The sequence below is a fragment of the Pleurodeles waltl genome, chromosome 6 (genome assembly GCF_031143425.1).
Source record: "Pleurodeles waltl isolate 20211129_DDA chromosome 6, aPleWal1.hap1.20221129, whole genome shotgun sequence".
In the NCBI taxonomy this organism is placed as follows: Eukaryota; Metazoa; Chordata; class Amphibia; order Caudata; family Salamandridae; genus Pleurodeles; species Pleurodeles waltl.
In genome coordinates, this window is record NC_090445.1 from 618356320 (window position 1) to 618868238 (window position 511919).

Below are 511919 nucleotides of genomic sequence, written 5' to 3' on the forward strand. Positions count from 1 at the left end.
TACCCCGATTTGGATGGGCGCGTGAGGACATCACAGCAGACACAAGGGGGTGAGTATCAGCACATTCTGCTATCTTTGCGCGCAGTGGAGGGGTCTGGGTGGGGGAGGAGGGCTGTGGGTAACTCAAGGCCAGGGCGCTTTCTGTAGGCTAGTCCCCTCCGTTAGCCATGGCCCTGTGCCCCCGCCCCCCACCTCTGTAGGTTGCCAAGTACAGCTATCCATGGTCCTGCATCAACCATGTGTGCATTTGTCATCCATAGACCTGTAGGCCTAGTCACAAGAACTGAGTAGTGTACCCCGATTGCGCAGCATAGTTCAGGGGGCTTCTGTGTCTGTCCTCTCCGCCAACGGTGTTGCCAATGCATGCACTCAACCTGTCTTAATTTTTCCCCCCCACCCATTTTCTTTTTCTTCCTGTGCATGTGTGCATTAGCATCATCAGGTGGAGGAGAAGTGGCATCGGCGCACGAGGGAGCTGCATCTCACATGGCCCCGGAGGGCCATGCAACGGACTCCGAGTTCAGCAGTGAGACGGAGGGCGAGGGGAGCTCCACAACGGGGACCCGTGGAGACGTCAGCGACACCGACACATCCTCGGAAGGGAGCTCCCTTGCGGTGGCGGCAACATCCGTGCCCCCGCAACTACAGGTACAGCCGCCACCCAGCGCACCAGCTCCGCCCTCCAAGCAGCCCCTCAGCATTCGCCCCGTGCCCGCTCGCACACCAAGGCGGGCATCTCCTTCGCCCCAGGCACCTCAGGCCCTGCCCCAGTTACCCCTGCTGCCCTCAGTGAGGAGGTCATTGACCTCCTCCGGATGCTCATTGTTGGGCAGTCTACCCTTTAGAATGCCATCCAGGGGGTGGAAAGGGAGGTGCATCTGAGCAATGCATACCTGGAGGGCATTCATTCGGGTCAGGCTGCCCATCAGCGATCGTTCAACGCTCTGGCCTCAGCACTGACGGCAGCCATTGTCCCTGTCTCCAGCCTCCCTCTTCTAACTCCACCCAGTCCCAGTCTCCTGTTCCTCAGCCTATCCCATCCACACCATCAGACCAGCCTGCACACACCTCAACACCCAAGGGCAGCTCATCCAGACATAAGCACCACAGATCCCACAAGCATTCACACAAACAACATCCAGATGCAGACATGCCAACAGTCACTACCACCTCTGTGTCCCCCTCCTCCTCGTCTCCCTCCTCCCTCCCTGTGACGTCTCCACTCACACCTGCATGCACACCACCATCAGCCAGTACTTCCGTCCCCAGCACACCCTCCATTACAGTCAGCACACGTGCAGTCACCACCCCCACTGCCATTTACACGTCCCCTGTGTCCTCTCCCAGTGTGTCTGTCACCCCCTCTTCCAAAGCACACAAACGCAGGCAGCCACCCACCCAACAGCCATCCACCTCACAACAGCCTCCAGCACAAGCACCTGCACCCAAAGACAGCACACTTGACTCTCCTACAACCACATCCTCTTCCTCCACTCCCATACCCACTGCACCTACCGTTCCCATTGCTCCTAAAAAACTTTTCCTCTCCAAAATAACCTCTTTGCATCACCTGACCCACCCCCTCCATCTGGTAAGAGTCCAAAGAGCACCTCAGCCACCAACAGCCCTGCATCTAGTATCACCATAGTGCAGGGCTATTGGAGTCCACCAGCTGCTAGGGAAGGAACATCGGCCAGCAGCAAGGGGACAGCCAGCCCACCCCCTGGGAAGAGGACAAGGAAACTTAAGGGCCGGCGCGAAAAGCCTGAGACGGCTGCCACCATGGAGAGTGGCCTTGCCACGTCACCTGCCACATCATCTAAGGGAGGCAAGGGCCCGAGAGCTGCAGCGAAGGAGGGCAAGGGCAGCAGGGCGGAGAAGACATGCAGCAGCCGAGCACACCAGGAGGGCCCCACCAGCCCCATACCGGGTGTGACGGACGACACCCACGGGCACAAGGCTCCATCACAGGAGGGCCCCGCTACCGCAAGGTCGGAGGGCGACTAAGCGGGGAGTCTTGGCCAGGTCTGGCTCCCTTGAAAGACAGGACAAGCACCGCTGAAGAGGGCCCCGCCAAGACAGGCACCGCTGAACAGGGCCCCGCCGTGAGGAGCACCGCTGAAGAGAGCCCCGCCAAGACAGGCACCGCTGAACAGGGCCCCGCCGTGAGGAGCACCGCTGAAGAGGGCCCCGCCAAGACAGGCACCGCTGAGCAGGGCCCCGCCGTGAAGAGCACAGCTGAACAGGGCCCCGCCGTGAGGAGCACCGCTGAAGAGGGCCCCGCCAAGACAGGCACCGCTGAACAGGGCCCCACCATGAGGAGCACCGCTGAAGAGGGCCCCGTCAAGACAGGCGCCGCTGAACAGGGCCCCGCCATAAAGAGCACCGCTGAACAGGGCCCCGCCGTGAGGAGCACCGCTGAACAGGGCCCCGCCGTCTCAAGCACCGCTCCGCTGGGCCCTTCATCTCAAGCACCGCTCCGCTGGGCCCTTCCTGTCAAGCACCGCTCCGCTGGGCCCTTCATCTCAAACACCGCTCCGCTGGGCCCTTCCTGTCAAGCACCGCTCCGCTGGGCCCTTCATCTCCAGCACCGCTCCGCTGGGCCCTTCATCTCAAGCACCGCTCCGCTGGGCCCTTCCTCTCAAGCACCGCTCCGCTGGGCCCTTCATCTCAAGCACCGCTCCGCTGGGCCCTTCCTGTCAAGCACCGCTCCGCTGGGCCCTTCATCTCAAGCACCGCTCCGCTGGGCCCTTCCTGTCAAGCACCGCTCCGCTGGGCCCTTCCTGTCAAGCACCGCTCCGCTGGGCCCTTCATTTCAAGCACCGCTCCGCTGGGCCCTTCCTGTCAAGCACCGCTCCGCTGGGCCCTTCATCTCAAGCACCGCTCCGCTGGACCCTTCATCTCAAGCACCGCTCCGCTGGGCCCTTCCTGTCAAGCACCGCTCCGCTGGGCCCTTCATCTCAAGCACCGCTCCGCTGGGCCCTTCCTGTCAAGCACCGCTCCGCTGGGCCCTTCATCTCAAGCACCGCTCCGCTGGGCCCTTCCTGTAAAGCACCGCTCCGCTGGGCCCTTCATCTCAAGCACCGCTCCGCTGGGCCCTTCATCTCAAGCACCGCTCCGCTGGGCCCTTCATCTCAAGCACTGCTCCGCTGGGCACCGCCGTCTCAAGCACCGCTGGTCCATTGACAGTGCCGGTTCTGTGTCGAGCAGGTGTTCACGAAGCACTCTGGGCACCATGCCTCCTCCAATACCAGTGGAGTCGGTTATCCATCTAATGGACTGTGGCTTTGCACTCTCCAGGATGGTACAGTGGGCATGGAGGCCCCTCGTGGATCTGGCGTCGTGGACTCATGTGGCTGAGGTGCCCCCCTTTCCCTTCCCCCTGAGGTGCCTGTTGTTTTCTCATCTGATGCCCCAGCAGTGTTCTCTCCAATGGTTTCCGGTCTCCTGTGTGGGCTTTGCCCATGTGTTTGTACACATTGGCCCACGGACTATGGATATTGAACGGACTGTGCAGGACTTATTGACTATGTTTATACTTTGCACTATGTTCATTATTTCTTTTGTATATTTCATATGGCATATTTACCATGACTTAAATGAACCTATTTTATACATAAATTTTAAACTTGGTTTGAATTATGTCTTTGAATTATTCCGGGGGATTTGGGGGGTCTCACTCTGACTTGTTGCTCCGCATTGGTGTGTAGGTATTGGTGGGGTGGGTTGGGGGGGTGGGTGTATCGCGTATGTGTGTGTGCCCGTAAGCTTTCCTCCTCCCCCCTCCCCTGTGTCATAGGTGCAGTACTCACCGTTGTCGTCTGCGCCGGCGTTCGTACTCCTGGTAGATGAGCAGGTAGACAATAGCCGGTAGGATGTGTAATTCGGGCTCCATGCTGTCCTCCTTCCTCGTGGAGTGTGTATAGGTGAGCGTTTTCCCGTTCGTAGTCTGTTTCCGCCGTGTTTTTATCGGCGGGGCTCCCGCCCCGGAAAAGGTGGCGGATTGGTGAGTTGTGATAGGGTGGGCGGTACATTGTCTGCCGCCGCGCTGTTTGTCGGTCCCGCCGTGGCGGTCGGAGTGTTAATGTGGCCGGCTGTGTTGGCGGTTCCCGCCAGGGTCAGAATTCCATTTTTTGGACCGCCTGCCTGTTGGCGGGTTGACCGCCGCTTTATCACCGACCGCCAGGGTTAGAATGACCCCCATAGTCACTTTTCATTTAAAACCTATTCATCTGTGAACAAGGCTCATTGTAGAGCCAAAACGCATGAGGAAAGAGAGCAACTTTTGATTATGGAATAAAACGCTTGGTGTTGTCTGGAACTGGGCTTTAGCGCTTTAGTGTTTTTCTTTCTTTTTTTCTTTCATATATATATAGCTCGGCGAGGATAGCACTGTGCTAATCCCATGCTTAAAGACTTTGCTAGATAAGCAGACATTTGAGGTGAGCAAATCTAGAGTGTCGCTGGTGTTGCAGGGTGCTCCTTACTAGAGCAGCTCTCCACCTAAAATTGGGAACTTCCGAGAGTTCTCCTTTGTTTTTTTGCATAATTTATGCGTCACTCTATCCCTGAAAGGGTTTTGGTTTGATATATATATATACATATATATATATATACACTGAAAAAAACCATAGGTTAAAGTGAAGTTACAGATAGATGAGCACTGAAATTCATCAGTTACAATTACTCTAAGTAACTATAACTCATGCCCTAAAGTAACTATAACTTACGCCTTTGCCATGCACTGCTAATTACTTTCCATATTAGGTCACTCATGACATTCGATGGCATCATTGTTAATATCTTTGCCAAATTTTAAATGACCTAATTGGTGGCAAGACTGCATGACGAGGGCACAAGTTATAGTTACCTTAGGGCTAGATTTTTAGTTACTTGAGATACCTATAGATCCCCAGAAAGTTGTCGGCAAAGGGGGAAGGAGCCTGCTTGTGTTTGGACAACCAGGACCCTCTTGCTTTCCACCCACGAGCATGAATAAATATGGCAGAGCTGCACCCATACCTCAGATCCCTACCAGGAACAATACAAAGAAGACGAAGGACTGCAGTGCTGGACCCCTGACCTGCACCTGGGCACTGCACTGTGAAGGACTGCACTAGCTGCACACTTGGGCTTCACCACTAAAAGGACTTTGCTTGTCTCCTACTGCTTCAAGAAGGGACTCCCTGTAAGCTACAGGTACAAATGAGCTTCCCAGAATCAGCTGAATCTGGCCTTCCAAGAACAGCCTAGCTGACCAGCATCCAGTGGCCATTCGAGGATTCTGACCAGGTGGATTCTGGGAATTGTAGTCCCAATTCCCAGAGAGCAACTCAGAGCTTCTGTAACCTTGGATCAAGTTGTGGACACTTCAAGGACCCAAAAAGGACCTCTGGAAGAAGATCCTGCGGTTTGGAGACATTTGGAGCAACTCCATGAGTTGAAGAGGTGCATTGTGGGAGTTGTAGTCCCAGACCTCAAGAGGCAAACCAGAGCCTCTGAGCCCTTGGGTGGTGCTGTGGACCACTTTCCTGAATCAAGAAACACTTTTGAAAGTAAGTGTGACAGTTTTACCTCGTGAGTGGACTGAACTCTGGACTTTGTCCCTTTTCAGTGTGACCTTTTTTAACCCTTTAAACGCTAGTTGCTTCTTTGTGCTAGAAAACATTAAATCTTTAAAAAATCATATCTTCAGTTCCCCTTATCCCATTTTAATCATTTTAGTGAATTTTTTAAGATAAATATATAATCTATTATTATAAATTGGTGTTGGATTTTTATTGTGTTTTGTGTTTTTCTTATTTACTGTTTTGTGATTTTTAAATGTTTTACACACTTGTCTCCTAACTTAAGCCTTGCTGCTCGTTGCCAAGCTACCAACATTTGAACTTGGTTTAATTTATTGAGACCTAACTGGACCTAAGCGGGGGTTAGTGGCCTATTGCTAGGTGTAAGTACTTACATGCCCTTACCAATAATCCACTTTCCAACAATGTGCAACAAGCATACTGACATACTTACTTTATTGTGTAGTGGTAAATTCCCTCCCATGTTCCCTGTATCAGAACCCCAAGGAAATGCTGCTAATATTGAGTTTGAGAGAATCTTAAACAGCACGACCCACTAGGGGTGGATACATATTGCTGCAAGTAAAAGAGTCACTTGAATGTCTTGACAGTGGTACATAGGCACTGTCAGTGGGGTGGTGGTTTTAGGAGATATGTTAGGAAGCCTACCCAATCTGTCCACACTTCAACTCTTCGTGATCACCCTAGCACTTGAGACAAAATTGGGCATCCCTTCTTCCCATATACATGAGGGATACCATCTTTCACAGAACAATCAAACTGAAAAACATAATTTTAAAAGGCTCAGGCCAAGGGTACAGAATGAAGGAAGCTGTCCAATAAGAAAAGAGATATTTCAGGAACAAGGAATTAGGAATAGACTGAGGTAACTGATGGGACAACCCTGAATAAGAGTGAGAGGTCGAGCCAGTGGAGAGGAATGTTGGACCAGAACAGAAAACTAACTCAGTAATTATTTCCTTACCAGTGCGTTGTCTTTGTGATTGTTGAAAGCAAAGGAGAAATTACAGTTATCTTTATGGTGAAGCGTGTGCAGTGCATTGCTGTTTTAGTGGAAGGAAATAAGTTATTTTGTACTTATAGTTCTTGGACTATTTCATTTCCTCTGATATATAAAGAGCAAGCATTGGCAGAATATGTTTTGCCTTTGTGATATCTACTTGATTTATCAATGTTTTTTAGACATATTGCACAGCCGTGCTGGCTGCTGCCCAACGTGGCTTCAAGTAAAGAAAAAAAGTGCTGTGACATGGCTCTGCTTTTTAGCCATGCTGCACAGCAATGACAGTGATCTGCCAACCTTAAAACTGGTGAACCAGGTTGAAATCTCTGCACCGGATAAACATGCTGTGATTCTTAGGAAATCATCTAATATCATCTAATATCCCGAGCCTATAAACAAAAAAAATAAATGTCCCTTTGTGTAATGTATTTGATGCTCATGTTAAGTATATTTAGTGCTTCAATGCCTTCGGGTCGAGCATGTGGTAATGACGGGGAAACTGGCTGAAACAGGACTGGGTGAAACAACATAGTGTGTGAGGAGGAAGAGGTGGGGGTTGCTAAAAAACAACAGCAGTGGGTGCTGGGTAGTGGGTTAAAACAAGGGGAGTGTGAGTTAAAAACAGCTAATGCATGTTGGATTTCTTTTTTGTTTTAAATAGATTACCTTCTGGAGTCTGTGGCCAGTGGAAAGATATTGGCCACAGTAGGAAGTACTTGGTCCAAGCTCCATAGCAGGACAAAGCCTTCAAACTTAGTAGGAAAAAAAGAGGCATTGATCAATAGGAAACAAGGAAACAAGAGTCACATGGGAGCCAACCAATGCTAAGTAAAGGTAAGTAATGTGTGGGCTCTGAGCCCCTTTTAAGATTTTATTTTATTTTCAAGAGATTTTGCAAGCACGGTGCAAGAGCTGTGCAGGCAAAACCTGAAAATGGCACATGCCGCTGTTTGGGGTTTGTATATGTCTATGATTTGCAGGGTTTCCTTGTTGATGCATGAATATGAACTTTTAAGACTGCCTCTGGCGATGTTTGAGGAAATGTGTGGCATAGTATTGAAGGGAAGGTAGGAGCTTTGTTTCAGTATACATGCTGTTAGGTGCCCAATTTATCTGGTGCCCACAGACAACTTCAATTTCCAAACATTCCTCTTATGAACAATACACAAACTTACAGTGAACTCAGGGCCAACACATTTTTTAACACTGGTTGGCTTTCTTGCCAATTCCATTGGATTGCTTCACACCCAATGGCTTTCATTCCTGTTTTCGAATTCTTCCCTTCACTAAAGTACAGCTTCTTTGCAATCCTTTTGATTGAATTACATTAATTATTCTACTGCTCACTTTCAGGGTGCTACTGTTTCTCTTTCTGTCTGCCCTCTGTGTGTGTGTGTTTTCTTGCTTTTTCCATTGTGTGCAGTTTCCCACTTAAGTTACCCCCACGCTCTCTGTGTTACTTTTCCCTGGCCCCCACTCTGTTGCTGCAGTCGTTTTTCAATATATAATAGCCCTCTCTTGTTCCCCATTCCCAACTCATCTCACCATCTCTTTTTACAAAAAATCTTCCTTGGAGTGACTGGCAGTCGCAGTTTCCTGCCAGGAAGATCCTTTATGCAAACAATTTACTTCAAAATACTTTTTATATTTTTTTTACTATTTACTTTTCGAATATGTGAATTTGCAATCTTGGAACAGTGAATAAAAACAAAAAATGTGGAGTAGGTTCGTCTTGAGGTCCTTTGTTGGTGACATCTCTGAAAACATTACTGATCAGTGAAGCCATGCTCTATCATCCACTGTTTAAATTCTTCTGTTGAGGTACTTCCCACTTCGTCCTGACGAGGGTGATATAATTTTGCTTCAGATGTGTTTGCATTTCCAAGAAGAGAATATACTTTCACAAGATGTCATAGTCGCTGGGAAGATTGTGTGCCATGCTTGTTCTCTGTTAAGGTGAGTTTGCAGCATTTGTCATTTGAATGGCGTTGTCAGGCATATACAAAGTGTGCGCTCTCTTTGGACTTTTTTGGGATGATTGCAGTGTTGCAGGAGTAGTCATTTTGCTAACATGAAATATGTCTATCTCAAGTTTATATACATGGCCTGTTCTTTGCAATTGCTATGTTTGTCCTTCATTTTTCCTTCAATAAATGTTTTTCCTTACAACAAATGTATAGAATTTCTGTCATCCATAAAAGGTGTTCTTTTTCTTTGTGGTGAGGGAGTAAATGTGTTCAATTCATACTGAAACAGGGCTGACTCAAGATCCTCCCTACTGGATTTCTTGTTCACAGCCAGTCCCCTTTCCATGCAGAATGCTTTAAGCTGCCACTTTTTATACATAAATAGGTGCCAGAAATTGACTTCCATTCTGCAAAGGCTTCACAACCAAAAACCAAATTCCAAAAATATTAGCAATACTTCCAGGAGGACATCAGAGAACAAAAAGCAGAATCACAAGACAAGTAGTATGTGGTCACGTAGTGGTCTGAACTCAAAACAGTAGTGTACACTTAATTACTGTATGTCAAGTACAAATACAAGTCCAAATCACCAACCGCTGATCAACAATGTTAGAAATGGGGTCTTTGGTTGACAGTCAGGTTACTCCCTGTTCAAGCAAGGACCCTCACTCTAGTCAGGGTAAAAGAGAATCACCCTCAGCTAACCCCTGCTTACCCCCTTGGTAGCTTAGCAGAGCAGTAGGCTTAACCTCAGAGCGCTAGGTGTAAAGTATTTGTACCAACACACACAGTAACTTCATGAAAACACTACAAAATGACAGAACACCGGTTTAGAAACATAGGAAATATTTATCTAAACAAAACAAGACCAAAACGACAACAATCCAACATACACAAGTGAAGTTATGAATTTTTAAAGATTAAACTCAAAAATAGTGCTTAGAAACAAAAATGCTTCAATGAGATGTTAACACGGTGTCGTGACGGAGTCGTTCCCAACAGGCCGACACCAGCGGCGCCGGACACGGAGTCGTGTAGACCCCCAAGTACAGTACCTTTGGTGAAGAGTGAAAACAAGCCGATGCGCGAAGTTGGGAATCGCGGCGTCTGTGTGAAACGTTGAATCCGTGCACTTTGAGCGGCGTCGGTCACGACGTGGTGTGGCGACTTCCACGGAGTCGCGGACTTCAGCGGGGCTGCTGCGGCGTCGGGCCTGCGAAGAGCATCGGGTTCCAGCGAAGGTCACGGTGTAAGGTGCAGGCGGCGTTACCGGATTCAGCAGTGGCGTCGGTCCAGAGTCGTCCGAATTCGATTTCCTTGGATTTCCACCAGCTTTCCTTTCAAGGACCCAGGGACTGGATAGGGCACCACTTGTCAGAGCAGGAGTCTCTCCAGAGACTCCAGGTGCCAGTAGAGAGAAGTCTTTGCTGTCCCTGAGACTTCAAAAAACAGGAGGCAAGCTCTAACTCAAGCCCTTGGAGATTTCTTCACAAGATGGAAGGCACACAAAGTCCAGTCTTTGCCCTCTTACTCTGGCAGAAGCAGCACTGCAGGAAAGCTCCACAAAGCACAGTCACAGGCAGGGCAGCACTTCTTCCTCAGCTATCAGCTCTTCTCCAGGCAGAGGTTCCTCTTGGTTCCAGAAGTGTTTCGAAAGTCTGTAGATTTGGGTGCCCTTCTTATACCCATTTTGGTCTTTGAAGTCACCTTTCTTCAAAGGGGACTCACGCCTACTTGTGAAATCCTGCCTTGCCCAGGCAAGACCTCAGACACACACCAGGGGGTTGGAGCCAGCATTGTCAGAGGCAGGCACAGTCCTTTCAGATGAGAGTGACCACTCCACCCCTCCCTCCTAGCAGAGATGGCTAATCAGGAAATGCATGTTACACCCCAGCCGCCTTTGTGTCACTGTCTAGTGCGAGGTGAAAAACAACCCAACTGTCAAACTGACCCAGACAGGGAATCCACAAACAAGGCAGAGTCACAGAATGGTTTAAGCAAGAAAATGCTCACTTTCTAAAAGTGGCATTTTCAAACGCACAATCTTAAAATCAACTTTACTAAAAGATGTATTTTTAAATTGTGAGTTCAGGGACCCCAAACTCCACATGTCCATCTACTCTCTAGGGGAATCTACACTTTAATCATATTTAAAGGTAGCCCCCATGTTATCCTATGAGAGAGACAGGCCTTGCAACAGTGAAAAACGAAGTTGGCAGTATTTCACTGTCAGGACATATAAACCACATGACTATGGGGGTCATTCTGACCCCGGCCAGGGTCGGCGGGAGCACCGCCGACAGGCTGGCGGTGCCCCGCAGGGCATTCTGACCGCGGCGGTTCGGCCGCGGTCAGATGCGGAAAACCGGCGGTCTCCCGCCGGTTTTCCACTGCCCTTGTGAATCCTCCATGGCGGCGGAGCGCGCTCCGCCGCCATGGGGATTCTGACACCCCCTACCGCCATCCTGTTCCTGGCGGGTCTCCCGCCAGGAACAGGATGGCGGTAGGGGGTGCCGCGGGGCCCCTGGGGGCCCCTGCAGTGCCCATGCCAAGAGGGCCCCACTTTGTATTTCAGTGTCTGCTATGCAGACACTGAAATACGCGACGGGTGCCACTGCACCCGTCGCACCTTCCCACTCCGCCGGCTCAATTCTGAGCCGGCGTCCTAGTGGGAAGGCCGTTTTGCACTGGGCTGGCGGGCGACCTTTTGGCGGTCGCCCGCCAGCCCAGTGCAAAACGCAAAATACCCTCAGCGGTCTTGCGACCGCGGAGCGGTATTTTGGAGGGGGGAACTCTGGCGGGCGGCCTCCGCCGCCCGCCAGGGTGAGAATCACCCCCTATATGTCCTACCTTATCCATACACTGCACCCTGCCCTTGGGGCTACCTAGGGCCTACCTTAGGAGTGCCTTACATGTAGGAAAAGGGAAGGTTTAGGCCTGGCAAGTGGGTACACTTGCCAAGTCGAATTTACAGTGTAAAAATATACACACAGACACTGCAGTGGCAGGTCTGGGACATGATTACAGAGCTACTTATGTGGGTGGCACAACCAGTGCTGCAGGCCCACTAGTAGCATTTGATTTACAGGCCCTGGCACCTCTAGTGCACCTTACTAGGGACTTACTAGTAAATCAAATATGCCAATCATGGATAAACCAATTACATACAATTTACACGGAGAGCATATGCACTTTAGCACTGGTTAGCAGTGGTAAAGTGCTCAGAGTTGAAAAGCCAACAGCAACAGGTCAGACAAAAATAGGAGGCAGGAGGCAAAAAGACTGGGGATGACCCTGCATAAGCAAAAGTCCAACAGGCATGATTTTAGTTTTGACGTTTAAGTGCTGTAAATGCGCTTATGTGACTTAGGTATTTGGACAGTCGCCTACATTAGCTCAACTGCAGTAGATGTTTAAAGATATGGGTTGGCCAGGAAAATGTGGTAGTAACAGCAGGACCATTTTTAAAAATGTTTGTGAGTAGCCACTTCCTGCTGACATGTTTGATTGCTGGTAAACTAGCTGAAAAAAAACCACTGGGGCAATTCACAAACTGCATTTTGAAGTAAGTTAAGTAGTGCTACAATAGTTTTATTAATATGCTACAAAATGCTATTCATAAACCTAATCTGTAACTGTATAGTTACTACCGCCAAAAAGGAACCAAAACAGTTGTAACTGGACTCCAGCTCAGAGCCGGAGTAAGTCCACCACCACACTTGGCCAAAAACTGGTACTGCAATGCCCGTCCATAGAAAATCATGGAGCTAGGGACTTAAACTAAAAGCCCATATGAACTAATGTTAAATTAAATTAACTTATTTTTACTTTTAAACATTTTAAATAAGCTTAGAAAATTACATGTAGATAAAACATAATTAGTTAATTATAAAATATGTTAAACTTTGGTTTATATAAAAAATAATGTACCTTTAATTTTTAATAAAATTATTGAATTAATAATTACATTAATTCTGTAGACATATTTTAATATTTTATTACATAATAATCATATATAAAATGTATACTTTGGATAGGAATGTTTGTATTTTAACCTTAAAAAAAGACTTTAAATTTAAATTAATATATTCATAATAATTAAATATTTAATTCAAACAAGTTAATAATGCAGTAGTGTTTTTTTTATTTTGTTGTACTTTTAAGTATTTTAAATTGATTTACATCAACATGTATCTTAAAATATTTTCCTTTAAAAAATAAAACCTTTAATAAACGTTTAAACTTTTTAATATGTTGTACCATAGGGAGATCTATGCCCTAGTTGCAAATAACGCACCTATGTGTCAAAAGTTACAAGTAGTAATTTTACTGTTGTAAAATAAGCTCCTCTCCCTGAATTCAGGGGGCTGGGCATGTAAGCCTACACTTTGCAGTAAATGTATATTTGTTAATGGAGAATAGCCTGAAGCAATTAACTTACTGCACACTGTAGGAGTAAACGTTTAAGTGTAGATTTACTCAATTGTAAGTATACATTTGTGAATAGCCACCATCATTTTTATATTTTTTTCAATGATCAGTGCATCAGGATTTCTTAGTCCCTCTATCTCAATCACGCCTTTCCTCAATTAAGATCTAGCAGATAATTGATCACATAGTTTTTTCAAGTGACTAAATCAATATTAGGATTCAGATATCTTTTTCCAGAGAATATGTAACTTTACCATTGAACAACGTTCCCCCTTTGGATGCCTACAACCCGTATCCTAAACAGTGCTCCAGGCATCATCTATTAGAAAATGCTGCTTTTGTCACTTAATACGTTTATTGCACTCTCGCTAGAAGCAGAAGTCTGCTAGAAGCAGATGCCGTATTAATCAGACTGGAGCTCACAAAGTAAAGAGGAAGGCAACTTAGCACTGAAAAGAAACAATGGCAAAGGCCAATATGTGTCACTTTAATACTGTTGGTGCCAAGCTATTGTTTTTATGCCAACACTTGTCTGTAAAGCATAGTTTAGAAAAAGTAAACAACACAATTTCGAAATAATGGGGAAAAAGCAACCACAAATTTGAATACCTCTCACAACTGGCATGGTTTATATTTCAAATACTTTTCACTGAGGAAACTCAGAACAGATTTTTAAAGAATAAGTAAATGTCAAAATTGAAATGAAAATAAGTCCTTATTTACTTTTCACAGGAATCATAACTGGAACATGCTCCAGTCATTTGGTTTTCTGCAGCATCCCTTGGTGCAGATTTATGGGCCTTTAGGAGAACAGGCATCTTTTCAGTCATGCAAATTACACCTTATGCCTCAAACATCAACAGACAGCAACATTCAGTTCCTACACCAACACTACAAATGAATTTGTGTGGAAGTCGTGTGCTTTGTGCAATGTGTGGAATACAGCCAATAAAACAAAAAGAATCCTTGAAGTATGTTCTTTAGTCATACCCGGCAAATATGTGCCTGTTGTGTATTTTTACAGGTAAGGTGAGGGGGAGGAACATCACTGCGAGCCAGGGGGCGGGTATTTGAGGGGGAACCATCACATGATGAAGAAAGAAAGGAAACACGTGCACTCTCTAGTGCTAAATGAAAAATAAGATAGTTACTCCATGTGTCATGTTGTGGTCCTGTTGCCTGCTATCTTTGCCACATACCACGCTAGTTGACTTTACGGTCAAAGCTTGCTTGGATTTGAGAATCCCTCAGAGAGAGACTTCAACTAGCAACCGTCCTTACTTTCACCACTTGAATCTAGTTGTGGCACCGTTTTCAGACATCTTCGCATGCAGTCCTCCTATCCTGGAACCTTCACCTGAAAGACAAAGAGAAAACTCAAATGGAAAGAGGAAGAGATACAGTAAGGCTCTCTGCTGCATACTCAACAAAGACAATAAGGTTAGTGCACTAATCAATGGACCCATTTTCTTTGTTTGGCTTTCATATCATAATAGCAGAAGCCCCATTAGAACTAGGAGAACAGAGTAGTGTTATCAGAGGCCATTTGGTGGTCTAATGTGCTGAACTTTTATTGTTTAAGTAACAAGATAAGCATAGTGTTCATTACAAAGAAAAATGAGAAAGGTCAAACAGGTACCAGGATTCCAAGAAAAGAGGAGATTCGAGTACAAGGATCATAAGTGAAAAAACATAAGAGTGATACAACCTTCCTCCATAGTAGAGCCCAGATACCATTCAGGAAGCACAGAAAACCCATTTTGAGAGCAACAGTCAAGTTTCTAGCAGAAACTACTTATCACGTCCCAGAAGAGCACTGAAGGTCAGACCGATAGATGTTTTTTTTATTATCCCTCTCCCCCACAGACTATTCCTAGCACACAGTGCAAGTTAAGTTGTGTGCTGGGTAATCTGTCTTTGGGTGGCGTTGGTGGACTAATCTTTGACTTCAGGTGAGTGGTTTTGGTCTGACACCCTTAATGTAAGCATTGGGAGAAAACAAGTGATCCAGTTAAAAGGGTGTCAAAGAAGCTATGTTCCTTGGGAGGGACAAATAAGTGAAACGGATAAACAGCCATCAAATAAGAAGGAAACAAATGAGTTACAAGAAGGCCAACCAATGATAAGTAATGGGCTGGAACAAAGCCCACTGTATGTTCTTGGTGTGGCCCAAAAGAGACGTTTTAACAACAGACAATAGATGACACCTAAGAACAGCACACATCAGATGAAAGTGCACAGTACCAACTGCACCAGGGAGAGATAAAGAGCGAAGGGCAAAAAGTAGTGCTTCATAAATTGGCTTCTTGTTTCATGCCTGGATGCACAATGCCTCTAATTGTTTGCAGGTTTTACTTCTTAGAGCAAAATTTCACTTGTTTACAGCATGTCCCAAACATGGACGCAGAGTCTTTCTCATTGTGTGTCAGTCTCACATCTTGATGCAGTCTCTTGGACTGGGTGCGATTTTCATTTGTTTTATTCATTTGTGGAACTAGCTGCTTGTACACCTGCGACACATCTCAGAAGAACCCAGATTCAAAAAAGAGCTGCAAACTTATCTATTCAGATGTAAGGGGGGGACGGAGGGCTGGCAATTTACTGCCATAGTGTTGTGATGTGATCTAGAATTCGTGTGTGTCATGTGGAATCCCCTGACGGAGCTTATGATGTCGGGACATTCCACATGACGCCCACGGAGTGAGAGTCGCGTTTCTCCTTGCTCTGTGCCCCTTGTACTCTGTTTACTTAAACCGGTTTATTGAAGATAATAAGCCATATACCTACCGCAACCCTCTTCGTTGGAGTCTTCACTTCACATAGTCTCTGGTAATACCAAAAATCGACGGGACACTCTTGTGAGTAGCCGTGGACTATAATGAGTAGCTGTGCACTATAAAAGTGCCCATCATCCATTCATTCATTCATTTTCAAACAGATTCATTCTTTTTTTTCATGCCTCACTTTTTCGAGAACAGACTGCGTAATGGAATTGTTTAGACCCCTGTGGACTGCCTGCAGATTGGATGCCATGTTTGCTGCTCCTGCTGAGCAAACTTTTTAGTTTTTCAGGAATAAACTTCGAAAATGGGAGATTGTTCTTGAAAAACAAAAAAATCAGTGGCCCTGATATCCAGAGAGTTTTTACCCCATGCGTAGGAAACACCGATAGATTTCCCTGCCTGAGACCGCCATGCTTTGCATTATGGTTCCTGCACAGGGAAATAAAACGATGATGGCCCCTTCCAAAACCGGCTGGGGTGACGTCAGTATGACTTTGTGGCCCAATACTTGATAGTTGTCAGGCAAAGGGATTCCACTGGTGGAGCCAGCTGGTGTTCCACTGAAGGAAACCCCAACCTCTAAAGACTCTAAATAAGGTCCCAACGTTTTGTCTATCTTCCATCTTAAAAAATAGCTCAATTATTTGACTTCATTGTCACACCTTGGAGCACAGTGCCATTCATTAGAAGACTCTCACTCGCCATTATAGGTGAATTAGATTAATTAGAGCACAGTTTCATTGTGAAAATCTCACTCATTGGGCTTAACACTCATGCATTGGTTTCACTCGGGTCTGAATCACAGACCTTGGTCCACACTATTGGTGTGAATCCCACACTAGTGAATACAGTTTCACTCACTGGGTGCAAGTCTCACTTTTTGGAGCACAGTTTCAATCGATAGTTCAAAATTGTTCTGTTGATGTCAACAAAATCGTGCACCTGTGATTTTGTCCCACAATCTCTCAAATCTCACTGCTCTGAACTCCAGCCCTTGAGCTATCAGGGGACAATGAGCAGGAGACAAATGAGAAAAAACACACTTGGGGGGAACAGGTGTTTGAGGCAGGCCCCAGTAGCCACTGTGGAGCAGGGGAGGGCAACCCTGCAGGGAGCCCCCAGCCCTTCATGGGGTTCCATTCAGCCCAGGGTCAATGAATATGTGTGACATGTGGGAAACTTAGGGTGCTCTTATCACATTCTGCAGGGGGAGCATCATTTTGAGCTACGTTAATGGGAAGGGGGACAAAATAAAACCATTATGAGACCGCCGAGACAACACAGTGTCTATGGTGTGCAGGATGTAACAGGAACAGTCTATGCACAGGATGAGACTGGTGGGGGACAGATGATGAGGTGTGAAGAAATAAAGGGCACAAGCCAACTGCAACCACTGTCATAGCATGGAAGCATAGTGCAAGAATGGGAAATGACAACCAATTGACAGACAGTTGCAGAGAAAAATCACCTGCAACAACCAACACAATATGGAGACCAACAATATGACTTGCTTGAAAAGGCGAGCTAACTATGGCAGGTGAAAAGTAGTCTGCACTCAAGCTCTGAAGGAAAGATCAGGTCAAAAGTAGCACTGTGGCAGTAGCGTCTCCATCAAGCAAATTACCAGGCTGTTGTTGGGCAGTGGAAGTGGGCCCAAGATGGAAAATAAGACGTCGAGAATCTGCGTTGTGGTAACAGTGACCACATCAGAAGATTACATTAGTGGCCAACCTATGCAAGATTACCAGCAGCAATCAAGTTATTTCATCATACCGAGTTGGCAGCAGTAATGAGAAAAGTGTTTTTATTAATTTGGATGCCTCTTTATGATTAATATATAACAATCACAGAGCTATGCCCTAGGAACCAATGTAATATTATGAGCAATAAGTCTCCCAAAGATGCACAATTGAACAATCGAGTTGCACCTCTTCAATTTTGAGATACCTACAATAATCCAACCAAGCAAAAGCTTCTAATTTTTTAGTCTGGGATGCACACTGGAGAGCTACCTGGAGAGCTACCTGTTACGAGCTACTCGTTGGAGAAGCCTGATGTAGTGCTGTGTCCGAGGAGCCTGGCCCGGTAGTCAGAAGAAAATGCCTCGGCCAAGAGGCGGCACAGAGATGTGACGCATTATTCCATAATTTTGCTTCAGATGTGTTCAAGTGAATGCAGGGCAAAAGGCCTACCAACGTCCTGGTACTGGAGCTAAATAGATGAAAAGTCCTGTATGGGATTGGGCCTCCCTGACCTGTGGTCGGATCCAGCTAACGCCTCACTAAGGATCCCACGAAGAGCTTTGGTCAGTGCTTACCACGAGCGGAAATTAGCTATGGCCCTAGACTGCAAGAATGAGGGGTCATTAACATCTGTATTCGCGCAAAGCAAGGACTCATACCGTTTGGAGAGGGTTCTGGATGCTATGTCTCCTGTGCTGGCCAGGAAGCTTTTTCTCCAATGGAGATATGGCACATTGCCTCTGCGATCTTACACCTGCTCCTGGTCAACACTGCCATCTACCAAGCTATGTCCGACATGTGTGGGAGCAGAGGAAAGCGATCTGCATGTGGTCTTGTTTTGTCCAACTTACAAGGCCGCCAGGAAATATTGGCTCCTACCACTTATTAGAAACCTTGGTTTTAGGGAGTACCTCCCGGTGTACAGAATTTTAAAAACTGATGTTTCAGGTCCAATTGTGTTTGCACTAGCCAAATTCCTTACCAATGTCTGGCATATTCGTACCCGTATTTTAAAGTTGCAGGCTCCTATCTAATTTTAAGTTTTCATTTTAATTGTATGGTCTTTTATCTGATGTGTTTCCTGTTTACTTTCCCTTGATGGTTTTACATGTTCATATGTGTGTTTTTTGTGTACATCTTTTATGGCCTAATTGGCCGAAATAAAGATTAATTAATTAATTAATAAATAGATGAAGTTATGATTGCTTGATTGCCAGCCACTAGGTGATCTGTACTGCAACCACCGGCCAGGTATTCTTCTGTCCAGAGCAAAGATGTTCAGTATTTTAGTGTTGATGGAAATAACTCTAAAGGCGTTTTTTAAGCAGGGAGCCTCCCTGTCATGCCACTAGAGACGTTTTCAAGCAGGGAGTCTACATTCAAGTAGCAATTCGAGCTGTCAAACAGAATTAACTTGTCAACACTAGCGCAACTAGATCGAACTGCAACTTGAACGTAGACTCCCTGCTTGAAAACGTCACTAGTGGCATGGCAGGGAGACTCCCTGCTTGAAAAACGCCCTTAGGGGTATTTCCAACAACACTAAATATATTGAACATCTTTGCTTTGGACAGAAGAAAATATGGTCGGTGGTTGCTAAAGCTGCCTCTGAGATCTCTTGCGTTTTGACCGCACCTCACGAGTTTGAAAAGCAGCAAGAGATCTCAGAGGCACCTTTAGCTGATTGAGTGGCTCCGGAATTTAGCATAAATGGTTGAAATGTTAGAAGGAACATGCATTCATATCCATGTTGCTGTTTGTATGTTTCCACTATGGGATTATCGCCCAGGAGTATTGCAAGATCAGCAGCCTAGTGCTTTTACCATATGTGCCCCGCGATCAGAATTAGGCTGTTAATCTAGCCGGGCTCACTGGTCTAGTCTGATTTCCAGTCCCGACGCCACTATCCTCAAAATAACGAGGCACGACGAGCAGGGTCGAAAACTCCTGCCTTTGAACGCGGCTGTTTACCAACTTTGAAGGCAAACACCTGCTCTTCAGCAGGACTAGGCAGGGATTATAGGCAGGTGAGGGACGGCTCGAGACTACGAGGGAGGAGGAGCCCCGCAGACAGGTGGAGGTGCTAAAAGCACATAGCAGTGACTAGCGCATCCGCCTAGCCACTTCTGTGTGTGTTAGTGAACCTTTTTTGTTTTCTAGAGGCAGGCGGAGCCGGAGTCTAGTAGTATGTGGGCCGGTATGTGTGTGGGCGTCCGAAGGGAGGGGGAAGGGGCGAGAGAGCCACAGAGAGGAAGCAGCACAGCCAGCAAAGTCCACTTGATAAGCACAGCTTCGGAGCACACACCTCTGGGTCTACAGTGCCTTCGGGCTGATGGGAAGAAGGGCGCAGGTTTTCTGATTTTTACTGTGACTGATAGAAGCGGACAAGCACCTGTCAGGCGCTTCAGGTGAGTGGGATGCAGCGGGGGCTTTCAGGTGGGTTCCAGGGTGCACGAGACGTCTGCAGTTTATATCCTTTCAATAATTCTGTTCATGTCCAGTGAATGACTGGCCAAGAGAGAAACATGAAATGAAGCCGGTGCCTCTGAAAGGCTGTCAGGGCTGGGCAGAGACAGTCAAAAGCTGGCTCGCTCCCAGGCCTTTAAAAGGCTCCTGACACTATCGAAAGTCTCCCGCTTTCTACATAACCCCGATGTTTTTGTCCAAGAGACCGTAGTGGGCTCATTTAACAACGTATGGTAATTCGATTTTAAGAGAAAAAAATTACAATTTTGTGGGAAATGGAAGCAAAGGGAAACCCTTCTCAGTTTTTGACTGGAGTAACTACGGCTATAAAGTGAGTGTTCTTCAGTAAAAATGTGCGTTCACATTCACTTTACTTGTTCTGGTTCGGTGGTGAAATCACTCGATGCAGGTCAATAATGAGTTCTGTTCTGCACAGATTAACACGAATAATGTATTTTATCTATTGTAAATGGCAGGGGGGAACAGGGAGCGAGGACTGCACCTTTGCTTTGGAGCCTGAACATGCATCTTTATGTGTAATGAGTCTTAAGAATCATAGTTAGGGACCTCCGTGGTCTAGTCTAGTGCAAAATTACAAACATTGGAGAAAAAATGTCTCGAGGTGAAATAATGGTTAGTCAACTTAACCAAGGAGTGTTCCTGGGCAAACCACTTTCTCACCAGTTGCGATGTTTACTTACCCACTTTTGGGAAAGCGCTTAAGGGTGGCATTGAAAGCTGTCTGAAATTTGAATATGCACTCATTTTACTTTACGTTTCCATAACTTTATGTTCTTATTTTAATCACAAGCTAAATGTTGGTGGCAAATGTAATTGCAAAACGTAAGCGAATTTGTTTAAAGCTCCTCTTGCCAGTAGTGCAGCACCGGGTGTGACTGCTGTTTGTTCTCGTGTTTGCACTAATACCAGGTTATAAATGGCACTGTTTTCTCAGGGGTTAGAAAAAAAGAATCCGTGGGAGGGAATCTTCATGACTTTTGGTCTCTCCCACACAACAGCAAACACAAAACAATAGACGCTGCTTAGAAAAAGAAAGTAAAATGTGCAGTTTTGCTTACCAAAGACATTATGATCTGCATGAGCGCAAGGGTTCTGCATTCAGCAGAAGAAAGGCTTTTAACCCCCCTTGTAGGTGGCCTTGACACCAGCATTACAACGCAAATTCATTCTTTCTTGGCGAAACTTGGGCCGCTTCACGAAAGTGTGTGCAAGAATGCGTCAGTGAAATTTGCGTGAGCACACCCTGCGCAACCCACACCTGTCTCAGTACCACGCACTCAAACGGATTTAGGAACACATGTAAAGTATTCCCAAGCATGTATCTCGTAGAACGTTTGGATCCATTACTTTATCCATTTATATAATTCGAGACTCCAACAGAACATAATTAAAACAATAACTCTTCAAATCTTCAATAAATGATTACAAGGAAAAGCGAAACGCCATAATGTCTGCTAATGCACAAAGCCTGTTACTTCATTTGCATGATGATTCTGCAACCCTTGCTGAATATCCGAGTCTCACTGGAGACTGACACACTGTCCTTGTGAGGTCTCCCATGCAGGAGCCGGTTAATATAACACGGAGGGTCGTCGGGGGCTGTTAGTGTGCGTGATGGCGTGGAATCACATTCCATATCTTTCAAAACTTTATTTGTTGGAAATCTGTGACACTCCACTCTCATTGTGGAAGGCATACACAAAACTGTGGACTGGAGAAAGACAGGCCTCAGAGGTGAAGTCTGAACTGAGCTCTCTGTGCTTTACGTATTCAACTGAGAGAATCCGAGTAATGTACCAGTGCACGTTGGCGCCATTTTTTTCGTGAAGAGAGCTTGGACGTCAATTCGCCGAAATGCCAGGGGTAATTGAAATGACATCACACGCCCTTTGACCTCCACGTTCACTCATGCACATACACACAAATTCACACTTACATAAACTCTCACATAAACAGGCACACGACCAGGGGCGTAGGAGACACTAAATTTCTGGGGGGGACAGGGACAACCTTGAGGTGGGCCCCCTGCACAAAGTTTGCACCCAGAAGGGTTGCCGTGGTGGGGGGAGATGGGGAAGACAGTCGCTTCCAGTCGAGTCCTGTGTGGCCTGCAATTCCCTGTCTGCTGGGCTCTTTGCTGCCTGTTAGGCAGCGACAGGCTCTGTGATGCTGTTCGCCTGTGTGAAGTCCTAGGAGGCCTGTACTGCCTGCTGGGCGCAGTGCTTCCTGTCGATTCATGTGCTGCCTGCCAGGCACTGTGCTGCCTGTTGGGAGCTTTCTTTCTAGTCAGGCTGTGTCAGTCTCTGGGCCCGCCTGCCTGTGAAGGCCAGTAAGGCCTATGATTGCTGCTAGGTCCTTGTCTGACTGTCAAGTGGCAGTCTCTGTGCTGCGGCCTTCCTGTGAACTGCTGTGCTGTCTGATAGGGCCGTCCTTAGTGCTGGTGGTGCCCTGTGCGACATTGTTTGTTGGTGCCCCCCAGTGACCACCTCTGCCACGGATTCCCTCACTACCATCCATCACCACTCTCTCTCAGATGCATTTCATTCGTTTTATAGCACCACTCATACCGGGAAATATCCCTTACCACGCAATCAATGCAATGCATTGACCACGCTGCCATTACCACACATATGGGTCTAGCACGCATGCCTTTACCACACATGTCTTTACCACGCATATGCGTGGTTACAGCATAGATAGCAGTCTAGCTGTCGGGGTGGAACAGGAAGAAGCAGAGGAGAGAGAGGTAAGTAGGGCTGTGGCCGGGTTTAGAGTGGGAGGTTGGGGTCATTTTTAGGGCAGGGTAGGGTCGGGGTAGTTTTTAGGACAGGGTGGGGTAGGTTTTAGGGGTCAGGATGAGTGCATGGAGTTAAAGTAGTTTTAGGACAGTGTGGGGTAGGTTTTAGGGTACAGGGTGGGGGTCATGTAGTATTTAGGACAGAGCGGGGTAGGTTTTAGGGTTCAGGGTGGGGGCAGGGGCATCAAGGTAGTTTTTAGAGCAGTTCAGGGAAGGTTTTAGGGTTCAGAGTGGGGGTCGGGGTAGTTTTTAGGACAGGGCAGGGTTACTTTTAGGGCTCAGGGCAGGGGGGTTTAGGGCTCAGGGCAGGGGCAGTTTTAAGTGCTTGGATGGGTGGAGTATGGTATCAGGTGTAAGGGGGCAGGGTAGGGAGAATTTACCACGCATGTTCCTTTACCAAACATGCTTTTACAATGAAATTCGTTGTAAAGGCATGCGTAGTAAAGACACGGTCATTGTTGAGACTGCGATGTTAAGGCATGCACGATATACGCATGTGTTGTTCTATCATTCATCCCTCATACCAGTCTAGGGTGTCAAAGCACTTTACATCACACAGACATTACGCAGAGACAATCATCATATATGTGTAAATCAGTGTATATGAATGTTACATAAGACAGAGGACTACAAGGTGTAGGTGTCACAGGTCATCCATACTGGTAGCAGGTATAGTTTCAGAGTGCTTCATCTGGAGAAGCGCAAACTCAGAATTTAAAACATAACACCATGGTTGGGGGCTCTCTTTAATAATAAGAACTGCACTCAAATCAACTTGTTTTGCAACATTAAGTTAATCAAAAAGTGGGGGGAAATCATGACGCTCTAATCTATACCTTGATGTTTGCATGCAGCTCTTTGATGAGTTCATTGCTCACTGTTCTATATTCAGTTTTCATTTATAAATTGCAGGGGACAAAAAAGGAGCTCTCTGATGTAGGAAGCTGGCCTTGTGTGTGGTGAGTACCTATGGTATTATCACCTTATACCAGGTCCTGGTATCACCTTATTAGTGAAGTGTAGGCAGTGTCTAGAAGCCAGGCTCTCTAGAGTTAGCTGTGGATGAGCAGCCAAGACTTATCTAGGACACATGCAAAGATCATGCAATACCACTGTAGTCACACAGCACTTACACACATGAAAGAAACACGTGTTACGAAAATAAAGGTTCCTTATTACAGTAACACAAACACTAAAACACTAGATAGGCAATACTCCAATAGGATGTAAGTAACACACTATTATATGTACAGCAGCAATCACAAATTGGCATAAAAAGCAATAGAAAACAGTGAAAAGCAATAGGCAATACTGAAGGCCTAGAGGGGACCAGACCATATACTAAGAAAGTGAAATGCGAAAGCCGGGTCCCCACCCAAGGAAGTTGAATTGGTAGAGGGGAGCTGGAGGAACTAGGAAACCCCAAAGGTAAGTACCAGAGTGCCCCCCAGCGACCAGGAGAAAAGAGGTAAGTTACAGTTTTTTCCCTGACCCACCAAAAGGACTTCAGAGAAGGATATTGCAAAACGCAGACAAGACTGCAAGAAACTAGAGGTGGATCCTGGAAGAGTAAGACCTGGAAAAGAAGGGCACCAAGTCCAGTTTACGTAGGATGGTCCGGTCGTGGCAGGAGCCACTACCCACCCATCTGTGGATGCAGGAGTTGGTCGACGGGGAGACGAAGATGGTCAGCAATGCAGCACTGGAGCAGATGAAGAGTTCCTAGGTGATGCAGTTGACGTCCCACGCCAGATGAAGAATTGCAGTCAGTCTGTGGTGTGGAAAACCCACCAACAAGCCTTGGCAAAAGCAAATGTCGCAGTAGGAGAAAAGTGGAGCTACCGGGGACCAGCAAGGTCCAGGGGGACTCAACCCATGGAGGGGAGTCTCAGGTGACCATCAGCAAGGCAGAGAGTCTGGAGGAAGAGAGGCAGCCCCCACAGAAGACCTACAGGCAAGGAGCCCAGGAGCTGTGGAGAGGCCCACAGCACACCTGAAGAGAGGTCCCACTTCACAGGCGAAGCACATTGAGGGCTGTGCTTCACAGAGAAGAGTGCCGGGGGTAGCTGCAAGAGATGCGGTGCATGGGGGTACTGTCCTGCATGGGAAGGCAAGGACCTACTTACTCCAAAGTTGGGCAGCTGGTAGAGAGGACCAAGAAGACCACTCCAGACTACCACCCCTGATGCAGGATCCACGCAGCTCAGGAGGAGAGGAGAGGAGATCCACACAGCCGGTTGTTGTTGCAGTTGGTGCCTGCGGATGCAGATAAGTGACTCCTTCACTTCAAGGAATTTTCCTTCTTTCTTCTCATGCAGACTGAAGACTTGCTGCCCTCAGAGGAAGCACAGCTGGGCAAATGTTGCAGTTGCTGGAAGGAGTCGGAGAAACAATGTTGCGTGGCAAAGTCGTCGCTGGAGCTGCAGATTGTATGTTCCTGTGAAGTCCAGTTGCGGTTCCAGTGGCCAGAAGTCAAAGTAAACATTGCAGAGGAGTCCTGCTGGAATCTTGCACGTCAAATCTGAGGACCCACCCAAGAGGGAAACCCAAAATAGCCCAGAAAGGGGGATTGGTCACCTCGCCGGGTGACCACCTAGGAGGGGGGCTGTGATGTCACCTCCCTGACCTGGCCACTCAGATTCTCACAGAGGCCTCTGCCAACCTTAGATTCAAGATGGAAGAATCAAGTGGCCACCTGGAGGAGCTCTGGGCACCACCCCTGGGGTGGTGATGGACAGGGGAGTGGTTACGCCATTTCCATTGTCCAGTTTCACGCCAGAGTAGGGGCTGAGGTCCCTGAACTGGTACAGACTGGTTTATGCAAGGAGGGCACCAAATGTGCCCTTCAGAGCATACTAGTAGCTTGGCGAGGCTACCCCTCCCAAGCCTTGTAACGGAGAGGGTGTTGCCTCCCTCTTCCAAAGGAAATCCTTTGTTCTGCCTTCCTGGGCATGAGCTGCTCAAGCAGCAGAAGGAGGGCAGAAATCTGTCTGAGGGGTGGCAGCAGCGTGAGCTGTTCGGAAGACCCCATAAAGCTGGTAGGAGCAATGCTGGGGATCCTCTAAGGAGCCCCCAAAGTGCATGGAATCATACAATCAATACTGACAATAGTATTGGGGTATGATTCTGACATGTTTGTTACCAAACATGCCCAGGTTCGGAGTTACCATTATGTAGCTGGACATAGGTAGTGACCTATGTCCAGTACAAGCGTAAAATGGCGTCCCCGCACTCACGAAGTCCAGGAAAATGGAGCTGGAGTTCGTGGGGGCACCTCTGCTCCTGCAGAGGTGCCCTCACACACAGGTACTTGCACCCTACCCTCTGGGCTAGGAGGGCCTACCATAGGGGTGACTTACAGTGACCTGGTGCAGTGGCCTGAAGTGAAAGGGTGCAAGCACCTTTTCACGCAGGCTGCAATGGCAGGCCTGCAGACACAGTATACATGGGCTCCTATGGGTGGCATAATACATAATAAATGCTGCAGCCCATGGGAACCCCTGATCCCTCAATGCCCTGGGTACCTGGGTACCATATACTAGGGACTTATAAGGGGTACCAGTATGCCAAGTGGGGGGTGTGTGTGGTCCAAGTAACCAAATTTAATGGGAGAGAGCACTGGGGTCCTGGTTAGCAGGATCCCAGTGAACACAGTCAAAACATACTGACAACAGGCAAAAAGTGGGGTAACCATGCCAAAAAGAGGGTACTTTTCTGCATCTGACAAAAGCAGAAACCCACTGACCTATTCACATTATATACACTTTGTGATCTGCATGTAGACGGCCTTTGTAGCAGGCATAGTAACCCTGTACGTTATGATGAGTCAAAACTTCCACTAGACAAAACTTCAGTCTCTCTCCAGAATGACCATTAATCACCGGAATTATCTTAAGATTTTTATTGTTGCCTGAAAACTGTTGGTGGCAAGGAACATCCAGCAGGTGCTTTTAAAGTCACAATATACTTGCAAACATAGCACCCCCATCCTAAGTCAGCACCCAGTGCGGCAGCACCAGTTGCATCGCCCTAGCTGCCTTACCTTGCCCTGTCCATCTCTTAGGCCATCTGGTTCTTCCTGGGACCCATGCTGTGTGCTGGTCTCTCCGCTGTCTATCCAGCAGTGTCAGGCTCTGTTCCACCATAGCATGTGAAGTCCTGTAAAGCCTGTGAGCTGCCACAGTGCTGGCTTCGCATCCACAGGCCATTGGCATGAAATTAGATTTACAGACAGCCCTTGCCCTTCAGAGCGGGCTTTCACAAATACCAGGAAGGCTGAGGGAGAGACAGGGGACAGAAATGTTGGGGGGGGGGCAGGATGTCAACTTAGGGGACAATAATTAGCACTGGGGCAGGCAAGCTGGAGACAGAGGAGAGAAGAGAGTGAGAGAGAGGCGACAGAAAGGGGGGCCCTAACAAACACTGGCGCACAGGGTGCCACTAGCGCGCTAAAGCCTGCCCTGCTCATATCTAACAGTAACTCAACAATACTGTTTTTAGAAAGGGAGATACTCTGCAACACAGCACTGTATTTAAAAAGAAAGGGAGTTACTTAGCAATAGTTTATTTAATTACCCAAACCTCCTTACCTTCTCAAATCTTGCTGCTGTCTTCAGGGTTGGATCTTCAAGGGACAGGAAGGGTCGGGCTCAGGAGGGACTGGATGCACACAGCAATCAACAAAGGGCCTCTCCTCTCCCTTTGTTCTCACAAGTGCAGACTGCAGGCAGCTGTGGCGGCAAGGTGAGAAAGAATCCCTTGTGTGCTGCAGCACAACAAAAGGGCAGAGGGCGAGTGTCCTGGAGCCAGGTCACAGGTCAAGTGCAGGGCCATATAGGTAGCGCTTTCATGCGCTAATGGCCCTGCGAATTACAGGAGAAGGGAAAATTCTTCTGTCCCCTCGTCCCCCCCACCCTTGTCCCCCTTGTCCCCCCCACTCCAAAATCTGGGGGGGACATATCCCCTGCGTCCCCCACACTTCCTACGCCCATGCACACGACATACATTTAAAAGCGTTATTAACTTTCCTCAGCTGCAATGATATTCCAGCGAAAATGTACACCATTTTTATCACACTAATAGTGAATAGCATTATTATTCACTGTTAGGGTAATAAAACATTGACAGAAAACATAGAGTGAAACCTTAACTGACATCTAGAAGGACAGTGCTCCTGGCACTGGATTTTCCACCTCTGAGGCCAGGGGTCGCAAAGGTCGTGCCAGGGTCGAAGCTGCGACCCCTGGAGACCCTTACATGATGTCAATGGAGAGAGATGAAACATGCAGAGGTGCACAGACATGTATACTTGCTTAGGCCTCTCATGGTTCTCAAGTCGTGAGTTTTGGTGAATTTTACGTGACACAGGGCTGTGTCCGTTCGCTGTGTGTGCAGCAAGAAATTGTTTTTTGTGAATCGCCCTGTTTAATCACTAGAGAGATGCACCGGAAAATGATTGCTACTGTTTCGTTATTTACGGGAGTAGACGCTGGTGTTGTGCACTATCTGAAAAAGTTTTATTTCTACAGATCTATGTGCAGCTGAACAGTTTAATTCTAGGAAACTGTCTTTACAGCAGCCACATTCCAGAGCGTCTATCTCGCTAAACACCTGGACAGTGGCCCTCGAGGTGGGCATTTTCAAACATGTGTCTCTGTGCATCAGACATGCTCAAACAAATTCAGAAAATGCATGTCCTTCACCTAAGAGCTTCGTTCGTGAAAGAGTGGTGCAGAGATCTTTCATTTCTCCATGTGTATGCACAACAGGCAAGGGATTTTTACTTGGAGCAGAAGGGATACAAATTGCAAAAAAAGGTAATGTCACTTTTTGTTTAGGTTGCCCATGTATTGCCTTTTGGTGAGTCAAATTAATGGCAATCAATAACACAATGACATGCAGACTGAACTGTTCACAATCACTGCAATTTATGTCAATGACTCTCTCTCTCTCCCTCCCTCCCCTCTGTTCACCCCCCCACTCCTTATGATTGATAGACATATAGGTATAGGGCATGATTTGTGTTAGACCTGTTAGCTCTTGATGTGGTGTCCCCTGTCTTTTTGGCTTTTGACCTCCCGTTTTTGATCCTGTGCTAAACTTCGTTTTTGCTGGTTTTAGACTCTGGGCACTTTACCACTGCTGACCAGTGCTAAAGTGCAAGTGCTCTCTGTCTAAATGGTATTGGTGAGTGGTTTATCTATGATTGGCATATTTGATTTGGTAGTAAGTACCCAGAATAGAGCACCATGTGTGCACATGACCTGTAAATCAAATGTTACTAGTGAGCCTGCAACACTAATTATGCCACCCTCAAGAGCAGCCCTGTAAACATGTCTCAGACCTGCCATTGCAGTGGCTGTGTGTGCAGTTTTTAAACTGCCAGTTTGACCTGGCAAGTGCACCCACTCGCCAGGTCCAAACCTTCCTGTTTACTACATGTAAGTCACCACTAAGGTAGGCCCAAGGCAGCCCCACGGGTAGGGTGCAGTGTATTGAAAAGGTAGAACATGTACTGGTATGTTTTACATGTTCTGATAGTGAAAAACTGCTAAATGTGTTTTTTACTATTGCAAGGCTTAGCCCTCCATTAGGGTAACGCAGGGATTGCCTTGAAATGTCTTTCAAGAGTAATTTCCCATTGGGAGCAGATAGCGATTTGGAGTTTGGGGTTTCTGAACTAACAATGTAAAAATACATCTTTTGGTGAAGTTGGTTTATAAACTGTAAGTTTGAAAATGCCACTTTTAGAAAGTGGGTGTTTTATTGCTTAACCATTCTGTGCCGCTGCCTGTCTGTGGAATACACGACTGGGTTAAGATGACAGTTGGGCTGTTTGTGAATTCACTCTATACAGTCACACAAAGGGAGCTCAGGTCTGCCCTGCATATCCTGGTTGGTCTTCCTGGGCTAGAGTGGTGGGAGAAGCTGACACTTACACATGAATAGGGCTGTGCCTGTCCTTACTGTAGAAAAGTAGCCTCTTTCTTGGCATGGTTACCCCCATTTTCAGCCTGATGCCAGTGTGCTTTACTGTGTTCAGTGGGATCCTGCTAATCAGGACCCCAGTGATTATGCTCTCTCTCCCAAAAGTCTACATTTCACTCCCAACTGGCATACTGGTGCCCCCTAAGTCCCTAGTGTATGGTACCTAGGTACCCAGGGCATTGGGGTTCAAGGGATCCTTATGGGCTGCAGCACATATTTTGCCACCCATAGGGAGCCCATGCAAAGTCTTCTGCATGACTGCCATTGCAGACTGTGTGAAAAGGTGCAAGCACCCTTCCACTGCTATTACACTGCAACAGGTCACTTATAAGTCACTCCTATAGCAGGCCCTCCAGCCCTGAGGCCGGGGTGCTAAGTATCTGTGTGTGAGGGCACCCCTGCACTACCAGAGGTGCCCCCACGACCTCCAGGGACATTTTACCAGACTTTATGAGTGCAGGGACACCATTTTACGTGTGTACTGGACATAGGTCACTACCTATGTGCAGCTACATAATTGTAACTCCGAACATAGGCATATTTGGCATCAAACATGTAGGAATCATACCCCAAGGCTTTTGCAAGCATTGGTTGTATGGTTCCATGCACTCTGGGGGCTCCTTAGAGGACCCCAGTATTGCCATTTCAGCCTTCTGAGGTTTTCCAGGCAGCCCCAATGGCTGCCACCTCACAGACAGGTTTTGGCCCACCTGTTGCTTAAAAAGGTCGAGCCCAGGAAGGCAGAACAAAGGATTTCCTTTGAGAGATGGATGTTGCATCCTCTCCCTTCGGAAATAGGGGTTACAGGCTTGGGAGGAGTAGCCCCCCCCAAGCCACTGGAAATGCTTTGAAGGGCACATTTGGTGGCCTCCTTGCATAATCCAGTCTACACCGGTTCGGGGACCCACAGTCCCTGCTCTGGCGCGAAACTGGACTAAGGAAAGTGGAGTGACCACTCCCCTGTCCATCACCACTCCAGGGGTGGTGCTCAGAGCTCCCCCAGAGGATTCCTGGGTTTTGCCATCTTGGATTCAAGGTTGGCAGGGAACTCTGGGAGTATCTGAGAGGCTAGTGCCAGCAGGTGACGTCAGAACTCTCCCCTGATAGGTGCTTACCTGGTTAGGTGACCAATCTCCCTTTCAGGGCTATTTAGGGTGTCTCCTTTGGGTGGTTCCTCAGATTTGAATAGCAAAACTCCAGCAGGGATCCTCTGCATCCTCTACTTCGACTTCTCACTGAAGAAACTTCATTTGGACCCTCCAGGAACTCTACAAGCTGCAATAAAGAAGCAAGACACCTTCTGCAACATTGTATCTCTGGCTCCTGCCAGCAACTGCATCTGTTTCCTGGTCGTGCATCCTCTGCAGATAGCCTGTCTTCAGCCTGCACCAGAAGACTGAAGGAATCTTCTTTGGGGTGAAGTAGTCACTCCCCTGCTTCTGTATGCACCAACTGCAACAACGACCAGCAGTGTGGATCCCCTCTCCTGCTGAGTTGCATGGGTCCTGCATCATGGGTGGTAGACTGAAGTGGTCCCGACGGTCTTCACATCCAACTATCCAACTTTGGTGGAGGTAAGAGCTTGCTTTTCCACGCAAGACAGTACCCCCGTGCACCATGTGTTTTGCAGCTGCCAAGGCTTGTTGGCATCCTTCCTCCAAGGTCTTCATACAACTTGTAGCTCCAGCCCCCGGCACTCTATCCAGCGACGCACAGCTTGCTGAGTCATTCTCCGGCAAAGTGGGAGCCTTTGTCGTAGTGCTGCAAGGGCCTCTTATTCGCCTTCCTTGTCTCCGTGCTGTGGGACTCCTGTGTGTGCTGCCTGGTCTTCTGTGGGCTCTCTGAGTTGCTGAGAGCCCCCTCTGCCTCCCCCTCCTGGGTAGAGTCCACCTTGTACTTCCTGGTCCCGAGCAGCGCCATTTTCGGCTAACCGCGAGCTTTGCATGTGCCAAGGCTTGTTGGTGGCCTATAGCGATGCATCCAGACTGCAATCCTTCAACCTGCGTGGGACATCGCTTGCACCAACCAGGAATCCGACTTCGTCTTCTTGGGTGCAGTACTAATGGTTCATCTTTCACCGGTGATTCTCCTTTTGCACCTTCATCCGGGTTAGCAGGGGCTCCTGCTCTTCCTGAACTCTTCTGTGCATCTTGGACTTGGTCCCCTTCTTCCACAGGTCTTCTTGCCCAGAAATCCACTGCTGTTGGTGTTTTGCAGTCTCTTCTGGGTTTTGCATAATTCTTCTTCTCGTTTCTGTGTGTGTTCTGGAAAGTTACTGTGTTTTACTCCTGCTTTCCTGTTCACTGGGGTGACTTCTAGTACTTACCTATGGGGTTTTCTAGTACTCCCAGCTCCCGTCTACACACTACAATTGCCTAGGTGGGAGACCGACTTTCACATTCCAGTTCCTTAGTTAATGGTTTGTACTCCCCCTAGGCCCATTTCTAACTATTGTGGCTTTCACTAATTGCACTGTTTTCTAACTGTTTATATGCCTATTTCTGCATACTAGTGTATATAATTTGTGTGTTACTTACCTCCTAAGGGAGTACAGTCTCTATGGTATTTTTGGTATTGGTGGCACCAAAATAAAGTACCTTCATTTTTGTAACACTGAGTATCTTCTTTCATGTATATGAGTACTGTGTGACTACAGTGGTATTGAATGAGCTTTGTATGTCTCCTAGATAAGCCTTGGCTGCTCATCCACAGCTACCTCTACAGAGCCTGGCTTCTAGACACTGCCTACATTTCACTAATAAGGGATAACTGGAGCTGGTATAAGGTGTAAGTACTATAGGTACCCACCACACACCAGGCCAGCCTCCTACACTTACACAAAGCAGTCTCCACCCTCTGGAGTGTGCCTGGGGCCAAGGTACGAAAAGCAGCGTCTTGTGCACTACAAAGACGTTCCTTTGAAGTTTGCCTACTTTAAAGGCAGAAATTAGAATTGGACCTCTGGGACCACAACTTTAGAATTCTTTTGGACTAAATACATTCTACCAAGAAAAAGAGCTAGATCCTGTAGGAGGAACTGCCACTTTGCCTGTTGCTTTGCTGTGCTGACCTGCTGCTTGCTGCTTCTGTCCTGGGAGTGAAAGAACTGGACTTTACTTTCTGCATACTGCTTCCAAAGGTTCTCCAAGGGCTAGGACTGAGCTTGCCTCCAGTTAGAAGTCTCAGGAACATCAAATACTTTATCTGCCAGTACCTGGGCTCTCTTGCTGAGAATCTTGACTTGCAAGTGATGCCAAATCCAGTCCATGGGCCATTGAGAGTGAGTTTTGGTGCAACCAAGAAGAAACCAAGTACATCAATTCCAGATCAACTTAGAAACCAGCGCCACTGTCCGACTCCGTGCCTCTGCCTGCATCGGAGCTGTGGTCCCCTCTGAGTGCGACCACCTTGACTGACAGCGCAGACCTGACGCTACTGCATTGCCTTTGAAGTCACACACAGTGTTGGTCCTGAGTGCCATGTCATTGACATCTGTGACACCCTACTCTGACTCCACAGCAGCACCTGTGGCCCAGTGGTGTTTTCATGACCACCGCTAAGTCAATGCCTCGCATCTTGACCTGCTGGATTCATGTACCCTGCTGGTTCAAAAGCCACAATGCCTCACCACCAACACTGCATCACCTCCCCTGCAACCGTAAGGAACCGATGCCTCACCTCCCCTGATTTGCAGCAAGGAACCAACACCTCACCTTCACGGTAGCAGTAACGAACTGACTCTGCACCAGCTCTAGCAACGCCTCACCTCCCCGACTCCGTGTAACATCTTTATTTTCTCATTTTCCAAAGGTACTACTTCTGGGGTCCATGCGACTCCATGACCTGTCCTCACTCACTCAGGAGTAACATCAGGCTATTGGAAATGACTCATTCAAGATGTCATACTAGCCCCAATTAGAGCTATTGTGTTTCTAAGCACTTTACTGAGATTTAATCTTTAAAAAAGTGATATCTTTACTTCTGTATATTAGAATTGTGTCATTTAGATCTTGTTTTACTCAGATAAATATTGGCTATTTTTCTAAACTGGTGTGGAGTACTAATGTGGTGTTTTCACTGGGCTACTGTGTGCCTATACAATTACTTTACACCGGCTGTGAGATAATCCTGACTGCTCGTGTCTAGCTACCAGGGGGGCGAGCAGGGATTATTTTAGGTGTGTGACTCCCTTATCCTGACTATAGTGAGGGTCCCTACTTGGATAGGGTGCAAACCACTGACAACTAGAGACCCCATTTTTAACATTGGTGATCAGCGGTGAGGATAAGACTTGTATTTGTGCTTGGCATTCATTGATTGGTGCACACTATTTCTATATCACAGACCATTAGGCAACCACATACTTGTTTTTTTTCTTTTTTGGCCTTCTCTTTTTGCCTTCTTGAAACTTTGCAACTTTCGAATTATCCACAATCATGTCCCAGTCTGGAGGCCATCAGTGGTTGTTGCAGAATTGGTATTTGAGCAGGAGAGGTTGGAGACCACCTCAGTGTCTCAGCTCAAAAAGTTCTGCAAGGAGCTCAAATGTCCTGTTAGAGGCGTCACTAGAAAGGAGGAGCTGCCAAAGGAGCTGAGGGCCCGGTTGGTAGCAAAGGAGGCTGGTGAGCCCACAGAGGAGGAGAATGCTATTGTGGAAAAAGAGGAGCAGAACCTGCATGTTGATTTTGTGGATACTCAGGATCTTCCTGGGGAAAGGGTACACTTGAGGGCAGCCAGAAGTTTCTTCAAAGGGTCTGACCCCAGAGTAGCTGGAGGACATGTGGGAAGCTAGGAAGCACACCTTGGAGCTTGAAAGGCTCTGGCTGGAGATGGAGGCAAAGAAACTGGCCAAAAAGGAAAGAAAAATGATCTTGGCTCACAAGCTAAGCTTAAAGGTGATGGACTTGAAAGGCAAGGCCAGCACAAATGGTGGCAGCATTTCATCAGTGCAGTCTGAGACAAGGGTGCGCTTTCCCAAGAATCTATGGAAAGAGCACATTAAGGAAGATAACATACACTGATGGTTTCAAGGCTATGAGGCAGCTCTCACCATGCACAGGATCTCTGAGAAAGATTGGGGGGGGGGGCTGTGGAACTACCTCACAGTAGAAGGAAGGAAGATCTTGTTGGGCCTAGGGGAAGCTAAAAGCTCACTTACACTACCATGAAAGGTGCCCTTATCACTAAGTATGGCATGACACCATAGATATATAGATGGAAGTTCAGGGAGAGTAGGAAACTTGATGCCCAGACCTGACTTGAGTGTGTGGATTCCTTCTGCAAGGCATTGGATGGTTGGCTGAAGGGCAGTAAGATAACAGATTATCAAGGCCTATCCAATTTTTATGGGAACACTTGTCTATGTTTTCTAGAGCTGCTCCAGCACTTGATTGACAGCAGGCTTACTGACCCCATAAAGCTTGCTAAGAACACGGACCGCTGGGTGAGTACCAGGGTCCAGAAGAAATTGAATACGTTGGGGGGGAACAAGGATAAAAGTAAGGAGTTCTCTAAAGAGTCTCAATGCAGTTACCTGGTAAAAGATTCCCAACCCCCTGTTGAAAAGAAAAGTTGGTTCCCTTCAGGAAAGCCTGCAGGGAAGGGACCCCTAAAGTGTTTCGCCTGTGGCCAGGAAGGGCATTTCAGTGAGAGTCCCAAGTGTCCCAAGCAGACACAGCTACCTATCGGTGGGCAGACAAAAGGACCAAAAGTGTAGAGCTTGGGGGGAGTTTTCCCCCTTTAGTGGTGGGTAGCCAAGTGAGTTAACCCTAATCATCCTGGGTGATGTGATCCAGAGAACCTTCATGCCTGGCAACAATAAAAAGTGCAGGCAGTGGGTGACCATCAATAAGAGGCAAATGGAGGCTCTGAGAGAGACAGGAGCCAGTATAACAACTGTCTGCTAACATCTGGTGTCTGAGGAGCAGGTAATCCCTAATGTGGTCCACCAGGTTGTAGCAGTAGACAATAGTGAATGCCAATGTTTGGTAGCTCTGGTTCCCCTTGAATGGGAGAGTATCTGAGGTTCCTTAAGATTAGCTGTGCATCCATCCATACCTGTAGACTGTTTGCTAGGGAATGACCTGGACCATACCGCCTGGAAGGAGGTGGAGCTAAGGTCGCACTTGGAGATGATAGGATTACCAGAGTGGGCATACATGACCATATGGTCCATGGCTGCCAGAAAGGGTGATCAGAAGGACCTGGAGCCTGAAGCAGTGGCCCAGGTACCTGCCAGGAGGAGTAGGGGTGCGGGAAACCTTCCCCTAAGATTCCCACTGTCTGGTAGGAGGCTGAACCTGAGGGGGATGCCCCAGAACCTACAGGGGAATAAGTGGCCAAACTGGGGCATCTACCTGAGCTGACCCATTGGCAGTGGGAAGGAAGCCCCACCAGGAGGAGTTCTGCACAGTGCACAGCGCAGAAGGTGTTCCCCACTCCTGAGGGCCTTTGGAACAGGCAGATGCCCAGGCATTTGGTGACACCTCTGGATCTCACCTGATCCACTGGGAGAATAATCTACTGCATAGTGAGCCTAAGGTTACTGAGCCTGGGGCAGCCTGTGTGCTGGTGGTACCCGAGTGTTTCAGAGTCTGGCTCATGATGTGCCACTGGCAGGTCATTTGGGGAAGGACAAGACCTATGTCAGGCTTGTCACACACGTTTTTTGGCCCCAAAAACGAGGAAGGACTGAAATGTATTCTACAGGACCTATCAAACCTGCTAGGTGAGGTGCAAGTCTCCTCTTTAACTCTTCCCTATCAAATCTTCTAGGTGAGGTGCAAGGCTCCTCTTTAACTGTTCCCTGTTGTGAGCACCCCTTTTGAGCGGGTGGGCATTGACATTGTGGGGGGTTTGGACTTCAAAACAACCATGGACAACAGATTTATCCTGGCCTTGGTGGCCTGTGCTGAGGACAGTGACTGCGCCCACTGTGGCCAGGTCACTTAGCTGGATCTTCACCCATGTGAGTTTCCCAAGGAGGTGGTACCTGCACGGGGTACCAATTTCATGTTGTTGTACATGAAAGCCACATGGAAGACATATGGGGTTACTTACAAGTTCACCACACCTTACCACCCCTAAACAGTGGGTTGGTTGAATGGTTCAACTGTACTCTGAAGGGCATGGTTATGGGTCTCTCAGAACCCATGCGGCATAAGTGGAAGGTTCTGTTACCATGCCTGTTGTTCGCCTACCGGGAGGTACCACAGAAGATGGTTGGCTTCAGCCCTTTTGAACTTCTGTATGGGCACCCTGTGGTGGGACCTCTCAGTTTGGTGAAGGAGGGCTGGGAGCAAGCTCTTAAGAAGCCACCCCAGGATGTATTCAGTTACATGCTGGCCTTCAGGAACCAGACAGCCCACTTCGGGAAGCTCACTCTGGAGAATCTGATAGCTAGCCAAGAGGACATGAAATTCTGGTATGACCAGAATACCACTTTGGTTGAGTTTCAGCTTGGAGAGAAAGTGTGAGTGATAGGCCCAGTATAACCCCATGCTCTCCAAGACCATTAATCTGGGCCATTTTATGTGAAGGAGTGCAAGAGCAATGTCACCTACCTGGTCGACATGCATACTCCTGGTAACCCTTTGAGGGTCCTGCACTTGAACCACCTCAAGCTGCACTTTGAGAAGTCTGAGTTGACCATGCTCTTGGTCATAGAAGATGCGGTGGAAGAGGAGAGTGAACCTCACTATGACCTCCTGTCTTCCAAAGAGCAGGATGGTTCAGTGGAGGGTGTGAACCTCTCCCCTACACTGACCCTAGAGCAGCAGATGGGCTGTTGTCATTTACTGGGACAGTTTGCCTCTATGTTGTCGCTTACCCTGGGAGTCATCCAATGGTATACTCACGACATTGACACTGGGTACAGCCTACTTGTTAAGCACAAGTCTTAAATGGTGGGTGACTGAATAAGGAACTAAGTCTCTAAGATTTTGGAGTTAGGGGGGCTTGAGCACTCCAATAATCCTTGGTCCAGCCCATTGGTTCTGGTCCCCAAGACTGCCCCACCCAGTGTCACACCCAAACTGTGGCTCTGTGTTGACTACCGGGGGCTCAATGCCATCACTAAGAATGATGGGCACCCTGTCCCCCAAACTAATGAGCTAATCGACCAGTTGGGAGCTGCCAAGTTCCTCAGCATGTTTTATCTAATTTCTGGTTACTGGCAGATTGCCTTAATCGACGGGGCCAAGGAGAGGTCCGCGTTCTCCATGCCAGGGGGAATTACCAGTTCTGTGTTATGCCCTTTGGGTTGAAGAACGCCCCTGCCACATTCCAGAGGCTGGTTAACCAGGTTCTGGCTTAGCCCGGATAACTTCAGTGCTGCCTAGCTGGACGACATTGCTATCTTCAGCTCTAGCTGGGAGAACCACTTGTTCCACCTCCAAGAATGGTTGAGGGCTCTGCAGAGTGCTGGCCTCACTATCAAGGCCAGTAAGTTCCAGATAGGGCAGGGGTCTGTGATGTACTTGGGACACTAGATAGGGAGCGGCCAGGCAGTGCCCCTACAAGTCAATATTGACACATTCTGGCTTGGGCAAAGCTCCAAACCCCAGACAGAAATAAGAGCCTTTTTAGGTCTCATCATGTACTACAGGAGATTAGCCACATGTGTGGCACCATTATGGCTCCTTTGACAGAGTTAACTTCCAAGAAGCAGCCCCATCAGTTGATCTAAATAGAGGTGTGCCAGACCACTTTTGACACCCTGAAAGAGGCCATGTGCACATCACCCTTGCTAAATGCTACTGACTTATCCAAAGAATTTGTGGTGCACAAAGTTGCATCAGAGCTTGGTGTGGGAATTGTGCTCTCACAGCTAAATGAAGAGGGTCTGGATCAACATGCAGCCTTCAATAGTAGGTTATTTTCCCAGGAACAGAGGTGAAGAGCAATAAAAAGGAAAGCCTTGCTGTGGTCTGGGCACTGAAGAAACTAGGACCCTGCTTGTTTGGGGCTTACTTCCGTGTTCATACGGACCACAGGCCCCTTAGATGGCTAATGCAGATGAGAAATGAGAATCCTAAACTGTTGAGGTGGTCCATCTCCCTACAGGGAATGGACTTCATGATGGACAGCACCCTGGAACAGTACACAGCAATGCTGATGGTCTATCCAGATTCTTCTGCTTCAGTGATGAGAACTCCCAAGAGGCTGGGTAGTTCTCCCCACTTTCAGCTGGGGCAGACACGTGTTAGACCTGTCAGCTCTTGACATGATTTCCCTTGTCTGTGCATTACATTATGATATGTGTTGAGGATGGTTGATGCTAAGCTGACCTGAGCCCATAATAATCCTAAGGGACCTATATCAAGAGTTCTGAATTTATAACCGTAAGTATTACACATGAGGTGTTTGTCTTTCTCACATTCCCCCACTTTGCCAGCAAAAGTAACTATAAACTCAACTTTAATAATTGGCAAACACACTTTTTTTCGTTTTCCATTAACAATATATCACTGTCCACCTCATCATGGATGGAAAACAGTAACCTTCAGCAGGTTACTATATGACACTTCAGTGACATGGTTTGAGGCCTCCCATTTATTGAAAAATAAACCTTAGAGAAACCTACATTTAGTTTCTCTGGCCACTTCTTTAAACTACAGTTATTTGGTATGTGTAAAAATAGCACAGTAACTAACAGCCTTCTAATAGGCTCTAAAATGCACTGCTGTCTGAATGTACAATGTTGACATTCAGTAGATGTTGTAAGAATATCTCACTCAAGATTTCATATATATCACTTTGGAACTTCAGTAACCCAGGTACTTTAATTGAGAGTAATTTCTTTATTGTATGAGCAACTCAAAGGTGATCTACGCATTCAAAGATTTGCTGCAATGCAGCTATCTTTAAGTGCAGCGTTAAATGGCTTATAGACCTGATATTCTCACAGGCATCACCAAATAACTCCAGAGCAGATGCCTTCAAACTCTGGGGTGCCCTGTCCTGGGGGTCGGTGTACAGTTTCCCAGGGCTGTGCGGGGTGGGGTGGGAGAGTGCACATTATTCTGCAAGTACTTGTAAATAAAGATGACCTGGAAGCGCACCCTGTTTATTTGGCTCGTTTGTGGGCAGCCTTCATTTACACCCAGCCCTTGAAGTTCACTAAAAAGTACGGGAACTGTTAAGAGGACAATGAGTATAGTGGCAGCACCAGAGAGGTGGCTAAAAGGAACAAACTAGTCTAAGTATTTAGTTTTTTCACAAACAGCGTAGCTGAAAATAAATGCAAACTAACTGTTGGTTGATGTACTTTTTTAGGTTACGAAACCTCAGTTGGCAAATACCATCAATGCAGATGTCTGTGAGAAAGCACTGTGAATAAGTAAGTCACTATTTTAAAATAGTATGACAAACAGATTAAGCTAGGCTGCTGAAAAATGAAGTGTGTGAGATAATACGAGTGCTTACCAAATATCGTTTATGGCAGTAAGTAATCAGACTGCACCTATTGCAGACATTTGTATGTGCCTCCATTATCCCAGAACTCCGCTGCTAACACCCCATTTTACCGCTCCAAAATAATACATCTTTGCCACCATGAAGCTATAACCAGGGCCAATTAAATTATCCAGCAGCAGAGAATCAAATTACGTGGCAAGAAAAGGTAAATTATGGGATGTAATGCAGCATATTTTGTGGCTAGTTTTACTTCATTATTTTGGAATTTTTCCTCATCCTAACACTATCGGGGGGAAATATTTTACCTCATTAGTACCAGTTTACCACCTATATATATCCACTGCTCTGGAACATGCTGCAATGTTTTTAGTAACTTTTGATCCATTTGAGATGGAATCATTTTTTTCTTCTTAAAATCTGTAGCTTATGCAGCAGACAATCGATTATGTAGTATATGTCGCAAATTCAGAATTATGTGGAAAATGCTGCTTTTACAGAATCTCATCATTCCAGTGGCAATGACTTTAAGTGACTCAATCAATTAAATTCTGGTGAGATAGTTTGTTTTCTTCTTTTACTCTCTGCACCACTACCCCACCCTTCACTTTCAGGCAGAGGCACCTCAAAGTCAGCATTAACCATTGAGGAGCAGTTGGTTTTGTAAAAGGCGAGTCAAGGTGGTGGCAGGGTTGAGGCCAGCAGATGTAGAGCCCAGATCCTCATAACCCCTTGGGCCTCAGAATAATGGTTCAGGAGGAAGAGGAAAGGACCAAGATTCATGGGTGTTATCAAAGAGATGGCCCAGAAGAGGAAGCGTGTTTGGGAGTTTGAGGGCTTATTTCTAATTTACAAATGGCCAGAGAAAACTTCCTTAGAGCAATACACCAAGGAAGAGGATAATGTAGGGGGGGGCTTTAAAAAAAAAAGAAAAAGCCGCAAGTACTGCTGGCAGGTATATAACTGGCCAATGCTGCTCAATTATGGCTGCCCAACCATGCAAAAGCAGCGTGGGGTGCCCATTTTGTGTGCTAGCATTAGAGCCCAGGTTAGCCTTGCTGCTTTTTAGCACAAAGGGCCAAGAAGTATAAATAGTGCTGCAGGTACAGTGGCACGAAGGCCCAGCATTAAGAGCAGCCAACTAAACCCCAATTATGGCTGTCTTACTATCCTTCCTTGCTTGCATTAGGGTCTGCTGCACACTTCTGTGCCATGTTGCTTTGGGCCTCGTAACAATGGTCCACTTGAGGGAAAAATTCAAGAAGAGGAAACACCATCATTTGGCTTCAGAGAGAGGGTAGCGAGGTGAATGGGGCAAGATGGAAGTCAATGTTTTTAACAAAGGAAAGAGGAGACTTACCTCTTTGCAAGACAGCATCTATCATTTTTTAGCTGCAGCTCTGGTGTCGGGAGGGGTTGAAGGGCCCTTAGCTTCACATTTATGACTGTCTTACTTTAAAAAGGGTCATAGGAGCTTATTTTCCTTTCAAGCATTAGGACTGAGGGCACTCTTGCAGAAAAAGGGGGGCAACATATGGAATCTCTTCTATTTTCCTGAAAGGGGCAGAGAGTTTGTTAAGTCTGTTTCAAGATTGTAGTGATGGTCAGGTGTCATTTGGAATGGGTAGTATAGGTAGAGCAGATAAACCTGCTACTCAGGGCTACAGTTATCTTTAGTGCAGCAGGTGTAGTTTCTATGGGGCCCAGGAGTGTGAGGGGCTCACAACACCTCAATTACGGAAAGCAGTATTTTTGGGTCAATACCTGTTTTTGTTTGATCCATTTGCTGTTTTATAAGTCTCATATTTAGTGTGGTTTGTGAGCTATTGAAAAAGTATCACTGAGATGATCTCATAGACCTGGCCCTATGCTCTGCCCTGTCCCTACCACTACCCAGGCCTTGCAGTGAAGTTTTGGAGGGAGGGCTGGCTTCAAAACATTTTGCTTAGAGGGGCTCAAAGCAAAAATGTTTGAAGACTCCAGAGGAATTATTTGCGAATCAGGTTTAGAAATCTGGGTCACTGGTTGACAGACACATTGCTTCTCTGACTTTCTGAAGGAGGCGGTTTACCAAATCTTACAACTTTGATCAACCCTTGTGGGTGTCCAGATAGAAACCAGGACTAGCAGCTCTCCTCTTTCACTTTCTTTCCATTTTGTGGCTTTTATTTATAAACTACATTTTGGAGCAACGAGAATGAAAAGATAAGATAGGATTAACTGAGCTACTCACATCTGACATTAGATAATGTGAACTCTCTACATGTCCTCAAAAATATTTATACAATAAAGATAGGAGAAGAGAACAGCTTTGGTGATAGAATCTAGAGAAATGTAAGGTCATCAAAGGAAAGGTTCCTCAAAGAATATAAGCAAAACAAGAAAGGAAGAACAAATCACTGATGTGGGTGGGCGAAACTAATGGACTTTTACACTCCCAAGATCATGAGTTTACCCTCACTCACTAACTCCTTAAAAAGCTATTCAACATACTTCATGTAGTTCTGCTCTGCAGACCTGGAGCAGCTGGGTTCTATCCTCGACCCATTCTCCAGAGTGCCACACTTACCCTATCAGAGCCCCCACATACTTTTCTGCCTCACCAACCCCAACACTCTATACTTGCCCATCACTGCCCCCACTTCTAAGGAGCTACTCATCCCTCCATCGCACTATGCCACCCTCCTCACCAGAGCCCTGCACTCACCTGTTTTCCCTTCCCTACACACTTCTCTTTCGGCTCTGGCTTCCTCACACCATCCTCTTCCTGCTCCCACAGACCTGGCAGTGCTGCTCAGGTCAAGGGCCTATTCACTCCCCCTCAATGGCCTTTCTTCCAAACCACTGAAGCCTCGATCTCCCGAGCAGCTGCTGATGTTATTCTTTGGGCTAAGGTTCCTGCAAGGGTCACAAACCCCAGGCCATGTTACGCACCAGCCTACTTTTCTGCTTATTGGCGGTGAAGATGGAGTGATACATTCTCACTCTAGTCTTGAAGCCCAGTGTGAAGCCACCTCCTCTGAGTCCCATGTCTCCTTTGTTTTTGCACTTTCTGATTCACTGAGGGCAAAACGGCACCATCAGTGTTGCTGTTGTATAGCTATTTTAGTCATGCTTTAGACACATTATTTTAGCAAGCAAGGCCTGCCGTTGTGCATTTTAGCCCAGTTACATTTTATTCAGTATTGCTTTGTTTTCCTAGCATTAGCCACATTTGCGGTATTGCTTTATTTTCTTTATCTATCTGTTCCTTCGCCTAGGAAAACATCACATTCTTAGCATTGCATTTTGTGCTTTCCTCAGGGCTGCAGTCAATTGGGTTGCTAGCAAAAGTGGTATGCTGTGTCCAACATTCACAGAAACATACACATCTTTACGTGGGGACATTTTCTCAGAACATCAGTTGTTTCATTATAAAACCCCTCTCTGTCCCAAGCATGCTAGAGGGAGATTCCTGCCAGATGACCACAACTGCATGCTGATTGCTGAACATCTTCGCTACAGCTGCTCTCTTAGACTGCTGAATCCCTAGCCTACATGGGGACGGTGTCTTTTTAGACAACAGGCTTCCTTGCTCAGGTATGGGGGATAATGTCTTCCCGGGGGGACGGGACACTGAAGGGTGGATTAAGGCTTATTACGCTGTGCCCTAACATTGCTTAGGTAGGAAAGATAATATCACTCCTAGTGACAGTATGGTGGGGCTGTTTTTGTGTTTCACTCTCCTTGTCACAATTTTGCTTCTATTGTGTTTTTATCATCCCAGTTATTGCAATACATGCCATTTTATCTAAGATGCAGATACCTCAATAAACCTTTATTGAACTATAATCTGCCTCTGTTTGTCCTTGCCTGTGTGATACTAATGTAACTGCAAGAAAGGGGTGAGATCTGATCAACCACAATTCCCCTGAGTACTTTTTCTTGTCATGAGCCCAGTTGCCACAGTCATCCCTGCTCTTGGGCAGAGATGAGGCACTGCTGTCATCACTGCTCTTGGGCAGAGATGAGGCACTGCTAGTTAGACGGAAAACCCATATTAGCCTGACAGGTGTCACATGGTGTGGGATCGTACTCTGTATCCTACAATTCAGTTGATTCTGCCGCCCAAATCCAGTAGCCTCATTAGGATAATGAGAACCTATGCAACATTCTCACATGTAAAGCAAAGAATCTAAAATAAACCTGAATCCACCATACAGCTCATAAAGTACCTGATTTTTTGCCATGAGTCCAAATCCCTAGTAAACACATATGAGTGAATGGTAAGACCTATAATTTAAAAACACAAATTAATCCATCTGTGTTTTAACTAGGGCTACAAAACATGATAGACCACCGGCCAGTCACTACACCCAGTCCCCTTGCTGTGCATGGCTGAGGTTGATGCTCACTCAGGCGGTTGTACACCAGTGCTGGTTGCAGGCCTGGTCCTTCACCCCACCTCCACTCTTTGTACAGCTAAGGTTTGTGGTCACTTGAAGGAGTAATTATCTGAGCTTTTTCTGGAGTAGAATTGATACTGTGTAGCTCAGTGTCACTGCAGCCTTGGAAAGAGGGAAGTAAGAATGCAGCACAACTCATGGGTCTCGGAGGCTAGGCTGAACTAGGAAAAACAGTTTGACTGAGCCCAGGGAAACCCAGGACTGATGTCACCTCATTTCACAACAGTTACTGTGCATGTACAACAGTAAACAGTTGAGGCTGTACATTGTAATTGTTGAAGCTTCACAGCATGGCTGTGGATAAAAGGTTCAGAGTTTTGAAGGTTTTTATACTTTCTCGGTCTCCTGGGAGGCCTTTGTTTTCAGTTTTGACATACATTCCACCCTCATGGGGTAAAATGTTCTAATACCCTTATAACCCACCTTAGCAAGCTCTACCTACCAAGAAAGGACTGGTCCCTTATTATAGATCCTCTCTTTTAGCTGAGACCTGTAATGCTGGAGCTAGCCTTTGATGGCCAGTATAGCTTTCTACCAGGTTTATAAAAACTATATTAAAACTAAGATATAACAAGTAGCATGTACAGCTTCCAAGTTTCTCCACACCAGTACCCTAACAGGAGTGGTGCATTTTATAACAGAGAAAACTGTAACAAATCAACACCAAACAGTAACCAGCAGTAACTGAAAGACCAACACTCAGGCATACTGTGTACGTAGAAAAGACATTTAGGACCAAAAAAGACGCATTTCGACTTCACAGTCTTGTTCTCAGAAAGCAAAACCAGCCATACTTCGTGATAGTGTTATATCTGTGATGAACAACAAATAAGGGCTAAAATTAAAAAAGTGAAAGGGAAGAGAGGGAGCATCAGCGCCATACTGAAGTGTAGTGTATCATATTCAATGAGAAAAAAATCACCAGTAAATACTACCAAATTCCTCAAGACATAAATGTTTCATAACAAAACAACGTTTCTTCTACACAAAAGGGAGCCTGATAATAATGCAGCTTGAGAAAAAGACAAAAAAGCTAAAAGAATGCAATACACTCAAATTAGCACCAACAACCTATCTAAATAAGCATGATGGCACAAGTCCATACAATAACCCACAAACATGCAAAAATCATGCTAATATCTAATATCTCTTGAAATATAAAGAGGAACAATGTACAGGCTCAACCAAATAATCATAGGCATTAGGTAAATACAATCAGAGAATACCAAATAAATTGAAGAAACTGCAGTCACAGAAACAAGGAAATATCATTCCCCAAACATCAATGGTGTCTCCGTCCATTCCCTGCTTGTGAAAGAGTTAAAAAGTTATACAACAACATGTTATATTCATCAACAACTCATATAAAAAAGAGACAAAGAGACACAAACAAGGCATGTCGGAAGTATTGTAGTTTATATACTAGTTTCTCAGGTGTACCCTCAGTTCCTTTTCCATATTCAAACTTGCTAGATACTTAGTTTCCAAATCCAGAATATAACTGGATTCACTTCTCCGAAGTTTGAGTTCCCTATTTTTTCCTCTCAGTTCCTATTTTATCTGATCAATAGCAAAAAACTGTAACAGATCTCTAGTAATGTAGTTGAACTCTGCAAAATGGCATGCCACAGGGTAATGTCTATGCTTGTTATCAATCGTTCCATGCTACAATTCCTACGAGCATGGAGGGGTTACCCAAAGGGAATACTCCACTTCAAGGGTTCAGGGTGATCGCTGCGGGCATGTAAGATATTATCACCTGCTATTGACTTGTGAAAAAGCTTGGTTTGTAATTCTTTCCCACTAACTTTCACCTAAACATCCAGAAAAGTGACCTCCTCTTTGTTAATTGCTGCAGATTTTTTTTTAGTTATATTTAATATTATTGAGGCATGACACAAATGCTTTGGCTTCCTCTCCAGTACCATCCCTGTTACCAAAAAGGTCATCAACATAATGCAGCCACAACACCACATGTTTGAATCCTTCCTGAGTCTCGTCCGAGATGGACACCTGTTCCCCCCCACCAGCCCATCAGTAAGCCAGCGTAGCTGGACGTGAAACAAGTGCCCATTGCAATTCCTTGTTTTTGTCTGTATTATGCATTGTAAAACATAAAGACATTGTGTTCCAAACAAAACTGCACCATCAATAAAAGCATGTTGGTATAAATGACATACAGTGTTTTCACTATTTTCCAACAAACTTTATTTTACTATTTGTTTAATATTTATTATTATTTGTTCTTTTTTGATTTTGGGGAAGAATCTGCTGGTAACAATGAAGGCACTGTAACTCGGAGTGATGAATAAAATATGTTTTACAAGTAGTCTTGCTTGCTACTATTAGGTTGATCCGAGCTGTTGAACTTTGCTAACCAATGCAAATCTTTTGGTCACAGATTAGACGATGTAGCTCAATGGTAGCATAATGAGGGTCAGAATCTTGGTTCTGTGCTTGAAGGACAGCTGCTAGTAGTGTGTTGATACAGGAGCGTTCTCATGTGGTATGGGTGCAGATAACACAGAGTTATCCTCCTGTTCTTGCTGGTGTTTTTTTGCACAGTTAAACTCCAAAGAGTATCCTGATGTTCTGACATTGTGTTTCTTGCCAGTGCCCTGGCTGAAGGTCTTCTTGCAGAGTGTACATGTCACTCCTTTTACAGAGAGCTTCTTTTCTCCTTCTCCCATAATGAAGAACTTACACATTATAGAGTCTAGTGACCCTCTTGCTCCCTTCTGGGATTCTTGATGTTCGTAAAGCTACTTTTCTAGACTTTTCCGTCCAAAAAGCAAAAAAAATACAATAAATGCTAGAGCGCTGCCGAATAGCTTATAAGCCACAGAGAAGAAACACAGAAATGATGGAAAAGAGTCAGGAACAAATCAGAAGAACTTGTACAGTGAGGCACTGGTTCTGTAATACCTTTAAATGTAACGAGGTACAAGAGAGTTGACACAATGAAGGGGAAAATTAGAAAAATTAAATAAAGAAAAGCAAAACTATTCATATTTTGAGGCTGGCAGAAACCTTCTAGATGCCAGCCTGGAATAAAAAGGCCCCTTATTAGTGATCTTGCTTTAAAAAAAATAATCTGTGCCTTGTGGTACCCTTTTTCATCCATGGGAACCAAAACAGGGTATAAAACACAAGAACGATTCCTGCAACAGAGTACCAATGTCTCTACAAGTCCTGCTGAAGTACCTCAGGACCTATGGGATGGTAAAATAAAACAAAATGAAAGAACAAGCTGATTGGCTCTAATATGAACACTTGTAAAAACATCACCACAGGCAATCAAAACAATCAGAAACACATTTCCTGAATAAGAAGATCAGCAAGTACCCCATCTGGTACACCAAGTGATACTCTAGACTCCAAGGATCACAGCTTAATTGAAGTGGCAATAACTTCCACCATGCCACCTATCACTAGGCCTAAAAAGTGTCATAAATAAATGTGGCAGTTTTCAGTTTATCAGTGTGACAACAAAATAGAATTAACACCCATAGTGCCACCTGTAACATCTGACAGCAATAACTCCAAGAGGTAGTCTGGACAGTACTCAGTGAGAAAGTTACAGATGTGAAAATAGCTGTGATCCATGTCCCTGCCCAACCATAGAACTATATGGATCATGCAATGGCAGAACAAAAAATTGAAGCTGTTTTTATGGAAGTAATCAACAGCAACATTACTAGGAAGTGAAAAACATGCATTCCCCCATAACATACTGCAGAGAAAGCACTAATTGGTGTGTTTGGGTGAAATCAACAAACATACTTTTTGGAAAGCGCTGGAGACACATTTAAAGGAGTATAAAAAAATACCATTAAAAAATGAAAGAATAAATAAACAAGTTACAATATAAAAGGTACTTTATTCCCTAAATTAAAACGTATACATGTGGGATTGGTCAAAGGTGGACAAACTGCAGTGCATATAGCAAAAGGGATTTCCAGGTAAGAAGTTGGCCGCACGAGTACACCTTTACACATGGCACATTGAAAATATGCTAAAAAGATTAAAAACACAAAGATTAAATCATTTTCTACATAGGTGACACAAGAGCTAATGTTTAAAAACTGAAAAAAAACTGAAATCCACTAATTGTAGTTCAGTGAGCTGGCTACACCTTGCACTCCCTCACGCACTGCTTATGACCTCACATGTTGCATCTTTCATAGCATGTTCAATAACATCTTCAATTCCATCATTGGCATCACTGATGAACATGAAAAAAATCTAAGAAACTCACTGAATAGCCACTGGTAGAAAGTGAGATATGGCTCTGGCTGAAACTAATCAAACCACTGAAATTTTCCATTTATGGTTAGCATCATACACTACTCATGACATACCTTGTGCCACCTACCATGTTTTAAATCACCAGCTTGGCTACGCTGTGGAGGCAAACAAGAGAGTAAAAGTCTGACCAGAGAACAAAAGGGTGTTTGGTGGGTGGTACGAGTAATGACATGAGTTATGTGGCTTGTTAACAATAGCAGACAAATTTCAATAGAACTCACTTTTTAACCATTGATATATACATATATTTTACCATGGAAACCAGAAGACCAAAATGTTGCGGTTAGATCTTGAAATAAGGTAAAAACTAACTTAACCTATTTCATCAATTAAGTCTTTAACATGCTATAAGCAATGCATGGTGGGGTGCAAGTTGTAGTTTGCACAGTAAACTATAACTGATGAGTTTGAGAAATTGTTTTGGCTTTTAAGTGTGAGCAGTGCTTTAAATGGGCCGGTACTCACCGGTACTGAGTACCAGCACTTTTTTATTTTGAGAGGGAGAGTACCGGCATATCTCAAGATAAACGTAATACTTTTAATTAGAGAGTACCGGCACTTCTCGGAAACAAGCAGGTACTCTATCACAGAGTACCTGCACTTCTATTTTTCCATTTAAAGCACTGAGTGTGAGGCCCAGATTCTCAAAGGTTTAGCGTTGGTTTAGCATTGATTTTTTAAAGCTAAGCCTGTGCTAAACTTATTTTGGCATTCACAAACCAACACAAATAGGTATGTGCCTTGGTTTGTGTGGCAAAGTAATGCAAAGCAGCTCAAAACGCTGCTTTGTGTTACTTTGCATCAAGGGGCATTACATGGGTGGTACATGGACATACCAATGCTACCACCCATGCTTTTTGATGACAAACCCTATCATTAAAGATCAGAAGAAAAGGTTTAGTGCCAAAAATCAATGCCTTTTACAAGCAGGCGCAAAAAAGAGAAATGTTTTCATGTCTCCCTGCTTTTCTGATTTTGCATGTGTGCTGCACTGTACAGCACACATACAAAGTGGGAAAATAATTTACACTTGTCAAGGCATTGTTTTTTTAACAGGAAGGATACCCTTCCGATAAAAAAAAAAAACTATGCTTGGCTCATGCACAAACCCTAGCACTATGGTGTTAAGGTGTGTTTGTGGTGCACAGCAGCTGAAATCAGCGCTGGCGCTTGGGAGAGGAGAGGAAAGTGCAATTTCTATGTGGATATGTCACTCTCCTGCTCTATGCTTGTCACGAAGTGCAGCTTTTTTGGATGCTGCACTGCGCTGCGTGACACTTACCAGAATCTAGGCCATAGTCTTTACCTTACTTAACTATAACATCACTTCAACCTTTTTTTCGTTCAGTCACAAAATTTATATGTGTGTATATATGTACATATATATATATATGTACATATATACACACACATGCACACAGACACCCAGAATGTAATTTCCTTACACGTATTGTTCCAGTCACTAACACTTATGTTATCACTCACTCAATACTTTGATAATGACACAATATTATATAATACTAAAAGTGACAATATATGTATGAAACACGGACAGATGTCTAGAAACAGCTAACACATCTGTTGTAACTCCTGTCACTTTTTCCAGGCATGAGGTCCATTGATATAGCTATGATAGTTCATACAATTGTAAACCAGCTCAGTCTCTTGATAAACTATTGGATGTCATGCTTTGTTCTGGAAGTGCAGCAATTGGCAAAATACTTTAGCTCAAAAATCCACTCCAAAATTTAGATTTATTGATATGCTGTGTTCCCCACATTGCTTTAAAACATATGTTACCAGAAACTTGCCAACAATGTTGGGTGTCAGGTCATCATCTCCTATAGCTGTCCCTTACAATTTTCTTACATTACTCATATGGTAAGATTGTAAAAAAAAAAATTGTAATATTTCTTCAGAAACACTTAGCATCATGCATATCCATGTTTCTGACGAAATTTTACAATTTCTCACTTGTGTCAGTAATATATTCTGACAAGCAGACTGACACATGTACTTTCAACACACAGCTTTGATTCCATCAAGATAGCTTTCAGGTGTGGCATTCTTCTGTCATAATACAGAATGTTAGCCATCAAGGTGCTCATTTCAACTTTGTGGTAAAGCTGTAGTTGGTCAAAAGTGTATGGTTCAGCCTACATCTTAGAATGTTTTACTGAAATGACTGAGGAACCTATTTAAGAACTTAGCTACAAATTAGGTAGCCATCTTATACTGTGCATACAAACCCAATTCTTCAATTGTTATTGTAAACACCAATAATGGAGAACCAACACCAATAAAAAAAACTGTTGTGTGTATTTCTGGCCAAATAAAGGATAAATAGACCAAGAGCAGGCAAAAAAATTTGTGAACGAAGGGGTCATTAAATTGTGGTCTAAATATCAGCACCCACAAAAAACTATTTATAAACTGCATTTTGTAGTACTTTTAGTAGTGCTACAGTAGTACTACTAACATAGTATAAAATGCTATTCAGTAATCTACATTTGCTGGTCTACACCTCTGCTAGTGGTGGCCAGTAATATTAAGATGGAGGGGGCAGCATGGGTTGGTTACACACGCACACATAAACCTCACCCCCACCCATTCATTCACACAGGCACTCGCACACCCATTCACAACACTCACTAACAAATACACATTCATTCATACATGCATGCACGCATCAAACATTAAAAAAATAAAAACTTACCTCAGCAGCTCCAACAGGGAAGCCTCGGAGGTCCCAGGAGGGTTGGGATTGCTGCATTCACTCATCGGCTGACCTCAGGTCAGCCAATGAGGGAAGACAACAGTCCCAACTCATCACAGAGTGGGATGGGTTCATTAAGACTGCTGATCTCACCCCACTCGGTGACGAGGTGTGTTGATTGACACTCGGCGCCGGGCACTTCAGGGCTTAAATTGTAGCACCCAGGTACGAAGCAATCGGTGATGTTCCTCCTTCTCATGAGAAGGAGGGCATCAAGGCACCTTTGCCAGGCTGAAGAGGCTGTGACTATTTCAGTCCAGCAAAATTCAGCTCAGGCAGCCAAGAGTCTGTGCACTTAGCACATGTCCAACTCCTGTCTGTTTGATATGAATCAAAAGAGTATTTGTCAGGCTGACTTTTGTTCAGCCTAACAGATACTCTTCACGTCAGGAAGAAGGTAAGGGGGCGTGGCCCATCAGCCTCTTTGGACGGGCCGCTACGGACCTCTACCTCTTCTGTTTGTTATGTGCAGAGATCTCCAACCAACTGTGGAGATCTCCATATGCATAACAATACATTTTAGCAGTAAATGTGAGAGTTATGTAGGGGAGTGGCTGGAAAATGGGCAATACCTACTACTAAGTGGGAGGTTTTAAGGGAGGAATAGGGATGATTTATGCAGGGTAGTGGAGGGGATTAAGGAGGGATGTGTACTCACCAACAAAATAGTAAGCCCATTGCTATTCTCAAACTGAACTTCTGTAGCTACTATAACCAAAAGGACCCCAAACAGTCGTAAATATGCTCCTGCCCAGACCTAGAGTTACTTCAGCACTACACATGCCAACCACTGGTACAACAATGCCCTGCCATGGAAAATAATGGTGACAGGGACAGAAAATTAATTCTTATGGAAACTAATGATAAGTAAATGTAATTTTTGTAACTTTTTAGCACTATAAATATTTTTAATGTAATGCTAAAATAATACATATAAATAAAATAGTTTTTTCTTTTTTTTTTAAATAAAATATATTAAACTTTTATGTATAGAAATTAAGGTACCTTTATTTTTTAAAATATTTAAATTAGCTTAAATTAATTTAAATCAATTCTATATATTTATTATTAATGGATAATAAATACATATTAATTTGATACTTTAGATGGAACGTTTTAAAATTTAGAGCTTAAGAAAAAATAATGTAATTTAATATTTTCAGAACAATCGAATATAGAATTCACAATGAGGTTGATCATGCTGTATCAAATTTACATTTGTTCTACATTTAAAAGAATTTCTTAAAATGCATTTACATTAATATTCATCTTACAAATGTTGTTACTATTTTTTAAACCTTAAATAAACTTTTAAGCCTTTTCCTGTACTTTAGCCCGGTGGCGAAGAGGGTGAAATGTTACAGACAGTAACCTTTCTAACATAAATAAGGCTCCACCCCCCAGTTTCAGGGGATGGAGACAAGTAAGCCTACATTTTGTAGCAAATTTACATTCAAAAACAGTGAATAACCTAAATTACTTATTTTAAAGTAAGTGTAATAAGAAACTTACACATGTATATTTACTCACATTTTAGTTAGAATCTGTGAACAGTCTCTATTGAATCCATTATACCGAATACCACTATATTATCAAGATAAGTAAATGTGCAGTTAATATTAGTTCATCTATGCTGTTTTGTATATTTGTATTTGAAGATCACTAGATTTGATATTTTGATAGCTTGATATCTGCAACCTCAGTATTGTAACAAATGAATCCGAATGGCCCCAGCCCTTAATCTGTAGTGGGAAGATAAACTGACAGTAAAGCATGGTGGCGACACTCATTGCCAGCATGTACATTTAATACAAGGTACGCTATGACATGTCAATAAACATTAAAGATATTAATTTTATTGTAGGTTGAAGCGGGTCATTCTCTGCCCATTTTTACTACTTTTGAATGTGTGTCCTTCTCAGGCACTAGATATTTCCTTCACTGCCATTGTACACGTCTTGTGCCTTTGTTCAAGTCTTGTGACAGCCCAGCTTGCCATTATCCCACGTCAGCCCTCTGGCGGCAAACTTTATTCTATATTCCCTGTCTGCGGATTCTAATAATAAATGTTAAACAAAAATATGTAAGACATTCAATGTATAATTAGGATTATGCATACATTTACCATTGTACTATTTCACAAACATTTTCATCATATTCAAGTAAAACCCAGTTGCACATAAACCAGTCACATTAGAACTGCTTATCCCATTTTGGGTGCAAGATGATACTTCTTTCTGGGAGAAATGGCATATTTGACAGGGCATTTTTGATGGCCAGTGCATGTTACTTACAAATTAGGCCTAACTGTGTAATGGACATGAGCAAACTAACTCATTAAAGTTGGTATGTGTAAGCCTAGAAAACTAGGGCCAGATGTAGGTAGGAAAAATTTAGCGAGTCGGAAATTGCGAGTCATTCTGACTCGCAATTTCCGACTCGCTAAATGTTATTCAAGAAGAAAACGCGACTTAAATTTGCGACTCGCAAATGAAGTCGCACTGCAGATTGCGAGACCGCTGTTTGCGAAGTTGCTTTTTGCGACCGCGCTAAAAACGGACTCGCAATTTGCGAGTGGGTGTCGCAAATTGCGACTGTGCCGCAAATTGAATGCAGGTGCTGCAGAATACTCCAGAAAACACTTCCTGGCCCATGATGATGACATCACAGCCAGGAAGTTTACAAATACACTGAGGAGGGAGGACCACACCCATTTCAACAGCAGAACTGCAAACTGAGAGAACAGGAGCTACCATGGCTGAGACACCAAGGAAGCGCAAACTGAAATTTGCAGAGAAAGAGCTGGAGGTGCTGACAGAGGAGTGCTGCCAGCACCATGACCAACTTTTTGGGAGGGCAGCCCTCAACGTCCCAGAGGTGGAGAAGAGAAAAATCTGGATGGACATCCAAGACAAGGTCAACTCCCTGGGTGTCAGCCACCGTAGCATTGATGAGTTAAAAAAACGGTGGTATGACCTGCGCTACCGGACCTAGGAGAGGGTGGCAGAACGACTCTGGGAGATGAGGGGCACTGGAGGGGGACCATCCACTGTACCACCACCCACACCCCTGGAAGAAAGAGTGGAGGAGACCCTTGAGCCAGAGGCAGTGTGCAGGATGGGAGAGCTGGATACATCAGAGCCAGGACCATCAACCGGTGAGTACCATGAGACATGCATGTACACTCAATTATGCCATACCCCCATCCACCTTGTACACAGTAGCTTGCACAACCAAAATAGCTCCATTTCAGAGTAGCAACCACCTGCATGGTGCATTATGGGCAATGTAGTCAAGTAGGCAGTTGATAGGCAACAGTTTATTAGGAAGTTGATAACAGATGGTAGATACCTACAGTGTGTTCCCTATGTCCCACAGGTCTCCCACACAACACCACCGCCAACCAAAGTATCCAGGGGCCACAGGTCAGCCACCAGCCAACAGATGAGTCAGGACCAGCCACCACTGAGACCTGCACCACCAACACTCAGTCCCCTCATGATACACCAGTTGCCATACTGGTGTGTGATCCAGCACCTGGTCCCAGCCACAGTGCCACTGCTGAAGACATGGAGCCTCCACTGCGTCGCAGGCGACGTGTAATTGTACCAACAGAGCCGCAGGCAGAGTCAGGGGACGCCTCCATGTTGTGTAATGAGGCCGCACTCCTACAGGGTCAGCGCCTGCAAACACAGGAGATTAGGAGAATTTCAGGGGCAATGCGGCGCATGGAGCGAAATCAAAGCAGTGGCATGCAGCTCATACACATTGAGTTGCAACAACTGAACACACATGTGGGCGACCTTGCACTCTCCATGAGACAACTTGTGGCTGAACTCATAATGGAGAGAGAGGGTGCAAGGCGTTGTGACAGGCAGCTACTTAACCAGCTGGACAGCATGTCTGCCTCCATAGTCAGACTGGCTGTGAACACTACTGGCCTTTCTAGGCGCACGGTCAGCCTCCAAGTTGACATGGGCCAATTTGCCAGTGATGTGGCACGTGGACTGGGACGTCTCAGCCACGCTGTTGATATAATGGAGGCACGGCAGGTGGCCAGGGGCGCGGCTGACACGCCGCAAGACAGCAAGGAGGGCTCCACCATCAGCAGTGTCTCTGCCAGTGACATCAGGGTGTTGCGCAGTGGAAGCGCAAGGCAGGGCACTGCTGACACCCCTGGTACCAGCCATGCTGGCCGAGGCCGGCGTAGGGTTGGAGCTCCCCACTGTCCTGGGGTTGGGGCACATGAGGTCAATGTGTCCCATGCCAGGTGGACTTTTACAGCCCCTGAACTGTTGTCATTGTATATAGTTAATTTTTTGTTCCACAAATTAAATCACTTGTTAGTTCCACTTCACACCTGGACTCTTTGTGTGTGACATCAGTGAGTGTGGTGACAGTTAGCACGTACCTTCCAAAGTATTGGTTTGCAATGTGTTCCCGTCTCAGTCTGCCTTGATTTGCAATGCTTCTATCCCCATGATGGCGATATGGTAGCTCTTGCTCTTCATCCTCCAAATCAGGGTCTTCAGAGGTGAGAGGTAGCCCATGTCTGGTGGCAATGTTGTGCAGTATAGCGCATGCGACAATAATCTTGAAAGCTGTTATTGGGGTATACTGGAGGGCACCTCCACTTCTGTGGAGGCATCTGAATCTCACCTTCAGCAGTCCAAAGGTCCTTTCTATGATATTTCTGGTCCTCCTATGTGCACTGTTGTATCGCCTTTCTGTCTCATTGCTGGGTGTTAAGTACGGGGTAAGTATCCATGGTCGTAATGCATATGCACTGTCACCTGTTTGGCACAAAATGTACAATTATAGCTGGGCATAGATGGTTTCCACATTGACCTGTGTGTTTGTCTGCAAGGTGTGTTCAGCTATACCTAGGAGGTATCCATCTCCAAACTCCCCACGTTCTAGGCGTTGGTGTATCCCACTGTGCCTGAATATGTAGGAGTCATGTGTACTCCCTGGAAATTTGCAACCATGTCAGTGATAACATAATGTGCGTCACATGCCACCTGGATGTTCAGTGAGTGTGTACACTTCCTATTGCGGAACAGATATTCCAGGTTTGCAGGAGGGCATATTTGTATATGAGTCCCGTCTACACACCCTATGACATGAGGGAAGTTGGCAATCCTGTAGAATTCCAACTTAGTGCTGCTGATTTCTGCCTCATTCCTGGGTAGGTATATGTATCTGGACATGTGTGTGAGTAAGGTATCTAGGAATGGCCTGAAGAACCGTGAGAGTGAACTTTGGGATACCCCACCTGCCACAGCAACGACCCCCTGATAGCTACCCGAGGCGGTGCAGTGAGCATAGCACATGCACATGCGTAGGGATGGCGCAGCTGCGCACAGTCTGGCGTTGTAGCTGTGGATTGAGTAAATCTATTAAATCTAGTATTGCTGCACTGCTGAGTCTATATTTGTCATATATCTCCTCCTCAGTTTGTTGGAAAAGTGTCTGCCTGGTTCTGTATATCTTCTCCTGTCTCTGGCTCCTTCTCCTCTTCTGCTGTGCGGCGTGGACTCTCCTCCTCATTGCTATCACATATATCTCCGCCATCTTGAGTAACCCAGATGCCTTCTGGGTCTCCTTTTATACTTTGGTTCTGGTTACCACCTGCTCTGAGTTAGTGGTAAATTGGAAGTGCAAAATGGCCTTTTTGCGACTAGTCGCAATTTGCGAGTGGCCATTGCATTTGGTTTGCGACTCGCAAATTGCGACTTCCTATTTGCGGGTCGCAAAATGGGGTCGCTATTTTTGCGAGTCAGTAATGGTGCGCGTTGCATTTTGAGAGTCGGAAATGGGATTTTTGCATCCCATTTCCGATTTTGCGGGGTCGCAAATTGCGATTTGGGCCGTTTGCGACTCGCAAAAGTTTGCTACATCTGCCCCCTAGTGCATTGAATGGTGATACCAGAATTTGAAAAGATCTCCATATTAATTAACAAGAAAGTTGATGTTAGTTGTGGTTACAAAGGTAACAGAAATGTAGGGAAGAGGAAGCTTCCAGTTTGATGCCGAGAGATCTATGTGTAGTGAGTAACATTACAAGGTTGTCCGGCCAGATGCAGAGCTAGTGTGAAAGGAATTATGTTTTGATACAATTGATTGCTTTTCAGAAACGTTTCTAACTGAGACATCTTTCACACAAAGATGCAGATACAAGAAAATGTACAGCAACTCCCCCTACCCTCTCCATAGACAATCCTTAGGGAGAAAGGTATGAAGAAACCTAAACATTTGGGAGGGACAGAACACTGCCTGGTATCTTTGGGTAAATGCCAGAGAGCTTGTATCTGACTACAGACCTGAAAGGGTTCTAAAGGTATGCCAGCATAATACCTGACTTTGCATAAGGTAGTGGTAAGCATTCAGCCAATTTATACATATGAGGCTGCTAATAATAAAGTGTTTCATAAAATTTAGACTGATTATGACAAATGATAGGGATATACAATATAAAATGCTTGTTTGTTTCTAACTTTATCTTAAATTATATTCTGGCTGTTGTGAGAAATTGAGTTGTTGGGTGACTGGCATGAACCCTGTTTAAGCAACAGCCACATTCTTTTGCAGGGTGTACCACAAAAAGTCACTAATTAAACCTATGCTTAACGCTGGGTAGCTTAGCACAGAAAGCAGACAAGCTAAACTTAAGAGACAATGTTTTAAAGTATTTATGCAGCACAAAAACAGCAATAACTGGAAAACACAATATGAATTAAAACCAATTTAGAAAATTAGAGTGCATCTTAATAAATTATTTGACACAAAAACCATCAGAATAAATCCAATTAGTAAAACTAAAGTTATGAATTTTTAAAGTTTAAGATTCAAGATAGCAAGTCCTCCGTTTTGGAAAACCTATTAGAGGTTCAAGGCTCACCAGAGTGAGTTCAGGTGTGGGTTCAAGATGGTTGGAGCCTGTTATGTCTACCTGGCTCTGAACAGGAGGCTAGCTTAACTAGCCCTTAGAGTCACTTCTGAAGTCCTGGGTGCAGGTGAAGATGCAGGGAGTCGTAGCAAGGCTGGTCTTTGAAGGTTCAAGGCAGGCTCTGGGCAGCAAAGCAGTCCTTCCAGGTCTGATAGAGTGCACAGCAGGTCACAGCTGCCAAAGGTCCTCTGAGAGTCTTTCGCAGGTCCAGTAGTGAACTGAAGCGTGGGTCTGAGAGCCATATTTATATACCTTGGTGTCCTTCTCCTTGAAGCTGGGAGAAGTTTCCAGAATGGTTCTCTGAAGTTCCAGGATTTTCCTGCCTCTCTGCCCTGGCTCCTAGCTCACTGCACTGACAATACAGACTTGTTAAGCCTTTTATGTGGAAGCAGAGCTCTGCCTACACAGGTGCAAGTGGGGCTGTGCTTAGCCCTGCCACCCCCCCCCCCCATCAAGTCAGTTAATGGCCCATTCAGGCTCTGCTAATCCTACTATTGTGTGACTGTCTGGGTGAATTCACAAAGCCTCAACTGACAGTTACACCCAGTCATGTGACCTAAGGTGGGCTACAGGCACAGATGACTAAGGGCAGGAAATGCCAACTTTCTAAAAGTTGCATTTTCAGACTTGCATTGATACTTCGAACTTTACCATTAAAGAGGGTTATCACTACAAGTTAATAGATACCAAACGTGACATATTTACTGTTAGACTTTTCATTTGCACCTTGAAAGGCATGATCATAGGCCTGTCAGAGCCCATGAGGCAGAAGTGGGACGTCCTCTTGGCATGTCTTCTGTTCGCCTACAGGGAGGTGCCTCAAAGGGGACTTGTGTTTAGTCCCTTTGAGCTGATTTATGGTTACCCTGTGAGGGGACCTTTGAGTCTGGTGAAGGAAGCTTTGGAGAAAACTCCTAGTAAAGCCCCCCGGGATGTACTTAGCTACATGCTGGCTTTGAGAAATCAGACTGCCCGCTTCAGGAGTCTTGCCCAGTTTCAACCTGGTCAGAAAGTGTGGGTGATGGCGCCAGTGGAGCCTAGGGTGCGCCAAGGTAAGTGGAATGGGCCATTTGAGGTGGTGGAGCACAAGAGCAATGTTACCTTCCTGGTGGATTTGCAGTCTCCAAGGAACCCTTTAAGGTTCCTGCATGTCAACAGCCTCAAACCTCACTTTGAGCGGACTGAACTGTCCAGGCTCCTCGCGACAGATGATGGGGTGGAGGAGGAGAGTGAGCCTCATCCTGACCTCCTGTCTGCAGGAGAAAAAGATGGGTCAGTGGAGGGAGTGATCCTCTCCCCCTCCCTGACTGAGGAGTAGCAAGGTGACTGTCGCCACATGCTGGGACAGTTTTCCCTGACCCCAGGAGTCACACATTTGTGCACACATGATGTGGACACTGGGGACAGTACACCTATTAAACAAAAAGTTTACAGGGTGACTGACAGGGTCGGGCATGCATTAAGGATGAATTATCCAAAATGCTTACCTAGGGGTTATTGAGGACTCAGGCAGTCCTTGGGCAAGCCAAGTGGTATTGGTCCCAAAGGCTGCTGCAGCTGGTGCCACTTCAGAACTCAGGTTCTATGCGGACTACCGGGGACCCAATGCAGCAAGACTGACGCACACCTGATCCCCAGAGATGATGAGCTCATTGACAGGTTTGGAGCTGCCAAGTACATCAGTACGTTTGACTTAACATCTGGATACTGGCAGATTGCCTTAACTGAGGGGGGCAAGGAGAGGTCAGCATTTTCTACCCCAGAAGGACACTTTCAATTTAAAGTCATGCCATTTGGGATGAAGAATGCCCCTGCCACCTTTCAGCTGGGCTAGATGAGTTCAGTGCCGCCTAACTGTTTTCAGTTCCACATGGGAGGAACACTTGCAACACCTCTGGAGAGTGTTAGAGGCCTGCAGAAGGCAGGCCTCACTATTAAGGCGAGCAAGTGCCAAATTGGGCAGGGTTATGTGGTGTACTTAGGACACCAGGTGGGGAGTGGCCAGGTGGCAGCCCTACAGGCTAAGATTGACACAATTCTGGCTTCAGAACCTACCAAAACCAAGACTGAAGTGAGAGCCTTCTTAGGTCTCACAGGATACTACAGGAGGTTTGTTAAGGGATATGGTACAATTATTACCCTCTTAACTGAGTTGACTTCGAAGAAGCAACCCAGGAAAGTGATCTGGACAGAGGCTTGCCAGAACACTTTTGATGCCCTGAAGTCTGCCATGTGCACAGCACCTGTTCTGAAGGCACCTTACTACTCCAAGGAGTTTGTTGTGCAAACAGACACCTCAGAGCATGGTATTGAATCAGTACTCTCACAGATTAATTAAGAGGGCCTAGATCAACCCGTAGCCTTTATTAGCAGGAGGTTACTATACAGGGAACGTAGGTGGAGTGCGATAGAACATGAAGCATTTGCTGTGGTCTGGGTCCTGAAGAAGCTAAGACCCTACCTGTTTGGGACTCACTTCCGAGTTCAAACTGACCACAGGCCCCTCAGATGGTTAATGCAGATGAGAGGTGAGGATCCAAAACTGCTGAGGTGGTCCATTTCCCTACAGGGGATGGACTTTACAGTGGAACACCATCCTGGTACAGAGCACGCCAATGATGATGGTCTGTCCAGGCTCTTTCTCCTGAGTGATGAGAACTCCCATGAGGTTTGGTAGTTGCTCCCCATTTTCATCCTTTTTGGGGGGGACACGTGTTAGACTTTTCATCCTTTGGGTGGTCTCCCTTAACTTTTTACCTCTGTTTCCCAGGTTGTTGATGTGTGCTGGACTCTGATTTTGCTGTTTTTGTTACTCTGGGCATCTTACCACTGCTAACCAGTGCTAAAGTGCAAGTGCTCCTTTACAAAATGTGTATGTAATTGGTTTATCCATGATTGGCATATTTGATTTATTAGTAAGTCCCTAGTACAGTGCACTAGAGGTGCCCAGGGCCTGTACATCAAATGCTACTAGTGGGCTTGCGGCACTGGTTGTGCCACCCACATAAGTAGCTATGTAATCATGTCTTAGACCTGCCATTGCAGTGTTTGTGTGTGCGGTTTTAGCTGTAAATTCGACTTGCAAGTATACCCACTTGCCAGGCCTAAACCTTCCCTTTTCTTACATGTAAGGCACCCCTAAGGTAGGCCCTAGGTAGCCCCAAGGGCAGGGTGCAGTGTATGGTTTATGTAGGACATATAGTAATGTGTTTTATATGTCCTAACAGCGAAATATTGCTAAATTTGTTTTTCACTGTTGCAAGGCTTGCCCCTCTCATAGGTTTACATGGGGGCTACTCTTAAATATGATTAAAGTGTAGATTCCGTTTGGGAGCGGATGGACATGTGGAGTTTGGGGCCTCTGAGCTCACAATTTAAAAATACATCTTTTAGTAAAATTGATTTTAAGATTGTGTGTTTGAAAATGCCACTTTTAGAAAGTGAGCATTTTCTTGCTTATACGATTTCTGTGACTCTGCCTGTTTGTGGATTCCCTGCATTGGTCAGTTTGACAGTTGGGCTGGTTGCTCCTCACACTAGACAGTGACACAAAGGGAGCTGGGGTGTAGTCTGCATTTCCTGATGAGCCATCTGTGCCAGGAGGGAGGGGAGAAGTGGTCACTCAGACATGAAAGGGCTGTGCCTGCCCTCACACAATGCAGTCTCCAAACCCTTGGTGAGTGTCCGGGGCCTGGCCTGAGCAAGGCAGGATTTCACATTCAAGAGAGACTTTGCTTGAAGTAGGCCTACTTCAAAGGAAAAATTGGGTATAAGAAGGGCACCTAAAACCATAGACTTTAGAACACTTCTGGAAACCAAGAGGAACCTCTGCCTGGAGAAGAGCTGAAGAGCTGAGGAAGAACAGCTGCCCTGCCTGTGCTTTGTGGAGCTATCCTGCAGTTGCTGCTTCTGCCAGAGTAAGAATGAAAAGATTGGACTTAGTGTGCCTTCCATCTTGTGAAGATCTCCAAGGGCTTGATTAAGAGCTTGCCTCCTGTTGTTTCAGGGGCAGCAAATACTTCTTTCTGTCAGCACCTGGAGTCTCTGGAGAGACTCCTACTCTGCCAAGTGGTGCCCATCCAGTTCCTGGGACCCTGAAAGGAGAAGCTGGCAGCCTAAGGGGAAGAAATCCACGCACAGAATGCCGTGCGGGGAAAAGATCAATGCAACTCCGATCTGTGGCTGAATAATTGACACGCTGCCGGCTTCGCAGCTGAAAATTGATGCTCGCCTGCAACGCGACCGAAAATCGATGCACAGAGCTGGAGAAACGAAGCGCAGCATCGCTGACGGAGGCTGGTGACATCGCAACCCGTGCTGTGTTGTTTTCGGACACAAACACCGCTGGGCATGTAAAAACAACACAAGGCCTGCCCAGACTCGGATCGAAGCATCGCTCTCCTATGGTGAGAAGAAATGACGCACCCTGGCCTGATGAAAGGAGAAATGACGCAAGGTCTCGCTCGTGAGTGAAATCAACGCATCGCAAGCCATTTTTGATTCACACTCACCAGTGCTGGGTTATTTTGATGCATCCAAGGTACATTTTCACTCTAACAGTATTAGTGTGTGTTTGAAACTACATGAAGACTCTTTTTGCTTTTTAATTGATAACTTGACTTGTATATTGTGGATTCTTGTCGTTTTGGTCTTGTTTTGTTTAGATAAATATTTCCTATTTTTCTAAACTGGTGTTGTGTCATTTTGTAGTGATTTTTCAATACTAGGACATTTAAAACTTAAAGGTGCATGTCCTACCTTTTAATTACACAGAACCCTATCATACGGACTACCTAGGGCTTGCCTGATGCGTGACTTATATAATAAAAGGGGAGTTTAAGGCTTGGCAAGGGGTTTTGAATGCCAAGTCGACATAGCAGTGGGGCTCAGCCTTCAGCCTGCAATGACAGCCTGGAGCATGTTAGTTTTTAAGGTATTACCATTGTCATTGGCTCAATAAGTACTGCAGGCTCTCTGGAAGCATTTAATTTACAGGCCCTGAGTATATGGTATACCACTCTTCAAGGGACGTGCATGTAAATTAAATTTACCAATCAGGCATATGCCAATCAAACCATGATTTGAGGAGAGAGCAGAAGCACTTTCGCACTGGTTAGCAGTGATAAAGTGCACAGAGTCCAAAGGCCAACAAACCAAAAAATCCAGCAAAATTAGTAGGAGGAAGGCAAAAAGGTTTACAGATATGTGGTTTACATGTGCTAAGGACACTTCCAACAGTTTTCCTTACTCGGTCGATCCTTAATTGTTTGATGTCACCTACTATCAATTCTTTTAGAGTTTCATCTAAAAACAAACATTTTATGACAGGTGCTACCGCTTCCTACATATATAATATAAACATTAGAATAAATGATGCACTTCAGAAATGTTCTGACTCATCTTACGCTAGATGTAGCCAGGCATAGGTTAGATGCTTCAAAGAATACACCTTTAGCATTTTTTAATGAGGGTGAATCTCCCAACAATACAATTTGTTGAGTGTGACCTTACTGTGCATTTCTTGATCTAGATCACTCGAGTGCACTTCCCCTTTCACATCACTTAAACCTGCATAGACAACTCCCTCTTCAAATTCATGGACATTTTATGACTGCATACATTGTGCACTCATATCGTACATTATGCAGATGTGACATTTGCTTATATGCACGTAGTAAATGACCCTGATAGGATATTTTACTATGTCTGGCTTTGGGAGTTACTTGAGGTTTTCTTCTGCTAACCGACAGTGTTTCACTGCAAATGTAAACTTGTTCTGATATTTTTATCGTACTCGCTGCAGGTAAACATGGTTGAGTGCTGCTAGTGCTGGCATCGAATCTTTTTGTTCATTGGGAGTTTGCACCAGCTTATCTTTTATGGCCGTGACTTAGGACGCTGAACCATATTTGTCCTTTGTGGGCCTTCCAACTAGTTGCAATTGTGGTTGTAGTACATCTTTGGCTTACGTGTAGACAATGCCAGTGTTATTTTGGAATCAGGGTGGTCGATTCTAGGCTAATCTAATTTCTACGGCTGTGTAAACTGTGGGTTAGCCCACTTTTAAAGCTCAGGACATCTGATATTGACTTTAAACGTATTCAGCAAAACAAAGTTGTTTATCCGGCGGTTATCATATTGTCTAGGTTCATGCATGCTAGCTGTAATCTGAGCCTATGATCAGGACTGTGGGTGCGGATGCTAATCCTAGTTCTGGGGTTTCCGTCAAGTAATATTATTTGAGATTCTTAGGACCACATGGAGTAATTTGTTTCAGTATCTCAAGTTTGTGGATTCTGTTCTGTCACTAATATTACTTCAATTGAAGTACGTGGATTCTGTGCCAATCCTATCGCTTTGTATCAAATCTGTGGGTGATAACTTGTAGAATGTCAGGAGGGTGGGTGCTGTCCCTCATATTTTCAGTGGTTCAGAGATAGGAGTTCTTCACTAGTTGTATTTCTTTGCGCTCAGTTTGTATGTGCTGCACTGATTATGTTTCACCTACAGACTGCTGCAAAATGACCAACTGTATCCAGTATAGACGTAGGATCACTGGAGTAACGAACCTTGAGGGAGCCCCCTTGCAAAGTACATGGGGGAGTCCTCTGGACTCACTCAGGAGCTCTCATGCCAGGTTGCTGTGCTGAGGGGTCCTCTCCGCACTGTGGGGGCTACAGGTGGCCTTTGTTACACCCCCTACTTAGAATAGGCTTTGCGTGCATTGCTTGCTCATGATTCCATTGCCATTGTGTGTGTATCGGATTCCTGTGCCTGAATCAATGACTTTCCTAGCTATTGTTGTGTTTGTCCCACCCAAGATTTATTTCAGTCCACTGTGTTCTGACTGGATGAATTGAATTCTGATCCCTTTCCCCTCCTACCTCACGCCTTTGGGTTCCTCCTCTCTTTCTAATTTGTGAGATGATTCCAGTGCCTTCTTTCCACACCAAAAGCCATTGCTCGCTGCCACCCACCAGGCAGCCATCTTTAAATGGACTTTAGAAAAGTCCACGATATCTGACAGTGTGTACCATATGTGTGCACAAAGAATTTATATGAAATGTTTTTCTTTTATGTTAATAAAAATCATTCAAAGATGACCACCCTCCATGCACATGCATACACGTTCAACCACCTTTCAATAGTTTTCTTAAAACAAAAGAAAAAACATTCCAAAATGGTCACTGTGTGCATTCGTTTAAACCTAAGCTCTATTTGCGTGCTTATCTGTTGTTCTAAGAAAACTCATTCAAGGCTAACTGCCATTTATGCAAGTACATGGGTGGTGGCTTTCTTGGAATGGTTGCTCCTGTTGACTTACGAAAAATACTTTAAGACGACTGCTGCCCCCAGGCACACATATGCAAAGGTAATCTTTGAATGACTTTTCTAAAACAAAAAGGAAACTAATTGCAATATGGGCAAAACAGTTGTGTGCAGATGTGCAATGGCCATCAGGGGCGAATAAACAAGCATTGAAAAGGTCAATATCTGTCATTGGCAATATTATTAGGATCTGCCAGAAGTTGTTTAATTATGGCTTATGACTGTACGTGTTGCACATGTGTTATATATGATTCAAAGCTTAGGTTGCAGCATAAATCTTATTTCAATGGATCAGCTTTGTGGTTGCTTAATTTACTTTATTTCATTGGTTGTTTTTTGTGGCTACTGCACTCAACTTAATTCAGTGGTTAGTCAACCGTATAAAATTGAGGCCACTAAAAAACTGAAGCTGAGAATCCCACAGCCCTTTAGTTCAGACACTGAACACCACTACCGGAGCCCAAATTATGCATCAGGTGTACTGTCTCGGTTTCTGATCTGCCTGGCACCATCTTTGTTAGTGAGCCAGATTACGCTAATAAATGCTTTGTCCTCAATGGAGGCACGAATTCTGACATTCCATGCCTTTACTGAGGACAGTACATTAGTGAAAGACAGGGCCAGAAGTTGAAATCACAGAGCTTTCACTGGCACCACAATGGCCTCTGAAGGGGGAGGGGGAAGATACTCCTACAGGTGGCACAGTGCATTATTGCATCTGCCTGCAGGGGATTGGTTGGTGGTCCCTTTGAGCAATATGGCTCCATCCATAGGTTTGCCCTTAAGGGGGAAGGGAGTGGAACAATGACTATGCATCACTTCTACATGGTAAACAGTCAGTTCACCTCCTGTCAGCAGCATTGTCTCTATGCCAATGTCTAATATGGCATGTGTGCAAAGGCTAAGTTTACCCTTATGAGCTTGGGGCTACACTCCCATGCAAATGAGGGAATGCCCCAACGTTATCACACTAGTGAACATTTTGCACCAGCATGATTCACATTATAGTAGGTCTGCACGAACATCTGCAACTCCTTCTTTAATGCCAAAGTGCCTCTGAAGTGCAAAAAAGGGACTGTGAACACCTGTTGTGCCTCAGGGGCACTTTTTCTAATATTGCCCCTATTCTGAAGTATGTACAGGAAATGGATATTGAAAATAGAATACCATACTGACAACCATTGATGTTGTTTCACCAAAAGGCCAGGAGTAGCTGAAGTCAAAAAACACATCCTTTGTCACCCTGTAACATAACAACATTGTCCTCTTGTCCCGCCTTCCAATCCAGAATGAAGGCAAGTAAGGGAACATGCCATATCAAAAACTGATGATAAAGAAGTGGGGATAATTGATGAAACACTTACATCACCAACATCACCAATTAAACCCCTAAAAGTTGGCTTATCCTTAATGCAACAGGCAAACTGAAAAACGCAGTGCATCATGAGAGAAAAGGAAAATGAGTAAGTGTATTCTTGTAGCGTGTGAACAGTTGTGACAATGCATCGTGTTGTAGCTGGGGTTCTAGCAGGCACAAGGAAAACAAGCATTTGCAATGTAATGGGTCTCACGTTTGCTTGAGTTAGAGCTATTAGCTTTGTTAATTCCGAACTGGACTTTTCTTGCCACATTAATTGAAAATGAAAAGTAAGGCAGTTGACATAAGCGAGCCAACTCAAAGCGCCACAGCCGCCATGAGCATGAGCCCGAAGGAGAGACACAAAAGGAAAAAGAAGTTCGCTGGCAGTCAAATGTACCGGCAAAGGTGCAATTATCAGGGTCAGTGTAGTAACATGGTCGATAGCCAAGGAGGTAACACAACTGCCCCAAAGAGGGACAAACGTAAAGCATTTACCAATGATAACAAAACTGTTTTGAAAGGCAAGCCCATGAATGAGTGATAGCGATGGCCGTGCGGAGGGCGTGGTTAGAAGATCACATATAGATTACAACAGGCCAGAGCACTTGCGCGCTGACCTAAAAGGGGCATCTGACATAGGCACAACTGAGTGCAAAGGAAACTTGTGAGAATACATTGTTTGGTTTTTGCAGATCTCTACGGTTAAATTAAGCTACATTTCGTTGGTAAATGTACGTATTCTTAAGTGGATTGATCTATTCCTATCCTTTTGCATTGGCATTCCAATGACCAGATTTGTAGCTTCGTGTAAGAGGGGAGCGTTCCCTGTCTCCATTAGCATATTCATTGATGTGTGTGTCAAATTTGACAAGCCTCTGTATTTTCTGAAAACAAGCACATGAATCCTGACAGGAACTAATAAAAAAATATGTACTCAACTTTTCTTTTTCTGCACTTCTCCAAAAATCTTAGCCCGTATTTGCCAACTGAGGAGTAGATTGAGGGACCAAAGTGAAGGGAGAGCTCACTACGCTAACTACAAAACAATAACAAATGTAATCTAAAATTGCACGTATTGTTAGATTCCACTTATCTTTATGGTTTTTGGAATGTGCAGAAAACAGTTGGGGATGTTGACTAGTTTTACCCACATTATAAAGTTGTAGGGGCAGATAGCTGGGCTGAAGGTGAGACTGTGTGAATCCTCTGCTGACAGGTACACTGGGAGCTTCATCCAAGATGGATGTTGGGTAGCCAAGCTCATTTGGGTTCTAACTCAAGCGAGGTGAAGGGAAACTTTAGCCAAATACAGCATAGCACAATCGTCACGCGTACAATGATCATTAATGTCCATTTATGGCTGGTACTGAAGAAGAGCTAACACTTTTATACACACACTAATGTATAGTAGAGCAAGAAAGGAACAAGAATAGTGGTAGTTTCAAGGAGCTGTCAATAACCAATACAGAGATATGGAAGAAGTGGCTTTACTGTTCCAGCCTGCTAGTATTAGGATACTCGCTAAACCCTAGGGGTGTGTAGTAGTATAGACTGCGTGGAAATGCTTCAAATTCAACTGAAGCAAATGTGAACAAAACCAGCATTAGCCAAAGCAATAAAAAGAACTGAGTTGTTCATGTCAGCGAGCTCAGCATGTGGGGATGAAGGGTGTGGCTGTAGGCTGGAGCTCTGTGCAGTCCAGCTGTACAAAATAGATCGCTTTGGTGACTTGTGGACTTCTTCCAGCCCAAGTCCGTGAGAATACCAAGCGTATACCAAGGTGGAAGGAATGGTGCATATGGGGTGGGATCCCTGCTCAACTGTGATAGTCAATCATCATATTGTGGGAGAGACTGCTCATCAGACATACTCACCACTCCTTGGGTCAGCTAACTTCACTTGTAGGGACACTCCTTTTCTGGTGAGTAGTTTCAGGCTGAAGATTCCATTACCTTTAGCTAGGCTGATGAATACTCAGTTTATCTATAATGCTGCCAGCTTTTCCTGGTAGTTTTCAAGGTTTTTCTCTATTTGAAAAAGGAATGCCGATGGCTACCATTTCCTAGCACACAGCCTTGTCCTAGAGGGTAAGCTGACACAAAACCTAAATCATCTCACACATTGAGGATGGGGATATATACTTACATGAGGCCACTGGACTTTACATGTGGGATCCGTTGACTTTTCCCCTGAGTGCAGCAACACTGTCTCCACAAGAAAAATTTATGAATTATGCATCAAAAGCCATTAGCCTTCTATTAAGTGGTTTGTGGCATTATGGGCCCTCGAGAAATATTTATCATTTCTTACAGGAGGGTATAAAAGAGACCCCACTTTTCCAAGAAGCAGTTGGTGGCTCTGTTGTGAATTGTGTTTGTCTGGAGGTAAAGGGGAATACTTTGATTAGGGCCTCTCTCAACACCCAAAAATGTAAGAACTTTCAGGAAAAAAAATTAAATACTTCAATGGACAACACAAGTGTTAACACCTTTAGACTTTCATCTCAACAGTTGTGCTTCAAAAGTAACCTTGGCTGCTAAAATCCTTCACTGACCCCCAAAAATCATAATTTTTGAGGAGGAAATGTATCATTAGAATCACTGAAGTTGAGATTCCAGAAAACATAGGAGCAGGTGGACTGCCACATATAATTAAGATAAGTAATACAGATTTCCCTTAATATCCTTGCACTGCGAAGAGCTTATTTAGCAGAGGTGAGCCCGAATAGGATGAACCTACCTGGAAATGATTTTGTATTCTGCTTGTTCCTTACAAACACTGAACCCAAGTGAATGCCTCTCCCTGTTGCCTGACAAATAAATATTCAGCAGGTAGAATTTGAATCCCGATATGAGAAAGAGAGTTCTGACCATGAAATTTGCTATGTATAACAAAGCTGGATTATAAAAATCAATCAATATTTGTATCTTATTATCTATGTACATATTATGTCTAAAGACACTGATTGCAGCCTGAAAAAAAACCCACAAAATTCAGTGTCATGTTTGGGCCATATATACATATTCAGAACCACATTTCACCACACCTCAGAGGTAGGCATTGCTGGTACTGAACAAGAATTAGGGGCGCAACAGAGGCCCCTGCATCACCCGCGGTGCTAGGGGACTCTCCGACTTCCCCATACTGGAGAGGAAAATGTGTCTGCACAACCCTGTGTTGATTGTGCAGACCCCAGGAAGAGTGAAGGGTGAGCTGGCAAAGCCAAAAAATCCCCCACTCTATGGGTAGTCACATTTATGGTTGTTAATGAAAGTTTCTGTTGCACCACTGACAAGAGAAGCAATGTCTTTATTATTATGCCTGGGCAGAGTTTGTGGAATTCCACTAAGGTGAACTCTGCGAAGTGCCAAAAAAACTCTGCTGCGCTACACGGAGTTCCACGAGTGGCTGAGTTTGGGTAAGTCGTGCTGATTTTCAGTGCCAGGAGTTTCTCCCATAATGTAAAATCAGTGCGGATGGCATCACAAGAACCACCAGAGGGCTCTAACTTCTTTCTACCACTCGAGTAGATTTTCTATTCGAGTGGCAGCTTCCTCAATGCGAGCAGCAGCTATCTTAATATCAGCGTTAGAGACCTGCTGCGACCTTCTGCCTTCAGAAATCTCAGTCGCCAACTTAGCAATTTCTCTTGCTCGCCAACTTACCATTGGAGTGACACGTGAGAGAAAAAACTCTGCTTCGCACTGCTCTGTGGAGTTTTATGGAACTCTGCACTCAATGCCGAGTGGGGAAAATGCTGCGAGCTCTGCCGGCGGAGAGGAATTTTTCACCTACCCCTATTTATTATGTGGATCAAAACTGTTCCTATAAAAACTGATTAATAGCAAATCTTTGGTTTTACCCTTAAACAAAAAGAGATGATATTTAGAATCAAAGTAAGACCAAGAAACCCTACTTTTAAGAGCAGCTGATGCCAGAGTAAGTAAGATCCCTCCCGGCTCTTCCCGACGTTGATGGCTCACACCTCCTGCACGCAAATCAGGTTGAACCCTTTAATAAAGGTTATCCATTCAAGATTGATGGAGTTAGCACTCAGGCTCCTGATGGTCCAGGATGCAAGCTTAAATGATGTAGGCAGTATCTCCAGTGGACAACCTGTTTTTCTTCCCAACCTCTACTGGTAAAATTAAAACATCATTACCACAACATAGAAGGTCAGAAGAAAAGTCCATAAATTGTGAATGATAAGCGTTTAAGGGCAGGATGCATTTACATGCATTTCGTTTTTTGCACAGTAATTGTAAATGATGCTGCGACTCTGATGGAGGCTACTGTCAAATTAATAAGCAGCTGGTGTATTTTCCTACTGTTGCTTTTGCGGGTAATATGTCTAGCACGACTCTTCCCTGCTTGTTCTTCCTAATGTTTGATTATATTTAATCTCAGGAATGCAATACCTTCAGAAGAAGTATTAGCTCACATTAACTGAGCGCATGTGCTGACTGTAAAACGTACTTCAGCAATGCATATATTGCTCTGAAAATATCATTATTGTCCTCTCTGCGTAGAATAATTGAGGTGGGTGAACAGTGCTAATTTGCAGCAGCACTGATTACCAACTAGCAGAATAGTTGGTGCTATCAAGTTTAAGTCACTCTCCAGTGGGAGGCAGAGTTCAGGGATTCTCTCTTTCTTACTCTGTTGCTATACTGTGAATATACATAAAGAGTCAGTAGAGCTCTGTCCCGGACATACCCATTCTGGGCGATTCCCTTCCACACGAGTTGGGAGCTACCATAAGCAACACTCGTTTTAAACACATGCTTAAAATGTATTTGCTTTTGAATACCACTGCAAACTGGTTCACTGATGCTCAGCAAAGACATCGGAAACAGATATTTCGAGATGACCAGCTTGTGTCTTTTGAATGTTGTAGGATTATGTTATACAGTAATATTGTAAATTGTCTTCTACATGGATAGCAACAGTGATCTGAAATGCATTTTACCAGTAGTGTTTTTTATTTATGTACTAAATCTTACATCTCATATGTATCACGGTCCTCTGGGGTAATCGTCTAACAGTTGATATTGAATGATTCTGCAGCTCTGTCTACTAAATTCGAACTCAGAGGAGCCCATGTATTTGCGGCTCTTGAAGTGCAAGTAATCAGGGATGCAAATATTTCAGACTGTTCATCAAATAAGGTTAGGTCCTTTATTCGACTGAAGATTCGGCGGCTGGGTCCCCTACACTATCGTGGAGCCGCATTCCTTTCTGTTAGAAATAGGGACAGAGCTGTGAGTTTACTATTTGTTTAGGTTTTGGTGTGTCCTTCACATACCCCAGTAGTACTTCTAGGGGTGTTAATGTTACCTGAAAGCATAACAATGTTGTTAATGCTCATACTATCTTGTTCCAATATCACATAATGCTTGGCTATTCTTATGCTAAATAGATAGATAGAATGTGCTTTTGCGGCTTTTCATCTCTTGCCTTCTTCTGAAATCTCCAACCCCATTTTTTCTCAGCCTTAAGCAGTGAATGCACACATCTGTGTAGAAATGTATGCTGTACTAGCCTGTGTCTTCTGTTAAGAAAACTTGTTTGGTTTGACGGCAGCAATATGCCCATTGGGCATTTATATTGGTCAGGGCCACTGGAATTATATGATTGTGCAGCCACTGCATTTTTCTCACAATTGTAGATGTGCTGCATTTGCCACATAATCCATCATCTGCTGCATAGCCTGCAAAAAAAATGTTTGTAGCTCAAGAGGTTAAAAAGTTACAAAAAAAGCAGCAACGCCTGTTGCCGCTTAGTGGAAGGCCCTTTGCGGAGCTTGACTGGTCACCTTCCTTTTGCGTATTGCTATATTTGGGTGTCAAACTGGTACGAATGATGTACAACCAGTGCCCAGACAATGTTACTAACTGTAAAAATGGCACATTCAGCCCATGGCCAATGAATATCCGTGAGATATGGGAGACTCAGGTGCCGCTCTTTACTTTCTGCGTGGGTGGTGGTGAGGGAGGGGGTGTGGAGGTTAAATGTTGCCTACTCCACTGGCTGATGCACAATGTCCTTGTACAACGTGTTCCTAGAGTTCAAGGATTTATACATTAGCTGGTTAATCACTTTACCCTGATTGAGTGGTTTATGGTTACGGGAACAGGGAGCCAAGGATAATGTCTTATGGAACATGCCAAAGCTGAAGTGTGCCCTGTGAGCTTGGACACATTCCTTGACATGTAAGTACAACAATGGGACGTGGCTCGACTTCTTGTCTGTTCTGCCCAAAAATCTCCTTTAACGATATATATTTTGTGAATTTAATAACCGAGCATGGAAGCGCTCTCTTGTCATCGTCATTGTTATGGCGTGCGTCTGCTCAGTATTCTAAAACACTTTATGTTCATGTACACGTCCACATGAACACTTCTGAGCGTTAACTTAATCGCTATAAGAAGAGGTGAAAAACAATACAAGCAACTTTTGAAAATAAATCACCAATTATTTAATCACAAATAGAAGATTGTTGCAACTAAATGCTGCATAAACCCTCTAAACTATCATTCTTGGCTGTGAACAAACCGAGAAAGTTATTTTTTTATCAACTTTACGTAAAAAAGAAAGCATTGTGGTCTATGTCTGCGATCAGCATTATCTCAATTATAAAAGTCTTTACTTAGCCATAGGGGCTGTTCCAATAACTGTATTCATGTTGTTTTTAAAAGCTCTATATTAAATAAAAACGGTAAGATCGTATCATTATTTTTTTATGTTTAGAAGTGCAAGGATTTAGCTAGAAATATATTTTTCTGTGCCTGTGCGGTACTAGCAGTTTTCTTTCAACGCCACGAAGTAGCGTTAACTTCCTGCTTCCGGAAATGTAAACATTTTTTAAAGTAACAGCACTGACGGAGAGTGTGTAAGATTTTTAATCTGAACCACCTTTGCAAAGAAACAACTGGAATGTCTTACTTTTAGAATGTACGTTTGTGATCTCTGTCACAGCAGACATCATGAAGTGTGCTTTGGCTACAACAGATGGAGACTTCACTACTAGAAGAGCAGCAAATGTGCCAAAGGGGATTGTGTGTCCGTGACGCGGCTTGTTCGGAACTGCTCCCTTGTCCTGCAGCAGAATAGTGGAATCCAGTAACATTCTTTAAGTTTTGCTTGTTCAGCCATGCGGCAGGATACCAAAAGTATAGGAGCAGTTCTACAGCGGTTTAATACACTGTGACGTTTCTGCAAATCATATTACCAAAACAGCCCTCAATCGTTTGTGTGTCTTAGCTGGTAATAATGGTTGAAATGTCTCGTGAACATTCTCAAAGAGAAGGCGGATTTAAACATATGCGGAATGCTTTAAGTTTCACTTCGGTTACAGAACAAAATCTACTGGGAACTTCGCCATTTCCATTTGCAGGCAAACAATTTCTCATTCATATTAGCAAAATAAATGGTTTCCCTACTTAAATTCGGTTAATGGATGTAAGAAATTTGAGTATTAGTTGGTGGGGTAAGAATCAACCTCAAACATAATTACAATCCTTGTCAGAGTGAAACACGAAAATCACTAAATAAACCTGTGCTTATCTTGTGCGTACACCTCTGGTAGCTTGGCACACAAACAGTGAAGCTTAACTTAGAGGCAATGTGTAAAGTACTTATGCAGTACTCAAACAGTAAAAAAGCAAAAACACAATACAAGAACAATCCTTAACCATTTTTTTAACAGAGTACATTTTAATAAATAAAATGACACTAAAATGGCAAAAATCCAATAAGTTGAATTGAAGATGAGTTTTAAGTGTTTTAGATAAAAATAGTGCCAAAAGACGCAAAACTCCAACTATGGGTATCTGGTCACATGTGGATGGAACAAAAGTCAAAAGTTCAGATCGACTGCAATGGAGCACAAGCCAGATGCAGGATCAGGGTTGTCCTGCAGAAAGTTTTACCTTCTGACTTCGGTGCAGGGAATGTGCTGGTTGCTCTCCAGAGCGCTCTGTCACTCTGTGCTGGGCACAGTGAAGCTTTCTGGAGGGAGTTGTGCGGCACAGCTCTGCAGAGTTCTGCATCACTTGGTGTCAGATGGGTGAGCTTTCCTTTGGGAGCTGTACAGCTCTGCAGGACGATGTATCACCCTGCTTTGGAAATAGTAAAACCTTCAGTCAGGCAGAGAGAAGTGCAATCTGACTCCAGTCAAGGGTCCAGGACCTTGAGGACAGCTCTTTAGGGCTCAGGACTCACTCCCACAGAGGCCAGCAAAGGGGACCAGGTCAGATGCAGTTTGGTCTGGTCAGCTGGGCAGTTGCAGGGAAGAGCCTCTGGAAGCTCCTTGTTTCCTAGTATCTCAAACAGGAGGTCACCCAACTGACCTTTGAAGTCCCTTCTGGGCTCCTGAGTTCAAGGCAAGCAGGCCCACTAGTTCTTCAGGTTCCAGACAGCAATGCTGTCATTTTTCTGATCTTCACAGATCCAGGTGTGTTCTCAGGAGGGTACGAGCGATGCCACACTAATGTCCAGTGCTGGCTTGTGTGTGTGGGAAACTCCTAACAAATCCATAACCAATGGGGCAACGGTTCCCAGAGGTGACCCTAACCACTGTTGCAATACTTCCTGTATATTTTACTGTAAGCTTTTCCACAGCGCAGCATTCTAAGTAAATCCAACATGGCAGAACATTTCTTCACCTGGTCAGAGCTCCTTGTGCCCACTTGAATGTGTGTCTATGATAATGGGCAAACCCTCCCTTGTGGTCACCCAAAACTGGTTCTGAGGACAGACCCTCACTGACTGTGATTGGTGCCTGGCTGGTTAGCAGGACAAGAGGCATGCCTATGTGTGAGTTACTTCTGCTTTTGGCTTAGCAGGCTCCTTTTGAAGTGTAATTAAGTTCTTGTAAACAGCCCAGTTGGCCATCGTATCACAGTGAAAAGCATCTCATCATACCCAAGATCTTTGTCCACTATCTGTGAACAATACACATCTCTCCAAAAGAAAGCCATTAACAGGTGACACTGAACACTGGCAGTGTGGCATATTTGGCATTAAAATGCCAATGTTTTAAAAGTGTAATTTTCAAAATTATAATTCTAAAACTGATTTGACCATTACATTTTATATGACTCTCAATTTGAGTCCTTGATTTATTGTTCTAGCTATTCCCAAACCGATGTTAAAATATAACCCAGCATTTCTCAATGGGAGAGCAAGACTTGCTACAGTAAAACATGATTTTGGAGGCTTTTCACTGCCAGGACATGTAAAACTTTAGAAAATATGACCTACTTTTTAAATACCATGCACCCTGCCCTGTGGGCATTTAGGGCCTACCTTAAGGGTGGCTTATAAGTATTAAAAAGGAAAATGCAGGTCTGCCAAAAGGGTAATTTTGCCAGGTCAAAATGGCAGTTTAAATTCACCCACCCAAACAGATCTGTAACCATGTCTTATGGTGCTACTTTAGCAGGTGGCACAATTAGGGCTGCAGTCTAGTAGTAGCATTGTACTGGCCCTGGGTACATGATGTACCATTGTTGTGGATGAGTGGCTTGTGCAGATCAACCATGTGTCAGGGACTTAAAGGTAAATTAAATGTGTTAGTAGATGTATGCAAATTTCAACTTATTTTAAAGGGGTAGAACAAGAATTTTATCACTTGTTAGCAGGAGTTAAGTGCGCTGAGTCCTATGGCCACTAAACATAGGTTCAGCTACAGAGGGCAAAAATCTTGGGGAATACCACACTCCATGTCAGAATTCCAAAGGTGAAATGTAAATTGAGTAACCACGTTTCTCAATGAAAGGCATCACAACTCCAGGGTTAGCCTTCCAACAATGATGATGGGCGGCACCCATCCTGGACAAATGTATAGGAATCCCAGAGTACTCTAACTCACCCACATGGTTGCTTAACCTATTATGGTGGCCTGGGCGTGCTGCCCTCCCACTGCTTTCATCTTGGGAGGAGACTATCTGCCAGTTGCTCAGGGAAACTTGCTGATCCCAAGACCAAAGAGTCACCAGCTTAGAGTGCCATATAAATTATGCAAATCCAAATTAGGAATTCTGTGTAGTGCCCATGTTTTGATGGAGATCTCCTCCTGTATATGGGGCACAGCTACAACACTAGCAGCACTCTAAATCTACCCATCTCAAATGTCTGTTTTTGTGTCAGAATTCTCAATCATAAGATTGGCATAGTGCTAGCCAGGATGAGATAGAAAAGCAATGAAGCCTTCTGCCATCTTAATAGAAAAATCTTTAAGCACGGTATTAACTATAGCTATCCACACCAAGCTGAAAAATGCATTTGGCTGTGAGCAGCCTGGCTCATGGCCCCTCTTTTATTATTTAATTTTTTTTTTTTTTAGGGTTTGTGGTCCTAGCCAAGGATTTTCAAACCCTTAATAGACCTTGCATGGGAAGCAGGATTCATGGATCTGTTTCCGTGTCTGCCACCTCATGGGGCACCAATTAGTGGCCCAGGACCTATTACTGCGGGTTTGAGATTCCCATGGCTCAGTTTCATGGAATACAGAAGCTGTGCCTGGACCGCTAATCCTGATGCAGGGTCCTTGAAACCAATGATAAAATGTACTTTTTACAAAATAATTCTTGGGGGGGGGGGGGTGTTTGGGTCTCCATCAGAGCTGTGGATCAAGGGATGCTTCTCCTGCCCCCTTTAGGCTGTTTTCAATTAATTATTTCAGAACATGCTGCGTCCCTTAGTCCTGTAATTGCAGCTGCAGTAATTTTTCTGTGTTGTGGTCAGCGAATTGGAGTCTCAAGCTCAAAAGTCTGGCTTTTGATTTGTGGACCCAAAATGCTGTTGACAGAAAAAGCTCTCTTGTCCAATCAAATGTGAACATTATTTTTTGGGTCACAGGAGATCCATGAACCTGGGACCGCAGACTTTTCCAAAGTTGGGGTCCAGGTATAATTTAACCTCCTTAACGCAGTAACAATATTTAAATGCTAGTTTATTTTCTTTAAAAAAAACACCAAACAAATTGACACCAAACCTTGCAAAGCACTTTCTTGAGTAAAGTTCTGATTTCAAGCCAAGATTGCTTTAAGTCCATTTAGCTGTATTTCCTGTATTGAGGGGGCAAAGAATTAGATGGGACTTAAAATGGGAATATCACTTTTTGTACCTCAACTTCTTTGCCCCACCCACCCCCTGGTTGTTCTGCATGATCTTTTGTTGATGAATCCAAAGTGAATGAACTTCTTCATTGGAAGGTTTCCTGCAGCAAGGTTGGACTGGCCTATAGGGCAATCTAGCCATGGCAAAAGGACTGGTATAACAAGGCAGAGTGTGGGCAGGTTTTTTTGAATTTTTTTGGAATGTTTTATGACCACCTTTGCTGTTGATTTCTCTGATATTACCACAAACATTGCCTGTAGCAAGTACAAATCGAAGCAAAACCTATACAGCTTACCTTTACAAGTTGAAGAGTAGGTATTTTTTAATGTAGCTGATTGCTAATTGAGACCACATTTCTTTTGGTGACTGGGCTATTTTATTTCCCATTCTAACCCATTCATGCAGATTTCTCAAAGTTCTTAAAACAAAACAAAAATCATTTTCAATGGATTGCTAATTGAGACCACATTTATTTTGGTGCCTGGGCTATTTTCTTTCTCATTCTGACCCATTCATGCAGATTTCTCAAAGTTATTAAAACAAGAAAAAATCATTTTCAATTGAAACTTTGATCTAACCATAACTACACAGGATTAGTTGCTGCTAGTGTAATAGGTATATTTTTATTTGCTTATACATTTAGTGCCATTTTCTGAATTTACATGAAAGTTGGTGGACATCTAGCATGTTCAGCTCACTCCTTGGCCCCCATTACAAGTCAAGTACAATTATCTCATTAAATTCTGATCTGCCTGATTCCAAGTGTCACAATGTGTCTTGGTAAAATCACATAAAGCATTGGCTGCAGCAGCAGCCAAACCTTATTCCCCATTTATGTCTGACAGAGGTGAGCATACAATGCTCTCCCCTGCCAGAAATAAACTTTCTTCCCTTGCTGTCCCATGATTGTGCTTCATCTTCCACCTCACCCAGCAGTCCTCACATACATTTACCACCTGCTCCGAGCAGGTGGCAAATGTATGCATTAACCCCACAGAATTAGGAATTCCATGTGATATTGCTGATGGTGCCACGTGGTAATTTGCCCTTCCATGTCATTTAACTTGTAATTGCATAGTATTAGGTCAGATTTAGAGCACAGCAACAGTGCAGTGCAGTGCAATAAATAAGCCCTTGTACCATCTAAAGCATAATTAGGGACTTGTTGTTTTCAACTTTGTGAACTGATTTGCGCACAGTTCAAAGTGGAGAGGAAAAACGGTATCCCTTTATTTATAAATGTCATACTGTTTCATGTATCTGCATGAAATTTTGCAAATCTTTATTATGTTAAGTTTTATACTGATGAATTAAGGAGGGCAAATTTAAAAGGTCTTAAAAATCTCTGATTTGCTAATAACAAAGGTGGTGCCTTATCACAGACCTGCACAAAATAAGGCAGATCCTTATTATTCAAATTCATCAAGGATGTCACAGTTAATGGGGCACACTGCTGTTGGTGTTCAATCTTTCAGTTTTAGGGTAGTCTTCCCCCAGACGTTTTGCCTTACTCATCCATTTTTTGCTGATCTAATTTTTGTTAGCCTTAGGACTCAGTGCACTTCACCACTGCTAACCAGTGTTAAAGTGTGTGTGTGTTCTCTAAGTGTGTGTGTGTGTTCTCTCCCTTAAACATGGTAAAATTAGCCTACACCTAATTGGCACATTACATTTACTTGTAAGGTTCTAGTAATGTGGTACTATATGTACCTAGGGCCTATAGTGGGCTGGCAGCACTAATTGTCCCACCCACTTAAATAGCTTGTGCAGCATGTCTCAGACCTGACATTGCAGCCTGTGTGTGCAGTTTGTAAAGTTCCACTTCAACCTGGCAAAATAAAATGTTTACCATGCCTAAACCGTCCTTTTTAATATATATTTCCCCCAGGGTAGGCCCTACGTAGCAGATACGGCCAAATGCAGTGTGTTTAAAAAGTTGCACATTTACATTTAACTTTTACATGTCCTGGTAGTGAAAGACTCTTAAATTATTTTTTTTAATACTGCAAGGCCTACCTCTTTCATAGGATAACATTAGGTTATCTTATTACATTTAATAAATGAAAACTTTCAAGTGGGACAAGGTAGGAATGTTGAGTTCGGTGTCTAACAAATTATAATTTAAAACTCTCTTTGATGGTAAAATCAGATTTTAAGTCACAGTTGTGAAAATGCCACTTATAGAAAGCTGGTATTTTTTGTCCCAACTATTTGGTGCCTGCAGCCTGTATTCTGGGACACATGATTTGTGTAGCTGACAGTTGGTCTTTGTGTACTGCTCCCAAACACTGAGACAATGGGTAAATGATGGGCCATCTCTGACTTAATGGGGAGGGTGGACTTGTTAACTACCACACTTGTACATCACAAAGACTCTGCCTGAGCACATGCACAAAGGGTTTGTCACTAGTCTTTTGTGTACACAAACATGCTGGGGCCAGGGCTGAGGGTCTGGAATACCTAAACACCACTAGGGGTGGAAACCTCCAGAACCTTCTCCTACTGCAACAATGGCACCATTTATAAATATTGACACTTAGACCCAACCCTTCAGTACAACTCTGGACCTGTGGGTATTACAGAAGATGGCCGCTGCTCTTCTGCAAAGGAACTGTTACCTGGCTGTCCTGCTTTTCTACTGCCTTGTTGCCTGCTCCCTACTTGCTGAGAAGGAAGACTGGACCTGTATCCTTCATCCCAGGCTGAAGTGACTCCAAGGGTCAGCTGACTGACCTCCTGTCCTGAGCTACATGGACATAACAAGCTCCAGAGTTCTCCCTGCATCAGTCCAGCTGGCCTGCTGACTGGACCTGCAACTGAACTGCACCTGGACCTGCCTTAGCCCTGCTGGCCTCTGCTGGAGTAAGTTCCTGATCCCCAAGAGATGCACCTCAGGTCCTGGATCCTTGAGCTCCCCCTTCAAAGAAAGGAGAACTCCTGAAGCTTTGGGCCGTTCATGACTATGAGAAGGCCTATTGGTGCCAAGATCCTGCCCCCTTCCAAAGTGAAGCTCTTGGGACCTGACTTCTTGTGCTACAGCGACCACCAGCAAAAACTGAAAGCACAAGACCTGCACTTCATGCTGCAGCATCGTCAGTCCGCAGAGACCAGCAGCCTGAATCTTCAGCAATGACATGAAGCCTAAAATAATCTTTGCACTACAGAGATGACTTGTCCATGATGCCTGGCCTGTTCTTCATGCTACATTGATGATCTTCCACAGTGCTCTCCCTGCTCCTCTAGCCTCCCCCACCAGGAATGGAACTCTTTGACCTGGACTTTATAGACTTTATAAATCTTTCATTGGGGCTAGGCTAGTCCTTGTATCTGGCCTGCACTCCATCATGGTCAGCCTGAAATTGTGACTTTCACCCAGTCTTGCAAGATGAGATAACTGCAAGTGGCGCTTTGTGATACTAAGCACTATACTGACCTGAAATCTTTGAAATTACATATCTTCTGTTCTACTGATTGGATTTTTGTCATTTTGCTCAAATCATTTATTAGATCTGACTCTATTTCTTCTAAATTGGTGTGGGGATTTTCCTGTGTTGTGTTTTCACTTTATTTCTGTTTGAAGTGCTACATAAATGCTTTATCCATTGCCTCTAAGTTAAGTCTGACTGCTTTTGTGTTATGCTACTAGAGGGTTAAGTAGGGGTTAATTTGCTGTTTGCTTATGTTTCACCCTGGCAAGAATTGTGGTTGCTGCTTGAGTAGGTCTATTTCCTACAGTTGGTTATAGAATTTGCATGAGTTTTGACAGGTTGTTAACAAATTAGGCCAAGTTTGATCTGACAAGAAAGGGAAAGGCAAAGGGGGACTCAAAAAATCTTTGATTTGCGAATATCTTTGGTGCCATGTCATGGACCTGTACGAAATTTGACAGAGCCCTAGCATGGTTAATTCATTCCTCAAGTTTAAGAGTAAGTTTATTTTGGAGAGAATATTACATATTAAAAATACAGAGTAAATAGTGCTTGAAGATAACAGAAAGCAGTTGGGTAAAATGGGGAAGGATGGGAGGGAGAAAAGAAAGGGAGTTGAGTCCATACGCCATATACATAGATGTCTGATTTTTAATATAGATTAATCAGTGAGTAAAATTTCAAAAACAATATTCATTAACCTAAATGCAAAATACATTAGGAAGTCAGGGGAGTTAAAGACCTCCATTGTGTCAGATGAAGGAGCAAATTATATTTTTTTAGAATTATCCAGGGACTGAGTAATAGTTGTCCAAAGTTATTTTTGTGTAAAACCAAGTGAGATAGGGTGCATATAAGCATTCTAATTGATGATGATGGCAAACTGCATACCATCATGCTTTAAAAGATAGCTGTGTAAAGTCTTTCCATCGTCTAGTTATTTGCTGAAAGCAATTGCTAATAACAAATCTAGTATTTTCATATCAAAAGTAACATTTATCCATGCATCAGAAGCACTACCTAGAAACACATTAATAATGCTATAAGGTACACTGGACTGAAATATAGAGTTTATTTGGCCCCAAACCTGTGTACAAATCAGAGGGGCATTTGAATAGTAAGTGTTTCAAGTCATCTTGTGTGGAGATACAAGTCCAACAAATGTCTGGGTGTTCTGCATTCATCTTATGCAAGAAAGCAGGTGTCAGAATAAGTCTATTATATAGGGAAACAAGAGTTTGCATGGTGTTTGCAGCTCAAAAGGATTTTCAGATTTTAATCCAGATACTTTTGCAGGATGAAGTAGGAAACGTTGTGGATACGTCAGATTCTCAAGCTATTTCAGTATTGGATTTAGGGTGGTCATTAGATATGTGCTACAATTGTGAGTAAATAATGGAGGCTTTTGGATTTGTACATAAAATGCTAGCAAGGATGTGTGGGCAGTTTTGGATTGGGGATAGATATGGAGTGAAATGTAAATATGCTTGAAAAATGATACTCTGCAAAGTTGCAAACTTGATATGGAAAGCAGGAGAGGTGAAAAAGTGCTTGAACTTGTAAATAAGTGATAAGAGAGTCTCAATTAAATAGTTGATGAACCCAAATTAATCCTTCTGTTCTCCAGGTTTGCCATTAACTAGACCTGTCCTTCACTCACAATTGTCAAAGAACAGACATGTATTGTCTGACAGATATCATCCTCTAACAAAGATTAATTGTTCTTTTCCGAAGAGTTTAGGGAGAAAGGGTTCCAATCTCCAAGTTAATGCTATGGAAAAAAATGTATAGTCTAGGTTGACAATGGATAGAGGCATGTAAGGTTTGCAATAATGTAGGTTTTTATCCTTTTTCGGGATACGACAGATGAGTGCTTTAAAGAAGGAACCAGAGGAGTGAGAAGAGTTAATAAATGAATGAATAAGGGTAAATAATATTGGAAGAAGTAATTTGAAAAAATAGGGATAAATCTGGCTGTGAAACCATTAGTCCAGGAGCCTTATCTTTTTTAAGGGAAAGAAGTGGAAGTTGAAGATCTAATTGTGTAATGTCAGCTTCTAAAGAAGAGAAATCTATTTTGCAACAATCAGGTTTTTGGACATAGGACAGATATTGTAAAATAGATGATCCTGTTCTGGTGACTATATGTTTGTATAAATTCTTATATTGATTTAAGATGTCAGAATCTTTGTGATACAATATAGCAGATTCGTCAATAATAGATTCTATATAGTTTGTTGTGTTTTATTTTAAGATACTTAGCTAATAGTTTTCTAAATTTATTTTGTCCCCCATATAATTTTGCACTAGATTTAAGGAGATAGGAGAATGCATTATCCATATATATATTTTGTTAAAAAGAGGTATGGCCTTTGCCAGTTGTTCTAATGGTTGTTGGGTGTGAGATGTGTAATAGATATGCTTAAGGCATTTTATTTCCTCAATAAGTTGTTTGGATTGTATGTGAGAAGTTTCTTAGATACATAATAATACAATCTCTGTCTGAAACCTTAGAGGCATCCCAAATTGTATGAAAAGGAATGTCATCTTTTGGATTATGTGAAAAATATTTGTGGAAGAAGGCAGTGAAAGAGGATATAAAAGTGCTATCTAACAATAAAGAATTATTAAAACACAATTTTCTGGAACAAGTCTTTATTGGTAGAAGGTTCAGTTGTATAGAGACTGGAGTGTGGTCCAATATTAAAATAGTTCCAATATTGCCTGTGTGTAATGATGGGGTTAGAGAATGAGAAATGAAAATGTAGTCTATTCGAGACTGGGTGTGATGAACCTAGTCTCAGTGGAGTAATATGTACCTTATCCTAGTGTGAAATTACATAAGTGCCAAGCATCGGTTGGATCACGTTGTTGAATTGCTTGTATGAATGTGTTTTTGTGATTTGTTTGGGATATAGTGAGAGGAGGAATGTCTATCAATAAAAGGATCAACAAATTGATTACAATTGCCTGCCATAACCAAATTGTTATTGGGATATTGTAGAAGTTTCTGGTGAACAGTGGGCCAAAATTGATAGTTAGGAGCACTGCCACTATGTACGTTGAAAAATACAATTGGGATCTTATAAATATACAATTTAAGTATTAACCATCTTCATTTTTTATCTGTTTCTTGAGATACTTGTTAAATATGTAAAGGCTTATGACATAATATGATGACACCATGTTTTTTGCCATTTCCTGGAGAAAAGAACACTTCTCCCTCCCATCCTTTGAGTAATTTCACAGATTCACTGTCAGTGAGATGCATTTCCTGAACTGAAGAAATAGGAGCATTAAGCTGTGCTAGGTGAGTTAGAACTCATTGTCTTTTGATCAGAGAATTGAAACCACTGATATTCCATGAAACCATTGTCAAAACCATTGGAAGGTAACAGTATGACAAATACAATCAGACAAAATATAAGAAAAAGGAATGAAACAGGCAACAGGAGAAATTATGTCAAGAGGGGAGGATAATATAGTAGATGTACAAACATAAACATAAATAAGGGTAAAGGAGGAAAAAGATTTAGAAAAATAGAGGAATGGAAGAAAAAAGCACGTGGAAGAAAGAGGTAAAGAGATGGACTAATAAGAGTAATGGAAAAAGGGAGCATACCTAAGAATACCTTGATGAGAATGGGGTGGAGAGACCACTTGAAAAGACAGCACATCTGGTCTCCAAAGGGATCACAAGGCGCATAACAGATGGTGTTACATGAAATGGTAAATACGGGTAGACACAAGGAAATACTATGCCTGCAATGGAAAAAAGGAAAAGAAGACAAATTACCATAAGATAAGAACTTCCAAGAAAAAACTGTTCCCTAAACGAGTAATATAGAAAGTTTTTCAACAATTTTACATTAAACTGTAAAGAGAAAAAACAGTGAATTTATCATATATACATAATCCATCTAAGAGACATGGAATAAGGGAAAATGAGGAATAAAAAGGTTAAGTAGAGGATGAGCTGATGTGGTAATGTCCATAGTCTCTGTTTTGCAAGTGTCAAGGAAGTCTTGTAAGTGAGAAGGGTCTTCAAAAGACAGTGTGTTATTCTTATATGTAGCTTCGAAAATACATGGGTGAAAGAGATGAAAATGTGCTCCAAGAGAGTGAAGAGTAGGTCTTGTATTCAAGAAAGTTCATTATTGGTCTGCGGTGTTCTTAGCATAGTCTTGAGAGAAGAAGATGGTCAGTCCTGACCAGGAAGTGTACTTAAGTCATTTAGCAGCAGAGATGACCTGTAGTTAATCAGTATATTCCAGAAAGTACAGAAGACCTCTTGGTCTTTTACAGGTGGTACTTGAGGATGATGAATGACCTAATCTGTGAGCTTGTTGTACATTAGGCAATGCGTCTGTCGGGAGACTCAAATCCTGAAATTAAAATATTTTTGAAAAAAGCAATAGGGTTTGCTTCCTTCTGAACCTTCAGAGAGACTTTATATGCAAAGCTTATTTCTTCTGTTGTGATTTTCAAGATCTTCAACCTGTTTTTGAAGAGAGTCTATCTAGGTTTGCATAGGGTTCACCTTAAGAGAAATTTAATTAAGGTTGATTATTTGTTGTTCCACTGTAGATATTCTCTCTTCCATAAGAGACCACCTGATGCCTAGATTTTGTAATTTAGAGTCAGTCTCTCCCATAAAGAAACGTAGTGCTATAATTTCTTCCAATAGGAGCTCTAGTGAGGCAGAAAGAAAAGATTTTGTTGATAAGGTGGGTCAATTTTAAACCTTTTAGTAGTCACCTTGCTAGGAGCAGGAAGCGAGGTATTAGCAAGGGCAGCTGAGTATGGACTTTTATGTTGAGAAGGATCTTCCATAGTGCAGTGTAATGGTAATGCCAGACTACCTTGAAGCAGTTTGCCAGTAGATAACTTAGAATGATGTTTTATTGACTTCAGTCTGCCCACATATAAAAAATGAGGAATAAACAGATATTATTGTGACTCGCATCTTAAGCTCAAGGAAGGCAATGTTTGAGGAGTAGAGTGAGAATTATGTTAAATATGTTTCTCATTGTTTTTTGCCTACCAGACATTTTAGTCTGTGTGAGGTGTTTTAATATGTGCGTCGCATGTGTCCTGATATAAATGGAGGAGCACAACTGGTAATATTGCAACAAACAACTAAGGCAAAGAAGAAGAGAATGTCTCAGGAGAAAAATTGAAAGTTATATATTTAAAATCAGCTTTTAAGCATTTAAGGTAAATTCCTCATTATTATATTTCTCCATTTTGTTCTTCATATTGTTTTCTTAAACAAGATATGCTGAGTGGTATGAGGTGCTTTAACCCGCTTGTCGCGTGTTTTGCAATACAAAATGGCAGCCGCTATCCAAGCCACCAAGCGGTGAATGAGAAAAGATGAAAAATGTCCTGAAAAATGGATCTACGAGATCTAGCAAAGTTTAGGAGTAATTATGTGAAGAAATCATATAAATTTGGTGTGGGAAGCTGCCAATGCCTCAAGCGTTTGTGCGCTGCTCTTCAGAACTTCAGAACAATGCTGCCATCTCATCTGGGCATCAAACTACGCCCCATTAACTAATTCCTATTATACTGAGTTTCATGCAAATCCATCAAGACTTAGTCAATTATGGGGTTGGGGGGATGGAGGGGTGGACAAAAAGTGTTTATTGCTAATAACTTTGGTGCTGGTCCATGAATCTACATGGCATTTATCATGCTTTAGGCAAGTGATGTCCAGTCCGGTTATCTCAGGTTTCAACAAGCTCTGAACAAGCAATGAAGGTAAAGGTGTAGGCAAAGATAAAGGCACTTGCAGTGGGGCCTGGCCAGACTGGTTGGGGAATTTGTGGGGCTTGCAGCATGTCTTGACTAGTGACTGTATGACACCTGCGAGCCTGAACGTCATGAGATAACTTTCCAAATCAGCACCAATAAAGGAGCCAAAATTATTAGCACATGAGAATATTTTGGCCTCCTCTTTGAACTTTGCCCCTGCACCCAATGAACCTTCACTAAACTTGGCATACCCGCACAATATGCAACATGCTAATTTCATGAAATTTCAGGGGAATTTCCATTCACCATTTTTTTTCTGCAGTGGAGAGAATACATTTCTAAACAAGTTAAAGAGGGGAAAATGCAATTTTTTGACAGTCCTTTATTGTCACCTCCCCATCCCGACTAATCTACACTAAACTTGGCACGCTGAATTCAAATCGGCTTCCTTCACTAAGCAGTGTTGAAGTTATAATCAAAACAAAATAGTCGCCTCAATGCAAACTCTAGCCTAACCACAAATACACTAAAAGCAAATCAATAGTTTTTGACTTCCCCATATAACTTGCCCTCCATTCTCAGACTTAGCATCAAACCTAAGATTCCTCTACTCACCTTTGTATGCTAATAACCTGACAAATTTCATGCAAAGTTATTAGCGCATGAAATCACTATTGCCCACCCATTTACAACTTTGGGCCCACTTAATGGATCTGTACTAACTTTACCACACTCACAGATCAGTAAACATGCTGAATATCTGCCAAGTTTCAAGTGGATTCATCACATGATGCCACAGTTATTAACAAAAGAAGATTTTGTTTGCCTCCTCATTTTGAAAGTGTCCCTCTTTTGCAAATTTTCAAAATGTAAGAATGTACACAGCAAGCTAAGTATGCTAAGCATCTCCTACATTTTAAGCAAATGTGTCAAACAGCACTAAAAATATGGGCAACTCAAAAATCCAGCTTTCCAACTGTAACATTATCTCAAATTTAACATCTTCATGCCCAACCTGAGCACCAATAAAAGTGCTAATTTCTTAAAAACTACTAACTGGCTTACACCCAATCAACAAAAAGCACAATCTATGAGTAAGACTCTAGATTTGAGGCAAGTTTGGTGTAATCCCTTTTAGCTATTTTTCCTGTATCAAACAGCAACAAACACTATAGGAATTACAATGGGAAATCACCTTTTTCTGGACCCCCATTTTATCTTAGCCCCTTCTTTTATGGCTGTGCACTTCTGTTAGCACAAAGAACCCAAAGTAGATACATTTCTTTTGGAAAGTTGCATGTAGAGCCTTCAAATGGCTCCAATGTTATGAAGAAAACCATCAATACTTTTCCAGTGGAAACTCTGACTCATCCACAACAATATTACACATATAATACATGTATTATACTGGTGGTGATACAGGGTAGTTCTTGTTATGGTTGAGTAAGAAGTTCTAGAGGAAAGGAGATTATTGTTTACCTTATACCTTTTGATCTGTTTGAAGTATGTGCATGAAAGTTTCCAAAAAAAGTTCATCCTTTTTAGGTCCTTGTTTAAATGCTGTACCCATTTCTCCAACGTTAAGCCTGCCTGTTCTGTGCTACAGCTAACTAGTAATTATTTTTCTAACAAAATATGCAAATATTACACAATGATGGCAGTCATTGTATAGTTACATGTTAGTCAGAGTTTCCATAGAAAAGCGTTTTTTCTTTTTCTAATAATTTTACAATGTTTGACAAATCTTCACCTACTTAGGTCACTTACATATAACTGGTGAATTTTAGTGTTTTGGGATTTAAAATAGTGTTTTTTCATTATTTTATTGTTCAAAGACCTGTGTATAACTGCACTTTAACCTCTGTTTTTATATATGTATCCTTATCATATCTATCCTCTCTTCATAGATATATATGTACTGTGTATATGTATGTTTATCTACTTTGTGAAAGTATGCTTTATTCCAAAAGTAACAAATCATGCCACCAACGCTTTGCTTACCCATAATAGATACTACATTATACTGCACTTTTTGCATTTTTGCTCCGACAATGGAGAGCTCCAGTGGATTTATGAGATTCTGTGGAGACAACATTTATTACATAATCATGGATTTACCATGTTTGCCACACAATTTGTAAAATTGATAGACTTCAAAAAAATTGTTTATAGTAGAAATGGATGAAAACAACTCTGTCAGAGAATGTGGGTGCCCTTTTTGCTCATTCAATCAATCAATAAATCATGGATCTGTAAAGTGTGGTTAATCACCCAGAGGGTCTAAAGGTGATAAATGTAGGCATGCTGCTCAGTTGAAGAGCCAGGTCCGGAGGTCCTACCCGAACTACTTCAGTGATGTGGCCTGCCTGAGCTTGAAGGGAAGTGTTTTCCATGTCCAGGCTGCTAGGTAGAAGAAGGATCTTCCTCCTGATGTACTTTTCTGGAACTTGGGGACGGCTGCAAAGGTGAGCTGGGAGGAGCAGAGACATCTGTTGGGTACGTAGAAGGGGAGGCGGTGGTTGAGGTATGCCGGTCCTATCTTGTGCAGTGCCTTAAAGTCGTGGATCAGGAGTTTGTAAGTGGTGCGCTTCTTGACTGGGAGCCAGTGTAGGACTCAGAGGTGGGAGGAAATTCTGCTGTTATGGATGGATGTCCAGGATGGGTCTTGTTGCTGCATTCTGGACTCTTTGTAATTTTAATTCACAACCATAACTTCACTTTATCTGATGATTTTTTGGCACATTTCCAAGGTATTTGTAAACATATTTCAGTGTTTTATTACCAGAATAACCACGAATTAACTTTAACCTTTGGTTTATTCAGTGAATGTTTGAGGATTTTGGATCATATACATTGTGCAACAGTTTCTTCTGCCAAGTCAATCATGGGCAGACATCTCACGCTGTGCTGCCAAACACTACATGTGGCTGTTGGTCAAGTGTAGCCATAGTGCACTGAATACTTTTTTTATTTCTTTTTTAGGTTCCAAAATCCTTTGCTTGATTTATGAAATCTGAGGTCGCAGGACGGTCTGCAGAATCCAAGGCATGGCCAGCATTCATGAATCTGGGATCAGAATAATAAATCCCAGATTAAAAAGCTTTTTTTTTAATATTTATATTTTTGTCAGGGGAGTTCCTTTGAGGTCATTCCAAATAGGCCTACGGTTCATTGTCCCTATTTTCCTTTTTTCTTTTTCCTGGGTGCTCATTGTTTGCTGATGGTGGATGCCACAGAAATCTTTCTGTGGTGACCAGCCGTTTACAGTGTGGAGGAATTGTGAATGCACAGATTTGTGAATTTTTAAGGGATGATGGCTCCCTAATTCATTATTCTGTCAAGCATCAGGAAATGTGGCAGCCTCTTGGAATAGAGCGCTTCAGAAGGGACAGAGCAGCCATGCCGCAGTAGGGCAGTCTTTGATAACCACCCCATAACTAACTCAGGCCTAGAGTTTTGAGTGTAAGCTTTTCCATGAGGCAACTGACAGATACACAGTCATAAATTAGAAAGGTATACACAATTACAATTGGCTAAGCAAAATATTATCTATGATAAGAGGGCCTAACAAGGATTCTTACAGAGCAAACCTTCTATATCTGCGTTTTGTCACACATGAACCAACACCATTGCCTACTAAAGTAATCTGTGAGATTCCATTTCACACCATATCTGTTTGTAAACTATAATGCAGAGTAATAACAATCCACACTTTGAGGCCTATTTGCTTTAACATATGCCTTTCGTAATAGGTATGTCAGACTTAGAGCCTTTCTCATAACATTTCATAATATATGACATAAGCATGTAACATAGCCATGATTATTGGCTTACTTCCATAACTCAGTCCTGCTGTATTGAGTCTGAGCTTTGCCACCAGCCAAAAATGCAATATGTGCTCCTAACCCCCCTTCTGTTTATAAGGCTCCCTTGGGCCTGCAAACTGAGGAGCTTAGGGGGTGCACTTGTGTGCCTGTGAGTGGTACTGTGACCTGAAAGAGATTTGGCACCATTTCCAGCAACCCCAGATAAACCTTCTTTGCTCTCTACTACTTCTGCTCTCTAGTGATGGACTAGACCCATAAACACGTGGTTAGAGATATACAGTAATGTCTTCATGAACTTTGGTGAAAAACTACAGCTAATTTTGAAGTAAGAACTTTTTTGTGAACTGCATTTACCACAATGCAAAGGGGTGAAGTGTGCTGGGATGTGAGGCAGTGTGCTCTCAAACCCCTTCTACTGGAAGATGCAATATAAGCAGTCTTTTTAATAGAAGCACGGAAACAAAATCCTGTACTGATTGGAACCAACATGTGGGTGGAGCTTAAGCACCTCTCTCAGTAGTCCTCTGAAAGTTTCTTTGTGGATCACATGAGGTCAAATGACAGTTGTGCTGTCAAGTCAGACCTAACAATCCATGTATAATCTGTAGCACTGAGCATCCCATACTACTATCATACACAGAATTGCTTCACGGTCTCAAGGAGCCCCACTGCACAGGGTCTAATACCACCCAGCCAGTACACTATTCCCGGTTACAAGCTTCGCGTCTGTGCACAGCTTGGCATGATGTAAGGTGGTACTAAATAATAATGAAGGTTGGACACCTGCGGAGGGATGTGCTCCGAGCCTGACAAGATGCTGGGCACTGCAGTCCACCCCACCCCACCCCACTGTTCATGGCTGAAGGCTTTATAATGGCGGTTGAAGAGCTGATGATGGTGGGACACATATCCTGGCCAGTGTTCAGGCCCTGTACTGGTAACAAGCAGTGTACAACTGTGAGGCAACTAATCTTACCCGCAGTGCAGACAATCAAAGGCAATCCTTTGTGGATGTTAGACACCCACGACGGATTGGTTGGAGGGACTGGCCAAAGGTCGCACCCTGCACCTCAACATTTGCCTTTGAAGATGAGGCTTAGGAATTGGCCTGTGATGCCCAGTGAGGCCTGTGAGGCCCAGTGTTTAATTGGAGTTGCTGATTGCAGGTGGGGCCCACCAACACTTATTTTTGCACTCCAGCACTTATTTTTCCTCAACAGACTTTGACCCAAAACAAATGAGAGGAAAACACAAAAGAGGGAAAGAAGGAAGAAGAGAAAGGCTGAAAAAGAGTGAGAAGGTGAAAAAGCAGGGATGAAAAAGGATGTGCAGTAGTGAATTTCAGGGGCAGGGAGGTCTGGTCATGGATTAGTGATGGGACATAGGGCAGATTAAGACTACACAACTTTCAGATTCAGCAGTGCCGACTCCGGCTTCTGAACAAAGGTTTGGGTTTGGGCACATACTGATTTATTAATTAAGGACAGATGGGGCCCTGTGGTCTGCCACTACTCTTTGCAGTCAAACGAATGCATAGTGCAATTGATCTGTTTGTGTAGATTTGTGAACTATTTCTTTCACAAAATCCCCAGTAATAAGAATGGAAGGCCTTATCATAACAACATGATATCCAATCAGCCCGCTCAATAAGCCATATACTGTAATTATAAAGTAGGCTATACAAGTTTTGTACATAGGCTCTGGCTATTCAATATAAATCACAGCCAAAATGTCGACATATAGCAATGGTTAGCATTTATCTTAGGTTGAGGTGCAAAAACACATTTCTTCATTGTATATGATTTAAAAAACACAGACATTCAGAACAATTCAAAGACTAAAATGAAATTATGGTTAAGGTTGCCCGTAACACCGTAATGTATGCTAAAAAAAAACCTATGAAATTAACTGAAAAAACGAAAGTGCAGGTATGTCATCTGTTGAGTGATGTTAAGTGTCAGGTCATAAGCAGTGGATGATCGGACTGCAAGTTATGGATAGTTGGCTGATTCATTTTATTGGTCTCTGGGTTTTGTGTTATAACCATAGTTGCACTTCAACTGTGGCTTGTTCAGTGAATGATTAATATATTTAATTGTCCCTATGTGTGACCCATTAAAATGCATTGTAGTGACTGCCCGGTTTTGAGGATCAGAAACAAGGAGAACATAGAAAAGGTAATAATAAATTTTAGTTTAAATTTTTGCTCTCAATGGGGGCAGAAAAATCTTCCCATGTTAGGAAATGCCCTTCGCAGGACCTGTGTATGTGCCTGTTACAGAAATCTCAGGTAACTAGGAAAGCAGCTGTCCGACATTTTATTTAAACAAAACCCGTGCAATGTCGAAATAGAGGAAAGATGTATATGAGTAACAGCTACACAATCGTATTAAAACGTCAGAGTCAACATTTTCCTCTTTCTTACAAGCATCTCAAACGGCTCTTTAGCTTCTTGTGATAGGTAGACCTCTAACTTTAGAGCAAATCATGGCTCCAGACCACTATTCCTTAATTCATAACTGTTAAGGCTCTGCCCTGGAAGTTCTATGGCCTGTGCTTCTCGTGGCCTCCTGGCTGTACCGACAACAGGGAGGCAAATAATGGAAGATTGTCCTTTGTCCAATTTAATAGCTGTTTATACTGAAGCCTACACTGTCAAACTGGCTATAATTTAACTGATCATTTTCTCTGCTCCCCCCAAGGGTTTAAAAACATGCTCTTTTCTCAAAACTGTGTTTACTTGGTTTCTAGTGTTCTTCATCTGCTATTTCTGCATTAAAAACATCATGCAACCGATAGGGGCACAACTTGTGTTCTACAATCTGCATTAAATAGACATGATTTTCATATCAGCCTTGAAGGGAGGATGCAACACAGCATGTAGCCCTTTCTCCTTGACTAGGGACCCTGGGAAAGTAAACCACTTACCTGTCTTCTGCTCCCAGACAACCGTAGATCCAGGCTGTGTAATGGATCTGTTTCCATTTCAGCGGTTCTCGCTTTAAAATCTGACACCTACTAACAGCCAAGAGACAACTCTGAGAAAAGACATTAGTGACTGTCCTTCATGTTCAACAATTAGTGGGTTGGGGGCACTCCTCTCTATTCTTTCCTGCTCTCACTTGGGTTGCACATTGCAGAGTCCTTAAATCATTGTGGCAGCCCCAGGGACAGATTAAAAACCGATCTGACAGTTAAAATCCGGTCGAACATAACCAGCAATGCTAGTATGGGTATCCGAGACAGTCTAGGCAGAGGACAACTCTATACTGACTTCATGGCGGACAAGTCTATACTGGCTTCATGGGCAGAGGGCAACTCTGTAATGACTTCATCGCTGTTTAGCTCGATTTAGAGGTGTCCAGCATAGAACTGTGCACTCCAGCATTATGTTGAACTACAATAAATATCCTTTGATCATTATTCTTAGCTTGGGGACGCTGAAGCTCGTTTAATCAAATAGCCGGTCATTTAGCCATTCAGATTAATTTATGTAAAACAAATTATGATGAAATGCAGAATTTTGCACATTTTTGCATTTGCAAAGGACTGGAGATTTCAAAAGAACATATTTCGCATTTTTGTTAGATTCACAAAATGACTTTAAACTAGAGTTCCTCCTATTCATGTAAAGGATGAACATGACAATTTGAAAAAAGGTTCTGACGAGCCTGCGTGGACATTTTGTGCCTCGTTTAGAAAACATAGGTGAAGTCGCAAAAAATAGGCTATTGGCTGCATAGTACAAAGCTCCTTTCACGAGCTGGAAAAATAGTCCCAAGCCGCATAAGATGTTTTGCGACCCGTTACAATTTTCAATAGGAGGGAATGTGAAAGGAGCATCACCTTCATATTTGTGAGTGCAATGAAACTGGCCAATGCTTTGCGGCCAAAATGGCAGTCACAACCAATTGATCAGTTCACAACACCCCCCTTGGGTGTTATTTTATTCATGTGGAAATGCCTCTTTACGAATCATGTCAGGTGACATTGGGGTGGGGAAGAGACGGGGGTCTAGAGGATCACTACATATTTTCTGGATGTCTTCACAGCACATCTCTTTTTTTAAAGTTGCACCTTTCCCTTTAAGGCGACCTGTTTTGTTTTAAGAAAAACAATGTTCACCTGCTGAGAAAATGAATGCAGGGATGTGGGTCTGCTGTTTATCACAGGCACGTGTCACTACATTCACAGACATTTATAAAGGACTGCAAAATGAGACTTGCCTGATTAATATTCATGAATGGGGATCTTTACTGACGCTTACAAATATACTTTTTTATGATGTGTCGGTTTATTAGAGGTAGGCAAGCCAACAAATCAACAGGGAGAGCCAAGCTTGAATCGTGCCAGGGGTCCGGTCCGGCTTGGCTCTAAGATGCCATGCACGAGCTGAGTGTTGAAAATAGTTTGCATGTGAATTATGCAAGAAACATTATGTAAAAATATAGACAAATATCTTGAAAATTCAACAAAGTTTATCTGTTTAAAATGTAAAAGTGTGATCATTTTTAAAAACGTACTTATAAACCTTCCTGCCCCTGCCCTAATGGAAATGACATTTGTGAATTAAGATGCACCAGTTGTCATCTGCACAGTATATGCGGCCTAGATTCTTATTATACATGGGGCTACATTCTATTTCACTAAATCAAACACACTGCACATTTGCACACTGCACATCATCAACTCACGTATTTGAAGGTGCTTGCATGTATGATAACGAAGAAAAAAGCGGCTCAGTGGAAAAACATATTCGCTTGGGATCACATAATTTTATCAAGCAGGGAAGCCAGGGTTAATTTCAGGTGTTCCCTTTTCACATTATACAATTCAGCCTCCAGATGGCTATTTTTTTCCCTCTGATTTTCAAAGTCAAAGGTTTATGCTTAGTTTTTCATTCTAAGAGCATGAGGTTAGTGTGTGTATGCAGGCAGAAGCCACATTACATCTGCTCGTTTTGGGCTCGAGAGTCACAGAGGACATTGATCTGAGCAAGAAGAGTCAGGCCTCTGCCTTAAGCCTGGCTCGAGCCTTCAGTCTTTCGCCCACCTAATCTCACAATTTGCACCCACTCTTTGCATCCTGTTCAATGGCACAATATGCCCTTAACGCTCTAATCAAGTAACAGATAAGCTTCCTCCCCGCCCCAGATCAAGCTTCACAACAGCTCCTAAAAGAGACTGGTTCTGATTGTTGTCTGCTTGTGCAGTACTTTGATCCTGAAACATAACTGAACATAACTGTGGCAACCTTGGTGTAAACTCTGGTTGCTTACACAGCCCTCTCCTCACCCCTGATTGTGAATCCTGGATGTTGCAAGGCACCCTAAATAATGCCTGTAATTCCAGACCCTGGCTGCTTGTACATCTCACCACCTACGCTTTGGTTCCGCTTCTCTGCACTTTCTGCCTCTGAACCTGCATCCTCTGCCAGTAAGCCATTACTACATTAGTTCCACTCTCACTCTAACCTTTCATGGAATACTTTGTATTAACAGTAACATAATGGGATGAGCCATCAAACTCAGCCAATACGTCCATCCATACAACAGGTGAAAGTTCTTCTTCTGAGATATTTTACAATAAGTGGGATCAAGAGAGAAAGCACCAGCAGAAAGGGGTTGCACAGAACAGGTGAAAACAAGGGCAGAGCAGACCTTTTACCACTACCCAGCTGTTTTTTAAAAGCCTTCCATGTGGGCCCTAGGCGTAAATGTATTTGCCTTTCTGAGGTTTGTGTGCTGAGTCTAACTCATGCCTTGGCAGCCCCTATGGTGTGAGGAGAGCAACCCTTCAGGCCTCCCAAGCCAAACATTCAGGGGTCCCCTATTCAGCCCAGGGTCAGTGAATATCTGTGAGATATGAGAGACTCAGTAGTCCCTCAAGACATCCTGGAGTGGGATGTCGTTTTGTTTTAGCCCACTGGTTCCACAGCAGAGGTAGTGGTGCTATATTGTTTTCAGAAAAAGATCACCATCCTAAATTGTGTGAGAGAAATTAGCATCTATTTTCTTTAAATGCTGTGTCAAATGATGAAAAGTTTTTCATGGTTCCTATTCCAAAATCAATTCAGCAGTAATTACAACTGTGAGAATTGCTGCCTTCCCAACCAGTGCTGTTTATATCCTAGTGCTATTGATGTGTCATCAGTGAGGTCTGCATATACTAGGGCTCTTGTGGTGCCTCCCTGTATAAGGGAGACCTTCATGTGCCAGTGAGCTTCTCAGGACTGCTTGTGTGCCAAGAGGGTTCCTCTGTGTGCCAGGACATCATTCTAAGACATTGAGGGCCTCATTCCGACCCTGGCGCCAGGGCGGAGGGCAGCGGAAGCACCGCCAACAGGCTGGCGGTGCTTCCTGGGCTATTCTGACCGCGGCGGTAAAGCCGCGGTCAGAAAAGGGGAACCAGCGGTTTCCCGCCGGTTTTCCCCTGGCCCAGTGAATCCTCCATGGCGGCGCTGCTTGCAGCGCCGCCATGGGGATTCCGACCCCCTTCCCGCCAGCCTGTTTCTGGCGGTTTTCACCGCCAGAACCAGGATGGCGGGAACGGGTGTCGTGGGGCCCCTGGGGGCCCCTGCACTGCCCATGCCACTGGCATGGGCAGTGCAGGGGCCCCCTAACAGGGCCCCATACAGATTTTCACTGTCTGCTTTGCAGACCGTGAAAATCGCGACGGGTGCCAGTGCACCCGTCGCACCCCTGCAACTCCGCCGGCTCCATTTGGAGCCGGCTTCCTCATTGCAGGGGCTTTCCCGCTGGGCTGGCGGGCGGCCTTTTGGCGGTCAGAAAAGGGGAACCAGCGGTTTCCCGCCGGTTTTCCCTGGCCCAGTGAATCCTCCATGGCGGCGCTCCCGCCAGCCTGTTTCTGGTGGTTTTCACCGCCAGAACCAGGATGGCGGGAACGGGTGTCGTGGGGCCCCTGGGGGCCCCTGCACTGCCCATGCCACTGGCATGGGCAGTGCAGGGGCCCCCTAACAGGGCCCTATACAGATTTTCACTGTCTGCTTTGCAGACAGTGAAAATCGCGACGGGTGCCACTGCACCCGTCGCACCCCTGCAACTCCGCCGGCTCCATTCGGAGCCGGCTTCTTCGTTGCAGGGGCTTTCCCGCTGGGCCGGCGGGCGGCCTTTTGGCGGTCTGAGGGGAACCAGCGGTTTCCCGCCGGTTTTCCCCTGGCCCAGTGAATCCTCCATGGCGGCGCTGCTTGCAGCGCTGCCATGGGGATTCCGACCCCCATCCCGCCAGCCTGTTTCTGCCTGTTTTCACCGCCAGAACCAGGATGGCGGGAACGGGTGTCGTGGGGCCCCTGGGGGCCCCTGCACTGCCCATGCCACTGGCATGGGCAGTGCAGGGGCCCCCTAACAGGGCCCCATACAGATTTTCACTGTCTGCTTTGCAGACAGTGAAAATCGCGACGGGTGGCACTGCACCCGTCGCACCCCTGCAACTCCGCCGGCTCCATTCGGAGCCGGCTTCCTCGTTGCAGGGGCTTTCCCGCTGGGCCAGCGGGCGGCCTTTTGGCGGTCGCCCGCCGGCCCAGCGGGAAAGTTGGAATGGCCGCCGCGGTCTTGTGACCGCGGGGCGGTCATTCGGCGGTAACCGCATGGCGGCCGGCAACCGCCGCCCGCCGCGGTCAGAATGACCGCCTGAGTTTCTTATGTGTCAATGGTGCTTCACATATGTCAGTGATGTGGCTCAAAGGCTATCGATAATGCTGAACTGCTTGTTCTTCTCTTGTGCAAACTATCCTTCTAACGCGTGCCCATGTTCCAAGAGATCTCATGTGTGCGAGTCTAATGTGTCAAGGACTTACTCCAGCACTGATCGAGTATCACTGTGTTGCTTATATGGTCACGATTCTCAATTTTTAGTAATGATCTCGGGTCAGGACTGTTTATTAAAGATGGAGTCTTATGTGTTAGTCCTAGTTATGTGCCTGGGGTACTCATGTGCAGGGTACCAGTCAGTTGCCTTGGCTAAAGATGTTCCAGGGTTCATCATGTGATCGTCTTGGTCATGTAGAAGAGAGCCACTAATGGGTGGAGCTGCTCATGTGCCAGCTACAGCAGCTGTTGCCGCAGCCCACCAGATGCTATCAGTAACTCACCTGCACAGCCACCATCAGAAGTAACATTGCATTTCTGGAAAAGGTAATGTTAGACTTGATATCATTGGCATGCTCTCCCCTAACTTTTTGCCTCTACTTCCAGGTTGTTTCTGTGTGCAGGACTCTGTTTTTGGTGTTTTGTTTACTCTGGACACTACCACTGCTGACCTGTGCTAAAGTGTAAGTGTTCCCTGTATAAATTATATGTGTGCATTGGCATATCCATGATTGGCACATTTGATTTATTAGTAAGCCCCTAGCAAAGTACACTAGAGGTGCCCAGGGCCTGTCAATCAAATGCTACTAGTGGGCCTGCATCACTGGTTGTGCCACCCACGTTAGTAACACTGTAAACATGGCTCAGACCTGCCACTGCAGTGTTTGTGAGTGCAGTTTAAAACTGCCAATTCGAATTGGCAAGGGTAGCCTAAACCTTCCCTTTTTATACATATAAGGCACCCCTAATGTAGGCCCTAGGTAGCCCCATGGGCAGGGTGCAGTGTATGTTAAAGGTGGAACATGTACTTGTGTGTTCTACGTGTTTTGATAGTGAAATACTGCCAAATTCGGTTTTCACTGTTGCAAGGCCTTTCTCTATCACAGGTTAACATAGGAACTGCCTTTAAATACGATTTAAGTGATGATTCCCTTTGGAAGCAGATAGACATGTGGAGTTTGGGGTCTCTGAACTCACCATTTAAAAATACATATTTTAGTGAAGTTGTTTTTTAGATTGTGGGTTTGAAAAAGCCACTTTTACAAAGTAGGCATTTTCTTGCTTAAAACATTCTGTGACTCTGCTTGTTTGTGGATTCCCTGTCTGGGTCAGTTTGACAGTTGGGCTGTTTGCAGCTCTCCTCTAGACAGTGACACAAAGGGAGCTGGGGTGTAGCCTGCATATCCTGATGGAACATCTGGGCTAAGGGCAGGGAAGGAGTGGTCACTTACACCTGAAAGGGCTGTGCCTGACTTCACACGGTACAGTCTCCTAGCCCCTGCTGTGTGTCTGGGCCTGGCCTGGGCAAGGCAGGACCTTGAAAACAACAAAGACTTCTCTTTAAGTAGGCTGATTTCAAAAGCAGAAAGGGGTATAAGAAGAGCACCCGAAACCCCTGAAAATCAGATTACTTCTGGAACTTTTGTGTGACTTCCTACTGATGAAGAATCTCCAAGGGCTTGAACTGAGCTTGCCTCCTGTTGTTGAAGTCTCAGGGACATCAAAGACTTATCTCTGCCAGCACCTGGGCTTTCTGCTGAGAGTCCTGCCTGCCAAGTGGTGCCCAAACCTGTCTGTGGGCCCTTGAAAGGTGTAGATGGTAAAAAAGGACAGAAATCCGCAGTGCGGAGAAACCTTCGATGCACCACCCGCCTCGCGGCTGAAAAACAACGCACTACCGGTCTTGCGGCTAATATTGACACTCCACTTGCATCGCAGCTGGAAGATTGACGCAAGGCGGCTGGAGAAAACAACGCGCAACACCCACAGGGGCTGCTATTATCGATGCAAGCCCCCACGCAGCGCAGTTTCTTGACATTGTGCGACCGGATTTCAATGCAACATCGTTAGGCTTGGAAAATCAACGCAAAGCCTGCCCGGACCTGAGGTGCCCGTCCGGATCGACACATCATTATTTTGCAGGAAGGAACAAATGACCCACGCCGACCCGACCAAAAGAGGAACGATGTACGGTCTCGCTTGCGAGTGAGAAATTGACGCATTGCTGGTCTTTTGCAACGCACACTCGCCCGTGCAGTTTTATTGTGACGCTACCCAGGTGCTTTTGTGCGTTAACAGCAGACTCTTTTTTTTTTTTTTTTTTTTTTATTTTTTTTATTCATAACTTGGCTTGTGTATGTTGGATTTTTGTCATTTTGGTCTTGTTTTGTTTAGATAAGTATCATCTATTTTTTAAAACCTGTATCGTGTCATTTTGTAGTGTTTTCACTGAGTTACTCTGTGTGTTGGTACAAATACTTTACACCTTGCTTCTGAAGTTAAGCCTGCCTGCTTGTGCCAAGCTACCAATGGGTAAGCGGGAATTAACTGAGGGTGATTCTCGTTTACCCTGACTAGAATGAGGGTCCTTGCTTGGACAGGGGGTACCCTCACTGCCAACAAAGACCCCATTCCTAACCGGTATCAATTTAAAATTCATTGAGACAACATCAGCCCCCTTACACACAAACTGTAAGAAATATCCTGGTGGTATTTTAGGCCATTCCAGCAGTGAAGCCTGCCACTGAAGCTCATCACCTCGCTTGTAAACCACTCTGTTTAAGCTTCAGAAGCAGAAGGCCACCTCTCGGCCTGTACCCTGTTTCCACCTCTCATTCTACAAGACTGCTGGTCAATTCTCCTACACAACTCGACTGCCGCTGATACCAACCATAACTAATTGATTCTATATCACTCAGTTAATTGTATATCACTCTGGTAATCTATCTCATTCTCGACCGTGACTGCTTGTATGCCACTTAGATAATGCATCTCTTTTTAGACCCTATTCCAGGCCCTGACTGAACGTATTTCACCGCTTACTTCATCTCAATCCAGACCATGGCTGCTTGCAGCGCTCGGTTAATGTATCTCTTTCTAAATCCCAGGATACTTGTATATCACGCAGTTAATGCACCTCATTCTAAACCCTGCTGCTTCTATACCTCTCATTTTATGTTTGTAATACTAGAGCGTGGTTGCTTGGAAATCCCCTGATTCTGTCCCTAAGTGTAAACGTTGGAATCTTTAATAACATATAATTCTTACCTTTGATTCTAATCCCCGTTTGTTCTCTCGTTTCAAACCCTAATTTCTGGTACTGAATAATCACTTCTGATGTGAAACTACGCCCTCAATTCATGAACAGTTGTGGAACTCTAGGGAAAGGAAAGTGCGTTGAGAACATTTTCATGTTCGCAACCAAATTGCAAATCCCCGGTACACAGAGAGAGATTGGGACTCGGGGCAGGTCACGTGAACACTGTCGGCCTCACAAGGAGCATGGATGCACCGCCCTTCTCCTGCAGGTGCACTGCCTCCGCTACCGTCGGATGTCGCGTGCCTGCTGATGCCTCTGGCACGACAGATGATGTCAGAAAAATAATTCTGCTCAAGACTTAGGCATTAGCCCATCGGGCTTTTAATAGACCTGGCCCACAGTACCTCCCTGCGAGACTGCGGCAATACCACCCAAGAGCATTACGCTCCGCTGATGCCTGGGTGATGGTGGCGGCGCGACTTAAACGGGTAAGGAGAGGTGACTTCTCCTTTACGGTCTTGTGCGCAAGTTTGGAATGATTTACCATTTAAGCTCAGGACACGCAGAATGAACGGAACTTCCGATAAATGTTACAAACACATCTGTTTAGACTACACTGAATTTGTAACTGGGATGTCAGCGTGCTGTGTAGCGCCGGGACATACTATGAGTTAATGCATGCTCTATAAGTCAATTCATTCATTCATTCATCATTACTGCATTAATAGTGCAGACAGTACAGTAGGTTAATAGTAAAGGACAAAGGTTAAGGTAATTTCTCGCCATCCCTTTCGCTACCTGTTAATTTGTGGTTTGCCGAGTGAGTAGCGTTAATGATACAGCTTTTGAGTTTATATAAATAAAGATTATGGCTAGACAATAAGCACTGAATGAGATAGTGAATAGAAGAAATCTGTTAGGAATGTTTAATTGCAATATTGTTTCACCCGAACAATGACCTTCAGTGTATGTAAAAAGTGTATGTGCAATAAAGACCTTTTGTTTAAGTTTAAAATAATGACAGACAGGAAGGTAAATGACTTGGAGGGTACCTATTTGGAGGTTACCTAAGTGATAAAGAGGGCACATTTTTTTTCCGAAAGAGACAGTGATTTTTTCGTCCATTATGGTTCCCCCGTTACCACACCACAAGACCTTTGCAGACCAGCAGAAAAGCAGATCTAGAGCTTGACGCAGTGTATTTAGATGCCCCCCCCCCCCCCAACCCTTCTGTTCAACTTGATTCACGTAACTGGTCAGCAAGTTAATCTCTTTCAGAATTTAAATTAGAATCCTAGTTGTTGGGTGTCAGAGTCATTTTTATCAATGCCGCCATTCATGCATGTATTATATACCCTGTAGGCGCGGCTCAGCCGAGAGGGTGGATGAATACTGCTATTTGTTGAGTTTCTTATGCGGAAAACCACTTCAGTGTTCAAGAAACGGTGCCAACTCACTCCGCACCATAATATGGAGGAGGTCTAATGTAGTAAACAGCTTCAAAGGATGTGTGCGTGTAAAAAACCCACTCACATGGCGAGGAAGCATCCAAGTCAACTGTGTGGGTGAAGTTGTTTGATAAAAATGCGCATGACCCAAGCTGCGTAGATGTAATGTTGGCACCTTCACAAACACTGAGCCAGTGGGCAGAAAAGCTGGTGTACCTGACAGCAAATGCGTACAGAGGGCGGAATGCGGTCACCCTCAACAACAGAGGAGGAAACACATTGTATGTGTGCTGTCGGATGAGCAGATGTGTCAGACCTTTCGAGGGAAAGGACCTGGGCCGCACAAGCCCTCCTAGGCTTGCGCCGCTCTCAGGCATTGCTTCTTCGCTGGTATCTCCTACCCCAGGCAAGGCTCTCTACAGCCAATCGTGTCTGACTCACTCGGTTGCTCAACAGGTTGGTTAAGTCAGTTTCCTCCCAACGGCTGAAGAAACTCTCATTTGTGAGAGTGAGGGAGGGGTTATCATTATAGCAGTGGGGGAATGTTAGGCTGAAGCACTGAAATAGTTCACGTCTTGTTTCTACCTGCCCTGTCCTTCCTCCTCAGGATCCCTAAGCCTGCCATGGAAAGCGCTGATAGATGATCATTTGAAGGTGTTCCCTGCATGCTGCCCGCTGCACGGTGTCTTTAAACTTCAAAGGTGACACCCTAAGGCGTCCAGCAAGCTTCTGGTAAGTCACGTTGCAATGTTGCATCTGAATGCTGTAAAGATTATTCATTTGTATCAGTGTTGTTGCAAGCCCTGCTATCTGTAAACCTAGTCTCTGAAGATGGGCTTTTACGAGCTAAAGAGATTCTGCTCTATTTATTGTTTCTTTATGTGTAAACTTTCGTTTTTTGCACTAGATAATTTACATACTTCACATTAGTCCCCAAGTGTAACCCTGCATTCTAAGTCACGACTGATCAGAGGTGTGCACTCACTGGCTGCATTACTTCTAGGGGTGAAAGAGATCAATGCAAAGGTTGTGCAATTTCTCTAATTCAATCTGCACCAGTATTTTGATGGCAGGTTCATAGTCTTTGCAGACTGCTAATTTGAAAAGAAATATGCCAAATAGCTTATTCAAAACATCTGAGAATATGGATCTAGAATTTCCAGTGATCCATTGTTTGCACACTGTGTACATCAGTCATGTAAAGAAGCCATGCCCTAAAATGCTGCTAGACAACCAACCGTTGTTTGATATATTTGGGGAAGAAGAAGCGAAAGGGAGAGAGTAACAAGAAGAATAAACTGAGAATTTGAGAAGACGGATAGATTTGGCTTTTGGCGGTAGCGCCTCTACCTTTACTGCACTTATGCCCTGCCATTCCGAATAATGAGTCACCTAAATCTTAAATGCCACCACACGCCTTAGAATGGCTAAGTGTAATTGGCTCTTCTTTAGCCCTGCCCATCCTGCAAGGACATTGAATGGTCCCTGCCTATATAAGTCAGACACCTAGAATGGCACAGAATCAGGCTTATCCCCAGCCCTCAGAGACACTGTAATCTTCCATTGCCTGAGTGGGTAAGCCCAATTCTGTTCTTTACTTGCCATTACGCTCACATCAGATTAACATTTTGTGCAGAAACCACACTGTGAAGCCTGCTGTATTGTTTTGTAGACCTCCAGTCTTGCCAAATATTGCCAAAGAGCAAGGATGTGTGAAGGTGGATCGCCATCCTTACCTATTGTTTAAAAATATTCAGAAAGTAACTACTAGAAAAGTGAGTGCTAGGTGAACTGAAAACATGTAGGTTCCTTTAGGGCTCTAGCATCTCACATTTGTGACTTAATGTGCTTGCCACAGCGTCGGCATGGTACCACCGGAGGAACAGACACTCCTGTCATCAGTATGCAGAGCATTATTTCTTTAGCATCCGTTTCAAGGCATTACTGTCCTCTCTGTATGAGATGGCACAGTGAGTAGAATGATGGCACTTAAAGCGCATCTCATGACAAGCGAAACGGGTGCTAAAGGAACTGAAGACCAACTGAAAAAGTAGACTGCGTGGGCCAGAGACCCTCTGATGAAAGGGTTCAATTGAATCCTAACACTCATAGTTCATAATCTGGACTTTTGGATGAACATCGTGCATGAGATCTGCACTTCTGTGCTGAATGGGTTTAACTGTGATAAGAGGAAGGGTGGTCAACCGCTGATGGATTAATAAAAGAGGACACAAATCAAGTCAAGCCATAGACTTCAGTTAGAGGTTGCCAAATGAAGACTTCTATCCATGTAGCCCTTTGCTACTACTGACTCTGACCCTGCTACTCCTGACTCTGAACATGCTACTCCTGATTCAGCAGCAGGACCAAAAACTAAACAAGGTTTTGGGAGCTCTCTTAACTTTCTTTAGCTCCCTCCCCTAGGGTCTATCAAGCAATTAGGAAGCGCTGCAATGGCAGAAGCTCTGTCAGGGATAGGAAATTAAGCTTGTGAAGAACTTAAGGTCATTAGTGGGTGATGTTGGTGATGTCACACCTGCTATCCTTAGCCTTTGTTTAATAAACATCCTAAGGCCAAGGGCCAATAATGAGATGACACCTTTGCGTCAGGTACCAGATACCTATCTATTGCCCCATGATGAAAAAGAAAAAAGGCTGGAAATAGCCTGTACTCTAATGTGTCTGCCGAGCTGCTCTCAGTTCCTATCAGTACATTTTACTAGGTTAGGTCCCAATCCAGTCTCTTGCCCTAACTTTAAATGACCTCTCATGGAGAACCTTTACCTGTGATAGCTACTTGAGCCCTTCCCATCTGGGAGGCTTCTCACAGTTGGCACTGTTCTACCCTAACCTGAAGTCTAAGGTTGGTCGGGCCATAAAGCTATGTGAATGAAACAGCACAGGTAGAACGTGTCTTGTATACTAGAGTGTAACAGAAGCACCCCCACCAGGGGGTTACTTTTTGACAATATTGTTCTGTCACCCTTTCACATGTTCACTGATCACAAATCTCCCACAGATCCATTATTTTCAGAAAATCTGCAGTAAATGAGCTGTCTGAACACAAAACCATCAAGTGAATTATGGGTACCTGTGTACAGTGGGTCAGAAGGACATGCATAAATAAAAGGGTTGCAAAAACATACCAAACCTTGAGCTACAAAATACACTGAGATGGCCTCAGGGTCATGTGGTACTGATGCACAGGACACAGAAGCCTCATCACTGGGCTTCTTGGGAGCCAGATACACTCCTTCATGGTGATAGACTGGTTTCTGCTGATGAGCTGACTCAAACTCCAAACAGCCTCTACCAGTGTCATATTAAGAATTTTGGAGGCCCTGGGCAATAAATATTTTGGGGTCTCTGTTCAGAACAACTGAACATTTTATCACTCAATTTCTACCATCTCAAGCCCCATGCTGACAAAAGGTAATGCCTTAAACATTAACGATTGAAAGACTGAAATAGATATGAATGAGCTACAAAAAAGCTCATTTTCACAGATGCATCTTCGAAACTGGAGAACCTGAGCAATCAACCACGTTGTCCATGCCTTAAAATGTCGCTGCCCGCAAATTAAGCAGTGTATGATTAAAGAGGTGGCCAATGATTGTCTGCTTGCTTTAAGGTGTTGAATTATGGTTAGGTGCGGTTTAGGAGTTGCAAAGTTTTTGTCTAACCAACTTCCCTAGTTCGCAAAACTACTACGATTGCTACCAGTAGTAAAATGCTTTATTTTCATTTAGGATTTCATATTAAATTATGGTTTTCATACCCATTTTTATTTCTTCTGATAAAGTTTGTCAACTTCTTTCCAGTTGAGTCAGAGAAAAACGGTCTAAAAGTTAACTTGTTGCAAAACAGCAGACCATGTTCTGGGGAAGAAGCAGGAATGTCCACAAACTAATAGTACTTCAATAACAGGGGGCTACGAGAACTATGTTTGCGTAATAGAAACGTCAAACATCACTTATTCTGGGCAGCCTTATTTAGACATTTTTGACACAGTATGCAATAAAGGAGTCCTGATTATGTGCTCCAAACCATATGGGTTTGCCCGTTGTCCAAGTTGTTGCTGTAAAACAACTGAAAGAGGCATTCAGACTTTACTTTTCATATGAATGTCCAAGATCAGCAGGGTCTCCTAGGCGCTTGAGTTAATAACAAATGCAAAAACATCATGGTGGAATTAATGCCGGATGTCAGCTCTATTTGTTTGTCCCGATTATGGCTTAAAAGGTATGGGGGGGAACCAGTGCTCTCATCTTTAATAGGCCGCTGCTGCAATTAAATGTGGGAACACGGAATACTGTGGCGGCGTAATCCTGAAGCCATCTCGGGCCTCTTCAATGGATATAAAGCTACTCCCTGCCCCTTCAGCTCACTCTTGCAGCTTTCTACTTTATCCCTTTGCGACGCTTTTTCGTTTTTCTCTTCCTCCGTCTTTCCCATATGTGTCTTTTGCTCGCAGCAAATACTTGAGACAGCAGAATAAGCGACGGCCCTCAAAAATAAGCGCCAGTGCTTAGCACTGGAAACAAGCACAAATTAAGCACTGGAGGGAACTAATAACACCCAACAGTTTTGCGTCTCTTTTGCCCTTCTCCAGGTGGCAATTTTGCCAGCTGCAACACGGAACTAGCTGCTTGCACTAAAATCAGGGTCACTGGAATTATGAAATTTTCTGCAAATTTATCGATTTGCTGGATTTGTCACAAAACCAAATATCTGCTGCACAATTTGTAGGCTCTAACAAAATAAAATGTGTTTCTAGCTCAAACGGTTCAAAAACTGCTAACATCAAAGGAACCTGTGTTGCCATGCAGTGAATGTCTTATGGGAAGCTTGACTGGCCATCTTTCAGTTGCATATTACTGTTATTGGATGTTAAACTGGTACTAATGATGTGAAACGAAACCATTGCCCAGACAGTTTTCTTATGTTCGAAAATGAAAAAAATATGAAGTAATAACTTTCTCAATATCACAAAATGTGCTGCATTAGGTCACATGATTTACCGTTTCTTGGCACATAATTTAGTCAACAATGCAACATTATTTGGTCCTCTCCTGCTGCATAATTCCAGTGGACCTGAATAAAATCTAGCAGAGCAGGTCCTGTTGCTGTTGACCATAAGCAGCCAATGAACGTGGTAAAATGGGAAAATGCAATAAAACACAGTCAGAGTGCAATTTACAATCGGCGATTATATGTCACAAATCCGAACATAGGTGATTACCTCCTTGTCTATCCTGCTGGCCAGTCCTTAAACATGAGTAATCTTTCAGCTCCGCAGACATTGTTTACTTGAGCCTGATTTATGGCTGCCAAATCCCAGAAGCACTAAAAGGAGGAACTTCCTGTCTGTACTTGATGGTTTTTAATTCCTGCATCTACATAATATTTACCTTCCCGATTTTGAGATGATGTTATTTGCTGTATGTGTATTAATCTCTATTTTATTGCTTGCATTGCCCTTCAGAGATTAGCTATATCAGTCTATATAATTACAGGGTATGGTCTTTAACTGTCTTGCTATACAGATAGACCTTTCTGCCATGTGTGTATTACTGGCATATGAAGCAGTGGCGGCTGGTGACCTTTGAAAGTGGTGGGGCATAATCCTTGGCTCAAATTCCAAAGAGCTTTTATTTATGTTTCTCTCACAATATCTTGCACTAAGTTTACTGTCTCGCTCTAAATCACTCAGTCTCACTTGGTCTCACTAATTCATGCAGTCTCACTCATTCTACTCTGGCCCACTATGTCTCACTCAGTCCCACTCATTCTTACTCATTCTGAAATACTCAGTCTTATTGTTACTCAATCTCACACACAATTACACTCAGTTACACTCACTGTCATTCTCCCTCAGTCGCTCACATTTATTCTCACACATACCAGCCCTTACTGTCACTCATTCTCACTCACTCTGACTCATTTCTTCACTGACTCTCTCTCACTTTAACTCACACATATAGTCACACAGACAAGCTCACAGTGCTGGGATTTTACCAGCTCTGAACAGTATCTCTGATGGCGGGCGCAGGCACATTACACACCTTTGTCAGCAGTCAAACAATAGCACTAGCTGCCTCTGTTTGTTGCAGGTCCCAATGTGGGTCTGCTCTTTATTTTTATTATATCAAGAGGGAATAACCATTCACTCTTGACACAATAAAAATGGACCAAAAACAAGGAGGATGTAGTGTAGCTGTGGAGCCCTTAAAGGAGAGCCACCACTTTCCAGGGACACCTATCCATCAAACAAATCCATCCATTCAATCATCCATCCTTTCACTTAGCCATCCCCTCTTTCATTCATCCATCCATTCAATCAGCTATTCATCCTTTCATTCAGCCATCCACCCTTACACACATCCATCTACCCTTTGTCCCATCCAACCATCCATTCATACATCTCTCCATTTACCCTTTCACTCAGAAATACATCCTTTACTCACTTATCCATGTATCCATCTATTCATCCATGCATCAATTCACCCTTTCACACATCAATCCATTGTTTCACTCATCCAAATTTACATACCTTCTTTCACTCATCCATCCTTTCGCTCATCCATCCTTTCACTCCATCCATCCATCCACTCATCCATCTATTTACCCTTCCACTGATCTGTCCATCCTTTCATTCATCTATCCATCCATCCATCATCCACTCATACATCCCTTCATTTACCCTTTCACTAAGCCATCCATCCATCCTTTCACTCGCTCATCCATCTATCCATCTATTCGTCCATCCATCAATTCACCCTTTCACAAATCCACCCATCCTTTCATCCACACATCCATCTGCCCTGCATTTCACTCACCCAATCATTGTTTTACACATCCATCTTTACATAAATCATTTCACTCATCCAACCTTTTGCTCATCCATCCATACTTTCACTCCATCCATCCACCAACCACCCATCCACTTACCCTTCCACTCACTCATTCATCCACCCTTTCACTCATTCTACCATCCATCCATCCTTTCTCTAATCACCCACCAACCCATTCTTTCAATTATCCATTCATCCATCTTTTCATTCATACATCCGCCCTGCCTTTCACTCTGCCATTCTTACATCCAACCTTTCATCCATGCATCTATCTATCTACAATTTCACCCATCCATCTACCCATCCTTCCTTTCATTCACTCGCCCAAGTTAATTATGAGCTTTTGTATGCTACTTTGCAGAAAGAAGAGTCCCATCAAGAACCCCACCCTACTGTAGCTGCTAAAGAGGGGGAGATTGATGATGCCCTTGATGCAGGCAGAAGCCAACTACACACTTACCTCTTAGTCCTCTAGTACAATTGTTGACCACAGCTGATTCCTTCCTTCTCTTGGGCCTCTACGGTGGAGATAAGGAGTACTTTGTGCTCAGTTCCATAACGTTTTTTCCAAAGTGAAAGCAACTACAGTACTAAACATTGTGTTACTGCCAAGAGAGAAGCACCCTGCACCCCTCCTACAGCTTACCCCTCAGTGCAATCAACAAATTGCTGCCACTCACTTCCTCCTTGCACTTACTGGCCTTCCTCACCCCCAGCCATTGAAGTGAATGGATCTTTGTAACTCCTCCCAGGACCACTGTTCATGTAACCCAAAAGCAACCGGGCCCAGGGCTTCCTAAATCATCAATCCCTCTCCTGTGATGTTACTGCTGTAGCGTTTGCCTCTAGAAAACTTTGCCCAACTGGCAGTTGTACAGTAGGACACTTGCAAAGTTTACTGCAGTTCACCCAAGAGATTCAGTACACTGTCTCACAGCAGGGATTTATTTCCAGCTACTCTGTGTTTATTTCCCTGTTCTTGCCTGTCCTCGAAGGGTGGCAAGGCAACGCCCCTTTTGCCCATGAACACCAGTCACCACTGGTGTGAAGTGGTAAACGTGGGCACTGTTTATCTATCTATCTATCTATCTATCTATCTATCTATCTATCTATCTATCTATCTATCTATCTCTATATATGTTCTCTGATGCACATATAATACGGCTAATCCTATTAATTGTATTTGAGAAAAAATGGTTTCACTTGGATTTAAGAGCCTTTTTCTTTCACTCTACCTAGTTTCAAGATGGGGGTTCTCACAAAATCTTGCAAGCCGCTATATCTCAGTGCTACAACAACCAGATCAAAGCAGGAAGTTGCTGCCAGTTGCTATCACTAGTGAGATGAATGGCACATGGCTAGATGTGAGTGACTTCCTGAATGTTTCCAATACTGCTGGCCCCTCTACTGAAGTGTCTAAACTAAGAACTTTATTAGCAGCTTAATAAAGCAGCTATTGATGCTGCTTTTCATGCCCAGGAAGCATTGCTTCCTTCCAAGATCCCTGGAAATGCATATTAAGCTTGTTGGAGACCCTAATCATGAGGAAGTGAGTGGCTGCATTGTGCAGGGCTCTAAATTTCAGTGATTATGCAGCACTTGAGGGATAATTTGGAAATTTGCTCTACCTGCTTCTCATAGAGGGAATGAAGATTTCTTCTCCTAATATCAGTGCCTGGAGCCAGAAAATGTACCCCTCCACAGTGCTGATTGCTGGTTCTTGACACAATGGTGGAAAGAAGTTGATTAACAGACTTTTCCAAGATTTGTTATGAAGCGCTACTCTTTGGAGAATTTCATAGTAGAATTCACCATGTCTGTTAAAGATAACAAGATAATGGCAGGACTATCTTTGCAGGACACAGTGATTTCAAAGGATGCCCAGCCAACTTATCCAGTTGACTAAAAGATTGATGGGGCTTTTAAGGTGAGACTGTTAAGAGACCCTCTACAACAACTAATTTTCCTATTCAGGCTGATGCTTACACAGCCTCAATGGTTAATTCTCTTCTAAAATAATTTCATACTCTTGTGAATCAGATGCAGGAGAGCATAGACTATTCTTAAACTCTTGGCGTGATAGAACAACAGGTGTGCTTCTGATCTGTTTCTTTCGACAACTTTTGTGCTTCAGCAGCCTCATCAGGGGCAGCTGTTGCCACATATAAACATATCTGAATGTGCTCCTGGAAAGCAGATGTGGCTCACAAATCAATTTAAGGAAGCTGCCTTTGTTGGTTTAAATATATTTGGTCACCAGTGTAGGAAAGTACCATCTTGCCTGGCATGTTACCCCCATTTTTCACTGTATATATGTTGTTTTAGTTGTATGTGTCACTGGGACCCTGGTAACCCAGGGCCCCAGTGCTCATAAGTGTGCCTGAATGTGTTACCTGTGTAGTGACTAACTGTCTCACTGAGGCTCTGCTAATCAGAACCTCAGTGGTTATGCTCTCTCATTTCTTTCCAAATTGTCGCTGACAGGCTAGTGACCATTTTTACCAATTTACATTGGCTTACTGGAACACCCTTATAATTCCCTAGTATATGGTACTGAGGTACCCAGGGTATTGGGGTTCCAGGAGATCCCTATGGGCTGCAGCATTTATTTTGCCACCCACAGGGAGCTCTGACAATTCTTACACAGGCCTGCCACTGCAGCCTGAGTGAAATAACGTCCATGTTATTTCACAGCCATTTTACACTGCACTTAAGTAACTTATAAGTCACCTATATGTCTAACCTTTACCTGGTAAAGGTTAGGTGCAAAGTTACTTAGTGTGAGGGCACCCTGGCACTAGCCAAGGTGCCCCCACATTGTTCAGAGCCAATTCCCTGAACTTTGTGAGTGCGGGGACACCATTACACGCGTGCACTACATATAGGTCACTACCTATATGTAGCTTCACAATGGTAACTCCGAATATGGCCATGTAACATGTCTATGATCATGGAATTGCCCCCTCTATGCCATCCTGGCATGGTTGGCACAATCCCATGATCCCAGTGGTCTGTAGCACAGACCCTGATACTGCCAAACTGCCCTTCCTGGGGTTTCACTGCAGCTGCTGCTGCTGCCAACCCCTCAGACAGGCATCTGCCCTCCTGGGGTCCAGCCAGGCCTGGCCCAGGATGGCAGAACAAAGAACTTCCTCTGAGAGAGGGTGTGACACCCTCTCCCTTTGGAAAATGGTGTGAAGGCAGGGGAGGAGTAGCCTCCCCCAGCCTCTGGAAATGCTTTGTTGGGCACAGATGTGCCCAATTCTGCATAAGCCAGTCTACACCGGTTCAGGGGACCCCTTAGCCCTGCTCTGGCGCGAAACTGGACAAAGGAAAGGGGAGTGACCACTCCCCTGACCTGCACCTCCCCTGGGAGGTGTCCAGAGCTCCTCCAGTGTGCTCCAGACCTCTGCCATCTTGGAAACAGAGGTGCTGCTGGCACACTGGACTGCTCTGAGTGGCCAGTGCCACCAGGTGACGTCAGAGACTCCTTCTGATAGGCTCCTTCAGGTGTTAGTAGCCTATCCTCTCTCCTAGGTAGCCAAACCCTCTTTTCTGGCTATTTAGGGTCTCTGTCTCTGGGGAAACTTTAGATAACGAATGCAAGAGCTCATCCGAGTTCCTCTGCATCTCTCTCTTCACCTTCTGATAAGGAATCGACTGCTGACCGCGCTGGAAGCCTGCAAACCTGCAACATAGTAGCAAAGACGACTACTGCAACTCTGTAACGCTGATCCTGCCGCCTTCTCGACTGTTTTCCTGCTTGTGCATGCTGTGGGGGTAGCCTGCCTCCTCTCTGCACCAGAAGCTCCAAAGAAATCTCCCGTGGGTCGACGGAATCTTCCCCCTGCAACCGCAGGCACCAAAAAGCTGCATTACCAGTCCCTTGGGTCTCCTCTCAGCACAACGAGCGAGGTCCCTCGAATCCAGCGACTCTGTCCAAGTGACCCCCACAGTCCAGTGACTCTTCAGTCCAAGTTTGGTGGAGGTAAGTCCTTGCCTCACCTCGCTGGGCTGCATTGCTGGGAACCGCGACTTCGCAGCTGCTCTGGCCCCTGTGCACTTTCGGCGGAAATCCTTTGTGCACAGCCAAGCCTGGGTCCACGGCACTCTAACCTGCATTGCACGACTTTCTAAGTTGGTCTCCGGCGACGTGGGACTCCTTTGTGCAACTTTGGCGAGCACCGTTTCACGCATCCTTGTAGTGCCTGTTTCTGGCACTCCTCCGGGTGCTACCGGCTTCAGAGAGGGCTCCTTGTCTTGCACGACGTCCCTTCTCTCTGCTGGTCCAATTTGCGACCTCCTGGTCTCTCCTGAGCCTCAGCTGCGTCCAAAAACGCTAACCGCACGATTTGCAGCTAGCAAGGCTTGTTGGCGTTCTTTCGGCGGAAAAACACTTCTGCACGACTCTCCACGGCGAGAGAAATCCGTCCTCCAAAGGGGAAGTCTCTAGCCCTTTTCGTTCCTGCAGAAACCTCAGCTTCTTCTGTCCAGTAGAAGCTTCTTTGCACCCGCAGCTGGCATTTCCTGGGCATCTGCCCATCTCCGACTTGCTTGTGACTTTTGGACTTGGTCCCCTTGTTCCACAGGTACCCTAGATTGGAAATCCACAGTTGTTGCATTGCTGGTTTGTGTCTTTCCTGCATTATTCCTCTAACACGACTTCTTTGTCCTTAGGGGAACTTTAGTGCACTTTGCACTCACTTTTCAGGGTCTTGGGGAGGGTTATTTTTCTAACTCTCACTATTTTCTAATAGTCCCAGCGACCCTCTACAAGGTCACATAGGTTTGGGGTCCATTCGTGGTTCGCATTCCACTTTTGGAGTATATGGTTTGTGTTGCCCCTATCCCTATGTTTCCCCATTGCATCCTATTGTAACTATACATTGTTTGCACTGTTTTCTAAGACTATACTGCATATTTTTGCTATTGTGTATATATATCTTGTGTATATTTCCTATCCTCTCACTGAGGGTACACTCTAAGATACTTTGGCATATTGTCAAAAAAATAAAGTACCTTTATTTTTAGTATAACTGTGCATTGTGTTTTCTTATGATATTGTGCATATGACACTAAGTGGTACTGTAGTAGCTTCACACGTCTCCTAGTTCAGCCTAAGCTGCTCTGCTAAGCTACCATTATCTATCAGCCTAAGCTGCTAGACACCCTATACACTAATAAGGGATAACTGGGCCTGGTGCAAGGTGCAAGTACCCCTTGGTACTCACTACAAGCCAGTCCAGCCTCCTACATTTGTTGTGCAGCGGTGGGATAAGTGCTTTGAGACTACTTACCACTCTTGTCATTGTACTTTTCATAAGAGAAAAATATACAAAACAAGGTCAGTGTATATACACATAGCCAAAAAGTTTTGCATTTCCTCTTTTCACTCTTTTCTAAGTGCTGAAAAGTACTTCTAACTTTCTAAAAAGTTCTAAAAAGTTTAAAAAGTTTTTTTTCTCTGTCTTTCTAAAAGCTCTGACAAACTTTTTATCTTTTACTATCACTTTAACTCTCTCTAAAAATGTCTGGCACAGGCCAAAATGTTGATCTGTCCAAACTTGCATATGATCACCTTAGCTGGAAAGGAGCAAGGAATCTCTGCATAGAGAGAGGTTTGAGTGTAGGGAATAATCCTTACTTAGAACTGTTAATTAACATGCTTAGAGTACAGGATAAGGCCATAAGTGCCCAATCTGTAGAAAAAGTAGCTAATGGTTCTCAATCAGATCCAGGGACTCCCCCAGGAAAAGATTCAGGAAAGAAACTTCCTAGCCTGCCCATTACTAGACAGTCTAGCATAGTTGGTAATGATGATGAGCCACACCATATAAATAGTGTTGTCTCACATCATAGCAAAAGCATTTATTCTCACCATACTGGTAGTGATGTTTCTGTTAGCCAAGCTGTTAGGGTGGCTTCTGTAAGGGACAGGTCTCCTTCTGTCCATTCTCACCATACTTCTGTTTCAAGGCATGTCCCTCCCACCCACCCTGATGACAGATTGTTAGAAAGGGAGCTCAATAGATTGAGAGTGGAACAAACCAGACTGAAGCTCAAGAAGCAACAGCTGGATTTGGATAGACAGACTTTAGAAGTAGAGAAGGAGAGACAGAAACTGGGTTTAGAAACCCATGGTGGCAGCAGCAGTATTCCCCATAGTCATCCTGCAAAAGAGCATGATTCCAGGAATCTGCATAAGATAGTTCCCCCTTATAAGGAGGGGGATGACATTAACAAGTGGTTTGCTGCACTTGAGAGGGCCTGTGTTGTACAGGATGTCCCTCAAAGGCAGTGGGCTGCTATCCTATGGCTATCATTTAGTGGAAAAGGTAGGGATAGGCTCCTTACTGTGAAAGAAAATGATGCTAATAATTTCCAAGTTCTTAAGAATGCACTCCTGGATGGTTATGGCTTAACCACTGAACAATACAGGATAAAGTTCAGAGAGACCAAAAAGGAGTCTTCACAAGACTGGGTTGATTTCATTGACCATTCAGTGAAGGCCTTGGAGGGGTGGTTACATGGCAGTAAAGTTACTGATTATGACAGCCTGTATAACTTGATCCTGAGAGAGCATATTCTTAATAATTGTGTGTCTGATTTGTTGCACCAGTACTTGGTGGACTCTGATCTGACCTCTCCCCAAGAATTGGGAAAGAAGGCAGACAAATGGGTCAGAACAAGGGTGAACAGAAACGTTCATACAGGGGGTGACAAAGATGGCAACAAAAAGAAGGATGGTAAGTCTTCTGACAAGGGTGGGGACAAATCTAAAAATGAGTCTTCATCAGGCCCACAAAAACACTCTGGTGGGGGTGGTGGGCCCAAATCCTCTTTTAATCAGAACAAGGAAAAGAAACCATGGTGCTATTTATGTAAAATAAAAGGCCATTGGACAACAGATCCCAGTTGTCCAAAGAAAGGCACCAAGCCTCCCACCACTACAACCCCTACTGCTACACCTAGTGTCCCTACTAATAGCAGTGGTGGTGGGAACAAACCTACTAATAGCCAATACAAGGGAGTAGCTGGGCTCACTATTGGTAACTTAGTTGGGGTTGGCCTTGTTAGGGAGGCCACAGAGGCTGTGTTAGTCTCTGAGGGGGCTATTGATTTAGCCACCTTTGTTGCTTGTCCCCTTAATATGGATAAGTACAAGCAGCTACCCCTAATAAATGGTGTTGAGGTTCAGGCCTACAGGGACACTGGTGCCAGTGTGACTATGGTCATAGAGAAACTGGTCCACCCTGAACAACACCTACTTGGTCACCAGTACCAAGTAACCGATGCTCACAACAACACACTTAGCCACCCCATGGCTGTTGTTAATCTCAACTGGGGGGGGGGGGGGGGGTTACTGGTCCAAAGAAAATTGTGGTAGCCACAGATTTACCTGTAGACTGTCTACTAGGAAATGATTTGGAGACATCAGCTTGGTCAGATGTGGAGTTGGAGGCCCATGCAGCAATGCTGGGCATCCCAGGGCATTTTTTTGCTTTGACAAGGGCTCAGGCCAAAAAGCAAAAAGGACAGGGAAGCTTGGATCCTGGAACAATGGACCAAGTGCTCCCTAAAGCTAGGGCTAGTAGAAGCAAACCACTTCCTACTATCCCTCCCTCTACAGTGGATTCAACTTCTGAGGAAGAAGAATTCCCTCCCTGTGCAGAACCTACACCAGAGGAGCTGGAAGCAGACACTGCTGAGCTTTTGGGTGAAGGGGGGCCTGCCAGAGAGGAGCTGAGTGTGGCACAGCAAACCTGTCCCACATTAGAGGGTCTCAGACAGCAAGCTGTCAAACAGGCTAATGGGGATGTCAGTGACTCTCACAGAGTTTACTGGGAGGACAACCTCTTGTACACTGAGCATAGGGATCCTAAACCTGGAGCTGCCAGGAGATTAGTGATTCCTCAGGAGTACAGAAAGTTCCTCCTAACCCTGGCACATGACATTCCCCTAGCTGGGCACCTGGGTCAAATGAAAAATTGGGACAGACTGGTTCCATTGTTTCATTGGCCTAGGATGTCTGAGGACACAAAGGAATTTTGTAAGTCCTGTGAAACCTGTCAAGCCAGTGGCAAGACAGGTGGCACCCCAAAGGCACCCCTTATCCCACTGCCTGTGGTTGGGGTTCCCTTTGAAAGGGTAGGGGTTGACATAGTTGGCCCCCTTGACCCTCCTACTGCTTCAGGCAATAGGTTTATCTTGGTGGTAGTGGACCATGCCACAAGATATCCTGAAGCTATTCCTTTAAGGACCACTACAGCACCTGCAGTGGCAAAGGCCATCCTGGGAATATTTTCCAGGGTGGGCTTCCCAAAGGAAGTGGTATCAGACAGGGGAAGCAATTTCATGTCTGCATACTTAAAGGCCATGTGGAAGGAGTGTGGTGTAACGTACAAGTTCACAACACCCTATCATCCACAAACAAATGGACTGGTGGAGAGATTTAATAAAACTCTCAAAGGCATGATTATGGGTCTCCCTGAAAAACTCTGCAGGAGATGGGATATCCTTCTACCATGCCTCCTTTTTGCCTACAGGGAGGTACCCCAGAAAGGAGTGGGCTTCAGCTCCTTTGAACTTCTTTTTGGACACCATGTTAGGGGTCCACTCATACTTGTAAAGGAGGGTTGGGAACAACCTTTAAAAGCTCCTAAGCAGGATATTGTGGATTATGTACTTGGCCCCAGATCAAGGATGGCTGAGTACATGAAAAAGGCCAGTAAAAACCTTCAGGCCAGCCAAGAGCTCCAGAAGCAATGGCATGATCAGAAGGCTGTTTTGGTTCAGTACCAACCAGGGCAGAAAGTGTGGGTCTTGGAGCCTGTGGCCCCAAGAGCACTCCAAGATAAATGGAGTGGACCCCACACAATTGTTGAAAAGAAGGGAGAAGTCACCTATTTAGTTGACTTAGGCACTGCCAGGAGTCCCCTTAGGGTGCTCCATGTCAACCGCCTGAAACCCTACTATGACAGGGCTGATCTCACCCTGCTCATGGCAACTGATGAGGGACAGGAAGAAGACAGTGATCCTCTACCTGATCTCTTCTCTTCCACAGAACAAGATGCTCTTGTGGAAGGTGTAGTTTTGGCTGATTGTCTTACTGCTGAGCAGAAAGATAATTGCATAAATCTCCTAGATCAATTCTCTGAACTCTTCTCGACTGTGCCAGGTACCACTTCTTGGTGTGAGCACACTATAGATACTGGAGACAGTTTACCTGTCAAAAGTAAGATCTTTAGGCAGCCTGACCATGTCAGGACTGCATAAAGCAAGAGGTCCAGAAAATGTTAGAACTAGGAGTGGTTGAGCACTCTGACAGTCCATGGGCTTCTCCTGTGGTACTGGTACCAAAACCCCATTCCAAAGATGGAAAGAAGGAAATGCGGTTTTGTGTAGACTATAGAGGTCTCAACTTGGTAACCAAAACTGATGCTCACCCTATACCCAGGGCAGATGAGCTCATAGATACACTGGCATCTGCCAAGTATCTAAGCACTTTTGACTTGACTGCAGGGTATTGGCAGATCAAATTGTCAGAAGATGCTAAACCTAAGACTGCATTTTCAACCATTGGAGGACATTACCAGTTTACTGTAATGCCTTTTGGTTTGAAAAATGCACCTGCCACTTTTCAGAGGTTGGTGAACACAGTCCTGCAAGGGCTGGAAGCTTTCAGTGCAGCATATTTGGACGATATAGCTGTCTTTAGCTCCAGCTGGGATGATCACCTGGTCCACCTATGGAAAGTTTTGGAGGCCCTGCAAAAGGCAGGCCTCACTATCAAGGCTTCAAAGTGCCAGATAGGGCAGGGTAAGGTGGTTTATCTGGGACACCTTGTTGGTGGGGAACAGATTGCACCACTACAGGGGAAAATCCAAACAATTATTGATTGGGTTCCCCCTACCACTCAGACTCAGGTGAGAGCCTTCCTAGGCCTCACTGGGTATTACAGGAGGTTCATTAAGAACTATGGCTCCATTGCAGCCCCTCTTAATGACCTCACATCCAAGAAAATGCCTAAAAAGGTATTATGGACAGCAAACTGTCAGAAAGCTTTTGAGGAGCTGAAGCAGGCCATGTGCTCTGCACCTGTCCTGAAAAGCCCTTGTTACTCTAAAAAATTCTATGTCCAAACTGATGCATCTGAATTAGGAGTAGGGGCAGTCCTATCACAACTTAATTCTGAGGGCCAGGATCAACCTGTTGCTTTTATTAGTAGGAGGTTGACCCCTAGAGAAAAGCGTTGGTCTGCCATTGAGAGGGAGGCCTTTGCTGTGGTCTGGGCTCTGAAGAAGTTGAGGCCATACCTGTTTGGCACTCACTTCATTGTTCAGACAGACCACAAACCTCTACTTTGGCTAAAACAAATGAAAGGTGAAAATCCTAAATTGTTGAGGTGGTCCATATCCCTACAGGGAATGGACTATACAGTTGAACATAGACCTGGGAGTAGCCACTCCAATGCAGATGGACTCTCCAGATATTTCCACTTAGACAATGAAGACTCATCAGGTCATGGCTAGTCTTATTGTCCTTCGTTTGGGGGGGGGGGTTGTGTAGGAAAGTACCATCTTGCCTGGCATGTTACCCCCATTTTTCACTGTATATATGTTGTTTTAGTTGTATGGGTCACTGGGACCCTGGTAACCCAGGGCCCCAGTGCTCATAAGTGTGCCTGAATGTGTTACCTGTGTAGTGACTAACTGTCTCACTGAGGCTCTGCTAATCAGAACCTCAGTGGTTATGCTCTCTCATTTCTTTCCAAATTGTCGCTGACAGGCTAGTGACCATTTTTACCAATTTACATTGGCTTACTGGAACACCCTTATAATTCCCTAGTATATGGTACTGAGGTACCCAGGGTATTGGGGTTCCAGGAGATCCCTATGGGCTGCAGCATTTATTTTGCCACCCACAGGGAGCTCTGACAATTCTTACACAGGCCTGCCACTGCAGCCTGAGTGAAATAACGTCCATGTTATTTCACAGCCATTTTACACTGCACTTAAGTAACTTATAAGTCACCTATATGTCTAACCTTTACCTGGTAAAGGTTAGGTGCAAAGTTACTTAGTGTGAGGGCACCCTGGCACTAGCCAAGGTGCCCCCACATTGTTCAGAGCCAATTCCCTGAACTTTGTGAGTGCGGGGACACCATTACACGCGTGCACTACATATAGGTCACTACCTATATGTAGCTTCACAATGGTAACTCCGAATATGGCCATGTAACATGTCTATGATCATGGAATTGCCCCCTCTATGCCATCCTGGCATGGTTGGCACAATCCCATGATCCCAGTGGTCTGTAGCACAGACCCTGATACTGCCAAACTGCCCTTCCTGGGGTTTCACTGCAGCTGCTGCCAACCCCTCAGACAGGCATCTGCCCTCCAGGGGTCCAGCCAGGCCTGGCCCAGGATGGCAGAACAAAGAACTTCCTCTGAGAGAGGGTGTGACACCCTCTCCCTTTGGAAAATGGTGTGAAGGCAGGGGAGGAGTAGCCTCCCCCAGCCTCTGGAAATGCTTTGTTGGGCACAGATGTGCCCAATTCTGCATAAGCCAGTCTACACCGGTTCAGGGGACCCCTTAGCCCTGCTCTGGCGCGAAACTGGACAAAGGAAAGGGGAGTGACCACTCCCCTGACCTGCACCTCCCATGGGAGGTGTCCAGAGCTCCTCCAGTGTGCTCCAGACCTCTGCCATCTTGGAAACAGAGGTGCTGCTGGCACACTGGACTGCTCTGAGTGGCCAGTGCCACCAGGTGACGTCAGAGACTCCTTCTGATAGGCTCCTTCAGGTGTTAGTAGCCTATCCTCTCTCCTAGGTAGCCAAACCCTCTTTTCTGGCTATTTAGGGTCTCTGTCTCTGGGGAAACTTTAGATAACGAATGCAAGAGCTCATCCGAGTTCCTCTGCATCTCTCTCTTCACCTTCTGATAAGGAATCGACTGCTGACCGCGCTGGAAGCCTGCAAACCTGCAACATAGTAGCAAAGACGACTACTGCAACTCTGTAACGCTGATCCTGCCGCCTTCTCGACTGTTTTCCTGCTTGTGCATGCTGTGGGGGTAGCCTGCCTCCTCTCTGCACCAGAAGCTCCGAAGAAATCTCCCGTGGGTCGACGGAATCTTCCCCCTGCAACCGCAGGCACCAAAAAGCTGCATTACCAGTCCCTTGGGTCTCCTCTCAGCACAACGAGCGAGGTCCCTCGAATCCAGCGACTCTGTCCAAGTGACCCCCACAGTCCAGTGACTCTTCAGTCCAAGTTTGGTGGAGGTAAGTCCTTGCCTCACCTCGCTGGGCTGCATTGCTGGGAACCGCGACTTCGCAGCTGCTCTGGCCCCTGTGCACTTTCGGCGGAAATCCTTTGTGCACAGCCAAGCCTGGGTCCACGGCACTCTAACCTGCATTGCACGACTTTCTAAGTTGGTCTCCGGCGACGTGGGACTCCTTTGTGCAACTTTGGCGAGCACCGTTTCACGCATCCTTGTAGTGCCTGTTTCTGGCACTCCTCCGGGTGCTACGGGCTTCAGAGAGGGCTCCTTGTCTTGCTCGACGTCCCTTCTCTCTGCTGGTCCAATTTGCGACCTCCTGGTCTCTCCTGAGCCTCAGCTGCGTCCAAAAACGCTAACCGCACGATTTGCAGCTAGCAAGGCTTGTTGGCGTTCTTTCGGCGGGAAAAGACTTCTGCACGACTCTCCACGGCGAGAGAAATCCGTCCACCAAAGGGGAAGTCTCTAGCCCTTTTCGTTCCTGCAGAAACCTCAGCTTCTTCTGTCCAGTAGAAGCTTCTTTGCACCCGCAGCTGGCATTTCCTGGGCATCTGCCCATCTCCGACTTGCTTGTGACTTTTGGACTTGGTCCCCTTGTTCCACAGGTACCCTAGATTGGAAATCCACAGTTGTTGCATTGCTGGTTTGTGTCTTTCCTGCATTATTCCTCTAACACGACTTCTTTGTCCTTAGGGGAACTTTAGTGCACTTTGCACTCACTTTTCAGGGTCTTGGGGAGGGTTATTTTTCTAACTCTCACTATTTTCTAATAGTCCCAGCGACCCTCTACAAGGTCACATAGGTTTGGGGTCCATTCGTGGTTCGCATTCCACTTTTGGAGTATATGGTTTGTGTTGCCCCTATCCCTATGTTTCCCCATTGCATCCTATTGTAACTATACATTGTTTGCACTGTTTTCTAAGACTATACTGCATATTTTTGCTATTGTGTATATATATCTTGTGTATATTTCCTATCCTCTCACTGAGGGTACACTCTAAGATACTTTGGCATATTGTCAAAAAAATAAAGTACCTTTATTTTTAGTATAACTGTGTATTGTGTTTTCTTATGATATTGTGCATATGACACTAAGTGGTACTGTAGTAGCTTCACACGTCTCCTAGTTCAGCCTAAGCTGCTCTGCTAAGCTACCATTATCTATCAGCCTAAGCTGCTAGACACCCTATACACTAATAAGGGATAACTGGGCCTGGTGCAAGGTGCAAGTACCCCTTGGTACTCACTACAAGCCAGTCCAGCCTCCTACATTTGTTGTGCAGCGGTGGGATAAGTGCTTTGAGACTACTTACCACTCTTGTCATTGTACTTTTCATAAGAGAAAAATATACAAAACAAGGTCAGTGTATATACACATAGCCAAAAAGTTTTGCATTTCCTCTTTTCACTCTTTTCTAAGTGCTGAAAAGTACTTCTAACTTTCTAAAAAGTTCTAAAAAGTTTAAAAAGTTTTTTTTCTCTGTCTTTCTAAAAGCTCTGACAAACTTTTTATCTTTTACTATCACTTTAACTCTCTCTAAAAATGTCTGGCACAGGCCAAAATGTTGATCTGTCCAAACTTGCATATGATCACCGTAGCTGGAAAGGAGCAAGGAATCTCTGCATAGAGAGAGGTTTGAGTGTAGGGAATAATCCTTCCTTAGAACTGTTAATTAACATGCTTAGAGTACAGGATAAGGCCATAAGTGCCCAATCTGTAGAAAAAGTAGCTAATGGTTTTCAATCAGATCCAGGGACTCCCCCAGGAAAAGATTCAGGAAAGAAACTTCCTAGCCTGCCCATTACTAGACAGTCTAGCATAGTTGGTAATGATGATGAGCCACACCATATAAATAGTGTTGTCTCACATCATAGCAAAAGCATTTATTCTCACCATACTGGTAGTGATGTTTCTGTTAGCCAAGCTGTTAGGGTGGCTTCTGTAAGGGACAGGTCTCCTTCTGTCCATTCTCACCATACTTCTGTTTCAAGGCATGTCCCTCCCACCCACCCTGATGACAGATTGTTAGAAAGGGAGCTCAATAGATTGAGAGTGGAACAAACCAGACTGAAGCTCAAGAAGCAACAGCTGGATTTGGATAGACAGACTTTAGAAGTAGAGAAGGAGAGACAGAAACTGGGTTTAGAAACCCATGGTGGCAGCAGCAGTATTCCCCATAGTCATCCTGCAAAAGAGCATGATTCCAGGAATCTGCATAAGATAGTTCCCCCTTATAAGGAGGGGGATGACATTAACAAGTGGTTTGCTGCACTTGAGAGGGCCTGTGTTGTACAGGATGTCCCTCAAAGGCAGTGGGCTGCTATCCTATGGCTATCATTTAGTGGAAAAGGTAGGGATAGGCTCCTTACTGTGAAAGAAAATGATGCTAATAATTTCCAAGTTCTTAAGAATGCACTCCTGGATGGTTATGGCTTAACCACTGAACAATACAGGATAAAGTTCAGAGAGACCAAAAAGGAGTCTTCACAAGACTGGGTTGATTTCATTGACCATTCAGTGAAGGCCTTGGAGGGGTGGTTACATGGCAGTAAAGTTACTGATTATGACAGCCTGTATAACTTGATCCTGAGAGAGCATATTCTTAATAATTGTGTGTCTGATTTGTTGCACCAGTACTTGGTGGACTCTGATCTGACCTCTCCCCAAGAATTGGGAAAGAAGGCAGACAAATGGGTCAGAACAAGGGTGAACAGAAACGTTCATACAGGGGGTGACAAAGATGGCAACAAAAAGAAGGATGGTAAGTCTTCTGACAAGGGTGGGGACAAATCTAAAAATGAGTCTTCATCAGGCCCACAAAAACACTCTGGTGGGGGTGGTGGGCCCAAATCCTCTTTTAATCAGAACAAGGAAAAGAAACCATGGTGCTATTTATGTAAAATAAAAGGCCATTGGACAACAGATCCCAGTTGTCCAAAGAAAGGCACCAAGCCTCCCACCACTACAACCCCTACTGCTACACCTAGTGTCCCTACTAATAGCAGTGGTGGTGGGAACAAACCTACTAATAGCCAATACAAGGGAGTAGCTGGGCTCACTATTGGTAACTTAGTTGGGGTTGGCCTTGTTAGGGAGGCCACAGAGGCTGTGTTAGTCTCTGAGGGGGCTATTGATTTAGCCACCTTTGTTGCTTGTCCCCTTAATATGGATAAGTACAAGCAGCTACCCCTAATAAATGGTGTTGAGGTTCAGGCCTACAGGGACACTGGTGCCAGTGTGACTATGGTCATAGAGAAACTGGTCCACCCTGAACAACACCTACTTGGTCACCAGTACCAAGTAACCGATGCTCACAACAACACACTTAGCCACCCCATGGCTGTTGTTAATCTCAACTGGGGGGGGGGGGGGGGGTTACTGGTCCAAAGAAAATTGTGGTAGCCACAGATTTACCTGTAGACTGTCTACTAGGAAATGATTTGGAGACATCAGCTTGGTCAGATGTGGAGTTGGAGGCCCATGCAGCAATGCTGGGCATCCCAGGGCATTTTTTTGCTTTGACAAGGGCTCAGGCCAAAAAGCAAAAAGGACAGGGAAGCTTGGATCCTGGAACAATGGACCAAGTGCTCCCTAAAGCTAGGGCTAGTAGAAGCAAACCACTTCCTACTATCCCTCCCTCTACAGTGGATTCAACTTCTGAGGAAGAAGAATTCCCTCCCTGTGCAGAACCTACACCAGAGGAGCTGGAAGCAGACACTGCTGAGCTTTTGGGTGAAGGGGGGCCTGCCAGAGAGGAGCTGAGTGTGGCACAGCAAACCTGTCCCACATTAGAGGGTCTCAGACAGCAAGCTGTCAAACAGGCTAATGGGGATGTCAGTGACTCTCACAGAGTTTACTGGGAGGACAACCTCTTGTACACTGAGCATAGGGATCCTAAACCTGGAGCTGCCAGGAGATTAGTGATTCCTCAGGAGTACAGAAAGTTCCTCCTAACCCTGGCACATGACATTCCCCTAGCTGGGCACCTGGGTCAAATGAAAAATTGGGACAGACTGGTTCCATTGTTTCATTGGCCTAGGATGTCTGAGGACACAAAGCAATTTTGTAAGTCCTGTGAAACCTGTCAAGCCAGTGGCAAGACAGGTGGCACCCCAAAGGCACCCCTTATCCCACTGCCTGTGGTTGGGGTTCCCTTTGAAAGGGTAGGGGTTGACATAGTTGGCCCCCTTGACCCTCCTACTGCTTCAGGCAATAGGTTTATCTTGGTGGTAGTGGACCATGCCACAAGATATCCTGAAGCTATTCCTTTAAGGACCACTACAGCACCTGCAGTGGCAAAGGCCATCCTGGGAATATTTTCCAGGGTGGGCTTCCCAAAGGAAGTGGTATCAGACAGGGGAAGCAATTTCATGTCTGCATACTTAAAGGCCATGTGGAAGGAGTGTGGTGTAACGTACAAGTTCACAACACCCTATCATCCACAAACAAATGGACTGGTGGAGAGATTTAATAAAACTCTCAAAGGCATGATTATGGGTCTCCCTGAAAAACTCTGCAGGAGATGGGATATCCTTCTACCATGCCTCCTTTTTGCCTACAGGGAGGTACCCCAGAAAGGAGTGGGCTTCAGCTCCTTTGAACTTCTTTTTGGACACCATGTTAGGGGTCCACTCATACTTGTAAAGGAGGGTTGGGAACAACCTTTAAAAGCTCCTAAGCAGGATATTGTGGATTATGTACTTGGCCCCAGATCAAGGATGGCTGAGTACATGAAAAAGGCCAGTAAAAACCTTCAGGCCAGCCAAGAGCTCCAGAAGCAATGGCATGATCAGAAGGCTGTTTTGGTTCAGTACCAACCAGGGCAGAAAGTGTGGGTCTTGGAGCCTGTGGCCCCAAGAGCACTCCAAGATAAATGGAGTGGACCCCACACAATTGTTGAAAAGAAGGGAGAAGTCACCTATTTAGTTGACTTAGGCACTGCCAGGAGTCCCCTTAGGGTGCTCCATGTCAACCGCCTGAAACCCTACTATGACAGGGCTGATCTCACCCTGCTCATGGCAACTGATGAGGGACAGGAAGAAGACAGTGATCCTCTACCTGATCTCTTCTCTTCCACAGAACAAGATGCTCTTGTGGAAGGTGTAGTTTTGGCTGATTGTCTTACTGCTGAGCAGAAAGATAATTGCATAAATCTCCTAGATCAATTCTCTGAACTCTTCTCGACTGTGCCAGGTACCACTTCTTGGTGTGAGCACACTATAGATACTGGAGACAGTTTACCTGTCAAAAGTAAGATCTTTAGGCAGCCTGACCATGTCAGGACTGCATAAAGCAAGAGGTCCAGAAAATGTTAGAACTAGGAGTGGTTGAGCACTCTGACAGTCCATGGGCTTCTCCTGTGGTACTGGTACCAAAACCCCATTCCAAAGATGGAAAGAAGGAAATGCGGTTTTGTGTAGACTATAGAGGTCTCAACTTGGTAACCAAAACTGATGCTCACCCTATACCCAGGGCAGATGAGCTCATAGATACACTGGCATCTGCCAAGTATCTAAGCACTTTTGACTTGACTGCAGGGTATTGGCAGATCAAATTGTCAGAAGATGCTAAACCTAAGACTGCATTTTCAACCATTGGAGGACATTACCAGTTTACTGTAATGCCTTTTGGTTTGAAAAATGCACCTGCCACTTTTCAGAGGTTGGTGAACACAGTCCTGCAAGGGCTGGAAGCTTTCAGTGCAGCATATTTGGACGATATAGCTGTCTTTAGCTCCAGCTGGGATGATCACCTGGTCCACCTATGGAAAGTTTTGGAGGCCCTGCAAAAGGCAGGCCTCACTATCAAGGCTTCAAAGTGCCAGATAGGGCAGGGTAAGGTGGTTTATCTGGGACACCTTGTTGGTGGGGAACAGATTGCACCACTACAGGGGAAAATCCAAACAATTATTGATTGGGTTCCCCCTACCACTCAGACTCAGGTGAGAGCCTTCCTAGGCCTCACTGGGTATTACAGGAGGTTCATTAAGAACTATGGCTCCATTGCAGCCCCTCTTAATGACCTCACATCCAAGAAAATGCCTAAAAAGGTATTATGGACAGCAAACTGTCAGAAAGCTTTTGAGGAGCTGAAGCAGGCCATGTGCTCTGCACCTGTCCTGAAAAGCCCTTGTTACTCTAAAAAATTCTATGTCCAAACTGATGCATCTGAATTAGGAGTAGGGGCAATCCTATCACAACTTAATTCTGAGGGCCAGGATCAACCTGTTGCTTTTATTAGTAGGAGGTTGACCCCTAGAGAAAAGCGTTGGTCTGCCATTGAGAGGGAGGCCTTTGCTGTGGTCTGGGCTCTGAAGAAGTTGAGGCCATACCTGTTTGGCACTCACTTCATTGTTCAGACAGACCACAAACCTCTACTTTGGCTAAAACAAATGAAAGGTGAAAATCCTAAATTGTTGAGGTGGTCCATATCCCTACAGGGAATGGACTATACAGTTGAACATAGACCTGGGAGTAGCCACTCCAATGCAGATGGACTCTCCAGATATTTCCACTTAGACAATGAAGACTCATCAGGTCATGGCTAGTCTTATTGTCCTTCGTTTGGGGGGGGGGGTTGTGTAGGAAAGTACCATCTTGCCTGGCATGTTACCCCCATTTTTCACTGTATATATGTTGTTTTAGTTGTATGGGTCACTGGGACCCTGGTAACCCAGGGCCCCAGTGCTCATAAGTGTGCCTGAATGTGTTACCTGTGTAGTGACTAACTGTCTCACTGAGGCTCTGCTAATCAGAACCTCAGTGGTTATGCTCTCTCATTTCTTTCCAAATTGTCGCTGACAGGCTAGTGACCATTTTTACCAATTTACATTGGCTTACTGGAACACCCTTATAATTCCCTAGTATATGGTACTGAGGTACCCAGGGTATTGGGGTTCCAGGAGATCCCTATGGGCTGCAGCATTTATTTTGCCACCCACAGGGAGCTCTGACAATTCTTACACAGGCCTGCCACTGCAGCCTGAGTGAAATAACGTCCATGTTATTTCACAGCCATTTTACACTGCACTTAAGTAACTTATAAGTCACCTATATGTCTAACCTTTACCTGGTAAAGGTTAGGTGCAAAGTTACTTAGTGTGAGGGCACCCTGGCACTAGCCAAGGTGCCCCCACATTGTTCAGAGCCAATTCCCTGAACTTTGTGAGTGCGGGGACACCATTACACGCGTGCACTACATATAGGTCACTACCTATATGTAGCTTCACAATGGTAACTCCGAATATGGCCATGTAACATGTCTATGATCATGGAATTGCCCCCTCTATGCCATCCTGGCATGGTTGGCACAATCCCATGATCCCAGTGGTCTGAAGCACAGACCCTGATACTGCCAAACTGCCCTTCCTGGGGTTTCACTGCAGCTGCTGCCAACCCCTCAGACAGGCATCTGCCCTCCAGGGGTCCAGCCAGGCCTGGCCCAGGATGGCAGAACAAAGAACTTCCTCTGAGAAAGGGTGTGACACCCTCTCCCTTTGGAAAATGGTGTGAAGGCAGGGGAGGAGTAGCCTCCCCCAGCCTCTGGAAATGCTTTGTTGGGCACAGATGTGCCCAATTCTGCATAAGCCAGTCTACACCGGTTCAGGGGACCCCTTAGCCCTGCTCTGGCGCGAAACTGGACAAAGGAAAGGGGAGTGACCACTCCCCTGACCTGCACCTCCCCTGGGAGGTGTCCAGAGCTCCTCCAGTGTGCTCCAGACCTCTGCCATCTTGGAAACAGAGGTGCTGCTGGCACACTGGACTGCTCTGAGTGGCCAGTGCCACCAGGTGACGTCAGAGACTCCTTCTGATAGGCTCCTTCAGGTGTTAGTAGCCTATCCTCTCTCCTAGGTAGCCAAACCCTCTTTTCTGGCTATTTAGGGTCTCTGTCTCTGGGGAAACTTTAGATAACGAATGCAAGAGCTCATCCGAGTTCCTCTGCATCTCTCTCTTCACCTTCTGATAAGGAATCGACTGCTGACCGCGCTGGAAGCCTGCAAACCTGCAACATAGTAGCAAAGACGACTACTGCAACTCTGTAACGCTGATCCTGCCGCCTTCTCGACTGTTTTCCTGCTTGTGCATGCTGTGGGGGTAGCCTGCCTCCTCTCTGCACCAGAAGCTCCGAAGAAATCTCCCGTGGGTCGACGGAATCTTCCCCCTGCAACCGCAGGCACCAAAAAGCTGCATTACCAGTCCCTTGGGTCTCCTCTCAGCACAACGAGCGAGGTCCCTCGAATCCAGCGACTCTGTCCAAGTGACCCCCACAGTCCAGTGACTCTTCAGTCCAAGTTTGGTGGAGGTAAGTCCTTGCCTCACCTCGCTGGGCTGCATTGCTGGGAACCGCGACTTTGCAGCTACTCCGGCCCCTGTGCACTTCCGGCGGAAATCCTTTGTGCACAGACAAGCCTGGGTCCACGGCACTCTAACCTGCATTGCACGACTTTCTAAGTTGGTCTCCGGCGACGTGGGACTCCTTTGTGCAACTTCGGCAAGCACCGTTTCACACATCCTTGTAGTGCCTGTTTCTGGCACTCCTCCGGGTGCTACTGGCTTCAGAGAGGGCTCCTTGTTTTGCTCGACGTCCCCTCTCTCTGCTGGTCCAAATTGCGACCTCCTGGTCCCTCCTGGGCCTCAGCAGCATCCAAAAACGCTAACCGCATGATTTGCAGCTAGCAAGGCTTGTTGGCGTTCTTTCGGCGGGAAAACACTTCTGCACAACTCTCCACGGCGAGAGAGATCCGTCCACCAAAGGGGAAGTCTCTAGCCCTTTTCGTTCCTGCAGAAACCTCAGCTTCTTCTGTCCAGTAGAAGCTTCTTTGCACCCGCAGCTGGCATTTCCTGGGCATCTGCCCATCTCCGACTTGCTTGTGACTTTTGGACTTGGTCCCCTTGTTCCACAGGTACCCTAGATTGGAAATCCACAGTTGTTGCATTGCTGGTTTGTGTCTTTCCTGCATTATTCCTCTAACACGACTTCTTTGTCCTTAGGGGAACTTTAGTGCACTTTGCACTCACTTTTCAGGGTCTTGGGGAGGGTTATTTTTCTAACTCTCACTATTTTCTAATAGTCCCAGCGACCCTCTACAAGGTCACATAGGTTTGGGGTCCATTCGTGGTTCGCATTCCACTTTTGGAGTGTATGGTTTGTGTTGCCCCTATCCCTATGTTTCCCCATTGCTTCCTATTGTAACTATACATTGTTTGCACTGTTTTCTAAGACTATACTGCATATTTTTGCTATTGTGTATATATATCTTGTGTATATTTCCTATCCTCTCACTGAGGGTACACTCTAAGATACTTTGGCATATTGTCAAAAAAATAAAGTACCTTTATTTTTAGTATAACTGTGTATTGTGTTTTCTTATGATATTGTGCATATGACACTAAGTGGTACTGTAGTAGCTTCACACGTCTCCTAGTTCAGCCTAAGCTGCTCTGCTAAGCTACCATTATCTATCAGCCTAAGCTGCTAGACACCCTATACACTAATAAGGGATAACTGGGCCTGGTGCAAGGTGCAAGTACCCCTTGGTACTCACTACAAGCCAGTCCAGCCTCCTACAACCAGCTTGAAGACATGGTAAAAAAGTCAGACATTTACTCGTGGGGGGGAGGGAGGAGGGCTTCTGGACCAGCGTTTTCTAAACCCAATAACCAGTGCTTCAAGGCAGGGGTTGTGGCTGAGGGGGAGGGGTGCACTCATGCTGACAACACCCAGTTCCAGCCTGCTTCTTCTGCCTCCAAGGCATGACTTCCAGAAAGGGGACTCCTACTGCATTTTCAAGAAATGTAGCAAAGAACAAACTCAGACACGTGGGCTCTGGAAGTAATCACCCAAGGCTACAAGGAAAATTTCAGTGAACTTCCTTTTCATCACATCTGCCAAACTCTTCCTCTGCAGAAATCATTTTGTCTTCCAGATAGACTTTAGCAGTTACTGAACATGGCTCCGATAATTCCTGTGCCTGAGAGAGTTCAAAAATTGTACTCCATGCTGCTCTTGGCACACAAGACATCTAGAGTTAGATATATGTTAGATTTCAAGACTGACAATCAGGTATTCAGATCCTACATCAACCACCAGATATGGATGCACAGTTTTGTGTTTCTAAATTTCCAGATGATATGCCTTTGGGTAAAGGAGAATCTCCCTTCTCTCTCTTCAGTATATCTTCTGGGAAAAGAGAATGGGCCAGCACAGCTACTCAGTTGGATGTTTCCCTCCTCAGTATCCTATTGTCTGTGTACTCTCCTCTTTTAAGATATTATGAAGAGGTTTAGTCTGTCTTGGCTGGATCACCACAGATACAAACTCTCTCCTACAGTTTTGCAGTTTCATTAACTGCAAGTAAGCATGCCAGTAGGCACCTTATCAATCCACCACCCAGCCATGGCTTCTATAAGGTTTTCCTCCATTCCAGGTAGCTCTAACAGCATTGAAGAAGATTTGGGAAGATCATGCATTAGTTCTGTTGATAGTTCCAGGGTGGTCCAAGAGACCGTGATATCCGTTGCTAATTCAGATGTTGGTTCTGCCCCATTGGCAACTCCTGATCCATCCTTTCCTACTAAGACTTCCTCTACTCTCCTCAAAAGGTGTTATCTATGGGTTAGGTTCTTGAAAGAATGAGCCTTGTATCTCAAAGATGTTCAGTTGAGATTGCTGAACGCATTCAGCAGTCTAGGAGACCTTCAACGTTTAAGGCTTAGAGCTCCCATTGGCGTAATCTTGAGTTTGGTGTAAACAGAAGGGATTTTCCTCGGCCTCCTGTGATTCCCATAAGATTATTTTTTTTGTTTAAGGATTATTTTCTTCTCGGCCTAGCAGTATCAAGTATTAGATGCCACTGGGCAGCCATTCAAGCCTTTAGAGTTGAGGAGGTTATGTCCATCTCTTCTCTGGCAGTGCATCAATTAAGATGATAATTTCTTCAAAGGCCTGTAATTTGTTCCTCTGTCCATTCCTGAGATCTTCCAATTGTCCTTAAGGTTTTGCAGTCCTCTCTTAGGACAGTTGATGAAGGCAGAGCTCAAACTTCTCCCATTCAAACTGATTTTCTTGGTGGCTATTTATTCTGGGAGAAAGGTGGGGGAGATCAGGTCTCTGCCTTCACCCATTTTAAAGGTTTTTCACATAAAGTAGTCCCAAGGCTGGCTACTCTTTTTCTGCCTAGGATTCCCGCTGTATTCCATTGTACAGAGGATATTGTCTTGCCAGTCTTCTTTCCTAATCCTGTTTCAGATGAGGAAACAAGATTATACACCCTGGAAGTTTGCAGGGCGTTATCCTTTTATGTGAATAGGAATATAGCTATCTGTACGGTTGATTGCCTATTTGTAATCTTTGGTCTTTCAGGTAGGGGTCTGTGTCCCTCTTTCTCCTTGCTTTCTAAATGTATCAAACTAGTGATTTATAAGTCCTATGAGCTTGCAGATCAGGAACGTCCAAGTCAGATACATGGAAGGTGTACTAGGTGGACGGCTGCATCCTGGGCTGCTTTTAAAGGTTCCTCTTGAAAGATATTTGTTATGCAGCAACATGGTCATCTTCTCACATGTTTAAGTTACATTACCTGCAGGTGAGTGGAGGCATCTCTGCATGGTTCACATTATTCTTAGATTGGTTTGAAAGGAATGAGCTTTAATACATTCATGGTTGTTACATTACCATTGCACAGTTTTTCCTTTTTTCTTTTATGTTTCATGTGAAAAATATTGAAATCAAATCAATCAAGTTCCTGCTTGTGTGGTTCTTCATGTAATTGATTTTGTATTTTTAGGCTTCATCACTGTAGGAAGTGCTGGCAAGAAGTTCCTTCTTGTAGTGCTTGTGGGTATTGGTGGAAGTTTTCTTTTATGATGACTAGATAATGTCTGTGGAATTCATGATATGCTGACCTCGTTCTGTTTGATTCTTTATGTCTCTTGACCATAAGTTATTTTCATCACCAATAACTTACTTTTTCCTGTTATTTGCTCCTAAGTTGTTGTTCTTGATTTACTGGCATTGTTTGTTGCATAATAACACCCGTTAATTAATGTTCTTTGTTCCGTTAGCTGCTAGTTAAATTTACACTTTAACACAAAAATAACACAGTTAGAAATTGTAAGAAATTGGGTTATTATTTGAGAATGTTGAGAGCCCCACTCAAGTAATAAACAGAGTCCATGTGAGGGTGAACCACAAAAAGCCAATTAATAAATTTGTGCTTAAACCCTTGGTAGCTTGGCACAGTGCAATCAGACTTATGTAAAGGACAGTTCTGATGTGAGGTTCTGAAGGCACCACATATATCCCCAGTGCCAGCGTGTGAGTGGGGCATGTACCCTTTGTCCAACCTTCCACCTTTCCTGGGTTTGCCTCAAAACTGTCTAGAATAGACAGGAGGGCCTAGGTGTCAACTGCATTTGTCAATGGCAAGGCAGGTAACCCTAAGAAGTCAGGAAGGGCTGAGCACGCAATGAAGTTATCCTTTGAAGCTCAGGAATAGCTGCGTAACACGCCCTTTCCCCAGGATATCCTGTTCAGGAGACCAACACCCTGTCTCACACACCTCTTTTTATCTCCATGTATGGAAGGAATCCACAAAACACCACAGAAGTGCCATTTACAGTCATGTGACCCTGTGCACGGGCAGGATGCTACATTTGGTTTAGGCAGAAAAATGCTAACTTAGTAAAAGTGGCATTTTTAGAAGGGTAATTTACAATCCAACTTAACCTTTAAAGAGGATTTTAAATTACAGTTCGTTTGTGTGGAAGAAGCATTTATGTATCTGTTCACAAACTGAAGTTATCACTTATTAAGTGTAATAAGGTAACCTAGTGAGAGACATTGCCTTCCAACAGTGAAAAACAACTTTAGGAGTTTTTCCCTGTCAGGATATGTACAATTTAAGTACACCTGTCAAATTGCATATAAGTATTAAAAATGAAGATTTGGGCCTGGTGAAACGGCAAAATGGCAGTTCAAAACTACACTTGATGGTGCAATTTATGGCGTGGGACATGCTTTAGAGGCCATTTTAGTGCGCGGCATAGTGAATGCTGCATCCCATTAATAGCATTTAATGTACAGGCCCTGAGTACATATAGGTGGTCATTACGACCCTGGCGGTCAGAGACCGCCAGGGGTAATGTGGCGTCCGTACCGCCAACAGGCTGGCGGTACGGAGGCCCTTATTACGACCGCGGTGGTAGAGCCGCGGTCGCACCGGTGATAATCCGACAGGGCAGCGCTGCAGCATTCACCCCCCCTACCGCCAGCCTGTTTCTGGCGGTTTGCACCACCAGGAAGAGACTGGCAGTAAGGGGTGTCCTGGGGCCCCTGGGGCACCCTGCACTGCCCATGCCACTGGCATAGGCAGTGCAGGGGCCCCCTTACAGGGCCCCAGCCAGCTTTTCACTGTCTGCATAGCAGGCTCCTATGTTGCGGCCTCATTCCCGCTGGGCCGGCGTGCGCAAACTTGGTTTGCGCCCGCCGGCCCAGCGGGAATGTCATAATGGGGGCCGCGTGAGTGCGGCCGCATTGGCGGCCGCACGGCGGTTACCGCCCCGCCAAGGTCGTAATGACCCCCAAAGTACCATATACTTGGGATGTTCAAGAGAATTACATGTATCAATCGGGTATAGACCAATTTTACTATGTTTTCAAGGGACAACATTCACACTTTACCACAGGTTAGGAGGGAAAAAGTGCACAGATTCCTAAAAGAAATCAAACAAAGATTCAGTAAGGCAGACAAAAGTATGGGTTGACCCTGCAGAGAGGGCAAGGTCAACAGAAATGAACAAACATTCAACAAACATGCTGAGGCATATTGCAAAAGCATAAATAAAATTATCAACCTGACCATGTTTTAACAGATTATTAGCTTTGATAGTTTTGTGCATTGCTATTGTTTCAGAAAAAAAACAACACCATGTTTCAAGGAAGACAACTAACCTGCAAGACATGAAGCAATATAATTTAGTTGTATGTTTAATTTTAATAGAAATTAGCCATGGCCAAGCTGATGGTTGTAACCTTTGTACAGTTAAAAAGTGTTTATAAGCAGAGGAGACACAGATATGGAAACAATATGTGAGCTGCAAAATGTTTACTAAATGCATGATAGCCACAACAAAGCTGTCGTCCTAATTTCCTTAAACACACATAACTGGGACCTCATCGCAGCAGTAAAGAAGGTTCTTTCACACATTATTTCTCTCAAATAGATAGAATAGGTACAAAACACCCATCATTTAGCCACACACTGAACAAATGCAACATGTCTGTTATCTGTGCATGCTTCCAATTCACACATAGAGCAAATAAAGGACGGCCAGTAGCAGCGAAAGATTCATTTACAGAGACCAGGTATAGTGTATACAGCAGCAGTGCAAATTCCCTTGAACTAAACAGGAACACCCTGGTTGCAGCAGTGTAAGCTCACGCCCCCCACACATAAAAACAATTACAGCACTTGAAGCAGTACTGCAACGTTCTTTATACATAAAAGAAGTACATTTCTGTAAGCACACGTGTAAATCTCTGAACAGGTAAAGAGCATGTAGCAGTAGGACAATCTCTCTCAAACACACAGAACATGTCTAGCATGGTTATTAAGAAATGCATCCTTCAAATTGTGAACAAACAGGTACCCTTTGACAAAGTACGGCACCAGCAGTGATTCGTTTGAGGTGGTGGTTGTTAGTGGGGCTCACCAGCACTTCTTTTGGGGGATCAGCACTAATTTTTCATCCGGAGCAAGGGAAAGAAAAACAAAACAGGAGAAAATAGGAGAAGAAAGATGGAAAACAGTGGCAAAGGGGTAAAAAAGGAATTAAAAAATAATCTGCAAGAGTGAAATAAAGGAGTGTGTCCAGTGGAGGATAACAGTAGTATGAGGTAAAATCATAACTACGCAGCTTGGTATTTGGCACCCGCCATAGTCCTAGCTTCAGTCTTGGGCTTCTGAGCTAAACTTTTGGCCCTGGTACTTATTATTCTACAATATCAAGCACTGGGCACTAGAGGTGAAAGCTTCCCTCACCTACACAGAACAGTCTCAGTGGAAGCTTTCATTTCACAGAATCGGTAGAGCACTTGCCACAGCAAAGCAAACATTGTCACAAAGAGAATAGGTACCGCACTGGACACTGAGGTTCAGTATGACACAAAGGGTAGCAGCACAAGCTTCCCTCACAAACAGAACACGTGTTAGGTGCAAGCAGCAGCAGAAGTGCAAACTTAATTCATACCACGTTTGGACACGGACATCAACCATTGCATGGATTCCCGGTAAGGGATGTATGGTTGCCTTCCCATCTTCTACTGATTTAATTGATTTAGGGCCAACACGGTGTCAGGTGTATAAAACCATTTTGCGATTCCAAACCCTCATAGTGTTTGTAACAACAAAATTGTGTTCGGGCAGCCATTTTCGTCTACAGCGGGGGATGGCAGTAGCCTCCTGGAAACCCGACTTCCTTTGACTAGTTTGCTCCTAGTAGATGTGGAACTCACCTCAGGTAACACATCTCCCCTGGACTTAAATAGTTACTTTGGCTAGCATTTACATCAGGAATTTCTCTGAAGTCACTTACTATGTTTCAGTTACTTACTCTAGCCTATAAAACGTATTGTTTTGTGAAAGAAAGAAACAAACACCTCCATCCTACCACTCACCTTCTTTCAGACCATAACTTGCTTCATATGGTGAAGAATGAAGAATTAATTCCTGTTTCTGACACAAGTGAAGATTTTTGTGTTCCAGCTTAACCTGATAGCAACTAGGCCTGGGTGGAGTGCGTGGAGTTCCCATAGCGGAACTCTGCGATGTGACCAAAAAGCTTGGCAGTGCTACGTGGAGTTCAACAAGCGGCAAGGTGCATTGGGTTGTGCTGTTTGCGATAATTTTTAGCGCTTGGTGTATGTCCCGGCCTTTAAAATCAGTGCAAATGGCACCATGTGCAGCATAAGATGGAGCTGCTTCTTTTCTGCCTCTTGAGTATATGTTCTAATCAAGCAGCAGTTTCCTCAGTGCGAACGGAAGGTTTCTCAACGCAAGCAGAAGCGACCATCCGCGACTGCCCACTTTGAGAAATCTCACCGGGAGATGGTCCGGAGTAACATTTTCCTTGCTTGCGGTCGCCAACTTAACATTGGCGAATGAGAACGAGGAAAAAAACTCCACTCTGTTTAATTTTTCGCAACACAGTGCTCTAAGCGGAGCACGGATTGGGAAAAGCTTTGCAAACTCTGCGAGTGGAGCGGAGTTCACCATCCACCCCTAGTAGCAACCGCTTTCTCTGTTCAGTTACAAATAGTGCCAGAAAGTAATATGTCATGAGTGGTGCCCTTTACAATATGACACAGAGCAGGGGTAGGGAAACAATGCCCTGCAGGTAGGGCTGGTTGTAAGAAGCAGAACGATTTTCCATGTACAAGGATGACAAAAGATGTCTCGAACCAAGGGGCGGTGGGGCTGCAAGGGTGTACCTCCCTTAAAAGAGTGCCAGTAGTGTCTAAGAGCGGAATGTGTGGGGCGAGAAAACTCATTTCTGTCCAGAAATGGGGAAACAATGGCTGGCTGTTGGATTAGGGTCGCAGATAGTATCACAGGTGTTGGCACTTGAGCTTGCAGGGCATACTTCAAGAAAGGAGGTCAAACAATGACTGCATGCATAGCACTTAAGGAAATATTTAGTTTCAAACTATTGATTGCCACTTTTACTTCAAGGCAGCACTCATGTTGGTATCCAATGACCCGAATGTTTTCTCCTCTCTGTTTGTTTTAACCCGAATATTATTTTTTTGACAAAAGCGAATTTGATTTTCCTAAATAATATTTATTTTGGCTGAAATGCCAGGATTTAAATATATAAGCTTTTAATGATGCGCCTGCACTTTTAGTGAACTGATATACATGAACCAGTTTTTTGTAAACATAGGTAAAATTGTCCGTCTTGATACAAACTAGCATACAATTCAGGATTACATGAGAAACTAAAAAAACATATTGCAATAAATTACTAGTTGACTATATTAAATCTAATTAGGAATGACGCAGTTTCATACAAATGTATTATAAAAGCAGAGTGTAAAAGATTCAAAAGTATGTAAATCACATGTAATTATATCAATAATATTGTCAATTTGGTACTAGAAGTTTTCATATGGCCTTCGAAAGTTAATATCTCTCTTTTTATACATCACATCAGTTTTACGCTACAATAGCTTATGCGGTTGTTTTACTGTTTATGTAACACATTGCATGTGATGAATTGTTTTAATAAAGCGTTTTAAACTCAGCAAAACAATCCATCTTCTGAATACCCCACAACAAGTAGTCCATGGAGCTGAATATAAATGTTCTATACACACATCGACAGAATCATGTGAACGATTCTAATTATAATACAATTTGCAAATAGCTTTGTTTTTGCTTAACTTAACAAAACTCTCTAAAATAATATATAACTGAGAGCAGAGAAAGGGATGAGAAAACAAGAATCGCATTGTATTACAAAGCAGTATACCACCACAAGACTATAAACAAAAGTACCTTTAACATCATTATTGAGTGCCATTCATGACACATTGTAAGGCACGGTCCTGTTCTCTACAATGAGCAATTATACAACTATAGGTGGGTAACTATCAAATAGGCAAGGCAAGACACGATCCAGATTTGGAAAACTCCCGATTATTGATAGTTTCACATCTACTATTAATTTTTTACTGTATTTGGCGCTCAAGAGGCCGTGTGAGCTCATCCTGGGTGCAGCTGTGCTGGGGGTGAGGAGTCATAGACATCTACACAAAAAATATTGTCCTTCACCTCTTACCTCCCTTAGGCTCTCTCTCACTAATATCTTTACCACCTCACTCGGCAATGACCCTCCTCAAATATAATGCAAACACTATATCTGGCATGCTACCACCCTTCCCCACCTCCCACAATAGCACCCTTCCCTCCTCTAGTCAAATGCTTAAAAACACCTTGCATTTGCCACTGTCGGCTATTGCTCTTGGTAACACCCCCCTTATCCTAGCGAGATATAAAAAAAAAAACATTTAACCCTCCCATCATGCCTTACAGACCTCGTCTTTACCCACCTGAAGGCACTGTACTCCATTCTCGATGTGACAGTGGAGTGACAGTACCATGCTGACAGTGGCTCTGACTCAGCCATGTCTGTGTGTAATGTGGCAGATCAGTGGGGTGAGCCACACGTGCATGCACATACTAACACATACCCATCGACATGCACACTCACTCATGCCTATCCATTCATAAGAGCATTCACATACACCCACCATTTATAGGCACATACACATTCACACACCCAGTCACAGCATGCACTCATAAATGCCCATACATTCATACATGCGTGCCTCCACCAAAATATTTTTAAAAAGGTATCTACCAGGCCTGGCAGTGATGGCAGGTCCAGCGGTAGCGAAGCAAAAGGCACGGAAAGGCACTGAATGCTTCAGGCAAGAAAAACAAGAAGATCCCACTGCCTCCTTTCATTGACTGGGCTTGTCATGGATCACCAATGAGATGACCCTTCACCACTTGTCACAGGGTAGGATGAGGTTAGTGAGAGTTGCTAATCCCACCCCAATGTGGCGACGAGGCGTCACTGACTGACAGTCTGCCCGTGAGCAGTTCAGGGTTTAAAGCTGAAGGGCTCAAGTCCGAGTCTATTGATGATGCGCTCCCTTGACATTTAGGGAGTGTTCTCATAGGACTTTGCTGGGCTTAGGAGATCACATTCTCAGGGCTGTGAAATTTTCAGTGTGGCAAAGTTTGGCTCAGGCTGCCAGATGCCTGCGCACTTAGCATATGTACAGCGCCTGGGTCGCAGACCTGAACTTGATGAGTCAATCAATCAATCAATCACGTAATTTATGAAGCGCGCTACTCACCTGTCAGGGTCTCAAGACGCTGGGGGGGGAGGGGGTGGGAGCTACTGGTCGAATAGCCATGTCTTGAGGCATTTCCATAAAGTCAGGAGGTCCTGGGTCTGGCGTAGGTGGAGCGGTAGGGAGTTCCAGGTCTTGGCGGCGAGGTGAGAGAAGGATCATCCTCCGTCTGTGGTGCGGCGAATGTGGGGGACGTAGGCGAGGGCGAGGCTGGCGGAGCGGAGCTGGCGGATGGGGGTGTGGAAGGTGAGTCTGTCGTTGAGGTAGGCCGGACCTGTGTTGTGGAGGGCTTTGTGTCTGTGGGTGAGTAGTTTGAAGGTAATCCTCTTTGATACGGGTAGCCAGTGTAGGTCTCTGAGGTGGGCAGAGATGTGGTTGCGGCGTGGGACGTTGAGAATGAGTCCGGCAGAGGCGTTTTGGATACGTTGCATTTTCTTCTGTAGTTTGGCCGTGGTTCCTGCATAGAGTGTGTTGCCGAATTCCAGTCGGCTGCTGACTAGGGCGTGGGTGACTGTCTTTCTGTTTTCGATGGGAATCCACCTGAAGATATTGCGGAGCATGCAGAGGGTGTTGTAACAGGAAGAGGAGACTGCGTTGACCTGCTGAGTCATGCTGAGTGCTGAGTCAAGGATGATTCCCAGGTTCCGTTCTTGGGTGGTGGGGGTGGGCGCGGCTCCAAGGGAGGCAGGCCACCAGGAGTCGTTCCAGGCAGAGGGGTTGCTGCCGAGGATGAGGATCTCTGTTTTGTCTGTGTTTAGCTTGAGGCGGCTTGATTCCATCCAGTTGGCGATGGCGTGAAGTCCATTGTGGAGGTTGTTTCTTGCTGTTGTGGGGTCTTTCATGAGGGAGATGATCAGCTGGGTGTCGTCTGCGTAGGATACTATGTGGATGTGGTGGGATTGTGCGATGTTGGCGAGAGGAGCCATGTAAACGTTGAAAAGTGTTGGGCTGAGGGAGGATCCCTGGGGGACGCCACAGATGGTTTTGGAGGATTCGGACAGGTAGGGTGGAATGCAGACTCTCTGGGTTCTGCCGGAGAGGAAAGAAGAGATCCAGTCGAGGGCCTTGCCATGGATCCCGGCGTTGTGGAGGCGTGTTCGAAGGGTGTGGTGACAAACAGTGTCGAAGGCTGCTGAGAGGTCCAGGAGGATGAGCGCTGCGGTTTCGCCTTCGTCGAGCATGGTCCTGATGCCAACTGAGGCAGCAATGAGTGCGGTCTTCGTGCTGTGGTTATTGCGAAATCCAGATTGGGAGGTATCGAGCGCTTTGCTGTCTTCCAAGAAGCGGGATAGTTGGCTGTTCATGATTTTTTCAATGACCTTCGCTGGAAAGGGGAGGAGGTAGATGGGCCGGTAGTTTTTGGGGTCATCTGGGTCCGCTTTGGGTTTCTTCAACAGGGCGTTGATGTTGGCATGTTTCCATCTCTCTGGGAAGGTGGCTGTCTGGAAGGATCTGTTGATGATGGCGCAGAGGTGGGGGGGATGATGTCGCTGGCTTTGTTGAAGATCTGGTGCGGGCAGGGGCCCGAGGGGGATCCGGAGTGGATGGAGGCCATGGTGTTGATGGTGTCTTCATTGTTGACGTGGGTCCAGGAGCATAGAGGGTTGGTGTTGCTTGATGCATTGGGTTCGTGGTTGTCTGTGGTTGGCTGGTGGGTCTGGGGTTTGAAGCTGTTGTGGATGTCTTTGATCTTTTGAAGGAAGTGAGTGGCGAGGGAGTTGCAGAGCTCCTGTGATGCGAGGGTTCGTGGGAACAGGGCCTGGGGTTGGAGAGTTCTTTGATGATGCCGAAGAGCTCTTTGTTGTTGTGGACGTTGGTGTCTATGCAGCTTTTGTAGTAGGTTCTTTTGGTAGTGCAGATCAGCTGGTGATGTTTGCGGATGGCAGTCTTGAGGGTGATGTGGTTGGATTCGGTGGGTGCAAGGCACCAAGTCTTCTCCATTCTTCGACATTCCCGTTTGGAGGCCTGTAGGTCGGGGTGAACCAGCTGGCTTTGGGTCTGTGGTGGATGTCTGAGGGTTGTTTGAGTGGTGCAAGGGTGTTGGCGCAGTCTTCTATCCATTGATGCAGGTAGGTGGCGGCTGTGTTGGGGTCCCGGGTCCTGGGAGGAGGTGCCTGGGCGAGAGTGGAGATCAGCTGTTCTGTCGAGCGTCTGTTAGGTTGACCTTTGCTCAGCCTGACAGACACCCTTCATGCTTTGCCAAAATATGGAGATTCCCTGCCTGATGTCTGCACAGATTAAAACCTCTGTCAGACCCCAGCTACCAGCATTTGAGTGAGAAAAAGCCATGGGAAGATGGGGAACACAGAAGAGTCACAACAGCTTTGCCTTGCCTCCCACCCGGGGATGCAGCGGATCTGAGTACACACCAGCACCAGCTTCATTACCCAGTTTCCCAGGGCTCTGAAATTAAAGCACTAAAGAATGACACTTGTTTTTCACTTTGCATATTTTCAGAGCACTGAATTACTGTGTTTCAAATATATTATTGTTCATTGAGGTTTCCAATGCAAGCCAAACTTAACATGCATCACTGTGACGGGCCTTGCATGTGTAGGTCTAAAAGACTAGGGCATATGGGCATCAAATCTAGAAACACATAAGCATGTGGAGTGAAGCATACATCAGAGCTTTAACTTCATGGACTTTACTTTGGCTGGTATCTCAAACCCTTTAGGCAGGATCTAGAAGGCTAGAAGCCTTTTAAATCTAGACTGAATTCAAGACCATACTGAAGTCCACCGGTGTTTTCTGATTTTAATTTACTCTCCAAACAAAGGCTGTGGCCGACCAGGAATTTCTTTTTAATGTATTACTTTTTTAAAATTATTTTTTCTCTTGAGGCAGTTTCTAAAACAATACAGAAAAGTAGTACATACAATTATCAACAAACCAATGCATGCTGAGAGCAGATGAGTCATTCAAGCCGTCAGTAGTCACACTGTACATTTAAGAGATTATTAATTTTACTTTATATTATATACAGTAATATTGTCATTATAGATCATACATTAAATATGGACTTGCTTTTTTTGTTAATTTCCCTTCATTAATACGCATCACAGCTTCAATTATTAGAAATTGCAGCTATGCATCCGGCCAGATTATGGAAAAAAGTTGGTTAAGTGAAATAAGAGCTTAAATTCATTAACCAATTAGAGAGTGGAGTCCATATGTTACTGCATTTTATCCTGGCTTTTTTTTTTAACATTTGAACAATTGTTCTTCCATGTAGTAGCATGATAGACAATGTGCCAGCCACTGGAGGAACATTTGAGGATCGATATTCATTCAATTTGTATTTATACGCAGTCTAGTAGTGAAAATTCCCAGAAAAAATGGATAGCTATTAGCGAGTCCGAAATAGTCTGATTCTCCATTCCAAGTAAGATCGGGTAGGGTGTTAGTGTATTGGTGATTGTGCACAGGAAGTCCCCAATCCCCACTCAAACCTCAGACAATAAATTGCAAGCAGCAAACATGTGCACTATACTAGTTTTAATAATGCCATTCCTGGGACATTTTGAGTTTGCCCACCTCCCTCATTTACGCAATTTCATTGGGGTTGAAATAGAATATAGGTTGTATACTGTTTTAAGATATTGGTGGTTTAATCTAACATAAATAAGGCATTATGCCCGATATTTAAGGATTCATGAGAATGTACCATACTTTCATTGATTTGTAATCTTTCAACCCACTTTACTGATTGTGTATTAATATCATCAGAGTCTATATCAGAGAAGTGACAAAACAGAGCTGTAATTGTAGCCCTCACCCCAAGTAACAATGGCCATATTACTAGTATTTATACTCAGAGAATCTGGCTCCAATCAATATTCTGAAAAAATGGCAAATCAGAAGATATTTAAAAAAGCTCTGTTTCCCACGATTATATTTGTCATGCGATAACTGAAAAGCACATAGTTGCCCATATATTGAAATATTACACAATTTGCATACCCCTGCTTGTTCCGATACTTGACAATAACTGTAAGTGTGAATGGCTGCTTCTGTTCATTTTCTTTTGCATTTATTGTTATTTTTTATCACCGGTTCAAGTTGGACTCGAGGATTCATTTTGTGTTACGAAAATAGAGCTAAATGCTGGGTTATGCTCCTTGCGTAGTTCCAAATAATCTTGCGTAGTTTGAATAATTATGCTATTGCAAATTACACCCAGCCTTAGTCAGTATTCTCCAGGTATCCGCGTGTAGTTCAGGCATGCATATATTATCCCATACAATCAAACACGCACTTTTAGTAAATGCAACATGTGGTTATTGAAGACAAATCAAATACAGCTTAAATGGTCTGAGTACTTCACCCACAACTGAACTCTTCCCAATATTGTATGCATATTTGCTTAAGAAAGTAATGAAAATAAATGGTTTTCTCCCCTCTTCATTGTCAAGCACATTTCTTAATAGCCTTATGGACATTCCCCCCCATATATAGGCAGCTTGATGCAAGATATCTGTAACCATACAGCCACAAACTGCCATGATTGTCTCAGATTCCCTCCTCTGAGTTTTACCCCTCTGAACGCCATGCTCTTTCCCCATCCATCCCTCACCCACGTCCACCCTATCTCCAATCCTTTTATCCCATTCTGTCCACACCACAAAATCCCACAACCCTCACCTGTTCCTCTCAACCCAGTGTGGGAACAATCCTACCTACAAGCCTTTAGCTGTTCTCAAGGATGAAATCGCTCCTTACCTGCACCCAGTGAGCCTCCAGTAAATGATAAATATACCACAATGCCTTTTACCCTCCACCCTACATCTCACCTCAAAATAAAAATCAATAAGTATGCCAAAAAAAAAAAAAAAAAGGAGGAAAATAAAATTGATTAACAGCAGAAAGAAGTAGCAGGGCAAACCAAGGCTTAGTCAATAATCAATCTAATCTTTCCAGATATTCTTTGCCTCCATTTCAGAGCTAATACATGGGTAATTTCATCACTTATGATTTTTAGTCTAGCTGAGTTCTACAAGAAGGCCTGCCATCCTTGATTCTTGAAGAGGTTTTCCATTTGTTATAGTCACCAACTTTCCTGTAGTGTTGCATGACAATGGTCAGGTCTTGCAAAGAAGATATCACGAAAAGCTTCTTTACTTTATTTCCGACAGGTCTTCTCAAAGATTATGTGCCTTACATGAAAGTTCTCAAAAAGTACAAGAATGGCTCTTGGTCTGTGTGCTCTTTGTATTTCTGACTCCCAGATCTAGTCATCAAGCTCTGGAAATGCAGATTGAAAAAAACTGAATGACGAAGCCTCTGACCTCCCTCAGAGCCTTCATTGATACCCAGTATTCTCAAGCTATTGTGCCATTGGAGATTTTCAAATTTTCCTATTTCCATTGGATTTCTATTTTCTGGGGTGGAATGGCCTAAACAACCCGGGCTAATCCACGCATACGTTCGTCACGAAAGGGGAACAATGCTTGCCTTAACCACGACTGGCTGTATGTGTGGTTACGTCTGAGATCGGTCTAGTGGTGCGAATGGGCAGAGCAGGAAGGATTGGGAGAGGGAAAGGTGAGGTAAGTGGCATTGCATCAGGGTTTGGGGATGTAGGTTTTAGGGGTTGGGTGGATGTAGGGCTCAGGGTGGATTTAGGACTTTTGGGTAATTTTTTTTTACAGGGGCAGGGTTTTAGGGCTCAGGGCGGGGAGGGTCTGGGGCCAGGTTTTGGTGCAGAAGTTTTTAGGGGTGGGGAAGGTTTTAGGGCTAGGGCAGTGGTTCCCAAACATTTTCGACCCACGGCTCCCTTGATCTATTGGCCACTGGCTGCGGCTCCCCATTATGTTACTTTTTGTTGGCGGGTGGGGGATGTAAGCCTGGCCTAGGGAGTACATCCATTTTTCTCCCTGAAAAGAATTGGGATGACGCCAATGAAGGTATTGTAATTCTATATATAACTGTAAAAAATAAAAATGTAACAGTTGTTTAATTACAGCATGCATAGGGTTTTTTAGTAAGGGGAAAATATTGGTTGACGTAACCCTAGTAAAATGGGCAGGTCTCATTTTTATGTAGTTATAACATAACTGTTTAAATATTGTGAAATGTAGAATCCCTTTAGTTGTGTTTAACCACTAGAGGGCGCTCAAGGACACAATTAAAAAAGAGCTGCTACAACTGAGTAGTTTTATTTTGTACGAACTGGCCCAAGGGCTATAAATAGCTCAGTGGTTCCCAAACTGTGTGCGGCGCCCCTGGCTAGTTTTGATGGCGCACCAGCGAGCCGCGGCGCACAGATTGGGAACCACTGGGCTAGGGGCAGGTGGGGGACGTTGGGGTAATTTAGTTTTTAGGGGTTGGAGAAGGCTATAGGGTCAGGGCGGGTGGACGGTCGGGGTAGTTTTTGTTATTACAAGGGCCAGGGTTTTAGGGGGTGGTCAAAGTAGTTTTTATTTTACAGCTGCAGGGTTTTAGGGCTTGGGCGGGGAGAGGCTCGGGTCGGGTATTGAGGGGTTTTAGGGGTAGATGGTAGTTTTAGGGCTCAGGGTGGGTGGGAGGGGTTAGGTTAGTTTTTTTTGTTAAGATGGAGGTTGCATATCACAACCACACATGCCATTACCACATATTCCTTCACTGAGCATGCTTTTTAATGAAATTAGTTGTAAAGGCATGCGTGGTAAAGACATGGTCATGCTTCTGACTACGTTGTTAAGGCATGGGTGGTTCTGGCATGCATAGTTGTGTCATACAACCATTTTCGAAGAGTGATGACAATGTGTTTGTTTCTTCCTGACAGCGTCATCTAATTCAATATTAGTAGTGCTCTCTTTTACTTGTGAGATATGTTCCATGATATCTGAACATACTGTTGAGAATTTTCAGATTGCCCCTTGTAGCTTTCTTGTTGCAGCACAGGCTTTCCTATTGTCTCTTTTTGTCTCCTCCATGTCACTCATAATCCCCCGATATATCACCTTCAGAGATAGTGTGTTGCCTCTCTAATCTTCTCCTTGCGAGATTTGAGACAGTAGGTAAATCATTAAGACCTGTGTAGACGAATAGTCCCAGTCCAAACTGCTAACTAACCCAGCTGTGTTTCTGGTACTTCCAAATTACTTTTGAACAGTCTGCAGTCCTTTCTTACCATTGTCTCATGACACATAGAGCCTGATTAGGAGAGCTGGCCCTCTAAGGACCTCCAGCCTCACTGCCCTAGTTGTACCGCTGCAACTGTAGTGGTCCGACCACCACATTACAACCCTGGCGGGTGGACTCACCAGGACACCGCATTCCCACCATGAACATTGTTCCCTACAGGATGACTGCGGTCGGAGTTGTAACCAGCCTGGGTGGCGCTGAACTCAGTACTGCCTGGCACCCCACTTTCTGCCAGCCTTTTCATGGCAGGGACCCAACGATGAAAACACTGGTGGAAAGCCAGTGCCGGTGGCTACCGGGGTGCCCCTGCATGCCCATGGGACCCTGGGCAGTGCAGGGTCCCCCCTGTCCAGCACTTTTGGAATGTGCACTGTCTGAACTGCAGACAGTGCACATTCTGAGGGTGCTGGAGTGCTTTGATATTGTCCTTGGCTCCCTTATAGAGCTGAGGCCAGTATCATAGCACTGTGCCTGCCAGTCAGCCCGGCGTGAATGAGTATTACAATGTTCCTGCTGCTCAACCCGGCAGGAACATTGTAATATGGTCGTTGGGGACGCCATTGCCATGACAGTGGCGCCTCCCCAGGGGTTTCGAGGTCTGCTTTTAGGGCCACCAAAGTCATAATGAGGCACATAACCTTTATCAAAGTCCATGGAATTACAACTGTCTGAGTCCTTGCTACCATCTGACAAATCTGTTGTAATCTCAGAATGTGAAAAGAATTGCTTACCAGCAACCTACAAATGAAACTTTATAGACCATTGAGCTCTGTTTCAGGGGTTTATTAGATTCAGCATTAGGTTTAGTAGATTACCCTTCTGTGACACTAATTGCACTGCTGCTGCCTTCCTGGTGCCCTGCCTTGAAGCTGTTTTCATTTTTCGCTAGTCGAGGTCTTTATTGTTCTCTTCTGTAGCTCAGTCAGTCTGAAGCTTGACACCATTGTTGTGACTGAGTCTGACTCCTTCAGTGCAAGACCCTTGATTATTTGTATTTGTGATTCTAGAAGGCAGACTAGTGATATCAACCATAACATCCTTAAAGACTAAGGGCCTAATTTAGAACTTGGCATACGGGTACTCCATCACAACGGTGACGGATATCCTGCGTGCCGAAATCTAAATCACATAGGATAGAATGGGATTTAGATTTCAGACAAAAACTCAAGCTGCTATCTCCCTATCTAAACCACTAAACTGTGCTTTTGCCAGGGTATAGGTTAAAGCCCTAGTTTGTAGTGTCTGTTCAGTTTGAGAATGTTGCAGTTGTGCCCCCATATTGTGTAAGATCATTGAAGCTGCCAGGGGTTTTGTCTGAGTTGGGGATCAGAGAATTCTGACTGCAGACATTTAGGTTTACAGCAATAGAATTTTCAGCCTTTACTGATGTCATTAGGCTTCATACGCGTTGCTCCAGCTGAACCCCTCTTCGTTCTTATATCTAGGGATCCAGGAAAGAAACTGGTTATTAAGGTATTTACATCGTGGGGAGCAATTGCCAACTTCATTCGGATTACTACACTTTGAGGTGCCATGTTTGCCATTGATGACGGGGTCAGGCTGCAACCTTCCTGCTCTCAGTGGTGCCACACTGCTTGCCATAGGAATTTTAGGCAGATAGGTTGGTTTGGGCTGTTTGGGAGCCATATCGATGCAGCGGACCTGCATCCCAGTGACTGTCCACTGGAGAGAACAAAGGCCAAGACCAAGCGATCACTGGATCTTCATCCCTCAAGCGTTAGCTGCGCAGAGTTCAGGTACACAGATCCAGAAAGCCATTTTAGTGAGAAAATTGGGCATTACTATCTGCAGACTATAACAAGGCTACTTTGAGAAGAGAGAGAAGCGCTACTTGCGGGAAACTGGCACTTTGTTGCTGTACCCCCCACATTTGTTTTCACAGGGTGCACCACAACATATGTGAAAGCCTAGCTGCATGAGCAATATGCCCCCACTGTGACCTTGCCAAACCTGGGACATAGTGAGTGAACAGAGCAACCATTTTAATGCATGTGCTGGACACTGGTCAGTATGAGTTTCCCAGATACGTGATGGTCACTCTGAGCCCTGGGTTGTTTTGTATCAAACAACTCAGAATGATGAATTCAAACTCATACCAGTATTGGATTTATCCCTACATGTACCCAGGGGTCAACTTAGAGGTGCATCCTGCAAAAGCTAACTAAGCTGGCATAGTTGCTGAGTGGTTCTATCCAGCATGCCACCTCTAGACATCCAATCTACAAGCCTTGGGGGAGAGATCTGTCTCCCTGGTTTGTAGAACAAAGCCCTGCCTGGGTAGAGGTGCCAACACCCCCTCCCTCAGGAATGTGCGCTGCCCAGGCGGAGCGCTTCAAAAGGCTAACCGCCTTTGAAACTCAACACCCAGGCCTGCTGCTAGCAGCAGATGATCACCCCCCTTGCAAACTCCCACTTTTGGCGGGAGCAAAGGTGGAAAACCAACCAAAAGTAAGAAGTTGCTGTGACTTGGAACCTCCATTTCATTTTCCTCCATCTTGGATGGAATGAAAATAGCCAATCAGGTATAGGGATGGGGTTTATATACAGTATGGAGGGGTAGATGGTCACTTCCAGGTTCCCCCTCAAATGCCCACTAAATATAGTATTTAGTGGGCATCCCTAGAGCAAGAAATCAGATTTGATGGACAAAAAGAAGACCAGCACCAAGAAGATGCAAGGCACAAGAACTGTGGACCTGCTGCACAAAGAAAAGGTGCCAAACCCCACCTGCCACACCCAGGACCCAACAATCGTCGTTGAGGAGCTGCTGGACAACTGGAAAAACTCTAAAGAAACCCAGAAATCGCCCAAGAACTCCCTCTAGAGTGGAGGTACCCCTCTGCAACAAGAAGAATCCAGCAGATCAATGAAGGTCACTTCACTGACCAGCCACTAACTCCTGAACCGGAAGTCACAGCTAGACCCAGCAACACACCAATGACCACAAAGACAAACCCTGCAAGTGTACCAAGCATGGTGGCACTGTTCCCTCCAGTGGTCGAATCATGCCAATACCCTGGGTATTGGTCAGCTGACATCAGACAACTTGAAAACCAGCCCACCTGGGCTGAAAAAGAACCAGGAGGAAGCCCCAGTTGAGGGACTTCAGGAACACCCTGGACCTCCCACCAGAGTGCCCACTTTGTCCTGCAAACTACCCTTGAAGCAACTTACCTCCAATTCCAAAAGGCATCTTTGCGCACAGCTCCTGGCTCACCGATTCACTCTGCAACCTACCACCCTGTGCCCTGCAATGAAGAACCTGCTGTGCCCAAACAGTCCCTCGCCAGTTGGGACCTCACCACTCCAAGGGAACCCCAAGGAACCACCTCTAAAGTTACCTGTGCAGTGCTTTTCCAAGTGGTTCCTCGCACTTGGCCTGCACCAGTTCCAGAGACCTTTCACCGCTGCTCCCACCAGAACCGGGAACTGCCCGACCTTCTCCAGCTTGCACAGTATGCCCACCGATGACCTCGACCAACCTGCAAAAGAAGAACTTGGTAAACCAACTGTACAATTTTATATGCATTTTTAAAGGTAACTTGCCCTTGATTCCTATGGTGTAGAATTACGTACAATTTTATTAAACTTCAAAAATACATATCTCAAAACGTTCTTAACCAATTGTGGTAATCTTGGTCTTAAAATTTACATACAAATTTGAAGTATTTTTATAAATTGGTCTGAAGTTATTCCTTTGAGTGTGTGAGTTGCAAGATTGATGCTGTGAGAACAACAAATGCTTTGCACTTCTCCTAGATTAGCCTAACTGCTCGACCAAGTTACCTTAAAAATTAGAACATTAGGTGATCTAGTTTTACCCCTGTAAACCAATGTGTGGTTGTCTGGACCTCCTGCACAGTGTGCCTAGCTTTACACACTACATAGAGCGCCAGCCTCCTACACTACGATCATTCACGCGGTCACCATCTTGTTCCCACTCACCAGAGTTGTCAAAGGAAATAATTAGCAAATGAAAAGAGAGAAGGAACCCAGCTATCCCCATAAGCATTTGTCACTTTTATCTTGGGTAATTAATTATCCAGCTGGCTGTAGTGGGAGACCTCAGTAGACTGATGTGCAACTGTATGTAACCAGACCCTTCCTATGATACACTTTCTCAATCCTCAAGATGAGTAAGAGACAAACATAACCGGGAAAGTGATGTTCTTTCTCAAGCTCTTCCAAAAGCCGAAAGTGCCTATTTGCAAACTATATTTTGTAGCACATTTAGTAGAACTAGAATAATACTACAAAAGTTTTCTAAAATGCTATTAACAAACCTACTAGTGTAAATATCTTATCTTTTCTATATAGTGGTCCTCACACATGTTAGTTTACTACTTATTAGTAAATGTGGGTGGGGCTAGGGACTGGTGAGAAAAAGGGGAACGATTAAAGGGGAGGAAGGAGGTGTTTAAGCAGGATTAGGGAGGGGTGTAAGGAGGGACATCACCCACCCACAAAAGTCGAAGTCTACTGCTATTAACAAACTGCACTTCTAAAGATACTGCAGTCAAAAAGGGACCCAAAACAATAGTAAATTATTCCAGCTCTGAGCTGGAGTAAATCCAGCACTCATGGCCAGCCACCAGTAGTGCAACACTTTCACATAGGAAATAAGGAAGGTAGTGCCTTAAAAGGAATTCCTTTTGGACATATTTTTAAATTAAATTATATTAAATGTTTAAAAATAGTTCACAATATAAAAAATATAATTTCGTTTTAAAAGAAATCTGTAAATGAAGCGTATTAATAATTTAAATATAAAATATTTTAACACGCTTTTTTTAAATTAAATTAATGTAACATTTTGAAAAATATATAATTCAATTACTTTTAATTATATACATCAATTATTGAGGCATACTAATGTTTTTTACTTTATGTAGTAATGTTTTTTAATATAAAATTCTGAAAATTAATTTAATTTAAATTATTACATGTAAAAGAAATCTAAATTAAGTCAATAGTTCTGTAGCATTTTTAAATGTGTTCTTTATTTAAAATAAAATATTAAATTAATTTATATTCATATTTATCATAAAATAGGCTTACTATTTTTATTCGAGTTAAATAAACCTTTTTAATTTTCCCTATACTTTACCATAAGGAGACTCCACAATCGGAGCGGAGAGCTCCCTATCGTAAAACATAGGAAAAATTAAGGTTTATTAAACTTTCTAATAAGAAAGTACAAATGCTTTTTATATTTAATATTGTTGTAAATTAATTTTATATAATTTAATTTAACATTATTTTGTGTAGTGTTTTATTTTAAGGCCCTGTCTAAATTATTTGCGATGAGAAAGTGTAGCAGTATCAGTGGTTGGTCATGTGTGGTGCTAGATTTGCTATTTTTTCTTTTTGGCAGTAGTAACTTACATGCATTAATTTGGCTCCTCCCTCTTTTTCAGAGGGTGGGGGCATGTAAGTATACAATTCGAAGTAATTGTTACTCAGATTTTGTGAACTGCCAAAATAATTAATGTTACTCAAAGTACAAGAGTAAATTACAAGTGTAACTTGCTCAGAGATGTAAGTTATCTTTGTGAATAGTCCTGAAACGGTTCATGTCGTAACTTGCAGGTGCACTGCAATGGACTCATTACCCATGTGAGCTATTTTACCAGTTTTGACAGCTGAGACCTGTTTTATACACACGGATCTCATCAGCAAGATCCTTAGCCACCCGAACTACATTACTAGCTGATAGTGCTGGCCAGCAGATAAAGTTAATTATATTGCGTGATGGGATAACTCCTTTACTGTGGAAATCTGTGGGTATCTTGATGGTCACTGTTTCAGATCTTCCTGAGGCAAAATCAGCTTTAATTTTTCCTCCAATTAAGTTGGTTCATAAAACCTTTCAATTACAGTGCTATATCAAGAATGCTGTAACATGCGGAATGTGAAAAAAACAAACACAAATATGTGGGAAATGAATGTAACAATGGGTGCAGTAAAAAAGCTTGTTACTTTGACATGTGGGCCAAGTATTGCTTAATTGAGGCGGGGTTTGTCAGTGGGGTCCACCAGCACTCAGTTTTGGGGAACATTTACTTTTCTGAATGAGACATTTACCAGAAGCAAGACAGGGAAAACAGAGCAGCTAGATGGAGGAGCAGAAAGACGGATAAACTGTCATGAATGTAGAAAGCAGGGACAGGCAAGTGTGAGAAAAAGGGGCAAAGACTGCCTAGTAATTGGTTAAAGAGGTGGCATAGTTGCTGACTGGTTCTATCCAGCATGCCACCTCTAGACATCCAATCTACACACCTTGGAGGAGAGATCTGTCTCCCTGGTTTGTAAAACAAAGCCCTTCCTGGGTAGAGGTGCCAACACCCCCTCCCTCAGGAATGTGCGCTGCCCTGGCAGAGAGCTTCAAAGGGCTTAACCGCCTTTGAAACTCAACCCCCAGGCCTGCTGCTAGCTTCAGATGATCACCCCCCTTGCAAACTCCCACTTTTGGTGGGCGCAAAGGTGGAAAACCAACCAAAAGTAAGAAGTTGCTGTGACTTGGACCCTCCATTTCATTTTCCTCCATCTTGGATGGAATGAAAATAGCCAATCAGGTATAGGGATGGGGTTTATATACAGTGTGGAGAGGTAGATGGTCACTTCCAGGTTCCCCCTCCAATGCCCACTAAATATAGTATTTAGTGGGCATCCCTAGAGCAAGAAATCAGATTTGATGGACAAAAAGAAGACCAGCACCAAGAAAATCCAAGGCACAAGAACTGTGGACCTGCTGCACAAAGAAAAGGTGCCAAACCCCACCTGCCACACCCAGGACCCAACAATCGTCGTTGAGGAGCTGCTGGACAACTGGAAAAACTCTAAAGAAACCCAGAAATCGCCCAAGAACTCCCTCTAGAGTGGAGGTACCACTCTGCAACAAGAAGAATTCAGCGAATGAATGAAGGTCACTTCACTGACCAGCCACTAACTCCCAAACCAGAAGTCACAGCTAGACCCAGCAACACACCAATGACCGCAAAGACAAACCCTGCAAGTGTACCAAGCTTGGTGGCACTGTGCCCTCCAGTGGTCAAATCATGCCAATACCCTGGGTATTGGTCAGCTGAAATCAGACACCATGAAAACCAGCCCACCCGGGCTGAAAAAGAACCAGGAGGAAGCCCCAGTTGAGGGACTTCAGGAACACCCTGAACACCTCCCACCAGAGTGCCCACTTTGTCCTGCAAACTACCCTTGAAGCAACTTACCTCCAGATCCAAAGGGCATCTTTGCGCACAGCTCCTGGCTCACCGATTCACTCTGCAACCTACCACCCTGTGCCCTGCAATGAAGAACCTGCTGTGCCCAAATGGTCCCTCACCAGTTAGGACCTCACCACTCCAAGGGAACCTCAAGAAACCACCTCTAAAGTTACCTGTGCAGTGCTTTTCCAAGTGGTTCCTCGCACTTGGCCTGCACCAGTTCCAGAGACCTTTAACCACTGCTCCCACTGGAACCGGGAGCTGCCCGACCTTCTCCAGCTGGCACAGTATGCCCACCGATGACCTCGACCAACCTGCAAAAGAAGAACTTGGTAAACCAACTGTACGATTTTATATGCATTTTTAAAGGTAACTTGCCCTTGATTCCTGTGGTGTAGAATTACGCACAATTTTATTAAACTTCAAAAATCCATATCTCAAAACGTTCTTAACCAATTTTGGTAATCTTGGTCTTAAAAATTACATACAAATCTGAAGTATTTTTATAAATTGGCCTGAAGTTATTCCTTTGAGTGTGTTAGTTGCAAGATTGATGCTGTGGGAACAACAAATGCTTTGCACTTCTCCGAGATTAGCCTAACTGCTCGACCAAGTTACCTTACAAATTAGAACATTAGGTGATCTAGTTTTACTCCTGTAAACCAATATGTGGTTGTCTGGACCCCCTGCACAGTGTGTCTAGCTTTACACAATACATAGAAGGCCAGCCTCCTACACTACGATCATTCACGCGGTCACCATCTTGTTCCCACTCACCAGAGTTGTCAAAGGAAATAATTAGCAAATGAAAAGAGAGAAGGAACCCAGCCATCCCCATAAGCATTTGTCACTTTTATCTTGGGTAGTTAACTATCCAGCTGGCTGTAGTGGGAGAACTCAGTGGACTGATGTGCAACTACATGCAACCAGACCCTTCCTATGATACACTTTCTCAATCCTCAAGATGACTAAGAGACAAACATAACCGGGAAAGCGATGTTCTTGCATGAGCTCTTCGAAAAGCCGAAAGTGCCTATTTGCAAACTACATTTTGTAGCACATTTAGTATAACTAGAATAATACTACAAACGTTTTCTAAAATGCTATTAACAAACATACTAGTGTAAACATCTTATCTTTTCTATATAGTGGTCCTCACACATGTTAGTTTACTACTTAATAGTAAATGTGGGTGGGTCTAGTGACTGGTGAGAAAAAGGGGAGTGATTAAAGGGGAGGAAGGAGGTGTTTAAGCAGGATTAGGGAGGGGTGTAAGGAGGGACATCACCCACCCACAAAAGTCGAAGTCTACTGCTATTAACAAACTGCACTTCTAAAGATACTGCAGTCAAAAAGGGACCCAAAACAATAGTACATTATTCCAGCTCTGAGCTGGAGTAAATCCAGCACTTATGGCCAGCCACCAGTAGTGCAACACTTTCACATAGGAAATAAGGAAGGTAGTGTCTTAAAAGGCATATTTTAGGACATATTTTTTAATTAAATATATTAAATGTTTAAAAATAGTTCACAATATAAAAAATATAATTTAGTTTTAAAAGAAATCTGTAAATGAAGCGTATTATAATTTAAATATAAAATATTTTAACAAGCTTTTTTTTAATTAAATTAATGTAACATTTTGAAAAATATATAATTCAATTACTTTTTATTAATTATATACATCAATTATTAATGCATACTAATGTTTTTTTACTTTATGTACTAATGTTTTTTTTAATATAAAATTCTGAAATCTAATTTAATTTAAATTATTACATTTAAAAGAAATCTAAATTAAGTCAATAGTTCTGTAGCATTTTTAAATGTGTTCTTTATTTAAAATAAAATATTAAATTAATTTATATTAATATTTATCTTAAAAATAGCTTACTAGTTTTATTCAAGTTAATAAACCTTTTTAATTTTCCCTATACTTTACCATAAGGAGACTTGACAATCGGAGTGGGGAGCTCCCTATCGTAAAATATAGGAAAAATTTAGAAGGTTTATCAAACTTTCTAATAAAAAAGTACAAATGCTTTTTATATTTAATATCATTGTAAATTCATTTCATATAATTTAATTTAACATTATTTTGTGTAGTGTTTTATTTTAAGGCCCTGTCTAAATTATTTTCGATGAGAGGGTGTTGCAGTATTAGTGGCTGGTCATGTGTGGTGCTAGACTTGCTATTTTTTCTTTTTGGCAGTAGTAACTTACATACATTAATTTGGCTCCACCCTCTTTTTCAGAGGGTGGAGGCATGTAAGTCTACACTTCGTAGTAATTGTTACTCAGATTTTGTGAACTGCCAAAATAATTAATGTTACTCAAAGTACAAGAGTAAATTACAAGTGTAACTTACTCAAAGGTGTAAGTTATCTTTGTGAATAGTCCTGAAACGGTTCATGTCGTAACTTGCAGGTACACTGCAATGGACTCATTACCCATGTGAGCTATTTTACCAGTTTTGACAGCAGAGACCTGCTTCATAAACATGGATCTCATCAACAAGATCCTTAGCCACCCGATCTACATTACTAGCTGATATTGCTGGCCAGCAGATAAAGTTAATTATAGTGCTTGATGGGATAACTCCTTTACTCTGGAAATCCGTGGGTAACTTGATGGTCACTGTTTCAGATCTTCCTGGGGCAAAATCAGCTTTAATTTTTCCTCCAAATAAGTTGGTTCATAAAACCTTTCATTTACAGTGCCACATCAAGAATGCTGTAACATGCGGCATGTGAAAAAACCAAACACAAATATGTGAGCAATGAATGTAACAATGGGTGCAGCTTGTTAATTTTACATGTGGGCCAAGCATTGATAATTGAGGCGGGGTTTATCGGTGGGGTCCAGCAGCACTCATTTTTGGGGACCATTTACTTTTCTGAATGAGACATTTACCAGGAGCAAGACAGGGAAAACAAAGCAGCTAGATGGAGGAGCAGAAAGACGGATAAATTGTCATGAATGTAGAAAGCAGGGACAGGCAAGTGTGAGAAAAAGGGGCAAAGACTGCCTAGTAGTTGATTAAAGAGGAGTGAGGTATATTTAAGACTACTCAGCCTTTTATGTGCACTGACATTTAATTGGGCCAGCCATGGACTGCAGAGTATTGCTTTGGGCACTGGCACTCATTCTTTTATAAATTAAACGATGGGACTATGCTTTGTTGTTGCTTTTGCTGTAAACAGAGTCGGGAACCCTAATGAGAACTTTGTCGACGTATGCAGCCTCATCTTCTCCTCACACACGGCTAAAGTCCTGACCCCAGCCTTCCCAGTCACATAGTGATCCTCCTAACACTTCTCATTTACTTATGGCGCTGGTGGGTGATTGATTCTAGAGGGCAGGGTAGGTGTGGCATTTCTGAATAAAAATGATAGCATCTTAAGCTAATTTTAGGTTACGTTAATTTGCATGGTCTGTGAAAGTCAATTGGAGTCAATTAAATGGTCTAAATTGTAGAGAGAATTTTGAACTTTAGCAGCTGGAAAAACAGTTGATTGTAAATGAAATATTCCCAGCAGTTTGTACTTTTATAAAAGCAAACAGAAAATCATAGTTTTCTTTTGTGACTTTTTGTGATCCTATCAATTATACATCTAGGCCTCTAAATTTCAATATAAAGCTCAAATAGGACCAGTGCTTTCATTAGAGGGCTCTCATTAAAACTTCGAAAGGTGTAGGGCAATAGAGAAGGATCATGTGAGGAGATGTGGAGAGTCTGGATAAGAATGTGGGTCATTGTGTTAGTATGCTGGTGCAGTGATGGTAGTTGTCCTGTCTGTTGATATGTTAACTTGTATTTATGTATACTGCGTGTACCTTGCAAATTACATTATTGTCAATAACTCTGGTTAAGAGTGGAAAATATTAACTTTAAATTTTACTCATTGTGCTTTTGCATCTGAAAAAGGTTATATGTAATCAGACATTTTCTGACACATTACATTTGTCCAGGAAGAGATGGCAAAATTATTAGTTCTACACTCTACATCTTTTACATTAGTTTCTTAAATACTTGCCATTCTTAAACCACACCCAAAATATATTGATTTGTGTCACTTTAGGGTCCCCTTAGTTTTCAGTTCACTCAAAGGACTGTCTGCTGTACAGCTCCGCCTCAGCTTCCTTACACAGTTGGACACAGACATTGAAGGGCGCAGAAGAAAGCAGTGGCGAGAAGTTTGAGCAAAGGTGGTGCATTTCATGTTCCTGGATCCTCTTGGGTCACCTCGGTTTATCCCACAACTTTACATTTGTGCTCCAATAAAGGGGTCCTGTGGGACAGTGCAGAAGAATAGAGGATAGGAAAAAAGGGCCTAGACCCTGTACCATACGAAATCACTTTTCATTTCATAAGTGTGGCACAGTTCCCTCATTGGGGGCTCAGTAATGCCATAGGTAGGAAGAGACCACCTCTCTCTATGGGACGTCACAGTGGGAACATGCCTAGTGCAGGATGGGAAGCCATTCATAATTTTGCCTTTATAGCATAAGTGCTCACTGCACCTAGAACCTAGAACTCTATCTTTCTACCATTGACTAAACTATCATACTGCTTGCAAATAGAAATACATGTACATCTTCTAAGGTTCTTTGCATCATGCTTCACTGCATTTCCTTCTTGGTTTCAGGATTTTCTTCCTACTATGACGGCCTGGGGACATTCTTGCACCCTTTTCCCTTTCTGCGCCTCCACCTGAGGTCAGTAGCACTGGCACAGCATGGTCCTTTGCTGCTTTTGTTCTGCCGGAGTCAGTTCTGTTGATCGGTCACATTAGACTCTGAGGACAAGTATGGAACAGATACTCAATCAATGCAGCTCAGTCAAGAAACATGCCCGCCTTCAGGAAAGGTAAGCAGCTATTGCATCAAAGAACTGCCATGTATTATCCTAATGGTCAGAGGTATAGCAAGTAGACAAAGTAGGTATAAAACCACATATATTGCTTGAGACATTGGCAGGTATCATTATCTCCTGCTGTGCCCTTAGCTCCTAGAACAAAGTAACAGGTGCCAGAAGGTATTACTGTCATCCAGAGGAAATACATCAAGCAATGATTCAAAATGTGATATATAGAAGAAGAGAACATCAAGACTCGCCTGTGGCCTTCAGCTCATGTAAGTCATGGCCACCCCCACACTCAACATTGGTCCCAAATTTGCATTTTACACTCTGTGTATCTACTTATGTATTATATAAAGTATGTGTGGCCACGCTGTCCATGAATAATAAGGGGGAGTTGTGGTAAGCGTAGTCATTCGAAAGTCAGAATTTGTTTCTGGTAAAGTAAGGAGAAAGTTACTGTTTACTAAACCTGGAGACAAGCAATGTTTTAAAAGTGTTTCTGCATGTTTGGAATCTGTGTAGCTCTTAAGGAGAAATACTTAGAAAGGATATATGATGTGATGCAGCGCCAAGTGCTCATTGCTGGACTGCACCCAAAATATATAATATTCATCTATACATAAGACCTTCAGGATACGGTGATTGGTAAATCTGCAGATGCTGGTTGAAACATGCATTTCCCGTTAAACTCGTGCTATTTCGCCATAATAAGTAAGTAGCAGGTTGCCTGCCAATCTTGCATCCTCTTCATAAAAATGAAGTGAATAAAAAAAACTGACAACACGTATTTCGTGATGCTTACAGCTTACTTTGGCCCAAGTAGCAGTGAATCCTTATCGCTAGATCGCCTTACTAAATTGTGACTTTATTGAATTACTAAAGATTCGGCAAAGGTATACAGTTTGCTCTGGTTTCGTAACGCTTCACAATAAATTGAGAAATGTTAATGTATATTTTCACTTTCCTTACTACAGATGTTTGAGTTTTCACATAACTTCTCTTAACATTTACACATAATGTATCAGATTTGCACTGCAGCTAACCTGGGATTGATGCTATAATAAAAAAATCAGTATGGTTTTAAGTGAAGGGCATAAATGGATATTTAATCATTTCATACGCCTTTCACTGTGTCCATTGATGAAAAAGCCATTTCATAAGCAAAATGGCAGAATTCCTAGTAGAATCTTCGACCTCCTTAAGGGATAACTCAATGGTCATTTACCGCTGATATCCTGGGATCCGTTCTGCTATGTTACTGCATAATGAACAAAGTACAACCTTTAATGGACTTCAATCTCACAATAACGAGGGCGAGCAGCAAAATACTTTTCAGAGAGGGAGAGTGTGGGAAATGAAGCCAGCAGTCAACCAACAGCACAATAATGTAAGGTTCAGCCCAGGGCGTACCTTTTTATAAAAGCAAGTAATGCAGTTTCACAGCAAAACAAAATACTACACTGTTCAACTAAGGGACTATAATCCCAGATACAATCTTCAGTAGGGCACCACACCTCTTCTAAGTACCCTGTTCTTGTACTAGGAGATTTATTTTGTCCATCATCCCCAAAGGTAGGCTTTAATTAGGCACAGGAGCAAATCACATCTATTTGCTGCACTGATAATATGCACAACTACATTCAACAGTTTGTATGTGTATGTGGTACATCTATACCAGAAATCTAGCCAAGCAGCAGTGGAACACTGTACAGGGTCAAAGGCAAGCAACGTGTAGTTGAAGAGATAGCTGTTTTGTGGACAGTTAATGCATTTTCATCTAGTGTTATTTAAAGATGTGCATCTTCAACTCCCCCAAATTGGAGCTGTATTGGGTCGATCCTGATGGATTCAGGGATGTTGTCCCAGATCACGGGTGCATGAACGGAAAAGGCCGGCAGCTTTGTTTTAAATTTTTTACACCTCTTAGAGTTCAGTCTGATAGTGTCCTGGCTGCAAGAGTACTAAGAACAACCAGAGACAGTGAGCTTCTCTGCAATATAAGCACAAGTGTTGTGATGGCTTTATAAATGACACAGTTAGTTTCGAAGATGGTAAGGGGAGCCAATGGAGTTCCATCAAGTTGGTGGTGAAGTGAAAATATTTATTCATGCCCGGGATGAGAAGTGCTGCAGCAAATAAGATGCCCTCAAGGGGTGCTAGGGTGCACTCCGGAAGGACATGAAGAAAGGTGTTACCAGTACCATGATCCAGATGTGACAGTAGAAGGGCTTGAACAGCCATTTTGAAGTCTCTTTCTGGAAGAAACTGTTTCACTTTCTTAGAGAAAGGAGAGCTGCTAGCTGGCCATCTTTGTTTTTTTGACACTATGGGGGTCATTCTGACCTTGGCGGTCCATGACCGCCATGGCGGAGTGCGGCGGAAGCACTGCCAACAGGCTGGCGGTGCTTCCTGGGCGATTCTGACCGCGGCGGTAAAGCCGCGGTCGGAAAAGGGGAGCCGGCGGTTTCCCGCCGGTTTCCCGCTGGCCCAGGGAACCCGCCATGGCGGTGCTGCTTGCAGCACCGCCATGGGGATTCCGACCCCCTTACCGCCAGCCTGTTTCTGGCTGGGTCCACCGCTGGAACCAGGAGGTAAAATAAGGGTAGTAAGCATTTTGTAGTTCATTTTACTTGCTGAGGACGTGCATTTTGTTCTGAAGGCATGCTCAGTGTAACATCGTATAACATTGTTTGAAGGCATGTTTTTAGGTGACTGTTAGACTTTTCATCCTTGGCGTCGTCTCCCTTAACTTTTTGCCTCTGTTCCACAAGTTGTTGATGTGTGCTGGACTCTGATTTTGCTGTTTTTGTTGTCTGGGCACTTTACCGCTGCTAACCAGTGCTAAAGTGCAAGTGCTCCTTTACAAAATGTGTATGTAATTGGCTTATCCATGATTGGCATATTTGATTTACTAGTAAGTCCTTAGTAAAGTGCACTAGAGGTGCCAGAGCCTGTAAGTCAAATGCTACTAGTGGGCCTGCAGCACTGGTTGTGCCACCCACATAAGTAGCTCTGTAATCATGTCTCAGACCTGCCATTGCAGTGTCTGTGTGTTCAGTTTTAACTGTAAATTCGACTTGGCAAGTGTACCCACTTTCCAGGCCTAAACCTTCCCTTTTCTCACATGTCAGACACCCCTAAGGTAGGCCCTACGTAGCCCCAAGGGCAGGGTGCAGTGTGTGGTTAAGGTAGGACATATAGTAATGTGTTCTATATGTCCTGACAGTGAAATATTGCTAAATTAGTTTTTCACTGTTGCAAGGCCTGTCCCTCTCATAGGTTAACATAGGGGCTACGTTTAAATCTGATTAAAGTGTAGATTCCCTTTGGGAGTGGATGGACTTGTGGAGTTTGGGGTCTCTGAGCTCACAATTTAAAAATACATCTTTTAGTAAAGTTGATTTTAAGATTGTGTGTTTGAAAATGCCACTTTTAGAAAGTGAGCATTTTCTTACTTATACCATTTCTGTGACTCTGCCTGTTTGTGGATTCCCTGTCTGGGTCGGTTTGATAGTTGGGCTGGTTGCACCTCACACTAGACAGTGACAGAAAGGGAGCTGGGGTGTAGTCTGCATTTCCTGATGAGACATCTGTGCTTGGAGGGAGGGTAGGAGTGGTCACTTACACCTGAAAGGGCTGTGCCTGTCCCCACACAATGCAGTCTCCAAACCCCTGGTGAGTGTCTGGGGCCTGGCCTGGGCAAGGCAGGATTTCACATTCAAAAGAGACTTTACTTTGAAGTAGGCCTACTTCAAAGGAGAAATTGGGTATAAGAAGGGCACCCAAAACCCAAGACTTTAGAACACTTCTGGAAACAAGGGGAACCTCTGCCTGGAGAATAGCTGAAAAGCTGAGGAAGAAGAGCTGCCCTGCCTGTGACTGTGCTTTGTGGAGCTAGCCTGCAGTTGCTGCTTCTGCCAGAGTAAGAGGGCAAAGACTGGACTTTGTGTGCCTTCCATCTTGAGAAGAAATCTCCAAGGGCTTGATTTAGAGCTTGCCTCCTGTTGTTTGAAGTCTCAGGGACAGCAAAGACTTCTCTCTGCCAGCACCTGGAGTCTCTGGAGAGACTCCTGCTCTGACAAGTGGTGCCCTATCCAGTCCCGGGGCCCTTGAAAGGAAAGCTGGTGGAAATCCAAGGAAATCGACTTCGGACCGACGCTGCTGCTGAATCCGGTGATGCCGCCTGCAACCGACTCCGTGATCTTCGCTGGAACGCGATGACCTTCGCAGGCCCGATGCTGCTGCAGCCCCCCTGAAGTCTGCGACTCCGTGGAAGTCACCGCACCACGTTGTGACCGATGCTGCTCGAAGTGCGCGGATTCAACATTTCGCACAGACGCCGTGATCCCCGACTTCGCGCATCGACTTGTTTCACTCTTCACCAATGGTACTGTACTTGGGGGTCTACGTGACTCCGTGTCCGGCACCGCTGGTGTCGGCTTGTTGGGAACGACTCCGTCACGATGCCGTGTTAACACCTCATCGAAGCATTTTGTGTTTCTAAGCGCTATTTTTGAGTTTAATCTTTAAAAATTCATAACTTGACTTGTGTATGTCGGATTTGTGTTGTTTTGGTCTTATTTTGGTTAGATACATATTTCATATTGTTCTAAACTGGTGTTGTGTCATTTTGTAGTGTTTTCATTCAGTTACTGTGTGTGTTGGTACAAATTCTTTATACCTAGCACTCTGAAGTTAAGCCTACTGCTCTGCCAAGCTACCAAGGGGGTAAGCAGGGGTTAGCTGAGGGTGATTCTCTTTTACCCTAACTAGAGTGAGGGTCCGTGCTTGAACAGGGGGTAACCTGACTGTCAACCAAAGACCCCATTTCTAACAGTGACATATCAGAAGCTAAATGAACTGTAGAAGACTTAGAAAGCCTTTACTTTTAAAGGCGTGGTAAATGCTAAGAATGTTATGATGCCCTCTTACCAGCAGCTTCAGTGGGGTGGAGATGGGGTTTGCTAGTTGACTGACTGAATTGTTCATGATGGCCCTTCTCAGTTTTGATCTGCAGCCCAAATCTGATCTGCGGAGATGCTAAATAACGATATTACAAAAACACATCATGACTGAGCTGTGGTTAAGAAACTGGTTCTTGACCTGTGAAAGAAAGAAAGAAAGAAAGAAAGAAAGAAAGAAAGAAAGAAAGAAGGAAAGAAAGAAAGAAAGAAAGAGAGAAAGAAATGAATCAAGAGGAAGTATAGATGTAAAGAAATATGAAAGGAAAGAAAACTGGCATAAAATGGAAAGAATGGAAGAAAAGTTGGAAAGTAAGTTTGATAAAAGACAAAAGCTCTAAATAAAAGGAAAGAAAGGGATAGAATAGATTTAGGTAAGAAAGAACCACTGTGGCCCACATCCATCAACACCTCCATCACATCTGCTACTTTTCCGGATGAATGGAAACTTGCAGAAATCAACAAACTCCTCAAGAAACACACACCTGACCTGAATCAACTGAGCAGTTTCCAACCCATCTCCCTTCTCCTCTATACAGCCAATGGGATTGAGAAGGCCATCAACAAACAGCTCACAACCCACCTTGAATTTCACCATCTTTGAGACAACACTCAATCAGGATTCAAAAAGACCTGCAGCACCAAAAACAACACTCATCCCAGCCACTGATGCCATTCAAATCATTCTAGACTGAGGAGAAACAGCGGCTCTCATCCTGCTCAATTTCTCCACGGCCTTCGACACCACCTCACATAACATCCTTATCAGTATCTTCATGAGAGTGGCATACACGGATCAGTTCCCAAATGGATCCGTTCCTTCCTTATTGGGAGAACCCAAAGGGTCAGGCTGCTAAAACACTGATGAGCTGAGTCCCACATGGATTGTCCCTCAGTCCCACACTTTTCAATATATACATGACACCACTTGCCAACATTATCTGATCACAAGACATCACCATCATCTCCCATGCCAATGACACCCAACTCATCCTCTCCCTGTCAGACAAAACAACCACCAACTTCATGACCATGATAGCAGACTGGATGTGAAACAACTGTCTGCAGCTCAACTCCAACAAGACAGAAGTACTGGTCTTTGGAAACCAGACATCCCCATGAGACTCCATCTGGTGGCTGTTAGAGCTAGAACCAATGCCCACAGACCACACAGGAAATATAGGGATTATCCTAGATGACAAGATCACGGCTCAAGTTAATGCTGTATGCTCCTCCTGCTTCTGCATCCAATGTATGCTATGAAAGATCTTGAAATGGTTGCCTCAGACACCAAATGGACTGTCACGCAAGCACTCATCACTAGCAGGCTGGACTACGGCAATAGTCTCAATGCTGGAATCACTAAACAACTCCTTCACAGACTCCAGACCATCCAGAACACATCTCCAAGACCCATACTCGACATCCCACACAGCACCCACATCACATCACACCACACCTCAGGAAGCATGACTGGCTTCCCATTCACAAGCGCAGCCAATTTAAACTTCTCACACACACATACAAAGCCCTACACAACACTGGGCTAGAATACCTCAACAGCCACATACACTTTTGCCAACCCCCCCAGACACCTACGCTGTGCTCAGTCTCACACGCACACATTCCCTGCATCTGCAAAAGCAAAACTGGAGGCCGCTCATTCTCCTACTTCACACCCAAGATGTGGAATGTCCTCCCTCAACACATAAGAGCCTTGTCTTCACTTCTTGAGTTTCGCAAGAAGCTGAAGACCTGGCTGTTCGTAAAAGCACCTACACACCCGCCCAAGCACCTGGCTACCCACTCGGGTGATTAGAGCACTATAAAAATCAATATAACATAACAAGAAATTTATAGATCAATAAAGTGACAGGGCAAATAAAAAATATGTTTAGAGAAATAGAAATAAAGATAAAGCATGAAACCAGATGATGAAAACAAAGATGAAGAAGGAAGAAAACACACTTTAAGTGGAATTGGAAAGGCAAAAAAGAGTTAAGGAAACAAATGAAAAAAGAAAGAGGATAGGAACTAAGAAAGTGAAAAGACAACTAGAAAGATCAAGGTGGAAAAAGGACAAGTGAAACAAAGGCTGGGGTAGAAGGAAAGGTGGATAAGAAAAAAAAGTATATGCACAGACAAATTAATGAACCAAATAAAGGGCCTGATTTAGAGTTGGCAGAGAGGTTACACCATTGCAGTGGCGACGAAATACCCTCTCTGTGAAACTTCCAGTCCCTCCACCTGATTAAGGGCTAGGCAGGCCAAGAGTATGTTGATGATGGAGCTTACTACAGCTTGATTTCGGACATCCTCCTTCGACGGCTGATGGAGTATGAGCAATTGGAGATAGGCCATCCAACATCCAACCAATTTAGAGTGTGCTGTTAGATATATATATATTTTTTTGCTGTCCATCAACCATCTGGGACAGTAACCTATTTGCCAAACTGAAAATCCGGTCCTTACAGTTTTGAAAAATGAAAAACCTTCAAAAGTTTGATGTAAGACTCTGTTACCAATAATGGACGCACAACACATTTTTAAATGGCTTTTTATGAACCATTGTGATGGTGGTTCATAAAAATCTATAGAGTTCACTGCCGGCTCAATGGTGAACTCTCAGTTTGGCAGGTGGAGATAAGGCTGGGTAGCAGATGTCAAGGCGTACACAACCTTGACTCTTTTTACTCCATTGCCAAGTTCTAAACCCAGCCCAAAGTCATCAAACAAAATGGGTAAAACTGAAAAAAGGAATTCAGGAAAAGAAAAGCAGAAAGAAAATGAAAAACATAAGACAATTGTAAGAAAGGTGGCAATAAAGAATGCAGGCAGAAAGAGAAGGGTGGAAAGTACGTTTTAAAAAAGAAAGAAATCAGAGAAAGTAAAGAAATATATAGGAATGAACAAAGAGAAGAATAGAATGAAACAGCAAACATGAAAGAAAGTGATTTAGGTGTGCAAAGCTAAAGATTCAAAGAAAACAAGAAAGGGAGTAAAATAAGAGGAGGTTGAAATCAAAAATACAGAAGAGCAGAAAACGCAATGAAAGTTGACCAAAAGAACAACACCAAAAGCATGACAGGTAGGGTGAAAGTGTGATGTGGAGACATGAGAGGGAGAGTTGAATGATAGGCTAAAAGTAAGAAGAAAAATAGGAATGAAGGGGGTGAGTGTGAGTGCTAAATGGAAGTGATCGAATGAAAAGTGAAGTTAAGACGCTGGTTGAGATTGGGATGTGCATTTTGGGCACCATGCAGCACCTAGAACGAGGTATCTCCCTGGGCCACATAGCAGATGCTGTAGGCATTGTGATTCTCTCGTTGGCATATTGTGACCATTCTAGGAATAATGGCGGTACAGTCATAAAGTGGTGCCACGTGGCATATTTTCACCATTGTGGACATGGATGCTCCATATAAGGCAACTATTATTTTCATATTCACGGCATTGAGGCATTATCACTCGCATTTTGCCAGCTTTCTAGTTTTTATATGGCCATAGCATAAAGTCATACTTATTGGCATATAATGGGAATCCCAGTCATCATTTTGACCGCACTTAACATAACAGTGAAACAACAATGCCATGTTGTGGCCACCCGTGTCGCCTGTGGCACATCGCAACAGGTATGCATTCCTGTCAATTCACAGCTGCCACTAACATAGTATGAACATGAATGATGTTTGTTTGTGATAGATAAGTCAGGCTCTGTCACTGTGGGATAGTAGCGGAAGCGAGCACTTCGTGAAAATGCCAAACCTTTATTTCGCATGGCTCAGAAATGTTTGGCACTCCGTAAAAATATTGGGATATCGCACGAATGTCCCTTTGGAATTGGCTGAAAAACGTGTTTTTTCAATTAATGGATTTGGAAATTGTATTATAAAAGGCATACTTTGAGGTCCCATTAGCAGAATCATCTTAGAAAATATCCTAGCATTCCTAAGGAATGTTAGCCTCAATAGGCAGCCTTATTATTTTGGATTATTTCATAAGTGCCCTTTAAGGAAACATTTAGATTTTTGCCAATTTCTTTGAAAAATGCCCAGTAAAATGCATCATCTTGCCAGATTGTATTACAACAATCCTTGGGGAACAAACACATTTCTTGAGAAAGGAACCCTCTGACATTGCAACTCAGGGTTGCTCGCTTACTCAGTGCCGTTTGTGACATGGTCAATGTTGGGGGTATATTATCATTCCTTCTACCCCCTTTTGTTGACGCTCGCCATTTTATAAATAAAAATCATTGCTACAGTTATTAGGATTAAGAAATTAACATGATATTAATAAATGTTTTGTCATACACTCCTACATTGTCAGCCTTTTTTCTAGTTCTCCATCGCTCACCTGTCTGTGTGCCTCTCATGAGCTTCCCCCAATGTCCTTTTTAGGGTTGAGTCCGCAAGTGCATGCACTAGCACGTGCATCTCGCTTGCAAGACTCTGCTGTGTTCAGTATAGGGCTTGGAGCCCGCCTATCACTCACCATTTGTTGGTTTGTGTGGCACTTTTCTTTACAGCTTCGTAATTTGTCAAGGTATGCCTGGCATCGCTTCAGTTCATCTGTGTGGAGCAGGGATCAAGCACTAATTGATGCAACTTAATTAGTGTCCGTCCGCTAATCCTGACACGATAAAGGTACTATTTGTTGTTTTTAACTTCGAGTGCCCCACAAACAGAAGGCTTGTGACTGACAAAAACCTGCCCAGCAGGCACAAAATTTCAAAGTTTTATTTTTTTTAAAGCTAACTTTATTTTATTTCGCCAAGTCGTCTTTTCTCAGTTTCTTCTCATGTTTTCCTTTGTTTTCGTACATTTTCTATGCAGCCTCTTATAATGGGCAGGTATTATCTTTGTTGCTCTACAAAGTACCTTAGCAGCAGTATCAGCGCTTCCCCTAACACACGCCTGAGCTTCAACATGGTAGCATGCAGGGCTTTAAGTGGGCCGGGTCCTGCCAGGCAGTCTCAAAAGCAGGTGCTGAGATGGGTCTCTATTGGGCTCTCTATGTTTGCCCTCACTCTCAGAGTTCTTAATATAAGAAGCTCACAGTGCCCTTCTGAAGGTCTGCTCACTGCCTCCTAGTGTCAACATGAATAGAGAGAACATGCAGCGCTCAAAATACGTGTTGACAAGAGGTTTAGTTTAGTTGCAAACAACTGGGAACTCGTGTGTAAATCGTGAAATGACTGGGGAATACATATAAATGTAGAGCGTGTAATTGCATTTATATACACATTCAGTGACATAAAAAATGGCGTTTTCACAAAGACCGAACATGGTTGCTTCAACTAGAAAAAAAAGCCCTACGAAATCCATTTTGCTCGTGGAAATAGTGAAACTAATATTGTACGTATTTAGGATGGGAAGGGAGCAAGGCTCCCTCCATGCGTGTACAGATAATACAAAATAAGGACTAATAACAGACTGATAAATATATGTGAATATTTGTGACCACTAATACGGAAAGTGACACAAAAGAAAATGCATGAAAATGGTAATATCCATTTTGTTTAGGTATGACAGCATACATCCTGTTCACAGTAATTTAAAATAGAAACGTATAGGTATATGCTATTACATCACAAGGCTACTTTTCACGGTGCATCTTCAAGTTGTATATTCTGGGTACAACCTCCACATGCACTATGGCATGGTATTTATTTATTTTGCACATTTGAAAGATGCAGAGCTTTTATTTTGTCCATTTAAAAGACACGACGCGTGTTGCCAGGCGGCCACTTTAGAGATTGATCATTTTAATGTTACTCGTTCTATTATATAACTGGATGCATTAGCAGTGGGGGGCACACTATGCTAAGCACAGATTTTCAGCATGTATGTTTTTAAGTCACACCCTTGATTACATCGGCCACGCCCCTTTGAGAAACCCCTCCCCCCCCCCCCCAGTTTATTCATCCCACTTAAAGCCCTGGTAGAATGTGCATTTCATCAGAGATTTACATTTTATTGCTGTGGAGAAGCGAGGTAAAATCAAACCCAGGAGATCCTATACTTGGCTGAGAAGACTGGTTGCAAATCTGCATGATTAGAGAATGTGGAATTATGCATTTGTAGAATTTACTTTTTAATGCCACTGAGGGGAAAACGTTCTCAATTTATGTGGCACGAAAAGTCCAGTTATGTATTTACAACGCCAATAGCTCTAACTCAAGCAAATACGAGACCCAATGCATTGAAAATGCTTGTTATAATTGGTGGATTCTGCAGAGTCTGGTGGGATTATAGCCTCAGGATTTAACTGGCCCTTTTTTCATACACAGGAGAGGGTCCAATGTGTCTCTGACCCTGGACATGAGTTCTTTGGGTGCTGTTGATCCGATTCTCTCCATCACAACCCCAAAAGAGGTCACACTGCATTTCCTGAGGACATCGAGCCACGTGCTGTCAAAAGATAGACTTCAGGAGGAAGCCAAGAACCTGAAGGCACTGGAGGAGCAGTATGCAGTATGTGTCATTGCTATTAGCTGTTTGAATCCATTAATGAGAGCTGAGGTTAAATGAACGGTTCAAGTAAAAGTCTTGCAATCCATGTTTTATTTTAGCCCTAGATAAATGGTGTTTGACTTGACAGAGATATTAGAAGATGATGATAAAAGAGAGATACCAAAAAAGGAAGAGAAGAATACTGACACAGAAAAAGGAAACAGATATCAAAAGAGGGGAAAACTGAACAAAAAGCAAAGATGGATTCTTAAAGTAGGATGGAGAGAGTGTTACAGTAAGAATGGAGAAAGTGAGAGAGAAACGGAAATTGAGAATGAAGAATGGCAGATTTTGATAAAGTGAGGGAACATAAGTGACGTATGCTGAGAGAAGAGGAAAGAAAGAGTATAAAAGAGTGAGAAGGAGAAAGGGAAAGGGGATGAAAGAGTAAAGAGGAGATACATAGAGGGCAAAATGGAGACCGAAACCGAGTTAGAAAGATACTGGGGATGGATGGAAACTGACAGTTATTTTCATCAGGATTGCAAAGTAAGCTAAGTTCTCCCGCTGACATTGGTGGTCATCTGCAAGTCACAAGTTTGAATTCCGGCAATGCCCACTCAGCCTTCTATCCTTCTATGGTCAGAACAAAGAGATACTACAAAAAATGGGTGGAGAGAAATACTGAAAAAGACCGAGAGTCAGAGTAAAATACTGAAAGAAGGGGACTAGAAAATACCAAGAACAATACTGAGAAGGATGGATAGATACTAGGGGTGGGATAATAATTCTGCTCTGCCAGCAGAGTTCACATAGTTTTCCCAACTCCACATGGAGTGCGAAGTTACTAAAGACTCTGCAAAGTAACGTGGATCAGAGTTTTTTCTCTCACTCGCACTCACCAACATTAAGTGGCAAGCGAGAGAAATCGCTAAATTGGTGAGCGCGAGCGAGATTTCTGAACGTGAGCAGTCATGGTAGGCTGCGATCGCTCGCAATGAGAAAGCTGCCGCTCACGTTGAGGAAGCTGCAGATCAAGTAGAAAATCTACACAAGCGGCAGTAAGACGTTAGCACTCGCTGCTGCTCTGCGTGATGCCGTTTGCGCTGATTTTACAGCATGGGAGAAACTCGCACACTGAAAATCAGTGCAAACAGAGCGACTTGCCCAAACTCCGCTGCTCGCAGAACTCTGCATACCGCGGTACAGTTTTTTCCACACTTCGCGGAGTTCTGCATAGCAGAGCTCCAACCAGGCTTAATATATGGAAGAAGGGAAGAAGGACAGAGAGAGATACACAGAGAAAGGTTGACGATACCAAAATAATTTATTTTGTGGAGTTTCAGCAGAAATTTCTCCAAACTACTTTACAATAATTTATATGAGGCTGTGCAATAAATATATGCACAGTTTGACAAAATACAAGTAAGAGAAAATAGATGTATAAGAAGAAACCAGAGTGAAAAGAAGAAAAGAAAAAAATTTCATGTTTAAAAACTTTCATTCGAAACAGAAAGAGGGCGATACTGAGAGAAGAGGTGTGGATGATACTGAGAGAGAAAGTGAGGAAGATATGGAGGGAGAACAAGAGAAACCGATTGAGAAATGCTGCGAGAACAGGCAAGTTTGATAATGAGGGAGAACAAAATGAAGACGAGAGAGATCCTGAGCCAGCAAAGCGAAAGCGAGATGGACAGAGACAAAGAGAATCTCTGAAGTAGAGAAATAATGATAGAAAGAGTTAATGACAGAAAGGCACTGAAGGAGATATAACTAAAGTAATGCAGGAAGAAGAGGGAAAAATAAACAACGATGAAGGACAAGACTGGAAAAGACAGACAGGGATTCTGAAAAGGGGAAAGAGAGAGAGTGGTGTTAAGGAAAATAGAAAGCAATATAACGATACCAAGAAACAATAGAAAACTGCTCCACATAAAAAGAAACACCAAAGAAAAGAGACTTAGGGCCACATGTACAAATATTTGGATATGTGATTTCCTAATTGCGATTCTATGCGAATCGCAATTAGGGAATTGTATTTCCAAATGTAGGGAACTCCATTGAGTTTATTTTGCGATTCCCAGTGGGTCGCAAATATACCTGCCTCATTAATATTAATAACAAATTACTGAATCGCAATTTGGGCCTTGTACATCCCAAAAGCATTTTTCTAGTCACAAAATCGACTCATTTGCGACTAGAAAAATGCTTTGTACATGTGGCCATAAAAAACGAAAACTAGAGGTTCTGAGAGAAAATGGGGAGGTAGCGAAACATAATGAAGAGCTAATTCAAGAAAGGCGGAGGTGCAATGTAAGGGAGTGGGGAAAGAGAACGGACTAGCTAGCTGATTCTGATTAAGATAAATGATTTAGGGCCACATGTACGTATATATTTGGAATTGCAATTCCCTTATTGCGATTCCATGCGAATCGCAATTAGGGAATCACATTTCCAAATTTAAAAAACTCCACTGAGTTTCCTTTCCCATTCCCGGTGGGTCGCGAATAGACCTGCCTCATTAATATTAATAAGGTAGATTGCAATTTGCGACCCACCGGGAATCGCAAAAATCACAGGGATGGTGGCCTGCTGGTGTCAGCAGACCACCATGTCTGTGATTGCTTTTAAATAAAGCACTATTTTTTTTAAAACGCAGTCCTTTTTCCTTAAAGGAAAACAGGCTGCATATAAAAAGAAAATAAATTACACGTTTCATTTTCAGTTTTGAAGAGTAGGCAGTGGTCCATAGTACCACTGCCTGCTCTTCAATAACTTTTTCGCATGCATTCACAAATGGGAAGGGGTACCTTGGGGACCCCTTCCCCTTTGCGAATGGATTAGCACCAATTTGAAATTGGTGCCAACTGTGATTGTTTTCTGACCGCATTCATGGTCACAAAACAATCATACATACCATTTAAATTCGGTATTAGGAAGGACGCCCTGAACACACCCCTTCCTAATACCGAATCACAAAACCCAAATTGTGATTCGATAACAAGTTACCGAATAGCAGTTTGGGCTTTGTACATCCCAAAAAGCATTTTTCTAGTCGCAAATGGGACGATTATGCAAATCGACCCGTTTGCGACTAGAAAAATGCTGTGTACATGTGGCCCTTAGTTTTTTGCAGAAACATTTTTTTTTGCAGTGAAGTTAAACTTTTTATATTCTTTTTCAATTCTCCCTTAAAAATCCCAGACTGTAATGAGTGAATTAGAGAGTAGGAATTGTCTCTCTCAGTACTAAGTCTCCACTGATGATTTCAAATCATTACGGAGTATGGATACGAGAGATGCTGAAAGGTAAAGATGTATTCTGACAGAAAGAGGGTGCAGTACAGAGAGGGATAGACTATACTGACATAAATATAGAGTCAAATGTGGAGAAATAAAGAGAAAAAACACGGACATAGGAAATAAGCAATATTGAGAGACAGAGGTCCTGAGACAGAATGGAGTGAAGTTGAGAAGGAACATAAGGGTGATACCTTGACAGCTGGCAAAACAAAACTTTAGAGGGAAAATAAACAATAAAATAGACAGGAAACTGTGATGTTAAGAAGGAGAACGAGAAATATTGAGAGAGGTACTGCAAAAAGAAGGAAAGGAAAATATTAAAAGATGTAGAAGGGCAATTGAAAAGAAGAAAAAAGAGGTGTTACAATGGAAAAGAGGCAGAGAACAGAGCAGAGATGTGTTTTATGTTTGCTTCTAATGCGCACTCTATTATATGTACCTTTTAGGCTAATCACTTTTTGAAGACAAGAAGCTAACTCTTCAGAGCAGAATGTTTAAGGTCTAGACACCACATTAGTCCGAGTCAAGTATTCAAATTTGCTTCTAAATAAGAAATATGATTTTGTAAACATTTTATGGTGGTATATAGGCCAACAGTTTGACGAAATCATAGAAGTGAAGTTATATTACTAGAAGTGGTCGAAGTTTAAGCCAGGAAACTTTGTCTTTGGTGAAGGCATCAAAAGCTTCCCAACTTTGGATAATTTTCCTTCACGTAGCTAAGGGTCAGATGTAGGAAACTCCAATTTTGCGAGTTGCAAATTGCGAGTCTGACCGACTCGCAATTTGCAACTCGCAAAATTGGATGCAGAAAGATGTCTCAGACACCTTCTGCGACTCGCTATGGGGTTGCAAATTCATGCAATATTCATGAGGTGGGTCGCAGTTTGCGACCCCATAGCGAGTCCCTGCACTCACAGGGATGGTGGCCTGCTGTAGTCAGCAGACCTCCATGTCTGTGACTGCTTTTTCAATAATGAAACTTTTCAAAATAAAAAAATAAATAGGCAATTTGCAATTGCAAAGCCTTTGCAACTTTAGACACCCTAGATATCACATGCCCCATGAACCCTGCAACTAATAGTGTATGCATTTAAACATCAAAGTGAACTCGGAAGTGGATTCTGTTTTCTTCTAGGAACAAACATGTGTTCCATAGCTTTTGTAGGCTGATGTCCAATCTGCTCATGATTCGAAGCATTATGAATCAACAGTCAAATTAAATAAATACATGTAATTGCAGTAATCAGTGAGGTAACTCATAATAGTAGAGCTATCACTTTTTTAACCTATTCTAAGTGTAAATTTCACCCTTGGATGCTGCGCTCTTTGTTTCCCCTAAGAATCCCTTAAATAAATGTATGGGGCCTGATTTAGAATTCGGTGGATGGGGTTATTCCCTCACAAACGTGACGTATTTCCCATCTGCCATTTTACGATTCCATAGTATTGGAAATCGTAATACGGATAATGGGATGTCCGACACATTTGTGATGAAGTAACCCATCCGCAAGACTTTAAATCAGGACCATAGCATTGAATGTTAGAGGAAGATAAGGTTAGTATACCTAAAATGTGGAAATTTGACGCTATGCCTGAGCAACAAGCTATTTAATTTAGGAAAATAGTCATAGAGATACTGAGATGTATCCACCGTGATTTCTAAAACGAGGATTGCAATGTGATTCCTTTAGTAGCTGCAGATTTGTTTCAGATATGAACAGCTGTTTAGTGACAGGCTACATCCTCAATTTCAAATCGAGTGTTCAAAAACAGCTTTACAGTGGCCCATCTTTAAGGGCACAGGTCCTGTGATGGAACTTCCTGAGAGATCACAGAGGAATAAGATGGTGATGCCGTCAAGCATCTCCTTTGTTATGTATGAAGAGGGCATCCAATTAAGTGCCATGGCACTATAGTAGAAAAGCATTCTGTTATGTGATATAAAATTAATTAGTTTTGCAGCTTCTGCTTCACATGCCATGTCTTCCATTTCTTGCAGAAAATCCCACCCAATTATGTAAATCCGGAAGAACTAGCTATTCCAGGACGAGCCTGCAAGGACCGTTATAAAACCATCTTACCAAGTAAGAATCTTACGCTTCTCCTTCTAGGTGTTGGTCAGAAACCATTTGATGCTCAATAATGCAACACTCGCACCTACATCTTGAGGTGTGAGGGGGACACTGCATCCCAATTATGGCTGAATTTTACTACCCAGAGAGGACTGAAGGAACCCATTTTCCTTGCCTGTACGGGGCCCATGGTGTCCTTACTGTTCCATGATAAATCATAGAAATATAAAACAGTTTTTGCATTTTTCTTGTTTCATTTTTTACAGCCAATGTTCAGTACAAAAGTTGTGATAATCCAAATAAACTATGAAGGGACTGAGGATCAAAGAGGTGAGATCGGGAGCATTGGAGTTTAGCTAACACTGGCAAAACCATTGGTATGACCTTCGACAGCGGGACACAGCCATAATGGCTTTGACGGTGTTTGTTTTGGTAATACCATTGTTTATGGCAAAATCCTTGAAGATGGCCACCATGCATGCACACAGTGGCTATCTTGGTACTGTTGTTGCAAGATAGCACATGCTGGGACAGCAGTCCTCGATTGGCTTAAAAAGCAATAAATGATGGGTAAACACTTCTATATTGCGAGTGGAAGGCAGACAAAGCATTGGGACGGGGCAATCGGCTAAGTAGACACAGAGGAGAGCATTTAAAAAAAAATAAAGTGAGTGGTGGCTGTAAAAATGACAAGCAGAAAGCGCAAGTAGAGAGAGGGAGAGAAAAGGGTGCCCCATGCAGTGCAGTGCGGTGAGAAGTGGAAGAATATGACTCGTCAGATCAAAACAAAGTTAGACCTTCTATGTGTAATTTCTAGAACGGGGAGAAAAAACACTGCTTCACGAGCCAGGAACCAAGAATGACTATGGTCCTCATTTCAAGTGTGGCGGTCTTAAGACTGTCACACTCATGGTGGTGGTCTAACTGCCGCAGACCCGGCAGTAAAGGCGACCACATTACGAGTCTTGCGGTTTGGCTGAAGCCAAACTGCACAATGCGGCCAGTCCTGCTGGTCCGGTCAGACTGCTGTGGCCGGCGGTGAGTTCCTCTGGGCCGGCGGCAGACCTAAGACTGCCGGCTGTATTAAGAGGCAGCAAACCACCAGGCTTTTTACGGCAGTTGCCACACCATGAAGACCCAGGCGGTAACACCCCCTGTGAAAGGAATCCCCACACATCCACACACTTGCAAACACCCCCCCACCCATCCACACACTTGCAGTCTCACACTCCCTTCTTCACATACACATTCATTCATACAGTCCCCCACTCCACACATGCATATGTTTACCCTCTACCCTTCACGCATGCCTACAGTCACACACTCCACCTTCACACAAGCATACATGCACACATTCCCCCTTCATGCACGCATGCATTCACACACTCCCCCTTCACACACATATAGTCACACACTCCTCCCTTCACGCACGTATACATGCCCACTCCTCCTTCATGCAGGCATACATGCATACACTCGCTCCTTCACGCACACAGTCTCACACTCCCCCTTGATGTACACATACATACACACACTCCCCCTTCACAATCTCACAGTCACACACTCCCCCTTCACACACACATGGTCACACACTCCCCCTTCACGCACGCATACATGAACACACTCCCCTCCTTCATGCAGGCATACATGCACACACTCCCCCCTTTATGCACGCATGCATGCACACGCCCCCTTCTTGCACGCATACATGCACACACTCCCTCCTTTACGCACGCAGTCTCACACTCCCCCTTCATGCACACATGCATGCACACACATTCCCCCTTCATGCACACATACATTCACACACTCTCTATTCACGCACTCACAGTCACACACTCCCCCTTCACGCATGCATACATGCACACACCCCGCTCCTTCAGGCACGCTTTCATGCACACACTCCCCCTTCACACACCCATACATGCACACACTCCCCCTTCACGCACACATACAGTCACACACTCCCCCCTTCATGCACACATACATGCACACACTCCACCTTCACACATGTATACATGCAACACTCCCCACTTCAAGCATACAATCACACACACTCATGCACACCCATTCCGACGCACACATGCTCCACTCACACACATGCACCTGCCACCCCCTCTTTTTGGTCACTCCACCTACCTTTCTGGACCATACAGCAACCCACTTCGAGGTGGTAGATGTTGGCAAGGACTGCCGTGCCATATTACTGCTCATAATATGGTGGGCGGAGTCCTCGTGGCCTAGCAGTGTCAGGTTTGTGACTGTAATCAGGTAGAATTCAGTCTCTGACTCGCAATATGACGGTTGTGAGGCTGCCAACACTGGCGGTCTTTTGGCGGCTGCCAGCACAACTGGTCTTCTAAAAATGCCACCAATATCATAATCAGGGGCTATGCATTGCCTCTTATCAGAAACAAATACATCTTCACTATTGTGAAAGATTTCACCTCACTATTGACTGCTTCAAACTCCATCACTTCCTAGCAGGACTTCTGCAGCAATCTCTCTCAATTCTTCAACAACAAAATTACTGCTATTTACAGCAACTTCCACGCTCAACCTACCCATCACCGCAGGAGAAATGGCTACCAACATGAAGTTCATCCTTTCATGGGACCCATCCTTCCATTTATGGGCGCTCCATTGGACCACTGCCCCACCATGCTTACTCCAGAGGACTGCAACCCATCATTGCTATGCTCACTCCCATTTCGAATGCCTCCACCTCTCCCACAACGTTCCGAGATGCTTGGAAGAATGCAACTGTCCTCCTATTGCTGAAAAACCCTCTTCGGATCCATCAGTGCTCACCAACTACAGTCTGTTCTCCCTGCTACCATTCCTGACCAAGATCTTCGAGAAAATCATCAACAGAACCCTTACCAAATGCCGCAATGGCCACCAACTCCCCAGCACCATTCATTCTTGTTTCAGACCCAACCACAGCACATAAACTGCCCCCAAAGTTGCCTTGGACAACATCCACATGACTCTGGACAAATTAGACATGACAGCATTCATCTTCCTGGAACTCTGCAGCATTTGACACAGTCTCCCACCCCATCTGGGAATGAGGAACCCAAGGACATGCACTCTGATGGATCTGCTCCTTCCCGACTGGAAGGACCGTCAGTGAGCCAGGTACCGTACACCTCAGACCCCTGCAACCTCATCTGCTGAGTTCCACAAAAATCCTCCCTGAGTTCGACTCTCTTCAATACATACGTGATCCATCTAGCCAGCATCATCCACTCTAACAACATTAATGTCCTCTCTGACCCAGATGACACAGAACCCATTTTCTTCTCAAGGACAAGACACCCAGTAACTGGATCAAGTTCAATGCCTGCGTGAATGAAATCACCAACCGGATGAAGACCAACTGGCTAAAGCTGTACCCTGACAAGACCGAAATTGTAATGTTCTGGAAGAGCACATCACTGTGGGACTCTACCTGGTGGCCCAGAAAGCTAGGACCGACAATCATCCTCTCCACCCATGCCAAGAACGTTAGGATCATCATTAACAACAAACTCAACATACCTACCCAATTCAATGCCTCGCCATGCTTCCAAACCTTAAAGATGCTGAGGAAGATTTTCAAATGTCCCCCATTTAACTCCTGGAAAACCATCATGCATGCCCTGGTCACAAGCAAGCTGGATTACAGGAACATCATCTATACCAGGATCAACACAGCTGACCAGAAGGCTGCAGACCATTCAGAACTCAGCAGCCAGAATCACTCACAGCCTTCCACATCGCACTCGCATCACACCACACATGAAGGAGCTCCACTGGCTCCCCATTCAGGAATGATCCAAATTCAAACTCCTCCCAGCATACCTCAACAATTGCATCTGCTTTCACAAACCTTCCAGACACCTCTCCTCTTCTGGACTCCTACTTGCACAAATCCCACTCATAGGGAAAACCAGTGGTAGAGCCTTCTTCTATATTGCTCCTAAAGTGTAGAATGACCTGTTGCTACACATAAGAGCCTCTACCTCAGTTCTTGAATTCCGCATGAAGCTGAAGACCTGGGTTTTTGAGTAGTTCCATTGGGCCCTAGGTGTGCTTAGACTCACACTTGCTCAGTGCCAGGATATCCTCCTGCGTGATAGTGTGCTCTAGAAATCTGCATAACATTATTTCATTGCTAGGGCTGGAAGGGACAATACTTTGATGTACTAATACTTTTTATACTTTATCCTCTTTTGTTTTTGTAGCCATCTTTGAGCGTTTAAACTATAGTAAATATAGTTATAGGTACATAGTAGGAATAGGTAGTACTTATAGTATGTCATAGTAATTAAAGTAGTACTTATAGTAATTCAATGTCAATAGTACCTTTACTTTATATGAATAGGCATATAATTTTCGTATGATGTACATTAAAACAAAAATGTTTTTTATCCCTCTTCTAAGTGTACCTGTCAGCTAGAATGCACTCATACTGTTCTATAAAAATGATATACAATAGTATAATTTTTAAATTATAATTTCAAGCATGTGATTGCCAACGGAATGTTTTCTATGTGTCTTTTTCTTTTTTGGGGGGTAAATGCTTCCAAAAAATAATAAGTAAAAAAGTAACCATTGTGCCAGCTTCGAAGTATTTATTATTTGCACCAACAACTTATTACGTTAGCATTCTAATTTTCTTGTCTCTTCCCCATGTCTCTGTCCATCTATTCCCCACTGGGGCGATGTAATTGCCTAATTTATTCTTTACATCACCCTACCCTTTTGTTGCATATTGTTCTACACTGCCTCCTTCCATTGCTTTGTTCCACATGCAACTATTTATCATGTGCAGGGGATAACAGATGAGGGCACAGCACTCATTTTCCGGGACCAGAACCTATTTTTCATCCTCCTACTTTGACACAGAACAAGAGACAGAAAGGCAGAAAAATGGGAAAGAATGGTGAAAAAGAACCTGCAACAGTGAGAGAAAGGGGTAGACAGTGTATGGGTTGAGAGATGAAAAGGGCATGTGGTTGGAATCGATATTATGCTCCCTTGGTATTTAGCAAAAAGGATATTCCACTGGGCCGGCTCTGACTTTGTGAGAAAAACGTTTGGCACCAGCACGTATTACTTTACAAATTAAGCGTGGACTATGCTCTTTACCTTCCAACCCTTCAATACGGCTTTGTTAGTCACGTGCAAGTTTTAAGCCATAAAGTATTCAAATCAATAAAGAACAATTGCAGGGATCATTAGCATATGAATTAGCTTAGAGTGCAGTTTATTTTATGCTCCTTGTAGTGGCATAACAAGGCAAATTGTTTTTTCAGATCTAAAAAAGTAGCCTACCAAGTCAAAAGTCAGAGTAATGCAAATTGAAAAGTTTCCGGGTAACACTGCCCTCAAGTAAATTGTCAGGTAAATTAAGGTACTCTTGGAAATCTCAGAAAGATCACTGTAGGGCTTTAGGCAAGCTGGAATACACCATTAATTTGTTAAAATGTCCAGTTTCCCCTGTGCTAGCATTCAGCTGCTGTGTACCGAGGTGAGAAGAGAAAGCTGTCCAGGTGAAGGGATACAGTGTGTCCCATATGCGTTCCAAAGTCGATATGTTGTGGCTGTCTGAGCCCAGCAGCTCACTTCTGCAGATTCAGCCCATCGGGTAATGTTCCTGATGGAGGAACAGATTCATAACTGTTGCTTTGAAAACAAAGAAGCTGTCAATATTTTATTGATACCCAAGGAACCAAGGTGCTCTCATGCTCCTCACTCTCTCCTGTTTGAGGATGGTGAAAGATAGGAAGGGCCTTTCTCTTGCTCCACATGAGCATGTGCACCTAAATATTACCAGTCCAGGCAGCTGTCAGAGTCCTGAACAATGCAAAAAGGGCAGTACATCAAAGCTGTGCAGGTACAAATCCAACATTTGAGAGCACAAGTCTCTGCTGTACATGGTAAAGGGCTCAGCTGACTGATATCTAATAATTTAACGAGATTTAGGATTATTGAAGCTCTGACATGGATATCTCCTGTTTGACACCATAAGCCATTCCTGGGCACAGCTTTACAACCAGCATCATTTCCATGTTGGGACATTTACACTCAAAACTCTAATTGCAAAAGTGAAACTACAAGTCCCACAATGCAGAGGGAGTTCAACTCCTCTCCACCACCCCTCTAACAGACTGAAGGTGTCACATACCAAAAGAGGAAATTTAGCCACTAGACATTTTTTAACATGTTCATTCAAAAACTATCATAAGCGATTCAGGATCCAGACTACAGACAATTAAATAGAGAAAGCTCAAATTCATTGGTTGAAGCTGAGGATTTTACATTTCTAGTAACTTTGGAATTCTCAAAACAATACAGCGTCCTGAGTGGAGGTTTAATTTCCTACTGATATTTGTTAGAAATTGGGTTAATGGTTGAGGTGACTAAAACCCTACTCAAGCAGCAACTGCGATTTATGTCAGTGTAAAGTCACAAGGAAAACCCAAAATAATCTGTGCTTAACCCTCTGGTAGCTTGGCTCAAACCAGTCAGGCTTACTTTAGAGGTAATTTGTAAATTAATTGTGCAGCACTTTAAACAGTAATAAATAGAAAACACAACACACAAAAAGTCACACACCAGTTTAGAACAATTGAGTTAAATTTCATAAATGTTTTAGGCCAAAATGACAAAAATCAATTAGTAGAACTGGAGATATACAACATTCTGTTCCAGACTTTGAAGCCTGGTGCCCTCTGAAACTGAACACATTCAACCAAAGGCCAGTTTCAGTGTAATTGACCCTCTTTAGTTGGAGGCAGCTTGGTTCCGGTGGCACATTGTACACATCACCTATGTTTAGGCATATTCCTTGCCACTTAGGGCATTACATCAAACACTCAAAAGGTTAGGGGGTGAAAGCTTGCAAATTGTCTAAATTTACAGTGGTACCAGAGTATACAGGGTGAAGGGTCCTGTGTACATGTAGGATAGAGTACAGTGCATCAGTTTTAATCTGGTAGATGATGGAGGCAGGTTACCTTATGGAAATTGTTTCTGGCAGTGGGAGTCCTGATGTAATCAGAGGTCAGTCTATGGTACTGTTTATGCATGCTGCTACCAGACAGTCACTAATTTTGCAATAAAAGTGTCACATACAATGCCTGTCAATTTTACACATTTGTGCTTGGCAAACATTGAAATGTCACACACAAACAGGCTGGAAACTTTGTAGCCCTGAAAAAGTCTCAATATTCACCACCACCTAATAAGAAAAAAATGCTTTTCCTGTGTGCTGGGTAATGTTTTATTAAGTTAGTATTGAGTTATTTAGCAGAGTGGTAAAATTAGGGAAATTCCTGTCATGATAATCCAAACAGATTTTTTGGGACAACGGGAAACAGCCTATTGTTTGGCCCTGTCTGTTCTTGCTCAAAGAGCTGGGTGTGAAAGATGATTTGACTTGCAATGCACATGTAAGGACATGGTTAATAGAAGAAAGCAATGGAAGCAATTATCTGAGAAACCCATTACGGTCTCCTGGCTTTGACGGTGACACTAATGCATTACACTCTTGCAGTTCAGAAAGAGAGGGGGTGAGACTAGCAATTCAAAGTTTTATCCCTTTCATACATTTTAAATCATTGGTTTAAAAATAATTTGATAATTTATAAATGGTTTCTACTGGATCCACGTTTGGCTTTCAAATGCTTAAACCCTGGACTATATATGCCCAGGGGAAAGCCAAAGGATATTATTCTACTGTTTAAATACAAATACCAACGGAAAGTAATCAACTCTATTTGACACTAATAATGTGGTACAAGATGCAACTGTATGTATGTATGTATGTATATGAGTGGTATTTGTATAGCACAGACATGTATTTGGTATTTGTTTTACAATGTGTTCCTACAGGGTGAGGTTGGTGTTTAGGTAGAATCCAAGTGACTTGGAATTTGGTGAAAGTTAGGTTTTGAAGCCATCAAGGTTGATGTTACTGAGTCAGGATTATATTATTTTGTGCTGGTTGTTCTTGATAACTAACAGGAATTATGTATTAGGTTGTGTATGGGCTGGACGTCAAGGTCTAGATTGGGTGCAGGCAGTGTTTGACTTGTTGGATATCTGGAGCAGAGAAGAATTTCAAGAACATTGGTGTATCATTGGCATATTGGTGAATTTCCATGCGTAGACATCCAAGCAGCACCACGTAGAGGCTGAAGATGGCAGATGACAGTATGGAACCCTGGCAGACTTTGCAGATGATAGGGATCTGAATGTGGAAACAAAAATAAATGTTCTTCAGGAAAGTTCAGTAAAGTTAAAAAAAATCTAGAGCTTACTCTTGTTGATATACCAAATAGTAACTCAAGCTCTTTTGTAAAATAGCCAACAAGTAAGGTACTAATATAGATTTTTGTCCAAACTAATACCGAAACTCAAACCCCACTTAGAGCATAGGTTTGGGTCTGCTGCTTCCCTGAATAGCTCTACTCTGGTGCAATGTCACTCTACTAAATGAAAATATTGAGTTAGGAGAAAAGATGGATGAGACCATACAAATGTTTCTCTCCTGTTTCTCCATATTGTCCACTGCCTAGGGTTGGACATTGGCATCCTGAGGAGTTGAGGGGTGTTGTTCAGAATCCTGGGTGCGTATATTTATAAGGCCTGCTGCCTAGTTGAGGCAAATGCAAATCTAGAGAGACTGGTGATAGATAAGGGCACTGGTACTAGCAAAACAAGTTTGATTGTCCACTCTACTAAGAGCTGGATTGGGGTAGTGCATGTCCTCAGTGAACTGTTTAGAAAACCTTTCAGACAGCAGCACTTACACCTCTACAATAGGAAGCAGAAGGTGATGAGCAGAAAGGCTCATTATTTCAGAATGAGCAGTTTAAGTCATCCAAAGTGGGAGCAGCACACTCCACAATGCAAATACAAAGAAAATGCAAGTGGGGAAGCTGGCTCATTGGCTAAAATCCTAATATAAATGAGAAATGGAAGCAGGAATAGCAGCAGGAGAAATGAACTGGAGTCAGAGAGGTTTGCTCACCTAGACATGGCAGTAACTACAATTGTCCTGGTAAAATGTACTACAAGAGTATTGGGCCAATACTACAGTATTATAATAAAACAGATGTGTAACACGATACTGTATACTATTCATCAGGTGAGAACGTTTGTACAACTTTGCTATTCATTTTTAGAACCTTTGAAGAGCATGATGTGCAAGTGATTTGAGGGTTCAAGATGTGAAAAATAATCTAATCACATTGGAAGAATGGGCATTTTCCCTTTTTACAGTGTGGTATATGCGGATACTCAGCGGACCCAGGCATTCTTATTGATTGGTAGTATCTGAGAATCTTTGTCATTAAGGGATTCGGGCACTTAAGCCTGCACCCTGATAAAAAAGTATCAGGGAAAGATGCTAGGGCCAAGGGGATCATACTCTGACCCCCAGTCAAATGTTGAGGGCCCCATAGATGCAGATCCTGCCCTCCCCCCAAAAAAACTTAAATTCTGTTTTCGACATGTGATTCAATGACCTGGAATCAGATCTTAAGATCTGTGGGTAGATCTAGAGATTTATGGAAAATTTTGTATTTTTTTCAGGAAATTCTGAAAAAAGAAAAGAAAATTCCCACTGCAACTGTGAATGGCCAAAGGCCATCTGCAATAAACACTGTGGACCCGTGAGCCAGGGCAGAGTTTAGCCCAGACCCTATCAACAGAACCAGCTGTCCCGGCTAAATGCCAAGCATTGCTGGTTCAGTGACATGGGGCTAGAAGCACAGGGTGTGGGGAAGTATAGCAATAGTAATACATGGAATTGAAATAGAAATAAATGGGAGTTGAATGTAGTAGGTCACCAAAACGTTCATCTAAAAATGTTTCTTACAGATACTTTTTGATTTTATTTGCTCATAAAGCATTAAACAATGTTTAAAAAAACTGAGAAACTTAAAATTAATAATGAGATCAAAAACAGAGAAACTCAATGGAAAAAAATAAAATTCAAGGTTATGCTTACAAAACAAAATTGTGACAGTTATGGTTGTCAAAGCAAACCAGGACTCATATCCCTGCTAGGCATTTCTCATTACATCCCTGTGACATCCCAGATGACATCATCAGTGACATCATGGATTACACCTCGGTTTTAATCATTGATGATATCACTGATAAGATCACATGACAACTCAAATGACATCAATGACATCACTGTATAAAAAAGCATAATGTGTGATGTAGAACTTGTGCACTTCAAACATGCACAAGAAATGATTAAAACAGCTCTGTATACACTTTAGAAAGACAAACTCAAGTGCAGTGAAAAGGTCTAACACCTTCTTCAACTAATCTTGAACAACTTGGTACTTACGTAATGACTAAGCAAAAATACACTCCAATAACATGTATTCTTAATACAGGGGTAAAAGATGAGACCTCAGAGTTGAGCTGATTGAAGGATGTGCTATTTATTCAATATGCACCACTCAGGCATGTACTGCGGGTACAAAAGATGCAGGATGATTGTCCTAATGATGAGTGATACAGTCATGTTTCAAGACATTTTTAAGGATTATTGCAGTCAAGTCTTGACAATTTTTCCTGCCTTCTGAGTTCATCATCTTGACCTTCCAAAACAGAGAGCTATTCCTTGGCTTTCCAAATATCCCATCAAACCTATACCTAACCTGAACATCTCCTCCCTTATACTGTTTTATATTTTCCTTGAAAATTAAAACCACATCTGTAATTTGCTTACAACATTCTTGTAACACTTGGTGTACTTGCTCAAGCATTCTCTTTTAAATATTCTATCACCAGATTGCAGTCCACCTCTGTAGGCACGATACAGGTTTATACAGACAAACCTTTTGACATTGTGGAATGTCTCATGCAAATCCAGGCCTCATTGATGCCAAACTGGGTTTGTTTTGATGGCCACAAATGTCTGGGTCTGATCTTTCCCATTTCAGACAGCCCACAATGATAACACATGAGGGGGGGTCTCAGTTACATTTTTGGTTAACGAAAAAGGTTACCAATTCATCAGGGAGAAATCCCCACTGTAAATTATCAGCCAGGTGTCTGGATCTTTGACACTGAGTGAGAATTAATCCGGAACTGTAAATCACATTAAAATGTCATCACAGTTCAATCTTTTTACTTACAACTTATTAGTCTTTGTTTCGGTCTATTGCGCTTTTCATTCAATAAGTATTTTGAATTGTTATGTCTTTCAGAAAATCTTTTCAGCAGCTTTTCAGCAATACTGTGTTTAGTATGCCATCATGGGGAGTCAAACAGTTCTGATCTCATCAGGTTTGATATTGGTGTGTTGAGCACTTGATTCACAGAAAGTAAGTCCATTCAGGTGCAGAATACCTCCAACAAACATCAGATTCTCTCTCCTCTTCAGGCAGGGTTCTGACCTCGAATTAGCACGGTGGACCAGGTTTTTAGGTTGGCTGTCTTATTCTGGAAATATGTAGTTCTGGCAAAGCAACCCTTATATGTTGTCTTTGTTGATTTGCGATCTGCTTTCGATTTGGTCCCAAGAGAGAAGTTGGGAGAAGTGTTATATAGAATAGGGACTCCAGCTAGCATAATTAAATTATTGAAACGAATGCATGAAGACACAGATGCGCAATTGAGATGGGGAAACAAAGGCGAGTTGACTGATAAATTCCCCATAAATAGGGGCGTCCGCCAGGGTTGCGTGGTAGCACCGCTTCTGTTCTCCCTTTCTATTAATGAGGTGGAGCATGCCAGAATGATGCTCCCACTTTAGATGCCCAGAAAATCCCTATTCTTCTCAGATGACTCATTACTCATTTCAAAGACTCCTATGGGTCTACAAATTTTTGTTGATAGATTTAATTTATTTTGTCGGAATTATGGTTTGGAGTTGAATTTTAAGAAAACGAAATTGATGGTATTTTGCTCTGGCCCATTGAAGAAATGCACTATTAGCTTAGATGGCGATCTTTTGGACAAGGTTAGCTCCATCGATTATTTGGTTGTGAGGCTCACAGATACATTACATTGGGAAGAACAGGTTAGCAAAAATGCTGGACTCCTGCAACATAGTGCAGCATCCATACTGCGCTTTTATAGGAGTATGATGGCCAAAGCTGTATCTCCAGCAATCAAGATCTATGTGGCCAAGGCACAGGGAGCTGCTGTCTATGGTGCAGAGATATGGGGTTTTTCCGACAGTAACAGGATAACCACCGGTGAGAACAGTTTTGCGAGGGCTCTATCTGCGTGCCCTCCCAGCACCCCACTGATCCCATTGTTTTTAGACCTGGGATTAAAACGGATAGCTGACTTAATCATTTTACGACCTTTGTTATACTTGGTAAGGCTATGGACTGTTCCTGAATTGGTTGGATACAAGATCTCACGTCTAGAACTCTAATTCTATTCCATGGGTTAAGCATGTATCTAGCTGGCTCTGTACCTTGGGCTTAGGAGACTTCTGGGAGAATCCCCATAAACTTGAGAAATCTCATGCAAAAGTATTGAAGTGTGTCTATTGGTCCTATGTACGAAACAACTATATTAGCCGTAAATCCCATGGCCGTTTAATCAATCTTTTTATTGACTTCAAATGGTACCCACATTTTGAATCATACTTAGATATAATACCCGACTTACTAGGTAAAGGACTATATGCTAGATGTCGTTTTGGGACATTGCCATTGAAGACCTTGATGAGTAGATGGGGACCAAATGCCACTTCTGATATTTGCCCCGCGTGTGGTATTACCCCGGAAACAGTCGAACATTTTATGTTTTTTTGCCCTGTATATTCATCACCCAGGTATAAATGGATCCGCAAAATTTGCCGGGAAATGAAGATAAGGAAATGAGTTTTAGCCTTGAGGCTTTTAAAAAGCCATTGCTCCAATGTTTTAATTTATGCTGTTAGCAAGTTTTTAGTGGCAGCATGGCACATACGTAATTTTTATGTAAACAATGATTTTTAATGGGATTTACAGATTGGGCAATTGGGGTTCTATTATTGTTAGATATTGGTTTTTAGGATGGAATTGTACTATCTTATTTATGATTATATTTATTGTTGTATTGCTTTGATGGTCTGTTGATCGAATAAAGCTTGTGTTGACTGACCTCCAACAAAGTACTCTTGCTTTTTTGGTCTCCTTAGAGCCTGTTGATTTTCTTCTTCTGTCACTTACAACACTTGATTCTGTCTCCTCAGCAACTATTGCCAGTAGGCATTCACCTGACACACTAGATCTCAATTTTCTCCATAGTTTCTTGGCCATTCAGCATTGTAAGGGAGTCCTGCTGATCCCGTGCTTGTCCCTTCAATCAGATCCTTGACTTGTTCTGGTGTTGTCTTACCTGTTATCTCAGATTGAGATCTTGTTTCTTCTTCTTCTTCACCAGAAACATCAATGCCACTTTGTAAAATCACTGGAATCTAAAGTGGTGTGGCTGTTTGTGGTTCATTACCCTTTTCTCCTTTTTGCTGTGGTGCCTCTTGAGGTACCTCTCCTTGCAGTTGTGCTTCTTGCAGTGGTACTGTTACCAGTGCTCTTGGATATGGATAAAGGAACACTATTTCTTCAAATATATTTCTGGCACTCTGAGTGTGCAATGCGTGCACCCAGTTTGGTACTCTGGCACATTTAACTGCAGTGGTAGTAATGAAGGCCTTTCCATCCCAGCTCCAAACAAGACTTCCTTACATGTGTGCTGGCCAACATCCAATCGTCAAGCTGAGGGCGGTGCACTACACTTGATGTGAATTTTCAGTGACCGCTTCAACCTGTCAAAAAACAGAACATCACATCAGCCAATCCTTTGCAGTAATTGAATATCATGTCATCTGTGATGTTCACAAGTGCATTTGTAGGTACAGCAGGCAGCCTCATTGTACACCTCTTAATATTTCATGCAGAGGTGAATCAGTTCTCTGGTCGGGGGTACTTCAGATGCTCATCAACATCACAGGCAAAGCATCGTGCCATTTCAATGAAGTGGATCCACAGACTTTCTCCAACCGGGATTTTAAGGTTTGTAAAGCTGCTCAGCAATTCCAAAAGCTTCTGGACAGTAACTGCAGTGTATCTTGTAATGCTGCACATAACATCCTGAGGACTTCACTGTTGTAATGAGTCCTGGGATTTGACTCCAGAGAAGCTGTAACCCAAACCTAGCTATAAGTCCAGACAACAGCAATTAAGCTACAGGGGTCTATCATTTTTTAAGGTTGGGTAAGATCCCACCTATTGACAGGAAATGCACACTATTACCAGGTCATATCTCAGCCCATTGCAGACATCTCAATAAAGTACATTTGAATTTTGTTGAATGGACCACCTGATCTTCCTACATGACTTAATGTCACTGGTGTTCTTTTACCCACGTTCATCTGTTGACATGTCAAAGAACAATAGCACAATTCTTCTGCAAGCATCCTGAATCTGGGGTTAAACCAATTTTACCTGAATAATCTCATGATTGTATCTCTCCCTAAATATGTTGGACCATGGAAAGTTCATGTCATGGGAAACAACAAACTGTCTGACAACACTGGCCTACCATCAGCTGAAATCCAAATGTCTTTTGTGTTTTTTCAATATCCTGCTCTGATCCAAACCTGTGGTTCTGCCTCTGAAACATCTTCCTGCATTCTCTTGAGCTCTTCCCACAAATCAGCAATTGACAACAACATCAAAAAGCTGTGTCATCTTCAGATTTATTTGTGTATGTCACGCTAAATATTCAGGCCAGAAGTGCACAATATAGTGTAACTTCAGTTTCCAACTGTTACATATTCATTGTCACGTTTGTGAGCTGCTCATTTACACAACTTCAACATTGGTAGGCATCTGCAGTGCATCTAGCAGTCTCCTTACATGTTCCCTCTTACATATGGGAGTAGCAGATGAGGTCATGAAACCTCTCTGTGACCATAACAGTCCAAAATCATTGACCAAACCAAAACCATACTGACTGTCTGTAAGTATAGTTACAGTCAATTGGGTTGATATAGCGCAAGCTCTGGTAAAGCCTATCATTTATGCAACTTGTGCAGAAGTAACACCTTGAAGAAATGAATCTTCCATCTTGGACTGCACTAACAGTGTAAGCTGCTCTCAAGGCACCTTCATTGTTTCTCAGACATGAGCCATCCACAAAGATTACATAATCATGCTCAATTTAAGGTTCATCTTTGGCTTGGTGCATAAATCTGTGACACCTAGACAATCATGTCCAACCTCCCCATCATCAATGTTATTCTCAGGGAGGGATAGCAGTGTTGATGGATTCAATGTCTGACATCTTTTAAGGATAATATTTTCTGCAGCAAGTACCTGCTGCTCATACTTTGTAAGTGTGATATTTCTCATGTATTGTGTTTTTGTTCTGTTAAGCAGAATTTCCACAGAATGAGGAACTATCACAGTTAAAGGATGTCCCGTCACTTTCTTTTCACATTTCTCAATACCCAACACTGTGACTGCTTTAAGGCAGCTACGGGGTGAAGGATGGTTAAAATATAAGCCACAGGTCTTCAAGAATCTCCCTGCATCTGAGTAAGCAATGAAGGAGAACACTCTCACTTCACCTCTCACTGCAATCAGGCATTCCTAGGCTGGAGCATGACAGAGACTTTCTGTCAGCTCTATGGAAGATTTATCAATCACTCGTTGTCCCATGGAAGCGGCTGAGACACCTCTTTATGGGCCAACCTCAGTAGAGACTTAGCCATTAGGGAAAAATGTGGTATTCACTGTGTACAGTAGCCAACCATTCCCAGAAATATTCTGACTTCTGTCTGGGTTCTGGGTGGATTTATTGTAAAAATGGTTTCAACTCTTGTGACATTTTTCTCGTTTTTTGTCTGAATGACAGCTTTCTCATTCTTTTCTCAATTATGTCCCAAGTACTGGACGTCTCTTTGACAGTATTACAGTTTGCTTGGGGGACACTTTATGTGAGCCAAATAGTTTGACAATGCAATGGTATCCTGTTTACAAGCTTCTCAAGTGCTTGATGCCACAGGTAATTCATTAATGTTCTGCGCAAGAACTGAATTACAGGGCATCTGCAGAGATTCATGTTGTTTATTTAGAATCTAGTTAAAAATGGAAGGACTTTCAGTATACCCTTATGGAACTCAGCACCATGCCAAACTAGTTCTTGGAACACAAAGGAGAACAAGAATTGATTTTCCTCAAGCAATGGTATAGAGAAGAAGGTCAGGCACAAGTCAACAAAAGTAAACTATTTTGCAGGGTACAGAATATGAAAAAGAACGGTGGCTGGATTCCATACCACAGACCAACATGAACAACAATGATGTTAATCTTGTGGAGATCTTGAATAATCCAAAAAATCCTAGATTTACCATTAGGCTTCTAATGATCGGAGAGTTGCAGGGACTTCCAATGATTTCTCTAATGATGTCTTTCCTCAATTCAATAATTGGTGGTATTCCCGCTACTGTCTCTGGGTCAAATTATATGGTAGCAGTCTCATAAAAATGACATTAGGCCTCACTGTAATTCAGACTGGTTCTAAATCTTTCATTAGTTTGCTGTCCTTTCCTGCTAAGTTTCCACACTTCTGAGTTCACAGTATCTCAGCATCATCTGCTGTACAAAAACTGTGAAATTTAAGTTGCCCAACAAATCTCTCCCTAACAGGGTTACAGGGCTTCAATGGCAAACACAAATTGATGACTTTCCTCAATAGAACTTATTTTCACATAGACCTTTTCTGAAGCCGGGTTGTTTTGTTTCTTTGCAAATCCTACAACTTGGATCTTCTTTGCCAGGAGGGGTAGTTTTGGGAGTTCGTCTGTGGAATGGGTAGCACTAGTGTCAATTAAAAATGACACTTGGTGGCCATTAACCTCTCTTTCTGCAAATGGTCCAGTCTGGTCTACCTCTAAGACTGAGCCAGGCACACAATCTTCCTTCCGTCTCAGGCATTGTCATTGCGGATTATCCGACCCAAAGCTCCTGCTGTTGAACACTGGTAACTGTTGAAATGGATTCTGATTCTGAAATGAATTTGAATTTGCTCTGGGCATCTGGTTTAAGTACATTAAATCTGGGGTTTCCCAAGTTCTGTGGGACCATTGGGGCTTGTGGAACCTGCATCATTGGAACATGTGTTTGCATTGGCATTTGCTGAACGGGTAGATTCTGTATTTGCATTTGATTTCCTCCTTGCACTTGATTATTACCACTCATTCTCTCTGGATTGAGCCTACATTCCCTATTCTAATTGCCACGTTTGTTACAAAAATGCAAAGGAGTAATTTTCTTCAATGTTGCAACATATACACCAGAATTTGGATCAACCAGAACTCCCTGACTTCTACCCTGTGGAACCATCATACCTCCTTGAACACCTTGAACACCAGTTTGAAATCCAACACTCTGCATCCCACCAGACTTACCTGCAAATAATTGATTCTGAAAACCTTTCTGTCCCAATTTGGTTTGCACCATCTTCTGCTACATTTTCTGTTCATCACTACAATATTTCCCATAAATCAGGATATGATCCAACGGTTTTGTCTGACACCAAAGCATATACATATCTCTGGACTTAACCCAAAAACAAATTTTGACACAAAGAATCCTGTACCACTTTTGTCAGGATGTTCCTGCCCACTCTGTTGCTGAAATATCTACAACCATCGCTTATGATAGTCATGCACCAACTGTTCTGGCTCTTGTGATGTTTTTTTTTAATCTTCATTCAATCAATATCTTCTAGAGGAGCTTTGTCTTTCAGGAAGGTAATCACCTCATTGTATTTATTCATTATCATAGGAGATGGTGCATTGGAGGGGGCATCTCTTGGTTGTTCTGTATTCGGCCACTGTACAGACATTTTACACTCAGCCCACAAATCACTTGGCACAACAATATCAAAGAATGTATTCAAATCAAGCTACAGCACTTTTTCACAACTGGAAATTTATTTGTAAAAGCGGTAAGAACTCCTCTACTCCAAGGTACATAGAAATACCCTTCACCTGGTATCTTTCTTAATCGATAAGCTTAAGCTTCTTCCTCATCTGGGGGACCTGGTGGTGGCTTGCCATTTGTTTCAGCCACATATGTCTGTTTCTTTTTCTTTTCATGTTTCTTTGCCCCATTTGCTTTCTATTTTCTCAAAGTCAATCTATTTGTGAACTAATTCAGTAATGTGTAAACACATTAGTGAAGAACGCATTGTCTAACTGGCATCTAGTTTCAGTCTGAATAATTTCTGTAATGGGAAACTTTTTGAAAGATCAACTTCATATTTGCAAGCCAATTCAGTTAGCATATCATGTGTAGTTGCCGCATGCCTTGTATTTTCTTTGCACAAATGAACTAGCTCTTTTTCTTGGTATTTGTGAAATTACTCAAGATCTAGACATCCCCTAATTATGTCTCCGCTCATTTTCGGTCTCTTGTATAACGACAACCCGATTTTCTGTAATGACCATCTTTTTACTTTCTGCAGTATCTTCAAACCATGGGGTTAAAATCCCATCTTCAAATACATTTGTCACACCTTGTGCTACTGGTGATGTAAAGACAATCCTTCTCCCATTCCTCAATGACTGACAAGTTTGTGGTTGTGTCCAAGCAACAATTTGTGAATTCTACGATGTCGGGATAAACTCTGTTGCAGGTACCTCTCCAAGAGCTCCTTGAGCTACAGCATTTGGGGCAGTGTAGTTGCTGTGCGAATCTCTAATTGCTGTGCTGTTAGAACTCTATTTACAGGTGCTTGTACAGTCACAATAGAAGCAGTATTTCTGGAAGGTATCACTGCAGGAATATTCTCAACTCGAGTAAGCACATCATTTGGTATAGCAGGGTGTACAATAGGCTGTGTTTTCTAGAATGGTCTTTCAATTGGAAACACATTCAGGTCAACAGTGGGCGTAGTCACTGTCACATTAGATGTAGCAGTAATTTCAGTAGCGGGGACACATAAGGTTGTGGATGCATAACAATACATCAAAAAATCTCACCCCCAGAATCATTTTCGGAGTCTAATTTCCTTTCATCTTTTTTATTCTGAAATCTCCCCTGCTTTAGTTTTTTTCTGATTCTCAGATTTGTAAGTAGTAATTTCTGGGAACAATCTAGTTCCCTCAACTATAGTTTTCCTCCATCTCTGAAGTTGCTCATCCCATGTAGCATGTGTCTATTTACACACTGCTCTCTTAGCATGCACTGATATCTTTCCTTCACATTAATATGTGCAGTTTTTTCCAAGCATTTGTGCTTCACGATTTGTAGGTCTAGGAGGTGGCTTCATTTCAGATAGCTTTTCCCCTCAATCTAATTTTTCTTGTTTCAAATGTACCATATCTTGGAATACTCAATAGACCGTCATCATCAGTGATTTTGCACCGTTGACGAAGCTACAAATGTGTATGTAACTTATATTTGTTGGCCATGTAACCATATAAAGGGCTAGTGTGCACCTGGAAGGTGCCTCTTCACCTTCTTGTATCGAAATTGTCACATTTCCTCTTACCAAACCTTTAAGAGTTTTAAGACACTCCATGATTTCGAATCAATCAACAATATCGCAAACAACACACTTCACATCACCCATGTTTTTAATCTGTTTTGCATATAAAAAAAAATGTGTAAGCCCATCTCCCAATCACAGTGCAGCACTGCACACAGAATACCCAATCACTGAGCACCATTTCACACAAACTGACAAATTCCAGTGTGGCACAAAATGACTCAACTCCTTGCTCCTTACAGCTGCTTCACTCGTTACACAATTCTACAACTTCTATCTGAAAACAGAATAAACAATCTGGGCCTCATTACGATTTCAGTGGACGCAAAAGCCTGTCTGCCTAAATTCCAATGGGGGGGGTTGCCGCCATTGTGGCAGCCTCCCCACCGGCCCATTATGAGTTTCCAGCTGGGTCAGCAGGCGGAACCTCAGTTTCCACCCACTGGCCTAGTGGGAAACGGCCTACAGCATTGTCTCCAGCTCGTAGTAGAGCAGGAGGCAAGGCTGTAGTGCGTAGGGTGCACCGGCAACCATCGCAATGTTCACTGTCTGAAAAGCAGACAGTGAACATGGTGACGGTGCAGGCCGGTGGGCCCCCTGCATCCATTCTCCATAAGCCTTTTCATGGCTACCACCATGAAATCTCTGACGTAGAATGAAGTAATAATCCCCAGGGCAGGGCTGCTTGCAGCACTGCCCTGATGAATTAGGACCGCCATGACAGCCACACCACCGGGACAACTAATCCTGGTGGTGCTGGCGGGCCAACCGTGGTAAGACTGCTGTGGTCGTAATATGGCACTCGGACCGCTGCCTCTGGCTTTTTTACATTTCAAAAAGATTTTTCAGACACACAAGTGAAAGTTCAACCACTTTGAAATCACCTTAATCAATGATACTCACACCTCCAATTCTGCAACCGCCTTCAAAATCGCAGTCCAGAAATCTTCAAAATTTGGGCTTAGCGCTATGGGAAATTGGCTTCTCTCTGAAGCAGGGCAATCAAGCATAACTCATCTTTCTCGTAATGTAAACTGTCCTCTGCTTCCAAAATGCTCACGTGTAGATCTCAGTTAAATTATCGGTTTATGAGGAAGGTTACCAATTCATCGAGGGAGACATTTTACTGTTAATTCTCCATCAGGTCTCTGTATCTTTGAAGTGAGAATTAATAAGGAGCTATAAATCACATTAAAATGGCATCACAATTCAATTTCTATTCTACCTTTAGTCAATACTGAGAGTTTGGTATAAGTTCAAAAGCTTTAATAATCAAATCTTTAGTAGCTCATCTTTATTTGAATCAGTATATACGTTCATCAAAATCAGTCATTAGTTTGTCAATAATCAATATATAAATTAAATGCATTAAGTGCATTCCATAAAGAAAAGAATGAGGGCAAAAGGTGCCAGCTAGAAAAACAGAAAGAATTTCAAATGTAAAGAGTTAAATCATAAGCGTTGATCTTCAGCATCAAAAACAGCTAAGTGACCACTAATCAAAAAGCCGAACTCATAAAGAGAGATTCAAGAAACTCAGTAGAGTCTCAGCGTAACAGGGCACTGGGGTATAATGACATGGAAAGAATAAGTGGATGATAGGCTAGCCTAGGAACCTGTACAGTTATAACCATCACTTATTTTCAAAGTAACAGTTTGTGGTGTCTTCTTTCTCCAAGTGACCAATCAGCTTTCGATGCGCTCATGGGAATAGGATCACTCCTTGTCTTCTCAGCAGGAACAAAATGCTTTAGATGGCAACATCCATGACCACAGTCGCTTCTTATCAACTAAATATTTGTATTGTTTTGTTGCATGATTGTCTACTACAATGTTTGCATTTAAACACATTTTTTTTTATTAAAGCCTACACGTTAATTCTGCACAATATTACTAGAGATGCACTATTTTGTCATTTTCAGAAAAACCGCACCAACAACATGATGACTTGTATTATCTTTTTTGTAACAATGTTGGGAATGTACAGATCACTCAGAGGAGGATATTATTTTAAATGCATTATGATAGGTCAGGTAGTCCTCAGTGTGGTCCAATGTCAGATAGAGAAGGTTCCATAAATCTTATGCAAGGGCAAAGTAGAATGAGTATCAAAAGAATGAAAACTATTGTGACACAATGATCTTATTGAGTCACAAAACATTTAGATGGTGAACAAAAGTAGATCTCAGGATGAGAGAGTTAGTCTAGCATTAAAGGCAAGGACCTTGAAAGATAGGTTCACTATTGCAGTTGGTCCTGTGGGCCTTTCTAAGAAAATTAAGATGACTTCTGTGATGAACTGGGATACACCTAAATCTAACCAAACATTGGAAAATATACACTTGCCTGTTTGTCTAAATTTTTGATAAAATGGGTAGGATAGTTTGAATACTTGTGGAGGTCACGGTAAGCTCAGTTATATTATTTGGACAATACTTAACAAATGCTGAAACCACATTTGTCTTTACAACGATGGAAGAAAGATTAAAAACATGATAATATTTAATTGGTGATCAGAAGGACCGGTGCAAACTTCATTTAGGCGGTGCAGATTAGAAGGGCTCTAACAAAATGCACAAGAGTCAAAGGGTTGCAGGAGCATGTTAAAATCAACGTCCAAAATGAGAAATCAAGCAGATGAGTGTGGTTGAGTGAGCATCAAAATGGAATTGATGATCCAGGGTACAGTGAGTACTAGGTGTAAGTGAGCATAGAAAATATTATTTGAAGCATAGCAAAAGAGAGGGAAAAAGGCCTACTTCTTTCAATGGTATTTTCAACTTTTAATCATACCCGCTATATCCAGCCTCTTTCATTTTCTAATCTAGAAGCAGTATTTGGTATATTTGACTATAGGTTGATGGTTGTCTGTAGCACCACCTGTCACTTCTTTGAAACTGCTACTATGTGAAGCATTCTGATACCCACTGAGTCTTGTTCACACTGTATTAAAATGATATACTCCATAATAATAAAACAAAAACATACTTAATAATAATTATTTAATAAATCATTAATTTAATTAATAATAATAATCAATTATCAATTGCATTCTAAATAACTAAATGAGGCATTAGAGAGGTTGACAAAGTATGGTACAAAAAGACGCAATCTGGAAGAAAATAAATCAGCCTCTCTCCCTGTTTTATAAACAACCCTATGTTTGCGGGGTCTTAAAATTTAAGACCAGACTAGAATTTTCATCATCATTTCAAGCCTTCCCAAAGTTGGAGCTTTTGCTCTAATGCTGGGATGCAGCACCCTCTAGAGGCTGGTTATATGTTTGTATTGTATGTGGCCTGAAACTGTGTAAAGAAGATACATGAAGGGTACCACCCTCCAGCGCCTAGATTTATGGTTGCTTTCCAAGTCGCCTAAAAGTGGTGCCCTGTACGTGCTGTTTTTATGGTTGCATTTCATAATGTAATGAGAGAGTATTTAAAAAGCACACATACATGTCATGTTTATTTTAAAATGCATAATTGATATAATAATGTTGGCAGTGATTACTGAGCAAGTGTGATCTGCTTTATTGATATTAATAATTGCATTTACACCTAACTATTATTGATTATTGCTTTTACGCACAAAATGATGGTGTTTTTAACATGGGAGTTGAGGATTGGGAGCTTTACTGCATTCCTGTTGTACCCAAACACAGTTGTATTGGCCACTGCAAAGAAATCAGAGCCCGATATGTTAGGCTCAAGTATGAACCAAAATGCTAGTCAATGGCGGCCATGCTGAGTGCAGTGTTGAGAATTTTGCATTTGTCACTTCTCACCATGAGGAGTACTTTATGCCACCAATATTTTTATACAATGAATGTGGTAATTCTGGACCTACTAAAGTGCCCAGTACGTGCTCTGTGTGTTCAGACACATATCATATATATATATCATATATATACACAAAATTAAAAAAGAGGTTTGAGTGATCTCACATAAAAATTCTCTCCTGAAGCAAATTGTTCTTATGCACTGAAAAGTCAAACATATATTAAATACCTGATCACACTCAGAACAACTCCCCTGCAAACAGAGCTATGCTGGAGTGTGTGGATCAACAAAATAAGAATTTGAAAGTTTTTCTTCATCTCTTTAAGATCCTCAAACCTGTGTCTGCCTCAGGAGAGCTGACTCTCAAGACGAGAACAGCTATATCAATGCGAATTACATCAAGGTAAGTCACGTACCCTTGCCGAAACAATGTTGAGCATAGTGTGAACAGTAGTGCTTAGTATCTGGTTCTATGCAGTAAAATATATGTTTGAATAATAATTGTGTAAAATAAAAGTTGGATTTCTTGATATTCAAATTTAGATTTTCAACGTCCCATCTAGTGAAAAACCTGGGACTTTACCAAGAACCTCTGTGTTGGCTTGCTCAGTGCAGGGCTGAGTGACTGTTTACTCTGCTTAATTCAGAATTTCTCAAGACTAGACCATGATTTAAGGCAGCGCAGCATGAAAACAGAAAGGGGCAACCTCTGCTTACTCCTTCATAGCAGTGCTCACTGAAAATCATTCACCACCTCAGAGATATTCTGAGTTAAATGTAGGTGCTTCTAACAATACAAATGCATATCCTCGCTGCTGTGTTCCATCACAGACAGGGACAGGGTGCTCAAATGCACTAACAAAATGTTCTTTTAAAAAGAGGGTCTATCTTTCACCGGAAGCAAACTATCCTCAGTTTTGAGTTGCGGAAGGAACGTCTGCCACGAGGAGGAACAGTGTGTTACTGTGCTCACCTTCAGGTGACTCCGTTGGGGCTCTCTAGGAGTGCACTGATTGTATGCCACCTTCTATGGTGCACACAATCTATACGCCTCCTGATTACCTCTTTCCCATTGTGTTCATGTAAGTAATGGTATAGTAATTATATTTGAATAACACACGTATACTAGAGAATGATGGCATTTTAGAGAACAGCAACATAACCAGTGACAGACAATCTGAAACGTAGTACAAAATGTTATTGATTAAAAAAACGGATTTGTTTCTGGAAGGCTATAAGACAGGATAAGGCTCAAAGGGTCTGATTTAGATATTGGAGGATAGGTTAATCCTTCACAACGAGGATGGATATCCCATCTGCCAAAATCTAAATTCCATAGGAAATAATGGGATTTAGATTTCGGTGGACGGGTTATCTGCCACCGTTGTCACAGAGTAACTCATCCAGCAATAAATAAATAAATCCAGGATTTGTGAAGCACAGCAAATCACCCATGAGACTGAAGGGACTGAATTGTAGGCACAGGGAGATTACGTGATTTGCCCAAAATCACAGGATGATGAGCCGATGCCAAGGATTGAACCTGGTTCCTCCAGCTTTGACGACAGCAGCGCTGGACATAGCACCACACGCCGCCAATATCTAAACCAGGCCCAAAGTTCTTTATGTGGCAATCGCTGTCAAGAAGGCTGTGTCACACGACCATCTTTTTTAGTCTTTGGCCACAAGGGAATAATAACCTATTTGGGAGCATAGAGTTAGAATATGTTTGCCAGGAAATAGGGCGAAAAATTGTGAATTACTGTGTGTATTATTAATAGGACTCTAAAAACAAGCCATTTTTATTGGCAGCTGGTGGATATTTCAAAGGACAGGGGTAATATGACCTCTATGCCTACTGCTGTAATACAATGTGGGCTCAATGGCAAAGGGTTCCCACATAACAAGCGGTGACGCCCACACGAAAATGAGGGAACACACCTTGTGAATACTCAAGCACGTCTTGCAGTGGCAATATCCATATTACAGAAAGGGGCAACATAGGCACCTGTTGCCTCCTTCTTTAATACAAACGTATTCCGATCGGGGCAAGTAACAGGTGCTATGCTTTTTGCACCCACATGGAACATTGTATAATATACCCTCTAAAGTATATTCCAGACAGAAAGTTTGGTGTAAAACAGAACAAAATGCCATACATAACAAAACTGTTAAGATATTTGGAACTGTGGCCACATTTGGATATGCCAATGGCAATTAAATAACAAATATGAATTCAATTTTCACACTAATTTTAGCAACTCTCCTTTGAATAGGATTTTGAAGGATTATAAAGGTTGGGTGATTTAAATAGAAACAACTATCTGAAAACATATTTCCAGGCTTTAATTGTAAATACTATTTTATGATGTAATCTACTAAACAGAAATTGACCTTGGTTGGAGATTCTAAAAGATTGGTCTAATGGTCATGAGGGCAGTGTACCAAATTCTCGGTATTTGTATTTTACTGATTAAGTTGAGGAGTCTGTACCTTTCACTACTTGTAGGGATGAAGGTCTCTAATAGTCACCTTTCTGTAGTTGGGACATGAAATTATTTGAGCGTTTCACAGGAATTAACAACAGCATTAGCCTGGCCAGCTGCTCTTCGCCAGACATTTCATAAGCTTGACACCAAATCCCTGACACAGAATGTCCTTACAAACATTCTCTGTTCCCAGTTGCCATTCACTACACATACTTTCCCTGCATTTACACATTTCTCAGTTACATTTTCCCCTCACCTCACATGCCCATTGTTCATACATACACATATATCTCCCTTTCAGACAACATATACACTAATTATTTTTAAACCTCCACCCCAACTGAAATCCAAATCCCAAATTAAAAACAGAACTGAAAAAGAAATGATGGCAACAAAATTCTTTCAGGTACTTTGACACCTGTGTTTTCCAAACACATCTGCTCATCCCCTCTTGCTATGAACATTTGCTTCCTTGCCATTATTTGCTGTCTGCTCTCTATTCTCTGCTGAGCTTCACAATAGTTCCTCCAATTCACCACTCATGGCCACCAGTTCTCACTTCCTTGCCTCATTCCACTTTTATTTTTCTCATACAGTGTTACATTGGGAATATTTCAGTTTGCCTATTTCCCAAAATTATGACATTACCAACACCATACTTCACAACTACCAGTTATTGTGCTCCACCTGCAGTTCTAGTTAAACCAGTCCCTTCTCCAGTGTTGATCCATACTTTTGTTTATTGACATGAATGCACATGTTTGTGTTGAATTATCTTATACTGAGCGGACGGGATATCTGTCACCATTTTGACGGAGTAACCCGTCCGCCAACATCTAAATCAGGCCCTAAGTGTGTAATAGCATTCAAAGTTAGTGTAAGATTGGAGAAAATTGTAAGTTTTGTATTGTTGGTATATTATTTAGCTTGTATTGATTGTATATTCGTTCATGAGAGGCCAAACACAAATAAATACATATAAAAATTACTTGGATTTAGATTTGGATTTAGGATAAGGGATCAAAGTGCTACCAACTAGAAAAGAAGCCTCCCACAGAAGGAACAATTATAGAAGAGAGAAAACCACATTATCAATTTCTTATGGAAGGCCATGTCAGAGGTTAAACTGGCAATGTGGATAAGCATTGTGTTCCACAATTTAGCAGCAACAACCGAAAAGGTGCGGCCACTCTGTCTCACCTTCAGAAATCTAGAAATAATCACCTTGCTCAAAGAAGAGGATCTCAGCAGTCTTTTAGGCAAATACCATTAGACTGCTGACCTAAGGGAAAGCAGTCCCGGAAGGTACAGCGCCTGATGGACCATGCGTAGTGCTTTGAAAATCACTGCTTCCTTGCAGGTAGCCAGTGCAGAGAGTGCAAGTCCTCCCCCACTGACTGGCATTTGGGTATATTCAATGCCAAGTGGGAAGCCACGTTTTTAATAACTTGGAGTATATTGGGAGAGGATTTATTCATAATTCAGTAAAGTGCATTGCAGTAGTCAAGGCAAGAGATAATCAATTCAATGACTGCTGCAATTCTGTGCACGAAAGGAACAAGAGTAAGGATCTTTTTAAATATTTTAATGATGAAAAAACATGTGCTTGTGGTCCTATTGACATGAGTATCATAAGTGTGTTATCAAAGACGACTCCTAGGTTTTTAACAGAAGCAACTGGAGTAGGTAGGAGGCCACACTCTCTGACCGCCATAGCTCTGACCACACTGAGTGCTGAACCCCAAAGACCAGTACCTTTGTCTTCTTCAATTTCAGATTGTTTTCCTGTGTCCAGATCCCAATGTCCAACATACAGAGTTTGAATTTCTCTGTTACTGATGTTATTTTGCCAGACATTGAGACAATAATCTGGATGTCATCTGCATATGACAGGACCTGGAAACCAAATGACCGCACCAGAGTTGCCAGTGGGGCCACATACAGATTAAACAACGTCGGGCTGAGCGAGGAACCCTGCGGCTCCGCACGAGGGAGCCGAAAGGGTTCTGCCCTGAAGTTACCACAGCTGACAATCTTGGTTCTGTTAGCGAGAAAAGACCCCAGTAAACCCAGCACAGTATCTCTTACCCCCACCCGTGCAATCTTTGCACAAGAGGGGGACACCGTTTTAAATGCTGCTGACCGATCCAACATAATCAGGACGGCAATGCAACCCTGGTCCACCTAGCAGCTAATGTAGTCTGCTGCAATGACTAAAGCTGATTTGGTACTGTGACTGCTACAGAAACCTTTATGTGAGGGTCCAAAAGGTCCTGCGTAAAAAAAACCCAGCCATGGTCTGATCATTGTATTTTTCAAAGATTTTCATGGTGCAAACAAAAATGAAATTGGGCCCAGGTTTTTTAAATTGTCTCGCTCCCCATTCGACTTCTTTTTAATTACCTTTTTCCAGATTTGGGGAAAGACTCCTGTGCAGATTATCCGGTTATAGACACTTTCCAAAAAGTAGTATCAAGCCAAGAACCAGATGTAAAACTCTGGGGAGATAGGAGTTCTCTGGAAAGTCTGATGTCAGATGCATAAATAGAGTTTTAATTTGCCTACAGGATATGGGGGGAAAGGTGGACAGAGTAGTAATGGGCTCTTTAACTGTGAAAGCCTCCATGTCTTCTCCAAGAGAGAAACTGTCCTCATTAACCTTAAAATCAGATAATATGTTCAAGATTTCTTTCTTTAAAATAATCTGCAACCGTATTACAAAAGCTTTTGAGTTCTCTAAAGATTGCTGAGCTGAAAGGAGGAGGTTATAAAGCTCTTTCACAACTTTAATAAGTTTATTGGAGGTTTTGCTAGCAGCACATAGTTTGCAGGGTAAAATATAGAGATTTAGCATCAAAATTGGAGCGTTTATATTTCACCATTAGCTCTTTGTGTTTAATTTCTCTCTTGCAATGGCAGCGTGCCTCCACCTATGTTCCTGTCTATATCATTTACACAAGGAGTATAGGGTGTGTTGAGGGGACCAGTGGCAAAAGAGCTTGCCCTTAATTCTAGGATCCCAGAACTTGAGACTTGGTTGTGTTTTAAGGGTAACTGTGAAGAGGAAAGGAAAGTTTCCTTTACGGACTAGGTGGTCTCATACACATTATAGTGTCTTGCTTCGTCATATGACCACCTAGCCCCACCCAGGTAGGACAGTGCCACATGGGCGGACTCAACCTCCAAGTTATAAGAACTAGGGGGGGTGCTGAAATTAGAGATATCTGGATAAACAAGAGATCCAGTGGTGGTAGGGAAAATATAAAAATACGTAATCAGTCACCTGTGTAATGGCACACCTTTAATCGTGGTGACTGCTGGTATGGATAAAAGAAGTGATGGGACACCTATTGGGAATGATGACTCGAAGGGTCACCTAATTAATTATTGATGCATGGCCAACATGTTTCTGCCCGCTTCTGAGAGCCAAAGGAGGTCTGGGTGCATTCGTCAGGGCCTAGGATCTGTAAATATCTGTATCAATTTATTATTCAGATAAGGGGGATTACCTCCTACAAAGGTGCTCTAGTGAGGAGAAGAAAGGATCCCTAACTGTGGGCAGCTTGACCACGGCAGTCTGATTCCTAGAAGGCTATTTGCCCCTGGTCTATGGGAGGGGTCCCCTCATAGTCACACATACACCAAAGGGAGGCGCCCGCCTTGAACACCTAATCCGATCCCCTTCCCAACCGCTGTCTATATCATTGCCATCATAGCTCCTTTAACTCATCTGAGGACAATGGTGCAGATGCCTTGGGTCTCATGGCCATCTTGAATTTAAGTGGGGCCACTTGTTCAAGATGCAGCGGATACCCAGGTGTTAAAATCCTAAGGCGAGGGAGTCTGAGCACTGTTCTTTGTCACCATTATTTCATCTAGGGCAGCTTCTAGATCTATTTGGGAGATTTTCCCCCCACTTATATAAGATACACACTTACCCTCTATCCTTACTTCTTCCATATGCGGTTTAAGGGTAAAAGTAACTGCAGGGTAGTGTGACCAGCTAAGCAGAAGGACATCCCCTGTCTCCATGATTGAATAAATCACAAAAATTCCATCAAGCGAGTGGGAAATGTAACCATTTGGGAGACCCGAAAATGATTCATCAATTCTAAAAATGTGAGGACGTCTTTACATTTCTGATCTTCCAATTGAAGATTAAAGTTGCCCAAAATTATAAAATCAGGTCTAGCAATCAAGGGTTTATGAGCTTGGTCCCAAGTCTCAATATACTGAGTATGAGAGCCAGGGGGATGTACATCAAAAGACCACAAAAGAGAAGCTTGATATTAGCTTTCAATCTAAACTATGCTATCTCACAGATATCCTGTGAGTCCGAGCTAATAGGCTGCAAGGTGCAGTTTAAAAAATAACTTTAAATGATTGTGAGTCTGTAAACCCCCCTCCTAACTCTACGAGAGGCATGATCTAGCCTGACAATTGTATACCACAGAGGGGATGGCTTCAACTAATTCTGGTCCAGAATCTTACATAGCCCAAGGTTTGGTTATGAATAAGCAGTCTAAATTGAGAGTCACAATCAGTTCTTGTATCTCAATGCTGTGTTTAACCGTAGACCCTGCTTTTAACAAGGTGGATGGAAGCTTTTCTCCTAAGTCAGGTCACATTTAGCCTTATGTATTCCCTTGCAGTTGTTGAAAGGCATTCCAGAATCCAAGGCTAGCTTTGGGTGCCATTTTCAAAAGAAACATTTATGAGTCAGGGTGTCAGTAGGGTTAACAATATTGCACACCTCTTTTCTCCCTTTAGTAAGCCAGTGCACTAAGTCAACCCCAGAGTAGGGAAATCACTTACCCTCAGATGTCAAACGGGCAGCATCCCTGGCCCCTGGTCCCTTCCGGGTGCAGACAAGTGCAGAGGGACTTGCATTTGATGTGTCTTTAGTGTGTCTGCTGTGAGTCCGCGCATAGGCCCAATTTTTATGTGCAATCGGACACATAACCTTCTCCTCTTCTCAACACATTCAAGATAGCTAGTGAGAGGGGAGAGAGAACCCCCTGCTACCAATGAGGCAAGTAAAAGGGGACAGAGAGGCAGCCTCTAACAGGCCTCACCAGAAATCACCAGTAAAGTACAGCAGTGCTTAAAACATGTAAGGATTAGCAGCAAAAACAGAATATCACAATTAAGAATCCTAAAAACCAAGTGCTGAAAAACACAAGTTAAAATAAACACTCAATAACAATTCCTTTTTAGCGTCCCCCAGGTAATGCAGAATAACAATCCTTAAAAGAGCACTAAAACAAATAAGCGGTCTAAATAAAGAGGGAGCTTCCTACGGAATTATAAGCCAAAAATCTACAATTATAAACCAAAAATCTCACTCTAGTTATCCACTCATTAATTGCTAACAAAAATGAACTCAGAATGAATGTATATATGCCTTATGAAGCAATCAAATAAAACATTAAAACAAACAATAAGTTACCCAAATAAAAACAGATAGAGTTTAGAATCTATTTACTATCCACAAAACACTTCTGAATATCCCTCAAATACCTCCTGATCTCTATGGCAATTGAGGCTGTTTCTCCAAAAGAATATTAAAATGCAAATACTTCAGTGATCTTATGACGATTTCTTACAGTTAATAATGAACATAAATGTACTTACCTTTCCTCCTCAAACATCACAGGTTAATAGTAGATATTTTCAACAATCCATGAACCAAATGACACTCTTGCACTTGCCAGATGGATCGCCCGCCTGCCGTTCCCCAGCGGTGGGTGCTGTTTTTTATTGTTTCATCCATGCTCACCTTTAAAAGCAGTCAATATAAACGAGGATTGAAGATATACATCAGACAAAACCGACTGATCTTTGTTCAAGGAGCAAGTGGGAGTGATGCATTTTTCCATCTCTTACCACCTCAACCACATATACATGTGTATGAGGCCATTGGCAGACACAGGGAAAGAGGAATGGAATATGAGAGCAAGCAGAGATACAGAACTCCATCATTCTGACTCATCATTTATCAATAAGATAAGATTGTAGTGGATATCTATAAAACAAAAAGATGTTTTAAGCAACTTCTTATGAGAGGTTCTATGCTTAAATTTAATAGTGAGTCGATATTCATTTGCAATATCTGTATGTGATTAAGACACAGAGCAGACAGGCAGGCCTATCTTAGAGGCAATGTCTAAAATATTTATGCAGTACCAAAACAGTAATAAAGAGAAATCACACCAAAATAAAAATCCCACACCAATTTTGTAAATTATGTGCATTTTAATAAATAAAATTACACCAAAAAGCTGAAAATCTGATAATGGGAACTTGACTTTTAAGGTTCAAAATAGCACCAAATAGTGTTAAGGGCTAACTGTGGTCATCTGGGTCATCTAGCCGCTGTTGAGTGGTACCTAGGCAGGAGTTCAGTCTGACCACAATGGAGTATGGGTGAATATAGAAACCAGGTTTGACCCGTTCTGCCTTTGGACTTAGGGCCAGATCTACGAAGCTGGAAGGATACGAAGAAGCAAATTACCACATTATTATTATCAATATCATCATTATAATCAGTGGCATTAGTAGCAGCAACAGCAGTACTTGTAGTAGCACCAGCAATGGTACTAGTATTCACAGTAGCTGTAATAGCATTAGCAGTAGTACCAGTAGTCTCTGTTGTAGTAGTAATAGCAGTAGCAGTAGTAGCACAATTGGTGGCAGCAGTAGTAATAGTTGTAGTACCAGCAGTAATAGTAGTAGTACTAGTATTAACTCCTAGAAGCACCAGTAGCAGCAGTACTCTCTGTAGCTGTAGTTCCTAGAAGCACCCGTAGCAGCAGTACTCTCTGTAGCTGTAGTTGGATCAGCCATAGCACTAGTATTCATGAAAGCAGTGATAGTAGAAGTAGCAGCATTAGTACTGGTGATAGCAGCATTAGATTTAGAAGTAATCATTCACAACCACATAGGTCAATGCACTGTTAGGCCTGTGCCCCCTTTCCACCTCCTTGGCTAGGTCTATGAGCAATGCTTTAGCTGTTTCCAGGACTGCCAGCCCTGCATTAAGTGTTGAAAAATTCACAGTTGTCTTATGCTGCACTTGTGTGTCCTGTTTCTTGAACCTAGTGTTTACACGAGGGGGTGTTTATGCTACTAGTGTAGGACCTCCTGTTATTTTCCACTGTGACAGATTTGGTATTATTTTCAAATTGTGACAATACTTAAGCTAAACCACCTGTTCCAATGCCCAAGAGGACTGTCTAGTGAGAGAGATTGGGCCTGATTTAGTTTTTTGCAGAGGGGAATACTTTGCCTCTGACATGACAGATATTCCATCCGCCGTATTACAGTCCCATTATATTCTATGGGGATCGTAATACAGCAGTCAGAATGTCTGTCAGATTTGTGATGGAGTATCCCCTCTACCAAGATCTCAATCAGGCCCTAAGTGTCTCTCTTAATTTCTCTCTCTCCCTCTCCCTTCCTTTCTCTCTCTCTCTCTCTCACACACACACACACTCTCCCTTCTTTATATCTCTCTCTTTCTCTCTGCCTCCATGTCTGTGGCAAATCCCAAACAAGTAACTGGTGCAACTGGCTCTTACATATGTTTGGTCATGTACGAACCATATAAACCCATAAATAAATAAATGTTAGTTTCTCCATAATATAGTTCTAAAACATAAGGACTCCACACCTCTTTAAATTTCTTAGGTGCGCTCCGATTGGAACATGGGATAGAGGCTTGATATTGCCTTCTTGTATAGATGCTGCCAGCCTCTCTGGATGCCGTCTCTGCACTTGGAGACGCAGTGAGGCCTCATGCCCTAGTGTCATCTGGTTGGAGACTGCAGTTGTGCAGAGAGTGGAAGGAGAAGGGTGGGATATTGGCACGCTGGCATGTTTATCAGCATCTTAGCAAACTGCGCAGGAATCTGTCATGGGCAGTGATTCACCAAAATCCAACGGTGGCTGAAGATTCATCACACACCATTTTTCTTCCAAAGACAACTCAGGGTTCATCCTCTATCCCACCAGAAGACCATCATCAACCTTCTGTTTGTTGCTGAGAAGCTAAAGATTATGGCAATGACTAGAAAATACCAATGCAAAGTTCAAGGACTGTAGGTAAACTTACACTGTTGTTAAGTTTACTATTTTTCCCCCCACAAATTACGAGTTTAATTTTACTAAATGTAATTTTACCACTGCAGAGAGTCCGCAGTGGGGGCGTAGAACTCTGCTCATAAAAAGATACAATAGGGCTATCTTTTTTATTTGCGGGCTCTCAAGAGTCGTACAGTTACTATTAGGAAAATTAAACTCGTAATTTATGAATGCCACAAAAATAGTAACTTACATAAAAGTGTAAGTTTACCTTTGTGTATCAGGCCCATTATGTTGTTGTTGCTGCTTTCATGATCTCTCAAATGAGAGCTATCAAAGGCAGTGCTTTGGAGCATCAAACTGCTAACCAGATCTAACAGTCCTTTCTCTGATTGCCCCTTATTTATCTCAGTGCACCCTGGCATATTGATTCACTCACTGACCTTTTGGGTATCACAATGGCCATTTGGGTAACATGGTGTGTTGCACACCAGCTTAGCAAACTAAGCCCACTGTCAGCGACTTAGTCTATTGTATTTTTAGGATCTACTTAACCTCTTTGGTGAGTGAGTGAAATAGTGAGTGAATAAATCATTACAGAAATGTATTTGTTGGATTTAGCGCTGAGTGTAGGTGGTATGCTCAAAGATCCATACTTGTTAGGCAGGCCTATAGTGGTCTAAGTGTTCTCCAAAAGCATTCCTTTTTCTCTGTATATTGTCATTGTTCTATTGCTGTTCATTGTTAGGCACTTGGATAGTCTATAAACGTCCAATATGGACAGTAAATAAGATATCCACTAGTACTAAATAAGAAATGCCTTGCATACTCAGAGATAATGTTTTGGCCACGGGCCAGCTCTGATTGGCCTGAGTAACCTGGATGACACGTACCTCTTGAGATTGTAGCTCAGTTGCATCTGTGTGGATCTCCACCTATGTCTCTGCCTCTTGTTATACCATCCATGATTTACTAACATGCAATTACTCGGGCTCTTTCTTCCAGGGCTATGAAGGACTGGAGAAGGTATTCATTGCAACTCAAGGACCCATGCTGAACACAGTGAACGATTTCTGGGAGATGGTTTGGCAAGAGGATGTTCCAGTCATCATCATGATCACAAAGCTGAAGGAAGGGAAGGAGGTAGGCTAAGACAGTAAAATCCCCCTTTACACTCTGGTTGCAGTTTCCAGAATGCTCTGCCTATAGGCAGTTCCTGGAACAAACCTCATTTGTTAGTCATTACATGCTTGACTCACTTGAAGAGAAAATAAGTCATAATCAGCATTGAATCCATTTTCCACCTCACTCTACACTTAAGTTGACTGTGAATATGTCAACATTTTATACTTTTCTGTCAAAACATCAGTAGCTTCCTATGTTCTCTCCTCCCTTGGGGGAGCGTATAGAGTTCCAGCTTGTAGGAGCCAGTGCATTTGAGTAGTTTCCATTATTGGTGTTTTTGTTCTATAATTACATTGGTCTGAAGTTTTGCAAATGGAAATCATGGACAGGGTTTTTGAGAAAAATAATTTGGTGGGTCATTCTGCCTGACTTAATCGAGACAGTAGTAGCCTAAATTACTCACATTCATTTACTGTGCAAGAAGCTTTTCAAAGTGAAGGTGGGATGAAGGTGCCTGAGGATCCTTATGTGAACTTGTGTTGAGGCTTGTGTGAGTGAGAAGTGAAGAGATTGCATAACCATTACTTGTTGTCTTCTGAAGTTTCGAATTATAGCTTATCGCCATTGTGTGTGTATGAATTCACTGCAAAATGAGACCACAGATGCAGAAGTATTCCGTGATCCGTGCAGTTGCTGTTTATTCAGGTTACTCAGCTGGCATATAGTAGTAAATGGCTTTTTAGATAGAACGTCCTACCACGTTTTTTAAGTATCCAGTTTAATGGCACTCATTGTTTTGGATTTATGAGGACAAAGTCTGAATTAATGTTTCCAGGATTCAAGCTCACTGCTTGCAGGTTAATTCCGACTTGCAGAGTCATCTTACTGGCGAGACAAGACCGATTCTGACCAGCTCCAGTGCAATAAATTATTGAGTCCCATAAACTTTTGCAGTTTGGAATATTTGGAACATTATTTTAAGGTCAGTTATTATCTTGTAGGCTCTTGCGGTGGCGCTGTAAGGCAGCTGTCAACAGTCACATTAATGAAGCACCGTTCCTGGCTTTGGCATTTACTTTATCAGATGGACCAACTGGGCTTCTCGGCCCTGTAGGTGTATCTTTTTGTTCTTGACATCGGCACTGCATTCTTTTTCCATACATTCGCAATATCAGGAAGTGATGATTTTTTGTGGAATGGTGTTCTGTACGAAAAGTAATTTTGATGTGAATGATGATTGCAATCAATTTTGGTTTGTAACTGACAGGACAGGTCTTTGAACATCTTGCTTTTCCAGGCGCCAGTGTGGCCTCTTTCTCCATCCGGTGATGTTGATGTGTTAAATAGGACTGGGCATAATGAATTTGCAAAAAATACTTTGCATTACTGTTGGCCCAAAGATTGGTCGGTCCTGGAATGAGCAGTTAACTCAGTATTACCAAAACAACTCCAGTAACAGAAAAGATATATCAGGAAATTATTTTTCGCCAAATTAAAAATAAACCTGGCAGTAGGCTTTAAAAATGAAACTGTTAAACTTTTCATCCTTGGCGTGGTCTCCCTTAACTTCTTTCCTCTGTTTCCCAGGTTGTTGATGTGTGTTGGATTCTTATTTTGAGTTTTTATTACTCTGGGCACTTTACCACTACTAACCAGTGCTAAAGTGCAAGTGCTTCTTTACAAAATGTATATGTCATTGGTTTATCCATGATTGGCATATTTGAATTATTAGTAAGTCCCTAGTACAGTGCACTAGAGGTGCCCAGGGCCTGTAAATCAAATGCTACTAGTGGGCCTGCAGCACTGGTTGTGCCACCCACATAAGTAGCCCTGCAATCATGTTTCAGACCTGCCACTGCAGTGTCTGTGTGTGCAGATTTAACTGTAAATTCGACTTGGCAAGTGTACCCACTTGCCAGGCCTAAACCTTCCCTTTTCTTACATGTCAGACACCCATAAGGTAGGCCCTAGGTAGCCCCAAGGGCAGGGTGCAGTGTATGGTTAAGGTAGGACATATATGTGTTTTATATGTCCTGACAGTGAAATATTGCTAAATTCGTTTTTCACTGTTGCAAGGCCTGTCCCTCTCATAGGTTAATATGGGGGCTACCTTTAAATCTGATTAAAGTGTGGATTTCCTTTGGGAGCGGATGGAGATGTGGAGTTTGGGTCTCTGAGCTCACAATTTAAAAGTACATTTTTTAGTAAAGTTGAGTTTAAGTTTGTGTGTTTGAAAATGCCACTTTTAGAAAGTGAGCATTTTCTTGCTTATACCATTTATGTTTGTGGATTCCCTGTCTGGGTCAGTTTGACAGTTGGGCTGGTTGCACCTCACACTAGACAGTGACAGAAAGGGAGCTGGGGTGTAGTCTGCATTTCCTGATGAGCCATCTGTGCTAGGAGGGAGGGGAGGGGTGGTCACTCACACCTGAAAGAGCTGTGCCTGCCCTCACACAATGCAGTCTCCAACTCCCTGGTGAATGTCTGGGGCCTGGCCTGGCCAAGGCAGGATTTCACAATCAAAAGAGACTTTGCTTTGAAGTAGGCCTACTTCAAAGGAGAAATTGGGTATAAGAAGGGCACCCAAAACCACAGACTTTAGAAAACTTCTGGAAACCAAGAGGAACCTCTGCCTGGAGAAGAGCTGAAGAGCTGAGGAAGAAAAGCTGCCCTGCCTGTGACTGTGCTTTGTGGAGCTATCCTGCAGTTGCTGCTTCTGCCAGAGTAAGAGGGCAAAGACTGGACTTTATGTGCCTTCCATAATGTGAAGATCTCCAAGGGCTTGATTTAGAGCTGCCTCCTGTTGTTTGAAGTCTCAAGGACAGCTGACTTCTCTCTACCAGCACCTGACGTCTCTGGAGAGACTCCTACTCTGCCCTGTGGTGCCCATCCAGTTCCGGGGACCCTGAAAGGAGAAGCTGGCAGCCTAAGAGGAGTAAATTCACGCACAGAGCACCGTGCAGGGAATAGATCGACGTGACTCCGATCTGCGCCTGGGAAATCGACGCTCTACCGGCTTCACGGCTGAAAATCGATGCTCACCTGTAATGCAACAGAAGAATCGGCACACGGAGCTAGAGAAACGACGTGCAGCATTGCTGAAGGAGGCTGGGAGATTGCAACCCACGCTGCGTGGTTTTCAGATCATCATGCAGCTGGATTTCCCACGCAAACTCCACTGGGCGTGTAAAAACAACGCAAGGCCTGCCTTGACCCGAGAGTGCTGACCGGATCGACACATCGCTCTCCTTTGGAGAGAAGAAACAACGCGCCCTGACCCAACAAAAGGAGAAACGATGCAAGGTCTCGCTCATGAGTGAAATTGATGCAACACAAGCCCTTTCTGACGCACACTCACCCTTGCGGGGTTATTTTTGACTCACCCAAAGTACATTTTCATGCTAACAGTGTTAGTGTTTGTTTAAAACTACATGAAGACTCTTTTTGGTTTTTAATTGATAACTTGACTTGTTTATTGTGGATTTTTGTCGTTTTGGTCTTGTTTTGTTTAGATAAATATTTCCTATTATTCTAATCCTGTGTTGTCATTTTGTAGTGTTTTCATTAAGTTACTGTGTGTTGGTACAAATACTTTACACCTAGCACTCTGAAGTTAAGCCTACTGCTCATGCCAAGCTACCAAGGGGGTACGCAGGGTTAGCTGAGGGTGATTCTCTTTTACCCTGACTAGAGTGAGAGTCCTTGCTTGGACAGGGGGTAACCTGACTGCCAACCAAAGACCCCATTTCTAACAGAAACGCAAGGCAAAAAATAACTCAGTTATACGAAACCTGGTCTGATTATTGAAGTCAGAGAACATTGTAATAAAAATATTCCCAATTCAAAAATCAATATTCTGTTGATTAAATCCACACATTTACATTCTACCAATTCCTCGGCGTATTCAGATGTTTTTGTCCTATTTCCATTACTGAATTCATAATAGTGGATTGACACTTGGAAATGGAGTTACTCACATGTAACTAGCAGACGGGTGTGGTGCATTTGTAATTGTCAGCATATTTCCTCATAGGTGTGACTAGTGAATTTAGGGAGGATGCATGTGCCAGAGGTGGTGAACACCAACTAAACTGGACAGTTGTGGATATTCACAGACCTTTGCTGGTGGGTTTCAAAGATAGAATGGTCCTGATTTACTCCTGTTAGGGGCTGTATTGAATCCATTTTCAGGGTGGGAAATGGGGTTGAACATCCTGAAAACTGGCGAGGGAGTAGACAAAGAAAAAAAGTAAAGTGAAAATGCACAAATGTGCTACATTTCTTTATTTGGAAATGAATACCTCCTACATTTATACTTGTGAGTACCTTTTGGGAAGCTGTCACAGTTGCAACTCCCTAGGAGTCCCTGGAAATATTAGAGAATTACAACAAAGGTTGACATTTACTCAAAGCAATGTTGTAAGCCTCCAAGACCTTGTGAGTCAGACTGCACAACACTAACTTGACCCTGCCAGAACAATGCTGCATGCCCCTGATTGCCACTTACATATGTGTGCCATTTCTAGTCCCTTGTAAGTGTAGACTTTTTCTCTTCACTTGATGGCCCCTTTAAAGTACTCTAGTTGTGCTCAAACCTTGCATTGCTGGTGTTGTGTCATTCAGCACTGCCTGTCAGCCCAGTTACCCTCTGTTAGAAACTGGGTTTCTGATTGGCAGAGGTATGCCCCCTGTCCAAGCAAGAACCACAATCCTAGTCAGGGTAAGTAAGTTATACATCATAAAGTAACCTGTTCTCAGCCTCCTGGTGCTTGGAACAGAGCAGGCTGGCTTTTAACTTAGTAAGCAATATGTAAAGTATTTGTGCAAAACTTAAAAAAGTAACACAGTGAAAACACCACACAAAAATAATCCACTCCAATTAAAAGAAATAGACCTTAATTTAATGAACAAACCAAGACCAAAACGAACATCCCATCAGTAGAAGTCGAGATATGATTTTTTAAAGATTATTTGTGAATATAATGCTCTGAAACATAAAGTGCCAACCAGGGCAGTCTGGTAGCACTAGACTTGGGAAAATCCAGATGTTCAGGCCAACCGTGATGGAGCATTGGCTGGCTACAGGGACCGAGCTTTTCCTGTTGAAAAAGTGCCTTGTGTGGAGGGTTGCGTTGACGCTTAGGATCCCATGCGAGGAGCAAAGGGGACAATGCGAAGGCAAGTGTGTTGGGACTGAGGGCGATGCGCAGTCAGGAATGCATCACCAATGAGCTGCTCAGTTGTCGATGCAATGTCCTCGAGAAGCGATGAACCTTTGGCAATGAAGGCAATGTATCATCATCGAGCTGAGCAGCCCCCGATGTGAAAGTGATGCATCAGGACTAAGGGTTGATGCACCAGTTCCAAGCCATGCAGTTGGTGCTGCTATGTCTTTGTCCTCAGCGGCAGTGGCAATGGGTCAGTGTCAAAGAGAGATGCAGCAGTTCTGATGGCAGAAATGACGACGATGCATTAATTTCTGTAGAAAACAGACATGGAACCCACTTTCAAGAGTCCACAACTGGATTGGCACCACTTGGCAGGGAAGGACTCACAGATGGCAGAGTCCAGAAGGTGTAGCAGAGTTGAGTGAAGTCTTTGATATCCCTGAGACTTCAGAACAGGATGCAAGACAGCAGGCCCTTGCAGTCAATTTGGTTCTGGGGCTGTAAAGATTCAGGTCCAGTCCTTCTCACTCCCAGACAAGGAGGGCAGCAGGCAGCAGGGTGGGCATAGCAGGAGTCCAGCAAAGTCCAGCAGAGTGACAGCTCCTTCAGCAGCACAGCAGTCTTTCTTCCTGGCAGAATATCCTCAGGTCCGGAAGTGCACTGATTTGGTGGGGTCGGTAGTCCATTTCTTATACCTGGTGATGCCCTTGAAGTGGGGGAGACTTCAAAGAGAGGCATTTGAAGTACGCAAAGTCCCTGCCCTTCCTGCCATAGCTCCAGACACATTACAGGGGGTTATGCAGCCCTTTGTGAGGGCTCAGGTCTCAGCCCATTCTGCTGTGTCAGCTCTTCACCCCATCCTGCCCAGGATGGCCCACTTACATGCAGATGGCCACTCAGTCACACCTAAGCTCCCTTTGTCTGTGACTCTCTGGAGGGAAGGCATAAGAACCCAGCTGTCACCCACCCAGATATGTACTCAGAGACAGGCAGAAGGAACTAGATTATTTAAAGTATGAAAATGTCAACTTTCTAAAAGTGGCATTTTCAGAATTACAATTTAAATTCCGACTTCACCATAAGTTGTGATTTAAAATTGTGATCGAAGAGACACCACACTTTGGGTCCCATCTCTTTCTGATTGGAAATTATAGTTATAAAATGTAATAAGGCAATCTCAATGTTAACCTATGGGAAAGATTGGCCTTGCAGTAGTGAAAAACGGTTTTTGGAGTTTTTCACTACCTAGGCATGCAAAACTTAAAAGTACATGTGCAACGTTTTAAGTACACTGCACCCTGCGCCCTTGGAGCTGTCCATTGCCTGCCTTAGGGGTAACTTATATATATTAAAAAGAAAGGCTTTGGGCTGCGAATAGGGTTAATTTGCCAGGTTGACATGGCAGATTGAAACTGCAGAGACACGCTCTGCAGTGGCAGGCCTGAGTCATGTTTAAAAGGCTACTTAAGTGGGTGGCCAAGTCACTGCTGCAGGCCCACCAATAGCATTTAATTTACAGGCCTTAGGCACATGTAGTGCACTTTATTAGGGAGTTATAAGTAAATGAAATATGCCAATTGTGGATAAGCCAATTGTATTATGTGTTAGGGAAAGAGCACATGCATTTTAGCACTGGTAAGCAACGGTAAGTCAGCAAACAGGAGGTCAGAAGACAAAATGTTTAGGGGAAACCATGCCATGTATGTCAGATCTAACACCCTCTGTTTATACTTTAATTGTGATTTAGACCTTAAATCCTACACACTGTTGTCCTGACTCAATCTGTGTTACTGGGTTTAGAAACTCCACATCAGGATCATATATACTTTCACTGAGTCATCTTACAGCACTGACCTCGGACATTATTCTGTCTCATCTTTCTAAAAATGTCTTTGCACTTTTATTTATGTTCTAAAACGTACACCACAAGCCTACATATTCCAATTTTGTCTCAACCTCATATAACTGGATTTGTATACTTCATTTGTTTCTTGCACCTTGTATCAATATGTTCTTCATTTGTGCCTCGATCCCTGGTATTCTTTGATTATATCTGACTCCTTACTCCCTGGCCCTCTTCGGTTCATTGCCTGCAATAACAATAATAATAAAATTTTTACCTCACTCCTTGTGATGCAGGGTTCGAATTTTTACATTTCCCCTAAAATGTTACATCATAATCTTCACATCATAACCCATTGACTTTGTATAGTTCATATATTGTTTTTGTGTTTTCACACCTTATATGATGAGATTTATATACTTTAAATATACCTCACACCTTCTGTCACTGCCACATATAATTCAGTTATGATTCACATACATAACTAGCAATGTGCACTTAAATGCTGTTGTAAAATAAAACAGACACTTGGGAAAGCTCATGGAAGTCTAACAGTATAACACGTTTATAAAAAATAGCCAACAAGCATCAAAAATAGACTAATGTGAGGACTTCATTCTCCCTGTAAGAACTCTATCTTTTCTGCCTGGTCACTCCAATGTTTTGCCTTTTGCTGGAACGTCTGTGCATTTTACAGCTGCTAACTTATAATAATAAAGTTCCTCAGCTTTCCCTCAAAACATGGTTGAATTAACCTCTTAGCTGCTGGGCCTCCTCCCCCCCTCCACCCAGTGCTGAGGCCTTTTTCGGCTATTTGGGTAGTTAGCGCTTAGGCCTTCATAACTTTTTGTCCACATACGCTATCCACACTAAATTGCGTCCTTTTTTTCCAACATCCTAGGGATTCTTAAGGTACCCAGAGTTTGTGGGTTCCCCTGGAGGAGACCAAGATATTAGCCAAAATACAGCAACAATTTCGTTTTTTAAAAACAAAATGGGAAAAAGGGCTGCCAAAGAAGGCTTGAGGTTTTTTCCCTGAAAATGGCATCAACAAAGGGTTTGTGATGCTAAAATCACCATCTTCCCAGCTTTCAGGAACAGGCAGACTTGAATCAGAAAACCACATTTTTCAACATATTTTAGGCATTTTACTTGGACATACACCCTTTTTTTTTTTTGTGTGCATTCAACCTCCTTCCAGTTAGTGACAGGAATGGGTATGAAACCAATGCTAGATCCTGGAAAGCTAAACATTTCTGAATAGTAGACAAAATTCTGAATTCAGCAAGGGGTAATTCGTGTAGATTGTACAAGGTTTTCCTACAGAAAATAACAGCTGAAATAAAATAATATTGAAATTGAGCAAATAAAACATCAATTTTTCTCCACGTTTTACTCTGTAACTTTTTCCTACAATGTCAGATTTTTTAAAGCAATATACCGTTACGTCTGCTGGACTCTTCTGGTTGCGGGGATATATAGGGCTTGTGGGTTCATCAAGCTCCCTAGGTACCCAGAGCCAATAAATGAGCTGCACCTTGAAATGGGTTTTCATTCTACACCGGGTACACAGCAATTCATTTACTGAAATATAAAGAGTGAAAAATAGGTATCAAGAAAACCTTTGTATTTCCAAAATGGGCATAAGATAAGGTTTTGAGAAGCAGTGGTTATTTGCACATCTCTGAATTCCGGGTTGCCCATACTAGCATGTGAATTACAGGCCATTTCTCAAATAGACATCTTTTTTGTACACTGTCTTACATTTGGAAAGAAAAATGTAGAGAAAAGGGGCAATGACACTTGTTTTGCTAATCTGTGTTCCCCAAAGTCTCCCGATGAAAATGGCACCTCACTTGCATGGGTAGGCCTAATACTTGCGACAAGAAACGCAACATGGACACATCACAATTTTACACTGAAATCTGTTATGTTTGTTGCAAAGTGCCTAGCTGTAGATTTTGGCCTATAGCTCAGCCGGCACCTAGGTAAACTTACCAAACCTGTGCATTTTGGAAAACTATATACCTAGGGGAATCGAAGAAAGGGAGACTTGTGGGGCTCTCACTAAGTTCTGTTACCCAGAATCCTTTGCAAACCTCAATATTTGGCAAAAAAAACACTTTGGCCCTCATTCCAACCCTGGCGGTCATAGACCGCAAGGGTGGATGTCGACGGAAGCACCGCCAACAGGCTGGCGGTGCTTCATTTGGCATTCCGACCGCTTCGGTACAGCTGCGGTCGCCCAGCCGGGTCCGGCGGTTTCCCGCCGGATTTCCCCCGGCTGGGAGAATCCTCCATGGCGGCGCTGATGGGGATTCCGGCCCCCTTCCCGCCAGCCTGTTTCTGGCGGTTTTTACCGCCAGGAACAGGATGGCGGGAACGGGTGTCGTGGGGACCCCTAACAGGCCCCCAGCATGATTTTCACTGTCAGTGAAAATCGCGACGGGTGGAACTGAACCCGTCGCACCCCTGCAACACCGCCGGCTCCATTCGGAGCCGGCTTCTGTGTTGCAGGGCCTTTCCCGCTGGGGCCGGTGGGCGCTCCCTTGGCGGGCGCCCACCGGCCCAGCGGGAAAGTCTGAATGGCCCCCTCGGTCTTTTGACCGCGGAGCGGCCAAGTGGCGGCGTAAGTTTGGCGGGCGGCAACCGCCGCCCGCCAAACTTGGAATGACCACCTTTGTCCTCACATTTCAGTGATAGAAAGTTCTGGAAACTGAGAGGAGCCACAAATTTCCTTCCACCCAGCATTTCCCCTAGTCTCCCGATAAAAATGGTACCTCACTTGTGTGGGTAGGCCTAGTGCCCATGACAGGAATAGATCACACAACGATCAATGTTGGTCCTTACATGAGGACAACTGTTGACCCTGGGATGATCCATTCCTGACACAGGCACTATGTACAGGCACTCAAGTGGGGTAGTGTTTTTATCTGAACAGGAGAGGAAACACTGGGGATCCCAGCATATTCCTGTAGTTTGTGTGACAGAAATGCAAGAAAAAATAGAGTTTTTATTCAACATTTTCGTTTCGCAGGGTATTCTGGGTAAGAAAACTTTGGGGAATCCACACAGTCACACCTCTGTGGACTGCCCCGGATGTCTAGTTTCCAGAAATGTCTGGGTTTAGTATGTTTCCCTATATGGCCGCCGAGCCCAGGACCAAAAACACAGGTGCCTGCCTTACAAAAGCAGTTTGTTTTGTGATAGATAATTTTGATGTCTCAACAATACGATTTGGGCGGTGGAATTTGGGGCTAAAATAAATTGGGGAGCTCCCAAGAGAGCACTCTCTCTCTCTGTGCTTGCTGCTGCATTCACTTGCTCTCTGGGTTGGGCTAACCCGCTATTGTCCCGTTGCACAGACTGTGCTTGCGAAGGGAAAGCAGGACTGTCCTCATCATCTCCCACATAACTACTGGAAGAGGAGTTATCGAATGGGACTTCTCTGACTGAAAAATCACTCCCAGAGTCTGCACCATGTCCCATCCCTCAGATGTTGTCTCAGTATCTGCTGTCTCAGTCTCTGATCCTATGTCAGAGCTGTCCTCTATAACCCGAGTGAGGGCGTGAGCAGCAGTCATCCAACGAGATGTCATCTCTGCTACTGGCTAAACTGTTGCTCTAAAACACTAGCCTACGTAGACAGTCACAAAATTGCTGGTGTGTATATGTGCAACAGTAGATTTCACCTTACCTTCGCTTTTTCCCTCAATCAGCAGGTTCTTTCAAGGCACTCAAAAAACACCTTGTCACATACCAATCGTCACAGTCTTTAGCACCTCTAGTGCCCAGTCGAACAATCATTATTGGTGCTCCCTCCTCCTCAGATTCCCTCACTACCACCCAGCAAAAGTGCCCTTCATCTCTCCATAGCCGCCCTCCACCCCGCACATACATTTCATTTGTATTATAGTGCAGGTAATGGCTGACTTTACTAATGTACTCAGCTATTTACATAAAATACAAATTTACTCTTTGCAGCAGGCATATAAACCTTCTGCGCTTCTTTATGGCACCAAAATTGCCACTAGACAAAAGTCTGATCCTTTTGTAGCAGAAACATGATCACAAGACCTACTTGACTTTTTATTGCTGCCGAAAAGCTACAGTTGAAACACATCAGTTGAAGTATGTGCATTGCTTTGAAGACGCAAGCTGCAACTGCAAGACAACTGGTGGCAAATAATATATATATATATATATAGAGAGAGAGAGAGAGAGAGAGAGAGAGATCTATATATATAGATCTACATATTTTTTTAGCAGTTGTATGGTTTCCTCGGGGGGGCCTTTGAAACCATACAACTAATACAAAATATTATTGCCCCCACAGGGTGTCGCCCTGCCCATGGGCATTTGTCGTACCAGACATCTGTCTCTGGGTTTACATATAACACTTGGGAAACACTTGAAAGTGAAGAGAACAGGATGCAAGGCAATTCTTGTGGATCCACTCTCTGATTGCTGAAGGACTCCGTTTTTGTCCTACCAGATTTCTGTCTCTGAGTCTGATGTGGGTACAGTTGCTACCTCAAACTGGATCATTGCATTAAATGTGAGAAGATACTAGCAATTACCATAGTACATTTGCAACACACACTCCTAACCCTCAGAGACCAAGTTTAGTGTGGCTGGAGACTTTCGCAATCTTGACAATGCTCAAAGTGGGTGGGGTTGGCCCCAGCAACTTTCACCTCCCGGAAGATCAGAAGAGGACTAGACCTGCTGTCTGTAACCTGAGAGGAGACATGAAGGACTGGACCTGCTCCCTCTTGTCTCTAGCACAAAGAATTGGACTCCAAGGGTCAGATGGTTGACCCGCTGTTCAAGCTATAAGTATACAAGCAAAAAGGGGTCTTTTCCCTGAAGTAGCAGCCGTCCAGTTGCCATTGGATCTAGCCTTGAGCCTGCTGATGTCCTGATGATGGCCTTTAATGGCAACTCTGTGAGTTCCCTGAGCTCCTATAGGGCTTAAGAAGTGTACTCACGTGGTGGATTGTGAATTAAAGACGAAAGTCAGAAATTGAAATATTTGACCAGGACTAACTTGGATCATGTACCTAACACACACTCTATCACACTCAGCCTCAAATTTTACCTAGGTGCCAGTCTACTTCCTCCAGGACTATTATTGGCACTTTGTGATTTTTAGTGCTATTTTGCGTTAAAATGTTAAAAATACTTGTTTCGGGCTCTCCTTATTAGATTTTTGTCATTTTATTGTCATCTTATTTATTAACTTTACTCTATTTTTCTAATTCAGTTTTGGATTTTTATTGTATTTCATTTTGACTTTATTACTGTTCTGATACTGCATAAATACTTTCCACATTGCCTCTATGTCAACCCTGTCTGCTTTGTGCCATAGCAAACAAGGGATTACGTTCAGATTAATTTAGTCACTTTGAGGGTTCACCCTGACAAGGGTTGTGATCATTATTTCAGCTGGGGTGTCACCCACCCACCCCAGATAATAATCTAATTTATTTCATGTTTATTGAGGTAGACTCCATTGCTATACTGAATACAGTGCAATTGAGCTTACATGAGATGTCCCAGCACAATATATTTGCTGATGTGGTAGTTTACAATAACAAAGCATGATTGTCTGTGATTGGACCAGACATGAAAGAGACAGGGTCAGAAGAGTGGCACACACTGGTTTGAAATACCAACTGCATCTATGTCTATGTAGGAGGGGTAATGAAGGAAGTTCAGAAGTTTTCAGGGCAGGCAGTTTGTGGCAGTATCAATAAAGCAAGTGGTGGGTTTTTAACATTTATCATAAATCATCCTAGGGTCATTTCTGGTGTAAAGAAATAAGGGTATTCAGGATGCAGTTGGCATCTCTCGAGCTCTCCTAGTAATTATAATAAGGTTTCAGTCTGACCTGTTTAAATTTGTGTGGGTTGGTAAGACCTGGTTCCCCTTAAATTGTCTCGGGTAATTATAGGGCTGTTTTTGCAGAGATCTCTATGCCTAGCTGGGACGAAACATACTCTCGATTTAGACTGCTCCACAGTGGTGAAGTCTACATCTTGTCTAGTTATCCGTACACTTTTACTTGGCACTCTAGTTCCAGTGTCTTGCAAACTCAGCACCTTCTTGCAGTTCATCCATTAGTTCCATTTCCAGGAGCAACTGCACGTGCACCGGGTCCCATGGGTTGCCATGGTGAAAACATCCAGCAAATCCTCTTCCTCTGTGTCCTCGCTCGTCTTCTCTTTATCTTGTGGTTGAATGATCTGGGGGAATACATAGGGAGGAGGTGGAACAGTTGGAGTACAAGTTCCAACTCTGTAGCTAAAGTAGCATTCTTGGCATTCCAGTGTCTCTTGGGTCTGTTTCATACCACAAACGTGCGAATCATGTTATTTTTTATGGCTTTGTCATGCCATTGTAAGAAAGCTGGCTACTGTTCAGCCTCTAACCTACTTTTAGGATCTTTCAACTTGAGTCTGTACCAATGTTTTAGAATTTGCACATGACTCTGCTGTACTGGTGATACATAGCGTGAGCAGTAGTCCCTTCTGTTGGGGGCCCTTTGTTTACATTTCTCTGCACCCATCAACTGCTCCTGAATTCATAGATGGTAGCCATGAAAGGGTGTGCCAGATTTTTGCCCGCAGCTCATTCTTTGGAGTAGGGTAGGAAGGAAATGGAAAGTAGGGTAAGTTATGTTTCTAATTGATCTCAAGTTATGAGGAAAGGAAGATATAATACATTCACACTCAAGGATCCCCTTTAATTCAACTGGAATTTGGTTGTAGGTCTGGAGGGACTAGCAAATGAACTTCAATGGATGGATCAGACAGTCTGTTTCTCTCACACATTAATCTTGTAAGGGTCTGTGCCTCAGGTCCTGGTGCTCCAGCCTATTGGCCATTTCTGAACTATTTCTCGAGCCCTCACTCTGAGCCATGTATTGCAAACACCATCTTTGCTCTAGTACTCTTCCCATTTCAATCTACCCAGCCAGTCGATTATCCTATCGTCTTCTACCCAGTTGGCACCTTTGGTGCATTTTAACATTGTGTTTTAAGTTTGCTCTTATTACTGTAAGCCATGGCCTTTACTTCCTCCTCAGGGGAAAGGAGGAGGAAGAGCATACCATCATGGTCATCAATTCACCAAAATGCCAGAGGTAGTGGAAGTGTTATCACGCTCCCTTCACCTCCACTTTCGTTCACAGTTACCCGCAAGCACGCACACAACATACATGTAAAAGCATTTTTACTTACCTCAGCTGCTATGGAAGGGCATATTCACATTTGTCAGCTGACACTGTATTCCTGGCACTGAATTTGCCATCTTTGAAGCCAAGGGTCTTCAAACCCAGTGTCCAGAGGTCGGAAAGGGCAAGCCAGAGGGAGCAACTGCGACCCCTGGTCACCCCTGGTCACCCCTAAATGCTAAATGACGTCCATGCATGTCGTATTACATGGATTAGAGGTGCAAATAAGGTGCAAACACCCATTTGGGGCTCCTCTATCTCTCCTGCTGATTAGAGTGTTGCTCATAAGAGAGGAGCAAGACAGCAGGAAGTATAGATAATTGCCCGTTTCACAATGCTGTTTGCATGTATAGGTTTGGCTTTAATATTCATAAAATTTGGTTTAGCAAAAAAACATTTTACACAAATATGTTCATGTGAGCAAATCTACCCATACGTTTGGGGAGTTAGTGTTCCAGAGCGAAAATGCAATGTAAGTTTTTGCGTATCCACAAACTTACGTTTGTGGGGTTGCCCTCGTCTCTCTCTGATCCCTTTCCGATGTGGAAAAGGTTGGACATTTACTCTTGCCAAATTTGGTTCCAAGAAAGAAAGAGGATCTAAAGACCAACAACATTGATAATTCCATGACCAAGCTTTCCTGTGCATATTTACGCAAATGAAAAACAAATTATTTATTCTCTAAAAACTGTGAGTGTTGCAGGTTGTCCAGTACTGTTGAAAATGTTTCTGAATTCCTGAATGCAGTAGTTCCTTACTCACATTAGCTCTTAAACCTATCAATGAAAATTCAACCGAACCTTCTTTGAGAAACAGACCCCTGACGTGATTGATTCAAGGGGGTGCAGGACGCAAAGTTTGTGAGCTAGGATTGGAATAGGTCCCAGGCATGAGCTGCTTTGTGAGAAGTGTGTGAAGGCTAACAAACATGGATTGCTTTTTGTGAGTGGCAGGGAGTCCAAGATGGCAGCCATGTGTCTCTGTGTTATGGTTGGCGAAAAAACGATGCCCCTGAGCAATCACAAGTGACTGAGATTATTATCATCATTATCATCATTTTTATTATTATAATTATAATAATAATAATTATTATTAATAATAATAATAACAAGGTCATGTATAGCTCATAGCTACCTATAAGGGTTTCAGGGTGCTTTACAGAGATAGCAGAAAAAAGTAAAAACAACCAGGTTTTGAGGTTTATGTGAAAGATGGTCAAAGATTGGCAGCTTCTTGGTGAATCGGGCATCGTGTTCCAAAGCTTAGGGCCCAGGTAGGTAAATGGACACCCACCCATGCAGGCTTTTTTCTGGAGACCTTGCAGAGGTTGCTATTGCTCGACCAAAGCGAGCAAGTGGGTCAGTATGGTTCCACCAGCTATTGCAGATACAGTGGACCACAATTTGACCTAGCTTTATGCAAATAGCATAGGGATTTAAATTGAATCATTCCATCCATCACCTTCATGTTTGATGAAGTTGACTCTCCAAGTGTCCAGACTTGGATCCCCTTCACATTGTGACATTGGACTCAAGCTGCACTCTATGGTCAATGATTTCTTGTGTTCCCCTGTTCAAGGGGGCCTCTGCTGGCAGTTTGGGATGGACTGTTCATATAAGGAGCAGGGTCACTACTGATTTACATATGGCAGGCCTCTATCTAATGTGGTATGGTGAGCGAAAAGCAATGCAGACATTGGCAACCGGTCTTCCAGTGGACCACCAGGTGACAGCAATCTTTACCTCATTCCATTTAGAATGTGGCAACCCTCCCTGTTTTTATGTTCATGAAATGAATGTCCTGGGCTGGAAAATTTTGAAATGCCCCTGACATTAGGGGAGAAAACATCCTTTGCATCAGGGACACCAATTTTCCTTTTTCTAGCAACAAACCTACATTTCTCCATGAATCCTCTCATATGTAATACCAGAAATACTTATCTCTACTCTCTTGCCAAATGACTGTATGAACACTTATCAGTTATTTTGCATTTATGTTTAAACACTCTGCTTAACAAGAAAATATGCTCGAATAGCAGATTTCGGCGACTAAACAGTGACCAACATGCCTTGCTCACAGGGGCTACACTTGTACTATTGAATGAAAGAAAATGTGTTTGAAAGTAGTAAAGAAAGCAAATCTTCTGCTTAGTGATGCATATTAGAAAACCATTCCCTTCAAGTGGCCCGTAAGTGCCGTTTGATTCAAACATGTCTCTGTTCACTCAACTCAGTGTGTGGTCACTGTTGTTAATTACCAGCTATACTTACTGACAAAATGATGTTCTTACTCCACTGCACCCTCTGGGTGGAATTGATGAGATCATCTGTAAAGCTGGGCAATCCGGACTACTGTAATTTCTATATAATAGACTTTCAAAGAAAGTGACTGAAAAGAAGAGAACAATAGTGCAGCCATGCTGCAGCAAAGCCCCAAAAAGCTTCACACATTACATGATTGACTTTGCATACTTTATTGTGTCTCATACCTTCCATCACTGGGTTTATGTATTTTAATTGTGTCTCACACCTAATCACTTTCCTACAATTCTTCAATTATATCTTACTGGTTACACTACTGAGTTTGTATGGTACTTAGTTCACTTTGCAAGTGTGAAATAACAATAATACTGTAATAAAAACATGTCTCACTCCTAAGTCCACTGGTTTTGTATAGTTCGCCGTCCCCAAACATTGCACCTTGTAAAGCCAGCGTTGAAGTCAAGGGAGCGTTTGTCCGCAAGGCAGACTAGATGGGGCCTGCATACATCGCCTCCCTTGGGCAGGACGGAAGCCCAGGGAGGGCAAGAAGCCCCCAAAAATAGTGCACCCGGTTTGGCGGGCCTCATTGGAACTGGACAATCTGTGCCCACCGTGGTACGATAAAAAGGGGGCCAATGAGGGCATTCACACATTCAATTCCGGGACCAGGAGTCTTGCGGGACCAGGTGTGTTGGAAGAGATAATCATCGTGGGACAGGTTTTGGAGCTGAGATCTTCATCGCAGGACTGGATGGATGACAGAATGGCAGACTTCACCGGAGTTTGCCCAGCTTCAGCCACGCACTGCAGGGAGACTGTGTGAGAAGAAGGACAACAGCTAGGCTGGTGGAACACTCAACATCACTCCCAGGATTAAGGACGAGGCTCGCTCTGTAGCCACGGGCAAGTAAGCAGGCATTGGCATGCATGATTGCTGAGCGGATTGAATCTGCAGAGCGAGTTGAATCCAGCATTACAGGGACCAGGACATGGCAGTCACATCACCCCCAAGGGAGCAGGGGGCACATGCCATACATAATGGGCCCAAATTGGATGCGGACTTGGAGGCGCTTTTAGACAAGGCATGGGAGTTACTCTCACAACAGAGGAAAGAGTCAGGGCCCAAACCTTGTGAGGCAGACAACGTGGATGGAGAGAATTCATCTGCATCGGCGGTCACCAGAAAAAGACCAGGTGCCATGCCTAGAGCGTGTGGCCAGGGTGGCAGCGACCTCCAAGATCATGGGGGTCCGGCGGCAGGGCACAACAAAAAGAACTACTGTGGCACTAAAGAAATGTAGCAGGGTGCATTCAGGGAAAAGTTGCATAAGCCGCACAGCAGAGCTCCAGGAAGAGTTACTAGAACAGGACAGTGGTCCCTGGTGGCAGCCAGGGAAGGGGTAGGCGACAGAGAACATAGCTTTCGCCAATCATGGGGAAAATGAAGATCAGAGGGATTTCAGCGCTCCAGCAAGACTAGAATGTAGGCAGGGAACAGGCAGGGCAAACTGAAAACCCCTGCAGGCTGGAATTATGGCAAAGATGATTGCAAATGAGGTCAATCCTGCAAATTCAGGCATAGCTGTAGCAATTGTGGGGGGCCCAGCCCACCCTGCAATTGATTGCAAAAAGGCAAAAGGGAACCCGAAAGGGAAAGAGCACAGTAGCAAAATTTAGAGACAAAAGAGGACAAGGGGAGGCACTAGGCACCGACCACCCTCTTCCTACCCACATCAAAATTGGTCAGCTAATAATCATGTTAGCTTCATATCCCAAAGAAAAAGACAGGCCGCTACTTATTGATAGTTTCAGGCATGGCTTTTCCATTCTGTGCAAAGGCCCTCGGGTACTCCACCTGCACAAGAGTCTAAGGGCCAGATGTAAGTACAGAAATATTTGTGAGTTGCAAATTGCGAGTCCTACCGACTCGCAATTTGCAACTCGCAAAAGTGTATGCAGAAAGGTGTCTCAGACACCTTCTGCGACTCGCTATGGGGTCGCAAAGACCCACCTCATGAATATTAATGAGGTGGGTCGCAAATTGCGACCCCATAGCGAGTCCCTGCACTCACAGGGATGGTGGCCTGCTGGAGACAGCAGACCTCCATGTCTGTGACTGCTTTTTTAATAAAGCATTTTTTTTTTTTTGAATTGCAGCCCGTTTTCCTTAAAGGAAAACGAGTTGCAATTCAAAAAAATAATGAAACCATTTGGTTTCATTTTTTCAGCGACATTCACAAAGGGGAAGGGGTCCCATGGGGACCCCTTCCCGTTTGCCAATGAGTTACCACCCACTTCAAGTGGGTGTTAACTGCGAATTGCTTTGCAACTGCTTTCGCGGTCACAAAGCAATTCTACATCGTGGTGCGAGTCGCAAATAGGAAGGGAAAACCCCTTCCTATTTGCCAGTCGGATTCACATTTTGCGAGTCGGTACCGACTCGCAAAATGTGAATCAGCATCGCGATGGCCGTTTTGCATGTTGCAAACTGCGTTTTTCGCAGTTTGCGACATGCAAACCGATTGCTACATCTGGCCCTGAAATCCGTGAGGGACAATCCAACAGTCGCCAGGCAGAAGGTAGCAAAGGAGCTGCATTGGACAGGATAGCAGGTCCCTATACAATACCCCCAATGCCCACATTTGTAGAATCACCACTGGGGGTTATCCCAAAAAAGGAGGAAGGCAAATTTGAGCTGAGCCATCAGCTATCATACACACCAGGCGAGTCAGTAAATGACGGGCTACAACAGGACAGCTGCTCAGTGTCCTATACAATGGTGGGCGATGCATTAGACTGCATCAGAGTGGCAGGGAAGGGCACCTTGCTGGCAAAGACAGAAATGGAATCTGCCTTCTGTCTAATGAAGATTCACCCAGACAGCTACCGCCTGCTGGGCTTTCATTTGAATGGGCATTTCTTTACAACAGATACATGCCAATAGTATGCGTCATCTCCTGCTCGTATTTTGACACCTTTTGTTCATTCCTGGAATGGACAGTAAGCGAGCATTGCAAGAAGGGCTGGGTCATCCACTACTTAGATGACTTTCTGTTCATCTGGAGACAGGGCACAGCAGACTGCAAAGACCTTTTACAGGGGTTTCAGGATCTTTCACGACACCTGAGGGTGCCACTGGCAGAGGAGAAGACTGGGAGCTACACAACACACCTGTTATTTCTAGGGATAGAGTTAGACACTCTGGACGGGGTTTGCAGTGTGCCACAAGCTAAGGTGTCCAAGCTGAATCAAGTGATAGAAGAGTTGCTATGGAAGAAGAAGGCAATGCTGGGTGACCTGCAACAACTCATCAGGTGGCCTAACCTTGTGGTCAGGATAATACCAGCAGGTACATCTTTTGCAAAGTGGTTAGCATGGTTATGCAGGGGCCTGGCAGAGACGTATCACAGGGTGTGAATCACAGAAGGGCTCAGGGAGGACCTCAGACAGTGGCTCACCTTCCTCACCAACTTCAACAGGAACAAACATGTGGGGAGACCCTTGGGTGACAGCAGAGCAGTTGGAACTATTCACCGATGCTGCTGTGGGGGAAAGATTTGGGGTGGTCCTGGGCATGGCATGGTCAGCAGCCCGCTGGTCACCATCCTGGGTGCAGAGCAGTAAGACAAAAAACCTGACCCTCCTGGAACACTTTCCCATTGTGGTGGCCTTTTCCATATAAGGTGACCAGCTAGGTAACAAACATATTACGCTGTATTCGGATAACCAGGCGGAGATACAAGCAGTGAATTTTGGCACTGCACGCTTCCCAGCAGTGATACGCCTACTACAACATTTAGTGGAATATGCACTAAAAGGAAATGTGGTGGTGAGGGTGAGACACATACCACTGGCTCCGCATGCAGATCCCATTGGGACCCCAATACCGGAGATGCTGTGGGAACTGGCTAACCCAACTTGACACTACTGGTTGACAATACACTATCAATCAAAATAGCACTACGATATCGTAAGTGTTTGGGCATGTCAGATTGGGAGTCAGTCTCAGAGAAAGATGTACAAAGTTTCATTGACTGGGCATTTAAAGACAGCAGAATGAATGTGTGGGCAGAGGTACACCTCACTGGCTTATTATGTGGAGCTGGTGCCTGGGATGGACCTCAGTAAGTCATTTTATTACAAGGCGGCAATGAAGGGTTGGGGTAGACTAAGGCTGGGGCAGCAGGATCAGCACAGGCTACTAGATTTTGGGGGCACTAAAAGGAGTGGTGGCGGCACTAGCAACAATTTGCAGCTTGGGACACAAACTCATCATGTTCAAGGCAGCCTTTATGCTGGCTTTTTTTGGCACCTATTGCATAAACGAGATTGTGGCCCCCTCCAAATCCGAACCCTAGATCCAGTGCCTATGGGGGAGCGATGTGCTCTTGAACAGAGATCACATGATTCTCCACCTGTGCCGGTCCAAAACAGAACAAATAGATAAAGGGGCATATTCAAGGTTGGACTGCATAGAGGAAGTGACATGCTGCCCAGTTTGCTGCATGAGGGCATATGCGTTGTCAGGGCTGCCCCAAAGGTCCCTCCTGTTCTGCCACAAAGACGGGCCATTTCTCACCGATTCCACTTTGTCTGACCTTAAGATGGCCCCTGCCAAAGTGGGGCTTCAGCCAGACAGAATCGGATTGCATTCTTTTCGAACTGGGGCTGCCACTACAGCAGTGGCAAAGGATCAGGGAGGAGACTATAAAAAAAGGATAGGGTATTGATCATCGGATAACTACAAACGCTACATCAGGCACTCAGGCCCATAAAAGTTGTGTTTCTTTCAAAACAGGCCCGAACAACAGTATGATCAGGGTCTGGTTGGTAGGACACTCTTGTAGGAAGTTGGCTCTGTATGTGCTATTTCAAAGTAAGGAATAGCATGCACAGAGTCCAAGGGTTCCCCTTAGAGGTAAGATAGTGGCAAAAAGAGATAATACTAATGCTCTATTTTGTGGTAGTGTGGTCGAGCAGTAGGCTTATCAAAGGAGTAGTGTTAAGCATTTGTTGTACATACACCCAGGCAATAAATGAGGAACACACACTCAGAGACAAATCCAGGCAATAGGTTTTGTTATAGAAAAATATCTTTTCTTAGTTTATTTTAAGAACCACAGGTTCAAATTCTACATGTAATATCTCATTTGAAAGGTATTGCAGGTAAGTACTTTAGGAACTTTGAATCATTACATTAGCAGGTATACTTTTTACATAAAACACAATAAGCTGTTTTAAAAGTGGACACAGTGCAATTTTCACAGTTCCTGGGGTAGGTAAAGTATTGTTAGGTTTCACAGGTAAGTAAGTCACTTACAGGTTTCAGTTCTTGGTCCAAGGTAGCCCACCGTTGGGGGTTCAGAGCAACCCCAAAGTCACCACACCAGCAGCTCAGGGCCGGTCAGGTGCAGAGGTCAAAGAGGTGCCCAAAACACATAGGCTTCAATGGAGAGAAGGGGGTGCCCCGGTTCCAGTCTGCCAGCAGGTAAGTACCCGCGTCTTCGGAGGGCAGACCAGGGGGGTTTTGTAGGGCACTGGGGGACACACAAGTCAGCACAAAAAGTACACCCTCAGCAGCGCGGGGGCGGCCGGGTGCAGTGTGCAAACACGCGTCGGGTTTACAATGGTTTTCAATGAGAGATCAAGGGATCTCTTCAGCGTTGCAGGCAGGCAAGGGGGGGCTCCTTGGGGTAGCCACCACCTGGGCAAGGGAGAGGGCCTCCTGGGGGTCACTCCTGCACAGGAGTTCCGTTCCTTTAGGTGCTGGGGGCTGCGGGTGCAGGGTCTTTTCCAGCCATCGGGAAATGGAGTTCAGGCAGTCGCGGTCAGGGGGAGCCTCGGGATTCCCTCTGCAGGCGTCGCTGTGGGGGCTCAGGGGGGACAACTTTGGTTACTCACGGTCTCGGAGTCGCCGGAGGGTCCTCCCTGAGGTGTTGGTTCTCCACCAGTCGAGTCGGGGTCGCCGGGTGCAGTGTTGCAAGTCTCACGCTTCTTGCGGGGAGTTGCAGGGGTCTTTAAATCTGCTCCTTGAAACAAAGTTGTAGTTCTTTTGGAGCAGTGCCGCTGTCCTCGGGAGTTTCTTGTCTTTCGTGAAGCAGGGCAGTCCTCAGAGGATTCAGAGGTCGCTGGTCCCTTGGAAAGCGTCGCTGGAGCAGGTTTCTTTGTAAGGCAGGACACAGGCCGGTAAGTCTGGGGCCAAAGCAGTTGGTGTCTTCTGTTCTTCCTCTGCAGGGGTTTTTCAGGTCAGCAGTCCTCTTCTTCTTGTTAGTTGCAGGAATCTAAATTCTTAGGTTCAGGGGAGCCCTTAAATACTAAATTTAAGGGCGTGTTTAGGTCTGGGGGGTTAGTAGCCAATGGCTACTAGCCCTGAGGGTGGGTACACCCTCTTTGTGCCTCCTCCCAAGGGGAGGGGGTCACATTCCTACCCCTATTGGGGGAATCCTCCATCTGCAAGATGGAGGATTTTTAAAAGTCAGAGTCACCTCAGCTCAGGACACCTTAGTGGCTGTCCTGACTGGCCAGTGACTCCTCCTTGTTTTTCTCATTATCTCCTCCTGGACTTGCCGCCAAAAGTGGGGGCTGTGTCCAGGAGGCGGGCATCTCCACTAGCTGGAGTGCCCTGGGGCATTGTAACACGAAGCTTGAGCCTTTGAAGCTCACTGCTAGGTGTTACAGTTCCTGCAGGCGGGAGGTGTGAAGCACCTCCACCCAGCGCAGGCTTTGTTTCTGTCCTCAGAGAGCGCAAAGCCTCTCACCGCATGGGGTCAGAAACTCGTCTCTCAGCAGCAGGCTGGCACAGACCAGTCAGTCCTGCACTGAACAATTGGGTAAAATACAGGGGGCATCTCTAAGATTCCCTCTGTGTGCATTTTTTTATAAATCCAACACTGGCATCAGTGTGGGTTTATTATTCTGAGAAGTTTGATACTAAACTTTCCAGTATTCAGTGTAGACATTATGGAGCTGTGGAGTTCGTTTTTGACAGACTCCCAGCCCATATACTCTTATGGCTACCCTGCACTTACAATGTCTAAGGTTTTGCTTAGACACTGTAGGGGCATAGTGCTCATGTACGTATGCCCTCACCTGTGGTATAGTGCACCCTGCCTTAGGGCTGTAAGGCCTGCTAGAGGGGTGACTTACCTATGCTACAGGCAGTGTGAGGTTGGCATAGCACCCTGAGGGGAGTGCCATGTCGACTTAGTCATTTTCTCCCCACCAGCACACACAAGCTGGCAAGCAGTGTGTCTGTGCTGAGTGAGGGGTCCCTAGGGTGGCATAAGACATGCTGCAGCCCTTAGAGACCTTCCCTGGCATCAGGGCCCTTGGTACCAGGGGTACCAGTTACAAGGGACTTACCTAGGTGCCAGGGTTGTGCCAATTGTGGAAACAATGTTACATTTTAGGTGAAAGAACACTGGTGCTGGGGCCTGGTTAGCAGGGTCCCAGCACACTTCTCAGTCAAGTCAGCATCAGTATCAGGCAAAAAGTGGGGGGTAACTGCAACAGGGAGCCATTTCTTTACACAAGCCCCCCCCCCAGCCCACAGGCCAGGAGACTCAGCCAAAGCTAGGAGAGTCTTCCTAGTCTGTCAGGCGAGGAAGAGTAGAGGAAATAGGCTGGTTTGTTGCAGGGCCTACTCTGCCTTAGATCATCCTGTTCAGGTCATTCCCTCTGGGGAACTGACCCACTTCCACAGTGATAGGACCTAGTCTGAACTGCCTCTTGTCTGTGCTTTTAATGTCTTCACCCATTCTCTCTATTTTGGGGTTAGAGGTATCCACCTCTGCTAATCTTATCTTAGCCAGGGTCACCCCTAGCTTACCCAAAGAGGTTACCCAGAGCTGGAGTAACCCCACCATGACCAACAGGGTCAGGGGGCCTAACTTGCTATTTGGCATGGGGTCAGACCACCATGCCAAGGTTAGTGCAGCCATAAAGGCGAACACCCAGCAGAGGCCACTGACAGCTGTCAGTGCCCAGAACCACACCTTTAGCTCTTCACCTACAAGGGAAGGGGCTAAGTTACAGGCTTCTTTGCGTTCAGGGTGCCTGTCTGCTGTATTAGAGTGGGGGGTTACCACATCTTGTAGTAAACACCCTTCTTCCACTCTTTCTTCTGTTAGCTGAGGAGCCACACACTCAGGCTTAACAGTTGCCTGACTAGCCAGGACTTCTTGTGGGTCAGGTTGGACTGTACCAGTGCCACTTTTGGAGTTCTCCCCTACTGGAGCAGAATCTCCTTGGCTTGCTGTAACCTTGGCTAAAGGTTGTCCACCCTTCCTACACTGTTTTCTTTTATTTTTCTTCTGGGGCCTACTTGCAGTTACTGCAGAGGTAGCACCTCCAGAATCCTTGGGAGAGGGCTGGCACTGAACCAGTTCCTCTCTTGGGCTCTGACTAACCTCTGGGTAGTCATTTCCAAGGAGACAATCAAGGGGGAGGTCTGTACTGACTACCACCCTTCTCCAGCTAAAAGTCCCACCCACTTCTATGGGCACAAAAGCCACAGGCCTATCAGTGACCCTGTCTGGGCTAACTCTTACTCTGGCAGTCTCACCTGGGATGTACTGGTTTGAGAACACCAGCCTGTCATGCACAATAGTGTGACTGGCACAAGTGTCTCTCAGGGCAGTGGCTGGGATTCCATTCACCAGTAGGTGGTGGAAGTGTCTACTTCCTTCTGGAATCTCCAACTCACCTGTTGGGCCCTTTTTCCAGTTGAAGGCTATGAAGACCTCCTCATCTGAGGAGTCATCCCCAATGGCTACACTGGTCACCCCTGGGATTTTGCTAGGGGGTTTGTTTTTGGGACAAGAAGTGTCCTTGGTGTGGTGCCCTGTCTGTCTACAGTTATGGCACCATGCCTTAGTGGCATCCCAGTTCTTACCCTGGTACCCACCTTTGTTTTGGGTTGTGTCTTGGGGCCCACCCACCTGTTCTGGTTTTTGGGGGCCTACAGAGGACTCTTTTTCTTTGTTTCTAGTGTCACCCACTTTCTCGTGGGGAGGCTTTGTAACCCCTTTCTTTTGGTCACCCCCAGTGGAAGTTTTGGTTACCCTAGTCTTGACCCAGTGGTCTGCCTTCTTTCCCAAATCTTGGGGAGAAATTGGACCTAGGTCTACCAGATACTGATGCAACTTTTCATTGAAGCAGTTACTTAAAATGTGTTCTTTCATAAACAAATTATAAAGCCCAACATAGTCATGCACTTCATTTCCAGTTACCCAACCATCCAGTGTTTTCACTGAGTAGTCTACAAAATCAACCCAGGTCTGGCTTGAGGATTTTTGAGCCCCCCTGAATCTAATCCTATACTCCTCAGTGGAGAATCCAAAGCCCTCAATCAGGGTACCCTTCATGAGGTCATAAGATTCTGCATCTTTTCCAGAGAGTGTGAGGAGTCTATCCCTACACTTTCCAGTGAACATTTCCCAAAGGAGAGCACCCCAGTGAGATCTGGTCACTTTTCTGGTTACACAAGCCCTCTCAAAAGCTGTGAACCATTTGGTGATGTCATCACCATCTTCATATTTAGTCACAATCCCTTTAGGGATTTTTAACATGTCAGGAGAATCTCTGACCCTAGTTATGTTGCTGCCACCATTGATGGGTCCTAGGCCCATCTCTTGTCTTTCCCTTTCTATGGCTAGGATCTGTCTTTCCAAAGCCAATCTTTTGGTCATCCTGGCTAACTGGATGTCCTCTTCACTGGGGTTATCCTCAGTGATTTCAGAGAGGTTGGTCCCTCCTGTGAGGGAACCAGCATCTCTGACTATTATTTTTGGAGTCAGGGCTTGAGAGGCCCTGTTCTCCCTAGATAGGACTGGTGGGGGGGGAATCACCCTCCAAGTCACTATCATCATCCTCTGTGTTGCCATCCTCAGAGGGGTTGGCTCTTTCAAACTCTGCCAACAGCTCCTGGAGCTGTAGTTTGGAAGGTCTGGAGCCCATTGCTATTTTCTTTAGTTTACAGAGTGACCTTAGCTCTCTCATCTGAAGATGGAGGTAAGGTGTGGTGTCGAGTTCCACCACATTCACATCTGTGCTAGACATTATGCTTCTAAAAGTTGGAATACTTTTTAAGAATCTAAAGACTAGTTCTAGAATCTAATTCAAACTTTTACCAAACTTTTAAACTCTAAAAGAAATGCTAACAGGGACTAACACAAGGCCCTAGCAGGACTTTAAAGAATTTAGAAAAAATTCAAATTGCAAAAATCAATTTCTAATGACAATTTTTGGAATTTGTCGTGTGATCAGGTATTGGCTGAGTAGTCCAGCAAATGCAAAGTCTTGTACCCCACTGCTGATCCACCAATGTAGGAAGTTGGCTCTGTATGTGCTATTTCAAAGTAAGGAATAGCATGCGCAGAGTCCAAGGGTTCCCCTTAGAGGTAAGATAGTGGCAAAAAGAGATAATACTAATGCTCTATTTTGTGGTAGTGTGGTCGAGCAGTAGGCTTATCAAAGGAGTAGTGTTAAGAATTTGTTGTACATACACCCAGGCAATAAATGAGGAACACACACTCAGAGACAAATCCAGCCAATAGGTTTTGTTATAGAAAAATATATTTTCTTAGTTTATTTTAAGAACCACAGGTTCAAATTCTACATGTAATATCTCATTTGAAAGGTATTGCAGGTAAGTACTTTAGGAACTTTGAATCATTACATTAGCAGGTATACTTTTTACATAAAACACAATAAGCTGTTTTAAAAGTGGACACAGTGCAATTTTCACAGTTCCTGGGGGAGGTAAAGTATTGTTAGGTTTCACAGGTAAGTAAGTCACTTACAGGTTTCAGTTCTTGGTCCAAGGTAGCCCACGGTTGGGGGTTCAGAGCAACCCCAAAGTCACCACACCAGCAGCTCAGGGCTGGTCAGGTGCAGAGGTCAAAGAGGTGCCCAAAACACATAGGTTTCAATGGAGAGAAGGGGGTGCCCCGGTTCCAGTCTGCCAGCAGGTAAGTACCAGCGTCTTCGGAGGGCAGACCAGGGGGGTTTTGTAGGGCACCGGGGGACACACAAATCAGCACAAAAAGTACACCCTCAGCAGCGCGGGGGCGGACGGGTGCAGTGTGCAAACACGCGTCGGGTTTACAATGGTTTTCAATGAGAGATCAAGGGATCTCTTCAGCGTTGCAGGCAGGCAAGGGGGGGGCTCCTTGGGGTAGGCACCACCTGGGCAAGGGAGAGGGCCTCCTGGGGGTCACTCCTGCACAGGAGTTCCGTTACTTTAGGTGCTGGGGGCTGCGGGTGCAGGGTCTTTTCCAGCCGTCGGGAAATGGAGTTCAGGCAGTCGCGGTCAGGGGGAGCCTCGGGATTCCCTCTGCAGGCGTCGCTGTGGGGGCTCAGGGGGGACAACTTTGGTTACTCACGGTCTCGGAGTCGCCGGAGGGTCCTCCCTGAGGTGTTGGTTCTCCACCAGTCGAGTCGGAGTCGCCGGGTGCAGTGTTGCAAGTCTCACGCTTCTTGCGGGGAGTTGCAGGGGTCTTTAAATCTGCTCCTTGAAACAAAGTTGCAGTTCTTTTGGAGCAGTGCCGCTGTCCTCGGGAGTTTCTTGTCTTTCTTGAAGCAGGGCAGTCCTCAGAGGATTCAGAGGTCGCTGGTCCCTTGGAAAGCGTCGCTGGAGCAGGTTTCTTTGGAAGGCAGGAGACAGGCCGGTAAGTCTGGGGCCAAAGCAGTTGGTGTCTTCTGTTCTTCCTCTGCAGGGGTTTTTCAGCTCAGCAGTCCTCTTCTTCTTGTTAGTTGCAGGAATCTAAGTTCTTAGGTTCAGGGGAGCACTTAAATACTAAATTTAAGGGCGTGTTTAGGTCTGGGGGGTTAGTAGCCAATGGCTACTAGCCCTGAGGGTGGGTACACCCTCTTTGTGCCTCCTCCCAAGGGGAGGGGGTCACATTCCTATCCCTATTGGGGGGATCCTCCATCTGCAAGATGGAGGATTTCTAAAAGTCAGAGTCACCTCAGCTCAGGACACCTTAGGGGCTGTCCTGACTGGCCAGTGACTCCTCCTTGTTTTTCTCATTATCTCCTCCTGGACTTGCCGCCAAAAGTGGGGGCTGTGTCCAGGAGGCGGGCATCTCCACTAGCTGGAGTGCCCTGGGGCATTGTAACACGAAGCTTGAGCCTTTGAAGCTCACTGCTAGGTGTTACAGTTCCTGCAGGGGGGAGGTGTGAAGCACCTCCACCCAGCGCAGGCTTTGTTTCTGTCCTCAGAGAGCACAAAGGCTCTCACCGCATGGGGTCAGAAACTCATCTCTCAGCAGCAGGCTGGCACAGACCAGTCAGTCCTGCACTGAACAATTGGGTAAAATACAGGGGGCATCTCTAAGATGCCCTCTGTGTGCATTTTTTAATAAATCCAACACTGGCATCAGTGTGGGTTTATTATTCTGAGAAGTTTGATACTAAACTTTCCAGTATTCAGTGTAGCCATTATGGAGCTGTGGAGTTCGTTTTTGACAGACTCCCAGCCCATATACTCTTATGGCTACCCTGCACTTACAATGTCTAAGGTTTTGCTTAGACACTGTAGGGGCATAGTGCTCATGCACGTATGCCCTCACCTGTGGTATAGTGCACCCTGCCTTAGGGCTGTAAGGCCTGCTAGAGGGGTGACTTACCTATGCTACAGGCAGTGTGAGGTTGGCATAGCACCCTGAGGGGAGTGCCATGTCGACTTAGTCATTTTCTCCCCACCAGCACACACAAGCTGGCAAGCAGTGTGTCTGTGCTGAGTGAAGGGTCCCTAGGGTGGCATAAGACATGCTGCAGCCCTTAGAGACCTTCCCTGGCATCAGGGCCCTTGGTACCAGGGGTACAAGTTACAAGGGACTTACCTAGGTGCCAGGGTTGTGCCAATTGTGGAAACAATGTTACATTTTAGGTGAAAGAACACTGGTGCTGGGGCCTGGTTAGCAGGGTCCCAGCACACTTCTCAGTCAAGTCAGCATCAGTATCAGGCAAAAAGTGGGGGGTAACTGCAACAGGGAGCCATTTCTTTACAACTCTTACATCACACAGGCACAGCAGTGGGCAGCAGCACAAAAGGACTACGGAGGAGTCTGGTTCAAGATACAGACATGACTTGGCTGGAAGGCCAGGCATGAGGTGTGCCCAACTAATTCCCGACGTGGAACTTGCTTGCCAGTGCGAAGGAAGGCCGGATATGGTGGTGGTTCACCTGGGAGGCAATGACTTGGCAGAGCTAGGTTGGAAAGACCTTTTGGCAGCATTAGTGTCTGGCTTGACGGCAACTGCTACACCCGGCCTACATCTTGTGGTCAGAGATCATAGCTAGACTGCTCTGGAAGGGAGCACACAAACAGGGGGCACATGAAAGATCCAGGTGGAAACTGAACATTTCCATGTCAAAAATGTGTAAGGCAAATTCCTGGGGTTTGGTGGGACACGGTTTCTTTAACCTCAAAATACCAGTCTACTTTGGACTGGACGGGTTGCATTTGTCAGGCGTAGGCATGGACATGTTCCTGCTAAACCTAGTAGGAGCCCTGGAACTATATGGTTTTCTTTAGCCAAACTGGGGTAGCTGCCTATGTTTGAGAAACCACAGGACCGAGTGGCAGAGATAAACTGAGTTTGGCCTGAAGCACAAAGCCTTAAAGAGGCCTGCTCCAACATGGTCATTGGGATGCCTTACAGCAGGGACAAAGGGGAGCAAGCACAGTCCCTGGGATGCCTCATGACAGGGACAAGGGAGGGCAGGCAAAAGGGGCCTCAAGGGGTCAGCAGTGAGCGGCCAAAGCACTTGTAGCCCAGGAGGTCATAGGGACCACCCATTGGTAGCAAGTGGGGGGAGCCAAGTAGCTGCCAAACTCTGTGTAGCAGACCACAAAGGCCATCATGGAAAGAGGCTGTGCTTGATCAGTGCCAAGAGCAGAGTGGCGGACAGACCGAACATCATAAAATTAAGGGGGGATGCATGGGTATTTGATGACCAATAAATGCAATGTTAATGCACCATGTAATGCCTCTCCAGATATGTTAATAAACTGCAGCCATTTGTAATCCCAGAAATGTCTCCCTTGTATTTATGAACAGGAAACAAGTAGAGGAAACTTGAGGGTTGCTATTGGGGTGAGGAGTCCTTTGCCCGAATGGGAGGGATTCACTTTACTGGCTGCCGGTAGAAAAAGTAATCGAGGTTTTTTTTTTTGTATGCTTTTGAAAAGCAGCAAAAAAAGCCTCTGGCGCAAGCTAAGACTCAACCCCTACTACATCGCATCCAGGAATTTCTGGTCAGCTACACTGCACCACATCACCCAACAAACTTCCTAGAAGCTGTAACAGAGACAGATCGACAGGAGCTTCAGACCCAAAGCTTTGGAACAGTCTGGGCTCGCTCTTCAGGGCAAAACCGAAATATGTGCAGTAGACAAAACTATAAATTTAGTTATTAGTGCTAACCGTTGACTACTTAAAGTGAACTAAAGGCTACTAGATACCCCAAGAGTTTAGGGGTTACTTACAAGAATACAAACAATTTTTCAACAAAATCTCTAATCAGATGTACAGTCTATTCTTAATTGTTACTGGACATAGAAACATTTGAGTAATTTACAATGATGAATAATTGAACTCAAACTGCTTCCCCTGCCTTAAGCCACACAGTCAGCACTCAGATCTGACGTCACAGACTTGCACCAATCAGATGACTCTCGCTCTCACACGGTCCTTGTGATGTGCCTCTCTCATATACTCACCTCTCAGCAGCAGCCTACGTACCTCAGAATGGCTCTACACACACTTCAGTTTCACATATCGCCTTTTATCACTAGCCTCAGATAGTTGAAACATGTTTCACGCTCTTGTCTTGTCTACACGTTTCACTTCGTATCTGTTTATTAACGGCGGCGCTAAAGCTAATTCCTGACGTGAGCCTAAAACAAAAGTCAAACTCTGCATATGGATCATTCATATTCAATTATCCCACGAGCACATCTGGTGCGTATAAACATTGGGTCTTACACACTTGTTTATGAGATACCACCTGTCGACGTGTTGCATTTAGCAAGAATGTATTTCCAAAAATAAAACAACAATTGCTAAACTGTTTAAGGAAAACATTGTTTCGTGATGCTTTGAACGAAGAGACTTGAGAACCAGGCATAGATGGGGATACTTTAACCACAGACACAGTCCTTCTCTTCCTTCCACCAACAAAAACATGATACACTATTTCCATTTTGCTGGAACAAATAACTGTGCAATTTAAACCATGCACAATATTAAAAATTCAAGACAAGTATAATAAAATAAAGCCACGTATATAAGTAAGCAGCCAAAACAGGCATTTTTCAATCACAGTTGCGGTTTGCGTTGAATATTTTGCTAAAAACATCGTGTGCCCTTGTAAGGTCCATGTATATTCATGAGGAGCATACTGTTGTGAAACTTGTTGGCCAATTCATAAGGTACACTCACGCTGGAATATGGCTATTGGCACTGCTAGTAGTTTACTGACAGGAGAGAGAGTCTAGCCCTACAGGACCGAATTGTGTCAGGACCAGCAAAGAAGGAGGCATTTAACTGTCATCTCCATAATAATAATATCAGTTCGCCCTCTGACTTTTTCAATCTAGGAGTTTTTTCACAGAACTGTTGACAACAACTTAAAACACACGGGCAGTATTCATTGCAAAGCCTTGAGTCCTGTTTCAAATAGGGATGGAGAAAACCCATGATATATGTAACTGCCGTGTTTTGTAGCTGGGATGTCTTTTCTGGCGGATGCCTGGCTTCAAAGTTGTGTCTTGGTAGTAGATTTGACATTGCAACCCACAGCTGCATCACTATCATCAAGCTTGACATGAGGATCATACAAAGTTCTTCCAGAACATGGAAGCTTCATGCATGATATCTAGTCTATTTAAAAAAGTCACCACCAGGAGCTGATGAAGGAATGAAGAGTATACACGGGCATGTAAAATCTGCCCCTGGTCAAACATTGGTCACTTGTTCATGCATGTACCTCTGGTGGGGAACATGTTTATTAAGCTGAATGGGGCTAAATCCTGACAGGTATTTTTACTAGTAATCCATTGTCAATCTAACCGCATTCATATTGTGTACTTCGTGTTTGTATAGATTAAGACCTCGATTATTATTGGATGTCAGGATTAACCTACTGTTCTGAACAGTGATTGGGGTCCATGGGATGACTTTAGGGGACGAAATTGCTACAGCTAGCTTGTCCCTTGAGAACCCTGGCACTGCTCTTGCAATCCCTGGCCTAATAGGTTAAAGGGAGGCTAAAACAGAATGAAACTGGCCTTCATCAACACAGTTTACTTCTCCAGCTCCCTCTGGGAAACGGGTTTTGTGAAATACAATTACCTTCATCAGTTTTTTTTTTACACACTCGTTAAATACATAAACACATTTTACTGCCCTGAGATGTGAAACATTGTATATAGGTCCACCTGCTGCCTATCAATAAATACAAGGCTAAACTTTATTTGAACTGCAAGCCCTAAATCAATACTTGTCAGTGTTTAACAGGAAGGTGATGTACATTCACATCAAGAAAGAGGGGAGGCAGAATCATTGCAAGTACATACATTCTGCTTTCAATATATATATATTTATATACCAAAAGATCAAAGGGGAGTGAATGCAATATGCCTTGTGGTGTCTATACATTTTTATCCGCCCGAAAGAAATTCATGGTCCTTTAATAAAAATAAAAAAACATGAGTTTTGGGAGGCAAAATCTGTTGAGACACCGCACGGCATATTGTATTCAGTCTCCTTTCATATTTTGGTTAAAATATTGTAAGCTAATAGCAATAATTTGAATTAATACAAGAGGCATTACTATTATTGTGTTTCAGATTCTTTCTGCACTCGTCCCTGTGGTATATTAACACATTTGTATGAGATGGATCCTAGTGCAATCATTAAATCATGACTATTTGATTTGTAGTTCTTTTCAAATTGCAGTGTTTTGCATTTTTTGGCAATACATTCTCCCCTTTGAAGGAACCCATCGTGTGTACAAGATTGAAAGATAAATTTGCAATGATCCCTGGAATATCGTGGCAGTACCCTAGTTAAAATACAGGTGGTATCTAAAACATACATTTTTTTCAGTGCATTCTGGACAACAGCCACCGGCACAGTTTTCCTGAATGGATACAAGTAGAAGCAGAGTAGAAGCTTAAAGTGATAGTCACAATCAGAGTAAGATTTTATTTATTGTGCTTCTTCACTCTGCACTGCTCTGCTCTGACAGTGCTCACTATATCATTCTTGTATGACAGCATTCCTTCTGCATGGCTGTGTTAGTACAAAGTCGGAGCTAGGGCAGCATTGATCTACATTACCACACACAGCTCCCCTGGAGTGCTAAGACATTTCGGCCAGGAGCTTCATTTGAGCACATGTGGAACGCATGGGCAGAGCGATAGTTCCCCAGGAGGGACAGTAGACATTTGTCTTAGGGCATGGGTCTTGTGACATAGAGGGGCGAGAGAGTTCCACTGGCATATCAGCCCATTCGCCCCTCTGACAGTACATGAAATTGTTCTGATTTTTAAAAACCAATGAAGGAGTTTCTCTAAAAAAATTAACCTTATAACTATGCTGTCTATCTTGCAGCATGAACACTGCAACAAATGAGGAGGGTTCTAGGTGGATTCTGTTTCCAGATGCCATTATAAAACTCGATCCGAGCCAAGCTTGTTGAAAAATGCAAATTTTGTCCTTATGTAATTTGCAGACACCTGGACACTTTCAGCTGTGTACTACACTTTGTCTGCTTTACGTTCAGAGTAGCAACCTGCACGGGGTGAGGTAGGCCTCCTGTTTTTACGTCTGGTCTTAAGACAAATTTGCAGCATCACCAGCCTCATGGTTCCTGAGAAAAATAATGAATATAAGACGTTATCATACTTTCAATCTTACATAAAATAGGCTTTGGATCTGCCTATTTCAGTGTCATTTACCATTTGATCAGTCCACAGGACAGCATACAGACAATGGTGCCATTCGTCTACTCACTTCGCTTGTTGTCTTTATTGGGCCTGTGACCTCCGCTTTGGTTGACCCACTGGACAGCCTGATAACTTCTAATAGGATCACAGATCCATAATTAAATTTGTTTGTGATGTCCCCCATTGGTAAAATTAAAATAACTCCGTATCTATGAAATTATGAAGTGTAAATGTTCTTAAAGGATATTATTTAATTCCAAGATGGCCGTTGTGTTCAGCTGTCCATTGTAGAACATTGCATTTTTGGCTCTATTTCATTTAAACTCAATTTTCTGAACTGACTGCAAGAAATAAAATGAGGCTTTGGGAACAACATTGACCACATGCATAGAACACATATAGTTGCAGGTAGCAAGTGCAGTAATTTCAGGCACCTTTGTGGTGCTGTTTCTATCCGTCGTTTTTTGTATTACTCCTAGTTGCCTCTCCTCTTTTGCTTCTGTTTGTCTGCCTTTCTCTCACTGCCTTTCTCCTCTCCTTTCTGTATCTTTGTTTCTCTATTTTTCCAGTTGCTGTGTCCCTCCTTTTCACTTGAAAAACAACTTCACCAGAAGCTTAAGCATAGCTGTCAAGTTTTCAATTTACATATATATGACATTTCCATATTTTCGGGGTGCTTATGTTGGACATTTCCGTGCTGTATGAGGGACACATTGAGTGACAATCACGAGTAAAACAAAATATTTATCTACGTGTAACATGAAAGCTTACAGAAATTATCTTTTTAGCAATATAATGGTTTGTAAACTGCTACTACTCCCCTTTTTCGTGCAAAGATGGTTTGCAAACTACTTTGAAATGTAAATTGCATATTAATCATGTGCGAAATGACACCTGCATAATCTGTTTTAAAAGGAACCTCTTTTTCCTGATCTACTCCACTCAGCTCATGCAGGGTTACTTGCTGCTAGAGGAGTGGTCACATGGCAAGCAGCCTCTCTGCTGTGGTGTCACTCTGATGCCAATCATGTTAGGGTCTCAGTCACTGTCTCTCCATATTGCAGTTGCAGCTCCCTTAGGGCAGAAGACCACCTCATTTAAAGTGTGAGCTCGAGTGCTGCCACTGGACAGGGCCAACACCTACCCCAATAGACCTGACCAGAGGGTTGCATGTGATGGATGATGTTTAACAACAAATCCAGTTACGCAGACAAAATTAATTCTGGATGGGTTTGGGGGCCTAATGCAGAAATCAGAAAACATCTTAACCTGTATCCACCGGCACAATCTCACCACAAGAGCACTGCTGGGGTACAGAACCTCTCTGGGTGGGTGTAGTAATAGGGTAAAAACGACGACCTGCTGTCACGAGTGGGCCAATCACTGTGTGCCGCGCATGGCTACTAGTGCTGCAAACAACAGGCTTGGCTCCAGTTGCAGAAGCCAAACATGATTGGACCTAGCAATTTGTGATACTTTTAAGACTCACCCCTCCAAGCCCGACTAAGTGAGTTGCAGCACTGGGCAGCAAGCAGCAGCACAGCTAGAGTAAGCCAATGACAACCTGGCTGATTTTGTTATACACCATCTTTAGTGCCTTGTGATAGTCCCATTGGGAGACATGATGCGTGAGTAGTGCATTTTAGTGTGGTGTTATGGAAACCAGCAATAAAATGGGTTAGTTTATCCTCTGATGCCTGGAACTTGGCAGGGGTGCCTGTGGGCACAGAGCCCACTGACTGAAGCTTGCCTAATGCCACCAGAAGAGCATCCATGCCATCAGACCACATCCAGGCAGGAGACTTCCAATTTCTAAAGCCTGAAACGGCTTTACTTCAGCTGTCTCCCACCTAAAGTTTCCTCTATTTCAACATTAGTCAATAGGGAAAAAAAAATTCCAATTTTTTCACTACTGCTCTCTTTCCCAAGAGCATGCTGGCAGCCCAAGGGCATCTCTGAGACCTGCCAACTGCATTTTTGTTCTTGCATAGCATGCTTATAGGGGAATTTGCAAGCCCAGTTGATAAGCTTTTTTCCTTACAGTGCATTCCATACAGTGCCTTGACTGTTCTACCTACTGATCAGCTGTGGACACAAATTTAAAATTCCAGTTTTGCTCTTGACTGAAATTAATAATATTTTGGTTTCAGAAAAAAAATGATGCTTTTTTGCATGGGTGTTGATTCACCAAATGCTATATGTAGTAGAAGGGACATCACATACTGTTAGACCCTGCATCCTTGACATGGGTTCCCCTAATGTTTTTGACCTATTATCTCCTGTTTTGCAGACCTTTGCTTGTTTTTTCCTGGCTTTAAGGCTCTGGACACTTTACCACTGTTGAAGAGTGCTAAAGTGCATGTACCCTCCGCTTAAAACATGGTAACACTGGCTTAGCTACAATTGGAATATTTAATTTATTTATAAGTCCCTAGTAAAGTGCACTACATGTGCCCAGGGCCTGTTAATTAAATGCTACTGGTGGGCCTGCAGCACTGGTTGTGCCCCCACTTCAGTAGCCCTAAAACATGACTCAGGCCTGCCATTGCAGAGCCTGTGTGTGCAGTTTTAGGCTGCCATGTCTACCGGGCAAGCTAACCCTCTTGCCCGGCCCAAACCTTCTGTTTGAATACATATGTCACCTCTAAAGTAGGCCCCAGACAGCCCAAGGAGAGGGTGCAGAGCATTTAAAAAGCAGGGCATGTACTTTTAAATTGTACTTGTCCAAGTAGTGAAAAACTCTTAAATTCCTTTTTACTACTGCTTGGCTTATCTCTCCCATAGACCAACTTTGGGTTTGCCTTATTACCTTTTATAAGTGTAATTTTAAATTGGGAGGAGATGGGACCCCCAAGCCTGGTGTCTCTGGTATCACAATTTAAAATGACAACTTATGGTAAGGTCGGATTTTAAATTGTAATTCTCAAATGCTACTTTTAGAAAGCTGGCATTTTCTTACTTTGACCATCTGGTGCCCTGTGCATGTCTCTGAATACACATCTGGGTCGTTGACACCTGGGCACTTGTGCATTCCCTCCAGACAGCCACACACAAAGGGAGTGTGACTGATGGGCCATCAACATCCCAATGACCCACACTGGAAAGAATGGGAGAGAGGAACTGACACCTAAATGGGCTATGTTCTGATCCAACACGAAGGGCTGCAAATTCCCTGTAGTGAGTCTTGAGCCAGGGAAGTAAGGGCAGGGACCCTGTGCACTTTAAAGGCCTCTCTTTGATGTCTCCCACACTTCAAAGGCACCACTGGGTATAGGAATGGGACTTCTGACCCTACCAACTCAGCACACTTCTGGACCTGCGGACATTCTTCCAGGAAAACGGACTGCTGTGCTGCTGTATGGGTTGTCAGTCTGCTGGACTCTGCTGGACTCCTTCTCTACTGTGCCTGCCCTGCTACCTGATGCCCTCATTGCTTGGGAGTGAGAAGGACTGGACCTGCATCTCTACATCCCGACAACTAAAGTGACTTAAAGGGCTTGATAGCTTGCCTCCTGTTCTGAAGTCTCTGGGACATTAAAGACTTCTACTCTGCATCCTGCAACAAAACCTGGACTTTGCTTGCTGCAAATCTTGCCCTGCCAAGTGTTGCCAATCCAGTCCTGGGCCCTTGGAAGTTTTCATAAGTGCTGTAACTGCCAGAACCTGTGCATCGATGCTGTTGTGCCGATCGGAACAGACGCATCATCTCTGGTGCAAAGCATCACGAGCTTCAGTGGCTGCGCGCCTCGACAAAGATCCATTACCTACATCAGATAAAGCTGCCGCATCTTGATTTGCATGGTCCAGGGAACTGAGGCATTGCCTGCTTCGAGGACATTGTACTGCCAGCTGTGCAGCTCGACAATGATGAATTACTCACATCAGAGAAAGCCGCCACCTGCACTTCTCGATTTGCACAGCTCAGAGCTGGCACATCGCCTACATCCAGCAGGATCGACGCTGATGCATTGCCTCCTCTGCTAGATGCATCAGGCCCCGTCAATGGTTCAACAAGGTTTTTCAATGGGACAAGGCTGGTTCCTGTATCCGACCCCTGCTCCATCACGGTTGGCCAGTCAAGCACGACTCGATTGCTCCGGCTGGCGCTTAATGCTTTTTCTTTAATTCTTTAAAATCTCATATCTCAACATCTCCTTATTCTTATTGGATTTTTGTAGTTTTTGTCTAGTTTTGTTCATCAAATTGAGCTCTATTTGTTTAAGCAGGTGTGATACCTTTTTGTGTGGTGTTTTCACTGTTTACTGGTTCAAGGGTTGCACAAATACTTTACACACTGCCCCTTAAGTTAAGCCTGCCTGCTCTGTGCCAGGCTACCAGAGGGTGAGCACAGATTAATTTATAGTGTAAAGTGACTTACCCTGACTAGGTCTGTGGTTCCTGATTGGACAGGGTGCATACCTCTGCCTACAAGAAACCCAATATCTAACACATACTTTCATATGACCCTTTTTTTTCCAGGAAGGCATGGCACACAAACTAACATCTAAAAAAAAGAGGACTTTATTGGATAGTATTCCAAAGTAAGGCAAGGTTGCACTACATGCTACTTTGTATTAATTTGTATCAAGGGAGAGTTCCATGGATAGTGCAACAATCCATGAGTTTTGACGCATATCGCTATGTACAAACATTGTTAGATAGTAATTTGTGCCACAATCTTATGTCTTCTTGAGGAAGGCATAACGAGGAGAATGTTTTTCATTTGTTCTAATTTTTCCAATGCTGCATGTGTGCTGCATTGTATAGCACACATACAAAGTGATAAAAACCTTAAAGCATAGCTTTTGTACTGGAAGGGGTCCCTTCCGTTACATAATATATGTTTCAGAGAATGCACACAAATTGCACTCTGGCATAAGGGTATGTGCATTGGCATATGGCTGCCACAAGTACACCAGTGCTGTCAGAGGGAAAAAAATGTGCCATATCTTACGAAATGTGGTGTTTTTTTTTCTCTACAACTTTGATGCAAGGCAGTGCAGTAGCTCTGGTGCAGCATTGCCTTGTATCAAAGAATTGTAAATCTGGACTTTCCTCTCACACAACCTCACTCACTACCAGTCAACTTGACTCTCATTCACGTTCACTTACACACACATGCTTAGAAATACAAACATGTTTTCTTACACATATGCACTCTCTCTCACTTAAACATGCTGACATTAATATAAAACTATTTTACTTACACAGCTGCCACCACAGGTCCTGTTAGACTTGGCATCCTTGGCGTGGTCTCCCCTAACTGTTTGCCTCTGTTCCAAGGTTATTGATGTGTAATGGACTCTGTTTTCGCTGTTTTTGTTACTCTGGATACTTTACCACTGTTATCCTGTGCTAAAGTGCAAGTGCTCTGATGTAAAATATATGAGTCATTGGATTTCCATGATTGGCATATTTGATTTACTGGTAAGTCCCTAGTCCAGAGCACTGGAGGTGCCCAGGACCTGTACATCAAATGTTATTAGGGGGCCTGCAGCACTGGTTGTGGCACTCACATAAGTAGCTCTGTAAACGTGGCTCAGACCTGCCACTGCAGTGTCTGTGTGTGCAGTTTTAAACTGCCAATTCGACTTCGCCAGTGTACCCACTTGCCAGGCCTAAACCTTTCCTTATCTTACATGTAAGGCACCCCTAAGGTAGGCCCTACTTAGACTCATGAGCAGAGTGCAGTGTAGGTTTAAGGTAGGGAAACCCTAAGGTTTAGGAGCAAGAGCCCTCACACATCCAATTGGATTTCATGCTTCATCATTGGGGTGCTCCTCGTCAGACTGGCGTTGCAATGTCTGACGGGCTCCCCGTGAGGGGGCTCTTTGCCGAAAATCTTTTTGACAGATTCAGGAGGACACGCTGGGGTAGTTGTGGAAGACGGGCTTGCCTCTACAATATTAGGGACAACCTTATGCACGTGCCTCCTATGGAGCCCTTCCTACAATAGGGGATGGGCGACCTTAATGTGTTTAGTTGACTGGTAGGACAGTATGCTTTATTGTAAGTGACTGCGACGTTTGGTTTGATTTATTAAATTCTGGATAAACTACTCTATAATGTTTCGATTTTTGTGATACAGGAAAAGTATCTATCTATGATGTATGGTCCTGAAGAAGCGTCAGTGGATCTTTTAGACCGTGAGACGCGAAACATGTAGACCTATGTACAGGTGGCTTTGAGATAATTTCTTGCCCCTATTAGTTCTGGAAAGTGTTTGAGCATTACCTCATCTTATCACTTTCATTGCTTTTTTAACCTTGGTCTTATCCCCTTGCTACCCATTAAATGTGAATTTTTTCTGTTGGGATATAGAACCAATTTTAAACTTTCTCCTGTTTTTGAAACACGACCTGCTTGTAGTTTTTCACAGCAGTTACTCAAAAAGATCTCCGGCAAAGAGCCCCCTTACGGGGAGCCCGTCAGACATTGCAGCACCGGTCTGACGAGTAGCACCCCAATGATGAAGCATGAGATCCAATGGGATGTGTGACGGCTCTTGCTCCTAAACCTTAGGGTTTCCCTTCCTTTCTGCTAGGAACAGTGTATTTATTTTGTCTACAGTTACTTTGGGAGACTGTACACTGGACCTTCAATTTTCCCTGTCCCTCTATTTGTTGTGGATAGGTTTAAGGTAGGACATATACTAATGTGTTTTATATGTCCTAACAGTGAAATACTGCCAAATTCGTTTTTCACTCTTCCAAGGCATATCTCTCTCATAGGTTAATATGGGGACTACCTTTAAATATGATTAAAGTGTAGATTCCCTTTGGGAGCAGACAGACATGTGGAGTTTGGGTTCTCCGAACTCACAATTTGAAAATGCATCTTTTAGTTAAGCTGGTTTTGAGATTGTGTGTTTGAAAATGCCACTTTTAGAAAGTAGGCATTTTCTTGCTTAAACCATTCTGTGACTCTGCCTGTTTGAGGATTCCCTGTCTGGGTCAGGTTGACAGTTGAGTTGTTTGCATCTCTCTCTAGACAGTGACACAAAGGGAGCTGGGGTGTAGCCTGCATATCCTGAAGAGCCATCTGTGCTAGGAGGGAGGGGAAGAGTGGACACCTGAAAGGGCTGTGCCTGCCCTAACACAATGCAGTCTCCAACCCCCTGGTGTGTGTCTGGGACCTGTCCTGGGCAAGGCAGGATCTCACAAACAAGAGAGACTTTCCTTTGAAATAGGTGCAATTCAAAGGCAGAAAGGGGTATGAGAAGAGCACCCAAACCCCTGAAAATTAGATCACTTCTGGAATCAAGAGGAACCTCTGCCAAGGATAAGAGCTGAAAAGCTGAGGGGAAGTGCTGCCCTGCCTGTGACTATGCTTTGTGGAGCTATCCTGCAGTTGCTGCTTCTGCCTGTGAAAGGGGACAAAGACTGGATTTTGTGCATTCCTGCTTATGAAGAATCTCCAAAAGCTTGAACTGAGCTTGCCTCCTGTTGTTGAAGTCTCAGGGCCATCAAAGACTTCCCCTGCCATCACTTGAACTCTCTGCTGAGACTCTTACCTTGCCAAGTGGTGCCCTATCTAGTTCATGGGCCCTTGAAAGTTGAAGCTGGCAGAAAAAGACAGGAAATCCACTCAGACTGCAGTGCGGGGAAATTTCCGACGCACCTTCCATGACGCAGCTGATAAACGACGCTCCGCCGGCTTTGCTGCTGAAATCAATACTCCACCTGCATCGTGGCTAGAAGATCGATGCAAAGTGGCTGGAGAAAAGACACATAACACCTGCTAATGGAGACTGACAATGATGCAAACCCCACGCAGCGCGCTTTTGTGATACCATGCAACCGGATTTTTTCAATGCAATACTGCTGGGCGAGGAAAAACAATGCAAAGCCTGCCCAGTCTCGAGGTGCCTGTCCAGATCGACATATTGCTCTCTTGCGGGAGAGAAGAAACAATGCACGCTGACCAGACCGGAGGAGGAACAACGCACGGTCTTGTTTGTGAGTGAGAAATCAACGCATCGCTGGCCATTTTCGACGCACACTTGCCCGTGAGGCTTTATTTTGACGCTACCCTGGTACTTTTGAGCGCTAACCGCATTCTCACTGTTTTTCTAAGGATTAAGATTCTTATTCTTAAAAAAATCATAACTTGACTTGTGTATGTTGGATTTTTGTCATTTCGGTCTTGTTTTGTTTGGATAAATATTACCTATTGTTCTAAACCTGTGTTGTGCCATAGTGTAGTGTTTTCACTGAGTTACTGTGTGTGTTGGTACAAATACTTTACACATTGCTTCTGAAGTTAAGCCTGCCTGCTCATGCCAAGCTACCAAGAGGGTGCGCGGGGTTAACTGAGTGTGATTTCCTTTACCCTGACTAGAGTGAGGGTCCTTGCTAGGACAGGAGGTAACCTGACTGCCTACCAAAGACCCCATTTCCAACAGGTCCTAAGTAGGTTCCAGTTTTTACTACACTAATAGTGAATAATAAACTTGTATTTACTATTAGTATACTTAAAAACAGGCCCACAATAAGGAATGCAGAGTTATGTGGTATTCTTGGCACTGGCCAGGGGCTGCAAAGGCAGTGATGATCCCCTAATGACATCCATGCCTTATGTTGAAGACACTGACACAGATGCATATCCTGGCTTGGCCTACCCGGATGATGATGTAATGCGAGGGGCTGGTTTAGTTAGCTTTTACCCTCATGTTAGATTTATCTTACTTGTTGATTGATTGTTTTGCACTACATATAATTAAAAAGAGGGTTCACTGCTCCCTTACTTCCACTGGTGCTGTAGTATTACCATCTCTTTTTGATTTTTGAGCAGCAGAAGATTGGAGTCCACCACAGACTATGGCCCTTATTACAACTTTGGCAGGCGGCATGCACCGCCTGCCAAGTTGTATCCGCTGTGCGGCCGCCAGTGCAGCCACACTCCCGCGGTGGCCATTTCGAGATCCCCGCTGGGCCGGCGGGTGGAAACCTAGTGTCCACCCGCCGGCCCAACGTGGATGACGGCCGCAACACGGGAGCCGGTGGTTTTGCGGCGGTGCGACAGGTGCAGTTGCACCCGCCGCGCTTTTCATTGTCTGCTATGCAAACCGTGAAAAGCTCCATGGGGCCGTGGCAGGGGGCCCCTGCACTGCCCATGCCCAGGGGCCCTGTGACTCCCCTTTCCGCCAGCCTTTTCATGGCGGTTCATATCGGGAGGGGGACTCGTAATCCCCTGGGACCAAAGTGGTGGGAAACTGCCGGTCCGGCAGTGCGACCGCGGCGCTTCCGCCACGGTCGTAATTCCATGGAAAGCATCGCCAGCCTGTTGGCAGTGCTTCCGACGAAACAGCCCTGGCGGTCTTTGACCGCCAGGGTTGTAATGAGGGCCTATATCTAGTTATCTGTCAGCAGATATGTCACTCCTCTAGTTTGGGCAATCAATCAAGGTATTATTAAGATCTTTCCTAAAAAAAACTTTCCCTTTATTCCCAGCCTCATGCAGTACAAAATATATTTCAAAATACACAATATTTGTACCTTCATGGAGGGGTTTTGAGTCAGTCCTTTTCAACCATTGGTCTGTTCACTTATAATTCACATTTTGCTTTCCCCCACCACAGCATATAGTATGGGGAAATGGGTAAACAAACTTCAGGCATTTGCTATCTTGCAATGAGAGTGAATCGATTTTGCCTGATCACATGCACATCTAACTAAAATGAAGTGTGCTTCAGTCCCACGGTTTGTGGACTAATACTGTACTTTGCCAACTCTTTTTTCTTTCATTTCTTTAGCCTTCTCAAATTTATAGCCATTCTTTTGCTTTTTAGATAGGTTTTTACGTTACAGTAATTCAAACCCAGTAGTGAATTTAGCTAATAAAGGGTTTTTACATCTGGCCTGAGTACACCTGCCTGTTTGGAAGCACCTGTACTATGTGTGTATGCTATTGGTAACTCTTTGAAATAATTTCAGTTGCTTATTGCAAACATATGGCTATCCAACAAGTTTAGGTGACAGTATGTTCTTTTTATGGCTGTGCTTGCAATACAAACAAAAAACAAACAAAAAAAATTCGGAACAGCTGCTAAGCTGAGACCAATTCATTGTTTTGCCAGTGCTTTATTTTACTTTTATCTGGGCAAAACACAAAGCTCCACTTATAGAGTCATTGTCGTTTTTTGTGTTCGAGTTTTATTCTGTCTGCGAGCCTGCTGGAAATGAACATCTTAATGCCAGTGTCATCAAGGAAACAACCACACTCTCCTTTCTCGCTTCAGGAGTGCTTACGAGATAAATTATGACTGGGACGAAGGGTTTTGACTTTTCCAATTACTTCATGAAAGAAATATGCATGCGCCATACAAATGTCACATGCCTCTGTCAATATGCGTAATCACACTAATACCCATTCATATGGTACTATTTTCTTTAGTTTCTCTAAGAAAGCTACTCATACAAATACAGGGTATTATAGCTCTTCACATCACAAAAATATACTGAGGCAATGACAAATACAAGTTTGTAAGTCAATAAACAGGAGATGTTACACAATAAATTAAAGCTAACAATTTGTCAGAAGCACATATCATCTACACTGCTAGGCATTACATGTTAAGAGAGCTTGTTATGGAGAAGCAATGTTGGACCTGGCCCTTTTTGTGGGTTAAATTTCCAGAATTTTTGACTCCTTCCTCATATTTCTTCTGACCTCTTACTGTTGGCTCTAGGACTCTCAGCACTTTATCACTGCTTATCAGTCCTAAAGTGCAGGTTCTCTCCCTTCTAAAATGAGTATGATTGGCTTATACCTAATTGGCACATTTAATTTACCTGTAAGTCCTTTGTACAGTGGTATCCCTATGCCCAGGGCCTGTAAATTAAATGCTACTAGTGGGCCTGCAGCGCTGCTTGCGCCACCCACAGAAGTAGCCTTCCAAACCTGTCTCAGGCCTGCAAGCGCAGTTTGTTGCCACAGGGACCTGGCATCTACATTTACTTGCCAGACCCAGGCCTCCCATTTTACTACAAGTAAGCCACCCCTAAGGTAGTCCCTAGCTAGCCCTATGGGCAGGGTGCTATGTATGTAGAAGGCAGGACATGTGCCTAGTTACTGGCCTGTCCTGGTAGTGGCAAACAGCCTTATTTGGTTTCTCACTGCTGTGAGTGCTGCCTTCTCATAGGATTGCATTGAAAATGCCCTGCCTTATGTCTAGGGGGTATTGTCTGATTTATGAGGGGTAGCATAGGCATGTGTGGTATGGTTGTAAGGGTAGTGAGAAATGCTGCTTACTGGTGTAGGTGGATTTTTTATTATCATTACAAAAATGCCACTTTTAAAAAGTGAGCATTTCTCTGTGCTTATGACTCTGGTGTTTTTCAGCCTGACTACAATCCACATCTGGGCAGAGTGACAGTTGGGCTTTGTGCATACTTTCAAGACAGCCTGTACACATGGAGGCTGCATTTTGAATGGCATTCCTGGGGTGAGAGAAGGGGAAGGTGGGGCATATATGCATCTGTAAAGGCTGTGCTCTGGCCTCAACAAACGTCTCATTTATCCCCAACTGATGTTTGGAGCCTGTGCTGGAGGAGAGAGGGGGCACTTCCAGAACCAGTTGTAACTGGTTGAAATCTCCTCTCCCTTTCTTTTGTTAAACCATTGCAAAAGTGAGTATGCATCCCCTGACAACAGGTAAGTCGGGTGCTCCGAAAGGGGTGTTGTGTTTGTGTGTGGGTGTGTGTGTGTATGTCTGTGCGTGCGTGTATGTGGGTGTGTGTTGCGTGTTGTATGTGTGTGCATGTATGGATGTGTGAGTGCGTGTATGTTGTGTTGTGTGAATGCGTGTGTGCTTGTATGTATATAAGTGTGTGTGGATGTATGTGTGAATGGATGTATGCATGCGCGGATGAATGTGTGAATGAGTGTGTGTATGAGTGTGTTTGTGTGTGAATGAAGGTGCGTGTATGAAGGGGGTCTGGAGAGGAAGGGGCGGTGGGGGGGAATCTGTGGAGGGGGAGGGGGCAGGGTAGACTCCTATCAGTGACAGGGAAGGGATTCCCTGTCACTGATAGTGCCTACCGCCATGGTTTTTGTGGTGGTAAGATTGCCACAAAAAAGCCATGGGGGTGGGGGGGTCATAATTCCTCAGGCTGGCAAGTGACAGTCGCCGGGCTGGAGATTGAAGTCTCAAGCCCAGCGGTCATTACCGCTGTCGCACTTGGTGTGGTACATTTGCAGTTTGGCTTTAGCCAAACCGCCAATGTCTTAATATGGAGAAAAGTACAGCCAGCCTATTAGCAGTACTTTCCTCCATATTAACGCCGTCCACTGGGGTCATAATGACCCCCATAGTGTTGCATCTGTATTGGCGGCTGACCTGCTTGCTGCACTTGAAGTGTGGTCCCCTCAGACTCCCTAGAGTAGCACAGTCAGCCAGCAGACTGTACCAGATCCAGAGCTGTCAAGCAGTGATCGTCATTTCTCAGAGCGTTTGTCTCGCTAGGACTGAAGCCCATTCTTTTCACTTGGCTGGACAGTCGCTCGGGCTTCCCACTCTTCAAACAGGGCAGTTCCACAATAGAATGGGCTTTTCTAGCCCCTAAGTAGCAAATTCCTTCAGAGTCTCAAAAATCTGTGCTGTTCCAGCATGATCAAGAACTGACCCTAAGAAAGCCCTGCCATTCATTTGGTGCTTGCCTTATGTTGTCCAAACCTAAAACAGGGTTGGCGCTGAGAGAAGACACCCTAATGTCAGTAGTAAGAGAGGAAATCTGAAAAGGCCTGTGGATTAGTGCATACCCTGAAGCCCTTAATGTGATTTGATTTGATTGGGTTTTTGGAAAGCAGGCAAATATCTGTTGAAGGTGTTTCCTGATAATATGTATGTAATAGATCACGTCAGTGCATATCTTGGGCTTTGCCTTGTTCCCAGTGGGCATGACCCTGTGCAAATAAGGTAAATCTTTGCATTTGCACCCTCAACATATTACAGATGAAGGCACAGAGACAAAGACCCTAAGGGGACGCACACTGACTATGCACTACACAGTGGTGTTGCTCAATTAATTAGAGAACATCATGAAAAAGGGGAGGGTACCAGATATATGATTCAGGACCAGGATTTTTATTCACACTATAATCCAGGACCAATCATCATGTGATTCTGGACAAATGACTTAGCCTACCAGTGCCTCTCTCAATGAGCTGTGTAATGACAATATTTGAAAATGACTGCATAGTGTGCTGTGAACTGCCCTAAGACACAACTCAAAATGCTTCTAAGAGCTAGATCTGACCCACAAATTGTCTGAAATAATTATCATGTATAAAAGAAATAGTATCTATGAAAGGGATGCTGCCTTTAGAACATCTTAGAAAAGCACCTTGGGGCATAGTTTCATATAACAGAGGAGTAAAGTCTAGGGCATTATATAATATAACACAGTAGAGTAATTCTCTGGACTAGGGTTGAGTTAACAATTTTGGCAAAAACTGAAAATGGCCAAACGCATTTCCTAATGTGCCTTTGGAGTGAAGTTTAGTTGGAAAACCAACCAAGTCCACTCTGTGGTAGACTAGGAAACGTTGGATTTCAGGGCCAATATAGGAAACCTTGTGTTTGGATAATTGTACATCTCTGGACTTCAGGGGGGTGCAGGCCAATTCTATTTTACTGCTGGCACCCAATCGGTAGAGCCCTTTTAGATTCATTGGAATCTGCCCATGACTCGTGCAGGGCTTGATCATCTCACAGCTCTTTATGGACTATTGCAATACACTGTCTGCAGTTGACCACTTTCTTCTCACAGGCAGACGGAACAGATTATTGGAAAAAGGCAGACTCCTGTCAGTATTCTCTTCTGTGTATCACAAAATGAAGAAACATGTTTCACCTATGACTATGACTATGCTCTAGACTTTGGGGAAGGATCGAGAGCCTTTCTGATTCCAGCCTGCCAGATCAGTTGTACCATGGCAATGTCTATAGAGCACAGTGCTCTGCTTCTAATCCCAAAAATATCAGAATGAAGTACTGAGAGATCGCACAACATCAAACTTCAGGAAAGTGCATCTATTTGCATGGCCTCTACTTTTCCCACTGAATTTGTTAGCGTATTGTTACTATCGACACTGAGAGACAGTTAAACACTCCTACACAAGGTAAATAATTGGACAATCCTAATTGGCACATATAACTTTTAGGCAAGGCCACAATACTGTGGAGCACCAATTGACAAAGGGCACAAAGTTCAGACTTCACATGCAGGTCTTAGTGATGACTTATATCACTCACTTGAATTATTCTAAAACTATCAAGGGCTGGACACTGGGAATGTTTCTCAAGTCCCACATTAGATTGCCCTGGGCAAGTGTGACTCGTAGTAGCCACAGTGCCACTCTACACAGAATAATATACATAAGTGGTGACAAGTTTCTCCTACAGAGGGTCAACGATGGGAGGACAAACTTACAAATGTGAAACAACATCCTTTGCCAATCTTAATAAATCTGATTGAAGGTACCAAGTAGAACAAGTATCACCAGGGAAAGATCCACAAAGAAAATGATCCAACCTGATAAAGAAATATCAGAGACAGAAATACATAGCAAATGGACAATTACCTATGATCAAAAATCAAGTAACAAAAAGCACTGTCATGCATCATGGCCTTCCAAGCACTGCTTTATATGTGCTTCAAATAGAACCTGACGTCCCAGGAAGAAACTGCACCATCGTGAATTGGGATATTACAATAAACTCCAATGGTCTGACGACCATCTTGAGAAGGGCATTTGTTGAGGCTTCATGCCACCCCTGTTTAAAAATTAATGGTGTTCATTCCACCTCGAAGAAAAAGCTGAGTCTGACATCCAGTGTGCCATGAAGCATTCACAATCCTCACTGCCATTATCAGTGTTCCACGCTACCTGCCATTTGCAGGGAACTATCTTCCTCATGAAAGTGGTAAATTATTATTTCAGCCTTCCCCTGGAAACCTGGTTGGCTGCAGGCCAAGCTACAATAGCCCAATGCCACAATAAATCTCTATGAGAGGTCTGAAATCCTACTTCTAAAATGTGTGAGACGTGTGGAAGTGTGCATAGGCAGGTACAAAGCTTAGGTTTCTATAAAATCTAAGATTGTTTTACATCTCTGTCTGAGCCTCAACATTCTCACGATGTAATCAAGAATTAAGCATTATTGGCTCTCCAAGTTCCAAAAAGGCCTTGATGCCATGGCTCCCTGGCCTATAAATATTTGTTCCATAATAGTAACCCTGGCTTCGAATCCTTCTTAGATTTGAAGAAATAAAAGCACCTCCCACTCTGAATCTTAAATTTAGACTTGGAATTCTCCCGACTAAAGCCTACAGGGCTCATTGGTACCAGCTAAAATACTACGGAGGGCGCTGGGACTGCAATGTGTCGGTCAGGGAATCCGATCTACATGATATGGTGCTTTGAACTAAATCAGCTGCATTATGTAGCAAATGGTTGCTTCCAATATTTAAGCACTATACGAATTAACGGTGCACTTTGTGATAGGACTGTTTTGTTCTGATTTGGCTTGCAGTGGTTTCATATGTTTGGCAGACCCAGCTGATTACCAGTACAGTGAAAGAGCAGAACTTATCATTTTTTTCAGATGCTTGCGCATATATTCGCCACAATGACTACAGTCAAGAGAGCAGCCAGAAGAATAAAATAGCCCCTCATTTTGAACCATGTCGCAAATGAAGGGTTGAGGTAGTCATTCAGGAGATTGCTCCCCCTGAGAAAATTCGGAAATTCTTAAGGTTCCTTCCTTCTCCCTATAATTCTATCTTTTTCCTTCCCTTTTTTCGTCTTTTTAATACTGCTTTCCTTTCGTTACTGTTTTCCATCTCTTCAACTGATTGCCATCCTTCTTTCTGTATTTTCCATCCACTCATCCTTCGCTCCATCTTTATTTGTATCCATCTTTCTTTCTCTTTATCCTTCTTTGTCTTTTCCCTTCCCTCCTTCTTTATCCATTATCCATCCCTCCTTTTGCTATCCATCTATCCCCATCTATCTTACTTTCGTTCCTTCTTTCCATTTGACACAGTCTTTTCTTTTCATCCATTTGTAGTTCTCTCCATTCCTTCATTGGCCATCCTTCTCTCTTTATCTCTCTGATTTTCCTCATTCCTCCCTTCCTTCATCAGCAGGAGATCGCTGTTATGAGCTGCTTGGAGACAAAAGTCTCCATCAAAATCAAAGTAGAAGCCTTAGATAGAAACTTAAATGGTGCCTTACATATCAACTGAAATATTTCTTATGCAAGAGACTTACTCAGTGACACCCCTTTCCTAAAACTTCTAAAACTTGGAAGGGAAGGGGGCTAATGAAACCTGGGAATCCGGTAATGCGAGAATATGTGTGAATTTAGGAAATGGGTTTTAACTTTAATACTAATTGCTATATTAATTTTATTGAAATCTATTTTAGTGACGTAAATTTATATTTGCCTACTTGTAGTTTTTTTTTGTTATTGTTATAGCTTTGCTGTGAACAATGCGGACCACACAGTTATAGGTAATTATTGAGATAACAAGTTAAGAATGGTAAATCTATACTTATCTATGTATACTTAGGAGTTTGTGATGTAATGGCATTCGATATTTTGAAGTCGATATGTTGTATAGGATGATATTTGTAATTTAAAAAATCTGATACACAACTGAATGTGTTATATGCACTGTGGTTGTGTGTGTACACTGTGGTTGTGTGTGTCATTCTGCATCATTATTTGTACGTTATTAAAAAATACATATATTGGAAACGAGAACAATAATGGAAGCGCTAATCCAAGTAAATTAAGTTCTAAGGTATATGTTTGTGCGCTCATGTCCCATTTCACAATAGTGTGTTTTTTTGTGTGGTTTTTGTACTTAAGGCGCTTGGTATGTAAAGTGTTCTGAAATAAAGACAGTGTGTGAATTCTACCCTTTCCACGTCATCTACCTAGTATAATAAAACAAATTCATGACTTTTACAATTAAATCCACTCTCATCACAGTTGATAGCAATAATTGATACAGTATTCGTTTCTTCTCTAGGTAGTACTAGGCATGTGTAATTTATATTACAGCAAATGGATACTTCAATTTCTCTTCCGCTCTGTAAACAGTGCATAACCTATACTACATGCAATGATCATTTGATTTCTCTTTAACGAGCTGGTGTTCTGTGCTATCGAAACCAGTCTTTAACATATCTGTTTTAGTAATCACCCGGAACACAACAGTTGCCAGATAGAGAGTAGTGAGGTCATTAGATGGAATCACTGATGGAGCAATACATTTATCTTGAGGTTTTACCGCATCGGGAAACCGGGATACAACATAATTCTGCCAGAAATGGCTTCCCAGAGGCTCTAAATCAGAATAGTGGGTGGAAAAATATCACCCTGAAATGCTTTTATTAGTAAAATATCGACTACAACAATGTCGGAAGGCAAGAATATATAGGTACATATATATTTACTAGTCCTAATTCCACACATACGTACCCTCTATATGTACAGGCACTTTACAGGTGGTTTTAAGAATAGTAAACCAATGCTTTCCTATATATACTTGCCTTAACAAGATTATGAGTGTCGATATTCTGGATACAATATTTTGTTAAGGCGATATTTGAAACTCCATATTGTGGTTGAGTACCATGCCCAGAGGCTTCTTCATTCAATTAAGCTTTAACCCCTTCACTGCCAGGCCTTTTCCCCTCAGGTGCCAGGCTATTTGGGGCAGTTCCCGCTTAGGCCCTCATAACTTTTTGTCCACATAAGCTACCCAGGCCAAATGTGCATCCTTTTTTTCCAACATCCTAGGGATTCTAGAGATACTGAGACTTTGTGTGTTCCCCAGAAGGAGACCAAGAAATTAGCAAAAATACAGTGAAAATTTCGTTTGTTTAAAAATGTTTGGAAAAAAGGGCTGCAGAAGGCTTGTGGTTTTTTCCCTGAAAATGGCATCAACAAAGGGTTTGGAGTGCTAAAATCACCAGCTTCCCAGCTTTCAGGAACAAACAAATGAAATCAGAAAACCCAATTCTTCAACACAATTTTAGCATTTTACTGGGACATACCCCATTTTTACACTTTTTTGTGCTTTCAGCCTCCTTCCAGCTAGTGACAGAAATGGGTCTGAAACCAATGCTGGATCCTGGAAAGCTAAACATTCCTGAACAGTAGAAAGAATTCTGAATTCAGCAAGGGGTAATTTGTGTAGATCCTACAAGGTTTTCCTACAGAAAATAACAGCTGAAATAAAAAATATTGAAATTGAGGGGGACAAAACAGCCATTTTTCTCAACGTTTTACTCTGTAACTTATTCCTGCAATGTCAGATTTTTTAAACCAATATACCGTTACATCTGCTGGATTCTTCTGGTTGCTGGGATATACAGAGCTTGTAGGTTAATCAAGAACCCTAGGTACCCAGAGCCAATAGATGAGCTGCACCTTGCAATGAGTTTTCATTCTATACTGGTATAGAGCAATTCATTTGTTGAAATATAAAGAGTAAAAAATAGGTATCAAGAAAAACTCTGTATTTCCAAAATGGGTACAAGATAAGGTGTTGAGAATCAGTGGCTATTTGCACATCTCTGAAAATCCGGAGTGCCCATGCTAGCATGTGAATTACAGGGCATTTCTCAAACAGACGTCTTTTTTACACACTGTCTTACATCTGGAAGGAAAAAGTGTAGAGAAAGACAAGAGGCAATAACACTTGTTTTGCTATTCTGTGTTCCTCCAAGTCTCCCAATAAAAATGGTACCTCACTTGCGTAGGTAGGCCTAATGCTTGCGACAGGAAACAGAACATGGACACCTCCCATTTTTACATTGAAATCTGGAGTGTTTTTTGCAAAGTGCCTAGCTGTGGATTTTGGCCTCTAGCTCAGCTGGCACCTAAGGAAACCTACCTAAACCTGTGCATTTTTGAAAAGTAGACACCTAGGGGAATCCAAAATGGGGTGACTTGTGGGGCTCTCACCAGGTTCTGTTACCCAGAATCCTTTGCAAACCTCAAAATTTGGCTAAAAAAACACGTTTTCCTCACATTTCGGTGACACAAAGTTCAGGAATCTGAGAGGAGCCACAAATTTCCTTCCAACCAGCGTTCCCCCAAGTCTCCTGATAAAAATGGTACATCACTTGTGTGGGTAGGCCTAGCACCCGTGAAAGGAAATGTCCCAAAACACAACGTGGACACATCACATGCTCCCAAAGAAAACAGACCTGTTTTTTGCAAAGTGCCTACCTGTGGATTTTTGCCTCTAGCTCAGCTGGCACCTAAGGAAACCTACCTAAACATATTCATTTTTGAAAAGTAGACACCTAGGGGAATCCAAGATGGGGTGACTTGTGGGGCTCTCACCAGGTTCTGTTACCCAGAAGCCTATGCAAACATCAAAATTTGTCCAAAAAAACACAATTTCCTCACATTTCGGTGACAGAATGTTCTGAAATCTGAGAGGAGCCGTAAATTTACTTCCACCCAACGTTTCACCAAGTCTCCCGATAAAAATGGTACTTCGATTGTGTGGGTAGGCCTAGCGCCCGCGACAGGAAATGCCCCAAAACACAAGATGGACACATCACATTTTCCCAAAGAAAACAGAGTTGTTTTTTGGAAAGTGCATAGCAGTGGGTTTTGGCCTCTAGCTAAGCCGGCATCTAAAGAAACCTACCAAAGATGCATTTTTCAAAACTTGCAGACCTAGGGGAGTCCAAGATCGGGAGACCTGTGGGGCTCTCACCAGGTTCTGTTACCCAGAATCCTTTGTAAACCTCAAAATTTGGCTAACAAAAACACTTTTTCCTCAAATTTCGGTGACACAAAGTTCTGGAATCTGAGAGACACTACAAATTTTCTTCCACCCAGTGTTCCCAATAAAAATGGTACCTCACTTGTATGGGTAGGCCTAGTGCCCGCAAAAAGAAATGCCCCAAAACACTATCTGGACACATCAAAATTATCAAATACAAAACTACCTGTTTTTGCGTGGGGGGGGGGCTGCGTTTTTGGTCCTGGGCTCAGCAGCCAACTAGGGAAACCTACCAAACCCAGACATTTCTGAAAACTAGACACCCGAGGGAGTTCAGGGAGGTGTGACTTGCATGGATCCCCCAATGTTTTCTTACCCAGAATCCTCAGCAAACCTTGAATCTATCTAACAAATCACATTGTTCCTACATTTCTGTGTGTGATCGCTGCACCAGGACTACCACCCAACGTTCCCCTCAGTCTCCCTGTAAAAATGATACCTCACTTGTGTAGGTGGGCCAAGTGCCTGTGACAGGGAAGAGCCAAGAACATTTTGAAACTGAGGGGGAACCAAAGCGGGCCCAAAAGGGCAGTTTGAAAAAAAAAAATTTTTAGGCTGACAAGTATAGCAGTATTGTTATTGGTATAGATGACACAATGCTGGGTGGTAGGAATTTTGTGGATTCCTGCAGATTCCGGAAGGTTCCATCACAAAAATGTGGGGAAGATGTGTGATTTCCAGCAAATTTGGAGGTTTGCAGGGCATTGTGAGTAAGAAAATGGTGCAGGGTGCATGTGAAGCACACCACCCTGGAATCACCCGAATGTTTAGTTTTCAGATAGGTCTAGGTTTTGTGGATTTTGCTACATGTCAGCGTCTCAAAGTCCAAAAAGTGCAGCCCTACCATTCCAAGTGGGACGATTCTTTAGAATTAACCAAGTTCTCATGCCCCCAAATGTAAAACCAAAACACCAAATAATCAAATGACCTCTTGCTTGCCATGGGATAGGATGTTTTAGAGTGCGGGGGGAGAGCTGAAAGACTGTTACCCCCTTCAGTTGGGGGTGGGGCAAAACCAGGCCCATACTGTTTGGTAGCACCCACGCCACTATTTGCTATATGTTGTTAATTTCCTGGCATCTAATATGCTTTCTGGCCCCAGGAAGTGGATCCAGGGTAATTGCCCCATCTGCCCACCGGTAGGCAGAACAACCTTGGCCCCATTTATTTGAGGTGGGGTTATGGCCATACCCCCAACCTCTTTTTTGGAAATAAAATCTTCCCTGGTCTCTGGTGGGCTTTCTGCCCCCCTTGGTGGCAGATCGGCCTTCCAAAAATAAGCCGATCTGCCCCCAGGGGAAGCAGATATGGTTAACAGTAATGTGTCACCCATGGGGAGTGATCCTTGCCCAAGGGGCTGCCCCCCCAAACAAAACACACACATACACACACACCAATCCCTGGTGCCTAAGTGGATTCTGCCCCCCCCCCCCCGGGGCACATCAGCCTAATAGAAATAGGCTGATCTGCTCCCTAGGGGAGGAGAAATGGCCTAAAATAAATTTACCCACCCAGGGGAGCGACCCTTGCCTACGGGGTCACCCTCCTTAAGTGAAATTGATACAAAAAAATAAAAATTCCTGGTGTTCAGTGGTTTCTCCCCCCCTTGGGTGAAGATTGGTCTAACAAAAATAGGCTGATCTGCCCCCAAAGGGGGCAGAAATGTCCTAAAGACATTTTGCCCCCCAATGAAGCGACCCTTGTCTAAGGGGTCACTCCCCACTTATAAAAAAATAAAAATCCTGATGTCTAGGATTTTCTGAAAACCCGGGAGCAGATCAGCCTAATTACAATAGGCCAATCTGCCCAAGGGGGGCAGAAATGGCCTACAACAAATCTCCCCCCCCCCCCACAGGGAAGCAACCCTTGCCTAATGGGTCGCTCCCCTCAAGTGAAGCTGACAAAAAAATCCCTGGTGTCTAGTGGTTTCTGCCCCCTATAAAAATAGGCCGGTCTGCCCCAAGTGGGGCAGAAATGGCCTAAATACAATGTGCCCCAGGGGAGCGACCCTTGCCTAAGGAGTCGCTCCCCATATATATATAAAAAAAGTAAACATAAAAAAATATAAATCCCTGGTGTCTAGGGGTTGTTGCCCCCCAGTGGGCAGATCGGCCTAATTATAGTAGGCCGATCTGCCCCCGGGGTGAGGAATGGCCTAAAAATAAATTGCATTGCCCCCTGGGGAGCGGCCCTTGAACAAGGGGCCGCTCCCAAAATTGATATAAACAAAAAAAAAATCTCTGGTGTCTAATGGTTTCTACCTCTTTTGGGAGCAGATTGGCCTAATAAAAATAGGCCGATCTGCCCCCAATGGGGGCAGAAATGACCTAAAAGTAAACTTGTCCCCAAGGGAGCAACCCTTGCCTAAGGGGTCACTCCCCACATACATAAAACAAAGAAAATAAAAAAAAACGATCTGTGGTGTCTAGTGGTTTCTGCCCTCATTGGGGGCAGAAATGGCCTAAAAATAAATTGCCCCCCTGGGGAGAGGCCCTTGCCCAAGGGGTCGCTCCCCTTATGCAATAAGAACAAAAATAACAAACTACCTGGTGTCTAGTGACATTTCTGCTGCCCGATCACATCACGATCAGGCAGCAGAAATGCTGAGAGAGACATGAAAGGAGAGGAAAGGTCTTTCCTCTCCTTTCATGCCTCTGCCGCCCCCTCAACGTGATCGGAGGAGAAATGCTTTTGCATTTCTCCTCTGATCCGTGGGGGCAGCCTCTGATGAGGTCAGCCTGCGATTGCTCGATGACGTCTTCAAATGCCTTGGGGGCAAGGGGGGGACGCGGTGGAAGGGGAAGTGATTCTCCTTCCATCCCTGCCCAGGAGAAGGGGGTGCCAGGACCCCGAGGGGAGCGCTAGCGCTTCCCCCCATGGGCCCCTGTCTGGACGTAACGGTTACGTCCTGGGCACCCGAGCAGTGCCGTCCTGGGAACCCGATCAGTGCTGCCCAGGATGTAACCGTTGTGTCCAGGGCACTCGAGGGATTAAAACCAAAGTTTCAAAATTTGTCTAGTGAGAGGAACATTCAAGCACATCTCCTCCGCTAGGGCAGAGGAGCGTTGCGCCCCAGTCAGCAACAGCAGCTGCAAATCTTTTAGTACAAAACAATAATAAACTATGGTCCACGGACTGTGACGAACACTGAGGGAGAGTGCACAGCACCTCCCCCTCAGTGCACATGTATGTTTGGCCTGCTATCTCGGGCCGGCCAAACATACAAGTGCAGCAGGCTCTCTCTAGCCTGACACTGTGTTGCCAGGCTGGAGAGACCAGGCACAGACTCCCAGTCTGCCTAGGAGTGCTGGCCTAACAATGCACTGAGCAATGTCAGGATTGGCCGCAGGCTGGAAGCCTGTTCCTGCAGTCAAGGACGGAGGAAAGGAGCCGCACGGCATGGCGTGGAATTAAGGTAAGTTTAAAAAAATATATATTTTATTTTATTTATCCCGCCGCCACGCGTTGCCACGCCCGCTCCTTTTCCTTCCCACAAGCCACCACTGGGAAAATTCATATAGGTTGGTTGTCAACACTATAGCTAAAAAACACTAATGTCCTCATTGCGAGGCTGGCAATCTTGAGACTGCCAGCCCCGCAATGACGGTCAGACCGCCACACTCCAGAAGGTTGGACCCCCACATTATGATCCTGGTGGTCTGACCGCCAGGTGACCATTGTCACACTAGGAACAAGGTTCCTGATGAGCTGATGGCGGGCGGACTCATGGTCAGCTACAGCGGTAGTGAACTTAACACAGCCATGCTGAACACAACTCTTATTCCTGCCAGCCTTTCCATGGTGGGGACCCAGTCATGGAAAGGCTGTTGGAAACACAGTTCAGGGAGCCACCGGGGGGGCCTGCAATGCCATGCCCATAGCATGGGCAGGTTTGGTCCCCTCTGCCCAGCAACCTTGGAATGTGCACTGTCTGCTTTGGGTGCTGGTGTGCTATGGTGTTCGCCTTGGCTCCCTTAAGGGAGCACTGTTCCCGTCACTCTGACCAGCCGGAAACATCGTAATAAGATCTTCTAGCTGGTCAGCATGGTGGGAACATTGTAGTATGACTGGGGGTGAGGCAGTTGGTATGACGGCTGCCTCCTTCCTGCCGCTTTGGCAGTCGGAGATTTGTGACAGCTAAAGTCGTAAGGAAGCCCTAAGTTGTTACACACAAATTCACAGTAAGCAGACTGCTCTCAGCTATAAGCGGTCAGCCTAGGCTGAGATAAGAGAGGTTTCCTTGTTGCTTTTGCTTGTGAATTATTACACAGTTTCCTGTCTTGAACAAAAGAAGCTAATGACAATTCAAGCAAAAATAAGATGTATTATCTTTCTTTCAGAAATGCTTCCACTATTGGCCCGAAAAAGAGGGGACCTATGGCCGGTATGAAATTCGTATCCAGGATTTGAAAGAATATGCTGAATACACTGTCAGGGAACTAGTTATTGAGGTAGGAAAAGGAAAAGTGATTGTTGTTGTTATGTTATTGATGCTGGCGTTGTGTCATTGTGGTGTTCTTATTTCTGGTGTTGTATATCACCAGTGACTACGAGATGATTTGTAAGACATGGAAGTTTAAGATTGTCGATGGTGTTGCCCTGATCCTAAATTGTATTCAGCTGTCAGTCAAGAACTAGACTGCACTTACCCATGACATGTATGAGATCGGATTAGCCCACTTCTCTTTTGAAAAAAAACCTCTATACTCATCTTTCTTGATTACTCGGGGCACTTGGTCTTCAAAGCCAAACACAACTTTCATAGGTTTAGTTTCAGAGCAGCAGTATGAGTAACCTTTCAAGCACTGATTACTTTCCGATTATCCTTGTCACTCAAATTCTTGTCTTTATCATCACTGCCCTCTTCATGTGAAGGTTAGCTTGGTCCCTTAGACTAGATTCACCTTATCTTTGAGCCAATTCACAAAAGCATTTATGAGTATGTCAAGTAGTGGTACAGGGGTACTCTTTTATGTACGCTTCCATGCCTTTGTTAATCTACCTGGAAACATCCAACACCCTGAGAGTAAAAGTGCAAAGAGAGCATAGTTCTCTCTGTCTGTATTAATTGTATACAAAACTTCCTTGAATATTCCCATTAGCTTCCCACTTTAGATGTTCTGGGGCCAAGTCACAAAGGCACTTAAGAGTAGGTAAAAGAGTACTACTGGAATACCACCTTTATGTACTTCATAATTCCTATGTGACTAGGACTCGTGTGTTTTTAGGTCTATCAATTTATTGCATTTTTATTTGTAATTATAGAGCGTGTTCTGCCCAAAGGTGTCAAAGCGCTAACTAACCAGAGGAACCCTTAGAAGAAAAAAACAGGACCTATTTATTGCAACAGGGTAAAAGACAGCTTTTCAAGTGGAAAAGCTGTGTAAGAGGACAGTTTTGCAATATAGGTGGGAAGGGAGTTCCACGGCCTGGCAGCAGCCACATAAAAGGACCCCCACCTAGCTTTCTGAAATCTTGGAACCTCTACCTTTTTGAGAAAGGCACACCTCAGCTGTCTAATGGGCATGTACCACTGGAAGGTTGTTTTCACATGCCTCGGTCCTGGCAACAGAGAGAGGTGTGAACTAGACAAAGGGCCTCATTCCTACTCTGGCGGGCGGGAACCGCCATATGGCCGCTCCGCGGTCGAAAGACCGATGGGGCCATTCCGACCTTCCAGCTGGGCCGGCGGGCGATAACATTGTTAGCGCCCGCCGGCCCAGCGGGAAGGCGGCCTGCAACACTGAAGCCGGCTCCGAATGGAGCCGGCAGTGTTGCAGGTGTGCGACGGGTGCAGTTGCACCCGTCGCGCTTTTCACTGTCTGCTAAGCAGACAGTGAAAAGCATGCTGGGGCCCTGTTAGGGGGCCCCTGCACTGCCCATGCCAGTGGCATGGGCAGTGCAGGGGCCCCGACACCCGTTCCCGCCATCCTCTTCCTGGTGGTGAAAACCGCCAGAAACAGGCTGGCGGGAAGGGGGTCGGAATTGGAGGGTTAGCCCAGCCGGGGGAAATCCGGCGGGAAACCGCCGGACCCGGTTTTCCGACCGCGTTTTTACCGCCGCGGTCGGAATGGGCTTTGAAGCACCGCCAGCCTGTTGGCGGTGCTTCAGTCATGACCGCCAGGGTCAGAATGACCCCCAAAGTGCTTTAAACTTCACAAGCTTGGCGTCCGTCAACCAGTGAAAAGAGCAAATGCCCTCTCTGACAGACAAACATTTAGGGACATCCAGAACCAGAAAGGCAGCTGCATTCTGGATCATCTGGAGTTTATGTAGAGTGACTCTATTAATATTAAGATCATTACAGTAGTCAATGTGCGATGTGATGGTCACAATGACCACAGCCACTCTATGCTCAATAGGGATGAAAGGAAAGACCTTCCCCAAGGTTTTAATGATGAAAAAACAGGAACTGACAGTCCTCTTAGCCTAAGTGTCAAAGTAAAGAGAGGTGTCAAAGACCACCCCTTAATTTTTAGCCTCAGTGACAATGAGGGGGAGAGGGCCAGAGAGTTCTTGCCACCACAGTTCTGATCATATCTATCTTTGCTCACCGAAACCAAGACCTCAGTGTTGTCATTGTTTATTTAATCCAATTCTCCTTCATCCATCTGTTAATGTCCACCATACATTGTTTAAACCTCTCCGTCACCACAGTAGCATCGTCAGCAATGGATACAATAATTTGTGTATTGCCCACATACAATAAAACTTGAAAGCCATAATATTGAATCAGTTTAGCCAGCTGGGCAACATAAAGATTGTACAAAGTCTGTCTAAGTGAGGAGCCCTGTGGCACCCGCACACAAGCTAAAAAGAAGCCTGACCTAAAGTGACCATAGCTCACAATATAACATCAATTAGAGAGAAAAGACTCCAACAGGGCAAAAGTGGTGTCCCTCAACCCAGCCTGGTGCAATCTATGAACTAGGCGAGAAGAGGACACCATATTGAACACTGCCGAAAGATCTAATAGCACCAAAATAGCGGATCCTCCTTGGCCTACCAGAAGATGAAGTGTCAGTGGCAGCCAGCGGAGCGGTCGCCATACTATGTTTCATTGGAAAACCATTCTGGGAAGAATCCTGACAATCTAAGAACACTCCCAACATTTGATTCAAATATTTTTCTAATATCTTGGCTGGCTTTGGTAGGAGAGATATAGGATAGAGATTGTTCACATCTTCAGGGTCTCCAGCAGGCTTCTTTTAAAGGGGACCACAATAGCTTCCTTCCAGGAATGGGGGAAAACTGCAAAATGCGGAGAGAGCAAGGGTCATCTGGAGAACCAGACTTCAGAAGAAGAAGCTGCTTAACATGAGTACACAAGATCATAGGAAAAACAGACATGGGGTCAATTCTGTCCACCGAGGTCCCGACAGGCAGGTTGCCGCAAGTGTGGCCGCCTTTCCACGGACCCTATTAAAAGTTACCCACTTGGTCAGTGGGTGGAAATGGTGTTTCCACCCACTGGCCCAGCGGGATACAGCCTACAGCATTGTCTCTGGCTCATGAGAGAGCTGGTGGCAATGCTGTAGTGCATTAGGGAGTGCAGGGCCCCCCCGGGGTACCCTGCACCCGTCTCAGCCAGCCTTTACATGGCGATGCTACCACCATGTAACTGCTGACAGAGAGGTGGGTTGTAATCCCCAAGGCGGAGCTGCCCTGATGGATTAAGACCACCAGCACTGTCAGACCCTCCTGTCCTATACGGGCCTTGACATAAGGAGGTTGCCATATAAAAATTAATGACGTATGGACTTTGATTATAGTTCACATCCCTCCGGTAATAAGTGCTTTGGGAAAGCAGGACTATTGGATGTGACCATATTGGCAACCATCTTTCTTCTATGTGGATTATAGTTTCAATATACTTTTAACCACATTTCTACATTTTAATGGCAATCAATGAAAATAAAAAAAGTGTGTGTAGGTGTACATAGGTTGTTGTAAATACTTGTATGTAGCTTTAGTAGAGAATTTCAAGTTTGTTCCCCCCTTAGGTTTTTTTTGTCCTCAACAATTGTTAAATGTTTGCTGTAATTAAAATACATTACCAATGACCAATTGAGAAGTTCATTGTGAGCAAGTCATTTTTTGTATCTGTCCCTACTATTCACCACTTGCATTATTTTGAATAGACCCTCCTGTGGAGGCAAACTGGTGGTGCTGGCAGTCCGAGCATGGTGCAACCACCACAGTTGTAATGTGGCGGTCGGACCGCCACATTGGTGGTGGTGGGTCGTAATGATCCCCATAGAGTTTATAGGGAAACTGTTGATGGACTCCTCATCAATATCAACGGGGGAGCAGTCTTTCTCATGATTGAAGCAGGCAACAATCTTCAGAATTTGTTCCCTGAAATGGGCTGCCACATTGTTACAGAAATCCTGGGAACTTTTTACTGCTTGCTGGGTAGGGGGAGTGGAAAGATTTTTAACAACTTTAAAAAGTTCTTGAGGGGTGTTAGTGGGCGAACTGATTTTTTTGGTAAAACAGGAGGACTCAGATAGGCTGATAGCACCTTTATAACTGAGCATCAATTCTTTGTGTTTAACTTTTCCTTTGGAAAAGAGGTTAGCCACCACCTCCATTCTTGCCTTCTGTATAGACATCTGTGATCTTTAAGGACCTCTGATCACCAAGGAGCAGAAGCTCTGAATCTAGTTGCTGTCTTAGAGATGAACAGAGCAAGTTGATTCTTGGTGGCCTCCACCCACATGTAGAAATCCTCTGTAGTAAATTTCACGTAACTGGTATATCTAACTAAGGATTTGCCCAGTGCAGCATTTAGGTTCAAGCAGAAGTCTTATTCCACCTCCTCAACAAGGTAGTTTTAATATGCGATTGACTGCTCTCATTCTGAAAGCTAATAGTAAAAGGTACCGCATAGAGGTCAGTCCAGTGGAGGGGGAGAGACTTTCCTAGTGTCAGGGCCTCGTGATGAGCAAAGATGCCATCTACAGTATGCCCGGCACTATGAGAAGAAAAATTCACCAGTTGCCTAAAACCAAAGCCCTTCATGAGGTCCAAGAATCTGGTAGAATCCATACAAGCAGTACCCTTCAGACAGAAGTTAAAATCACCAAGAATAGAAAAATTGGGGTACGCAATATAAAAGTTCTTGTGCTAAATTCCATTCTCCAATGAATTTATATCAAGAGCCAGGAGGGCGATAGACAAAAAGTCTCGAAAAAATATAGTTGGTGTTGACTTTAACTCTGATCTGGGCCATCTCATCGATACCAAATGATGCCGGACCTGCCAGCTCTTAAGTACAATTAAAATAATCTTTAGAAGTCAAGGCCAGCCCTTCACCTCTGCAAGAAGCTCTATCTAGCTTAGCAATAACATAACCAGTGGGAACAGCAATTACAAGATCAGGGCCAGAATCATCTCTTACCCAGGACATAATAAATAAATAAATTCTGGGCTGCAATCATCTCGTGAATTTCAAGACCGGGCGTTAAGAAGAGCACAAGACATCACTTTGAAGCCAAAGACTCCAAGAGCCAGTCCACAATCATTAGAAGTGGGAGCAGGGGGCAGCACATTCAGTACAGAATCGGAGCGCCAGTTGCAGTGCGAGCAGTGTCCCATTGGGGTACGTTAAGGGTTGAAAATATGACACGCTTCCTGCCCAATTATAGAGCTGCAGCTCATAAGCTAGGCACACGTATATTGAAATGTCTTACTCTTTGGATAAAAAAGGGCAGCATCCTTGATCCCTGGGGCAGTCCAGGCATTGACAGGGAACGGACGGGCTTGCCCCTGGTACGCCTTTGCATGCCAATGGCACATGCGCACATCGAAGCACCTTTTATCACCCCCCAATGCACATCAGGTGCACAGAACTAGAGCGCACCCTCACTCCTTGCCGTGGCCAAAGATGGTCAGCAGGAAGAAGCCGCAACTTCACTGTGGGCTTTAACAGGCTCCGTGGGACTTTGTAAGGGCAATGAAAAGTAAAAATAAAACAATTAAAAAGACATGAATTCAACACGTAGCCGATGGCAGATGTGGTTGATTAAAAAAAAAACATATAAAGAAAAGCAGTAGCGCAGTAATTAAAACCCAACCCAGAAAAATGACAGTTCGATTTCTCTTTCTATGCAGCAGCTCTTTCGTAGGCTTTGGTAAGCTATCAAATAATCAGAGCCTCTGTATCGCTTCTGGTTTATTTAGGCACTATAACATACTAGCAAAACTTGTTATTTAATTAGGACAAGGCGGCAATAGATAATTTAGTAGTATGCACCATGTAAATACATAAATAGAAATAATAAATATAACATTTGGCCTCCCTTTACAATCACCATAAAGAGACCACAACTCTTCCTCATGTGCCAAATGCACACCATCATATGTGATTAAAAACATCAGGGTCTAGGAGGGACAAATTGCCAGATTTTGAGGAGGAAGCATACATCCTCTATCATTCTAACAATTTTCCTCCCACTCAGTTTTTCAGTTCACCTCCAAGCTGCCAAGTGGATTTGCCAATAAAATCACTTTTTAGAGAGCAAAGAACTAGGACACTATGAGCAAACAATGATGGACTTGAATGCAGCCCAGATTAAAAACCAGTGTTTGGGAACCATTCAAATATCACTATTATTTTTATCATGATTTTATCATTATGGTTATTATTATTATTATTATTATTATTATTATTATTATTATTGTTGTTGTTGTTGTTGTTGTTGTTGTTGTTGTTATTAATAATAATAATAATATTAATGTTGTTGATGTTGTTTTTATTATACAAAATAGAAGAATATAATATTAAAAAACATTAACAATGATTTTTGTTTTCAATACTTCCTCAATACATCCCCTTCTCAAAAGTTATCACTACTATTTCATACTGTTATTATTAGTAATAGTAGCAGCAGTAATAGTGGTAGCAGCAGTATTAGTTACTATCACTAATCAGTATTACAATGAAGAAGAAGAAAAGAAAGGAGGAGACGGTGATGTTGCCATTATTTTTATGAGTTGATACAAGTGAGTCAGATAGACCACATTCCATGTTCAATGTTCGTATTGTAGTGTAGCCATATTTTAATGTAGCCTTTGCCCGTTTGCTTAAAGTATTAGGCCTCTGTGCACTTTGTCCTAGATGCATTTCATTTAGCCTCGCACTGTTATTTTACAATAACTAGTTTCACTGTCTTTTTTTATTTTCTTCTATCACACTGTTTAGCTTACTTCAGCACTGAAGTTCTCAAACAATACATTCCTGCTCGCTCTGTGCTTCAGTCAAGGATACAGTCTGGTACATTGCCGATAGACGTGGTAGAAGTTCCGTCTCTAGGGTTCGTAGAAAGTACACATTCTTACGTAGGGACGTTTCTTAGAACATAGGTGTGTTAGTTATAAAAACACTTCCTAGTCCTGATACACGTAAGAGGGAGATTCTGACCAGGAACCCACAGCTAGACGCTGACTGCCCTGTTGCAGATGCTGATCCCGATCACAGGCCTTTGCTCAGGTATGAGGGTCGATGTCCTCCCGGGGGAACCTGAAAGGCAGGCTTAGAGCTTAACATGTTGTGCTCAAAATAGAACTTAAGAGAGAGAACGTAATCTAGTTGCATTATGATAGCGTTATTCTTATGTTTCACTCTCCTCATTACTATTTCAATCCTACTGTGTTGTATGGTTCAAGTTATTGCGGCTCACGCCTTGTTATCTAAAATGCAGTTGTTTTATTATACCAATCTTTAAAACTCAAACTGCCTTTGTCATTTATATATGAGACCACACTGTGTATGAGAGAACTGGTTGGGATCTGAGTGACCACGACTTCCCTGGTAAGCACTAAGATGTCATGCGCTCGGCTGCCCAATTGTCTCTTCCCTTTGGGAGAGATGAGGCACTGCTAGTTAGCCGGAGCTCAACCCGGATTTGGGGTGACAAGGGTCCTCCGCCGTGGGTTAGACTTAGTCCCCCACACTGCGAACGATCTTGCCACCCAAAAATCCAGTCGTCTCATTAGGATAATGAGAGCCTACGCGACAGTATGAGAATTAGGCAGTGCTGAAATTAAATACTTGGAAAAATACATAATTTGGAAGTCCTTCAATTGTTCTAGTTGTCTGAATATTTTCAAATGTTCAAATGTGGAGACACTTCAACTACAATTAGAAACCAATATTAAGCTGAGGTGCCAATCGAAATCTTTCTATTTTGGTAATTTGGACAAGGAATACCACAGTTATTATTGTCTTGTCCTGAAACACAGTAGTCCGTGCAGACTTAATCATTCAACATAAATTATACCGACTGAGAAGCAGAAATATTTTGTCACTTGTAGTTTGCTAAAAGACAAATGTGGCACAGAAAGTCAAATGTTTAAAGATACATATGGGAGCCAAAGGAAATTAATCTCCAGTCCAATTCAATGCCAGACCAATAAAAAAGAGAAAATGGACACAATGGGAGGAAAATGAACAGCAAATGTCAGTTTCTGACTACCTTTTTTTTTTTTTTTACAAAATAATACAATTTATGTGATTGACTTGCTTCTTTTGACCTTAGTGAAGAACTTGTACTAAATGGATATTGTAATAATGATTGAATATGAGTTAAAAGACTGCTGAATTAGTGACGATAAAGGATGAGGGCATTAGTTATTGCCATGGGAATGTACAGATGGAACTCAAAGCTGTGAGTACAAGTCGTCCTATCCTACAATGTTTTCCTTTGTCCCCGATGTTGCCCAGTCTTTTCCTTTTTTACCAATGTTTGCAAACCTCTCAGATTGTCTTTCTATGATTCCCCTAAGGATGCTTTAAAATAAATGGAAGAGATGACCTTAGACTTATCTATTGACTCCATATGTCTTGAGTGCATACTCACAGCCCCTCAACTGTTCATCAAATCAAGACTGGGTGCAGCATATTAATAGTTTGGGGTAATCAGCGCAAACTGCAAAACACGGCACACCACGGGGCTCTTCTTCTCAAGACAAATTTCCTGCATCTCTAGTAGATTTTCTACTATAGCAGCACCTTTCTCACTGCAGATGCTGTGATCGTCCACATTGGGAAAATCTTTTCTGATGCCCTCATAACACCTGCAAATTGCATTAAAGGATGCCAATTCTTGCTCACGTACATACTGTTGGTGAGCTACACGTGAGTAAAAACTCAGTCATTCGGCTGTTGGAGAAGTTTGTCTGGGCTCATCGTTCCAAGCATAACATAGAGTGGCCAATTTTCTGCCAACTCTGTCGGCAGAGCAGAATTTATCACCCACTCCTACTAACCATACCTAGCTAGCCAGCTGATCTACTTGATAGTCAGATGCAGAGCTTGAACAATGTTCTACAAAATCCTTTATGAGCCTCTTAGCCATCATATCCTCACATTCAATTTCATAATAAGATTTCCAGACCTGCCTGTTCCCCTAAATTGTCTTATCTCTGAGCCATTGGCTTGGTGTTGGTATGAACGTTTGATTACAAAATATCTGATATTTACATTTTATGAACACCCTAAACTTAAACTAAAAAACAATATATCTTGATGATTAAAATTGTGTTGCCACTTCAGTTTTTGACCTAGCCAAATTGGTTTTGTGTTACTTGTGTTCCAGTTCAGGAAGGTCATGGCCTGGCAGCTCAGGTTGGACTGTTCCTATTGGAGAATGGTCAAGAATGATTTGCATATGGCTGGGTCCAAATTTAGGCGGCATGGTGGGCAAGCGAATTATGTGAATGATGAGTTGGAATCTGGAGTGATTGCCAGTGGTTAGACTTATTGCAAGCATTCCTCCTATCATCTTTTGTGTGTTTTATGTACTGCCATAAGTGGCAATGGTATACCCAGAGGTGGGTTCTGTGCTCACTGTGCCACTGGAATCAAGCTATACACGACTGTAGAACTTCAATAATGGACAAATCAGGTTTGCTTGTGTCCTGGTTCAAGGAGGACCTGTTGTGGTAGTTTTGGCTACACTTTTCCTAGTGGGGCAGGGTGAAGATTGATTTCCATGTGGCTGGTTCTAAAATGAGATTGCATGGTGGCTAAAGAGTGATGGGTTTGAATGCTACCTCGAACTGTGTTCCAGTTCAGAGAGAGCATGTTTCTGTTGGAGCAGGGTCAAGACTGATTTGCATATAACTTGGTCCAAACTGAGGTGGCATGGTGAGGAAAAGATTTGGAATGCTACCCTGAGCGATTGCCAGTGGTTATACTTATTACAAGCATTCCTCTCATCACTTTGTGTGCTTTGTGATACCTAAAATAGCATTTATGTCTAACTTGTGCGGTCACTACTGGACATACAAACTTCATTGTTATTATATTGACTATACTGCAGCTACGGCTTGACTCTTTGACCAAGCTGCCCCAAGAAAGATGTAGAGGCCCAGCTTTCCAGCTCAGAGGAAGTATGCAACATTCTTGTCAGCATGAAACACATGCATTTACTTATTCGATACTTCTAGGTGGTCCGTGCAACTTGCAGAATCAATACAAATATTTCCTGTGGCACCATACTCTTGACACTTGATGACTACCATCCACATTTTTAGTACCCAGTTGACAAGCAATACCATTTTAATGCACTGATACAGCTGTTGGAACCAAAAAGAAAATAATTGCATAGTATCTGACAAGAAGTTGTCATTTAGGACTCATTAACAGTAACAAATGTTTTCCCAATGCTGCCCCTTTGAAGTTAAAAATACATTGAGCATAGTGTAGTATATCCACTTCCGATAAATTTGTCGGGGACAAATGATGTGTCATCTTTTGGATGTCCTGGGTGCTGAAGCTTATGTGATGTCGCTTTCTGTCATGTCACTAGCTTGGCAAATGGTTACCTACACTACTCAAATGATTTTGCCTTATTATTGTGTGAAAGTTAAAATGTTGCATCTCTTGGACTGTAAATGCACACAATGGTCAACCCTACAAAGAAGAGATACATCTAGTGTGCGTGATCTGCGATTTGTATGTTTTAATTCTTAGGTAGTTGCAAAGTGGCGAAGAATGTAAAAACAATGTTATAGTTTCACTTTACTAAACTACTTATATTGTAATATCTTTCTCTTTGCTTCTCGATTCAGTTGCAGGATAAACAACGACATGTGAAGCACTTCCTGTATTCGTCGTGGCCTGACCATCAGACCCCAGAGAGTGCCAGGCCACTGCTGAGACTGTTGACAGAAGTGGAAGATAGGACACAGATGGCAGGTAGCAGAGGGCCGGTAGTTGTTCACTGCAGGTAAGATGCGAGCCAGGGAGTGTGGTAAAGTTACATAGATTGTTGTTGTGTGATTCTGGTGTTGTAGAGGCACCAATGTGTCTCAGATGTAACATGGATGTAGCATGTTTAAAGCTGGAGAAGGGGATTGTCAGTTTACTAGAAACTGATTTATAAGGCACACAAAGCAACAATGATCAACGCTACTATTAAAAAAGACAACATCTGGTATCGTTGCATGCAAGGTGACAGCCCTTCTATAAAAAAAAATCCTTTCCGAGCACTGTTCGCACCATCTTCTACAGGCAACATCACAGAAGGATTGGTCAACATATTCTTACAAGAACCTTGTGTTCAACACATTATTTCTGTATGAAATTCAGACCTCTCCTTCAATAAATTCTCTTGGATCTACTGACTGGTTGAGTTAGTGTGTGTAATTATAATGCAGTACACAAGAAGCAACGGAAGCACGAAACAAGACAAATAAGAATTTAATGGGTAAAGTAACATTATCAGTTTGTAGTAGAATTTCTAGTCGTGCGTGAAATAGCTGACTTTCTTTCTGAGAGATCTGTGTCTTTTTTTAAAATGTTATACATTGCGTGGGAGTTTGTGAAGTTTAAAACAATGGTAAGTGAAAATTATAGATAGCAGTAGGTTTTGCATGAGAAGAATCCTACAAGAAGTTATGTCTAGGAACAGAATTCCCAGGAAAAGAGGGTTTGATGATTAGTTATTGCTCAATAACTTTGTCTGCAAGCGCAAACCTAGGAATATTGATAAGCCCAAAGATGGTCTGTCTTATACATCTCAACCTGTGGATGTGTAATCATAGTCACTCCTTGGCCCATAATTTTTACTGAATTGTGGGAAACATGTTTTTAGGTTGATAATGTTTGAATGTGTTACTAGTCCTCCATTGAAATGAAAGAACAGGTACCTTTTAATATAAATATAGAGCATCGCATGTTTTCACTATTAAAGGGGAACACAAGCCCAAAATTATTTTTAAATTGCTATTCTCCCTTGTACTTGAGGTTCTAGGATACGTTTGTGTTGCTTGGGCGGAGGATGAGATACTTGTATTTGACAAAAATTCAGCTAGTGGTGCTACTTACCAAGTAATGTGCCTCTTAATAAATGTAATAAATGCGCTGTTTAAATTATCCACATAATGCTAATGCATATCATGAGAATATGTTCAGAGTAAAGAATTTTCTAAAAATGAAATGCACAACTAGCTGTATGTCAGAGAGTGGGTCTAAAACTGGGCAATTCAGGATCAGTACAGTAGTTTAATGGTGTGCCTATAACATAACATTACCCAAAGCAAATGCGATACCTACCAAAGATGGCTGCACTATTTACACCTTAAAATAGTTATCCTGGTTTCAGTATATTGCTAACGTTACTAAGAGAGTTATATCAAAGGGAAAGGATTGCAGAAAGGGGTGACATAGAAGGATTTCCTCTGTGTCTTTAGGAATCAGTGGCGTATTTCTCTGTGTCTCAGTGCCCAAGAAGTTCACAAAGTCTCCGCGGGACCCACATACATAAAAACAAGTTTCCTCTGCAAGTGTTTTATGTTGTAGCAAATTAATGAGATTCACAAAGTGTGAAACTGTCCACATATTTAGAATGTTACCAAAACCGTTTTAAATAAGAGATTAAAAATTCTTTTTATTGGAAATTTTGGCAAAAAGTAACCAACAGTAATAAAAGTGACAGAACTCTTTTTGAAAAACGTATTTAGCATTTACAGTCATTAGCTCAAACGATATTTGGAAAATCACAACTTATCCAACAAGATCAATTATAGCCACTCATAGAAACAAAGACCCATTCCCATGAGAGCCTCTTCTATTCGTTAGTACTTTTATTCATTTTAGTTTCATAAAACGGAATGCTGGAACAAATATTTGTAACAATATTGTTTTCAAGCCTTGGAATCTTATCTACCCTCCGACAATCCAGTGCACTAGAGAGCTTCACAAGCAGGCCGATTTACCTTTGCTGTCAGTGCGCCCCATTATATCACGACTACAGCTTAATAAGGTGACTAGTGTGCATTCTTGATTTATACAATATCTAAATAATTGTTTAGCAAATTAGCTATTGTATCATTTTCACTCAGAGGGACTCCACGTTTATGAACACCGAGTTCTAAAATCTTGGATTCAAACTGGAAAAAAAATATGCACATCTAACTACACAGGGACCTAAATCAACAAGGTGCTCTTAATGCATTGGGAGGAACATTGGAAGAAACAATTCACTAAGGTATTGTATTGTATTAGATTGGATTGTTCCTATACCACGTTCAAAGTTCTTGTGAAGTCCCCTAAGCTTCTGTAGGTGGCTGAGTCGTTGGTTTACCAACGTACCTGTGTATAGGTGATGAAAAGATGTGGTTGCAGCTTCATCTATTAGTGTTAAATTTTAGTGTCACGCGTGAGCCCTGGAGACAGTTCTCCAGACTTGGCTTGGTGACTAGAGCAGCATCTCACACACCAAGTAAAAAATGAAGGAAATGCTAAAGACAGCTTGGCTGATAGATTTAGGGAGCATCTAAATCTGTATTGCTATTCCTAATTCAAAACGGATTAGATCATCATTATTCTCGAACAGAGAGTTCTCCAATATGTTATACAGATGTACAAACCTGTGGTTGTCCAATCGTGATATTGCAAAAGATTCTGCTTGCTAATGTTACATATCCTGGTAATACGAAGTCATTCATGTTTACGCCTCAAAACTCTCCATAAAATGCTGATTGGTTATAATTTTTGTTCCACCCAGTGCAGGGATTGGTCGAACGGGCTGTTTCATCGCTACCAGCATAGGATGCCAGCAGTTGAAAAGGACGGGCGAGGTAGACGTCTTGGGAATTGTTTGCAAGCTTCGCCTAGACAGGTATGATGCATGGAACGGAGCGAGCAAGTTGTTACTGCTTTCAGGGATTTACATTATTATATTTAGTCACAAATTAAAACTTGGAAAAAAAAAAAAACTTGGAAATACAGATGTCTGTAAGGTATTCACTGGAATACTTGCATAGTTATCCTCCAGAGGCATAAGGTGCTGTTGGTCTTGGTTCAGGCTGGATTGCTATAATATAGCGACCGCAGGACCTGGAAATTTCAGCGAGAAGTAAATTGATAATGTTTCACAAAGAGACAAATCAAGGGAAAAATTGTGTGTACAAAGAACAGAAGGATGGAAACTTAGTAGACATTGCAGTTGAATAGATGTAAATAGTTTATATTACTTATAGGTGATCGCTTGTGGAGTTTTCGACATCTACTGCACTGTTAAGGAGAAAATTCAATTTTCATCTTAAAATTGAGTGTTGCTATTGAAAGTTGTTTATTTGTTTCAGTTTGTTATTTAGCCAGTTGAACATACCATTTTTCACTGGATGCCCTGTGTGATATTGGGCGGGAGTTAGATCGTCAAACATAGGGAAGTTGGGGATTACGGATGTGCGATTTACACGTAATTAGATTTTTAATACTTATGTGAAACCTATCAGAAAAAACGGGAAAAGATGCCGAATTGTGCAAAATGCAAAACTGGCATTTAGCACTGTATTTAATCGTAAAATTCTTCCTCATGTTTATTTTGGGCATGGGAAAGCACTCTGTGCTAAAAAAAAAAAAAATACTAATGTAAACAACACAATCATTAGCCTTTTATGATTTGGTCATTTGCGTTTCTCCCTGAGCTTGTGATAATATTTTGCCACATATTGAGTATAATTGAAGGACTTGGTGTAACAGCATATTTTAGTGAATGTCACCTAACAAGCATAACATCAAATTATTGAAATTAGATGACATTAAACTGCTCTAAACCAAATTTCTTCCAAGTTTAGTCATTATGCTTGACGTAGACATGAACATTTCAAAATTAGGCTACAGAAAGTGATCTGCAAATTTAAACTTCTACATCCATTTTTTGTTTTTTTCAACAAATTAATGCAAGTCAAAGAACTGTGGTTACCAACACAATTATATCACACTCCCACCGATTAAAGTAATTACTGAAATTGAACAAAGGAACATTTGGCACAAAATGCATGAAAACTTGAATCCCAAAAATTTTACCTAAATTTGAACAAAAATGTATATGCCACAATCATCTATGAATGAGACTTGCAATAAAACACACACACACACACACACACACACACACACACACACACACTCACACACACACACACACATATATATATATATATATATATATATATATATATATATATATATATATATATAACAGAACTGTTTTTTGCAAAGTGCCTAGCTGTGGATTTTGGCCTCTAGCTCAGCCAGCACCTAAGGAAACCTACCAAACCTGTGCATATTTCAAAATTAGACACCTAGGGGAATCCAAGATGGGGTGACTTGTGAGGCTCTCACCACGTTCTGTTACTCAGAATCCTGTGCAAACCTCAAAATTTGGCAAAAAAACAATTTTTTCTCACATTTTGGTGATTGAAAGTTCTGAAATCTGAGAGGAGCCACAAATGCCCTTCCACCCAGCATTTCCCCAAGTCTCCCGATAAAAATGGTACCTCACTTGTGTGGGTAGGCCCTAGTGCCCGCAACAGGAATAGATCACACAACGGTCAATGTTGCTCCTTACATGAGGCAACTGTTGACCCTGAGGTAATCCATTCCTGATGCAGGCACTAGGTACAGGCACTCAAGTGGGGTAGTGTTTTTATCAGGACAGGTAAGGAATCACTAGGTGGTAGGAATTGTTTGGATCCCAGCATATTACGGTAGTTTGGGAGACAGAAATGCAAGAATAAATAGAGCTTTTATTCAACATTTCAGCTTTGCAGGGTATTGTGGGTAAGAAAACTTTGGGGAATCCATACAAGTCACACCTCTGTGGACTTCCCCAGATGTTTATTTTCCAGAAATGTCTGGGTTTAGTATGTTTCCCTATATGGCCGCCGAGCCGAGGACCGAAAACACAGGTGTCTGCCTTCAAAACCAGTTTGTTTTGTGATATATAATTTTGATGTCTCCACAATACGATTTGGGCCGAGGAATGTGGGGCTGAACTAAATTGGGGAGCTCCCAAGAGAGCACTCCCTCTCTCTGTGCTTGCCGCCGCATTAACCTGCTCTCTTGGTTGGGCTAACCCGCTATTGTCCCGTTGAACAGACTGTGCTTTTGAAGGGACAGCAGGACTGTCCTCATCACCTCCCTCATAATTACTGGAAGAGGAGTTATCGAATGGGACTCCTCTGACTGAAAAATCTCTCCCAGAGTATGCGCCATTGTCCTATCCCTCAGATGCTGTCTCAGTATCTGCTGTCTCAGTCTCTGATCCTATGTCAGAGCTGTCCTCTATAACCTGAGTGAGGGCGTGAGCAGCAGTCATCCAACGAGATGCCATCTCTGCTACTGGCTAAACTGTTTCTCTAAAACACTAGCCTACGCAGACAGTCACAAAATTGCTGGTGTGTGTGTGATACGTGCAACAGTAGAGGTCACCTTACCTGCGATTCTTCCCTCAATCAGCACGTTCTTTCAAGACACTCAAAAAACACCTTGTCACATACCAATCGTCACAGTCTTTAGCACCTCTAGTGCCCAGTCCAACAATCATTATTGGTGCTCCCACTCCCATGTCCTCCTCCTAGGATACCTTCACTACCACCCAGCAAAAGTGCCCTTCATCTCTCCATAGCCACCCTCTGCACATACATTTAATTTGTATTATAGCACAGGTAATGGCTGACTTTACTACTATACTCAGCTATTTACATAAAATACAGATTTGCTCTTTGCAGTAGGCATATAAACCTTCTGTGCTTCTTTATGGCACCAAAACTGCCACTAGACAAAAGTCTCATCCTTTTGTAGCAGAAACATAATCACAAGACTTACTTGACTTTTTTAGTGCTGCCTAAAAGCTATAGTTGAAACGCGTCAGTTGAAGTATGTGCGTTGCTTTGAAGACGCAAGCTGCAACTGCAAGACAACTGGTGGCAAATATATATATATATCACCTTTATATGTGGCTCCCATTTTCCTGGGGCCGATTGCAGCCCCCAGGGAAACCATACATGCTTTGACAAAAGTGATCTATATATATATACATATATATACATATACATATATCTATGTAGCTAGATATATCTATCTATGTAGATATATATATTTATTTAGTAGTTGTATGGTTTCCTTGTGTGCCATAATAAAAAATCATTGCCCCCACAGGGGTCACCTTGCCAACGGGCGAGCCCCTTTCAATTTCTTTTTCTTTTTTTTTTTCAATTTAGCCCCTGGGGGGGGAGCGATCGGGCGCGATCGCACCCCCCTAGGGGACACCTACCTTGAATTAAAAAAATATGCCCACGGGGGGGCCGTTTGCTGAGGGGACCGACCCCCTCCAAGTGAAATCCCTGGTGTCTAGTGGGGTTTATTGGCCATCGATTGCAGCTGTGCTGCGATCGAGGGCCAGGAAACCTGTTCAGGAAGGCCTAGTTTGAAGAGGGTTTCCCCTTTCAAACGATGCCTTCCTGAACGTTTGGAAGTCCCCACACACCAGAGGATTTTTTAAACCCCCCTCCCTGGTGTCGCCCAATGGTCGTGACCCACACCAGGGAGGTAGGCTGACACCTGCATTAAACGGGTTAAAGACCTCTGTACTGGGTTTCTGGGTTTAAAGTGCTGCATGACTATGGTCTTCATTTCATTAAAAGTCTATTCTCCATGTACTGTTCCTGCAGAATCTGCACTTCTTGTTGGCGCATCTCCGTCAAATTCTGAAAATAAAGAAAGTCTGTCTAGGAGACTAATCCTTTGCTTAGCATGTAGCTACAAATGGAACTCTCTTCCTTTGAGAAATCAAACTAATTTGTTGAGTTTCAGAAAACATCTTAAAACATGGCTTTTCACATAGTATTTTTTTTGTAAACAGATTTTATTGAAATTTGAGTTCAGCCTTTACAGGTACATAAAAATGAAAAAAGAAATGCCAATAGTCCCATGCCACATGTGGTGAGGATCATCATTGCAATAAATCACATAACATTACATTATTTACTATCGTACAGTCCTGTCAATATTGAAAGCCAACTGAGGGTTACATACTTTAGGCATGTCCCTCCTCCCTCAATTGTAATAGCACTTCAGATGTATGTGAGAAGGAGGGAGGAGATAGGCATGGTGATTCTCTGGCCAAGATGCTATAGAAAAATAAAGGACTACCAAGCTCAACTTATAACTATCTCCAACTCTCCACCCCCACCCGAACTTGCCCTATGTAGGAATATCATATAGTGCCCGTGATTGTGTGTTTGTAGGAGTCGTGCTTGGTGTCCGAGTCTTGTGCTCCGGGTCTCTACTCTGTCCATCACATTGGCCCCTCTGTAAATATGTAGGTTTATGATTCCATCAGTAAATGGGTGCGGTGGTTGGCATAGGCCCGTCTGTGCAGGGAGCCAAGCGCTCTTCATGTAACGCTATAGTGACCTGCTCCCAGGCCTCCTTCATCTCGGGAGAGCCTCTACCCCACCCAGACTCCATGTGCAGTACTAATCTTTCACTTTCCACCCATTTCTTGAGCTCCCTCTTCCAATTTTGAGGGCTGGGGACGCTAGGGCTTTTCCAGTTCTTTGTCAGCTCTCTTTTAGCTAAGATATATGCAAGATCTTGAAAATTACTAGTTGCCCTATTCATGGGGGTGTGTGGGAACCAGTGCAGCAGGCAGCGGGCAGGTGTACGTACAATATTGATCTCTATAATGTTCGCCATGTCTGACACCACTGTGTCCCAGTAAGACTCCAGCCGGGGGCAGGACCACAGCATGTGGAGGAAATCCGCCGCCTCTAATCCACACCAGGGGAATTTCGCGTCCAACGTGCAAAAGTGGTCTCGCAGTCTCTGTGGAGTTAGATAGGCCCTATGTAGCACGGAGAATTGAATAAGCTGAAATCTAGCAATTCTGGATATTTTTGGCGTCCTCTCCAGTATCCGATCCCATTCCCTTTCTGTTATCTGGGTCCCAGGTCCGTCTTCCACCTTCGCCTCAGGTCGTCTAGAGGGTTCAGTGTCCCCGTTCGAAGTGCCTAATATAGCCCAGTAACCACTTTAGGGGTACCCTTTGAGGTCAGTAGGTAGGTACTGAGACCATGAGAAGAGGGTTCGGCAGTGCCTGCCTTCCAGAGCACCCAAATGGTGCATGTGAGTGTGCGATGTAACAGGAAGTGTCCCTGCGGGAGGTCATGTTCCTGTAGGTAGTCTTCAAAGGGCAATAGGCTGCCCTCCTTGTACAGGTCTTCCATCTGTGTAGCTCCCTCAGTCACCCAGGTCATCAGCCCTCTCCAATCTCTGGCCCGGGGCAGCCAACGAAGCCAGGCCATTGATATTTCAGGGGTGTAAGGCGTGGACCGCCCTGCCTTCTGGAGACAGCGCTTCCAACACGACAGAGAATGGCTATCTCAGGAGCCAGGGCAGGACTCACGTCTGTGAGGTTAAAAAAGATTCCCACGAGTACTGATGCAGGGGGAGTCGCCGGGTCCTCAGTGGCAACCCCAGACCCGCGATCCCCCACCCACCGGACCAGCCACTGCAGCTGGGCGGCAAAGTAGTAGGCCACGAAGTCAGAAACCGCCAGTCCCCCCTCCGCTCGAGGTCGCTTTAAGGTAGTCCATGCCACTCTGTGTCTGCCCCCTCCCCATATGAACGATGTGCTCATTGTATCCAGTTCCCTGAACACCGTGAGCGGCACCCTCAGCGGCAGAACCACAAAGTAGTACAATATCCGGGGCACCGCCACCATTTTAATAAGCTTAATCCTCTCAGCCACCGAAAGTGGAAGCGAGCTCCAGAAGCCGACGCTCGATCTCAGAGCCCTAACGGCTCCTCCGATATTGTCCTCTAATATGTCTGATTGAGATTGATACACGCGAACGCCCAAATGTGGATTACATCGAGGCTCCCACTTCACATTACCCAGTTCAATAGGTGGGTTGCAGCCCACAACCAGTGGGAACAACAATGACTTCTGCCAGTTGACTTTCAAGCCCGTCAGCCGACCAAACAGTGCCAACAGAGCCTGGGCGCCCTCCCTCTCCAGGCCAGTGTTCCGTAGGAACAAGAGCAGGTCATCTGCATAAAGTGCTATCGCATGGACTCTAGTGCCCTGCACTAATCCCCGATACCAGGTGGCGGCCCTAGCTTGGGCAGCCAAAGGCTCCATTGCCAAGGCAAATAACAACGGCAAAGGGGGGGCAGCCTTGCCTAGTGCCTCTCCCGACCGAGTACTGCTCCGATATGATTGTCCCCATTCTAACCCTCGCCTTGGGAGCTGTGTACAGCAACTTTGTCCACCCGATGAAGCCCGCTCCCAAGCCCATGTGGGCGAGAACTGCATATAGGTAATCCCATTCCAGAATGTCAAATGCCTTCTCTATGTCTATTTCCAGCACTGCCGACTCAGGCAAGAGTGGGGCGATTGTATCTTTAATGTGTAGCACCCGCCTTTTGTTCTGGGCAGTGTTCCTAGTGGGAATGAACCCCGCCTGATCAGGGTGGACCAATATTCAGCTCAGTATCTTAGAATCCGAATTTAGTATAGATAGGGGTCTCTGAGCCCTGCTATCATCAGGCGGTTTGCCCGGTTTAAGCAGCAGAACTATTAGAGCTTCTTTTGTAGAGTTTGGGAGATATCCTCTTGCACGCGCTTTATTATACAGTTGCATTAACTCAATGGGCAAATCATCTGTACCTGGGGTTTTTCCCCGAGCCAACCCTGTGATGGCGCTCTAATTTCAGGCATCTCAATGTCACTTCCCAGGGCGTCTCTCTCCTCATCGTTAAGGGTCTGGTGTGGCAGCGCTAACAGGAAGTCCTTTATCTCGGCCCCTGCCCCACATAATGCGCTGACTTATAGGGTAGTGTAATATTTGAGAAAGTGAGAATTGATGTCAGCATGTCGGTAGAGCTTAGTACCAAGGGGGTAGTGATCTCTATTATAGGGGACCCATGTTTAGCAGGGTTGGCCAACCATGCTAGCAACGCTCCTGTCTTATCTCTTTCTGCATGCGCCCTCGCCATAAATTGTTTATAGTCAAAGCATCAGAGCGTCTCTGTGTAGTCTACAACTCTGCCCCTGGCCTCCCGCTCCTCCCCCTGCAATTCTGGGTGGCCCGGGGTCAGTTTATCTAATGAACGGAGCTCTCTGTCAGCTATGTCTATATCTCGCAGTAAGGTCTTCCTAACCCCCATAGACGTCGCTATACAGCAGCCTTGCACCACCACCTTGAATGCCTCCAACAATGTCTGGGGGGAAGGGGCCGTGGGTTTGTTATCCTTAAAGTAATGAATAATGTGCCCCCTTATCTGATCACAGAATGTGGGGTACTCTAGTTGAGTCGCGAGGTGGGTATGCGTGAGATGGCCCTTGTCCATTATAAATGCAATAGAACGGGGTTATGATCAGATATAGTTTTCTCCAGGTATTTTGCTCCTCGTGCCTGTATGTGCACCTCTGGGGTGCACAAGAAAGTATCGGGCCGCACATGTAGGTCATGCACTATGGAGAAGTAAGAGTAGTCCCAGGCAAGTGGATTGAGAATTCTCCAGGAGTCTATCAGTTGCCACTCAGCTTGCCATTCCAGGAATGTTTTAGCTAACGTGTTTACCGAGGAGTCCCTCAGTGACGGGTGGGATCTATCAACTCCAGGGTTGGCCACACAATTAAAATCTCCCCCAATTAATGCCATGTGTAACATATGGGATGCTAATGTGTTCGATAATTGATAAAGCAATGTGCTTTGCTCTATGTTAGGTGCATATACATTTATCAGCGCTATGTCCCACCCTCCCAGGCGGCCTGTGACCATAACAAAGCGCCGAGGGTGATCTGTCAGCCTGTTAGTTACCTGGAATGGTAACCCCGCCCTTATCCAGATTAAAGTGCCCCTTGCATATGCTGAGCAGGTTGTGTAGTATAATTAGCCCCTCCATCTCCTTTGCAGCGCAGCGCCCTCCGCTGCCATTAGGTGGGTCTCCTGCAGCATCGCTATGTGAACCCCACTTCTACATAAATAGGAGTATACCTTGTAACATTTGGTCATGTTGTGCATGCCCCTTATATTCCAAGAAATCACTTTATATTCTTGCAGATCACCCATTAAAGATAATCAAAAACTGAGCGATCCCGCCTTCCGCCCTTCAGGTTGATGACTCACCTCATCACTAGTAAGGGTCACTGTTCTCCTACAGGTGTGGCAATTGGCAGTTCCCTTACTAAGAAACAAACTCCCCTAACTCCCCTTCCCTAGGACAGGAGACAAAACAATTCCCCATCCAAACTATTATAAACCAAAGTCAAGTCTCGATAGGTGGGCGAAGAAGGTGCTCCAGCCGCGCAGAGCTTACGGCCCCGGGTAGACTTGATATAATGCTGCAAGCCTGTAGAACTTTGTGTCTTTGTTGCTCTGGGTCTCCAGTGTGGTTGCCGGTGTCAGGCCGTCCTATCATATAATGTTTTCTGATGTTCCTGGCATCACTATCGGTAGTTCCAGGCTCGTAGTCACCGAGCTCTCAGATTCTGCATCTGAGCCCGACCCCCCTCAATGTCCCCGTGGAGCGTGGGCTGTTATTCCCTTGACTGAAGGAGGCCACCGCCGCCGTGGCTCGCTGTCTCTCTTTGTGGGCCTCTTCCGAGGTGGGCGCTGTTCCCCCACGTTTGGGTCTTCCTGACCTGCATCGTCTACTCTGGGATCTGGGGCCCCGGGGCGCCCCCACACCCGCCGGGTCCCCCTGCTCATCCAGCCAGGCCCTTGCCTCCTGGGGTGTGCGAAAGAATCGTGCTCCTTGACTGCCCGTCACTCTCAATATGGAGGGGAACAGCATGGCGTATTGGATATTTAACCGTCGTAGTTGTTTCTTAACCTCCAAGTAAGTTGCTCTCTGTCTTTGTACTTTGCAAGAAAAGTCGGGGAAGATACGGACTAAGTGGTTCTCTACTCGTATTTCCCCAGTCTTTCTAGCCTGTGCCAGTATGTGGTCACGATCTTTATAGTGCAATAGGCAGGCCACCACCGGTTGCGGTGTGGCCCCCGGGGGGGAGAAGCCCACGCGGGCACCCTATGTGCCCTCTCACAGGCAAAGAAGCGCAAGAGTCCCTCCGGTGCCACAGCATCAGAGATCCAGCGCTCCAGGTACTCAGGTAGGTTTCGCTGCTCGATTCTTTCAGGAAGGCCCACTACTCGTATATTGTTCCTCCTAGACCTGTTTTCTGTGTCCTCAGCTCGGGCAACTAATGTCACTATTTGTTTCTCCACATTAGCGATCCGATCCCCGGCTGCCTCCACCTCAGGTCTAAATTCCTCCAAAGTTCATTCTGTAGTAGCCACCCGCTCTGCGAGACAACATTGGTCTTCTCGGAGTAGGCCCAGGTCCACTGCTAGCGAGTCAATTTTGGATTCAAGGCTTTCCCTGGAAAACATAACTGGTTGCATTAAGTCTACCAACGAGGGGACCCCAGCCGGGTCCCAAGCCGCCATGGATTGAGTTGAAATGGCAGAAGGGGATATGAGTCAGCCCTGTTGCGTGCTGGAATCACCTGCCATGTCTTTTTTCTGTCCTGTTTTGCCCATCATGTGGCGGTGTATAGGTGCGTGGCCCTGGGCCCACTGTCGGTGTCCTCCTCCACTGATATCTGCTATGAGAGTGGCCCACGTCCGCCATCAGGCACAGCCGCTCCGCTCCCGCAACCCAGAGCCCCTCAGCCCAGTCAGACGTTCTCTTATTGCTGTCTCTCCCCTTCCCTCGCAGCCCCCAGAAGCAGGAAGAGGAGCCCCAGAGCAGTCCGGCACTCACTCTCTCCGCTCCCCTCGCCCAAAAAGCGAATTCTTCTCCTCCACTGCACAAGGAAGGGAGAGGAGAGGAGGGTCTCGTAGGCCAGGCGTCTCCCCCTACGATCCGGGGCGTTCGGCCCACAACAGTCCAGGCTGCACTCCTTACGGACCGGCGCTCTGCTCACCTCTAACGTCTGGCCCCAATGTTTCTGGCCCTAGGGCTGTCCGATCGGCAGTAGGAGTCACGCCAACAGGAGGGGGCCGCTCCTAAACAAGCCTGTCCCCGCTAGGTCGACTCGGCCCAGGGCTCGTCGGACTTGGCGCTCCCGGCATTTTGAGGTCAGACGGCGCTTGGTGGTCCGCTCGCTTCCCACGATTGACCTTAGGGCTGCCTGATCAGCAGGAGGGGCCACGCTGTCCGGCGAGGGCCGCTCCTCGGTGAGCCTGTCCTCATTAGGCAGGACTCGGCTCAGGCTTCATCGTCTTCAGTGCGGCCGCCATTTTAAGGTCAGGCAGCGCATTATCGTTTTTTCCTCTGCAAGCCAGTAGCCAGTCCCAAAATAAGCGATTTAACCTTCGCTTCAAAGTCTCCGTCCCCCGGACCTCGGGGAGAATGTGCGGTTGTTTGGTAATCGGAGAGCCCGGGCTGGAGTTCTTCCTCGAGGCAGCTCACTCCATGAGCGGCAGCCCACGCCCCCCCTTCACATAGTAGGTAGGACATTTTTAGACTGCTCACAACTGCTAGTATGCTTTCAGGTAATTGCGCACTTTAGAAATGTAATTAATAAATAAATAACAGTTCCAACACCTTTTTACAGCAAGGTTAGACTTTTTTTCTCTAGGCAGATGCAGCTTCTCTAGAAGGATAGGAGCCATGTCCCTTGCACAGCTCATAAGTACTGAGATGACTCCAAACAGTAAGCTTATCCTCTGAAGGATGTAGTCTAACAACAAAATTTCTCTATCAGGCAGTTTCTGCTTTTCTCCAGGCACTTTACTGCTGTCATAGAATGGGTCTTGCTCAGGTTGTCTAGAAAGAAGCAAGCAATAAGAGATCCTGACTCGGGCACTCTAGTAATTCCCACTCATCCTGCAGGTGAGTCCTTTCACTGGCCCATGAGAACACTGGCTCACTGACAATGTTCATTCCAGAGTTCCTTCTCAAGGAGCTGGTTTTAGGTAGTTCATGACATTTGGTGTTATAGAACTGGACTGGCATGTCTATTTTTTTTCCCATAAGAATTCAGCTGGAAGTTAGAATGGAACCGGGAGTTCCCTATCAGAGAAACCCGTCGCAAAGACATAAAAGAGGGTGATGCCTTTCCACACAGCCACTACATAACACTATCTGCAGTAATGACTCTGGGGAAGAACAGAACAGAACGGGGTCAGGGAGTGTCCCTTCTTGTCACAGAAAAACATTTCTTGCTTTTCTATCAATAGGAGACTCTTCAACAAACCTCAGAATGTTCTACAGACTACATTCCTTTATATCAGGCTTTTACCATCTTCCATTGTATGCGCCATCCACACACAGAGGATCCAAAATTATTTTCTCTCCCCATACAGTAAAGCTATACATATACACATCCTGTTCACCATAATAAACACATGCAACATGTACTGTGTACAAGCACTGTCCATATATGTCATACAACCTACACCCAGCCCCTTACCGTAGCAGCCCACAGGCAGCAGGCTTTAAGGGTGGCAATGCAGACTGCAGGTAATGATTCAATTTAAACAGTGCTTACAGTGTGTGAGCACTGAGAGTTTTTAAAAAGTAAGACCTATTTTCCTACCATATACAATGTAAAATTATGCATTAGGAAAATAGGAAACAGAGCACATGGCATTCCCAATTGTACAGCTGTAAAGCTGTGCTGGATTTGTGAAATCACAAATGTAGTAAATCTGCACCTGGGTTTAGGAGTACTGCCATGGGTGCAGCTTTACTACTTTTTTTATTGGTCTTCAAATGCAAATGTAGCATATAGTATAACCTGGCTCTACACACTAATGTTCACGAAAAGAACTGTAATGTATATCTCTGTCTCAGCATATATTTATGGGTTTTTTAGTTTGCAAACATTCAGAGGATTAAGACTGGTTCCCAGGAGCACATCTGAGAATGTCATTTGAAATATCTTGTGGGGTTCTGTTTTCCCTTTTTGGAATTGCCCATTTTCTTGATTTCACCATAATTGACATGGAGCCACCTGTGCAAAAGCACACCTTTTTCCCTTTTCTTAATGGGAAAAGCATTTCCCGTGGCAAAAATCCTTTCCCTCCAGCCCCAACAAATGTGGAGATAATTCTTTAGACTTCCCATCCTGGAAGGGGAGTTAATTCAGCCACTTGTTAAAATGAATCTCTGACCATTTCCAGGATGGGAGAGGGTCAGATTAGTTTTTGAGAATGGCCACAAATGTGCGTGTTTGTGAGTGTTCCCAAACTTTAAAGGCAAACCATGCATTGGAATGCCTTCCTCCACTGTGTTTGAAAATGGACTATACCTTGCCTTCTGTAGGGTCTTGAAACACGGCTGTTTCATTCTGCTCTTTGGTTACCTGAGTGATAGTTTTGTCTATGATCCTCAAGTGCTGGGATACCTTTCTAGGTGCCCATGTTGTACGAATGAACAGATTCAATTCAAATGTTATCTATTTACAGTTAACCACATATGCTTTAAAGAGCATAATATAGTTACTAAGATTAGAACGGGAGTCAATTCTACTGAAATAACTAGTTAACATTGTGCATTGTATGTAGTCGCAGCTAGGGGCACTAAATCCAACAAAATGAAATGCACATCTGCAAAGGAAGGGAGGTACTTCAGAGCAATATTACTTTGACTCTCAGTCATAATCAGTAAGGGATAAAGGTAGTGAAACAAGGAAGGGACTCATCAGAGAGAGGGTGAGTAAGGGAGGATGCAGTTACATCTAGCAAATGTATATATATATATGTTCGATGGCATGTGTAGCTGCAGATACACATGCTGTGCATTATCCTGCCATTTAGTGTTGGGCTCGGAGTGTTACAAGTTGTTTTTCTTCGAAGAAGTCTTTTCGAGTCACGAGACCGAGGGACTCATCCCTTTCGGCTCCATTGCGCATGGGCGTCGACTCCATCTTAGATTGTTTTCTTTCCGCCATCGGGTTCGGACGTGTTCCTCTTCGCTCCGTATTTCGAATTGGGAAAGTTAGCTAAATATCGAAAATTCGAAGGTATTGTTCATGCTCGGGCCCGGTTTAGTGTTAGCATATCGACACCGATAGTAGAAGCGCTCCGGCGGCCCTTCGGGGCTTCCACTCTTTAGCGCAGCCTGGTCGGCCCGACTGCGTCCATCGTCGAAACTAATGGACCGGACCCCCTTCCGCTTCTGTCCGAAGTGCCACGCGAAGTATCCTTATACAGACCAACACTTGGTCTGTAATCTGTGTCTATCACTGGAACACAGGGAGGATACTTGTGAGGCCTGTCGGGCATTTCGATCGAAAAAGACCCTACGCGATCGAAGAGCCAGAAGACTACAAATGGAAAAGACGGTGACCAAACATCGGCACCGGAAAAGGCTAAACAACTGCCGAAGACATCCGACTCCGGTCAAGATTCAGGCTCCGAACGATCTCGGCACCGAGAGTTCGACTCACCCAAGGTGAAAAAAGTTACCTCGGAACCGAAAAAGACTGTTTTGAAACTTTTGGTACCAAAAAAAGCAGCCTCGGAGCCGAAATTAGGGTCTTACACGGAAGAGCAAGGACTTTCCGGCCAAATGCATGAACATAGATTTGAGCAGGAAATAGGTATGGGGGAACCAGACCATACCCAAAGGAGGGTGCATATCCAGAAAGAGACTGGAAAAATCCAAACTCTTCCTCCGATTAAAATCAAAAGAAAGCTGGCATTTCATGAGTCAGAAATGCAGCTGAAGGCAAAGGTGGCAAGAGAGAAAACACCACCATCAAGGTTTTCGCCACAACCTTTTCCACTACATTCACCACAGCTGTCCCTGGTAACAACACCCCCAATGCAGTCACCGACCCATACAGGGATGATACAGGATGATCCGGATGCATGGGACTTAAAAGATGCTCCGGTATCCGACAACAGCCCAGATTTTTACCCAACAAGGCCGTCACCTCCAGAGAACAGTACTGCATACACGCAGGTACTATCAAGGGCAGTAACATTCCACAATGTAGCAATGCATTCGGAGCCAATAGAGGATGATTTCCTATTCAACACCTTGGCATCCACCCACACTTCCTACCAAAGTCTGCCAATGCTCCCATGCATGCTCAAGCACGCAGAACAGGTCTTCCAGGAGCCAGTGAAAGGAAGGGCTATCACGCCTAGGGTGGAGAAAAAATACAAACCTCCCCCAAAGGACCCTGTGTTTATAACACAGCAACTGACACCAGATTCAGTGGTTGTGGGAGCAGCAAGAAAGAGGGCAAACTCTCAATCATCAGGAGACGCACCACCGCCTGACAAAGAGAGTAGGAAGTTCGATGCAGCGGGCAAACGAGTGGCAGCACAGGCAGCCAATCAATGGCGAATCGCAAACTCGCAAGCCCTACTGGCTCGCTACGACAGGGCACACTGGGACGAGATGCAACACATTATACAGCACTTGCCCAAAGAACACCAGAAACGTGCCCAACAGGTTGTTGAAGAAGGACAAGCAATATCCAACAACCAAATAAGGTCCGCATTGGACTCGGCAGACACAGCAGCACGGCAGCAGCACGGACAGTCAACACTGCGGTAACCATTCGCAGGCATGCATGGTTACGGAGCTCAGGTTTCAAACCAGAAATCCAGCAAGCTGTGTTAAACATGCCTTTTAACCAGGAACAATTGTTTGGGCCGGAGGTGGACACAGCAATTGAGAAATTAAAGAAGGACACAGACACGGCCAAAGCCTGGGCGCACTCTACTCCCCACAAAGCAGAGGCACATTTAGAAAGCCACAATTTAGAGGGGGGTTTCGTATGCAAACACCAGAGCCTTCCACCTCACAAACCAGACCCACCTATCAGGGGCAATACCAGAGAGGAGGGTTTCGAGGCTCATATATAAGGGTGGACAATTCCCAAGAGCAAGGGGAAAATTCCAAGGCCCTAAAACAAGTCCAACCAAACAGTGACTTCGATGTCACAAAACCCCAACACATAACACCAGTGGGGGGGAGCCCTACTGCATACTACAAAAACTGTACACACAACTACAGACGCATGGTTCCTAGCCATTATCCAACATGGTTATTGCATAGAATTCATAAATTTCCTGGCAGATGTGCCCCCAAGAGCACACAATGGCCCTCATTCGGACCATGGCGGGCGGCGGAGGCCGCCCGCCAAAGTCCCGCCGTCAGGTTACCGTTCCGCGGTCGAAAGACCGCGGCGGTAATTCTGACTTTCCCGCTGGGCTGAAGGCGGCCGCCCGCCAGCCCAGCGGGAAAGAGGCTTCCACGATGAAGCCGGCTCGGAATCGAGCCGGCGGAGTGGAAGCTGTGCGACGGGTGCAGTTGCACCCGTCGCGTATTTCACTGTGTGCACAGCAGACAGTGAAATACATTTAGGGGCCCTCTTACGGGGGCCCCTGCAGTGCCCATGCCAGTGGCATGGGCACTGCAGGGGCCCCCAGGGGCCCCGCGACCCCCCCCTACCGCCATCCGGTTCCCGGCGGGAGAACCGCCGGGAACTGGATGGCGGTAGGGGGGGTCGGAATCCCCTCGGCGGCGCAGCTAGCTGCGCCGCCTTGGAGGATTCCAATGGGCGGTGGTACACTGGCGGGAGCCCGCCAGTGTTGGCGGTCCGACCGCGGCTTTACCGCCGCGGTCAGAATGCCCATTGGAGCACCGCCGGCCTGTCGGCGGTGCTCCCGCGGTCCTCCAACCCGGCGGTCATGGACCGCCAGGGTTGGAATGACCACCAATATGTCCAAACAACACTTAGACCTGTTGCAACTAGAAGTCCAAGCATTGTTACAAAAACAAGCAATAGAGTTAGTACCCAACCATCAAAAAGGAACAGGTGTCTACTCACTAAATTTCCTAATTCCAAAGAAAGACAAAACGTTGAGACCCATATTAGACCTCAGAACGCTGAATCTCTTTATCAAATCAGATCACTTCCACATGGTAACACTTCAAGACGTGGTTCCCTTGCTCAAAAAACAGGACTACATGTCAACATTGGATCTCAAGGATGCATACTTTCACATACCCATACATCCTTCGCCCAGAAAATACTTGAGGTTTGTAATACACGGTGTGCACTATCAATTCAAGGTGTTACCGTTCGGGATAACAACAGCCCCAAGGGTATTCACAAAATGCCTTGCAGTAGTAGCCGCTCATATAAGGAGACAGCACATGCACGTATTCCCATACTTAGACGATTGGTTAATAAAAACCAGCACTCAACAACAGTGTCTTCTTCACACGCAATACGTTATGATAACTCTACACAAACTAGGGTTTTCTATAAATTACCAAAAATCACATCTGCAGCCATCCCAGATACAACAATTCTTGGGAGCAACACTCAACACACAAAAAGCGATTGCCACACCAAGTCCACAAAGGGTACAGGCGTTTCAAAATATTACATTAAACATACAGCCAAACCAACACTACCAAGTAAGGTTTGTAATGAAACTTCTAGGCATGATGTCCTCATGCATAGCCATTGTCCCAAATGCAAGATTACACTTGCGGCCATTACAACAGTGCCTAGCAAAACAATGGACGCAAGCACAGGGTCAACTCCAAGATCTAGTGTTGATAGACCGCCAAACACACTTCTCGATTCAATGGTGGAACCCTATAAATTTTACCCAAGGGCGGCCATTCCAAGACCCAGTGCCTCAAGATGTGATCACAACAGATTCCATGATAGGGTGGGGAGCACACCTCAACCAGCACAGCATTCAGGGACAGTGGGACAATCAACAAAAACAACTGCACATAAACCAGTTAGAACTGTGGGCAGTGTTTCTAGCATTAAAAGCATTTCAACCACTGATAGCCCACAAACACATACTTGTCCAAATGGACAACATGACAACAATGTATTACCTCAACAAACAAGGAGGGACACACCCGTCACAACTGTGTCTCTTAGCACAGAAAATTTGGCATTGGGCAATTCACAATCACATTCGCCTAGTAGCACAATACATCCCGGGCATTCAGAACCAGTTAGCCAACAATCTCATTCGAGATCACCAACAAACACACAAATGGGAAATTCATCCCCAGATCCTACAAGATTTCTTTCTACGCTGGGGAACACCAAAAATAGACCTATTCGCAACAAAAGAAAACACAAAATGGCAAAACTTTGCTTCCAGGTGCCCACACCCTCAGTCCAAGGGCAATGCATTATGGATCAGTTGGTCAGGGATATTTGCTTACGCTTTTCCCCCTCTCCCACTCATTCCTTATCTGGTAAACAAACTAAGTCAAAACAAACTCAAACTAATACTTATAGCACCAACCTGGGCTCGCCAACCGTGGTACACAACACTGCTAGATTTATCAGTAGTACCTCACATCAAGTTACCGAACAGGCCAGACCTGCTGACACAACACAAACAGCAGATCAGACACCCGAATCCAGTATCGCTCAATCTAGCAATCTGGCTCCTGAAGTCTTAGAATTTGGACACTTAGACCTTACACAAGAATGTATGGAGGTCATTAAACAAGCTAGAAAACCTACTACAAGACATTGTTATGCAAACAAATGAAAAAGATTTGTTTACTACTGCCACAATAATCAAATTCAACCACTACATGCTTCCGCAAAGGACATTGTAAGTTACTTATTACCTATCTGCAGATTACACATTCAACATCGCTATTTAGAATCCCAGTCATCAAAGCATTTATGGAGGGATTAAAAAGAATCATACCCCCGAGTACACCACCAGTACCTTCGTGGAACCTTAATATTGTATTAACACGACTCATGGGACCACCATCTGAACCCATGCACTCTTGTGAAATGCAATACTTAACTTGGAAGGTAGCCTTTCCAATAGCTATCACATCACTTAGAAGAGTAAGTGAGATACAAGCATTTACTATACAAGAACCCTTTATACAAATACATAAACATAAAGTGGTTCTCCATTCAAATCCCAAATTCTTACCAAAGGTTATATCACCATTCCACCTAAACCAAACAGTGGAACTCCCTGTCTTCTTTCCACAACCAGACTCAGTAGCCGAAAGAGCCTTACATACATTAGACATAAAAAGAGCACTAATGTATTACATTGACAGAACAAAACAGTTTTGTAAAACAAAACAATTGTTTGTAGCCTTCCAGAAACCTCATGCAGGTAATCCTACATCCAAGCAAGGCATTGCCAGATGGATAGTGAAATGTATTCAAACTTGCTATATTAAAGCAAAAAGAGATCTACCTGTTACACCAGGAGCGCATTCCACTAGGAAAAAAGGCGCCACAATGGCCTTTCTAGGAAATATACAATTTAGAAATTTGTAAGGCAGCCACATGGTCTACGCCTCATACATTCACAAAACATTACTGTGTAGATGTGTTAACAACACAACAAGCCACAGTAGGACAGGCTGTATTAAGAACATTATTTCAAACAACTTCAACTCCTACAGGCTAAGCCACCGCTTTTTGGGGGAGATTACTGCTTATTACTCTATGCACAGCATGTGTATCTGCAGCTACACATGCCATCGAACGGAAAATGTCACTTACCCAGTGTACATCTGTTCGTGGCATGAGACGCTGCAGATTCACATGCGCCCTCCCACCTCCCTGGGAGCCTGTAGCCGTTATAAATTGAATGAAAATTGTAAATTTGTAAATAAATACTATTTTAATACACATTATGTACATACATACTTACTCCATTGCATGGGCACATTTAGTATAGTCACAACTCCTACCTCACCCTCTGCGGGGAAAACAATCTAAGATGGAGTCGACGCCCATGCGCAATGGAGCCGAAAGGGAGGAGTCCCTCGGTCTCGTGACTCGAAAAGACTTTTTCGAAGAAAAACAACTTGTAACACTCCGAGCCCAACACTAGATGGCAGGATAATGCACAGCATGTGAATCTGCAGCGTCTCATGCCACGAACAGATGCACACTGGGTAAGTGACATTTTCCATATATATGTATGTGTATATATATATATATATATATATTCACCTCCAGGCTGTGATCTACAATAGTCCATCTCCAACACTGAATTGAGTTCTTGAGCAGGGCCAAGTTTATATGTAATAGATATTTCCCAAAGTATGGCAGATAGGTAGACCTAGCCATGAATAGTGCTAGGATCTAGGGGTTGATATAGATTGGGGAAAACGTCAATGAGTTCTGTCTCAAGTAACTACAGATAGGTTATCCAGGTTGCTCATACCTTATCATAAGCTTTCACCATGTCTTGAACCCTATAGAAGAGACATTCATGAGAGGTTAGGTGAGTTTCCCTATGGAGTCTGCTTAGGTTTCTAGTGGTGTAGGGTACATACCATCACTTCCAGTGAGAAGAAGTGTCAGGGATGTCCACAATATCATGCAGCAATGCTAATTATGCTAAAAATTGGGAAGGGATTAGGCAACAGGCTTTAAAATGTCCCACATATTGGTCCAGTATGTGGCAAGTTTTGGGAAAGGGCCGCAGTATGTGGAAGAGTTTGCTGTTCAACATTCTGCATGCAGCTCCAACACAATGGGGTTTGATTAAGCCCATCTTTGTCAAGCCTATCAACAACTGATTGAGGATTATAAACAATGGTGCATCTGATTGGGTGAAGGTATATAAAGAGCCTAGAACTATAATCTCTCCAGATATGAACACTTTAACAAAGAAATAACGACCCTTTGGATCCTTTGGATCTTACTAAATCTTTTTTATTTTGTATACCAGGAGTTTCCTAATCTGGATAGCCACTGCAGTTTTCCTAGTGGGATTGGAAATATGCCAATCACTGTCATGGTCCAATTGAAGGACTTTGACCACCCTGTCTTATTTAAATGTGAAAAGATGGGTTTCTTAGAGTAAGAAGGTGTCAGTATACTAAGTATGTAATTAATGTAGGATTTTCATTTTGTTTATGTAGTGTGGTAAACCTTTGTCATTCTAAGAAACATTTTCCAGTGGTCGTGTCAAAACCAAAGACTGGATTCTTTTCCCTCAATTAACCTTCCCTAGTAGTTATGTGCTAAAGATATAAAAATATGAAGTGCCAACCACAAAGGAGAATATTATGTCAAGGTGAAGAACATACTCTGTGTAAGCTAAATCATTGGAGGTCTGGTGACATGGGCAACCAATTTCATTACATCCTGATGAAAGCCCTGGACAAGAGAGGCCATAGGATTTAGGTTGAAACATGTTGACTGTTAGTATGTGGTTATAGGACCATTATATCCTAGGCACCCCCATGAAGTTAGTTTTTAATTTATACTCACACAGACCACTAATAAACGGATACCCAGGTCTGTTTAAGGTAACTTTACTGTTGTAGTCTCCCCGGTAGCAACAATATAAAAAAGAGCTCCTTGGAATATTGTTGAGCCGATCCTGGCTTTTAGGGGGCAGGGTGGACCTGATGATGAAACATGTCAATACTAGAGTGGATTAGGGTCATAATAAAGAAAGAGATTTCTCTGCCAAGTGCTGCTACAAGCTCACTCTGCTAATCCACTAGGTCAAATTTCAGAACTGGTCTGAGTGGTTCTCCTTTCAGATGTCCTTCTTAAGCTGCACTCCAGGCTTTGGCTTTTTGAAGCATGAAGCTTCTCGCAGTAGCAGCACTGGCCTGTCTCCGAACTGGAGCACCCAAAACACTGGAACAAGAAAGTGTGAGGTTTCAGCACTGTTGGTCATCAGCCCAACTAACATAATAATCAGGGATAGACAACAGGGTAGGCCTGACCTAATAACTTCTTCACCTTAAACAAAAGAAACTGCAACTTCACTACTCACTCCTATCATCAACCTAATAGCATTGCTCACTAAGAACTAATCAGTAGCCACTTGCTAGCTAAAGTCCTCCTAAAGTTTCTAAAGGCTTTGCTGTCTACATTCTCCTCACTTCAGTGTTTGGATCTCCACCCACTAGCAAGAGGACTGCAGGCAATACACTTACACTGTTAAGGAAAGCTGTCCTTTTCCTCCGTCTTGTGCCAGATCAAGTCAGGGCTATTCAAAATGGACCCCTCTGACTTTAGCACTCAGGCTCACTCACACACACAGACCTACCACTATACATGTGCTTCACATAATACACAATGCCCAGGACAAGGACAGTACTCCAATGTCAACAATGAGGGCACACTTGGAACACCCTTCAGGGAAAGGTTCAGGACCTCACATAGTCAGGGAAAGGCCTGGATAGATGTTTCCTTGCTTAGATTAGAATAAAGCTAGGCCAGTGCAAAGGTAAGAATACCAGATATGCATACAGTAAGCCACTCAGGGCAGGGTAACAGTCCTGTATACAGTGCAGGACTTCCTGTCCACTACCATATCAAAGTCCGTCCTGTAGGTTTGATATCTTGTTCCATTGCTATTTACCTCTTGTATATATAGTGCATTTTCACATATAACAGGTGAGTTTTGTCCTTTGCCACATGGCAAAAAGAAGGCATTATTGAACAATATTTCCCACCTCAAGTCCTCTTCAAGCTACATAAAATTCTCCAGTGAAAATAGCCCCTTTTTGCGGTTTGTCAATAGGCCCTATCTAGACTGGTCCCCTGCATGGTTTTGGTCGAAACTGAACACAGGGGCCAGCCTCACAGCATTGGAAGAAAGGGGGCCTGGCTCTCTCTATAGAAACTTCAAAGTGTAAAATGGATAGAAAATGGCACTACACATAGACACAGACTCTGGATGTAAAATGTGGAATGATAATAGCCCAAGGGGATTTTTTCTTGAGGGGAATACTCAATGCTAGAAAGGAGATTTGTGCTAGCCTGGGATTAGGCAGTGAGGATGACTTCCAGGTCTTCAACAGGTGGGCTCTCAAAGGGTTGCTGAACTGGCTGGAAGGGAAAAAGCCAATTGATAAGCATGTTCTTTAACAAACAAGCCCAGAAGGGAATTACCTGGCTCCAGTGACACGTGAGTTACAACCCAAGTCCAAGTATACATACCCACTCCAATAGGGAAGAAATGTGGGGGAGGAGATACTTTAAAACCCATAGGAAAATAGTTGGTATGGTGCTGCTAAGTGTTTTAATGCACTATGGCCCTCATTATGACCTAGGCAGTAAATGCCGCCTACCGCCACGGCGACAGCCTCCAAAAGACCGTCGCCGTGGCTACCTTCCGTCTGCCATATTATGACCGTAGCCGGAATTCCGCCAGAAGGCTGGTGGAATTTCAGCTATGGTCATGGTGGCGGATGGAGGTATGGTGGCGCTGTTGCCAGCAGCAGCGCCACGCCAGTAGAACACCGCCGACCATATCATGACACATGATACAGCGTTGCGGCGTTCCGCTGGCGGACGCTACTGCTCGCAGCAGCGCTGCATCCTGTCTCCTGCCGGAGGACACCCTGCAAGCAGGTAAGTTGGGTGCTCTGACAGGGGAGGGGGTGGAGGGTGTTGTGTGTGTGTGAGGGTGTGTGTGTGTGTGTGACTGTTTTTGTGTGCATGCATGCAGGTGTGAGGCGTGTGGCATGCGTGTGTGCATGAATGAGTGTGAGTGTGTGTGAATGTTGTGTTGTGTGAATGCGCGTGTGCTAGGATGCCTGTCAGTGTGTGTTGATGTGTGTGTGTATGAATGTATGCATGCATGGGTGAATGTGGGCATGCGTGTGTGATGCGTGTGTATGTGCTATAGGTGTGTGTATGTCGGGGGCTCAGGAAGGGGAGGGTGACGGTGGGGGAGGACTGTGGGGAGGGTGAGGGGGCGGGGGAGACCAGTATCAGTGTCTGGGAAGAGTTCCCTGGCACTGATAGTGCCTACCCCCATGGTTTTCATGGTGGTAAGATTGTCACGAAAACCATGGTGGTAGGCGGGCTCATAATCCCGAGGGTGGGACTGTGACGGCCCCAGAAGTCTCCAGCCTGGCGGCTGTTACTGCCCTGGCACACGGAGTAGTACATTGGCGGTTTGGCTTGAGCCAAACCGCCAATGTCATGTTTTGGGGAAAGGTACCGCCAGCCTGTTGACAGTGTCTTTCTCCAAAATAACACTGTCCGCCAGGGTCATAATGAGGGCCATAATGTTTTAAATTAACAAAATGTCTGCAAATCACAAGTTACAGTTATCTGAAGTAACTAGAACTCATAACCTAAATGAACTATACCTTGCACCACCATCATGCATCGTTGTTAACAATGATGTAATTTCACATGTCATTAGGGCTATCATTGCAATCACTGAACATATCATGATTTTTGTAATATGCAAGGGTACAAGCAGCCCAAAGCGAGGACGTTAATCCACTGTACCATTTAGAAAAGAAACATTTTAACCCTAGGGGATTAGGGTCTCACTCTGAGATACCCCCACCACCATGCCTTGGGGTTCAGGGTATCCCTAATATGCCCCCCAGTATAACTTTTCAGGACAGAGGAACTGAGTCCCTGAGCACCACAATGGCTGCCTCAACATCTTTGTTGATGTTGTGGTACCCAATCAGAGCATTATCTTTGACATGTCGAGTCCATGAACCCTTTGCAGGATGAAATATTCACACATTTTAAACCATACTTTCTCCAATAATAGTGAATGGATTTATACCAAATTACAAAAAAGCATGCTTTCAATGTAATGATCTAACTTTCTGCCAAGTTTGGTGTAATTTCGTTCAGAAGTTTTTGCTGTGTCACTGTCATTTTTCAAATGGAAAATTGCATGGGGAAAACTTGTTTTGGACCCGTCCCTCTTTCTTGACCCTCACTTGATGGATCCCCCCAAAACTTTCCAGGAAGGAGGTGTGGTGGTTGGCCCTTTCTTGTTTTTTGAAGTTTCATCAAGATTTGTCTAACAGTGCTAAAGTTATTAGCGAACCAAAACATCCAGCCCCTGTCCAACTGACAGCCATTGGCTCAAGGAATGTTGGAAGGCTAATATGGAAGTCCCCACAGTTGGCAGTTCGAGCTTGTAAAAGGGTTGGTGTTGGATTTGTCATTGTGTGCCCTTACGACTAAACCTGCTGACCAACTGACCATACTTATGCACAGAGAACTTCTTTTACAGATTGAGACCGTTGAATGCTCTGCCTAGCCAAACACCATGGTGCTTGCTCTTTTCCACACTCATTGAACACGTTTTTTCCATAGAATCTTCCTAAGCAACAATGTAAAATAAGGGTACGAAGTGAGTTGGGAAATAGCCTGTCAAATATGTCGCGTATAATAGAAATAGTTCTTTCCCTAAATGGTATTACCATAGTTTGGCTGACAAAGATATGTTTTATTGTTCCAGGGGTGGAATGATTCAGACAAGCGAGCAGTACCAGTTCCTACATCAAGCACTGGCCCTGTATGCTTCTCAGCTGAGTGAGCAGGAAGAGAAGTAGCTGCTGCCACTGAACCTCAGACTAGCCGTATCTTAGCTGCTTTCGGTAGTTCGACTTCCTTTGGTGAAGATGGACAGACTGCACAACATATTGACCAGTGCAGAACGGCCTCCACTGGAAACTTTGGCTACCTCTCAGATGACAGTGGCAACCAAAAGTAACTGTGCAATGGATTCATGATAAAATGCGTCTGCGTCCTGATCCACCCTGACACTGTATGTGGAGTGGTGTGCGCCTTTCTAGCTAACTGCTTCAGCAGCTCTTAAGCTACCCATTTCTTAAAATATTGGATTTGTTTCTCCATGAAAAACGCAAATGTATGTATTTGGTATCTGGTTAACAAAGAATTAGGCCGACTGAATTTTTTTTACTCTTTTGTCTGGGATATGCAAAGATTTATGTCTATTTTTAAAAAAATTATGAACTATTACATTTTATGTTGTCTAGCGGACTTATTAGACCAAAAATACATGTCTGGAAATCTCACTCTTCAATCGAAAATCAGTTTTTCTACCTAGGGAAATAGCCATAGATTTCAGTGAGTTCAACACAGAAACTCTATTAGAGTTTCAGGGAAAATGTAAATGACGGAAGGGCAAAAAATATATGGTATTAAAATAAAAAAGGCTAGCATATAGACCCTAAGGACCTAAAAAACTACCAGCCCATCTCCCTGCTTCCGTTCCCGGCAAAGGTTCTCAAGAAGATCGGCAACAGGCAACTGACCCACCACCTGGAGGAAAACAACACTCTGGACCCGTCCCAATCGGGCTTTCGCAGCAGTCACAGCACCGAGACCTCCCTCATCGCTGCCACCGACGACATCCGGACCCTTCTGGACATAGGAAAAACCGCAGCCCTCATCCTCCTTGACCTCTTGGCCGCCTTTGACACCGTCTGCCACCACACCTTGCGCACACACATCCACGATGCAGGGATCCGCGACAAGGCCCTGGACTGGATTACCTCCTTCCTCTCTGACAGAACACAGAGAATCCGCCTCCCTCCATTCCTATCTGAAGACACCAAGACCATCTGCGTCGTACCACAGGGCTCCTCCCTCAGCCCGACTCTCTTCAACATCTACATGGCACCGCTCGCCAAAATCGTCCGATCTCACAACCTCAACACCCAGCTGATCCTCTCCCTCACCAAGGACCCCGCCACCGCCAAAAGTAACCTCCACGAGGTAGGAAGGCCGTTGCCAACTGGATTAAGAACAGTCGACTAAAACTAAACTCAGATAAGACAGAGGTCCTCATCCTCGGCCCCACCCCCTCTGCTTGGGACACCTCCTGGTGGACGCACACGCTGGGAGCCGCACCAATGCCCACCAACCACGCCCGTAACCTGGGTTTCATCCTTGACTCATCGCTCTCCATGACCTAACAAGTCAACGCTGTGTCATCCTCCTGCTTCAACACCCTCAGCATGCTCTGCAAAATCTACAGGTGAATCCCTACCAAAACCAGAAGGATGGTTACCCAGGCCCTCGTCAGCAGCAGACTGGACTACGGAAAAACTCTCTACACGGGAACCACAGCGGCTCTCAAGAAAAGACTGCAACGGATACAGAACGCCTCTGCATGCCTCATTCTCAACATCCCCCGCCCTAGCCACATCACAGCCCACCTGAGAGACCTACACTGGCTTCCCGTCAACAAAAGGATCACATTCAAACTCCTAACCCATGCCCACAAAGCGCTCAAACAACACCGGGCCAACATACCTCAATGATCGTCTCACCTTCTACAACCCGAACCGTCAGCTCCGCTTTGCCGACCTCGCCACCGTCCCACACAGCCACAGGACAACAGCCGGCGGCAGATCTTTCTCCTACCTCGCTGCCAAGACCTGGAACACCCTCCCCATCCACTTATGGCAGACCAAGGACCTACTGACCTTCAGGAGACTCCTCAAAACCTGGCTGTTCAAGAAGCAGCTACCCCTCCCCCACCAAGTGCCTTGAGACCTTCACGGGTGAGAAGCACACTCTACAAATGCAATGATTGATTGATTGATACTGTCCGTCTCAAAATCTCAATAGCACCCTAGACACATTTGACTCTGTCCCTGCTGCTTTTCCTTCTGTTAACAATGGTTAAGCAAAAACATATCAAGGCAGAAATAAGGCTTTTGTGGCCTTGTAGCTGTGGCTTTCTCTGTAATGCTTATCATGCCAACGCACTCATTCGACTCAACTATTTTCAACTCAAGAGGATTCCTTAAACTAAAAAGTCATAGTCCGCAACCCCTTTTGATAACTCAATTTAGAAGAGAAAGGCCAGAAGACTCGCTCACAGCAGTTAAACATGTGATCACTAATTACTGAACCCATGAGTGACACTGAATTACTGAACATCCATTTTACAAACACATCAAAAGTGTAGTAACCCTCACTATCCACGTTATTGCTAGGAACAAATACAAACGAAAAGCAGCCCTTTATGGTGTCTTTGTCAGGAGTACAGATAAATATGTCTCTTAGTATTTTCTATTGCCAAAATTAGGGCATTTTCCTCACAAGCGAACTCCCCAACCTGCGTTTAGTACTGAAAACCAACAATCACCTGAAGAACCACACTTTGTCATGCCCCATTAAAATTCCCGACAAAAGCATAAGGTATGGCCACAGGTTCCTGCACAACCAGAATAAGAAAAAACTGCCATTAAAACCCACTGATGAACAGGATCACTGATGAGCTCAAGCCAGTTACACCCGCATGGCAAGTACAATTTACATAGGGTGCTTGAAGTGCTGTGTATTGTAGTTCAGTGGCATAACATTGCTTTTAAGCAATTCAAAATGGATAATCCATCCTGATTGAAACTCAATAGAAACAGAACAAAGATAGTTTACTCCCACTCACCTTACCTCAAAACCATAAATGACATTTGTGTACTTTTTAATCAGTTCTTCAATCATGTTGCGATTATAGACTCCATAAAGAATTTCTGGGTTGTTATGAACAGTGTAATGACAATCATAAAGTTCATACCAAGAAACACCTTTTCCTCTAAGATTTTAAAAGATTCTTCCTCTAAAACCCTTATATATCAAAGCTTATGCTGTACGCTTCACAGTGGAACCTCACCTGCACAATCGACTACAGCAATTCCATTTAATGGCCACTAGCACTTTAGGCTCACTCAGACCCACAATGATTATGCTCTTCAACTCTTGTGTCATAAAATGCAATTATCATTCTGGTAGATCATGTTCATTGCACTGGCTCCCAGTGAATTCAAAATTTATTTGAAAAATACTGCACCTGATACATAAAGCTGTGCACTGAGATGTTCCACATAACAGTTCCAAGAAAATTCAGCAACGCTCACAGCCCATACTAACCAAATCCATGGTACTAGGCATCCTACAAAGATGTACACTGTCCACCAAACGAAGTAAAACATTTTCAGCACGGGCTTCCAAGCCCTGGAGAAACCCCCTGCTCACACTGGTAAGCTGTAACCTAGGAAACGCCTCAAAGTTTTTCTCATTACCCTCTCAACTTAGTACCCCTCTTACCTTATCCGGCCTAGTGATGATCCACACCGGAAATGAGCGCACTCTGCAGAGTGCTCTTCAGAAATGTATTGAACCACTCATACAGCTGAAGTCCTATTGGGGCCGGTTGAATCAGCAGAGTAAACGAATCATTATCTCATCCCATGCTTCCAAATTCTGCAGTACTAGAATGCGTTCAATGTTTCTATATTTAACATATCGTTGCTGAAACTCACATTTTTAAAATGTAAAATTGAATCCATAATATTCCACTACCACTATATTACTAAGAAGGTTGGGTTTTTAAATGATGTTATTTATTACTCGTTTAGGGTCAGTTTCTCTACGACTTCAGCATTTCTGATATTTACAAACCCAAGAATGCTGCTCAAACAATTTTTGAATGGGTAGATTTTTTTTTATAACTATAGTGCAGCTATTTGTAAGAATCACTGTTATTTAAAAAACCTGTTTCAGATGGGAAAGTGGGAGTAGCTTTCTGTAGTTTGCAGCGTTCTGCAATCATTAGGGGTAACGGGGTTTCACTTGTGCACACTGTTTTACTGTCATCTATTGCAGACTCAGAGTCCTCAAAATGCAATCTAATGTCAAATTACTAAACCTCTAGTGTGGTGACCCAATTATACATAAATGTTTGTCCAGCACACCCATTCCCATTCCATTGTTAGTGATGCACTAAGCCAAAAAAAGTCTTTATGGAGCTGCTCAGGGAATGCTTAGTGTTCTTTCTAACTATTTATAGGAGACAAATGGTTACTGTAATCATGTTTTGTTTTTACCCAGTTGTAAAATAGTGCTTTATATTTTCACAGTTGACAAGTTTATTTGTAAGTGCATAAAAATACAGCTTTAATTTAATGTTTTAATATGTGTCTGGTTATTGCAGTTACTTTTGTTGCCAGTTGATGCGCGGGCGCGCCCGCCCGCACACACACCCAATCACACACACACACACACACACACACACACACACACACACACACACACTACCTCTCTCTCTCTCCTTCTCTCTCTCTCCTTCTCTCTCTCTCCTTCTCTCTCTCTTTCTCTTCCTCTTTCTCTCTCTACGTCTCTCTCTCTCATTCTCTCTCTGCTGTGTTGCGAGAAAAAAAATGCGGCAATCGAATCTTTCTCTTTCTAAAGCACCAAAGTCATGTTTAGGGCTAAATAAATTACTTGATTTGAATTACACAAATAGACTTGGAAATGGTTAGCTATGCATTTTTTTCGAAAGACAGCTAGAGAGCTTTAGATTTGGAATTAAACTTACCTTTACAACGACGGCACCATGTACAGCATAGCACCAATGCTTGCTGACTATCACAGAGATGACCGTAGATAAGTTGAGCTCAAAGAACTGGACAAGAAATAATCTGCACCCTTCATTTTAAGAAGAGAAATGCAAGTAATCAAATGCAGAAACGTGAAATGCAAATAAACGTGGTGTGATGGTCCATCAACAAAACTTAAAAAGCACCACCACCAACCACAAACGTATCATGAAGTTGTCAATAAGTGAATCAAAAGCTGGGGGATACCAGGTCCCACAACAGTAGCCTGGGCAATAGAAAGGACATAATAATAGCCAAAGTCGGCTGCACACTGTATTTTTCCTGGCCATAGCAGATTTCTAAAGGGATCAACTAGACAGTTAAGCAAGACTGTAAATTGGTAGGGAGGGGGACAGGAAGTATCTCAATGTACTTATGTATGTGCAACAGAGTGCTCTAAAGAGGCTGGAAAGGGACATGGTGGCACTGCATGAAATTCTAAAATAATTACATAAATAAGGACAGCTGCATTCCTAAGACTAGTCAAATATTGATTCCTAACATGACTGATTTGGATCTGGTCTTAAGGATAGGCCTCCCTGCTCACAACAAGCACAACATAAACAGGAGAGCCACTCAGCAGCTTTACATGGCTAAACCAGTAATGTACGATGTTTCGCCATCATGCTACAGCACAGTCAAAGAAGAGCAATCAGGGATTTTCATCTTTTTTTTTTTAATATTTCCTTTAAACATTCAGAAGGCTGTTTGGCATCAACCTATTTAACTGAGTGCAGCAGCTAACATTCAGTATGTATATTATGTTCATACATTAATGTAATGCATTTAGAAGGAAGGATGTTGCTAACGCGTCCCTTTATGATAATTTATTACACATCAGGACTCGTTTTAGGCCAATGAATCTTTTGACCCAGTTGAGAGACACCCTAGGACGAGATAGCTAATTAATATGTCAATCAATACATCAATATCATCAATATTTATTACAACAATACATTTCACTTTAGTCAAAGTCATTAATCAATTCAAAACACTCCCATGACCTTGTAGTCATGAATAACCACACCAGTTTAGTAGAATTTTATGAGTTTTATTCCCTATTGTTTACAATTCTATAAGCAGGTGCGTCAATCTCAAAACCAAGAAACATAATAGCATAGTCATGATATGGCAACTTTGGTAAGATTTCATTAAGGCAAGAATCACAAACATCAGAACATAACACGGCGTGAACATAGATCAATTTAGCAGAGTGTCAATAACGCATCAGTTCAACAAAGCACAGATTTGGTCGTTTGTCTATTTGCGTCAGTTTAGTGAACACCTGTCCTAACCACTGATTAGCATTAGCATGTTGGGCTTCATGCAAAACAATTTAGAACACCAATTTGGAAAACATCTAACTATGGTCTCTGTCAAAAGTAAGCAGTTGGTACCTAGAAAGGAAAAGCAAACAGACAAATCACAAATGCATTGTCATAATTACCCTCCAAAGTTTAGTTCAGCGCACAAGCTCAGGCTTCGTCTTCAGGACATCAGTCCAATCGCCATCAGTCAGGAGTCAGCTCCGAGGCAAAAAGGGGCACTTCCCTCATAAGGAGACAAAGTATAAAATGGGCAAATCTAAGGACGAGGATGGTTCTAAGCGAACCAATGAATCACCAGAGAGACAAAGTTTCTGGATAAAATCAATAGCATTCCCTAACCCACCTAAATGGCTCCCTGTGTCATGGGTTTTTATCCCTTTTTCGTTGTACATTCCCCCAAAACTCTATTGGACATTTGTTATACTCCACTATCTTTAACCTATCAGAAAACACATTAGGTCACCTAACTTTCACCCCATATTATTTTACAAATCTCTCATTGGTTTCCCTATTCGATGTCTTCAGAGGTGGCACGTCCGGTATGATTTCATCTTTCTGTAATTCTTTGCACATCTTTTGGTCAGTAGCTCCATTGTCTTCACTGGCTTGAATGACCTTGTACATTACATTAATCTACACTGTTTCATTTTGTTTTAATATCACCCTACAAGCAATGAAAAATGCATGGGAAAACAGATCTAGCATGGTTACATTCGGCTTCTAGTTTTGAAGCAAACATGAGGTCGTGTCCTTTTGCCAGTCAGCCCGCTGCAAGATAGGAAAAATACATTTAATATGAGAGCCAAGCAGCTAAGCTTCGGCTCATGCTAACTTGAGGCCTACAAGTATTTCAGCACAAATTCAATATTACAATTATTAATAATTAGCATAAACTTATCCAACATGACAATACATAAAACATTTTAGTCATCATTATTAGTCCACTTATACATTGGCGGCCAGTCCCTGTGGTCACATTTCAGGTGCATGTTTAAACAAAATTACTATTACAGTTTTTATTTGGCATTATCACACATTAATTCATAGACATTTATGTTAATATAGATTATATAAGCTATGCTCTCTCAATGTTATAGACAATTAAAAAGTACAGTGGAAATAATACAAGGTAAGTTCAACGTAAAACATATATGAAATACAAACAGTTTAATAAATTCCACAATCAACATCCGAAACTAAAACCCCAAAATTCAGTTGCAGTGAATAAAAACTTTTTTGTCAAAGATGGGGTATCCTGATCACTGTGATATGCTCAAAGCTAATAATTCAGGTATGGCTTTATTACAGTAGGGTCACCTTGCTTTTTACACAGCAGGGAAGCCTTCTAGGAATGTACTGTGCTAGGCAGGAACTACTGCCAATGGGAGCTGATTTGGAAGGTGGAATCTGGAAAGCACTTTGTGGTAATCGCGAACAGAATGATCTGGATACGGGACAGAGCAACATATTTAAAATTGGATATATAGAAACAGGATGCAACAAAAACACCAACTCTATCATTGTTCATAGTGTGTGAGCCTGTAAGATTGCCAAGAAGCAGGCCTTTGTCTATGATCATGAGCAAAAATCATAAGAATGGATTAAGAAGTTAGATAATTATGAGCACAGTCCTCGAGTACAGATTCTGGTCTTATGTCATTAGCATAGATATTGTGCAGGCCGTAGTAGTGAATTCATTGGCAAAGGCCGAAAAGTGACAAAAACATTCCTTTAAATGAGAGACAGAGGCAACAAAGCAGTACATTAAATCAGACAGTATCAGATTCGTTCTATTTCCCTTCATTTATCTCATGATTTGGCAAAACATGATTTTTCAATATATATAACTCACACTGAATAAGACTGGAAAACTATCTCACAGAAATTTTGTTTAGCTTCTAATTATACTATGTCCAGCACTTTTCGTTCTTATAAATTAAAAATATGAAAGAAATAAAAACAAATGCTATTCCAGACGTCGTGAATGCAGATTGGCACCCAACACAATGAATGTGCTCCCTCTTCTAACCTTTCAGATGAATTTGGAGAATAGCACAAACTATATGAAGCACCCTGAAGTGGTAAATCAGGATTTGATTGTAGATGCTATCTGGTGCAAAATATCCTGGTATGCAAGTTTCATAGTGCCCAAATCTTTAACCGTTTGGGCTGGCCGAGCTCATACATCTGTGTGCACCATGCATAGGGGTGATGTTTCGTTAACAAGATTTGTGTTTTAGATTGCTTTATTTTTTTGATATTTAAGTGCCTTCCAAGCACACACAGCATCCAGACTAGCACAGAAATATTGGTGTCACCCAGGTGTGCTACTTTAATATTAAGCAGGATCTAATTGTTATTCACATAGAGATCGAAAACTATTATTTTTAAAAGTGCATCAGCCAAAAGCCTGAGATACATATTACAAAAAGGTGGGACAACAATGTGCTCTGTAGGACCTTCCAACATAGCTGCCTGTGGCCAACATAAAATCAGCCAGCTTGTCGATCTCCCATTCAGGAATAATTTATTAATTTCAGGGAAGAACCTGGGTGATAATTTCACCAATATGTTAGATAAATAGTTCATGATCAATGTTTTGAATGCCACTGGCTGGTGAAGTGAAGGCAGTGCCCAAAAACTCCCACCATTGAGATCGTCTTATACCATGCTCGAAGGCAGCTTTAAGAACACCTAATTATAAAGGTGCTGTTTTGTATTCTTAGAAAGTGGGTGCTGAAAGAGACTTAAATTCAGAGTTGAGCTATAAGTCTAACCTTAGCAATAAGATCTTGAAGTTCGGTCAATGACGGGAGTTGAAGAAATTTCTAAAAATGGAGCAGACTTCTTTCCCAGAAACAAATTGCAGCTCTGATCCTGTGATTGTATTTCCTCATTTATTTAATATGTGTGATTTAATGCAGTTACTCATATTTCGTTATTCCCTAGGTCAATGTTAAACCATGTTCACTGAATATATTTCAGCTTGACGGGAATAGAGGCAAGGACACTGGTTAATCTACATCTATTGCCACAAAATCATTATCTTTTACCACACACTGCACAGGGTTAATAGAGGCCTCCGTCTCTAACAAGACTTGTCCAACGCACTTCAGAAAATCATCAAATGTAACATTCTTTAAGTTACTGCAAATTCTCTTTCTGGCATCTTGCTTAGACTGGTCAGACTACTGGATATTTAGTGGAGGCTTATCTTGAATGACATCTGGGAAGAACCAAGTGTAGAGAGTACATACGTGTGTGGGGTTCATTGCTTCCTGTTTCAAATTGCATGTAGCTGTACACTCCTGTAGGATAACAGCTAATGGATTTGTTATAGGAAAACGTCCATGTAATAATGCACCACGGTACAATAAATGAATCAAATGAATAGCACCAATGTATTGTCTATTTCTCCAGTCACTGAAAGTATTGACGCCTACGTGTTGGAACACTCATCAGACAGCAATGCTGCTGCTGAGATGGCTCTGAGTGCCCCTGTACATAATTCCCCCTAGTAGTGTGCAGCAAGCAGGGGATCTGGAGATAAAACGGATCCACTCACTTCATGTTTCAGAAAACTGTCAATGAATGAAAGAACAAATGGATCCGTCAATTAATGAATAAATAAATAAAGACATTCATAAATTGCACACCACCTAAAATGAGTTCTCATGGGCACTGCAGTTGACGACTGTCTCCAAGTACCCCCTGGGCAAGTCTCAAGCAGGACAATTCCCGCCAAGGCGGTTTAATATTCTTAGTTCAAACTCTTCAAATTTCACACCTAAGGCCAGATTTAGATTTCAGCGGACCGGTTACTCCGTGACAACGGTGACAGATATCCCATCCGCAGAAATATAAATCCTATAGGAAATAATGCGATTTATGTTTCAGTGGATGGGATATCCATCACAGTAGTCACGGAGTAACCCATCCGCCAAAATCTAAATCAGGCCACAGGTTGGGTAGTGTTGGCAGAGGTGATACTGCAATACAAAATATGTCATCACTTCATAAATCGTAAGAGGAACACTTGAGGACGCATAAGTACGGTGTTATTTTTAGAACAGGTATATCTGATGCAAGCATATGGCGCTGGGGATGGCGCAGTGGGTGTTGTGACAGAAACAGGATGAACAATATTTAAAAGCACCACATCCCTATTACTTATTAGTGTGTCCCTAATTTTTCATGCTGCTCTACCTCCATAAAATGTTCTTTTGCATAGATTAAATAACTAAAGTCATTAGAAGAGAGATATTGCCTTTGCAAACCAAGATTCAAGCAAATCCGCTTTAAAGAAACCCGGGGCACAAAAAATACTATCTGGACGATAAATTCAGAAATCAATGATCACAAAAACCATGAGGAATAGGTTGATATTTTTCAGGATGCGCTTGTGCCTTTTTTAAGGCCACAAATATAGTTTTAGCGATAGTGGGACATGCACGAAGTCTTCGAGAAGCCAGTAATCTACCAATCTCCTAACTGTGAGAGATCTGAGTAGTAATATATTGTATATAAGCTGATTTACTTGCCTTTTACCTAAGAAAAAGTCCACCATATATAACATTCATTATGCAACGTCTATTCAGCTCGAGACAAATGATCCTTGATTTGGAACCAGTGAAAATTAGCTAGTGATTAAGATGCTAAAACTGACAAAATATTAGAAAGGAAAGATAAACTCTCACGCTATCTTCTAAACACTGAACAATATCTAAGTATTAAACTTCCAGGCGAAAACACCAACAAACAACAAAGACACGCGATGGCTCTCCCAGATTTTCACGAAAGGGCACCATATTGAGAATATGCCATGGTGCCACAATATTGGTAGTAAGTGGTCTACAAATACCAATAAAATACCATCTTATTCTTTAAAAAATTACATATGTCTTATAATCTGATAAACCCTTCAAATGTACAGACCGCCACCAGATTCAGTGACCTGTGCATAATTGATGCTAAATAAATGTTAGAGTCCACTGAGCAGCATGAGACCTATTTGGTGTATGCTCAACAATGAACCCCTCCGACTGAAGGAAGAGAGCCCTTCTTTGTACGAAGAAAAGAGGGCCATCAAATAAAGGTACGGGGCAGAGGAGGCCTACAGTGTTCCTAGTGTCTAACTAACTTTTAATAATTTATGTGGTATCATTTTCTTTGACAAATGTTATCATACAAAAAATAAGTAGGGAACGTTGATCATTAAATCTAGCCAACCATCATTGAAGCTAAATTGTCATGTAGTTTATTCGGCTTTCATTTTAGTAGCAATAAGGTTAAGCAACAATTTTAAAAGTGCCTGCCAACTTTGAATGAAGCTGCCATCACTGGTTTACTGCAGACACATTTTATATGCACTCCAAGAGAACAGCCAAACAAGGCCATTCCCGGGCCAAAAATTCTAGCTACTTCCCTGAAGCAAACATTGAATTCTGGCCATCACCCTTCATGGTTGTGGGGAGTGAAGGTCTAATAATGTGAGACTGAGATACATGTCCTGCATGAAAACAGGCACATTACTAACCATGTCTAGCAGAGGCGTAATGTAGGGCCCAGCATTCCCCTCAATGCACGGGCCTGGACTCCTGGTCTTGTGGGCCCCCCTCAACACTACGAGTCTCGAGGGGGCCCCATCTTTGCCCTATATTTAATTTTAGGGCTGTTTTCCCCAGTTATTTGGGCATATTAAAGGTCACACAACGTTAAGGGGTGTTGTTATTTTACTTGATAAGGTGGAAAAAGTGTATAAATCATGAAATCTTGAGAAATATAATCACCGAATAATGAGAGAGCTTCATGAAACATTTAGAATGCATGAGTTAACATTCTGCTGCTCATAAAGATGAAATTTGAAAGAGCGCATGCCTTGGCGCACTCTCTCTCAAGACACCTTATTCAGCATAAGTCTTCCTGGGATCATCGCTGCTGCCGTTTAATTATTGCAGAACGCTTGTGCCCTTTCGCAGTATATTGAAGGCCTCCCTTTGCTGAAATATTCTTGTATCAGAGCCCTCTTTTTTGTGTAGAAACCAATATTCACATCAGTGGTGAAGTGCATTAAAAAGTATGGGAACTGTGATGCTGCATGCAATGGGGTGCGTTCAGTGAGCGTGGGGGCGGGATCAAAGATGTCGCCAAAAAAATATTCTGTAATATGTTTGGTCTTTTACCGTCAGATAGCTACATATAAAACAACACGCATCTTAAATGAAAAATATATTTTAAAAAGTTGTTTCTCAGTGGGAAATGCACTATATTACATTATGAAAACTCTCTTGGTTAATGCACTTTAGAGGTCTGCTAAAAAGACAGCTACAGGATTAAATCTTGGTTGGTGCAGTGGAGAATAGTGAGGTGTATTTTTAGTGCTACGAGGTTATAGCCAGTGTGAATATGCAAGTCATTATTTGAAACTTGCAATACACACAGTATAATATAGACTGCTACAAAATTCACAAAAAGGTTTAAGATAAAATAGTGCTTCTAAAATATAGATTTTAGCAATACCCACACTGCACGTAAGCATATTTCTTTTATATAACTGTCTCTTCGACACATCTTCAGGGATAGTAAGCAATATATAAATACAGTTTCAATTAGAAGCAGGCACAACACAGCTCAGTTGTTACCTCTTTGCACTATCACACAAAAATAAATATTTCAGCTTTGTGTTTGTTGGTGCTATTTTCACTTAAATCTTTAAAAACTCATACCTCCAGTTTTCCTCATGGGATTCTGACATTTGAGTTTTAATTTACTGATATCATCTTTCAAAATTAGTTCTGAAATTGTATTGTTTGTCTACTATGCATGTATTGTCTAAATACTTAAAAAATTGCCTTTAAGACTAATGTCACCAGGGATTGGGCATCATCTTATTTTATTTTATTTATTTGACATCCAGCAGGTAGCTGCCTTTTGCCTTTTGAGATGAACATTTGTTCATCCTAAATATTAAACCCCATTCCTGCACTTATCACACAGCAGGAGCAGTGGATATCTTCTCCCAGAGCCTCCCACAACTTAAATCATTTAAAATATAACAGTTTTAAATCTTGGAATGCAGTAATTAATTACCTCAGAGAGAAATCCTTTACAGAAACAAGGTTGAGACATACGCCATTTCTAACACTGGGCCCCTACCAGAATGACGTTGGTATCTGAAACGAAAAATAAAAATATTAAGACAAAAAAATGACAAAAGCAGAAGCAAAACACGAAAAAAAGAAAGCTTTTTTATTTGACCTCCTACAGAACCTCTTCAGGTGGAAGATCAGACAAGCATGAAAACAGAAGAAGGGCACAGAGAAGGAGAGTCATGGCTAAAAGAAAGGAAGGTGTGCAGGAAGAATGGAGACAAAGAGGAGAATGTGGGATGAGAGAAGAAACCAGCGCCAGTAGAGCAGTTGCTGGACCTGGAACTCCGTTAGAAAAATAGGAGGCCAACACAACCACTGAAGTGCCTTTTGAAGAGGGATCCTTCCGGAGAGGCACTCGGCCCACCACGCTGTTGGAGGAGGCATGCCAATAGAAGAACCCCTATAAACACCTGAATGTTCCCCGAAAGAAAATAACAATAGTCAAAGAGTAGGCCTAGACTTGGTAGGACCTTTGATTAGCTTGAGCAAAGGATTTAACTATCTGTTATTCCTCTTTGCTCTGCCAATAGATACCTCCAAGCCGTTCATCTTAGAGAAACCACTACCATAATTATTACCAGTGTAATGATAAAGATTTTGGCAAGAGTAGGTTTCCCAAAGGAATTCCTGACCGACCAAAGAAAGCCCTATGTAACCAAATTATTTATTCAAGTATGTAAACAACTAAATATCAAGCATTTCCAAACCTCAGTCTCTCATCTTCAAATTGGTGGACTGGTAGAATGCTATTCTGGAATTTTAAAACAAACTCTAAAAATACTTACAAGAGAGCAAAGGAATTGGGACTAAGTATTCGCTTAAGCCTTATACGGGATCCAAAATCAAATCCAGAGTCATCTAGTAGTAAATGCTCGGTGAGCGCAAACCCAGAACCTTACTTAAAATTACAAAGAATGTCTGGGAAAAGGACTCTCATGAGGAAAGGAGTCGATTAGACTGCACAACATATTTGAGAGGTAGATTGGGTAAACTCAGAGAACTCGCTTAAAATAATCTAGAGAAAACTCAACTGAAAAAGGCACATTTTTACTATAAAAAAGAACTGGATCAAATTGAAAGTTGAGGAGTGGACCTTAGTGTTATTACTCACATCTGAGAAGAAGTTAAATTCTTAGTGGCAGGGAACTTAGAATATCCTAGAAAAGAGCGGTCAGATTACTTATAAATTACAACTTCCAGGGAGATATACCCAGATTTACCACATAGTCTTACCAAAAAAGTGGTTAAGCCCTCCTTCGACACATGTACAAAAGGCAACCCACAGTAACGCTAGAGGACAGTACCTTAAAGGACATTACGATGGGTACGATGTTATCTCAGTAACAGAAATAAGAATTACACCAATATCTGCCACCTTTTTTCTCCAGATGTTTTCCGCACTTCTGGGTAAGACACACTTTACAGCCCATACCATTCATACCAAAGCAGGGAAAACTACATCCTTACAAAATACCAGAAGCCAAGAGGACAACTATACAAGGTTAAGCAGAGCAGATGTTAAAATCAAGGGTGATGAAGCTATTTAATTTTGTATCAATTTCCAGGCTGTGAATAAAATATCAAAGTCTGATAATTACCTATTACCTTGGATTTATTAATTGAACAGTTAGGAGAAGCTTGTTATATATCCACCACTGATCGAGCAAAAGACTATTGGCAAATTCCATTTGTGACTGGAGGGTAAAGGAAAAAACACCCTTCCCGTTTCTCTCCTTCAGATTACATGGAGCTCCAGCCACCTACTAAAGATTAATAAATCAAATCCTAGTCAACCATGTGGTTCCTCCTGAGCTTACCTAGATGACATTTTTGCTTTTAGCAAGAACTGGTAAGACCAACTTACCCATGTATGTGCAGTCCTGACAGACACTGGCCTTCATAATAATGCAAAAAAAAATCAAACTGGCTCATATGGTCATGTACTTGGGTTATTTACTTAGGGAGGGTCTTAATGAACCAAAGAAGAAAAGGTCAGAGCCATCGCAGCCATCCCTTTTCCCTGAATCAAAAAGGATATGCATTTCTGGGCCTGCTGGGATATTATATGAGATTTATTCCACAATATTTTAACCTCTCCATTCCACTAACCAACCTCCACAGGCATGGCCAATTGGTGGTTAAGCCACAGGAAGCACCCGAATAGGTGATAATGGTGAAAACCTACTGAAAGAACCTCAGGAAGAAAAGGTCAGGGCCATCAAAGCTGTCCATTTTCCCTGAACCAAAGGGGTTATGAGAGTGTTTCTAGACCTCCTAGATATTATAGGAGATTTATTTAACAATATTCTAAACTCTCCACTTCACTAACCGACGTCCTCGAAAAGATTGCTACAATTAGGTCCTTTCAATCAATCAATCAATCAATCAGGAAACTTGTAGAGCATGCTAATCACCCCGAGGGATATCCAGGAGCTGGTGTGAGGACGGTCTATTCGAACAGCCAGGGCTTGAGTACGCTCATGAACTCAGCTATGGGCATTGCTGTGAAGAGGTGGATCGGGAGGTCATTCCAAGACTTGGCAGTGAGGTGGGAGAAGGAACTACCTCCGGTTCAGGTGCGATAAATGCGTGGGACATTAGCAGGGGCAAGAGAGTCAGACTGCAGGTGTCTGGGTTCTGGTTGAAGGTCAGGCAGTTGTTGAGGTATTCTGGTCCAGCAGTTTGAAGTGGCATCTCTTCTTGACAGGGAGCCAGTGCAGGCTATGGAAGGGGGAGAGATGTGGACTTGTTTGGACAGGTCCAGGATGATTCTTGCCACTGCCTTCTGGATGGTTTTGATGCGACTGCGGAGCTGGGTGGAAGTTCCAGTGTAGAGAGTATTCCTGTAGTCGAGTCTGCTGGAGATGAGGGCTTGGGTGATGGTTCTTCTGATATCAGTGAGGAGCAATCTAGAAATTTTACAGAGCATTCTGAGGGTGTTGAAGTAGCTGGAGGCAATTAAGTTGACCTGGCTTCTCAAGAAGAGCTTGCTGTCAGTGATGATTCCAGGGTTGTGGGAATGAATGGTGGTGGTGGGTGGATGTCTGAGGATATCTGGCCACCAGGAGTCATCACACTTCTCTTCTGAAGAGGAGAACTTTGTCAGTGCTGAGCTGGAGGCAGTTGGCTTTCATCCAGTTGGCCACATTGGTCACGACGTTCTGGAATCTATATCTGGTGGTGTCTGTGTCTTCAGAGAGGGAGAGTATGAGTCCCTTGAGTGTCCCTCTAAAAGCCTAAAAGCGTTCTTGAAGCGTTCAACCTCTTAAAGAGCTTAATAATGGCTTAATCCATTTGGTACTCTCCAGACCCTACTAAGCCCCTTTTGCTACAAACTGATGCCTCTGACATTGGTATAGCAGCTGTTCTTCCCCAAATCAATGATGAAGGAGATGAGAATCCCATTCTTTTCATCAGTCAAAAAACTATTCCTTTATGAGACAAGCTATCCTTTAATTAAAAAAGAATGCTTTGCTATTAAATTGGCAGTAGAGAAATTACAATATTATTTGAATGCTTGTCCTTTTGTTCTTTACACTGACCATGCTCCTGTAACCTGGTTAAGTAGGAATAGGAGTACTAATGCCATGGGTCTATATTGGTTCCTCTGCCTTCAACCCTTTCAATTTGAACTTCACCATAGGCATGGTAGTGCTCAGAGTACTGTTGCTTTCCTGTTGAGATATCCCCTTCTTCCCCAATTTGAAAAATCTGAGGAAGGGGTTGTGTAACATGGAGTCTGAGAGGATAAAAACAATCAAGGACTTACTTGAACTCTCCTACCGGAATAACTCGCCTTTGATACCTGAAGGAGAAAATCAAATTATTAAAACAGAAGAAGGACACAAGTAGAAAGAAAACACAAAAACAAACCAATGACTTTTGTTTCCCCTCCCATAGCACCTTACTGAAATGGGACAACAGACGAACCTAAAAACAGAAAAAGGACACAAAAAAGAAGAGGCATGGCTGGAAATAAACAAAGACGCACAACGAGAGTGGAGAAAAGAAAGAGAATGCAGTACAAGAGAAGAAACCGGTGACTGGAGACATGTTGCTGGATCAGGAACCCTGCCAGAAAAACAAGAGGCCACTTTGAACACCAAAGTGTCTCCTGAAGAGGGATCCTTCTGGAGATGCACCAAATCCCACCACACTCCTGAGAGATTGTGACTAGCCCAGGTGAGTGCTTGAGTACGAGCATTAGGGACACGGGTGGAAAATGCAGGTCAGCCATCATATCAAACACTGAAGGATAGAAAAGAAAAGCAGCCTCAAAGGAATCTGGTCGTAGGTGTTAGTAAATTCAATTAATTACATAAATTCAAAGCCATAGGATGCACAATGAAAAAGGGAGGATTCTCCCAGGAGCTTCATCTTGGATGTTTTTTTCTTTGTTATTACCTGTGATGTTGGATGTTTTTTTTTTAAGTCATTAACAACCGCCTGGGACAGAGGGGTTAACTAAGAGGAAGAAGAGAGAGGGAAGAATACCATCTAAGATTTATCCATTGAAAGTACAAGATAGTGTAACTACAGAGATGCCAAACCCCAGGATGAATAATAGATACCTAAGAACCAGAGAACCTAAGAACAGGGAAAAAAAGGACAGTCCTATGTAAAACTTTATCCATTCAGTATACTTACTGGTGCTGACTATGTTCTTTTATGAGGGACTCCAGACTGAATACCTCTGCTTTTTTAAAAGATAAAAACAATCATGTGAGACCTATAAGGAAATGAATCCCACGATTTCCTCAAGGAAAAAAAATCTGATAATGTGAACTGAACTTATCATAAAGCACTTTGGTGCATTTTTAAGAGTGCCTAGCATCACCGGAGCATCACGTTTTGTGATGTTCCTGTGGCGCTAAGCATTGCTCCATATTTACAAGGAGGTATAATGCCACTATTTTGTGGTGTTACGCCTCATTGTAAATATGGGCCACTCCCACGCAAATTTCTGTGTCAGATGGGTGTGAAGTGGGTATTGCGGTGGGCGTTCCACCACAACACAAATTGCTTTTTCATGCTGTCTCAGATTTACGAGTTGTCGTAAAACTGAGGCAGCGCCAAAAACTAACCCCATCCCAGGGGTGGCATTAGCATGGCAAAACAAGGAGGAATGCTTTCATTCCTCCTCTTTTTTGTTTTTCCTATGTGTGCTGCATTCTGCAGCACACATAGACGAAGCGAAATGCCATGGACGATTGTTTACATGCAGAAAGCGACACTTTCCTGCACATAAACAATCATTCAAAATGAATCTTTGGTACTTCTATGTGTGCTGCATTTTCCAGCACACATAGAAGTGCCACATCACCATTATAGATTGTTTATGTGCAGAAAGGGGTACCTTCCTGCACATAAACAATATATCCCCTCAACGCAGACACCCTTTCACTAGGGTGCAAGGATGTCTGTGTTGGAGCTAGGCAGCTTAATTCAGTGCCAGCGCTTGGGGAAACGCAAGGATGCAACATTTACCTCTAAATACAGGGCACATCTGTGTTTCTAAAGTGGCGCACCGCAGTGCTGCTATTTTTGGCACCGCACTGTGCCACTTTAACATGAATCTGGGCATTCATGTTTTAATCATATTATTGCATAACAAAGACTATGGTGAAATAAACCAAAATAAAACAATACCAGTATAATGGTCCCTAAATTTCACTGTGTATGCGAAACCTGGCCTACACCATCTCTTCACCTTAAGCTAAGCCAAGCTTTGAAACAGTAAGAACACAAACAAAAAAATATTAACTACTAAGAGAGAAAAACAAAAATTGCACACAATAACCAAGGGCCTGATTATGAGTTTGTCGGTTGGACTATCAGACCGCCATGTTGACGGTCCTAAAAAGACCACTGCACCGGCAGTCCCCAGACAACAGTATTACGATGCAAACAAGCAGCACTACTGCCTACCAAGCAACAATGGCAGACCTCCAGTGGCGCCGTGGCTTGTATTTAGGCATTCTGACCTCCAGTGCCATCAGTGCGGCGGCCAACCACCGAGCGTAATACAAATACCCAGTTGGTGTGGTGGTCTCCTCGAGGCGGTTAGCCAATGGCAGTCGTCCACTGCAGTACGCGCCCAGCAAAGTAATAAACATTGGATGAATTAAAAACACAGCTGATACACACTGGTCCAGTGGACACACCTGAAAAGCACACTCCTTCACAGACCACAATTCTTTGAGTTTCCACAGGAAGCCAAGGAACTGAGACCACGGTTTATTGACTTTTTCATTGATTAGGCACCCTTTTGTTCCACCATTCCGTAGACCACCCTGCAAACACCTTTGTCCATTCACTCCCTGTTGCACTTCTCCTCTTAAGTAAGTCCCTGTCAGCCACATTATTTGTCCCCCTTGCCAAGTTCCAAAAATCCCTATTTTTCAGAAGATAAGATGAGAGTCATGGTGGATGAAATCATAGGACTAGAACCCCAATTGTTTGGAGCTCAAGTCCAGCACTCTCCTGTCAGTAGGAAAATGGAGATGTGGGACAGGATAGTAGTTGGAGTGAATGCTGTAGGTACCATCCTGCACATAAAGGAGGACATTAAGAAGAGGTAGAACGACCTTAAGGGCAATGTCTGTTCCTTTGTCTCCAGGCAGCAGCTTGAGGCCAAGAAGACTGGTGGTGGCCCTCCCAGTGTCCCATTAAGACTTTTTCCCTGGGAGGAGAAGGTCTTAGTCATGCTGCATCCTGAGGGCTTGACAGGAATATCTGAGGGAGTAGTGTCTGGTAAGTTACAACACAAAAACGGTCACAAAACTGCAATGTCATGCATGCTCATAGCTCAGATTTTGCCATTGCCTTGTTCAGCTCCCTCACCAACATTCAATTCCCAGAGTTTCTGAGTTTTAACACTGCCAATGTGAATAAATGGACCTAGCATCACAGCTATCAAGGCCCATCACATGCCATATGTCCAAATGGTGTCTGTAAATCTCACAATACTAAAAACACATTCCGTGATTCATGGTATGTCCCAAAATGTAAATGTATGTGTAGGGGGATGGATCTCTATGTAGTGTGCAAAACCAGGCACACTGTGCAGAGAGTCCAGGAAACCACAAATTGGTTTACAGAGTTATAAACTAGACCACCTAACGCTGTAATTTTTATGGTAGCTTGGTCGAGCAGTTAGGCCAGTCTTGGAGAAGTGCAAAGGATTTGTTCTACAAACAGTGTGAATAAATGACGACACACACTCAAAGGAATAACGCAAGACCAATTTTCAAAAATACTTCAGATTTTTATAAACTTTTTAAGACCAAGATCATCAAAATCGAGTAGGTACTTTTTAGGTTATAATTTTAAAAAAATCCAGCAAAAATAGTCTTTATGCGTGTAATTATGCACCATTGGAATCAATAAGAAAAAAAGAAAAAAAATGCATCAAATCAGGCAATGCATTTACCAATGTCTCCACTTGCTGATAGATCGAGGTCATCAAGAAGACCTGTGGGCAAGCTGGAGGAGTTCAGGTGGTTCCTGGTTTTTGGCAGGAAGAGCTGCAGAAAAGTCCTTGGAGCTAGTGCAGGACCACTGCAGGGGACCACTTGGAAAAGCAATGCACAGGTGGACTTTAAGGTGAGTCCGGTTGGTCCCTTTGGAATGTAGAGGTTGCAAGAGGATCCTTGAACAGCTGGTTCTCTGGTGCAGGGCACAGGGAGGCCGGGTGCAGAGCAGATAGATGATCCAAGAGCTGTGCACAAAAGTGCCCTTGGAAGCAGGAGGTAGGTTACTTTGAGAATCACTCGCAGGCCAGCAAGGCCTCGTCGGTGGGTGTTTCTGGTGGTTTCTGAAGTCCCTTGACCAGGGCTTCCTCCAGGTCCTTCTGGAGTCCAGAGTGAACTTTCTTTCCTGATATCCGATGTTGAGTGAGCAGCACCTAGGGCTATTGCATGGTTCAGCCATTGGAGGCTGCAGTGCCACCAAAAGTGGCACACTTGCAGGTTTTGTCCTAATGGTTTGTCACGTGAAATGTGGTTCAGCTACAGTGTCCAGTTACATGGTCAGCAGCCTGTCAGTGAACAGGACTTCACTAGTCTTTTGGTCTTTGTTGCAGGAGAGCAATGCCTTCACTCTGGAGGGTGATCTTTGGCTATTTTTAGAAGAGCAGAGGTCCTGTGGGTTTTTTAGAGTCTGTCTGATGTCCAAGCAACCCCCTCAGTGGTGATTGTCAAGTCCTGGTTGTAGCAGAAAAGGTTTTACGCCTTTTTCTTTGTGCAGCAGGAATGTAGTTCTCAAGTCTTGGGTTTTCTTTGTTGCTGGTCTTCTTGTGTCCTTGGAATTTAATCTGCAGGTCTGGGAGTGACCACTAAATTCTGCATTTAGTGGGCGTTTAGGGGAGTACCTAGTAGTGACCAATGGGTCATCTACCTTAGGGTGGCTACACCCACCATGTGACTGCTTTCTATGGGCAGAGGACATTTACCTATCGCTGATAGGCTATTTTGTCAAGTATTGAGAAGTATGGGGAGTGACTTCACTGCTAAGGCCAGGATGACCTGTTTCTGCAACTCCAAACACCAGTCAAAGGGTCACTTGCCTAAATACCCTTGTTTGCTAACTCTCAATTGAAGATTACTCACCTGAGAGGGTACCATTTGTATAGTGCTTGTAGTAGAGAGTGACCTGACTGCAACTCCCAGGAGGCCCTATTTCTGTAACTCCAACAACCAGCTGAGTGTTCACCTGGCCCAATATGTCTGTTAGTGAAATCCCAAAAGAAGTTTCCTCACCCGGGAGGATACCATATGTCAAGTGTTGAGAAGTAGAGGGAGTGACCTGACTGCAAAGTCCAATAGCCCCTGTTTCTGTGACCTCAACCACCAGCCCAGCAGTGCTTAATTTGTGCTTGTTGTTTCCGGTGCAAAGCACCAGCACATATTTTTGAGGGCCGGCACTTATTTTCCTACCTCAAGCATTTACTGTGAGCAAAAGAAACATATACGGAGGAAAAGAAAAACGAAAAAGTGTCACAATAGGAGAAAACAGAAAGCTGCAAGAGTGAGCTGAAGGGGCAGGGAGTAGCTGTAGATGGACTAAAAAAGCCTGAAGTGGCTTCAGGATTACCCTGCTTCAGTATTCCATGCTTGCACAATTAATTGCAGCAGCTGTGTGTTTAAGAGGAGGGCTTTGGGCACCGGCACGTTTTTATTTACAAATTAAACACTGCAGCCCAGTGTCCACTTGGCCCAGTACATCTATCAGTGAACTCCCAAATGAAGTTTTCTCACCTGGGAGGATACCATATGTCAAGTGTTAAGAAGTACAGGGAGTGATCTGACTGCTAAGGCTAGGACGACCTGTATCTGTAACTCCAAACACCAGCCAAGGGGTCACTTGCCTAAATACCCTCATTTGCTAACTCTCAATTGAAGTGTACTCATTTGGGAGGATACCATTTGTATAGTGTGTGTAGTAGAGAGTGGCCTGACTGCAACTCCCAGGCGGCCCTGTTTCTGTAACTCCAACCACCAGCACAATGTGCACTTGTCCAAATACCCTTGTTTGGAAACTCTCAATTGAAGTTTACTCACCTGGGAGTGATCAAAATGCCGATCAGGCTTAACTCAGAGACATATCTGTCTACCTAGTACCATTGTGACCTCCTAACCCAAGATGATACTATTGAGGAGAGGAACGACATCTTACCCAGTGTATACAACAAGTATTCCTAAGGCCTCAAGCTGTGCACCAGATTGGTATTAGCAGCAGACACATTGACACAGCACTAAGCACATAATGACTCCAGTCACATATACAACACAGTCCTGGGGTTTCCTGCATTCTACTCAACTAGGCTGCAAAATAGTCAAAGCCATATGTTGCCTCTCCACTGTGTTGGCTTCACTGGTGGTAATATGTCATTTTCAGCCCATCTTTTAAAGTGCAACTGATCGGCACATCTCATCAGCTGCTTGAGTCAAATAGGCTAAGCATGCTTCACACGTCATGTCAAATAACCCAATAACATGGTACCTTGGCACATTAGGATTACCTACAACTTAACAATGTCTAATATCTCTGCTTATTGTAACAGAAAACCTTTGGAGTGAGATGTCACAATTCAACCAATAACAAGGGACGCTTTTCATCAACAGGTGGAGCTACCACTGGGCACACGGAGGCCACAGAACAGACTACCACTATCCCCCTGGATGAAGCCCTTGGTGACGAAAACACTCTTGGACTTGTGGACGTGGAAGAAGGTCCTGGCCCATCTGGGCAACATGGTCAGAGGGCAACAGTGAGTCTCACTGAGGTCACAGCGCCACCTTCTAGCCCTGTTGCTTCAACATCCGAGTCAATGATGTACCTCCCCACCTGTGAACCTAGCTGTCACGCCGTGACTGCCGCGGCGGCCGCGGCCACAGGCTCAGGTTGCCGCGGCGCGGCATTTGTTAAATACCGCGGCGTGTGTGCAAGCCGCGGGAGAAGCCGCGGCTTGCAGACAGTCCGCGGGACAAGCCGCGAGCCTGGTCAGGGGTCGCGGCACTCGCCGCGCCCCCTTCTTTCGTTTCTGCCGCAAGGGCAGACGAGGCGGGACTTGAGACCCCGAGTGGGTTTCAGACCTGACGCGCATAGCAAATTTAGTGCGCTTTACATTCAGACTCTTTTGCATAAACTTCTGCTTCACCACTTACCAGTATTTTCAGGCAAAAGCCGAATACCTGCACATGGTGGTGTTTTTATGTCTGCCTTTTCCCTTTCCCAGCATGCTGCCCACTTCCTCTCTTCCCAGCATGCATTGTTTCTCTCTGTTTGGACGCATATGCTTTTTTCACTATTATACTCTTTTCCCCAATCCAAGATGGTGGTGTTTCTACTTCCTGTTTCCTACTTCCTGTCTAGGGGTATATAAGGGGAATTCAGCTGCTTGTTCATTGCGTTGCAACACTCCTTTGGTGGTAGTCACGCTCCGGCTGGATTCTTCTTGTGAATCCAGTATTTCCTGACCTGCCTTCGTCTCCAGTCTTCCTGTACCCTCGGATCTTCAGTTCCAACCCCTTGGTGTCCTCCTTCTGTTTCAGGGAGTTCTTGATGGAGGTTTTTTACCCTATTGGGGTTTTTCCTTTGGGGCTCCTTCTGGAGGGCACGGACTGTAGTGGCTTGCTATTGTCAAACAGCACCGTGGCTACCGGAAGGGGTCACCCCTACCTCGGCCAGAGCAGAACTGCCGGAACCGGGGTCATTCCCCAACCCTCATCAACTTCGACGGTAAGCCCAGTGAACACCGTGACAGATTGCAACGCCAAAAAATCCAGTTGCAGTCCGGAACCATGGATACTCCAGCGGCAAATACTGAACCCACCAGCCAGACCCTGCTCATGACAATACAACAACAGGCTGAAGAACTCCAACAGCTACGTACTGAAAATACCGGCTATCGACAAGCCTTTGCATCCAGGACCACTGATGTCCCCTCAGTATCTGCCACTACACCTCGTTTCTCCGGGGAGCCTAACAAATTGAGAGAATTCCTGGATGCCTTGATGGTTTACTTTGCCTTTCGCCCCTCGCAATTTGTGCAAGACAAGACCAAGGTGGGGTATTTGATTAGCGCCTTATCGGGCCAGCCTTGGCTTGGGCCACTCCTTAAGTGACAAGAAATGATCCCTGCCTGTCTAATTATTCCACCTTTGTCACTACCTTTAAACAGATGTTTGAGCGCCCTGGACTCGAGGCTTCAGCAGAAGAAGCTCTTTGCGATATCCAACAAGGGAATCAAGATGTATTGCAATACATCACCCGTTTCAGACAATTAGCAGCAGAAACATCCTGGGTGGAACGTACCTTGGTGACACTGTTCCGCAGAGGTCTCAGAGAGGACATAAAGGACGAACTGGTGCACTCTGCTAGGATAGAGAACCTTAAAGGATTGATGGATCAGACTCTGACTATAGAATATCGCTTGAATGAACAAAGAATGGAGAAAAGGAAGAGTTGTTTGCCATCACACTCAGTGACATCTCGAACCTTCTCTCATCGTACCGAGGAAGTCCGTCCTGAGCCCAAGGGAGCCACCGAAGAAGAGCCAATGCAAATTGATACGGCTCGAGGACCTTTATCAGCTAGTGAAAGAGAAAACAGACGAAGAAAGGGACTTTGTCTATATTGTGGTGCAGCTGTTCACCTAATTCGCACCTGTCCCATTCGTCCAACCAAGCCTTTGGGAAACGCCAACTCCCGTCCTCCGTGAGAAGGGTGAGGACGGGATATCGTGAAATACCTTCCATTTGTTCTTCCAGGGAGGAAGGAACTGCTCTTTTTCGTTTACCAGTTATCCTTCACTTGACTGATGGCCGAGAAGAAAGAACCTTGGCTTTATTAGACTGCGGAGCTAGTGGCATCTATTTAGATGAAGCATGGGCCAAAGAACGACAAATAGCACAACTACCTAAGGAAGTAGCAGAACAAGAACACATGGTGGATGGGTCACTCTTGGCCTCAGGACCCGTACAATATACCACCCCTACTTTCTGCCTACAGTTTGGGAAACACCAAGAAAACCTTTTGTTTGTTTTAATTTCATCACCACACCACGTCATGATCCTGGGAATTCCATGGCTCACACGACACAACCCTTACATCAACTGGGAAACAAGAACTGTTTCTTTATCCTCTCACTTTTGCCAGCACCACTGCTACCTAGCAGGAGATTATTGGTCCCCAAAAGGTCTTCTAACCGCACCCCCTAAAGTGGGATGCTCGATTAACGTCCTACAGGGAGTTCCCAGGCAATATCAGGAATATGCCGACGTATTCCAGAAGCCAGAAAAGCCTGAACTGCCACCCCATAGAGAATACGATTGCGCCATTCCTTTAGAACCAAATACAGTGGTTCCTTTCGGGCGAATGTACTCTCTCACAGAACCTGAGAAGCAGATTCTTAAGGAATACCTTGATGAGAACCTACAGAGCAGGTTGATTGTTCCCTCCTCTTCACCTGCAGGGGCCCCTCTCTTCTTTGTTCCTAAGAAGACTAAAGATTTGCGTCCCTGTATTGATTTTAGAGGATTAAACAGAATCACTATTAAGGATCGGTACCCATTACCCCTCATTAAGGACATCCTAGAAGCAGTCAGAGGGGCAAAAAGATTCACCAAGCTGGATCTCAGAGGAGCCTACCATCTTTTAAGAATTAAAGAAGGTGATGAGTGGAAGACCGCTTTTAGAACACCTTTTGGTCACTACGAATATCGAGTAATGCCATTCGGACTCACCAATGCTCCTTCCATTTTTCAAAGGTTCATGGATTCTATCTTTTCCGATCTTTTGCAACAAACAGTAGTGGTTTATCTCGACGATATTTAAATTTTTTCTGTTCACCCAGAGGAACACTCTAAGCATGTTCGCCAAGTTCTAGAGCGACTCCGACAACACCATCTATTCTGCAAACCGGAAAAGTGCAAGTTTGATCAGACGGAAGTAAAATACTTGGGGTATTGCATCAACCAAACCGGAGTCGCCATGGATTCAGACAAGGTGCAAGCTATATTGAATTGGCCATCTCCTTCTTCCATCAAGGAGACTCCGGGGGTCATTCTGACCTCGGCGGTAAAAGGCCCCTACCGCCGGTCAGAAGTCCGCCATTCTAACGCCGCGGTAAACCGCAACGGTCATTCTGACCACCAACTGTGAATCCGCCAAAAACCCGACATCCAAGGAAGGCCGCCTCATCAGCGGGCCGCGGAAAACTGGAGATGACCAAACCTCCACCGCCACGCCAACACAAACACGCCCATGCCATTCTGACCCACGAATCCACGCGGCGGTCTTTCAACCGCGGTATTCCATTGGCGGTACACACCGCTGCGCTCAAAATACACACACAGCTCCAAAACACAGCCACATTGGACAATTTGAAATACACACACCTGACACACATACAAACAACACTCCCACACATCCAATCAACTATAAAACACACACCCACAACACCCACAAACCCCTACGACCGAAGATCAGAGACGAAGGAGAGAGAGACACATCACAGAATAGAGAGCTACATCACACAGAGGCACACTACACCATCACACACACCACATAGAAGCACAAAGCACCACACACCAACACACTCTTCACAATATACACCACCCCACACCTCATCCACACCACCCCATGGCACCCCAAAGGCACCCACGCTTTTCGGACCAAGAACTCCGGGTCATGGTGGAGGAAATCATAAGAGTCGAACCCCAGCTCTTCGGCTCACAGGTGCAGCACACCACTATAGCCAGGAAGGCGGAGCTATGGCAGCGGATCGTGGACAGGGTCAACGCGGTGGGACAGCATCCCAGAAATCGAGACCACATCCGCAAACGCTGGAACGACTTACGGGGAAAGGTGCGCTCGATGGTCTCGCAACACAACATCGCAGTGCAGAAGACTGGCGGGGGACCCCCACCCACTCCACCCGAATTCACAGCATGGGAGAAAGAGGTACTAAACATCCTGCATCGTGATGGCCTCGCTGGAGTACACGGAGGAATGGACTCTGGTAAGTACAATCTCAACTACTTCACCCCCCCCCAGCATGCTAACCCCCACCACCACCCTCACCCCCAACCCCCATCACACATCCTCCCTGAGAATGTCTCTCCAGCACAACCCACCCAACACCAACCCCTGCATGCCACCACAAACTATGGACACCCATCACCTAAGCATGACCACTGCACATACCCCCCCCCCCAAACACCCCCACAACACCTCCCCCAAGGGAATGACAGCACTGGGGGACAAGGGCACCCATAAATCGCACACAATAGCACACACAGAAACAATAACCATACTCTCTTACCCCATGCAGGACCCGAACGCCAACACACCGGCCAGGAGGGTCCAGAAATGTCCATCCCCCCCCGGAAGAGGCCCCCAGTGAGGACAGCAGCTCTGTCGACCTGAAACCTGATGACCAGCCCGGACCATTGGGGACCTCTGGACAGTCGGTTCCCCACACACAGGCCACAGCAGACCCAACCCCCTCTGGGAACAACAGCACAGCTCCCACCCAGCGGGCCCATGCCTCTGTCTCTAGGACAGGTCAATCAGCGGTGTGTCTGCCACTACAGGGCACCCAGGCTAACCCACCACCCCAACAACAACAGGGACCTGGGGGCAGTGGTAGTGGGCACACCGTCCAGGGGACAGAGGCCGGGGGAAACAGGGCAACTCGGAGGGCTGCTGTGCGACAGGGGGGGAGGAGAGGCCCAGGGAACCGACTCTCCAAGAGGCCCTCACCACCATCATGGCAGCCTACCACCACTCCCAAGAGACGATGGCGACGGTACTGGCCAGGTTCCAGGAGATCCAGGCACAGCAGGAGGAACGCTACATGGGGTTCACCAATCATCTCACCAACATCTCTACCGCTATGGGGAGCATAGTCCAGGCCCTCAACCGGATAGAAGACACGTTGCGGGACCATGTGGCACCACACAGGGCCCCTGTCACTAGCCCGGACCAGGAACAGCCTACCACCTCCGCCGGCGCTAGTGGACAGGAGGCCCCACCACAACGACAGGCCACCAGAACCCCACCTCCTGCTGAAGAACAACCACCCCGCAAGAGGAGCCTGAGATCCAAAAAAAAGACAGAGTAGGATGTCAAGACCCCCGCCAGCATGAGATACCCCCTGAAGTCATCCCACTGTCCCACATTGCCACCCTGTCCAACCTTGAACTGCCCCTGCTCCATCCTTCCACAGGCATATGGACAATGCACCTGTGAGACTGAGAACTGGACTCTGCCATGGACATTACTCCACCCCCACCCATCACCGTGTTAATATCATGTACCATTATCTAGCACCAAAAATAAATCACTCAATGCACTGAAATCAATCAGGAGTCAGGCTGTATTATTTACAAATGTATAACACATTACCGATCAATTATGTTCTGTTAACTTTGTGCTGAACACATACCGAGATCAATAAGCATTAGTCCATGGGCTAACCAAGCAGAAGTCACGCAGTGGGTCATACAGCACTGAAAAGGGAAGGGAAAATCAAACATCAGTTTTAAAGAACTGGGGGGTCATAGACAAAGTTGAGAAGCTGGAGGCTTTCAGGAAAATTAAAATGGCGTGTGTGATTCTTACCTGTGTGCTACTGAAAATACTGTTGGATAACTCTGTCCCTGTTGTCTGTGTCGTCCTCTGAGTCTTCCTCCTCTTCACTCTCCACAGGCTCCACAGCTGCTTCAACACCACCATCTGGACCATCCTCCTGCAGGTAAGGCACCTGACGTCGCAATGCCAGATTGTGAAGCATACAGCAGGCCACGATGATCTGGCACACCTTCTTTGGTGAGTACATCAGGGATCCCCCTGTCATATGCAGGCACCTAAACCTGGCCTTCAGGAGGCCAAAGGTCCTTTCTATGATCCTCCTAGTTCGCCCAGGGGCCTCATTGTACCGTTCCTCAGCCCTGGTCCGGGGATTCCTCACTGGGGTCAATAGCCAAGGCAGGTTGGGGTAACCAGAGTCACCTATTAGCCACACACATTGTCTCTGTAGCTGTTCCATCACATAAGGGATGCTGCTATTACGCATCACATACGCGTCATGCACTGAACCAGGGAACATGGCATTCACATGGGAGATGTACTGGTCAGCCAAACAGACCACCTGGACGTTCATAGAATGGTAACTTTTCCTGTTTCTGAACACCTGCTCATCGTCTTTTGGGGGTACTAAAGCCACATGGGTCCCATCAATGGCACCAATTATGTTGGGAATATGTCCAAGGGCATAAAAATCACCCTTCACAGTGGGCAAATCAACCTCCTCAGGGAATATAATGTAACTCCGCATGTGTTTCGTCAGGGCAGACAACACTCTAGACAGAACTTTTGAAAACATTGGCTGAGACATTCCAGATGACATGGCCACTGTTGTCTGGAATGAGCCACTTGCAAGAAAATGGAGGACTGACAGCACCTGCACCAGCGGGGGAATTCCTGTGGGTTGGCGGATGGGGGACATCAGGGCTGGCTCCAGCTGGGCACACAGTTCATGGATAGTGGCACGGTCAAGTCGGTATCGTAGTATGATGTGGCGTTCTTCCATTGTCGACAGGTCCACCAGCGGTCGGTACACGCGAGGATTCATCCTTCTCCTCGCAAGTCCCAGCGGACGGTGCCTAGGAATGACAACATGGAGCACAGAGTCAAGCTAATCACTGGTACGTTCACCACAGCTTGCATAGCACACGGTTATCTATGTATTGAAAGGCGTGTATGTGTGGCAATGCAAGGCCTAGGATTGTGTGTCGCAATAGAAATTATGCCATGTGGGCCCTTGAAATGGCGGCTGCCTGACCTGTGAAGTGGGACAATGGGATGTGAGGTCACTGCGCTGGCGGAGCACACCGTGGCGGTAGGCGGTCGAAGACCGCTATACGGAGCCGCATTGGATAACATTGAAGCCTATGGGTTTCAGGAGCCAATGACGATGTGCGCCGGCGGTTGCGGTACGCACCGCCGCGGTACGCACCGCCGCGGGCGTGACCGCCATTTTATATCTGCTTAATCACTCGAGACCTGATCATCCACAGGAGAGGACCTATACTGCAAGTGCTGCTGTGAACCCGGTCTGGAAGAGACAATGGCTGCTGCGACTGGGGAAAGGGCCCCTGCCTTCACGTCTGAAGAGTTGGAGAAGCTCGTGGATGGGGTCCTCCCCCAGTATGCGTTACTCTACGGTCCTCCAGACCAACAGGTGAGTACACCGGGGGCACATGGAATGGGCGATGCCTGTGTGGAGTGGGGTGGATGTAAGTTGGTGGGGTGGGGGCGAATGAGGAGTGCAACGCACGACAGATGAGAGCATGTGCTATATTGCAAGGTTGGGGAGGGGGGGCCAATCACATCTAACATTCAGTAAGTTGATTAATGTTTCCTTCCCACCCTGTACATGTCACATAGGTCAGCGCCCATCAGAAAGTCGAGATTTGGCGTGCCATCGCCAAGGAAGTCCGGGCCCTGGGGGTCCACGTCAGACGGGGCACCCACTGCCGCAAGAGGTGGGAGGACATCCGCCGCGGAACCAGGAAGACCGCCGAGTCACTGCTGGGGATGGCCTCCCAACCTAGGAGGGGTGCCAGTCGTACCCTGACCCCCCTGATGTCCCGGATCCTGGCGGTGGCCTACCCTGATTTGGATGGGCGCTTGAGAGCATCACAACAGACACAAGGGGGTGAGTATCAGCACATTCTGCTATCTTTCTGCGCAGTGGAGGCGTCTGGGTGGGGGAGGAGGGTTGTGGGTGACATTAGACCAGGGTGCTTTCTGTAGTGTAGTCCTCTCCCTTAGGCATGGCCCTGTGCTCCCGGCCCCCACCTCTGTAGGGTGACAAGTACAGCTATTGATGGTCCAGCCTCACACATGTGCACGTCTGTCGTCTCTTGACCTGTTGTCCTAGTCAGAAGTACTGAGTAGTGTACCCCGAATGCGCGGCTTAGTGCATGCGGCTCCTGTGTCAGTCCTCTCCGCCAACGGTGTTGACATTGCATGCACTCAACCAGGTCTTCTTTTTCTCCCCCCACCCTTCTTCTTCATCTTCTTGTGCATGTGTGCATTAGCATCATCAGGCGGAGGAGATTTGGCATCGGAGCACGAGGGAGCTGCAAGCCACACGGCCCCGGTGGGCCCAGGAACAGACACCGAGGGCACCAGTGAGCCGGAGGGCGAGGGGAGCACCACAACGGGGACCGGTGGTGACACCAGCGATAACGACACATCCTCGGATGGGAGCTCCCTAGCGGTGGCGGCAACATCCGTGCCCCTCGCCTCTACAGGTACAGCCGCCACCCAGCGCACCAGCCCCGCCCTCCCTGCAGCCCCTCAGCCTACGCTCCGTGCCCGCTCGCCCAGGAAGGCGGGCGTCTCCTTCGCCCCAGGCACCTCAGCCCCTGCCCCTGTCACCCCTGCTGCCCTCAGTGCGGAGCTCATTGACCTTGTGAGGACGCTCATTGTTGGGCAGACTACCCTTTTGAATGCCATCCAGGGGGTAGAAACGGAGGTGCATCAGAGCAATGCCTACCTGGAGGGCATTCATTCGGGTCAGGCTGCCCATCAACGATCGTTCACTGCTCTGGCCTCAGCACTGACGGCAGCCATTGTCCCTGTTTCCAGCCTCCCTCTTCTGACTGCCTCCACCCTGTCTCTGTCTCCTGTTCCTCAGCCTATCCCATCCACACCATCTGACCAGCCTGCACACACCTCAACACCCAAGGGCAGCTCATCCAGACACAAGCACCACAGATCCCACAAACACACACCCAAGCAACACCCAGATGCAGACATTCCAACAGTCACTACCACCCCTGTGTCCCCCTCCTCCTCGTCTCCCTCCTCCCTCCCTGTGACGTCTACACTCACACCTGCATGCACACCAACATCAGCCAGAGCTTCCATCACCACCACACCCTCCTGTACAGTCCGCACGCGTGCAGTCACCACCCCCACTGCCATTTACACGTCCCCTGTGTCCTCTCCCACTGTGTCTGTCACCCCCTCTTCCAAGACACACAAAAGCAGGCAGCCACCCACCCAACAGACATCCACCTCACGATAGCCTACAGCACCAGCACCTTCACCCAATGACAGCACACCTGACTCTCCTACAACCATATCCTCTTCCTCCACTCCCATCACCACTTCTCCTACCCTTTACCTTGGCCCTAAAAAACTTTTCCTGGCTAATCTTGACCTCTTTCCCTCCGATGACCTACCCCCTCCATCTGCAAAGAGTCCCAAGAGCACCACAGCCACCACCAGCCCAGCTTCGGGTGTCACTGTTGTGCATGGGTTCTGGAGTCCACCCTTTGCCAGCAGTGACACCTCCATCAGCAGCAAGGACACATCCAGCCCCCCCCCGGCAAGAGGACCAGGAAACACAAGGGCCGCCGTGCGAGGACTGACACGGCTGCCCCCAAGGAGCAGAGTTCGCCCACTTCACCAGCCACAACATCTAGGGGAGTCAAGGGCCCGAGAGCCCCATCTAAGGAGCGTAAGGGCAGCAGGGCGGAGAAGTCAGCCAGCAGGAGCGCGGAGCAGGTGGGCCCCACATGCCACATCCCAGCTGTAAAGGAGGACACCAAAGGGCCCAGGACTCCGTCACCGAAGGGTCCAGAAACATCACGGTCAGAGGGCGACTGAGCAGGGAGTCCAGCCCAGGTCTGGCTCCCTTGAACCTACTGGATGTGCACCGCTGAACAGGGCCCGCCGTGCAGAAGAGCACCGCTGAACAGGGCCCGCCGTGAAGATAGGCACCGCTGAACAGGGCCCCGCCGTGAAGATAGGCACCGCTGAACAGGGCCCCGCCGTGCAGAAGAGCACCGCTGAACAGGGCCGCCGTGCAGAAGAGCACCGCTGAACAGGGCCACGCAGTGCAGAAGAGCACCGCTGACCAGGGCCCCCGTGCAGAAGAGCACCGCTGACCAGGGCCCCCCGTGCAGAAGAGCACCGCTGAACAGGGCCCCGCCGTGCAGAAGAGCACCGCTGAACAGGGCCCGCCGTGAAGATAGGCACCGCTGAACAGGGCCCCGCCGTGAAGATAGGCACCGCTGAACAGGGCCCGCCGTGAAGATAGGCACCGCTGAACAGGGCCCGCCGTGCAGAAGAGCACCGCTGAACAGGGCCCGCCGTGCAGAAGAGCACTGCTGAACAGGGCCCCGCCGTGCAGAAGAGCACCGCTGAACAGGGCCCCGCCGTGCAGAAGAGCACCACTGAACAGGGCCCGCCGTGCAGAAGAGCACCGCTGAACAGGGCCCCGCCGTGAAGATAGGCACCGCTGAACAGGGCCCCGCCGTGAAGATAGGCACCGCTGAACAGGGCCCCGCCGTGAAGATAGGCACCGCTGAACAGGGCCCGCCATGCAGAAGAGCACCGCTGAACAGGGCCCCGCCTTGCAGAAGAGCACCGCTGAACAGGTCCCGCCGTGCAGAAGAGCACCGCTGAACAGGGCCCGCCGTGCAGAAGAGCACCGCTCCGCTGGGCCCCGCCGTCTCAAGCACCGCTCCGCTGGGCCCCTCCGTCTCAAGCACCGCTCCGCTGGGCCCTTCCTGTCAAGCACCGCTCCGCTGGGCCCCGCCGTCTCAAGCACCGCTCTGCTGGGCCCCACCGTCTCAAGCACCGCTCCGCTGGGCCCTTCATCTCAAGCACCGCTCCGCTGGGCCCTTCATCTCAAGCACCGCTCCGCTGGGCCCCGCCGTCTCAAGCACCGCTCCGCTGGGCCCCGCCGTCTCAGGCACCGCTCCGCTGGGCCCTTCCTGTCGAGCACCGCTCCGCTGGGCCCCGCCGTCTCAAGCACCGCTCCGCTGGGCCCCGCCGTCTCATGCACCGCTCCGCTGGTTCATCTCAAGCACCGCTCCGCTGGGCCCCGCCATCTCAGGCACCGCTCCGCTGGGCCCTTCCTGTCAAGCACCGCTCCGCTGGGCCCTTCCTGTCAAGCACCGCTCCGCTGGGCCCCGCCGTCTCAAGCACTGCTCGGCTGGGCCCCGCGGTCTCAAGCACCGCTCCGCTGGGCCCTTCCTGTCAAGCACCGCTCCGCTGGGCCCTTCCTGTCAAGCACCGCTCCGCTGGGCCCCGCCGTCTCAAGCACCGCTCCGCTGGGCCCTTTCTGTCAAGCACCGCTCCGCTGGGCCCCGCCGTCTCAAGCACCGCTCCGCTGGGCCCCGCTGTCTCAAGCACCGCTCCGCTGGGCCCTTTCTGTCAAGCACCGCTCCGCTGGGCCCCGCCGTCTCAAGCACCGCTCCGCTGGGCCCTTTCTGTCAAGCACCGCTCCGCTGGGCCCCGCAGTCTCTCAAGCACCGCTCCGCTGGGCCCCGCCGTCTCAAGCACCGCTCCGCTGGGCCCTTCCTGTCAAGCACCGCTCCGCTGGGCCCTTCCTGTCAAGCACCGCTCCGCTGGGCCCCGCCGTCTCAAGCACCGCTCCGCTGGGCCCCGCCGTCTCAAGCACCGCTCCGCTGGGCCCTTCCTGTCAAGCACCGCTCCGCTGGGCCCTTCCTGTCAAGCACCGCTCCGCTGGGCCCTTCCTGTCAAGCACCGCTCCGCTGGGCCCCGCCGTCTCAAGCACCGCTCCGCTGGGCCCCGACGTCTCAAGCACCGCTCCGCTGGGCCCTTCCTGTCAAGCACCGCTCCGCTGGGCCCCGCCGTCTCAAGCACCGCTCCGCTGGGCCCTTCCTGTCAAGCACCGCTCCGCTGGGCCCGCCGTCTCAAGCACCGCTCCGCTGGGCCCTTCCTGTCAAGCACCGCTCCGCTGGGCCCCGCCGTCTCAAGCACCGCTCCGCTGGGCCCTTCCTGTCAAGCACCGCTCCGCTGGGCCCTTCCTGTCAAGCACTGTTTATGGTTCACTGTGCCCACCATGCCACCTCCTTGACCAGTGGAGACTGTCATCCACCTGATGGACTGTGGCTTTGCACTCCCCAGGATGGCAGAGTGGGCAACCCACCCACTGTAGAGACTTGAGAGACTGTGGCTTTGCACTCCCCAGGATGGCACAGTGGGCAACCCACCCACTGTAGAGACTTGAGAGACTGTGGCTTTGCACTCCCCAGGATGGCACAGTGGGCAAGCCACCCACTGTAGAGACTTGAGAGACTGTGGCTTTGCACTCCCCAGGATGGCCGAGTGGGCAACCCACCCACTGTAGAGACTTGAGAGACTGTGGCTTTGCACTCCCCAGGATGGCCGAGTGGGCAAGCCACCCACTGTAGAGACTTGAGAGACTGTGGCTTTGCACTCCCCAGGATGGCACAGTGGGCATGGTGGCCCCTTCGTGGATCTGGCGTTGTGGACTCATGTGGCTGTGGTGCCCCACCTTCCCTTCCCCCTGAGGTGCCTGTAGTTTTTTCATCAGATGCCCCTGCAGTGTTCTCTCCAAAGGACTCGGGTCTCCTGTGTGGGCTTTGCCCTTGTGTCGCTACACTGTAGCCCACGGACTGTTCGATTTAACTTTGATGTAGAGGACTAATTGCCTCGGTTCTCCATGGCAGTGTGAATAGTATTATTTTGTTATGGATATTTTGCATAGTTGACCGATACATATCAGAGTCTATTTTTTATATAAATTTTTCTTCACAATTTAATTATGTCTTTGCATTTTTCAGGGGGGTTTGGGTGGTGTCACTGTGCATTGTTGCTCTGCATTGGTGTGTACATAGTTTGGGGGGGTGGGGGTCGCATATGTGTGTGCCGGTAACCTTTCCTCCTCCCCCCTCCCGTGTGTCGTAGGTACAGTACTCACCGTTGTCATCTGCGCCGGCGTTCGTACTCGTGGTAGATGAGAAGGTAGACGAGAGCAGGTAGGATGTTTAATTCGGGTTCCATGCTGTCCTCCGTACTCGTGGAGTGTGTTTTGGTGAGCGTTTTCCCGTCCGTAGTCTGTTTCCGCCGTGTTTTTATCGGCGGGGCTCCCGCCCCGGAAAAGGTGGCGGATTGGTGAGTTGTAATACTGTGGGCGGTACATTGTCTGCCGCCTGGCTGTTGGCGGTGACCGCCGCGCTGTTTGTCTGTACCGCCGTGGCGGTCGGAGTGTTAATGTGGCGGGCTGTTGGCGGTTGCCGCCAGGGTCAGAATTCCATTTTTTGGACCGCCGCTTTATCACCGACCGCCAGGGTTAGAATCACCCCCTCCGTGTTTTTTGTGATTAGCCAATTTTTATCGACAATTTCTAGCAGACTTTGCACAGAGAACCAGCTATATTACTCAAACCCTCAAAAAAGACCATCTAAGAAAGGGCTTTTGTTGGACACAAGATGCAGAGTTAGCCTTTCAAGACTTAAAGAAAGCCTTTATTCAAGCCCCTATTCTACGACACCCAGACACCAGCAAACAATTCATTGTGGTCGCAGACGCATCCCAAAGAGCCATTGGGGCTGCCTTACTGCAAAGACAAGACGATGATGATTTAGAGCACCCGGTATTCTACCTTTCCCATATCCTATCCGACTCAGAATGGAACTATTCCGTGCTAGAACGTGAATTACTCGCCTTAAAGACCGCATGCACAGACTGGAGACACTTTCTGATGGGCTCGAAAGAACCCTTTGAAGCCCGGACATACCACAGAAATCTACAGTGCCTAAGAAGCTTTCAGTGTCAGAATAGCCGGCAGGCTCAATGGGCTTTCTTTTTTAGCCAATATGACTTTTATATCACATACATCCCTGGTTCTCAGAACATCCTGGCGGATGCCTTGTCCTGACGTTACCCTGAGTGCAGTGATTCTCCTGTTCAGAACCTATTTGACAATAACAAAATCATTGGTTTAGTACAGACTTTTTTAGACCAAGTCAGGTCCGAATATGCCCGTCTAGAAGACACAGAATTGAATAAGTTGCGGCCGCAACTTCATGTAGAGCAAGGGTATTACTATCATGATAAGGCCCTGTTCTTACCCACTAAATGAGTACATACTGAAGCCTTACGTATGTGCCATGATTCCCCCATCGCAGGTCATCGAGGAATGAAAGCTACTCAAGAACTTCTGCTTCGCTCCTTCTGGTGGCCAACTCTCAAGACAGATACGGAAGAATATGTATCATCCTGTCCTATATGTGCTCAAGCCAAGACACCCCGTACTAAACCAGTAGGGTTACTTCACCCACTACCAGTTCCCCCAGGTCCATGGCACACCACCTCCACAGATTTCATGTGCTCATTACCCTCTTCAATGGGAAATCACGTAATAATGGTAACCGTGGATTCCTTCACTAAAATGGCTCACTTCACGGCCTTAAGAAAGTTGCCAATGGCAAAAGACTTAGGTCAAATCTTTACACAAGAAATCTTTCGACTTCATGGATTACCTTAGGTCATTATATCGGATAGGGGTCCTCAATATATCTCCCGATTCTGGAATCAATTCTGTAAGACCTTGGGAATCGAAGTGGCCTTATCATCAGGGTTCCATCCTCAAACTAACGGACAGACGGAACGACTCAATCAAGGCCTCGAACAATATTTACGTAGCTTCTGCAATGCTACGCAGAGTAATTGGGCTACCTATTTACCGCTTGCAGAATTCTCCTATAACAACTCCATACACAGCGCCTCGAAGGTCTCCCCTTTCTATGATTCCTACGGTTTCCATCCCAAGGCCTTTCCAACTCCCCTGAAAGATACTTCCAATCTTCCTGCCTTATCCTCCTATGTTCGACAGCTACGGGGTGACCAACGTGTTATCCATTCCAACCTTGTGGCCACTAAGTCCCGCATGAAAAGGATAGCAGATAGGAGACGTAGTGCGGCTCCTCAATATCAGGTCCATGATAAAGTTTGGCTCTCCTCTAGATTCCTACCTCTCCGACTCACTCAGAACAAATTCAAACCCCGTTTTTATGGTCCCTTCCTGATTCTCAAAAAGATTAACCCAGTGTCTGTGCGTCTTCGCCTGCCCCGGACTTGGAAAATACACCCTGTATTCCATGTCTCTCAACTTAAACCTTACCTTCCTGATCCTTTTCACAGACAATTCTCCTGTCCTCCCCCTCTGTTGGTTGATAATGTGCCCGAGTACGAGGTCCAGGAAATCTGTGACTCTCGGTTTTTCCATGGGCGCCTCCAATATCTTATTCATTGGAAAGGCTACCCTATGAGTGAGTGTTCCTGGGAGGATGCCCCTTCAGTTTATGCCCCTCTTTTGGTCCGTCACTTTTTTCGACTCTTCCCTCACAAACCTGGGGCCTCGGGGGGGACCTACTGTCACTCCGCGGCCGCAGGCTCAGGTTGCCGCGGCGCAGCCTTTGTTAAATACCGCGGCCTGTGTGCAAGCCGCGGGAGAAGCTGCGGCTTGCAGACAGGCCGCGGGAGAAGCCGCAAGCCTAGTAAGGGGTCGCGGCACTCGCCTCGCCCCCTTCTTTCGTTTCTGCCGCAAGGGCAGACGCAGAGGGACTTGAGACCCCGAGTGGGTTTCAGACCTGCCGCGCATAGCGCATTTAGTGCGCTTTACATTCAGACTCTTTTGCATAAACTTCTGCTTCACCACTTACCAGTATTTTCAGGCAAAAGCCGAATACCTGCACATGGTGGTGTTTTTATGCCTGCCTTTTCCCTTTCCCAGCATGCTGCCCACTTCCTCTCTTCCCAGCATGCATTGTTTCTCTCTGTTTGGACGCATGTGCTTTATTCACTATTATACTCTTTTCCCCAATCCAAGATGGTGGTGTTTCTACTTCCTGTTTCCTACTTCCTGTCTAGGGGTATATAAGGGGAATTCAGCTGCTTGTTCATTGCGTTGCAACACTCCTTTGGTGGTAGTCACGCTCCGGCTGGTTTCTTCATGTGAATCCAGTATTTCCTGACCTGTCTTCGTCTCCAGTCTTCCTGTACCCTCGGATCTTCAGTTCTAACGCCTTGGTGTCCTCCTTCTGTTTCAGGGAGTTCCTGTTGGAGGTTTTTTACCCTATTGGGGTTTTTTCTCTGGGACTCCTTCTGGAGGGCACGGACTGTAGTGGCTTGCTATTGTCAAACAGCACCGTGGCTATCGGAAGGGGTCGCCCCTACCTCGGCCAGAGAAGAACCTGCCGGAACCGGGGTCGTTCCCCAACCCTCATCAACTTCGACGGTAAGCCCAGTGAAAACCGTGACACTAGCACAGTTTCAACCATCTTATGCACCCTAGTCCTGGTTCCTGAGGTGCAACTATACACTCCAGACACTGAAGGTCCAGGACCTTCCCAGGGTGTGTGGGGAGGATCTTGTGGTCTAGCAGAGTGAGGCATCTGCAGATGCTGTTGATCAGGACACCATCAGCCATGTCTTGGGCGGTCTATCCCAAGGCATGATGGGCCAGGTGTTGACTGAGCTCCGGGACATTAAGCAGCTGCAGAGGGTCATGATTCAAAAAATGGATGCCCATAATACCAAAATGGACATCCTAGCAGGGGTGCTGTGAGAAATTAACAACACACTGATAATGGCTTTACTCCCAACATCTTCCCCTTCCTGTGTGGCAAGTACATCATGCCAAAATACATCTGTGGCAGACACAGGAAGGGAGGCCCTGACAGAGGCACAAACAGCCTCAGACACCCCTGCCTATGCAGCAGCTGATTCCCCCCCTTGCAAGTGGGGACGTCAAGCAAAGAGTCCAGGAGGTGGGGATGGCAAGACACCTGCCACTGCCAGCAATAATCCTTCTTAAGGTCCTCCTTTGTGGCGTCACACATTCACTTTGTGGACTGATCCTGAACTACCTTTCATTTTCAATGGAAGGAATACTCTGGATCTTGGACTTCCAGTGGTGTGGCCTCTACTCAAATGATTTCATTCATAATGACTGACCCCTTCACATTTGTGTTTTTTTGTTGACTCATGTCACATATATTTTCTACTGGTCATAGCTTCCCAATAAAGTCAACCGAAACTGACTCATTGTCTGCTGTTTTTAATTTCACATTTAGCCATGTAGATATGTCGGACCATGCCAACCATACGATGATGATCCAAGGTATTTGTTCAAGATGGGATATTGTGCATGCACACAGTGTCCGGCCCAGGATTGCAACCATCCCACACAAACACATACATGCAAGTGTCTGGCAAGGGAAGACATTTTATTTCAGTGTTCAGCACATAGGCTGTCACTATGTATGAAATATTGCAAATCATACATGATTAAATCATACTGAGTAAATTAACATATTTACAGTTACAGACTTCCAGATCATGGAAATAAGGGATTTGCCAAACATGGGGGGTTATTCTAACTTTGGAGGAGTGTTAATCCATCCCAAAAGTGACGGTAAAGTGACGGATATACCACCAGCCGTATTACGAGTTCCATAGGATATAATGGACTCGTAATACGGCTGGTGGTAAATCCGTCACTTTTCCGTCACTTTTGGGACGGATTAACACCTCCTCCAAAGTTAGAATAACCCCCATTGTCTTGTAAAATAGGCAAACATTGAAGTGGTTGATGTCATCAGTTGGAGCCTTATCACCTACCACACCAAAGTAATCCAATATCACATAATCCAATATTCAGACAGATGGCAGGACAGTTTCTGAACAAAGGGTCATTATGATACAGTGCTAATGAATCTGGTGGTATAACACAAACATATGTCAGTGTTTTGGCACAGGCACTGTGGCCTATAATGATAAAACACACCAACAACTTCACACAGGTCATACAAAAAGAATGTTTAGCCAATGTGAAGGGTAACTGACATGGTTGTGGCCTACGACAACATTTTATCTGGCCACGTGATGGCACATGATGCATTAGGGCCACCACAGAACACAAAACAAGTCCAATGGACTCTTTTAAAAGTTCATTTAAACACAGTGCCCTACACCCAAACCCTTTGACCATCATTACCTAGAACAATCCATGTCCACTTCGTATGACAGAATTGTGAGAAAAGGTCTCTTTTGACATGGCTATCCCCCCCATTTTGCCTGGTAAATTATGTAGTCTCAAAGTTGTTAGTGCCCAGGGCCCCTGCTAACCAGGTTCCCTGGGCCAAATCTCTTTCCCCCAAACTGTTTTGATGCATTGGCATAATTGGAGACACCTTTAGCTGCCACTATATGTTCCTAGTAAATGGTACTTAGGTACACAGGGTATGGAGTACAGATGCACCCAGCACTGCCTTTGCAGGCTGAGTGTCTTCATGCAATCCCAAAAGACAAACTTGACATGGCACCCTGCCTGTGTACCCTGTCCACTACCCACTGCATGGAGTATAGGTAAGACACCCCTTTGGCAGGCCTTCCAGCTCTAAGGCAGGGTGCACTACACTGCATGTGAGGACTTTGATGCATGAGCAATATGCCCCACTGTGTCCTTGCCAAACCTGGGACATAGTAAGTGAACAGAGCAGCAAAATCTGGCCTTCAGAAGACCCAAAAGCCTACTCCACTGCCCACCGTGTTCTTCCCTGGGACTCATTGAAGCAGACTTTCCCTGACGTATTTGGATTCCTCAGCTGTGTCAATAACCAAAGACAGTTTGGATATGCTGAGTCTCCTGTTAAGAAATGAAACATAAGTGCAACAATGAGTCACTGACTTCATGATTGTATCATCTGGCATTGCTCACACACAATCGGGACAGACATGCCTTAGCAACTAGCCAGGCCCTCTCTGGTTGCAGTTGTGACATCAGCTGGGGTATGGTGCTGTTTCGCATTATAAAGGAATTAAGGGCTTATCCAGGGAAAAGGGTTGAGACGTTTGAGATGTAGAGATCCGCCAAACAGACAATTTGCATGTTGATGGGATGGAAGTTTTGTCTGTTGCAATAGAGTTGTTCAGTTGCCTGTGGTTGCACCAAGGCAACATGTGTGCCATCAACGGCTCACACAACATATGGGAGGCACACAAAACCATAGAAGTGAGTCTTCACATTGGCTAAATCCTCACGTCAGGGGAACCAGATATAGCTATTAATGTGTTTTAACATTGCAGACTGAACTTAGATTGGGACGTACCACCAGATAGGGCCACTGTTTTTTTTAAGAAGGATCCTGTGTCCAGGAAGTGCAATACTATTATGACTTGAACAATGGGTGATATGAAGTATGGGTTACTGTTTGCTGGCCTCTGAACTGGCTCCAACTGCCAGCTAAATCCACTATTGTTTGCCTATTCAGACAGCTGGATAATATGGCGTTCCACCATGGTTTGAAGGCTTTGCAATGCACAGTAGACAGAACATTGGGGGTTATTCTAACTTTGGAGGAGTGTTAATCCGTCCCAAAAGTGACGGTAAAGTGACGGATATACCACCAGCCATATTACGAGTTCCATAGGATATAATGGACTCGTAATACGGCTGGTGGTAAATCCGTCACTTTTCCGTCACTTTTGGGACGGATTAACACCTCCTCCAAAGTTAGAATAATCCCCTTTGTCTCACCCTACCTCTCCCATGGTACCTATTTGTGAAAATACAAGAGTTGTAATGTTAGTCACTGTGTCTGCACCAACATACATGATGCATAACAACAAAATCATTGTGACAAAGCATTTCTAACTGGAAACACATTATGCCCAGTAAATATCACAGCTGTCAGCTACAGAAGGGTCAATTGTGACCCCCATGGTTGTGAGCACATATGTTCACAGCATGGATTCGGGGAACACTCAACTATCTGCTACTCAATAGGGCCTCAAAATGTGACAGTCTTTTCCAACCTCCAATAATACCATCAGCGGTGGTGGACAGTCACTGCTGTCATGTGCCATCTTTGTCCTACACACACTAGACTGGTAGACATGTAGCAGGACCTACAAAATAAGACAGATTTAGGATGTTTGTGATGATCATGCACCTATATTTTTGTTGTGACGCATTTATCAGGGTCATATACTGTATTTCAAAGCACCAAAATGGCCGATGTCTGACCTACTCCACTGGACATCAGGAACCGCCCACAGCCGCCAGCGGAAGACATCAAGTGGTGGGCGGCACTAACCATGGCAGACACAGCCATAGGCTAACATTGTTGCCTGTGACGGTTACGGGCCAATGGCTGTGGCTGTCAGCGGTGATGACCTGCGTATATGTACACCGCAGTTTGCAAAATCAGTCACTTGACTCCTGACATTACTGCCATCCAAACCTTCACCTCTTCAACTGCAGTGTGCCTCCTCTGGGAGCAATCATGCCACAGTCAGCAGATGAAAGGGTCCCTGCCTTCTCTCCATGGAAGCTGGAGAAGCTTGTGGATGAGGTCCTTCCCCTGTATGGTCAGCTCTACGGATAACCAGAGGAGCAAGTAAGAGTCTCATAGGCACAATTGACTCTGTAATACACCATCCTTTCCCTCCTCACAGGCTACAATTTGCCCGTGTGTGCCAGTTAGACTTCTTGTGTGCCTGTTGTTGCAGTTTGTGTGGCATCAATGGGATGTACATAGTGCAGGTATTGGAGAAAATTACTAAATGTTTTGGAAGTTCACATTGTGCTGAGTGCTGTGTTTTGAGACCTAGATCCGTCTTGTGTTGGATGCATATATCAACACAAGGAGACTTTACTGCCTTACAATGACATTTCTTTCAATATGATGGTTGAAAATGTTAGACAACATGTATGTGTATGACAGCATGAGCTCTGTGTACATCTTGTTTGAGCCATTTGAAAATCTTGTAAGCTATGTGTATTGTGCCACAGATCTTTCACCGCACATCTGGCATTGCCAAACTGTTCTTTGGGAGGCATATCATGACTCACTGTACCCTTCAGGTTGCCACACAAGCCACGCGATGATGGGCACATGATGTACTGTCATGCATGGAAATGGTGGAAATGTGAGTGTGATATAGGCTCTGTATGCTCAGCCTGCAGATACCAGGGCCTGTCAAATGTATCTCCCAGTATGGGTCATACTCCAGGCTGTGGGATAGTCACTATGGCTATGAAGCCGTGACACTGTGCCCACTCTCTATAGACATGCAGATCCTGTCATATGGCCAATATGAGGCTGTAGTGACAAAACTTACCCTGAATGCCTCAGTCAATTGATAAGATTAGGAATGGGTACTGAAGTAAATCAGTGAACTAGTCCATATGTGCATTTTGCATCATTGTCAATGTGTGTCTTTCACTCATGACAGGTGCCTTACTCCCACAGCTCTGTTTTCACCTTCTCATGCCATATTTGCCCAGTAAAGACGCATTGCACAATTGGCAAACCCACAGTGAAAATTGTGTGTAGACTCCAGGGAGGCCATGACATGTGACTCAGTAGCATGGTTAAATAGCAGATATTGAACCAAACATACCTCTGTATGTTGGATGCCATCTCTGTAGGTTTGCCACATATGTTCAAAGGTGTTTTCTGTGGTACAGGTACATACTAGGCCTGGGTGGAGTTCCACGACGTGGAACTCCACAAAGTGACCAAATAACTCTGCAGCAGTACACGCAGTTCCGCAAGCAGCGGAGTGTGTTAAGTCGTGTCATTTGTGCTGATTTTTAGCACTGGGTGTTTGTCCCATGCTAATAAATCAGTGTGAACGGCATCCCATGCAGCACAAGAGGGCGCTGCTGCTTTTCTGCCACTCTAGTAGATTCTCTACTCGAGCGTCAGCTTGCTCAACATGCATGGAAGGTTTCTCAAAGCGAGCGGTCATGACCATCCATAACAGCCCATGTTGAAAAATCTCATGGGACGTGGTCTGGAGTAAGATTTTCTTGCCAACTCAACATTGGCGAGCACAAGCAAGGAAAAAACTCTGTTCCAGTACTTGGAGTCTTTTGGAACTCCACTTTCTAAGCGGAGTGCAGAGAGGGAAAAACTCCACAAACTCCGCGAGAAGAGTGAAGTTAACTTCCCACCCATGGTACATACCACAGAAACCCACCATGAAGTAGCAAGAGTTGACATTTGGTAGGCCACATGTTCACACATGCACAGGGTAGAGACGTTCCATGCCCACCATGCCAGCCCTTTCATTGTCACTCAAGTATTAGGGTGAAATCTGTACTATGGTATTTGCCTATAGGGACTGTATGCATTGAGTCAACGTTGCAGAGTGCAAATGTGTTGGTCCAGTCAGGCCCTTCAGAAGATACAATGGTGTGTAGTGTTTTATTGTGGCTCGCATCACAGTACATATTGTTTGAGCCTGGGCAACCTCATGTCAGTAGGCTTACTTAGTCACTGTAGGTCAAGTGCAGGGTAGTGGGTTAGTCTGCTCATAACTCCAATAGTGTGTAGTCTTGTCCCTGTACTTCAGCATGTGTGCTTTACAGTTGTGGTGTGTTGGCAAGATGCAAATTTTGTGCTTGGTGTTTCTGACATTTGTGTGACACAACCATTTGTACAAAAAGTTGTGTTTGTCTCTTGCATCCATACAGCTTAATTCCCATCAGAAGAAGGGGATTTGGAGAGCCATTGCCTGGAAAATGCAGAGCCTGGGGGTCTGGAAGGTCACTGAGGTCCAGCTGAGGCTGTCGTCCCAACATGGACAGGGCACACGTCGGAGCCTAACCCTCATAATGGCCCACATTCTGGAGGTGGCCTACCTGGAGCTTGATGGGCATTTGAGGGGAGCCTGCAGCCACAAGGGGGTGAGTCCAGGTCATTTTTCTGTCTGTCACATTGCCAAATTGATGTGTTAGGTTTGGCTGTCTCCCCCTGAAGATTGGGGATGGGCCTTGTGTGACACACAAGATGACTAACTGTTTGTGTAGGTATGGAAGTTGGTGCATGCTGATGTGTTTTGCCTGTTAGCCCAGTGACCTAGGACACAACCGAGTACAGTCCTCAAACAATTTGCTCTCCACAGCCAACACATGGCTGTGTACAATGATCAATCAAGTAAAGTTGGTTGCTGTTGTGGGTGCAATTTGTACACAACAGTCCACTGCTCTTCAGTGTGACAGCCAAATAAAATGAAGTGATGGACCACTGTCCTCAGCCGTGTGTCTGCCCAAGTGAGTATAGTGGCATCTGCCATCCAGAGGTCACTGGTTTTCAGTGAGTCACGAGTGCTGATGTCTCACTACTGTCTGTCATGTGAGGTGGCCATCATACATGTGACAGACCGTACATTGTTCTTTAGATGCACCTACAGATCTACAGATCAATAATTTCGTTTGGTAAGTGGGTAATGTCCATTGACATGATTTGTGTGACATCACTGTTGCCAACATTCCTTGTACATACATTTTAGCATTTGTTCCTTTCACTTTTGACAAATACTTTTCACTGCTGTTTCATGCATGATCTATCTATCTTCATGGGATGATGTCTGTATTCCCTCATATATGTGTGAATGCCAACATATGTTTGGGATTGGACATATATCATAGGTCTACATTTCATGGTATGTCACAGATAGGAGTGTGTCACCATTGATTGGGGGCTCACACATACCCTCACCTGCCATTGCATGTCATTTGGCATGAACAACTGCAGTAGCAATGAAGGACTGTGTTGCACAATTGCAATTGGGGTTGTCTGACTTTCGGACAGTTCACGTGGCATGCATGCATATGGTGTGGTAAATGTAGGACCCACTTTGATAGAGTTTGTTGCTGGGGCCTACTTTACATACTGCTAATGTTTGCTAATCACAGTTGTTGTTCAAGTGTGGTCAGGAATGTGTAGTGAACTTATTTCTCTTTGTATTTGCAGCATCATCCCAGGCAAGCAAAGGAGACAGGGCGAAACCAAGTGGGGAAGCATCTGGCCATGGTACCTCCAGTCTTGACACTACTGACACTGAGGGATCCAGTTGGCTAGAGGGTGAGGGGAGTGCCACAGAGGACACAGGAATGACCTCAGCATCATCTGATTCTACCTCCAGAGGCCACTTCCTAATGGTGGCAGACCCATCAGGATATGCTCCTGTACCATCCTTGTCTGCCACCCCCAGTTTTATCACCACCCTCCCTGTTGCTTCCCACCCAGTTTGCCCTGCCCACTCACTCAAGCGTGGGCGTCTCTTTCGCCCCAGGCACCTCACCCCCTCCTACCCCTTTTTCCCTGAGTGAGGAGGCTATCGACCTCCTGAGGAGTGTCTCTCTGGGGCAGACTGCCATTGTGAATGCCATCCAGGGTTTGGCCAACCTACTTCAGCAGACAAATGCGTACCTGGAAGGCATTCATAGGTACGTGTCTGACCTACAGAGATCTATTCAGGCTCTGGCCCCCCCACCGACGACAGCCATCCACCCTCACAACCCTCCCCTACTCCGCCCTCTTCCTATTCCAAATTCCCTATTCCCCTACCTGTCCCATGCACTCAGACACACCTTCATGCAACTACCTCAACACACACAAGCAGCATACATAGACACAAGCACCACAAGACACACTGGCATGCAAGAACTCAACAGACAGACACCACAACAGCCACCAATCCCACAGACACACCCAACACCACCACTGACCCACACACCACAACCTCCATACCTACAAACACCGCCACAACAGCCAGTTACACATCCACCACACACACCATACACCCAGACACCACCTCACAACCCACATACCCACACACCTCAGACACCATACCCCCCAAACACCACTACACCACCCACAGATACATCCACTATACCAACAGACATCATTCCAACACACACAGACACATCCACCATATCCATAGACACCATTGCAATACACACAGACACATCCCCGTAGACACCACCCTAACACACACATCCACTACATCCACCATACCCACAGACACCACCCCAACAGCCACACACACATCCACCACTCCCACATCATCCAGCACCTCTACCTCACAGCCCCCCAAGACCCACAAACACCAACACTCACACATGCAACAGACACCACCCAAACCCAAGCATATCTCACACACACACCAAAGGCATCTACACCCACAGGCAAGACCACCACTCCCTCAACCTCCAAATACCCAGCCCCTTCTGATGATCCAACCTGTTTTCTCAAAGAGAGTTTCCTTTTTGACCTTTTCCTTTCCCCTGTTACCTCCACCCCCAAACCCAAGAGGCCCCCACCCACATCCCAACCCATCCCTTCCACATCCAAGATCTCCCCGTCACTCCTGCCCCCAGTAAGCACCCATACCTCTCCCCCAAAGAAGAAGTCCACACCACTGAAGAAACAGTCCACCCCTCTCAAAACCAAAGCCACCTATCCCAACTCTGACCCCATCCCACCCAAGCATGATCCCTGAGGTGCCTGCATGCCCACTTGATGCCCCTTCCTGTGGAGGTTCCCTGGCACTGATTGAAGTCAAGCTTGGGCACAATCATGTGCATGGACTAGTATTTGGACAGGCCAATGACATTTGCTCTTCAGCATTTGCTGTTAATAAGCTCACGTTGTTGTTTTGTAGGGTACACATTTGTCCTGTCATTACTTTTCTAGCTTTTTGTTGTTGCTGAGTAATTTGTGTTGTATGCCTACAGTTGTATGAGTTTCACCCTGAATGCTGATCCATTTTCTGTTGCTGGCAAAATCTGACTTTGTGGGCATTGCTAGTGTCACCTAGGAAAAGTGTAGATGTTCACTGTATGGATATGTGTTTGCTAACCCAACTGGGTGTCATTGCATTGCATTGTGTTATGTTTGAACCTTGGAATGGCCAATGCCAGCATCTATAGTTTTGGAATTGTCTCCTGACATGAATTGGACGTTTGTCTCATGTGTTCAAGCTCAAGCTTTCTTTGACGCACATGGAGGGTGTTCATTTATGTTACCTTCCTTTACCTTTCACTGACCTTGTGTCCATTTTGATGTGTGTACCTTCCAGCTACTTCATCTACATGTATTCCCCATGCTGTTGCTGGTGTATTTGCTTCCCTGACCTGCAATTACACATTTGGAACATAGGCATGGCACTTGGTTATACTATTAGTTGTCCCTGAGATACACGAAGGCCCAGTTCCTGTACAAATAGTGTTTTAGGTGCATGTGCAATGTGAAATGTGCCCCAGGGCAGAATCTTTCCGGGAGTGCTCCTGATGTCCCCATCATTATTGTGCATGTATTGTCTGCATCGTGAGTTTGGATATTTGACTCACAAAATATTGTACATGCCATTGATCTTCCATTGTGTTGCAATGTGGAGGATATGTGTGGGTCCATTACAGGGATGTTTCATGGGAGGGTTATTGGTGTTACATGACACATCCATACATATGTGTCTTCAATCTAATGACAGTCCATGGCATGTGGGCAACGTGAGGGTGTCAGTTCAGTTGGTAGTTGTGATATTCATGTTGTGTTGCTGTTGTGTGACACAATGTTCTATACACTTCACCGTCCCTGTGCCCATGATTAGCAGATGTGTGTTTTTATGGAGTGTGGCAGTGTAGTGTCAGTGACCTGCCCAAAGGAAGTGTTTTATGGCTCTGAATGTGTCATGCATTGTGAATGACTCTGACCCAGTATGCAATGACAAGTGTACTTGGTCCATATAGCGGGACCCCCAGATCATGTGGATGGCTGCAAGATGATCTGTTTTTGAGATTAATGACACAAGTAGGTGTGTGTTCTTACCATTTGTTGCATCCACAGTGGCATGGATTTTTGACTCCATCCATGAGCAGCAGCAGAGGAAGCATGTGTGTGATTGGCTACATGGTAGCACAGGGCGTGTGACACTATCTACAGGTGAGCTCCTTCCTTCATACTCTCTATTTCCACTTGCTGGAACATGGTGGTCGGACTGCCACAGTTACGCTGGTGGAAGGCAACATCATAGTATGTTTGGAGGAAAAGCTATCTCCGACGGCCTGATTGGCCTGTCTCGTCATTGTGGCAGTCTGTACTGCCTGGGAGTGCCGGCTGGACCGCCGCAGTCTTTCCTCTATGGAACCGCATACATCATTATACGGTGGTCTGACATCCAAGCCGATGGCAATTGGACCGCCGCTGCTGCCATGGCGGTCCATGGACCGCCAAACTCAAAATCAGGCCCAAAGTCTCCTCAGTGGCTTCACAGTTAGGGTTTCTTCTTTCAGAGCCATGTCAGCTCCAGCTTTACCGGTGCACTCTGTAATGCCTCCCATTTCATTTGGATTTTATGTAAAGCAAATCTCCTGTTCTAAATTGCACCACTACCCACTGGGTAGCATCTCAACATGCCTCTCCAGTTCAACAAGTCTTCTTGGTTCACCCTACTGTGACTTCCCTTTCCTTACATTAGACAGCAGTCTGACCCTAAAAAAAACTCCTACTTCGAGTGATGAGTGATATCCCCTGCACACAATTATGGTTGTCATGGCTCATCTTGTTTTTTCTGCATTGCTTCCACTGTCTTCTTCACTTCACCTACAGACTCCACATTACCATGAGGCATGTTAGACTTTTCATCCTTGGCGTGGTCTCCCTTAACGTTTTGCCTCTGTTCCCGAGGCTTTTGATGTGTGCTGGACTCTGTTTTTGCTGTTTTTGTTACTCTGAGCACTTTACCACTGCTAACCAGTGCTAAAGTGCAAGTGCTCCTATTCCAAATGTGTATGTAATAGGTTAATCCATGATTGGCATATTTGATTTACTAGTAAGTCCCTAGTACAGTGCACTAGAGGTGCCCAGGGCCTGTAAATCAAATGCTACTAATGGGCCTGCAGCACTGGTTGTGCCACCCACATTAGTAGCTCTGTAAACATGGCTCAGACCTGCCACTGCAGTGTCTGTGTGTGCAGTTTTGAACTGTAAATTAGACTTGGCAAGTGTACCCACATGCCAGGTCTAAACCTTCCCTTTTCTTACATGGAAGACACCCCTACAGTAGGCCCTAGGTAGCCCCAAGCGCAGGGTGCATTGTATGTTTGATGTAGGACATATAGTAATGTGTTTTATATATCCTGACAGTGAAATACTGCTAAATTCGTTTTTTCACTTTTGCATGGCCTGTCCCTCTCATAGATTAACATGGGGGGCTACCTTCCAATATGATTATAGTGTACATTCCCTTTGGGAGCTGATAGCCATGTGGAGTTTGGGGTCCCTGAGCTCACAATTTAAAAATACATCTTTTAGTAAGGTTGATTTTAAGATTGTGTGTTTGAAAATGCCACTTTTAGAAAGTGAGCATTTTCTTGCTTAAACCATTTCTGTGACTCTGCCTGTTTGTGGATTCCCTGTCTGGGTCAGTTTGACAGTTGAGCTGGTTGCATCTCTCACTAGACAGTGACACAAAGGGAGCCAGGGTGTAGTCTACATTTCCTGATTAGCCATCCGTGCTAGGAGGGAGTGGAGGAGTGGTCACTCACACCTGAAAGGACTGTGCCTTCCCTCACACAATGCAGTCTCCAACCCCATGGGGTGTGTCTGGGGCCTAGCCTAGGCAAGGTAGGATTTCACATTCAAGAGAGACTTTTCTTTGAAGTAAGCCTACTTCAAAGGGCAAAATGGGTATACGAAGGGCACCCTAAACCACAGACTTTAAAACACTTCTGGAAACCAAGAGGAACATCTGCCTGGAGAAGAACTGAAGAAGAAGAGCTGCCCTGCCTCTGACTGTGCTTTGTGGAGCCCTCCTGCAGTTGCTATGTCTGCCTGTGCTAGAGGACAAAGACTGGACTTTGTGTTGCCTGCCTTCTTGTGAAGAACTCTCCGAGGGCTTGATTTAGTGCTTGCCTCCTGTTGTTTGAAGTCTCAGGGATGGCAAAGACTTCTCTCTGCCAGAAACTGGAGCCTCTTCTGAGACTCCTACTCTGCCAAGTGGCACCCATCCAGTTCCTGGGACCCTTGCTTGGACAGGGGGTAACCTGCTGCCAACCAAAGACCCATTTCTAACACTGGTGCTCAGCAGTTGGAATTGGACTTTAATTTGTACTTTACATCCAGTGATTAAGTGTACACTACTGTTTTGAGTGCAGACCACTGCTTGACCATATACTAATTGTCTTGTGATTCTTGCTTTTTCTCTTTTTCTTGGATTTTTCCCTACATCCATTTTTGTGGTAATCTTTGACTTCTGAACTTCATTGGGAACTTGTTTTCTGCCTTTTGGAACTTTGCACTTTTGTTGACTTTTCATCATGTCCCAATCTGGAGATGCATCAGTTAGAGGTACTATTTACCTAGAGAAATTAGAGAGCTATACAAAGGCTCAGTTGAAGCAGTTCTGTAAAAGTTTTGACTGTCCCATCAAGAGCTCATCCAAGCTGAAAAAGGCACTGAGGGCATGGGTGACAACCAAGAGCACTGAAGGGCACACAGAGGATGAGGAGGGTGAGGAGGATGAGGAGGATGAAGAGGAGGGAGAGCATTCCATACACAATGGTTTTGTGAGTGGGTGTGTTGTACCCAGGGAGAGGGTCTCCAGGGCAGGTAGCAGTGTCTCATCTAAGGGTCTGACCCCTGAAGAGTTGCAGGACAGTCAGGCAGAGAGGGAGCACCAGAGGGAGATGGAGAAAATGAGGATGGTAATAGAGGAGAAAAAGTTGTTGTTGGCTCATGAGCTCAGCTTAAGAGAGCTGGATCAGAGAAGCCAGTCTAGTGGGGATGGTGGCAGCCACATCACAGTGCAGTCTGAGAGGAGGGTGCACATTCCTTAAAGATCTTGTGAAGGATTACAAAAGTGAGAATTACATATACTTGTGATTCAAGGGGTATGAGTCTGCTCTCCATATGAATCTGGTCCCTGAAGCTCATTGTGGGGCGAGTCTGTGGAAGCACTTTGAGGTAGAGGGGAGGGATACACTGACAGCCTTAGGGGATGCTCAGAATCTCACCTACACAATCATGAAGGATGCCCTACTCACAAGATATGGTCTCACCCCTGAGCAGAATAAGGATATGTTTAGGTCCTACAAGAAGAAGGAATCGCAAACATGGTTGGAATGTGTTGATTCTTTTTGCAGGTCACTGGATGGGTGGGGGAAGGGCAGTAAGGTAACAACGTATGAGGGGCTTTACAAACTGATTGCTTGGGAGCACTTGTACAGTTTATGTTTTCCAGAGCTCTGCCAGCACCTGATTGACAGCAAGCTGACTGACCCCAGGTAGCTTCCACAGGAAGCGGACTGCTGAGAGAGCACCAGGGTCCAAAAGAGGTATGCGGTAGACCGCGCCAAGGGTGGGCAGGGTCCCTCTCAGAAGAAAGGGGGGTAATGGTAAACAGGAGGAGTTCTCTAAAGGGCCCCAAACTGATTCCCAGGATAAAGATTCCCAGCCCCCCCAGTGAGAAGAAGCCATGATTCTCCAAAGGGAAGCCAGTGGCATGGGGACCCCTATGTAAGTGGTATGCATGTGACCAGGTGGGTCATGTGAGGGGGATACCAAATGCCCCAAGAGTACACCGGCACCCACTGGTGCACCGTCCCAGGGTTTGGCTAGTGTAGCTCTTGGGGAGGAGTTGGTTCCAGATGGGTGGGAGCCAGCTGAGATGACCCTTGTCTCACTAGGGGACAGTGAGATGGCCCAGAGAACCCTCGTGCCTGAGAATGCTAATAAGTACATGCAGTGGCTGACCATCAATGGACAGAGGGTGGAGGCTCTGAGAGACACAGGAGCCAGTGTGACTAGAGTGAGGAGTCAGCTGGTGTCTGAAGAGCAGATTGATCCCCGGGTACTTCTCCAAGTAGTTGCAGTGGAGAACTCAGAGCACCTATGCAGAGTGGCGCAGGTTCTCTTTGAATGGGGGGTGGTCTCAGGTTCCTTGAAGGTAACTGTTAGTCCAACCATGCCTGTGGATTGTTTGCTAGGCAATGACCTGGAGGATTCCCCTTGGAATGAGGTGGAACACAGGTCTCACTTGGAGATGTTGGGTCTGCTTGGGTGGGTATGCATATCCACCCGGTCAATGGCAGCCCGTCAGGGTGGTCAAGAGCCCCTGGAGCCTGAAGCAGTGACCCAGGGGACCACAAAAAAGAGGAAGGGCAGGGGGCGCGGGAAACCAGCCCCAGAAGTTCACACGTTCCGGGGAGGCGGAGCCTGAGGATGACGCCACAGAGCCTACAGGGGAACAGGTGGATGAACTGGGGGAGGTCCCTGAGCTTCCACCAGGGAAGCATTCTGTGCAGCACAGAAGACATGCCCTACTGTGGAGAGTTTGCGGCAGCAGGCTGCAGTCCAAGCAGCTGGCAAGGAGCTAGGATCTCACCTGATCTACTGGGAGGATGACCTCCTGTGTAGTGAGCCTAGGGTTCCTGATCCTGGGTCAGCCCGTGAGCTGGCGGTATCCCAGTGCTTCAGGGACTTCCTGCTAGGGTTGGCTCATGATGTACCTTTAGCTGGACATTTGGAGCGGGACAAGACCTTTGAGAGGCTTGTCACCCACTTTCACTGGCCTCTAATGCGCAGGCACTCAGATGCACATTGCAGGTCTTTCCAAACTTGTCAGGCAAGTGACAAGAGTGGGGGGAAATGTAAGGCTCCCCTCCGACCTTTTCCAGTTGTCAATACCCCCTTTGAAAGGGTTGGCATTGACATTGTGGGGCCTCTGGATCCCAAGACAGCCATGGGCAACAGGTTCATCCTGGTCTTGGTAGACCATGCATCCCGGTGCCCAGAAGCCATTCCTCTGGGGTCAATCACTTCCCCTGTGGTAGGTTGTGCTTGGATGTTTTTTTTTACCCGCATATGTTTCCCCAAGGAAGTGGTATCTGATAGGGGTACCAACTTCATATCCACGTATATGAAGTCTCTGTGGAAGGTGTGTGGGGTAACCTACAAGTTCACCACCCCTTACCACCCCGAAAGTAATGGTCTGGTTGAGAGATTCAACCGCACCTTGAAAGGCATGATCATGGGCCCGTCAGAGCCCTTGAGGCAGAAGGGGGACGGCCTCTTGCCATGCCTTCTGTTCGCTTACAGGGAGGTGCCTCAAAGGGGACCTGGGTTTAGTCCCTTTGAGCTAATCTATGGCCACCCTGTGAGGGGACCTTTAAGTCTGGTGAAGGAGGCTTTGGAAAATGTTCTTAACAAGGCACATAGTCACTTCAAACAGGCAAATTATCTTGTGGTTTTCTGTACCTCAGTGCCCTAAACAGAGTTATTTTCAGTGCTGGAATTGGGGTATTCCTTTTGCCACTCTGCAAGGCAAACCCCTCAACCACAGGGCATCTGACACATTGCTCAAAAAGAAGTTTGCTCCCTCCACCATACTAGTCTCTTACAGACGATACAAGCTGCATCTTGTGTGCCTTAGTTCCCAAACCTTTCAGAAATACTTGAATCACCTGTTATTTGTGTTATGTCATGTATTTGTAAAGTGCACCATCACCCATAAAGGTATTCTGGAGATGAGCAGATGTGTGTGGTTAGCTCTGTCTATGATTGGTTGAAAAGCATCGTCTGCGGCTTCTTTCAGGATTCAAGAAGAGATGAGGAGACTCTGATGTATAGTAAGAGATCGTACCATGCTTTAGGAGCAATGTATGAGAAGGCCTGCCTTACTCATCTGGGGCCAGATGTAGCAAAGGATTTGCGTGTCGCAAACAGCGAAAATCGCCGTTTGCGAGGCGCAAATGCCTCTTTGTTATGCAGAAATGCATATTGCGAGTCAGGACCGACTCGCAATATGCATTTCAGAATCGCAAATAGGAAGGGTTGTTCCCTTCCTATTTGCGATTCGGAGTGGCATACAATACCATTTGCGACCGCATAGGCGGTCGCAAAGGTTGTCGCAGTTACCATCCACTTCAAGTGGATGGTAACCCACTCGCAAATTGGAAGGGGTCCCCATGGGACCCCTTTGCGAATGGACCCAATACTATTTTTTCAGGGCAGGTAGTTGTCCAATGGACCACTACCTGCCCTGAAAAAATTCCGAAACTAAAGGTTTCGTTTTTTTTTTTTAAGTGCAGCTCGTTTTCCTTTAAGGAAAAGGGGCTACACTTAAAAAAAAAAAAAAAATGCTTTATTGAGAAAGCAGTCACGAACATGGAGGTCTGCTGACGACAGCAGGCCTCCATGTTTGCGAGTGCCTAGACTCGATAGGGGGCCGCAATTTGCGACCCACAGCATTAATATTAATGAGGTGGATCATTGCGACCCCATAGCGACTCGCAGACGGTGTCTGAGACACCGTACTGCATACCAATTTGAGAGTTGCAAATTGCGAGTCGCATGGACTCGCAATTTGCAACTCGCAAATTTTCTTTTTGCTACATCTGGCCCCTGGTTCTGTATATGCTTGAGATGTGTGTGAGTAAAAGTACTTAGGAGCAAGGTGTGTGGGTGGTTGCAGGAAGGAGATGCAGCTATTCAGGTAAGCTGGGCCTAAGTTGTGTGGTGCCTTGAATGTGTGTGTGAGGAATTAAAATGAGCATATTTGTATATCTGGAACCAGTGGAGCTCCCTGAGGTGTGATGTGGTGTGATGTGAATTCTCTGTGGGAGGTTGAGGATGACTCTAGCTGCCAGACTGTGGATGGTTTGTAGTCTTCTGGTGAGGTGATTTGTGATCTAGTCATAGAAGGTGTTCCCATAGTCTAGCTTGCTAAGAAAAAGGGTGAGTTACTTTTTTCTGGTGTTGCTTTGGGAGTCATTTGAAAATCTTACCCAGCATCTTCAGGGTGTGGAAGCAGAATGCAGTGACATCGACATGTGTGGTCTTATTCAGATTGCTGTTGATGATGAGTTTTAGGTTTTAGGGATCTAGGTGTGGTGTATGTCCGAGTTCGACTGGCCACCAGTTAGACTCCGATGGTGAGGTGTTCTTTGAGGCAAACTGTACCTATTAGCCAAGCATAATTCTGCAGGTAATCCTTGCAGAGGAACTGCACAAGCCTAACATTACACCACGCTTCTAGTTTTTGGATCCCTCACAAATCTTACTTCTACTGACTTTAAGTTGTGATCCACAATCATAATTAAATACATATTGGCAACTGGCAAAGCATGAAATGGTCCAAGAAAATTAAATCCCAGCTTCTTGTCTCTGCTATGGTTTGAGTGCTCACACCTCGAATTCCTATTTGACTGCTGTGCAGCTTTCCACCTTGAGTTCCATCTCCCACCAATATTTTTCACATAATCTCTTTTTGTTGAACTTCATCTCTAGATACCCTTATTACCTATATTACACAGTCTCAAAATGTTCAACCCCAGTGGTACCAGTTTATTTCCACTGAAAAACAGACTATTCTCCACAAACAATTCTACTTCCAGTTTTTTGTATTATTGCTGCTCTGTGCCATCCACTACTAAGCCAAGTCATCACCCAAACGTCCCCCTCTAAAGTCTGTCTCCAAACCTGCTCAGAAACACAGCCAATGTCTACCCAACGCATACTGGAAACCAAACACTCACAATTTTCACTCACAATTTTCAATCTTCTGTTCACCCTGGCATCCACGAGCAATCTAAATAAGTGTTAATCATAGTGAACTTTGTTGGTTCAATCATTCCTTTCTAACGTAACTGCATTTATGCTCACTCGAAATTTTTGCTTCCCTCTTCACCATTATGATTAACTCAGAACTGGTTCGTTTTCGCAGTGCTTCTTGAACAATTTCCTTATTTATTTCCCTAACTTCCTATTATGTATAATTTGTAGCTGCATGCTGACCTGTGCTGGCTGATCCCTGTCACTGCTTCTTGGCTTCTTGTTACACAAGAGCAGCATGAGCACTTTACACTGGTGGCACTGTATGCTTTATACACACTAATATATAATATTACCTGGTAATTTAAAATAAACAATGGAGGAAGGTGGGTCCTCAGTGCCACAAACTTTCTGAATTCATAGATGTTTCTATAGCTCCTTTAAGTTACCTTCATATATCAGGGATATAACTGACTTTCTAAGAACAATTGATAATATAGCATTGGAAGACGATCTGATTTTGACAACCATGAGTGTAAAGCCATTGTACACATGCAGAAGACATGAGGATGGTTTATTTGAGTAAGGACAATTTTGTAAACAGCAGACCAGCCACTTTACTCTCATATATTGGAAATGACTGAGTTTGTCTTGAATAACATATTTTTCTTATCAGTCAGTGAATCAGGATTTGCAAAGCGTGGCTGATCACCTGGTAGGGTATCAAGGCGGTTGCAGGCCCGGAGGCTCATTCAAACAACCAGGTCTTGAGGGCCCTTGAGAATTCTGGAAATTAGGTGATGGTCCAAAGTTGCATGGGGAGGCTGCACAAAAATCTAGGGAAAAAGCAAAGAAAAGCCAGTGAAAACAAGGGTAAAAAAGGAAAAGGTACACAAAAAATGGGAGGAGGAAGCAAGAAGAAAGCAGTGAGAACGAGGGAAAAGCAAGAAGGCACCCAAAAAAACTGGGTAAAAAGTAAAAAGAAAGCAGTGAAAGTGAGGGAAAGTAAGGACAAGGCACACAAAAAAGGGAGAAAATCAAGGAGAAAGCAGGGAGAATGCGGGAGAAGCAAGGCAAAAGTACTCAAAAGATGGGGGAAAAAGCATGGAGAAGACAGTAGTAAGAGCGATGCAGCAGCTTGGGGAGAGCTGGTCTTCGGACCTGCTCAATAGGGTCACGCTTCGGCCTCCATTAAGTAGGTCCATTAAGGAGGTGTTGGGAGGTGGTGGGCGGGGCTAGGCAGGAGGAGGGAACTAAAAGGTGGCATGCAGGAGCAGCAATGAGGGAAAAAGCAAGGAGAAAGCAGTGAAAACAAGGGAAAAGCAAGCAGAAGGCACACAAAAACAGGGAGAAAATAGTGAAAATGAGGGAAAGCAATGAGAATGCACAGAAAAAATAGGGGAACAAGCAAGGAGAAAGCACTCAAAAACCAAAGAGAAATAAGTGGAAACAAGGGAAAAACAAGGGGAAGTGCCACAAACACTGGGGAAAAAGCAAGGAAAAAGCAGTGAGAACAAGTGACACAAGGAGAAGGCATTTAAAAAACGGGGAAAAGCAAGGAAAAGACAGGAGCAAGAGCGATTCAGCAGCACTCAGAGAGCTCGGCCTGGGACCTTTCTTAATTAATATGATTTGTATTAACATGTTTGCGAAACTGCGATGGGTCATGATTTACCCCTTTGTATACCACACTGTTCATGAGAAAATGTGAAATTGAATGTTTGTCTGAATCAAATTTATAACCATTTAAGAAAAAAGCATCCTTTTATGGTTGCATTTCATTAATGATATTTTTATCATTGAGAAGGGTGATGAGAGTGAATTTCATTCTCTATCATTCTCTATTACATCAAAATTCTTTAAATATTGCAAGTAGAATACCAGGATACCTGTCACTGAGTTTTCTCATGACCTCCTTGACACACATCTCTTTGGCATCAAAGGTTAAAAACATAAATTTTTACTGCCTATAGAAATAGTCTGAAACTATTATAAGCCAGAACAAAGAGCCACGTAAGAAATGTGTTTGCACCTACAATAGCACAGATTTTGAAAAGTAAACCCCAGGTGTAATCTATGACGCCATATGGTCTGTTAAAGGTTTCGCGGTGACTGTTGTGAACACGTGTCAAAATGTGATTATTATAACCTATGTTATGGGCATAAAATTAACGATCCACAACAGGAGTCTCACCAGTGTCTGAGTTGTACACAGCAAAAATAATTTGCCACATATGTAGCAGGTTAGACCCGCACAAGGTATGTAAGTTGTTAAGGGTGGTGTACGGGTTGTCCACTGAGAAGAAATATGTCCACGCTGATATGATTAAGGTCTTGGCTGCAGCGCTCAATGAGATCCGATACGCGGGTGAGCCCTGCTCAAAATTGGAACGTATGCAAGGGATGTGTACCTATTTTGACAGAAGATTGATGGAAAGAGTCATAGAAAGATGAATGTGTGATATTTATTATAAAAATAGACTAATCGGGTCTTTAGCCCCCACAAAGGTTTTTTTTTTTTAAATACAGAGATCGAGGGTAGTGTGCCATAACTGTGTTATTTAACGTTACATGCTTACTCACTTTTAGGACGAGAATCAGAATGTCGCGGTGCAATGTCTATGAGTTACACCCTGGATACATATGCATTGCCAGAATGGTATATGTGCTGATTAAAAAAAGAATAGCTGAAATACACCCTGTAACTATAAAGTATCTGAACATTTCTGAACCGGCAGCTACGGTGCTGCGCGACATTCCTGAATGTAAAGCCAGAAGGTGTATCAACGCGTGGATGCCTACAACGGATAAATACCGGAGCATGTACAAAGGACGTGTGCAGGAGTTAAGACTGTTGCCGATGACAGCGTTACGCACAGCTTTGGAGCTTCTGATCGCTGATTATTTCACAAATTAGGGTTTTGTATTGTCACGCCTAGAACTGTACAAGCTTATGAATGCTGTAAGTATCCTGAGTGTACAACATTATAGGAGGGGTGAGGGGGAAGTCGTGTCTAGAGTATTGAGTGTATATCAATAAAAAAAGCAAAACTAGTGACACTGAGACCGAGTAGCGGCGTGGTCCCTAGTAATGTATTTAGCATGTGTCATACTATGTACACGTAATGAAAAGTCAACATACTGTCCAGCAATGCCGCCCATAAGACCAGTAGCTAGAAACTGTAAAGTATGTTGTGTTTATGCTGTGCTAATATTCTTTATTTTTAATAAGAAGGCCTCACACAAAACATTTGTCTTTCATTTCATGGATTGTAACAGCTGATAACATGTCCGGTGGTGGTGGGTTATCAAAGCTTTATTATGATACAAGTGGTGTCGGTAGCTTCTGGGGTGCCGAAGCACTGTTTAGAAGGGATCTAGTTTAAAATGAGCCGGTAAACAGAGCACAGTTGAAGACGTGGTTATCTGGGGAAGAGGCGTATTCACTCCATAAGCCCACCCGGAAGCGGTTTATGAGAAGACCTACAATCGTTAACGCTGAAGTAGATTATCAGTGGCAGGTGGACACAATCTGTCTTCAAGATTTAGCAGAAATAATAACGGTGATCGATATATATCAGCAGTCATAGATGTCTAAGTATGGAAGCCTTATTCGATACAAGTGGGAACAGTGTGACCACCGACTTTAAAGCCATCTTCAGGAAAGGATGAACACCTCAAAAACTACAAACAGATGCTGAAAAGAGTTTTTAAACAGAACGTTACAGAAATTAGTAAAACAGCACAATGTTAAACATTTTGTTACATACACTGAGGTAAAAGATCGTTATAACAGAGCCTTAAAGTCTAAGATGTGGAGATATTTCACTGCCTATAACACTTACCGATACGTGGATGTTCTACAGGCTTTTATAGATGTTTATAACACCACTTACCACAGAACCGTCAAAACGGCACCCGTAAATGTATCAACAGATAATTCATTAAAGGTGTGGAGAACGGTGTACGGGAACTGGATCGCCGCAGGTGTAAAGAAGCCTCTTTTAAAAGAAGGCGACCATGTTCCAAATCTATCAGCCCAGCTTCCTCTCCCCTTGGTCGGTCTGATCATTTTTTCATTGCACTGATGCTTCCAAAATCTCCTCCTCCAATACATCAACTCCCTAGTAAGTTAACCGTACGCCAGTGGTCAAAGTTGAGCAGTAAGGACTGGATGGACACCCTAGAGAACCTGCATCCCACCCCCTCTTTTACTGGGCGTTATACAGCTTTCCAAGCCCTTGACATTATTCTACCTACTAAGACTATCTTTAAGACTGCCCACCAAAAGAAATCACCTTGGTTCTCTCCTCACCTGCTGCACTTAAAAAAGAGAATGTAAGCAACTGGAGAGAAAGTGGAGGAAGACTTATGACCATACCTCGACACTTGAATACAGGAATGCGATTAGATCTTTCCATATGGAAATCAAAGCTGCGCAGGCAGCTTTTTATACTTCTAGAATAGAACAGCCCTTCCATTCCCCTAGAGAGATCTTTCTTATCTCTAAAGAAATGACGCAGTCTCCATCTCCCAGTAATTTAACAGAAGGCTCTAAGGAACATAGTAACAAGCTAGCCTGCTTTTTCCAAAAAAAAACCTCGACATTCAGGCACCTTTCCCTAGTAATTCCTCTTATGAGGCTAAGTCAGTCACTCATGGTGATTCCCAGTCCTCTAGAGCCTCACTCTCAGTCTTTCAGCCCCTGAGGGAAGACTTAGGGAGTCATTATGAACACAGCGGGAAACCCCGCCGTGTTCATGCTGTCGGTCTTTTCACAGACCGGCAGCCCCCTTGTGACCCCGCCGGCCATATAATAGACATTAAGCTGGGCCAGAAGGCGGAAACGGGACATGGAGCCGTCGTCAATGTCGCTGTGCGGCGGGTGCAGCAGCACCCGTTGCGCAGACCACTGCCCGTAAATCGGGCAGTGACCTGCGCAACAGGGCACTGCACGGCGACCCCTGCACTGCCCATGCCAAGTGCATAGGCAGTGCAGGGGCCCCCAGGGGGGCCCCAGAGCACCCCTTCCACCAGCCTTTGTTTGGCAGGGGAACCTGCCAGGGAAAGGCTGGAGGAACAAGGGTTCTTTATCCGCAGGGCAGCGCTGCCCTGTCAGATAAAATACTCTGCCATTGTCAGGCTGCCTGTCAACGGTTGCGGAGGCCCGCCTGCAGCAGTCCTCCCTTGTTCATAATATGGCGGTTCAGACAGCCATGCCGGTGGAGTTATTTTCCACCACCGCCAGCATGGCAGTCTGAACCGCCATGTTCGTAATGAGGGCCTTGGTAGGTAACTATCTTTGCTCTATAAAATCTGGATCTCCATTGGACCCAGCCCCCGTTCATTTTAGCCTTAGGTTCGGATGTTATAATTCCTGTGTTAACCAATGTTCTTAATGACTCTCTTTCTTCTGGGCATCTACTGCAAAACTGGAAACATGCTGTTGTTTGTTAAGCCCCTATTAAAAAAAACCTAGTCTCAATTTAACGCTACTCTGTAACTACGGACCTATTGCTCTTCTTATAGCATCAAAAGTTATCAAAAAACACATTAACAATCAAGTGTCAGGCTTTCTTTAAGTAAAGGTAGCATAATCTTCTTCATAACACCCAAATGGATTTAGACAAACAACACAGTATGGAAACTGCCCTGCTGGCTATTTCTGAAGAAAGTCGACATCGATAGATGCAGATGGATATGCAGTGATCATCCTATTAAACCTGAGTGCCGCCTTTGATACTGTGGATCATAAAATCTTACTTCACAGAATATTTCAGATAGGAATTGAGGGTATCAGTCTTAAATGGCTCTCCTCTTATTTGATGCAGAGGATCTTCCAAGTCCTTGATTGGACATACTTTTCCAACACTTCCTCCTCACCTGTGGGGTTCCACAGGGCTTGTCTCTGAGCCCTACTCTTTTTAATATCTACATGGCTCCTTTGGCAAAGATCGTGGAACCCCACGGTCTATCCCTTGTGTCTTATGATGTTGACACTCCATTGGTCTTCTTTTTCCCACTAACACCAATTTAGAACAGGCTACTTTATCTTCCTGTCTGTCAGACAGATGGATGGCAGACAGCAAGCTTAAGCTCAATGATGAGAACTCAGAGGTCATGTTGGTCGGGAACTTGTCCCTCCTCATGTCCCATGCTCCAGTCCTGGTAGGATTAAAAGATCTCCCCCACCTAAAGATAATATAAAAAGTATAGGCTTTTGACTGGACTCCTGCCTTATGATGGAATGCCACTCTTAAACACTTGCAGCTGCCTGCTTTATTTTGTTAAGAACCTTCAGGAACATTTTTAAATTCCTTCCCTTTCTGGCCAAAAGACTTATTGTTCAGGCTCTTATATTGTCACGTCTAGATTATGGTAATGTTCTTTTTATGAGCTCTCCATCTTACGTCTTAAACATAATGCAGGTGGAACAAAATGCAACAGCCCGCCCACTTATGGACATTCCCAGATGTCATTCTGCCAAAGCAGCCCTGGCCTCTCTCCATTGGCTTCCCATTGAACAACGTGTCAACTTTTCAAGGCATGTGTTTTGTTAATCGGGCCCTTCTTAATAAGGGCCTGGCCTTTTTTAGGCAGATCATAACTCCCTATACTCCTCAGAGGTCCCTTAGATCCTCATCTGCTTCTTTTATTACGATCCTTTGCTTTTAAAGCACCCAATGTATGGAACTTCCTCCCACTGGAACTCCGCTTAGAGAACTCTGAACTTTCTTTTCGCAAAAAATTGAAGACTTTACTGTTTCCTGTATAGTTCCTTCCTAGGTTTTTCTTTCTCTTCTTCTTTTGTTTGTTTAATGGTCCTGCATTAGCGCTGGGAAGCCTTCAGGTAGCCATGCGCTTCACAAATCCACTATACTATACTATGTTAGTGTTTCAAAATTAAAAGGGCTCTTTACGAAGGGTTACCAACAGACATTTAGGCCCTCATTACGACCCTGGCGGTATAGAACCGCCAGGGCCGCGGGACGCGGTGGCACCGCCGACAGGCCGGCCGTGCCCCGCGGGGCATTCTGACCGCAGCGGCTTAGCCGCGGTCAGTAAAGGGAAACCGGCGGTCTCCCGCCGGTTTCCCGCTGCCCCCAGGAATCCTCCAAGCCGGCGCAGATTGCTGCGCCGGCTTGGGGATTCCGACTCCCCCTCCCGCCATCCAGTTCCTGGCGGTTCTCCCGCCGGGAACCGGATGGCGGGAGGGGGAGTCGCGGGGCCCCCGTAAGAGGGCCCCTACAAGTATTTCACTGTCTGCTTGACAGACAGTGAAATACGCGACGGGTGCAAATGCACCCGTCGCACCTTCCCACTCCGCCGGCTCGATTACGAGCCGGCATCCTCGTGGGAAGGTCGTTTTCCCCTGGGCTAGCGGGCGGCCTTTTGGCGGCCGCCCGCCAGCCCATGGGAAAACTTGAAATACCTGCCGCGGTCTTGACCGCGGCGCGGTATTTTGGAGGGTGGAATTCTGGCGGGCGGCCTCCGCCGCCCGGCAGAATCAGAATGAGGGCCTTAGTGACAAGATATTTATAGTGGAAAGTGTGGAGCCTAAAGAGGATGTATATATTTACAGGCTAAAGGACTATGACGGGGAAAAGATGTTGGGTGTCTTTTACAAGGAGGAGCTACCAAAGATACCTAATGATTGACGCAGGGTGTATAGGGTTGAAAAGATTCTGAAAAGGAAAGGTAGCGGTGCTAACCAACAGGTTTTTGTCAAATGGCAAAGGTGGCCTGAGAAATTTAACAGTTGGGTGCTGGCCAGTTCTGTGCAGGTTGTGTGAGTATGAACGGGTGTTGTTGTAGACGCCGAGATGGAGACAACACCATTTTATCTTACACTGCTGTCCAATGCCTCAAAGGACATGTTTCCTGACAATCAAATTTCTAATTATACAGTGAAATTGGCTAAACCCGTAGACCTGAAAGGGGATTGGGAGATAGCCCTGACTGAAATCCAGTACCCTAGAACATGGAATACTTTTTCAATGCTCAAGGCCAAATTTAATATAAAGCATGAGCAGGACCCTTTGGGCATCCACGTAGGATTTCCTCAAGGCTATTACCCAACCGTCGCCACGGTGGTCGATGCCATCCGCAAATCTATAGCAAACATTGAAACGTATACGAATGTTCATCTAGTGTTAGATAATGTTAACGTTAGACGGAAGGTGTTTCTTAGAGCTCCAAACTGCAATACTGTGTTTAACTGTTCAGGTAAATTAAGAAGGGTTTTAGGGACAGTACAGCATATCAGAAATAGAACCAGACCATTCGTGTCCCGATATTAACAACAGTTTCTATACACTCTACGTGTATTGCGACGTCGTAGAGTTGCAGAGGATAGGGGATAGTTATTTGCCGTTGCTAAGATAGGTCCAGGTAAAGAACGAAAATAACACCATGGTTAATATACAATACAACAAACCCAACTAGGTGTCAATTTCTAAAAAACATTTTAACACTATTACGATCATGATCTATGACGATCAAGCTGAGCCGGTGTCCTTTAAATACGGGAAAGTTATTGTTAAGCTTAATTTAAGACGGCGACTATTAACAAGTCATCTTGGTGATTATGAAAACATAAGGCCCCTCTATGTATAGGGATTATTACAGAACCCAGCCTGGATATGGAGCCCCGCTGCCGTACTTTCAAGGGGCCCTGTTATGTACAGCCCGGTTTGGGGGGTTTCTTCCATAATTTGTTTAGAAGAGCTATGAAATTCTTGAGAAGAGGCTATGAAATTGCAAAACCGCACGACAAAGCGGCTGCTACGAACATTGCGCAGGACGTGGTGGGTTTCGTGATGTCTGCGGTTGTCAAACGTATGAATAAACAGCCTCAAGAAGGAGCAGGGTTGGTGTACAAGAATCACACACGCATTAAAAGGAAGTGCGGTGCTTCACAGAACAGGGGTCTGCCTGTCCCCTATAAAAAAAGACGCCCATCTTCAAAAAGCGCTCACAGACGAAGATCCGTAAGTCGAAGAGAGCTACGAAGAAGAGGAAGAGAAGGGGCACTAACGTAAATATTTTTTTAAAAGGCTGAACACCCTGCAAACATGGTCTTCATACATTGTGCATCGGGTGAATGCGCTAAATCGGAGTTAGACCTGTTTTCTCTACAACCCACGCAGACTAGCATCGAAAACTGTTTTTTCATGGAGGTATTGCCACTAGCCGCTTTAAAGACTTTGGCTCCGATAGAGTTTTATGTGTCAGAGTCTACAAATACGTATCTGGATCTCAATAATACGCTGCTGCATCTCATCTGTAAAATGGTAAAAGCAGATGGTTCCAACATAGCGAATGACGCTAAAGTGACAACGATTTATTACCCTGTAGCAACCATGTTTAATCGGGTGGACATCAACCTCAGGGATCGGTTTATCACACAGAGTGATAACATGTACTCGTATAGGGCATACATTGAGTGTATTCTGAATTACAGCCATGTTGCCCCGGACACCGAGTTTTCAGCGGGACTCTTCTACAAAGATACTTATGGCCATTTTGAAGCTACGGCACTGGATGGTCACAATCAGGGTTTTGTAAAAAGAGCAAACTTTGCCGCCGGCATTAGACAGTTTGACCTCCTAGGACACGTACATACAGACCTTTTCTACCAAAATAAACTACTTGTCAATGGTATCAATATTAAGATCAAACTAACCCGCAACAAGGACTCATTCTGTCTCATCATTGGGGATGTGGAACAGTATAAACTTGTTATACTGCCCGCCAGTTTGTTTGTAAAGAGAGGAAGAGTGTCACCAAGCATCAGTCTGGCTCACGCAGAGGCCCTACAGCTATCAAAAACCAAGTATGCTATGGAAAGAGTGGCTCTGAAGATATTCAGCATACCAACGGGTACCAGATTAACCCAACAGCAACATTTATTTCTGGGCCAACTACTGAAACTTATAATAATAGGGTTTGTGGACAATACCACTTTAAGCGGCCTGTATGCTGCAAACCCTTTCAATTTCAAACACTACGACATCAACTATGCTGCACTGGTACACCAGGGTGCTGTGATTCCTGCAAAGCTGTAAACACCGAGTTTTGGAACATTTAATTTTATCAGGGAATATCTCGGACTGGTGTCAATAACAAGAAAACATCCGAGGGATTCAGGAGTCGTCGTATCAAGAGAAGGATATGGGGCTGGCTACACCCTTTTTTCTTTCGATCTGACACCCGACATGGAAAACGGGGATTACTATAATCACTATAATCGAATACAAAACGGAAATCTAAAAGCTGAAATACATTTTAGTAAACTCCTGGCTACCAATGTGAACATGGTTGTATTTGCAATGTTCGACAGCGTCATTCACGTCAACCACGCCCAACAGATTATGTTTGACTATCTTTAAAAAATTGTACAATCAACACTGTACAGATACGTGAGTTCTTAAACCAACATAAATATGCAAAGAAATACTTTTTAGATGTTTTCCCAAGCAACGGGCTACCCATGGAAATGGGCGTAGAAACACCACGATCGCTAGTCTTTAACACAAATCCGCATTACAAGGGTGGAACGCACTGGGTGGGAATGTTTTTGGGATAAGGACAACTTTACAGTGTTTGACAGTTCAGCAGCTTTCCCCGAACATAGCATCTATTCAAAACCTGTATTCAGGTATCTAAAGAAAGCGGCTATTGGGGTCGAGTATAACAAGATATGAATGCAGGATCCTCTAGCCATCACATGTAGGGAGCACTGTATATATTTTATTAGTAAAATGTCTGAGAGTATGACTTTTAGAAAATTTCTAAATCTGTATTGGAACAATCTAATATACAATGATAGTATTGTTGTGAAATATGTAAAAGAAAACATGTAGTCTACGTCAAGCTCTGTTCCAACAGAATACGCTGTTTGTCAAAAGTGTAAGGCTTTGTAATGCAAATGTACGTGTAACGTTAAATGTCTACAATAAAAGAATTTAAACTCAAAATCAGACTATACATTTTCATTCTGCCGCCAAGACACACTTGGGGGGTCATTACGACCCTGGCGGCCGGCGGTATGTTGGCGGTAACACCGCCAACAGGCTGGCGGTGTTCCGCCAGCAATTATGACCATGGCGGAATTGCCATGGCCATACCGCCGGCCCCTCCATTTTCACGCCAGGATTCCGCCTGGCGGTCATAATAACCAGGGCAGCAGTGCAAGCACCGCTGCCCTGGGGATTATGATCCCCCGACCGCCGGCCTGTCTGTGGCGGTACACACCGCCATTGAAAGGCTGGCGGTAAGGGGACTGGGGGTGCCCCTGGGGACCCCTGCACTGCCCATGCAATTGGCATGGGCAGTGCAGGGGCCACCAGGCATAGCCCAGTCGCGCATTTCACTGCCCGAATTTCGGGCAGTGAAATGCGCGACGGGTGCTACTGCACCCGCTGCACATCAGCATTGCCGGCCGGCTCTATAATGAGCCGGCTGCAATGTTGATGTGACATTTCCGCTGGGCCAGCGGACGGTAACATTGTTACCGTCCGCTGGCCCAGCGGAAATGTCAGAATAGGGAGACAGGAATACCGCCGGCAATGGCGGTATTCTGTCTCCCGCGGCCTCGGCGGTCTTTTCAAAAGACCGCCGAGGTCGTAATGACCCCCATAATGTTTTAATTTTTTTTTTATGTTAAAATATGACATAAGAGTGATGAAAGGGTTAGAAAGGGTTTATTACACATAATTTTAATACAAACCTTAAGCAGCCAAACATACCAGAGAAAATAAATGATGAAACAAAACAATCAATACAGTAACCGCTATAAAACGATACACACAGACATTGTAAAACAAAATTCACAGGATCACAAGTATCACACATTTAACCATGTTTTCGTTTTTGATGATGTCTTTTTAGTCTCTGAAGGTAGAGGTGGTGTGTTCCAAGAGGGAGACAGATGGGGGATAGCCGGGGACATTGACAATCTCTGGGTGGGTTTCAAAACAACCTCTGATGGTGTACTTGGCGAGCTGTAAGTAGGATCTTTAAAACTTTTAAGCAGCCGCCAGTGTTCGGCATTACCTACAATCATAGAAGGAACGTTGAGTTCTGCAGCGGCCTGTAGAAACTGGTCCCAACCTCTAGGCACTTTCTGGAGTGGTAGGGCTTTGGGGTGTGTGAAACCCTTGATGAGGTCGTACATATGAGACCCAACATATGGTTTCCCTTAGTAGAGGAATTCCTCCCGCTCATTCCAAGAGGTTAGATCTTTAGAAGCAGTCGTTGTACTTAGTAACATTTGCGCTGCACCTCTGTACCCCTGACTTATGGTTTTTAAAAGTTCTTCAACAAAGACGTCTGAGGGCGGTGATGTTGGAACCGCCAGCTGTAGGGGCTGTTGATCCTGAGGCGCTGCATGGGCTGGTGGTGGCAGTTCAGAGTCAGTGGAATATAGAGTCAATGTCCATTGCTTATAATGTTATAGGATGTTTTGAAGAGCTCTGAAGTAAAGATCTGCTTTGTCGTAAGGTTTTAAATCAGTACGGTACAAAATGTTTTTAATCTCGGCATCTAGGCACAGTGTTTCATTTTTTCGTATATCCCAGATGTCACCTGTAGACGGCCCCAACTGTTCCAGTTGTTGGCGTGGTACCAAGTACATCTTTTGGGCATAATCCATCAGTTCCTGATTAGGAGGTTTGTAATTAAAGGTAGCACTATGCCCAGGAGCGCTCCTATAAAGCCGTCCAACTGTTTTACAAGTTTCTTCCTAGAAATGAGGGATGCCCTTTTATTACTAAGCTTTTTGATAAGGGCACGCCTCTTCTTCAGCATGCGGAACTGACTTTCTGATATAGGTACATAGCCTTTTAGGGTGTTTAGGGTGATTTCTGAAAGGGATGCCACTAAGTCGTACAAAGCTGCTCAAAGGATAGCCTTTCTTTGTTGGGGGCTGGTGGTTATTAGCATTATAAGAAGAGCTAAATTAAAGTGTACATGTGCAGACATAATCAACACCTTACATTATAAGGTTTAGAAAGTAAATATTACAGAAATCTTTTTAGCGATTCTTTTTATAGTCTGGTTTTAGGTGTGTAAGCTACAGGGGGATTTGGTGGGAAACTATCAACACCTAGTCTTTAGTCTTCTAGAGTCTTGAGTTTTAAGTCTACCAGCAAGTACCCATGAGGTTTAGCAGACATTAAAGGCTTCCAAGAAAAACTGAGTGTTTCCAGGGTACATCTGCTTAGCGATGAGGTATTTGCTGTTTGTCCCTGGGGTTTTTAAATAAAACAAGATATAAGGCATTCAGAGTTATAGACTGACTGCTCTTACCCTTGTAAAACAAGTTCTGCACAATGTAGCATATGCTTAGGCTACAATGGTGTGAATATTCAGTACAGCTTTTTCTATCTATGGATGATCCCCACCCTTGCGCATAAGATCGTCTACAGTCACCATGTTTACGAGGTGTGTAGGTAACAGTGCATCATCATTGAGATTACTGGCTATGCCTTCTATAAATTTGATGTGTGGGAACCTTAGGAATAGTTTCATATAAAGATCTTGCCAGCATGAGTAAAGCCATACAATATTGTTAGGGTTTTGGGATAAAACACTGGGAGCATTTTCTAACAACTTCTTTATAAAATAACTTTTACTGCAATTTGAGGTACCTGCTAGAACACAGGAGATTGGATGTTGCAAGCGGGTGTCCATAGTCGTGGGGATTCGAGAGTCTAATGTCCCTTTAATAACCATACAGTAGGGTTTTGTAGTCCTCACTCAGGACCCTTTTATCAAACACTACACGTAAGGTTTTATGTAAAGGTTGGGTTGTGATTTCACACCGCTTTATGGACCGCACTATGCTAGGCTGATGTACAATTGTTTTATTATTTTCAGGGGTATCGAATATAGCGTATTTGTTCACCAAATCCTTAAGACTGTCAAAATTGATTTTGACTATATTGTTCACATTTAAGGTGATTCCTTTGACTGTCATGCACATTGTATTGTTTGAGGTTTTATATGAATAGGTTTTAGGACTTGATGAGGTGAACTCCACTTTGGGCTCGCCCTTTGTAGTTCGCTGGTTAAAACACCTATATAATCACCTAATGTAGGGTCTTCATCACCTACTTTACTCACAAATATAACAGAGTCTGTATCATGATACAGACACCTGTCCTGCAGTTTATCTAGCACTCTGTAAAGCTCTAAATGGGCATGAGCAGTTGTGAATCATGCTATGAAGATGTTTATATTGTTGCACTTGTGGGATACTCTTTAGTGTACTTCCAAAACAAAGCTGCAGTCGCATCATCGATAAACTCACAACTGGACACCTCATAAAAAGGGGCAAAAGGGTACTTAAACAACTCGTCAGGATCTGTTGTTATGGTTGTGTTTGACTAGTTTGTACGCTGTGCGAATTTCCCCCATATGAAGTTTAGGCAGAGTTTGGCTAACTGGCGACAGGCAGGGTTGACCGCAATGAATTCGGGTCTCATGCGTATACCCTCCTGAGTGTAGTAGTCATCTACATATTTCTGCTTAGAGGCCTTATTAACACCCCACTCTGGAAATCCCAAAGCCTCCTGTTTGTCTCTTAGAAACAGGTTGATATAGTTAGAAAAGAGTCATGTTAATGTTCTTTCATAGTGCCATATTTCCACTATTTTACCAAGCCGGTATCCTTTCTCTAGGGCCTTTTGTACCTCAGTGCTACACCACGTACTGGTCAGCATCCTTTGTTCTTCACTGTGTCTCCACACACTAGTCTCTTTACTTTCAGTGCATGTACGACATCGTGGGAACATTAGCTTACCATCGACTCTGTACGGTAGTACAGGGAAGTAAAGACGACGGGGTGAGTAGATTTGGCACTTAATGAGCCCAAAGTATTCTCCAATGGGCTTAAATTCTATGTATGTGATGGTTGGGTGACCTACAGGGTATAACTTTTGCTTGTTCACAAACAGATACAGACTTGTGAAATCATTACAGTGTATTTTCTCACCATCGCCCACAGCCCTGTATAGCTGTATAGCATTTGTATGCCCCCCAAATAGGGCATCGCAGAGCTCCATAGGCTCTGGTAATTGGAGACTCTTAATGTAAAACAAAAGCTTAGCATTCGTTCTTAACATAGATCTAACCATTCATGCTCCCCAAGGGTTCTCATGACAAAGCCGCAGTTTTAAACATATTGCGCCTTCATCAGAGTATAACAGTGTAATGAGGACAACCGTGGTAAAAACACCCTTTGTATTCAAAGGCCGTTGGCACACCATTAATTATGGCATAACCATCAAGATAATAAAGCCCCAAGCAATATTCACCACCCTGTAATGCGTGTTGAATGGCTCTGTTTTCCTTGTCCGAGATATACATTAGCCATTGGATTGAGGAGGTTGAATAACACTTCTGTTTACCATTATACAGGTCTGGCGATACTAGGGCGTTGCTGTATGGTTTCAAAAACATGTGTTTGTAGATAGACATACACATGGAAGCCAGCGTAATATTTTGGAAGGGTTACATGTATTCTACAGTCTTTGTCATCTGGGGCGTGTTGGGCTTCAAAACCTTCACCAATTTGGTCATCTCCACCACTACATCTCTGAAAAGGTTGCAGGCCTTTCGCAAGATCATTACATCGGCCTGACAGCACGCTTTTAACTCGGTTTGAAAATGAAAGTTATTTTCATAGTTTACACTGTACCATTGTAGAAAGCTCTCTTTCTCAGCAGGCATCATATACTCAACACCATAGCTGGAGGGCAGAGGTATGGGACCCTCATAATTCTGGTTGGCCCATGTGTTGAAGAATTGGGGGAAATAACCTTTGCAGCCTGGGAAACCAAAGGCTTTGGGTAATTTGCTCAATTTCATAGGTAGAAAATTAGGGTATCGATGAACTTTATTTGAAAACGTACCACCATTTACAGCATCAATTTGGGTTCTAAGTTCTACAGCCATCTTTTCACCAATCATGGTCTGCAGTATAAAGAAGGAGTAGTATGCTTTAGAGTTATGAGCCATCATAGTATACTCTTTGAATTTAGGCTGCATGAAAGTGGTGAGGAAGTCGTTCACACACGTGCACCCTTCAAACTCTGAGTTGTCATCGGAAGTTAGATGATGAGCATAAATATAATTAGGCTGGTGTACACCTGTCTTCTGTGTACACTCTATGTCAAACACTATGCAGTCTTCAGTTTTGGTCTGAAGGTGCCCTTTAACCATGTCACACTTGTGCTCTGTCCCAGCCTGAAAATACACCTTAAACCTGGGAGATTTCATGCCTTTACATTTAGGCTGACAGAGGATGTAACGCCCGCAAGCCCTACAGTCTATTTTAGGGAAACAGAGAACAAGTCTGTTATGTGTGCTCAAGCAGTTTTGCGAGCGATAAAACAGATTAAACGTGCAACACTGTACCTTCTGCTCAGTGGCCTCAATACAGCCGTCCCTCTGACACATTTTACAGTGCATTTCACACTGATGAGTTGTCTGTGTGTTGTAGATATGGTCGCAGTGGGGGCATACGTACTTGGCTCCTAGAAAACCCTTCAGGTTCAAAAAACCATAAAAGTGGTGTTCATGATGGAGAACATAAATGGTCTTGTTCTTCGCACACTCCCCGGTTGTGAAGTACTTCCAGGAACAATTGTCACAAAGAACTTTTACCATAACAGCAAAATAGTTCTCAAAAAGCCCTATGTCCCCGAAACTGACCATTCTGTTGTGTGGTATTTCAAGAGCCCCGTGGGCTTCAGCCGCTAATGACATAATCTGAGCATTGAGCGTTGTGCGATCCATCAGTAACCCACAATACGCTGGCAGCCAGACATGTGTTGGTTGCTCCTGTGTTAAAATTGAGCAACCATTGTTGTTTCTTACCAATGATCTTACTATACAAGATACTCTTTAATGGACTGGAAACACCATGTTCATGGCTGCGGACAATGAGGATTATAACTCTAAAGGTCCTGTATGCTACTATTTCTGCCTTACTCTGCAACAAGTTACAGAGTTTCTCTATAAATTCCATAGCGTCAAACATCTTGGGGTGTTGTAAGTGTGAACAATGGATTGTTTATACCCTGCCCCTGGAGACGCAGATGGAAGTAATCATTAAGAAGCACATCGTGTAACAACCTTCCTATGAGTGTTTGTACAGCTTGGTGGATGGCTAAAACACTGTGATCAGAGGAATTTATATGGTTTAGGTTAACAAACCTGAATTCCTCGTAATGTTCTGTAGCGCTAAAACGTTCTATAGTACTGAGAGAGTGCAGCTTATTCACTTAGAAATGAACATGTAATGTTTATGAACTAATGTATAATAATGCCGCATAGAAGATGTATTAATGTATTTTGCTAAACGTGTGCTTGAAATGTGCCCACGGGGAGTGGCCATCAATATATACAATGAATAATGAAACTGATTAATAATGATGAAATGTTATATTAAAGTATGATTTTGCACTAATAATAAAAGGTTATATGTTAAAGTTCTGCTAATAAATCATTAGGCCTTAGTTAGCATGAGTCGAGGCCTAGCTGCCTTGTTTCATATTAAATGTGTTTTTCTAAGGTGCAGTGTGCTGACTTGCTGAAGGACATGAACTTGTATTTTTCCAAAGCTAGAAGATGAATGTAACTGTAGTAGATCCGTTCTCATGAAATTCGACTTGCTCAGTGAAACATTCTTGCTGAATGCAACAATGTGGACTACTTGCAGGTACAAGGTCGCCTGAACCGGTACAGACAATGTAACCACTGACTGAAGATGCAAAGAGGACCACGAGAGTATGAAATCATACCGGACATTCTACCCGCTGAAGACGTCAATCATAAGGACAAATAAACTACGTGAGAACTGTTATGGGGTGACTAATTTAATGAAGTCATTGAAACCCTATTGGAGGGAGATAGTGGGGTGCTGGCCCCAACCAATTAAAACTTAGGGGATTGTACAACAGAAAAGGGATAAAAACCCTTCACACAAGGAAATGAGTTAGTTAGGGAGATGCTATTGCGATTTGCTATGACCCAGACACTTTGTTACTCTGCATAGAGACTTTGCTGTTTGGTTCTTCAAACCATCCTTGCCCTTATATTGCCCATTTACACTTTACCTCCTTATAAGGGAAGTGCCCTTTACCCGACTGCTGAATTCCTGGCTGATGGCGAATCAACTGATGTCCTGAGGACGAAGACCGAACCTGCATGCTGACCCAATATGGAGGGTAACTATATGACAATGAAATTGTCATTTTCTGTTTGCTTTTCCTTTCTAGGTACCAACTGCTTCTTTTGACAGAGACCCTAGTTAGATGTTTTCTAAATTGGTGTTGCCAAATTGTTTTGCATGAAGCCCAAAATGCCAATGCTAATTCGAGGTTAGTTGAGGGATTAACTAAACTGACGCAAATAGACAAATGACTAAATCTATGCTTTGTTGAATAACGTAATAATGATTCTCTGCTAAGGATAACGTATGTTGATGTCGTGCTATATTCTAATGTTCGTGATTCTTGCCTTGATGAAATCTTATCAGAGTTGCCACATTGTGATTATGCTAATGTGTTTCTTGGTTTTGAGACTAATAAACTTACTAGTAGGATTGTAATCAATAGGGAATAAACTTCATATAATAGTACTAAACTGGTGTGGTTATTCATTATTGCAAGGTCATGGTGGTTTCTGAGTTTTATTAATGTCTTTGACTAATTTGAATTGTCTTATTATGGTAAATATTGATGACGTTATTGACATATTGATTGACATGCTGATTAGTTATCTCCTCCTAAGGTGTCTTCAATCAGGGTCAAAAGATTCATTGGCCTAAAACAAGTCCCAGAGTGAGTAAATTAGTCATAAAGGGACCCGTTAACAGTAAAACTGTACCTTCTAACACTTTCTAAAAACACAGGTTCTGAATGCTCACCTTGAGGATCGCTGCTATCTGGTGGGCTCCAATGAGTGTCGTTCTGGGGTAGCGGAATAAGGCTCTAAGTTTTTTTTTTTTTAAGCCTCCTTGTAACACAGAGTTTGGCTTTCTTAATTTCCTTATTAAACACCTACGCTGTCTAGTGCTACCAGCCCACTTCTGTTTGTTACAAGCCCACCTGTTTTTAGGTAACTGTCCACATCCTATTTGAACAGCAGGTATTGTATTTACGGGCTGTGTGCTTGCAACTTTACCTACTACAGCCACAGCTAAGGTCCCTTCAGGGTGTTGGGGGGCTACCCATCTCTGAAGACCACCCCTTGAAGTCCTAAAACACCCAATGTTTGTGATGTTCCTTCCTGACTTTATTTTTTGAGACGTAACAGGAGTCACTTTATATGCCAAGGTATAGGATTTTGGGGCTTTTAAGGAGTTGTTGGGGGGTTCTAGTTGCCTTTGAGTGCACATAAGAACCCTAGAGCCTTAGTGAGTATGTCAAGGGTTTTGTTTTTATATTCAGACCTCTGGATACCCTTATTACAAAAAGCGGATCTTACACTCCTTAGAGGGACACGGCTACCTAGTCATTCTTGTATATTGTCCATGTCTACAGCGGCTGTTTCACAAGCTTGGACCACCTCCCTTCTACACCTTGCCAGCCTCAGTATTAACGCTATCTGGGATGGTCTGGAGGACCCAGTATCACAACCCACCTTCCCCACTTTTGAGATCTTGAGGTTCAGTCAGGATTTTTGTTTTTTAACAGTCTGCTGTATTTCTTTCAGATATGCTTCCAAATCCCTGCTGTAGGCCATTGCACCATATTTTGGACTGTTATGTGAGTCATTAGATGTGTGGTGCATATTACCCTGGGCCACCCCGGCGGCAGAATTGCTGATAATCTCAATTAGCCCTTTCTGAATGGGAGGGTAAGGATGGGTCAAACAAATAGGGCCCCAATGTGAACACCCTGGGGCATCGGAGGCCTGATCCTTGCTAGACGGGCTACCAAAACTCTGATTTTGTGAACCGCTACCCCCTGTACTGCTGTCAGGGTTTGTTGAGGAGGAGGGTGAAGACCAATGTGCGCATGCACTTGATATAGGGCTGGTGGGGTCTTACTGCCCCGGGGTGTAATTGGTGACATCAGAAATGGGGAAGTTAAATGGTGGTCATAATAACTCAAGGCCTCTGAGGTGTAGGAAGTGCTGGGGCTATGAGCGGGTGATTGAGGTACAGATCATTGTAGCCCTTCGGGGGCTGTGCTAGAAGGGCCACTCTGCATTGCTGTGGCTGTTGCTCTAAACCCACTAGTTCCCTGAGAAGTCCAATACATCCTCTATGGGGTGATCATTTTCCAAATGTGTGTCCAAAAGACTAGAAGGGCTAGTTATACAGGGTGTTGGTGCTAGGTCACCGACAGGCCCCTCTATATTAGGCTAAACGGTAAACATTTAGAATGATGCAGATTATGTGGAACAGCCTGAGCCATAACTGTATTTTTTACAGACAGGTCTAAAGGCAATGATTGTAGCTTAGGAGATGCTAGCTTCTTCTTGCGGTTCCTTAAGAACAGCCAATTTATTTTAGGCTTGTTGCACTGGTCAGGGTCCAAACCATTGGTTCTACATGGTGCTGGGTCTTGTGTGTCTGAGGCTGTAAGCGCTCCACTGTTAGTGTGTCCAAACCCTTGCACATAGGGATTCACTGTAGAAGTGTTCATGGTACTGGGCATTGCCTTTTTATTTCTGGTGTGGTGTGGTTAAGGGCTGTACCTGGTCTATGACAGATGTCTGTAGATCTGCTGCTTGGTTTGCCCTGGTGCCCTGCGTTGATCATGGCTGCTGCTGCAGCCTTTGTGTTTTGAAGGGTCACTGTGTTGTCCTTTAAAAGCATTGCCGTACGCTTAGCCTTACGGCTGACCCCTCCAGAGCTCTTTTGTGATGACTCTGTGATGTAAGGATAACAAAATACATATTAGGTATTGCTATAGCAGTGATATCCTAGAGGTGAAAGAGGTTTGAGAAACAATAAGAATTGAATTCATTTGGCTCTACAATTTCTTAAATGCACCTGCTGTGTTCTGCTGTGAGGAGCCTTTCTTTATAGGTGACCGTCCTTAGGCGATAGGACTTCTTTTTGTGAACCGTCTTTTTAATGCCCCCTACCACATTCTGCATCACAGGCATGTGGGCCGCTTGTACTGCCTAGGGGTCTGGAAAAAAATAATAATAAAATGTCACATTCGCAATATAATACCCTGACTGTAGATTCTCTCTGAGGGTGCCTTCCACAGGGTTTTTATGGAGCATTTTAAGTTTTTCACAGTGTTTACACAAGGACTCATTTTATTCACCCGCAAAAGCTGTATCCTGAGACAGTATGCTAGGGCCATCTTGAGACTGGAGGATGTTGTAGAGCACCCAGGGCCAGCTGCAGGTCTGCATCATAACCTGTAAAAGAACACAAACACAGGAAAACATTAATGACAAAAAATAAATAACAAAAAAAAAAACCAAGCAAGACATTGTTGTTTAGGATGGATGCTGACAATGTTCTCTGAACTATAAATCTCTAGATGCATATACCTTGTTGCAAGACATCCATTTCCTCTGGGGACAGCGTTAGCTCTTGGGGATCATGTGTACAGAAGAGACAAAGAGGACTTTTAGCTCCTAATGCTTTTTACGCTACATTTATAATTGCCTGAGAGCCACTCATTTAAATGAAATACTAGTCCTGGATAATATATTGTTAAAACCATCACTCAGCAACCTATCAAAACGTCCAATACTAGAGACACCTCTGGTGAGTAAAACACATAAAATATTAATGTAAAGGTCTAATTACAGATTCCTTTTTCCACCAATTGTTCAGAACTACATTCGTATAATTTGAATAAACGTTCCACATATAAAAAAAAAACCTCTTAAAGTCTCTTTTAGCAACTGTTTTTAATTAAGACCATGTCTAGACCCTTGTGCTTTACTTATCCTTTCTGCTTAACAGTCTTACTGAGTGTGTTACAGCTACATTAACAAAAGCCTATTAAATATATACCAAAAGGTTGTAAAAATGCTTAATCAAATAACTAATAGTTGAAGCGTTACCCTATCCTAATGACCGTAATCCTTATTAAATAGCACGGTAAACATACTTGAAGAGGTATATACTAATACAGATGTCACATTTCAAGATACATTTTTACATACACAATTAAAAATAAAATTCATTTTAAGCAGGCTCTCTCATGATGGTAGCTGTTAAGTACCCTCTCAACCCCACAAATCATGCCACTACAAGGTTCTGAAAGTACTTTATAGAAAAACCGCTTGTTCACATTTCTCAACCCTAGAGTTGTTTATCAAAAATCCACAGGTGCTTGTGCACAACATTACATCTAGGAGTCTGTCAATATGGCATTACTTATATGGTTCCAGAACCTTCACAACATTATTTACACATATTACTGTATCATATAAAGTCCATTTAATGATCCCATAATTACAATAATTATAAAAGTAAAACACATAGCATTTAACAATTTGAAACAAAATACAGCTAATTGTATGTATGTACAATGGATTGGCTGCCTGCTCCTAGGATCCATTCCTGGTTTTTGCCCTCACTCCCCATGCTCTCAGCCATGTGGGGTAGAGTTATGGGGGTTGCCTTGCCTGCACGGAAGGGAGCAAGCTGAGTCCAGCCTTGAGCTCCACATCCTGGCCTGTAATCAGCTTGGACCCTTTGTAGACCAGCCCAGGTATGGAGCTGTCTGTGTGGGCTTTTAGTGGTGTTGCAGGGTGCTGTGGTTAACGGCTGCGAACGGTCTGGTCCGCAGCCCGTGGTGCAGTTGGGGGGTAAGAGGGGCCCCCAACCCCTCATCTTATGTTTTATGGCCTAATAGGGTTGGGGTAGGGACCCAGCCCCTCATCTTACTATTGGGTGTAATGGCGGGCGGGATCCCAAACTGTGTCCAGCTCAGGACCCTGCCCCAGCATTACACGTGTACTATTAGGGCTGAGTCCCGAGCCGCGTGCAGTTCGGGACCCTGTCCGCCATTAAACAAGTGTTGTTAGGACCGAGTGGGGCCCCCAACCATTCCGAACAACAACCGTGTAATGGCGGGTGGGGTCCCGAACTGCGCACGGCTCGGGACCCTGCCTTTCATTACACAAGTTCTGTTAGGACAGGTGGGGCAGGGTCCCGAGCCGCTCACAGTTCAAGACCCCGTCTGCCAACATTGTAAGGATTTGAATAGGTGCGGGCCGAAGTTGGGAGCTCTGTTCTGGCCCCCAGCCCTTACCGACACCTATACAAGTGTCTGTAATGCCGGTGGCTGGGGCTCAGCCCTGGCTGAGGCCATTTCAGAAACTTGAATAGGTATCGGCAGGGGATAGGGGCCCGAACTGTGCCCCGCTCTGAGCCTCTGCTACCGCGATGCTGCCTGTGTTTGTGGAGCAGGGTCCCATACCACACCCTCCATGGATCCCTTCCCCGCAACACATGAAGACCTATTGTGGATGGGGGCAGGGGTCCGGGTAAAGGACTCGGACATTCACCCTTAAGCCAAGAGTCCATTACAGAATGTGGATTAGGATTGCGTTGTAGACCTGCGTAGCTCACTGTTAGGTTCCCATCAAATCCTCCCCTAGAAGGTTGCAATGGAGGGCGGAGGGGCTGAGCAGCGAGCTGCGTTGGCCCCCAAACCTCCATTACAGGAAGATAGGTGAGGACCGTGCAGGGTCACTGTTCTGTCTCCTGCCCTCAACTGTATCATTCTGAGTGGTTGTTTTAAATAACATTTCCCATATGTTGCATGATTTTTAACTTTTAAAAATTCTGTTCAGCTCTACATATATGGACCTTTACCCGCCTACCCATCGCAAATTAAACATCTCCCTTCACAAAAGTACAAGACACACACATTGCACTATGGGTGACATAGGCATTGTCTAAGATAGGGCAAAACTACATTATAGCATATACAAACAGGCCATAGTTACTTACCTTAAGTAGAAGAGGGTTAGCATCACTAGTCTGTGTTCTGCCCTTCATATTTTTCATCCCTGCTGGTCTGGGTAACCCTGCTCACCGCAAAATTCAAATACGTAGTTCAGAAAAAGAGATCTGTGAATGTGGGGGTGCTTTTATACCGCCTCACTGTGCTAATTATGCATAGGGTTTGTGGAGGGTTGGGCCTTAAAATAGACTTCTGTGTTAGGTTTGCATTACATGGCCCTTCTTTAGTTTCAAACCTTTAATTGCATGGGCAATTTATAATTTAACTTCTACTGATCCTCTTTGAACCCTGTCCTGGGAACTCTTTGGGTTAACATCTACTTTAGGTTTGCACTGCATGTCATCTGTTTGTTTCAAACTTTTAACTGCATGGCCTGCTTATCATTTGACAGCTGTTGAACACCTTTGATTTCTGTCCTGGGAACTCTTGGGGGGCAGACATCTGTTTGTTTCAAACCTTGATTGTTTGGTCAGTTTACACTTTGACAGCTGTTGAACACCTTTGATCCCTGTCCTGGGAACTCTTTGGGGGCAGACATCTGTTTGTTTCACACCATGATTGTTTGGTCAGATTACACTTTGACAGCTGCTGACTACCTTTCAATCGTGTCCTGGGAACTCTTGGGGGCAGACATGTGTTTGTTTCAAACCTTAATTGTTTGGTCAGTTTACACCTTGACAGCTGCTGACAGCCTTTCAAACCTGTCCTGGGAACTCTTGGGGACTGACATCTGTTTTAGGTTTGCACTGCATGTCATCTGTTTGTTTCAAACCTTAATTTTGTGGTAATTTTACACTTTGACATCTGTTGAACACCTTTCATTCCTATCATGGGAATTCTTATGGGGGCAGACATCTTTTTTAGGTTCTCATTTCTAAAATTGAATGGTTAGCTCTAACAAAATCCACATTTCACCAGCTCCCTTTTTTGGATTAGCCAGCAGTGTGGAAGTTTGGCCTTACATTTCCGATGCTCCTCCCTGTGAGGAGACACCCAGAGGCCACATGATCCTGACAGTCTGACATGTCCAGACTTCTCCTCTGAGGCGCAGAAACAGGGTATAGACCAGCAGGGCCCCCATTTTACACAGCCCATAGCTCTAGACACTTGGGCTAGGACCCTGGCACATGACTAACACGTGATCACATGATGGCACAACCCACATGACCCACTTCATCTATGTCAGATCTTGGGTGGGCTCTTAGGGGCACCGGAAGTCCCGGTAATGGATGTGACATAATTTCTGGGGCTGGAGGGGATAACTGTCACTTTCCAGTTTGATGAGGAATGGTATCCCAGTATTCTACTATTGCATTATATTTGGAGTTGAGCAGACACAAAATGTATTTATTTGTTTCTGGACTGCGAGATTTATGTGGAGGAAGGAAGGATTATGAATACAATTTATAGAAAACCTACTTCAAGCTCAACCCATTCTTCACATCATAAGCAGAATATCCCTTATGGTGAACTGCAGCACGTATGTAGAATTTGCAGTGCTGAAACTATCAGACCATAGTAATAAAGGAAAAAAGGAGGTTTGTAAAGAGGGCCCACATGAACCATGTTATCAACACAGTGGTAGAAAGAGCCAGCAAATTCTCTACAAATGAATTGATACAGATTAAATCTAAGAACCTGAAAGAAGAGAAAATAAAGCAACTGTCAGGTTCATCATGAAATATAATCATGCATGTTCAAAGATCTATCAGATCTTGATTAGATTTTTGCATTTGCTGTTGCTTGACAAAGGCAATTTCAAAAAAATGAATGAAAGGGTTGGGATCACTTTAAGTGTGATAAATCATAGGATATTTTTTTTGACTGGATACCTGACCATTGTGACAAAGGTTAGGTACTGGAGTTCTGCATAAATATTGACATTTATTTTTCTCTGAGATTTTTATTCTCTTTATATATTGAAATAAACTCACTGGAAGTCAGACTTTCCTGATCCTTGTGTAATTTTGATTTTGTTTTTTTGTGTCTCTTTTCAATATGTTCATGCTTCTATGTATTCAACTCCACGTGGGGGTTTACTCTTCTTGGGCTGAAAACAATTTTAGAGGAGCCAATGGGTGCATTATAAATAAAGGGAGCACTTTTCCTTGCAATTATTCTCTTTTTTCACTCTGTGGTATATCAGACCTTTGACAGCTCTCTAGGCTCCACATGTTATGGGTCATAAGGCCCTTGCGTTTACCTATTTGATTTTGTAATCAGTTTGAAAACTGGTTCTCATATGCAGTTGAGCGTGGAGATGGCCTTAATTGTTCCTTCATATTCTAAATAAGTTTTTTGTTTGTTTGCTCAGTTTTTTCTTTCCTTCCTTTTTATACTCATTACTGGTTTTGGGCATTTCCTATTTGGTGACCTTATTGACAAAAAAGTATTCTTTGTGAATACAGTCATTTAATTATTCTTTGGCTTCGATGAAACAACATTAGTAGTCTCCAAACATTTGTTGGCCTATTTTCCTGTATTATATAAACCTAATTTGTGGCAAACATATTCACAATAAAATAAGATAAATGAGGAATTGCACAAGTCTCCAGTGTGATACCTACAAAAAAGAGGAGCGATGTTAAACCACTATTAAAAAAGGATTTTCATCTTCATAACTCACTAGAGTGTTGCCATTTCTTTTGGCTTTTGAATGTTTATATTTAACTTGCAGCATGATGACTATGTATTGTGGCAGGTGGAAGACGGTTCCAGAACTGGGCCTGAATAATTACTAGAAGATAGAAAACAAACAGGGCTAAAGTGCAGCTGTGGTTTCCTTTGGTTCTAACACCTTAATGTATGTTTTAAAAAACTCAGGAATTCACTCATGCAGCAGCCACACAAACAATAATACCAATGCAACACTCATGACCTCACCTTCATGTGACAAATACAATTACAAAAGTCATATATAATGTTCAAGGTGAGATTAGATGTCACATTACCATTAAAGCTACAAGACAGTAAATTTAGTATTATGCATTGATTTGAGTATGTTATGTTATTTAACAACAGTGTGCTTGTGGGAGTTGTTACTTATTGGAAAAAATATTGTTAGATTTTAGCATTGCATTTGGTGTATGAGTTATGGTTTACATGCCTGTTGTTTGAGCTATTTATCATGGAGCTAAACATAACTGGCAAATTTCAGTGGTTTATAAGTGTTGGTTTATAACCATAACTTCACTTTAACTGTATTTCAGGTGTATGTCTGAGATTTTTAATGGTAAGGTGTTACTGTGGTGTTATTAATGTGTATACTGAACGCTAACCATAACTTTTCTTTAACCATGCTTTCTTTTCTCAGTAAATTTCTGGGTTTTTAGAACGCATTCAAAATCCAACTTTCATGGAAATGTACCATAACCTGTTGCAGATGTCATTTAGACATGCACGGTGGGGAATGTCTTCAAGGCCTGGCATAGGTTAAGACCATTTATTTTCACATTTAACTTTTTAAGGATTTCACGGACCCAGACAGAGATTTGCAAACTGTGCCCCCTCTATTGGACCTGCTGCTGGATTTGTCGATCCTCCATATTTCTTTGCCATGGATCCCACAGCCCCTAGAGTCAGGAATGGGTTCATACAACACTAGGAAATTGACATTTATGTGTTAACTGGGGGTCCTTTGGGAGTCCTTCCAGCTGAGCAAGGGTCTCCTGCCCTCTCCCTGCTCCCATATAGCTGTCTTATGAACCATCCGCAGACTGACAGTGCCATAGCCTTAAACTTGTTGACAGGTCACATGATTTTTTTCTAACACAAAATTCTTAAAAACTACAGATGTGCACCAAACCAACTATGGCACTTGCCATGCTTCATATAAATTCTTTCTGTCTCCCAAAAAAACACAGTTATGGTTAGGATCACAATTCATAACTTGTTCTGTATGCCTAACTATAACTTGAAAAATTCAGTGGGTTTTTGGTTTTAATTCATAAACATAAATCCACTGTGGGCCTCATTATGAGTTTGGCGGTCCCAAAGCTGCCATGTTGGTGGTGGCGGTCATACCGCCAACAGGCTGGAGGAGAAGAATGCTAAATTATGACATTGACGGTATACAGCCAAGCACTGCCGGCACTGCCACAGAGGTCTGGCCTCCATGGACAACAGGCCAGCAGAGACCATGTTTCCGCAGGACAGATTACGAAGTTGCACACCACCAAGGTTTCTGCCGCGATTGCACCACCACAGAAACCCAGGCGGAAATAAACTGCATAAAAGGAGAAACCCACCTTCAAGAAGCCATACTCGCCTGGAGTCACCATGGAAAGTGAACTACACGTCATCCCGCTACTCCTGCTCGCACAAAGACTTAGGAATCTGCGAATACGACAATGACAGCGACCGTAAGTACACACACTTACCTGTTACTGTTGTATATTGTACACTTTTGTACACTTACATAACATACATTCGGGAAGCGAGTGCGAGGGTGACACTTGCACATGATTGCACACTGACACGCATAATCACATACAGCCACAGACACAACCGCACATACACCACAACCACGGGATGGCCACTACACACACCCGCACATACACATGTCACAAACATACACAGGTATGCACAGAAACACAGTACAGGACCACCCTCACACAGTAACACACAACACCACAACACGTCACAACTGTCATACAACTGCACCATCTCCAATCTCTAGGCAGGGACCCATAGTGAACACTACCCATGGACACATCACACATAAATCACAATGTAACACCAACAGGGAACAAACACACACAATCACACAACCATAATACTTACCGATCGACTTACACAGAACATTGTAGCTAACACACCATGCACAAAACATGCACACAGTCAAAGAATACAAAGTGACATAACACACCAACAAATACATGTGAACACAAATACTACTCAATATCAACACAACACAATGTGTCGAACATACAAATGTCAATCACACAACACACACCCAAACACTGTCAGACCAAAGCACTGCACATAGCCTCACATACTGGCTAAACAACACAGGTAGCACAAGCACCACAAACACATACAGATACTGACACACAACTAATGACAGCCTGGAACAACTCCATACTAGGTAAAGAAATGCATGACAAAGATTTTACCACTAAACCAACAACAGGTTGGTTCAAATGTTTTCAAATTCAGTGGAAAGTGCAAGTCAAAAGCCATAGGCCAGTCCAAAAAGTGACAGTCTTTATGCACACAGTGCACAGATGTATGCCCAAAACTTGACTCCTGACTGTCATGTTGTAACCTCAACAGGAAAGGGCATCTATGGGGTAGGTAGGCACCTCAGGGGTTATCTGCGGGAAGGGGTTTAGGATTTGTGGGGGGGGGCTTAGGGATCTGGCTTGATAGGGGGGTTTTGGCTTTGTTTTAGATTTAGGGGAGGGTTTTATTATTTTGGGGGGTAGACTTCTTGTCAGCGGGAGGGGCATGGGTACTTGCAGCAGAGGTTTTGGAGGTGGAAGGTCCTGACTTGGGGATGGACACTGAACATCTAGGGGAATATTGTGGTGAGAGAGGAATAGGGAAAAGGGCAAACTCAGAAAGGAAAGCTTTTTTCCACACATGAGGACGGTCATGGTAAAAGGGTTTGGGTGTGGAGGGAGAAGGACTGGTTCTCTGAGGTGTTATTGTGGATGTCTTGAGCGCATGTGTACGCGAGGTATGTTTGTGTGTGGTGGCTGTCTGTTGGGTGGGTGAGTGAGGGTGTTTATGTGTTTTGGGATGGGAGGGGTGGAGGTGCTGGGGGATGCCATAATGGCAGCAAAAACAATGAAAATTGTACCTATATAGGAGGTGTGCTGCCCTATGTAGCATGACCACAATACATTGGCTAAGGGAATAGCAGGCTAGCCACATAACTTCAAAATACCATGTACATGGTACACATAGTCTGAACTCACGTCAATGATATGTCTTGCACTAGGAAAGTAAAATTACCACCATGCTTTTCATCATGTAGGATGTCCACCCTGATTAAACATTACATTTGCCAATGTACAGTCCATACTTTACAATGGGGACACCTCCTCACACCTGACCCAGCAGGTTACATACAGAGCAGTATAGCAGTACACATATGACACAGTCACATGTGCATCACCACAGGGACACAGTCACATGTGTCCCTGTTCACAATAGAATGTCCACACCTGTATATCAGTGTTATAAACTGTACACCTAGGTGTTTGTTAGAAATGGGGTCTTTGGTTGGCAGTCAGGTTACCCCCTGTCCAAGCAAGGACCCTCACTCTAGTCAGGGTAAAGGAGAGTCACCCTCAGTTAACCCCCGCTCACCCCCTTGGCAGCTTGGCACAAGCAGGCAGGCTTAACTTCAGAGTCTAGGTGTAAAGTATTTGTACCAACACACACAGTAACTCAGTGAAAACACTACAAAATGACACGACACAGGTTTAGAAAAATAGGTAATATTTATCTAAACAAAACAAGACCAAAACGACAAAGTTCCACCACACAAGTCAAGTTATGAATGAAAAAGCAAAAAGAGTCTTAAATCCTTAGAAAAAAGTGCTAACACTGTTAGCGTGAAAAAGTACCTGGGTTGCATCAAAATAACACCGCACGGGCGAGTGTGTGTTGGAAAAGGCCTGAGATGCGTTGATTTCTCACTCGCAAGCGAGACTGTGCATCATTCCTCCTGCGGTCGGGTCGGCATGCGTCGTTTTTCCTCTCCACAGGACAGCGATGCGTCAATTCGGAGAGAGGCACCTCGGGTCCAGGCAGGGTTTGCATTGGTTTTCCACACCCAGCGAGGTTTGCATCGAAAATCCAGTTGCACGGTATAAGAAAAACGCGCTATGTGGGGTTGCAACGTTAACAACCTCCTTCAGCAGGTGCTGCACGTCGTTTCTCCAGCCGCCTGAGTCGATCTTCCAGCCACAGGTGGAGCGTAGATTTCAGCCGGGACTTGGAAGGTGCGTGGAAAATTTCCCCACACGGCGGTCTGTGCATCGATTTTCAGTCTTTGGCTGCCAGCTTCACCTTTCCAGGTCCCAGGAACTGGATAGGGCACCACTTGGCAGGGCAGGAGTCTCAGCAGAGAGTCCAGGTGCTGACAGGGGAAGTCTTTGATGGCCCTGAGACTTCAACAACAGGAGGCAAGCTCAGCTCAAGCCCTTGGAGATTTCTTCAAAAGCAGGAATGCACAACAAAGTCCAGTCTTTGTCCCCTTTTACAGGTAGAAGCAGCAACTGCAGGATAGCTCAACAAAGCACAGTCACAGGCAGGGCAGCAATTCTCCTCAGCTCTTCAGCTCTTCTCCTTGGCAGAGGTTCCTCTTGATTTCCAGAAGTGATCTAATTTTTCAGGGGTTTGGGTGCTCTTCTTATACCCATTTTGGCCTTTGAAGTAGGCTTACTTCAAAAGAAAGTCTTGCTTGTTTGTGAGATCCTGACTTGCCTAGGCCAGGCCCCATACACACACCAGTGGGTTGGAGACTGCATTGTGTGAGGACAGGCACAGCCCTTTCAGGTGTAAGTGACCACTCCTCCCCTCTCTCGTAGCACAGATGGCTCATCAGGATATGCAGGCTACAGCCCAGCTCCCTTTGTGTCACTGTCTAGAGAGAGGTGCAAACAGCCCAACTGTCAAACTAACCCAGACAGGGAATCCACAAACAAGCAGAGTCAGAATGCTTAAGAATGAATGTCAGAATGTTTAAGCAAGAAAATGCCTACTTTCTGAAAGTGGCATTTTCAAACACACAATCTCAGAACCAACTTTACTAAAATATGTATTTTTAAATTGTGAGTTCAGAGACCCCAAACTCCACATGTCCATCTGCTCCCAAAGGGAATCTACACTTTTTAAAGGTAGCCCCCATCTTAACCTAAGAGAGAGATAGGCCTTGCAACAGTGAAAAATGAATATAGCAGTATTTCACTATCAGGACATATAAAACATATAAGTACATGTCCCACCTTTAACATATACTGCACTCTACCCCTGGGGCTACCTAGCGCCTACCTTAGGTGTGTCTTACATTTAAGAAAAGGGAAGGTTTAGGCCTGGCAAGTAGGTACACTTGCCAAGTTGAATTGGCAGTTAAACACTGCACACACAGAGACTGCAGTGGCAGGTCTGAGACATGTTACAGGGCTACTAATGTGGGTGGCACAACCAGTGCTGCAGACACACTAGTAGCATTTGATTTACAAACCCTGGACACCTCTAGTGCACTATACTAGGGACTTACCAGTAAATCAAATATGCCAATCATGGAAATCCAATTACACATATATTTTACAGAGGAGCACTTGCACTTTAGCACTGGGTAGCAGTGGTAAAGTGCCCAGATTAACAAAAACAGCAAAAACAGAGTCCAGCACACATCAAAAACCTGGGAAACAGATGCAAAACATTAGGGGAGACCACGCCAAGGATGCCAAGTCTAACAGTGTTCCTAGGGGACACTTTGCCTTTAGCGATTCCCATGTTGTTACAGCTTAAATACTTACACGGTATACACTAAACTGGCAGAGGGATGTACATGTGTGTGGTCTGTATTTACCCCCTTTTTGCTGATGTGCTGCTGTCAAAAGCCCATCCAACTCAGGGTAGATCACTGCCAAAATGCAGGTCATTAGGGGGTCAAGGTACGATTGGCAGTCCTCCCTCGTTGGTAGGACATCCCCAGCTGGGCCTCTGCGGTCTTCAGGGTTTAGCGTTGCAGGTCCTCCTACCGCTTTCTACAGTGGGTGCTCCGCTGGATGTGGATCCACAGGGTCCACAATCACTTGGTGATGGCACGTCAGATTCTCTTTTTTTGAGGGATGTTGACCTGCATGGATAACACAGACAAAAGGAGAAAGTTATGGCCACATGCACCATACCAACACAAATGGTCAGAACACATCAGTCACAGCAAGTAAGAAAACATTCCCTTCTCAGTTCAAACTACTTCCCAATTTTCCATCTGCAGCCAGCCCATCTGCGAAGTGGAGTCACCCCTACAACGTGCATGATCAGTACAGGTATTGACTAGACACATATAACCAGGACACATGATTGTTCATAACTTAGTATGTCCCTATTAACATTTCTCACACCATTATTGTTGGACATGCTGCAATCTATGTTGTGTATAGAGGAAGTTAGATTACACACTACCTACCATGTATCAGTACTGTATGTCTGCCTATGCACATGTACAAATGTCCATACACCCACACATGATTGCCCAATCCTTCACTACTGCACATTTCATGTACACCATCATACACTCCACTTTCTACACATTAGTATACCATTGGATTCACCTGCTCCTCTGGTGCACCTTATAGCTGTTTATAGAGGTGTAGGACCTCATCCACAAGCTTGTTCAGCTCTTCTGGAGTGAAGACTGGGGCCCTTTCACATGCAGGATGTGGCATGATAGCTCCCCGATGCTGTACACAGCAGTTCAGGTAGTAGAGGTATTGCTGGCAGCAGTCTTAGGAGTCAAGTGAGGGATTCTGCAGAAGGTGGCAGTCACACCATCACGTCCGCCACATACATGACCGTAACCACCGGCGAATATCACCATTGGCCCAAGTACACTAAAGGCAGCAATGTGTTCCAGTGGCAATGTCCACCGCGGTTGTAACCACCTACCCCCATCACGACATACGCCAGTGGAGTTAGGTCACTTCCTCATGTCCAGTACAGTAGGTCAGGCAGCTGCCATTTTGAGGCAATTATATGTATGGGAAAGTAATGAAAGGTGCATCATTTACTAATAACTATATTGTACGAACAAGTTTTAAGTGCTGCTTTCATGTTTAGTAGTCTCATTGCGCATGTGGGTAGTAAAAGCTGTGTAAAAGAGGTATGGCTGGTAATGGAAATGAAAATCTATTCTCAACATCCTGTTTGCAACATCAATGCAGTATAGGTGCAACAAAGATGTTTCACATGTAAATTAGGTTGCACTATCAAACACTGCCAGTCACATATGTATGCATGTAAAGTACATCTGAATGTTTGGGGAATCTGCATCAAGGGGAACTGACATAGAATGCATTGCATTATGCTGTACATCAATTGTCATATATTTAATCTGACATCATATGGAGATACGTGTGACTTGTAAATGAACATATTCATTATGTGTACATTGTAAAATTCATCTTCAATCTGTTTCTGTCCCAGAGAGTTACCCTGGCATGAGAGGAAGACAGCCTCCAATGTAACGGCCACTAGTAGATCTGCATACCATGGAGTAGAGACATATTATACAAATATATCACCTGAATAGGCATTCCATTCATGGATCTATGTAATCATTTGGAGCCAGATCTGATGTCTGCCATTCGCAATCCCAATAGCATACCTCCCATTGTTCAAGTCATGTCAGTGCTACACTTCCTGACAACAGGGTCCTTTCAGAATACAGTGGCCCTAACTGCACGGATTTCTCAGCCCATGTTCAGTATGATTTTGAAGGCTGTACTGTCACATTGTTGAAACACCTACACAGATACATCAGATTTCCCTTACATGCAGATTTGACCTATGTGAAGGCAGAGTATTATGCTTTGAGATACATTCCATATGTGGTTGGAGCCATGGACGGCACCCATATAGCCTTGGTCCCCCCCAGTGTCAATGAACAGGTATATAGGAACTTGAAAAACTACAACTCCATCAACGTCCAAGTGGTGTGTTTGGCAGACCAGTACAATTCACAAGGACGTGCTAAGTATCCTGGATCAGTCCATGATTCCTTCGTCATGCGGAACAGCAATATCCCACTGCTGATGACACAACTTTACATGGAGAGGCCTGCCTGGTTAGTAAGTCACATATGACATGTGTGTCTGCAAAGTTTTTCTCCTGCTATCACAATGTGCATGTCCAAGATATATGTTTGTGTTGTTATCCCTATTCCTTACAGGTGACTCTGGCAATCCAAACTGTCCTTTGTTATTGACACCAGTGAGGTACCCACCCACGCCAGGGGAAGTCCATTTCAATGAGGCCTACAGAAGGACAAGGCATGTTGTGGAGGGGACTTTTGGGCTCCTGAAGGCAAGATTTTACAGCCTGGACAAATCTGCAGGAGCCCTCCTCTACTCACCAAACAAAGTATGGCAAATTATTGTTGCCTTCTGCATGCTCAACAACCTTGCCCTGAGATGTTGTATACCATTCATCCCAGATCAGGGGGAGCCAGTAGAACCTGTGAGTGGAAATGCAGATTTGCCAAGTGAGAATGAGCCTGATGAAGATGAATCTGGAGACATTAGGGAATATCTCATCAATCAGTACTTCAATTGACTAAAGGTATGAGATGTGTTCTTAAAATTAAGATTTCATTTTGTAGTTTATATTTGATGCCTGGAATGTCACCTCCTATTTAACATAATTTGTGAGGTCTTAGGTTGCTTAAATGCCAATGACTCAGGTATGCATGCAGATGTGTAGTTGGTATTGTGTGCTGAACAGTGTGGGATAAATTGTCATAATTTGTTACTGCACAAGCAAAGTCACACTTGTACAAATGACTTGTCAACACAGATGTATGTTTACAAATCAGCCCTATTCCTTATTTTTGACAATCACAGATTTGTAGAGTTTCTGTTTGGCTCATCCTCAGTAGCAAATCACAGACAGTATCAGAGGCAGATGGTATTTGCAGGCAGACATGAGAAGTGGACAGGTACCGATTAGCATTAGTATGTGGAGTGTCACTTATATGGCCAGACTGTCAGAACACTGGGATGGAAGAGTGTTTTTCCTACAAAAATAACTATTTGGTACTGCAGGTGGTCAAATGGTGCCATGTGTGTGTCCATATGTGTCTGACACATGTGTAAATGTTCATCCAGAGCCTCTACCATCATAATGGATTTTGTTGTATGTGACCGACCTTGTACATAGCTGTCAGAGTGTTAATACTTTGCAGACCAATGCGCATATCTCTGAGAAATGACATAGGTGAATGGCTAGCCTACAGGTACCTGACAACGGTAAGTGAAAGGCCCCAGGACAGGGACATCAGTACTGATGATTATTAGGATGCTAAGGTGTGGATAAGTGATAAGGCTTTACCTGGTGATATAAAGGATCAATCTGTTTGCCTACTGTTTTGTAGAAAGACTGACATGTCCCTAATGTCTGTATCCTGTAGGTTATTAGTGTATTACACCTAAGCTGACATTCTGAAGTCACCATCAGTACTACTCTATCTACTGATTGCAAATCTACTAATAAATGTGTGGAGATGTACAATACAGTTTATTAGGGTCATATCTATGTTACAATCTATGGTCATATCTATGTTACAATCCCAATGTAATGAGTCTCCTAGTTATAGAGCACACATTTGATGCCCTTAACAAAAGTTGTGCAATACAGGGAGACATATTGGGACAAGAGGTATCATATATGACAGTTGTACATGGTTGATACATGACACTTATACAGTACCTGTGTTTAAGTTGTATTTATTGGGTAGTGCAAAACAATATGTGTGAACTGGAACTGAAATATCAGAAAGTAAATATTGAATGGTTCCGTCATGGTATATGAAATTATCAGGGTAGCTGCTACACCATTTGGAAACACAAGTCTAGTGTCCTTCCACCATATGAAAATGGAGTTGGGTATCAGAACAATCAACAGGGTGTATCTGTGGCACAGAAGGGGAAACAATCGGGAGAGGTTCACTTCCTGGCTGTGGGTTTGGTCTTGGCTTCTTCTCCTCCTGGATGTCTGGGTGGACATCCACGTTTGCGGGAGGTTCCACTGCTACAGAGGGTGGGGTGTCTGAGGCATGTCCTTCCCCTGGCAGGGCCTCCATTCCACTAGCAGCTGTAGATGTTGAAGGGGCTGATGACTCATTACTTGTGGCATAGGTCTGATGTTGTGTGGTAGACCTACTCAGGGTAGTGTTGATGTCCCTCAGCACCCCAGCAATGGAAGTCTGGTTGGCATTTTGTGCCTGCCACTGCTGCATGGTTTCCTGGTGGTTGTCCCTTTGCACCCTCTGTAACTGTTGGATTTCCCCCATCATGGTGAGTACCTGGCCCATCATGCCTTGGGGGTTTTGGTAGGCACCCAAGACCTGGGAGAAGGTTTCCTGGTCAGTATTGTTCCTTTGAGTCCCCATCCTCTGGCCCACACCATCACTCCCATTCACCCTACCATCACGTGCCTTGGCCCCTGTCACTGTGTGGGCGCTCACAGTGGTGGCATATCCATCATTGTCAAGGATGACAAGAGGAGACTCAGGCACCTGTAGTGGGGGGCACACAATGAAAGAAACAGTCCTTGGGACACAGGTTTGGGGCCAAATGGTTGCCTGTGATTGGAGATGCAACAGGGCTGTGAGGAGTCAATGTGGGGAGGGTGAGGCTGACAGTTTTTGACTGACCAGGTGTCCCTGATGGACCAGCTTTGTCGACATTGTCCAAACATCCAGGGGTGTTGTCCTCACTGTGTACTTAATCCATAGGGATTGTGGCAGTCTGTGGTACCCTCTCAATGGTGACAATGGCAAGGTTACCCGTGGGAGAAGTGGAACACACAATTGCTGTAAGTGATGTAAGTTATGTTTAAGTTTAAGTAGTAGTGATGTTGTGTGAGATGCACACACTGCCTTAACATGATCCCCAGAAATGACAATGACAGCTGCCAACAATTCTCGGTTACAACAAAATGCGACTCATATGGCATGTTAGAGAGGGGTATTTGTATATTTGGCACAGAGGGGTGGTGGGTGGTTTGGTAACTGAGGTGGGAAAGGTGGTGAGGGAGCATACAAGACAAAACTTTTATCTGATTTGAATGTTGTAGGGACTTACCCGACCCACTTCCCCAGGTATTTCTGTCAGGCCCTCAGGATGCAGAGTGTCCAAGACCTTCTACTCCCAAGATGTGAAAGTAGGGGAAGAAGGTGAGGGCCACCGCCAGTTTTGACTACCGCCAGCTGGTACCTGGATGCCATGGAACATACCTTCCCCCTTTGGTCATTCCACCTCTTCCTGATGTTGTCCCTTGTGTATGGATAGCTGTTACAGAATTGACCCTGTCAACTATTTTTTGCCATAACTCCATTTTCCTGGCTATTGATGTTTGTTGAACCTGTTCTCTGAAAGCTGTGGCTCTACCTTGACAATTTCGGCCACCATCACCCTCAACTCATCATCTGTGAAACATAGGTGTTTTTGTGGGGACATGGCAGTGGAGACAGTGAGGTAGTGTAAAAAAAGTGTAAGGAAACGTTAGTGATGAGGTTTAGGTACTCTGATGTGAGTAGGTGACGGTTGTTGTGTATTGTGCGTGATAGTAACGTATGTGTTGTGTATGTTGTGCAGGTGTTGGATGTATGTGTGGTGAAATGTGTATAGATGGCAAAAGTTTTTTTTGCTAAATCTGGCATAGTTATTCCTTCTCTGTTGCTGTGAATGGCATTCTGTTTGCAAAGGATTGTGGGTTGTGTAGGGGTGTGTTATATAGTGCAGTGTGTAGGTGTGTTGAGTGTGTGAATGTGTGTCAGGTGTGGGGTATTCAAACTATCCAGTGTGGTGTGGTTTTCTGTGTGATGCGAGTTGAGACAGCTACGGCTTGCTCCGCCAATGATTTTCTGCGTTGGTAGAACCGTTGTCATGATTTGTGGATCGTAATCTGATGAGAAGAATTTTGTTGGGCTTGTGGTGCCAGTGGTGGGATCTTCTCTTTTCCTTCCTCCAGTGTCTTGGCGGTTTCAGATATTTGGCTGTCTTTTGGCAGACTTCACATGTGACTCATTATATGTTGGTCAGATTAAACCAAGATGGTGTTGTTTTGGCAGCCGCCAATGCAGCGGTCTTCACAAAAAAAATGCCAAAATCATAATCACCCCCTTTGTCTTGAATTTAAACATACATTGAGGTTTTGTAACCAAAGCTAACCATAGTCAGAACTATAACCAAAGGTACATATAATCATAATTTAGCAAGTTTTTAATCATTTACCACATTTAAGAGTTCCATAAGCGCACCTCTCTGTGGACAGCCAACCCTCACATTGACTGCAACCAGGACCTTCTTCCACCCCACTTCATGTGGCCATTGGCAAAGTGCAGCAGAAGTGTCCTAAATGCTTATTTTCACTGATGCAAATCCTAAACTGGATGCTCAAACCTTGAAGTCCTGAAAAGATGGTCTATGGGACCAGGGCAGGGTCCAGGACACTTGATTCAAATTAGGTGATACAAATATATATTTTTGTATTTTTGTTTTATAACTTGATGGTCCCTCTGATTTTCCAGTGCGGAACAAGCTCCTAGTGCTAAAATTATGCGCAAAGTTACCAATCCTGCCTGCCTGAATTCTGCAGAACTCCGTGGAGTGTTTATGTAACTCCATGGAATTGTGCTGAGTGAAAATCCTCAAGGTCTACCAACCCCTATTGGTATGCCCCCTTATGCCCTTTCACTTTTTATTTTACCCAACATATTTCTTGATGTACAATATTGGGTCATGCTGGCTGCACTAGAAGTGAATATCTGAAAGCCAGCTAATAAGAGCAAAGAAGAATCACAAAGCTACAGTCATATTTGAGAATCACCACTATTGCACCGCCATAGAGTTCAAATGTAATCACTGATGTAAAATGTGAGCTCATAAGCATAGTATCATAGCAGTGAAAGTTTACTTATGACAGTTATGTATGATTAGTGAATTTCTATGTTTTTTTAAATGATTTGTGCTTTTCAGTAAATTTCTAAGGTTTATTTTAACTTAAGTTAAATCTTACTATCTTCCTCACGTATTATCACACTTTTACCCTTTTTTTTAGCGATTTTTATGTTTTTTTTAATGTAAAGTAATGTCTTATTACAATATATTTGCTGTCAACCCTCCACCACACACAGACTTTGTCTGTGCCCAACAGAGGAAGGGTTGGCTGCAGGTCCTAGTCTTAGGCTAAGCCCTGCATTCAAACCCCTGTGGGCAGCCAATGCCTAGAGAGCAGCCAACAGACTATAGAACATCCCACCCCAAATTTTCATTTTAAAATATTTTTTGGGTCCTGCAGTACTCCAGCAGGAGTGCCATAGGACCCTAAAATGGGGCAGCGCTGGCTTCCGTTGAATTACCACAGGAGTGTGACTACTTAAAAAAAAATATATATCTTTTTGGCACCTGGTAGGGCCCATATGTGACCTTGCAACAAGGGCTAAAAGGTCAGAATGCCCTCTTCTATGTTTTAAAAAATATTTTCAGGGGTCAGGGGCCGAGTCCTCAAGTTCTATATTAGCGAGTGCAACATTTTTCTTCATATTGCGGACAGCATTCACATTGTGCGGTTGCGCAGGTATCCCACAGACACAATCAATCAGAATTCATTCAGGAGTCCCGTGGGAGTCTCACAAAAGTAGAGATATATAAATTCTGAACCTTAATTTCCCAAAAATGGCTAAACAAAAGTACACCAAGTCACAAAAAAATGCTTCTAGATAAAAATCTGTCTTTCCAGATGTGGTATAAATCTGTTCAGCACTTCAAATAAATGCAGATATTTGGATGGTTGGCCCTGCTGGGTTTTCGCCGGAGGTCAGTGGGACCACAAATTATAAAAATATAACGTTTTTATTGGGTCATGAGGGCTTTTCCCTTGTCACCTGGTTCAGCCCTGTGGAAGTGACCGGTCTCATTGGTGAGCCTCAACATGAAAGGAAATGTTGCCACCACCATTACAGGACACAGCCCCCTCCTTGCCCCCTGAATGTGTCCTGTTTCAAGATACTCTCACAAGAGATTTTGACAGCTTCTGTGGGACACCTGTGGAAGCCAGCATGACCTGTCTGTTCACCCAGGAGTCCTATGGGATGGAAAAAAAATAAAAAAGAAGTTGGGGAGGGTGTCCATGGGCAGTTGATCATGCACAAGGACTTAATTGCCTGCTCAGGTCATATGGAGGGCCTGCCAACAGGCCAGGCCCTGCGGCTAACTGCACACTATATATGGGTTTTGGCATTGGATGGGTGCAGGGTCTGGCCATTGCATATGATAAAGTCTCTTTACTTTGACAAAAAAACAGAACTTCACTGAAAGAAACAAAGATTAAAGTGAAGTTACAGTTAGGTATGGCAATAATATCTAACCTTCAGCTAAAAAAAAACCTAGAAATTTACTGAAAAAATGAGTTTAAAATGACATTATTTGTCGACCATATTGTCATGTTGAATTGTCGAGCTGAAATTCATCAGTTATAGTTAAGTCGAGATGAGGTATGATTCCCAAAAAGAGAAGAGAAACCAGATAAAAATAATGTGAGAATGATAATGGATTATAAAAAGGAAAGCAGTTTAATTAAAAATATATTATGCAAACATTGGAATGTGATTTGTAAAGATCCGGATTTAGGCCCCAAAGTTGGCTCAACACCTTTGGTTACATGTCGTAAAGCACCGTTGATTAAGGATTATGTAGTGAGCAGTCATTTTTCATCAAAAAGAGAACAAAACTAGTTAGTTGAACAACAACAAGGATTTATTAAATGCAATAATTGAAAAGCATGTAAGATTGGTAAATCAACCAAAATGATTAAGTTGCCCAATGACAATGAATTTCAAATTAAACATAGAATCACATGTACCACCAAATATATGGTTTATGTAATTGAGTGCCATTGTGGATTAAAATACGTTGGTAGAACTATTTGCATGCTGTAGAAAATAATTTTGGAACATATCAGAGCGATTACACATAATAATTTCACCTATGCAGTAGCTAAACATTTGAAAACACATGAAACTAACAATTGGAAAACCTTGAGATATTATGGAATAGATCACAGTCCTGAACATGAAAGAGGTGGGGATAGAATCAGGAAGTTAAGACAATTAGAGTGGAGACACATTATTCAAATGAGAACAAAAACACTGTATGGATTGAATAATGATGAGGAGCTTTTTGTACATTTATAAAAAGAACCATGAAAAATTATTTGTAGCATATATCTTGGTTCTATACCGGCATCTATGTCGACCCATTGGATTGTTGGAATGAGAAAAAACATTTTATTAATATTTTATGGTTCTTAAACAAATAATAAGGATATTGGGCTCTATGAAAAAAACATCGAAGATACTTCAAAACTATTGAGAATTATAAGAAAATAAACCATTCTTGAGAATATTGGATACAACATTTGAATCTTACAGGCTTTCACTCTTAAATGTATAATTAATTTAATTTTGTAAAAGTAATTTGTGTGGATATGTACATTTTCAATTATATTATGTGGTATTACAATATTTGAATTCATTACATATAAAGGAATTGTTTTCTTTTGTTAAACACTACTATTCCCAGAATGCATTGTATTGGCGATAATTATGTGAGAATATAAAAGTGAACAGAGTGAAAGGACTTGTAAACTTGGAGGAAGACCGGTTAGTCGAAACACTTAAGTTTTGTTTTTGCTACACTGATTAAAAGTAAAAGATTAAGACCCAACGGAGTGTGTTGCCATTATATTTGTGTTTTTGCTCTCTCTCTCTGTATATATATATATAGTCCCACCACAAATGGCCACCTCCAGGCGCGCTCTGTAGCCGGTGCTCGCGTCAGGCAAGGGCCGTTTCCCTGTAATAGACACTCCAACAATTGACTCTTAGTCATACGCGGCACACATGGGATCTTCAGAAGTCCATATTTATTGTATATTGATAACAATACAACCCACACCAACGCGTTTCAATCCTCCTGGGTCTTGATCACGGTACAGAGTCCTTCATTCCTCACAATTTATACTTCTTTTCCCAGTTTGCCCTTATGTTGTATTCTGGGACTTGTAGTATGTATTGGACACCAAACATGAATACAAAAAATAAAACCAATAAAAATACACATACCATTATTACCAAAAACTAACATTAAAGGGGTCATTACAACCCTGACGGACGGTGTTAAAGCTGCGGTAATACCGCAAACAGGCCGGCGGGGAAAAAAAGTGAATTATGACGTGGCGGAAACAGCCAACATAGACAGCCACTTTAACACTCCGACCGCCACGGCGGTACAGACAAGCAGCGCGGCGGTTACCGTCAACAGACGGGTGGGAGACAAAGTACCCCCCACAGTATCACAACCTACCAATCCGCCATCTTTTCCGGGGCGGATTCACCGTGGATAAAAACACGGCGGAAACAGCTTTTGCAATGGGAAAACGCTCACCTTAACACACTCCACGAGGAAGGACGGCACCATGGAGCCCGAACTCCAAATACTCCCTGCGCTTGTCTTCCTGCTCCTGTACGATGATCATCAACGGCGGCGCCGAAGACAACAGTGAGTACTGCACCTACGACATAGGGGAGGGGGGAGGCATAAGTCAGGGACACACACACGCAACACCCCCACCCCGAACCTCACCCACTACAACACACACACCAATGCATATCCAAACATCACAGTAACAACCCACAACCCCCCCAGAAGAATGCAAAGACAAAGGGGAATCAGTATAACTATTGTAATGAATAAAAATACAGTAAGCTCATATATACAGAAATATATATACATTCCAAATATATACATCACGATTAGTAGTGCAGGTATGCACAATTCAATGTCCGTGGACCACTGGGCCCAAAATGCATGGGCGAGGCCCACACACGATACCTGTCCAGAAATGGAGAGAACACTGCAGGGGCATCAGATAGAAATACAACAGGCACCTCAGGGGGCAGGAAAGGGGGGCACCTCAGCCGGATGAGTGCAAAGCCAGATCCACAATGGGGCTCCATGCCCATTGATGTATCCTGGGGAGTGCAAAGCCACAGTCTCACAAGTCCCTACAGTGGGTGGGTTGCCCACTGTACCATCCTGGGGAGTGCAAAGCCACAGTTTCTCAAGTCTCTACAGTGGGTGGGTTACCCACTGTACCATCCTGGGGAGTGCAGAGCCACAGTCTCTCAAGTCTCTACAGTGGGTGGGTTGCCCACTGAACAATCCTGGGGAGTGCAAAGCCACAGTCTCTCAAGTGGATAACTGTCTCCACTAGTTCTGGAGGGGGACTGGTGCCCAGAGTGCTTCATCCTGTGAAGGATTCAGGTAGTGGATGCAGTTCTCCACTGGTTCTGGAGGGGGACTGGTGCCCAGAGTGCTTCATCCTGTGAAGGACAGAGGTAGTGGATGCAGTTTTCCACTGGTTCTGGAGGGGGACTGGTGCCCAGAGTGCTTCATCCTGTGAAGGATTCAGGTAGTGGATGCAGTTCTCCACTGGTTCCTGAGGGGGACTGGTGCCCAGAGTGCATCATGCTCCTCGTGACGGTCCCAGTTCTGTCACTGTCCCAGCCGCACATGGGCTAACGATGCTTGAGTTGGCGGTGCTTGCCCTGTTCAGCGGTGCTTGCCATGGTGGTCTTTGCCCTGTTCTGCGGTGCTTGACTTTGCTGTCTGTGACCTGTGCAGCGGTGTGTGGCATGACGGTCCCTCAGTGCCCAGCGGGGCTGTGGGTGCCCAGGCCCTCCAGGGCACTGATGCTGGTGGTGGTCTCCGGACCAGTGACGATAGTGCTGCCCTCCAGGGAACTGACTCTGGCGGTGGTCTCCGGACCAGTGACGACAGTGCTTCCCTCCAGGGCACTGACTCTGGCGGTGGTCTCCGGACCAGTGACGATAGTGCTGCCCTCCAGGGCACTGACTCTGGCGGTGGTCTCCGGACCAGTGACAACTGTGCTGCCCTCCAGGGCACTGACTCTGGTGGTGGTCTAAGGACCAGTGACGACAGTGCTGCCCTCCAGGGCACTGACTATGGCGGTGGTCTCCGGACCAGTGAGTGCTGCCCTCCAGGGCACTGACTCTGGCGGTGGTCTCCGGACCAGTGACAATGGGGCTGGCGGTGGCGTCCTGGCCAGCGGAGAGGATGGCGGCCTTCTCCGCCGTGCTGCTCTTACCAGACTTTGGAGACTTCTTCTGCCCCTTCACCACCTTGGGAGGGGTCACAGCTGACTCGACACTCCCCCCGGGACCCTTGTGGGCGGCTTTGCCAGCAGGAGTCTTCACCCTCTCCCGTCGGGCACTGTCCAACTTCTGTTGCTTTACAGGGGGTGGACTGGCAGTGCTTTGGCTCCGTGTCACACTGGCTGCCCTGGTGGCCGGTGCACTCCACATACCTCTAACACGCACCACTGGTACTGGACTTTTTTTGGCTGAGGTGCTAGTACGGGACCTATGAATTGGAGGGGTGGGGGTGGTGGGACAGAGGTCAAGGTTGCTCATGAAAAGTTTCTGACGACCACTGGGACGGGTAGCTGGAGGGGGTCTGGGAGTGGAGGAAGTGGAGGTGGTTGTAGGAGGTGTAACTTTAGATGATTTGGGTGCAGGTGCAGGTTCTGGAGGCTGTTGTGAGGTGGATGGATGTTGGGTGTGTGGGTGTCCACTTTTGTGTACTTTGGGAGGGGGCGTCACAGACACACTGGGAGAGGACACAGGGGACGTGTAAATGGTAGTGGGGGTGGTGAGTGCAGGTGAGCGGGGTGTGGTGCTGGGTGTTCTGGTGCGAGTCCTAGTGGCTGTAGTGGCAGTGCATGCAGGTGAGAGTGTAGACGACACTGGGAGGGAGGAGGGAGATGACGTGGAGGGGGACACAGTGGAGGCAGTGGATGTTGCTGTGTCTGTATGTGGGTGATGCTTGTGTGAGTGCCTGTGGGATGTGTGGTGCCTATGTTTTCCTGAGCTGCCCTTGTGTGTTGAGGTGTGTGCAGGCTGGTCTGATGGTGTGCTTGGGATAGGCTGGGGTACAGGGGATTGGGTCTGGGTGGAGGAAGTTGGAGGGGGGAGGCTAGACACAGCGACAATGGCTGCCATCAGTGCTGAGGCCAGAGATTGCAGGGTTCGATGATGGGCAGCCTGACCAGAATGAATGCCCTCCAGTAATGCATTAGTGTGTTGCAACTCACTTTCTACACCCTGGATGGCATTCACAATGGTAGACTGACCAACAGTGAGTGACCTGAGGAGGTCAATGGCCTCCTCACTGAGGGCAGCAGGGGTGACAGGGGCAGGGGCTGAGGTGCCTGGGGCGAAGGTGATGTCCAACCTCCTGGATGTGCGGGCATGGAGCGAAGGCTGAGGGGCTGCTGGGAGGGCGGTGCTGGTAGGAGGGGTGGCGGCTGTACCTGTAGAAGTGCGGGGCACAGATGGTGCCGCCACCACAAGGGAGCTCCCATCGGAGGACGAGTCCGTGTCGCTGTTTGCTGATCCGGTGACCGACGTGAAGCTCCCCTCGCCCTCCGTCCCACTGGTGTATTCTGTGTCCGTGGTGTGGCCCTCCATGGCTATGTGGGATGCAGCTCCCTCGTGCTCCGGTGCCACTGTACCTCTGCCTGATGATGCTGATGCACAAAAGAACAGGGAGAGCACAAAAAGGGGTGGGGAAACAGAAGCAAGACAGGTTGAGTGCATGGCTTACCGCTACCGTTGGCGGACAATACAGACACAGCAGCCCACTGCACTACGCCGTGCTCTTGGCCTCTACAGATGCAGTTCCTGGGATATATCCTACATGGCTATGAGTGTCATCTACCCACATAGATGACACAGGGGCATGTATACCTGTACTTGGCACTAAACAGAGGTGGGGTGGAGTGGCACATGACCTGGATTCCGGAGGGGCCTAGCCTACGGAACTCGCCCTGGCCTAGGGAAACCCACAGCCCTCCTCCCCCACCCAGACCTCTCCACTGCGCGCAAAGTCATGAGAATGTGAGTGTATTCACCCCCTTGTGTCTGCTGTGATGCCCTCAAGCGCCCATCCAACTCAGGGTAGGCCACCGGCAGGATCCGGAACATCAACGGGGTCATGGTTCGACGGGCATCCCTCCCACGTTGGGAGGCCATCCCCAGCTGAGCCTCCGCCGTCTTCTTGTTCCAGTGGCAAATGTACTCCCATCTTTTACGGCAGTGGGTGCTCCGTCTCTGGTGGACCCCCAGGGTCCGGACGTCCTTGGCGATGGCACGCCAAATATCCTTCTTCTGGTGGGCGCTGACCTACATGACATGTACAGGGGAATAAGAGAAGTCATTACCAAATGCACCGTCGAAGTGAGTGGCCCACATCCCTGCCCTTGCCATGTGGCACATGCAATCACACTTCTACATGCTCGCAGGACTCTGCCCCCTTCCTACTGACATCCAGCCCTCTCCACCCAGGCATAGCCCATACAACGTGCTCCCTGTGTACTTACCTGTTGGTCTGGAGGACCGTAGAGTAGCGTGTACTGTGGGAGGACCCCGTCCACGAGCCTCTCCAACTCCTGTGCAGTGAAGGCAGGGGCCCTTTCCCCAGACGCACCAGCCATTGTCTCTTCCAGACCGAGGTCACAGCAGCACTTGCAGTGCAGGACCTCTCCTGTCGAAGATCAGGTATCGAGTGATTGAACAGCTAGAAAATGGCGGTCACGTCTGCGGCGGGGACGTCCGCAGCGGTGCGTATCATCACGGCCGGCACACTTCGTCATTGGCTCCTGGGACCCATAGGGTCCAATGTTAACCAATGCAGCATTGCGCAGCGGTCTTTGACCGCCTACCACGACGGTGTACAACGCCAGCGCAGTTACCTCACATCCCATTGTCCCACTTTAGAGGTCAGGCAGCCGCCATTTCAGGGGTACACATGGCTTCATTTACAACTACGTAACACATACCTAGGCCTACACACAACACACATACAGGAAGGATATTGTATTTAGTGTTGTGTTCTGTGTAGCTGTGGGTACATATCTCAGAATTTGTTGACTCTGTGGTCGCTGTTGTCCTTCCTAGGCACCGTCAGCTGGGAAATGTGAGGAGATGGCAGAATCCTCCAGTGTACCGACCGCTGGTGGACCTGTTGACAATGGAGGAGTGACATTTAATCATCACCTACAGGTTTGACCATGCCACAATCCAGGAACTGTGTACCCAGTTGGAGCCTGACCGGATGTCACCAATCCGCCATCCCACAGGAATCCCCCCTCAAGTGCAGGTGCTATCAGTGCTCCATTTCCTAGCAAGTGGGTCATTTCAGACAACAGTGGCCATGGCATCAGGGATGTCCCAGCCTATGTTTTCCAACATGTTGTCCAGAGTGTTGTCTGCCCTGCTGAAACACGTGAGGAGCTACATCGTTTTCCCTCAGGTGGAGGATTTGGCTACAGTGAAAGGTGACTTCTATGCCCTGGGACATATCCCTAACATCATAGGTGCCACTGATGGGACCCATGTGGCTTTGCCCCCCCCCCCACAGGAGTGAACAGGTGTACAGGAAGAGTTATCATTCGATGAATGTACAGATGGTATGTTTGGCAGACCAGTACATATCGCAGGTAAATGCTATGATCCCTGGCTCAGTGCATGACGACTACATCCTGCGGAATAGCAGCATCCCTTATGTGATGGGTCAACTCCAGAGGCACCGTGTGTGGCTATTAGGGGACTCTGGTTACCCCAACCTGTCATGGCTATTGACCCCAGTGAGGAATCCCAAGACCAGGGCAGAGGAACGCTACAATGAGGCCCATGGGCGGACTAGGAGGGTGATCGAACGCACCTTCGGCCTCCTTAAGGCCAGGTTCAGGTGCCTCCATATGACAGGTGGTTCCCTATTCTACTCACCAAGGAAGGTGTGCCAGATCATCATCGCCTGCTCGATGCTTCACAATCTTGCTTTGCGATGCTAGGTGCCTTTTCTGCAGGAGGATGGTCCAGATGACGGTGTTGTGACAGCTGTGGAGCCTGTGGACAGTGATGAGGAGGAAGCAGAGGAAGAAGACATTGATAACAGGGACTCTGTCATACAGCAATATTTCCAGTGACACACAGGTGAGAACAATTTTTTTACTATTACATTCACTTTCACACTTCTACCTCTATCCTGTCTGTCAATTTGAAGTAGTATCTGCTAATTGAGTGATACATTTCCATTACGGTTTCACAGGTGTGGTTACCAACGTGTGTCATCTGCTTGCATCCTTCATGGACTTGTGATGTGTGACATAGGTATGTTGACATTACTATTGAGAACGGATTTTGTCACTGTCATAGCTAATACACATTTTCAAAATCACAGGCTGACTCCAGATTTTTTTGTGGTTCAAGGGTGTTTATTGAAGTGCTAATTATTGGAGGGGGTGGCAAAATGGTGATGGTTGATGGTGAAGGAATGTCCATGGCAGAGTCCAGTCTATTAGTCTCACAGGTGCATTGCCCATATGGGCATAGGAAGTGGAGCTGGGGCAGTTCCAATATGGACAGGGTTACAAAGTGGGACAGTGGGAGGACAATCAGGATGGTCTCATTTCCTGGCGGGGGTCTTGCCATCTTGCTCTGTCCTGTTCCTGGATCTCAGGGACTGCTTGTGGGGTAGTTCCCCGTCTGCAGGGGGTGGGGTGCTGGTGTGGTGGTCCTGTGGCAGGGTGCCCTGTCCACTAGCGCCGGTGGAGGTGGTGGGCAGTTCATCATCCATGCTAGTGTCAGGGGCCCCTTGGAGTGCCACGGTGTCCCTCATGGTCTTTTGTATGTCCTTCAGCACCCCTACGATGGTGCCCAGGGCGGAGCTGATGGTTCTGAGCTCCTCCCTGAACCCCAAATACTGTTCGTCCTGCATGCGCTGGGTCTCCTGAAACTTGGCCAGGACCGTTGCCATTGTCTCCTGGGAGTGGTGGTATGCTCCCATGATGGAGGAGAGGGCCTCGTGGAGAGTGGGTTCCCTTGGCCTGTCCGCCCCCTGTCGCACACCAGCCCTCCCAGTTCCCCTGTGTTCCTGTGCCTCCGTCCCCTGGACCGTGTGCCCACTACCACTGCCTCCAGGTCCCTGTTGTTGTTGGGGTGGTGGGTTATCCTGGGTTCCCTGTAGTGGTGAACACACAGCTGACTGACGTGTCCTGGGTACGGAGGTATGGGCCCGCTGGGTGGGTGCTCTGCTGGTGTCACCAGAGGGTGGAAGGTCAGTGTTGGGCTGTGCCTGTGCGAGGGGAACTGGCTGTCCCGAGGCCCACGATGGTCCGGGCTGGTCATCTGGATCCAGTTGGCCAGAGCTGCTGTCATCACTGTGGGCCTCTTCTGGGGGTGGAGTGGAGATGTCTGGACTCTCCTGTCTGGTGATGTTAGGTAGTGGTCATGCAGGGGTATAAAAGCATGATTATTGCATCTGTGTGTGTCATGGTGTGCAATGGGTGGGTGTGCGTGTACCCCAGTGCAAGCATTCCTGTGTGGGGGCTTGTGTGATGATGGTTCAGGGGTGTTATGGTTATGTTCAGTGGACATGCTTTAGTGATGGGTGTCCATGCTTAGTTGTGTCATGCAGGGGTTGGTGTTGGGATGGGTGGTTTGTGTTATAAGTACATTAGTGAAGAGTTGGATTAATAGGGGAGGGGGTGAGGGTGGGTGTGTGTGATAGCATGCAGGTAGGGTGGGGGATATGATAGTTAAGATTAGACTTACCAGTGTCCATTCCTCCACCGACTCCTCCGAGGCCCTCAGGATGCATGATGGTCAAGACCTGCTCCTTTCATGTTGTTAGTTGTGGGGGAGGAGGTGGGGGTCCGCCGCCAGTCCGCTGAATCGCGATGTTGTGCTTGGAGACCACTGAACGCACCTTCCCCCGTAGGTCGTTCTACCTCTTCCTGATGTCCTCCCGATTTCTTGGGTGCTGTCCCACTGTGTTTACCCTGCCGACGATTCTTCACCATAGCTCCATCTTCCTGGCTATAGAGGTGTGCTGTACCTGTGATCCAAATAGCTGTGGCTCTACCCGTACAATTTCCTCCACCATGACCCTGAGCTCCTCCTCGGAAAACCTGGGGTGTCTTTGGCGTGCCATGGGGTGGTGTAGGTGATGTGTGGGGTGGTGCATGTGGTGATGGGTGTGGTGATGTGTAGTGGTGTGTGGAATTTTTTGCGTGGATGTTGTGTGGGTGATGGTGTTTTGTGCCTCTGTGTGGTGGGGTTCTCTATTGCTGTGCTCTCTCTCTGTCGCCTTCGTCTCTGATTTTGGGTCGTAGGGGTTTGTGGGTGATGTGGATGTGTGTTTTATATTGTGTTGTGTGTGTGGGAGTGTTGTTTGTATGTGTATCAGGTGTGTGTATTTCAAATAGTCCAATGTGACGGTGTTTTGGAGATGTGTGTGTATTTTGAGCGCGGCAGTGTGTACCGCCAATGGAATACCACGGTTGAAAGACCGCCGCGTGGATTCGTGGGTCGTAATAGCATGGGCGTGTTTCTGTTGGCGTGACGGTGGAGGTTTTGTTTTCGCCAGTTTATCACTGACTTTTGGTGTGGCAGACTTGTGCGGGTGTCTGAATTTCGGCGGATTCCGAGATGTGGGTCATATTAGCTGTGGCGGAATTCCGCTGCGGTGTATTAGCGGTCTTCTGCACGGCGGTAAGCGGCTTTTACCGTCAATGTTGTAATGACCCCCTAAATCTCGTAAGTGCTCCTAATATTGAACGATATGCGTGTCTAATCCCATTGATACCCATATTCACAATCCTACTGACAATTACTCAATTTTATCTATGAATTGACATCTTTTATATTCTTTATACTGCTGTTGCTTTGTTTATACATATATACAGGCTCCAATACAATTTTATCATATTGTTTTCCAAAGTTTCATTTGTTTACACTCAACCATAAAATCGGTTTCATATAATTTATCATATTTGTAACCAAACTTATATTCACAAATGGTGCTTCACCTCTTTCTCCATAATTATAACTATCTTCCACCAGTCTATTTATCTCTAAAGATGACAATATAACTCCTCGTCCATATTGATCCCAAATGGGATATTTGTTTTTAATCTAATAATGTACCTTGATTCCAGGCATCTCAGTTGTTGGACTCTGTCTCCCCTTCTCTCATGTTTTGCAATGGTTGCAATCCCATAATATTTCATGTGTAGCCAATTAGCCCCATTGAGATTTTTTAAATGCTTAGTCATGGCATAATTCATATCATTGTTTTGTACTGCCCTGATATGTTCCAGTATTCTTTTCTTTAGGGGACAGATGGTGCTTCCCACATATTTCAAACCACACAAGCATTCGATGATATGCACTACGAAGCTGGTTTCACATGTTATTCTTTCCACAATTGGAATCTCTCTCTCTTGAAAATCTACAATTTGACTCTTGTTGCAGCCAATTTTACATGCTCTGCACTTATTACAACACTTGAAACCCTTACTGGAATCTGTCAACCAATTTGATTTCTTTGGGGATTCAAAATAGCTGTTCACCACTAGATCTTTCATAGATGGCACTTTGCTGTAGGTCACATTTGGTCTCATTCCTAAGCATGGTCCTATATCTTTATCTTTTTTAACTAGGTACCAATGCTTGTTTAAGATATTTATTATTTGTTTATTCTCTTTGCAGTAAGTTAAGATCAGTCTTGTTTGATCTTGTTTGTGTTCATTCATTTCTTTCCCTCTATTTACAGTTTGTGCGCGTGTTATCGCTCTAGCTTTCATCTCACCTTGTTTCACATTTTGATTTCTATATCCTCATGCTAGAAACCTCTGCTCTGTTTCTGCGAATTTCGTTTCCATAGCCCATTCTTTGGAACAATTCCTCTTGACTCTAATGAATTCACCATAGGGAATACTTTTAAAAAATGAGACTGGGTGAAAACTTGACCCTTGTAGCACACTATTTGTATATATACACACACACTGCTATATACACCAGATATTACAGCACTCGTGACAACTTTTATAACATCAATGATAATATCAATGAAACATTACAAATTATTGAAGTAAAAACTATAACTGCTGAATTTCTCTGTTTTTGTGTGAGTAAATTAAGAACCTGACTATAACATCCCTCTATATATTTATATGCATGTATGTATATAGTATATAGTACTCCAGTGCCGAAAGGCCACCAAATAAGATGCACACTCTGGGTGTGTGCAAAATCAGTGCATTTTATTAAACTAGATTTAATCCATATGACAAACGCCTTTCTCAAGGTGAATGGGCTCTATGGCCATTGCAAAATAAATCCATACAAACAAGAAAATAAACCCTGAAAACATTCTACACAGCTCGGACATTCTCCCGCTGTCAGTGTGCTATGTGAATCGACATCAAACTCTTATCTAAGAGTACAATTCATTTAGACCATCTAAAATAACAAGATTATTTAGAAAGAAATGTTAACTTAACAAAGTGAATATGCTGCAGAAATACAAACTTGTTTAAAGACACAAACACAATAATACACAGAAATGTCTACTTTTCACGGTTACGGGCTACCCACTCCCAGGAAGCATTCATGTTGAATCAAAGGATGAAATCCATTGCTAATATCATTCAAATATGTAGGGTCAAACAATAATATAACCATATGCTGTGTGTCATACATGGATAAATTATATTTGTGTCTATGGATAGAATTACGCCCAAGAGGGCATATATCATATAGTAACTCATATGACAAATCTAGCAGATCCAAATAGGAGGTCACTGGTGATACACTCTAAAATCAAGAAACTAATCTTCTTTGGAGCTAAGTGACCCCTAATGCCACTTATCCACAAGACTCTTTATAATTATCAAGATCCATCAAAAGCAAAAACAAAAAGCAGCAAGATGAAGTATATCTAAGTCACCTTACATGTCACATTGACATAGGTAAGACATTAAAGATTAAAGAAAAAGTACATGAAATGCAGTTACCCCCACTTTCAATGACATAGGCCCTCATTAAGACATTGGCGGTAAATTCCGCTTACCGCCACACTGATGGCTGCCAACTTACCTCCGCGGTGGCGGATATCCGCTCACCATATTATGACACACACAGCCTAATCTGACAGAATACAGTCACATACACAAATCTGTCAGACCAAAGGTCAGTGATAAACTGGTGATCAAAAAAGACCCACACCGGTACGCCAACAGAACAACGCCCATCACATTATGACCCACGAATCACCACGGCGGACATTCAACTGCAGTAAACCATTTGAAGTACATACCACCGCGCTCATAATGGACACCCACAGACAAAACAACACCACATTGGACAATTTGAACAACACACACCTGACACCCATACACACACCACACCAACACACCCACACCACTATAAAACACAGACCCACATTATCCACAGCCCCTTACTATTACAAATCATTAGCACAAGACTGACACCAAGACCACTGCCACAACTAGAGCCACACACCACTCACACCCATACACTCCTCAAGCACTCCACATCACACACTCCATTCACATTACCCAACAGACCCTCACCAACACACATCACACAACACCCATGGCACAAAGGCACCCCTGTTTCACTGAGGAGGAGTTAAGGGTCATGGTGGAGGAAATCATGAGGGTAGATCCACAGCTCTATGGAGCAAAGGTGCAGCAAATTTCAATCGCTAGGAAGATGGAGCTATGGTGGAGAATCGTGGACAGGGTCAACGCCGTGGGACAGCACCACAGAACAAGGGACGAAATCAGGAAGAGGTGGAATGACCTACGGGGGAAGGTACGTTCCTCATCAGCAAGACACCAGCTCGCCATCCAGAGGACTGGCGGTGGACCCTCACATCCTCCCCCACAACTCACAGCATGGGAGGATCAAGTCTTGGCAATACTGCCTCCTGAGGGCCTGTCCAGAGTCAGAGGAAGACTGGACTCAGGGAAGTCAACTTACAACAATTATCACTCCCCATACTTGCATGCCATCTTATACCCTCATACTCACTCCCATCACTCTACTCCATCCCACACACTCCACCATCATATTGCACTAATCCCAATGCCAAGTCCTGCATGCTGTATTAATGCATAGACATCCTTCACAGCCCTGCATGGACACTCATCAATAAAGCATGCACAGCATGGGGAAACTAACACTCCCACCATACACCAAAATACACAACTAAAAGCTGGCAGGGCAACACCAACCATAGAGGGGAAGCCAGGGATGTACAGTATGTCATACACATGAAGCATAATACATCAATTTACATCCCCACAGGTACCCCTGCCAATATCTCTGGAGAGGAGGAACCATCACTATCCAGTCCCCCAACAGAAGAGGCCCACAGTGATGACAGTAACTCTGGTCTTCAGTATATGGATGATCTACCTGGCCCATCAGGGATCACTGGACAGCCGGTCACCCAAGCCCAGTCACAGACCACCACAGAGCCTCCCCATCAGGAACCTATATCACAACACCCACCCAGCATCCCCAAACCTCTGTCCCCAGGACACGTCAATCAGCAGTATGTCCACCTGTACAGGGACCCCAGGCTACACCTCACACAAAAGACAATCAGGGACCTGGGGTCAGTGGCACAGGGCACACGGTTCAGGGGACAGAGGCACAGGCCAACAGGGACACTAGCAGGACTGCTATGCACTAGGGGGAGGACAGGAGCAGGGAACCAACTCTCTAGGAGGCGCTCTCTAAGATCCTGGGAGCATATCAACATTCCAAGGACATGATGGGCCAGATGCAAGACAACATGCAGGAGAACAGGTGGCTGCAGGAGGGACAGTGGAGAACAGGTGCCTGCAGGAGGGACAGTATCAGTGGCTCAGGGAGGACTTGCAGGCCATCCACAACACCCTGATCTCCATAGCAGGGGTTCTGGAAGACATGGCCAACATTATGAGGGAGACAGTGTCACACCAGTGGGCCCCTGCCACTAGCCAGTCATCTGAACAGCCCTCCACTTCCGCTGGTGGCCAGGAGGCCCCGCCACAGGACCAACAGGCCACCAGCACCCCTCCCCTTGCAGAAGGTGAACCACCCCGCAAATGTTGCCTACGATCCAGACAGAAGCCAGAGACACTTGCTAAGACCACAGCCAGGAAATGAGACTCTCCTGATTGTTCCCCTTGTGTCCCACTCAGTCACCTTGTCCACCTTGAACTGCCTTTGCTCCCCTTCCTATGTTCCCATGGAGAATGCACCTGTGCTACGAACAGACTAGTAAAATACCCTCGGCTTTCCTCCATCAACACCCCATCCCATTGCACTTCCCACCTTTATATTAACACTATAATAAACACCCTTTGATAAAAATCGACTTTGAGTACGTCATGTATTTCAAACATGTATTGATTGAAACAGCTACAACCATTACAAATTAACTGTACATAGAATGAACATATAATTAATTACCTGAGCTGGCTGTGGTGATCACACCAGGAGTATTTGTCAAATCACCAACATCTGCAGAATGAATATCCAGAGGTAACAGTAAGTGGGCAAAGAAGTGGGAATTACCAGCATGCCAATGCCACACAGAATACAATCAATGTCATTGAAATGTAAAGTTGCACTGTTTCACCTGTGTGATTGGAAGTACTGATGGATCACAGATGTTCTGTTGTCCACATCCTCATCCTCTGCCTCCTCATCCTCACTGTCCACAGGGTCCACTGCTGCCACAAGGGCATCTCCAGTCTCCCCCTCCTGCAGAAAAGGTACATGGCGTCTGAGGGCCAGGTTGTGCATCATGCAGCATGCCACTACTATCTGGCAGACCTTCTTGAGTGAGTAGCACAGGGATCCACCTATCAGATGGAAGCACTGGAACCTGGCCTTCAGGAGGCTTATGGTCCTTTCTATGATCCTTCTGGTTCGCTCATGTGCAGCATTATAACGTTCTTCTGCCCTTGACGTTGCATTGCGCACAGGGGTCAGAAGCCATGATAGGTTTGGGTAGCCAGAGTCACCTGCAAATTTTGAGGGACAACATTTAGCCACACACTATCCTATATGCCCAACACCATAGGCATACACCAACATATAATAGGGCTCACCTATTAGCCACAACCTATGCCTCTGTAGTTGGGCCATCACATTTGGGATGCTGCTATTCCTCAGGACAAAGGCATCATGAACTGACCCACTTAGCATTGAAGTGGGAGATGTACTGGTCCACCAAGCACACCATCTGAACATTCATGAAGTGGAAGCACCTTTTCATTCTGGCGGGGGGGCACAAATGCAATATGTGTTCCATCAATCACACCAATTATATTGAGGATATGTCCCATTGCATAGAATCCTGCCTTCACAGTGGCCAAATCCTCAACCTGGGAGAATGCAATGTAGCTGCACATGTGTTTTATCAAGTCAGACAACACTCTTGTCAGCACTGTTGAGAACATTGGCTTTGACATTCCTGCTGCCAAGCCCACTGTTACTTGGAAAGAACCAGTTGCCAGGAAATGGAGAACTGATAGCACTTGCACAAGAGGGGGGATCCCAGTGGGGTGACAGATATCAGATATCAGGTCAGGCTCCAATTGGGCATCCAGCTCTGTGATTGTGGCCCTGTCCAGTCTATAGGTGAGGATAATGTGCATATCTTCCAGTGTAGCCAAGTCCACCAGGGGTTTGTACACATGGGTATGTCTCCTTCTCCTATTCAATTGCAGCGGTAGGTATCTAAGGGACAAAAGAGTGATGCAGCTGTCACAAACTGAACAATGGAGCCACAACAGCAGTCTGCAATCTGCAAACATGTAATAAAACAGGGTAATTTGTGAAGTATGTGCCTATTCATCCTATGACGCAGCATGAATCCATAGGCCTGTTCCCCCTTCCTGAACTGGCGTCCGCTAGTCCTGTGTGGAGGGACAGGTGGAGGTGAGGTAATGCTGCTGACGTTATGCGCTGTGGCGGTAGGCGGTCGGGAATCGCCGTGCAATTCCTCATTGGTTATAATTGGGCCCTATGGAGTACAGTGGCCTATGGTGATCTACGCTGGCGGGGACGGTATCCACTGCCGCGGACGTGACCGCCACTTTCTATCATATTCATCACTTGTTTCCTGACCTTCCATAGGAGAGGACCTATACTCATGTGCTGCTGTGACCTGTGTCTGGAACCTACCATGGCCCGTGTGACCGGGGAAAGGGCCCCAGCCTTCTCTTCGGAGGAGTTTGAGCGACTGGTGGATGAGGTCCTACCCCAGTATAGAGTACTGTATGGGCCTCCAGACCAACAGGTAAGTACACTGTGAGCACGATGCATGTGGCATGAATGCATGGTAATCTGTGTGTGAAGGCCTCATGTCAGAGGGAGTGGTGGATGACCTCTTCGTGGTGTACATGTTGTGTGCTGGGCTATGTGAGTGCCTATGGTGATGGAAACAGGTATGTTGGGCCATTTGTGTTACTGGCTGGACTGTTTGTCTAAAGGTGTTCTTCTGTCTGTATTGCCTCTGCAGGTCAGCGCCAATCAAAAGAAGGGTATATGGTGTGCCATCGCCAAGGAGGTGCGGACCCTGGGGGTCTATGGCAGGTGGAGCACCCACTGTCGCAAATGGTGGGAGGACCTGAGATGCTGGGCACGGAAGACCTTTGAGGCCCAGCTGGGGATGGCCTCCCAATGAGGAAGGGGTGCCCGTCGGACCCTGACCCCCTCCTTGTGGCCCACATACTGGCGGTGGCCTATCCTGAGCTGGATGGTCGCTTGAGGACATCACAGCAGCCACAAGGGTGTGAGTACAGTGGCCATCATTGAAGCTCATGGCTGGAGGGGTGGGATCCGGGTGGTGGTTGTGTGTCAGTGAATCCCCTAGGCCAGGCCAGACATAGCAGCGTAGGTCCTCTGGTGGCTAAGGGTCTGAAGGGGAGATACTGCTTACCAAGCTTGTTAGTATTCACTACTGGTCAGGGCTGCGTGGGTCCCAGGTGTGCTGCAGTGGGCGGTGGGTGGTGAGAAGGAGCCTCCCACAACAACCACCACAGTGCTGCCATCGGAGCGTGCAGGGGCTGAGCAGGAGCCTCCCACAACAACCACCACAGTGCAGCCGTCACCGCCGGTGGACCCAATATAGTCCAGCCTCCAAGGGTTGCTGTGCAGCCTGCCCCCTCCAGAACCAGTGGGATATTCACCCACTCGAGAGACTGTGGCCATGCACTCCCCAGGACCAAGCACAGGGCAAGTTGCCCCCTCCAGAACCAGTGGGCTATTCTCCCACTTGAGAGACTGTGGCCTTGCACTCCCCAGGACCAAGCACAGGGCATGTTGCCCCTCCAGAACCAGCGGGGAAGACGCAAATGCGGCGCTAAAAAAAGTATACATATGGGCCCATGTTTGTCTGACCAGGTGTTATAGAGAACAGTTCTGCGAACTGCCCTAGGAAATTCCTACAATCTTCTTTCTGAGACTCAGAGATGCAGTCAGCAAGGACTACCCAATCAACTGAGCCATCAGCTGCAGTGCTGGAGAAGAGACATGGAGAGGGTCACTCTCTCATTCCTTTCCCTCATCAGTGGCCATGATCAGGGTCCTGTCAGCCCTGTCATAGTAGGGCTTCAGGTGGTTTTCATGAAGCACCCTGAGGGGGCTTCTGGAAGTGGCTAGGTCCACCAAGTAGGTGATCTCACCATTCTTTTCCACTACTGTGTGAGGCCCACTCCACTTGCCTTGGAGTGCCCTGGGAGCCACAGGCTCCATGACCCACACCTTCTGCCCTGGCTGGTAAACAGTCAGAACAGCCTTCTAGTCATGCTACTGCTTCTGCAGTTCCTGGCTAGCCAGAAGTGTTTTAGTGGCCTTTTTCATTTACTCAGCCATTCTGAATCTGTGACCAAGTACATAGTCATAGTCATGTATGTCCTATTTAGGGGGCTTGAGAAGTTGCTCTAAGCCCTCCCTTACAAGAGCAAGATGGCCCCTAACAGGGTGCCCAAACAGAAGTTCAAAGGGGCTGTGGCGGACTCCCTTCCGAAGGCCCTCCCTCTAGGCAAAAAGGAGGAATGGCAGTAGGATATCCCATTTCCTCCTGAGTTTTTCAGAGAGTCCCATGAACATGCCCTTGAGAGTTTTATTAAATCCTTCTAACACACCATTGTCTTGGGCATGTTAAGGGGTGATGAACTTGTAAGTAACAACACATTCCTTCCACATTGCCCTTAGGTATGCAGACATAAAGCTGGTACTTCTGTCTGATGCCATCTCTTTAGGAAAGCCCACTCTAGAGGAAATTCCATGGAGGACTTTTGCCACTGCAAGAGCTGTAGCGGTCCTTAGAGGAATAGCTTCTGGGTACCCGGCAGCATGGTCCACCACCACCAGAATACATCTGTTCCCAGAGGCTGCGGGTGGATCTAGGGGGCCAACAATATCCATCCCAACCCTCTCAAAAGGAACCCCAACCACTGGCATTAGACTTAAGGGGGGCTTTGGGGTGCCAACCGTCTTGTCACTGGCTTGAGAGGTGACACAGGAGCGACAAAACTCTTTAGTATCCTCTGACATGTGGGGCCAGTGAAAGTGAGGGACAAGTCTGTCCCAAGTCTTGCTTTGCCCCAGGCAATCTGCCAGGGAACTATCATGTGCAAGGGTCAACAAAAATTATCTGTATTGCAGAGGTACTACCAATCTCCTGGTGGCACCAGGCTTGGGTTCCCTTGGCTCTGAATACAAGAGGTTGTCTTCCCAGTACACCTTGTAGGTGCCACTGACATCCCCTGCTTCTTGAAGGACAGCTGGCTTCCTCAAGCCCCCAGTGTGGGACAAGTTTTCTGTGCCATACTGAATTCCTCCCTAGCAGGCCTGGTGCACCTAAGAGCTGACCTGTAACAGCTTTCAGCTCCTAAGGTGTAGGTTCTGCCAAGGGGGTAGATTCTTCTTCCTCAAAGGAGGAATCTTCACTGGAGGGTGGGGCAGGGGGGCAACATTTTGCCCTTTTACCCTTGGGTTTTGGAAGTTCTCAAGGCTCCAAGTTTCATTGATCTTTTTGCCTCTTGGCCTGTGCTCCGGTCAGTGCAAAGGTATGCCCTGGGATGCCCAGCATTGCTACACGGGCCTATAGCTCAATTTAAGCCCAAGCTGAAGTCTACAAGTCGTCCCCTACTAGACATTCTACAGGTAGGTCTGTGGGCCCAATTTTCTTTGGACAAGCAAACCCACCCCCTCCCCCCAGCTGAAATCAACAACTGCCATGAGGTGGTTCACAGTGTTGCTATGAGCAGTCACTTGGTACTGCTGACCATGTAGGTGTTGCTCAGGGGACACCAGTTTTTCAGTCACCATAGTGACACTGGCACCTGTGTCCCTGTAGACCTCTGCCTGAACACCATTTATCAAGGGCTGCTGCCTGTACTTATTCATATTAAGGGGACAGGCAGCAGGGGTGGCAAGATCAATGCCCCCATCAGAGTCTGAAACAGCCTCTGTTGTCTCTCTGACTAAACCAGCCCCCACCACGCTTCCTAAAGTGAGCCCTGCTACACCCGTGGATGGGTTATTGCTAACAGACCCACCACTACTGCTGCTATCAAGGTCACTAGAAGTAGAAGTGTGGGTTGTAGTGGTGGGTGGCTTGGTGACTTTCATAGGGCAGAAGCTGTCTCTTGGCCTTTGGCCTTTGTTTTTACACATGTAGCACCAAGGCTTTTTAACATAGGAGGAAGAGGATGAGGTTTTAGACCCATCCCCAGAAGAGTTTTGTGGGCCTGATGAAAACATCTTGTTTTGATCTTTTTTCCCACCCTTGGCTTGAGACTTACCTGCTTCCTTTTTCTTGTTGTCACCCCCTGTATGACCTTTTCTGCTCACCCTAGTTCTGACCCATTTGTCTGCCTTCTTTCCCAATTCTTGGGGAGAGGTCAGATCTGAGTCAACCAACTATTGGTGCAACAAGTCAGACACACAGTTGTTCAAAATATGCTCTCTCAATATCAACTTATACCAGCCCTCATAGTCACTGACTTTGCTGCCATGTAACCAGCTTCCCAAAGCTTTAACAGCACAGTCCACAAAGTCTTCCCAACCTTGGGAGGACTCTTTCCTGGTCTCCCTGTACTTGATTCTATATTAATCAGTGGTGAGACCAAATCCATCTAAGAGTGCAGATTTCAAATAGCATAGTCGTCAGCATCTTCTTCCCTGACAGTGCGAAGTCTATCTTTCCCCTTGTCAGAGAAGGAGAGCCACAAGATAGCAGCCCACTGTCTCTGAGGGACTCTTTGTACCTTACAGGCCCTCTCCAGAGCAGTGACTCACTTGTAAATGTCATCCCCTACCTTGTAGGAGGGGCAACCTTGTTTACATTTCCAAAATCAAAAGAGTCCTCCCTGCCAACATGGGGTGCTGACACCAACCCCTGCCTCTCTCCACTGCCAAGACCTCCCTATCTAGGGCTACCTGTTGCAGCCTCAGCTTGGCCTCCTCCAGTCTCAGTTGCCTGAGTTCCCTGTCTCTAGAATTTTCTCCTGGAGTTGAACAGTGGGTCCTCTCAGATACTGAGGAGATGTGAGAGTGGGCAGAGAAGGATCTCTCAGTCAGTCAGTGGGGTGGAAAAGCCACAAACAGGCCTTGGAAAAGGCAGAGGTTGCGGTGAAGCAAAAGTGGAGCTGCCACGGACCAGCAAGTTCTAGGAGGACTCAACCCACAGGAGGAGTCTTGGGGAGACCTTCAGCAAGGCAGAGAGCCCAAAGGAGAAGAGGCAGTCCCCACAGGAGACCCACTGGATGAGGAACCAGGAGTCGCAGAGGAGCTCACTTAGCACAAATGAAGAAAGGCCTCAGGACACCTACACAAGCTCACAGAGGGCTGTGCATCACAGGGAGGAGTGCTGGGAGCTGGGGCTACATGGAGCCTAAATATCCCTTCGAGTAGATGCAAACAAACCTTGGTAGCTGCAAGAGACACATTGTGTGGTGGTACTGTCCTGCCTGGGAAGGCAAGGTCTTACCTCCACTGAAGATAGACAGCTGGCAGAGAGGACTAAGAGGACTACTCTGGACCACCACCCGTGATGCAGGATCCACGCAGCTCAGGATGAGAAGAGATCCAAACAGCTGGTCATTGCTGCAGTTGGTAACTGCGGATCCAGGGGAGTGACTCCTTCACTTCCATGAATATTCCTTCTTCCTTCTCATGCAGACTGAAAACTTGCCGTCCTCAGAGGATACACAGCCGGGAAGATGTTGCAGAATCTGGAAGGTGCCATGGAAACAGTGTTGCATGCAGAGTCTTCATCGTGGATGTAGATTGTCAGTTCCTGGAGGGTCCAGTCGCAGCTCCAGTGGCTAGAAGTCGATGTAGAGGTTGCAGAGTAGTCCTGCTGGAGTCTTGCAAGCCGAATCTGATGACCCACCCAAGAAAGAGACCCTAAATAGCCCTGAAAGGGGGATTGGCCACCTAGTCAGGTGACAACCTATCAAGAGGGGGGTCTGACGTCACCTGCCTGAGCTGGCCTCTCCGATGCTCCCAGAGATTCCTGCCATCCTTGGATTCAAGATGGCAGAACCCAGAGACCCTCTGCAGGAGCTCTGGGAACCACCCCTGGGGTAGTGACGGACAGGGGAGTGGTCACTCCCTTTTCAATTGTCTAGTTCTGCATCAAAGCAGGGACTGGAGGTCCCTGAACCAGTGTAGACTGGTTTATGCACAGAGGGCACCAAATGTGCCCTTCAAAGCATGCCAGTGGCTTGAAGAGGCTACCCCTCTCAAGCCATGTAACACATATTTCCAAAGGAAGAAGGTGTTACCCCGCTTTCCCAAAGGAAATCCTTTGTTCTGCCTTCCTGGGCCTGAGCTGTTCAAGCATCAGGAGGGCAGAAACCTGTCTGAGGGGTGGCAGCAGCTTGGGCTGCCCAGAAAACCCCAGAACTCTGGTAGGGGCAATGCTGGGGGTCCTCTAAGGAGCTCCCAGAGTGCATGGAAACATACTTCCTATACTGGCAACAGTATTGGAGTATGATTTTCACATATTTGATACCAAATATGCCTAGGTTCGGAGTTACAATTATGTAGCTGGACCTTTGTCCAGCACACGCATAAAATGGCATCCCTACACTCACGAATTCCAGGAAAATGGAACTGGAGTTTGTGTGGGCACTTCTGGTAATACAGGGGTGCCCTAGCACACAGGTACTTGCACCCTGCTCTCTGGACCTGGTGCAGTGACCTGTAGTTATAAGGGTGCATGCACCCTTTCACGCACGCTGCAATAGCAGGCCTACACTTTGCATGGGCTCCCCATGGGTGGCATAATACATGCTGCAGCCCCCGGGGGATCCCCTGGTACCCCAATGCCCTGGGTACCTAAGTACCATATACTAGGGACTTACATGGGTGCACCAGAATGCCAAATGTGGTGAGTAAGTAACCATGTTATCAAGTTAGAAGGGAGAGAGCATAATCACTGGGGTCCTGGTGAGCAGGATCCCAGTGAACACAGTCAAACACACTGACAACAGGCAGAAAATGGGGGTAACCATTCCGAGAAAGAGGGTACTTTCCTACAGTGAGTGTGTGAGTTGTATTTGTAAATGTGATGTTGCTGTGTTGTTGGTGTTGTGTAAGACAATGTTGTGTACCCTTCACTGTCCCTGTGCCTGGTATGGGCAGACGTGTGTCATTGTGTAGTGTTGCGGTGTAGTGTGAGTGACTTTCTCAAAGGTGGTGTATTGTGACTGTGCATGTGTCCTTCTTTATGTGTGATTCTGACTGTGTAAACAATGGCAAGTGTGCTTGGTGCTCATAGTGTGACCCCCCTATCATGTGGACGACAGCGCAACGACCAACTGTTACCTTTATGATAGGTAGGTGTGTGTACTTATGGTCTGCTGCGCCCACAGCGGCATGGACTTTGCGCAACTTCGATGAGTAGGAGCAGAATGTGTGTGATGGGCTCCATGCCAGCACCAAACGTGAGGCTATCAGCTGGTGATTGTCTCCCTTTCTACTGTCCGTTTCCACCTGCTGGGATGTGGCGGTTGGACTGCCACAATCTCATTGATGGTGTGCAACCTCATCATGTGTCTGGCGTAAACACAGGCTCTGCCAGCCTATTTGTGCTGCCTCGGGACAACAGCGGTCTGTGCTGCCTGGTGATGGCAGCGAGACCGCTGCAGTCTTTGCTCCATGGGCCAGTTTGACTCGTAATCTGGAACAGTCCAACCGCCAACCCCATGGCGATCGAGAGACCACCAAACTTGTAATGAGGTACTAAGTCTGCTTCCAACAGGTGGGAGCATTAAAAATATTTTTTATCTTTTATGTGGAAAGGAAAAAAAGATGAAGAGTGCTCCCATATACAGGGAACAGCATTTGTAGCTGGTCCCAGTGGGCAGAAGAAGCGCTGGCTCACCCAAGAGGTGGGGAGCTGGCTGAGGCATCATGGGCTTTGGAGCTCCACCCACGGCCTCCAATGATACTGTGGTGGGTGCCCTCGTTGGGCACCAGGACACCAACACTTTTTTGGTTGCGTCCTGAGGGTTGGGTGCAAAGGGCTGAAATTGGCCCAAGAAAGGGGCCACACAGCCCTCTTTGGACATTGGCCAAGGCCTGGGGAATAGGGTCCCTGGGGGCGATATCATCCTGGGGAGGGGGGCTGCGTGCCCCTTCCCCCTCTTGCAATATGGAAGGGTCCTGGGGATGGAGTCCCCTTGGCTGAATTTGACCAGAGGAGCCCCCCCCCCATTTGCAGTATCATGGGCCCTGGTGAATGGGATTGCCCAGTGCCGAAATCAACCCAGAGAGGTGGCCATGTTCCTCTTAAACATGTGCTGACTCAGGGGGGAATGGGGTCCCCGGGGCCAAAATCGACCTGAGAATGCCTCACAATGCACTGCTAATTGCCTCATGTTTTACATCTGTCATGACATCTTCTATGACATCACTGATAATATCACTGTAACATTTACAATTAAATTATTAAAGAGATAACTGTGCATGGTGGGTTTGGGAGAGTTACAGTTACTTTTGTTGTGTAGACATTTTAGTTTTAGCTCCATGCACGTTATTTTAGCACACTAGGCCTGCCGCTGTGCACCTCAGCCTAGATATATTTTATTCAGCTTCATTTAATATTATAACAATAGCCACATTTGCGATCTTGTTCTATATCTCTCTATCTAACTGTTCTTGCTTAGGCCAGCACTACGTTTTTAAACAGGACATTCTTGTTCACTCTGTGCTTCTTTCAAGGCTGCAAAAAGATAGGTTGCCGGTGAACGTGGTAAAAGTTTTAACTCTGGTATTCATAGAAAATACACACCCTTACTTTGGGACATTTTCTCAGAGCATCAGCTGTTTTATTATAAAAACACCTCCTGGTCCCTTACACGTCAGAGGGAGATTCCAGCCAGAGGACCACAACTGTATGCTGATTGCTGAACGCTTCGCTGCAGCTGTTTATTCAGACTTCAGGCCTTTTCTCAGGTATGGGGGATGATGTCTTCTCAGAGGAACCTAAAGTGCAGAACTAGAGCTTAACATGCTGTGCTCTAATATAGCCTAGGTAGGAACTAGTTTACCTGACTCTAGTGACAACATAGAGGCGTTAGTCTTATGCTTTACTTTCCTTGTCACAATTCTAATTCTGTATAGTCTTATCGTCCTGGTTTTTGCAATCCACGCTTTATTGTCTAAGATGCAGTCACTTCATTAAAAACCTTATTGAAACAAATACTGCCTCTGTTTGTCATTTGTATATGTGAGACTAATGTAACTGAGAGAAATGGATGAGACCTGAGTCATCACGATTTTCTTGAGAAGTCAATTGTGTCATGCAATCGGCTGCCCAATCATCCCTGCTCTTCGGTAGAGATGAGGCACTGCTAGTTAGCCGGAGCAAACCCCAGATTAGGGCGACAGGTGTCACCTGTAGTGGGTTAAGACTCAGTCTCCCACACCGCAGGCGATTCTGCCGCTCAAATCCAGTAGTCTCCTTACAATAATGAGAGCCTACACGACATGGCATGGCCAATGTTTGGTCAGGCTCTAGTTTTCAGGTCCTCCTGAGTACCTCTGTCTCACTATAGACAAAGACACCTCAGTACTATATACGGAGACGTCCGTGGTATTGAGATTTCCTCCTCAGCTAAGTAGGGAACACCTAACTAAAGCTGTAGGTTGTTCAAGCTTGAACTCTAAAAGGATAATCCCCATTTGGTGTGCTTATCTCTGAACAGATTTACCATTTAACATGCCAAATCTGCAACAGGTAGCAATTGTAGTCAATATGAGACCACCCCTTACTGCACATTTATTGGCACATGGCCTAACTGCCCGGGGGGTCCAGTCACATTCGTTGTTTATGCGCACGCAGCTTACAGAACAGAACTTTTTTTATTCTTGGGTCTCATTTCCAGCAGTTGATGGAAACACAAATACATTTCATCACTATACACCTGCAAACGTACCTGCACAATATGGAGCACATGCATTTTTAGAAATACCTCTATCATATCAATAACATAATAATTCTACACGTTAGGTTAAGTCCTCTAAGTAATGATGGTCCTATCTGGCCTTTATTGGCCACATATACACCTCATCCTGCTGCGGCGAACCTAACAGCAGCTAAAGTCCATCACTTATATGCTGAGCTAACAGCAATAGACAGACGATTAGTACAGTTTGTAATGCAAACATTAAACACAAACCCAGCACATGCTGTTCCGGCGCAACCACATGCAGTAACACCAGGCTTTAACCCTGCAACTGTACATTCGATTATGGGTAAGGTACCCGCCAAACAATAAGAAATTCTGTTTTGGTTAGCTCAAAAAATAAAGACAGTGGAAACAGTATTTCCCCATGCCTCAGGATAAACACAGAATATTAACAATGTGCTTGCCATTTGTGATGTTTCCCACCGTAGAGAACTGTAATACATGGACACGGTATTTGCCATGCTCTATACTACCCTACACGGTACTCTGACACTTGCCAATTTACCAGAAGTGTTGAAACAAATTCAAGATTAATACGGGGCTGTCCCGGCCCTGGATTTGGGGATGCAATTAATGGGCAACTTTGCCACAGTATCCTCAATTATTTTAAGTTACTTTAAAGGGGAAGCAGTATTACTAGCAGTGCGTATGCGGCTCCGGGATGTTCTTCCACAGGATCAAGAACGTGAGCTGCCAAAGATTATCGCGGAGACGTACTCTAGTATTGGTCAAGATAGTCTTGGGGCCAGACCAACAAAACCACAATTTCAAGGTAAATGTAATAAAGATTTTACCAAGCAAGCTCCTGAGGGTAATAAGAAATGCTGGGATAAAAAACAACAAACTCCTAAAAAAGAAAGGGGAGAATCTCCGCACACGGAGACCCCACAGAATAGGTATAATCTCAGGAATAGAGATAATATAAAAACGCCTGACAGATATCCATATACAGATACATGCCAATGTCGTTCCTTTTAGGACTCTTCGGAAAAACGCAATGAGAGAGGTGGGCAGTCAGAGCGAAGAACTGAGTACATGAAACCGAGACAGGAACCACAACGCTCAACAGAAGTTTCTGTTAAAAAGGAAGAGAAACCTCCCCAACAAAAACCCCAATTTAAAAAGAAAAAAGTGGCAGCAGTTGGAGTTCGACATGCCACTTAAGAAGAGGGCTCTCTTGAAGAACAAGAAGTGGGCACTAGCTCTATTAGACAGTGCAGCAGAGGTCACAATAGTTTGCAGGAATCTTCTAGAGCATCTGGAGGTGAAAGCAACTGATGACTTCCTACAAGTAGAAACTGGGAACATGCGTGTCTCCTCGCCTGAAAGGATGACAAACTAACGTTACAGTTGGAAGGAGACATTGAACGCACAATAGACGCAATCTTTTGCTGGCCAAACAGGATTGGGCATCTGAATTTTTCCGTACATGCCCATATGGGGAAATTGTTATCACCCCTTCTTTCTCACCCCTTGTTCTAGAGGAGCTTGCAGAATCCTACGCCATTGATTGGCACAGGCACCTGCATTATATCGCAACCACATAGGATGGGACAAAGATTCCCCCCTATCATGTAATTCCTATTAAAAATCAACCCCAACCTCAACCTCAATATCCAATCAAACATGATACTAAAGCACCCGTGAGGGAAATACTCACACAATTGGACTACCAGGGCAGAATTAAACCCTGTGTCTCACCTCTGAATAACCCCTTATTCCCAGTAGCTATACCAGACCATTCATACAGAATAGTCTTAGGCTACAGACATTTAAACAGTCATACACATACATATGCTATACAAAACTCACACAGCACAGCACTCATGAATAACATAGTGCACAAAAAATACAAAAAAACACTGGATATTTCCAATGGTTTCTTCTGCCAAAATATAGCACCTGAGAGTAGAGACTTAACAAGTTTCAGAGCACTAGGCTCACAGAAAAATTCTGTTGTTTACCCCGGGGGTACAAGAACAGTCCAGGACTATTCGCGGCTCGTGTGACTTCAATATTGTATGACATAGACCCTGAAGCATTGTCCTATGTAGATGATATCTATCTCACGGATGATGAATTACTGCAGCATTTAAGCCGGGTAGCACACATTGTTAAAGGATTTGCCGAGTTTGGCTACAAATTTAATTTAAAAAAAACAAAAATAGTCTTCCTCAGCGTCCTGTTTTTGGGATATGAGCTGTCAAGTGAAGGAAAGAGCCTAGCGCCACAATTTTGGGAATAATTCGCACAGTTTCAACCTCCAAATACCATAAAAAAACTTCAATCTTTATTGGGTTTCATAAATTTTGGCAGAACTTACATTCCTGATTATGCATTTCGCATAAAACCTTTCTATGACTTGATAACGGCCTGACGTTTTAAGTTAATTTTGGACAGTCAAACACACACACATTCTCAGAGCTTTGCAAACAGACATGCTTGCAGTGCAACATTTACACACAAGGGACAACAAAACATATCTAGTTATCAGAGTAATTGCTGGTGCCATTGGTTTCACCTATGTAACTTTTAATGAGGGTGAGACAGTCTTGATTGCATACAAATCACATTTGTACTCTGCAGCCGAACAACGCTTTGCTCCCACTGAGAAAATTCTCACTGCTGTACAGATGACTGTCATTAAAAAAAGACCTCTAGCCCAAGGCAAACTCAATATTGTTGTTTGCCCAATTCCACCCCTTGATGCTGTTACCAAAGCCAGTGTTCCTAATAGTAAAGCATTACATCCACGTTGGATTCAATGGGCAACGTCTCTGACAGTCACTGATGTAGATTACATTTTTGACCCAAAATTAAATACTCAAGAATTTTTGCAATATGAACTAGAATACCCAGTCCCAGCAAACACACGCCCTATTGATCAATATCAAAGAGTCATGTACACTGATGGCTGAGTGCAACCTGCAATTGGCACAAAACATCAATACTCCGTCGCCTGTGCAGTCTTAAGCGGCTAAATGGAGGATAATAACTTTTGTCCCCAACATACGTTTACGCAAACCCTAGGTGATTGCACAGCACAACTAGCAGAGCTAAAGGCTCTGGTGATGGCACTGGGACATACGGATCCTGCACAGTTAACACTGACTGTGTGTGAATCATACTACTGTGTCCAGTCCTTTAATGAATACCTGCATTATTGGTGCAAGAATCTGTTCAGAGATTCTAAAGGCAACACCATTAAACACAGACTTCTGTGGCGGGAAAGTAGCGGATATGAAGGAAAAGCTACCAAATGCCCATGTTGTATATACACTTGGACACCAGCACGTTTGAATACACGTTGCTGGAATTACACGGGCTGATGAAACCGCAAAGTCAGCAGTAGCTATGTCCACTGTTGCTGCAGTAACCTGCTCAGGAGCGAAACCGGACGATGATATATGGGCTGCCGTGAAAGCTACGGCTGAAGATACGCCCTACCCAAAAGCATTTCCTGCTTACTATTCCTACCGAATGGGAGTATGTCTAAACGCTGAGGTAAAGATACCAGGCATAGGGGTTCGATCTATTTTCAACAAAGATATAAGATCAGAGTTGATAAAAGCAGAGCATGAGGGGGCAGCATCTGCCCATGCTGGTGTGGCAGTTACAATATCATTGTTGCAAGCCTGTTATTGGTGGCCAGGTCTGTATAAAGAGGCCAAGCAGTATGTCCTTTGCTGTGACATCTGTCAACAAATGAAGGTTTCTACTGCCAAACGCCCACCACAGACACCCCTCCTAATTTCCAACAAACCATTACAATGTGTGTACTTGGACCATTGTGGTCCCCTAACATCAGACAGTGCACACAAATACATTTTAGTCACTGTGGACTCCTGCCCCAGATTTCTATGGGTGTGTCCACAATGCTTGGCTGGCGCACGGACTGTTATAAAAGATTTGCAAGTCTTTATCAGTACATTTGCAGTTGCAGCTTTCCACTCGGACCAGTGCCCTGCTTTCGCCTCAAGGGCATTCAGGGATGCAATGGCTTCGTTAGGGATCCAACTCCATTACTCGTCTTCATTTCATCTCAAGGAAAATAGTGTTGTGGAGGGACTAAACCGTGATTTAAAGAAGTCATTAACAGCCAGAGCCTTAGGTACGGGTCATGGCTGGCATAATCACCTGTAAGGAGTCCAGAGAGCACTTAACAATCTGCCTAGAAGGTCCCTGGGGGTCGTACTTCATATGAGTGCCTGTTTGGAACTCAAATGTATGTTCCACATCTTGATGGTCATGGCATGGAGGCCGCAAAAACACTCTTTGACATAAATGAACGTGTCACTATCTTAAAGGAATTAAAACAGTTCTGTGACGACAACACTTCTGCCAGTGCTGTCTCCACAGGAATTAAGGATGTGCCAGTAACACCTACCGGCAGGATTCCTAAAGTTGGGGATCTAGTACGTAAAAAGGTTGCTGTGGAAGAGGAGTTTGGTCCTTCTTATTGTGCACCGGTCCCAGTCTTGGGAATACACAGTACAAGAACTGTCATTCTACCACTGTTGGCTGGTGCTAAAGAAAACTGTTTTCTATCTACTGACAATGTCAAGTTACACCATGTGGCCGATCCTGAACAGCAGGCCAAGAGGAACAGCCAGTAGTACCCGTATCCCTCTCACTACTGGTCAAGACATCCCTCTACAAGTTGTAAGCAGCAACACTGACACCTCTCCAAGCTTGGGGAGGGTGGAAAATGTTCTTGCATTGGTTCCACTGACATCTGTTTTGACAAACAATACAGAAATAATTGATTGATTTGACACAACTTCAACACAGACGGATGGCGTCATTTATTCTGAACCACCACGGGAAACACCCACCAGTTCTCCACCTACAAACACGGCTCAAGCTTTTGCACAAAGTGCTTCTGTATAATTTGACGACATCAACGACATGTTTCAGACTCATTCGCCTCTTCTACATCTGAACTGTCAAAATCACGTCAGCTGATAAACTGGCTTAAAGCAACTTACTTTATTCTCCAGTGGAACTATCTGTGGCTTTCCTTGACTATATTGGCTTTCCTACTTTGGATTGTCATAACATTCTTTTTATTAATACATGGTCATTTTTTTCCTGAAAGATCAACCGTTGAACTGGTGGATGAGGTCCTAAAACCACATTTTTCTTCTCACAAGGTCTGTAGAGACTTGTCTTTTTTTAACGTTTCCGCTATTCCAATTCCTGATAGTATTGTTTGGAATAAAGTAACATTTGATATATACGGCCCCACAGAGGTCAATCAAAAACCATATGTGTTTAAACTTTCAATGAACGATGTAATAATACCCGGAGTTGTTTCTGATGATTGGGATGTGAAAACAGTTGAATCAATGATGAGTGAATTGCAGTATTATCCTGTATTTGAAAACGAAGATGTTTATCAGACTAAAGAGAATTATGGTGAAACGTTTTGTAATAATTATTATGGGAACCATTTAATTCACAAAGCAAGTACCCCAAATACTGTTTTTAATTACACACAATGGGAACATTGTCCAACTCCCCACAGGGGAGTTCTAAAACATACTCTTCAAAGTTTGCATACTTCTCTGGGCACAGTGTTAAAAATGCTGAGTCATATTATTTTAAGTTGCCATCAATAGAAAATGTACACATATTATTAACAATATGTATTTATTCGGATTCCTTTGTTTCCTGGTTGGCTATAGAAGGCTATGAATATTTGCTGAAGTCGATTAGCTTAAAGAGTGTGTGAGGAACACGAAATTGGCAAATAGGGGGGAAGGAAGCTTTGTTTAGAGCATGCCAGATACCTGTTCAAATTATATTTTTAAATGAAACTGTACAACAAACAAGTTGTTTAGGCTTAGCAAAGATTAAGGAATTGAATGGGCCCAGTATTCTTGCAAAATTTTACAAATGGCAAAAATATATAAATGCAACTGAATATCAGTGTGATGAATGAGTCCAGAAAGGCACATTTAATGCTTCACTGTCACGTCCTGGTGGGTGGTTATTGTGGCCAATAAATACCAATGGGTGTCATAAACGTTTTATAAACTCCACGGGGGGGTTTAGAACTAGTAGGCCGGGCCCTCGCTATATATCATCAGAACATGTGGGTATAGTAACAACATACAGTGTAGGGAAACTATGCCAGCAATAGTTGAAGAGTTCCTCACTAGATGTGGTTAGAGAACATCTCAGTCTCCTGTCTAATAACACTGACTTACAGACTTCCTATTAGGCCCCAGAAAACAACTCAGAAAGCGCTTCTTATATGAAGTATATAATGAAATTTGGAAGCTTTCCCAACAAGAAGCTGCTGCCCGGTTAAGACAAGCAGACCAGGAAAACTTACAGAAGACATTAGCTGTTGTAGATAATGGGATTAATACTCTGTCCAACCAAATATCCACCCTAAATAACATTGTCTCTTCTGCAAAAGGCATAATACAAAGTGATATGTCTTCTTTACACCCTGGACAGCGTCAACTAAGGTCCATTATGCAGTTGGGTTGGACACTTCAAACATTGAATGCAGTTCACATTCCCTGGCAACATGTTAGCGCAAGGGACATATTTTCAATATTTAATTTAACGTGACAACAACAACTAATGGCTAAGAAAGAAGCAACTTATGTTATGTTAAACATTGAAAAGTTAGAAAAGTTGCCTTTTACTGTGGCTGAAATACCATCTGCTGAGTGGTTAATACATGGGGTCATTAATCTGCTCATTTCAACACTTCAATTCACGTCCTGTTTAAAAGACATTCTAGTAGGCAGATATGAAAGGCTGGGAGATAGTTACATCCATGAGGTGTGGGAGCTGCCCTTCTCGTACAAATGTCTCAGTGGCATGAAGGAAGTCTTTCTTAGCGGTAGTGAATGCGAGACTTCTGTCAGCCATTCTATGGTTTGTAAACAGCTAGGGGCGTTTAATGCTTCAGCAGCGAACTTGGCTTGTTATCTGAAGGGAGTTCGAGTCCCCTTGATTAGACCTACATTCCAGGTGCTTTCAAATGGTAGCTATGTTCTTCTCAATAGTGAGGACTGTTGTGGGATGCGAGCTGAAATAATTTATGTTGTTTCGGTCTCTAAGACTGTCACATGCTGCAGGAATGTACTTTTTCCTCCCACTAGACAAAAAGAGGTAGCTGACATTTGGCCCCATATTGCTATTTCTAATGTGAATTTTGACAAGTTGAGCAGACTCAAAGACTTATTGTTCCAAAAACATGTGGCTCTTACATCTGCACGCAAGACCTACACACTTCAGGTGGCAAGGTCATCTGTAGAGATACAGGGCCTGATTCTAACTCTGGAGGACGGTGTTAAACCGTCCCAAAAGTGGCGGATATACCACCTACCGTATTACGAGTTCCATAGGATATAATGGACTCGTAATACGGTAGGTGGTATATCCGCCACTTTTGGGACGGTTTAACACCATCCTCCAAAGTTAGAATCAGGCCCACAGTCTCTTTTAAATACCAACCTTCTGAGACACTTTGTTGAACTAGTGGGATGAATATTTAATTCATCCAGTACTACTGGAATTGCAAATTTCTTTAAGGTTGTGGGTTCTGGTTTTGTTCAAACCTTCTCCTCCATATTCGGTTTAACACCATCAGCCATCACTCGAAATTCTCCAGCACTTTTGCTGGATATAAGGATGGCATTTTGCTATTGCTACTTTTTCTGTGCAATGGCTGTCCTGCCGCAACAAGAAGGAATGAAGGTGCTCCCACCAGCGCAGCTGTGTCGTGAACGCAAGATGCAGTACTTCGGAGCAACACTCCTGGAGCAATTGGAGTGTGACTGGTCCCTGTCATTCAGACCGGTTTTGCATTGTGTGCTGCCCGTGTTTTGGTGCCTCTGGTGCTCGGTCTAACATGCACTGAAAGTTTGTCTTTTTACTCAGCGCTTACTTTCATTGGACGCTGATCTGTTGATGTTCACGTTGAGGGCTCATTACCGGACATGGTTGTTGTGGTGCGTTTGCTACGGGAAGCTGCTTCTGAGTTGCCCTTCCTTGAGGATGCGGCTCTGAACACATTACTGGGCACACTGTGGAATGCTGCTGCCTTTGCTGCAGCTCAGGCTATGGAACACGAATGCTCCTTGGTCCTTCGTGGCGATACATTTCCAACATTGCCATGGCGGTGGCCCCCTACCCTATTACAGTGTTCCCACTTGTCTGACCAGCTGGAACATTGTAATAGAGCATTCCCGCCAGTCAGAACAACGGAAATAGTGCTACACTATGGCACTCGGCTCCCTTAAAGGAGCCAAGTGCTATTTTTTAGCACCATCTGAATGCGTACTGTCTGCAATTTAGCACACCCTCACCCCCAGCCTTTCCTTGCTTGTGAAACTGCCATGGAAAAGCTGGTGGTGAGGGGAGCTTAATCAGCCAGGCGGTGCTGTGTGAAGCACCGCCCTGACTGAGTACAACTCAGATCACTGTCATGCCATCAGGAACCATGTTCCCAGTGGGGACGGCGGTCCCCTGGGGGGTTCTCCCAATTAGCCGGTCAGACCACCCGGAGAGCAACGGCCCGACCGTCAAAGTGATTGTGGCGGTCTCAGACCGCCACACTGGAAATGAGGCACCTTATCCCACTGTTTAGATGAAGGATATAAAATAACTTAGTTAAAAACATGATCAAGCTAATCAAGATTTACAGAAAGAAAGAAGCAAATGAACATGTCATCATTAATCAGATTGATCTGATAGATGTACATGCAACTCCCCATTAAGGTTCAAACAGCCTGGGCTTTTGGTAGCTCATTCTAATATATATTTTAACTCCCTTTTTTGGAGTCTGAGTGTCCTATTGCCACCCTGATGTTGTGCGGTATCTGTTCTAAGACAAAGAGAGACAACTTAATGCGATCACTAAAATATTGTACCCCTGAAATGTCTTGTCACTGAGTAATGGGGATCACAGTTATCAATGGCCCTGAGGTGCTCATGGATATGTTTTCCCACCACATGAGTGGTGCTTCCTACATTTCCCAGCTTCCAAGGGCAGTCTAAGATGTAGATCACAGACTATGAGCTGCATGTCAAGAACTGTGCTATGGCCCTGCTAGCCCCCCCATTAGCAATTTTACATTCTCTCTTGCTGCTGCTGTTTCTACATACTTTGCAGTTGCTGCAAGGGAAGAATCATTTCAGGCTTTGTTCCTCGCCTTACTGGTGTTGGTAATATCACGGAGTACCAGCATGTCTCTTAAACAGCATCCTCTCTGCTATGTAATACTAGGTCAGTCACTGATAGCATGTCCAAGATAAATATCACATTTCAAAATACCCCAGTGTTTAGTCAATATCCTCTGAATCAACCTTGAGCTGTTACTGTATGTCACCAGTACTCTCGTGGTTGGGGGTTCCTCTGAGTCACCTACCTTCCTGTTATCAAAAACAACGTGTTCCATCTCAATATCTTTCATTCTGTTGATGGCTTTATGGAGAATCCATTGTGGGTAGCCTCTTTCTCTGAATGAATCCATCATCACTCTCTCTTCTTTCTCGTTTGTTTCCTCAGTGTTACAGTTCCTCCTTGCCCTCAGATGTTCCCTGTATGGTATACTCCATTTGAGATTATCCGGATGCCTGCTGAGGGCATGAAGACGACTGCTGCCTGCAGTGGGTTTTACGTACAAACTGGTCTGTATTTTATTATTGACAGCCTCCAACTTAACATCTAGGTACTCAGTATTCACTCTACAGATGGAGTGTGTGAATACCAAATTATGAGCATTACCATGGAATGTCTTCACAAAATCAGCAGCTGGCTCGGTTGTAACTCTCCAAATAATAAACAGATCACCTATAAACCTCAGCCACATGACTACCCATTCAGTATCAGTAGTGGTGGTGATGTCATTGAGCAGTTGCTCTCCCCACTAGCCATGGAAAATGTTTGCAAAGCTGGGAGTAAAGAAAATTGCAGTTCTGAGTAACTGTCTTCACAATGTTACATTTAGGAGAAAGATGTTTTTTTGAGACAATATCTGATCCATGTTAACAGTCATCTCAATACGGGTGAGATATCTTATGGGTCTGGTTCTTAAAAAGTATTTACTTGCCTGTCAGCCCTTTTCATGTTATATGATGGTGTAGAGGGAACTGACATCTAGTATCATCAGAAGAAAGTCACGCTCCCAGCACAGACCTTCCAGCTTGCCCAGTAAACCCTTGGCATCTCTTACATGTGAGGATAAACTTGTGATAAAATCTCTCCACACAGAGTCAAAATATTTGGATACATTTTCCAAAGCACTACCCTTTGTGGATACAGCGGTCCTACCATGCGGGTTGTCCTTATTCTTGTGGACTTTGGAAAGGAGATAGAGAACAGGTCAACTGGGAAATTCTTTCATAAGATAGCAATTTTCCTCCCATTAGGAGAGACCCTTGTCCCTCTATATCACCAATTGATCCCACAAATCAGTGACACTCTTGTTGTGAGTTTCTCTGTCTATGCTCTCACAGCAGTTACTGTCACTGAGTTGTCTCATGACCTCCTTGACACACATCTCTTTGGTAACCAAAACAATGTTCCCACCCTTGTTGGCCGGACGTATAATGATTTATTTCTCACCTTCCAGTGACCCTATGGCTCGTTTCTGGATTAAAGAGAGATTATATTCTTTCTTAGTGTTGGCATCTCCTATGATCCTTCAGTTCCCTAGTGATAATATCATGGAAAGTATCAATATTGTCATGGGGCATAATAGGCAAAAAAGCAGATTGTGATTAGAAGCCACTGATATAGGAATTATCATAGGTTATACCCAAATCCTCCATTAGGGAATATATATCATTGGTGATATTGCCCTCTGATGCACACATTTCCAACTCGTAAAGTGTCACCAACATATCAAAGTCACCAATACTTAAATTGTGAGGAACATCACTTGTGTCCCATCCTGTAGCTACACCACTACCACCCACTTTCAGACTGTGCCATTTCTTCAGTTTGAGTTTTCGTATGAATTTAAATACATCAGTCAGTGTCTTCACATAATCAAGAGACACTTCACTAGCAGGAATGTACCACAAAGTCCAGACTTCATCCTCTTTCAGGCAGAAGCAGCAACTGCAGGCCAATCCAGCAAAGCACAGTCACAGGCAAAGGGGAAGTACTCCACCTCCAGCTCTTCTCCTTGGCATAGGTTCCTCTTGGTTCCTGAAGTAATCTGAAAATCTGGGGGTTTGGGTCTGCTACTTATACTCCTTTCTGTCTTTGAAGTAGGCAAACATCAAAGGAAAGTCTCTGTCGTTCACAAGATCCTGCCTTGCCTAGGCCTGGCCCCAGCCCCAGGCACACACCAGGGGGTTGGAGACTGCACTGTGTACAGTCCATTCAGGTGTAAGAGACCACTCCTCCCTCCACTCTAACCCAGATGGCTCATCAGGATATGCAGGCTACACCCCATCTCCCTTTGTGTCACTATCCAGTGGAGATTCACAAACAGCCCAAGTGTCAGTCTGACCCAGACAGGGAATACACAAGCAAGCAGAGTCACAGAATAGTTTAAGCAAGAAAATGCCCACTTTCGAAAAGTGGCATTTTGAAACAGACAATTTTAAAAACAACTTTACCAAAAGATGCATTTTTAAATTGTGAGTTCAGAGACCCCAAACTCCAAATCTCTATCCGCTCCCAAAGGGAAACTGCACTTAAAATATAGTTAAAGGCAGCTCCTATGTTAACATCAGTACATGTCCCACCTTTAAATACACTGCATCCTGACAATGAGGCTACCTACGGCCTACCTTAGGGGTGCCTTACATGTTTGTTTGCCATGTTTGGGCCTAGCAAGTGGGTACCCTTGCCAGGTTGAATTGGCAGTTTAAAACTGCACACGTAGACACTGCAGTGGCAGGTCTGAGTCATGTTTACAGGGCTACTCGTGTGGGTGGCACAACCAGTGCTGCAGGCCCACTAGTAGCATTTGATTTACAAGCCCTGGGCACCTCTAGTGCACTTTACTAGGGACTTACTAGTAAATCAAATATGCCAATCATTGAAAAGCCAACTACACATTCAATTTACAAAGGGAGCACTTGCACTTTAGCACTGGTCAGAGTACCAAAACCAGCAAAAACAAAGTCCAGCACACAGTCAAAACATAGGACGTAGAGGCAAAAAAGACAGGGGAGACTACGCCAAGGATTCCAGGGCTAACATGTGTCCCCCCCCAGCTGAAAGTGGGGAGAACTACCCATCCTCATGGGAGTTCTCATCAATAAGGCGGAAGAATTTGGACAGACCATCAGAATTGGTGTGTTCTGTTCCAGGGCGGAGTTCCACTGTAAAGTCCATTCCCTGTAGGGAGCGAGACCACCTCAACAGTTTTGGGTTCTCACCCCTCACCTGCATTAACAATCTTTGGGGCCTGTGGTCTCTCTGAACCCAGAAGTGAGTCCCAAACAAGTATGGTCTTAGCTTCGTCAGCACCCAGACCACTGCAAAAGCTTTACGCTCAATTGCAATCCACCTACGTTCCCTGGGAATTAATCTGCTGCTGATGAAGGTTACAGGTTGGTCTAAGCACTCTTCTTTTAGCTGTGCTAGTACTGCTCCCACACTATGGTCTGAAACATCAGTGTGCATGACAAATTCTTTAGAGAAGTCAGGTGCCTTCAGCATGGGTGTTGTGCGCATGGCTGACTTCAGGGCATCAAAACCTGTCTGGCAATTCTCAGTCTAGGTCACCTTCTTGGGTTGCTCTTTGGAAGCCAACTCAGTTAAGGAAGCAACAATGTTGCCATATCCATTGACAAATCTTCTATAGTACCTTGTGAGACCTAAAAAAGGCTCTCACCTTAGTCTGGGTCTTGGGGGCTCCCAAGTCACAATAGTGTCAATCTTGGGATGTAGTGGTGCCACCTGGCCACTCCCCACCTGGTGTCCCAAGTAACCTACAGAGCCCTGCCCTATTTGACGCTTGCTCACCTTAATAGTGGGACCTGCCTTCTGCAGAGCCTTCAACACTTTGCAGATGTGCTGCAGATGTTACTCCCAGCTGGAGCTGAACAGAGCAATGTCATTCAGGTAGGCTGCAGTAAAGTCCCCCAGTCGAGCCAAAACCTGGTTAACTAACCTCTGAAAGGTGGCACGGGCATTTTTCATTCCAAAGGGCATCGCCCTGAACTGGTAGTGTCCATCTGGGGTAGACAATGCCGACCTCTCCTTGGCCACCTTAGTTAGAGCAATCTGACAATACTCAAATGTTAATTCAAACGTGCTGAGATATTTGGCAGCCCTCAACCGATCAATGAGCTCATCAGCACGGGGGATGGGGTGTGCATCAGTGTTCGTGACGACATTGAGTCCACGGTAGTCCACACAACACCTGAGTTCTGGAGTGGCATCGGATGCAGCAGTCTTTGGGACCAAGACCACTGTAAAGGCCCAAGGGCTACTGGAGAACTCAATAAGCCCAAATGCTAACTTTTAAGAAACCTCATCCTTGTCAGTCAACCTGGAAAATTTGTGCTTGACAGGTGGACTGTCCCCAGTGTCCACATCATGGGCCAGATGTAGCAAAGGCTTTTACCCATTCTGTGCCTATGAGAAAAAGTGTTTGTACATATGGCCCCATGTGTATACAAATGAGTGACCCCTGGGATCAAGGAAAACAATGAGGCAAACTGTCCTAACATCTGGTGACAGTCCCTCTGTTGCTCTGTGGTCAGTGAGGGGGAGAGGTTCACACCCTCCAAAGACCCATCTTTCTCCTTAGCAGACAGCAGGTCAGGAAGAGGTACACTCACGTCCTCCACCCCATCATCTGTTGCTAGGAACATTGTCACTTCAGACCTTTCAAAGTGAGGCTTGAGGTGGTTCACATGCAAGACCTTCAAAGGGTTCCTGGGAGTCTGCAAGTTCACCAGAGAGGTGACATCAGTCTTTCACTCCACCACCTCAAAAGGACCAGTCCACCTGTCCTGGAAAGCCCGAGGCTCCACTTGAGCCATCACCCACACTTTCTGGCCAGGATGAAGCTCAGCCAGAGTGGCATTCTGGTCATACCAGCTTTTCATGTCTTCCTGACTTGCTTTCAGGTTCTCCTGAGTGAGCTTTCTGAAACGGGTTGTCTTGTTCCTAAAAGCCAACATGTAGCTAAACACATCCTGGGGGTGGGGGGCTTACTGGAGGCCTTATACAAGCCTTTCTTAACTGGACTCAGAGTTCCTGTAGGAAAGTACCATCTTGCCTGGCATGTTACCCCCATATTTCACTGTATATATGTTGTTTTAGTGTATGTGTCACTGGGACCCTGCCAGCCAGGGCCCCAGTGCTCTTAAGTGTGCCCTGTATGTGTTCCCTGTGTGATGACTAACTGTCTCACTGAGGCTCTGCTAACCAGAACCTCAGTGTTTATGCTCTCTCTGCTTTCCAAATTGTCACTAACAGGCTAGTGACCAAGTTCACCAATTCACATTGGCATATTGGAACACCCTCATAATTCCCTAGTATATGGTACTGAGGTACCCAGGGTATTGGGGTTCCAGGATATCCCTATGGGCTGCAGCATTTCTTTTGCCACCCATAGGGAGCTCTGACAATTCTTACACAGGCCTGCCACTGCAGCCTGAGTGAAATAACGTCCACGTTATTTCACAGCCATTTACCACTGCACTTAAGTAACTTATAAGTCACCTATATGTCTAACCTTCACCTGGTGAAGGTTGGGTGCTAAGTTACTTAGTGTGTGGGCACCCTGGCACTAGCCAAGGTGCCCCCACATCGTTCAGGGCAAATTCCCCGGACTTTGTGAGTGCGGGGACACCATTACACGCGTGCACTATACATAAGTCACTACCTATGTATAGCGTCACAATGGTAACTCCGAACATGGCCATGTAACATGTCTAAGATCATGGAATTGTCACCCCAATGCCATTCTGGCATTGGGGAGACAATTCCAAGATCCCCCGAGTCTCTAGAACAGACCCAGGTACTTCCAAACTACCTTTCCCGGGGTTTCACTACAGCTGCTGCTGCTGCCAACCCCTCAGACAGGTTTCTGCCCTCCTGGGGTCCAGCCAGGCTTGGCCCAGGAAGGCAGAACAAAGGAATTCCTCAGAGAGAGGGTGTTATACCCTCTCCCTTTGGAAAAAGGTGTCAGGGCTGGGAGGAGTAGCCTCCCCCAGCCTCTGGAAATGCTTTGATGGGCACAGATGGTGCCCATCTCTGCATAAACCAGTCTACACCGGTTCAGGGATCCCCTAGCCCTGCTCTGGGCTGAAACTGGACAAAGGAAAGGGGAGTGACCACTCCCCTGACCTGCACCTCCCAGGGGAGGTGCCCAGAGCTCCTCCAGTGTGCTCCAGACCTCTGCCATCTTGGAAACAGAGGTTCTGCTGGCATACTGGACTGCTCTGAGTGGCCAGTGCCAGCAGGTGACGTCAGAGACTCCTTCTGATAGGCTCTTACCTGTGTTGCTGGCCTATCCTCCTTCCTAAGTAGCCAAACCTCCTTTTCTGGCTATTTAGGGTCTCTGCTTTGGGGAATTCTTTAGATAACGAATGCAAGAGCTCATAAGAGTTCCTCTGCATCTCTCTCTTCACCTTCTGGCAAAGGATCGACCGCTGACTGCTCAGGACGCCTGCAAAACTGCAACAAAGTAGCAAAGACGACTACTGCAACCTTGTATCGCTGATCCTGCCGCCTTCGCGACTGTTTTACTGGTGGTGCATGCTCTGGGGGTAGCCTGCCTCCTTCTTGCACCAGGAGCTCTGAAGAAATCTCCCGTGGGTCGACGGAATCTTCCCTCTGCAACCGCAGGCAACAAAAGACTGCATCACCGGTCCTCTGGGTCCCCCTCTCAGCACGACGAGCGTGGTCCCTGGAACTCAGCAACTCTGTCCAAGTGACTCCCACAGTCCAGTGACTCTTCAGTCCAAGTTTGGTGGAGGTAAGTCCTTGCCTCCCCATGCTAGACTGCATTGCTGGGTACCGCATGATTTGCAGCTGCTCCGGCTTCTGTGCACTCTTCCAGGATTTCCTTCATGCACAGCCAAGCCTGGTTCCCGACACTCTAACCTGTAGTGCACAACCTCCTGAGTTGTCCTCCGGCGTCGTGGGACTCCCTTTTGTGTCTTCGGGTGAGCTCCGGTTCACTCCTCTTCCAAGTGCCTGTTCTGGTACTTCTGCGGGTGCTGCCTGCTTCTGTGAGGGCTCCCTGACTTGCTGGGCACCCCCTCTGTCTCTTCATCCAAGTGGCGACATCCAGGTCCATCCTGGGCCACAGCAGCATCCAAAAACCCTAACCGCGACCCTTGCAGCTAGCAAGGCTTGTTTGCGGTCTTTCTGCGTGGGAATACCTCTGCAAGCTTCTTCACGACGTGGGACATCCATCCTCCAAAGGGGAAGTTTCTAGCCCTCTTCGTTCTTGCAGAATCCACAGCTTCTACCATCCAGTGGCAGCTTCTTTGCACCCTCAGCTGGCATTTCCTGGGCATCTGCCCACTCTCGACTTTGTTGTGACTCTTGGACTTGGTCCCCTTGTTCCACAGGTACTCTCGTCCGGAAATCCACTTTGGTTGCATTGCTGGTGTTGATCTTCCTTGCAGAATTCCCCTACCACGACTTCTGTGCTCTCTGGGGAATACAGGTGCTCTTTACACCTACTTTTCAGGGTCTTGGGGTGGGCTATTTTTCTAACCCTCACTGTTTTCTTACAGTCTCAGCGAACCTCTACAAGTTCACATAGGTTTGGTGTCCATTCGTGGTTCGCATTCCACTTTTGGAGTATATGGTTTGTGTTGCCCCTATACCTATGTGCTCCTATTGCAATCTACTGTAACTTTACATTGCTTGCATTACTTCCTTTTGCTATTACTGCATATTTTTGGTATTGTGTACATATATCTTGTGTATATTTGGCATCCTCATTCTGAGGGTACTCACTGAGATACTTTTGGCATATTGTCATAAAAATAAAGTACCTTTATTTTTAGTATACCTGTGTATTGTGTTTTCTTATGATATTGTGCATATGACACCAGTGGTATAGTAGGAGCTTTGCATGTCTCCTAGTTCAGCCTAAGCTGCTCTGCTATAGCTACCGTCTATCAGCCTAAGCTGCTAGAAACACCTCTTCTACACTAATAAGGGATAACTGGACCTGGTACATAGTGTAAGTACCCCTTGGTACCCACTACAAGCCAGGCCATCCTCCTACATTGGTTGTGCAGCGGTGGGATAAGTACTTGCAACTACTTACCACTTTGTCATTGTGTACTTTTCATAAGAGAATAATATACAAAACAAGTTCAGTGTATGCACACCTAACCAAAAAGTTTGGCTTTTCTTCTCTTACACTATCTGCTAAGTGCTGAAAAGTACTCCTAAACTTTCAAAAAGTTTCTAAAACGTTTTTTTTCTGTTTCCTTAAAAAGTCCTGAAACTTTTTCTCTCTTTTATCTGTCCCTAAACCTTTTCTATCATGTCTGATGTAGAAACTTCTACTAACTTGGTCAGCTCAGCTTATGACCACCTTAACTGGAAGGGTTTAAGGAGTCTCTGCATTGATAGAGGTTTAGGAGTAGGAAAAAATCCCTCTAGAGAATTATTGTCTAACATGCTTATTGAAAATGATAAGGCCTTAGCTGGCACTTCAATTGAGAAGTTAGGAGATAGCTCACACTCTGACTCAGGGGAGCCCCCAGTAAGAGTGTTAGAAGGTGACCTTCCTAACCTGCCCATTAGCAGACCACCTAGCATAGCTGGTAGTAATGGAAGCTCCCATCACAGTAGGGATATTTGTATTCCTGCAGGCCAGGTTGCTAGAGTGCCAACTGTTAGGGAAAGGTCTCCCTCTGTTCATTCACATCATTCTTCTGTGTCAAAGCATTCCCAACCCACCCACCCTGATGACAGACTGTTAGAAAGGGAGCTCAATAGATTGAGAGTGGAAGAGTCCAGGCTGAAGCTTAAACAGCAACAGCTGGCTCTAGACAGGGAATCTCTAGACTTAGAAAAAGAAAGACAGAGGTTGGGGTTAGGACCCCATGGTGGCAGCAGCAGTATTCCAGATAGCAATCCTGTGGAAAGGCATGATTCTAGGAATCTGCATAAGATAGTTCCCCCTTACAAGGAGGGGGATGACATTAACAAGTGGTTTGCTGCACTTGAGAGGGCCTGTATGGTGCAGGGGGTCCCTCAAAGGCAGTGGGCTGCTATCCTATGGCTATCTTTCAGTGGAAAGGGTAGGGATAGGCTCATTACTGTGAAGGAAAGTGATGCCAATAATTTTTCAGTTTTGAAGAATGCACTCTTGGATGGATTTGGCTTAACCACTGAACAATACAGGATTAAGTTCAGAGAAACCAGAAAAGAGTCCTCACAAGACTGGGTAGACTTTGTTGACTATTCAGTGAAGGCCTTGGAGGGGTGGTTACATGGCAGTAAAGTTTCTGACTATGAAAGCCTGTACAATCTAATCTTGAGAGAGCATATTCTGAATAACTGTGTGTCTGATTTGTTACACCAATATCTAGTGGACTCAGATCTGACCTCTCCCCAAGAATTGGGAAAGAAGGCAGACAAATGGGTCAGAACAAGAGTGAACAGAAAAGTTCATACAGGGGGTGACAAGGATGGCAAGAAGAAGGATGGTAAGTTTTCAGACAAGGGTGGGGACAAATCTAAAAATGAGTCTTTATCAGGCCCACAAAAACACTCTGGTGGGGGTGGTGGGTCCAAATCCTCTTCTAATCAAGTAAACAAACCATGGTGCTATTTATGTAAAGTAAAAGGCCATTGGACAACTGATGCCAATTGTCCAAAGAAAAGCACCAAGCCTCCCACTACCACAACCCCAACTGCAACCTCTAGTGCCCCTAGTAATAGCAGTGGTGGTGGGAGCAAACCTACTAATAGCCAATCCAAAGGAGTAGCTGGGCTCACTTTTCGTAATTTAGTTGGGGTTCGTCTTGTTAGGGAGACCACAGAGGCTGTGCTAGTCTCTGAAGGTGCCATTGATTTGGCCACCTTGGTTGCTTGTCCCCTTAATATGGATAAGTACAAGCAACTTCCCCTAATCAATGGTGTTGAGTTTCAGGCCTACAGGGACACAGGTGCCAGTGTTACCATGGTAATAGAGAAACTTGTACACCCTGAACAACACCTACTTGGTCACCAGTACCAAGTGACAGACGCTCATAACAACACTCTTAGCCACACCATGGCTGTTGTGAATCTCAACTGGGGGGGGGGGGGGGGGGGTTACTGGTCCAAAGAAAGTTGTGGTTGCCTCAGATTTACCTGTAGACTGTCTAGTAGGGAATGATTTAGAGACATCAGCTTGGGCAGAAGTGGAGTTGGAGGCTCATGCAGCAATGCTGGGCATTCCTGGGCATATTTTTGCTTTGACAAGGGCTCAGGCCAAAAAGCAAAAAGGACAGGATGACTTGGATCCTGGAACAAGGGACCAAGTGTTCCCTAAAGCTAGGGGTAGTAAGGGTAAATCCCTACCCACTATCCCTCCCTCTACAGATGATTCAACTTCTGAGGAAGAAGAATTCCCCCCTGTGCAGAACCTTCACCACAGGAGCTGGCAGCAGACACTGCTGAGCTTTTGGGTGGAGGGGGGCCTGCCAGGGAGGAGCTGAGTGTGGCACAGCAAACCTGTCCCACATCAGAGGGTCTAAGACAGCAAGCTATCAAACAGCAAAATGGGGATGTCAGTGACTCACATAGAGTTTACTGGGAGGACAACCTCTTGTATACAAAGGCAAGGGACCCAAAACCTGGAGCAGCCAGGAGATTGGTCATTCCCCTGCAATACAGCGAGTTCCTCCTAACTCTTGCACACGACATTCCCTTGGCTGTACATTTGGGTCAAATTAAAACATGGGAAAGGCTTGTCCCCCTGTTTCATTGGCCTGGGATGTCAGAGGACACAAAATACTTTTGTAAGTCATGTGTGACCTGCCAAGCCAGTGGCAAGACTGGTGGCACTCCAAAGGCTCCTCTTATTCCACTGCCTGTGGTTGGGGTTCCCTTTGAAAGGGTAGGAGTTGACATAGTTGGCCCCCTTGACCCTCCTACTGCTTCAGGCAATAGGTTTATCTTGGTGGTAGTGGACCATGCCACAAGATACCCTGAAGCAATTCGTCTAAGGACCACTACAGCTCCTGCAGTGGCAAAAGCCGTCCTGGGAATTTTTTCCAGGCTGGGTTTCCCAAAAGAGGTGGTATCAGACAGGGGTAGCAACTTTATGTCTGCATACTTAAAGGCCATGTGGAAGGAATGTGGTGTAACATACAAATTCACCACACCTTATCATCCACAAACAAATGGACTGGTAGAGAGGTTTAATAAAACTCTCAAAGGAATGATAATGGGACTCCCTGAAAAACTCAGGAGGAGATGGGATGTCCTGTTACCTTGCCTCCTTTTTGCTTACAGGGAGGCACCCCAGAAAGGAGTGGGCTTCAGCCCCTTTGAACTCCTATTTGGACACCCTGTAAGAGGTCCTCTAACACTTGTAAAGGAGGGTTGGGAACAACCTTTAAAAGCTCCTAAGCAAGACATAGGCCCTCATTCCGACCCTGGCGGTCATAGACCACCAGGGTGGCGAATGACGGAAGCACCGCCAACAGGCTGGTGGTGCTTCATACGTCATTCCGACTGCGGCGGTACAGCCGCGGTCACCCAGCCGGGTCCGGCGGTTTCCCGACGGATTAACCCCGGCTGGGAGAATCCTCCATGGCGGCGCTGCAAGCAGCGCCGCCATGGGGATTCTGACCCCCTTCCCGCCAGCCTGTTTCTGGCGGTTTTCACCGCCAGGAACAGGATGGCGGGGAACGGGTGTCCTGGGGCCCCTGGGGGCCCCTGCACTGCCCATGCCACTGGCATGGGCAGTGCAGGGGCCCCCTAACAGGGCCCCATGATGCTTTTCACTGTCTGCCTAGGAGACAGTGAAAAGCGCGACTGGTGCAACTGCACCCGTCGCACCACTGCAACACCGCCAGCTCCATTCGGAGCCGGCTCCTGTGTTGCGGCCCCCATTCCCGCTGGGCCGGCCGGCGCTAACTTGGTTAGCGCCGGCCGGCCCAGCGGGAATGTCCGAATGCGGGAAGCGGTATTTTGGCTGCATGGCGGCCAAATGCCGGTCCCCGCCTGGCAGGCGGCTACCGCCGCCCGCCAGAGTCGGAATGAGGGCCATAGTGGACTATGTACTCGGCCTAAGATCCAGAATGGCTGAGTACATGAAAAAGGCCAGTAAAAACGTTCAGGCCAGCCAAGAGCTCCAAAAGCAATGGCATGACATGAAGGCTGTTCTGATTCAGTACCAACCAGGACAGAAGGTGTGGGTCTTGGAGCCTGTGGCCCCAAGAGCACTCCAAGACAAATGGAGTGGACCCCACATCATTGTTGAAAAGAAGGGAGAAGTCACCTACTTGGTTGACTTGGGCACTGCCAGCAGTCCCCTTAGGGTGCTCCATGTCAAACGCCTAAAACCCTACTATGAGAGGGCTGATCTCACCCTGCTCATGGCAACAGATGAAGGACAAGAAGAAGAGAGTGACCCTCTTCCTGATCTCTTCTCTTCCACAGAACAAGATGCTCTAGTGGAAGGTGTAGTTTTGGCAGACTGTCTTACTGCCGAGCAGAAAGACAACTGCATAAATCTCCTGGGTCAGTTTTCTGAACTCTTTTCTACTGTGCCAGGCACCACTTCTTGGTGTGAGCACACTATAGATACTGGAGACCGCATGCCTGTCAAAAGTAAGATCTATAGGCAGCCTGACCATGTCAGAGACTGAATAAAACAAGAGGTTCAGAAAATGCTTGAACTGGGAGTGGTTGAACATTCTGAAAGCCCATGGGCCTCTCCTGTGGTGCTTGTACCAAAGCCTCACTCCAAGGATGGAAAAAGGGAAATTAGGTTTTGTGTAGATTACAAATGTCTCAACCAGGTAACTAAAACTGATGCTCACCCTATACCCAGGGCAGATGAGCTAATAGATACACTGGCATCTGCCAAGTATCTAAGCACCTTTGATTTGACTGCAGGGTATTGGCAGATCAAGTTATCAGAGGATGCTAAAGCAAAAACTGCATTTTCTACTATTGGAGGGCACTACCACTTCACAGTAATGTCCTTTGGTTTGAAAAATGCACCTGCCACTTTTCAGAGGTTGGTGAATACAGTCCTGCAGGGGTTGGAGGCTTTCAGTGCAGCATATTTGGACAATATAGCTGTCTTTAGCTCCACCTGGGATGATCACCTGGTCCACCTGTGGAAAGTTTTAGAGGCCCTGCAAAAGGCAGGCCTCACTATCAAGGTTTCAAAGTGCCGGATAGGGCAGGGAAAAGTGGTTTATCTGGGACACCTTGTAGGTGGAGAACAGATTGCACCACTTCAGGGGAAAATCCAAACTATCATAGATTGGATTCCCCCTACAACTCAGACCCAGGTGAGAGCCTTCTTAGGCCTCACTGGGTATTACAGGAGGTTCATTAAGAACTATGGCTCCATTGCAGCCCCACTTAATGACCTCACCTCCAAGAAAATGCCTAAAAAGGTATTGTGGACAGCTAGCTGTCAGGAAGCTTTTGAGGAGCTGAAACAGGCCATGTGCACTGCACCTGTCCTAAAAAGCCCATGTTACTCCAAGAAATTCATTGTTCAAACTGATGCATATGAATTAGGGGTAGGGGCAGTCTTATCACAACTCAATTCTGAGGGCCAGAATCAACCTGTTGCTTTTATCAGCAGGAGGTTGACCCCTAGAGAAAAGCATTGGTCTGCCATAGAGAGGGAGGCCTTTGCTGTGGTCTGGGCACTGAAGAAGTTGAGGCCATACCTGTTTGACACTCACTTCATAGTTCAGACAGACCACAAACCTCTACTTCGGCTAAAACAAATGAAAAGGTGAAAACCCTAAATTGTTGAGGTGGTCCATATCTCTACAGGGAATGGACTATACAGTGGAACATAGACCTGGGAGTCTCATCAGGTCATGGCTAGTCTTATTGTCCTTCGTTTTTGGGGGGGGGGGGTTGTGTAGGAAAGTACCATCTTGCCTGGCATGTTACCCCCATATTTCACTGTATATATGTTGTTTTAGTATATGTGTCACTGGTACCCTGCCAGCCAGGGCCCCAGTGCTCATAAGTGTGTCATGTATGTGTTCCCTGTGTGATGGCTAACTGTCTCACTGAGGCTCTGCTAACCAGAACCTCAGTGTTTATGCTCTCACTGCTTTCCAAATTGTCACTAACAGACTAGTGACCAATTTCACCAATTCACATTGGCATACTGGAACACCCTTATAATTCCCTAGTATATGGTACTGAGGTACCCAGGGTACTGGGGTTCTAGGAGATCCCTATGGGCTGCAGCATTTCTTTTGCCACCCATAGGGAGCTCTGACAATTCTTACACAGGCCTGCCACTGCAGCCTGAGTGAAATAACGTCAATGTTATTTCACAGCCATTTACCACTGCACTTAAGTAACTTATAAGTCACCTATATGTCTAACCTTCACCTGGTGAAGGTTGGGTGCTAAGTTACTTAGTGTGTGGACACCCTGGCACTAGCCAAGGTGCCCCCACATCGTTCAGGGCAAATTCCCCGGACTTTGTGAGTGCGGGGACACCATTAAACGTGTGCACTATACATAGGTCACTACCTATTTATAGCGTCACAATGGTAACTCCGAACATGGCCATGTAACATGTCTAAGATCATGGAATTGTCACCCCAATGCCATTCTGGCATTGGGAAGACAATGCCATGATCCCCCGAGTCTCTAGCACAGACCCAGGTACTGCCAAACTACCTTTCCCGGGGTTTCACTGCAGCTGCTGCTGCTGCCAACCCCTCAGACAGGTTTCTGCCCTTCTGGGGTCCAGCCAGGCTTGGCCCTAGGAAGGCAGAACAAAGGACTTCCTCAGGGAGAGGGTGTTACACCCTCTCCCTTTGGAAAAAGGTGTCAGGGCTGGGGAGGAGTAGCCTCCCCCAGCCTCTGGAAATGCTTTGATGGGCACAGATGGTGCCCGTCTCTGAATAAGCCAGTCTACACCGGTTCAGGGATCCCCCAGCCCTGCTCTGGCGCGAAACTGGACAAAGGAAAGGGGAGTGACCACTCCCCTGACCTGCACCTCCCAGGGGAGGTGCCCAGAGCTCCTCCAGTGTACTCCAGACCTCTGCCATCTTGGAGACAGAGGTGCTGCTGGCACACTGGACTGCTGTGAGTGGCCAGTGCCAGCAGGTGATGTCAGAGACTCCTTCTGATAGGCTCTTACCTGTGTTGCTGGCCTATCCTCCTTCCTAAGTAGCCAAACCTCCTTTTTTGGCTATTTAGGGTCTCTGATTTGGGGAATTCCTTAGATAACGAATGCAAGAGCTCATCAGAGTTCCTCTGCATCTCTCTCTTCACCTTCTGCCAAAGGATCGACCGCTGACTGCTCAGGACACCTGCAAAACCGCAACAAAGTAGCAAAGACGACTACTGCAACCTTGTATCGCTGATCCTGCTGCCTTCTCGACTGTTTTGCTGGTGGTGCATGCTCTGGGGGTAGCCTGCCTCCTTCTTGCACCAGGAGCTCTGAAGAAATCTCCCGTGGGTTGACGGAATCTTCCCCCTGTAACCGCAGGCAACAAAAGACTGCATCACCGGTCCTCTGGGTCCCCTCTCAGCACGACGAGCGTGGTCCCTGGAACTAAGCAACTCTGTCCAAGTGACTCCCACAGTCCAGTGACTCTTCAGTCCAAGTTTGGTGGAGGTAAGTCCTAGACTGCATTGCTGGGTACCGCGTGATTTGCAGCTGCTCCGGCTTCTGTGCACTCTTCCAGGATTTCCTTCGTGCACAGCCAAGCCTGGGTCCCCGACACTCTAACCTGAAGTGCACAACCTCCTGAGTTGTCCTCCGGCGTCGTGGGACTCCCTTTTGTGTCTTCGGGTGAGCTCTGGTTCACTCCTCTTCCAAGTGCCTGTTCTGGTACTTCTGCGGGTGCTGCCTGCTTCTGTGAGGGCTCCCTGACTTGCTGGGCACCCCCTCTGTCTCCTCATCCAAGTGGCGACATCCTGGTCCCTCCTGGGCCACAGAAGCATCCAAAAACCCTAACGGTGACCCTTGCAGCTAGCAAGGCTTGTTTGCAGTCTTTCTGCGTGGGAACACCTCTACAAGCTTCTTCACAAAGTGGGACATCCATCCTCCAAAGGGGAAGTTTCTAGCCCTCTTCATTCTTGCAGAATCCACAGCTTCAACCATCCGGTGGCAGCTTCTTTGCACCTTCAGCTGGCATTTCCTGGGCATCTGCCCCCTCTCGACTTTGTCGTGACTCTTGGACTTGCTCCCCTTGTTCCACAGATACTCTCATCTGGAAACCCACTTTGGTTGCATTGCTGGTGTTGATCTTCCTTGCAGAATTCCCCTATCACGACTTCTGTGCTCTCTGGGGAATATAGGTGCTCTTTACACCTACTTTTCAGGGTCTTGGTGTGGGCTATTTTTCTAACCCTCACTGTTTTCTTACAGTCCCAGCGACCCTCTACAAGCTCACATAGGTTTGTGGTCCATTTGTGGTTCGTATTCCACTTTTGGAGTATATGGTTTGTGTTGCCCCTATACCTATGTGCTCTTATTGCAATCTACTGTAACTTTACATTGCTTGCATTACTTCCTTTTGCTATTACTGCATATTTTTGGTATTGTGTACATATATCTTGTGTATATTTGGCATCCTCATTCTGGGGGTACTCACTGAGATACTTTTGGCATAAAAGTACCTTTATTTTTAGTATACCTGTGTATTGTGTTTTCTTATGATATTGTGCATATGACACCAGTGGTATAATAGGAGCTTTGCATGTCTCCTAGTTCAGCCTAAGCTGCTCTGCTATAGCTACCTTCTATCAGCCTAAGCTGCTAGAAACACCTCTTCTACACTAATAAGGGGTAACTGGACCTGGTACAGAGTGTAAGTATCCCTTGGTACCCACTACAAGCCACGCCAGCCTCCTACAGTTCCTCTCACAGGGTGTCCATACAACAATCCAAAGGGGCTAAAACCAAGTCCCTTTTGTGGCACCTCCTTGTAAGCAAACAGAAGGAATGGCACAAGGACATCCCAGTTACACCTCAAGGGCTCTGATTGGCCCATAACCATGCCTCTCAAGGTGCGGTTTAATCTCCTAACCAGACCATTTTCTTGCAGGTGGTAAGAAGTGTTGAACTTATAGGTCACCCCACACTCCTTCCACAGAGACTTCTTATATGTAGATATGAAGGTGGTACCCCTGTCAGATACCACCTCCTTGGGGAACCCCATACAGGTAAAAGCCCCATCCATGCCCATCCTATCACAGGGGCTGTGATTGACCTCCGAGGTATAGCTTAGAGGGAAGCCTTACATTTTCACCCACTCTTGCCACTTGCCTGACAAGTTTGGCAAGTCCTACATTGCACATCAGATTGCCTGTGCATTTGGGGCCAGTAAAAGTGGGAGACAAGCTGTGCAAAGGTCTTTCCCTGACCAAATGTCCAGCTAAAGGCACATCGTGAGCTAGACCCAGCAGGAAGGCTCTAAAGTACTGGGGTACCACCAGCACTTGGGCTGCCCCAGGCTCAGCAACCTTAGGCTCGCTATACAGGAGGCCATCCTCCCAATAGATTAAGTGTGAACCAGGCTCCTTGCCAGAAGCCTGGTCTGCAGCCTCCTGCCACAACCCCTCTGAGTAGGGCATGTTTTCTGTGCCTCACAGAATGCATCCCTAGTGGGACCCCCTACTTTCTGCCACTGAGTAAGCTCAAGCACCTCCCCCAACTCAGCCACTGTAGGCTCTGGAACGTCTCTCTCAGGATCAGCTTCCTCCCAGTCAGTGGGACTTCTTCGGTGGGTTTCCCATGCCCCTTACCCTTCCTCCTTCTGGCACGCACCTGGGCCACTCCTTCAGGCTCCAGGCCTCTGATCACCCTAACAGGCTGCCATTGACCGGTTGGACACACATACACACCCAGGCAGACCCAACATCTCCAAGTGAGACCTGTGTTCCACCTCTTTCCAATGGGAACCCTCCAGGTCATTGCCAAGCAAACAATCTACAGGCATGATTGGACTCACAGCTACTTCCAAGGCACCTGAGACCCCCAATTCAAAGAGAACCTGTGCCACTCTGCACAGGCGCTCTGAGCTGTCTACCACAACTACTTGGTGAAGTGCATGGGGAACTACCTGCTCCTCAGACACCAGGTCACTTCTCACAGTAGTCACACTGGCTCCTGTGTGTCTCAGAGCCTCCACCCTCTGTCCATTGAGGGTCACCCACTGCCTGTACTTAATAGTGTTCTCAGGCATGAGGGTCCTCTGGACCATCTCACTGTCCCCTAGTGAGACAAGGGTAATCTGAGCTGGCTCCCACCCACCTGGAACCACCTCCTCCCCAAGGGCTACACTGGCCAAAACTTGTGACTGAGTACCATTGGGTGCCTGTGTCCACTTGGGATTTTTGGGATCCCCCCTCACATGACCCACAAGTCACATGCATAACACTTGTGCGGACCCCTCTATGTAGGTTCCCCTGTAGAGACCCAAGGTTTCTTTTCAACTGAGGGCTGGGAATCTTTACCCTGGGAACTAGGTTGGGGCCCTTTAGAGAGCTCCCCCTGTTTACTCTTACCCTTCCACTTCTTCTGATGGGGACCCTACCCACCCTTGACAGAGTCTCCCCCATACCTCTTTTGGATCCTGGTGCTTTCCCACCAATCCGCTTCCTGAGCAAGCTTTCTGAGGTCAGTTAGCTTGCTCCCAATCAGGTGCTGGGGCAGCTCTGGAGAACAAAGACTATACAAGTTCTCCCAAGCAATTAAGTTGTACAGCCTCTCATAAGTTGTTACCTTACTGCCCTTCACCCAACCATCCAGTGACCTGCAAAAAGAGTCAACACATTCTAACCAGGTTTGGGATTCCTTCTTTTTGTAGGACCTAAGCTTGTCTATGTATTGCTCAGGGGTGAAACCATATCTTGTGAGCAGGGCATCCTTCATGATAAGTGAGTCCCTGAGGATCCCCTAAGGATGTCAGAGTGTCCTTCCCCTCTACCTCGAAGTGCTTCCACAGACCCACCCCCCAATGTGCTTCAGGGACCATGTTCGTGTGGAGAGCAGACTCCTACCCCTTAAACCACAGATAGATGTCATCCTCCCTCATGTAATCATTCACCAGATCTTTAAAAATGTGTGCCCTCCTCTCAGGCTGTACTGAGGTACTGCTGCCACCATCTCTACTAGACTGGCTCCTCTGATCCAGCTCCCTTAAACTGAGCTCATGAGCCAAGAGCATTTTATTCTCTTCTATTGCCAGCCTTCTCTACTGCAGCTCTATCCTAAGCTTCTCTAGCTCAAACTGATGCTCACTCTTTGCCTGTCTGTCCTGCAACTCTTCAGGAGTCAGACCCTTAGATGATACACTGCTACCTGTCCTGGAGACCCTCCACTCATGCAGAACAAGTACATCCACTACACTTCCTGGATTACTCTGCACCTCCTCGCCCTCATCCTCCTCTCTTTTTATCCCAGCCTCCTTGGCTTTCATCCAGGCACTCAATGCCTTTTGCAGCTCCTCCTTCCTGGTGGAGCTCTTGATTGGGCATGCAAGATCCTTAAAAAACTACTTGAGTTGAGCCAATGTGTATTCCTCCAGTTTCTCCAACTTAAAAACAGCCTTAGCAACCACAGCTGGTGCATCCTCAGATTGAGACATGTTGGTGAGTACTCAAAAATGCAAAGTTCCAAAAGTAGTTCAGAGAGTTCCCAAGAAAATTTCAAAATCACAAAAATGAAGCAGAAAAAGTCCAAAAACAGAAAAAGCAAAAACAAGTAGTATGTGTTCACGTAATGGTCTGCACTGAAAACAATAGTGTACACTTAATCACTGTATGCTAAGTACAAATACAAGTTCTATCCTCACCACTGATCACCAATATTAGAAATGGGTTCTCTGGTTGGCAATATGTTTGCATTCTGTTTAAGCAGGGACCCGCACTCCAGTCAGGGTAATGGAGATACATCCTTAGGCTAACCCCTGCTTACCCCCTTGATAGCTTGCTACAGGCAGTCAGGCTTATCTCAAAGGCAATGTGTAAAGGATTTGTATCAACATACACAGTAATACAGTGAAAACCCTACAAAATGGACACCACACCAGTTTAGACAAATAGCCAATTTTAATCTAAATCAAACAAGACCAAAACGACAAACATCCAAAATACAAAAGTAAAGTTATGATTTTTTTTAAATAATAGATTCTTACTCCATATAAAACAATGGAAACATTGTTATTACACAAAGTACCTGGTTTGCGCAAAAAATAAAGCCGCACAGGGAGCATGGATCGGAAAAATCAGCGATGCATCGATTCCTTACTCTCAAGTGAGGCCATGCGTCGTTTCTTCTCTGGTCGGGGAGGCGATGCATCATTTTTCTCTCCCACAAGGGAGCGATGAGTCGATTTCCGGACAGGGCACCACGGATCTACGCAGTTTCATGCTGATTTTGACACCCAGCGAAGTTGCATGTGAAATCTGTCCGCACAAGGAATTCATGCTACGTGGGACTTGCATCGATTTTAGCAGCAGCAAGCAGGTGTTGTGCCATTTCTCTAGCTGCGATGCAGGTGATGCGTCGATTTCCCAGCCACGATGCACATTGTAATTCTCCCCGCACTGCTTCTGTGCATCGATTTCCACCTTGGTTCCACCAGCTTCCCCTTTCAAGGCCCCAGGGTCTGGATACGGCACAGCTTAGCAGGGTAGGTGTCTCAGCAGAGAGTGCAGGTGCTGGCAGAGGGAGTCTTTGATGGCCTTGAGACTTCAAAACAGGAGGCAAGCTCAGTCCAAGCCACTGGAGACACTTCACAAGCAGGATTATACCACAAAGTCCAGTCCTTGTCCTCTTTCAGAGAGAAGCAGCAACTGCAGACCAACCCAACAAAGCACAGTCACAGGCAAAGGGGCAGTTTTCTTCAGCTCTTCTCCTTGGAAGAGGTTCCTCTTGGTTCCAGAAGTAATCTGAAAATCTGGATTTTTGGGTCCACTACTTATACCTCTTTCTGCCTTCGAAGTAGGCACACTTCAAAGGAAAGTCTCTGTTGTTCACAAGATCCTGTCTTGCCCATATAATGCCAATTATGAAGAACTGATACATTTCAGTGGTTTCAAAACTAGTTTTTTTATTATTGCACAACCTACATAGAAATCCTTGTTAACCTTTGTTTTTTTCAGAGAATTTCTACGTTTTTAAAATGAATTAAAATCTTACCATCTTACTCATGTATAACTCAATTTTAATCTTTATTTTTTTTCATTAACTTTTTATGTCTTTTTAAGCATAAAGTGATATCTTATTATGCTGCAGCAGCGTCCAATACATACATACTCCGGCAGTAACTTCTAAATTATTGCACAAGTGAGAGGAGAGTATGTTCAAGGAGTTTTAAACGTGATAATGTTCGAATGTATGAAATGCATACTATAGCATAACCAAAAATAACAGAACAAAAAGGGGAGATTGATTCCCTCTGATAATGATGTTGTTGTTGTCACATAATTCCCGCTATACCTTTAGAGGCATAGTGCTGGAAAGCAAGGCAATTAGGCACTAACACAGATTCACACTTAGGGACTTATTACGAGTGTGGCAGTCCGACCGCCCAATTACATCTTTGGCGGGCAGACCCACCAGGATCATAGATCGCCACGGGGTGGCGGCGGTTGGGCTTGTAACCAGCCAGGGAGGCGATGAACTCAGCGCTGCCTGGCTGATTACAACCCCACTTTCCAACAGCCTTTTCATGGAAGGGACCCCGCCATATAAAGGCTGCCAGAAATCCAGTTTCGGGGCCACAGGGGTCCACTGAATTGCATGGGTAGTTTTGGGGCCTCCCGTCCAGCACTGTCAGAATGCACACTCTCTGCTTTGCAGACAATGCACATTACAAGAGTGCTGGATGGTCCCCTCTGTGCTATGATATAGTACTTGGCTCCCATAGGGGAGCCAAGTCCTATATCGTAGCACGGTTCCCATCGGACTGACTGGCGGGAACGTGTACTGCAATGTTCCAACTAATCAACCTGGTGAGGACATTGTAATAAACACAGTGGGGATGTCACCACCATAATGGTGGCATCCTCCCTTGGAGTTTAGAGGTCTCGCGGTGAGACCGCCAAACTCAAAATGAGGCCCATAGGCTGCAACCAGGTGCCAGTCCCTCTGCAACTCAAAATAAATCTGCACGTGTTACTGCTCGCTGGCATGCTTTTACATTTCAATGGCCCACATCTAAATATAGGAATTGGCCAAGATAAAATAACAGATGGAGGTTTTACAGTGCACTGATATATTTTTATTTTCGATTTACAATACTCAATTTCTCAGGCGTCATTTACAATTTAGAATACTTATTTGGAGCTGCATTATACATCAGCTGCTTACGTCACATGCCATATGGCCCGGTATTGGCGAGGCCTCCTCCCACCGACAACCACTCACCGCCCCCTCCCCCCCCCCAAGATAGCCCAACCCATTCTAGCTTGTTTTATAATCAGCCACACTTCTTTTGGGTTTAGGCGTCGTGAACCTACAGCCATATTTTTATTGTCAACAACACACTAATTAATCACAGTCATTAAAAATTATACACAGTAACCACATCATATTTTTCATAATATTTACATAGTTTGCAATGGATGCCTAGCCTTAATTCCTTACACTGACTAAACCAGTTTGTTCCTGTGTATCCAATGTTGGTGGCTGTGAATGAGAGCATGAATGTTTGGCTAATATCCCTCTTCCCTGCCCCTCCTCCCGCTGTGAGTCCCAGGGGTAGGATCTTCACAAAGGGATTTGTATCCCTTCCCAAACACCATCTTATGGGTACACACTATGGAGGGGGCACGCCTGTCCACCAGGATAGCTACCTCAGGTGTCCCTGCCACCCTCAGGCTCCACCTCCTCCAAGGGCCAGTGTTCTGTTAGGGCCTTTGCGCATGCATGGATGGTTGGCACTGAGGGCCAGATGCCAGCAACTCCCGCACCCCTGGATGTCATCCTCACTTCCCAGCCAGCACCCTTGGAAGGTCCAATTACCTTGCCATTCTGTTCCTGTAAGAAAACGGTACCTACTTGTACTCTCAGTCATGATCTCACCCCACCACCATTCAAAAGATAAAAATATGACAATCTGCACCAACCACTTTCATGATGAATCAAGACACCAGTGAAGAAAGAATCCGTTTGAAGACAATATACCACAAATATCACGTTAGGAGCCCCCTATGAAAATTATCACACTGTATTTCCAGAATAAACACTTGCAAAAAATGGGGGAGGCGGGTGGGTGTTTACTTCACGGGTCCAGTGGTGCCACAACACGGTCCATGAGCGCGAGCAAGAGAAGTGCTCGCCGACCGTGGCCACCTTATAAAGTGCATCTGGGTCTGCAACAGCCCAAGAGCCAATCGGCTGCGATGTTCTTTCGGGGTGGGGGCAGGCGAGGTGTGCCTGTCGCTCCCCACCCCATCTGGCCACCACCACAAGCTGAGCCCCCTTGATTGGGGTGTCCCCTTGTGCATATGGCTGGGTATTGCCGAGGCTTCCTCCCACCAACAATCACTCACCCCCCCCAAAGATAGCCCAATCCATCCTAGCTTACTTTATAATCAGCCACACTTCTTCTGGGTTTAGGGGTCATGAACCCCTGGCTGTATTTTTACTGTCAATAACACACTAAGGCCCTCATTATAACCCTGGCGGTCGGTGACCGCCTGGGCTATAGTGGTGCTAGTACAGCCAACAGTCAGGCGGTACTAGTCACCACATTATGACCGCAGCGGTTTTGATGCGGTAACAACACCGGGACCAGCGGTATGCTGCCATGGCGGTCCCGGCAGTCGTAATCCACCAGGGCAGCGCTGCCCTGGGGATTTCGACTCCTCTTCCCGCCAGCCTGTCCATGGCGGTAGCCACCGCCATGGAAATGCTGGCGGTAAGGGGACTCGGGGTGCCCATGGGGGCCCCTGCACTGCACATGCACTTGGCATGGGCAGTGCAGGGGCCCCCAGGCATAGCCCATCACACATTTCATTGCCCGAATTGCGGGCAGTGAAATGCGCGACTGGTGCTACTGCACCCGCTGCACATCAGCATTGCTGCCTGCTCTATTACGAACCGGCAGCAATGTTGATGTGACTTTTCCTCTGGCCCAGAGGAAAAGTCATAATAGGAAGCCAGACATACCGCCTGCACTGGCGGTATTCTGGCTCCCGCAGCTTTGACGGTCTTTGGCAAAGACCGCCGAGGTTGTAATGAGGGCCTAATTATTCACAATCATCAAAAATTATACGCAGTAACCACATCATATTTTTCATAATATTTACATTGTTTCCAATGGATGCCTAGCCTTAACAGATTACGCTAAAACATCTGAATTCCTAACACTGACTAAAACAGTTTGTTCCTGCATATCCCAATGTTGGTGGCTGTGAATGAGATCATGACTGTTTGGCTAGTACCCCCATTCCGTGCCCCTCCTCCGCTATGAGTACCAGGTTTAGTATCCCTTCCCAAAAACCATCTTATGGGTACACACTGTGGAGGGGGCTCACCTGCCCACGAGGAAATGTATCTCAAGGGCCCCCACCACCCTCAGGCTCCACCCCAACAAGGGCCAGTGCTCAGTTAAGGCTTTTGAGCATGCGTGGGTGGTTGGGCCTAAGGGCCAGATGCCAGCGAGTGCTTGAAACTCCTGGATGTCATCCTCACTTCCCTGCCATCACCGCTTGGAGGGTCCAATTACCTCGCCATCTTGTTCCTGTAAGAAGTAAGAAAAAGGAACCTATTTGTACTCCCAGTCATGATCTCACCCTGCCACAGGCCTACATAGTTGACCGACTATGTGGCCTCCCCCCCGGCAGAGTCCTACCTACTAAGTACGATGACACAACCACACAAGCAAATTCTCCACAAACATTTCATAGGCATCTCGAGAAAGATGTACTCCATCCTGCAGGAAGAACCCTTCTCCATGAATGCAGCCATGTGAAACACCAGCTAACCTCGCAGTCCGAAACTACTTGGCCAATTTGTTATTGATTCTTCTTGCCGAGCCATTGAGGGCTGTAAACTGAGAGACCACCCCTCTACTACGAATCATGTTCGACCAAGCAAGGACCGCCTGTGGAAATATTTTGTCAACCAACCGAACTCAGATACCACCAGCTCAAACAGCCGCCAGTGCCCCAGTGAGACCGAATCATTACTCTCAAGATGCAAAATGATGACATCCGGCGACGAGTACCCTGAGTGAAGCATAGAGTCCAGGACTATCCTTAATTGAGTGAATCCCAACCCACTTTGGCCAAGGAAAGACAGACGAAACCAGCCTTCAAAGTACGTAACGCAAAGGCACTCCTTACATACAGTTCACCTGCCTGTCGGACATGAGAGTGGCCGATTACCCACTCATCAGTGACCCTGGCAGCTGTCAGGGGCACCTAAAGAGAGTATGGAGAAACAAAGTGTAAAGGACATGAACTCACAGCATATGCAATCTCACATACCTTTTGTAACAGTCAGAAGACCAAATGCCACTTCTCCTAACCGCCGCTCCAGAAAACCCCATTGCCACTGCTGCCATGGCTGCCCCTATCGTAAAGGAGTGAGTACCAAACTCAGACGCATCAAAACCTGCTGTTGACAGGGAGAGTTTGAACACATTTGGAAACTGAAACCTGGTGAGTGGTGTGCCATCATCATGCACCAAAAAACACTCTAATTGACCCTGGATGGCGCTGTGCTAAGAAAACCTCCAGGCTATGTACTGGACAACACGTGCTACCCGGGGCTCTTCTCAGTATAATGTGATCCCTCCCCCCCCATCCTGGTCTGTATTCGAGCGAGGGATGTTGATCACTAAGGACCCGGATCCTTGTGGCCAATGAATGTCCACTAACTGCCGCCCTCCTGTGATGTCTCCCTTATTCCTATACACTAGTTCTCCCAATGTGAAAGGCTGCATAAAGGGCCAGAGTAAAGGCTGACCTAAATAAGGTGACCTCCCAAGGAGAGAAGCAAATGCGATTTAATGCGGCTAGTATGGTTCCTAACTTTGCCCCATCTATGGGGCACCTAAAGTCTAGTTTAGCGCCCTGGAGCCGCTGCCAGCTCTTGAACGCTCTTCTCACCAGGAATGTTTTTTGTTCCATCAGGCACCCCCCAGAGCTTACAAAGAAAGAAATAGCTGCAGTATGGTGCCTGGCACAAGCAACAGACCGCCCCTCTTTCATCAAAGACTCCAAAAATGCCAAAACAGCGGATGGATCAAAACAAGATGATCCCACCCCACCCTGGAAATTAATATAGGCCACAAATGTTCCCTGGTAAGCCTTCCTAGTTCCGGGTGCTAGGCTGGCTGCCACAAGGTCTGATATTCCTTGATACTATCTCCTTCAGCAGCCTCAGGATCATCTTACACTTGGCTGCTTGCTGGTTAATGCAATCCACAACTGACAAGTTATCTAACAGAAGATCACAGACTGGTTGCGAAATCCCTTTGGCCAGGTTGACAATGCCACCAGAAATGGATATAGCTCCAGGAAACTGATATTAGCCATTAGGCTCTCTTGGACCCCTTCCAAGGGCTATCCATGAGCACACCAGGCTGTACCAAATATAGCCCCAAAAGATTTACTGCCTGCCACATCTGTAAAAAATAAATAAAAAGGCTCAGTTCCTCATTGGATTGAGGTGGACTCGGCCACACGACTGTCCCATTAAAGTCACGTAAGAAGGTCTCTCAAATACTCATCCTGCTTGACTTCATTCGAAAGAAGCCTGGTGTGGTGGTGCTTGACCCTCAGTCCTGACATGGTCTGAGCAAAAGACCGAGAGAAAGGACGCCTCATGGGGATGATTTGCACCGCAAAGTTGAGCTGCCCCGCCAAACATTGCAGCTGATGGAGATTGACCTCAAACTTGCCTGTAACATTTGAGAGAAAGAAATAACTTTTTCCCAAGGTAGCCTAGACACTCCTGCCACTTAATTCAACTCAAACCCTAAGAATTCAATCTTGATACAGGGCCCCACATCTTGCCCTCTGCTAGGGGGACTCCAAACCCAACCATGAGGATTCGAAAAACCTCCAACACACCAGCGCATTGATTAGACCCAGTACTGCAATATCCTCTGGTGTTGTGTCTTGTGCTTTAAAGACCAACTCCAAGAAAATACAAAATCTCTTGAAATAAGAACATGAATCAGAGCAGCACCTAGGCATACACCTATCAAAATAGTACCTCCCTTCCCACTGGAAACTCAAGAGATGGCGATTATGTGGATGGACTGGTAACAGCCGAAATGAGGATTCAATGTCTGACTTTGCCATCAGAGCTCCAGGCCCCAGCTCCCGTAGCATCTGAATTGCCTGATCTACAGAAGCATACCTGACAGAACAAAGTGCCCCATCAATGGCCTTGTTCACTGATTGGCCCTTTGGCACAGGCAAGGTGTATTAATCGCCGGGTTCTTTCTTGGGAACCTCTCCTAACAGAGAACAGACAAAACCCTGCATGGGAACCTCAACAAAAGGTCCAACTACCCGCCCCAACACCAGCTCCTTTAGAATTTTAGCTCTAGCTACCTCGGGATTGGACCTCAGAGACAGCTGATTCTTGCAATGGGTTGAGCCTACATATCCTTGAGCTGGGATTCTGAAACCGTCCTTAAAAACCCTGATACAGAACCTGCACAGCTGCCTGATTGGAGTAGGAATTAAGTCAAGGAACCATAGACAATAGATTAATGGGGGATGAAGCCTTAACAAAAAAATGAAACACCCTGCCTAGCTATTGCCGAATCCTCATTCTGGTTTCTTGCCACCCCCTGTACTGGGATTCCTTGAAAACACTCGAATTCGGGATGGGAGGTCTGGCCACAGAAAGAACAGCAGTGCTTGAAACTGCAAGTCCCAGGGGACTGTGAGCAGTGCTTATGTCTGGGCCCCTGAGTACGATTTGTGTATCGCAACCAAGTAATTATATGTATCTGATCCCATCCTAACGTTGGTTTATTGGCCTTTATTCTCCTGGATTCCCTATTAATATATTTCCATGCCATGATGCCATACTCATTGTGCGTCCTCACAATCCTCTTCTGGTAACAGGCTAAGTGGGCGCCTAAATCCTCAAAGCTTTCCACTAAAATGGTCCGATAGATGGAGAAGGCTTTCACCCAGTTGGCCTCTTCTGAGGCCAATGGCCACACTCCCTAGAATGCGCACACTCTTTAAACCGCTTCACCTCCTCCTTGTCATATTTGTCAACTAGTAGGTCAAATATATCAATGTAAGCCACCTTCCCTCACTTCTACTGGCACATGCAGCCCCAGTTGTTTATGCTCAGAGCGAACATCACCCAGCTCCATAAGGGGGGAAGAGTGACAAGTACCTGAAATTGACGCTCCCTGGGTCAGAGAAGACGTCACCGTATGGGTCACCACCGCTGGCACATTACCCGACTGATGGGTGGATGCCCATGATGCTGAAGCAACCTGCTGCACAGAGGATGTTGTTTGCAGGAGTCCCCTCACCACCAATCAGAGAAGTTAAAGATTGGCAGCTGCTCTCTGTGTCCCTCACTATTGTCTGAACCCGGTTCTTTCCTCTGGGACCCATGGCTGCCTTTCCTGGTGCCCAGGTGTGACACCAAACGCTGTGCCCGCTCCATGATGTCACATTCACTAGTACCTGCCAATGGGCCCCCCACCAGAGAGGTGGGCTGCATACCCACCTCAGAAAGCCATGGCAACAACAAAGCCAACTGTCCTACGAGGTCCTGCTGACTAGACTCCCCACGGTGAGAAACATTCATATTTACAGCGGACAAATCACAACAAGGTCCCACCCACATGGCGCTCTCGGTCTGAGCTGCCACATGACTCATACAAACACTTGTGGGCTGAACCATACTCATAACCGGCGATGCATAACCCATAGACTGTAGTGAAGGGTGAGGTGGGGCCAGCCCCTCTGAGTTCACCACACGATCTAACACCTGCCTAGGGGTGGCCTCCACTCGCACTCCTGCAGCCCCATTTCCCTTTCTCGGCCCATGCAGCCTCTTCGGAACCGGGGGAATGCCTCCCTAGGCAGTACTCTTGCCCTCTGGGACCTGTTCACCTAATCACCTAGCGCCTCCACTGGAGATGGCTGGGACCTCAAGGATGCTATGGCTTGGTCCATAACATCCATCCTAAGCATCAGAGCCTCTAAGAGTACCTTTATGTCTGAGAGTTTTGCGCCCCTCTGTGTATTCACTGTCATGCTGCTGAAACAATAGAGGGAAACTATCCACTGGCACCCGAACAAACTTAGCCAACCAAGAACCCATGTTGTAGTGAATACAATTACACCAATAACCGCAGTCTCAGGGTTAGGCCCATACCCCAGCAGGCGATCAAAACCTGAAAAAAACTAGCATGCCCACCCAAAAAACAACAATCTATGTCTCTGCCAGCAGCATGCCACACTGCAGCACCACTAATGACCGCTAGCCCTCTGCACACCTTCCACTTTAAAGATGGTATTTCCCAAAACCTGCTGCCCTGAACTCCAATGGAACCTAATGCCTTAAAAAACACAAAGGCTTAAAACACAACTAACTGAATTTTCCAAGCCTACCACCCTACACTACAAATTGAATGACCCCTGCATGACCCCAACACATATGGCCCGAAGGCCCCTCACCCAGCAGCCCCAGAAGCTCAACAGGTGCTGCCACCGAGATAAACTCGGGTCAGGTGAGCTCAGCTCGAACCCGTATGACTCCCTGTGAGGCATGCTGGTCCGCTTGCATCCCTGCCGGTGAAGGAGTCCTCCATGCGGCTGCTGCTGCCTGCAAGAAAAAAAGTAGAGAAACAGAAAAGGGGGTGGGAGGCATAACAAGGATCTTCAGGGGTCAGGTTGGTCTGCAACACGGTACGTAAGTGCGAGCAAGAGATGTGCTCCCCGACCACGGCCTCCTTGTAAATGCAAGTCTGCGACTTCATTGCTGTACGCTGCCCCGGAAGCAAAAAGGTGCATCCGGGGCCACGGCAGCCCAGAAGCCAATCAGCCACAATGTTATTTTGTGGTGGGGCGGGCCGGGGGTGCCTGTCACTCACCATCCTCCATCCCTTCCTGCCCGGCGCCTCCACCATAAGCGGGGCCCCACCCTAATTGGGATGGCTGCAGTGCATGTATCATTATAGATGTACATGTATCCTTACACATTTAGGCCCTCATTATGAACCTGGCGGTAAACACTGTCGACCGCCGAGGCAATGGCGAACAGAAGACCGCCATTGGCGGTGAACAAAAAAACGCCATATAATGATGCCAAAATCTGAATCAGACAAAAATCACCCTGCCACCAGTCACCGCCAGGACCTTGTCTGCAGAAATCGTGGACCTCCCACCCTGCCACTGCTGAGCATACCAACACCCCGCCCATCAAATAATGAAGCACAAATCACCGCGGCGGTCAGTGGAAGCCGAACTACCATTGGCGGTGCAGACCGCCATGGGCAGCAAGTGAACCCAACAGTAAGAAGTGCACACATTGGATAAGTTAGAAACCCACACACCTGACACACATCCACAACACTATAAAACACTAATTGACACACCCCACAATCCTTTGCAACAAAAGTAGGCCAACGAAGACAGAGAACACCAGAAGCAGACACCGAACGCCACAATCCACGATACTTACACCCAACCACAAAAGAGCACCCTCACCTAGATCCGCACAAGACACCATTCACAACACTTATCATGGCATCCCCCAAGCACCCATGCTTCACAGAAAGGGAGCTAAGGACCATGGTGGACGAGATCCTGAAGGTCGAGCCACAACTATTCGGTGCACAGGTGCAGCACATACCCATCGCCAGGAAGATGGAGCTATGGCAGACAATAGTCAACAGGGTCAATGCAGTGGGACACCATTCATGCACCAGGGACAACATCTGCAAGAGATGGAACGACCTGCGGGGGAAGGTCAGGGCCATGACATCCAGGAACCACATTGCAGTCCAGAAGACTGGGGGAGGACCTCCACCAACACCACCCAACTACACTGACTGGGAGGAAAAGGAACTGACCATCCTGCCCCCTGAGGGCCTCACTGGACTCACTGGAGGAATGAACTCAGGTATGTCATCTACAATTACCATTAGAAAGAGGGTGATATCAAAGAGTGAAAAGGCGCTCCAAATTTCCCAATCTAGGGACTTAAGTAAAATTTGATTACGGTGCTCTACACTGGGGTCTCACCCCCTAACCACCCCTACAGGGTTAAACTACTTAACCAATGTAACATAGAATGTGAAGGCACACGTAAAAACAATCAAAAATTTCACAGTCTCTATAGAAAGTATCTCATTAGTATAATTCCAAAATCAAAATAATGGCTTAGAGTATAGTATTTAGAATTTTACAATAAAGTTCTGATTTTATCTCAAATTGAAATCAGCTGTCCAAATTAAATGTTCCTTCGATGTTTATTCCAGCTATTTAGTTTATAGTTCCAGTCGTTTCTCAATCCATCATAATTCCAAGAGTTCCAAATTTATAAAAGTTTCACAAAATCATTCATATAATTTTATATCAGAGTTCACAAACTATTCCTCTTTGCTTGTTTATATGTTCATCTCTCTTACTTGTCCATATGTCCGTCTATAAAGGTTTCACAAAATCATTCATATAATTTTATATTAGAGTTCACAAACTATTCCTCTTTGCTTGTTTATATGTCCATCTCTCTTACTTGTCCATATGTCCGTCAACACGTGTTTCATCCGGGGAGTACCCCTGGACTTCTTCAGTACCTCTCAAAGTATTATACTCAAGTGTATAATGACCTAAATCAAACTGAACAGTTTATACCATATTAGAATATTAACATTGCAAAAATTGATCAACATTCAATAGTGGGAAATGTACACTTCTCATAATGAAAATTAATATATAATTTATAAATATAATAGTGACTTCCAATATCTACCCTTAATTTAGCTATAATTTAAAATGACCTAACTGTCAAATCAAAAAAATCAAAAAATTACACACAACATACGTTCAGTTTAATGTATTTGAAACAGCCATTTCCTGACCATCTCTTCATACGACTCAATTTCTATGTTTGTAACCTTCCTAGCAGAAATTTTCATAGACCTCTAAATAGTATATTCAGTGTCTTGACATACCTTTTCTTGCAAAGCTGTATCACCTGTAACACATCATTTCCTTATATCTCAATTTCAAACCTGACAGTTGTATCTAAAAGTAAATAAATAACATGGTATTCCTGTGAGTGTTAACTCTTAATCCCTTCATCTCCATACACCTTATAGTATTAGAAGCTTTTGTGTAACACTCACCTCTTTCTTGTAACAGTTCCATGTATATTATATCTCACCACATTATAACAATATCTGTCATAACAAAATCATAAACATGCCGGTTAGGTTAAGGTCCCATATCGGCATTTATCCACAGTCTCCCTGCCACTTCCCAATCCTGTCCTACCTGTATCTACACTTCGTGAGGTTTCAAAACGTGAGTACGCTGTCTCGTTTTCATTTGTTGTAGTATCGAACCGAGTTCACCCGACTCGGTTTCTTTTAAGCTGCATGAAATTAATAAACATAGACAACGGACTTCACTTTTCTCCGCGTCTATGTAAAATAAAGATAGAAAACGGACTGTTTTGTGTTTCTCCTTACTGTTTTCGAACTTCTTGCAGTTCCTAAAGCTTCATTGCACGAGTACGCCGTCTCTCTTATATTTATTTAAGTGTCGAGCCGAGTTCACCCGACTCGGTTCCCTTAGAACTCCATGAAATTAATAAACATAGACAACGGACTTCACTTTTCTCCGCGTCTATGCAAAATGAAAATAAAAACGGACTATTTAGTGTTCATCATTATTGTTTCCGAATTTCTTGCACTTCATAAAGCTTCATTCATCTCAAAATTAATCAACACAAACAACGGACCTTATTTTTCTCCTCATCTATATAAAATAGAGATAAAACAGATTGCTTTATTTCTTTCATGACTATTTTCGAGCTAATTTATACCTACAAAATTATCAGAATACAGGCTTGTTGCTACACCCTAATTATTATATACACATTACCCACCGTTATCTCTATGTACTTATTGTAGCTTAAATGTATCTCAATAATTATTCCCACTATTGATATTAAGCCCATGTCTTGAATACAAGTAATCTAAGAGAAATGAGATGATCTCCATACCTTCAAATTCATTTAAATGTGTGAATACTTTCTTAGAATAACTCTCTTTATGTGATTTCAAACGAGTAGTCTAAATTAATGCTAGGATTGCATACTTAAGGGGGACTCCACAGTTTATCCTATTAAATGTTTTATCTTAGTTATCTCCAAGAAAATACTCCATCTCATGATCTGTATTAAGACCTTGTTCCACCGCCCCTAATCGCATTATCCATGTTGACTCCCTCCTGCGTAAAGTCCATTCTCTGTTACCTCCTCTTAGATTTATTTCGCACTGGTCAAAACCAAATAATTTAAATGTCTTTTGATTTCCTTGTGCTTCACATGTTTTCATGTGATAAGCTATTGGGTATCTCTCATCTTCTTGCCTGATTGCTCTCCATTGTTCAGATATTCTGACTTTTAAGGGGCGTATCGTACTGCCCACATATATTCTTTCGCATTTGCAAACAATCATATAGACAACAAATCTAGTATTGCAATCTATGTGTGTCCTTACGTCCACCTTTTGACCATACATATCTTGAAATTATTTTTTGGCTTGCCAGGCCCATTTACACATTGCACAAGCTCCACATCTGTAAAAACCTACATTTAATACTTTAAGCCAATCAGGTTTCTTTTTGTCTGTCAGATAACTAGGGCTCAGAATGTTATTAAGGGTATTTCCCCTCCTGAATGAAACCTCTGGTTTAGCACTAATGAATTTCCTCAATGTTCCATCTTGAATAAGTAAAGGCCAATGTTTTTTCATTATTCTCAACAATCTCTGCGAACTCTCCGTATAATCCAATACAATCCTTACATTCTGAGTACAATCCTTCTTTTTCCCATTATCTTTCTGATCATGTGACATTAACGTCTGTGAACGAGGAATCTTAAGAGCCTTCTCTTGAGATTTGCTTATCACCGTCCTAGAATATCCCCTTGCTACAAACCTTTGGCCCATGTTTTCAATGACCTCACGAAAATCACAGTCCCTACTACAATTTCTTCGAGCTCTAACCATCTCCCCTAATGGTATAGCTTCTATCTGGTGCCTTGGGTGTGCACTAGACGCATGTAGTATAGTATTACAGGATGTTGGCTTTCGATATAATCTACTTTCTATTTTATCATTGCTCACAAATAGTTCCACATCTAAGAATTCTATGCAAGATTCACTATATTTATATGTGAATTTGATATTCTCATCATTTTCATTCAGAAACTTACAGAAACTATTTAAAGCTGTTACGTCTCCTGTCCATAACATAAAACAGTCATCGATATATCGACCCCAGTACAGAATATATGGATGCCATCTTGCTGTTTTCGGGCCCCAGACCCAGTGTTCCTCAAACCACCCCATAAATAAGTTTGCATATGAGGGGGAAAATTTGGAGCCCATTGCCACACCCTGTTTTTGTCTGAACCAGTCCTTCCCTACCAAAAAGTAGTTATTGTTCAATATGAATTCAATCATACTCAATATCATTTGTGTATGCTCAAATAGGCTCGCAGATCTTTTGTTCAAAATATATTCTATAGCTTTCAGTCCACACGTATGTTGTATACTAGTATATAGTGCTACTACGTCTAAAGTTACCATGATTATCCCAGGTTCCCACTGGATATCTGATAGCAGGCTCAATATATGTTTAGTATCTTGAATATGTGAAGGCAAATTAGACACAAAAGGTTGAAGAAATATGTCTACAAATTCTGAAAGCCTCTCGGTGGGCCCCCCCATACCGGAGACTATTGGTCTACCTGGTGGGAACTCTGACTCTTTATGCATCTTAGGTAGAGTGTATAAACATGGGAATCTAGGACGATGTACCAGTAAGTAATTATATTCTTCCTCATCTAGTAAATTCCTTTCCCTCCAAGTTTTTAACATTCTGTTCAATTTCCCTGTCAATATTGATATCAGGTTATATGAAAGTTTTTCATAACAGTTGCTGTCACTTAATTGATTATGTATTTCTCGCTCATAATCTATACGGTTCATAACCACAATGTTTCCGCCTTTGTCTGCTCTCTTGATGACTATATCCGTATCAGATTTTAACGCCTTCAGTGCAGTGTGTTCTGATTGTTTTAAATTAGGTCTCCTCAAATATCTCTTTTTCTTCTCCTCCCTGTCTAAATCATACCACACTGATTTAAAAAATATCTCAATGTTACTATCTATTGCAGATCTTGGAATCCAGTTAGATTTTTGTCTCAGACCACTCGTGATATGCAAATCTGATGGCACATTTAAATCTCGTAATATAGTAGATAATGTTACAGGATATTCTTCATAATTCGCCATCGTCATCAATGTCATAGTATCATGGATATCTTGAATGGATAAGTCACTATGAGCCCTCTTTACTGACGGTGCAGTCTCTTTACTCGGTATACGAGTCTCAAAATATTTTTTCAGTTTTAACCTTCTAATAAATTTCAATAAATCTATTTTAGATTTGTAAATATACCCCACAGATGATGGACAGAAACTCAATCCCTTATTGAAAAGTGATAACATATCAGGCGATAACTGTTTATTAGACAGATTGACCACATTATTTTCCAATTCAGTACATGTACTTAACTCTTCTTGTCTCGTGATCTTGTTCTCATTCCCAAGTATGTTTCGGTTTTTCCCTCCTCTTTTTCCCCTTCTAGTCTTCCTGGCCAATTCCTTTTTTGATTTACTTCCCAATTGCCTTGTTTTATTCTCCTCAATTCCTGTACTCCCCGGATGAAACACGTGTTGACGGACATATGGACAAGTAAGAGAGATGGACATATAAACAAGCAAAGAGGAATAGTTTGTGAACTCTGATATAAAATTATATGAATGATTTTGTGAAACCTTTATAGACGGACATATGGACAAGTAAGAGAGATGGACATATACTGTAAACAAGCAAAGAGGAATAGTTTGTGAACTCTGATATAAAATTATATGAATGATTTTGTGAAACTTTTATAAATTTGGAACTCTTGGAATTATGATGGATTGAGAAACGACTGGAACTATAAACTAAATAGCTGGAATAAACATTGAAGGAACATTTAATTTGGACAGCTGATTTCAATTTGAGATAGGATCAGAACTTTATTGTAAAATTCTAAATACTATATTCTAAGCCATTATTTTGATTTTCGAATTATAGTAATGAGATACTTTCTATAGAGACTGTGAAATTTTGGATTGTTTTTACGTGTGCCTTCACATTCTATGTTACATTGGTTATGTCATCTACAATTACCCCATTTCCATCACACCTGTAATGCATGCACCTCCCCACCCCTCCTACACCCACCAGGACCACTACCCCACCCAGCCCACAAGCACTTAATCCACTTCCCCCTGCATGCCCACTATCCCACTAACAGGCCCACATCCCTCTCTCTGTGCACAGCTACCCACCCCTGCAAGGAAGCACAATGGCCTACAGCACTCACAATGCACCTCCACATCCCAAGCTAAAAGCAATTCTAACCTCACCAAAGCATCCTGCATGGCCCCAAAGTGTGTAACCTGCACAAACCCGCCCAGGCCTGTGCACCCCATCCGACCATGCCAATGCAACAGACATGCCCATTACTCCCAACAGGCATCACCACCCATGCCACCCTGACAGACATGACAAGGAGTGGCAGTGCCCCACAGGGAGACAGAGGCACCTTCCAGGACACTGGTGATTGAACCCTGGACACTGACGATCATCCTGGCCCCTCACACAGTCCTGGACTGTCACCATACAGCAGCCCCACCCAGGATACCACTGACACCCCTACCACCCAGGCAATAACATCAGCCCAGGGCAACCGTCTACACACCTGTGTATCCAGGCCACAGACTGGTGGAACACAAATACAGAGGCCACAGTCACCCCCTACCAACAGGCAGGAAGACGATGGCCCCAGTACAAGTGGTACCGCCATACCTGTGCAGGGGACACAGGCACAGGGGTCTAGGCCAGTGGGAGAGCATCAGTGGCCCAGGGGGTAGGCAACAGGATGGATGCCATGATGTGATTTCGGAGGTCCTGGGAGCATATCACCATACCCAGGTCAGATTGGGCCAGATAGTATCCACCCTGGAGCAGAGTCAAAGGATGCAGCAAGCACACCACCAAGAGGCAATGGTGCAGTGGAAACTGCACAGTGCCACAGCATGGCAGGTGAGCTGCTGCAGCTTGTCCAAACACAGCCTGAGCCCCACACAGAACGGGAAGCCCCTACTATAGCACAGGATACAGACCGGACAACAAGAGCATCAGCAGCAACTTCACATGAACCACCCTCTGAAGACACACAGAGGACATCCATCTCAACCCCTACTGGCCAACAACAGGTGCCCAAACAGACCCTCAGGCCAAGATGTGGCAAAGGAACACCTGCCAAGAACAAGTTCCCCTCTAAGAAGTGACTCTCCCAAAAAACTGTCCTCCAAGTGTCCCACTTAACCTCTTCTGTGCCTTGGACGAGATGATCTCGTCCAAGGCTACAGTTCCCCTGTGCCTTGGACGAGATCATCTCGTCCATGGCACAGGGGAACTTGGGGGCGCGCTAGCGCGCCCCCCTGCACCCCTCTCCCCCCCCAAGTCGGGGATGGAAGGGGAAGACCTTCCCCTTCCACCCCTGACCCCCTCCACCCCCCCGAGCGCGCGCTGATTTGTCACAGGGGCCTCCCTAGTCGCGCTGGAAGCTCTGCTTCCAGCGCGATTGAAAGAGAAATGCAAAAGCATTTCTCTTTCAATCACTGGGGAGGCCCGGAGGGGCTTGAAAGGGAAGGAAAAGTATTTCCTTCCCTTTGAAGTCTCTCCGAGGGTTTCAAAAGCCGGATTGCTTGCAATCCGGCTTTTGAAACCCCACTAGACACCAGGGATTTTTGTTTTTTTTATTGTTATTGACAAAAGGGAGCGACCCCTTGGGCAAGGGTCGCTCCCGGGGGGGCATATTTTCGGGAAGGCCTTTTCTGCCCCCCCTGGGGGCAGAAACCTCTAGGCACCAGGGACCATTTTTATTTTTATTTTTTTATTTTTTTATGTTTCATTTTTTTTTTTGGTGGGGAGCGACCCCTTGGGCAAGGGTCGCTCCCCTTGGGGTCAAATTATATTTTGGCCATTTCTGCCCCCCTTCGGGGCAGATTGGCCTATTTTGATGAGGCCAATCTGCCCCCAAGGGGGGTAGAAACCACTAGACACCAGGGAGTTTTTTCTTTGCGTGAATTTCACGCAAAGGGAGCGACCCCTTAGGCAAGGGTCGCTCCCTGGGGTGGAGGGCAATTTATTTTAGGCCATTTCTGTCCCCCCTGGGGGCAGATCGGCCTATTATTAGGCCGATCTGCCCCCAGGGGGGGCAGAAACCTCTAGGCGCCACGGCAAAAAAAAATTTTTTTTTTTTTTTCTTTTTTTCTTTTTTTAGAGATGGGGAGCGACCCATCAGGCAAGGGTCGCTCCCCTGGGGGGCAAATTGTATTTAGACCATTTCAGATTGGCCGATTTTAGGTCAATCTGCCCCCAAGGGGGCAGAAACCACCAGGCACCGGGGATTTGTTTTTTGGCGCCAATGTCACGCAGGGACACCAGGGATTTTTTTTTATTTTATTGTTATTGACAAAAGGGAGCGACCCCTTGGGCAAGGGTCGCTCCCAGGGGGGGCATATTTTCGGGAAGGCCTTTTCTGCCCCCCCTGGGGGCAGAAACCTCTAGGCACCAGGGACCATTTTTTTTTTTTTTTATGTTTCTTTTTTTTTTTTTGGTGTGGAGCGACCCCTTAGGCAAGGGTCGCTCCCCTTGGGGGCAAATTATATTTTGGCCATTTCTGCCCCCCTTGGGGGCAGGTTGGCCTATTTTGATGAGGCCAATCTGCCCCCAAGGGGGGTAGAAACCACTAGACACCAGGGAGTTTTTTCTTTGCGTGAATTTCCCGCAAAGGGAGCGACCCCTTAGGCAAGGGGTGCTCCCTGGGGTGGAGGGCAATTTATTTTAGGCCATTTCTGCCCCCCCCCTGGGGGCAGATCGGCCTATTATTAGGCCGATCTGCCCCCAGGGGGGGCAGAAACCTCTAGGAGCCAGGGCAAAAAAAAATGTTTTTTTTTTCTTCTTTTTTTAGAGATGGGGAGCGACCCATCAGGCAAGGGTCGCTCCCCTGGGGGGAAAATTGTATTTAGACCATTTCTGCCCCCCTGGGAGCAGATTGGCCGATTTTAGGTCAATCTGCCCTCAAGGGGGCAGAAACCACCAGGCACCGGGGATTTGTTTTTTGGCACCAATGTCACGCAGGGGGGGCGACCACATAGGCAAGGGTCGCCCCCGGGGAGGGGTGGGGTGGGGGTTGGGGGGGCAAATTTATTTTAGGCCATTTCTGCCCCCCCGGGGGCAGATTGGCCTAATATTAGGCTGATCTGCCCCCGGGGAGGGGGGCAGAAACCTCTAGGCGCCAGGGCAATTTTTTTTTTTGTTTGTTTGTTTTTTTAGAGATGGGGAGCGAACCCTCAGGCAAGGGTCGCTCCCCTGGGGGGCAAATTGTATTTTAGGCCATTTCTGCCCCCCTGGGGGCAGATTGGCCGATTTTAGGTCAATCTGCACCCAAGGGGGCAGAAACCACCAGGCACCTGGGATTTGTTTTTTGGCGCCAATGTCACGCAGGGGGAGCGACCCCGTAGGCAAGGGTCGCTCCCGGGGGGGGGGGCTTTCCTTTCGTGGGCGCTAGGCCTACCCACAGAAGTGAGGTACCATTTTTATTGAGAGACTTAGGGGAACGCTGGGTGGAAGGAAATTTGTGGCTCCTCTCAGATTCCAGAACTTTCTGCCACTGAAATGTGAGGAACATGTGTTTGTTTAGCCAAATTTTGAGGTTTGCAAAGGATTCTGGGTAACACAACCTCGTCCGAGCCCCACAAGTCACCCCATCTTGGATTCCCCTAGGTCTCTAGTTTTCAGAAATGCACAGGTTTGGTAGGTTTCCCTAGGTGCCGGCTGAGCTACAGGCCAAAATCCACAGGTAGGCACTGTTTTCTCTCAAAAATTTGGATGTGTTCACGTTGCGCTTTGGGGCGTTTCCTGTCGCGAGCTCTAGGCCTACCCACACAAGTGAGGTATCATTTTTATCGGGAGACTTGGGGGAACGCTGGGTGGATGGAAATTGGTGGCTCCTCTCAGATTCCCGAACTTTCTGCCACAGAAATGTGAGGAACATGTGTTTTTTTAGCCAAATTTTGAGGTTTGCGAAGGATTCTGGGTAACAGAACCTGGTCCGAGCCCCGCAAGTCACCGCTCCTTGGATTCCCCTAGGTCTCTAGTTTTCAGAAATGCACAGGTTTGGTAGGTTTCCCTAGGTGCCGGCTGAGCTAGAGGCCAAAATCTACAGGTAGGCACTTCGCAAAAAACACCTCTGTTTTCTTCCCAAAATTTGGATGTGTCCATGTTGCGCTTTGGGGTGTTTCCTGTCGCGGGCGCTAGGCCTACCCACACAAGTGAGGTATCATTTGTATCGGGAGACTTGGGGGAACGCTGGGTGGAAGGAAATTTGTGGCTCCTCTCAGATTCCCGAACTTTCTGCCACAGAAATGTGAGGAACATGTGTTTTTTTAGCCAAATTTTGAGGTTTGCAAAGGATTCTGGGTAACAGAACCTGATCCAAGCCCCGCAAGTCACCCCTCCTTGGATTCCCCTAGGTCTCTAGTTTTCAGAAATGCACAGGTTTGGTAGGTTTACCTAGGTGCCGGCTGAGCTGGAGGCCAAAATCTACAGGTAGGCACTTCGCAAAAAACACCTCTGTTTTCTTCCAAAAATTTGGATGTGTCCACGTTGCGCTTTGGGGCGTTTCCTGTCGCGGGCGCTAGGCCTACCCACACAAGTGAGGTATCATTTTTATCGGGAGACTTGGGGAAACGCTGGATGGAAGGAAATTTGTGGCTCCTCTCAGATTCCCGAACTTTCTGCCACAGAAATGTGAGGAACATGTGTTTTTTTAGCCAAATGTTGAGGTTTGCAAAGGATTCTGGGTAACAGAACCTGGTCCGAGCCCAGCAAGTCACCCCTCCTTGGATTCCCCTAGGTCTCTAGTTTCCAGAAATGCACAGGTTTGGTAGGTTTCCCTAGGTGCCAGCTGAGCTAGAGGCCAAAATCTACAGGTAGGCACTTCGCAAAAAACACCTCTGTTTTCTTCCAAAAAATATGTTCTGTCCACGTTGTGTTTTGGGCCATTTCCTTTCGTGGGCGTTAGGCCTACCCACAGAAGTGAGGTACCATTTTTATTGAGAGACTTAGGGGAACGCTGGGTGGAAGGAAATTCGTGGCTCCTCTCAGATTCCAGAACTTTCTGCCACTGAAATGTGAGGAACATGTGTTTGTTTAGCCAAATTTTGAGGTTTGCAAAGGATTCTGGGTAACAGAACCTCGTCCGAGCCCCACAAGTCACCCCATCTTGGATTCCCCTAGGTCTCTAGTTTTCAGAAATGCACAGGTTTGGTAGGTTTCCCTAGGTGCCGGCTGAGCTACAGGCCAAAATCCACAGGTAGGCACTGTTTTCTCTCAAAAATTTGGATGTGTCCACGTTGCGCTTTGGGGCGTTTCCTGTCGCGAGCTCTAGGCCTACCCACACAAGTGAGGTATCATTTTTATCGGGAGACTTGGGGGAACGCTGGGTGGAAGGAAATTGGTGGCTCCTCTCAGATTCCCGAACTTTCTGCCACAGAAATGTGAGGAACATTTGTTTTTTTAGCCAAATTTTGAGATTTGCAAAGGATTCTGGGTAACAGAACCTGGTCCGAGCCCCGCAAGTCACTGCTCCTTGGATTCCCCTAGGTCTCTAGTTTTCAGAAATGCACAGGTTTGGTAGGTTTCCCTAGGTGCCGGCTGAGCTAGAGGCCAAAATCTACAGGTAGGCACTTCGCAAAAAACACCTCTGTTTTCTTCCAAAAATTTGGATGTGTCCATGTTGCGCTTTGGGTTGTTTCCTGTCGCGGGCGCTAGGCCTACCCACACAAGTGAGGTATCATTTGTATCGGGAGACTTGGGGGAAGGCTGGGTGGAAGGAAATTTGTGGCTCCTCTCAGATTCCTGAACTTTCTGCCACAGAAATGTGAGGAACATGTGTTTTTTTAGCCAAATTTTGAGGTTTGCAAAGGATTCTGGGTAACAGAACCTGATCCAAGCCCCGCAAGTCACCCCTCCTTGGATTCCCCTAGGTCTCTAGTTTTCAGAAATGCACAGGTTTGGTAGGTTTCCCTAGGTGCCGGCTGAGCTGGAGGCCAAAATCTACAGGTAGGCACTTCGCAAAAAACACCTCTGTTTTCTTCCCAAAATTTGGATGTGTCCACGTTGCGCTTTGGGGCGTTTCCTGTTGCGGGCGCTAGGCCTACCCACACAATTGAGGTATCATTTTTATCGGGAGACTTGGGGAAACGCTGGGTGGAAGGAAATTTGGGGCTCCTCTCAGATTCCCGTACTTTCTGCCTCAGAAATGTGAGGAACATGTGATTTTTTAGCCAAATTTTGAGGTTTGCAAAGGATTCTGGGTAACAGAACCTGGTCCGAGCTCAGCAAGTCGCCCCTCCTTGGATTCCCCTAGGTCTCTAGTTTCCAGAAATGCACAGGTTTGGTAGGTTTCTTTAGGTGCCGGCTGAGCTAGAGGCCAAAATCTACAGGTAGGCACTTCGCAAAAAACACCTCTGTTTTCTTCCAAAAAATATGTTCTGTCCACGTTGTGTTTTGGGCCATTTCCTTTCGTGGGCGCTAGGCCTACCCACAGAAGTGAGGTACCATTTTTATTGAGAGACTTAGGGGAACGCTGGGTGGAAGGAAATTTGTGGCTCCTCTCAGATTCCAGAACTTTCTGCCACTGAAATGTGAGGAACATGTGTTTGTTTAGCCAAATTTTGAGGTTTGCAAAGGAGTCTGGGTAACAGAACCTCGTCCGAGCCCCACAAGTCACCCCATCTTGGATTCCCCTACGTCTCTAGTTTTCAGAAATGCACAGGTTTGGTAGGTTTCCCTAGGTGCCGGCTGAGCTACAGGCCAAAACCCACAGGTAGGCACTGTTTTCTCTCAAAAATTTGGATGTGTCCACGTTGCGCTTTGGGGCGTTTCCTGTCGCGAGCTCTAGGCCTACCCACACAAGTGAGGTATCATTTTTATCAGGAGACTTGGGGGAACGCTGGGTGGAAGGAAATTGGTGGCTCCTCTCAGATTCCCGAACTTTCTGCCACAGAAATGTGAGGAACATGTGTTTTTTTAGCCAAATTTTGAGGTTTGCAAAGGATTCTGGGTAACAGAACCTGGTCCGAGCCCCGCAAGTCACCGCTCCTTGGATTCCCCTAGGTCTCTAGTTTTCAGAAATGCACAGGTTTGGTAGGTTTCCCTAGGTGCCGGCTGAGCTAGAGGCCAAAATCTACAGGTAGGCACTTCGCAAAAAACACCTCTGTTTTCTTCCAAAAATTTGGATGTGTCCATGTTGCGCTTTGGGGCGTTTCCTGTCGCGAGCTCTAGGCCTACCCACACAAGTGAGGTATCATTTTTTTCGGGAGACTTGGGGGAACGCTGGGTGGAAGGAAATTGGTGGCTCCTCTCAGATTCCCGAACTTTCTGCCACAGAAATGTGAGGAACGTGTTTTTTTAGCCAAATTTTGAGGTTTGCAAAGGATTCTGGGTAACAGAACCTGGTCCGAGCCCCGCAAGTCACCGCTCCTTGGATTCCCCTAGGTCTCTAGTTTTCAGAAATGCACAGGTTTGGTAGGTTTCCCTAGGTGCCGGCTGAGCTAGAGGCCAAAATCTACAGGTAGGCACTTCGCAAAAAACACCTCTGTTTTCTTCCAAAAATTTGGATGTGTCCATGTTGCGCTTTGGGGCGTTTCCTGTCGCGAGCTCTAGGCCTACCCACACAAGTGAGGTATCATTTTTATCGGGAGACTTGGGGGAACGCTGGGTGGAAGGAAATTGGTGGCTCCTCTCAGATTCCCGAACTTTCTGCCACAGAAATGTGAGGAACATGTGTTTTTTTAGCCAAATTTTGAGGTTTGCAAAGGATTCTGGGTAACAGAACCTGGTCCGAGCCCCGCAAGTCACATCTCCTTGGATTCCCCTTGGTCTCTAGTTTTCAGAAATGCACAGGTTTGGTAGGTTTCCCTAGGTGCCGGCTGAGCTAGAGGCCACAATCTACAGGTAGGCACTTCGCAAAAAACACCTCTGTTTTCTTCCAAAAATTTGGATGAGTCCATGTTGCGCTTTGGGGTGTTTCCTGTCGCGGGCGCTAGGCCTACCCACACAAGTGAGGTATCATTTGTATCGGGAGACTTGGGGGAACGCTGGGTGGAAGGAAATTTGTGGCTCCTCTCAGATTCCCGAACTTTCTGCCACAGAAATGTGAGGAACATGTGTTTTTTTAGCCAAATTTTGAGGTTTGCAAAGGATTCTGGGTAACAGAACCTGATCCAAGCCCCGCAAGTCACCCCTCCTTGGATTCCCCTAGGTCTCTAGTTTTCAGAAATGCACAGGTTTGGTAGGTTTCCCTAGGTGCCAGCTGAGCTGGAGGCCAAAATCTACAGGTAGGCACTTCGCAAAAAACACCTCTGTTTTCTTCCAAAAATTTGGATGTGTCCACGTTGCGCTTTGGGGCGTTTCCTGTCGCGGGCGCTAGGCCTACCCACACAAGTGAGGTATCATTTTTATCGGGAGACTTGGGGAAACGCTGGGTGGAAGGAAATTTGTGGCTCCTCTCAGATTCCCGAACTTTCTGCCACAGAAATGTGAGGAACATGTGTTTTTTTAGCCAAATTTTGAGGTTTGCAAAGGATTCTGGGTAACAGAACCTGGTCCGAGCCCAGCAAGTCACCCCTCCTTGGATTCCCCTAGGTCTCTAGTTTCCAGAAATGCACAGGTTTGGTAGGTTTCCCTAGGTGCCGGCTGAGCTTGAGGCCAAAATCTACAGGTAGGCACTTCGCAAAAAACACCTCTGTTTTCTTCCCAAAAATTTGGATGTGTCCACGGTGCGCTTTGGGGCGTTTCCTGTCGCGGGTGCTAGGCCTACCCACACAAGTGAGGTATCATTTTTATCGGGAGACTTGGGGGAACGCTGGGTGGAAGGAAATTTGTGGCTCCTCTCAGATTCCAGAACTTCATGCCCCAGAAATGTGAGGAACATGTGTTTTTTTAGCCAAATTGTGAGGTTTGCAAAGGATTCTGGGTAACAGAACCTGGTCCGAGCCCCGCAATTCACCCCTCCTTGGATTCCCCTAGGTCTCTAGTTTTCAGAAATGCACAGGTTTGGTAGGTTTCCCTAGGTGCCGGCTGAGCTAGAGGCCAAAATCTACAGGTAGGCACTTCGCTAAAAACACCTCTGTTTTCTTCCAAAAATTTGGATGTGTCCACGTTGCACTTTGGGGCGTTTCCTGTCGCGGGCGCTAGGCCTACCCACACAAGTGAGGTATCATTTTTATCGGGAGACTTGGGGGAACGCTGGGTGGAAGGAAATTTGTGGCTCCTCTCAGATTCCCGAACTTTCTGCCACAGAAATGTGAGGAACATGTGTTTTTTTAGCCAAATTTTGAGGTTTGCAAAGGATTCTGGGTAACAGAACCTGGTGCGAGCCCCGCAAGTCACCCCTCCTTGGATTCCCCTAGGTCTCTAGTTTTCAGAAATGCACAGGTTTGGTAGGTTTCCCTAGGTGCCGGCTGAGCTAGAGGCCAAAATCTACAGGTAGGCACTTCGCAAAAAACACCTCTGTTTTCTTCCAAAAATTTGGATGTGTCCACGTTGCGCTTTGGGACGTTTCCTGTCGCGGGCGCTAGGCCTACCCACACAAGTGAGGTATCATTTTTATCGGGAGACTTGGGGGAACATAGATTTGCAAAACAAGTGTTATTGCCCCTTGTCTTTCTCTACATTTTTTCCTTCCAAATATAGGAGAGTGTGTAAAAAAGACATCTATTTGAGAAATGCCCTGTAATTCTCATGCTAGTATGGTCACGCCGGAATTCAGAGATGTGCAAATAACCACTGCTCCTCAACACCTTATCTTGTGCCCTTTTTGGAAATACAAAGGTTTTCTTGATAGCAATTTTTTACTCTTTATATTTCAGCAAATGAATTGCTGTATACCCGGTATAGAATGAAAACACACTGCAGGGTGCAGCTCATTTATTGGCTCTGGGTTCCTCGGGTTCTTGATGAACCTAAAAGCCCTATATATCCCCGCAACCAGAGGAGTCCAGCAGACGTAACGGTATATTGCTTTCGATAATCTGACATTGCAGGGAAAAGTTACAGAGTAAAACGTAGAGACAAATTGATGTTTTTTTCACCTCAATTTCAATATTTTTCTTTTTCAGTTGTTATTTTCTGTAGGAAACCCTTGTAGGATCTACACAAATGACCCCTTGCTGAATTCAGAATTGTGTCTACTTTTTAGAAATGTTTAGGTTTCTGGGATCCAGTATTGGTTTCATGCCTATTTCTGTCACTGACTGGAAGGAGGCTGAAAGCACAAAAAATTGCAAAAATGGGGTATGTCCCAGTAAAATGCCAAAATTGTGTTGAAAAATTGGGTTTTCTGATTCAAGTCTGCCTGTTCCTGAAAGCTGGGAAGCTGCTGAGTTTAGCACCGCAAACCCTTTGTTGATGCCATTTTCAGGGGAAAAACCACAAGCCTTCTTCTGCAGCCACTTTTTCCAATTTTTTAAAAAAAATAACGAAATTTTCCCTGTATTTTGGCCAATTTCTTGGCCTCCTTCAGGGGAACCCACAAAGTCTGGGTACCTCTAGAATCCCTAGGATGTTGGAAAAAAAGGACGCAAATTTGGCATGGTTAGATTATGTGGACAAAAAGTTATGAGGGCCTAAGCGCGAACTGCCCCAAATAGGCAAAAAAGGCCTGGCACAGGAGGGGGAAAAGGCCTGGCAGCGAAGGGGTTAATCCACCACCAAACAGTGCTACAACTACTACAAACTCATATAAGCCTGGATGGACCAACCACTACTGCCAACAATGCTGCAACCATGTTGCCATATTGGACAACCACCATTAGCCCACTCCCATCACTGTAATCTGCACGATTTAATCCCTGCACCAAATAAAAAACCTTTTCTCCTGTTACAATGTACCCTGTCATGAAGTTTGAACAAAGTTAAGTATGGATGCAACTGGTTGATAACTCCTTTATTGGTATCTGAGTAGCATGAAAAGCACCACCCGCCTTACATATTTGTTGTGCCGACATATGTGTTGAAATATTAGACGAAATTGTAATCTGTCCTATGCAGACCTGGTCACAGTGGCAATTAGTATTGACCCAATACTCCCTAGATGACAAGGCACACTGACAGTATGATGCACAGACACCAATCTCATCCAATTGTCCCACATAGTTACTGGAAGTAGAGTTGTATCAGTTGGGTCCTGGAATTTACATCTCCCCCTTCCTCATCATCACCATCACTCTCATCCCCTCTCTGAGAAAACTGGTCTGGATATACAGCACCCTCCTCCTCCAAGAAGGGGATAGAATTTCTTACAGCCATGTTGTGCAGCATGCAGCAGGCCACCACTATTCTACACACCTTTTCATGCCCATAGGCCCGGGAACTGCCAGAGATATGTAGACAATGAAATCTAGCCTTCAGGAGACCTATTGTGCGCTCTATCACCCTCCTAGTACGTCCATGGGCCTCATTGTAATTCCTCTCTGCATCTGTTCCAGGATTCCTCACTGTTGTCAGGAGCCAACACAAGTTTGGATAGCTAGAATCACGTAGACAAAGGTGCAAAACTGAACTTTGATTGACAAGCCTCAGAGGCAGACAGCCTGGCTGTCTGCTAGGTGTCAAAAACTGACAGAAACACCTACCTATGATCCACCCTCTGTCCTCTTGTAGTTGTTCCATCTTGTGTGGCACACTACTGTTCCTCAGCACAAATGAATCATGGACTGAACCAGGGAACATGGCATTCACATGTGTGATGTACTGGTCTGCAGTATACACCAATTGAATGTTCATGGAATTAAAGTTCTTCCTGTTTCTGTACACCTGTTCACTGACTCTTGGGGGGATGATAGCTATGTGGGTGCCATCGATGGCACCTATCACTTGGGTATGTTGGCAAAGGCATAGAAGTCCGACTTGATGGCAGGGAGGTCAGCACTTGGGGAAACCTCACATAGGACTGCAGGTGTTGTACAAATGCATTCAGGAATCTTGACAGTATAATGCGAAACATTGGCTGTGAAAAACCTGCACCCATGCCCACTGTCACTTGAAATGAGCCCGTGGCCAGGAAATGGATTGCAGAGAGCACCTGCACTTCAGTAGGGATGGCATGCTGATTACGATTTGCCGGTGTCAGGGCAGGATCCAGTGATGAACAAAGTTCAAGAATAGTTGCATGAGTGAGTCTGTAATTGATAATGATGTGACGCTCCACCATGGTCCGCAAATCAACAAGAGGTCTGTACACCGATGGGGCCTTTCCTCGCCACAAGGGTCTGTACCTAGGAGGAGTAGAAACCATGTGTGTGGAACACACATACATCTGCACACATTGTTATTCATTCAGCACTGCTGGCATGATTGTCGTCAACACTAATGTGTAGTGTGTGTGAAATTACAGCAACATGACCACAATGATAGATCAGGGCTGGTCAGGTGAGATAATGTTATTTGTCACATGCCTATGGGTGTTTGGGGAACAATAGGGCCTGCATTGTGCGGACTAGAGTTTTACAAATGCGTAGTTTTGGCCAAAATGTCTGCCCCCTGTAATCCAGAATTGTCGTTGTGGAAGTGACATCATACCGCTAGCAGTTGACGTAACAGCATAAAGCGGTGTTTACTGCCGTGCACAAATTCATTGGTTAAAATGGATGTTAATGGGGAATCCTAGCGTATCATGATCGCCGCTGGCGGTGACGGTGCACACCGCCACGGTGCGTACGTGAACTCGTCACCACAACTTCACTTGACTCCCTGATCTCGTGCAACCAGGTATTCCACTGAGTGTACTGCTGTGTCCTCCCTCTGGTCATGGAAGTGGCACGTGTTGCAGGGGAAAGGGCCACGGCCTCCACCCAAAAAGAATTGGAGAGGCTCGTGGATGGGGTCACCAAGCTATTCAGTTGGCCAGAGGTACAGGTGAGTAGGAGGATTGGGGGCCATGGATGTGTGTAGTTGTTGGCTGCATACATGTGTGCACCTCTGACACTGGATGGGCCAAGGTTCCTGACATGCTGCATGCGCGTGCTGATAGTCGGTTTGAACTGTCCGTCCCATAGTGGACGTATAGCCAGCTGTATATGATTGGCCAGTGTCTGACCTCTGTGTTACATTTCTGTGTGTCGCTTATAGGTCAGCACCCACCAGAAGAGGGGACTTTGGCATGCCATCGCCAAGGAGGTGCGGATCCTGGGGGTCTACAACCGGCAGAGCACCCAACTGCAGGAAGAGGTGGGAGGACCTGCAGCGTTGGGCGTGAAAGATCTGCGAGGCCCAGCTGGGGAAGTCCCCCCAACGGGGAAGGGGTGCCTGTCGGGCACTGACCCCCCTTATGCAACGCATCCTGGCGGTGGTGTGCCCAGACCTGGATGGGTGCTTGAAGGCTGCACAGCAGTCACAAGAGGGTGAGTACACATACCATATTTTTGACCCTTGATGGATGTGGGTGTGTGCATTCGGATTTATGCTGCTTAGTTGCAGGGACTATGACTGATGTCCATCTACATCATGACCCCCGTGGGGAGTAGGGGTGTTTGGGTCAGGTCTACTGCACGTCAGGTCCTTCAGTTATTTGGGGAATGGCTGTAGAGCAGGGTTCTGGCCACTAGTCCGGGGCATAGCCATGGGTATAGCAGTAGGTGCTGCCTGTTGGAGGGTTTTCTGGGTTGGTGTATGTTTGAACCACTATTGTACCTCCATTCAGCTATTTACAATATCTCTCCTGTTTTGTCCCCCATCCCTGTTCTCTTGTGTTGTCTGTGTACATCAGCATCATCTGGCGAGAGAGCTGAGGCACCGGTGAGTGGGAATGCAGCAGCCCACTGGATCCTCAGAGGCAGAGTTGTCCGACATCAAGGGGACCAGTGGGTTGGAGTGCGAGGGGAGTACCACGGGGAGGCAACTACTACTAGAGGTAGTGACTCCGATACCTCCTCCGATGGGAGTTCCCTGGCAGTGGCGGACACTAGTGTGCCCACCCCTAATGTGTCATCTTCCGCCACACCCCATACCCCATACCATCACCAGCCTCCCAGTTGCTCCCCACCAAGCTGTCCGTGCCCACTCACCTAGAAGGGTGGGCATCTCCTTCGCCCCAGGCACCTCCTCCCCTGCTCCAGTCAGCCCTGCTGCCCTCACAGAGGAGGATATTGACCTCCTAAGAACCATCTCTATAGGGCAGACAACCATCGTCAATGCCATCCAGGGGCTAGCATCAGAGATGCAGCAGACCAATGCCTATCTGGATGGCATTCACTGTGCCGTGTCTGGCCTACAGAGATCTTTTCAGGCTCTGGCCTCCTCTTGGATGGCAGCCAGTGTCCCTGGTCATTCCGTCCCCCCTCCAACCTCCTCTACCCCTTCCAGAACCCCACTCCCTTCACCTGTCCAAAGCACACATTCTGACACGCAGGCACACACCTTAACACACAAGAAGCACACTTCAAAACACAAGCACCATACCTCCCACCACAAGCATACACACAGCCAACATACACATGCACACACACCAACATCCACCTCCCCCAGTGTGTCCACCTCTTCCGCCTCCCTGTCTGTCCCCAGTACATGCACACCCCTAGGCACTGTACCTTCATTCACTGTTGCTGACCCTATTCCTGCAGTCACCACACTAGCACACATCCATTCATGCACCCCAGACACCACACCTGCACTCACCACAACTACATTAGTTGACACATGCAGCACACTTACCAGACCTGCAGACACCCGGACAACATAAATTTACACTGGCAGCCTGTCTTGTCCCACTGTGCCCCCCCTCCCAAGACACTCAAACGCACCAAAACACCCACCCATCACACATCCACCACATCTCAGCATACTGTCCAGTCACCTGCACCCACATCACGCACACCTACACCACTTACGACCACTCCCCCTACCTCCACTCCCACACCTTCCTCCAAGTTCACCCCAATTGCACCTAAGAAACTTTTCCTCTCTTGTGCTGACCTATTCCAACACACTGGCCCACCCCGTCTCGTCCCTAAACGTGCTCACCTCCTTGCCCTGTCCACTCCTTCCACGTCACAGCCCGCCCCTGTCTGCCCTTCACATTCCTGTGCCCCTTCCCCAGAGAGAAAGAAGCACAGTGCTGAACCTGTTCCATCTCCCACCCCCGAGTCCAAGCCCACTCCCCCACCTTCCAAGGGCAAACCCAATCCCCCTCCACCTTCCGAACGCAAATCTAAGCCCCACCCCTGTCGTAAATCCCCACCGCCACCACCCCCTGCCCCTGTTCCCTGAGGTGCCTTGATGCCCCATTGTTGCCCCTATGAGGTGAAGTACCGTAGCACCTGTGGGAGTCAGGTTGGGGCCATTGTGGCCCATTGGACTTGTTTTATGCAGGACTGGCCATTGGCCTTATATGCACTTTGGTTGCTCAGTGAGCACAATAAATGTTTATGTGTGGCCTGTGTTTATGGAGGCACACTCTGGATCTGTGGTCTCTTGTTTCATTGTTTGTGGGTGTGGGGCACATGTATGTACTTTGGTCAGGTTTGCTGTGCCTTGTTTCAGGTAAGTACCTCTTGCTGTGGGGTGTATGGCTTGTGCTGCTATGAAGGGTTGGGGAGCGTTGCAGGGTGGGTGGAGTGGGTGGGTATGTTACTGTGCACTTTCTTCCCTTATTTAGTAGGTTGCAGTACTTACCGTCATCGTCTTCATCGGCGGTCTCAGTCGTGGAGGTATATGGCAAGGAGCTGGGCTGGCATGATCTGCAGCTCTCTATCCATGTCTGATTCGGTGTGTTGTGTAAGCCTGCGGTGAGTGTTTCCTTATATTTGGTTCGTTTCCACCTGGCTTTGCGTCGCAGTGGTTTCCGCCCTGGAACTGACGGCAGTCTTGTGCTTCATTATTTGATGGGCGGGTAAGGCCTTTCCGTCGGCCTGTGGGTGGGCTCTGCCGTTGTTTGTCGGCACTCCTGTGCTGGTGGTGAATGGTTTTCAGGGTGCCTGTGTTTCAGTTGGTTCATTATTTGGCGGTACGGACGTCTGTTGGCGGTTGCGGTGTTTACCGCTGTGCTCATAATGAGGGTCTTAGACCCCGTGGAACAGAGCACAGCAGGGTACTACATGTTAACCTCCATTTTGTTTGCTTGAGTGGGAGCACCATCTGAACAACTGTTTTCTTGCTGCCCCTTATGAATTGCCAAGAGCTTGCTTCTGTTGACTAGATGTATAATTAGAACCTTGCTTCTTTGATGTAGGGGAAGCCTCTAACTTTGTCTAGAAGTGTTATTTTGGCTTTACCTACGAGAACTCTAGCGTAGTTTTGCCCAACCAAGATCGCAGTTTCCAAACTGAAGCCTGAAATCTAAACTGTGATAGTGGATTTCAGGAACCTTTGAAAACAAATTTGAGAGAAGACAATTTCATGGGTCATGATCTCTTCCCAATACAGAATGTGAACCTTCATTTGGGAGATGGTGGATCATTCCAGAACTGGAAAGTGAGGCTACTTTGATGATAAGTCAAAACATAACGTGTTCAAAGAGTGCAATCTTTCTTTAATCCTAGAGACGTTGGGGGAAGCGGCCCTGCAATGTAAAACATTTTGGTGTACCCATTTGTCTCACCTGAAGCCTTGAAATCTGGCATCCTGTCATAGGTTCATTCATGATTTTACCCTGATGTGCTTGTCATTGTCAAACAAAAAGCATAGACCGTCCTCTCCAAGGATCTAGTGAGTGTGTTATTTTTGAAGATTATTATTGCAGGTCAGTGTTGTTGACTTGCGATCATGACGATCAAGATTTGATAAGTACACGTTGAAATATCACTTTTGAAATGATAAAAAGAGTCTTTAGTTCCTAAAAGCAACAATGGTCTGTCATAGTTGGACTCTTGCTCTAGGCAGGACTGCTGGTTTAAGGATGACAGTACTTATGTTTGTAGGTGACTATGCCAGTCCTACAACAAATTGCAACTGTTGTCCCAACCCTCCCGGCTCACAAGCAGCACCTCACCAGAAACCCAAATAGTAAAAGGTGATGTGTGGTAGCCTTTACACATGGACTCAAGAGTGTGACATCTCAGGTAGTGTTGTGGTGAAACAGAGATTACCCCTTTCTCACATTAACAGCATGTCTCAATCAAACCCAGGCAATGAGGAAGATGCAGTAAAGTTTCAATAGGTTATATTTAGCAAGACTGCAATCTGCGATAAGTTGCATGGGCTGCAATGATTAGGACGATAAACAGTGCAAAAAACAGAATAGTAAAGACAGGAGTCATTAATACAAAGACCCCCACCATCTTGCAATAACATGAAAAGAAATGAAATGTAAAATATGTCCTAATACCTGGCATGATTACCTCTAACTTAAAAGAGAGCTAGGTATGTTAAACCTAATCTGCCAATGCCATGTTCATGAGAAGAGCCCCCAACCCTCGTTACCTTGGCATAAGGTCTCTAGCTCAGACACCGTAGGGACACGAAGACTGGGTCAGTGCCAAGGCGACATGCAGCATCGATAGCAGTGATGGCATCTGGTCGGAATCCCTCTGACTATCTGTTTTAGTGAGGAGTATAAATACAGATTTGCTTGGACCACTGATGTAGGTCTGTTCCCAAACAATAGACAACAAGGCATGCTTGGGACGGTAATTTATATAAACAATTCCATCGAAAGCATGAAGAGGGAAAGTACCTCAAGTGAACACCTACAGTTTGTTTATCTTTGTCACTTGATATTGACGCCTTAGCACAGTGGCACTGATAACGCAAACTAAAACATGGGCCTAACTAAAAGCAAGGCAGCCATCTTAAAAGATTTTATTAAATAAATGCATTAAAACAGAGCAAGCTAAGTAGGGTAAAAGTCACCAGGTGATGGGGGCACGAGTCTGCAAGCCAAAGGCTAAGCTAACTCCTGTATCCCACTAAAACAAACTAGGATTCGCCACTCCCTCCCCATTTCTGTAACAAGTTTGATGCCATAACTTAACGCCACCGAAGGAGAATGAATCCAAATGTTAAAAATGCTCTGTACTAAAAGCTGAAAGCATAAAAATGAGATAAAAATCACATTTAAAAATGTGTTAAGATCAATATCTAAAAAACGTACAAAAGAGATCTAATGTCGACCATGACAAGCACAGCAGGCCAAAGTAAGGGCAATAAATGTATACTTTGGCTTTGGTTTAATAAGCCAATCATCAAATTGTTTAACAATAGTCATGATCTTGAAGCCATCAAATGGAATGGACCTCAAGAAAGAGACCACATCGTCAGAGGTCAGATCTATCACAGGATGGGCAGACGGATCCACGGAGCAGTAGTGCGTAGTAGTCTCTTGTGCAGGTCCACCTGCATTAGTGCCATCCTCCATAGTGCATAGAGCCAACTCGTTCAGCAAGGAAGGCTCATAGGTGGCCTTACGAATCAGCCTTAGTCCCAAGGGGCAAGACCGTGAATGAACCATCATCGGGGACATCAGCAGTTCTTGGGCCACAGGAGGCACTGGGGTAACAGCAAGACACACTGTAGGCAAGTGTTCGAAGAGGCACCATACACAGCGAAAGACTGATTGTACGCACCATAGTAGTGGTCGGAATGACAATGACCAATCACGCTCCAATTCCTCCAGCACGGAAACATCAAAGATCTGAACCACGCGTTCTTGGCACAGTTGAGCTGGTGGCAGTGGCTCCATTGCTTTGCGTAGCTGGAAAGACACAACCACTGCGAATCAGAAGAAATACCAGTAGTATTCCGCCAATCAATACCAAAATCATAGGAAAGCCACCAAACACACTTGTGGATGGCTGATAGGATGACTCCGAAGACAGTCTGGAAGATGGACTCGAATCCAGACCCAACAGCCTTAAAGAACTGAACAATCCCAGTAGTCCTTGATGCGTTGAAAATTCTGGATACCAGCTCTCAAAAGTGCTTGAGGAAGTTGGTATTTAATAGGGATTGTATCTCGGCTGATGATCTCGCAATCTAGAGAGCATACGTCTCTCTAGCTGATGTCAATGCACCTTTTGTCTGCTCAGCTTGTCATAATTTACATTAATAGTATCAATGTGAGGTCACATTTCTGATACTTTTATCTCCCGTGTGGGGGGGGGGGAATAAAACTTGTCCAAACATGCAACGACCTTAGAGACTGAAGGGGGGGGGGAATAAAACTTGTCCAAACATGCAACGACCTTAGAGACTGAAATTGCAAAGGAAATTCCTGGTCGCATAACGCAACAGCTTTGGTCGCTTAGCACCACATAACTTCCATTCAAAATTACATGAAATGCTGGTCGAATCAAAGGGACGGGAGTACCCTTCAGAAAACAGGCCAAGTTTGCGACCTCCGATTGCAAAGGCCGCGAAGGGACACCTGCTTGCAGATCATTGACTGACTAACAGTAGTCTCACATTCGCTTCCGCTAAGAAAGACCTCTGTTTCACCGTTCAGACATTTATAATCAAAGGGCAACTCCCACTCTTCTTTAATATAGCAATCACCTAGTCGCTCGTTCCTGCCTATGGCCAGATGTTTCAAAAAGTGGAAATGGGTAGATTAATAATGTCATGTGGGAGCCATACTGTGGAAGGACTCTGCAACTGTGAAAGGCAACTTTTCTAACTTCTCTATATGAAGCATGGTGAATCCCGTTTCCCTTTTGGCCATTGTCTCCTGTTCCCTGGATAAGTTAAAAGCAATGAACAATTCACTACTTTTAATGTACTTCCATGGAATTGGGCCATTTTTCAATGTCTGTAATGTCCAACCTAACTGCTTGATGGAATGCAGCTGACTTTGTCCATGATGTAACAGGGACATGTCTGCCTGAATGATATCAATTGCAGACGACACTATGGCCCTCATTATGACATTGGTGGTAAATCCCACTTACCGCCAGGCTGACGGCCACCAACTAACTGCGACGGCGGCGGATATCCATCCACCATATTATGACACACACACACCAATCGGACAGAATTCATGCAAAGACACAAATCCGCCAGTCCACAGGTCAGTGATAAACTGGCGGTCCCAAAACCCACACCGTTACGTTAACAGAACAACGCCCACCACGTTATGGGGGTCATTCTGACCCTGGCGGCCAGCCTGTTGGCGGTGCTCCCACGAGCATTCTGACCGCGGCGGATCAGCCGCGGTCAGAAGCGGAAAGTCGGAGGTCTCCCGCCGACTTTCCGCTGCTCGGGGGAATCCTCCATGGCTGCGGAGCGCGCTCCGCAGCCATGGGGATTCTGACACCCCCTACCGCCATCCTGTTCCTGGCGGGTCTCCCGCCAGGAACAGGATGGCGGTAGGGGGTGCCGCGGGGCCCCTGGGGGCCCCTGCAGTGCCCATGCCCATGGCATGGGCACTGCAGGGGCCCCCATAAGAGGGCCCCGCAAAGTATTTCAGTGTCTGCCATGCAGACACTGAAATACGCGACGGGTGCAAACTGCACCCGTCGCACCCCTGCAACTACGCCGGCTCAATTCTGAGCCGGCGTCCTCGTTGCAGGGGCATTTCCTCTGGGCCGGCGGGCGCTCTTTTGGAGAGCGCCCGCCGGCCCAGAGGAAATGTTAGAATGGCCGCCGCGGTCTTGTGACCGCGGTGCGGTCATTTGGCGGCGGAACCTTGGCGGACGGCCTCCGCCGTCCGCCAAGGTTAAAATCAGGCCCTATGACCCATGAATCACCACAGCGGACATTCAACGACAGTAAACCATTGGCGGTACATACCGCTGTTCTCACAATGGACACCCCCATACAAGACAACATCACATTGGACATTTCAAAAAACACACCCCTGACACCCATCCACACACCACACCCACACCACTATAAAACACACACCCACAGTACCCACAACCCTTTACAACTACAAAGCATTGCCACCAGACAGACACCAAGACTACTGACACAACTAGAGCCACAGACTACTCACACCTATACACCACTCACGCACTCCACATTACACCCCCAAACACATTACCCAACACACCCTCACCAACACACCACACATAACATCCATGGCACCACAAAGACACCTCTGTTTCACAGCGGAGGAGCTAAGGGTCATGGTGGAGGAAATTGTCAGGATAGAGCCACAGCTTTTTGGAGCACAGGTGCAGCAGATATCAATAGCCAGGAAGATGGAGCTTTGGTGGAGAATCGTGGACAGGGTCAACGCCGTGGGACAGCACCACAGAACTAGGGATGACATCAGGAAGAGGTGGAACAACCTACAGGGGAAGGTACATTCCATAGCAGCAAGACACCAGCTCCCTATCCGGAGGACTGGTGATGGACCCCCACCTCCTTCCCCACAACTCACAGCATGGGAGGAGCAAGTCTTGGCAATACTGCATCCTGAGGGCCTGGTCGGAGTCAGAGGAGGACTGGACTCTAGTAAGTCAACTTTCTAAAATTATCACCCTCCCATATCTGCAAGCTATCACACACCCTCACCTTCACTCCCACCACTACACCACATCCCACACACTCCACCATCACATTTCACTTATCCTAATGTCCAGCCCTGAATGCTGTACCGATGAATGGACACCCCTCACAGCCCTGCGTTGACATTCATAACAAAAGCATGCACACCATAGAGAACTAACAATCCCACCATACACTAACATACCCAAGTGAAAGCTGGCAGGGCAAATCCAACCATGGAGGGGAAGCCATTGATGTACAATATGTCAGACACATAAACCATAACACATCATTTACATCCCCACAAGTACCCCAGCCAATGTCAGGGTAGAGGAGGTGCCAGCACTATCCAGTTCCCCAACAGAGGAGGCCCACAGTGATGGCAATAACTCTGGTCTTCAGGATCTGGATGATCTACCTGGCCCATCAGGGACCACTGGACAGCCGCTTACCCAAGCCCAGTCACACACCACCACAGAGCCTCCCCCATCTGGAAACACCACCACAGCACCCACCCAGCATACCCACACCTCTGTCCCCAGGACATGTCAATCAGCAGTGTGCCTACCTCTACAGGGACCCAAGGCCACATCTCACACCCAAGACAGTCAGGGACCTGGGGTCAGTGCCAGTGGGCACTCAGTTCAGGGGACAGAGGCACAGGCCAACAGGGAAACCTGGAGGATTGCTGTGCACCAGGTGGAGGACCGGCACAGGGAACCGACTCTCCAGGAGAATCTCTCTGTGATCCTGGGAGCCTATCATCATTCCCAGGACACGATGGGCCAATTTCTGGACAACTTGCAGGAGAACAGGTGGCTGCAGGAGGGACAGAACCAGGGGATCAGGGAGAACTTGCAGGCCTTCAACAGCACCCTGATCTCCATAGCAGGGGTGCTGGCAGACATGGCCAACATTATGAGGGGGCAATCTCACACCAGCGGGCCCCTGCCACTAGCCAGACATTTGAACAGCCTTCCATTTCCGCTGCCGCTAGTGGCCAGGAGACCCTGCCACAGGAAACAGATGTCACCAGCACCCCTCCCCCTGCAGAAGATGAACCACCCCGCAAATATTCCCTGCGATCCAGACAGAAGCCAGAGACACTTGCCAAGAGTCCTGCCAGGAAATTAGACTCTCCTGATTGTCACACTTGTGTCCCACTCAGTCGCCCTGTCCACCTTGAACTGTCATTGCTCCCCTTACCTTGTCCCCTTGGACAATGCACCTGTGCTACAAACAGATTGGAACAATACCCTGGACTTTCCTCCATCATCACCCCATCCCATTGCACTTTCCCCCTATGTGTTAGCAGTTCAATAAACACCCTTTGAAAAAAATCCATTTAGCATATGCCATGTATTTCAAATATGTATTCTTTGAAACAGGTGCAAACATTGCAAATTAACTGTACATAGAATGAGCATAGATTAATGACCTGTAGCTAGCTGTAGTGATCACACCAGGAGTATATGTCAATTCACCAACATCTGCAAAATGAATTGCCATAGGGAACAGTAAGTGGGCATAGAAGTGGGAAATATCAGCATGCCATTGCCACACAGAATACAACCAAAGTCATTGAAATGTAAAGTTACACTGTCCTACCTGTGTGTCATTGGAAGTATTGTCGTATTAGTGATGTTCTGTTGTCCTCATCCTCCTCCTTCTCATCCTCACTGTCCACAGGGTCTACTGCTGCCACAGGGACATCTCCAGTCTCCTCCACCTGCAGAAAAGGGACATGGCGTCTGAGGGCCAGGTTGTGCAACATGAACAATGGCACTACTATCTGGCAGACCTTCTGGGATGAGTAGCACATGGATCCACCTGTTAGTTGGAGGCACCGGAACCTGGCCTTCAGGAGGCCAAAGGTCCTTTCAATGATCCTTCCGGTTTGCCTATGTGCCTCATTATAACATTTTTCTGCCCTTGTCCTGGCATTCCTCACAGGGGTCAGCAGCCTTGATAGGTTTGGGTAACCAGAGTCACCTGCAAATATTGAGGGACAACATTTAGCCACACACTATCCTATATGGCCCACACCATACCCATACACCAACATATACTGGGTGGGAACCAGGGCTCACCTATTAGCCACACCCTGTGCCTCTGTAGTTGGGATATCACATTGGGATGCTGCTATTACTCAGGACAAAGGCATCATGCACCAACCCAGAATACTTAGCATTGATGTGGGAGATTTACTGGTCCGCCAAGCACACCCTCTGAACATTCATGGAGTGGAAACTCTTACGATTCCTGAACACCTGTTCATTCTGCTGGAGGGGACAAATGCAATATGTGTAACATCAATCGCCCCAATTATGTTGGGGATATGTCCCATTGCATAAAATTCGACCTTCACTGTGGCCAAATCCTCAGCCTGGGGGAAAACAATGTAGCTGCACATGTGTTTTATCAGGGCAGACAACACTCTTGTCAGCACTATTGAGAACATTGGCTGTGACATTCCTGCTGCCAAGCCCACTGTCACTTGAAAAGAACCAGTTGCCAGGAAATGGAGTACAGATAGCACTTGTACAAGAGGGGGATCTCAGTGGGGTGACAGATAGCAGATATCAGGTCAGGCTCCAATTGGGCACACAGCTCTGTGATTGTGGCCCTGTCAAGTCTATAGGTGAGGATAATGTGCCTGTCCTCCAGTGTTGCAAAGTCCACCAGGGGTCTGTACACAGGGGTATGTCTCCATCTCCTATTCATCCGCAGCAGTAGGTATCTAAGCGATACAAGAGTGAGAAGGCTGTCACAAACTGAACATTGGAGCACAACAGGGGTTTGCAATCTGTGAACTTGTAATGGGTCAGTGTGATTTGTCCAGTATGTGCCTATTTCTCCTATGACGCAGCATGAATCCATAGAGCTGCCCCCCATGAAATGGCGTCCGCCTGTCCTGTGTGGAGGGACAGGTGGAAGTGAGGTAATTCCGCTAACGTTATGCACCGTGGCGGGAAGCGTTCGATAACTCCTCATTGGTTATTATTGGGCCCTATGGGTTACAGTGGCCAATGTCTGCACCGCCGCGGACCAGAACGCCATTTTCTTTCTGATTCCTCAATTTCTACCTGACCTTTCCATAGGAGAGGACTTACACTGCATGTGCTGCTGTGACCTGTGTCTGGAACCTATCCCGGCCCATGTGACTGGGGAAAGGGCCATAGCCTCCACTTCTCTAGTACGGACAGCTGTATGGTCCTCCAGACCAACAGGTGAGTACACTGTGGGCACAATGCATGTAGCATGAATGCATGGAGTTGTGTGTGTGAAGGTCTCATGCAAGGGGGGTGGGTGGATGTCCTCTTTGCGGTGTACACGTTGTGTGCTGGGCAATGTGTGTGCCAATGATGATGGAAACAGGTATGGTGGGCCATATGTGTAACTGGCTGGACTGTTTGTCTAATGGTGCTTTCCTGTGTGCATTGGCTCTGCAGGACAGCGCCCATAAAAAGAAGGGTATATGGTATGCCATCGCCAAGGATGTGCGGACCCTGGGGGTCTATGGCAGGCGGAGCACCCACTGTTGCAAACGGTGGGAGGACCTAAGACGCTGGGCACGGAAGATGGTGGAGGCCCAGCTGGGGATGGCCTCCCAACGAGGAAGGGGTGCCTATCGAACCGTGACCCCCCTGATGGCCCGCATACTGGCGGTGGCCTATCCAGGCCTATCCAGAGCTGGATGGGCGCTTGAGGGCATCACGGCAGCCACAAGGGAGTAAGTATAGTGGCTATCATTACAACTTACGGTTGGTGGGGTTGTATCTAGGTGGTGGATGTGTGTTAGTGGGCGCCCCTAGGCCAGGCCTGACATAGCAGCACAGGTCCTCTGGTGGCTAGGGTTCTGAAGGGAAAATCCTGCCTACCTAGCTTGTAAGCATCCACTACTGGTCAGGGCTGCGTGGGTCCCATGTGTGCTGCAGTTGGCGGTGTGTGCCCCTCCTCATGCCTTGGTGGCTAGCAATATCAGTGGTGGTGCAATGCATAGTGTGTAGGCCTGTTCCCTGTGTGTGAGGGTGCTGTGTACGCCAACTGTGGTGTTGGTGCATCCACTGACCCAGTGTATCCTTTATCTCTCTCCCCCTTTCTTGCTTTGTCATCCTGTCCTTATGTGCATTAGCATCATCTGGCAGAGGAGCAGAGGCACCGGTGACGGAGGGAGCTGCATCTCACAGGACCCAGGAGGCAGAGTCCACTGACGCTGAGAGCACCAGTGGGACCGAGGGCGAGAGGAGCACCACGGCAGAGACCGGAGAGGACAATTCAGACACAGATAACTCCTCCCATGGAAACTGCCTGGTCAAGGCGGACAATTATGTGACCACCCCAGCAACAGGTACAGCCACCACCCCTGTACCAGCACCGCCCTCCCAGCAGCCCCTCATCAAGTTGCCCGTGCCCGCTCACCCAGGAGGGTGGGCATCTCCCTCGCCCCAAGCACCTCAGGCCCTGCCCAAATAGCCCTGCTGCCTTGATTCAGGAGGCTATTGACCTCCTGAGATCCATCTTTGTAGGTGCAGTCAACCATTGTGAATGCCATCTAGGGGCTGGGAGCCCAGATGCAACAATCTAATGCATTCCTGGAGGGAATTCACATTGGATTGGCAGCCCAACTACCACTTCCCAGTCCCATTCTCCTCAACCCCAGCCCATCCCAAGCACACAGCCAGATGAGCATGCACGAAGTACAACACCCAAGAGTGTCACAGGCAAAGACAAGCACCACACTTCATCCTACAGGCACTCATACAAACACCATCCAGTTGCAGAGACAACATCCACTATTTCCACAGTTTTCCCCTCCTCCTCCTTCTCCACCTCCCACCCAGTTATGTCCACACTCAGACCTGAATGCACGACATCATCATCCACTACCTACACCTCAAACAACCATTCCCTCATCCTCCACTCCCATTCCTTCTCCCTCTTCCCGGCCCAATGTCCCTAAGAAACTTTTCCTTTCCACCATTGACCTCTTTCCTACCCCTCCCAACCCCCGTCCTGCATGTACGGCCAGAGTATCACAAACCCAGCCAAGTACCTCAGCCACACAGTCAACGGGCCCAGTTCCATCCGCACCTACTCGTGGTGGAAAGGATTCCAGGCCACATATCCTGAAGGGGAAGGAGCCTGCACCAGCCAGTCGAAAGGGCAAGGAGCCTGCACCAGCAGGCAAGAAGGGCAAGGAGCCTGCACCAGCAGCTGTCATTAAGCCCGCACCACCAACCGTGGTTGTGCAGCCATCCGGGGTGCAGGGGCTGTGCAGGAGCTTCCCACCACCAGCTCCACCACAGTGCAGCCATCTGAGGATGCAGGGCCTGTGCAGGAGTCTCCCACCACCAGCACCACCACAGTGCAGCCATCCAACGGTGCAGGGCCTGTGCAAGAGCTTCCCACCACCACCAGCAGCACCACCACAGTGCAGCCATCCGAGGGTGCAGGGCCTGTGCAGGAGTCTCCCACCACAACCACAGTGCAGCCATCTGAGGGTGCAGGAGCTGTGCAGGAGCCTCCCACCACCAACACCAGTATCACCACAGTGCAGCCATCACCGCCGGAGGACGCAATGTGATCCTACCTCCATGGGCTGCTGTGCAGCCTGTCAACTCCAGAATCAGTGGTCATGACACCCACTCGAGAGACTGTGGCCTTGCACTCCCCAAGACCTAGCACAGAGCATGTTGCCCCCTCCAGAACCAGTGGGGAAGTCACCCACTCCAGAGACTGTGGCCTTGCACTCCCCAGGACCAAGCACAGGGCTTGTTTCCCCCTCCAGAACCAGTGTGGGTGACACCCACTTGAGAGACTCTTGCCTTGCACTCCCCAGGACCTAGCACAGGGCATGTTGCCCCCCTCCAGAACCAGTGGGGAAGACACCCACTCGAGAGACTGTGGCCTTGCACTCCCCAGGACCAAGCGCAGGGCATGTTGCCCCCTCCAGAACCAGTGGGCAAGACACCCACTCAAGAGACTGTAGCCTTGCACTCCCCACCAAGCACAGGGCATGTTGCCCCCTCCAGAACCAGTGGGAAAGACATCCACTACAGAGACTGTGGTCTTGCACTCCTCAGGACAGGGTAATGGGCATGTTGCCCCCTCCAGAACCAGTGGTCTTCTTTCCGCTTCCGGCTGAGGTGACCACCCATCCCCCTGAGGTGCCTACCTATATCCCAACTGATGCTCCTGCAGTGTTCTCTCTGTATTGATGCAGGTGACAAGTGGGACCTTGGACATTTCCCTGTAGCCATGTGGCCCATGCAAACTGAGGACTGGGCAGTGTCCCTTTTTCTGTACATTTGTAGATATCTTTTCCATTGGCTAAATTATTTTTTATGATGTGTTGATGGTATTACAGTCACTTTAGTAAATTTGTGTTGTCCTTGCATTATTCAGCTGATTTAAGGGGATTAACTTGTTTTCTTGTGCATCTGGTTGGGTGTATGGTGTGTGTGTGTGTGTGTGGTGTGTGTGGTTTGTGTGTGTGTGTGTGTGTGTGTGTGTCACTCTCTTTTTCCTCCCCCCCTCCCTTGTGTGCTAGGCATCTGTACTCACCGTTGTCGCCTTCGCCAGTGTTGGTGTTCGTGGTGGAGCAGAAAGTAGAATATCATCGGAAATACATGCAATTCGAGTTCCATGGCAGTGTGGTTCTTCCCTGTGTCTCCAATGGTGAGTCCTTTCACTTCTGTGCTCTGTTTCCGCCATGCTTTTGATGTCGTTGGTACTGCCCCAGAAAAGTTGGTAGATTGTGTAGTCATAATATGGTGGGCGGAACTTTGACTTCTGCCTGGCTGTAGGCGGCTACCACTGTGGTGACTGTTGTTTCCACCCTGGCGGTCAGTGTGGTACATTGGCTGTCTTTCCTAGATCTTTCCGCCATGGTCATAATTTAGCGGTAGTTACCGCTGGCCTGTTGGCAGTATTACCGCCACTTTATCATCGACCGCCAGGGTCGTAATGAGGGCCTATGTTTGTTAGGGAATAAATACTGTTGGACAGAGTGTTCATTCGGTTATCGATAACAGCTAAGGCCTTTTCTAACTTTTCCTTATCCATTTGCCTTAAATGCGCAGAAGCTTCTATCTGAGAAAGCTTCTAGATCTCATTATACATAGCATAGATGAATCTTTCAGAGCGTGGCTTCCTAGGACCTAACAAAAAGTCTTGCAAGTCTATATCCTCAGAAAGAATGTTATGATGTTCTTTAACTGTGGCTAACCTGTTAGACTGTTTCCATTGTTGGCACAGTTTACCCACACTGTATGTTGTAACAATACCCGTGTGTTGACCCGAGACGAAGCAAGGGTCTGGCCGGCTAATCTTAAAACCCCATGAGGAATTCACAAAACATGCCTGACATCCATTGGTGTCTATTGGCCAAATCAACCTCCCTCCGGGACTGGAATGTGAAGAATCATAGGTACCAGCCGGAACCTTTGCATCTAGCTCTTCCTCAGTGACATTCATGAAGAATTGCCAATCATTAAACTTTGCCAGTGTGGGGATACTGGTCGTGTTCATTGCTTTCATTTTTGCTAACCCCAGACAGGACATGTGTTGAATTGTGTCATTAAAAAAGATCATTTGCACAGGAGTCAGGCATGCTCTAAATAGAGCTTCCCTACACTGTATTTGCCAATCTTGTGTTCCCCATACACTGTTTAATTTTAAATCAACAGTGTCCTTCCAGTATTCATAACCTTCAACTGCAAGACGAGAAACAAAGGAATCTGAATAGATTAGCTTTGTATCTGTTAGCAAACGTTTCCTAATTTTGGAAGGAGGTAATTTGAAATATTATGACTCAGGATTTTTTGTGTCATGCCCAGAAAAATAAGTAAACTTATCTGTATAACGTTTTGGGCTCCCCACTGGTGGTGTTGAACAGTGTTTCCCCTGTGTGTAATTAAGTACTGGTCTGTGTCTAGTGGCACGGTGCAGGTAGTAATGTCCCCAGTTATTGTAACAGAATATTTCCCTATAATTCATTGTATCTCTACATACATCATCACTTTCAAACACTGAATAGTCCTTCATTTCAGTTAACATGGAATCAACAGTCTGGACATCCCAATCATCAGATACAACATCAGGTGTAATTACATCTGACATAGAAATTTTAAATACATATGGAACTTGAATAACCTCAGTCGGCCCATATGTATCAAATGGAACCTTGTCCCACACAATACCATCAGGAATAGGCACAGCTGAAATGTTCACAAGGGACAAGTCTCTTCGGACTTCAGGTGAGGAATGATATGGAGTTAAGACTTCATCCACAAGCTTAACTGAGAAGCGTTCAGGAAGGTAATGACCATTTATAAGCAAAAAGAAAACAGTCACAAAACCAATCCATAGAAACAATGCTCAAAATGTCAAACAGAACCATAAGCAGTTCCATGGGTGAATTAAATGGTTATTTTTAAGCCATAGGTACAGCTTATGTGTCTTTGATACATTTTCAATCAGTGGAGTGGATGAGTCTGAAGAAAAGTCATCAATGTCGATGAAATAACCAGAGGAAGTCTCTACAAATGCAGGAGCAGGTGCATTACTGGTGGATGGATCCACTTCACGTGGAGGCTCAGAGTAGACAGTGTCATCAGTCTGTGTAGTGTTGGTGTAAAAAACAGCCAAATCTTGGACAGGTGCTGTTGTTGAAGTGGTAACTGGAATCAGCAAGAGCTCATTTTCTGTCCTCCCCACGATTGAGGAGGTACTTGTAGCATCGTTGGACATGGTTGTGTAGTCCGAAGTAGTGTTGTTAATTCTGCTTTGAAGAGGTATATCCTGTTAGGTAGAGAGAGGGTATCGGGAACTACCCAAGGGACCTCTGGGTCTACTGTGCAGGATCGGCCACATGGTGAACTTTGACGTCATCAATGGAAATTAATCTGTTTGCTCTGGAACCAGGCAGTGGTGGTAAGATGACAGTTCTGGGACCTTGTATTCCCAGAAATGGGAAAAGTGCTCTGTAGGATGGACCGAATTCCTTCTTCACAGCGATCGTCTCACAAACCAGATCCCCGACTTTAGAAATCCAGCCAGTGGAAGTTGTTGGTAAATCCCTTATTCCTAAGGTGGCAGCAGTGGTGATTGATTTATCATCACAAAATTGCTGAAGCTCCTGTAAAACAGTGAGACGTTCATATATGTCAAAAGGTGTGTCTGCTGCCACCAAATCAGCGCCATCAAGATCTGGACATACATAGGTATCCCAAATAGAACCTCATAAGGAGTGTGTCCTTCCAAAAACCATCTTGGCAGATTGTTCAGTGCTCTCTGGACCCCATATAGGTGATGAAGCCAATTGGGGCCAGAACCTATTACTCCAGCTGTTAAGGACTGCTTTAGATCACGGTTCCGCCTCTTCACGACCGAATTTCCCTCGGGATGGTATGGTGCGGAGTAATGGAGTTCAACACCCGTTGTCCCCATGGTGCCCCTGAATGCCTTTAAGGCAAATGCAGGGCCTGGTCCAAATGCTGCAACCTCATATGTACCGATACAGATCAGCAAGTCTTTTATAACAGTTTGAGCATCAGATGACCGCTGAGGCCATACCCACAGGAATTTAGAACAAGAATCTACAACAACTAAGATGTATTTGTATGCACCCTCAGGTTGAAGTGGACTGCTGTGGTCCAGGTACACACATTGTAGTGGTCTGCTGGACACTAAGAGGGATGTCTGTGGTGGGCGTTTGATATTAGAGCCCTTTATGTGCTGGCAAATGTCACAACAAAGGATGTATTGTTTTGTCTGTTTGTATAGACCTGGCCACCAGAAGTGTTTCTGTAAGAGCATAACTGTGGCCGAGATACCAGCCTGAGCAGAAGCGACACCCACGTGTGCTGCTCTTATTAGATCTAATCTCTGGTCTTGATTGGGGATCGTTCAATCTCCAACCCCAGGAATTGTTGCGTAGGCAACATTCTGGTAAGAATATTTTGTAGTGTATGCTTTTGGAACAGACTTGCCT

At 45.1% G+C, this 511919-nt stretch overlaps 1 protein-coding gene and 1 long non-coding RNA gene across 6 annotated transcripts; one reads left to right on the top strand and one right to left on the bottom strand.

Annotated features, from left to right (window-relative positions):
- Positions 1-19606: 19606 nt before the first annotated feature.
- PTPN7 (protein tyrosine phosphatase non-receptor type 7) lies at positions 19607-314179 on the top strand. 5 transcript variants are annotated; one of them, XM_069238938.1, is made up of 12 exons: positions 19611-19922; positions 40061-40124; positions 104422-104546; positions 160894-161114; positions 172362-172545; positions 177829-177913; positions 201525-201601; positions 212775-212912; positions 271527-271637; positions 282265-282422; positions 285204-285317; positions 309691-314179. In XM_069238938.1, the coding sequence occupies exons 4-12, from the start codon at positions 161056-161058 to the stop codon at positions 309782-309784; spliced, it is 1020 nt and encodes a 339-aa protein (XP_069095039.1). In that variant the 5' UTR covers positions 19611-19922; positions 40061-40124; positions 104422-104546; positions 160894-161055; the 3' UTR covers positions 309785-314179. The 5 variants fall into 5 exon arrangements, with proteins under 5 accessions (XP_069095037.1, XP_069095039.1, XP_069095038.1 ...); XM_069238937.1 differs by lacking the exon at positions 40061-40124; XM_069238940.1 differs by lacking the exons at positions 40061-40124; positions 160894-161114.
- Positions 314180-368407: 54228 nt separating this feature from the next.
- LOC138302004 (uncharacterized) lies at positions 368408-476675 on the bottom strand. Its single transcript, XR_011205213.1, has 3 exons — positions 476573-476675; positions 389131-389227; positions 368408-368670 (listed from the first exon to the last, which is right to left on the bottom strand). It is a non-coding gene; the product is annotated as an uncharacterized lncRNA (long non-coding RNA).
- Between the last annotated feature and the right edge of the window lie 35244 nt (positions 476676-511919).

Bases quoted from the DNA above. Each gene is read 5' to 3' on its own strand.
- PTPN7 (XM_069238936.1), top strand. From the start codon at position 19,702: ATGTGGGCCGGTATGTGTGTGGGCGTCCGAAGGGAGGGGGAAGGGGCG. The intron at 19,923-172,361 runs GTGAGTGGGATG...TTTCATACACAG, and splicing joins GCACCTGTCAGGCGCTTCAG to GAGAGGGTCCAATGTGTCTC. The intron at 212,913-271,526 runs GTAGGCTAAGAC...TCTTTCTTTCAG, and splicing joins AGCTGAAGGAAGGGAAGGAG to AAATGCTTCCACTATTGGCC.